The 534,448-nt window shown below is 46.8% G+C and overlaps 5 protein-coding genes and 2 long non-coding RNA genes across 22 annotated transcripts; 1 reads left to right on the top strand and 6 right to left on the bottom strand.

Annotated features, from left to right (window-relative positions):
* Positions 7,639-18,138, bottom strand: LOC106505240. Its single transcript, XR_002336630.1, has 3 exons — positions 17,203-18,138; positions 14,943-15,108; positions 7,639-8,931 (listed from the first exon to the last, which is right to left on the bottom strand). It is a non-coding gene; the product is annotated as an uncharacterized LOC106505240 (long non-coding RNA).
* CDX2 (caudal type homeobox 2) lies at positions 23,277-29,631 on the bottom strand. Its single transcript, NM_001278769.1, is given in 4 exon segments — positions 23,277-24,490; positions 25,556-25,701; positions 29,068-29,282; positions 29,285-29,631. Coding segments are annotated over 4 exon segments (933 nt in total). The 5' UTR covers positions 29,608-29,631; the 3' UTR covers positions 23,277-24,241.
* URAD (ureidoimidazoline (2-oxo-4-hydroxy-4-carboxy-5-) decarboxylase) lies at positions 37,074-47,031 on the bottom strand. 2 transcript variants are annotated; one of them, XM_003357809.4, is made up of 3 exons: positions 46,941-47,031; positions 46,133-46,459; positions 37,074-38,132 (listed from the first exon to the last, which is right to left on the bottom strand). In XM_003357809.4, exons 2-3 carry the CDS (start codon positions 46,419-46,421, stop codon positions 37,786-37,788), a joined length of 636 nt encoding a protein of 211 aa, XP_003357857.2. In that variant the 5' UTR covers positions 46,422-46,459; positions 46,941-47,031; the 3' UTR covers positions 37,074-37,785. The 2 variants fall into 2 exon arrangements, with proteins under 2 accessions (XP_003357857.2, XP_013835866.1); XM_013980412.2 differs by lacking the exon at positions 46,941-47,031 and having other exon boundaries at positions 46,133-46,904.
* Positions 54,025-138,989, bottom strand: FLT3 (fms related tyrosine kinase 3). Of its 2 annotated transcripts, none has more exons than XM_021065521.1 (24): positions 138,815-138,989; positions 113,066-113,187; positions 105,156-105,358; positions 101,234-101,349; positions 96,566-96,695; positions 93,971-94,098; positions 93,435-93,574; positions 93,183-93,336; positions 91,757-91,925; positions 82,751-82,854; positions 81,694-81,802; positions 81,106-81,284; positions 79,698-79,804; positions 79,479-79,611; positions 79,294-79,398; positions 74,887-74,997; positions 73,964-74,117; positions 72,346-72,428; positions 70,713-70,840; positions 66,075-66,197; positions 61,949-62,060; positions 61,510-61,609; positions 60,965-61,070; positions 54,025-54,588 (listed from the first exon to the last, which is right to left on the bottom strand). In XM_021065521.1, the coding sequence occupies exons 1-24, from the start codon at positions 138,855-138,857 to the stop codon at positions 54,475-54,477; spliced, it is 2,973 nt and encodes a 990-aa protein (XP_020921180.1). In that variant the 5' UTR covers positions 138,858-138,989; the 3' UTR covers positions 54,025-54,474. The 2 variants fall into 2 exon arrangements, with proteins under 2 accessions (XP_020921180.1, XP_005668350.1); XM_005668293.3 differs by lacking the exon at positions 138,815-138,989 and adding an exon at positions 113,351-113,648.
* Positions 161,448-170,399, bottom strand: LOC100515792. 3 transcript variants are annotated; one of them, XR_001299446.2, is made up of 3 exons: positions 169,976-170,397; positions 169,504-169,646; positions 161,448-163,989 (listed from the first exon to the last, which is right to left on the bottom strand). It is a non-coding gene; the product is annotated as an uncharacterized LOC100515792 (long non-coding RNA). The 3 variants fall into 3 exon arrangements; XR_001299444.2 differs by lacking the exon at positions 161,448-163,989 and adding an exon at positions 165,105-166,153 and having other exon boundaries at positions 169,976-170,394; XR_306086.3 differs by lacking the exon at positions 161,448-163,989 and adding an exon at positions 166,445-168,001 and having other exon boundaries at positions 169,976-170,399.
* PAN3 (PAN3 poly(A) specific ribonuclease subunit) lies at positions 170,569-298,008 on the top strand. Of its 8 annotated transcripts, XM_021065522.1 has the most exons (21): positions 170,569-170,660; positions 170,811-171,316; positions 186,615-186,736; positions 187,486-187,552; positions 190,796-190,866; positions 207,603-207,764; positions 230,154-230,301; positions 260,797-261,044; positions 262,161-262,217; positions 263,597-263,701; positions 264,497-264,554; positions 271,101-271,262; positions 271,493-271,609; positions 271,698-271,799; positions 276,196-276,361; positions 277,413-277,503; positions 282,236-282,375; positions 284,839-284,968; positions 285,727-285,791; positions 292,048-292,186; positions 295,062-298,008. In XM_021065522.1, the coding sequence occupies exons 2-21, from the start codon at positions 170,887-170,889 to the stop codon at positions 295,200-295,202; spliced, it is 2,721 nt and encodes a 906-aa protein (XP_020921181.1). In that variant the 5' UTR covers positions 170,569-170,660; positions 170,811-170,886; the 3' UTR covers positions 295,203-298,008. The 8 variants fall into 8 exon arrangements, 7 of the variants coding, with proteins under 7 accessions (XP_020921181.1, XP_005668351.1, XP_005668352.1 ...); XR_002336631.1 differs by having other exon boundaries at positions 170,594-171,316; positions 283,161-284,968; XM_005668294.3 differs by having other exon boundaries at positions 170,594-171,316.
* Positions 304,248-480,645, bottom strand: FLT1 (fms related tyrosine kinase 1). Of its 5 annotated transcripts, none has more exons than XM_021065525.1 (30): positions 480,367-480,645; positions 450,583-450,679; positions 449,938-450,164; positions 428,414-428,538; positions 423,676-423,832; positions 423,445-423,581; positions 420,014-420,188; positions 418,424-418,541; positions 415,542-415,711; positions 414,477-414,636; positions 393,504-393,618; positions 385,019-385,127; positions 378,997-379,305; positions 374,128-374,274; positions 356,341-356,472; positions 343,883-343,989; positions 339,003-339,135; positions 334,066-334,170; positions 330,331-330,444; positions 328,847-328,935; positions 324,069-324,225; positions 323,539-323,636; positions 322,738-322,860; positions 320,831-320,942; positions 319,353-319,452; positions 313,871-313,976; positions 313,222-313,364; positions 311,494-311,581; positions 309,873-309,967; positions 304,248-306,833 (listed from the first exon to the last, which is right to left on the bottom strand). In XM_021065525.1, the coding sequence occupies exons 2-30, from the start codon at positions 450,615-450,617 to the stop codon at positions 306,632-306,634; spliced, it is 3,888 nt and encodes a 1,295-aa protein (XP_020921184.1). In that variant the 5' UTR covers positions 450,618-450,679; positions 480,367-480,645; the 3' UTR covers positions 304,248-306,631. The 5 variants fall into 5 exon arrangements, with proteins under 5 accessions (XP_020921184.1, XP_020921183.1, XP_001925775.5 ...); XM_021065524.1 differs by lacking the exon at positions 480,367-480,645 and adding an exon at positions 479,817-480,161; XM_001925740.7 differs by lacking the exon at positions 480,367-480,645 and adding an exon at positions 478,444-478,849.

The following is a 534,448-nucleotide window of genomic DNA, read 5'->3' on the forward strand; positions in this document are numbered from 1 at the left end:
GGAACCTCCATATGCCGTGGGAGCGGCCCAAGAAATGGCAAAAAGACCAAAAAAAAAAAAAAAAAAAAAAGATTTGCACCCATGAAATAATTGCATATGAAAAGGGAAATGAAAATGTGGCTTCCAGCTCTGCGTTCACCATGCATCACTGGGCATCTGCAGGTTTGTTTTCTCATCGGTACAGTGGGGGAAACACCTGCCTCACAGGACTGTAATGAGGGTTCAGGTGTATGCGAAAAGCACTTTTTGGTACAAAAATGGGCCCTCAGTATTACAGGTTATTCTCAACACTGTTTCTCCTCTTCCTTTAAATCAGTGTTTCTCAAAGAGGAGGCTTGCAACCTATTAGCCACTGATGAAAGCTTCATGGGTTGGTATCAGACTTTGTGTTGGTTTGTTTGGGTTTTAATCCTATCACTCCTGGCTTTGTTCGGCTGTGGGTCGTCTGCTTGTTTGATTGGTTAGTTGTGGGTTTTTGTGTGTGTGTGTGGAGGTTTTTTGGCTGCTCCCAGAGCATGCAGAAGTTCCCAGGCCAGAGCTCAAACCCGAGCCACAGCACTGACAACACCAAGTCCTCAACTGCTAGGCCCCAGGGAACTCCAGAATTTTTAAAAATTAAAAAAGAGCAGAAGAGAAAACATCAGAGTGTATTGTGTGTAGTGAGGATAAAGACAGGAAGCTTTTGCAGTTATTATAAGTCATAATATAAAATATATTTCCACTTTGGCTGCCATACAGTGCTGGGAAAACACCATCCTGAATGGTGTTCGGTCTTTCTTTTATCTGTTTTAAGGCTTTTTGCTATAAATGCCCTGGTTAGGGAGTTCCCGTCGTGGCGCAGCGGTTAACGAATCCAACTAGGAACCATGAGGTTGAGGGTTCGATCCCTCGCCTTGCTCAGTGGGTTAACGATCCGGCATTGCTGTGAGCTGTGGTGTAGGTTGCAGATGCGGCTCGGATCCCGAGATGCTGTGGCTCTGGTGTAGGCTGGTGGCTACAGCTCCGATTCGACCCCTAGCCTGGGAACCTCCATATGCCATGGGAGCGGCCCAAGAAATAGCAAAAAAATAAAATAAAAATAAAAAAATAAAAAATAAATAAATGCCCTGGTTAGTATGTGCTTTTATTGGAAACCAGCTCAAAGCTTCTTTGGAGCCAGAACGTTGGGCTAAAAAAGAAGGGGAGCGGGGCTGGCGGCGGAGGGGAGGGGGCATGTCACTTACCTTTCACTCCAGATATGATTAAGCTCCTACTTCTTGGCCTCAACCCCCCCCTTCCAGACTCTGCCCAGTGGTGCTCGGGCTGAGCCAACACAGGAAAAGTACTTTCTCCCTTGGCACCTGGCTGTGGGCTCAAATCTGCCGGCCAGGAGGAGACACTGGAGGGAGGCTTGAAGGCTGAAGGGCTTCTCCTTGGCTTCTGCTTCCTGGTCCCCTCAGCGGAGCCCCGGCCACGCATCTTCCAGTGAGGGCAGTTTACCGCATCAGTAGCTGCTGAACCCCCTTTGCAGCTTTTCTAGGGTCAGCACCCCGTCAAAGGCATCAACCACCTCACAAAGGCTGAGATCGGAGTCTGAGTCCGGGGACAGCTCCTTCGGGGTTCCGTTTTCTTACTGACAAGCTCTTCCCTTGGTCGCCCCAGCCCTAGGGTGGCACCTGGTTTCTGCAGTTACTGCCTCCTGGACACCTGCATGCGCCTTCAAACCTTTTCATTTCTCCAGCATCTGACTCCTCTCCCTGCGGAAGTAACCTGCGTTGGTTCTGTCTCCTGATTAGATTCTGGACCAGCGGGCACGTCAGGGTGCGCTGAGGCTCAGACTGAGCTGTGGAGGGAGGAATTACAGGCCTTATGTATTTCTTTTCCAGAAGCTTTGCTGAGCACCCCTTCTGGCTCTCCGGAGACCCTCATGGACGGTTAAAGTTTATCTCTGTGGAAAAGAATTACTCACCTTATCCACTTGAGGCCTGGACTTTGAAGTGGAATCGTTATTAAAGTTATGACTTTATATTTTATACCATCGTGGTGAGATGGGATCCCTATGAAGAAAGAAAGGGTGTCTTTTGCCCCCTGAAGCCAAGTTATTAAGGAATGATACAGAGTCGGAAATTGGCATCCTTCATTCAAAACATCATGTTACACAATGTTCACCTTCTGTTTTACACCAGAAGCTCTGGGAATGTACTATTTCTTTTTTTTTTTTTTTTGGCTGGGGGGGGCAGGTCCAAAGCATGTAGACGTTCCCAGGCCAAGGACTGAACCAGAACCACAGCAGTAAGCTGAGCCACTGCAGTGACAATGCTGGATCCTTAACCTGCTGTGCCATAGGGGAACTCCTGCCCTGTTCCAAATCACAGCAAAGATAAGTGACCTTTCTAGGTCTTAGAAGCCACAGACCACACAATGCTGGACAATGGCCTTCAGAAGCGGGCCAGTGGGGTGTGTTTAACCATCATGCTTTGTCTGTTCTGTAATCTATAATTATGAAACCATGACCCAGTCTCTTACCTGGAACTTGGATATGATTGGAAAATGGTATAAAAACTGAAATTATGTTCCTTGAAAATCTCGGTCCACGTCCTATGAAATTTTTCTCCTTTGCTTCTTTAATAGTTGCGAAGATCGCCATAGCAATAATATTCAAAAGTAAATTGGTCCCCAAATAGTGACAGTTTTAATGACAGGTGTATAAACACCAAGCACTTTTTTCAAACATCTGTGGAGCAGAAAACACACTCTATGCAAACTCCGTTCTCCCCGGACTTTGGGAGAACATGACTTTCTCTGACTTATCTCTTCTTGCACTTTGCTTGTTTATTTATCTATTTATTTAGTCTATTGTTTTTTTAGGGCCGCACCTGCGGCATACGGACGTTCCCAGGCTAGGGGTCGAATCGGAGATGTAGCCACCAGCCTACACCACAGCAACGCCAGATCTAAGCCACGTCTGCGATCTACACCACAGCTCACAGCAACGCCAGATCCCCAACCCACTAAGGGAGGCCAGGGATCAAACCCACAACCTCATGGTTCCTAGTCGGATTCGTTAACCACTGAGCCACGACAGAAACTCCTGTTTATTTACTTTTTAGCCCTGCCTGCAGCATGTGGCAGTCCCTGGGCCAGGAATCAAACCCACGCCACAGCAGCAACCCACGCCACAGAAATGACAATGCTAGATCCTTAACCCTCTGAGCCACCAGGGAACTCCAATGCTTAAATTATACACACACACACATACACACAGACAACTGCGGTAGCTAGTTTCTGACCTGCCCCTGGGGAGTCAAGCCTCTTGATCTCCACATCTGGGTGTAGGCCACGGCCGCAACACCTGGACTATGCCTATGACTCCTGTGAACCAGAAAACTGCAACAAAACGGATGCTGTGATACAGAACTACCATATGATCCAGCAGTCGTACTCTTGGGCATAAATCTGGAGAAAACCACAATTCAAAAAGACACATGTACCCCTGTGTTCATAGCAGCACTATTCACAACGGCCAGGACACGGAAATAATCTGAATGTCCACCAACAGATGAAGGGGTTAAGAAGACGTGGTACATACACGCAATGGGCTATTACCCAGCCATAAAAAAGAATGAAATAATGCCATTTGCAGCAACATGGATGGAACCTAGGAATTATCATACCAAGTAAGTCAGACAGAGAAAGACAAATACCATGTGAGATCACTTATATGTGGAATTTAATAAAAAGTGATACAAGAGAAGCTATCTTGAGGAGAAATAAGTTCACAAAAACAGACTCACAGATTTTTGAAATCAAACTTATGGTTACCAAAGAGAAAAGGTGGGGAGGAGAGAAAGATGAGCAGGTGGGGTTAACATCTACATATCACTATCCATAAAACAGAAAGCCAACAAGGACCTCCCGTAGAGCACAGGATAACCTACCCAATACACTCAATATTCTGTAATAACCTATAGGGGAAAAAATCTTAAAAGGAATGGACACATGTATATATAAAATATATATATTTACTGTACACCTAAAACTAATAGTGTAACTATACTCCAGTAAAAGTTTTTTAAAACTCCCCCCAGGAGTTCCCGTCGTGGTACAGCAGAAACGAATCCGACTAGGAACCACGAAGTTGTGGGTTCGATCCCTGGCCTTGCTCAGTGGGTTAAGGATCCGGCATTGCCGTGAGCTGTGGTGTAGGTCGCAGATGTGCCTCGGATCTGGCATTGCTGTGGCTGTGGTGAAGGCTGGCAGCTACAGCTCTGATTCGACCCCTAGCCTGGGGACCTCCATATGCCAAGGGTGCGGCCCTAAAAAAGACAAAAAAAAACAAAAACAAAAACCCTCCACCCAAAAATCTAAACAAACAACAACAACAAATGGATGCTGTGCCATTGCTGGGCCTAAAACTTTGGAAGGCCTGACATGTGTGTTTGGAGAGCGACCTGGCTGGTGAGACGGCATGAACATCCACGTGGAGAGGCTGCGGGGAGAGGGGAGACCCTTGGCATCTCAGTGTTGCCCCTGGAAAACCCCAGCCCCGGCTGCCACCTGACTGCAATGACATGAGACCAGCAGCAGGATTACCCAGCCAAGCCCAGGCAACCCCCCAGACTGCGAGAGGTGGGGCCCCCTAAGTCTGGGGATGGCTGCTGTTCAGTAAGAGGTACCTGGACACCCTGGACCACAGCCTGCTCTCACTCTCCACTCCCACTGCACCTGCTGCTTCGAAACTTTATCATCGCCTTAATCACGCGGCACTGTCTTTTTCCGCTGATAGGGAGCTTTTTTAGGGAAATCCCATTTGTTCCTTTTATCTGAAAAGATTCAGTATGAAAAGAGAAAGCACTTGAGGCATTTCAACCAAAAGGTGATTCAGCAGTTGCAAAATCCTCAGGAGGCAAGCTACCATGAGACCTTTGGCTTCAGGTCATGGCTCCGAGGATGTAACACAGAGCTGGGGAAACGGCTGACACCTCCGCGGCTGCACCACGTCCGAGAAGGTGATGGCCCAACAGTGGCATGTGGAACTTGGCCACAGAACATCTGCCAGAGGGAGTCAGCACACCCCTCAACGGAAGAATGCCGGATATGACAAGAATGCATCGCACTGGCAGAACCGCAACTGCACCCAGAAGTTTCGCTGCTAAGATTTCTGGGAAATGTAGGTTTCAACCTTCTAGCTAGTACTACACAGGGGCCACTGTGGATGCCGTGAGAACCGGATGGTGGGGGCGTCCCCGTTGTGGCTCAGCGGAAACGAATCCAACTAGTATCCACGTGGATTCGGGTTCAGTTCCTGGCCTTGTTCGGTGGGTCAGGGATCTGGCATTGTGGTGAGCTGTGGTGTAGGTCACAGATGTGGCTCAGATCCTTACACTACTGTGGCTCTGGGGTAGTTCAGCAGCTGAGGCTCCCATTTGACCCCTAGCCTGGGAACTTCCATGTGCTGATGTGCTGTGGGTGCGGCCCTAAAAAGCAGAAAAAGAAATGGATGGTGAGGCCAGTGGACTGCACGTGTGCATGGCCAGCCCCTGACACAATGCCCTGGTAGGCACAAAGTCTTCTGGATAAAAAGGAATGGATGAATGCACAACTTAACTAGCGTATCCATCAGTCTGTCCAGCCCACAAGGATAGGCCTGTTACGGATCCTCTCCTGTGCTAGAGGTTAGCAAGGAAAAGGGGAATATATGATTTTTTTTAAAAAAGCAACATCTGAGAGTCACGCTGAGTCACAGCAAGGATGGAAGGTGACAGTGAATTTTGTCTGCGTCTTCTGCTCCGTCAAGAAAGTAAACAGGCAAATACAGAATCCATTTCCGATGTTAACTTTTCAACCTGTTTTGCAAGTGTAACCGATTTCTCTTGGAAATAAGGAGGTTGCTTCTCCAAGGCCAGCCTTGCAGCTGACTCTGGAAACGGAAAGCATGTTTGAAGAAACAAAAAATCAGCCACCAGGGCTGGATTCTTGCAAACAGTCACAAGTAAGGCTCATGTTGACAGGTAAAAGCTATGGCTTCACCTTGAACTTTCGTTCACCTTAGAGGTTAAATAAAATCACTTCACATGAGCTATTTATTGATCAGAGCTGTCACTTTCAATGCCCCACAGCTGTGAATTCCTGGGGAGGGAGGCACCGAGACCAAAAATGGAAACTCAAGACCCCAGGTTTCTTTACCTACCAGTTCAGCCAGGAACAAGTAAACGCGGGTTAAGAGCTCATTTTCAGCTCTTATTTTCACCATTTACAAAATGCAGGTATGAGGCGCAAACCTCTATCGGGAGCATTCGCATCAATCCCATTACCCTTATCCACTGCATCCTGACTATCCGAGAGGGGCTGGGTGTCCACATGGCTCCTGTCCCATTCCAAGCACATTCCCCAGATGAGGTGTTCAGCCTGTCACAAATGTGAGACTAAGGTGCCTTTTTTTTTTTTTTTTTTTTTTTTTGCTTTTTAGGGCCACACCTGCAGAATATGGAAGTTCCCACGAGAGGGGTCCAATCAAAGCTACAGCTGCAAGCCTCAGCCACAGCCACAGCAGCACCAGATCCGAGCCACGTCTGCGACCTATACCATAGCTCACGGCAACACTGGATTCTGAACCCACTGAGGGAGCCCAGGGATCGCACCCGCATCCTTGTGGATACTAGTCAGATTCATTACCCCTGAGCCACAATGAGAACTCCCTAAGATTTTTTTCTAAAGAAATTAATTGGTCTTAGTAGGTTTTGTGAAATTTTTGTTATTTATACTACCGTTGTTGGGATCTTGTTGAGTTTTGGATTTTTTTTTTTTTTGAGTAGCTTTATACCTTTTTCTTTTTGCAGGCTGGACAAAAGTACACTCCCATATTAATAGTCGTTCACTCTGGGGAGTGGAACTGGGTATGCTTTCACATTTTGCTTTATGTTCTTCTGCATCGTGTGTATTCTTAACACTAGTAATGGATCATTTTAACATTAATAACACTATTTTGAACGCTATCAGTGATTATGAGTAAAGAGATTACAGATGATTTAGAATGTTTTTTCTGACGCCACTTCCCTTGGAGGATAAAACGGTGGCCCACCGGATCCTGGGGGCGGGGCAGAGTCTCCTTGCCTGCCAGCTTGCATCTCTCACGAGCATCCTATCTTAAATTACTTCCTGCCTAAAGAAAATAAAAAATAAATGTTTTTTTCTTACTTGAACCATACTTTAAAAAATTGTTTTCGTTGTTGAAGTATAATTGCTTTCTAAGGTCAGTTTCAGGTGTACAGCAAAGTGAACCACGTATGCACATCCATTCTTTCTCAGGTTCATTTCCCATATAGGTTATTACAGAATTTTGAGTAGATTTCCCTGTGCCATACAGTAGGCCCTTGTTAGTTATCTATTTTATAGATAGTGGTGTGTGTCTTTTTTTCTTATTTAAACCTGACTTTGGAGTTCCCCTCGTGGCTCAGTGGTTAACGAATCCGACGAGGAACCATGAGGTTTCCGGTTCGATCCCTGGCCTCGCTCAGTGGGTTAAGGATCTGGCATTGCCGAGAGCTGTGGTGTAGCTCGCAGACGTGGCTCCGATCCTGCGTTGCTGTGGCTATGGTGTAGGCCAGCGGCTGTAGCTCCAAAAGGACCCCTAGCCTGGGAACCTCCATATGCCTCGGGTACGGCCCTCAAAAGACAAAAAAATAAAAATAAACCTGACTTTGTGTTGAGAAGAAAGGTGAGTGATTTAAAGGACCCTGACTAACAGGTGCACCAAATGGATCCGGTTTCAGTGGGGTCGCCCTTCACCTCATTCCTCACGGGCTGACCTGTGAGCCTCCACAGGCAGAGTAACGGGTTCAGACTGCACAGCCCTTGGGAAGCTGCGGGACTTAGGATGCTACAGACCAGGCAGTTCAAGTTCAGCCTCCCTGGGGAGAATCGGACTGGAAGGCCCAGCCCCCGCCCCCTGTGCCTGTCAGAACTTGGCTGCAGAATCCCAGGACGGTGGAGCATGTTGCTTTTACTATGGGGCTTCATATGGTGTGATACCCTACTGGGGGGTCTTCTGTTTGTTTGCTATTATTCCATAAACTTGGAGGAACTGCGTCGTATTTTACTAGACCCTGAGACAATTCCTGGGGCTAGAAAAAGACAAACTATAGGATCCCTGCTGTCAAGAAATCCATCATCAAAAGCAAGAATCAGACGAGCAAAAGGGCACATCAGATATGCTACAGTGTAAGAAGCGTTTGAACAGAGGTTTATACAATGGGTTCAAGGACCACAGCAGGAGGCGACACCAGGCCTGGGGACACGGGGGAATCTAGCAGAGTCCGAAGGAGATGAGAGGGGACAGGGGAGGGAGTTGTGTGTGCAGAGGACAGCTGGGACAGAGACCCAAGGCCAGAAAGAGCACAGGCGCTTCCTATAGTCACTTAAGGTATTGCTGCTGTCAGATTAACTACACACTTAGTGGCTTCAGAGGCACAAACTTCTCTTGCAGCTCTAGAGGTCAGAAGCCCAAGGTGTCGGCAGGACTACGTTCCTTCTGGAGGCTTCAGCTTTGGGGAGAGTCTGTTTCCTGCCCTTCCAGCTCCGGTGGTCACCAGCCCCCACCCATAACCCCCACCTGGGCTCCTGCCCCTCCCCCCACCAGGCCAACCTCTGCCGCCACAGTCTTCGTGTCTGTCCCAAGTGTCCCTCTGCCCCCGTCGTGATGACAATCCAGGATGGCCTCCCCGCCTCAATGCCCTTAACCACGACAGCAAAGTCCCTTTCACCGTGTAAGGCAACACTCACCAACCTCAGGGATTAGGACCTGGCGACGGTTGGGGGCCACTGTTCAGCCGGAGGTGTCACAATTCTTCTGCCTGGACAGCTCCTTGACCTTGGATCTGCTTTAGCTGCTCCTTCCCACCTGCTGTGTACACTTGAGCCGCTTCCTTCACCTCCTGCCCTGCCGGTCCTCATCTGGAAAACACAGACAGTAAGAGATGCTGCCTCTTCCGGTTTGTGCAGCTAAAACGAGTTAGCATGTGGAAAGCACTCAGAGCAGCACCTAGATATTATGTTTCCACAAGAACCAGCCTTTTATTGTTGTCATCGTCACTGCCACTTTGGTCACCAAGGGCTCTATTCCAGTGTCACCTCCGCAAAAATCTCCTGCCCACCCTATCTAAAGTAGGCCTCCTAGGGAGTTCCCTGGTGGCCTAGCAGATAAGGAGTCAGCCTTGTCACTGCTGTGGCTTGGATTACTGCTGTGGCGCAGGTTCAGTCCCTGGTCCAGGAACTTCCACATGCCTCGGGCACGGCCAAAACACCAGAAGGCTTCATATATAGACTACACTTTCACTCACCATTTATATCAGAAAGAGAGAATAGATTTATATATTTATGACTATGTAGATATACTATGACGATATAATCAACAAACCAGAATGGAACAAAGCAACAGGACAAACCACGCTGTTTTCGTCAACAACTACATTGTAAGATTCAAAAGACAAAGAGAACAAGGGGTTAACCTACTAGAGCTTAATAAAGCCGTAAGAGATAGGTCAATCAATCATAATTTGTGAACCTGCCTGGTGCCCCATTTTTTAAAAAACAAGACCATAAAATAACACATTTACAAGACATTCGGGTCACTTCTGAGACAACCGCAACTTTGAACACAGACTAGACATTTGAGAATAATTACTATTTTTAAAACGGAGGTGGAAAGAAATAGCAACACATCCGCCTCAGGTGTGCAACAAAATGATTCACTATCTGCGTACACTGCAAAATGATCACCACAACAACTCTAATTAACATCCAGCATCAGGCATCGTTATAAAAAACTTTTTCTTACACGGAGAATTTTCAAGATCCAGTCTCCTAGCTGCTGTCAAATAGGCAGCACAGAGTTTTAATCAAGGTCGCCATTGCTGTATGTGACATGCCCATGGCATTTGTATTTCTAGCTGGAAATCTGGGTCTTTTGACCCCTTCTCCCATTTCATCACCGCACTCCCATTTCAGACAGCCACCAATCTGTTCTCAGGGCCTGGGGGCTCTGTTTTTTGTTCTTTTATTTTTGATTCCACATGGAAGAGGGATCATACAGAATTCATCTTTTTCTAAGTCAATCAGAAATGTCATTCCCCTCGGTGTCCTGTGTCAAGGTCCAACCATGTTGCTGCAAATGGCAATATTTCATTCTTTTTGACATATAAATATAAGTCATTTAATATGACATATAAACACATGTATACACACACATTTTCTTCATTCTAGTGACAGACACTTAGGTTGCTCCTGTGTCTTGGCTTTAGTAAATGATGCTGCAAGGAGCATGAGGGTGCATATAGCGTTTCACGTCAGTGTTTTTTTATTTCTTTGGCTATATACCCAGAAGCGGAATTACTGAGTCATACAGTAGTTCTATTTTTAATTTTTTGAGGCTGCTCCACCCTGCTTCCATAGTGGCTGCACCAATTTACATTCCTGTTAACGGGGCACAAGTGTTCCCTTTTCTCCACACCCCCCATTAGCACTTATTTCCTTTCTTCTTTGTCTTTTTTTTTTTTCATAACAGTCCAACTAATGTTTGAGATGACATATCATCGTGGTTTGGGTTCCTCTGATGATGAATGATCTAGAACATCTTTTCAATTTACCCGTTGGCCATCTGTAGGTCTTGTCTTGAAAAGTGTGTATTCAGATCCTCTGCCCATTTTTTTTTTTGGTTTTGTTTTGTTTTGTCTTTTCTAGGGCTGCACCCATGGCATTTGGAGGTTCCCAGGCTAGGGGTCAAATCAGAGCTGTAGCCACCAGCCTACACCACAGCCACAGCAATGCAGGATACGAACCACGTCTGCGACCTACGCCACAGCTCATGGCAACACCAGATCCTTAACCCACTGAGCGAGGCCAGGAATCGAACCGCAACCTCATGGTTCCTAGTCAGATTCGTTAACCACTGAGCCATGACGGAACTCCCGCCCATTTTAAGAACAGGATCGTTTGGGGGTTTTGGTATTGAGTTATATATTATATTTTAAAATATTAACCTCTTATCAGATATACACTTTGCAAATATTTTTATCCTACTCAGTAAGTTGTCTTTTCATCTTGCTGATGGTTTTTTTTGTTGTTCAGAAGTGCTATTTTTAAGGTATGATAATGATCGAAGCATCCCTATCTTTTAAAGATACATTCTAAAATATTTAGGGAGTTCCTGTCGTGACTCAGCGGTTAACGAACCTGACTATTATCTATGAGGATGTGGGTTCTAGCCCTGGCCTCCCTCAGTGGGTTAAGGATCCGGCATTGCTGTGAGCTGTGGTGTAGGTCACAGACACAACTCGGATCCTGTGTTGCTGTGGCTGTGGTGTCGGCTGGCAGCTGTAGCTCTGACTGGACCCTAGCCCGGGAACCTCCATATGCTGCGGGTATGGTCCTTAAGAGAAAAAAAAAGGGGGGGACATGGATGTCCTTCCTCTTTAGTCCTTGAATCTGGATGGGCTTGTGGCTGCTTTGACAAGTATAATACGGTGGAAGTGACTCCGTGTGGTTGGTCATTAAAAGTCATGTGGCTTCTGCATTGTTTATGGGAACACCTGCTCTTGGAGCCCTGAGCCCCTGTGTTAAGAAGTCTCATGACCTTGGGGCCTTCCAGCTTTGAATTCAAATAGCCTGTGATCTAAAGAATGTCTGTCCTGGAGTTCCTGCTGTGGCACAGTGGGTTAAGACTCCAACTGCAGTGACTTGGGTCTCTGCAGAGGCTGGGGTTCAACACGCGGCCCAGCACGTGGGTTAAAGGATCTGGCATTGCCAAAGCTATGACATAGGTCACCGACAACAGCTTCGATGTGATCCCTGGGCTGGGAACTCCATATGCCACCGGGGTGGCCAAAAAAGGGGAAAAAAATGGAATAAAAAAGAACATACTTTACTGTATTTTATCTGATAGGAGTTCACAGAAGAGAAGGAAAACTCAAGGAAGGGACTAGACTTGAGGCCTCATACAGCATTTTCACAAAGGAAAGCGGGTTTGGGCTTGGAGACACCATGCATGTGGGAAGTGACCAGGAAACGTATGAAGAAAACTGAAGGCAGGTGAGGTTATTTTAGGAAGATGCAGTGTGCAGACGTGGCCCTGACTCTCCCCACCTCCAGTGACAAAACTGCTCTCCATTTCCTGGTGCAGAGGAGAGGGGTGTACCCTCACCAAGGGACATTTACATCCAGGCAGGAAAGGGAAGGACGGAGAACTCTTCCTGCTTCTGCTGATGGTCAACTGCCTACAGCTCAACCAAAGCAGCATTTTTTTTTTTTTTTTTTTTTTTTGTCTTTATGGAGCCATACCCAAGCCCTGTGGAGGTTCCCAGGCTAGGGCTTAAATCAGGGCTGCAGCTGCCGGCCTACACAACAGCCACAGCAACGCCAGATCCAAGCCGCATCTGTGACCTACACCATAGCTCACGGCAACACCCGATCCTTAACCCACTGAGCAAGGCCAGGAATGGAACCCGAGTCTTCATGGATACTAGTCTGGTTCACTACTGCTGAAACACAGTGGGAACCCCCCAAAGTGGCACTTGTGAGATGGCACATTCTGGACCTCTTCAGCCTTCTAAGGATTTTAGGGAAAGCCTTACACTATCTGTAAAACAGTAGGGCTTCTAAAAATCTTAAAGGCATTGTTGCACAACAGCCTCATGGGGGCTCAAGATAGAGACGGGCTTCTCGCAGAGATCTGTGGGTGGTTTTACCTAATGGAGCAGATTTTTATAATTTGCAACATAAGAAATCCACAAAGATCTTAAGGGAATCATATCAGCTTGAACTGAGAGGAACCAAGGTAGCACAAAATGAAATGGGGTCTTTAGATCCCCAAACTCAGGTGGAAAGCAAGCTGAAAAAATGTGCAATCACTGACTACTCTCTATAGAAAAAGGAAGGATGATTCAGAGAATGGGGACAAAGACCCACAGGGCAGAGGGTAAAGTCCCAGAGAGTCACTCCCAGGGAGCAGGACAGAGTCCTGATCAATAAATGAATATATGCTTGGATGGATTTCAAAATTAATAGAAACCAATGGCTTGGAGTTCCCATCGTGGCACAGCGGAAACGAATCTGACTAGTATCCACAAGGACACAGGTTCCAGCCCTGGCCTTGCTCAGTGGGCTAAGGATCTGCCATTGTTGTGAACTGTGGTGCAGGTTGCAGACGCGGCTCGAATCTGGCATTGCTGTGGCATAGGCCAGTGGCTACAGCTCCAATTGGACCCCTAGGCTGAGAACCTCCATATGCTGTGGGTGTGGCCCAAAAAAGAAAAAAAAAAGGTATTCCTCAGATCATGAAGTACTCTGAAGATAGCAGCTTTAATGACTATATAATATTCCACTGAATGGGTATACCATAATTTATTTATCCAAAACATTGATGTTGAACACTTATTCCCAACTCCCTACTTCTGATTACTTCCTTTGACTAGTTCTAGATGTGAATTTACTAAACCTAATGGGTATATGTTAAGACTTCTAAAATATATTGCCAAATCGCCATTCAAAATATATTAATTTACAGTCTTATCAGCATAGGAGGTGCTTATTTATCATACTCTCACCAGCATTGAGTATTGGATTTTTAAAGTATTATGTTATTGATGGTATTTCATTAGCAGTCTTTATCAATTTTCTCATCATTTTGCTTTGAATTCTTTATCCTAGCAAGGAAAACAACCCTCTGACACTTTTGTAGCAAATACGTTTTGGTCATTTTTAATTTGCTTTTAAAATTTGAAAATGGTATTTCTGACGGCTACCTACTGTTTTATGATTCTTGCTTTGCCTTTATACTTAGAAAGTCTGGGGAGTTCCCGTCGTGGCGCAGTGGTTAACGAATCCTACTAGGAACCATGAGGTTGCGGGTTCGGTCCCTGGCCTTGCTCAGTGGGTTAAGGATCCGGTGTTGCCGTGAGCTGTGGTGTGGGTTGCAGATGCGGCTCGGATCCTGCGTTGCTGTGGCTCTGGCATAGGCTGGTGGCTACAGCTCTGATTAGACCCCTAGCCTGGGAACCTCCATATGCCACGGGAGCAGCCCAAGAAATAGCAAAAAGACAAAAAAAAAAAAAAAAAGATACCAGAAAGTCTGCAATTCAGAGAACACTCCACCGTGGCTAAAAGAGCATGGTGTCTGACGTCAGAAAGGCCTTGATCAGGAGTTTCCTGGTGGCTTGGTGGTTAAGGATCCTGCTGTGGCAAAGGTTTGATCTCTGGCCCAGGAACTTCCAAATGCCACGGGTTTGGCCAAAAAAAGGAAAAAAGAAAAAGAAAGGCCGGGATCATAAACTGTCCTATAAGGAAAGATGTTGGTATTTGCAAGGATTACATGAAAATAATTTTTGGCAAAAAGACAAAAAAAAAGAAAAAGAAAATAATTTTTACCACACCTGCAGCATGTGGAAGTTCCCAGGCCAGAGATGGAATCCACGCCACAGAGGTGATAATACCAGGTCCTTAACCACTAGGCCACCAGGGAACTCCCAAATGAAATAATTTAAGGTAAAGAATCAAGTATAAGACCTGCAACGTGTAAATACTCCATTTCCTTTCCTTCTGTTGACTAGAAAATCATGGATTCAAGCAGAACACAAAAAATGCAAACACCAAAAAAGAATGAAAATATGCTCAGCCTGCTTAGCAATTGCGGAACATAAAATTCGTTAGCATTTTCTGTCCATCGGACTAACAAAAACTTCAGAAATAATCTCCAGTGCAAAGAGCCCATCAGGAATGGGGAACTCACTAACAGGCACCTGTGCAGTCGTGTGAAACCTTTTTGGAAAGTAATGACTATATGTATTAAAGTTTAAAAATGAAAAAAAGTTTAAAAGGAGCATTGTCTTTGACTTAGGATTTCCAATTTGAGTAATCTATCCTTCATAAACAGAAAGATAGAAAAGGATATATATATATATAAAGATGTCTACCTTTATACCATTTATAACAGCACAATGCTGACAGCAAGGTGAATATTCATCAGTAGCAAGGAAGCAGCGGAATGAATATGTTTGTTTTCAGCCTCTATCCACCAGAATATAAGCTTCCTGAGAACCGGGATTTTTATCTGTCTTCTTGATGCTGTTTTCCCAGCACCTAGAACATGATAAACATTAAATCAATTGTTGAATAAGCGAATGACTAAAATTCTGGTATATCCAGATTTATAAAATGCAGTGACCATTAAAAAGAGTCCGTTGGATTTCTATGTGACAACCCGTGATAGATTATCAATGGATAAAAGCAAGTTACGAAGTAAGGTATGCCTTCATATTTTTAAAGGAGATATAAAGTTGGAAGAAGATATGTGATACTCGATATAAGCACCAAAATTCCGGGGATGCTATGCACCCAGGTGTTAGCACTGGTATCCCAGGGGGCTAGGATGGAGAAAATGGATACATTTTAACCCTGTCCCCACATCTGCGCTGTTTCAATTGGTTGGAAGGAATTGTTGGTGCAAGGCCTCAGCCTGGGTTCCCAAATGCTTAAACCAGGACTTCCCCCTGGTGTCTTAGCCCATTAAGAACAGGACTAGAATCCCTGAGGATGTGGGTTCGATCCCTGGACTCTCTCAGTAGGTTTAGGATCTGGTGATGTCAGCCCTGCCTTGGAGTGGCAGATGCGGCTCAGAAGGGGATCGTTGCTGTGGCTCTGGCATAGGCAATTTAACCCCTAGCCTAGGAACATCCGTATGCCGCGGGTGTGGCCCTAAAAAGGGGGTGGGGTGGGGGCTTAAAAAGCTTAAACCGAACCAGGTTTCCCTGCGGGGAAAGGTAGCCTGGTTGAACCTTTTGCCCTCGCGTTAGGAAAAAGCGTCTTTGCAATTATCGCGGTACTCTCTCTACAGCACGGGTTGGTTGCTTTTTAAACGTTTGTGCCCCTGCCGCCCCCCTGCAACACCCACACCTCTCCCGGGTTTGCTCCGCCCGTCCACTTCCTGCAGGAATCGCTCAGATCCAACCTGCTGACTCTCCTGCGCGCTCCTCTGACCCGACGCGCGGGCGGCTACCGTGCGCTCGCCCGACCTTTGACACCCCCGGCGCGCAAGGCAACCGCAGGCGGATGTGGTTTACAAAGAACGTGGCCCCGGGGTTCGCACTCCAGCGCCCGTATTTCCGAAGTGCACCCCAAAGCCCACCTCCAGTTTTAAAAGGAAAGCCAGAGCAGGGGGCTGGGTTTGGAGCAGGAGGGGGCGCAGGGCAGAAGGGACGATGAAGTCGGGGAAGCACCTGCCCGGCGCCTCCGCCGCTATTAATATTAACTTTTATTAAGACTTGGCCCTTCTCTGCCCGGGGCTTCACAAAGCAGGAAGTCAAGGGCACTGGTGCAGGGAAGGGAATTGGCAGGAAGAGAAAACCTTGAGTAAATTATTTAGCCGGGAAACGAGATTAAGAGTGATTCCGCCTCCCCCCCTCCCCCCGCACCCCCCAAAGTGGGCCCAGGTTGGGGATCAGCGCACAAACCGCCACTCATGGTTTAAACTGGACAGTATCTGCAGGCGGTGAGGGGCGAGCCAGGGAGACGGCTGTCTGCGAGACGGGGCGCGTGGGCGGCGGGCACCCACCCAGCGCCCCCGGCCCAGAGGCGGGAGGCGGACGTGGCCTCTCCGCCGGGCGGGCCACGCCTTTTGGTGGCCGTGGAGGGTGGGGGCTGGGGGCGACAGCGCCAGAGCGCGGTGGGGAGAGGCGGAAAGGGGTGGCTTCGTCGCACCCGCCGAGCCAGGCGACACCCCCTGCGGTGGACCCCGTGCCCTCTGCCGGGAGGCTGGACACGCAGCCGAGGGGCGCGAAGGGCCGTGGGCGCTCGGCGGCGCTGCTCCGGCAGCGGTTCTGCCTGCTGCCCTTGGCGTCCCTCCCGCACCCCGCCCGCAGTTCCCGGCTCCCGGGTCCGCGGATGGGCGGGAGCCCGGCCGCTCCGCCGGGGCAGCAGCGCCGCCTGCCGGACACCTCGCGCTAGCTCGGCCGCGGGCAGGGCGGCGGGACTGCGGCGAGCGCGCCGACCTCTCACCTCGCCTTCAAAGTCAAGTCCCTCCCGCCCGGCCGCCGCCGCCGCCGCCCGGGGCGCTCGGGCCCCGACGCTGGAAGCCGCCGCCCGCGCTCCTCGCTGGGGCTTGTGGGCGCCCGGGGCTCGGCTTCCCTGTACCTCCCCCGCCCAGAGCGGGCTGCGCCGCGGAAAAAGTCATTGTACCTGTCGTGACAGAAGCAGCGTGGAGACCAAACGAGTCCAGAGAAGAAAAGGAACGGGCCCGGACTCCCGGGCGCGATCTCCGGGGCGCAGGCGTTCGTGGCGGCCTTCCCCGGGCTTCCTGCCGGGCGGCGCGGAGACGAGCGCTGCCTTCCCCCGCCAGGCGGGGAGCCTGCGCGGCGGCCGAGGGCGGAGAGGCGCGCACCTGCGTCCGGGTGCCCGCCGAGCGCTCCCGCGGCTCCGGGCGCGCGGGTGGGTCCGAGCGGCTTTGGGGAGGGTCCGGCCCTTTGCTGATGGGTCAGGCCGCGGGGGAGGGAGCGAGACCGCTGCCACCTGAGCTGCATCTCGCCTGATGGTTGGGGCCGCGCACAGATGCCTCCATGCCTCCCCGACGCCTGCTTTACAAGACTGACCCACTGGGGCGTGAGAAAAGTTTGCTTTCATTTTTCTGTCTGAAACAGTCAAAGACGCAAATCCAGGCAGTAGTGTCGCTGACATAGAGGCGTGAAGTGCGAACAAACAGAAAGTTCCCGCTAAGGAAGCAGCTTGCCGCCGCCTGTCTGTTTTGTCCGGCTTTACATTTGCCAAAGTAGCCCCCAGCTTAATGGAGTGTGCCAAATCCGTCTAAAAACCGACCCCTGAACAGCTTCAGATAAGCCCCCCACCCCAGTCCTTTGGCAATCCGGCTGTTTGGTTCTCAGTTCTGGCCACGTGTACATCCAAGAGCAGCCATCATAACACTGTGTATATTTCAAGACTCTAACCCCACCCTGAGAAAGAGATGTTGGCTGTTGGTTTTCTGAGGGACTGTCACTCTGAATCAATGTCTACTGTACTTAACAATATGTCACTAACAAAAAATAAATAAATAAAATTAAATTTAAAAATTAGCGAATCCGACTAGGAACCATGAGATTGCGGGTTCGATCCCTGGCCTCACTCAGTAGGTTAAGGATCTGGCGTTGTCCTGAGCTGTGGTGTAGGTCGCAGACATGGCTCAGATCCCGAGTTGCTGTGGCTCTGGCATAGGCCAGCAGCTACAGTTCGGATTCGACCCCTAGCCTGGGGACCTCCATACGCCATGGGTGCAGCCCTAAAAAAAAAAAGACAAAAATAAAAAAAGTCGGCTATACATTAATAAAAAAACAATATATCACTAACAGAGATCTAAAGCAAGACAGATGAAATTCATGGTTACAAGAAAATTATAACAAAAACACAAGAACATAACTAGGGGAATTTGGTTTTCTGAAATTTACATTATTTTCAATAAAGTGATTTGAAGGGGAACATTATATTTTTATTTTTAATACGTGTGGATTCCTGACGAGCGGTCTGTATTTTGTCCTTCCTGCATGCTTCTCTATATTACTATTTATTGGACAATGGTCTCTGGTTCTTGCTTAACTATTTTTCTTCGGTTAGCTTTTGCCAATGCCCGTACATCCTGCCCCAATTCAGCCTAGAAAATGGCTGAGTGAGGGTGTTTCCTGGTGGCCTAATGGTTAAGGATCCTGCCTTGCTATTGCTGTGGCCTGTGTTGTTTCATCCCTGGCCCTGGAACCGGCCCAGCCGCCCCCCCCTCCCAAAAAAAAGAAAGACAAAGAAAATGGGGAAAGGGCTGAAGATAGAATCTAGATCCATTGAGTTTTGCTGTGGTTGTTTTTAACACATTAGATACACAAAGCGAAAGAACATACACTGTATCTTTTATGAGTAAGAGCCTGCCCAGGTCATTTTTAACAGCTCCTAATCTGTGGTTGAGGTACTTAATCTTTGTAACTGATTCTACTAATTGTCAATACATTAAAATTACTTAAGTGCCACCCAACAAGCAATTGCATGTTTATACTACAATGACTTTAGCACCTACATTGTTTTGAATTGTTTGCTTTCCTGAGGTTGGAGAGGAATTTATCAACAGCAACCCATATAATTTTCAGGCTGCAGATCCAAAGTGTTATAAGCACAGACTATCCTGAAAGTCCCGAGATAACACATGAACAATTAGAAAAGAATTCCTTTCCTAGAAATGAAAACACAAATATCAAAAAGCATGGAATGCCTAGGTTCCTACTTACCAATAAAGCTACTTAATGCATAAAGCCAATACATGACCTGAATATTATTTTTCGGGGGGGGGGGGAAACAGTGTGGTCATCACGGAATCCCAGGGAACTTTCCTTCACGGATCAAAACCTGCTGTGTTTTGGTTTATGGATTAGGTCTCCAGGGCAGAATCGCCAGGAATTCTGGAGAAAGAAGAAAGTGGTCACTTAACTTTGGGGCTCTGGCACAGTAGTGACAAATTCCAATTTGAAAAGGCTGTTGTTAAAATAAATGTTTGCGTAACAGAGACACAGACCCAAAAGGCTGCCATGCACGAGCCCCACCTTCTCTGACCTGAGGCTTCCAAGAAGTCAAGGTAAATGTTGCCATCATCTCTGGAACTGACAGATTCTACTCTCCTTATTTGGAATTTGAGGGGATTTTCCTAGATCTAATTTCAGAACCTTCAAGAAACAAATGGCATAAGAAGTATATATTCCCGCTGGTTTGTAGCTAAGTAAAGAAAATATTCAGTGATTTTTTTTTTTTTTGGCCCAGTATCACTCGGCTTGCCCCACAGTTATCAAAACCTGCTTCGTTTCCTAAAATCATAGTCATCTCTTGAAAAAGAGGAGCCTAAAGGAGAAAGGCAAAAAAACAAAGAATAAAAATAAAGACTAAATGTAAGAATTGTGGCAATATGGTCTCGATGTGATTTAGGCAAATACTTTAAATGTTAATTTTCAGTGTTTGCAAGGTGCTCTCCACTATTTAGGTTTGAATGTTTTCCTTGTCCTCCGACACCCGACTAATTTAACACAAGATCTGCTGCTATAGTTTTAATGTAAGGAGATCACGTGGAGACTAGAGGAAAATGTTTGTCTTACAAGGACTCCAAGAGAAGAGTTGGCCTTGAAAAATCAAATCCACAGCAGCTTTTTGGGGTGGCTCCCTGGAAGCGTATTGATCTTGAGGTGTTGGGAGGGAAAAGGTTTCACCACAAAGAAACTTCAAAGCCAACTAGGTAGAGTATCTGCCTCTCTACTCCTTTGGGGTTCAGGGGTCCTGATGGGTTACCAGGAGGTTCCTAACTATATCCTCAACGGATCTGAGACTAATAATTACAACCAGAAAGGTTTGGATATATCACTCCTGGGAGACGAAAGAACAAGTCAGCTACACAGAGCAGTAACTCATCTTCTCATCTGGAATGTCTGTGCTTTGCCACCTGAGATTATGTGCAGACACCTAGGCAGAGGAAATCAAGAGAAAACAGACTTGAGGCTATTTTGACAAAGGAAGCAGAGCTGAATACACCAGAAAAACTTCTGGGAAGGGATTATACTACCGTGAGTTGAGACTTGATCCTTGGTCAAAACATTCTTTGTAAGAGTCCTTGAGAAAAGGTGGTTCATGATTAAAAGGAGTTTGTGCCATTATGGGGGTCTCATCATAAGAGCACCTGTAACATGCATTTGCTTGTGCCACCTCATTTGATCCCCACGTTCCAGATGAGGAAGTGGTGGCTGAGGGGATGTGATCCCCCAAGGTCGTTAAACTTGCACCCAGTAACCTGTTTCCAAAAAACAAGATTCAAACAGTGCCTGTAAACAGTGTGTCGCTTCATCTTAAGATTCTGTAGCTGAGATGCCTTTCTTTCTGCCTAAATAGCTGTCTCTTAGCTTCTCCTGAGTGGTTGTGAATCACAACAATAAGAATATTGCTGTTTTTATATTTAGAGTTCTATTTAAAATTAGCTTTCTTGACCACTGTAAGCATCCTGCTAGATAGTATCAGAAAGGAGTGAAACTCATTGAAACTGCCATTGCTTTCATTACCAATCCATCTTGTTGATTTATTAGGTGAATATGATAAAGTTATGAATTGTTCATAGAAAAAAAAAAAAAAGGACTCGGACTGGTTTTTCTCCATACATACCTTTTTTGGACATGAGTTCCACAGCACTGGTATATCTCCACCCGTATTCATCCCAAGTTCTCACTCTTTCCATATATTAATGTCGCACTCATATTAATGTAATTTTTTTTTAAAGAAACATCTTGTCCAAAACGACCGTTTTAGAATGGTGGGCAGCTCCTCTCCCCCGAATTTGTTTTTCTTAAGTATTCACCAGATCCAAGAATATTCGGCACCTGACTTAGCTTGAACTTGGTTTCAGCAGACCCAGGGCCATGACAGAGAAGTCATCTCCTCGCGCTCCAGCCTGGGAGCAGCCGGGTGGCAGAGGCGCTGGAGCCGGCACCTTGCAGCTGGGTCACAACTGCGTCCCTTTCCCCCCGCCGAGGCGGCGAGCAGCGCGGGCCGGGGCCGCAGCTCTTCCCAGGGCGCGCGCGCCCCCTGGCGGCCGGAGCTCTGGACAGGGCGCCCGAAGGGCCGAGGGGTTGGGGCCCGGGACCCCCGACACCACGCAAGAGGCGCTGGGCGCAGCCACGTCGTCTCGTCGAAAAGAAACCCGGGCGTCCTGGCGCCGAGCTCCCTAAGCCTCTCCAGGCTGCGCCCCTCGCGTCCTATCCCCGCGTTCCCTCGGGCTTGCTCCAGAGGCGGTGCTTGGGCGTCGGAGGCGCGGTGGCCTCACTTGCCAGCGGGGGCCCCCCTTCCTGGCCTTTTCCGTGCCCAGGTGACCTGCGGGCCGCTCGCCGCCCGGCGCAGGGTCCGGGCCTGTCGCGGAGCAGCCGGGCGTCCCTCCGCCGGGATGCGCGCCGCGCGAGGGCGTCAGAGCCCGGGGGCGGGGCCCGGGAAGGGGAAGGCCTTGTCATCGCTTGCAGCGGGACAATGCCGACTTTTGAACCTCTAACCACTAAGCAAACAACCCTTGTGCTCTCGCTCCACTGTCCAAACAGGGTTTATTGATAGGCGTTTCGCAGCAACGCATAGCAACGGCGGCGGCGGCGGCTGGGGGGGCGGGCTGCGGGCGCGGGGTCGCGCCGCCCTCCCCGCGCGGGGACACGGGGGCCCCGGGAATCACCCGCCACTCCGCGGGCCCCCAGGCTGCTCCCCCTCGGTCGGGCAGTTTCCGCCCGGAGAGGCGGGCCGGGCACGAGCCCTCCAACTTCCCAACTTCGGGCGCGGCGGGCCGGACCCCAACCCCAGAGCCCCTTTCTCCCGGGATCCGGAGCGGAATGCGCCACCCGGAACTGGGGAGATGCTGCAGGGGCTGTGTCTGTCTCGCGGCTCGGCTCATCCTGCCTAGCCCTCGGGGCACCTCCTCCCTCGGCGGAGGCGCCGATTAGGGCTCCAAGGTGCCTGTGGGAAGACGACGTGGAGGGCAAAGCCCTTCTCCCCAGGCCCCGCCGAGAGCGCCCAGGTCGGCAGCTGCCAGGACCAGAAACCTCAAGGGCAGCTGCCTGGTCCCCCGCAGATCAGCCAGATAACAAGCAACCATCACTCAGGATCTTCTTTTGCTGGATCTTGAATTCTTGTCTGTGGGGGCAGGTGGCCGGGTGGGGACCAGGCAAGGGGTGGGGTCCGAAAGGGCTCCCGAAAGCTTTTTACAGGAGGCTACGTTCGCGGAAACGTTGCCTTGGGGAAACAGAAAATCGAACCTTTTTACTCGAAGGCTTGTGTTTAGCTGGATCGAGAGGGCACCCCAGAGAGAAAGCACTCGCCGACGAAAGGAATGTGTGCGGTCGCCTCGACTTGGCCCGGATGAGACGCCGTGAGGGGACTCTCTGCCCCCGACGCCCCATCACTCCCCAGCTGAGAAGCAGCTGAGCGCTCAGCTGTGCATTTTGCCCACAGGCACCCCCAGGAGAACCACACATTCCACAATCCTAGGCTGGGCTCAGGCTTGGGGGCAGGGAAGGTCTGCGAACCTGCTCCCTCGGGCTGCTGACGCTCTGGGGTAAAATGAGGTTGTCCAGATAACCTTCTCCCCTCCCACCCTGATTTTCCTAATTCGAGCTCGCCAGTGGGGAGACACTTCGTTTCTTCCAAATAATAACAATAATGATTCTGGGCAAAATCTGAAGACGATAAACACAGAATCAGAAATCTGGAAAGCGCATGTATCTCGTTTTTGTTTTTTCTCTTTAGAAAAAAAAAAAAATTCCACTGTGTTCAAATACCCACCCCCCACTTCCCTTCACCATATCACTTCTCTCCCCCATGGATCCAGAAGGCTTTTAAAATGCTGGCTTGGAAGTTACACAGACCAACAACCCAAACAGCAGCAACAACAACAAAAACGCCCCTTTTTCATCAGCCCCAAGATTGTGAAAATGACAGGAAGTCCAGGTTGGCTCTGGCATTTATAGCACTGACCATACATTCAGCCCAGAGAAGCGCTGGTGACAGGCTTTCTAAACAAGGCCCTGTCCTGGGCCCTTGTCAGGCCTGCAGTCCGAAACACTCCCTCACACCAAACACCACACAAACACCAGCCAAGCCTTTCCTGCTCTGGGCAGGGAAGAGAAGAAAGACAGAGACCTGGGGGTTCTGCGCTCTTTGGTGGGTCCAGGTTTCCATCTTAGCTGCCTCGGGCTTCTGCAGTTTAAATCTCGCCTGCCCTTGAGGCAAGCGGGGCCCGCTGATCCTTGGAGAACAGTGAGCAGACAGCAGCCATCGTGGCTCCAAGTCCCGGCGGTCCCCCTCTTCCCACTCCGCTGCAACCAGTCGATGCATCCTGCAGGTTTGGGAGGCAAAGAGCTGGGGGGCAGGGGGCCGAAAGGCTCGTGTCTGTTTTAGCCGGTCCAGTTCCTGCCAGCACTAAAGGAAGCCCCCCGGGTAGTTAGTTCCCATCTCCTTACTGGCAGAAGGTCAGACCAGAAAAAGTCAATTTCTGGGAGAATTGTCTTCCTTGAGGCCTCCAACCGCACCTGTCTTTACCCCAGTCCCCCGTTTCTCCTCGGAGGGCTGGGGAAGTTGGTGAACATTTGTGGGCGAGAGGGGAGGGGTCTTTCCTGAGGATTCTAGCAGAGTCCATGCTCCCCTTGGCTCGGCCTGGAATTGCTCTGCTTCCGCAGGCCACTGTGGGTCACTGGGTGACGGTGGGGTTTAACACGCCCCCAGCTGGCCCCAGAACCCCAGGGACAGAGCCAGGCACCGAGCCTTGCAGGGAAGACACGGGGCTCAGGGGCTCGGGGACACTTCTCAGAGGGCCTGGCTGCGGCGGGGGTGGCTGCGGTGCAGGGGGCGGCGGCGGCTGCGGCGGCTGCTGTTGCTGCAACTTCTTCTTGTTGATTTTCCTCTCCTTCGCTCTGCGGTTCTGAAACCAGATTTTAACCTGGCGATGGAAAGGTGGAGAAACACAGAAGGCGGTGAAGAAGAGGCGAAGGAATAAAGGACCGCAGGGGCTCGTTCTCCCATGAAAGAGGTGCCCTCTGGCCCTGAAAGACCCCAGCCTCCTCCCAAGCTTTCAGCCCCTCAGAGCCCAAGGCCGAAGCAGTTGCTGGAGCGCCATTCAGCCTCGAGAGAGAGACCTGCCCTCCTTCCTGTCCCCTCCCCCCCCGGGGGGGTTCTTTCCGAAGTCACTTTTATCTACGACTGTACTGGAAAAGTTCAGAGTCTCAGAACCAAGGGAAACAGAAACTGCCAGGCCCTTTCCACGCCAAGCAAAGGAGGCCAGCAGCCGAGGTACTTCGAAATGACAACCTTTGGCCCCTCAAAGCAAAACTAAAATGTAGTATTTTTACCTTGAGGTGGAAATGAGTTTTAAGGTGGGGCCCCCTGGCTGTACATTTGACCTGTTTTCTCCATTTCTTTCTTTTCTTCTCTCTTTCTTTCTTTCTCTCTTTCTTTCTTTCTTTCTGACCATATAGAGCATTCATGACCCAAGCCTCAGCCCTCTAGTTTTTATGGGCAGGGATTGGGGTCTTACAATATAGTTCTGGGTACAAAGAGAGTAAAAGCCTTTAAGTCTGTATTTTTATTTTTTTTAAATTTTTGGCTGGACCCTTGGCATATGGAAGTTCCCGGGGGCCAGGAAGAGAATCAGAGCTGCAGCTGCAACCCAAGCCACAGCTGCAGCAGAGATAACACTGGATCCTTAACCCACTGCACCACAGCGGGAACTCCATGCCTTTATTGACCCTTTATTAAATTTTGGATTAAACTATACTGCCATTTTCCTTGTACCTCCTATGTCCCCCAAAATAGAAAGAAAGAAAAAAAAAAAGACAATCGGAGGTGGAAGAAGCCTTTTTAAAAACCATCTAGAAGGAACATACATGCCACCTTCTTGCTTTATTCTGCCCACAGAACTAGGTGGATCCTGGGGCCTGGTTTCTAAGCCTCCCCACTGGACTCCCCCAGGCAGTGACCAGGCCTGGAGGGAGCGAGGTGGTCGCACCTGCCTCTCGGAGAGCCCCAGCGTGGCTGCCAGCTCGGCCTTTCTCCGAATGGTGATGTAGCGACTGTAGTGAAACTCCTTCTCCAGCTCCAAGCGCTGGTGGTCCGTGTACACGACTCGGTATTTGTCTTTCGTCCTGGTTTTCACTGTGGAGGAAGGAGAGGTTAGTGCTCAGAACGGCAAGGCAGCCCATCAGTCATGGGTAATGACAAACCTCCCTAACCCAAGGGCCATTTCTCTTCCTCCACCACCGTGGGGGGCCGGGGTTTGGCTGCTTCCTGCTGAGCCTGACCAGACCCCCCCCAGAGGGTCCGAGGTGGAGGGTGTGGGGCTCTCCGAGACCACAAAACTTCTCTTGGGATTAAGCGGGGTTTTTTTTTAATTAAGAAAAACTAAAACTCCATACAAGCAGAAGACAGCAAACCAAACACAGGACTGGAGCTGGCGAGGTCCACAGGGAACGAAATCGGTCGCCAGAGGCTTGGGAATACTCAGATTTTCAGGCCTAGGAGACACGGGTGCCCACCCTAAAATCAGACGGGATTGTGGGGATGTGTTGGTTATGTGTGTGTGTGTGGGGGGTTACTTTCTGTTTGTTCTTATTAGACGTGGAAAGGGGATGCAGAGGCTGATGGCTTCCCCCCCAGTCACCAGAAACACCACACACACACACACACACACACACACACACACACACACAGCACACCAGCCCTATCTGGTGGAATCTGAGGTCTGGCAGAAAGAAAATCCCTCCTGCTGGGGACATGATACCTGGCGGAGCCCAGTTTGGCATTGGGCACTCTTTCTTCTTAATCCTCCATTTATTTCAGCTGCAAACCCTGCCAGAGCTATCCTGACCAGTGATCTATGCTCATTGGATTGAGTCAACATATTAAACCTCGGATTGATTGTTTTACTGAAGGGCCTTGACAAATAGTGGGACGCAGGCCCGAGCCTGGCGTCTCCCCGGGGTCTGTGCTGGGTCAGCCCTGGGCAGAGCCCGGCTCGGGGGCTCTCCTCTTCCGCTCGGGGCCCCAGGTCGGGGGGCTTCTCCCAGCAGAACAGGTTCCCTCGCCCCGTGCCCGGTGCTGCAGGGAGATCTAAGGGGGCTGGGAGTTGCTCGGAGGTGTTTAATGCCCCGCAGGCCGACTTTGTTCAGGTAAAGCCCTTTGCAAACCACAACAAAAGCGCCCTGGGAAGATACAGGCCGGATCAGAGGGAGCTCCCCCGAGCCGCTGAAAGGAGAACACAGTCGCAAACAATGCAGGACAAGGCGATCTTATCAAAGAAAAGCCCTTTCAATGCCTTAATAACAACCGCATTCTGTTTGAATTACCACTACTGAGCAAATGGCGGCCCGGCTTTCATCCCCCTCCCCGCCAGGCGCATTAGCATCCACACAGCCGGCAGCGCATTTGAATGCGCGCGGCCGCCCCGACCCTGCGCCCGCGAACCAGGCGAACTGACACGTCCCGGGGGCCGGCGCTGCCGCCTCCGAGCCGCTCGAGCGGCCCGTGGGAGTCGCCCCTTTTTACAGATGAGGAAATTGAGACTCAGACGAAGTCACGCAGAAGTCCAAGGCGGGGCTGCCACGGGAGCCACGTCGGAGCCGCCAAAGACACCTCCGGGGCTGGAGAGCCGGGCGCAAAGGACTTCTGCGAGCCCAACTCTCCAGGAGCGATTCTCGCCTTGGGGTCCTTGGGAGCAGCTCCGGCCCCGGGGCTGCCCTTTCCGTCTCCCGGAGGGACCGGGGGACGCGGTGACCAGGACCCCTGCGCGCTCTGCAGCCCGCGCCCCCGGGGCCTCGGAGGCGCCCCGCACCCCCTGGGAACCTAGGAGGGGGCTGGAGGAGGGGAGAGATGAGAGGGACTTGTCAGAATTCATTATTGACTGCGAAAGTCACCACCCTCTTTCCGGGGCCCTAAAAGAGACAATGGCAGGGCTGGGAAGGTGTATATCAAAGCGGGCCGGGCCGGGTACCACCCCCCTCGCCCCTTGACAGATGACGCTCCGCAGAGGAGCCGGGCTCGGGCCCGCGGGCCGCGGCCTCCCGACATTAACATCACAAGGGCGCCCGGCGCCGACTGCGGCCTTGCCACCTCGTCGCGGGACATCACAGCGGCCTCTCATCTGCTGACCCCGCGGCCTGGGCTCCTGGGGCTCCCCTCCCTCTCCCCCCGCCGGGCCCCTGATCCGCGGCCACTCGCCCGCGACGCGCCAAAGGTCCCCCTTAGGCAGCCCCGGGGCCCCGCCAACTGCACCCCAGGCAGGCTCCGTAGAAAAGAGCCTTCCCTGAGAGCGCGCTCTGTACAGGCGAGGGCGCCTCTTCTTGGGGACGGGACCGAGCCGAGGCTGCCGGTCCTCGGCGCTGAGGCCTTCTCCCCGGGCGGCCGCACTTCCCACCTCGTCGGTCCCCGGCATGTGCCCAGTGACGCAAATCCCGATGCCCAGAGACAGCCCCCAACGGCTGCTCTGATTTATACGGCTGTAATTGGCTATAAACGCTGCAAAGTGGCCATAACCTGCAAGCCGGCCGGGCTTGGGCCAGAGAGGAGGGAAGAGAAAAAAGCGGAAGTGCCGAGGGCTGGGAAAGTCTTCGTGGAGGAAAAGGGGAGCCAAGCGAACTCTCCCACCACACCTACTGAACTTCCTTCCCACTTTGACACACATTCCCACACTCGGAACCTCTGAGCCCCCACAGCTCGGCAAACCCAAGATCTTTGCAGAGACACCTCTGGCACAATCTTCTTGAACGTACACACGCCTACACACACACACACACACACGCGGACCCTGGAAGGGAGGGTTCCATGATCCCTGACTGGAGCAGCAGCTGAATCCCCACCACGACCCGCTGCTTTTCTCCCTCTGCAGACACGAAGGGACTCCCCGGGTGTCTTGTCCCAGCCCTCGGCTGTTGATTGAAGTATCCCTTTGCAGATCAAAGGTTCCAAGACCTCGGCGCCCCCCTTCCCTACTTAGCTCCTGGGGCCAACACCTTCTTTCCAGCTACAGCAGCTTTGCCGGCTACGCGCTCGAGTTCCGCTCCCTAGAGTTGGCCCGAACGGCCAAACCTGGTCCCACGCGCGGCCCCAGGCCACCACTCTTCCCGAGGGGCTCGGACAGGGAAGGAGGACGTGCCCGGAGGGTCGAGAGAGCCCGGCCTGGTGAAGTTCGAGGGAGGCCGCGCACCAAGCGAGCGCGAGCGGCTCTACGTGGGAAGGGCGATTCGGCTCCGGTGCAGCCGCCCGCGACATTCCCGGGAGCCTCCCGAGAGTGTAAGGACTTGGGAACGAGACGGCTGCACAGAGGAAGCCTCTCCTCGGCCCCGAACCGAGCGCGGCTCGAGGGACCGAAATGTCCACTCCTGACCCCCCCCCCGCAGCTGGAGAAGCCTCGGGGGGCCGGAGCCCCCAGACGTTGTCGCTCCGCCCCGCCCCCTGGCGCGGAGTCCCCAGACCCGCCGGGGACACGCGCCGCGCCTTCCCCGGGCGCCCGCCGCCGCCACTTACCTTGGCTGCCGAGCGACGGCTGCGCGGGCTTCCGCATCCACTCGCACAGGTTCCGCCGCTGGCCGCCGGGGGACAGCTGCTCGGCGGCGGCGGTGGCGGCGGGCCCGGGAGGGCCGGGGTTGAGCGTCTGCAGCAAGCCCGAGGCGCAGGAGGGCGCGGCGGCCGGGTGGTGCGGGTGGTGGTGCGGGTGGTGGTGCGGGTGGTAGTCGGCGGGGTGCTGTAGCCCATGGCGGCGGCCGGGGAGCCCCCGTTGAGGCCGTGAGCCACGGCGTTGGCGGCGGCCGCCGCGCCCCCCGGCGCGTAGCCGTTCCAGTCCTCGCGGAGCGGGGCGCCGTACGCGGCCGGCCAGGACGGCCCCGGGGACTGCGCGCTGTCCAAGTTCGCGGCGGCGGCGGCCGCGGCCGCCACATGGTAGCCGCCGTAGTCCGGGTACTGCGGGGGGCTCACGAAGTTCTGCGGGGCCAGGTTGAGGCCGCCGGAGTGGCGCACGGAGCTGGGATACATGCTCACGTCCTTGTCCAGGAGGTAGCTCACGTACATGGTGGCGAGGTCCCGACGGCAAACCTCACCATGCTGCCTGGGGACCCACGCTGGAGGCTGCCGCGGGCCGCGCCGGGGAAGGGGCGAGGGGGCGCGGGAGCGGCGGGTGGCTGCGCCCCAGAGCGCGCTGCTGCGCCGGCTCCTCGCGGCGCTTCTGCCTCTGAGGCGGTCCCTCCCTCTGGCCTGCCTCGTCCCGCCCTCCCTCCCTCTCTTTCTTCCTTCTTTCCTCCCACCTCCTTCCCACTAGGCTGCAGAGGCGGGGAAGACCCGCCACAGGCTGGCGTGCGGAGCCCCAGGCCGGCGGCCTTACGTGATTAACGAGTGTTTACAAGACTCTTATTAGTAATGACACAGACACCAATGGCTGGAGACGTCGAGGCGCAGCGCGCGCACGGCGCACACCCCCCCGAAACATGATTTGCATTTTAAAAGATGGGGGGGGGCGCTCGCGAGAGGGCAGCGACCCATCACAGCTAAATATTCAAACCTTTATTGTTAAGAGCTTCCTCCTTCCAACCTTGGTGCACTTTAACCTCCAATCACAGGTTCAAAGAATGAAATCAAGAGACTTGCAAAAGAGAGGGGGAAAGAGCTATCTTGGTGGGAATCTGGGTTTGGAGACTCAGGAGTCGTGTTTATGCATTTGCAGGGAAGGGTGGGGGTGGTGGTGGTCTAGAAGCTTCTTCCATCCCAAAGAGAAAAGAAAAGCGAAGCCGTTGCTTTGATGACAACGTTTCTGGCCAACCCGGGGAGGTGACGAGTTGAGCCTGGAGAAATGGGCCCGGTTCCTTCCCGCCCTGCGCCCCGCGCCAGAACGACGGTGCGCCCCCAACAACTGTCACCGTTCATCATTTATGTCCTGCCCCGAGGAAGCCGCTCGCCCTCCACACGAGATAAATTAAGACCCTAGTCGCAGGTTGCATCTCCGAGTTCACTTCACATTGAGATTTAAGTTAAAACAATTCATTTTTTAAAAAGCATTTATACTCAAGATTCAAAAGTCTTAACTGCAAACCAAGAAGCGGGTGGTAGAAGCCAGGCTAGCAAAGAGTAGTAATCGCTGCAGACCTGGTGCTGTTTCTTCAGCAGGGTGCTGTTTCCACGGTGTGTTTGTTGTTTGTGAAAATTAAGAGTTACCCTTATACATTTATTATACTTAAATACTCGGTTAAAAATCAAGGAAAAGGAAATTTAGAATTTCTGCTCCTATGCCGCTGGGTATTTATATGTCATACATCACACCTATTACTTAAAAACACGTTCTCATTTGCAAAGTAAAACCTTCTCCGGAGAAAATTCTTTTTCATCTGCAGGGGATGGGAAGGGAACCCCGAGCCGTACACTAAGGATGGCTGCTTCAGAAACGCCCCAGTGGGAAGGGGTTTTGTGTCCCAGGCGCCGGGGCTGAAAGTGGCCGCTCCGGGGACCTGGGATCCGCGGCCTGGCTCCGCGGGAGGACAGGAGCGCAGGGCGGCCAGATTCCATTTCCGCAGGCGCCCGTCTCAGTTGAGCGACCGCGAGGAGTGGGCCTGCGGTCGCCGACTGCCTTCTGCCCTGAGCCCAGACCTCTGCCAGACTCAGATTTGAGAGGCGCAGCGGCCAGGGCGGCGGAGGGGCAGGCTGGCTGGGGCCGGGGGTGGGGGGGACCCTTTGAGCACCGTCGGACCCAGCGGGCGCTGCTGCTCTCCTCCAGATCTGCCCTTGTCGGTTCTCACTGTCCAGCGCTCTCTGGCATTTGTCACTTCGTCTTGTCATCTCTGGAGCGTCTTCCAGTGCCCTTTATCTCCCTGGATGGGGAAGAAAGCAGGAGTTGCACCGGCTCCGTTTTGCAGATGTGACACCCACCCGCTGCGGACGCAGAGGCCCGGCCCAGGCAGGATCAGCACTGCCCCTGTCCTGCTGGCTGGTTCCTCGCTTAAGGAAGAAGGTTTCAAAATTGGGGGCTGGGGGCGGGATGGTGGGGGAGATCGAACTGGGCAGTTGACTGGGGGAGACTGGAGCAGATCAACCAGAAGGATGCCCCCCCCACACACACCTGGACAGCTGAGTGTCGTCGCACCTCTAGAGAAATATGATAGGAAAGAAACTGCAAACCCCATTAGCCGCCACATCACTGATGGGGTGAGGGGGAACGCCAGAGGGGGGTGGGCGTCTGCAGTCCTGATGGGGCGGGAACGTGGGAGGTTAAGTGGTGGGCACTGCAGACTTTTGATCTAGCAAACATCTTCCTCCGCTTCCTGGGAGACACAATCCCTCTTTCCGCCCCCCACCACCCCCCTCCCAAGCCTCCAGGTCTGGAGGCCGAGGCCCAGGCTTGAGCCTGTGTCTTCGGAATGTGGGCATTCTTTGGAACAATCACTTTATTGGGGACAGCCATCCCCTCCGCCCTGCGGTGGCCGCTTCCTGCGTTTTTATGGCCCGGCCGCCGGCCGCTGGCTAATTGTCCTGGTTTTCCAGCTGTGTCTCTGAGCTCTGTCCTGGCCAAGGGGCCCTGGCCTGCCTGCTCAAATGCTTTGGGAGCGGCCAGGGTTGATCTGGCCCCAGGGGTCACACCAGGCCCCAGAGCTGGTCAGACCTCAGTGAAGCCTATGCTCGCTTGGGGTGTGGGGTGTGACGGCTGAACGCAGGACACCGATTGGATCGGTTTCCTTCGTGGAACATGGGTCTCCAAGGCAGTAGCATGACCCCACCCAGGGTCCTGGGCTCCCGGCTGTTCGGCGATGGAAAGGAGCCAATAATGCTGTGCTCGGACAAGTGGACAGTGTGGCAATGTCCCCTCACATCGGGGTGGCCCTCTCAGCCAAAAGAGGGCCCATCTGGGTTCCTGCATTGGCAGCAGTGAGAGGAGTGGCTGGTGGGGAGCCTGGGTGTCTTTTCGTCCTGATGGCTTCGCCGCTGAGAGTTCCGGGTCGATGGCGCTCCTTTGGAAACCTGCTCCGGGTGGGGGAGGGGAGGCGCCTCTGGGTGCAGGTGTGTGGCTCTGGGAGGATGCAGGTGCCACCTGCGACAGGGCGCCAAGCAGAGCTTTCTCAGGCCTGGACCCAAGGGGCTTGGTGGCTTGCGTGGAGCCTTTTGGCCTGAGCTGAGCGCCACCTTGGCTGCTCATCACCAACCTCCACTTGCTCAAGGCTCTCCTCCAGCCTCGGTCTGCAGAGGAGCCTTCAGCGAATTGCTCTGGGGGAGGCTAACGTGTTCGGGAGGCCGGGGGCTGGGGTTGGGCTGGGGCTGACCCCCCGGAGCCAGAGCTCCAGCGGGCTATTAAGGGCGGGGAGGGGGGGGTGAAGAGGGAGACCCAGGTAAATAAAACGTCAGGGAGATTCCGGGGGCAGCCACGACGACGGGGTTATCAAAGGGAGGTCTCTTTGTTGCTGACAGTGCAGAGGCCGCGCCACATTCCTGGGAGAGGGTCGGGGCTTTCAGGATCCCCGCCGCTGGCAGGAGCAGGGGCACCGAGGGGGGAGGGGAGCCAGAGCACCGGAAGGGGCGGGCTGCTCCTCGGGCAGATGAGACACTCCTTGAATCCACAGATCATTGACAGGGCTCCCTCCCTGCTCAAAGGTCCCCAGTGTTTGCTCCAGCTCGGGGGGGACCCTGCTTTTCCCCATATTTGCGGCTCCTGGAACTGGGGCACCTGTGACCCTTGTCACCCAGATAGGGCCGGCCATCTGTACCCACCTCAGCCTGCAAGCCTACTTTCTGAATCCCTTTGCGATCAAGGAAATTATCCAAATTCGGAAGCTCTGGCTGACTCCCTCTCCTCCTCTGCTGCACCGCAGCCTTCCCCCTGCCCTGGCCTGAATTCCCGAGTAAAGAAGGAAGAGGGAGAAGAAGGAAGTGTTTCTGATAAAATCGTCCAGCTTGGCACTCTACCCCACTGGATTTGGAGTTAGGGGGAGTTCCTTGGCCATTGCACTCAGTCAGCCAGGCCCTCACACAAAAGAAAGCTCTCTAATGGGTGGTTTGACCCCAACAAACCCTGTCCTGCCAGCAGCCCACTCGGCTAACAGCTCTGGGGAGGAAATCGATCACAGTGTCCTTTCTGTGGGGCCTCCCCAGAGTCCCCTGCCTGGTCAGTGCCATCAGACCACAATGGAGCCCAACGTGTTCCTCCTTGGAGAGCAGAGAAGGGCCGCAGCTGCCCACAGCTGCCCAGGCTTCATTCACAGGAGCAGATGGGTCCTGGCTCAATGGAGTCGAGAATGAGCTCCTCCAAGCCAAGCCGAGGGTCTGGTCCTCCCTACCTGAGAAAGAGCTCCTGAAATTGTGGCAGGTCATTGATGGACTCAAGGTTTAACACTCAGGGTGTTGGAAGAGCGGGGAGAAAGGCAAGCTTTCAGACCCAGGCCAGGGAAGACATCCCCCCCTCCCCACAAAGCCAGGAGATCTAGGGGGGGGGGGAAGCCAAGATGCTGATATTTGGGTGCAGAAATCTGGCTTTGCTCATTGGCTGAGGATTACGCGAATACATGGTGGTGGCCTGTTTTCCTCCCGTTTTCCCCCTAAGATCAGTCTGGACTCAGGGTAGGTATGACACGGCACAATCTAATTCTGTGTGAGGGATGAGCACAGAGTGTGATCAAAAGCCCTGAGAGGGTTGATGCTGGAGGACCAGGCCCTCAGGCCAGGGACAGCGACCTGCTCTCACGTGGCTTTGCCGTGGACTCACCTTTTGTTCACTCACCAATGCCTAGAGTGACCTTTGTTTGTCATATGAAAATATGTTCCTAGGAAGCCCTACAAAGTAGGCTTTATGTGGCTGAGGGAAGGGCTCCCCTTCAGTCTCGGGGGCCCATTGGGAAGCTGCTCTCCTGAGAAGGGGGACATTCCATTTTACAAAGGAGACCCAGAGAGGTTGGGTGACATTCCCAAGGTCACACAGCCAGCTGTTCCAGTCGCTACCATTAAAGGGGCTGCTATGGGTGCATTCTTTGCAACCCAGAGCACTCCGTACAGGTGTTAATTATTACTAAGGCTGCTGGTGCCACCCTGGAAATATGGCCTCCCCAACCCCAAACCAACTGGCGTCATAGCTGGAATCCAAACGTCCCACCCCCACCCACCGCACACACTAAAAGGTGCTAGAAAAATCAGGTTCAGCTGCTGCAACCATTCCGACAGCTTTCCACCTCCTTTTTTTTTTTTTTTTCTTTTCTCCTTTTCACAGGTACCCGCTCCCTGCAGTTTATTAGCTTATTGAATGGTGAGTTTTCCAGAGGTTCCATCCCAGATTTTTCTCCAATTGCCAAAGAAGATATCCATCAAATTTGTCCCACAGCAAATATTTTCTGGAAAGGACCTCGTCTTTATTTTGAATGGGAACCCACGTCCTGTGGCTGAGCTCTGGAAATGTGTCCAACTTTAAATGAATAAAGGTTATGCAAAGAAATTGGGTTGTCTTTTTTTTTCCCCTTCTCTACGTCGCTCATTAGTGGCTGTGAACATTTTTTGAACACGCAGACCCAAGAGCCTACCTGCCCAGGAGAAGAAAAGAAAGCCCCCATTCAGATTCCTGGGAACTTAGGGGAGGGGTCTGGGCCGGGAGAGCTCTCCCAGGCCCTCTTCTCGCCGTCTGGATTTGGACCTTAAAAGGGGGGATGAAAGTCGGCGAACCAGCAACCCCCCCCCCCATCTCGGAAGGCAGTGTGCGGGGAGTGGATGGAGGATTACAAACCGAAATCAGCTCCTTGCTCTCTCACTTTTCGTAGGATTGCCATCATGCGTTTTAAACCAAATGTTAAGAACGAATTATTCACCCTGGATCTGCACCCACCACTTCCGCCCCCTTCCATCTCTGGGCGCGCTCGGCCCCACCCAGCCGCCCCTGATGGTGCGCGTGCCCGGGGTCCCCACCGTCGGGGTCTGTCTCCCACATCCTGCGCACGGAAGCGCGGAAACCACAAAACATTTCAAGCCCAGGACGCGTCATTGTTTTAGTCACTGTTTCAGTCATTCGGTCACAGTCATTCATTCATTCAGTCACTCTGCCATTGTTTCAGCCACTGCCTCAGGTGACCTGCCCGGAGGAGGAACGGCCTCTCCTCTCTGCTCCCACCGGGAAAACAGCAGCCGCCCCCGGGGGCTCTGGCCAGGGTCTTCCCAGGCGGCGCCCACATCTGCGGCCGGCGCTCGCGGCCGCTGCCGCAAGGGCTCCGGGCTGGGGAAGGGGCGCCGCGCAGCCCACTCGTCTCCCTCCTTCTCCCCCAGTTCCTTTGAAGGGGCGGATCCACCGTCTCCCCCCCAACCCGCATCCCGTCCTGCAGAAATAAACAATTTCACCTTCAAGCTCCGAGCCCTTGAAATGTAACTGTGTAATTGGAGACACCAGGCCGGGCCTGAAAGCTCCAGATCACACCCCTCTCCTTCTGAAAATGCCTCTCGAGGTCTTGCTTTAGGGAGTCCCGCCTGTCTTAGCTTAGAGTATTTACATGAAGAGCCCGGACTCTGCATTTGGGGTCCATCATAGCTAGACCTGGACACACCCCAGGGCTGGACAGTGTGCTTTCAATACGACGCCATATTCTGAGCCTCAGGCCCAGCCCTTGGCACTTGTATCCAGGGCCAGCAAACGCTTTTGCTGAGCAGCAGGTTTCTTGTGGGTGTCAGGAAAGCCCCCAAGTTACCCAGAAGGGAGGGAGGCAGGCGTCTAGCCCCAGGCCCAAGGGCCCCATCAATGGACTAGGCCCCAGAATGCAGAAACTGAGTCACCACGCTTCCTCTGAGGTGTGTATCTACACCCAAAGAAGGCTGTGGCCCCCCGCCTGTGGCAGGGGAGGCCCTGGCATTGGTCTAAGGGGATGGTGGGGCCACAGTGCACTTCCTGGCACCCACACCTACCACCCCCCAGCCTCTGGCCTCTGCCTTTGCCACTTAGCAGATGACACACCTGTGAGCTACGAAAGGGGAGTGGGTTCCTTGATTAAAATTCCCGAGCTGCCATGGTGGCTTCTTTTTGTGGAATTTAGCTCCCAACCGAGGGTGCGGCCTCACCAATTTCTATGGAAGGACGGCTTTTTTCCTGCGGTTGCTGCTGCTAAGTCAGACCCGGGTTGGTGACTAACGGAGGTTGCTGACAGATACTGGTTGGTGTCTTCCGAGGGGCTCTCTCTGCCATCACTTTGGGCTCTGCCTGGGTTGACAGGGACGGCATGGCTTGTTTCTCCTCTGCCAAACAGAAGCCTAAGTAATATGTGTTGGGGTCTAGTAGACCTTCCAGTGTGTATGGCTGAGAGAGAGAGAGGGTGTGTGTGTGTGTGTGTGTGTACAGTGGGCTCCTCCTGTGTGAGTGGACATTCCTGCCAGCGCTGCCCAGGCCTCTGGGCTCTGGAACCTCAGGCTTGACCAGCTCCCCAGGGCTGGCCTACCCTGGCCAGAAAGTTTTCTCTGGGTACCGATTTTTCTCCATCACCAGCTGTGTCCGCGCTATGGGGCCCCACGTTATCCAGCAGCACTCAGTGAACATGACTCAGTTATTTTAAAAATTACGTTTAATGACGGATGGGCAGTCTGAGGTTCTGAAGAACCAGCTGTCATGGGCCGACTTCCAGAAGAGACGGGAGGCCACCGGCCCTGACCTTCAGGCCCGTCAACCTGGAGAAGCCCCCCTCCCAGCCTTCTCCGCCTGCCCAGCGCGGGCCCAGCGGGGGCCCAGCGCGGGGCTCTCTCCTGCACCCTCCCGCCCCCGTCCCCCCACCCCAAGCCACTTCCCCGGCGCTTTGCGGTCCTCGTTCTGGGCTCCCATCGGTGTCCCAGAGCGAGGCAGACGCTTCCGCTCCCATGTAAACGCCGGGTGCAGCAACCGAGGTGGAAGCAGCAGCAGCAGACAAACCGCTGGGGAATAAAGCATTCCTTTTCCGTCTGTGTGGCCTTGCGGTTCCGGGTTCAGGTTTAGCAGGAGAGGGTGGGGAGGCCCAACGGAGCTGGGTACGCGCTTCGAAATCCACAAAGGCTGGTGGTGTCAGCGGGCCGCAAAGGGAGTGCAGAATCGAGGCAGAGAGCGGAGGGAATCGCCGGCAAAGCGCGCAACTACCTGGTGCTACTGGGCAAAGCGCGCGCGAGCGGGGAGGCGGACAGAAGGGCTCGGTTCTCCCCGCCTTTGTGCGCCCGCATGGACGCCGCTCCAGGCGCCCCGCGCGCGGCCGGCCGCGCGGCCCGGTCCCGGGGCCCCGGCTGGCGCGGCCGCTACCGCGGGGCGGGGTGGCCGGCGAGGAGGTCGGCGAGGCGCAGGCGGCCGATCTTCTTCACCTCGGCCAGGGCGGCGCGCAGCTCCTGCGCCGGCGGGCACTGCAGGCGGCGCGCCAGCTCGCGGGGCACGGCCTCGCGGCCGCGGAGGCGCGCGGCGAGCACGAAGGGGAAGCCGAAGCGCGCGCGGTACTGCGCGTTGAGCTCGGCCAGCCGGAGCCGCTCGGCCGCGCCCAGGCTCGTCAGGCCCGCGCCGCTCTGCTCCCGCAGCGACTCGGCGGTGAGCGCGCCCCGCAGCAGCTCGCGGCCCGCCAGGTCCGGGTGGCAGCGCAGGATGCCCTCTTGGCCTGCGGAGAAGCACAGACACGCGGCGGAGCGCGTTACCGCGCCGCGCAGAGGCCGCCGCGGGCGGCGTGCGCGCCCGGCCCCTGGCCCTGCCCCGCCCCGAAGGGAAGCAGGGTCCCCCGAGGCTCGGGGCGCCCAGGACACCTGCCCTTCAAACGCGTCCCCAACCTCGCGCCCCTTCATCCCCGCTTCGTTCAGCCCCGGCCAGGACCCGGGGGCGGGGCGGGAAGTGACAAGTTTGTCCTTTGAGACCTTGGGGCAAGAAGAGCGGAGGGGAGAGGCCGCAGAGGCTCGGAATTTACGACTTGCTCGGGAGGGAGCGGGGACGCGATAAGGAGCCCGAGCGTTTCGTATCTTTTCAAAGTCCTTTGCTCTCAGGGGGGCTTTGATGTCGTCCAGGGCCGGACGCGAGGGCCCGAAGACTTCCTGCAAAAGCCGCGGCCTGGGTTTCGCTGGGTTCCTAAGGAGATGGGCGGGGAGGGTCCGTAGGGCTAACGCGCGTCCAAGGGGCTTGCAAATAAACGCCCAGGATTTTGCGACCCGAAGTGTGAGTTCGGGGCTTCTGGAATCAGGCGTGCAAAGAGCTTTGGAGAGGATTAACTGCGAAGAAACCCATTTCCAGCCGATTTCTAGGGCGCTTTGAATGAAAGTGGCTTTCCTCCTTTTCGGAAAATAGTTCCCACTCCCCACCCACCCACTGTGTCAGCCGATCTCAAAGGGACCTCAGAGGATGCTTCCTGGGAAGACAGGCCTCACAGTCTAAAACTGGCCTAAAATTGGCAACCCCTGGGGTGACAGCTGGGGGTTTAAGTCCTAATCCCCGGGGTTTTCCGGAGCCCCAGCCAATCGTGTTGCTGAGCTCTCTGCAGAGGGAACTAGAAGCCTTGGGGCTGGGTGAGATCCGGTAAGCAGGGAGCAGACCTGTACCACGGGGCTCATGACACCTGCCTTGCGAGCAGTCCTGAGGATTAAAGACCAGTCATTTCCCCAAACAGTGCCTAATGCTAGCAAACATGTGCTCAACAGCCATATTATTTGTCCTAGTAGACTCCAGGTAACTGTACAGTGGTAGGGCTGGAAGCATCTGACCGCAGGGCTGGGGCGAGACGTGGGGCCCCACTGGGAAAGGGAGCCATTCACCCTCCCTTTAATTATGGTATAAACTTCTCCTGCTTCAACCTTTTAGCTTCTGCCCCGGGAAAGGACCCATGTCCTGAGAAGTGGGGAGAACTGGCGAGGGCAGGGGTCGGAGGGCGGGGGGCGGGGGGGACATCTGCACTGAAGAGAGGGTTCAACCAACCAAGCCTCCAAAAGGATTAGGTGACCTGGCCAAGGTCACTTGGCCTGTAGCTGCCTGACCCCAGATCCTGGGCGCTGGACTATGGGCATCTTGGGGGCCCTGGCGGCCCCTACAAGGTTAAGGGGAGTTTAAAATGAAACTCATGTCATGAATAAGCCCATCTCCACCGTTTGAGAACTTCCCTCCTGGGCTGTATCCCTTGCGTATTGCACCGCTGAAGTGGTTGGTTCCAGCCTCCTGCATCCAGCCGTGTCCATGTGGTGTTACATTCCCAACCTGGGGGTCCCCAGCCCTGGGTGGGGAGGTGGCTTGCCACGGCCCCTTCCTAGGCCTGAGGCTGAGAGCTTTGCCCCAATCTGCTCTGCATTTACCCGGCCTGGACCCCCGCAAACTGCTGAGGCACTGGGGGCCTCAGGGAGCCAGCCCTGGGCGGTTCACAGTCCTGACCACAGGCCCGCCCCATCCCCCCTGCTCATTCAGATTTTCACAGAAGCCTCTGGGGGAGGAAGTGAGGGGGCCGAGACCCTGCCTTCTCCCAAACGAACTCTCCCTCTCCCACCCATGGCTTTCCCCCCGCCCCCGCCCACCCACCCACCCAGTTTCTTACTTAGCAATGGCCCAGCTTCCTAGAGCTTTGAAGAAGCAGTTATTGGTGGAAGGGCCAGTGGAGGGAGGGTCGGTCCCCTCGCCACCCCGACCAGAACCCTTCTCCTCCTGGAGCAGGGCCACCCTTCCTTGTGGCCAGACCTGCCTCTTCCTTCTGGCCTTGGTACCTCGCTCCTCACTCTGCCAGGCTCGTCTCCCCTCTTGAAAACATCACCTGGAGTTAATGTTTGCCCAGGATTAAGTGTGTGTTTTCCACTGTTTGTGGGAGAAGAGGGGAAAGAGGAAGGGAGGCAGGCGACAAAGGGGCAGAGCAAAGAGAAGGGACTAGAGAAGAGGAACCGGGATTTAAACACACACACACACACACACACACACCCCTACCTGCAGATAAAAAGAAGGGGGTGTGGGCTGTCAGGCAGGAATAGTAGTTCCAAAGAAACAGAACCTGACCCTGGTTCAGCCAGACGCCATCTTTATCGCCCCAAACCACTGACCCCTTGTCCTGCCAAGGAGGGTGCTGACTCAGGGGCCCTGCCTGAGGCACAGCTCAGCTCGGGTTCCTAGGTTCCCCCTCCAGCGCTGCGTCCCTAGGGTGCTCCCAGCCCGTGGCCTTCAACCCAGGAGGAGGCTGGAGACTGTGCCTGGGTACCTCCCGCCCGCCCTGGGCCCTGCGGGTCCTGCCACCTGGAATGCCCAAGCCGAGCCAGGCCAGCCAGGGTCTCTTGGTTCAGGACCTTTCCACGCTGCCCGCTCTTCAGTCTTTCCTAAAATCTCAGACAGTTCTGCCTGTGCCATTGGAAGATCCCAAACACCGCTGGACCCCAGGACTCCGTCCTGAACATCTTTCCCTCTGTATTCACACGGGTGCCCGACGTGTTCTCATCTAGTTCTATGGCTCTAAATGCCATCATCAATTCTTTCGTGATACTCAGATCCGGTCTAGCCCCCAGCTCTCCACTCTGCTCCTTTGTTATGGGCCAAGTGAACACTCGACATGTTCCTTCGGATGAGCCCTAAGCACCTCAGCCTTCACAAGCTCCCATTCTCCATCCCGTCCTGCATCCGTTGCTGCAACCACAAACCATGAAGAGTTCCTGGCACAGAGCTGACACTCCTTGTTTCAACAGAAGAACAGGGCAGACAGGGGCGGCCACTGAAGAGCAGGCTTGGCCTCGAAGCCCACTGCAGTCCCACTGATGTCCCCACACGGTACCGACTCGTGTGTTCCCCCTCCTGGTGCCTAAGGCCACCCTTTCCACTGGGCTCTTGGAGCCAGTTCCTTCTTCCACCTCAAAGGCTACAATAGCAAACAGCAACCCCCGCCCCCCACGCTGCCTCACCTTCATCAACACATAAACAAAAGGAAAACCTGCTCTTGATTCCCTGTTGTTCCCTGTTCCCCCGCTGCCTCTCTGCTCCTCCTGGAAGCAAAACTCCTGCAAGGGATCACCTGTTCAGCCTTCTCCATTCCTCACCTTCCTTTCAAGCTTCCAGCCCCACCCACCAGCCAATGGGCTCATCAGGTCACAGTGGATGGACAAGCCCAAGGACCAGGGTTCCGTCTTCTCTTTCAGCCTCGACGGAGCATATCATGTGGTTGGTCTTGGCCGATGCCCATCCTCTGCCAGGTCACAAACACGGAAGTGCCCTAGGACCCAGTATTCACATCTCTCCACATCTTATATTCACACAGATGCCCTAACTGTGCTCGATCAGTCCCGTGGCTTTAACAGCCGTCAGATTCTTTCCTGACAACCAGATCCAGTCTGGTGCCCAGGTTGTGCCCAGGTTTCCACCGTGGTCCTTTGCTATGGGTCACCTGAACCCTCAGTACTTCCAGCTGACCGAGTATTACTGGGCATCTCAGATGTAATGGCATCCCGTTCGCCAGCCTGTCCTTTCAAATCTAAGCTCTTCCTCATTGAAGACAACAGCACTACCAGCCAACCAGTTAGACTAGAAACCTGGAGTTATCCTTAATTTCTCTTTATTTCTGATCTGCCTCTCCCCACCCTCCCACCTCCCCCCACGAATCCATCAAAAATCCCCGTTGGCTGTAACTCTAAAGTCTATTGGGAGGGTGGGGGGGCTGGGGGTTTGGGATGGAAATGCCATAAAATTGGGTTGTGATGATCATTGCACAACTATAAATGTGATCACACTCAAGGAGGTAAAATAAAATACACTTCAAAGGTTTTATTCCAGAAACAAAATTTTAAAAATAAAATATATTCTGAGAATCCAGCCACACCTCTTCCTCTCTCCAGCTCCAACCCTAGTCCACCTGCCCAGGACCATCGCCCCTCACTCTCACTGTCACCCCAGTACCCCCCCCCGCCGGACCCCTCTTTCCTCTTGTCCCCCCCAGTCTCCAAACACCCTGGTCTCTCTGTGTCCCCAGACATCAGATGTCTCCAGTTCCTTTTCTGAGGGTGGCCTTCCTTCTCCCAGATCTTTCACGGCTTCCTTCTCAACTCTTGGTTTTAAACACAAACATCGTTTTCTTTTTTTTTTTTTTTTTTTTTTTTTTTTTTTTTTTGTCTTCTTGCATTTTTGGGCCGCTCCGCGGCATATGGAGGTTCCAGGCTAGGGTCTAATCGGAGCTGTAGCTGCCAGCCTATGCCAGAGCCACAGCAACTCAGGATCCGAGCCATGTCTGCAACCTACACCACAGCTCACGCAACGCCGGATCGTTAACCCACTGAGCAAGGCAGGGATCGACCCGCAACCTCATGGTTCCTAGTCGGATTCGTTAACCACTGCGCCACGACGGGAACTCCCAAACATCGTTTTCTAAGAAAGACCTTTTTTATTACGTATTTTCTACCGGATGACACATTTTCTTCTAGTATTTTCTAGACTTGAAATCATCTTATTTATTTATGTTAATCCTGTCTCTCCTCACTAGAATGTAAACTCGTTGAAGGCAGGGACGTTTCCCGAGCAGAGCAGGCACTCTGTAAATTTTCACTAACACATCACTCTGGGGATGGAGTGTTATATAGTCTTTGACCAAATGAATACACTTTTTAATTCTTTTTTTTTTTTGGCCTCTCCGTGGCATATGGAGTTCCTGGACCAGGGATCAGTTGCAACCTACCCCGAAGCTGTGGCAACGCTGGATCCTTTAACCCACTGTGCCAGGCTGGGGACAGAACCTGCGTCGTGCAGCAGAGACCAGAGACTCTGGGGATCCCGTTGCACCACAGCGGGAACTCCTGAATGAACACTTTTCAAAAGCCTCATCTAAGTACTTTACAGCCTGCATTTAAGGAAATTATTAGCCTCCGGCTCTTTCATTCATTCACCAACTGTGTTCTGAAATAAGTATTAAATAATGAATTACGACATTATTGCAATCCTGAAATGCCACAAAGAAATGCATGATTAACTGTTATGACAGTTTTATTGGTCTTTGCTTTTTAACACAAATCAGTACTGAATTGGTTCATTATTGGCCGTGTGTGTGTGTGTGTGTGTGTGTGTGTGTGTGTGTGTGTGAAGTTTCTTCCCTTTACTCTTGCCATGTCTGGGGGTGGGGTGGGGGGAGGGAATCAGGAACTGATGGGCTTGAAGGAGAACTTTGGCAAGTGTTGCTGAAGCTGAACATTAATCTTTGACTGCCACCTACTGGCCAATGATCATCATAGCGTCACCTAAATGGACTGTCCACCTTGATGTACCTAAACACTGAATTTTCCGTTTTCTGTTAATGATAGAGGGTTTTCTTTGGTCATCTAAAACAAATCCTTGACCAGGTAGATCATCATGTCCTCAACATCTTTTTTTTCTTTTTTTTTTTTTTTTTTGCTTTTAGGGCCGTATATGAAGGTTCCCAGGCTGGGGGTCGTTTTGGAGCTACAGCTGCAGCCACAGCACCACCAGATTCAAGCCCCATCTGCAACCTACACCACAGCTCATGGCAAGACCGGATCCTTAACCCACTGAGCGAGGCCATGGATCGAACTCGCAACCTCATGGTTCCTAGTTGGATTCGTTTCCGCTGCGCCAGGATGGGAACTCCTATCCTGAAGGTCTCTTTAAGCTCCCTTTTAGTTTTAGGATTCAAAGACTACTAGACCCAGTGTGTTGCCAAGATAATGCTAGACTATGGCAGGGAATCTTATTTATTTAAAAAAAACAAACATTAATGCCGACTGAATGAATAGCGAATGAATAAATGAAACCCCTAGGAAATATTTCTAGATGTTGCTTTTGAGTCTCTGGAACAAGCCTTCAAAGGCTGTTGGATTGGCCATCCGGGTTTGAATCCCAGTTTTGCCACTTTCTAGCTCTGCGTCCTTGATCAAGTTACTTAATCTCTCTATGCCTCAGTTTTCTTCTCTGTAAAATGGGGATAATAATGATACTACTTGTTTTCTAGGATTAGGATAAGGACTAACTGAGTTCACAAATGCAAAGTGTTTGGCAAGTGCTTGAAACCCAGCACTACTAAGAGTTAAATCCTTCGGGCGGCTGCTATTACCATCGCTGGCTTCGCCTGTCTAATGCCGTGAGGATGAGTAGGATTAGATCCCGGGCGATTAGAGACAGGCTGTGCTCCCAGCTGCCTGAGGGAAGCATAGGGCTGAGAAGCTGGCTCCACCAGCAGGGAGATCCCTCCAGAGAACCGAGCACAGAAAAGCAAACGAGCCTTTGTGTGGCCCAAACTCGGTCCAGTCATTTGTCCCACGGACCCGCCTCTAAAGTCACCCCAGTTAAAGAGTGGCGTGAAGGGATAACACCAGGGTGCATCATCTTTCAAAATCTTCTTCGGAATAATTTCATATATGCATTCAACAAACATTTTATCGAGTCCCAGTATCCACGGAGTGGTGTGGGCGTCCCACACTGGCCGGGATACAGAGGTTCCCTGATGTCTGAGGGTTCAGCCCTGAGAGGTGGGGGACGGTCCACATGCCCCCCCCCTTCCTGACAGCTTGATTTTTACCCCCATCCTCCCCCCTCCCTGGAGGCGCCTAAAAGGAATTAAGAGGAGGTCCCCATTCCGGAGAACTCCTCCGACCCCCGGAAACCGTGGCTGGCGGGGGTCAAAGCGCTGGGCTTCGGAGGGAGACCTCGCTTCCCCAAGATCCCCTCCGTGAAGGGAGCCCCCCTCTGTGAAGGCAGCCCGTCCGTCCCGTCCAGGCTCCTGCAAAGACCGTGCGCCCTGCCTGCCCCGGAGGCAGCCTTGGCGGCTCACCTTTGGCCTCTGAACCCCCGTGGGGCCGCGTGTCATTCTGAGTCACTGGGCTGGGCCTGACCCCAACCCCCCTCCCCTCCCCTCCCCACCCACAAGCGCCTCCCCTTCTCTCTCTGCCCAAGGATTTCAGCGCCGTCCCTCTCCTGCTCCAGAGGGATTCCTGCAGATTTTTGTCTTGCCGCCTCACCCCGCGGGGAGTTGCTGATCTGAGCGCGTTTACTCTGCGCAGCAGTCTGGTCCCAACCGGCCCTTTCTGGTAAGAATGTCAGCCGGTTGCTCTTTCCCCTGGGCCCTGAGATGCGGTGATACGGCGCTGGCTCCTCGCCTGCATTCAGAACATTCCCGGAGCGCACGCGGCTGGGGGGGCCCCCGCTGACCTTTGGCCTGTGAGGCCCCGGGACACCGCGCCTGTTCCTCTTTCCTCGTAACCCCACAGCTTTAATATTTAACAGCCGCTTTGCCCGAGCCAAGCGACCCGTGTTCTTTGATTCCCCTTTGGGCGTCACCAGTGCCGGATCCCCGCTACCGAACTGACCCCCCAAAGAAGGAAATACATCCACCAGCGACCAGCCACTAAAGGAAACATCGAAGCGTATTTTGAGAACCAAAAAGCAGCAGACTCACAGAGAGAGAACAAACCGGTGGTGGTGGTGGGGGGGGTCTGGGGCGGGGAGGGAGAGGGCCACACTTTTAGGTATAGGACAGGCTTGAAAATGTTTTGTGCAGCACCAATGTTTTGCAGCAACTGTCAATGGAAAGTAACCTTCAAAGAGTGTCTAACAATTTATATTTTTTAAAAATTTAAAAAGCCACGGGACCTCTCCCCACTACTTGGACAAGCCCCTCTGGGGTCCCTCGGTAGACCACCTCAGTGTCCGACACTGAAGCCTTACCTGACGGTGGAAGAGCGTCAATAAAGGCAAAAAAGTGCTTCTCTAAATCTTCCAAGCCAGAGAAGGGGCGCTGGGACCAAACAGCCGCTGCGATCAGAGGACATCTCTCGATGACATTCCCAAACACGTCCACAAATTCTCCGAAGTCCATGGAGTTGACCTTCTCAATGTCCATGGCTGCCGTTCCAGCGGGTCGAGGCTCCCCTCTGGGTGAGCGCGGCGGCTCTGCTCCCCAGCTGCTGTTTGCTGAACGCACAGGCTTGTTTTTGATGCAACAGCAGCTTGGCATGTTTTAAATGCCTCTGGGAGAGAAGCGGATCCTGAGTCCTTGTGCAATGAACAAACACAGGCTTAAGGTCTCAGCCAGGATGCAGAGACCTTGCAAAAGGGTAAACACATCCAACCAAACTCCCCCCGCCCCCAACCATCTCAGCTAGCAGGGGCTGTTTTTATTCTCGACATTCAAGGCGGATAGACTTCTGGTGCGATTCACATTTTTATGTCATCGTTATCCCAGGGATGTTTCCCCATAACCCAGACAGCTCATGAGTCAACCCACTTGCTTTGATGGCCCGTCTTGTTGCTGCTGCTGTGGAAAACAGAGAGTGTGTTTTACCCTTTCTCTGTATTGCACATGCTTAACACAAGGACTTAATAGACTCTTGTTCCACCAGATGTGGCATCCAGAATCATTCTGTCCCCTTCTCCTGTGTCGCCCACACACCCTTATGTGTTATTTTCTTCCCGAATATATCTATCCCTGTCTGAAAGCGCCTTGCTTATTGTGTGTATTTATTTGTGTTATCACCTCTCAGCCACGGCAAAGTCCATGAGCCTGGAGACAGTGTGTCTTGTTTGCTTATGTCCCGGGTGCCGAGTTCTGTGCCCACGGGAAGCGTGTAATAAACACGGGGGGGGAGTTGACCCGATGACCACGTGGATTAAATTTCTCACGCGAATACCTGCTATGCCTGCTCAAAACAGCAACACTGTGGGAGAGAAAGACAAAGAAAAGGAGGGCTCAGAATTTAAAATGAAAGCTATTGCTGCTGGTCCCTGTAGAGCTGAAAATGCAAATGTATTTCCAAAAGTCATGCTAACTCCACTTTCATCTGCATCCAAATTCAGTGAGAGGACAGCCTCGTTGTTTCCCAGCTCAGGTGTCACCCTTTGGCTTCCTGGGCCAAAGGGTCACGACTAAAGGACAGACAGAAAAGAAGGTGATGAAATTTGCTTTTCCAAGGGGGGAAATTGGTGGTGAAGTGTGTATATACATATATATATTTAATATTTATATGTTTATATACATATACATACACACGTCCTTCACCGACAGGTGAGGCGTATGTGTATATATGTTAACCATATACATATATTAACCTATATATGATTCACTCTTGCACATCACATGCTTCCCGTAGAAATGTGAAAACACTGGTTCTGTGGTGTGTGTGCAATGGCCCAACCACAGAACGTGCTCTGTTCTCCCTTCTGCCACCAGGGTCACCACAGTCCTTTTGTCCCTGCTGCTTTCCCTGAAGCCCCAGGAAACGGCTCAGGGTCCGTTGCCTCCGCTTCCCCTCCGTGGCGCCCCAGCCTCGGCCCCTCCCAGGGCTGGCTGCGCCCCATCAGAGTTCAGAAGAGGCCCCCGTTCTGGAAGGAGGGCGCCTTCCATCCTGGCTCCCAGCCTGGTTCCCACCCTGGTGCCAGCAACAGAAGCCAGAGCAGAAGCCGAGAGTCCGGAGAGAAGGGGTTCCGGCTCCACTGCTCCTCGACCCCCCACCCACCTTGCACAACCCTTACCTCCTCCTCTTACTCTGCACTCGGAAGCCCCTCCCCCCCGCCAAAAGCGCCCCAGCCAGGGCTTGGAGCCTGGCAGTCCTCAGCCCCCAGCCCCTCTGCAAGCAGCAGGAGAGAGATAGACATCTGAATTTGCAAGCGGAAACTCCTTCACTCATGGAAATGCTGATACGTGGTGGGAAGGGCCTCGCTGCAGACGTGCCTGCATTTCTGGCAGAGCCTGGGAGCCTGACCCCCTTTCAGCCTGTTTTATCTATGACAACAATGCAAGTGCAAACAGCCTGCTCACCTAGGAACTTTTAAGACACAAACGGCCAAAGTATTAAAGAGTCGTGTGCATAGAAACTGCATCCACACACGCACACACAAACTCACCCAAATTCCTAATATGGAATCTGGGGACCCACGCTACAGAAGCACCAGGGGTCCGGCGGGGTGTGTGGGGGGGTGAGCTCAGTTAATCCTGCCTGGCTCTCCCCCAGGCAAACCAATGAAGGAAATTTAAGCTAGTCAGAGGGGCAGGAAATTTTCATCCCAGCAAAAAGGTACAGGGTTGACTTGTGCACTATAAATCGTGTGAATTGTGTGGTATATGAATTACGTATCAATAAAGCTATAATTTCCTTAATTTATATATATTGTTTCATAATTTATGTTTAACCATACAAGCTATGATTCTTCTTCTTTTTTCTTTTTTTTTTTCTTTTTTGCTTTTTAGGGCCGCACTCAAGGCATATGGAGGTTCCCAGGCCAGGGGTCAAATCGGAGCTACGTCTGCCGGCCTACATCACAGCCACAGCAATGACAGATCCAAGCGGAGTCTGCGACCTACACCACAGCTCATGGCAATGCTGGATCCTTAACCCACTGAGCGAAGCCAGGGATCGAACTCGCATCCTCATGGATCCTAGTCGGATTCGTTTCCGCTGCACCATGACAGAAACTCCCATTATGTATATTTTACCACACACACAAAAAAATCATCAACGACTTTTCGGTCTCTTTTAGGTAATTTGGACTTTAATACCTATTGGATTTCCAGGAGCTGAAAAGATGTGTTGGCCAAAGCAGTTTCTTAATTTCTTTTTCTTTTTTCTTTTCATTTTTGGCCACCTCCAGCATATGGAATTCCCGAGCCAGGGATCAGATCCCAGCTGGGGTTGCCACCCACTGTGACGGCAGATCCTTAACCCACTGTGCTTGGCCGGGGATCGAACCTGTGACCCAGAGCTCCTGTTGCACCAGAGTAGGAACTCCAAGAGATATGGCTTTTTTAGGTGATAATTCCCTCCTTTTTTGTCTGCTGCTGATGGTGACTGTGGCACAGAGATTAACAAATGTGAATTCCAATATGCCATTTATTTTTGACAAAAATGACAGTGGCAGTGGCGGGTGAGTTCAGACAAAGCTGTGACTGAGAGGGTCCTTCATGAAGAGCTGAGGAGGAGAAGCAAGATCGGGAAGGAGCAGCGCTGGGAGGAGGCTGCAGCTGTGAGAAGAGCCCCCCCTGCCACCGCCCCCTGGGGTTATTTTTGTTACCCCTGGAAAAATCTAGGAAACAGTCTTCGTTTTCAGCATAGGAAGCTGAACATTATGCATAGAAGGTGCTCCAAGAAGAATAAGTTCAAAAGCCAATTCCCTGTGCAGACAAATGCCTGGTGTAGAAGAGAGCGAAAAAGCCAGGTCCTAGGAAAAACCATGACCCCAGGCTGCTCTGTTACTGTCCAGAGGGTGTAAATAACGCACGTAAAATGCACCGTCATGCCCACAGTCGGCGAATGAATGAAGTGAACGTTATCAGCACAGAGGGGTGTTTTTCCTTCTAACCAACCCATTGGCCTTTTCTTTAATTCTGCTTCTTAGGGAATCCTGGAGTCGAGCTGGTAACGAAAACACTAGTCCCAGGGCGCCACCTGCTGGCGAGATTCCTACAAGGGCCTGGCGCAGAGGGTGTCCGCGCAGTGGCAACAGCACGTCTCCAAAGTCAGGGCTTGTTTTTGCTTGTTTTTTGGGGGGGGGGGCAAACCTGCGGCATATGGAGGTTCCAAGGTTAGGGCTCCAATCAGAGCTATAGCTGGCAGCCTACACCACAGCCACAGCAACGCCAGATCAGGGCTGCTTATGCATACACCACGACTCACGGCAATGCCGGATCCTTAACCCACTAAGGAGGCCAGGGATCAAACCTGCAACCTCATGGTTCCTAGTCGGATTCGTTTCCTCTGTGCCACGACAGGAACTTTTATTTTTTTTTATTTTTATTTTTTTTTTAGGGCTGCACCTGCTACATATGGAGGTTCCCAGGCTAGGGGTCTAATAGGAGTTGTATTCTGACTCATGTTAAAAACGTGTAGTTGGAGTTCCTGTCGTGGCACAGAGGAAACAAATCTGACAGGGACACAATGTGACCCAAAGTAAAACTGAACCTGTGGTAAGAGTCGGGTTTAAAAGAGCCTCATTTCATTTTTCCCTAAGAAGTTTTTAAATACCATCCTTCCTAAGAAAATGTCCTATTTGGTCCATACAAAAGTTATGTTATTAAGCCTAAAACCTATGAACCCATCACCCCAACCAAAACCCCAACTTCAAGTGTCATCATGTGAAAATGGTTAAATAGTGGCAATTGTTTTTATTCTATTTATCATCTTTTTGGCTGTGCCTACGGCATGTAGGTGTTTTCAGGGCCTCATACCCACGCCTCAGCAGTGACAACACCCGGTCCTTACCCCAGCGACCCACACAGGAATTCCAAAATTTTCATCACTGTACATTCACTACGCCATGTAATACCAGGAATGAATCTTCGCATAACGGGGTTTTGTTATTTGTTTGCTGTTACGGCTGCACCTGCGGAGGCCAGAGATTGAACCCACGCCTCCATGGAGACCCAAGCCACTACACTTGGATTCTTAACCCATCGCACCACAGCAGGAACTCCTGGGTTGTTTTTATTGTGTGTGTGTTTTGGATGTGCCTGCAGCATATGGAAGTTCCAGGGCCAGGGATTGAACTCGTGCCACAGCAGTGACCCGAGCTGCTGCCTTGACAACATGGGGTCCTTAACCCACTGCAAGGGAATTCCAATGTTTGTTTTTTAAAGAAAGCAGTCACTGGAAGTCTACACAGCATATGACATCTTGTAAAGCTCACAAATAAGAGAATATTCATTTTCAAGGAAATCGAATTTTCTGGGGCCTTTTATACACCTGTGGGTGTGCCTCGCAGGTGATGCCACGTATAAACGTATCTGTTCGACTCCATCCACAATGAAGTCATGTTCAGAAAGTACGTGCGTCCTGACCAAAATCACTTTGGTGGAAGGAAAAGAACATTCCTTAAATGTTAACTCACTTTTAATTCTCCTTCCTCTGATCACTAACAAACAAACTTTTTCTTTTCTTTTATTATTTTTTCACTTATTATTTATTTATTTATTTTTGCTTTTTTTTCAGGGCCGCAACTGTGGCGTATGGAGGTTCCCAGGCTAGGGGTCCAATCAGAGCTACAGTTGCCAGCCTACACCACAGCCACAGCAACATAGCATCTGAGCCGCATCTGTGACCTACACCACAGCTCATGGCAATGCCGGATCCTTAACCCACTGAGCAAGGCCAGGGATCAAACCTGCAAACTCGTGGTTCCTAGTCGGATTCATTTCCGCTGAGCCACTATGGGAACTCCCACTTTTATTTTTTTTTTTATTTTATTTTTGCTATTTTAGGGCTACACCCACGGCATATGGAGGTTCCCAGGCTAGGGGTCCAATTGGAGCTGTAGCTGCCGGTCTACACCACAGCTCATGGCAACACCGGCTCCTTAACCCACTGAGCGAGGCCAGGGATCGAACCCGAAACTTCATGGTTTCTAGTCGGATTCATTAACTGCTGAGCCATGAAGGGAACTCCACCAACAAGCTTTTTATTAAAAAATTTATTTTTGGCTTCTGCCACGGCACCTGGAAGTTCATGGGCCAGGGACTGAACCCAAGGCACAGCAGTGACAATGCTGGGTCCTTAACCTGTTGAGCCACCAGGGAACTCCTATACTTTTTTTTTTTTAAAGAAAGGATGTTTACTTCAGTTTACTTAAGAAGATAAATCTATTTGAAGTGGGAAGACTGTTAAGAGCCATCGGGATGACCCAAACCAGAAGCCGGAGGAGGTTTCAGGGGAGGAGGGTTACTGAGGTCGGGGGCTGAGAGAGGCTGAAGGAGAGGCGGGGCTCGGGTCCGCCCGCAAGCAAGGACTTAAACAGAGAGTTGGGACCCCAGATAGAGGGCGCTGAAAGGAAAACCCAAGTGGGAATGTCTAAGATGACCCCTCAGAACAAGAGCGTGGGGCTGCCTACAGAGACGCTGAAGGCTGGGGGGGTGGAATTTGGTGTGGCCGATCCACCTCGGAAAGCGATGCAGCCGAGGAGGGATCCAGGCAAACCAGCACTTTAGGAGGAAGCATCGGTGGGTCAGAGAAAACTGGCTGGTGGAGAGACTGGGAGAAGAGTTGGGTGGGAGTTCCCGTTGTGGCTGAGTGATAATGAACCCCGATGGTACCCAGAAGGATGAGGGTTCGATCCCTGGCCCCCTTAAGGATCCCGCGTTGCTGTGAGCTGTTGTGTAGGTCGCAGACTCTGCTCGATCGGATCCCGCAATACCCGCAGCTACAGCTCAGATTCACCCCTCGCCTGGGAACTTGCATATGCTGCAAGTGTGACAAGGAGAAGGGGGAGGGGAGGGAGGAGGAGGGGAAGGAGACGAAGGCGAGGAGGTGGGCAGGAAGGGGTTAGTGTAATCTAAGTGGGTTTATGGTGACCTGGTCTAAAACAAAGGACTAGACCCAGAAAGGCAAGAGCAAATGACAACTTCAGGTTATACTCCTGAGTGAGGCATGGATCTGAGTGATTTACGGCCGCGCCCACCGGTGGTGGGAGCCGAGGATTTGGAACCCCAGAATACGGAGGGCCGCCTCTATCATCCTATTTAATTTATTTTTTATTTCCTTTTTGGTCGCTGTGGCATAGGCAGTTCCTGTGCCAGAGATCAGATCTGAGCTGCAGTATTGAGCTACAACACAGCTACGGTAACGCGGTTCCTTTAACCCACCGGGCTGGGGATCAAATCTGCATGCTGGCGCTGCAAAGAGGCCACTGATCCCATTGCACCACAGCCGGACCTCCTCTACCATTCCCCGCCCCCCCCCTTTTTTTTGGTCTTTTTAAAAGGCCACACGCACGGCGCATGGAGGTTCCCAGGTCAAATCGGAGCTGTAGCCGCCGGCCTACGACAGAATCACAGCAAGGTGGATCTGAGCGCCATCTGTGACCTACACCATAGCTCATGGCAACGCCAGATCCTTAACCCAGTGAGTGAGGCCAGGCATCGAACCCACGTCCTCATGGATGCTAGTCGGGTTTGTTAACCGCTGCGTCACGATGGGAACTCCATCTGCTATCCTATTTTATATAAGGGACCTGAGCATCTGTGGTTGTTGATATCATGAGGCATCCTGGAACCAGTCCCCCAGGGTTACTGAAAGAGATGTTTATGTATTTATAACACACATATATGATACATGCAATTCATCAAATCCTTACAACAACCTATAAGATAGATGCCATTACTATCCCATCTTCCAGAAGGGGAAACTGAGGCTTAGACAGGTGGAGTTCCTTGTGCAACATCCCACAGCCACGAAGTGGCAGGAAGAGAATTCCAGGCGAGGCAGACCCCCTGAGAGCTCTGAGCTGGAATCACACCTGGAGAAGCGGGGGAGGGGAGACAAGACAAAGAAAGGAAAGACAACTTGGCCAAGGGCTTCGGCAAGAGGAGGAGAAAAAAACCGCAAAGCACCGGAGCTTATGCGCTGCAGGGGGCTGAGCTTCAAAGGATGAGGGGAGGGAATCCAAGCTCCGTCTCAGCGCAGAGAGCGGAAGTCCTCCTGGGCTCTTCTGCACCCAGCCTGGAGTCCCGGAGCCTTGCAAAAACCTAAGGAAGGAAGGGGGCGAAAGCCATGCAGGCGTAAACAGAGCATCTCACGTGGGCCCAGCAGGTTCGTGAACGCCAGTTAAATCTCACACAAGGTTGATGCCACACACAATTCAAGAAGCAACATTTCTATAGTAGAAATTTTATTTCCATTCATAAAATATATCACTAAATAGCTGAAAAAGGTACATAGTATTTTAAAACATAGATTTAAAAAACTCATATTAGCTTCTCCTTAGCAAAATGCTTTGTCTCATGTATGTACAAGAATATACTATATTTCGGGCACGCAATTTCCACTCAAGCCCGCCGGAGAAGGCCTTTGGTCATAGCTAGATGCTCCCGGAGTTGCTCACCTCTTCTTGCCTCGTGCAAAGGAGGACCGGGATTTTACAAAAGTCCCTTTGGAAACAAGAGTACATACAGAGAGCTTCTAGAGAAAAGTCCAGCAAAGCAGCAGCTGAGAATATATTTTCGTTTAGTGATGGAATGAATCTCGTGATGATCTACAGCCTGTTTAAGGTAGGCAGGGGGAGGAGGTCCGCAAGACTAAACCGTTTCTCTACGAATCTTCAGCCTGTGGAGAGGGTGGCCCTGAATCCACCTGTCTGCTGAAAGGTCGCCTGTTTTGGTAGAGAGGACGTTCGGAAGCGCGGCCATCGGTGTTCTGGTACATCTGCACGTGAGGAAGAGAGAGGACACTGAGCAGCTGCTGGCTGAGACTCGCATGTCACATCCCTACATTGCAAACTGCTTTTGCTATGGATAGATCTTAAGGATATTCCACAGAGCGGCTGACAAAGCAAATCTGTCTGGTCCTCTTATTAACGGAGAAATTCAGAGTCAAATATTTGAGGTCATGATTGCTTCTTCTCTTAGATATAAGACCTCCATCTAGAAATCCTAAAGCCGTGCAGAAAAACCATCAAAGAGAAAGGCCACAAAAAGAGATCTCTTGGAGTTCCCGTTGTGGCTCAGTGGAAATGAATCTGACTAGCTTCCATGAGATTGCGGGTTCGATCCCTGGCCTCGCTCAGTGGGTTAAGGATCTGGCATTGCCGTGAGCTGTGGTGTAGGTCGAAGATGTGGCTCGGATCCCGAGTTGTTGTGGCTCTGGCGTAGGCCGGTGGCTACAGCTCCGGTTTGACCCCTAGCCTGGGAACCTCCACATGCTGAGGGTGTGGCCCTAAAGAAAAAAAGAGAGAGATCTGTTGTTGCTCTTTTTTTTTTTTTTTCTTTCTTTCTAGGGCCACAGCCACAGTATTTGGAAGTTCTCAGGCTAGGGGTTGAATTGGAGCTGCAGCTCCTGGCCTCCCCCACAGCCACAGCAATGCCAGATCCGAGCCTCATCTGTGATTTATGCCACAGCTTGCGACAATGGCCATCCTTAACCCAATGAGCGAGGCCAGAGATCGAACTCGCATCCTCACAGACACTATGTCAGGTCCTTAACCTCCTCAGTCACAACGTAAACTCTAAGATCTGTTCTTTATGCAATAAATACAGAGAGCTGATTTCTTAGGTCTTCATTGGGATTTTGGTGATGTTTAAATTTTGGTCCAAAATGAAAACAGCCCTTCTTTTTGGTCTCATTATGAAGGTAACACACATTCATATAGATAATCTAGGCAATAAAAAAGACATCTAGGAGGAAAGCTAAAATGACCATTTTTGACACAGCTGGCTGCTCACGTATAATTTTGTGTCAGATGGCTTGAACTGCAGATTCTATGGTAGAACCTACTTTTGAGTCACTAATGTGCTGTTCATATAGTATATGCGTTAGGTCTTTTCACGAGCTACTAAACATGAGCAGGTGTCATCTTTTTTTTTTTTTTTTTTTTTTGGTCTTTTTTATTTAGATGTCATCTTTTTACGGGCATCCTAGGGTTCCAGGACTGAGGTACCATCCGTAGCCCTTTGGTGGATTGGCTGCATAATATCAACTGAAAAGTGCCCTCACGACCTTGTCTGCCTCCGGGAGAAATGAGGGAAGTGGACTTGCTGGACCAGAGAGGAGGCACACCTGACCTGGGCATCACATGGCAGGCTGCCCTGCAGAGACGCTTACTTCTTCCTGCTTATAGCACCTGCTCATAGCACCTGCTCTGGGGATGGGCTTCTCCAGAGCCTCAGCAGGGCTCGAGATGTGGAAGATGGCGAAGATCCACTTTTGAAATTCTCTTTCTTAAAGGAACTTACTAAACCCTCTTTTTTTTTTTTTTTTTTTTTTTTTGGCTATGCCCATGGCTTGTGGAAGTTTCCAGGCCAGGGATCAAACCCGTGCCATAGCAGTGACCCAAGCCACTGCAGTGACACCACTGGATTCTCAACCTGCTGTATCACAGGAGAACTCTGAGTTTATTAATTCGTACCGTTTTGTCTTTGTCTTTTTTTCTTTTTTCTTTCTTTTATGGCATGCATAAGCTCCAAGGCCAGGGATCGAACCCCAGCCACAGAAGCAACGACACTGGATCCTTAACTCGCTAAGCCACCAGGGAACTCCCATTTTGCCTTTTCTAGTGTCATGAATTCTTTTAGTTTCTCTCTTTTTTATTTATTGGATTGGTCGTGTTTTCTAAGGGCCCCTTTTTTCTTCGATGCTGAGTTTGAGGTTATATTTTCTCTTCTACATTTTCAGCGCCCATTTTATTCTTGGGTCTGTTTAACCGCGCGGCCGCCCCCACTGCCGAGCTCCCGCGGAGCCCACGGGACCTCTTCCCACCTTGAGGAGGGCACTTTTCCTCCTTCTTTCAAAGAAGCCTCTGTGCTGGGTTTTCCCTCTTCCGTCTTAACTGCTTTCATTGTCTCGGGGATTTTCCATAATTTCTGGTCCACAAAGATTTCCTTCTTGCTTTCAAAGGCAATTAGGGCCTCCGTTCTATTTTTCGAATGTACACATTTCTCATAATTTAGAGGGGCTTAGAGGAGAGGAGAGATGGCCTGAGTCAGGCTCCTTTCCAGAAGCGGGAGGCATTTCTGTCCCCTTCTCCCGACTGCTCAGTGATCCTGCTGAGTCACCTCCTAACTGGGGTCCTGACTTGTGCTTTTTTGCCTTTGTTTTCCCAAACCTGCTTTTATGCTTCCTTTCCTTCCTTCCATGCAGAAATAAGTGCTTTGTACCTTCCATATGCTAAGCATGATGCTGGCGGCTGGGTACACAGGTGAACCAAACAGACGCGGCCACTACCCGATTTCCATGCTGCTACTTATTCATTCATTTAATAACCAGTTATTGTTTCCTGATTATGAGGTGATGTAAAGATGAGGGCACATTATCCTTGTCCTTAGGAAGCAAGCCCAGGGGTGAGACAGACAGACCCAGAGCAAAACCATCACACAACACAAGTCTCAAGCAGAGTGATTTATAAAAGTGTTAGGGGGATTCAGAAGAAGGAGCCTGGAATCTGACTAGGGAAGTTAGGGGTGTTTGGAGAGGAGAGAATATTTGATCTGGCTCTTTTCTATATTTTTTTTCTTTTTAGGGCCACACCTGTGGCATATGGAAGTTCCCCATCTAGAGGCGGAATCAGAGTTGCAGCTGTCAGCCTACACCACAGCCCTGGCACCGCAGCATCCAAGCCGCATCTGAGACCTACACCGCAGCTCGCGGCAACACTGAATCTTTTAACCCACTGAGAAAGGTTAAGGCCCCTTTTAACCTTTCAGGCCAAGGATGGAACCCGCATCCTCACAGACACTGTGTCGGGCACTCAACCAGCTGGGCCACAACAGGAACCCCTCTTTTCTATTATTAGGTGTAATTGACATATACCACGCTGTTAGTTTCAAGTGTACATCGAAGCCATTCCATATTTGTACGTATTGCAGAATGATCACCCCGAGAAGTCTAGTTCATATCCTCCAGCACCCATAGCGATCTGGGTCTTTAAGACACATGTTGAAGCAGGGTGGTCCATTCTAAAGCTCTCATCGGCTCGTCATTGTCTGGATAATGCCTGAGCATGGGAGTCAGGGACCCCCTGGCTCTCAGGTCACACCACTGGAGGTGCGCTATAGCTCAACCGTGAAAGGACATTTTCTAGCTGTGTTCCTTCCCTTTCCTGCTTGTTCTCCAAGAGCCATTTGCCTTCCCTGGTCCGTGATGAAGCAGAAAAAGAGATTCGCCCAAGGCCTGTTTTCCGTCCAAGAGACTGGACGTGACCATGCTGGGAGGAGAGCTGCGTGGCGTGGCTGTGCAGAAGGCGCCTGCCTCAGAGGTGCCTGGCCACGCCAGTGGGGGCAGAAACCCCGTGTCTGCTCCCCAGCTTCTGGACGGGAGCCCCCAGTCCCCCCAGGAGTAAGAGGCTCATCCCAGTGTGCTCATCTCACCCAAGGGGGCCCCTCTTCTAACTCAGCCCCAGCTCGCGCTCAGCACCTCTGATGCTGGGAGGGAAGAGAACCTTCCACTGCGAGGGGCAGGGGGCAGAGCGGAGGAGATGGAGGGAAGGTGTGAGGACGGTCCCGGAGCTCTGATGCTCTCAGCTGAGCCATCATCCGAGGGGAATTTGCATTCAACCATCCCTCGTGCCTCTGAGGACCCGGGGGCGGAGGGAAGTGGGTTTGGATGCCCTGTGGATGTGAGGACATGACCGGGGAGCTGCAGGTCCAGACCAAGGTTGTCCCCAGCAAAGCCAGGCTGTCCAGGCAGCCTAGACCCTCCAGCCTGGTCACGCCAGCTCTGCACCCTGGTCCCTGCCCTCCTCCACCCCCTCCTTGAGAGACACCTTTATTTTCCATTCTTTTTTTTTTTTTTTTTTTTGTCATTTTGCCATATCTTGGGCCGCTCCTGCGGCATATGGAGGTTCCCAGGCTAGGGGTCTAATCAGAGCTGTAGCTGCCAGCCTACACCACAGCCACAGCAACACAGGATCCACTACACCACAGCTCACGGCAATGCCGGATCTTTAACCTGCTGAGCAAGGCCAGGGATCGAACCTGCAACCTCATGGTTCCTAGTCGGATTCGTTAACCACAGCCCCACGATGGGAACTCCTATTTTCCATTCTTCTTTCTCAACCCTGAGCCTTTATACGTATTACTCGCCCAGCCTAGAGCACCCTGCTCGCCCCCATGAGCAGCCAAAACAGTGTTCACTCCTCACAGCCTGGCTCAAATAACACCGCCGGGGACCCACACCCATGACCCATGAGCACAAGTGACTCATGCCTTGTTTCTCTGTAAAACTCGGTTTATCTGAGTGTCCTTAACTGTTTACGAGTCATCTACTCAGGAGCCCGAGTCCCTGGGGGCTTTCCGCCTCTCCTGTGTGTCCTAATTCCCCGACAATAACTAAGTTTCCGTTTGTGATCTAAAAAAAAAAAAAAAAAGTCACAAAAGGAGGCGAAGATACACCACATCTGCACAGGTCTCGGGAGAGCCTCTGGAATTGAAAATGGACCCCTCATCATGTGGCAAAGGGGAACGGCCAATCCATTTAAAGACTCAGATGCATATTTAATTAGCTTTCATTTTTGTAATTATTTTTTTTTGTCTTTTGTCTTTTTAGGGCCACACCCGCAGCATATGGAGGTTCCCAGGCTAGGGGTCAAATCAGAGCTACAGCTGCCAGCCTACACCACAGCCACAGCCACAGCAGATTCAAGCTGCATCTGCAACCTACACCACAGCCACGGCAACGCCAGATCCTTAACCCACTGAGCGAGGCCAGGGATTGAACCTGAGTCCTCATGGATGCTAGTCAGGTTCGTTAACGACCGAGCCGCGATGGGAACTCCTTAACTAACCTTTATTAACTGCTAAGTGCCCTCTACGGGCTGTCTTTGCACATCTATCATCTTATTTACTCCTTACAAAGTCATGAAGTAAGACTGGTTAATCCCCTATTTCCGATAAGGAAGCTGAGACGCCCCCAAAAAGTAAGTGACTCAGTTAACTCCTGTGAAAGGCACATAAGGGGGCCAAGATTTGAACTTCGGTCCTGGCAGTTCCAGGCCCCACCCTTCGCTTACTTTGCCTAGGGGATGGTTCCTTTAACCACATCAGGTGGTACAGGTGCCAGGAAGAGCCAGCAAAGTGACTCCAAGGTCCCAAAGCTCAGAGATCATCTAGCTTAGCCACCTACGTTACAGGTGAGAAAACTAAGGCCCAGAGCTGGTCTTGGGCTCTCAGGACTCCAGGCTCTTCCTAATGCCCCTTGTCGCCTGACTGAGTTGTACAGTTATGCCTCACGAGAGTGTCACGTTGACTGAGGAATGGTCAGTGGCCTCTGGAGGTCAAGGGTTCTGCGTTATTGACATGTCTAGTCCTCTGTCCTGGTCACTAACAAGTATTTAATTTCTGAGTCAACTGGCTGAAAGCTACAGGAAAAGTTGTGTTTCCCGCCCCCAAACACTTATCTGTAAGTACATCTAATCCCATACTTTATTTAATTATTTATTTATTTTTTGTCATTTTAGGGCTGCACCAGCGGCATACGGAGGTTCTCAGGCTAGGGGGTCGAATCAGAGCTGTAGCTGCCAGCCTACACCACAGCCACAGCAATGCCAGATCCGAGCCACATCTGTGACCTACATCACAGCTCATGGCCACACTGGATCCTTAACCCACTGAGCGAGGCCAGGGATGGAACTCGAAACCTCATGGTTCCTAGTCAGATTCGTTTCCACCGTGTCACGACAGGAACTCCCCATACAACTTCAAAAGGGCAACCGAGACCAACTATGGTGACACAGACAATTTGGAACCTTTGGTTCTCAGGATCTCGGCAGCAAGTGTTCTGAGGTCCTGCTTCCCTTTCTTCTTTTTTTTTTTTTCGGGCCGCACCCTCGGCACATGGAAATTCCCAGGCTAGGGGTAGAATCAGAAATGTAGCTGCTGGCCTACATCACAGCAACTCCAGATCTGAGCCGCATCTGCAAACTACACCACAGCTCATGGCAACGCCAGATCCTGAATCCACTGCGCAAGGCCAGGAATCGAACCCGCACCCTCATGGATACCAGTCAGGTTCGTTACCGCTGAGCCACAGTGGGAACTCCCAACTTCCCTTTCTAAGAATGCTTGATGAAAGGCACACTGCCGCTACCTACCGCTTCTTCTGCATCCGCCAGCTGACATCCCAAGAATGAAGTCAGGTTTGGGAAGGAGGGCCGTTTCCTGGAGTCAAAAGCCCAGCAGGACTGCATTATAAAGTATCTGTGAAAACAACAGAACAAGAAGATAAGAAATCCCAGGGAAGCGAAATGGGTCACTCTGCACTTAACGAAGCACCGAGGCACCATGTACTGCTGTGGAGCTTCTTATTTATGGGATGTTTGTCTCGAGGCAAGTATTCCACTAGATTTTGACCCCGTATCAGAAAAAAGGGCAAATTAGATGATGCATTTGGAACAATACAGTGTGGGCCGGCATTCAGGAGAAGGGTCCCTCAAGCAAAGGAACTAAATCCCAGGAAAGGTTCAGTTTTGCTCAGAAAACCCCCCGAAACCAAAAGCAGGAATTTTTCTTTGCCTTTCTTAAGAGGAATCAAGGGAATGCCACCCGAAGGAGTTTTACTTTTCTTCTCCGGGGTTTGGATGTGGACAGACCGTAAATTTCCAGTTTTAGCCCCTTTCAAAGTCTGGCTCGAACTTACATTTCTTCCGTAGCGTAAAATGGCTGATCCATTTTAAATCCGCTCTGGATGAGTTTGTAGAAATTAGCATCAGCCGGAATCCCAGGGTAAGGATTCACACCTGAGAAAAACAGGAGGGCGTAGAACCATCAGGGGACCCATCACCCTGCATCTGTTTATTATTCACTCAAAGAGCAAGCGTGCCCGTGGCTCCCCGGCCGGCACTGTGTGGTGCCAGGCTGCCTGCAGCAGGGCCCGGGTTCCTGCTGGAGGGCAGTTTACAGGCTGGGGGCCAGGGCAGATGGACAGACACCAGGCAATAAAGAGAAATGAGCTCAGGCTGCAAGAGAAGTAAGACTAGGGTGGCCCCGGGAGGAGGCGTTAGACATAGGAGTGGGGGAGGGTTGCAGAGGGAGGACAACGGGCTGGAGCCCAGGGTCCTGGGAACAGCAGACCTTACCAAGCGAGAATATTTCCCAGAGCAGTATTCCGTATGACCAGACATCGCTCTTAATGGTGTAGATTCCCTCAAACAAGCTTTCGGGAGCCATCCACTTGACAGGCAGACGGGCCTGTGTAAAATGCAAGAAACCAATGGTGAATGTTTTTTCTTTTTTTCAGGGCTGCACCTGCAGCATATGGAGGTTCTCAGGCTAGGGGTCGAATAGGAGCTATAGCTGCCAGCCTACACCACAGCCACAGCAACGCCAGATCCTTAGCCCACTGAGCGAGGCCCGGGATCGAACCCTCGTTCTCATGGATACTAGTTGGGTTCTTAACCTGCTGAGCCACAACGGGAACTCCCAATGGTGTATGTTCCACACATGGACACTCCTTCTCTTGTTAGCTGGAGGATCATATTTATTCGCTAAGGCCACTCTGAATGCTTCCCTGAGAAAATCCGATTCTTCAAATGGACATATTTCACTTTCAAATGAACATTCTAACATAGCAGCCTTCAACCAACCAATCGTAGTTCTTTAAAATTCAAGTTTGCCCATGGCCTCATTGAGTTTCATGGTGGACACGTCGCACCAAGGAGTAGCCAGTCACTTGCCCAGAGGCCAGTGGATACTGGTCAGTGATCAGCGGTACTAGTGAATTAGTGGAATATTTTAAGCATTTCTTGGAAGGATTGTAGTGGAAATGGCATCTACAAAAATGTGGTGAGGGGAGCATATGTCATCACTTCAGAAATGACGTCAGGCTGGCTTCTGCGGCTCTAATAATTCCCAATGGCGAGAAAGGGGAGTTTTGAATTAGTACGACCTCAGGTTAGAATCAAGACCCCGGGATGGCTAGGTTCCTGGGGCCGAGCATTTTGCAGTTTTCTTTTTGCCTTTTTTTTTTTTTTCTTTAGGTCCACACCTGCGGCATATGGAGGTTCCCAGGCTAGGGGTCCAATCAGAGCTGTAGCCACCGGCCTACACCACAGCCACAGGAACTCCAGATCCAAGCTGCGTCTGCCACCTACGCCACAGCTCATGGCAATGCCTGATCCTGAACCCATGAGTGAGGCCAGGGATCGAACCTGCGTCCTCATGGATGCTAGTCAGATTCCTGTGAGCTAGAGGATCAGAGCCATGATGGGAACTCCTGCAGTGTTTTCTTTTCCATGGGTTAAGGAGCCCTTCACCCCGTAAGCTTGAGCTGCCAAGGAAAAATCAAAGCTCCAGAAAGGACAAGCTGGGAGATTCAGGCAAGCTCGTCTGGTGAATTTGATTAATTAAAGGAATGAGGGGTGGTTTCAAATGGAATTCTGTTTCCTGCTTCAGAAACCTCCAGCGAGTAGGGTGGAGCCTCCACAGGCATGTGTGGCAGGCCTCCTGTTTATGACTGAAGCTACCATGATGGAGGCACAGATCCTAAAGCAGCTGAATATTTGATTCAATACAGTTTAATTTCGTGCGTAACATTTATTCGGCATTTACCCTGGGTTTTGTTGGTTTATTCCCACCAGTTAGCAGGTAAGAGAGACAAGAGAATAATCCACCGTGGTCACACACAGACAGACTTGGGGCACAAAACATTCATATTCTGGAGTTACTGTCATGGCTCAGAGGAAACGAATCTGACTAGCATCCGTGAGGACGTGGGTTCGATCCCTGGCCTCATTCAGGGGGTTAAGGATCTGGTGTTGCTGTAGTGTAGGTGGCAGATGCAGCTCGGATCTGGTGTTGCTGTGGCTGGGGTGCAGGCTGGCAGATACAGCTCTGATTAGACCCCTAGCCTGGGAACCTCCATATGCCATGAGTGTCGCCCTAAAAAGACAACAAAAGAGAAAAGGAAAAAGAGAACATTCATGTTTTAACTTGTGCTGTGTAATCAGGAGCAAGTGGCGTTTCTGGGCCCGTCTCCTCCACCACGAATGGGCACTCTGAGGACTGAATGTCTGTAAAGCACTTAGAGTGGCCCTTAGCACCCGGTAAGCATGACATCAGCCTTCACTGTTACCGCTATGTCACGAGCAGGGACAATAAGGCAGAGAAAAAACAAAACTCACAAAAAGGAATAGCCGAAAAGAACAGGAGCCTAAATCCAGGTATTGTAAATTCTTAAAAACCACATACTCTTTCAATGACCGCCCATTTCTTCACCTGGCATTGAGCAATGCTCTCCTAGGTAACACAGGTAGATTCGGTGATGCTTTCTTTAGGTCTGCCTGTGCAACAGTAGCAGGATGACAAATAGGATGATGACATTTATTTATTTATTTGTCTTTCCTAGGGCCGCACCCCCAGCCCATGGAGGTTCCCAGGCCAGGGGTCAAATTGGAGCTGTAGCCTTTAGCCTACATCACAGCCACAGCCACGCCAGATCTGAGCTGCGTTTGCGACCCACACCACAGCTCATGGCAACACCGGATCCTTAACCCCTGAGCAAGGCCAGAGATCGAACCCACAAACTCATGGTCTCTAGTTGGATTCGTTTCCGCTGCGCCGTGACGGGAACTCCTCTTTTTTCTTTTTTTTTTTTTTTAAGTGTGGGTTGCACGCGAAGGTCCCTAATTGATAGAGGAGATGCTGTTTTGCTCAACTTTTATTACAAATCGAAAAGTCCCTGAATCTGCAGAAAAACCCTTTAAGAAAGCAAGCTGATAGGAGCAAGTTTTCTGAGGTCACCCTGACTTGAGAATGCACTGTAGGAGTTCCCGTCGTGGCTCAGCGGCTAACAAACCCAACTAGTATCCATGAGGACTCCGGTTCAATCCCTGGCCTTGTTCAGTGGGTTAAGGATCCAGCGTTGCTGTGGCTGTAGTGTAAGCCGGCAGCTACAGCTCTGACTGGACCCCTAGCCTGGGACCCTCCATGTGCTACTGGAACGGCCCTAAAAAGACAAGAAAGAAAGAAAGAGAGAGAGAGAGAGAGAGAGAGAGAGAGAGAAGAGAAGAGAGAAAGAAAGAGAGAAAGAGAGAAAGAAAGAAAGAAAGAGAGAAAGAGAGAAAGAAAGAAAGAGAGAGAGAGAAAGAAAGAGAAAGAAAGAAAGAAAGAAAGGAAGAAGGAAGGAAGGAAGAAAGAAAAGAAGAAGGAAGGAAGGAAGGAAGGAAAGAAAGAAAAGAAAGAAAGAAAGAAAGAAAGAAAGGAAGGAAGGAAAGAAAGAAAGAGAGAAAGAAAGAGAGAAAGAAAGAGAGAGAGAAAGAAAGAAAGAAAGAAAGAAAGAAAGAAAGAAAGAAAGAAGGAAGGAAGAAAGAAAAGAAGAAGGAAGGAAGGAAGGAAGGAAAGAAAGAAAAGAAAGAAAGAAAGAAAGAAAGAAAGGAAGGAAGGAAAGAAAGAAAGAGAGAAAGAAAGAAAGAGAGAAAGAAAGAGAGAGAGAAAGAAAGAAAGAAAGAAAGAAAGAAAGAAGGAAGGAAGGAAGGAAGGAAAGAAAGAAAAGAAAGAAAGAAAGAAAGAAAGAAAGGAAGGAAGAAAGAAAACAATGCACTACAAAGAATAGATAAGCAATGAAGTCCTACTGTACAGCACAGCGAACTATACCCAATCTCTTGGGATAGAACATGATGGAAGATAGTATGAGAAAAAAAATGTATATATGTGTATGACTGGGTCACTCTGACGTACAGCAGAAATTGACACAGCACTGTAAATCAACTGTACTCTAATAACAAAATTAAATTTAAAAATAAATAGAAAAATGAAAAAAATAGACCTTGGGGTACAACTAAATATAGACCTTGGTGGGGGAGGGGGGTGAGTTCCCATTGTGGCTCAGTGGTTAAAGAACCCGACCAGTATCCATGAGGGCTCTGGTTCCATCCCTGGCCTCACTCAGTGGGTTAAGGATCTGGTGTTGCTGTGAGCTGTGGTATAGGTTGCAGAGGCGACTCAGATCCTGAGCTGCTGTGGCTGTGGTGTAGGCTGGCGGCTATAGCTCCGATTCAACCCCTAGCCTGGGAACCTCCATATGTCATGAGTGCGGCCCTAAAAAGACAAAAAAAAAAAAAAAAAAAAAAAAGACCTTGGGGTGCAATTAAAACACCGGAAAAAAAAAAAAAAAAAAAAAAAAAAAAAAAAGCACTACACTGACGGCAGGTGTTTAGATGAACAATGACCGAACCCAAAACAACGGTATAAAACTGGAAACCTCACATTGCCCCGGATCACGTAGTTGGAGTCACTCATGATGTCGCGAGCCAGGCCAAAGTCACCGATCTTCACCACTTTCCCGTGGGTCACCAGGACGTTCCTGGCTGCCAGGTCTCTGTGAACGCACTATAAAGAAAGAAACGGCAGTGTCACTGACCGCGGTGTCTAGGGTCACGAGGGCCGCCTCTCGTCCCGTTTCAAGGTCGGTAGGAGCGACGGGACAGCAGTACATGTCATCAAGGCGTCTCAGCTCTCGAGGGCCGTGAGCGGTCATCCCGATGGGTAGCAAAGGGGGCGAACGATTCTTCAGCTGCTGTGGCTGCAGCTGCTGGTGCTGCTCATGGAACATTCCTGGGGGTCGAAGGGGCCCCGTTCTGAGAAAGGAAGTCCCACCTAGCCAGGTGCTGCATCTTGTTATAAACACGAGACGCAACGAGAGGGCCCTCTGCTGAGCTCCCTGTGCGGTGCTCAAGCACCTTTCCGGTGCAGGTGGAGGCAATACTATCTCTTCTGACTGGAAAACAGCTTTGGCGATAAAATGGCAAAATATTCTTTAAAAATTCGGGAACATACTAGAAGTTTGGGAAGGTGGCCTAAAGTGGAATTAGAAGCAGCTCCTGCCAGAATGGAGGTGATGTGACTTGAATTTGAGTGGTCTGTCCAGAAAATTAACTCCGTGGAGAAAGACTTTAAAAGGAACAGGGCAGGAGTTCCCAGTGTGGCCAAATAGGATCGGTGGCATCTCTGGAGCACTGGGATGCAAGTCCAGTCCCCCGCCCGGCACAGTGGGTTAAGGATCCAGCATTGCTGCAGCTGCAGTGTAGGGCACAACTGCAGCTCCGATCTGATCCCTGGCCCGGGGACTCCATATGCCATGGGGGCAGCCAAATAAGAAAACCAAACAAAAAATAAACCAGACACTGGAAGCAAAGACCCAAGGACTCACTTCAATCTTTAACAAAGAAAAGCCAAAGCCGTCAAGGCTGGGATCCCTCTAGCTCTCCCACCCCTGGGTCCATGCTCCATCCACAGCCACACTCCACCCACTGGACCACCAGGCCTGCCGCCTGCTTCCGTCTCTGCTCATCTGCCCCAGCTCCTTGGCCTGAGCCCGAGGTGACCTGCAGAGAGGTGACTTGACCCCTTGGCGGATCTGCTCCTGTCTGGCAGCCGGTCCTCCTTCAGGTCCCGCCGCCTGTGACTTCTGCGTCACCCCCCCACAGCCATTCCCCCTCGGCCACACCCTCCCCTGGGCCACTGCATCCACACCTAAGGATGCCACTGCCCTCCCCCAATCTCTGTTTCCAGCGCAGACATTTCTCGGGGCTTCAGGCAGGAAGAGCCAAGCACCTGCTGGACTGCTGGCCTCTGTGACCCAGTGAAGCCACCTCCCAACCTTTCTCAACAAACCTCCCTGATTCTAGGTTCCCGACCCCATCCCAGGTTCCCTGCTGGTTTCTCTTTTCCTCCAAAAGTCTCCTCCAGCCCCGGCATGAACTCCTTCTGGACGCCTTTTCCGCAGGGCCTCCCCTCCCCCGGGTCTGACATGCCTGCGTCTCCCCCGAGTTGCCAGAACTTAGTTGAACGCAATATTTCCTGGATGACCCTGTCATCTGGGATTTGCTGCTGCCACCCCCACCCCCTTCAAGGATAAGATCTGTGTCTGTGTCCTGGCGCCTGTGTCACCGTGCCGGCCTGGCCCGTGCTCAGGTGATGCTGGATGGAGTCACAGAGCCTTAGAGGGACCTGAGAGGCAGCCAGAGAAGATGGGAGAAAAGGTGAACGGGAGACAGTGACAGGGTGACTCAGAGGGGACAGCCTAAAGGAAAACCAGGGGAGGGGGTCCAAGACGCCGGACATTCTTCACAACACCCGTATTAGCACCTGCCCTGGGGAGAAAGGCAGAGCCCCTTGACCCCAAGTTGGGAGGAGTTTGAGTGTTTCCTTAGCAACAGGCAGCAAACCGGGCCAGTCGATCCAGGCAGATGCCCGCGGACCTCTGTAAAGACACTGGTGACGGCTCCGCTGTAGGTGCACAGGGGACAGCAGGGGACAGACGCCAACCGCGGAGGGAAGAAGGGGAGAGGAATGTGCCTGGGGGACGAGGCGGGGACAGGCCTGTGAGACAGCGATTTTCTTGACCAGCAAGTAAGGACGCCGAATGTGGAAAAGAAAAGAAGGCAGCGTGCACTTTCAGTATCTGTGAGAAACAAATCCTACCTTGGGAATCTCTTTGGGGTTGTAGGAAATAGAGGTTAATCTGGAGAGAATGGACTTTTATTTTATTTTTGCTTTTTAGGGCCACGCTCGAGGCACATGGAGGGTTCCAGGCTAGGGGTTGAATCGGAGCAGCTCATGGCAACGTCAGATCCTTAACCCACTGAGCAAGGCCAGGGATCAAACCCGCAACCTCATGGTTCCTAGTCGGATTTGTTACCCACTGCGCCACGATGGGAACTCCCCGAGAATGGGCTTTTAAACATTGACTCTCTCCTATATGAACAAATAGAACGCATTTAATAAAGTTTCACAGGGGAAGCCAGGAGGGGCTGGGGTGGGAGAAAGAAATTAGGAGTTGGGGGTTAACAGATACACACTACTTTATATAAAACAGATGACCAACAGGGTGCTATGTATAGCACAGGGAACTATAATCAATACCCTGTGATAGGAGTTCCCTTCGTGGCTCAGTGGTTAATGAACCCGACTAGGACCCATGAGGATGTGGGTTCGATCCCTGGCCTCGCTCATTGGGTTAAGGATCTGGTGTTGCCATGAGCCGTGGTGGAGGTCGAAAACATGGCTTGGATCCCGAGTTGCTGTGGCTGTGGTGTAGGCTGGTGGCTACAGCTCCAATTTGACCCCTAGCCTGGGAACCTCCATATGGCCCTAAAAAGACAAAAAGACAAGGAAAAAATAAAGAAAAATCCTGTGATAAACCATAATGGAAAAGAATATGAAAAAAAATACATAGAAATATATATAACTAATCACGGAATCTAACACAACATTGCAAAACAACTATATTTCAATTTAAAAAAACAAATAAAAATTGGAGTTCCCCAACGGCCTCGCAGTTAAAGATCTAGTATTGTCAGAGTTGTGGCATGGTTCAATCCCTGGTCTGAGAATTTCTGCACACTGCAGGCATGGCCGGGGAAAAAAAAAAAAAGAATGAATAAATGAATAAATAAAATTTTCAAAAATTAATAAAGTTTCACAGGTTCTTCATGCAGACCTCACACGTTTCTGGTTTATCTCAACGTGTTTCATGGCTTAGTTGCTCTTGTGAATAGAATTTTTTCCCATTCTTCAAAGCTATTATGTCACATTAATAGTTTTCTTTCTTTTTTTTTTTTTTTGCTTTTTAGGGGCATACCCGCAGCATATAGAGGTTCCCAGGCTAGGGGTCGAATCGGAGCTGCAGCTGCAGAAATGCAGGATCTGAGCCGCATCTGAGACCTATAGCACAGCTCACAGCAATGCCAGATTCTTAACCCACTGAGCAAGGCCAGGAATTGAACCCGCAACCTCATGGTTACTAGTTGGACTCATTTCTGCTCCGCCACAATGGGAACTCCATCTTTTTCTCTCTCTCTCGTATTTTTTTAATGGCTGCATCCATGGTATACGGAAATTCCCGGGCCGGGGACTGCATTCCAGCCATGGCTGTGACCTACACCCCAGCTGCAGCAATGCCGGATCCTTGAACCCACCGTGCCAGGCTGGGGATGGAACCCTCACCTCCGCAGCAACCCAAGCCACTGCACTCAGATTCTTAACCCACTGCACTGCAGTGGGAACGCCAACCTTTTTCTTAAAACTGAACGTCTACCTATATTCAAGACAGTAAATTTTTAAAGAAAAAAAAAAACAACTGAAGTGATTCCAGTCAGGGAGAAAGAGGAGAGAGGAAGCAAAGAGAGGGGTGTGGAAGAGAGGATAAAACTAGGACACTCAAAGGGAAAGAGGAGAGAAAAGGTGGAGAAATAAAGAAAAGACAGTGGAAGGTAGAAAAACGAGGACAGAAAGTCGCCTTCTGAAGGGCTGTAACAGCTTAGAGGCAGCAGAGGCTGCAAGCGTCAGGGAACAGCAGGGCTGAAAGAATATTACAGAAAGGATGCAAAATTGGGCATAGAGTCCCTGGTGGGCAGAGGCTCCGAGGTCTTCCCGTCACAGCCCGGGTGGATGTGGGATTAGCTGGCTCACAGCAGATGCTTGCAAAAGACGCAGGCGCCCAGGAGAGCGCCCGGGGTTTGAACCTCCACTCAGCCCCTGGGGCAAATGCCTGCACGCAGGACACCGCCTGACGACCCGAAATGCAGGTCCCACATGGCTGCACCTGGTCTTGAGGAGGGATTCCCGAAGACCTCTTATCTGGAAGCTTCAGCGGACTCTGACAGCCTGGAAGGGCTGTGAGCACCATTATCCACTAAGGCAGCCCAGCTCTTACACTAATTAGGCAAGAGCCCAAGGACCATCCTAGGCGAGTCCAACGGGGAAAGGCAGACTTTCGGGGCTACAGGATAAAATAAACACGCAAAACAAAAAACAAAAAACAAAAAACCAAACCAAACCCACCCACATTTCTTTTTCAGAATTATCTTGTGGTTGCGAGCTTCCTCTTTAAAAAGAGCTTACCGACTTAAATTCCAGAAATTCCATCCCTTTGGCCACTTGATAGGCAAAGCAAAGAAGGTCTTCAAAGGTGAGGACATTCAAGTCCTCTTCCTCCTCCAGCCTTTTCTGGTTTTCGTATTCAATTTCATCTGTAAAACAGAACCAGTCCTCATTTTTGGCAAAATGCAAAAAAGTAGCCTTATTGAGGCAGGGGAGGGAATTAAGAGTTGCAAACTATGATATTTAAAATAAGCTACAAGGGGAGTTCCCCTTGTGGCTCAGTGGTTAATGAACCCGACCGGGATCCGTAAGGACTTGGGTTCGATCCCTGGCCTCGCTCAGTGGGTTAAGGATCTGGCGTTGCCATGAGCGGTGGTGTAGGTCGCAGACGCAGCTGGGATTCCGCACATGATTGTGGCTGTGGTGCAGGCCGGCAGCTACAGCTCCGATTCGACCCCTAGCCTGGGAACCTTCATATGCCCTGAAAAGCCAAAAAAAAAACCAAACAAAAAAAACCAAACCCAAAGTAAAATAAAATAAGCTTCAAGGATATATTGCACAACATAGGGAACACAGCCAGTAGTCTGTGATAATTATAAATGGAGTATGGAGTATACCCTTTAAAAATTGTGCATTACGTCTTGTGCATATGTAACATATAATATTGCATATCAGCTACATTTCAATTAAAAAATAAAATCTCTGTGATCACGTCCCATACACAGGGGGCTGTCACATGGCCTTCCTGGTAGCCCTAGGGCTGACCTATTTATGCAGAGAATTGGGCAGCCCAGGAAGGGTCACGCTCTTTGGTTACAGGAGGGAATTCTCCAGCTGCTCTGCTGATGCACAGCCCAGAGAGGCGGGGGTTGCAGGTGCTTTTCTTCTGTGCTAGGTGGCTGTGTCACTTTGTGGGAAGGAATTACACTTCTCTACCACATTTCATCAACTGTCTGTGCACTTCATGTTCCTCCAGGTAAACCTTCTAAGAGTCCTACAAGGAAATCCGATTAGCCCCATTTTACACACGAGAAAAGCGGGGCTCCATTGTCCAAAGTCACTCCATCAGAAAGTGAAGGAACCAGAAGCTAAGCCAACTGCTGTCTGACTCCAGATGGCTCCCATTAATTTGTGACTTTTAAAAAGGATAACCCGACAAATAAAACAGCCCCCGGTGTTTATCAGCTGAAACACTGAGTTAAAATTCACAACACATAAACAGGTGGCTTCTCACGAGCTTTAAAGCAGATATGAATTAATAAAGCCTGTAGATGACATCTGCAAAGAAGAATATGCTTGGCAGTTACACACTTTTAAAAAACAGCTAACACCAAACTCTAGTATCCACTTCTATTTTATTTTATTTTATTTTGCTTTTTAGGGCCGCACTTGCGGCATGTGGAGGTTCCCAGGCTAGGGGTCAAATAGGAGCTGTAGCCTCTGGCCTGCACCACAGCCACAGCAACGCCAGATCCGAGCCGCATCTGCGACCTACACCACAGGTCAGGGCAACGCTGGATCCTTAACCCACTGAGCGAGGCCAGGGATCGAACCCACAACCTCATGGTTCCTAGTCGGATTCGTTTCTGCTGCACCGTGACGGGAACTCCTCCATTTCTATTTTAAAGTGTCACTACTTAGAATAAGATATTACCTTCAGATTGAAATGAATTCCCATTGAATCCTGAGATAGGATCCGAGTCTGGGTGTATTTGAACTTCTCTTGAACCCGGCATACTATTAAAAAAAAGTCATTTCATTATTTACATTCTTCTTCTGAGTAGACATTTAAAAACACACAAGTCATCAAAGAAATGAATTCCACTTATAAATTTATTTTTTAAATGAAAAGCATAGCATCGACTTGTCCTCTTTGTGTGTGCGTGGACCTTAAAAATATCTGTGTAACTGAACTTGCCGGTCTAGCCAGGATAAGAGGACCCCCCTCAAGCCTTCTCACGACCCTATGAACTGGGTGACCAAGTCGCAGTTTATAAAAGAGCAATTAGGCCGGGTGAGATAAATATGAGTTGCTGACATCACAAAGCCACTAAAGAGTGTGACCAGCTCTCCGACCTCTTCCTCAACTCAGCCCCCTTTCCGTGTACAAGCTCATGTACTGCAGATCTTCTGTAGGGACCTCTAAGTGTTTCATCATCCTTTTCTTTGTTCAAGTTGGCCTTGGTTAAGCTCATGTCTTTTCTCCGTGAAATTAACAAACGGGAATAAGGATGATGTCTTTTCCGGGGGACTGTGTATGCATTCTATACAGACAGGGATTCAGTGGATTCCAGCCTATCAGCGGACCCCAATCACAAGGTCCACATCTTTAGAAAGTGGCTGAATGCTCCCAGACCCCACATATTTCCGTAGTAATTGCTCCCATGCACTGAATTCCCTGCTGACTGGAGTGGACCAAAGGCGATGCAGTGCCCAGCGTCGTTGTCACTAACCAAGGCGTGCTGGTCACACATGGACTCTCTGTTCTAGAACACCGATGACTTTACAGAAGCCTCTCAGTTTTGGCGTATGAACTGAGAAGTGAGTGTAAACGGGAAAACTGGTGTGACTCGGTTAAGGGCAGCTCCATGCGGCCCCCGGCTTTAAGATGCTGGGTTTCTGTCTCAGCTCCAGAAGGCCAGAGGCACGTGCTGAAACATCCATGCTAAGAAAACAGGGAATCCCAAAGGCATCCTCCAAAAGGGCCCCCCATACAGATAAAAGTCTCTAAAAATCTGCCTTTAGGAAAAGGGAGCATTTTCATGTAAGCGGGAAGCAGGAATGTCCTGCAGGTTGAGGCGACAATCCATCAGCGTGCCTGTGAATTCATTCAGAAAAGAGTGCTACAGAGCGACGTTCAGGCTGCTGGCAGCAAATGTCCAGGGAGGAGGATGAGCTTCCCACCAAACCTGCAGCCCTCTCAGAACCAAGAGTCACTCAAGATCCCACAGACGGCAGGATACGCAACACAGAGCATAGAGACAAGTGCTATCCTGACTTCCTTTGTCCCCATCCTCAAGGCAAGCCACCCACCCTCATTTTTTAAAATCTCATTTATGAACTTAGAGCTCTTTTGCGCAATTTTCCCAGGACCTGCACTTTTTATGACTATGCCAAGGGCTTTGGGAAGAGTGTCTGCTCTTTCTATCCCAATACCCACGTGTTAACCAGGAGGCCTCAAAGCCTGAATGACACACCTTTCCTCAACCTGCGTGTACGTCTCGGGGGGAGCCCATCATGTGTAATTATGAAACCATGCCCCCGTCTCTTACCTGGAATTTGGGTGTGATTGGAAAGTAGGATAAAAACTGAAATTATGTTCCTTGAAAATCTCGGTCCATGTCCTATGAAATTTCTCTCTTTTACTTCTTAGATAGTTGAGAAGATCACCGTAGCAACAATATTCAAAAATCAAGTAAATGGGCCCTGAAATAGTGACAGTTTTAATGACCGGTGTAGAAACACCAAGCACTTTTTTCAGACATCTGTGGAGCAGAAAACACACTCTATGCAAACTCCCTCCTCCCCGGACTTTGGGAGAACACGACTTTCTCTGACTTAGCTCTTCTTGCACTTTAATTAATTAATTAATTTCTAGCCCCGCCCTGGGCATGGGGAAGTTCACCAGCCAGGGCTCAAACCCACACTCTAGCAGTAACCAGAGCCACCACAGTGACCACCCCAGATCCTTAACCCTCTGAGCCACCAGGGAACCCCTCTTCTTGCACTTTCCATTCAATTTCAGCCTTTTGCTCCAGCTCCTCTGGAAGCTGTCTTTCCTGCCTTCCACGTTGGTTCTTGTTGTACACATGGCCTCACCGGTACCCACCGGCCACCTGGGTTCTCCACGTGGCAGCCGGGGAATGACAGGCCACCTACACTGCAAGCACTTGGTCACCACGTGCGCACCTGCTGTTTCTGAGGAGGAAGAAATCCCTCCCTAGTCACCTCTTCTTCTTCTTCTTTTTTTCCCTTTTCTTTTTAGGGCCGCATGTGAGGCATATGGAAGGTCCCTGGGTAGGGCTGGACCTGGGGTTGCACCTGCCAGCCCTATGCCACCCAACTGACCCTCGAGACCTCAATGCAGGATGCCACTTGGGTTTGGGGCCCCGCTGTGACTGAGAAAAGGAGGACAAATGTCCTCCTTGTCTTCAGGCCAACATGTCCTCGGGGGGTGGGGGGGGGGACGGGTTACCTGACAGGGTGCAGGCGCCCAGCAGGTTCACTATATTCTCATGGCTGCCCAGGTGGGTCATCATTTTGAGTTCAGACATGAGAGCCTCTCGTTCCGAGCTGTCTGCTTTTTCTGTCCACAGAAGAGCATCACAAACGTAAGAGGGAGGTGAAACAGGTATCTCAGGTTATTTACTAAATTACACTTTTCCTCAGTTCACAGCAGATTTGCCTACGTTTTATTATTTATTTATTTATTTATTTATTTATTTTTGGCCATGTGGGTGGCATGCCTAAGCTCCCAGGCCAGGAACCTACAGCCGTGATGTGCCCTGCCGCCCCAACAACGCCAGATCCTTCAACCGCCAGGCCCCTAGGGAACCCCATGCGCGCAAGTTTTAAAGTACATAAAGTGACACCCGCATTTTGAACAATCATACCCTGTGTTTTAAGACAGAATGTCAACGATCGTAGCAGGAAAGTTGCATCGTATAATGTGCCTTTCTACAGGAGTTTCTCTACTAAAAGAAAACTTTAGAATTGACCCTCAAAAAATAAAATGAGACAAAATAATAATTATACATGATTTTCCTCCACAGTAGAAGTTAATAGATATGCTTAGAAATACACGTTTTTTCTTTTTTTTTTTTGGTCTTTTTAGGGCCGCACCCACAGTATATGGGGGCTCCCAGGCTAGGGGTCGAATATGAGCTGCAGCTGCCACAGGATCTGAAACCGGTCTGTGACCTACGCCACAGCTCATGGCAACACCGGACCCTTAACCCACTGAGCGAGGCCAGGGATCCGCATGGAGGCTAGTTGGGGTCCTTACCACAGAGCTGCAATGGGAACTCCTATACCTTTTTTTTTTTTTTTTGACTCTTGGATTTGTTGAAGTCATAGACGGACAAGATGGGAAGGTCTGTGAGGGTGCGTGGCTCCAGGAGTGGCCCTCAGAACTAGACGCTCCACTCTGTCCGTGGGTCCAGGGCGAGAAGGTCCAAGAGAACCGAGTTCTCAAGAGACTCATTCGCCCATAACGAGGAACAAGGCCCAGGAGGCGGGACGGTGTCCACCTTAGAAGCATAACGGGGAGTTCCCACCGTGGCGCAGCGGTTAACGAATCCGACTGGGAACCATGAGGTTGCGGGTTCGGTCCCTGCCCTTGCTCAGTGGGTTAACGATCCGGCATTGCTGTGAGCTGTGATGTAGGTTGCAGACGCGGCTCGGATCCCGCATTGCTGTGGCTCTGGTGTAGGCCAGTGTCTGCAGCTCCGATTCGACCCCTAGCCTGGGAACCTCCATATGCCGCGGGAGCGGCCCAAGAAATAGCAAAAAAAAAAAAAGAAGCATAACGGGGAGGTAGGTAGTGGGGACGCCAAGGTCTCATGTCACGGAGACTAACGTGCCCAGGGTGTCAGGACGGCCCTGCCCAGAGGGGCTGGAGCCCTAGAGGCCAGGGCCGGGTCACTGGACCTCGGTCTCCAGGCCTCCAGCTCTCTGTTGACACAGGCTCTGCTACAGAGGAACTGATCTTTATAGTCAATGTCCAAGTGCCGCTATTTTGTCCTGGAAGACAGGCAGCCTTTACGCAGCTTTGCCAGAGCTTTCATGCCATCACCTCTGACCAGCCTGAGCTGTGAGGGACATCTTTACTTCTGTCACTTGGCTAGGGGGTGACATCCTTCAACACGTGCACTGGGACCCACTGTCTCCCACAACTTCACGGTTAAAAGGATTCGTGGCTTTCTTTTTTTTTTTTTTTTTTTTTTTTTGTCTTTTGTCTTTTTAGGGCCGCACCCACGGCATATGCAGGTTCCCAGGCTAGGGGTCGAATCATAGCTGCACCTGCTGGCCTACACCACAGCCTCGGCAACGTGGGATCCTTAACCCACTGAGCGAGACCAGGGATTGAGCCCTCGTCCTCATGGATACTAGTTGGGTTCGATACCCACTGAGCCACGACGGGAAGGCCAGATTTGTGCCTTTTAATTGCCTGGGTCTTATTCCTTGTCACCAAAATAGTGCATTTTATGACGTGCTTAACTTTTTCAAAGCACTGTCACCTTACCATTCCTGTCTTTCATTCATTTACTCAGTCATTCATTCAGCAAGTATTTACTGAGCGCCTCCTATGAGGCCATGAGCCAGGCCTTGGGGAATAAATGATAGGAAGACACAGCCCCTGTCTTCCTGGAGCTTGGAGCCTCCAGGAAAAGGCAGTCAAGTCAATGAACAGCCACAATGTAGTGTCACAGATGCCAGGTGGAAGATGAACGTAGGGCGCCGTCCCGCACGAGAGGGACACCTAAGCCAGCCTTAGGGAGGGTGGGGAAGGGGACACCAAATGCCTACGCTGAGCCCCGAGGGAAAAACAGGAGTCCACCAAGTGAATCCGCGGTGGGAAGGGAGGAGACCATTCCATCTTGAAGAAAACAGGACAGACCAAGATCAAGAAAGAGGACAGCGCAGCAGAACAGGTGGAGCCACCCTCTTGAGGCTTATACACTTCGGTGGCAGCTGAGACTTTAATTAAATCGTTAAACAAACATGTAATCATAGTTGTGATCAATTTCAGGGGGAGAAAGAGCCAGAGCACCTAGCAAGGAACTGGCGCTCATCCGAGGCGAGGGAGGCGTCCCCGAGGAAGTGGCCTTTGAGCTGAGACCTGCGGGAGGAGTGGGAGATGAGGGCCTGGAAGGGGATGGGGAAGCGGAAGCAGGGCCTGTGCAAAGGCCCTGAGGTGGGAGGGGGGTGCAGGGCTCCAGGGGAATCGAGGGGTGGCCGGGCTCCGCGCGCTGGGCTGTGAGGGGCCAGGCGAGCAGCACCCCATCAGCTGGGCCGTGTGTGGCCGTTCCGGAGAAACTGAATGCACCTGGAAACCTTAGGAGGACAATTCTGTGATCCACTTTGCGGTCCATAACCATCCCTTGGGCCTCTGAAGGAGGTAAGAGTGCTTACAGGGTCTTGATAGGCTAGTGCAGCTATTCGGAAGAGGCAGACCTGGGCTGGGGGCAGTCACAGAGATAAAGAAAGAGGATGGACTTGAGAGGCACCGAGCAGGAGACCGGATAGGAACAGCTGATGGGGAGTTAGCGGAGGGATGGTTTCGGAGTTGCCGCTGTGGCTCAGCAGTACCAAATCTGACTAGGAAGCATGAGGACGCACTGGCCTTGCTCAGTGGGTTAAGGATCCAGCGTTGCTGTGAGCTGCAGTGTAGGTCACAGATGTGGCTTGAATCTGGCGTTGCTGTGACTGTGGTTACTGTAAGCCAGCAGCTGTAGCTCCGATTTGACCCCCTAGCCTGGGAACTTCCATATGACACGGGGGTGGCACTAAAAAGCGAAAAAGGAAGGAAGGAAGGAAGGAAGGGAAGATGGATGGAAGGGAGGAAGAAAAGAATGGGGGTGCTTTCAAGGATGACCAGATGGTGTGGAACGTGGTTCGTCATGGGTACTCGTAACCCATCAGTGAGAGAGGCGGTGAGGATGGAGGGTCAGGATCGGAGAGCCCACTTGGGATGGGCTGAGTTCGAGGGACTTTGACGTGCAAGCATCTGGATGTAACCTGAAGCTCAGAAGGGAGATGAAGAAGCTTTGAGGACCACAGTTAACCTCGCCTGAAGTCACAGGTGAGCGGAGACAGCCCGTGAGCTGGTGGAATGAAAAGAGAAGGGAGCCCAGAGGCAAGGCTCGGGACCTCTGTGCCAAGAAGATGAGGGGCCAGCCAAGGACTGCGAAGCTGTCAGGGGGGTAAGGGGCAACCCAGAAGGATTGGGCGACTTGGAAACCAAAGGAAGAAAGACGGAGGGGGCAGTCAATCGCGCCAGTTTATGCTAAAAAATTCAAGTAATGTGAGGATGGAAAAATGCCCATCAGACTTCGTTCACTGGGGCGGGGGTCGCAGAGCAGCTGGCCAAAGCCAGCTGGGGGTGCTCTCGCCAAGCGGGTGGTACTCAGCGGAGGATGTGGGCGGATGAGAAACGAGTGGGAAGTGACACAGAAGCCTCCGTCTCCCTCTTCCACCCGGAGTCTGGGGCAACGTCTCAGACACACAGCTGCCTGAAACAGTGGCACCCCAAACACTGGAGCTGAAAACACCTGAACAAAGACAGAAGAGGAGGAAGAGGCGGACTTTTGTGCTCACGTCTTGTGTTTTATATTTGTGACTTGGTTGACACCAACCCCAACTCACTCCCTTCTCAGCATGTTGTTTTTTTTTTTTTTTTGGCCATGCCCAAGGCACGTGGAGGTTCCCTGGCCAGGGACTGAACCCCCACCACAGCAGTGACAATGTCGGGTCCTTAACACACTGCACCACCGGGGAACTCCTCCTTTTCAGCAGCCATCACCGTGATGGAGAAGAGGAGGTGGGGGCGCCCCCTCCCCTCTTTGCGGGTCTCTGTGGATATTGTTCCGTGTGAGCGTACCTTTCAGCATTTTGACTGCCACCTGGATTGACACTCCAGTTTTACTGATTCCATAGGCAGTTGCGTTCATCACTTTTCCAAAAGCGCCGGATCCCAGAACCTTCCCTGTGAGACAGATGGCCGGTGTTAAAAAGAGTTCCCAACAGGAAGGAAACACGAAACACTTGGGGCATCTGAATTCTTACCAAATTCTAAATTTTCCCTGGGAAACTCCCATTTGAGGTCATATTCATATTCTCTGAAGTCGATGTAGAAGTAGTCGTTATCCAGGGACCCCGTCACCTGGACCATCTGCAGCTGGCTTTCGTACCGGAATCGCTGTAGGGGGCAAAAAGGAGTCGATGAGCCACACCGAGGGTTGCAGACACGGGACACAAGGCTGACTTGTTCCCCCGTGCTTTTACCTTTTTGTACTTGTGACAAATTAGCATGGTTAAAACGGCGATGAAGGGAAGACAGAGGCCAATTGTTGCATAGAATGAGATGTTGTCCTGGATGAAAGGGAAGGGGCCTGAAAGGAAGAGCATCACAGAGCAGGGGGTGAGGACCGCCGCTGGACCCTGCCGCCGAGCGCTCGTCACGGCCCCCCACATCCTGTCTGAGCAACTGTTATTTGCATCCTTACGGAGCCCCTTCATATTCCCGACTCCCCCCAGAAAGTCAGGCTGTGTTCGCATAAAGGACAGGTTTCCTTCCCAGAGAAATTTAAATTGATCCTGAACCCATTTTTCAGAATCGTTTACTAGGTTGTAAGCATCACATCGATGAAAACAGACCCATGGTTGCCAAGGGCGGGTGGGGTGGGGGAGGGATGGATTGGGAGTTTGCGGTTAGCAGGTGCAAACTATTGAATATAGAGTGGATAAACCACAGGGCCCTTCTGTACAGCAGGGGCAACTACACGCAGTATCCTGGGATGGATACACCTCATGGAAAAGAGTATGAAGAATGCGTAGATGTGTGTTTCACTGAATCACTTTGCTCCACAGCAGAAATGAACACAACATTGTAAATCAACTTCAATTAAAAAAAAAAATTGAAAAACAGACTGACATCTGTTTAAACCCACAGGATACGAAAGTCCTATAAAAAAAGAAGAAGTTTGTCTACTATATATAAAAGAGATAAAAACAAGTTCCTCCTGCACACCAGCAGGGCTCTATTATCTTGTAATAAACTCTAGTGGAAAAGAATCTGAAAAAGAATATATATAAAACTGAACCACTTTGCTGTGCACCTGAAATGAACACAACAACGCTGTAAACCAACTATACCTCACGTTTAAAACAAAAAAAAAAAAAAAGAAGAAGTTTGTGTTCCCATTATGAAGGTGTCACGTGACTGTGGAGAAGTTACTTTGGGGATGCTGGTGACTTTAAATCTTTAGTGTAGGCGGCCAGGTTTCAGAATTGCTTAACTTTGGAGGGCTCTAAATAGCAAACCAAAAATTAGAAAAGAGCAGGCTGGAGGGAACGAAGGAGTTAACTCCGAAGGGAAAATGGTAGACGCCAAATGACCAAATCCCTTCCCTAGAGCTGGACCTCTCCTAGACGTGCCCTGGACCCGGAGGGTACGGTTCTACCCCCAGCACCTGAAATTCATGAGTTCCCATGACGTCACAAGTCCCTCCGCCCTTGAACTGCAAAATACACACGTTCGGTGGGGCTTCTTGCCTGACTCAGAAAGCCTTCTCGGCTCACACTCGGGACCTACACACGCTGGTAAAACTCCCGAATAAAAGCAAACGACAGGGACTGACGCCTGGTGGGGAATTCCTGCAGGTGGGGCGTGACAACAGCAGCTGCTGTCTACCTGGTGAGTTTAAGAGGATCGTTTCACAAGACGTGCCCAGGGAATTGTAGGCACAGCACTTCACCAGAAACCCTTTGACAGCCTCGCTCATGTTCAGAGTGCTGCTGGAAATCCACTGTCCAAATACTTTCCTGTTGGCCTTTTTATTCCAGATGCCTTCCGTGATCTCTTCCGTGCAGCTGCAAAGAAGCAGCAGAGAAGTCAGACGGGCAGGGCGGTCGCAGGGTTGGAAGTGAGGGTTTCTCTAGCAGGTCTATGGGAGACACGGCTAAATGATCAGAAACAGCCTTTGCCCACTTAGAATTCGGGTTGACTCAGGAGGTAAGCATCTTTATAAAACATGCTCAGCAAACTGCACCAGTTACCTACAGTTTGGTAAATTGTTACGCTAACAATGACGACATCTGCAATGTTTTATAAAGCAACGAACTTAGTGAAGTTACTAGTGCAATGAGAAAAAAAAAAGGAAGAAGGTTAGCATCTTCGATGCTTCACCGTTTCTTCTTAAACTGTACCCACGAGAAAGGGTCAGTAGGTCAGAGAGAGAGTGTCTGAGTGTTACGTTCAAATGCAGGAGATGCCACTTACTTGGGAGACTTGTCTGAACACTTCTTCCAGGTCCAAGACGGTAACGGGTAACCATCAGAGGAGCAGGAAGCCTGACTTGCCGATGCCTCGGCCAGCACTTGCGGTTTCCCTAGAGAAAACAACAGGCAAAATAAGCCCATGGAGTAGGGCATTTTCCAGAAAGGGTTTCTCTTTCTGTTGTTGGTTTTTTGTTTTGTCTTTCTAGGGCTGCACTCGCAGCACATGGAGGTGCCCAGACTAGGGGTCGAACCGGAGCTGTAGCTCCCAGCTTATGCCACAGCCACAGCAATGCTAGATCTGAGCCGCATCTGTGACCTACACCACAGCTCACAGCAACGCCAGATCCTTAACTCACTGAGTGAAGCCAAGGATCGAACCTGCGTTCTTGTGGCTACTAGTCAGATTCGTTTCCACTGTGCCACGATGGGAACTCCCAGAAAGGGTTTCAAAGCCAGCTTTATACAGGCTGCCTGGGTTTTCTGAGTAGCTTGTGCTTCCAGGAGGGCCTCGTGCAGGGTGACTCAAGGCCTCTGGTTGTTCCTTCTTTCTCTCGTCATGTCACCTGCCATGCAGGCAGCCCTGCCACCCCTTTTCCACCTGGAAAGCGCTGGGGTGTAGACCTCTGTCTATGTGCAGACCTCAAAATGAGTCCTAGCTTCCGGAGAAGCATCTGCAGAGTCCAGTGAAATGTACTCTCACCTTTTTATAGACCAAGGAAACAAAAATGATTTAAACAACTAAACGGAGGGCAGCATGACTTTCAGCCTTCCCTGCCCTCGACCTTTCAAAGTACTAAAATCAGTAACGTCACACACTGAAGCACCTGCGGAGACACCACGGAATCAGCATCTTAGCTCCGAAGGATGAGCCCAGAGAGAGAGGTCTGCTTGTAAACGAAGCCAGCAGACACCAAAGTAAAATTCCAAAGCACTTCCACACGTCTAAAGGGTTTTATAGCATTCTTTCCCTAAGCCATTGCTTAGCTCTTTCTGGTCAACGTTGAGACACGTGAAGGAGCCACGGGACTGAAATAAAACTTCTGGACAATTTCACTTACTTCTTATATTCAGCGTGAACATCTTTGTGAACTGGGCGTCGTCATTTTCTGCATGGAAGATGTATTGTCCTGGCTGGTGTTTATGGTTGCAAAACTTAGATATGCTGTTTGAAAAAGAGTTAAAGACAGATTTAGCCAGATTCTTTGAGGAGATGCTGACATGAGTGCAGTGTTCATGGGACGGATCTTCCTGGAGGCACTGACTCGCTAAAGTTGAGTGGCCAGGGAGGGTCGGTTTGCTCTCGATATGCAAAGTGGGGTCCACAAACAGGCAGCAGGGCCTCGGTACTACTGGGAGCTTGTTAGAAATGCACGATCTCAGGCCCCAACCCAACTACGGACTCAGAGCCTGCATTTTCAGATGATCTCCGTGTGATTCATCTGGACATTAAACGTTGAGAAGCACCGTCGAGGCTGGGGTTCCCGAGAGAGGCAACAAGGGTTCAGCCCCTACGGGTATATACATTTCAGACCAATCTGACTTCCTGGAAATACGGAAGAACCTCTGCAGGTGGAGGAGCCCATACCCCCCAGCTTCCTCAAAGGAGAGCTCTCTAATGTTGGTCCGAGCAGGACTGATGACCAAGCCTTGACTTAGAGAGTGATTGACAGTGATGAGAGTTCAAATCCACTGGTTGGTATGGAAATCTTTGGGTGGTCTCAGCAGGTTCATATCAACTTGGATGCTCATCCACCAAGCCTACGAGGTACATGCTATTGGGGATTATTCACCAAGCCTACAGGCATATGGCTGAGGAAGTGCAAAGGGGAATTTCTTAACCTGACCTACTTCTGGACAACAAGAAGGAAATGGCTGGAGGAGTGGAAATGACAGATCGGGGGAAAGTCAAATTATAACTTTAGAGAGAAAAGTAAGTACAGCTACGTGCAATTTCTAGACTTTACAGAAGGTAGGGTTTAAGTGGGCCACAAGAAAGATGTGGGCTTCTTAAAGGGAAATGTAATGCTCACTGGACAATCACCAAGGACCCTGAAAAGGAACCAAGGAAGAGATTTTTTTTAAAGAAAAAGGCAGTGTGGTTTGCCAAAAACACCAATCAATTTGATAAGATAAAGAAATTACCAGTATATCTATTGATTATCGTGCAAACCAAAGCAACCTGTTTCATAAACATTTGCCCTCCTAAGTCTTCTGCGCTGTCTGAATGGAGCGTAACTGGCCGTGGGACAGATGAGAGAGCTCTGAAACCTCACTCTTCCAGGTAGGAAATTGGTCCGAGAAACAGTCTGAACACAAATTTGAATGTCTGGGTCATTCTCAGCCTCTTGCCCTCCTGCAGGTGGCAGTTAACCCCCAGCTAGCGCAACCCAGGCATCACCGACCCTCCTCTGGAAATTCCGAGCAGGCTGACCAAGGACTGACAGGGCCTTTCAGAGCTGCTTCTTCCCCTGGGGTTTTCCTGAAGATGGCCAGCGGGCATGCGACCAGAGATCAGGAAACTAGAGTTTACAATGACATCTCTTTGGTGACTAAGAACCTGTATTGTCATCACCACTATGAGAAGGGATTTCTCCCCTGTTACAAGCAAAGTGCAGGTGCTTTTTATTTTCCATTTACTGTACAGAGGGGAGGAGCTGAGATGGGGCAGGACTGTCCAGAGGCTCAGGGTATAATTTCACAATAAAGCTTGATTCAAAAAGCAACCGGAGCATGAGGAGCTGGCAGGGCCGAGCGACTGACTTTACCTGGCCCTGGGAGACCCACGCCCATCAGCAGGTCCTGTCCGCTCAGACTGCAGGGGGCAGGATGCGGGCACAGCCAGGGGTACCCTGATCTGTGCACATGTCTGTCTGGAGTTAGACAAAGATAGCCAGGCACGGGGCAGGAGAGGAGCTAATGACTTTATATCATCCCACATAATACCATGCTCATTGTAATTTTATGTCAAGGGAGCCAAGCCTGGGGAGATATAACCATTAAAAACTCAGTGGCGAAGCAAGGTACATCTCAGAAGGCGGTACACTCTTACTTTTGAATAACCGAAGTGCATGCCTGTATTTTTGTTTTTTTATACACTAGGACTGAGAAGCTCACACTTTTGACATGAGCTGGTGTCAAGAGGCCAGTGATACAGGCTTTGGAGCTCCCTTGTGGCTCAGCAGGTTAAGGATCCAGTGTTGTCACTGATGCCTTTAGTGTCATCGCTGTGGCACAGGTTCAATCCCTGGCCCTGGGAAATCCTGCATGCCACAGAGGCGGGGGGGCGGGGGCAAAAGGAAAAAATAAACAAAGAAACAAAAACCCTAGGCTTTAAAGCCAACTCTGCCATCACCTGGTGGTGTGATCTTAAGCCAGTCATTTAACCTTTCTAGGCCTCAGTGTCTGCATCTATAACATGCAAGGCAGTAAAATACCCACTTTACGTGGTTGTTAGAGGAGAACGTTCTGTTAAGTTTTTATTAAAGCAGTTTTGTATAAAATGCTTACACTAATGCTTAACACATAATAAACATGATCAATGGGTTAAATTATCATGACTACGAGGCTTACTAAGTCCTGCAGTCATTTTGATTAAAAAAGACATTTAGAAGCTTCACTCTGGCATATATGTTACGTGAGAAAGTCACGTTAAAATAAAGATGCAAAGAAAAATATAAATGTCCATCAACAAGAATTAAAAATCCTTATAAAAAAATTAAGTGATGTAAATTGCACAAGCCATTACAATATTGTAAATAAGAATATACTTTTTAACATAGCAAGATATATATAATACATATATATAATTTAGAACTATATAAAAATATATATTTTTTGGCCACTCCTGCAGCATGTGGAAGTTCCCAGGCCAGGGACTGAACCTAGGCCACAGCAGTAACCAGAGCCACAGCAGTGACAGCGCTGGATCCGTTGCTGACCACAAGGGAACTCTGTAAGATACATTTTTAAAGTTAAAATCAGGTTACCAATGGCACGATTAGAAATTTCCCGTTGTGGCTCAGCAGCAATGAACCCGACTAGTATCCATGAGAATGTGGGTTCACTCCGTGGCCTCGCTCAGTGGGTTAAGGATCTGGTGTTGCTGCGGCCGTGGTCTAGGCCAGCAGCTATAGCTCCAGTTAGATCTCTAGCCTGGGAACTTCCTTATGCTGCGGCTTTGATGCTAAACAGAAAGCAAAAAAAAAAAAAAAAAAAAAAAAAAAGAGACAGAGAGAGAGAGAGAGAGACAAAGGGTACAATTAATTTCATGTTTTTATAAAGACCTATACGTTTATGCTTCTATCATGGTGGTTACAAACACACAGTCTGAAATATAATTCCCGGAGGTGGAACTACAGGGGTTCTTTCTTTTCTTTTCTTCTTTAAAGACAATTTCAGCATAAGAGAGTGATTGAAAGGTCCTGACTTTGCCCTAAGTGATGGGGCCAGTAACTAAGTCTGTTTCCCTATTTCAGAAAACGGGATTATTTTGGGGAGTTCAGCTTTTATTCTTACTGTGTGCAGAATCCCTATAAGGATTCTGCACACAGTGAGAGCTCAGAGTTTCTTTTGTTCTCAGTATGTGGCTTCAGATGAAGTGGTTAACACCCTCCAATCAAGGGGGCAGGATTGGTTGGAGGTCCCGCTATTTCACTACAGCCACACATGGTTCCCTCCTTTCTGGATGCGCTCAGGACTCATCTCCTTCAGAAACAACAAAAATCCTCCCACCACTCTCCTGTGGTCCCGTGTCACCTACTGACTTGAGACCTCGATGGTCCGGGTCTGCTCATCCTGAGAAGGACAGCGGCTCGCTGCCACCCAGAACCCAGACTCCACTGCACCCCTGGGGCCAGTAAATACCCCATGACCGTCTGCGGTGGGCAGAACTTAGACTGGGAATGCTGGGAAGCTAGATGTGCCAGGGAAAATGGAAATACACAGGGATTGGCAAACCTAGGGAGAGCCGTTCAGAAAAAAATGACTTAACTCTAACATCTCAGTAAGTTATGTGGGGTTTTGTTTGTTTGTTTGTTTGTTTAACCATGAAACCAGGAAAAGCTAAGGCAGATGTGTTTAGAATTCAGTCTACAGAGGTAGGAAATTATGCAAACGAAGAGACCAAATACTCTAGAACCTTCTTCCAAGGCCAAGCTGTGGGGACTGCTGGAAGGTTCTAACTGCATAAGACGCAAACACATAAAGCCCCGCCCTCGTAAAGGCGGGTGTCGTATTTGAGGAAGTAAATTGGAGAAACGAAGCTGCGAAGGTGGGGAAGCTGCGAGATTTCTGGCGCACACGCGCCGACCACACCAGAGCTTTTGCAGGCGGACTGTTATTACACAGGCCTTTCGGTCACATCGAAACACCCGGGTCACTTTGCTTATAAAGTCATCTCTCGCCACATGATGAAAATGCTGTACTTCATAATGAAAATCCAGTTGGACCGAATCATTGAATCAGGCTGGTGGGTATTGGATGCTTGCTGTGTTATGCTGGGAGTTTACTGGTCCATTTGAAAGTTTGTAGAATAAAAGAGGGAAAAGAATTCAGATTCGAAGTTAGTCCATATCCCCGACCTCAATACAGAGCCTCATAAGAGCATAAGGCATTTAAGAGTCCTTATGTTCAAATTTTGGGGACTTCAGCTTTTATTCAGGATTTTGAGTATCTTTTTCATGAAGAAAGAGGCTCCTTCTTGCCTTGGCACTGTGTGTCACTATCACCAATTTTGTTTGTTTGTTTGTTTGTTTTTTTGCTTTTTTAGGGCTGTATCCATGGCACATGGAGGTTCCCAGGGTAGGGGTCTAATCAGAGCTACAGCTGCCATACACCACAGCCATAGCAAAGCCAACACCAAGCCGCATCTGCGACCCACACCAGAGTTCACGGCAACACCAGATCCTTAACCCACGGAGCGAGGTCAGGGATCCAACCTGCAACCTCATGGTTCCTAGTCAGATTTGTTTCCATCGTGCCACGATGGGAACTCCTCTATCACCAGTTAATATTGTTGTTCTTCAAGAACTTTCTAAGAAAAATAAACACGGAGTGTTGGGTGTTGTGGTGGGTTTTGTGTGTGTGGTCCTTGCCATGCGAAGAAGGTGCCACAGACTCATCTTTGGCCCCGGCTATGCACTTTGAGTTGCTTTCTAGGGGTGATGATGAAGTCACGCATTGATTAAACCCCCGTTGACTGAATGAGGCCTTGTACCAAGAAGTGACAGTACCACTCCTGATGGAGACTGAAAGCTCACTGGTGAGATTCGACACGCAAAGCGGCTAATTGTATCTCCAGGTAATTGTGAATGAGAACATGACACTGTCAAAATCAGGACCTGGCCTGTTGATTCGTTTACCTGCCTTTATAAGGCAACGGCTTGGAGTCGGGGGTGCAGGTTGCGATCGTGGTATAACATCAGACTTAACTGGCCCAGGAAGAGGCCCAAGACCCATTTACCAGAGACATGGGTCCTCTAATTAGTGAGTCTGTCAAAGCTGAAATGAATCGACTGGCAAGGGATTAATCTACAAAATTTATAAACACCTCCTACAAGTCAATACCAAAAAAACAAATAACCCCATCAAAACATGGGCAGAAGATCTAAACAGACAGTTCTCCAAAGAAGACATACAGATGGCCAAGAAACACACGAAAAGATGTGCAACATCATTCATTATTAGAGAAACGCAAATCAAAACCACGACGAGGTACCACCTTACACCAACCAGAATGGCCGTCATCAAAACGTCTACAAACAGTAAGTGCTGGAGAGGGTGTGGAGAAAAAGGAACCCTATTCCCTGTTGGTGGGATTGTAAATTGGTGCAACCACTGTGGAAAGCAGTATGGAGATTCCTCAGAAAACTAAACATAGAACTACCATTTGATCCAGCAATCCCACTCCTGGGCATTTATCCAGAGAAGACCATGACTCGAAAAGATACATGTACTCCAGTGTTCATCGCAGCACTATGTACAATAGCCAAGACATGGAAATGACCTAAATGTCCATCGACAGAGGAGTGGATCCAGAAGATGTGGTACATATACACAATGGAATATTACTCAGCCATTAAAAGGAAGGAAATAACGGCATTTGTAGCAACATGGATGGACCTAGAAATTATCATGCTGAGTGAAGTCAGTCAGACAATGAGACACCCACATCAAATGCTATCACTTACATGTGGAATCTGAAAAAAGGACAGAATGAATGTCTTTGCAGAACAGATACTGACTCACAGAGTTTGAAAAACTTATGGATTCCAAAGGAGATAGGTTGGAGGGTGGGGGGATGCACTGGGTGTTTGGGACAGAAATGCTATAAAATTGGGTTGTGATGATTATTGTACAACTATAAATGTAATAAATCCATTGAGTAATTGAAAAAAAAAAAAAAAAAAAGAATTGTACCAGATGTCACTAGCACGAGTAGCAATGACCTCTAGGTGGCCCCTGTCTAACTTGAGGCTGGGGGAGGGGCAAGGGGAAGGAGACATCACCTATTCGTGCTTGCAGCCATTTGCAGCATCAAGTCCATCAAGAAGATATTAAAGAAATATTAGCTGATCTAAACTGAACTGATCTCCTATCTTCTTTTTTAGAGCTGAACCTGCGTTGGAAGTTCCTAGGCTAGGGGTCGAATTGGAGCTGCAGCTACCAGCCTACTGCAACATAGGGTTTGAGCTGCATCTGTGACCTACACCACAGCTTGAGGCAATGCCAGATCCTTAACTCACTGAGCGAGGCCAGGGATGGAACCCGAGTCCCCACAAGCACTAACCCGCTGAGCCACAAGGGGAACTCCTTCTACCTCTTTTGAATCAGGTTCAAAATAGAATCTTGTAGTGCTAAGAACTTCTCTGACATGGAGTCACGATACAAGGACAGGAAAGTGCTAGAAATGACATGGGGAATATAGGTAGTCAACCCAGTGAGGAAGCTGGCCCTCTGCCTTCTACTTTCAAAAGTTCCATCATTCAGAATGAGGGCTCAGAACAATGGGGTGACCCCTCCAAGGCAGTGCTTCTCAACTGCAGGCAATTTTTGCTCACCAGGGGACATCCAGCAACAACTGGAGATATTTTTTGGCTGTCACAAGTGGGGGTGGTAGTGCTCCTGGCCCCCACATGTAGGAGAGACCCCCAGAACAAGGAATTCGCCAGCCCATGGTGTCAACGGTGCTGAGAAACCCTGGGTTAGGGGAGTTTGGCGCACAGGCCAAAAGCTGCATTCTTAAGTCCTTGAAAAATGAATGCTTCGGACATTAGGAGATTTGCGCAAGAGAGGGTAGATAGTTCCATGCAAACCCTGTATTACAACTCTTTTTTTTTTATTATTTAGGTATTTTTGGCTGCACCTGGCATGGGCAAGTTCCCAGGCCAGGGATCAGATCCAAGACACAGCGGTGGATTCTTTAACCCACTGTGCTGGGTGGGGGATCGAACCTGCGCCCTGGTGCTCGAGAGACGCTGCCGATCACATTGCACCACAGCGGGAACTCTGAAAATGCCGGGTCCTTAACCACTAGGCTACCAGGGAGCTTTGCATAGAATTAGTTTTCAGAGATAAGGAGGTTATCACAGCCACAGGAAATATAAGGAAGAGTTGGGGGTCTTTGGGGGACGGGGAAGATAAATTATGGCTTGAGATTAACATATACACACTACTATATATAAATCTAATAGCACAAGGATCTACTGTACAGCACAGGGAACTATACTCAATATCTGGTAATAACCTATGAGGGAAAAGAATTTGAAAAAGAATACATACATCTTTGCTATACACCTGAAACTAACACAACTGTCAATCAACTAAACTCTATTTTTTTTTTTTTTTTTTGTCTTTTTAGGGCTGCACCCTCGGCATATGGAGTTTCCCAAGCTAGGGGTCAAATTGGAGCTGCAGCTTCCAGCCTACACCACAGCCACAGCAACTCAGGATCCTTTACCTATGGATCAAGGCCAGGGATCAAACCTGCATCCTCATGGATACTAGTCAGATTTGTTACCGCTGAGCCACACGAGAACTCCTAAGTTCTAATTTTTTTTCTTTTTGTCTTTTGTCTTTTTAGGGCCACCCCCGAAGCACATGGAGGTTCCCAGGTTAGGGGTCGAATCGGAGCTACAGCTGCCAGCCTATGCCATGGACACAGCAACACAGGATCTGAGCCGCATCTGTGACCTACACCGCAGCTCACGGCAACGCCACATTCTTAACCCACTGAGTGAGGCCAGGGATCTAACTCACAACCTCATGGTTACTAGTTGGGTTTGTTAACCACTGAGCCACGATGGGAATTCCCTAAACTCTAATTTGTTTTTTCAAAAAGTTGTTTTTTTGTCTTCCAAAGAGAGAGGGAAGAATTTCTCCCATAAGAGAGCCTGGCGTGTGGTTGTACAAATCCCTGGAAAATAAGGTTTCCCTTCAGTATCCATCACTGGGCTTTTTTTGCATTTACTTTTCGAAAATTTATATCAACACACCTATAGATACTGTTTTCAAGGGGTTTTACTTCCTCAGTCATCTGCAAATGCGCCAAGGGCGACTTGGTACCAAACAGCACATCGCCTCCAGCAGGAAGTAACAATCCGGTGACTCAGAAGATGCCATGGAACCAGACTCAAACTAACACGATCCTTTCCGTTCTTCGTGCAGCGGGTTACACCACCTGAACGGATTAAAGAACTGCTGCTGTGTCCTCACATCTGCCGTTTGCCTTCCCGGCTCCAAGGTCAATGTACGAATACACTACCTTGGCGTTCCCACTGTGGCTCCGTGGTAACGAACTGGACTCGTATCCACGGGAATGTTGGTTCGATCCCTGGCCTCGCTCAGTGGCTGTGGCTGTGGTGTAGACTGGTAGCTGCAGCTCTGATTCGACCCCGAGCCTGATAACTTCCATGTGCCCCGGGTGCAGCCCTAAAAAGTAAAAAAAATTAAACATAAAAATAAAGGACTACATTAGCTTAGGACCCAAAACTGCTCTTCTCGAGGCAACCAGAGGGCTGTGCCAAGAATGACAATGCCGTTCCCGCTCGTGGGCTGCGCTGGCTCACCTGTACCCGTCGTCGAGTCCCCTTTGCTCACAAGGAAATGATTTGCGAGAGAAGGTCCACGTGCACCTGATTTGTGGATACGCTTTAAACCTGACAGAAAAGCAAAACTCTTCATACTGGTCAATTTCATAATCCTCATTTGATTTGGAAGCATTTATAAATCCCTTTTCTGTAAAAAAAAAAAATAAAGATGCATTTATGCATTAGAAAAGGAGATGCATAAGGAAATATACTGAGACAACAAATGCATTTTTATTCATCAGTTTTAAGCAAGAAAACTCGGACGCGGGCAGGCTGCGAGTCAGATCTGACCGAGTCTGACAAGAAACCCAGGACTTCTCTTCCCAGTTAAAGCCTGGGCTCATCACCTCCTGGAGTCAAGATTCCTCTTAAGAACTGGATGTAAGTAACTGACTCTCTTCCCAACGCAGTGGATAAAGAAACCTGTCAATTTTGCAGAGTTCAGGGGCTTGTGGGGCTCCCCCAGCCTGGCCAGCGATGGGCACGGCTGGCGATCCCTGGCTCACAGACAACTCCTGTCCTCAGCCAGAAGGCTCTCAGTGACACGGCCCACGTACAACCACCTCGGGCACATGTGAAGATCAGCCTCACCAGCAATATGCACGGGGTTTCCTTACGAACGCCTCCTAATTAGCTTAAGATGAGGTCTTCATTTCTTAGCATCTTCATGGTGGTTGAAGGCTGCCACCTGCTCTGACGTTATACTTAAAGTGTGGTCACCCTCCAGGTCTACACAGCTCACCCAAAGCCCTATCATCTAAGTGCCCGTCCTGAGCCCCCAGTCACTGCTCTCTGACCTCTCAGGTAGTCCTTAGAACACGTATTCATTCAGGGACACTTAAAAAAAAATCTATTTTTATGTCTGCCCCTGAGGCATAGGAAGTTCCCCGGTCAGGGATTGAATCTGAGCCGCAGCTGCGACTTTCGCCACCGCTGCAGCAATGCCAGATCCTTAACCCACTACTTCAGGGTGGGGATCGAACCTGCACCTCCACAGCCACCCAAGCCACTGCAGTCGGAGTCTTAACCCACTGTGCCGCAGCGGGAACTCCTCAGGGACAGTTTCGTGTCTGGCTCTCTGCCAGGTCTGAGACTACAAGGAGAGAAGTGACCAGTCCTGTCCTTAGGAAACGTCCAGTCTATCAGAGGACAAAAACCCACAAACAGAGGGTCACGTCACAACGTGGGGCATGCAGACAGTGGCATGCGAGCGGGCACGGTTTCACCAGGAAAGGAAGGGAGGGGGCAGCTCATACTTGCAAAGCTGTCCTAATACGGTTTCTTTCTCAGCTCTCTCTCTGCCACTAACACTATGTTTGAAAGCAGAATTTGCTGTACGTACCTGGCGTTCCACACTAAAAGAACTAAAAACACGAGAACCGATTACGCGGGCAGCCCGCATTACCTAGGATGGTGACCAAAGCTGATTTACTGGGATGCTCTGAAGAGGAACAAGTGTAATATCCAGTGTCGTTTCTTCCCACTGATGATACAAAAGCAAACAGAATCCGTATCATAGTTCTGTTTGTGGAATAGGTACTCATCTCAAAGCAGCTGCCCTAGGTTTTAACGAAACAGAGTTTGAATGGCATGATGTCCAGCTGGACTCTTGGTGCATTTTTCTCTGCATTTTCAGGATGCAAACTTGTCGTCTCACCTCCTCCAGGGCTTTATTCTCTAATTCCCAGCTGAGCCCGAATCCGTGGTTTACGTGAACAGCTTTGCACCTTATCCACAAGGGCTCCCCTACTTTCAGAAATAACTGTGGCGGTGTGGTCTGAGGAGTTTGGTTTAGATCTAGAAGATGAAAACATCCCGGGGAAGAAAGAAGTGATTTTTTCCTCATCACAAAATAGAGCCTGAACATTCTCCACGACAATGACTTTAATGGCATCCCAAATGTTATGAGGCATCTCAAAAAATAATAATAATAAGGATCTTTTAGAGATTAACTAGTCTCTTATGAAGCAATAAGCACATACAGAATCCATATTACATTGGAAATGATCTGAAAGAACCACAGGATTTTTTTCGCCACACCCGCAGCATGTCAGAGCCTGATCCTTAACCTGCTGAGCCACCAGGGAACTCCTAGAAATTTTTTAATTGAATGATGACCTAAGGCGTGATGATTGGTCCCAGATTATCTCTGAGGCACAGTCACTGGAAATGGACATGACCTGATGGTCGTACCTATAGTGAAGAGCTTGGTACACTCCCTGCCCAGCTCGTTCCTTGCACAGCACCTTATGTCAGTCCCAAATAACTCATGGAGTACGCTCTCCTCCTTCGTAACAACAGCTGGACTTTCTCCTTTACAGCTGCAATGAAACGAGAAGTGTCAGTTGACTAAGCAGCTTTTAAAATTACAAATGAGGAGTTCCCGTCGTGGCGCAGTGGTTAACGAATCTGACTAGGAACCATGAGGTTGCGGGTTCGGTCCCTGCCCTTGCTCAGTGGGTTAAGAATCCGGTGTTGCCGTGAGCTGTGGTGTAGGTTGCAGACACGGCTGGGATCCCGAGTTGCTGTGGCTTTGGCGTAGACCGGGGGCTACAGCTCCGATTGGATCCCTAGCCTGGGAACCTCCATATGCCGTGGGAGCGGCCCAAGAAATGGCAAAAAGACCAAAAAAAAAAAAAAATTACAAATGACTGTTCGGGAGAAGAACCAAAGCAAATGTTCCAGGGTCTAAGAGCCTTACGAGTAAGAAAGCAGAGACAGGAGCACGTTGAAAGGCAAACCTACCCAGCCCCACGGTGCCTGCCCAGAGTGCAGGAGGGAACTGGTTATTTCCTCATCATCTCCACTCATCAGAGGAACACAAAAGAAAATCACATAAACACAAAGGTTTTGTGTCTGGTAACCTCTTTTTTTGGTGGTTGTTTAAAGAGGGGAAGGAGGGAAGGATTGAAAAAAGAGAGGAAAAGAGGAGAAAAGAGAAAAAGGAGAAAAGGAAAAGCACAACTAAGTTGGGTTTGTTTTTTTGTTTTTGTTTTTTGTTTTTTGTCTTTTTAGGGCTGCACCCACGACATATGGAGGAGGTTCCCAGGCTAGGGGTCCAATCGGAGCTACAGCTATGCCAGAGCCACAGCAATGTCAGATCCGAGCTGCATCTGTGACCTACACCACAGCTCACGGCAACGCCATATCCTTAACCCACTGAGTGAGGCTGGGGATCGAACCCACAACTCATGGATCCTAGTCAGATTCGTTTCTGCTGCGCCACGACGGGAACTCCATGACTAGGTTTTAATACAGCCTAGCAAGGTGTAGGTATCACTTTCCTCTGAAGCTCTGAAGAGGACCACCAGCGCAAGCAAGAGCGGCCAGAGCCGCACAAGTCCCCAGTCTGCAAAGCTAAAGGAGGAGAGGGCAGCGTCATCTGAGGGGTTGTCAGCCACCCCTGTCCCCTCCCTACCCATCACCTTTCCCAAAGCAGATACGGCCTTTGGGATCTGTGTATAGTCACTCTTCTTCTCTTTTGTTGGCCACACCCTCAGCATGCACAAGTTCCCGGGCCAGGGATCGAACCTGAGCCACAGCAGTGACAATGCCAGAACCTTAATCGGCTGAGCCACCAGGAACTCCATTTTCTTCTCTTTATCACTTTAGTCAAGTGTATGCTTTTCTTTGTTTATGTATTATTCCTTGAGGTTTTTAAAGTTATGACAACAATAATTATGTTCATTGTAGAAGTTTTGGAAAATCCAGAAAACTCCACCCCAAAAAGAATTTTGAATTCTTTTTTACCATATTCTTACCACCCTGAGATAACAACTGCTACTATTTTGCTGTGTTTGGCTTTCCAATCTTTTTTCCCCTACGTACACATTACATACATAACCATAGGTGACCTCTTTTTCTTTTTCCTTTAAAATGTGGGATCCCAGAGTCCCTGCTGTGGCTCATCGGGTTAAGAACCTGACTAGTATCCATGAAGATGTGGATTCAATCCCTTCTTAAGGATCCGGCGTTGCCGTGAGCTGTGGTGTAGGTTGCAGACACGACTCAGATCTACTGTGGCTGAGGCGTAGGCCTGCAGCGGCAGGTGCACTTCGACCCCTAGCCTGGAAACGTCCATGTGCTGGGGGTGTGGCCCTAAAAAAACAAAACAAAACAAACCAACAAACAAAACGTGGGATCCCATTCATATCGTTCATTAACCTGATTTTTTATTTTATTTTATTTCGATTTTTGATTTGTTTGATTTTGTTGGCCATTAAGATTTTTTTAATCTTTTCTCCTCTTTAGGTCCATTATGCAATAAGATTTGTTTAGTAAAAAAAATTTTTTTCTTTTTCGGATGCCCTGCAGCATATGGAGCTCCCGGGGCCAGAGATCAGATCCAAGCCTACATTACAGCTGCCACAACGTCAGATCCTTCAGCCACGGCGCCAGGCTGGGGATGCAACTGGCAACACTACAGAGACAGCGGGATCCCTCAGCCACTGCGCTACAGCAGGAAGTCCCAGGGGATTTCTTACTTATAGGGAATTAGACACTAACGTCTGGAACTTTCTTTTTCCCCAACCAGTTGCTCAGGGAGTCAATAATCCTGTAACTTGAAAGAGCTTTAATTTATGACTCATGATGTCCAGGGAGGGTCCTACAGGTCAGTGACGCGACGGATGAGGAGTTCCAAGGGCTTCCTCGGAAAACATCCCACCACGCTTCCTGCAAAGTCCATGTGACTCATTCTTTAAAAAGCCCCAGGTTCCTGTTAACGTGGTGATAAACGGTACATGGGGTCCAGCGTCAACGGTGCTAGAGAAAGACCGAGGGCCATACCTGTCACTCTGCGCATCGCAGAACACCCATTCCACGGTGGGCTCTGGAATGCCCTCAGAGATGCAGACCAGGGCGTCCTGGTTTTCCATTTTTCTAAAGTAGGGTCTCCTTAGTGTGTAAAGCAGTGTATCTAAAGCATCACAAAGTATTAACATTTTAATATTTAAAAAATAACCATCTTAGCAGCCTCCGCAAAAGAAGAATGCTACATCGTTAAGCAAAGTTTTATACCAGAGCAGTGCCTTCTGCTCCACTCCAGTTATTTAATATCATATCCCCTGCTCACCAATATAGTAAATTCAACTCTGGCTGAAATGCCAACTTTAGCATTTAAACGACAGCTCATGTCTTCAGGTATTTCATGAATCTAAAGACATCTAAAGGACAGTGGACTGAGGCAACGTAAAAATACAAATGTTGACACGCATCGGAAAAAGAAAAGTGGAAATAACGTAAGCTTTATAACACGTACCTATATAACATAAGACCCAAGTTTCCTTCCATAATTTTATCTAGAACTAGGCAGAAATATAATAGGATGGAGTGAGAACTGGGAGAATCCAGAGGCTTGGTTTAGCCTCCTTTTGGCATCGGACGCTCACACCTGGCCCCTCCCCCACCCCCCACCCCCGCTTCCCACGGGGCTGAACAGATAAACACGCTACTTCCGCTTAGAGCCCTTAGGGAAGGAGTTCACGACCTCGCAGAGCAGATCCTTCCATTTTTCAATCGATCTTTTTTGTTGTTGTTCTTGGCCACCCTGCAGCAAGTGGAGGTTCCTGGGCAACGGATGGAACACGCGCCACAGTGGCAACCTGTGCCACAGCTGTGGCAACACCAGATCATTACGCCACTGCGCCACACGGGAACTTCCAAATCATTTTTTTTTAAAGTTTCCCTGTGCTAAATTTCAATCTTCCTCCTTATAATAAATTCTGTTTAAAATAATATACAGTACTTTATACATATATACAAAAGAATATATGAAAAGTAAATTTTGAAGCATAATAATAAAAACAAATAGGAGTTCCTGGTGTGGTGCAGCATCATGGATATTAAAACCCAACTAGGATCTATGAGGATGTGGGTTTGACTCCTGGCCTCGCTCAGTGGGTTTAGGATCCATTGTTGCCCTGTGCTGTGGTGCAGGTTGCAGATTCAGCTCAGATCCGGCGTTGCTGTGGCTGTGGTGTAGGCTGGCGGCTGCAGCTCCGGTTAGACCCCTAGCCTGGGAACCTCCATGTGCCTCAGGTATGACCCTAAAAAGCAAAACAAATAAATAAATAAATAAACATGAGTAAATAAATGAAAATGAACACCCATAGACCCATGTTCCACTTAATAACCAGAATAGTCATAAGTACTTTGGAACCAAGCTTTGTGCTTCTCCCCATCTCAAGACCCTAGGTTACCTTTCCCCCGAATTTTGTGTTTATCACTCTTGTACTTTTAAAAACGTTTTCACCGCATAGATGTGTGGCCCTTGACAATATACTGGTTGGTTGGTTTGATTTGAGCTTCCACACACGGCATCAGCCAATACGCAGTCTTTCACAACTTCAGCTTTTCATCCAACCTTGTGTGTTTAAGATTCGTCTGTGGTTTTACACGTAGCTGTGCTAGATTCATGTTGTTACCACCGCATTGTGTTCCACTGGTAAATATATCACAATCTATTCTTCCCTTTTCTTGCAGTGGACATTGGGGGTTATTTCCCGTATTCTGTATCACCAACAACGGTGCCATGAACAGTCCGTGCATTTCTACACAGGCAGGTGTGTAGGTTTCTTTAACAATATACCCGGGAGGGCGACTTCTGGTTCACATGAAATTAGCACTTCCCCTTGGCAATTTACAAAGGATAATTTGTTTTCAACAACCTGGTGCGTTTAAAATGGTATCTCATTGTGGTCTTAATTTGCATTTCTCAGTTATTAATTTACTATGTTTACTAACGATAGCAAAATGCCTACTCATGTCTCTTGTTCCTTTTTCTTTCTTTTTTTCTTATTGATTTATAGACATTCTTTACCCACAGGGACTCTTTATCCTTTGTTGACTATGTGAATTGCAAACATCTTTTCCCATTTTGTGGCGGCTTTTACTGTGTCTCCCTGTAATTTCGGACCATTGGACCAAATTCTACTGTCTAGAGCAAATTTGCTTGTTTGTTTCTTAAGTGAAGCTTTGCTTCCACATGCAAATCTTTCAAATATTTACAATCAGATACTCAGGTCGAGGGAGATCATTGCCATGGAAGATACTTTAACTAGTTCGCCCAGGTTTCCTGACTCATGCAAGAGGAATTTCCTCTACGTTACACTGCAATCAATCTTCTCCCCTCAAAAGATTTCCTTCTCCCTGCCAAACGTTCTCGATTCCCTCAGCCCCTTCTGACTTAAGGAATTCCAAGATCTTCACCATTCTGGTGGCTCTGTTTTGTCTGAAAAAAAATGCAGAACTGAAAATAATAATTTCCCATTAGTATTATCCATTATTATCCATTAATGTCCTTAACCGAGACATGACATCTTCATGAAGGCTGCCAAGGCTCAGATTTCCTTTTTTAGTAACCATGGCATGCTGCTGGTTAATACAGAACTTGCGGTTCAAAAACCCTTTCCTCTTTTTCAACTTGACTGTTGCCAAACCTCCCCCACCTGATTTTTTTTTGAATCCCACCACCCAGCCGCATGGTAAAAACAGTTACAATCTACTTGAATGACTGCTGTGACTTTTTACAATGTAAATCTGAAGCGAAGTGGCCCCACATGCAGTAAAGACGGCAGAGGCTCACGTCTTTTCTACAAACTCAAGCATAAACACTGGCCCAAAAAAGAAAAAGAGAGCAAGAAATTTCCTATTCTCTTCCAACTTGAGGACTTAGCTGTCCCACAGGGGCGGGGCCTGGGGAGGGGACAGGGAAGAAGACTAACATCTAAGAGAAACAAAAGGTACCGCTTGACTCTTAACCTTCTAGGACTTTCTTCCTGGAGTAGCGGAATCATTAAGGGACTTTTCAAAGACAATTTTTGCCTGATCGTTGACTTGCAGGCTGACTTTGGAATCTAACCCTCCACGGCCAGCCTCATGAGATGATCCTTCTGGAAATCTAAATACCACCTGTGCTCTTCGGCTAGCAGCTCTGACATTGAGATCCAGGCTGCGGACCTGGCTACACTTGGCCTTGAGTTGAGACACCTGTTTCCACACCTCTCAGCGAGATTTGCCGTGACAGTACGTGCAGAACACCCCGGGCAAAGGGCAGCTGTGGTTACCCCTGAGCCCGGGCACCACGTGGGCCGGATGCACGGGTCCTACACCTGCCTCTGCGCCTTCCGGACACTGCTGGGAAGAGGGGGGCCTGGCAAGTGGTACCAAGGTGTAGCCAGGGAGCCTGGCCTAAGACGGATACATGCAGCGTTTCTGCAGCACCCCCTGCAGGGCCCTAAAGGCAGCGGGACCCACGTGAATGCCCCCACCTCCAGTCCCCATTGGTCCCGTGGGGTAGAGCGGTCGGCGGGTACAGGGCCGAGTCCTTGCAACCGCGAGGCCTGCGCATAACTGGGTGGAAAGGAGAAGCCAGAAGACTCGCAGGTGGGGGTTGTGCCTCCCTGGGTGAGAATGTCTGTGTTGTTCCTGGTGTTTGTCTGAACGCAGTAGCCACCAGCTACACGTGGAGATTTCAGGTCGAATTTTGATTGATTAAACTCGACGAAAACGAAAACTTGGGTCCCCAGTCACACCGGCCACAGTGTTCACCAGCCCAGGCGGCCAGTGGCTAGCTGACTGGACAGACCAGCCCCAGGCGTTCTCATCCCTGCGGGCAGCTCCATCAGACAGCACTAACATCTTGTCACCCTTTAAGGTCTAGAGGTTTGGGTTTGTTTTTTGGGTTTTTTTTTGACCATACCCGAGGCACGTGGAAGTTCCCGGGCCAGGGACTGAACCTGAGCCACAGCAGTGATCTTTAACCTGCTACACTACCAGAGAACTCCGTGAGAGATGCATTTTTATCCCCATTTTACAGATGAGAAAACTGAAGCCCGGAGAGGGTAGGCGATCTGCCCAAGGTAGCTGTACCAGGTTCAAAATAAGAACTCAGGTCTCCTGACTGCAAGGTCAAAATGTTTTCTATTTTTTCCCTGCCATCCATCTGTCACTGAAAAACAAATGAAGAGCTGGAAAATGGGGATGGCCTGGGTTCTTTTTTTTGTTTGTTTTTTGGTTTTTGTCTTTGCAGGGCCACAACTGTTCCCAGGCTAGGGGTCCGATCTGAACTATAGCTGTCTGCCTACACCACAGCCACAGCAACGCCAGATCCGAGCCGTGTCTTCGACTTACACCACAGCTTGCGGCAATGCCGGATCCTTAACCCACTGAGCAAGGCCTGGGATCGAACCTGCAACCCGTGGTTCCTGGTTGGATTCATTTCTGCTGCGCCACGACGGGAAGGCCCTCACCTGGGTTCTTAAGAGCGCTCATTCTGATAGCCGGTGGGTCACGTCACAGTCTCAACAGGGGGTGGGGGTGCTTGAAGTGAGTTCAGTGATTCAGTTACCTATTGAGGGAACCCTGCTTAACGTGTCCAGTGCAGCTGGTGAGAGTTCTTGGGTCCTAACAGCTCCTTTTGAGTCCTGAGAATTCTGAGAAGCGAATGGCACTTACTTCTTATACTCACTGTAAACAACACTGTGTAATTGACAGCTTCGCTCTGAATAAAAAGTTGGTATTCTCCAGCCTGGGTTTCTGTCATTTTCAAAATGACCATGGAAACAACTCCTCTGAAACACAAGAAAGAGAACTGGTGAATCTGGAAAACGTGTGAAACGAAAACCCTCGAATTTCACAGTGAGTCAGGAGGCGGCTGGGTGACTCTGGTCCATCCCGTCTCTGACTGTGGCGGCTCTCATCCTGGGACTGACCTTCAGCCCGGCCCTCCTTAGGTTGACCTTGACCTTTAGCCAGTCCCTCCCCTGGGAGCGAGCGCCTTCCTCTCACGCTGCCCGAGGCCCCCGGAGGGAAACTCCCATCCCAAATGTGCAGATTCGGCAGGATGCCGTCGTTGGTGGCGCTGGACCATGCCCTCCGAGGACAAAGCGCCTCCACGGTCACATGTGCCCAGTCACCTGGCCGCTGGCCCCCATGTGCAGCACCAGGTTATAGCACAGGCAAGACTCACTGAGCTCAAGCACAGTGCGTTTTATGCCCCCGCACCCTGCTCTCTCCAGAGGGAAGAATTCAAGCAAAATCAGACACAAAGCATTTTTACAAGGCAATAATTACACTGATATGTCGCACAGATGCCAGGAAAGGTCACCACGTATTTCTTGGTCTTCGGATCCCTGGCAAAGGTGAGTATGGCCAGGGGCATTGGCTTCAGAGAAACAACTTTGATGTGTGCTGGGTGATAGGCTCATGAAAGCTGAAAAATGCTCCCCAGCCGTTTGTTGAGTAACATTGCATTTGCAAGTCCAAAGCACTGACCATTTTGCCTAACGCTGCATTTCCACTGACACTTTCTGAACTTGAGACATTACTGCTCAACCTCTGGCCTCAGCTGCAAGTCTATGCAGAATCTTAGGCCCCGCTCACACCTACGGAGGGAATCTGCATTTTCACAAGTCCCTCTAGCGACCCAGGGACAGGTTACACTGGAGCAGCCCTGCTTTGGAGCCTCAAGCAACATGGTTCCGAAGCGCTATGCTTGCATTCCTGTCGGCAGGAAATGAGTAAGAAATAAAGGCATTTTTCTTTTGCAGGTGTTTTTTTGTTGTTGTGTTTTTTGTTTTGCTTTTTAGGGCCACTCCTGCAGCACATGGAAGTTCCCGGGCTAGGGACTGAATCGCAGCTGGAGCCGCCACAGCCATAGCTACTCGGGATCCGAGCCGTGTCTGTGACCTACACCACAGCTCACAGGCGACACCAGATCCTTAACCCACTGAGTGAGCCCAGGGATCAAACCCGCGTCCTCATGGACAGTAGTTGGGTTTGTTTCCGCTGAGCCATGAGAGGCACTCCTTTTGCAGGTATTTTGGTGCTTTCTTTCTCCGAACTCTTCACTCTCGCAGTGTCACGTCTGAACTCTTAAGCCAACCAAACTCTTAGGTGAGCACTCTTTCTGGCAACAGGTCTGAGTCCAGATTTAACTTCTATAACTTTTTACTGCGGAAAAGTTGCTAAAAGTGTTTCGATACTAAGTTAATTCATCCACACAGGACCTATACGACTTTGGCGGCCTGTCCTAGAACAAAAAAGGCAAATTCAACAGAGTAAAAATGTTACTTTTTTACTCTGCTTTTTGGTCTCAATCCAGGGACAACTGTTGCGCTATCAATTTTTAGATTATTATTTTTAAAATTAAAATACAGTTGATTTGGTAGCAAATTTTAATAAGGTCACCCGAACATTTCTTTAGGCCAAAATTCTTAAGAGGAGAGTAAGGACTTGGGTTTAACCCCAAGGGACAAGCAATCAAAAAACAGAAGTGAGTAACACGGTCTCAAAAGAGGAAAGGAAAATGAATGCGCTCCAAGATTTAGAACAAAACTGCAGAATTAATAGCCACTGTCCTGAAATGACTTAAACGTTGATTTGACCTTCATGAAGCAAATGCCAATACTTGGTATAAGTGTTCTCCCAGACCTCGGCCAGACAACCTGCAACCCCCTACAGGTCATGAGGGGCCATTTCCTGCACTGCTCCTAGAAAGACGAGGCCTTCTCTATAGCTTCGGGGCACCAGCGCACCCCAAGAACCAGAGAATAAGGCACCTTAGAATTATTAAGCAGGCATTTAATGGCCTGTGCTTATGGCTTCCTGCCCCACCTGGTCTCTAGAGAGCCTGGGGACAACAGGGGGCAGCGGTGAGCCCAGGGCTAGCGACAGGCTGGGACAGCAACCCACTAACCTTTGCCAAGATATCTTCCTGGATAGGGAGCCCGAGGCTCCCCACAAATAGATCAATTTCTTTTTTCTTTTTTCTCTTTTTCTGTTTGTCTTTTGTCTTTCTAGGGCGGTACCTGTGGCACATGGAGGTTCCCAGGCTAGGGATCTAATTGGAGCCAGATCTGAGCCATGTCTGCAACCTACACCACAGCTCACAGCAACGCTGGATCCTTAACCCACTGAGTGAGGCCAGGGATCGAACCCGCAACCTCATGGTTCCTAGTTGGATTCGTTAACCACTGCGCCACGATGGGAACTCCCCAGAACAATTTCTTACTAATATCTGTGGCTCTCCCATACATCATTTCAATTTCTGCTCATCATATTGTGAAACAAAATAGGTAAAGCCACAGGTTCTTCCCCAAGCATTTCTGAAAAAGAAGCTTCTTCCTGCTTTAAATAGTAAGCTCTTGGCTACTTTAACCAGCATGGAATAAAAACTTTCTAAATTTTGATCTTTAAGACAAAATCCAATTAAAAAAATGACACCTTAAAAATCTCGAATATGGAGTTCCTGTCGTGGCGCAGTGGTTAACGAACCCGACTACGAACCATGAGGTTGCGGGTTCGGTCCCTGCCCCTGCTCAGTGGGTTAAGGATCTGGCGTTGCCGTGAGCTGTGGTGTAGGTTGCAGACACGGCTCGGATCCCGAGTTGCTGTGGCTCTGGCGTAGGCTGGCAGCTACAGCTCCGATTCGACCCCTAGCCTGGGAACCTCCATATGCCGTGGGAGCGGCCCAAGAAATAGCAAAAAGACCCCCCCCCAAAAAAAAGACAAAAAAAAAAGAAAAAAATCTCGAATATCCTTTTCACTATTTGTTTTACAATTTGCCACCTTCGGCTCAAAGTATACTGCTATCTCTCTACACATTTTTTTTTAAATGAATAGACTTTACTTTTTTAGCACAGTTTTAGGCTGGCAGGAAAACTGAGCGGAAAGTACACAGAGGTTCCGCACACCCTGCCCCACCCTGCTCCACACAGGTTTTCCTATTATTTTTTAAATCTTTTTTTAAATAAAAGTATAGTTGATTTACAAAGTTTCGCTGAGTTTTCCTATTACTAACATCTTGCATAGGTGTGGTGCACTTGTTACAACTAATGAACCAACGTCAATGTTAACTAAACATTCAAGTCCATTCAAAGTTGATACCAGGGGTCACTTTTCGTGTTTTCGTCCTACGGGTTTTGACCACTATAAAAGATCATGTCATCATGAGCTATACAACTAACTATATTTTTAGTTCATGATTTCACTGAAGATAAGAGTTACCATGGACATGTATGGGCATTTGAAAAGAAACCCTAACGAAGCAAGGAAGCATTTTTTTTTTTTTTTTTTTTTTTTTTTTTTTTTTAGGGCCGTACCGGCGGCATATGGAGGTTGCCAGGCTAGGGATCAAATAGGAGCTGTAGCCGCCGGCCTGCGCCACAGCCACAGCAACGCCAGATCCGAGCCGTGTCTTGCACCTGCACCACAGCTCACAGCAACGCTGGATCCTTAACCCACTAAGTGAGGCCAGGGATTGAACCTGCGTCCTCATGGACACTCGTCAGATTCATTTCCGCCGAGTCATGATGGGAACCCCAAGAAAATATCTTTATAGCCAGAAAATATTTCCCCCCAAAGCCCCTGCTCTTACCTGTTTTGCAAGTCGAAGTGTGGCTGGCAATTCCGGGAGCTATTTTTAAAGACCCAGAGGCAGGAAATGTTCCCTGGGGTGGCGACCAGCACCTGCAGCGTGATGGACGCGGACACGTCCACCTCCACAGTGGCTGCTTCGTAGACTGTCCCCTTGCTCTTGGGCCTCAAGGCACAACCCAGGTCTTCCTGGGCTTCTGACGCCTATGTCACAGAGGAAACAACGTGCATTTACCACAAAGGCATGCTTCATGCCTCTTCTTCTTTGCTGGAATCTTTATCAAACACAGACACGTGGACACCCTGCACACAGCACCCAAGGGTGTCACGACCCACTGAGAACAGATCCCCGGCTCAAATGTCTGTGAATTCTAATTCTCTAAAGAGAAGACAGATAACTTGAGGCTGCATTTCTAAAAATGTGTTCCAGACTGTTACAGGCTGAACGGGCGTCGCCCCAGATTCGTCTTGCTGAAGTCCTAACCCCAGTACCGCAGACCGAGACCTTATTGGAGCTGGGCCTTCCCAGAGGAGATCAAGTCAAAATGAGGCCATGAGGGTGGGCTCAGTCCGGTCTGACCGTGACCTTCTAAGAAGTGGGGATTGGCAGGAAGCTGTGCGCACAGGGAGAGCACCCCATGAACGTAAAGCTGGCCATTTGCAAGCCCAGGAGAGAGGCCTGGGAGACCCCACCCTGCCCCCCACCCCAGGCTCCAGAAGTAGCCCAGGCTGACAGCATCTAGACGTCAGACTTCCAGCCTCTGGGACTATGAGACAAGAGAGTCCTGGGGTTTCACTCAGTCTGCAGTACTTCATTACGGCAGCCCGAGCATGCCACTCTATGGACAATCATCACAAAGTGAAGAGAATGAAAACATAGGCGCATGTTTTTGTGATTGTTGGTATACGGATCAGAATCTGCAGAGGAAGAGTAAATTGGTGTCTGTGTTAGTCGGAACTGTAAAACTAATCTTTTCTGGGCAGATAACCCCACAGACCCATTGCCACTACTACACACCTTGCCCCCCTTAAATAACTGTGATGTAACGAGAGAAGGGTGTGGGAGCAACTTCTGCCACTGGACGCTCACCTCCTATCCCCCAACACATAGTGTAGGCCTTGAATACACATGCACAAAAGTGCACACACACACACACACACACACACACACACACACACACACGTTACTTCAGATGAAGAGCAGGGTAGCTATTCTGCTACTCATCGTAAGACACACTTCTGCTTTTATTTGTTCATTTGTTCAGTTAGTACCTGATAAGTTCATTTAGTCAATATTCAATAAGTGCTAGACGATCTGCTAGGCACTATGGGACTAGAAAAAAAAAAAAAAAAGACACTGATCTTGTCCTTAAAGACTTTTGACTCTAATTAGAAGAAATAACTGAAACAAACTGAAATACAATGCACCCCATAAAAAGATACCAACTACTTTGAAAGGTGCCTTTAAGTGCTCTGGACCTTCAGAGGAGGGGAAGGTGACTTGGAGGTGGGGATGCTTCAAGGAGTATAGCAACTGTGCTGGATCTTAAAAGATGGACGTAGGAAGTTCCCTGGTGGCCTAGGGGTTAAGGAGTTGGCATTGTCACTGCTGTGGCTTGAGTTCAATCCCTGGCCTGGGAACTTCCACATGCCACAGGTGGCCAAAACAAACAAGCAAACAAACAAAAGATGGACACAGAATAAAGTAAAAAAAAAAAAAAAGACATATTAGAAGAAAATATTTGCAATGCATATTACAAATAAAGGAAATAAAGGGCTTATACTCATAATATACAAATAATTTTTTAAACATTGAAGGACACAGAGCCAAAAACACAGAAGAAAAATGGGAGGGGGGGAAGAAACAAACAGATAATTCATTTAAAAGATACAAAGAATAACTTTTCATCATATGAGAAAATGTTCAAACTTATAATCAGAAAAACTCAATTTTTTTTTTTTTTATGGCCACACCTGCAGCATATGGAAGTTTCCAGGCCAGGGACTGAATCGAAGCCATGGCTGTGACATATGCCACAGTTGTGGCAACACTGGATCCTTTAACCCCCTGCACCAGGCAGAGACCTGGATGCCACAGAGACAACGCTGGATCCTTAACCCACTGCATCACAGCAGGATCTCCCAGAAAAACACAAATTAAAACTACAGTGAAAACACAAATTAAAACTACAGTGAGACATCGCTTGTCCATCAGACTGGCAAAAATTTTAAAGCATGACAACACATTTTGTTGGTGTGGCTGTGAAGAAACAGCCACTCCCATACATTGCTAGGGGAAAAGCAAACTGGTGCAGCCCTTTTGGAGAGGAACTGGAATCTGGCACCACCTAATAGGACTACATACAAACTGACCCTCTGAGCCTGAAGTCCCACTTTGAGGACCATACCTCTAACAGTTCACTGCACCATCATTTGTAATTGCAAAATGCTAGAAACCACCTAAATGCATACACAGGACAGTGGCTGAATAAACTATGGTCCAGCCACACAATGGAGGACATGCAGCTATAAAAAAGGATGTGGACAAACTTTATACATGGATTTGCAGTGATTTCCTATATAGACTGCTAAGTGAAGAAAGCTCAGTGCAAAAACTATCTACTTTCAAGTGTGCTACCCTTTGCGGAAAAAGGAAGGAGATTATGGAGTTCCCACTGTGGCACAACGGGATTGGCAGCATCTTGGGAGCGCTGGGACACAGGTTTGATCCCCAGCCTGGCACAGTGGGTTAAGGATCCCAAGCCTGGCAGAGTGGGTTGCCACATCTGCAGCTTAGGTCGCAACTGCCACTTGGATCTGATCCCTGGCCGGGAACTCCATATGCTGTGGGGCGGTCAAAAAAAGAAAAAAAAGAAGAAGAAGGAAGGAGATTAAGAAAAGACATGTGTCTGCTCATTTGTGCACAAGAAACATAGCAATAATATAAAAAATCTAATGGGACTGGTTAAGTTAAGGACAGCATGTAGGTGTAGGTGGGAAAAGGATGGAAACTTGCTAGTTAGGGACAAGGAAGGCATGACACTTCTCTGAGTGTATCTTTTTATAGAGCTTTAGCTCTCAGGATCATAATCGTGTTTCACATACTCAGGATAAATCACTAAAGCCAACCAGGACATGGGGCGGGGAAACTCAAAATGGAATACAAACCAAGCAAACTTAATTGTATCACGAATAGCTAACATAACCAGAGTGAAAGGGGTGGGAAAGAAAAGAACAGACCTGAGTAACTTTGGAAAATAATACTTTGGACACTAAGTTTAAAGACAAAAAAGAGGAATTTCTCCGTGGTGCAGCAGTTAAGGACCTAGCATTGTCACTGCATCACCTTGGGTTCAATCCCTGGCCAGGGAACTCCTGAATGCCACGGGTGGGGTTGAAAAAGGCAGGAAGCAAGCAAGGCAGGCAGGAAGGAAGGCAGGCAAGCAGGTAAAAGTAATTGCACACAGTACAGTATTCTGGCTGGTAAACGTGTTTCTCACTGGGATGTGGGTTAGCAATTCTGACCAGTTACGTTTACACTAGGATTAAATACACAAGTAAATTATTGTAGATAATGAAAGCCATATCTCCTACTGTCCAAGAGAGAAGTATAGCTAAGGAAAGAGGGGAAGCTAGGATGAACCCTCTGGTGTTGAACTAAATCAGAGTTGTCAGCATGAACTCATGGCAATAGATAGACAGACAGAGAGATGGAGAGATGGCTCTAGAGGTTACAGAGAGATAAATACAGTGTGATGTATGGAGGTGATTCGTATACAGACGTAGTTCCTACCTGTGTCTTCTGAGAGGACCTAGAAGCAATGACATCCAGTAGCAATGAACACCCCCAGCTCTCAGCTCTTGGTTTCTAAATGCCATTCTCTAAGAAACCAATGCTCCTTGGAGAAATGGTTAATTCTAGGGCCAAGGCAGGAAAAATACAAGATGAGCCTGAACCATGTTGTAGCGCCAGAAAGCAAGGACATGCTTCAGAAATGACGGGGATATGTTGAAAAGATACAAGAACCAAGCTGCAACAGCTCCCAATGGCCAAGGCTGGGAAAATTTCAGCAACAAAATAAAAACGGTAGTTTGGGGTTTTAATCCACACTATAAAATTAATATCTATGAGTCCGTACTGATATAAATAAATAAAATGGAGAGAAGAGACAGCTCTTCCTCACAGAAAACTTCCAGGTAGAGGGAATGAGGGGAAAAAGAAAATCATCGTTAGCAAACATCTCGGCACTAACTGGTAGAGGCAAGATCCAGCAATGCATGCTGCAATCAGTGGGTGAAAATAGGAGGAGAAACAGAACTTTTTCACCCCCCCCCAAATACTTTTTAACCACAAAGGGAAAACAGTGACCTTGTAGTGGAGAAACCCGACACGAACCATCTTAATCTTCAAACAGAAACGATAAGCGATGGAAACTGTCAGATGTGAAACAACACTTCAGCGGACGGTGGGAACAGTAAGATCATCTTATTTCATTTCCAAGATACACTGTCACACAGCTCAGGATGGAGTTGTTTATTTCTCAGAGTTGCATGGGCAAGCTTTGTCTACGAAAGAGTGCTTGGTTCTTCAAAATACCCCTGAAGGGATACGATTTTTAGAAAGATGTCTCGTCTGGGAACTGTGAATTGTGGAAGAAATCAAAACCATTTTTTTTAAAAAGCTGCTGATGCCCTAACAATCTAGTTCATATCAAAGTGGGAAAATATCCCAAAGGAGCAGCTTCGGCTCTAAGAAGGTGAAAACAAAGCTTTGCCACAGTTAGGATTTGATGGTTGTCTTATGTTGTTTAAGAATTACTGGGTTTTTTTGTTTGTTTGTTTTGTTTTTGCCACACCTACAGCAGGTGGAAGTTCCCGGGCCAGGGATCGAACTCCTAGCACCACAGTAACCAGAGCCACAGCAGTGGCAACACTGGATCCCTAACGCTCTGGGCCTCCAGGGAACTCTAAGAACTACTAGGTCTTAATACGATCCTGAATATTGCATAAGAATATAATTTATACTATATTAAAAAAAAACTGGACTTCCTGCTATGGAGCAAAAGGATTGGCAGAGTTTTTGGAGCGCCAGGATGCAGGTTCAATCCCATACCGGCACAGTGGGTTAAAAGGATCCAGTGTTGCTGAAGCTGCAGTGGAGGTCACAACTGCAGCTCAGATCTGATCCCTGGCCCGGGAACTCCATATGCCATGGGGCCACCCCCCTAAAAAAGAAAAAATAAATAAAAATGCAGGGCCTAATACTAGGGACCAAGACCAATCATCATAAATTTCTTAAAAGATTGTCTTTTATTTAAAAAAAAACAACAAAAAATACTTAGGGAGTTCCCGTCAAGGTGCAGCAGAAATGAATTGACTAGGAACCATGAGGTTGCGGGTTCAATCCCTGGCCTTGCTCAGTGGGTTAAGGATCTGGCATTGCCATGAGCTGTGGCGTAGGTTGCAGATGCAGCTGGGATCCTACCTTGCTGTGGCTATGGCGTAGGCTGGCAGCTGTAGCTCCAATTTGACCCCTAGCCTGGGAACCTCCATATGCTGCAAGTATGGCCCTAAAATAGACAAAAAAAAAAAAAAAAAAAACCACAAAAAAACCAAACCCACTTAAACGTGTGCAGCTATTTTTACATACTGAAAAGACACAAAGTTTAAAACGCCATAGCGAATAACATTAAAAATTTTTTGCCTGCACTAAAATATTATGTATGCAAAATGCCTTAATTACTAACAAGCCAACAACACCAATATGTGCTAAGAAATTAAAACCAATCACGCTTCTGGCATTAAAAAAATCATGTATTGGAGTTCCCATCTTGGCTCAGTGGAAATGATTCCAACTAGGAACGATGAGGTTTCGGGTTCGATCCCTGGCCTCACTCAGTGGGTTAAAGATCCTGCGCTGCTGTGAGCTGTGGTGTAGGTCACAGACGCGGCTCAGATCTGGCATTACTGCGGCTGTGGTGTGGGCCGGCAGCTGTGGTTCTAATTAGACCCCTGGTCTGGGAACCTCCATGTGTCACAGGTGTGACCCTAAGAAGCCAAAAAAAAAAAAAAAGAAAGTATTGTCAAGAGTTTTACATTCATGTAGACTGTTTTTACTGAAACCTACTTCACTCTGAGAATATTTTTAAATATTTCTGATTCTGGGGTCCAGGAAACCGTGTCGTGTATCTGAGTATTACACCTATGTAGAAGAAAACAGTGACTATACATTTGTGTGAATCCTCAACCAGATAAAATCCATGGAACTGGCTAATTTACGCTCTTCTTTTGTGTGTGTGTGTGGTGTGTGTGTGTGTGTGTCTTTTGTCTTTTAGGGCCCCACCTGCAGCATATGGAGGTCACCAGGCTAGGGATCAAATCAGAGCTGTAGCCGCTGGCCTACACCACAGCCACAGCAACATCAGATCCGAGCTGCGTCCGTCACCTACACCACAGCTCACGGCAATGCTGGATCCTTAACCCACTGAGCGAGGCCAGGGATCGAACCTGCAACCTCATAGCTCCTAGTCGAATTTGTTTCCACTGCACCACAATGGGAACACCTGTGTTCACTTTTTTTTTTTTTTTTTTTTTGTCTTTTTGCTATTTCGTGGGCTGCTCTCGCGGCATATGGAGGTTCCCAGGCTAGGGGTCTAATCGGAGCTGTAGCCACCAGCCTACGCCAGAGCCACAGCAACGCAGGATCAGAGCCGCGTCTGCAACCTACACCACAGCTCACGGCACCACCGGATCGTTAACCCACTGAGCAAGGCCAGGGATCGAACCCTCAACCTCATGGTTCCTAGTCGGATTCGTTAACCACTGCGCCACGACGGGAACTCCCTGTGTTCACTTTTTATTGTACATAGACTTCTAATATTTTCAGTTCTCTATCATTCAAGCTTCCTTCATTTGCATAAATATCTAGGCTATGTCAGATGAAGAGCATGAAAAAGAGCAATGAAAAACAAGCTTGGAGGAGCTCCCTGGTGGCTTAGTGGGTTAAGGATCCGGCATGGTCACTGCTGTGGCTTGGGTCACTGCTCTAAGGCATGGTTTGCTCTCTGGCCTGGGAACTTCTGCATGCCAGGGGTGTGATCAAAAAACAAACAAACAACAACAACAAACCAAACCCCAAACCCACAAGCCTGGAACTTGAAGGCGCCAGAGCCAAATTATGGAGATATTTGCATGTCAGTTTAAATCAGGGGAAGACCAAGGCAGGTTGTAAAGGTTCTCACTGTGCTTCAGAAAGAACAGTCTGGCGGCCCTACCTGAGCCAAACTGCAGAAGGGAGAAGCCGCTTACAATATTGTGACCTGGGGGGAGTCAATGAGGGTCTGAATCAGGGAAGCGGCAGCAAGCCTAGAGAACATGAGCTGGTTATAGAAGACCTCACATTGACAAGACCTGGTAACTGACCCAATACGAAGGCAGGCGAGAGGAGGCGGTCCAACATGATGCTGAGCCTCAGGACTAGACAGGGCCAGAAACAGAAATCGATCCGAACAAGAATAGGTTTGGGGAAATAGAAATGAAATAAATCATATGGGCAGGTTTTAATGAGTAAGCAGAAAATCTACTAATCTATATCCAGGAGGCAGATGGAACTTCAGGTTTCGGGCTTGAGAGAGAAGCCTGGCTTCTTTTTAAGGAGAAAGGGAAATTCCTGTTTCCTGTTCCTTCTGAGCCTTGCAGTCCCTCCTAAACCCAAACCCAAAGAAAACATGACTCTTGATGGAAAGGTGGGCGAGGGAGCAATGAGTACTGATGCATCTGTCCCGTGTACAAGTACACAGTCTACTTAAATACATAAAAAGAAAAGCCCATAAGCCATAGCAAGTCTCAGTAGCGTACTAAGTATGGTCTCTAGAGAAAACAACTAAAGTTATAATTTTAACATAACTTTACCATAGGATTCGATGACGTGGTCCCCACCGATGAATCATTGTTCCTATGGTTGATTAAAATGCACTGGATCACAGGCAGGTCTTGATTTGTAATAGTCTCAAAGATCATTGCTGAAAAAACAACTGCAAAACAAAACAAAGACGATGATGTTGAGACAGGCACACCTTAAAAAGAAAACATGTATTCATCTTACAACACAACAAAATGTAACCAAGCAAAAGTGGCCAATAGGAAAGCAGGCGGGAAACGCACGTTCATGAAGTGAGTTCATGAAGCAAGTCTTACTATTAATCTGAAGCAGAGGTACTTAGACCAGTGCCGTCCAAGGAAACAGCCTTCAGTGATGGAAATATTTCCGGGTCGTTGCTCTCCAGGGTGGTGGTCCTCAGTTGCCGTCAAGCATTTGGAATGAGGCTGAGCAACTAAGAAACCAATTTATTGGTTTCTTCCTGGTTTCCCAGCCCATGTCAACTTACGTTTACACTATACTGTAGTCTAAGTGCTGGTAGCATTATACGTAAGAAAACAACATACATATTTTAATTCAGAAACACTTTCTCGGAGTTCCCGCTGTGGCACTATGGGACGGGCGGCATCTCTGCAGTGCCAGGATGCAGGTTCCATCTCTGGCCTGGCACAGTAGATTAAAGGATCCTGCATTACCAAAGCTGAGGTATAGGCTGCATCTGCAGCTTGGATCTGATCCCTGGGAACTCCACATGCCATGGGGTGGCCAAAAAGGAAAAAAGAAAGAAAGACTTTCTTGCTAAAAAACGCTAACCCTCCTCTGAGCCTTCAGCAAGTTAGAGCAGTAACATCAATGACCACTCATCAGAGATCACGATGACAAAGAGAAGAATAATGAAAGAGTTTGAAAAGCTGTGAAATTACCAAAACACGACAGAGATAAGAAGTGAACACATGCTGTTGGAAAAATGGCACCCACAGACTTGCTCGAGGCAGGGTTGACACAAGCCTTCTTTTGATACAAAATGCAATATCCGTGAAGCAAAACACAGCGAAATGCAGTAAAACAGGTCTGCCTATATTGGCAGTGCCTTCCTTTTAATTGCTGAGTGGTAGTCGATTATATAGATACAACACAATATTTTAATTCACCCACCTGCTGGTAGAATTTGGGCTGTTCCTACTTTGAGGATCTTGCAAACAAAGCTGCTATGAACCTTTGTATAAAAGTCGAGGTGTGGCCTATGCTTTCATTTTTCTCAAGTAACTGTCAAAGAGTAGACTGATTCGGTCGTATGGGAGGTATCTGTGTAACTTTTTAGGAAAGTGCCAACTGTCCTCCAAAGAGGGTGTGTCAATTTACCTCCCTCTTAGCAGTGTATCGGGAGCTCCAATTGTGCCACATTCTTGCCAACACTTGGTATGATGAGAATTTTTTATTTTAGCCATTCCAATAGGCATAGTGCATCTCATTGTAGTTTTACTTTGCATTTTCCTATTAATGATACTGGACATCCTTTCCGAGGCTTATCTGACAAATCCTACAGATTTTTTGGTGGTATGTCTGTTCACATCGTTTGCCCAAATCAACTCTTTTAAAATCCGGGTATTCAGGAGCTCCCTTGTGGCAGAATGGATTAAGGATCCGGTGTTGTCACTCCAGCAGCTCAGGTGGCTGCTGTGGCACGGGTTCGATCCCTGGCTCTGGAACTTCCACATGCCATGGGTGTGGCCAAAAATAAAAATTAAAAAAATAAAATTGGGTTATTTTCTTATTATTGAGTTTTGAGAGTCCCCTCCAGTTTTATTGAGATATTGTTGACAGAACAGGTACACAACATGATACACAGTCGTGTATACCCTGTGATGTGATTACCACAATATGTTTATTTAACACCGATCGGCTCACAGTTACAGAATTTTTTCCTTGGGATGAGAACTTTTAAGATCCACCCTTTTAGCAACTTTCACATGTTTAATAGAGTACAAATATCTCCCCATTTTCGAACGTTTTGACACCATTTCGCTTTTACAAAAGACCTGCATGAATACCTGTTTTCCTTCACAGAAAGAAAGCTGGAGAGGTGTTTTGATTGTATGGGAAAAAGTGAAAAGCAAAAATAGTATTCAGGGTTGGTTTTCTAGCGAGCTAGTACAGAGGCAGCTTGAACCCCAGCCACAGAGAGGGGTACTGCCAAACTCTTGCCGTGGAAACCACACTCAGCATCTCACCATCAAGCCATCATAGCTTTGAACTGTGTCTTTGAGCATCTGGGCTTTCTCTCCATTTATTCTCTCCATTAGCAAGATGCTTTACGCTATCTCGGCTTACAAAGCATTGCACGGGGACGCTCTGCTTTCAGAGAGTGGGGAAACCTGTGTTGGTGACTTACAGCCACCACCTTGTACCTCACACCCCAGAGCTTATTAATCTTCTAACTGTCGGTTTGCACCTTCTGACCCCCTGCACTCACTTCTCTCACTTCCTACTCCCGCCTCCGGCAAACACCAATCAGGTCTCTGTTTCTACGAGTTCTTCTTTTTAGATTCCACATAGAATGAAATGATACAGAATTTGCCTGACGTATTTCACTCGGCAGAATGCCCAGAAGGGCATCCCTGTTGTCACAAACGGCAGGATTGATTTCTTTTTTTTTACGGTTGAATAATACTTCATTGTCTAGACACAGTTGACTCTTGAACAATGTGGATTTGAACGGGGCAGGTCCACTTGCACAAGCATTTGGTTCTATAAACACATTAGAGATTTTGGCGAAAATTTTGGCGATTTGTGACAATTTGCAAAAACCCACAGATGAATGCCATAGCTTGGAAATATGGTGAACAAATTAAGAAAAAGTTAGATATGTCATGAATGCATAAAATATACATAGATACTAGTCTTTTTATCATTGACTACCAAAAAATATACACAAATCTATTATGAAATGTTGAACTTGGAGTTCCCTGGTGGTGTAGTGGGTTAAGGATCTGGTATTGTCGCTGTTGTGGCTTGGGTCACTGCTGTGGCAAGGGTTCGATCCCTGGCCCAGGAACTTCTGCATACCATGGGCAAGGCCAAAAAAAAAAAAAAAGTTGAAGTTTATCAAAATTTACATGTACAAACACTCACATACCAAACACAGTGACATTTACGGTTGGGAGAAATGTAAAGACGCAGAAATAAGTCATGGCTTCATAAAACAGCATGTAAACTATCCTACAGTAATAATCGCAGAGCACCTCTGTTGCCACGGCAGGGAGCTCAAGTGTTCCATCTGCTTCAAATGCCATATGATGCTCATCAGCTTCAATGAGTAATTCACCTCCCCGGTCATTTGCATGTCACAGTAAACAAGATCTCTCCGCGGTCCATATATACAACGGGGTAGTACTCAGCCAGGAAAAAGAAAGAAATGATGCCATTTGCAGCAACATAGATAGATGGACCTGGAGATGATCCTACTCAATGAAGGAAGTCAGAAAAGAAAGACACATATCCTATGATGTCACTTACATGCGGAATCTAAAACATGACATACACGAACTCAGCCATGAAGCAGAAATAGACTCGCAGACATAGAGAACAGACCTCTGGGTGCCAAAGGGGAGGGGGGGCTGGAGAAGGATGGATTGGGAGTTTGGGATCAGCAGATGTAAACTATTGTATATGGAACGGATAAACAGAAGGTCCTACTGTATAGCACAGGGAACTACACTCGATATCCTACGATAAACCTAAATGGAAAGAATATGAAAAACAATATATTTGTATGTATAACTGCATCACTCTGCTGTACAGCAGAAGTTAACACAACAGTGTAAATCAACCATAATTTTTAAAAGACTTTAAAAAAAGAAAAGGAAATTCATGAAGCTGTTGCTGCAATTACATCAGCAGATGTAAAAATCTTGCACTTTTTGCAAAATGACTTTTTAGCCCATGTTGAAAATGCTGCTTTTGGGAGTTCCCATCGTGGCGCAGCGGTTAATGAATCTGACTAGGAACGATGATGTTGCGGGTTCGATCCCTGGCCTCGCTCAGTGGGTTAAGGATCCGGTGTTGCCGTGAGCTGTGGTGTGGGTCACAGACCCGTCTCCAATCCCGAGTTGCTGTGGCTGTGGTGTAGGCCGGTGGCTACAGCTCTGATTGGACCCCTCGCCTGGGAACCTCCACATGCCACGGGAATGGCCCTAGAAAAGGCAAAAAGACATAAAAGAAAAGAAAAGAAAATGCTGCTTTTATGTGGGTGCAGGATTGGTATCCTAGAGGCATACCTATAGACACTAGTCTGATTTGGTTTACTTCAGATAAACACCAGAAGTAGAACTGCTGGCTTATACAGTAGTTCTATGTTTAATTTTTTGAGGAACCTCCATCCCGATTTCCCTGGTAGCTGCTCCGATTTACATTCCCTCCAACTCTGCAGTAGGGTTCCCTTTTGTCCACATTCATTCCAACACTTGTCATCTTCCATCTTTTTAATGACAGTCCTTCTAACAGGTGTGAGGTAATACCTGACGGTGTTTTTTGTTTGTCTGTTTGTTTTCTGGCTACACCCATGGCATGTGGAAGTTCCCAGGCTAGGGATGGAACCTGAGCCACTGCAGAAACCAGAGCCACTGAAGTGACAATGCCAGATCCTTACCCTGCTGTACCACAAGGGAACGAATGTCTTATGGTTTTGATTGGCATTCTGTTGATAATTTCATGTACCTTTTCATCTAGCCGTTTGAAGGTTATGGATGTTCCCAGGCCAGGGACTGAATCTGAGCCATAGCTGTGACCTACCCAGCAGCTGTGGCAATGCTGTATCCTTTACCCCACTGCGCTGGCCAGGGATCAAACCTGCGCCTCCGCAGAAAACTGAGTAGCTGCAAGTCAGATTCTTAACCCACTGCGCCATAGTGGGAACTCCCCCCATCCTTTGTGTTTTGATGGATTTTTGCAGTGGTATGCTTACATTCTGTTACCTTTTGAGTATCTATTAGAGGTTTTTTTTTTTGTGGTTAATGTGAGGCTTATTTAAAACAACTTATTTATTAAATCTATTTTAAGTTGATAACCATCTAAATTTCAATGCATACTAAAGCTCTGTATTTTTATTCTCCCCCTACACATACCTTATATTTATTTATTTATTTATTTATTTATTTTTGTCTTTTTGCGTTTTCTAGGGCCATTCCTGTGGCATATGGAGGTTCCCAGGCTAGGGGTCTAATCAGAGCTGTAGCTGCTGGCCTACCCCACAGCCACAGCAATGCGGGATCTGAGCTGCGTCTGCGACCTCCACCACAGCTCACATCAATGTCGGATCCTTAACCCACTGAGCAAGGCCAGGGATTGAACCCACAACCTCATGGTTCCTAGTTGGATTCGTTAACCACTGCGCCACGACGGGAACTCCTTTATTATTATTTTTTTTCTTTTATGTTTTTGATGTCCTAATTTAAATCTTTTTATTTTGTGTATCCACTAACAAATTATCACAGTTATAGTTTTTTTTTTTTTTTACTGCTTTTGTCTTTTACCTTCATACCAGATTTACAAATGATTTACCCATCACTATTACTAATCAGAATATTCTGAATCTACCTATATATTTACCTTACCCAGTGAAATTTATACTCGTATGTATTTTCCTGTTACTAATTAATGTCCCTTTGTTTCAACTTGAAGAAGACTTTTCAACGTTTCACATAAAGCTAGTCTAGTGGTAATGAACTCCCTCAGCTTTTGCCGGCCTGGAAAACTCTCCTTCAATTTTGAGGGTTTTTGTTTGTTTGTTTGTTTGTTTTTGCCACACCCATCTCCTGAGGGAGTTCACGGGCCAGGGATCGAACCCACGCCACAGTTGTAATCAGAGCCCCAGCAATGACAACGCCAGATCCTTAACCCCCTGTGCCACACGGGAATTCCTCTTTCAGTATTTTAAATATAAAATGCCACTCCCTTCTGGTCTACAAAGTTTCTGCTGCAAAATCTGCTAATAGTATTATAAGGTTTCCCTTGGGTGTAACGAGTTGGGATTTTTTTTTTCTTGTTGCTTTTAAGATTTTCTCCTTTAATTTTTGATAATTTACTTAAAGTGTATCTTCTTCTTCTTCTTTTTTTTTTTTTTTTTTTTTTGTCTTTTAGGGCCACACCCAAGGCATATGGTGGTTCCCAGGCTAGGGGTCAAATCAGAGCTACAGCTGCTGGCCTACCCCACAGCCACAGCAACGTCGGATCCTTAACCCACTGAGTGAGGCCAGGGATGGAACCTGCGGTCTCACGGATACTAGGCAGATTCGTTTCCGCTGAGCCACGAAGGGAACGCCAAAATGTGTCTTGATGGGTCTCTTGAGGTTCACTTTACTTAGAACTCGCTGGGCTTCTTGGATTTGGATGTTTGTGTCTTTTCCTGGATTAGGGAATTTTTCAGCCATTATCTCTTTGAATAAACTTTCTGACCCTTTCTCCTTCTCTTTTCCTTCTGGGACCCCTATATTGCAAATATTCTCCCACTTGATGGTGTCCCTTCAGCCCCTTAGCTATCTTCGCTCTTTTGCTGCTGTTGTTCCTCTGATTCGATGAATTCCCCTGCTGTCCTGAGCCCAATGATCCTGTCCTCCACTTTCTAATCTGCAGTTTGAAATCCTCTTGAATGTTCTAGTTCAATTACTACTATCTGTTATTCAGCTCTATGATTTTTTTAAATTACAGTAGAGTTGATTTACAATATTGTGCCAAAGTCTGCTGAACAGCAAAGTGACTGAGTCATATATTTTTTTCCCCTTTTTTTTTCTTTTCAGGGCTGCACCTGTGACATATGGAAGTTCCCAGGCTAGGGGCTGAATGGGAGCTACAGCTGCCAGCCTACATCACAGCAATAGCAATGCCAGACCGAGCCACGTCTGTGACCTAGACCACAGCTCACACCAACACCAGATCCTTAACCCACTGACAGGGCCAGGGATGGAACCCAGGTCCTCGTGGATACTAGTTGGGTTCGTTTTCGCTGAGCCACAAAGGGAACTCTCCCTTTCTTATATTACCTTCCATTATGGTCTACCCAAGAAGTTGGACATGGTTCCCCGCACTGTACAGCAGGAGCTCATTGCTTACCCATTCTAAACAGAACAGTTTGCATCTACTAACTCCAAACTCCCAGTCCAGCCTCACTCCCTCCTCCTGCCCCCTTGGCGACCACAGGTCTGTTCTCTGTGTCTATGAGTCTGTTTCTATCTCTATGATTGATGCTTAGGACTTTCTTTCCTTTTCTTTCCTTCTTGGCCACCCCGAGGCATATGCATCAGATGGGAGCCACAGTTGCGACCCATGCCACTGCTGTGGCAGTGCTGGATCCCTAATCCACCGTGCCCAGCCAGGGATCGAACGTGCCTCCCAGGGCTCCAGACACACTGCTGACCCTGCCGCGCCACAGCGGGAACTCCCGCCTAGTACTCTCTCAAGCATCAGTAAGCATCTTTATGGCCATTGTTTTGAACTCTTCGCAGGGAAATCACTTATCTCCATGGCATGAAGGTATGTTTCTGGACTTTTATCTTGTTCCTTTGTTGGGAACATACTCCTCTTTCTTCATTTTCCTTGATTCTCTGTGTGGGTTTCTGTGGCTTAGATACAATAGCTGCCTCGCCCCGTCTTCAGAGAGGGGTCCCTGTAGACGGTAAACCTTATCCTTCAGCCCAGGCTTGGTTCTGGGTGGCCTCTCAAACTGCCTTCTTTGTTCTTATTGGCTCCCAGGAAGGAAGGCGGGTCAAGACCTGTCTTGTCTCCAAGGGGAGGGTCTCGGTCAGCACGTGGATGCGGATGTGCAGTGACTGGGAGCCGGGCCCTTAGACAGCGGCTTTTGTTTTGTTTTGTTTTTTTTAGTTATTTCTTGGGCTGCTCCCCGCGGCATATGGAGGTTCCCAGGCTAGGGGTCAACTCAGAATCCGAGCCGCGTCTGCAACCTACACCACAGCTCACGGCAACGCCGGATCATTAACCCACTGAGCAAGGGCAGGGACCGAACCCGCAACCTCATGGTTCCTAGTCGGATTCGTTAACCACTGCGCCACGACGGGAACTCCAGACAGCGGCTTTTGAATGAGGCAAATAGACCTTTTCCCGGGAAAGAATAGGAGCTAGTGTTTCTGTCTGTTCTCTCTGCACTGAAGCCTAAAGGATAGCCAGTCAATAACTGTTTCTTTGTTCGATAAAGTCCAAGGGGACCCACTAACACAGCCAGGCTGGCCACCAGATGAAGGGGTGTGTCCTCTGGGTGGCGGTCACAAAGCCCAGGGTTCTAGACACGCACAAGCTCCTTTCAGGGAGATACCAGAGGAGGAGCCCCTGGATGGTGCTCGCCAGCCTCCTCAGCCTCGGGCAGAATCGCTGTCACATCCCAGATGTATGTTTCATTAGGGATCTGACCCTCAGGCTGAGAACAGGCCTCTTTAAAAACCAACAACCCCATCAAAAAAGTGGACAGAAACTCTAAATAGACATTTCTCCAAAGGCAACATGCAGGTGGCCCACAGACGCATGGAAAGATGCTCAATAGCACTCATCATTAGAGAAATGGAAATGAGAACTACAATGAGGTATCACCTGACACCAGTCAGAATGGCCATCATCAGAAAGTCTACAGGAGTTCCCGTCGTGGATCAGTGGTTAACAAATCCGACTGGGAACCATGAGGTTGTGGGTTCAATCCCTGGCCTTGCTCAGTGGGTTAACGATCCGGCGTTGCCGTGAGCTGTGGTGAGGGTCGCAGACCTGGCTTGGATCCCGCGTTGCTGTGGCTCTGGTGTAGGCCGGCGGCTACAGCTCCGATTCGACCCCTAGCCTGGGAACCTCCATATGCCGCGGAAACAGCCCAAGAAATGGAAAAAAGACAAAAAAAAAAGAAAAGAAAAGAAAAGAAAAAAAGTCTACAGACAATAAATGCTAGGAGTTCCCACTGTGGCATAACAGGGTCAGTGGTGTCTCTGCAGCGCTGGGATGCAGGTTTGATCCCCCACCTGGCACAGTGGGTTAAGGATCTGGCATGGCCACACTTGCAGGGTAGGTCTTGACGAAGGCTCAGATCTGATCCCTGGCCCAGGAACTCCATATGCTGTGGGGCGGCCAAAAAAGGGAAAAATACAAAAACAAAAAAAACCCCAAACCGTAAATACTATAGAGTGTGTAGAGAAAAGGGTGTGGAAAAAATCCTGCACTGTTGGTGGGAATGTAAATTGGTACAACTGGAGTTCCCATCGTGGCTGAGTGGTTAACGAACCCGACTAGGAACCATGAAGTTGCGGGTTTGATCCCTGGCCTCCCTCAGTGGGTTAAGGATCTGGTGTTGCTGTGGCTGTGGTGTAGGCCGGCGGCAACAGCTCTGATTAGACCTCTAGCCTGGGAACCTCCATATGCTGAGGGTGCAGCCCTAGAAAAGACAAAAAGACAAAAATAAATAAATAAATAGGTACAATTACCATGGCAAACAGTATGGAGGTACCTCAGAAAACTAAATATAGAACTACCATATGACCCAGCCATCCTACTCCTGGGCATATAGCCAGACAAAACTACAATTCAAAAAGATAGGTGCACCCCTATGTCCATTGCAGCACTATTCACAATAGCCAAACATGGAAACCACCTCAATGTCCATCGGCAGATGAATGGATTTAGAAGATGTGGTGCATATACACAACGGAATACTACTCAGCCATAAAAAAGAACAAAATAAGGCCATGTGCAGCCACATGGATGGACCTAGAGACTCTCATACTAAGTGAAGTAAGTCAGAAAGAGAAAGACAAATACCATGTGATATCTCTTATATGTGGAATCTAAAATAGGGCATAATGAACCTACCTACAGAACAGAAGCAGACTCACAGACATGGAGAACAGACTTGTGGGTACCAAGGGAGAGGGGGAAGGGAACAGGGTAAACTGTGAGCCTGGTGGTTAACAGATGCAAACTCTTACATCTAGAACAGATGGGCAATTGGGTCCTGCTGTACAGCACAGCGAACTGTGTCCAGACTCTCAGGACAGAACATGACAGGGGATGATACGAGAAAAATAATGTGTACATAGGTATGACTGCATCATTTTACTGTACAGCAGAAACTGGCACAACACTGTAAATCAACTCTACTTTTATAAAAAAATAAAAGAAAAAAATTTTTTAATTTTATAGAAAATAGACTTCTTTAAGGGAAAGTCTAGGAGAAAGATATTTCTATCTGCTGCCTCAGCACTGAGCCTGGGCGGTATAGTCACAATGAGTCTTTGCAAACCCTTTACAAACTGTTTCTTTGTTTGCTGGGCTCCAGCGGGTCTCAAGGACACAGGCCCCATTAGCTTTCAGTGCCGGGTGTTTTGGGGCCTGTCCCTCAGATGGAAGTCTTAATACTATGAACACTAGAGGCTGGTTCCGAACGCTTCTCTCCTCAGGGAGAAGGTGAAAGCTGTAAGTTCCCTACCAATTGTACCTTGCTGTGCTGGGGCTGGGGTCGTGGCAAGGATTGTATCAGTCTTTTCTCTCCATTTCAATGCAGGCTTTTGTCTCATTTGCCTGATGTGTAGGGGTCGCTCAGCTAGTTTGTGGATTTCTTTCAGAGGGAACTGTTCCATGTGGAACTGCAGGTTTTGTGTGTCTGTGGGGTTATCTTTGAGTTTTAAAAAAAGATACAGTCCAGGAGAAAAGGGAACCCTCCTACACGGTTGGTGGGATTGTAAATTGGTACAGCCGCTATGAAAAACAGTATGGAGGTACCTTAGAAAATTAAATATAGAACTACCACATGACCCAGCAATCCCACTCTTGGGCATATATCCACATAAAACTTTCCCTGAAAAAGACACATGCACCTCTATGTTCATGGCAGCACTATTCACAACAGCCAAGACATGGAAACAACCTAAATGTCCATCAACAGATGAATGGGTGAAGAAGATGTGGTATATATACACAATGGAATACTACTCAGTTATAAAAAAGAACAAAATAATGCCATTTGCAGCAACATGGATGGACCTAGGAACTCTTATACTAAGTGAGGTAAGCCAGAAAGAGAAAGACAAATACCATATGATATCACTTATATCTGGAATCTAATATATGGCACAAATGAACCTATCTACAGAAAAGAAACAAACTCATGGACATGGAGAACAGATGTGTGGTTGTCAAGAGGGGGGTGGGGGTGGGGAATTTGCGACTAGCAGATGCAAACGATTGCATGTGGAGTGGATAAGCAATGAGATCCTGCTGTACAGCTCAGGGAACGATATCTAATCACTTGTGATGGAACATGATGGAGGATAATGTGAGAAAAAGAATGTATGTATTTGTATAACTGGGTCACTGCTGTACAGCAGAAAGTGACAGAACATTGCAAATCAACTATAATAAAAATAAAAATAAAATAAAAAATAGATATTCCAGATACAAGTCCTTTATCAGCATGTAATCGACAAATATTTTCTGCCAATCACAAATATTTGTCTTTTGAAGACCAGAAATTTGTAATCTTGACAATGTCCAATTTATCAATTTTTCTTTTATGGATCATGCTTTTGGTTCTGTATCTAAAAAAATCTTGGTGCAATATAAGGTTAGAAAGATTTTTTTGCATAAAAGTTTTATAGTTTGAGGTTTTATGTTTAGGTTTTTATATTTACTTCTTAGTTTTACATTTAAGGTCTATGATCCATTTGGAGTAAACTATATGAGAAGACATGTGAATCAAAGTTTTTCAAATGACTCTATTTCCAAATGAATATCCAATTGTTTCAGCACCATTATTGAGAGATTATGATTTCTCCATTGAATCATTTCTAAACTTTCATCAAAAATAAATTTTGGGAGTTCTCATCATGGCTCAGTGGAAACAAAACTGACTAGTATCCATGAAGACGCAGGTTCAATCCCTGGCCTCGATCAGTGGGTTAAGGATCTGGTGTTGCCATAAGCTGTGGTGTAGGTCGCAGAAGCGGCTCGGATCTGGCGTTGCTGTGGCTGTGGTATAGGTGGCCGCTGTAGCTCTGATTCAACTGCTAGCGTGGGAACCTCCATATGCTGCAGGTACTGCCCTAAAAAGACAATAAATAAATAAATGAACTTTTTTTTTTTCATTCTTTGCCACCCTATGGCATACGGAGTTCCCAGGCCAGGGATCAGATCTGAGCCACAGTCATGACCTAAGCCACAGCTGCAGCAAAGCCAGATCCTTAACCCACTGTGCCAGGGTGGGGATCAAACCTGTGACCCAGTGCTCCCAAGATGCCACCAATCCTGTTGTCCCACAGCAGGAACTCCAAAAATAAACTGACTGCATATTTCTGATTTGCTTCTGGAATTTGTATTTTTCTTTGATCTATTTGTCTATTTTAGCGCAATAATAAAGCAATAACAAGCCCTGAAATAAAGTGTTATAAATCTTCCAACTTTGTTCCTTTTTTCAAAGTTGCTTTTGGCATTCTAGGTCTCTTTCATTTACATAAGAATTTTATACTTTTTAAAAAATTTTTGGCCACACCCACAGCATGTGGAAGTTCCCAGGCCAGGGATCGAATCCATGCCACAGCAGCAGCCTAAGCCACTACAGTGACAACGCCAGATCCTTAACCTGCTGCACCTCACAACTCCCATCCATATGAATTTTAGAATAAGCTTATCAATTTCTGAAAAAAGTTCTGCAGGCATTTTGATAGAAATTGTATTGACTCACTAGACCAATTTGGGCAGAACGGTCATTTTAGCATGGTTGAGTCTTACCATACAGAAATATTATATATCTCCTTTTATTTAAGGCTTCTTTAATTTCTTTTAGCTATGTTTTGTAGGTCTCAGTGTATAGATTCTGTCCATCTTCATTCCTATTTATTTTTCTTTTCTTTCTTTTTTGTCTTTTTAGGGTTGTACCCATGGCATATGAAGGTTCCCAGGCTAGCAGTCAAATCGGAGCTGTAGCTGCTGGCCTACACCACAGCCACAGCAATGCCAGATCCAAGCCGCTTCTGTGACCTACACCACAGCTCACAGCAACGCTGGATGCTTAACCCACTGAGAGAGGCCAGATTTTGAATCTGCATCCTCATAGATAAAGTCAGATTCGTTTCTGCTGAAGCATGACAGGAACACCCCCTATTTCATATTTTATGTTGTTCTGTATTTTTACTTCAATTTCTGATTGTTATAAAATCACAGTTGATTTTTCTACACTGAACTGGTAACCTGCAAACTTACAGAACTTATTAGTTATAGTTGCCTTTTTTTGTAGGTTCCATAAAATTTTACTCATAGGCGATTAAGTCATCTGTAAATAGATAAACTTCTTATCTTCCAATGTGGATGCCTTTCATTTCTTTTCCTTGCCTTATTACACTGGCTAGAATCTCCAGTACAATGTTGAAAAGAAATGAGAACAGATATCCTTTTTTTTGGATTTTAGGGCTGCACCCCCAGCATATGGAAGTTCCCAGGCTAGGGGATGAATTGGAGCTGCAGCTGCCAGCCTATGCCACAGCTCACAGCAATGCCAGCTCCTTAACCCACTGAGTGGGGCCAGGGATTGAACCCATGTCCTCATGGATACTAGCTGTGTTTGTTACCACTGGCTGCACTGGGAACTCCTGGACATCCTTTCTTATCTCTGATTTTAGGAGAAAATATTTAGTCATTTGAAATTAGGTATGATGTTAGCTAAATCTTTTCATAGATGCTTTTACTAGGTTGAGGAGAATCACTTTTATTCCTAGTTTGCTGGAAATTTTATCAGGAATGGATGTTGAATTTTGTCAAATGCTTGTTCTGCATCTATTGAGATGATCATACAGGTTTTTGGTTTTGTTTTGTAGCACCCTTTCTTTTTTATTCTGTGACTATGTTGATTCATTTGCAAATATTCTTGCCTTCCTAGAACAAACCCCACTTGGACATGATACATTATCTTTTGTAAATATAGTTGAATTCAATTTGTTAAAGTGTTGTTAAGAATTTCTGCATTTATATTCATGGCAATTATTGGGCTACAGGTTTCTTTTTGTTTTCTACTTCTAATATCTTTGGTTTGGGTGTCATAGTAAAGCTGGCCTTAAAGAATGTATTGAGAAGTAACATCTGCTCTTAAACTGTTCGTTTGGAAGAATACAGGCAGAGTTGGTATAATTTCTTCTTTAAAATTAGGTAGAGGAGTTCCCGTCGTGGCGCAGTGGTTAACGAATCCGACTAGGAACCATGAGGTTGCGGGTTCGCTCCCTGCCCTTGCTCAGTGGGTTAACGATCCGGCGTTGCCGTGAGCTGTGGTGTAGGTTGCAGACATGGCTCAGATCCCGAGTTGCTGTGGCTCTGGCGTAGGCCGGAGACTACAGCTCCGATGAGACCCCTAGCCTGGGAACCTCCATATGCCGAGGGAGCGGCCCAAAAAAATAGCAAAAAGACAAAAAAAAAAAAATAAAAAATAAAATAAAATAAAATTAGGTAGAGCCCCCAGCCTGGCACAATGGATTAAGGATCTGGCATTGCTGCAGCTGGGGCACAGGTTATAACGGAAGCTGGGATCTGATCCCTGGATGGGGAACTCCATATACTGTGGGGTGGCCAAAAAAGAAAAAAAAATAAATAAATAAATGCAATTAAAAATAATTTTTAAAAGTTTTAAAAAATAAACTTAGGTAGATCCATCTGTGAAGCCATTTGCTCTAATAGTTTTCATTGTGGGAATATTTTTAACCACAAATTCAATTTCTTTAACAGACATAGCATCATTTAGGTTATCAATTTTTCTTGGATAAGCTTTAGTTTTGGGTTTTTTTTTTTTTTTTTTTTGGTCTCTGTCTTATGGAGCCACACCCACAGCATATGGAGGTTCCCAGGCTAGGGGTCCAATCAGAGCTATAGCCACTGGCCTACACCAGAACCACAGCAATGTGGGATCCGAGCCACGTCTGCAACCTACATCACAGCTCATGGCAATGCCGGATCCTTAACCAACTGAGCAAGGCCAGGGATCGAACCCGCAACCTCATGGTTCCTAGTCGGATTCGTTAACCACTGAGTCACGACAGGAACTCCTGGATAAGCTTTGACAGAATGTATCTTGTAAGGAATTTTTCCCATTAAATTTAAGTTATCAAAATATAGACATAAAGTTGTTAATGATATTTCCATATTATCTCTTTAATATCTATAGATCCTATAGTGATGTTATCTCTCTTATTCTGAATATTAGAAATTTGCGTCTTCTCTTTTTTTTTCCTGATCAGTTTTGCTAGAGGTTTAGCAGTTTTATTTATCTTCATTGCTCTTGGTTACAGTGATTTTTCTCCATTTTTTTTCTATTTCGTTGATTTGAACTCTGATGTTTCCTTCCTTTCTTTTATTTACATGGGGTTTAAATTGTTATTTTTACCCTCTTGTGTATGCTTAAATTTGAGACAATTGATTTAAGATCTTTTTGTTTCTAGTAATTTGTAGCACTACAATTTAATACTAATAATCATTTAAAATTAATAATTTAGGGAGTTCCTGTCGTTGCTCAGTGGTTAACGAATCGACTAGCATCCACGAGGACTTGGGTTCAATCCCTGGCCTCGCTCAGTGGGTTAAGGATCTGACGTTGCTGTGAGCTGTGGCATAGGTTGCAGACGTGGCTCGGATCTGGCATGGCTGTGGCTGTGGTGTAGGCTGGCAGCTGCAACTGTAATTCACCTCCTAGCCTGGGAATCTCCATGTGCCATGGGTGCAGCCCTAAAAGGACAAAAAAAATAAAAATAAAAATAAAATAAATCAATAATTTAATGCTATAAATTTCTTAAGTACTATTTGAGGGACATCCCAGAAATTCTTTTTTTTTAGTGCCACACTCAGGGCATATGGAAATTCCCAGACTAGGGATAGAATCAGAACTGTAACTGCCAGCCTACACCACAGCCATAGCAACGTGGGATCCAAGCTGCACCTATACCACACCTCAAGGCAATGGTGGATCCCCGACCCATTGAGCAAGGCCAAGGATCAAACCCACATCTTCATAGATACTAGTCAGATGACTTGTTTCTGCTGCACCAGAACTGGAACTCCCCAGAAACTCTTATATATTGTATTTACTTTTTCACTTGGTTCAATACACATTTTCATTTATCTTTTGTTTTCTTCTTTGACTCATAGATTAGAGATGTGTTATTTGATTTCCAAATATTTGAGGATTTTACGGTTATCTTCCTATTATTACTTTCTAACTTAATACCACTGTACTCATAGGATATACTTTGTATGTCTTGAATCTTTTCAACTTTATTGGAGCTTGTTTTTTAGACCATAATCTAAAGTATTTGATGAAAAAAATTTGATGAAATAATGGAGAAAATTTTTCCAAATCTGATGCTAATGATAAATCCACAGATCCTAGAAGCCAAATGAAACCCAAACACATGACTCAGGAAGAATACTATGAAAGGTACATTATAATCAAATTGTTTAAAAACAATGATAGAGAAAATCTTAAATGCATCCAGAGAAAACAGACACATTCACACAGCAGACTTAGATGTATATTTGCCAACTGAAGTCCTCATTGTAGCTCACTGATTCTGTTCATTTTAATTTTTTTTAGGGTCACACCCACAGCATATGGAAGTTCCCAGGCTAGGGGTCAAATTAGAGCTGCAGCTGCCTGTCTATGCCACAGTCACAGCAACGCCAGATCCAAGTCGAGTCTGCAACCTACCTCACACCTCATGGCAACACCAGATCTTTAACCCACTGAGCAAGGCCAGAAATTGAACCCATGTCCTCATGGGTACTAGTTGGGTTCATTACTGAGGCACAACAGGAACTCCCTGTTCATTTCACATTAGTCTTTTTTCTCTGTTCATTTTGAATAATTTCTATCACTGTGTCTTCAAGTTCACTAATATTTTCTTCTACAGTATCTAATCTGCTATTAATCCCATCCAGTGTAATTGTAGTTTTTACCTCTAGAAATTTAATATATGCGATTTTTTCATACTTATTATTTCCCCATTTAACATGTAAAAGCTTTCCTCTAGGTTCAGGAACATATGGAATATAAGCATAACAACTATTTTAATGTTCTTGTCTACTAATTCTATATTCTGTGCCATTTTGAGGTCCCTTTTTGATGTTTGAGTTTTCCCATTATTAAAGGTTAAATTTTTACCATTTGTCTGCAGATTTGAAATGAGATGCAAGACCCTGTGAATTTTACCTGGCATCAGATGTTTTTGTATTCTGTTTAATATCCTTGAACTTTTTTCTGGGATGTGGTCAAGTTCAGTGTATACACTTGTTCCCATTAAGTTTTGCTTAAAAAGCTTGGTTAGGTGGGACCAGAGTAGTGTTTAGAATAAGGCCAATTTTCTTCCACTAGCAGACTTCATCAAAATTAATATAACTTCTGTTCTTCAAAAGACATTAAAAAAAGACGGGAGTTCCCTAGTGGTCTAGCAGTTAAGGATTTGTTGTTACCAGTGTTGTGGCTTGAATTCAGTCCCTGGCCTGGAAACTTTTGCATGCCACGAGTGTGGAAAAAAAAAAGAAAAAGAAAAAAAAGAAAGAAAGAGAAAAGAAAAGCCAAAGAATGGGAGAAAATATTTTCAAAACATAGGCAAAAGATTTTGGAGACAATTCACCAAACAAAATGTAGCATAGCAATTAAGTACACAAAAAGGTGATCAACATCATTAGTCATTAGGGGACTGCAAATTAAGAACAAAAGGACATATTACTACACCAGTTAGAAAGGTTAAAAAAATCAAAAAACTGACCATACCAAAAGATGACGATGATGTTGAGCAACTGTGCAAGTGCTTTGAAAACAACTGGCAGTTTCTCATAAAGCTGCCTATTCACTTAGCATACAGTCCAGCGATACGACACCACTCCTAAGATATCTACTCAAGAGAAATGGACACCTAAGCTCACACCAGAAATTCCATTCAAATATTTATAGTGGCTTTATTCATAACTGCCAGAAACTAGAAGATTCGATCCCTGGCCTTGCTCAGGGGGTTAAAGATCCTCAGGGATGCTCGTCAGATTGGTTTCTGCTGAGCCACGACAGGAGCACCAATGTTCTATGACTTGATAGTGGTGGTAGTTGTGTGACTGTATGCGTTGGTTAATCTCATGAAACCACACACTTAATAGCGTAAAATTTGCTATATGAAAATTGTACTTCGATAAATTCAACTTTTAAAAAAATCCAAGGAAAAATTTGTCACCACTGATATTAAGGTACTTTCTGAGAATCCATTACCAAACCCTGGTGGCACTTCCAAGAGTCCAGTTCCAAACACATTCTGAGCAGCTTTAGAATTGGAAGAGTTCCTTAAGGGGTAGCGGGGGCGGGGGGGGGGCATTAGATGGAGAAAAAATAATTTGGCATTGATCTAAAGTAAAATTTTAGGTAAAAGGAAAATATACTCCACGAAAAGAGTGATGGATTCAGACATTATAAAACCAACCCAGGCCATGTCACTGTCAAATCCTCCAAGTCACGTCCCCTGTGCCGCAGAGAACTGGGTAAGACATGGAGACCAGAGCTCCAAGTTCTGCTTGGAGAGTCATCTGCTGGGATAACCCTAAAATCGGGCCCAAATTTCCTCATCTGGTAAAAGAGGGCAGTAGACTGGTGTGGTATGATAAGTATATTTGGTCTTGGTTGGGATTCCTGGCACGAAGCTCCTAAAATCTTTGGAACTTCCTGAGGGATGGGAGTATCTGTTGTTCTTCATAACAGGCGGTTCTGGGCACCCTGGAGTTTCTGCCAACAAGGTGGCTTAGGGTGGGGCCCTTCCGCAGCCTCAGGGGAGGTCAAGAGATTGGAGGGTGGGGCTGAATCTCCGGCAAACGGTATGTGTGTGTGTGCCAATTAAAGCCTAAATTTTTTTTTTTTTTTTTTTTTTTTTTGCTTTTTAGGTCTGTACCCACGGCACATGGAAGTTCCCAGGCTAGGGGTAGAATCAGAACTGTAGCTGCCAGCCACAGCCACAGCCACAGCCACACCAGATCCGAGCTGTGTCTAAACTACACCACAGCTCATGGCAACACCGGATCCTTAAGCCACTGAGTGAGGCCAGGGATCAAACCCGAACCCTCATGGATACTAGTCCGGTTTGTTACTGCTGAGCCATGACGGGAACCCCTATAAACATTCTTGAACTGGGAGATCTGGTGAGCTTCTGGGGTGGTGAACAGGAGGTGCCTGGACAGGGCTTGGAAGTTCCGGGCCCTTCCCACACCCCTTGCCCTCCGCACTTCTTCCGCCTGCCTGTTGCTGAGGGAGATCCTTTCGTCAGAAACAGGTAATCTAGAAGGTAAAATGTTTCCCTGGGTTTGGGAGCTACTCTAGTGAAGTAATCAGACTCGAGGAAGGCGTCTTGGAGACCTTCGCTTTACAGCCTGTCCAGGTTGCAACTTGAACCAGAGACAGACATCTGCAGGGAGTCAGGCTGGGTCTGAACCCTGAGCCTGTGGGATCTGCCACTATCTCTGGGTAGAGAGGGTAAGAACCGAGTTAAATCGTAGGACATCCAAGAATCGCTCTGTGTGGGGTTCCTCCCACCCCACATGGTGGCCGGAAGTCCTGCGAGTGGCCAGTGAGGGTGGCGCTGTGAGTAGGAAGCAGACACGCAGGGGGGTGTTTTTCCATAAAACCGGGAGCTCTCATCCTCCTTACTCATTCTATGCTCTTTCTTCGTAAATTCGCATGATTTTAACCACCGTCTATTTGCTCCTGCATGTATGGCCCTATATCTGGGAGGCCCCCAGGAACCTCAAACTCAAGCCCAACTCCCCCTTTTTCCTCCTAAATCTCCCCCTCCCCCTACTCAGGGCCGATGCAACCACTGTCACCAAAGCCAGAAACACAGAGGTCATTTTCGACTCCCCCCCCCACTTTCCATCATGCAGGCAACGACCCGGCCTTGGCATTTTAACCTCCCGATAATCCCCACATCTCTCCGCGGCTCGGCAGCTCTGTAACCACTGCCCCAATTCCAGTCCTCATCCCCTCGGGCCTGGACGACTGCCAACAGCTGCCTGGCAGGCCTCCCTGCAGTGGTTCTATCGGACACTCATTCTCTATGCAGATTCCCAAACTCTCTTTCTCAAATACACATCAGAGCATATGTCACTCTTCTCCCCCGAGGCCCTCAACAATCTCCAGCAAGGGTCCTTACCCTTCCTGAGCCTCGGACCCCGCTGAAAATCTGACGAAAGCCATTAGCCTACCTACCTACACACACCACACACAGACACACACACGCTGAAAGATGCAACGGATCCCCTGAACTCCATCCCGGGTCTCCTAGTCCACACCATGAAGTCCAAGTCCTTTATGACAGCATTAAAACACTCCTTACACATCACGGAGCCTCTGGCAACCCTGAATTTTTTTTTTTAAGATATCCATTAACAGGCTTCAATTTTCTAAGTTAGAACTTTTTTTTTTTTAATGGAGACTCGAGGCACATGAACGTTCCTGGACCAGGGGCTGAACTGGAGCTGCAGCTGAGGCCTACACCGTGGCTACAGCAACAGGGGATCTGAGCCACATCTGCGACAGACACCACAGCTCACAGCAATGCAAGATCCTTACCCCACTGAGTGAGGCCAGGGATCAAACCCACATCCTCATGGACACCATGTGGGGTTGATGAGCCACAGGGGAACTCTTGAGTTGGAATCTTTTCAATGAGGGTTCCCCTTCCTACAGACCTTATTCCCTGGGCCTCCGAAGCCCAAGATGGAATTATCATTTCTGTCTACTCTGTGTTTCTGACCTCGGGACCTTTTTCTCCGCTGTCCTGTTTGCCTGGCATGTCCTTATCATTCCCTTTCCCCATCGACTCTTACTCATCTTTCTGTTCACGGCTTTGGCATCACCTCCGCTTGGAGGCTGTGCCTTCTTTTCTCAGTCTGCATTCAAGGCTCCACCTCAGTGCCCTCAAATCACACGGCCCACCCTTTCCCATCGACACCCCCAACCAAAGACTGAGCAGGACCTGGGACGATGTGACACCTAACACAGCCCCTGGACTAGACGGTGCGCCACAGTGTCTAAGACGGGAAGGAGGAAAATCCGGGGACTCTAAACCTTGAGGATTTCTTCGGACCTGATGTGTCCCTCTCTTCGCAAAGCACCTGCCTCGCGAGGAATGCCCGCTGTGCGTGACAGGTATTAATTCCCTGATGAAGGAATGAGATACTGCCTAATTCCTCTTCACAAAGGAGGAACTTAAATGCAGAGACAGTCCCTGACAGAAGAAAGAACTCACGTTTCCTGTGTTGCTAGTCTCAACACATCCACCTGCACGGCCTCCAAGGACGCCGTCCCTAAGATTCAGAAAATCATAACTCAAAGGGCAAAGCAGTTGAAGACGGAATTCAGTGGACCGTTTATCACCAACACACAATGGTTTAAAGAAAGGATGACAATATCCTGTTTTAGAGTAGTCTGTACACAATTTTATGGAGGATTCTTGGCTACTGATTGACTTACAATGACTGCGGGGAAAAAATACTTTTACTGTTTAACCTAAAAAATAACAATAGTTCCTCTTTTAGGATCTTATGCAATTCCTCTAGCCACAAGAGAACACTGTGTGTGTACTTTATATTATTTTTAAATTTCCTCTACATGTGTTGGTATCCATGGAACAGAATTGCGTGATTCAAATTAACGATCCTCAGTGAGTTCCACAAAAGCTTTCATTATCACAAGGATGATCTAGCCATAGAAGGCATCAACTGAAGGGAATTAAAAGGCAGAGGCGTAAAGCTCATAGACCCCCCAAAAGACATAAAAGCCATCGGCCACGTTACTGTGGCTCCCCGAGAAGTGGCTAAGGCTGTTTTGGAAATCATGACGGAAAAACATTCAGATCACAGAGTCATCTGATGAAAACCAAAAGCTCTATGCAGACAAACCATCTACTGTGAGACTCACAAGACTTTGCCATTTCGGAGGGAGTACGGGAGCGAGCACTGTGGCAAGACCAAGCTAGGCAAGTTACAAAGTGGGCCGAGCTCATCTTCAGCCTGTCACTTTCCCCTCTCCAGATTCTTACTCCTGTTCCCTGCCAGGTCCCTTTCAAAATCGAGAAAAAGGATCAAACACAATAGTTTCGACATGATTTGCTTTTTGCCAAATCAGAATCTTGACCCCAACATGAAGGCAACATCTGGTGGCTCTTTGGGGACTCGGCAAGATTGCAATCTCGAACAGTGAATGATAGGGCTCCTTGTCACATTGCTTTTGAGTTTCCATAGAGAATGACAGGAGGAGAGGAATAAGAAGAATTGCGGAGAAAGCCATGAAGCTGAGCCATCCTGTGGGCTTCGCCACTGAGCACGAATATTCTCTGGGGAGTAAAATGCAGTCAATAAATTTGTTCAAAGAAACTTTTGGAAAATTACTTCTTCCTAGGACCTAACCTCCCCCCCCCCCAAAAAAAACCCCAAACAAAAAATCCAGCCATATTTCACTCCGGAACAGTCCATTTATTTTAAATGAAAGAGCAGTTCCATTCTCATAACCATTAAATACAGTATATCCATGTTTAAGTTGTTTTAGGGGACAAAAAGCCTAAGATTCCTATTCTGACCTGGTGGAAGCTTCCTTTACAGAAACATGCTATTTTCCATCTGCAGATATTTAGTGATCATGATAACTGTGCTGGAAGCTCTAACTCTCTGAAAGCAAGCTCTGTGCTGAAATGTTTTCTTGGAGAAAGGCGATGACCATGCATTTTAAAAAGAGAATGGAATTAACTATTTACACGTAAGTTCCCCCATCCCCATCTTTTTCATCTTTGTACCCTACGTGTCTAGCACTGAAATAGGTATGGAATAAAAAAGTTTGTAAAAAAATATATATATATATATATATTTTTTGGCGACACCTGTGGTGGGCAGAAGTTCTTGGACCAAGGATCAAACCCATCGGAACCGCAACCTGCTGAGCCACCAGGGAACTCCCTCTTTCCTGCGTGAACTCTTCCCTGGAATATAAATAGGTCTTCCTCCTTCACTTTTGATATCTCATTGCCTGACTGTTTTTCAGTGAAACAACACAAGACTTCAACAACACCCACAAAATCTTTAGTGATGATTAAGAGTTAATGAGAGTGCATTTTTTGGTTATTAAAAAAAAAAAAATGAGCCAAGTAGTTCACCATGAAACTCAGGAAGATAATTTACTATAGATCCATGTGAAGCACCCAAGAAGAAATGAACAGCCAATCTAAAGGCAACAATTAGAAGGAGACTTGGAGGATCAAAGGGACCTTAACAACAGGTCACCAGGTCTGGTGTCCCGTCCCATCCAAATCAATCTTTGCCGAGCATCCTTACACTCCACCTCCTTCTGAATCATCCCCACTCCCCCTGTCCCTTAGGCCAGCAGTTCACAAGAAGACAAAGTAAGATAAGCAACAAGGGCAAAAGACAGTAACTAAAACGTGCAGGTCACAGCTCTGAGTATGAATTTTCTGACACTAAGGTAAAAGGTAGTATCACAGTTACTGAAATATTGAACTCACCCCCTCCTAGCCACTATCAGCACATAATACTGTTAAGGCCATGGAGTATATGCCTCCATTCCTTAAATACCACTTCGAAAGCCTCCTCATTAGTCATGAAAGGTAGTGCTTATGATATAAAAGAAATGGGGATAGCATCCTAGAGTTGGACGAATTTAAAGCTTTTAAACATTTAAAGTCCTCATTTTTAAACCTCTCTCGCTCTATGCTTCTCTATCCAAGAAACTCTGCAATACCAAGTCTTGGCAAAGATGTGGGGACCTTCGGATCCCACACGCTGCCAGTGGGAATAAACTGGTAGCACCACTTTGGAAAACTGTGTGACAGTATCTACCCAGCTGAATTATACTCCAGGAATTCGACTCCAGGGTGTCATCCAAAGCGAAATGGGTGTTTGTGTCCCTCCGAAACAGGGAAAAGAATAGACAGAGCCGTGTGATTCCTCATTACACAAAATTGGAGACAACCAAAGCATTCTTCAACAACGGAATGTGGAGAAGTGAATTGTACAGGCTATTCACACTAAGGAATAGCACCAAGCAGACAACAAAACCAAACAAAACACTGTTACGAAGAACAAGGTTGTACCATCATCGCAATATTGAGTGAAAGGAGATGGAGAAAGTACATAATGATGGTTTGGTTGACATGAAGTTCGAACAACAGGCAAAACTGGGGAATTGGAAGTCAGAATAGTGGCTGCCTCTGGGGGGTATAAGCTGAGAGAGGGCAGAGTTAGAATTGCTCTATGTCTTGACTCCATAATGGTGAGGTAGGTACCTACATATACAAAAACTAATGGAGTTGGATTATTAAGATGTGTGTGTGTTTGCTGTATGCAAATTACGCCTCATTTAGAAAGATCTGGAGAGAGATGTAGGAATTTCTAGGATTATCCCTATATAGAAAATAATTCAAAGCAGCTTAAATATAGTTACATGTACCCATGCTTATACTTTTAGAAATCCTTTGTATGCTACTGAAAAATTCACTTACTACTTGATGTCAGACATAGCAGGAAGCTAACTTTTCGTAATAGACTGAAAAACATATTGTCCTATACACTTGAAATGTACACATTTACCAATTAACAAAGATGTTCAGGAAATGCAAGATGTGTTTCCATTCCTCTCCCTCCTTATGTTACCTTTTTTAAATCCATAATCCTGAATTCTCTGAAACAAAATAGTTCCTGCCCGTCAATACTGCAAATATTTTCTCTATGTACCACAGAGGCTTCAAGTTAGAAGCTGGAATTTTGGAGCTGGAGGGGACACAGCCCGGACTCGCTCACCGGACAGAGGAGGACGCCGGGGTGGGGGTGGGGGTGGGGGGCAGTGAGCGAGTGATGGTCCCAAAAGGTTGCAGAACTAGGACAGGGACCCGAGGCTTCCTGGCTCCCCAAACACTGTCTCCTTCACCCTAAACGCAAATCAACCCTCTCATCTTTCCAAATGGATGAATTAGATGTACTGGGGATGAATTTTTTTCCCCCCAGTAACTATGCTACCCAGATTATTCGGGAACAGTCAGCTGAGTCCTTGAGAACCCCCTTGGGGTTTAACGCTAGGATAAAAATCGAGTACAGGAGGAGAGGACAGCTAGTATTTTTTGAAGACGTACATCGCGACTGCATATTATTTCCAAAGTAACTATTCATTGAATCAACCGAAATTCGGCGGGGTGGGGGTCGTTACCCGAGATGACTCGCTTTGGGGGAGAGGGCGGGCGCATTTTCCCATCAGAGTTCGCCCCCTAAATCCAAACCTCAAAAGAAGAGTTAAAGACGCCACCCAGGCGTCTACGCGAGCCGGGGTCGCTTCAGGCGAGGTCCCTGCCACCGGGCGCCCGGCTCGGGGCCGCAGACCCGGGCGGCCTGCCCCCGACACGGGCGCGCGGCCCGAGCGGGCGGGGCGGCCCCGGCCCCGGGCGGCGCTTCGGCGAGGCCGCCGGCGGAGTCGGGGCGGCAGGTGGGGACCGCGGCCCCAGCGGGAGCGGCCACGGGAGAGGAGGGGGAGCAGGACGCGGGTGGGCCCGGCCCGGGCGGCGGGCGAGTTCCGGGCGAGGCGGGAGGGCGCGAAAGAGGGGAGGGGCGCGGGCGCGAGGGAAGGAGCCGGCCGGGGAGGCGCGCGGCGGCGGGGACGGAGGAGGCGCGCGCCCGGTCCTCGCGCGGGGTGGGGGCCGGGGGCCGCGCCGGGGGCTGCGGGGGCTCGCGCGGGGCCTTACCGAGCAGCGGCAGCCGGCCGCCGAGGCGCGCCAACGCCGGCATGGCCTCCTGAGCCCGGGGTCCCCAGGCCGCGCCGGCCCAGCCCTGCGATGCCGCCCTCCGCGGCGCGCCCCGCGCTGCAGGTGGCTCGCTTAAGGATGCGCGTCACCGACCGCAAATTCCCTCGGACTGGTGCAAAGTAGAAGGGGGGGAGGATCCCTCTCCCCACCGTCAGGGGCTGTGCCGGGCGCCGGTGCCTGGCGCAGCGCTGCGGCCGAGCCCACGTGCCCGCCGTGGTCCGCAGCCCGCGCTCCGCGGCGCCCGGGGCTCCCCGACTGTGGCGGGGGAGACTGGGCGCGGTCCCGCCGGGGAAGACGCAGGGGCTCCGCGGCTCCGGCTGGGGAGGAGGCAAGGCAGGAGCCGCTTGGCCCCCGGGAGTCCCGGAACCCTCTCCTTGGGTTCCCGCAGCGTGGGGACAGCAAGGAGCCAGCCGCCGTCCTCCTCGCGCGCTGGGGGCTTTGAGGCCGCGGGATGGGGGCTACGTCCGCGCCCCAAACGGGCGCCTCTGGCCGGCGCGCAGGGGAGCAGAGGACTGGTTTTCTTTGTCTCCCCCTCCATCTCCTAGGATGCCCGGGACCTGGTCCACAGCGACAGCACGCAAAACGGGCTCCGTTTCAATGTCAACCAAGGCAATCTGGGAGGCGAAGCATCAGCCATAGGAAAACCCAGCCATAGAAACAAAAGCAATACACACAGTGCAGCCCAGGGTATATTTGAATTATCCACACCATAATTCTTGTTCTTCGTAGCATAATATTTCAAGTCGAAGTTGTTTTCTTTGCAGTAAGTTGAAGATTGGAAAGCCCTGGATGCCAGCTCTGATTCTTCCCTCCGCCAGCCCTTGACCTTCCCAAGCCACTTGTCTTTTCAGTTTACTCACCTGTAAGTGAGCAGAGTGAACTAAAAAGGTTGATAATGTGTCTCCAGGTTGTAGGAATTCCATGCTTTTAATTATTTTAATCATGTTCTAAACAAGCATGGTAATTGACAATGTGCAGTCTTGGCCATGCAATCCGTTCCCTCAGCTGTCGTCTATAGGAGGATAATTTTCTCCCCAGGGCATCGTAGAAACTGTGGAAGTGTCTTCCAGGGGCGCAGCCACGGTGGAAAACAGTGCGGCAGTTTCTTCGAAAATTAGGAATAGGAATATCATATGATCCAGCCGATCCACTTCTGGAACATACCCAAAGGAATTGAAAGCAAGGTGGTGCAAAGATGTCTTGTACATATATGTTCCTAAGAACATTTTTCGCAATGACCAAGAGGCGGAAGCAGCCCGCATGTCCATCCACAAATGAGTGGATAAAAAATCAGGCGAGTGGCTAAACAAATGTGTGAACATACAACTGAGCTATTATTCCGCCTTGAAAAGGAAGGAAATTCTGACACACGCCACGACATGGATGAACCTTGAGGACGCGTTAGGTGCAATACGCCCATCACAAAAACACGGGCGATGGGATGTACTTGTATGAGTTACCTGGAGCAGGCAAATTCAGAGACAGAAAGTAGGATGGTTGGTTTGGGATGGGGCACTGGCGAGAGGGGAATGGAGAGTTGTTTGGTGGGTCCAGAGTTTCAGTTTTGCCAGATGGAGAGAGTTCTGGAGATGGGATGCACAAAGCATGTGCATGCACTTAATACGACTGTGCTTTTAAAAATGGTTAAGATGGTCAATTTTATGTTATGTGAATTTTACCACAATTAAAAGTTAAAAAAAAAATTTAAGCACCTAACTTAGGTCAACTCGAAAGCCATTAGGTGAAACCTGAACAAATAAAAGCAAGGAGCAGGCTGGTGATGGGAAGAAAAATGGGCTAGCAAGCCTTGCAGTGGCCAAGATCCAAGGCATTACCTTTTACTCATAGCTTGATGACAGCTTTAAAGGAAACTGACGATCACAATTTGCACCATATCAGCTTGGGTGGAAGACTATTCAAGGGCAGAAAATCAGGAAGATGATGCTTTTTCAAAGAATCTTAGACACAAGGCAGAAAGTTCTGTGAGAAGAGGTGGGAAGAGGGGAGAAATACGAATGGTTTCTCTGCACCCTTGACTCTCCCTGGTAATTGGTGGAGCAGATAATTCTAGAGATAGTAAATTGTATAGACTGACCTCTTTGGGAGTATGCAGTGTAGGCTAACATTTAAATGGTCAGGTTATGCCTGTAATTCCCGGAAGCGTGCCGCCACTCCTATCTGATGTGATACCTAATTCATTTTCCTGCACTCTGAGGGAAGTAGCCCTACATTATCTGGAGCCCTAGATTGCACAGCTGGTCTATGCACACCCTCCTATAAAATATTGGTTCCAGAGCTCATGGCAAGAAGCAATCAGGAGGAATGAGGTGAAAGGAGAAGCAGAAGAAAGAAGAGTACATTTGTTCTGGGTTGAATGGTGTGTGGGGGGGTCTTGCCATACAAAGGCTACATTTGTATCAAGTCTTACTACCAGTTGGGCTTAGCTGCTACCAAAGTATGAGTAAGAGGTCCTTCATCTCAGGAACATTTTTCCAGCCCTGAAATCACACAAAAATTCTCCTCCTTCAAAAATTGTCACGTATTTTCAGTGTGAACCGATAGGCCAAATGCCTTAATGTGGAAATACAGAGTATTATGTTTTCATGAACATAAGGGACAAGCAGAAGGAATATTTGAATAGGATTCCTGTGAATTCATTTGAAATATCAATTATATAGTACACTTTTACACATCTATTATTATTATTATTTTTTGGTCTTTTTAGGGCCCCACCTGCGACATATGGAGGTTCTCAGGCTAGGGGTTTAATTGGAGCTGTAGTCCCCAGCCCACACCACAGCTCACAGCAACACTGGATCCTTAACCCGCTGAGCAAGGCCAGGGATCGAACACACAACCTCGTGGTTTCTAGTCGGATTCGTTTCCGCTGCGCCACGATGGGACCTCCTACACATCTATTATTAATAGAGAATTTGATCCCACCAATTGGCAAAATCTGGCAATACCAAGCATTAGCAAGAATTCGGATCAATGGGTAGCTTTTACCCACTGCTAGTGGGATTCTAAATTGGTATAAACACTCTGGGCAACAATTTGCCATCACTTACTGGAGTTGAACATCTGTATGCCCTAGCCCAGCAGTTTCACCCCTGGACATACATAGACACCTTAGAGAAAATCTGCACGTGTGCGCCGGGAGCCACGAGCGAGAATGTTCCTAGCATTACTGTTGGTAATGTCAAAAAAACTGGCAACAGTCGAAATGTCCACTAACAAAAAGATAAACTGGAGTCTATTCATATAATGAAATACTAAGTAGCAGTGAACAGGAATGCGCTCCAGTTACCGGAAATAGCATGAATGAACCTCAAAAACACAAGGTTGAGGGGGAAAAGGAGCTGCTCATAGAATGATAGACGCACATAAAAGCAAACCAAAATATTCTCTTTAGGACACCACTCTTTTTATTTATTACTTCATGAATTTTATTACATTTACAAGTGTACAACAATCATCACAACCAAATTTGACACCACGTCCATCCCAAACCCTCAGAGCATCCCCCCACCCCCCAACTTGTCTCATTTGGAAACTGTAAGTTTTTCAAAGTCTGTGAGTCAGTATCTGTTCTGCAAAGAAGTTCATTGTGCCTTTTAGGACATCATTCTAAAAGGTATAAAGAAAGTGAAGGAAAAACTGTCACACAAGTCAGAAAGGTACTTACCCCCTAGGATGGGGTGAGGAGAGAAGAGATTTCATTAGAGAAGGTGCTGGCAATACCTTTGTGATGGGTATTTTGAACCTTTGTGATGGGTGCTGGATGTTCATTTTATTAGTCTTGAAAATATATCATTTTTATAGACTGCTGTAAGTATGACGTATTTCATGCTAAAAGAAAACTTAAAAGCCAGTTTCACACACATTTCTGCTTGTGAAGAAGTCTTATCTAAACAAAAAATATTGAATCTAATTAAAACCTTGGATTCAACTACCAATTTATGAGACACATGAGACCATGGAACCAGGTTAACAATGATGTAAGGATACAATGAGGAAATTCCAGGCCCTAGAAAACTTTATAGAATAACCCGGTTTCCTAAAAAAATTAAAAAAAAAAAAAGAAAAGAGAAGAGAGAAGTGGAGGAATGACCTATAGGCTAAAAGAAAACTAACATGTATCACCCAATCTGCAATGTGAAGATTTTATTTGGGTCCTTTTCATTCTGTATACTTTTTCACTTTAAGCTAACTGAAAAAATATGTAGACTCATTAAGAAAATGATTTAATCTTTGTTATTATTGTTTTAGGGGTTTCTGTCATGGCTCAGTGGTTAACAAACCCAACTAGGATCCATGAGGTTGCAGGTTCAATCCCTGGCTTCGCTCAATGGTTTAAGGATCTGGCAGTGCCATGAGCTGTGGTCTAGGTCGAAGACTCAGCTCAGATCTTGTGTTGCTGTGGCTGTGGTGTAGGCCAGCAGCTGTAGCTACAATTTGACTCCTAGCCTGGGAACTTCCACATGCTACAGGTGTGGCCCTTAAAAAAAAAAAATTATTGTTTTAAAATATTTTCTGTGTGTGGAATTGCCTAGTCGTGCAGCCAGGTTAACGATCTGGCAGTGTCATTGCAGTGGCTCAGGTCGCTGCTGTGGCTCAGGTTTGATCCCTGACCCGGGAACTTCTGTGTGCTACAGGCTTAAAAAAAAAAAAAAAAGACTTTTGGGGGAAAGACTTTTAAATGATGGATTAATGACATCATCCAGAATGTGCAGGATAACTATCCTCCCTTAGACATCAGCAGCTACTCTTTACTGTCATTTGACTAACCTGTTTAAATGAGATTAACCACAGCATAACCCTGAGAATTGTGTCCAAGAGGCAAAATTTTGGTGGCACACAGGTGAACTGCAAAACTCTGAGGGCAGAATTTTGGGATAACTGGTTTTGTCTAAGATGTCAAAGTAACCACCTCCTTAGAATTCTCAGCAACACACAAGGTATAAGTTTGTTAAGGCTGCTGTAACAAAGTACTGCCAAGACTGACTGGTTTGAACAACAGAAATTCATTGTCTCAAGGCTCTGGAGGCTAGAAATTTGAGAAGGCGAGGTAAGGTTCCTTTCCAGAACTGTGGGGGGGGGGGGATTTGTCCCAGGGCTCGGGCTACAGGCTTCTGACGCTTCGCTGGCAATCTTTGGCATCCTTCAGCTGCTGCTGCATCTTCATCTTCACATGATGTCTCCCTGTGTGTGGGTGTGTCTGTCTCTGTGTCCAAATTTCCCCTTTTTTGAGGACACTAGTCATATAGAACCCACCCTAATGACCTCATTATAACTTGCTCACCTCTGCGGAGACCCTGTCTCCATATAACGTTACATATAAGGTACAGGGGGTGAGGACTCCAAAATATAATACAGGGGGCAGGGGAGGGGGGATGCAATTTAACACACAACAGATAGGTTTCAAAATCCGTGCCTAGAAATTAATGCATATGATTCTTCTACATGTTAGTTGTTAACTGCCATATTAAATAGATTTCAATTCGATGTTTTGCTTTACAAAGAAATAGAACATGGGTAACTTAGACGTTAACACAAAAAAAGGGAGCCATCAAAAATGATGTTTTCAATGAGTTTAAGGTAAAAATGGATACAAAACTATGTAGTAGGACCCAGGTTAGATTAAAATAAACAAATATGATACATATTGTTGACTGGAAGGCAGTATGCCAAAATGCAAGCTGGTTATCTTTGACTTGCCTTAGGAGTGAGAAATCTAAGAAATCTAAGGCTCAGAGCTGTTAGGTGACACACCTAAGGTTTTTCAGCTACTAAGGGGCTAATGGAATCCAGACTGGCTTGCATCCCTAGCCGTTTTTTAACTGTCATGCCTTGGTATAATAACTGCTACCATTTGAGTGCCTACAATGTGGCAAACATTATACTAATTACTTCACAACTATTATCTTTTCTTTGTTTTTGGCTGCACCCAAGGCACATGGAAGATCCTGGACCAGGGATCAAACCTGCGTCACAGCAGTAACCGAGCTGCTGCAGTGACAATGCCGGATCCTTAACCCACTGTGCCACCAGGGAACTCTTGTTGTCTTATTTAATTCTAATTTCAATCCCATAGCTTAGGTACCATTATTCCCATTCCAAAGACGTCTGCTAAGAGCATCCACCCTGAAGCAGGAGGCGATTGATGAGTTAAGAGACCAAAGGAAGGAATTCATGAAAAGAGGACAAGTTATGAAGACGGTGGCATCTGCTGTAATGACTTACTGACTACTCGGCCCATCTTCAACTGTCAAAAATAACTAAGGATATAGAAAATTTGAATAACAAGGAAAAAGTTAATGTATCTATTTGAATTGATACCTTCCAAGCAGCAGAAAGTCTTAATCTGGAGTTCCCTGGCAGCCCAGTGGTTAAGGATCTGGCATTTTCACTGCTGTGGCGCAGCTTTCTAAATACTGAACATATTCGAGGTCACTTAAATCAATCTCAGGAGTTCCTGTTGTGGCTTAGCAGGAATGAACCTGACTCGTATTCATGAGGATGCAGGTTTGATCCCTGGCCTCCCTCAGTGGGTTAAGGATCTGGCATTGCCATGAGCTGTGGTGTAGGTCAAAGATGCGGCTCAGATCCCGTGTTGCTGTAGCTGGTGGCATGGACCAGCAGCTATAGCTCCAACTTGGCCCCCCTAGCCTGGGAACTTCCACATGCCACAGGTGTGGCCCTAAAAAGCAAATAAAACAAAATAAAATCCCCAAAGCACATGTTTTACTCTGGTCACACTACAGTAAAGCCAAACTGTTAATATAAGTTGAATCCCAAATCTTGGACGTTTGTAAACACCCCGCTAAGTGATCCTGGGCTCAAGAAGGAAATCATGAATTCATTTATCAGCAGTATATAAGATAACGAAAATAAAAACAAAATTGCAGGAAAGGGGTGAAGTTTTAGCAAACCGAGAAAGTCTAACACCCAGCTGATGAACAGGCTGCAGACAAAAGTAACAGAAAAGAGTGGCCTGTGGGAAGGGAATTATGAATAGGCAAATGCAGGTTCATTTGCATATCAAGGAAGACCCATGTGACTCTCTTGTCCTGACCTCCAGCAAAGAAGAAAGGACTTTGGGAGCCACGACCCTGCAGGGGCAAGGGAAATAAGGGGACTAAGGGGTGGGGAGGCCAGGGTTGTGGCTCAAAAGTCTAGCAGGGCAGGCTGGCCCAAAGCCTAGCAGTGAGGCTTTTAGAGATGAAAAAAGACATGCTTTTCTTGTCCACAGGACTCACAAGCGCCAGAGGCAGCTGAAGGGCAGAAGGGCAGTTTAGCTGGAGTCTGCATCCCATCCATGCCCAACAGCAGGAAGTCCTAATCTGGAGTTCCCTGGCAGCCCAGTGGTTAAGGATCTGGCATTTTCACTGCTGTGGCGCAGGTTTGATCCCTGGCCCGGGAACTTCCACATGTGTCGGGTGCGGCCAAAAAAAGAGGAAGGAGGAGAAGGGGGAGGGGGGGAGGCGGGAAAGGGGTTGGGGGAGGTGAAGAAGAAACTGAGAACCATAAAGATGGTTTGGAGTTCCCGTTGTGGCTCGGCAGAAATGAATCTGACTGGTATCCATGAAGACGCAGGTTTGACCCCTGGCCTCGCTCAGTAGGTTAAGGATCTGGCGTTGCCGTGAGCTGTGGCGTAGGTCATAGACTCGGCTCAGATCTGGCATTGCTGTGGCTGTGGTGTAGGCCAGCGGCCACAGCTCTGATTGGACCCCTAGCCTGGGAACCTCCACAGGCTGAGGGTGCGGCCCTAAAAAGACAAAATAAAATAAAATAAAGATGGTTAAACAAGTGTTGGTGAGGACAGAGAAAGCAGAACCATTGCTGGTGGGCATGTAAAATGATGCAGTTGCTTTGGGAAACAATGTGGCAGCTTCCCGAAAGGTTAACCGACCACATGACCCAGCAGCTCCGTCCCTAGGTACATACCCAAGAACATACAAAACCTTGTACATAAATGTTCTTAGCAACTTCACTCATTGCAGCCCCAAAGTGGAAACACCCCAAATGCCCATCAACTGATGAATGGAAAAGCAGAGTTTGGTGTATCCATACAATGGAATATTATTTGGCCAGAAAAAGGAAAGACAGATGCTACAACATGGTGAACCTCAAAAATATGAAGCTAAGTGAAATCAATCAGTTATCAAAAGACCACATATGAAAGGGTTCCATTAATATGAAATGTCCAGAATAGGCGAATGAAAAGAGACTGAAAGTGGATTAGTGGTTTCCTGGGGCTGGTAGAGGGGGGCCCTATGGATGAGTGACTGCTAAAGGGTCTGGGGTTTCTTTTAGGGGGGGTGGGGTGTGTGATAACATTTTCCTAACTTAGGTCGTGGTGATGAGTGCACAACTCTGGGAATATACCATAACCACTGAATTGTACATTTCAAGGGAGTGACTTTGGTGGTATGGGAATTATTTCTCAGTCAAGATATATGTGCATTTCTTAACAAAAAAAAAAAGGAAGAAAGAAACTGAGAATTGTATGCGTGCAAAAGTCAGCAGCAGAAGTAGCCTTGGGTTACTTCAAAAAAGGAATCACTTGATTCAGGACCCAACCCTGCCAAGGACACTACCGCAGGCATCTCATAGGTGCTTGGAAAAGGGGGCTGGTGGGGGGGAGCTGTCTTAGATCCCTTTACATTTCGGGGAAAACAATGACTGAGCAGCTGCTCTGCTGCTGTTTTTGCAGAGTTCTGCCCCTCTGTTTCACTCCCTTGCTTTCTTGTCCTTATTCCTCATTGTCATTTTTTGAAGTAAAATATTTAAAATGATCAAGATGTGTTTGTTTGGTAACAAGATGATAACAGTGAAGCTGGTGGCGTGTTCTCTTTAGGGCTACACCCACGGCACGTCGAAGTTCCAAGACTAGGGATCAAACGGGAGTTTCAGCTGCCGGCCTACACCACAGCACCTTGGGATCCGAGCTGGGTCTGCCGATCCTTAACCCACTGAGCGAGACGAGGGATTGAACCCACAGGCTCATGGATCCTAGTTGGATGCGTTAGCCGCTGAGCCACAAAGGGAACTGCTGCTGGTGGGGTTTTCTTATGGGCCTAGGTGATGAGTGGGGAGAGGAGAAAGTGAGGCAAGAAAGGAAACCATCTTTAGGGCTGTGGAGGAATAACAGCGTGGCCCCAGCTCTGCTGCTGATGGTGGCGAGGAAGAGGGAACGCTAAGCCTGCCATTCCTCCTACACAGACCCATTCACTTGGGGTCTTTGTGCGGCTCCGTGACTACCTGGGGCTCTTTGGGATTTATTCCTCCACTCTCAGGCAAAGCTTTTAAGTCTCAGTTTCTATTCCGAGTTCTCGGAGGTGACAGGCAGCTGATCTCCTGATGTCTCATTAACTACAACCGGTCTTTGCTAGTGGTCTTACTCTCAGATAACACCTTCTTAACCCTCTTTGCCGGCTCCACTTTCTCTTCCTCTCCCAGAAACCCTGCTGTCCCACCAGCTAAAGCCTTCTCTCTCCTCTCCCGCCTTCCTAATGCCCTGGTCTCCTCCCAGTACCATCTGGACACCAGAGGCCAAGTTCTCTGTCTGCAGTCTACAGCTGCCTCACCAACTACACACTCATTTTCAAAATAAGCAAAATGTGCTCCTCCTGAAGCACACTGCCCAGGTCACCAGTCACCCTTCTAGTAACTTCTTTTTTCTTTCTTTCTTTCTTTTTTTTTTTTTTTTGTTTGCGCCTGAGGCATGTGGAAGTTCCTGGGCCAGGGATAGAACCTGGGCCACAGCAGTAACCAGGGCCACACCAGTGACAACACCAGATCCTTAACCCACTGCATCAGCTATGAACTCTATTGTCTCTTAAATCTTTATGTTCAATTTGTCATCAGGTCTAGATCAGGAGCTGCATCCTAAATATCGTTTTCCTGTGTTCCCTCTCCCATTCTACTCTCAACTGCAAAGTATTTTCATAACTGTCTTGCACAGATTATTACAGCGACACCGCTGCCCCCAGCACTGGCCCCTTCTCACCGGGAGCACAATGGCGTCTCTCAGACTTTCGGTAAAGCCTGTGATGATGTCACATTTCATGTTACAAAGTGTTGATATTTGGCAGTCTTCATAGAGATGGTGGATTCAGACAGAATTCATGCCTGGATGCTCAGGCAGGTGGCGGGTGCTTGGTGAGGACTGGAAGAGTAGTACAATCTCAGAATATGTCCCTAAGAAATATGAGTCAATCCCAAAGTGGAAAATGACGACTCTGTAGTCAAGAAGGCCAGCTGACACCAACCTAACCAGCTGATCAAGGTTCATGTCACCTACTGACAGGTCCCCATGGAATGTCTCTGGGTGGGATGTGCTAAGAAGACCACAGTGTCATTTCTGTGCTATTTCTTCCAAGAATGAATTACCCTGGAAAAGAAAAAGCACACAAACAAAAAAATGAATTACCAGAATCTGGTCTCGAGGGAACATAAGCCAGACTAAAGCTGAGGGTCCTTCCACATAACGTAAGACCCATACTCTCAACTGCCTGGGACACACAAGCCTGAGGAATTGTTCAAACAACTAAAGAGCCTGAATAAACAGAACAATGGACTGTAACACATATTCCTGAATAGGGTCCCAGGTCAGAAAGGAAAAGAGTCGGGAGTTTCCGTCGTGGCACAGTGGTTAACAAATCCGACTAGGAACCATGAGGTTGCAGGTTCAATTCCTGGCCTTGCTCAGTGGGTTAAGGATCCGGCATTGCTGTGAGCTGTGGTGTAGGTTGCAGACGTGGCTCTGATCCTGCCTTGCGGTGGCTCTGGCATAGGCTGGTGGCTACAGCTCCGATTGGACCCCTAGCCTGGGAACCTCCATGTGCCACAGGAGCGGCCCTAGAAAAGGCAAAAAGAGAAAAAAAAAAAGGAAGAAAGGAAAAGAGTCATGGCTGTAGACAAAATCTGAATGCTATTTGTGAACTCATTAAGGTTGCACTAATGCTGGTTTCCTGATGTGGAGCGTTTTAATCCTACTTTCCCATAGGAGGGTGTCTTTGTCTGTCAGAAACACAAACCAGTGTTTAGGGACTCGTCTCTCCATGTATCTATAAAGAGAGAACGAATACAACAGAATAAATGCACTAAAATGTTAATTGGAGGAGTTTCGTCGTGGCTCAGTGGAAACAAATCTGACTAGTATCCATGAGGACGCGGGTTCAACCCCTGGCCTTGCTCAGCAGGTTAAAGAGCCGACGTTGCCGAGAGCTGTGGTGTAGGCCAGCAGCTGTAGCTGATTCGACCCCTAGCCTGGGAACCTTCATATGCCGCAGGTGTGGCCCTAAACAAAAAAAAAAAAACCTTTAAAATGTTAATTGGAGAATCTAGGTGAAGAAGATATGGGAATTTTTTTTTTAACTGTTCAGAAAAAAAAATTGTGTAAACTTGAAATTATTTCAAAAGAATTCTTTCTCATGGAAATTTCTTGGCTCCCACAGGTGCTTTTTCTTTCCTCTGACCTGAAACATGGACTTAATGGCAATCCCATGTTGATGATGCGGATGAAGACAGCATCCTAGCGGAGCTCCCTGGTGGTCTAGGGGTTAGGGTTCGACGCTTTCGCCATTGTAGTGCAGGTTGAATACCTGGTCTGGGAACTGAGATCCCAAATCAAGCTGCTGCATGCTGCAACACTTTCATTGTACTTAAAACACTGTATCTTGGCGTTTCTCGGTAACAAACACCTTGCCTGTACCCTGATTTTATGCCCACCACTCCTCTGTATAAACCCAAAGCTAGAGTCACAGTGAACTTGAACTCCAAACTCATCATGTCCTACCTGGCTTCCACATCCTGATACTTGATGCTGTTTCTGTCTGAAATGAACCATTTCCCCCAGGACTTGTGGTCTGTTTAACTCCTATTCCCCTTCTAGATTTGCCCAGGGCCCCTCACTCTATCAGCCCAACCTCGCCCCAGCTGTGACTTGGGAATAGCCTATAGTTTCTCATGTCTGTAGGTAGCACTGTATGTTTGTCCCACTCTGAACACCTATTTACACTTGTATTCCTAGACCTTAACATAGTGACTAGCATGTGTATGCGGTCATAAATCATGGATGATTCACTGCAGGACTGGTTGAACTTTTGGCCAGGTTTCTAAAACTTACACAAAAGTCGAAGGGGAGTGCCCATTGTGGCTCAGCAGGTTAAGGAAGCAACTAGTATCCATGAGGACTCGGGTTCGATCCCTGGCCTCACTCAGTGGGTTAAGGATCCGGTGTTGCCATGAGCTGTGGTGTAGGTGGAAGATGCAGCTCAGATCTGGTGTTGCTGTGGCTGTGGTATAGGCCGGCAGCTGCAGCTGTGATTCGACCCCTAGCCTGGGAATTTCCATACGCCATAGGCACAGGCCTAACAAAACAAAACAAAACCCCAAAACCCCCATGAGGGAACCATATGATAGGTGTACCCAACGCTCTGTCTCAACAATCACAATTGTTTTGCCATTTCTGGGAATGGATAGAATGCAAGAGACAGTGCAGTCTGTGGAGACAACACTTTAACTAAAAAAGCCTACTTCAGTGGGGAGAAGGGCAACGATTCTGGGGAGCTGATAGGAGAGATCCTGGAGCAGGCTGGTTCTGGGGGGGAGAAGGCCTTCAAATCGAAATTCGCATTTTCAAGTGGAGAGGAAATAAGAGGATCAAGAGTTATTCTTCACTCCCTCCTTCAACCAACAATGATGAAAGGCCTTCTATGTGCCTAGGGGAGCGTCCATTTCTATATTCAAAGAGAGGTGTAATTTAATACAACGATGGTCAAAAAAATAAATATTTGCACAAAAATGGAATAAATGAGGCTTTTATAGAAATATGTGCCAGGCATAACGGGGTCACAGAGCAAAGCGTGCTCCCAACAGTCCCTCCACCACGAAGCCTTAGAAACCTGGCTTGACCCCCAAGGAATCAGCTCCCTCTGCAGCCCTCTCAAGTGCTACTTATCTCCCCAAATTCTATGTACAGTTGGTTCTGTATCGGAGGATCCCAAGTGCAAGGATCCAACCAACCATGGATGGAAAAAATTGGGGAAAAGAATTCTAGAAAGTTCCAAAAAGCAAAACTTAAAATTTAACACACACTGGCAACTATTTACACAACGTTTGTGTTGTATTTACTGCTGCTGACATACCATGTATAAGTATTAGGTATTCTAAGTAATCTGGAGATGCTTTAAAGGGTACAGGGGGATGAGGGTGGGTTATGTGCAAAGATGAGGCCATTTTTTGGACGGGACTTGAGCATCCTTGGAAGTCGGTATCTGCTGGAGTCTAGAAACCGGTTCCCAGGGGACACGAAGGACGACGGTAAAGGAAAGTGGAGCCTGGAGTGTGGCCATTCTCCTGGTTCTTCACTGCTTCTTCCACACTATTGCCTTTTTTTCTCTCTCTCTCTTTTAAACAGAATATTCTTTTTCTAGCAGAAGTGTATATGTTTTAACACCAAGAAAAAAAAAAAAAAAAGAAAGAAAACCCTGGAAAGTATATACTCATACACAAAAACCCGTAATTACCAAAAACTGCTAACAACTTGATGTTAGTCCATCCGATTTTTTCTCTATGCAGTTTGCATAGACATTTTAAAAAATTAATATTTTTAGAAAATAGGATCTTATATATACTTTTTTATAGTTTGCTTTTAAAAAAATCAAATGCGGAGTTCCCGTCATGGCGCAGTAGTTAACGAATCCGACTAGGAACCATAAGGTTGCGGGTTTGATCCCACCCTTGCTCAGTGGGTTAAGGATCCGGTGTTGCCATGAGCTGTGGTGTAGGTTGCAGACGCGGCTTGGGTCCTATGTTGCTGTGGCTCTGGCGTAGGCCAGCGGCGATAGCTCCGATTAGACCCCTAGCCTGGGAACCTCCATATGCCACGGGAGCGCCCCTAAAAAAGGCAAAAAGACAAAAAGACAAAAAAAAAAAAAAAAAAAATCAAATGCTGTCCCCATGTTGAGTTTTCTAACATTTTTTCTTTCTTTTTTTTCTTTTTCAGGCCACTAGGGTGGCAATATGGAGGTTCCCAGGCTAGGGGTCAAATAGGAGCTGCTGCCGCCGACCTGCGCCAGAGCCTCAGCAACACAGGACCCAAGCCACGTCTGTGACCCCACACCACAGCTCACGGCAACGCCGGATCCTTCACCAACTGAGCCAGGCCAGGGGTGAACCCGAATCCTCAAAGATATTAGTCGGATTCTTAACCCGCCTTGCACAACAGGAACTCCTATACAAATATATTAACACTATAATTTGGCATCATTCTTTAAACCATCTAAAAACTTATTTTTAGGCTTTCTCAGAGTTGCAAGTTTACTTACCTAAGAGAAGCTCAGGCTGCTGTGATACGTACTTAGGATCTCAGGTTACAGACTTGGCATCAGAAGATGAGAACCTGGGTACACCTTCCAGAACAATCCATGCAGGCCCGTCTTCACTTGGCTGATTCTTCTTCAAAGTATGTTTTTGGTTTTCCAGTTTAAATCAAAGTCCCGTACATTACGTGTCCCACTGCCACTCTTCTAACTGTAACTTCTTACACCCCTTTTCATTCCCTGAATCAAGCTGCACCCCATCTAGTTACTCTCTTCAGTTCTTCGTACCTCTCCATCCAACCACCAGCCCTCGCAGAACACTGATGCCGTCGCTGCCAACAACTCTGATTGAAATTTACTAGTCCATGTTCATGGTTACACCTTGCAAATCCTCTACCTCTGAAATCTTAAATTTCAATACACTTGGTCTAATGGCAACTCCTAACCCTGCCCTCGTCTGCACCTTAATTCAAGCCTGATCAGATGTGTGTGATAAAAAAAAATCTGCTGCAGGATTTCTTTTGTGGTGCAGTGGGTTAAGGATCTGGTGTTGTCAGGATATGGTATGCATGTATTTGCTGGGTCATTATGTATTATCGTATAGATACTGGCTTGCTAGTAGGGTAAAGACGTACGCTTGAATTAGAGCTACAGCAAATGCAAGGATAGTAAGTAAGATGAGAATAATAAATGCGATAAGATCCGTTGTAGTGCTGATATTGAGTAGTGCCACAGCCACAGGCTCATCTGAGACCTACACCACAGCTCACGGCAATGCCGGCTCCTTAACCCACTGAGCGAGGCCAGGGATCGAACCTTTGTCCTCATGGATGCTAGTCAGATTCGTTTCTGCTGGGCCATGCTGGGAACGCCAAAGGTTTTCATTTTAGATTGGGGTGCAGTGTACACCTCAAAAGACTGCAAAAGACTGCGAGTAAATACTGTCTGTTTCTGCATATTTTACAGAGAGGTACAGCAAGGAAGTACTGAACGCTCCTCTTGTCAGTGGAGTTACTTTCTCAAAGCTGAAGCTATTTCTGCCCTTGTGGTAACAGAGGAAGGGGACTATACGAGTATTAATAGGACCTTAACAAGCTCAGGCTGTTTCCCAGTCAAAGCTGAGGGCTTAGAAAATGTGGTGGGTCTTTGGTCTCTTCTCAGGCCCCTGTCTTTTCCTTCTTTTTTTCTCTTTTTCTCTCCAGTGAAGTTAATCCCATCCACTCCTTAGTCACTTACTTGATACTTACACATTATTCATCTTTGATGTTTTATTTGATGTTTTAATTATGTTAACTAGGCAGATAAATTTTCAGTTTGTAGCGGGTAATTTACATACTGAGAAAAATGTGTTGATTTATGGGAGAGGGGTTCAAATTAAGTAAGCAGTGGAAATATTTTTCTTTTTTTTTTGGCTGTTCCCAACGGCATGTGGAAGTTCAGGCCAGGGATCGAACCTGCACCACAGCAGTGACCCAAGCCGCAGCAGAGACAGCATGGGCTCTTTAAGCCACTAGGCCACCAGGGAACTCTGAAAATATTTTTCTTTTAAAAATATAAACCTAAATTTGTAGGGAGTTCTCTTGTGGCACAGTGAGTCAAGGATCTGGCATTGTCACTGCAGCAGCTCGGGTCATTGGTAAGATGCAGGTTCCATCACAGGCCTGGGAACTTCTACATGCCACAGCAAAGCCAAAAAAAAAAAAAAAAGGTTAAGTTCTCAGAGCTTTGTTTTTAAGAAGTGCTATGTGGAAAAACCACAGAATTGACAGTTCTGAGTCAGAAGGTGATTCAGATGAGCTGGGCTCTAAAAGTGAAGAAATTTAGGAAAAATTAGCTGATTAATATTGCTTATATTTTCCTTTTTATGTTTGCCAAGAGTGTATATAATTAGAAAAAAAAACCTATAGGTCTAAATAAGTCTAAAAGAGCTCTTTCAATGAATACACAATAAAAATTCTAATTTATAAGAAGACATTTTTCATTAGTATTATGTAAAAAAAAAGTATATCTTACATTTGATGGGATATAATAATCCAATCCACAGAGTAACTCTTGAACATATAATATAGAATTGTTTTAAAATATATGAATAGGAGTTCTTGTTGTGGCACAGCGGAAATGAATCCAACTAGGAATCATGAGGTTTCGGGTTCGATTCTTGGCTTTGCTCAGTGGGTTAAGGATCCGTCTTTGCCGTGAGCTGTGGCACAGGTCGAAGATGTGGCTCGGATCCCGCATTGCTGTGGCTGTGGTGTAGGCCGGCAGCTGTAGCTCCGATTGGACCCCTAGCCTGGGAACCTCCATATGCCACGGGTGTGGCCCTACAAAGCAAAAAAAAAAAAAAAAAAATCACATATATAATGGAGAAGTGGAGGAGGGAACGGATTGAGAGTCTGGGATTAGCAGAGGTAAACTAGTATAAATAGGATGGAGAAACAAGGTCCTACTGGAAAGCACAGGGAACTACATTCAATACCCTGTGCTAAACCACAATGGAAAAGAGCATGACAAAGAATGTGTGTATATACATGTAGGAGTCTCTCACAGCACAGTGGGTTGAGGATCCATCACTAAAGCGGCTCCCATCAATGCCGTGGTGAGGGTTCGATCCCTGGCCCAGGAACTTGCATATGCCTTGGATAAATAAATAGAAAATTACAGCAACATTCATATTTAAAAACAGAAAATTACAGCAAGATTTATATTAAAAAACTCCTTTTCTCAGAGCTAAGGAGGGAATCTTCCAACATTTTACCATTGAATATGCTGTTTGCTATAGGACATTTTTCTTGGTAGATATTATTTATTAGGCTAAATATGCTTCTTCTCATTCCTAGTTGGCTGTTTTTGTTTTTGTTTTCTTTTTAACATCATGGGCATTAAAAAACTCCTATTTTGGTGGGAGTTCCCATCGTGGTGCAGCAGAAATGAATCCAACTAGGAACCATGAGGTTGCAGTTCCATCCCCGGCCTCACTCAGTGGCTCAGTGGGTTAAGGATTTGTTTTTGCCATGAGCTGTGGTGTAGGTCACAGAAGGGGCTCGGATCCTGCCTTGCTGTGGCTGTGGCTGTGGCCAGCAGCTGTAGCTCCGACTGGACCCCTAGCCTGGGAACTTCCATATGCTGCGTGTGCGACCCTGAAAAGACCAAAAAAAAAAAATTGCCAAATTTTTTTCTGCAATTAAGATGATTTTTCTCTTTTATTCTGTTGGTGTGGTAGATTTTATTGATTTTTCAATGATAAACAATCCTTTCATCCCTGAATGCATCTGTATTTTGTTATCCCTTTTCTATATTGATAGATTCATTAGGATTTTTGCATCTAAGTGAGAGTGGCTTTTAATTTCTCTTCTTTGTAATGCCTTTGTTAGCTTGGTATCAAAGCTCTGCTGGCCTAAGATTTTGGAGTTCTTCAATTTCTTGGAAAAATTTGTATATTCATGTTAATTCTTTAAATATTTGATAGGAGTCTCTGGTGAAGTTATCTGGTCCTGCAGTTTTCATGGTGGTAAATTTTGGATTGAGTTTCCTTAGAAGACCAAGGGTTATTCAGCTTTTCTTTTCCTCTTGTCAGTTTTGATAATTTTTATTTAATTTTTTTTTGTACCTGCAACATACGGAAGTTCCCGGGCTAGGGATCAAATTAGAGCTGCCACTGCTGGCCTACACCACAGCTATAGCAACATGGGGTCAGAGCTGCATCTTTGACCCACACCAGAGCTCATGGCAATGCCGGCTCCTTAACCCACTGAGCAGTGCCAGGGCTCGAACCCAGGTCCTCATGGATACTAGTTGGTTTTGTTACCACTGAGCAACAAGGGGAACTCCAGTTTAGATAAATTTTTAAAGGAATTTTCCCATTTAATCAAAATTTTCTGATTTTTGTCATAAAGATATGTCCATAAATGGCTGACTTGGTATCTATAGACTGTCGGATATTTCTCCAGTAAAGATGGGTTTATTCACGATCAGAAGAGAATTACAATTCGGGGTGTGCAATCACAGCAAGCCACGTGCAAGTCCCCACATTCCAAGAGAAGGAAAGGCTTTTAGGGAGGGAAAGGAAGGGGCTTTAGTGAAAAAGGATCCAAGGCTTTTCATTGGCCAAGACCTTGCCAGAAGAGAAAAAGAGCCTTTCCTCTTTCTATCGGGCTCAGCCATTGTTGCAGCTCCCCCTTCTGGTTTCCTGATTCTATTTAATTAAGGCCTCTGACTAGCAGTTTTTTTTTTTTTTTTTTTTTTAAACGATATTTCATCTGTTTTATGTCTGCAGTAAAATCCTCTTTCATACCTAAGAGTGGTTATCTGTGCCTTCACCCTTTCTTGATTAGTCTCTTCAAAGGGCTTATTAATTTTATTTGCCTTTACAAAGCACCAGTTCTTGGGACTTGTCAGCGGTAACGAAACAGACTAGAACCCATTAGGACATGGGTTTGAGCCCCGGCCCTGTTCAGTGGGTTAAGGATTGGTGTTGCCGTGAGCTGCAGTGTAGGTCACAGATGTGGCTCGGATCTGGCGTTGCTGTGGCTGTGGTGTAGGCCAGCAGCTATAGCTCTGATTCGACCCCTAGCCTGGGAACTTCCATGTGCCTCAGGTAAAGCCATAAAAAGAAAAAAAAAATCAGTTTTTGACAACTGAGTCTATCATGTATGTTCCTATTTTTTTCTACTTTCTTTGGGCTTAATTTGATAGTTTTTTCTAACTTTTGAAATGGTTGCTTAGATCATTGTTTTCAGCCTTTTTTTTTTTTTTTTTTTTTCTTTTTTGGTCTTTTTAGGGCCGAGCCTGTGGCCTATGGAGGTTCTCAGGCTAGGGGTCCATTTGGAGCTATAGCTGTTGGCCTACGCCACAGTCACAGCAACGTGGGATCTGAGCCACGTCTGCAACCTACACCACAGCTCATGGCAACGCCAGATCCTTAGCTCAGTAAGCAAGGCTGGGGATCGAACCTGAGTCCTCCTGGATGCTAGTCGGATTCGCTAACCACTGAACCATGATGGGAACTCCCAGACTCTTTTCTAATACATGCATTTAAGACCGTATCTCCCTCGGCAATTTATGTGTTTAACTGTTATTTTGACGTTATTTATTTCTAGTTTAATTCCACTGTGATTAGAGACTATATATGCCTTCAGTCCTTTGAAATTTAGTGAGACTTGCTTTTTGGCTCAGCATATGGTCAGTTTTATAAAAGCACTTATATTCTGCAATTGGAAGTACACTGCTTTACAGCTCAAATTTGTTCATATTTGCATTTTCCTTACTGATTTTGTCTGCTTAGCTTACCAGTTACTGAGATATGTATTTAAATTTTCCTCTTGATTTGTCTGGTCGCTCCTTTAGTTTTGACAATTTTCATTACATTTTTGAGTATGTATTATATGCATACAAATTTTGAATTGTTAAATCATATTGGTGACTTTAACTTATCAATATGAAATGTCTATCTCTAGAAATATACACACACATTTTGGCAAAGCCGATGGCATGCAGAAGTTCCTGGGCCAGGGACTGAACTCTCACCACAGCAGTGACCTGAGCGTATCAGTGACAACACTGGATCCTTAACCCATTGAGCCACCAGTAAACTCCTAGAAGTATTTCTTTTTTTTTTTTTTTTTTTGTCTTTTTAGGGCTGCACCCATGGCATATGGAGATTCCCAGGCTGGGGTCAAATCGGAGCTACAGCTGCCGGCCTATGCCATAGCCACAGAGAGCAATGCCAGATCTTAGCCGTATCTGCAACCTACACCACAGCTCATGGCAACAATGGATCCTTAACCCACTGAGCGAGGCCAGGGATTGAACCTGGGTCCTCAGTGTTTCTTGACTGTTTGCATTATACACATTTCACCATCCCTTTACTTTCAAATTTTTTGATTCCTGATTATGGCCAAGTATTTGTTCGATTTTGGTAAATCTTCCACGGTTACATGAAAAGCATACATACTTTGGTAGTAGGGCACAAAGTTCTGTATTTGACCAAAAACCAAGCCAGTTCATTATATTATCAATATATTAATTTCCCTGCATTTTTTTTGTCTATTTATATGCTAAATTCTGAAAGAGGTTTATTAAACTCCACCATTACAGTTGTGTTTGTGTGTTGTGGGACTCTAACCAAGTTCTTCTATCGCTAGGTGTTTTTGCATTTTTGTTTTTTTCAGCCACACCCGCAGCATGCAGAAATTCCAAGGCCAGGGATCGAACTTGCAACATAGCTATACCCAGGATCACTGCTGTGACAACAGCTGGTCCTTAACTTGCCAAGCCACATGGGAACTCCTGCATTTTTGTATTCAATAATATTTATTTGATGCATAGAGGTTTAAGATTATTTTGGGAGTTCCTTTCGTGGCTCAGTGGTTAATGAACTCCAATAGGATTCAGGTTCAATCTCTCACCTCGCTCAGTGGGTTAAGGATCTGTGTGGCCGTAAACTGTGGTGTAGGTTGCAGACATGGCTCAGATTCCATGTTGCTGTGGCTGTGGTGCAGGCCAGCAGCTGTAGCTCCGATTAGACTTCTAGCCTGGGAACTTCCATATTTTTTACAAATGAACCTTTCCACAGAAAAGAAACTCATGGAGAACAGACTTGTGGTTGCCAAGAGGGAGAAGGGAGTGTGAGGGACTGGGAATTGGGGGTTGATAGATGCAAACGATTGCCTTTGCAATGGATAAGCAATGAGATCCTGCTGTATAGCGCTGGGAACGATATCTAGTCACTTATGATGGAGCCTGATAATGTGAGAAAAAAGAATGTACACATGTATGTGTGACTAGGTTACCTTGCTGTCCAGTAGAAAATGGATGGAGGAGTTCCCGTCGTGGCGCAGTGGTTAACGAATCCAACTAGGAACCATGAGGTTGCGGGTTCGGTCCCTGCCCTTGCTTAGTGGGTTAATGATCCGGCGTTGCCGTGAGCTGTGGTGTAGGCTGCAGACGAGCTCGGATCCCGCATTGCTGTGGCTCTGGCGTAGGCCGGTGGCTATAGCTCCGACTGGACCCCTAGCCTGGGAACCCCCATATGCCGCGGGAGTGGCCCTAGAAATAGCAGAAAGACAAAAAAAAAAGACCAAAAAAAAAAAAAAAGAAAATGGATGGAATACTGTAAATCAGCTATAATGGAAAAAATAAAAATCATTATAAAAAAAGATTATTATTTTGTAGAGTTTATCACCTTTTATCTTCACATATTCCTCTTTTTCTCACACTTAATGCTTCGGCCTTAATTTTTCTATAGCTGATATTCTCTCATTTTTGCTTTTTGTTTGTATTCAAGCAAATATCAAAAATCCTAAATAAACTGTAGCACCCAGATCCTTGCTCTGTATTAGGTAACGTGAGGGGGTCAACAGTCTGTGCAAAGGACAAAGATTCTTGCTTCGAAGGGCTTCATTTATACTAATGGCGTATCTTACTTTTGTTTTGTTTTGTTTTGTTTTGGCTATGTGGCATGCAGAAGTTCCAGGGCCAGGGATTTGACACAGGACAGTGCCAACGCTGGATCTTTAACCTGTTAAGCCACTACAGGAACTAAGACTCTTGCTTAAATACATACATTTTTCAGCAAGTCTAATTTAAAGCTTTTCACCAAAGAGTATAAACTAGAAAATCTGCACTGATACAAATACCTCATCTTTGAAATAGCAAAATCAAATTTCTTTTATCTTTTTAGGGCCACACCCATGGCATATGGAAGTTCCCAGGCTAGGGGTCAAATCAGAGCTGCAGCTGCTGGCCTATGCCACAGCCATGGCAATGCCAGATCTCAGCTGCATCTGTGACCTACACCACAGCTCATGGCAATGCCGGCTCCTTAATCCACTGAGCAGGGCCAGGGATCAAACTCCCGTACTCATGGATAATAGTTGGGTTCATTACCGCCGAACCACAACAGGAACTCCCAATTATTCATACAGAAGGAGCAGCTTTAAAATTATAATAATGGGAATTCCCGTCGTGGCGCAGTGGTTAACGAATCCGACTAGGAACCATGAGGTCGCGGGTTCGGTCCCTGCCCTTGCTCAGTGGGTTAACGATCCAGCGTTGCCGTGAGCTGTGGTGTAGGTTGCAGACGCGGCTCGGATCCCGCGTTGCTGTGGCTCTGGCGTAGGCCGGTGGCTACAGCTCCGATTCAACCCCTAGCCTGGGAACCTCCATATGCCGCGGGAGCGGCCCAAGAAATAGCAACAACAACAACAACAACAACAACAAAAGACAAAAAAGACAAAAAAAAAATTATAATAATGGACATATTATGCACTGTAGAAATATTCAGGTGGTTTTCTAAAGTAGGGGTGCTTGCTTAACCAACACAATCAGTGGCTGCAGACTTTCCTAAGTCGAAGGAACTTCTGTACAGCTGGTGGCGGCGGTAAAGGATGGCGACAATGGCACGCTTGAGTGATGGGGTTTTCTCCAAGGTACAGTTAATATTAACATTGTATCTGACTTTAATGTGTTGCACACATTAAAGAAATACAGTAAGAATGTGTGCCTTTAAGTCCCTGGAAAACTTGTAAAGACAGCCAGCCCATTTTCCACCACAAAGACTTCAAAATCTACACAACAGGTATGATGACAGTGATCAAAGACCGTCTCTTCTAGGCGAGGGTCACAAACAGTAAGAAATCTTGCCACATGGCTGTTACTTGTAACTGCCACAAACAGGAAGGTTTCTGTTTTCAGGGCATCAAAAGTCTGTCCAAGCAAGATGAGCACAAGGCAGCTGCTGATAACCTTGCACAGAATCAAAGAGCAAATCTCAAGAGCCTAAGATGACATTCAACTTTACAGATCCTTATAAATGCAGTTCACTTCTTGAACTCAGAAACAATCAATTCTAAATCATCCACATGTAGTTGACACTCTAGATTGTCTTCAGGGAGAGTTTAAATTTTAAACTCAGGGTCCTACCACTAATACAATCACTACTCACAAAATATGACACCCCCCTCCCCCGTCTGCCACCCATTATTGCCACTTAATAAGAATTAACACTAGCTTCCAGCCATCTGCTGCTGGGGGAATGTCGCTGGGAGCTACTGGGACAAAATGTAATTCTCACAGTACATCCCAGAGCAAATATAATTGGTGGATTAGCTGCAGTGTTGGTTGTAACCTTCATTAGCATGACAATGACTTCGAGTTGACTGAAGATTTACTTTCAGTAAAGTGTCTTCAAGAATGACCCTTCCTCAAGAGACAGCCCTATTATGAAAAGGCAGTTGCCTACCAAATGGGTTTTCAGGGGATATGAAATGTGTGAAAAACAAGACTTAGACAATTTTAAAGAGCAAATACGACTATATAATCAAATAAAATGATTATAGTTACACGGGAAGATTACATATTTATATTCTAATAATGCTGCCACTGTTTCTTTGAAATTATTTTCAGCTCAGTTTTGGAACCACCCAAGAATACTGGTTTTATTTATATTGACCTTATTTTTAATCACAAATGATATGGCTTGGCTCAGTAATTTTTATTATTTACCCAACTGGCTCTGATAACTTTGGGCCATTTCCAAAAACCAAAATCTTCCTTTAAAGAAAGATGCGGAGTTCCTTTCGCGGCTCAGTGGTTAAGGATCCCGACTAGTATCTGTGAGGATGCGGGTTTGATCCCTGGCCCTGCTCAGTGGAGGATTTGGCATTGCCATGAGCTGGGGTGTAGGTTGCAGATGCCCCTTGGATCCTGAGTTGCTGTGGCTCTGGTGTAGCTGCAGCTCTGATTTGACCCCTGGCCTGGAAACTTCCATATGCCATGGGAGCAGCCCTAAAAAGCAAAAAAAAAAAAAGAATGAAGATTTGCCACCATGAGGATATTTCAGAAATGTGATTAGAGTGCTTACGTCAATCTCAAAAACACATTATAATTTAGAATAAGCTGAGTTTTTACCTAGGTGACTAATTGGAACGTAACAGATCATCAAGTGAAAGAAAATGAAAATCTCATTATATCATCATACCTATTTCTTCCTTCCAAAAAGGGGAATACGGCTGCGTCTGTGAACATTACTGCAAAGCACACAGAATCGCAGATGCTTCTCTCCCTTCCCATTAGCAGGCAAGTATGGGGTTCAAACCCCAGACTTACTCGAAGGCCAACTTCACAGAGCATCTAAGGGAATAAAATATGGACTTGATGCATTTCAACCAAGAATGAGGAGGAAGCATTGAATCCTGAGGTGGGGTGAAGGTAACAAAAAGAAAATCCAGACCGAGGGGGCACAAATGAGTTGATGGCAGGTCAGGAGAAAGACCATGGAAATGGGAGTGGAAAGGGCCTGGGCTGACTTCCTTTGGGGCAAGGCATCGAAATTTCAAGATTTTTTTAAAGTCTCAGACTCCAGTATTAGCATCACGTCCTCATTTTAACCGTTTGCAGGACTGCTGGGAGAGGTGAAAAGCATGCCTGGGTGCCTTTGGAAGCTGTGAGAACACTGCGGGATTTGAGGCCTCATAACCGTAAATGCCAACATCACCATCATATAAGGGACGCGTGAGAGGTTAAAACAAAGTAATATTAAAGGTAATAAAAGTTGTCAGGGGAGTTCCCTCCACGGCTCGGCGGTTAACTCTTCCGACAGGGATCCATGAGGACGCAGGTTCGATCCCTGGCCTCGCTCAGTGGTTAAGGATCTGGCGTTGCCGTCAGCTGTGGTGGAGGTCGCAGACGTGGCTTTCATCCTGTGTTGCTGTGGCTGTGGTGTCGGCCAGCAGCTGTAGCTCTGATTTGACCTCTAGTCTGGAAACTTCATGTGCCACAGGTGTGGTCCTAAAAAGAAAAAAAAAAAAAAAAAAAAAAAGATGAGAAGTTGTCAGAAGCAGAATCTCTTCTACACAGAAATGTGGTTAAAATTATTTTGCAAATACTTACTTAGTGGCAGAGAGATTATTTTCTTCTCGAGGTACTCATTATATCATTTGATCTTCAGGACAGCCCCATAAGGTAAGGATTATTTTCATTTTCTTTTTTCTAGATTTGTTTTGATTTTTAAGGCAGCACCCATGGCATATGGAAGTTCCCAGGCTAGGGGTCAAATCGGAGCTGTAGCCACCGGCCTACACCACAGCCACAGCCACACCATATCTGAGCCGCATCTGCTGCCTACACCACAGCTCACAGCAATGCTGGATCCTTAACCCACTGAGTGAGCCAGGTTTGTTACCACTGGGCCGAAACCGAAGCTAAGAGAGGTTGATATTTGCTAAAAGCCACAAGGGTATATAACGTTGTAAAAACCAGGTTTCAAACCACTTATTTCTTTAATTTTTTGGCTGTGCCCATGGCATTCAGAAGTCCCTGGGCCAGGGATTGAACCCTTGTGACAGCAGTGACCTGAGCCACAGCAGTGACAATGCTGGATCCGTGACCTGCCGGGCCCCCAGGGAACCCCACAAACCTGTTCTTTTCATTCCAAATCCAGCGTACTTTATCGTCCCATTAACATCACATTTCGTGTTCACAACATAAGCGTAAAGCTCCGAGGATAACCCACGCGTTGTCTTGAATTATAATCACTGAAACATATTTCACCAACATTGCTGCAAGGTCTACCATGCGGGTGGCTGGGAATGGCAGAGGCAGAGGAAGGCAGCGAGCAGGAACAAGAGAAGGGGGACTGGAAGCCGAGAGAGAGAAGGGCTGTAGAAAAGGTTAGCGCTCTTGGATGTTCCAGAAGAAATATGAAATAGCTGAAAAAAAGAGTGTGTAACACATCTGCTAACTAATCATTAGTTGGGGCAGTGTAAAAAACATTTTAACACAGCAAGGGCAGATGTCAGATTAATCGCAATTAAGAGAGGAACGGGAAATGAAGAGACGGGTTACGAATGGAGGATTCAAACAAAACTGCCTGGGAAAAGAAATCAGGGCAAGAGAAGGAAACGGGAATTTTCAAAATAAAATTTTAATTATTTAAGCAGGCATACAATCTTGTAAAATCTGAAACATTACAGATAAAGCTAGAGTCCCCTTTGATCATGAGTCCCGATACCTTCTACTGGTAATTAACGTTTATCCTTCCAGTCCTTTCTGTACACGTTTATATTTCTATACCCCTACAGGAAATGCGTGTTAACGATTTCTCATAAAAGGTTCTATATTCCACACATTTATCTGTGTCGTGCCTTTTTCGTTCAACAACAGGTCTTAGAGACTAAGAGCACATATAGATTCATCTCTGCTTATGAACATTTAGTTTATTTCCAACGATGTTGCAAACGAGCATTGTATGTGTGCCTCTCTGGTCACAAAAGTGCTTTTTTAGGCAGGATACCGAGACTGGCATTGTTGAGTCATAGGGTACAGATATTTAAACATGTTATAGACATGCCAAATTGTCCTCCAATGTGGCTGGATCACTTAGCCCTCTGTGACTTTTTCGTCCTTTTTAGGGCCACACCCATGGCATATGGAGGTTCCCAGGCTAGGGGTCTAATCGGAGCTGTAGCCGCCAGTCTACACCACAGCCACAGCCACACCAGATCCAAGCCGCATCTGCGACCTACACCACAGCTCACGGCAACACCAGATCCTTAACCCACTGAGTGAGGCCAGGGATCGAACCCGAAACCTCATGGTACCTAGTCAGATTAGTTAACCACTGTACCACGACAGGAACTCCCCTCTGTGACTTAAAAACAGGAACAAAAATATTTTTGGTTCTGATTACAAGAGGTTCACAACAGGAAGGAATTAAGGCCTTAAAATTATTTAAATGTACACAGCCCCAGAGAAGACGGTTAGAAGAGAGAGACTGGCATGGCGAGTAACTAGATTCCTGAGCAAGTGGCAGGGGAGCTTCGGAGCCAGAGCGAAAGGATTCATCCTGTATGGAAAAGCGGCTCCTGCCGGGTGAGCTCAGGCAGGGCCTCCTTTGCACGGTTGTGTGGAGAGAGCGAGCGAGGAAGAGGGTGGGACTGACGAACGCGGACACCTGTAAAAGCAGAGGGAAGACGAGGATGCAGAGGACTAGCGCAGTGAGAAAGGGGTTCTGAAAAAAGGGGTAACATTTTTTTGGTGAATTCTGTGTATTAAATCCTGCTTTGGGAGAATTACAACATGTCACCATTATTAAAGGCTCTGAAAAAGACCTGAAGTTGTTTAACTCAGAGAACTTTTTTCTTTGTGTAATACCAATTAATATACTATTAAACCAGCTTCCATGAAATATACTTTGAGAAACAAGGGATTAGTAAAAATCTGAAGAAACGGCCAACAGCAAGTGTTGAGCTTGTCTTCACAAAATTAATTTATTTGAAAACACAATGAAACCAAACATACAGAGAACAAAGTTAACACGCACCCATGTACTCACTCCTTAGAATGAAAAGCTTAAGGTTAAAGTACAGTGATATTTTAATGCTTATTTTTCTACTGTAGAAATAATATAGGTTCATGATACAAATTTGGGAAGTAAAGAAAAAAACAGGAAGAACCTACTGTCATCTTACCACTTTAGCAAAATGTTTTGTTTTGTTTTTGCTTTTTAGGGCCATGCTCATGGCATATGGAAGTTTCCAGGCTAGGGGTCAAATGGAAGCTGCTGATCTACACCACAGCTCATGGCAGCGCTGGATCCTTAACCTAATGATTGAGACCAGGGATCGAATCCACATCCTCATGGATATTAGTTGGATTCGTTTCGCGAGCTGGGACAGAACTCCCTAGTAAAATGTTAATGTTTACCACTGTTAATGTTTTGAGGCAGTTAATCTTTATTTCTATTAGGTGTTTTATTGTTTACATCATTACAATAAAACAGCATATATAATTTTGTATCATGTTAAAAATTTACAGTGTATCATAAGCTTTGTTGGACCATTCATGCTTTTTAATGGCTGCATAATATTCTCTATGAATAGTCCACTGTTTAACATCCCCTTTGGTTTTAGAATTTAGGTTGTTTCCAACTTTTTTTTTTTGGCTTTCATATATAATATTGCCATGAGCACACTGTAGTTTGGAACTTGTCATTTGTAGCTATTTTCTTAGGATTTATTTGCCAAGTACAATAACAATAGTTTAAAGATGGAATGTTTTACAGGCTTTTGAAAAAACACTGCTAACTTGGTTTGAGAACACACAGTGGAGAGTGGGTGGGTGAGGTTGTACCATCATTGATGTACTGAAGTGCCTGTTTGCTCTATTTTCCCCCAATTTATTTTACGTTTCATTTTTTTAGCACTCCTCCATTTTTGTAGCTGACGGAGATTTACAAGTCCTAATCTGTCACCTATCACATTATCTGTTCCTGCTGGTTTTGCAACACATGGCAGATCTGCTAAATATTCTATGTACCTCTTCCTCTAGGCAGTCAATAACTTTTTTTTTCTTTCATGAAAATAGGTTAAGGACAGGTCCAAAGGAGGACAGTACAGACTATGTGGACAAGTAGCAATCCTCTGAATACTGCTCAGGAGCTCAAAGCCAGCTTCATCAACACTTAAATTGCGACGAACCAAAGGACACTCAAGCCGTCTAACTATAGCATCTTAGCTTACTTTCCTCCATCTTGTTCACAGGGATTTAACAGAAAACTCTGTCCAATACCGTAGTGAGGGCTGACTTTCGTCATCTTTGGCATCTCTCTCATCATCACAGTTGACTCTTGAGACTGAGGCTGCATCTCACACATTTCCATACATCAGAGCCTTGCACAGAGCTTGCTTGGTAGTGCATCCTCAGTAAGTGCTTATTTGAATGATTCTAATTGGGCATGAACTTCATCTTTAAGTCACCACAGGCACTATTTTCCTTTCCAAGTCATCAAGAGACATACATGCTGGTTCAGAAATGGTGAAATGTATAACAGAAAGAGCATGTGTTTTGGAATTAGAAGGCATGAGTTTAAATCCTGACTTTCTAAGTTATAAGCTGGGAACCACGTAATGCCAGGCCTGACTTAGTCTGTTCATCTATAAAATGGTAATAACCTATCTTTACTTTCCTGATAGGGCTCTTTTTCTTTTGGTTTGGTTTGGTTTTTTTTGGGTCGAGCCCATGGCATGCAGAAGTTCTTGGGGCCAGGGATCCAACCAGAGCCAGAGCAGTGACAATGCCAGATCCTGAACCTGCAAAGCCACCAGGAAACCCCTCCTCACAGGGTCCTTAGGAACATCAACATTTTTTTCTAAAGGGAAATTGGATCATATCATTACTTGACTTTTAAAACCCTGTAATGACTTTCCTTTTCCTTTCTCTGTTTTTTAAGGAATGCAGCCGTGGCATATGGAAGTTCCCAGGCTAGGGGTGGAACTGGGGCTGCAGCTGCCAGGCTACACCACAGGCACAGCAACATTGAATCCAAGCTGCAACGTACACCTACACCACAGCTTGTGGCAACGCTGGATTTTTTTTTTTTTTTTTTTTTTTTTTTTGTCTTTTTAGGGCTGCACCAGCAGCATATGGAGGTCCCCAGTCTAGGGGTCAAAGAGGAGCGGTAGCTGCCAGCCTACACCGCGGCCACAGCCACGCAGGATCCGAGTACCCTATGTGACCTACGCCACAGCTCACAGGCAATGCCAGATCCTTAACCCACTGAGCAAGGCCAGGGATCGAACCCAAGTCCTCATGGATACTATTTGGGTTTGTTACCCCTGAGCCACAACGGGAACTCCTGTAAAGACTTTCTATTGCCCTCAGGAAAAAGTCTAATTCTTTAACATGACTTTTAAGGATTCTCTGAAGTGCTCCCTGCTCAATTCTCCACTATCCTCATTTTAACAATCTAAGCTCTTTTTCACCTCAAAGCTTTTTGCACAAGCTGTTTGCTTTGCCTGGAAGGCTGTTTCCTGCACTCTTAGGCATTAATGACTAGGAGCAGCAAGACTACCAACAGCAACACAACCTACTGAATTCGTCCTAAGCAAAGGACACTATATACATTATTAGTTTACGCTTTACAAAGGAGGCACTTTTCTTACCTGGCTTACAGACAAGCAACAGAGAAGTGAAGCTACTTATCCAGAGTAACACAGCCCTGGGTTACAAACTGCTATCTGAATTCAACGCGAATGTTCTCAGCTCCTGCTGTTAAGGTATCACCGGGAAGTGTGACATCTTTTTTTTTCATCCTCTAAGAGCCAGTGTGTTAAGGCTACCACATTAGACAGCGGTTTGTAATAGCCCGGGGAACCCTAGGCCTCCCCAACCAGAGGTAAATGAATTCGGACAAGACTGCATCTTTATTTCTGCTTCCTTAGCTCCTAGCACGCGAAATGGGCATTAAAGACATAATACAGTATTATTATTTCGAGTTAGTCTAAGGAATATCACCAGGCTTACCCGTTTGTGGTCTATGGAATCCATTTTCCCCCCTTTCTGCAGTACACTCGCTTCTATCCGTTGTTCTGTGACCGCTTCTGCTTGCCACAATTCCTCAAACACTGCCAACAAACATGCCCCTTCCAACTGCCTCCTGAGAAGACCTTTCAGGGAGAGGAAAAACTAAAATGTTAAAACGATGTTCCCTTCAAAGCAAGTCTTTAAAATTCCCGAAAACTTCCCCCCCCCAAATATAGCAGAGCAGAACACTAGAGATCGCTGACGGAACAATTATCTTTTAAAAATGAATTTAAAATCAGGACTAGGCTGGTTGGGGGTAAGAAACCTAGCGCAGTTATAAATGAAACCTTCTGGTGCTGCCTAGGCAGCGCTGTCCCCAGGTGGCGTCTTACTTTTCATAATATTTTACCAAAGGCTTTCAGTAACATAAATAGAGAAAACAGGTGCTGCACTCAGCTGGGGGTTTGTCTACCTCAACCCTCTTTGGTTCGGGTTTTGGATGAAAGGCCCAGGAGTTCAGGCAATCAGTCCTGTAGTTCTCATCACCCTCGGCGGGAAGGAAGAGGAGGAGGGTGGCGAAAAAACGAGGGCGCGGAAGTGTGGCAAACAGACGCGGCTATTCTTCAAACAGAGCGGGGGCTTGGGCTCCGTCCCCAGGTGCGGCCCCTCGAAATGACCGCTCACGTTCCGCGCATTTCGTCTTCGCAATGAAAAAATGACGTCTGGGTTACAAGAAAGAGGACATGCAGAAAGGGAAAGCATTCGCGCCGGGAGGACTCCGCCGGCCGCCCGGCGTCGGGGAGCGCCGCCACCGACCGCCCATCCCACGGCAGCCCGCCCGCGGTGCCCCGGGGGCCGGACGCCCGGCTAGGCTTCCCCTCGCGCTCCCGCTACCCACAAGCCCCCGCGCCTGGGCGCGCAGGCGCAGCGGCGACGGCCGTCTCAGGAAGAGGAAAATGGAATAAACAACTCGGAGGAACTAGAGCGCGAGGGAGCGAGTGGAGGCAGAATTTAAAAATAAACCGGCCCCTCCGCCCTCCCCGCCCGTTCGCCGCCGCCGCTCCCCTACCCCAGCCCGCGCCCTCGAAGTCCCCGTCTGGGCCCGCGCGCCCACCCCGTCGTCCCGCGCGGCCCCTTTAAGAAAAGAGAACGAGAGAGTGAGTGAGAGAGAATCCCAACTCTCCCCCTCCCTCCCCTCCTTCCTACCCCCTCCTCCCTCCCCCCTCCCCTCCCCCCTCTCCCCGGGCGGCTCCGGCTCCCGCAGCGGGACGGACCCACCCGCTCAGGCTTTTCTCCGGCACCGGCAGCGTCTCCCTTCCCTCCCCGGTCTATGGTGGCGGCGGCTCCTCGGGCGGCAGCGGAAGACGAGGCTGCGGCGTTGCCATGAACAGTGGCGGCGGCCTCCCGCCCCCCTCGGCCGCCGCCTCCTCTTCCTCCTCCTCGCTGGCGGCGGCAGTGGCGGTGGTGGCCCCGCCGGGGGTCGGAGGTGTCCCCGGCGGGGCGGCGGCGGGAGTGAAGCTCAAGTACTGCCGCTACTACGCCAAGGATAAGACGTGCTTCTACGGGGAGGAGTGTCAGTTCCTGCATGAGGACCCGGCCGCCGGAGCTGCCCCGGGCCTCGGCCTCCATAGCAACAGCGTCCCCCTGGCTCTGGCGGGCGCGCCCGGGGCCGGCTTTCCGCCTGGAGCGGTCCCGGGCGGGGGAGCCGGGCCGCCCCCCGGGCCCAAGAAGCCGGACCTGGGGGGCCCGGGGGCAGGAGCGGCGGTCGGCGGCGGAGGCGGCAGCGGGGTCCTCGACGGACCGCGGCTGGCAAGTGAGTGGGGTCCGGACTGGGAGGGCGGCCTCGGCCTCGGGGAGGGAAGGCCTGGGGCCGGATGGGGCCCTGCGACCGAGCCCGGCCCGCAGGTCTGCCCCTCCGCCTGCCCCGGCGGTCTGAGAGGCCTAGGCCAGGCCTGAGCCTCCTTCCGTCTTCCTGCTTCCCCTCCCCATGGCCTTCGGCGAGCCCGGGAGCGAGGGGAGGCCGGCTTCCCGGTAACGTGGGTGGTGGACTGGGGTGGTGGGAGTGGGGGCGGGGAGGCAGGGGATGGGCTGTGGCGTGCGGGGTGCGAGAAAGGGGGTGTCGTTTCCGGGGGGTGTGGAAAGGGGCTGGGTTTGCAGGCACATGTGTTTTGCGTGCCCGAGTGGAGTGAAGTCGGCGGAGGGTTGCGGCTCCCTGGTGGGTGTGTGTGGCTTGGGGCGGGAGGGGAGGGCGGGCGTTGGGGCTTCCTGGCGGCGGTGGAAACGACGGGAAAAGTTTGTGGAAGGCTTCTGGGAGAAAGGTTTCCCAGGCAGGAAATGCTTTCTAAGGATTAGGAGAGACCCGACGGCAGCTTCTCTAGGGTGCTTAGTTAGAGAGGAGGAACTTCGCAGGACTTGGCTCGCAACCTCGGTTTCCCGCGAGCTGGAAGAAGTTTGCCGGGTGTCTGTAGGGATCTGTCTCCTACTACTTTGTATCAAGCGAACTCAGCGTGGAGCCTCGCAAGCGTGTCCTGTGCAGCGCCCATTTGTGTGCGGCTCTGAACTTGAATTCGGCTATCTTAGGACTGTGGGTTTTTTACTTGTTTGCTTGCAACTTTTTAGCTGCTAGTGAGTGGAGTTTACAGTGATAATAAGTGTTAAGTGTAATCTGTTTTAACGTTGTTTTAATGCTGCGCTTAAGGACAAAGTAGAGGTGTCAGGTTTTGCTTTTTTTGTTAGAGTTTCTTGAGCCCTTCTAAAATGGGCAAGTCTTAGGAATTCCAAACAGCTTTTAGATGAAATCATTTGATAGGCAGCTTAACTTGGACGTCAGAACATTTTTTGTCTTTTTAAACTGTAAATGCACTTGATGCTTGGTCACTTAATTGCTTTATGATGACTCTTAATTGTCTTCCCAGAGATCTGTGTTTTTTTTGGTTTTTTTTTTTTTTGGCTTTTTTTAAAGACGGACTTTAGTGCAGATAGAGTGGGTGAGGGTGATATACTAAGAAGATTAATTTGTAACTTAATGTGTTGTCAAAATGGTTACTTTATTAATGGAATGTTATCACTTTGGAGCAGCAACTTTGCATCTTCAAGGTAAACTTGCCAGATGTCTTGAGTTGTGGGTCAGATTAACTCAAGAATTGTTTGATTAGTAAACAGACTCAACAGTAGTTTTGTTATCTACAGGAAGAGAGGCACTTTCAGAAATGCATGTATTTGATTTAATAGGTGATATTTCTAGGATTTTCTAATACACCGAGGTAGTAGATTTGGGACATGAAAGCTAGGACAGGTGAAGATGGGAAATGGAGGAGAAACGTTCGCAGTTATTCAAAGGCAGGGATCGTTTCCTATCTCAGAAGAGGACAGCGATTGGGGTATGGGGTCTTGAGAGGACTGGCAGTTAGCGCTAAGAAAAGAAGGAGTTTTAAAATTAACATTTAGTCGTTTAACAGTTGTTAGAGTAAGTAGCTGCTTGTGTCTGTAGTGGGGTTTTGTAGGGCTTGCTTTAACTTGACTGGTAACTCTCAGTAGAACAGGCTGTGACTCCTTAATGGTTGAGGTTAAATTGCCTCATATCAGTGACTGCCAAGTCAAGGTGGTGATACAATGGCTGCTTTGAATTTTTATACTTTATTTTTAAATTTTCAGTCTACTTTCTACATTTTACAGTACTTTTGTACTGTATCTTTTGGAACTGACCTGATTTGTTAATTAAATGTATGAGGCAATTAAAATAGACAACATACCCTAAGAGCTATTGCTATTAGGAGAAATTTAAATTTTGTTAGTTGCTGACCTGATCATGTAGCATCACTGAGACTTTTTTTTTTTGCTTTTATTTAGTGCTGCATCTGCAGTGTATGGAGGTTCCTGGGCTAGCGGTCAAATTGGAGCTGCCGGCCTACGCCACAGTGCACGGCAACGCTGGATCATTAACCCACTGGGCAAAGCCAGGGATTGAACCCGAATCCTCATGGATACTAGTTGGGTTCTTAACGCACTGAGCCGCAATGGGAACTCCCACTGGAACAATTTTAATTTGCTGCTTTTTCCTCTGCTTTTCTTTAAATGTAAGAATGTACAGTATTTTTTTTTCCTTTTTTTTTTTTGCACCCCTCCCGCCCCCCCCGCCTGCATATGGAGTTCCCAGGCCAGCGATCAGATCCGAGCTGCAGTTGCAACCTACTTCAACACCAGATCCTTAACCCACTGTGCCGGGCTGGGAGTCGATCCTGTGACCCAGCGTTACAGAGACCCTGCAGATCCCACTTCCCCGCAGTGGGAACTCCAAGAATGTGCAGTATTTCTTTAGTCAAGAGGTCCAGCAGATCTTTAGATCTGTGATTAACTGGATCTGCCGGCAGAAATGTTTTGTTCGAGCTCCTTGGGTGTCTTCTGTGTGTGTGTTTAAAGGTTTTTGTTGAAGTTTACATACCTAAGGAAGAGCATACAAATCATGAGGTCTTGGAATTTTCCTGAGATGAACACATGGCTTACGGCAGTGGTCAGGTCACGAAATAGAACATGACCCGTGCCTCCGCAGGTCCTGCTCTTGCCGCCTCCCAGGCTCTGCCCTTTCCCCTAGGTAACTGTTGATTTCGGGCACTATGTTCTGACATTGTAGATTCAGTTGTCACTTTTTCATACTTTTTAGAGCTTTATAGGCATGGAATCAGAGAGTATGTGCTGTCTTTGTGGGCCTCTTGCTTTCAGCATGTGTGTGAGAGCCGCTCATGGTGTGTAGGGACAGTCTCTGTGGTCTCCTTCCTGTGTTGTATAAATATACCACGTTGTATTTTCTCATGTCAATGGAATGTCTCCAATTTTTGTCTATTACAAGAAACACTGTTTTGAACATTCTTGAATGTGTTTTTTGGTTCAAGTCCATGAATTTTGTTGGATCGCGTAGGAGGGCAATTGTAGGCTTGTAACAGGGCATGCGTAGCTTCAGCCTCAGGTAGATGGTTTCAGTTCTCTGAAGTGGTTGCACCACCTTTACATTCCCTCTGTGGAGTGTGAGTGTTCTAGGTGCTTCACACTCTCCACAGCACTTGATATTAGCCTTCTTTCAATTTTAGCCACATCGGTGGCTAAAGTGTATGGTATGATTTTATGTTTTTAATTTGCATGTGTGTGGATTGTAATTGAATTAGACGGCAACACTTACAAAAATGAAAAGGTTTAACATAGAAACACAGATCTCTGGCTTCCTATGAAGGGCAACTCTGTCTTGTTTTGGAAGCAGGACTGTTGACGGGACAAGACTCCCTTGGGTCTTATTACTGTCATGTGCCTGGCTCCTCGGCATTTGAGTTTCTGACCCTTGCTTTAGTGACTTCACGTTTGCAGAACGGTTTTGTTGGTGTTTCAGATTGTGTGAAAACTTTAGAGGTAAATGCAAGAGAAAATTTTATCCTTACTTGGCAAGCAGTGGAAAACTGAAGCAGAAAGTCTTTTTTTTTTTTTTTTTTTTTTTTTTTTTTTTGCCTTTCATCCTTTGTAGGGTGCATCCGCTGCACGTGGAGGTTCCCAGGCTAGGGGTCCTGTCGGAGCTGTAGCCACTGGCCTACAAAGCAGCTCATGGCAATGCCAGATCTGAGCCTGTACCACAGTCACAGCAAGTTGGGATCTGAGCCGTGTCTTTGACCTACACCACAGCTCACGGCAATGCATTGACACGGCTCAGATCTGGCATTGCTGTGGCTGTGGTGTAGGCCAGCGGCTACTGCTCCAATTAGACCCCTAACCTGGGAAGCTCCTTATGCTGTGGGTGTGGCCCTAAAAAGACAAAAAAAAACCACCACCAAAAACCGGAGGTAATAATAGACCTGCTTTAGAGTTGTGATAGGATCGCATGTGACAGCCTCACATTTAAAAAACAAAGGTGGAATTCCTATTGTAGCTCATTGGAAATGAACCCAACCAGTATCCATGAGGATGCGGGTTCCATCCCTGGCCCTACTCAGTGGGTTAAGGATTAGGCATTGTCACGAGCTGTGTTGTAGGCCATAGATGAGGCTTGGAATTGGCGTTGCTGTGGGTGTAGGCTGGCAGCTGTGGCTCCAATTTGACCCATAGCCTGGGAACTTATATATGCCACACCTGCGGCCCTTTAAAAAAAAAAGGCAATTTAAAAATAGAGGTAATAATAGTACCTACTTTAGAGTTGTGATAGGATTGCATGTGACACTCTTAGGTGCATTGCCTAGCATGTAGTGAGGTTTCAGTCTTAGTTGCTGTTATTGAATGTTATTAGTTATAAGACTACAGTTAGCCTGTGCATTTCCTTATCTCTCAGTTTTTGAGAATATATTTTCAGAGTTCCCATCACGGCTCAGTGGTTAACAGAATCCGACTAGGAACCATGAGGTTGCGGGTTCAATCCCTGGCCTTGCTCAGTGGGTTAAGGATCCGGCGCTGCCATGAGTGTGGCGTAGGTTGCACATGCGGCTCGGATCCTGAGTTGCTGTGGCTGTGGTGTGGGCCGGTGGCTACAGCTCCGATTAGACCCCTAGCCTGGGAATCTCCGTATGCTGCGGGAGCAGCCCTAGAAAAGGCAAAAAGACAAAAAAAAAAAAAAAAAAAGAATATATTTTCAAGACCAGTAAAATAGCTATAGATTATTGAACTGTGGTTGTCAGTCCAAATGGAGGAAAGCAGAGAATAACTCGAAGTTCACATCCAAACTTTGCAATGTACGGTAATGTGTGTCACTAAACTGTTGTTGTTTAAACTGGGATTAATACTTTTCATTTCACAAACTCAAATCAGCTGACAAACAAGTGAGTCGGGGAATTTGCCATCGGGGTAGCTGCTTTCGGTTTAAACATTTTTGTTTGACAATACACGAAGTGGGGAACAAAGACTTTCTAATACCATTCATTTCACTCCTGTAATATTGCGGTTGCAAAGTGGCAAGCTTTGATCTGGGTGGTAGGCGTACAGTGTTGCATGTAACAGAAGTCTGCCCTGATGGAGAGTACATTCTAATGGGAGATACAAACACGTGTAGAATAGTATTCGGTCTTCAGAAATTTTATGAGGAAAGCTTAGAGCTTTGCGAGGTGTACTTGAAGAGGGTTGTACTAACGTGAGCATAGACCCAGGTAAGATTCAGTGAGAACTAAAACACCTCTCCATGAACGTGTATTTGAAATGACTCTGTAAGAAGATAAATGGTTGCCAGAACATCTTCCTATTTTTGCCCTTTCATAGAATTTTTCTCGTTTTAATTAACTTTCTATTTTGAGATAATTGTAGAATCATATGCAGTTGTAGGAAATAATACAGAAAGAGCTTGTTGTCCCATCACCATTGTCCCAAGTGGTAATACTCTTCATAACCGTAGAGCAATTATCACAACCACATTGATTGATACAATCCACTTAGATTTTCTGAGTCTTATTTGTACTCGTGTGTGCACACGTGTTTATATTAAGTTCTGTGGAGCTGTATTAGCAGTATGTCTGTACACCTGCCAGTACAGTCAAGACAGAACAGCTCTGTAACCCTCAAGTGGCCCTTTTGTAACCCTCCCAATCCCTGGCCACTCCTAATTTGCTCTCTCTTTCTGTACTTTTGTCATTGCAAGAATGTTCTGTGAATGGAATTATATAGTGTGTGATCTTTTGGGATTAGTTTTTTTTAAAACTTGACATAATTCCCTCAAGATTCAGTACTGTTGTATGTATCCAAGAGTTTGTTTTTCTTGCTCAATTTTTCTCTTTGTTGTTAACTTGGAAAATTTATATCTATATTTTGGAGCAGCTTTTTTTTTTTTTGGTTTGCTTTTGTGTACAAAGGTGTGAACATTCACAGTACCTAGAAGTATTGTAAAAATGATTCATTTTAGGGTTAAATTTCTTTGAATTTAATTTAATTTTTAAGTTATAAAAGTCATAATTTTTTTTTTTTTTTTTTTTTTTTTTTTTGTCTTTTCAGGGCCGCACCTGCAGCATATGGAGGTTCCCAGGCTAGGGGTCAAATCGGAGTTACACCTGCCAGCCTATACCACAGCCACAGCAACGCCAGATCCTTAACCCACTGAGCAAGGCCTGGGATTGAACCTGCAACCTCATGGTTCCTAGTCAGATTTGTGTCTGTTGCGCCATGACGGAACTCCTAAAAGTCATAAATTTTTTGGTAAAAATTTTCATTGGAACATGTACAGTCAGGGTAAACCCATCTCATCTCATTGCCCAAGGCTGATCATTATTAATAGTTTGTGTGTGTGTGTAGCCTTAATTGTCTCCAGATAGAGTCACGTTGGGGGGTAGGACATCAATATATGAATGGGGGGGGCAGTTCAGTCCGCAGCATGTCTCGCATGTACACAGACAGGTTTTGTAGCAGTATTTACTACATTTGCTTTCCCATATTAACTTTTATTCTGTTTGCAAAGTAGTTTATGAGCTGAAACTACACCAAGGAATATGATAAAATACCTGTTTTAAGTACTTTTGCCATATAGTTAACAAATCAATACCTACAGTGTTTTTGTCTCCTTTCGGTTTATAGGAATTTCTCCTGAACTGGGGGTCCTGCGATTTTGATTTTCGTCCTCTCTTACTTCCCGCGTAACTTTGTGATCTTAGGCTGGTAATTTAGTCCATGTGGAAACACATGTCTGGGTGTTAGAAGAATGGGGCATGGAGTACGTGATGTCCAAAATTCCTTCAGCTCTAAAATGTTTTTTATTTCTAAATGTTTATATTCGAGAAAGCAAATTATTTTATGTTCAATCATTAGAATTCATCATCTTCCCTTCCCAACAACTTGTAAAAACATTGACCTCGCAGCAGCTTAACTTCAGTTCAGGGAAGGGCCTGGTGACCGCACTTATCTTGGCTGTTAGTTGGCATGTAGATGACAGCCCTCTTCGGATAAAACCTCTCCCTTTTTTGAGGTCTTTTTGATATCTTGTCTTTTCTTAAAAAAAAAAAAAAAGATATTGTACTTATTTTTCTAAAATGAGTTTTTAATAATATTTTTAATATTAAAAATTCCAGCATTAGAAAAACAGGAACAATATCTTGCTTTTGGAATAAAAAATGTACTACATGCACAGGTTAAAAATTCAAAAAGCACAGAAGGATACATAATAAAAAATGGTCTCCCTCCTTAGCTCCCTGATCTCTCTCCAAAAGGCAGTCATTATTTCCAGTTTTCATGTATCTATTCAGAAATATTCTTTGTCTACACCATCGTGTTTATACTTTCCACTGCACACACGGGAGCCTAACACATTTTTGAATTTTCTCACCGTATAGCACATCCTCTAGTTTGTTCGTTCCACATCCACACACAGAAATAGTGCGGCTGCGTAATATCCCATTGTATGATTGTGCTATTCTTTCTAGTGGCTTTTTACATTGTTTATACGTCTTTTACCATTACAAATGATGGAACTAAGCTGTTGTATCTTAAAGTATTATGTGTATATAGATTTTACACAAACTATAATACGCATGTATGTTAACGAGCACACGGTGCAAACTTGGTACATTAAAAAAAAAAAACCCTGCAGACACGTACAGTATGATCTCACAAATGTAATCTTAAATGGAGTTCCCGTTGTGGCTCAGTGGGTTAAGAACCTGACATAGTATCTGTGAGGATGTGGGTTCCATTCTTGGGCTTGTTCAGTGGGTTAAGGATCTGGCATTGCTGCAAGCTGGGTGTAGGTCGCAGATGAGGTTTGGATCTGGAGTTGCCATGGCTGTGGTGTAGACTGCAGCTGCAGCTCTGATTTGACCTCTAACCTGGGAATTTTCATATGCTGCATGTGAACCCTTAAAAGGGAACCCCCCCCCGCCACCCCCAGCTTACAGATGCTGTAGAGAATAGATTGGTGGTTGCCAGGGGTGGGGTTAGGTGGGGTAAGTGAAGATAGTCAGGAGGTATAAACGTCTAGTCCTTGGGGCATAAGGTACAGCAAGGGACTTTAGTTAGCAATACTGTCATATATATTTGAAAGTTGCTAAGAGAGTGGATCTTAGAAAAATCCCATCATAAGAAAAATTAACTATGTGTGCTGATGGAAGTAGCTAAATTTAGTGTGGTAATCATTTTGGAGTATAAACATATCAAATCATGTTGTACACCTAAAAAGAAAACAATGTCATACGTCCATTGTATCTTAATACAAAAACCTATGTATTTTATATACCATTAGCTGAATATGTAAATATTGGAAATAGTCTTCCATATCACATTTTCCTCTGAAAAAATTTTTCCCAGTGGCTCACTTAATCTAGAGATAGTTATGTAAATCACATCTTTTGCAAGGTAATAAGCTGGTATTTGTAGAAAAAAAGTTTCAGGGTGAAATTTTATCTAGTGTTATTATTTAACAGTCTTTCATTGTTTATTCTTTTTTTTTTTTGGCAAGAAATAGATTTATTAAGACAGGATGCTTGTGAGAGAAGGAAGTGGGCAGGCAGGGAGGCTCTTCGCATTTACATTCTTTTTTTTTTTTTTTGCCTTTTCTAGGGCCGCTCCCACAGCATATGGAGGTTTTTTAGGCTAGGGGTCTAATCAGAGCCGTAGCCACCGGCCTATGCCAGAGCCACAGCAATGTGGGATCCGAGCCACATCTGTGACCTACACCACAGCTCACGGCAACGCTGGATCCTTAACCCACTGAGCAAGGCCAGGGATCCAACCCGCAACCTCATGGTTCGTAGTCAGATACATTAACCACTGTGCCATGACGGGAACTCCAGCATTTACATTCTTGATACACATACCTTAGGCTGCTTTCATAAATATTAGGTAGAGCGTGATAGAGCCGGAAAAGCTGGCAAGGACCTGACATGTCACTTGGCTTGATTTTCTCATTTTGCTTATTTGTTCCTAAACTTACTCTATTAACACTGCTGTTTCTGAATGTGACTGTATCATTGATTTGAAAGGATGACGTGGGAGTGAAGACAGAATGATATGGGGCCTCATCGAATTCCATAAGTGGCCTTTTATAGTTGGTAGATTTGGTGGCAGTATGTCAGCAATCTCTGAGGTAGAGTCTTCTTGACAAAGATGCCATGGGCATCTTCTTATTCTCAAGGCTTGGAAAAATTGTCAAGGAAGCTTTTAAAGTAAAAGTTTTAGCAAGGTCCTCTGACATATAAAAAGGATTTAGATGTATACAAAGAATGTGTTCAAAAAACTTAGATATGGGAAGCTTTCAACGTAATATAATTTGGGCTAAAAGTGAGGATTCATTCATTTAATTAACAGACATTTATTGAGCACTTACTCTGTGTCAGGTACTGTTTTAGATTCTTGGACTATATTAGTGAACCAAATAAATAAAAGATCCCTTTGTGGTCCATAATTACATTTTAATTAATCGGTAAGGTCGATAATATTTATAAACATAACCCCAGTAACTTTATAGTGTGTTAAAAAATGACGACTGCCGTTAAGACATAGCAAAACAAAACCTCAGCTTTCAATGCATCATTGGATAATCTTAAGGTGATATTTTGCATGAGTAGTAAGCTGGCTTTGGAAACACATTTTCTCCTTCCAGTATTAAATGCCAAATCACTTTACTGAGAAAACAATTAAGAACAGTGGAATGCTTTTCAAAACATTTATTGCTTTGTTGGCAGCTTTTGATTGTGTAGAAAAAGCAGTTATCTTGGCACGGATCCCAAACGAAAACCATCTTTTGTTGGAAGATATTTTTCAGTAAATAATCAAACAGGCAGTACTAAATATGAAGTAGCTTCAGCTGAGAGTCCAGATGATTTCGTTGTGGTTGGTCAAGTTGGAAGCCAGTTCATCTTGGAAGGCCCGTAGTATTGCAGTGCTCCTCAGAATCAGGTCTTCTCCAGAGTCTTGCTGCATTGCAGTTCCTTTCCGATCGAGGAGACTTAAGTCGAAGGGTTTATCTTTCAGAAAATTTCGGATCAAAGCTGTGTATTGTATATACTCTCTCTAGTCTTCGCTTATGATGACTTTTGTGAGGGCGGGTTTGCCAGGTAGACCTTGGGGCTGTTAGAACAATGTCAGCTTGTCTCTCTGGAGGTCTGGTATTTGGTGCAAAGGACTTATTCTTTAATAAATGACATAATATATGTATACTGTGGGCACTGACTGGGTCTGGTATTTGATGCAAAGGACTTATTCTTTAATAAATGACATAGTATATGTATACTGTGGGCACTGACTGGGTCTGGTATTTGATGCAAAGGACTTATTCTTTAATAAATGACATAGTATATGTATACTGTGGCACTGACTGGGAAGCTTGATTATCAAACATAGACCACTCGGTGCCAGGTGTCACGTGAGTACTGGGAAGTGTGAAGATGCATGGTTCCTTCCATGTATGAATATGCACATGGAAAAAGAAAGCCTGGTAAAAGATTTTGAAATGTACAAATTTTGGCATAGTGTGATTTGCTGTAGATATGAAATGTTTAACCATCTCTGTTCAGGGATATTTTGGAAGGTTTCATGACAGGTGGTATTTGAACCATGTTTTGAAAAATGTCTGAAGCATACCTGGTGGAAAAGAAGAGCATCCTGCCCAGGCAGATGAGAACAAGGATACCGGTGTTTTTTGTGTTTTTTTTTTTTTTAGTTAAAGCATAGTTGATTTACAGTGTTTTGCCAATTTCTGCTGTATAGCAAAGCGACTCAGTCATGCATTCTTTTTTTATATTACTTCCATCATGGTCTGTCCCAGGAGATTGGACATAGTTGCCTGTGCTGTTCAGTAGGACCTTGTTGTTTATCCATTCTGAGTGTAATAGTTGCATCTCCTAACCCCAAACTCCCAGGCCATTCCCCCACCACCAGCAACCACAAGTCTGTTCTCTATGTCTATGAGTCTGTTTCTGTTTTTGTAGGTAGGTTCATTTTGCCATATTTTAGATTCCACATGCAAGTGATATTCATATAGTATTCGTCTTTCTCTTTCTGACTTCACTCAGCATGAGAATCTTTGGTTACATGCATGCGGTTCTGAGTGGCGTGGCTGAGTAGTATTGCATTGCATGTATGTACCACATCTTCTTAATCCATTCATCTGTCAGTGGACATTTAGGTTGTTTGCGTGGAGGACACAGGTTTCGGTGCTCTGTGCTGCTGAGGTCTCACTTGTCTCTGGGTTTCACCTGTGTTGGCTAATGATGCTTTGGAATTAGATGGAAAATTTAAAATGAGGAATTGCCCAGAAACTTTGTGAGGGCTGGAAATACAGTGTTTATAGTCATTAATTGCTGTTTTCTTATACTTCCTTTGAGCTTTTTTTCTTAGTTGGTGAGCTTTTGAGCCTTTCAAACACCTCAGTACGTCCTTCCCAGCCACTTGCTTTGAATTCACGTTTCTCTTCCAGGTGACCCTCTGGGTTTTGCGGTGGAGGTATAAAATGTTCCAGGCCACCTTTTCATCATTTCTGTTAAATTAAAAATAAGCGTATGAAAAATTTCCCTTAGTGCATTCTATACAAAGAATGTGTATCCGTTTTGAGAGTAAGCTAACTTTTACAAATAAATTTAGAAGTGGATACAAATGATAACCACAAAAAGTAAGCCCTAGGCACCGAACACTGTCCAAGCATGCCGGTGTTCTGAATTAGTCTCATGACAGGGCTGGAAAGCAGATGTTAGCATTTCTGTTTTACGGAGGAGGAGACGGAGACTTAGGTTAAATATGCTGTCAAAGATCCGTCGTTGGTAACTGACCGGAACAGACCCATGGGCATTGCTCAAAGTCTGTGCTCATTCCCCAGTCCCTAGAGAAGAGGCGGGTGCGAGTGTCTGCTGAGTGCTCGGAGGAGTCCCGTTTCATGAGCCTGCTGCGTCCACTGCTCTGTCATCTAGTGTCTTAGAGGCTCGTTTCCTCCTCAGAAAAATGGAGTCTAATATCCTTTGCATGGGGTATTTTATACAGGTTGGATGGGCAACTCTGTTGTATCTCTTATCAACTTTTAAAAATACCTACTTTCAAGGAGAACTTAATTGTAAATAAGTGTTTATTTATATGTGTGCTAATAGAGTAGGGAATATCGAAAAAATACAAGGCGTGGTCCCAAACCTCAGTTTACAGATAAAGTCAGATGGATAGAGAGTACAGAAATTGTGTAAGTGTAAGAATTGACAGGTTTAGGTAGTTGAAGGCAGAAATAAAAGGTAGATGGAAGAAAAGTGTTTTAGTCCCATAAATGATGTAAACAGCGTCTTCGCTAGGCGGGCTTTTGGCGGCTTGCGGTAGCTGGGGGTGCCTTCCCGAGAGGCGAGCAGAGGACCGCGATGCTGACCCGGGAGTCAGGGCGCCCGCCCCGGGCAGCTTCCTTCCCTCGCGTGGCTCTCGCAGCCCCGAGTGGGAACGAGCGCCTTCTCTTGCAGACGAGGCAGTGACGTTGAGGGGGTTTTGCTCAAGGTTATTCGGCTAGTAAGGGGCAAGAAGTTGGATTAGAACTCAGTAACTTCGAATATATTTTCTTTTCCTTTTTGCCTGGCCCTGGAGGAACACAGAGTTGGGTGTGTCTGCGTGGGAGTTGGTGGTACTGCATGTTGTGAAGTGCAGACCTTCACGGTACAGCGAGTTTATCATCTTGACTGGAGGGGAGAGTTCAGTCATGTTAGGATTATCATAAAGACCTTTTAATAGTAGATGTATACTTTCTTTTTGGTCTGTGTCCATGGCATGTGGAAGTTCCTGAGCCAGGGATCGAACATGCACCACAGCAGTAACCCAAGCCATGACAGTGACAAGGCTGGATCCTTAACCCACTGCTCCACAAGAGAACTCCTATAATCTTTGCTGTTTTGGCAGTATCTATTGTAAGGTACTCAGTATTTCCCTGATGGATACACAGTTGTCCTAAGTCCACTTAGTGAATAATCCCATTTTCTTGACCAATATTAAAAAGTAGCTTTATTGCCGAAAAAGGTAGCTTCATTGAAATATAATTTATGTAGTATAAAATTCACCCATTGGAAATGTACAGTTTGATTATTTTTAGCAAATGTTTAGAGTTTTGCAGCCATGAAGATTTTTACAAGAACTTTAAAAATACTGTTTCAATTGTTTTTCACAACTTTTTTTTTTTTACTTTTTTAGGGCCCCACCCGCAGCATGTGGAAGTTCCCAGGCTAGGGCTTGAATTGGAGCTGCAGCTGCCGGCCTGCACCACAGCCACAGCATTGCAGGATCCGAGCCGCGTCTGTGAACTACACTAGAGCTCATGGCAATGCCAAATCTTTAACCCACTGAGTGAGGCCAGGGATCAAACCTGCATCCTCATGGATGCTTGTCATGTTTGTTTCCGCTGAGCTACGATCGGAACTCCTTTCATAACTTTTCACTGAAGTTTGTAGGGTAGTTGGTATCAGTCTCATTTTATAAGTAATCATGTACTTTTTATGAGCATTTTGCCCAAGACATTGTGGCTAGTAAGTGGCAGAACTGATTCTCAAACCCAGTGCTTTTAGGAAAAACTAGAATGGTAGGTTGAGAACAGACCGTTGAGGGTTTTTTAATGTCAGACTAAGAAGTTTGGATTTCATCCCTTGGGGTAGGCACTGCCAGCATCTTGTCTGTGATGTCCTAGTTGGCAGAGGAGAACCAATTAGTATTTTCAGCTGGACTTTTTTTTTTAAGGCATGTTCTATGGAAGGCTAGTCCCTTAACAGCCTGTGGATGACAGGGGAGCCTTACTGATAACAAAACTGTTGATTAACATTCTCTTTGTTATATGTGTCTTAAAGTAAGCTAGAGAAAAGAAAATGTTATTAAGAAAATCATAAGGAAGAGAAAAATACATTTGTAGTGCTCCGCTGTATTTATCGATACTGTAGGTTTTATGTTGTCTGTTTATAAAATTAATCATTTTGTCTGTAGCTACATCAGTATTGTCTAATACGATACAAATACTGTAGGTGTCATACATTTTACTAAAACTAGACATCAAAAATGAAAACATAATATGAAAAAGAAATTAATATTTACTTACAGATATCCTACATCGATAGTGAAGAAGTAGCGCTCTGATGCTGTATGGTAGCCCAGTGTAAGTGGTCGGATTGCTTCACAGCAGCATAGCCAATACACTAATGAATGAATTGTTAGAAAGTTCTTGTAGCACACAGTATTACAATCGTATTCATTATACGGTATCGGAAATGTTGCCTTAAAAGAAAAAACCCAGTTACCTGCGATAGTAGGTTTAAATGCAGTTTCTCCACTTAGAGAGGCACACTGTAACGTTCTCTGAGAGTGAAGTTATAAAACAGCAGAAAAACTAACGCATTGTTAATTTTAGGGTAAATATCATTCACGTTATGCCTATGTAAGTACACACTAGTATCTATATCTGCATATATTTTACACATTCATAACATACCTTTTTCTTCATTTTGGGGGTGTTTTTAGCCTACACAGTTCATCTGTGCGTTTTTAAATTGTCATCAATCTCCAAAATTTTTTCCAATTTATTTATTGAAGAAAAGTCTGAGTATAATTGGACCTGTGCAATTCTGACCTGTTTTGCAAGGGTCAACTGTACTTAGCAAAAAAGTACAGTATGCATCTAAAGCATACTGTGATGTGTGAGGGACTCTTGAGTAGTGACAATCATTCCATGTTATTCTGCCCTAAAATCGACAGGCAGCGTGTCTGTTCTTCTTAGCTTTATCTCATTGCTACCCCTCCAGAATTGGTTTTACTGAATTAAGAGTGAACGTGAGACTGCTGGTCTGTTTCTTCATGTGTGTTAGGAGAAATTTGTCTCTGTTTATGAAGATTCACAGAAGAATTTGCAGTGATTTTAATCTCCTGTCCTCTTGCAAAGTTAAACCCTAATGAGAAAACTAGAAATGCAAGTGTAATTTGTTTCTTCATGTGGTGCTTGGTGGCTCTCAAGTAATTAATATAAAATAAATAGCTCTCTCTGGAAAAAATTATTCAACTTAAGCATTATTTAACAAATTTTTGGAGCCAACTTCATTTGGCTCTGCCTTTGTTACTAACAGGTAAATAAAAAGAAGAGCGACAGAGATTTGAAACTTGACAACTTATGTAGGAACAGAGAAACTACATCAGTGTTTTATGCTTGTAATTTAAACACTTGAATTTTCCTTCTCTTTCAGTTCCTGGAATAGATGGAGGAGCTTTAACTGAATCGAGTCTCACAGATTCCTATTTCAGCACCAGCTTTATTGGAGTTAATGGATTTGGAAGCCCCGTAGAAACAAAGTATCCCTTGATGCAGGTATTGTTAGTATGGTTTATGGGGCTCTGAACATTGAGGTTCATTTCAGGGGTGGAGACAGCTAGTCTTGGTTTATTCTCAGATTTGTTCTGTGGGAGGTAGGATTTTTGAGGTCATGAGGAAGGTGGGATATAGGTCCGCCATCTCCTGTAGGTTTGGAGTCAGGGTGAGCTTTCAGGGATGGGGTTAAAGTATGAAGAGGATGGTTTCTCACTGTGTGATTTCGAGAGGAAGGAATGAATGCCTTGCAGGATAGTGGGGCCACTGGGATGCTCGGGAGCGGTTAGAAAGCCTGGGACATACTTAGAGAATGGAGACTAGCCTGTTTTACAGAATCTGTAAGCTGTAAGAAGGATAATAACGCACTGGAAGAGGACAGTAAAGAGCAGTTACTGGCTCATGCGTAGTCCCTGTGCAGCCGCTCACATGGGTACTGGAATTTATAGACGAGGAAGCTTAGTGGATATGTGTCTTGCCCAGGCTAATATGTTATGGAAGTGCAGTTCAAAATAGAGCTGTGACTTTGGTTTTAAATACCTGGCTAGTGAGTAAAATTTTCATTTGATGTGTTATAGAGAATATTTGGAAGTTTTTGCATAGATGATTCTAACCTAAGCAGCAGCATTTATGGAAAGATTACAGGGTCACTAATGTGAGTGATGGATTGGAAGGGAAGATGGGAGGCGGGTCAGTCTTCATTGGTTGAATATTCTTAGTTCTGTATTCCTCAATGATATTTTATTTTTCAGAGAATGACTAATAGTAGCAGCTCCCCAAGCCTTTTAAATGACAGTGCCAAGCCATATGCAGGCCATGGTAAGATTTGGTCTCTTTTCTCTTTTATATAATGTATGTAGTATGTATATTTTTGACTCTAAAAACAGTATGTCCATTGTAGCAATTTCAAAAATTACAGGTAGATATAAGGAAGAAAATAAAAGTGATCTGTTGTCTTCCTACTCAGAGCTGAAAACTAAGATTTGGATGTATGTATGCAAACGTGCATATATACATAGTACATAGTAATACTTAAGATCACAGTAAATCTACTTTTTTTCGGTCTTTTGGTCTATTTTTAGGGCTGCACCTGCAGCACATGGAGGTTCCCAGGCTAGGTGAGAGCTATAGCTGCTGATCTACGCCACAGCATTGAGGGATCCAAGCCACATTTGCAACCTACACCGCAGCTCACAGCAACACCGGATCCTTAACCCACTGAGTGAGGCCAAGGATCGAACCCGTGTCCTCATGGATGCTAGCTAGTCAGGTTCGTTAGGCACTGAGCCACAATGAGAACTCCTAAATCTACTTTTTTAAAAAAATTAAAAAATTTTGGGAGTTCCCTTTGTGGCTCAGTGGTTAATGAATCTGACTAGAACCTGTGAGGATGCGGTTTGATCCCTGGCCTCGCTCAGTGGGTTAAGGATCTGGTGTTGCCATGAGCTGTGGCGTAGGTGGCAGACTCAGCTCAGATCTGGCATTGCTGTGGCTATGGTGTAGGCCAGCACCTGTAGCTCTGATTTGACCCCTACCCTTGGAACTTCATATGCCGTAGGTGTGGCCCTAACAAGCAAAAAAAAAAAAAATTTTTTTTTTTGGCTACCCCGCTGCATGTGGAGCTCCCAGGCCAGGGATCAGATTTGAGCTACAATTTCAATCTACACTGCAGCTGTGGCAACGCTGGATCCTTAATCCACTGTGCTGGGCCGGGGATCTAACCTGCATCCCAGTGCTCCAGAGACATTACGGATCCTGTTGTGCCACAGTGGGAACTCTGCACTGAGTATATTTTTAAATTGTGAGTGTTTCTTGATCATTATAAATTGAATTCTCTTATTTATTTTCATAATTTTCTTTTTGTTTTTATGTTTTTAAAAAAAGATTACAGGAGTTCTCTGGTGGCCTAGTGGGTTAAGAATCTGGCTGGTGTTGTCACTGCTGTGGCTTGTGTCCCTGCTATGGCTCAGGTTCAATCCCTGGCTCAGGAACCTTATGCATGTTTCACATGTGGCCAGAACTCCCCTCCCTCCCCCCTCGCCAAACAAAAAACATTCCAATATTGGATTGTGTTTATAAATCTCTTCACATTTTGAGTTATTTCTTTTGGAAACATTTTGTGACATGGAATTACTGTTTCAAAGTTAGTTAGCCTTAAGATAGTTTTAAGACTTTTGATACAGGATTTCCTTTTTGTATCCCGATTTACAAATAAATGTTTCTTTCTGTACTTCTGTATCCTATTTTAAAAATAAATGGTCATGGATGGTTTTTAAAAAATATGTAACAATTGAGTATTCATGCTCTATATCAGTAAAATGTTAGTATTTATTAATAACGGTGAGAATAAGAATTTACATGTTGATTATTTCCTGAGAGACATTTTAGGGGTGTGTATCAAACTCAGTAATTTCAACTTTTGCTGTAGGAAAAAAAGCAACATTTTAATAATGTATAAAATTATTAGAAACTGATGTGTAGCATTATGTTTTTGGCATTCCCATAGAGAATGCTTTTTTTTTTTTTTTTTTTGTCTTTTTAGGACCACACTTGCAGTATATGAAGGAAGGTTGCCAGGCCAGGGAGTAATTCTTAGCTGTAGACGCTGGCCTATGCCATGGCCATAGCAATGTCAAATCCGAGTGGCGTCTACAACCTATAGCACAGCTCACGGCAAGGCCGGATCCTTAACCCACTGAGCCAGGCGGGGGATCAAGCCTGTGTCCTCATGGATGCTGGTCAGATTTGTTTCCACTGAGCCACGACGGGAACTCCCTAAGGTTCCTTTAAATGAGAACATTTATTGTATTTTTTAGGATTTCACAGGTAATTTAATGAGAAACGTAAGATTAACTCAAGCTCAGAAATGAGGACAAAAATATTTCAGTGTGTATCATGGATTCCCTTTCAGAAACTCTTCTGATTTGTTAAGCGAGAAACAATTTAGAGAGACTTTTGTTTGTGACCTCTGGCCACAGAGTAATAGAGCTTTGAACCTATGAAGTCTTTGGATTTCATGTATGTGTTTTGAAACATTTAATATTTCTTTTTTTTTTTTTTTTTTTTTTTTGTCTTTTTGCCATTTCTTGGGCCCATATGGAGGTTCCCAGGCTAGGGGTTGAATCAGAGATGCTGCCACCGGCCTAAGAGCCACAGCAACGTGGGATCCGAGCCGCGTCTGCAACCTACACCACAGCTCGTCTGCAACCTACACCACAGCTCAGGGTAACGCTGGATCGTTAACCCACTGAGCAAGGGCAGGGACCGAACCCGCAACCTCATAGTTCCTAGTCGGATTCGTTAACCACTGCGCCACGACGGGAACTCCAAATAATATTTCTATCTTTAAAAACTTAAATTTACTTTATCTTTTTAGTAAGAATATCCAATACCTGATGATAGACTTTAAGGAATTTTCTTATACTACTGTCCCTCCATCCCTACCCCTTTTTAATTTTTTTTTGTCTTTTGTCTTTTTTGGGCTGCACCTGTGGCACATGGAGGTTCCCAGGCTCGGGGTCTAATTGGAATTGTTGCTGCCAGCCTATGCAAGAGCCATAGCAATGCCAGATCTGAGCCGTGTCTGTGACCTACACCAGAGCTCACGGCAATGCCGGATCCTTAACCCACCTAATGAGGCCAGGGTCGAACTCGCAACCTCATGGTTCCTAGTCGGATTCGTTTCCGCTGGCCACGACAGGAACTGCCCTTTTTAATTTTTCATATGATGTGGTCTCAAGCACACAAACTACAGGTAGACTTCCTTCATAGACACATGCTTAATAACATGGTTGAGTCCTCTTTTTTTCCGATTTGATTCTTGTTTTTTGCTCTAAGCAAACACATGCTTCTGAGTAAATGTACACTGAGTATTTCCTGAATGAATTTGTGTTTCGTTCACTAGGAAGTATTTGAGCATACGCAGTGGGGGAGGCATCCAGTTTAACTATTATTGTGGTATATGATTTTTATCACTATTTTTAAGCATTCAAGTTAAACATTTATTAGATTCATAGGTTTCTCGAGTTATCTGTGTGGAAACTTACATAACTTATCTTCCAGATCCTCTAATTTCACCTGCTTCATCCTTGTTTAATGACTTTGGTGCCCTCAACATCTCTCAGAGAAGAAAGGTAGGTGAGATGGAAACTTGATGGACTGTAAGGGTGATGTTGGGATGTTACCTACTTAATGGTCAGTGTTCACTTAAGTGGGGGGAGGGCTGTTGATGGGCCGCAGAGTGTTTCTTGCTTTTTGTTAACCCTTTTCCTTGTTGTGCATATCTTTCTTATATGTAGAATTTAATTTGATCTCTGTGCATGGAATAGAGACGTTTTATGTGAAGGGATAAAATCCTTTTGCTTATTTTTGCTCATTTTCTCTATCTTAATGTATCCTGTTTTTAAGATAACATCTAATTTAATGTGGTATTTTTTGTTATGTGACCTGTTGTAGGCATATTATCATCTTTTAACTTTACTTTCTGTTTTCTCTAAATCTCAAAGATTTCTCCCCTAATATAAACTCCTCATTACACTGACAACTTAAAATCTTTAGCTTTTCATAACTGACACAACTGTTTAATAAAAAGTTTAAACTCTCTTCGTATTAGAAATTTAATTTTATTTGGAATTGAGGTTGCTAGACCATGAATAATAGGTTTTGAAGTACCTCGTGGTGGTTAACTAGAGTTGGACGCCTTTAAGTTGTAATAGACGCATGCGAGTCAGTAGCAGTGGTCACCCAGAGAAGGCGATGTTTTGGTTAGGACCTCTAGCAGCTGCAGATGTTTAGGAGGTGGCAAATCTCGGTGGAGATTACTATAAAGTTGTAACTCATTCAGTCCTTAATAGTAGGAGAAAGATCCAAAAGAGAACAATATGAATTTTAGAGAACTGATATAAGCTTAAGATGCTTTTAGGAAGTATGTGATCATAGGCTAATAGGAAATGAATTTTCATGAAGACTAGATGTTATCAAGACAAATTATGGGGTCAGGTATAAATTACCTCAATACCTCGTGTACCTAGTATTATCTCCATTTTGAAACCTGGATAAGAACAGGTAGGTAGTTAATTACTGAATGCTTTTAAGCAGTTGGAATTGGTAGACTGGAATGTACGGGGCTGGTTTTATAAATGTGCGTGTTGGCTCTCACCAAGAACACATTTGCTTCTGCCTCACACACGCGTCTCAGAAGTGGGAATGTGTGTTTTTTTAATTCCTAGAGCAGAAGTGGAATCGAGCTGGATGCAAGCAGATTCATTGGTGGTAGTGTCAGTCTGGAAAGGAATGGTAAAATGCTGCAAAGCATGTACAACCCGGAAACCAAGTTATCTGGAGCTATTTAGCATAAGGGGAAGATAGAAAGCCCTTAAGTAGTATTAAGGGTGCCCCAGGGGCCTTTTCACATTTTTAAAAATAATAGTCAGTTAACTGTGATAAGTAGCATTTCTGATATGAATAGAGAGTAAAACTAGGAGTTCCTGTCGTGGCTCAGTGGTTAATGAATCTGACTAGGAACTATGAGGTTGCAGGTTCGATCCCTGGCCTTGCTCATTGGGTTAAGGGTCTGGTGTTGCCGTTAGCTGTGGTGTAGGATCCCGACTTGCTGTGGCTGTGGTATAGGCTGGCGGCTACAGCTCGATTGGACCCCTAGCCTGGAAACCTCCAAATGCTGCGGGTGCAGCCCTAGAAAAGACCAAAAAAAAAAAAAAAAAAAAAAGTAAAACTAGAATGGCAAGTAAGTACTTAACAATATTCCTAATATGAGGGTTGGGTGGATTGCATTTTAAAGGTGAAGTATATGATTTAAAGCTACTGACATGAATTTTTTTTTTTTTTTTTTTGAAGGAGAAAAAGATAGCTTTGTTGCTCTGCCAGGCAAAGGAGGCTCACAGCAGTCTAATGCCTTAAAGACTGTGCCCCTCTGGAAGGGATTGGGAGGTGGTTTTACAGTTTGGCAGTGGAAAAACAGGGCCATAGATAAGGATCAGGGTAGAGGCAAGCTTGCATTGTCTTTCAAAGCTGTTGTTTAGTGGCCCCGGGACTGGTTCTGGTGGTCCTCCTTCCTGGAGTGAAGAATGCTTCCTTTGTTGGGGGTTGAGTTCTCTCAGCCGCAAGGCTCCTGGGCCGAAGGTCATCCCTCCCTCCCACGGGCCCCTCCCAGATCCTCCCAGTAAGTCTTGAGGGCGGCACCCTGTTCCTTCCCAGGGCCGCCTCCCTGTGTCTGGACTCACGGAGGTTCACGTTCTTGGTGTCGTCTCCAAGCAGAAGGAGTTCAGCGAGAGACCAAGTGTTAGGCAAGAAATAGATTTATTAGGATAGGACGCTTGTGAGAGATGCAGGCGGGCGGGCAAGGAGGCTCTGCCTGACATGAAGTTTTGAGAAAATAGTGAAGTCCCTGGAGATTGGAAAAAGGAGGTTGTAAATACCAAAAATTCACTTTAGTAATGGAAAATAAGAGAAGGAAATGTTGCTACAAATGTGACCTCTTTATTTAGAGTGAGATCAGAGTGTATTCCACACGGAAGCAGTTTAGTTTGCTGCAGTGAGCACTTAGCTGCTGTTTCTGAGGTCCTCCTTCTCTAGCTTTGTGACCTTGGGCTGCCGTTCTAGGCTGCAGTGTTCGCATCTGGGGAATGATGAGCATGGCGGGGTGTCTTTCATCTCAAATGTCATAGTCTGGCTAAACTGAAAGGACCTACATGTCAGCCACTACTTAAAAATTTAGGATTCAGATAGTGTATCTTTGAAGGACTATATTTTCTTAACATGTACACTTAATAGATAGGGACATAGAGATTTTTTTTTTTCCAATAGTGGGCTATATAGTTAGGCAGCTGGGTACAGTTGCATGTATTTTGAAATTGTTAATGATTGAATTGAGGTTTAAAGTCCCTTTGTATTAAAAATACTCTTGCCAGGAGAGTGTTGCATGCTGTGAATTTATGGCATATGGAGGCTTTGTCTGTTGTTCTTCTGTCGTGGTAATTTATAACATTTGTTTATTGATGTAATTTTAGTGGAAGTAACTCAAATTTACGTGAATATTTAGTTCTAGGTGATCTAAGCAGGCTACTGTGATTGCTCGGTGACATTTTATTTCATAATGAGATTGGAAAACAGGCAGTTTGGCCATATTTACTACTATTTCATAGCTGCTTAGATAAGCTATGTTCTCAAAATCTTAGTTGGGCCAATCCCTGGGCCTTACACGCTGCTTTTTGCCTGTGTGTGAATTATTTGGATCTGATCAGTTAAATACTTTTAATGTAGGCAGTCTTATTGTGAACCATTTGGAACCCTTCAAGACAGTGGACTGATGTTTTCCCTGCTTTTCTCAAGTTTAATTCAAGAGGTACGGCTACTTGTGGACATTTACACAGCAGTGTGTTAATCAGTGCCAGTTTAAATATCTGTTGATCACTAAGTAGCAGAGGATTCTTTAGATCTAGAAGAATTAATGGAGAAAAGATGTTGTGAGTTGTGGTTTTTGAAGGCGAGGCATATGGAGAAGCAGAGATGTTAAGCAGAAGGTGGTGGTTGCGTGTAAGAGAGTTAGGATCGTCAGTACATTTTAAAGTTCTTTTCTATCATAGATAAACTAAGAAACGGGCTGAGGGCCTTACACCAATGAGGACTGGTTGGAGTACAGTGTGTAATGTGAAAGACAGCACGAAGAGATTTGTAACCATTCGTCGGGGTTGGTTTATTGTTAGACATGTGAAAATTTTCCCAGAGGGCTGTGTGCTGAGAACATAGGCCCTGGGGTACTGCGGCTCGTAGTGTCAAGGGACCAGAGCGAGTCCATGAGTTGCTACCTGTCTGTAGGGAGAGAAGTTAAAATGTTAAAAGTAAATGTTAAGAAACTTCTGCAGCAGTTTTATCACCACAACATCTAAATATGTCATCAGTTTTCTAGTATTCGTTTTTATTTTGCAAAAGTATAGCACCATGATGCATAGAAAATTTTTTTAAAAAGTAGTTTTTCACCATTGATATTTCAAGAGCACTGATTTAAAATTTTTTCTACATTAAGAATACTGAGGAGTTACCTTCATGGCTCAGTGGCTAATGAACCTGACTAGGATCCATGAGGATGTGGGTTTGATCCCTGGACTTGCTCAGCAGGTTAAGGATCTGGTGTTGCCCTGAACTGTGGTGTGGGTCACAGATGTGGCTTGGATCCTGTGTGGCTGTGGCTATGGCATAGGCCAGCGGCTATAGCTCTGATTGACTCTCTAGCCTGGGAACCTCCATATGCCACAGGTGTGGCCCTAAAATAGCAAAAACAAACAAAAAACCTCCATAAATATAGATAGGAAAAGTAACCATTATTTGAAAACATGTAACACTGTTGTTGGTCAAGGATACTGGTGGTGGAAATTAAATCATGGCTGTATAATCAGTGGGAGAGTTAGGCCCTCCCACCTATGGACACTGGAGATGGTGTTTTGTTCAGAATAGAAGTTAATGTATTAGAGATTAATGAATGAGGCAGCTTTAGCAACAATGTAAATAAAGTTCAGACCTGATACAATAGAAAAGACCTGAGGGAGATAGCAGTAAAATTTTGGTAAGAAATCCTCTGGGAACAAAGTATCTCTATAACAGAGTTAGCTGTAGAGGTACAGATAATCCTAAATGACATCTTGCTAACTATTCTCGCTAAGCTGAGGGTTTTTATGCAGTGCAACCACAGGTCATTGAGTCAAATCTCAGGCGAAGTGAGAAGCTTTCAAAATTTGCTTCCAGGGAGTTTCGGTCATGGTTCAGCAGGTTAGGAACCTGACTAGTATCTGTGAGGGTCCAGGTTTGATCCCTGGCCTTGCTCAGTGAGTTAAGGACCCCGCATTGCTGTAGCTGTGGTGTTGGTTGCAGATGAGGCCTGGACTGGCCTTGCTGTGGTGTAGGCCAGCAGCTGTACCTCTGATTCGACCCCTAGCCTGGGAATTTCCATATGCTACAGGGGCAGCCCTAAAAAAGCAAAAAAAAAAAAAAAAAAGAAAGAAAAAAGAAACTTGCATCTGGTAATCTTGGCTTATTTTATATCTTTCTTGGCTCTTCTTTGCCCTCTTTCTTAGTCATTTAGTCATTTTCCTATTCAGCTTTGTCTCCTCCCCACATAAAAGCAAAAAGGCTTTGGTGCTTATCATTTACATTTCTTGTTTTAATTGTACTTTAGTATGATATATCTACTAATCAATATGCAGCTTTACCTGGGCATTTACATTTTATTTCTTTTTTTTTTTTTTTTGGCCCCACTTGTGGCATGAGGAAGTTCATGGGCCAGAAACTGAACCTGCCCAAGCCACTGCAGTGACAATGCTGGATCCTTAACCCACTGTGCCACAAGAGAACGCCTGTGTTTTACTTCTAATAGTGGAATAACAGATTTTCACTTCTGTAAATTTTTTAGACTTTAATAGTGAGTTAAATTCTTTGCGTATTGAGGACAAAGACTTGTGAAGTATCATGTTTATTTCTTCTGTTGGAGATTTCAAAGCTCTTTGTCAGGATGAGGGAGTGGGATCAGAAGAGGCTGGCTTACCCACTGAGAGTTGATTTGTGGTAGCTGGTGGATGCCTAGTTCTGGATGATTCTGCTTGAGGTAGGAGTTCACTAGCAGCATTTTCTATACATCTTTCCTTGTTCGAGCTCAGTTTGGAACCTCCTTCCCACTGTTCTCTAATTTTAAGAGCATCGTTCCCCTTTTCTGTCTTTATTATTACACAGTTTACTGATAGATGTTTCATATATTTTCTGAATAATTTGACGTATAAATTTTGTGTAGCATTTCTGTGCTAATGTCTTCGAAAGATGACTTTTCCCTTATTTACTTTTATATAGGGAACCAAATAGGAATAACAAACTGGTGGAGTTCTTTTATGGAGAAAGCTAAAGTTAATTTGGAGAAATTAATAGGCTTATGGCGTGGACAATCTGGGATATAAGTCTTTTCCTTAAGCCTTCTATGGTTAGGTTCATTTTTGAACATGGAACCAAGAATTGATGTTGGGAAAAATGAAGATGAGAAAATGGAGAAGATAATGAAAAATATCTAAAATCTTAACAGGAATCACAATCTAAAACTTCCCCTGTAAAAGCATTAGACAATATCTTTATTCTCAAATGTCGGATTACTTAGTATTTAGGTTTCTTTTACCCATGAGTACTGTGCAGTAATGTTTCTATGGAAAATTGTGCTTAGATTTCCACATTCATACACTCAGAGCTTTTCTTTGACTGGAGCCGACTGAACCCCTGTTGGCCTCCCCTTGCCCCTCTGTGGGAATGTTCCCAGGTTTTAGATGTAGAGATGCATGTGGGGTCTTTCCAGAAGCTGGTAGTTGTTGGAGTCCACGTTCCCGTAGGCCCGGGAGCACCACGGTTCTTGTTTCTAGCTTGCTCCGAGCCTCAGGGTGAGCCTTTATTTCTCTCAAAGGGCAAACAATTAGGAATAGGAATAACCCGGTAGTGTTGAGTAATGGCCAGGGTTGGGGTTGGAGTTGGATGCCAGGCCTTCTGAATGGAATCTGTGTCTTCACTGTCTTGTTTCCTTCCCTCTCTCCCTTCCTCCCTGCAGCTTTTATTTTTTTATTTTACTTTTTGCTCCACCTGTGGCATGTGGTAGTTCCCAGGGCCAGGGGTCAAACCCACACCACCACAGAGACCTGGGCCGCTGCGGTGACAGTGCCAGAGCCTTAACCTGCTGCACCACAGGAGAAGGCCTGTCTGTTTCTTTAAGCTTAATTAAACCTTTCTGTTTTTTCATTTGCAAAATGGGAATAATACTTAGTACCTGCTGTGTAGAATTGTCACAGGGACTAAATGAGAAATGCCCCATAAATGGAAGCTGTCATTGCTGGTGAACATTGGTCTTAGCTACACCTCTCTAGCTTTGTGTGGGAATTGCTAACTCTCATTAAATAAATAATTACCTGTTGCTGTTCACTCTGGATCAGGCTGTATTAGAGTGGTGTGTTGGAGAAGCCGTGCTCCTGTGGTTGCTTTGAGGATGTCTGTCTTCTCTTTGAGGTGTCTGGGCCCCTCCTCCCCCGTCATTAATTTTTGCCTCCTCCCCACATAGCTGTTAGGTTCTCAAACATACCCTTCAAATGTGGTGAAAATACATCGGGGATTTTCTCATGCAGTCAGTGGCAGACAGAAACTTGATTTTATGTAAGTTGACAATGATTTTCTATATGTTTAGGTAATATGATAATTCTTTTATGAAATTAAATATTGTATAATTTTACTATGTCATTTAGTCACCCCAACAGTTCTTTCTCAAAGAAGGTATTTTTTTCCATTTTACAGATTGGGTAATGGAAGTTCTGAGAGATCAAGTAATGTATTTGGAATAATTTAGATAATTTAGTTACATTTTAGAGAAAAAAAATCTGTCTAGGTACAATGCTGGCGTCTTCTATAAGGTGAAAAATGAAGAGGTGGTGGAGAGAGGGACATCGGTAATGAACAGCAGAGGAGATGAAACGTGCACTTGGCCTTGTCCTTGCTGCTTTTTCCATTTATGTGTTATCTCAGTCTAAGTTTCTGCAAGTAGTGTGAGTTTCCAGGGTGAGAAGACACAAGCTCTTAATAACTAATAGCTAACTTCTCAGAAATGCTGATAAAAATTATATTTCTACTCTTCGGTGCTGGTTTTTCCACAGTCTTGAAAACACCGAGATGTGAAATCTTCAGTGCCGTCATTTGATAGGCAGAAACCTGTTGTTTAAATTCGATCGCTGGGGGTTCTCTGATGGCCTAGCGGGTTGAGGCGCCTGCGTTCTCACCGCTGTGGCTCTGGTTGCTGCTGTGCGTAGGTTCAACCCCTGGCCCAGGAATTCCCACATACTGCCTGTGTGGCAAAAAAGAAAAAAAAAAATACAAAAAAACCCCCAAGAGAGAACCTGAAATAAACGTTGCAACTCTCATTTAAAAAAAAAAAAAAAATTGATCACTGGTACTGTTGAGCTTCTTTTATGTTTATTTACCTTTGGTGTTTCCTTCGTGTCCTTTGCTTATTTTCCTGTTGGGTTATCCCTTTTTAATTTGTTGTAAACTCTGTGTGTTAGACATTTAAGCTTCTGCTTTGAATTTTGCAAATAATTTATGCCATCAACTTTGAAATGTCATACTTACTCTTTTATTAAGTACATTAAAAAAGAACAAAATATTAAGCTCATTTTTGTTAAAGTAACATGATAATTCCCTGTCTGATGAGCTAGTGGTTTTATATTGGAAGAACTGTCATTGTTTTTATGTAATTGAATTTACTGTCATTTTTATTGCAAATGATCCGTAATACTCAGCTTTGCTTAGCAAACAGATATGTTCTCTTTTTTCTGCATTTTAATTGTCAGACTTGAACGTGACATTCTTTGTATTAACTCCAGTCAGTCCATGCTTTTCTTAAAATGTCGGGTTAGATTAGATTGAAATTTGTTTAAAAGTATGATAGTTCCTAAAGAAAAGGGCTCAACCTCAAAAGAATTCATTTTATTTTCCTGTTGAATAAAGAGAACTCTAGTGTGAACTTTGAGGAGTGTGTTGAGATAAAGGTGTGCTTTGGAAAAAACAGATTAAATTTTGTTGTAACAAATTGAGTTCAGCCAAGTTCTTTCTGTACTTTAATTGGTACTTTGTGTGCAGAGACAACTTGCTTTTGTTAAGAGTTTTCAAAATTTATGATTGCGAGGGAATTTTGTTCTCTTGATTTGAAAGGATCCCATGACAGGTTTTTGTTTTGGAGGCATTTTTTTTAGGTGTGCATGGTGGCTTGGTGTTTGTCATTTTACTGCATTTAAACGTGAACTGAAACAGTATGGCTTTTGTATATAGTATGTAATACTGCTGACTAGAGTCATTATTTAGCTTTAGCTTTGGGGATTTTGAGTTGGTTCTTCCCTAATGATGATGCTTAAGTAAAATTGTGGTGCACTTGCCACTGGGAACTAGTAAATCATTCTGAGATTATTAACTGGTGCTTTCATCCCTGTTTTCCTAGGTAAGTAGGGGTCAGGAATAAATTAGTAAAGATGAGTTTAGAATTCTCATCCACAGACATGCCAGCCTACGTTTTCAGCTAGATTTAACCCAAACTGTGTAATTTTTCTCAACTCTACTTAATTCCAAGACTTGTTCTTATATTTTGAAAATGTCGAGTGGGGAAGTGGATTCATTTTATTTCTTCGAATGAAGTCTCTGTAGCTGTTGTTTCTCATTGATCCCATCCATGCCAGTTAGATTCAGAGAGAGATTGACTTCATTTAGGAGTTTGTATTTGGTCATTTTAGGATTAGCTAGAATACTGTTAAGATTGTAATATGTTAAGGAATATTATAGAATATAGAACACATTTTTTTTTTTCCTTGAATTAGAGGCATAATACCATAGTTAAGAGAACAAGCTCTGGAGCCTGACCTTGTGTTAGTTGTGAGATTATAGACAAGTTATTTTAACCGCTTCTAAAATAACCCTCTAAACCGTCCCCCTTCTTATCTGTAAGGGTGGTACTATAATAATGCTTATCTCACAGAATTTTGAATATTAAATATGTTAATGAGTGTAAAGTGCTTGGTATAGTACCTTATGCTTGTCAAAAGGTAGTTGTTGTAGTCTTTTATTGCTTATAATTCTGCAATTTAAAAACATATGCTTATTTGTTGATGAATGTACATAAGATTACTTTTGATGAACCACTACCTAGTTTAAGTTCAGTTGTAAACTTAAGTAGAGAGCATTGATGAAGATTTTCTGCTTTAAGACTGAGTTTAAGCAAGCATACACATAAATAAATCAAAAGGGAGTCTTTTGCTAATGAACAAATAGGCACTTGGCATGATGGTTGCTTTTGACAAGGGACTGAAATGCATATGAAAATTTTTGTAGTCATTACAGATGATAGTTTCTTGTAGAAATAATTTTTCATGACTTAAGACAACATTATTCATTCACACTTAAAATATTGGAATACCTTTGGTGTGGTATTTGGTTTTTCTACATCTTGTACTCTGGTTCTGTTCTAAAGCAGAAGAATGAAAGAAATTGTGGTTTGGTTTTCCAATTCTAACAAGGTTATTCCAACTGTTTGCATTTTTGGTGGCATAAAACTCCATTTTAACATTGAGGTTTTAAAGATAGAAGTAATGAATGCTTTGCAGGCTTTCTTAAATTTATGTAGGTAATATTATGGACCTCTTCTCCCAGGATCTGACTCAGTAGAGCTCGAAAAATATGTGTGTGTGTAAATCCTGATCTGCTATAATTGATGTAATTGAGATTACTTTTTACCTAGCAGCACCCTGTTTTCATCTTCTCAACCTATGGGTGATTTGTGTATTGACTCCACAAATTAAAGTCTTTTTTTATTACTTATAGCTGTTTATCTGCCCATGAGTCTTTAATTGTGACAGTCTACTCACTGTCCCATCCTGCAGTTGTCTTTATTTAAACAATGAAAGTGTAAGGGACCCAGTATATTTCCATGGAAAGCCAAGACAGTGTAATCTTTGAGGCTGACTTGTTTTTGGTTTTTCTTTTTATAGCCGCATCTGTGGCGTACGGAAGTTCCTGGGCTAGGGTTGAATCAGAGCTACAGCTGGGGCCTATGCTGTAGCCACGGCACTACCACATCTGAGCTGAATCTGCGACTTAGGCCGCTGCTTGCAGCGCCGCAGGATCCTTAACACACTGAGCTAGGCCGGGGATTGAATCTACATCCTGATGGACCCTATGTTGGGATCTTAACCCGCTGAGCCACAGTGGGAGCTCCTCATTTTTGGTTTTGATTTTTTTAAAATCTTTTGCCTCTGGAGAAAATTGATTGGCACCCAATCTACAATCATTTATAGCTTTGCAGTTACTATTCTAAATTGATTAGATGTAGGGGTCTTTAAAATCCAGGTGTATTAACACACCTACTTAATTAGATACGAGTAGTTCCTTATGTCTATATGGAGATTAGCTCATTTATTTTATTTTAAATATTCAAATAGTTTTAATCAGTTTATGGCCTGTTTTTTTTCCCCAGTGAGTTTAGATTAAGCATTGATGGTTAATGGAAATAAAATCTTATATTTCCATATTAAGTTCTCATAATAACAAATGTGCTAAACCATCACGGCATTTAATTAAGTTAGAGAAGACCATTATGGGCCAGGAGAGGTTGTGAAAGAGTTTATTTTCAAATAAATATTTAGTAATTTCTACGCCAGAGGTTTCTCTTAGTGGACCTCAGACCCCAGGAGTGGCAGGAGGTGGGCTGCTGAGTTATTGCTGCGAAAGGCAGTGAGTTACCATAGTCATTAAACGTTGTCTCAGTGGAGATGTTTCATGTATGTGTACTAATTTTCTGAGTGTGTTCTGATTAATAAAATGTAGACTGTTTAAAAGTACCACACGTAGTAACTTTAAATCATCATGCGTTGTTTCAGAGTATAAATGAAAGCACAGATACTATGTTTTTGATGTTTAAAGGGGGTCCTTAAATTCTTAAAATTCAGGCTCTTGGAAATTTTTCATCCTAGGGTAACAATTGACCTCTTGAGTTTATGGCTAGTAATTAGATTATGATGTGTAATAACAAGGCCTGAAATGTCAAGCATCACAGAGATGATGCTCTTTTGCAGTTTTATCAAAAGAATTGTGCTCTGAAAATTGGTCTGTAATAACGTTTCCTATACGAGCAGTGATATTAATAGGTTTTTCTTTTGGTAGACTGAACTTTTTAGGGGTAGCGGGATCTCATTGTATTTCTAGAAAGGGCAGAGAGTCTTTGGCTGAGTGTTAGGTAAATGACTGAGAGAAAAAAGTGTGTACATTTACGCTTTTGAAATAGTCCTAAGAATTAGCTTTTTAGAAAAAGTTTATTCATTTATTTTTTTGGCTGCGCCCACGGCATGTACAAGTTCCTGGGCCAGGGATTGATCTTGTACTGCCATTGCGACCTGTGCCTGTAGATGCAGCAACGCTGGATCCTTAGCCCACTGCGCCACACAGCAACTTCCCAAACCAGTTTTAATTGTTCGTTCTTTCTTTTGACATAGTCTGAAGACTTATTTGTTAGGAACGAGAGTGGACGACTTTAGTCCTAAGCCATTGGAAGGGGCTTCTATGGAAGAGCCAGGGGGTTGGGTAATAATCCTGCAGGCTCTGAGGACTTAGGTGAAGCTGCAGGGAGTTGGGACAGTAACTGTTTGAACCTCTATCCCTTTTTGTTTTGGGGGGTGCCCCCAATTTCTGTTTTACCACCAAGTGTTTCTTATCCAGGACTTTCTCTTGACGTTCTCTAGAACTTTATCACTTGAAGGGGGATGATTAGACCAGCAGCCCTGCTGGCTCTTGGGAGCTCTTTACAAAGGCACAATCTCAGGCTTCTCTCAGGCCTCCTGAACTGGAAGTCGAAGCTTTAACACGATCCCCGGGAGATCCATGTGTTCGTTGCAGTTGAGAAGTGCTAATCCAGAATACACTCTCCAGCTTGGTCTTACCCTTACTTCTTCTCTTCAAGCCCCGGGTTTTTTGGGTTTTTGTTTTTTTTTTAATGCTCAATGAAAAGGGTAATACTGTTGTCAACTAGTATCTTATTGTGTTGCTTGTTTACATTTTGTGAGGAATGATAAAAATCAGTCACTTTGTAGTGAATCTTAAGATTTAAAGTAAAAATTGTGGAGTTCCTGTTGTGGCTCTGTGGTTAACGAATCCAGTGGGTTCCATCCCTGGCCTCACCCAGTGGGTTAAGGATCCGGCGTTGCCTTGAGCTGTGGCATAGGTCGCAGACTCGGCTCAAATCCCAAGTTCCTGTGGCTGTGCTGTAGGCCTGCGGCTACAGCTCCGATTTGACCCCTAGCCTGGAAACCTCCATATGCTGCGGCTGCGGCCCTAGAAAAGACAAAAAAGAGAGAGAGAGAAAAAAAAAAAGTAAAAATTGTATATATTAGAGAGAGAAAAAAAGTTACATGTTCTGATGGATATTTTACCACAAAACCAAAACGAGATTGGGAATTTTGTCGTACAGTGTTGACTTGCTAGGAGGTTGGGCAGAAAAGCCGGTTATTTGCCCACAGGTCATGCCCCGTTAAAATGCTTCCATTTCCTAATAACCAGCAGGCTGGGCTGGCAAAGCTACCGAGAGTGGATGATCAACTAGGGAACAAACCTTTTTTCTTTTCTTTCTTTTCTTTTTTTCCCCTGACCATCACATTCTGAAGATTGGCCTAGGAAAGGATTGTTGGAAGTGAGGCAAAGGAAAGAGGGAGTGTGCTTATGTTTGCTCTGGAGGAGAGTTTGAATCTTGTAGGACTCCGAGGACTTTAAGGGAAAATAAGCATTTGCCGTAACATTTGGTCTGCCCTTTTACTTCCTCATCTTCCCTTTGCCTTCTTGGTTTGCCACGGCCCCTGCATCCCTGGACTCACAGTGGTTGTTTCAAAGCCAGCAGCCCTCGTCCCAGCCAGACCTTCTGTTTCCACCGTCACTTCCTGGAGTTCCCATCCTCCGCTTAGACCAGTGATTCCCGCGTGGGGACGGTTGTGTCCCCTTCCTCCCACAGAACGTCAGAGACACGCGTGGTGTCACAGCTGGGGCCCCCGCTGCGAGATGTTCTGCAGCGGCCCAGGACCCTCTCCACAGCCGAGAATCGCCCCACGCCTGTGGCGCTGCGCTGGGGACCCCCACCTGCGTTACGGCCAGAGCCAACAGCTTTGCCGGCCCGCTGCCAGCTTCATGCTCCTTGGCAAGCTCGCTCTCAAGCGTTCCCCGCTGCCCGTGGAATGAAGTTGGCACTGCGTGGAGCAGGGCACAGAGCAGTTGCTGCGTTTCACTGCTTTCCTTCCAGCCTCATCTTTTGCCGGCAGGATTGGCCCTCACCCGAAGAGCGACTGAGAACGAGTCGTTTTCCCTGGACGGACCGGTGCCCGCCTGCCTCTCCCTGTGCGTTTTCCCAGCCTGCAGACGTCCGCCTGGCGCTCTGCTTCCCCCGGGCCCCACTTAGGCCCACGAGCCCGCCTTCGGCTCTGTCAGCACTCATCCCCTCTCTGCGGCCTGCTTCGCCGCTGTTCCCTTGATGCCTTATGATGATATATGCGTTTTTATATCGCAGCGAGTGTGCTGTTTGGGTGACCTTGCCTCCTACGGGTTATATCCTCTTTTTGAGGGAGAGGTGTGTGTTCTATTCATTATTACGTTCCAGGGACTTAGGACCGTTCTTGATGCAAAGCAGGCTCTCGCATGTTTAGTTGAAAGTCATGTTCCCTTGAGGGGATAAATAATAGTTCGCATAATTTGGGAATTAGCTAACGAATGCCATCGTGGACGTTCTTAGCCTCTTGGCTTACCGTCGTGCTTTTGTTGCTGCCCGCTCCTCGGATGGCATTTCTCCGCCGTTGGTTGTAGTGTTGAAGTGGTATTGCTACGGTAGGTCTTTTCACTCAGCATCACATGGAAGGTTTTACTTTCGGATTAGATTTTAATCTCTCTTTATTGAAGCAACTTAAATCTGTAATGGCACAAGTTTGGGGGTCTCTTCTATGTAAGAAGAAAGGCTTTGGGGTAATCATAGTTTTTTGGGGGGATGGGGTAGAAGGAGAAGAATAACGAATTCTTCTTTGGAAAATAAGAAACACATAAGGAGAGCTGCTGGGGAGGGAGCGTTAGATGTTGGATTTATTTAAAACTTTTTTTCTGTGTTGCTTAATGCACTATTATAAGAAAATAAATTTCAGTAATATAATAACTGGGCCAAAAACAAATCTGGGAGTTCGCGTCATGGCTCAGCGGGTTAAGCAGCCGGCTAGTATCCATGAGAACACAGGTTGGATCCCTGGCCTTGCTCGATGGGTTAAGGATCTGGTGTCGCTGCGAGCTGTGGTGTAGGTCACAGATCTGGCGTGGCCGTGACTGTAGCGTAGGCGGGCAGCTGCAGCTCCAACTCAACCTGTAGCCCCGGAACTTCCGTGTGCCCAGGTGCAGCCCTAAAAAGACCAAACCAACCAAAAAAACAAGTCTGGATTTGTGAAGGATCTCAGTAGCAGAAGAGCATTTAAAGCAGTAATTTGCTTTCAAATGTATGACTGGAATTTAGGTGTCCTTATATAGTTCGGATTTGACAGGTTGTGGTTTTGTTTAAATATTCTATGATGTGTTGAACTTTTTTGATAGGGTCATCTTTAGCCCAGACATTTTCTAAAATACAAATTTCAAGTTAGTGAAGACTTAATTAAGGCTATATATTTTTTTGCTATATGTTAAAGCTTTATAGTTGTGAACTATGTTGTTAGAAATAACTTGCTTTAAAATTCTTTCATTTATAATATGGTTTCTATTCTCATTCACAAAAGTTGTTTGCGATGTAGACAGAGTAATTGAAATGACCTAAGATTGCATGGAGGTGGAAATATTTTAGCTTCATGAAACTTTACCCACTGCTATAATTATTGGGTAGATGGGTAGTCTGGTCGACTTTCTTATGCAAGTTTGTTTTTTTCCTTCTTAAATCGAAGACAACATAACAGAGGCACATTTGTTACTGGAGAATATAATTTGCTAAAGTAATCTCCATAGGCATTATTTGCAAGGTCATTTTGAAATTTAGAAATTAAGTATTATCTTCCAGTTGATTGTCTTAGGAGTTCCCTGGTAGCTCAATGGGTTAAGGATCCAGTGTTGTCACTGCTGTGGCTTGGGTCACTTCTGTGCCATGGGTTTGATCCCTGGCCTGGGAACTTTGCATGCTGCAGTTGCAGCCAAAAAAATTTAAAAAGAAATTGTTTTATTATATTGGAAAATTATTTTTTGTATATTTTATGTATTTGGCTGTGACACCTTTTTTGAAGTTTAATTTTTAATTTTAACTGTTGGCTTCAGCAGTCTCAAGAAAATGAATAGGAACTAAAATAACATATATGTTTAAATTAGATATCTTCTCAAGAGTGTGTCGGTCGGTAATCCTTAAAGGGAAAAACATGTGAATTCCCTTTTACTACAAATTTGCTGTAGTTAAGAGAAGATGGTGGACACTATCATGAACTTTTTTCTCTTCACTTTACTGGGGTATAGTTGACTTAGAAGCTGTCGTTAACTTTGACACATTGAAAATCCCTGCCAACCATTATTCAGACTGTGTACTAACTTTATTATTATATCCGTCAGTGAGTCTGTGCTTGTATTGTACAGTTTATTTAGTATCCATCTGTTCAAATCACTGAGGTTTATAAGACCAATGAAATTTGTGTACCTTTTAAAAGCCTAAGATTATTTTTCACTGAGTACAAGTTGAGCTCCTGCTTAAGAGAGATCAATTTGTACTGTGCCCTGATATGCATAAAATTTTGACAAAGTAAAAAAATTCATTCCTCAGGAATTAGCTTCTTCTTTTGAAGTGGAGTAATTCTCAGTAGGAAATAAGGTAGTGAGATAGGGAGCAGAAAAAAATGTCGTTTTGAAGAAGTTGTTTTATCTATATTTTGTGTCTTTGGAGCCGTTTCTTCATATTGCAGTGAGAATAGGTAAGTGCCAGTGGAAAAAATTTTGCAAAGCATTTATTTTGCTGAGAGGTTAATTTCTGTTCATTAAAGTCTTATAAACTCAGATTATAATGTATTTCACTAAAACATCTCATGTTTTATGTAATATTGTTGCCCAGCCTGTTAGGGCTGTGGGTTATTTTAGAGGTTTGTGTGTGTCGGGGTTGGGGATGGGAAATGGTGGGGGGGGGTGATAAGGACCTTAGAGGGAGTGTCTTAGAGGTTTGACTTGTTTGCTATCCCACCATTGTTGATACCTTGTGTGTGTCAGCCATGTTAGTTTAGATTAGTGTGGGGGATGTTAGGAGTGGCCTGGTTTCTTTCCTTCTCTTTCCTAGCCAAGGAAGTATCGCCTGGGGATGCTGGAGGAGAGGCTAGTTCCGATGGGATCAAAGGCACGAAAAGCAAAGAACCCTATTGGCTGCCTTGCTGACAGGTGTAAATCAGGAGTACCCATCAATATGGTTTGGTGGAACAGAGTCACAGAAAACAATTTACAGGTAAAAATAATTTTATTAGACATTTTTGAAAGTGAATATTTTGGCTGCTTTCTGTGTCTGTGTGGGGTGGTGGGTATGAGATTGGATGGCCTAGCTGACACACCTAGGATTTTTGGGTTTTTTTTTTCTTCTTTTATGAAATTAAGGTTAGGGGCACATGAACTAAATGATTTTGTTAATGGCTTTTTTGGGCTTTCTCTGCTTGTAGTATATTTTCCTATTCTTTCATTAAATGTAGTTTTTCCTTTTTGGATTTTGTTAACAGTTAAGTTTATTTTTAATACACAAAGTTCTTCAGGTTGCTTCATTAAAAAGTCATAAGATTTTTTTTTTTTTTACAGAAAATCTCATTTATTTGGAGTCTGAATAGCAGAAAGCTCCATATATTGTCTCTTTGTGCATTTTTAGTAGGAGATTACACATAAACAAACTTGTCAAGTGTTAGCTCGAAAACCAACCTAAATAGTGTATTTTCATAGAGTTATTATAGCTACGTTTCAGTCTTTGCATTATCAGTGCTAATGAAAATAAACTTTTATAACTCACAGGCTAACTTTTGTATAAGACTAAATCTGAAGTACCTACAAAATAATTTGAATTGTATTCCACTTTAATTTGGATTATAATCATAATATTTGTTAATAATAAATGATAATAATAGTATTATGTTCTCATTTAAAGACATTGGTAACTATAAAATAGCTTTATTAATCAAAATTTCGGTCTAGCTGGAAGTAGAATATCTTTTATCCCAAACTTTTCTGATAAATTGGTATTTTTAATATATCTAATGCATTGCCATCCAAAAGCCTGTTATCCCACATACTCCTCCCACACACAGAAAAGATACAACAAAGTTAAAAACTTGGTTTTATTTCTCTCACCACCTTATAAAGCGGTTCCACAGTGTTTTGGTCTGTTTTAATTATTGATGCCATAGCAGTATCTGTGTTGTCTTGGGCACAGAAATAAAGGAGTTATTCCAAAAGTATTAGAAGACGTGTTATTTGTCCCAATTGAAAATTTGGTAGCATTTTTCTAGATAAAAGGAAAAGCAGGGAAATGTGGGCTGGGAGGGCCCATGGAGTCAAGCCCTTAAAGTTTCAGCGGAAGGTTGGGGATGTGTTAGTTATGAGTAGCAATACAGTTCACCCAATTTTTGTTTTTGAGATCAGGAGAGAGGTACGGTGTGGGTTGTTCTTTCAGTTTAAAAAGTAAAGTCTGAAAATAAATCAGGCCCCAGTTATAGAAGGACAGATACAGGTGGACCTGCAGCTGCTTGTAGGTTGTGGGGTGAAACACATGGGGCAGAGTTATAGCACCTGACCCCGACAGCTGTCCCCTTGCCTCAGTGGCCGTCTTTTTAGCATAGCTTGAAAAATCATTTGGTTAATATAAGAATGCGTGCTGGGGAGTTCCCGTCATGGCGCAGTGGTTAACGAATCCGACTAGGAACCATGAGGTTGCGGGTTCGATCCCTGCCCTTGCTCAGTGGGTTAACGATCCGGCGTTGCCGTGAGCTGTGGTGTAGGTTGCAGACGCGGCTCGGATCCCGCGTTGCTGTGGCTCTGGTGTAGGCTAGTGGCTACAGCTCCGATTCGACCCCTAGCCTGGGAACCTCCATATGCCGCGGGAGCGGCCCCAAAGAAATAGCAAAAAAAAAAGACAAAAAAAAAAAGAATGTATGCTAGAATTATGCTTATTTTTTGTTAAAAAGACAGTGATAGATTTGCTCTCAGTTTGCTAAAGATTGAATTGATGTTATCTGAATCTAATATTTCAAGTGCTAATATTATTTTGTGCTTGAAATAGTTGAAACAGTTTTTTGTTTTTTGTTTTAAAGGCTATAAGAAATGCCTTATTAGCTTGACCTAATGTTGGAGGGGCAGTCATACCTTGCACTATCAGTCTTGTGTTGACGTATTGAAAAATACCCACCTGGTGTCAGTTACTCTCTTTGTGGTTTTCTAAGTTAGGTACCTGTTCATGGAGAGCAAAGAGTATGTCAGTACAGTTGTATAAGAAAAATAAATAAATTGATTATATAAATCAGTTCTATACCAATCCTTTAAAATTTGTATGATGTTTATCTTTAAGTATTTTAGATTTTTCACATATAAGAATTTTAAAGGTTTGTATAGCCATATATATTAATCTTTCCTGTTTCATTTATTTCCTTTTCTTTAAAGCTTGGGTCATCTCAGTCCAAAGTTTAGAGAAATGTTTATCTATGTTTTATTTTGGTAATTATAGACTTCTCATTGTGGCTCAGTGGGTTAAGAACCCAACTAGAATCCAAGAAGATGCAGGTTCAATCCCGGGCCTCACCAGTGGGTTAGGGATCCAGCATTGCAGCAGGGTGCTGCATAGGTTACAGATGTAGCTCAAATCTGGTGTGGCTGTGGCATAGGCTGGCAGTTGTAGCTCTTGATTTTACCCCTACTCTGGGAGTATCCACATGCTGCAGGTACAGCCCTAAAAAAGAAAAAAAAAAAGTAATTATAGCTATGTATCTTAAATAGTTACCTTGTGCCAGGTATTGTGCTAATAATAAGCTTGTTACACATATTGTCTCTTTTGGTCTCCACTGGAGCTGAAACAATTGTTCAATGAAGAAATATCTTCAGAGAAGTCAAGTAACATTAAGGTTGAAGAGTAATTGGTAGAGGAGCAGAAGTTTGAACCCATGTCTGTCAGGCTTCAAAATCTCTTCACCCTGGGTAGCTCTAGTTGTATTTGGTTTAATTGTCTAACTGGTTAACTGAACTTCTGTGTGGCAACTTTTTTTTAAGGATGAGAATGCATACAGAGTTTTCCAGATGTAGACTGTAAAATGTATATTTGTAAAGTTAATCTCTTTTCCTTGTGACTCATTTTTTTCCTCGGTAGCATTTAACAACCTATCTTTCTAGACCATTTTTTTTCACACTGATTTCTTAAACTTGACCTAACATCTTTATGGAAAACAACTTTTGGACAAACAAATTTTTCCACTCCTGAAAACAAAAGAAAACCAACCCAGGAGTTCCCGACATGGCTCAGCGGAAATGAATCTGACTAGCTTCCATGAGGTTGCAGGTTCGATCTCTGGCCTTGCTCAGTGGGTTAAGGATCTGGCATTGCCATGAGCTGTGGTGTAGATGGCAGATGTGGCTCGGTTCCTGCGTTGCTGTGGCTATGGTATAAGCTGGCAGCTGCAGCTCAGATTTGACCCCTAGCCTGGGAACCTCCATATGCTTCAGGTGCGGCCCTAAAAAGACAAAAGCCAAAAAATAAAAAAGAGGAAGAAAACCAACCCCAAAACTAATCAACAAAAACCTTAAACAACAACAACTTTCTCTGAAAGTTTCTACCTGGATCATTCTTAATTGCATTTATTCATTTTGGTGCTGGATTTCTTTCAAGAGACCAGTGATTCCGAACCTTTTTAGTATTAATAATCTTTTTATTTTCTAGGAAGAATTTCATGATATGAGTGTCTTCTGGACATAAGATACTGTAAAATAGTGATTAATGCTTTCATTCTAAAATATGTAACATGCTAATTAGAGAGTCAAAGAAACTTAATATTTTCCCTATATTGTGCAGGTAGTTTGGTGGAGGGTAAATTTAGTTTTTGTATTGCTGTTTGAAATATTGATAATGCCCATATAGTCTCCATTATTATTTTTGTGGGGTCTCCACTTGGGGAACCTTGAAATATTTTTTGTTTTTATTAAAAAAAAGATTCTTTTATTATTTGGCTACACCTGCAGCATGTGAAAGTCCCTGGGCCAGGGATTGAACCCACGCCACAGTGGCGACCCAAACTGCTGTAGTGGCGTTCTTGTTGTGGCTCGGTGGTAAGGACCCCAACTAGTATCCATGAGGATGTGGGTTCAGTCCCTGGCCTTGCTCAGTGGGTTAAGAATCTGGCATTGCCGTGAGCTGCGGTGTAGGTCACAGACGCAGCTCAGATCCAAGTTGCTATGATGCAGGCTGGTGGCTGTATCTCTGATTCGTCGCCTGGGAATTTCCATGTGCCATAGGTGGCCCGCAAAAGCAAAATAAAACAAAAGCAAAAAACACCCAAACAGCTGTAGTGAAAACACTGGATCTTTAACCTGCCACAAGAGAATTCCTGGGGACCCTTGAAATAGATTCTAGTCTGATTTCTTTACAACCCATTTATTCCTTTAATGCTTGCAGTTTGGCATTATCCACATTTTGCTGAAAAGAGTGTCAGAGCTTATCCGAGGTGTCCTTAATCACCAGGTCCAGCAGTTTGATCCAGTCCTTAAGACTGCTGGCTGCCTTGCTCTTTGAAGCTCTTTCCTCTCTGCATTCTTGACCCTGTTTCACCCTTGTTCCTGTGAGCTCCTGCTCTAGGCTCACTTGTTCGTTCTTCTTCCCTGTGTGCTTCAGATTCTTAAATTTTTTTTCTTTTTTTTTTTTTTTTTAGCTTTTTAGGGCTGCACTCGCATCATACGGAGGTTCCCAGGCTAGAGGGTCTAATCGGAGCTGTTGCTGCTGACCTACACCAGAGCCACAGCAATGCCAGATTTGAGCTGTGTCTGTGACCCATACCACAGCTCATGGCAATGCGGGATCCTTAACCCACTGAGCGAGGCCAGGGATCGAACCTGCAACCTCATGGTTCCTAGTCGGATTCTTTTCTGCTGGGCCACAATGGGAACTCCTCTGGAAACTCCAAAGTTTTATTTCTATTAGAACTGTCTTCTCAGTTCAAGACCCAAGTTTTTCATGGTGTCTTTGTGTGTGGATAAATAGCCCTCTATTACTGCAAATTCGGCATGTCTAAAACTTAGTGTATTTCTCTGTTCTCCAAATCTACCGCTTTTGTATTCTCTCATATTCCTTCTTTAGTAAATGGCTTTATCATCTTCCCAGTCACTGAGGCGACATAGTTTCACTTGTTTCCTGAAATCTCCCACGTTCTGCCATTTTTTATGAGAAGGAAGCCACTGAGGTTTGACTCTGCATTAACTGAAAGATGATACATTGGACAATTTACGTTTGCCATCATGTTAAGGGTTTACCACAGTGATGACTTATTATCCCCATCTGACAAAAATGGAAATTGCAATTTAGAAAAGACTTATTGTTGCTATGGGGTAGAGCCGGGATTCTAGCCCAGATCTATTAAATTTTAAATCCTGGGATTTTCCTGCTATATTATCTGCCTCTAATCCCCATTCTTTAAAATTCTGCAGTATCTTTTTCTTCTTTTAACCCAGCTGACATAGTTTTTACCCTGCAGTGTGTCTTCTGAATAATTTTTGTCGAATCCCTCCTGGACCAGTTCTGCCTTTCTGGGGCTCTCTCCCTTTATCGCCTCACATACTAAATTCTGATCGCGTGGCATCTCTCATACCTCATGTCACATGAAATACCTTGTCAGTTCTCTGTACCATTTTGTGTCTGAACCATTGTTAATTGAGCCTCAGACAAAACTACTTTCCTCCCTTTACCTGTAAATGTAGCTCAAATTCGACCTTCTCTGTGTGAATACTTGGCTCAAACAGCTCAAAGAAAAAAAAATTTTTTTACTGTTTTCACACAATACTTGGTTTTATTTTACTATTATTTTATTCTGCTTTAAGTTTGTTTACCTGTTTTTCTTTTCCCATTAGATAGTAAAATATATGTGACTAGGCATGTGTTGTTTATTTTTGTACCTTTAAGGTATTTTCCTTGTCTCTAAATGTTATTGTGTAATTTCCTTTTCTTAGGCAATGTGAAATTTGTGATAATTTATTTAAGAATTTTATATATTTTGAAAAATTGATCATAGATTTTTCTGGGATTTATAGCCAACATATGTTACTGTTGTTTAGTTTTTATTATCACAACTGATTTAGAACATAGGGTGGTGATTTCTTTTGAAATGTTAAAGGATCTTCAGTTGGGTATTTTGGGTTTTTTTTTTTTGGTAATTCAAAATATAACATTGTCCAAGTGTCCTTGATATTTTTCAATCTTCTGAGCCTGGTAGTGGTCTTCCTTCCTTCTCAGCAGTGATGGTAAGTGACACAGCTTCTCTGTTTCATATCTTTCTCATGGTCTCAGTCTAAACACCAAGCAGGTGGTAAGTGGAAGGTCGCCTGAGACGCCACGTTAGTGATTCGTTATTTCGCCTGAGTTCAGATGCTCTTCGGACCTCCCTTCCTCTCTGTGATGCTTGCCCGTTCCTCTGCCTGACAATCTGTATGTGACTTTGAGATGTCTCATTTGTTCTGTGATTACGTAGCAGTTGTTGTGCAGGGTTGAAATATTTTATCACCTACCTTACAGTACTGTTGTGAGGATTCAAATTTCTATTTGAATCTGCTGTTCAAATAGTAGATATTAAATAATTCCTCCAGTTTGACCTCATCATTCCTAAATTTGGTTCCTGTTTACATTTATTTAGGGTGCTATCTGTCATGCATGTTCAGATGTGCCTGGCACCGTGGTGTATATAGAATGACGCAAGGGCATTAGGTGTCTTTTAAGGGCTCATCTTAATGCTGACTCGCTTGGATAGTTTTTAAAATTACTTTAAAAATGCCTTTTTTGGAAGGAATAACATATGTTCCCATTCATTCATTCGTTAGATGTCAACTCGAATGAAAAGATGGGAAGTGCATGATTTTGTAAACTTCTCAGGGTATTTCAGGTTAAGATTTACCTGAAAGTAATGACATGTTAAATAAAGTCATACTCGTTTTGTCCTAGACCTGTGGATGTCGTGGGGTTATGCATCATAAATTATTAGTCTTACTGTTGTTTTAGCTTACTCAAACAGTGATACAGATGAATGAGAACTGTTGAGCTGCTACGTGTATCAGGAGATTCAAACTTGTCAACATGTCTTTTGATGATGATTTTGCTCCTTGTGGTCTGATTAAATGGCACTTCTTAATAAGTATTCACTTTGTAAGAATGCTCACATTAAAATCTCTTGTCCCACACATTCTGCCGTGAATTCTAGTTGCTTGTTGTTGGTGCTTTTCAGATCCTAAGGTTTTGGAAAACCACCGGATATACTTGTCTTCGGTTTTCACTGAGTTTTGGGTTTTTTATTTCAGATTTCTAGTCTCTGCACCGCAGGACATGGTTTTAGATGGAGTGGATTGGGATTTGTAAGAGTGACGCTAAAATGACACTACTGTGTACGTTTGTTCTGCTTTGTAACCCACAGTCCATCCCAGACCCTCTTCCCTTCTCCTCTGTGGACCTGTCGCTGTAAACCTGGAACACAGTCCCCACACCTGCACATCCCCGCCGTCACTTCCGAGTCAGTGACTTGAGTTCTGCAGAGCAGATCTTTGAGAAGGAACCACCTCACGTGTCGGCTTTCTGCCTGTGTTCAGCATTCTCACTGACACCCTTTCTTACTGTTTTCCTCCCGTTGCAGACAAGCAGGCGTTCTTTCGGTGTATCCTTCGGAACCTGTCTTCAGTCTTTCTAGCAATGTCTTCCGTTGTTTCTCCCTTTTCAGGTTTAGATGGTCTCTCCCTTGACATTGGTTTCTGCTTCCTAGCGCATGAGCACATCGTGTTTGCGCTCCACTGCTCTGGAAGCCCAGGACCAAGGACTGCTCGTGTGGAACCGTGTTCTGTGGTCAGGGTGTTCGGGGACCTGTGATCCGGTTTGAGAAATGCTCCCCACTTACTGGTGCTTTTCCAAGCTCTTTTCGGCAAGGTTGCCTAACCACCAGAGGCTCTGCTCTCGCTCACCTCTGCCGTGGTGTGTGGTGTTGCCACCCATTCCTCTGTCCTCGGACCTGTCCTCCCAGCGCTGAGACTGTTCTTCCAGGCCCTGTGTCGGTGGCTGTGTCCTCAGGACTCTGCCCAGCCCTGTCCTGGACTCTCCTTTCTGGGTCTCTACTCAGCGCCCTGGGTGATCGTGCTTCTCTTCGTGACTTCAGCTGCTGGCTTTTCACAGCCGCCTCCGGCTGTGGACGCGTAGGTCTGTGGCCACGGCCTCCTGGGCCTCTGTGCGCGCTCAGCACTAGCTGCTTCTGCGTGTCGTCATCTCACAGCATGAGTCTTTCAGGATGTCATGATGCCTAAAAGGAAGACCGACTCTGTTTTTCCTTCAAACTTGCTTTCTCGCTAACACGCGTCTGTGCACGCGGATTGACCACGCCAGGCCCTCTCTGTCTTGGTTGTTGGTAATCACCCAGTTGTCTGATTTGTGAACTCTTTGTAATTCTTCTGTCTTTCGTGTCTGCCACATCATTCAGTCGCTGAGATCTGTTGACGGTGCTGTTTTGAAATTCTCTTCACTTTTAATGTTACCAACGTGCAGTTTAGACTCAGCTCCACTTCCTACCTGGACTGTTCTTCTCGTGGACTCTCAGCTAGTTTCCTGCTTGTGGCCTTAGCTTTCAGACCACTGCTTGGGTGACTCTCTGATCTCGTTTCTCCTCTTTATCTTTGTCCTTTGTGATTGGAATAAAATCCAAATCTTTGAGAAAGGTATCCAGGATGCCTCTTGAGCTGCGATTACTGCTGCAGACCTGCTGAGCTAGTTTCGGTACCAAGAGTAGCGTGTTCTTCCCGCTGCAGGCTTTCTTTTTTTTTTGTCTTTTTGCCATTTCTCGGGCCGCTCCCACGGCACATGGAGGTTCCCAGGCTAGGGGTCTAATCGGAGCTGTAGCCACCAGCCTACGCCAGAGCCACAGCAACGCGGGATCCGAGCCGCGTCTGCGACCTACACCACAGCTCACGGCGACGCCGGATCGTTAACCCACTGAGCAAGGGCAGGGACCGAACCCGCAACCTCATGGTTCCTAGTCGGATTCGTTAACCACTGCGCCACGACGGGAACTCCCCGCTGCAGCCTTTCAGCATTCTCTTTGCTTGCTGTGCCTGTCTCTGTCTTGACTCAGCAGACTTTCTTTCAGGGGTCAATTTAAGTGTATGGTCTTCTGGCCTAATTGGGCGATATTAATCATTGGTTCACTTTTCTGTAGTACTTCACATTGCTGTAATTAATGAGTGTGTAACTTGTAGGCTGGCAGTGTATGACACAGTATAGTTAGAGAATTTTATTTTTATTTATTTATTTATTTTGATACCTGGATGTTCTGAGCTCTTGGGAATGTGGAATTGGGTTCACATTCCCTACACTTGTGAAATGCCAGCCTGTGAACTTCTAGAACATAGTGTATGTTCTATAAATCCTTGTTTGCCTCAGGGCCAAGCACAGTGCCTAGTGCATTATCTTTTATTATTAACTACTCAAATAATTGAATTAATGATTATCTGGTGAGATAAATATTTGGCCTGATTTAGTCCTGAAATGTAGTGCTTTGTACATTTTTTAAAGTTTTCCTTTGGGACAGTTTCCTGACAAAAATATCATTAAGAAAAAAAGTGGAGTTCCCGTTATGCCTCAGTGGAAATGAATCCAACTAGTATTAGTATCCACGAGGACCCGGGTCCAATCCCTGGCCTTGCTTGGTGGGTGAAGGATCCATTGTTGCCATGAGCTGTGGTGTAGGTCGCAGACCTGGCTTGGATCCCCTGTGGATGTGGCTGTGGCTGTGGTGTGGGCTGGTGGCTACAGCTGCAATTCGGCCCCTAACCTGGGAACTTCCACATGCCTCGGGTGCAGCCAGAAAAAGAAAAAAGAAAAAAAAGTTTGAAAAATCTTAATACTGTTTTTTTTTTTTTTTTTTCTTTTTTTCTTTCTTTTTTTCTCTTTAGTGCTGCACCAGTGGCATATGGAGGTTCCCAGGCTAGGGGTCTAATCGGAGCTGCATCTGCTGGCCTACACCACAGTCATAGCAATGCCAGATCCGAGCTGCGTCTGTGACCTGCACCACAGCCCCTGGCAGTGCTGGATCCTTAACCCACTGATCGAGGCCAGGGGTTGAACCTGCAACCTCATGGTTCCTAGTCAGATTTGTTTCCACTGCACCACAGCAGGAACTCCAATATTGTTAAATTTTTAATTAAATGTGGCAGGGTTCTTGGTTAGAGAGAATGTCTCTAAGTAAATCTTTCTTACTGTGCAGTGTGACAAATGGGCTTTACTGTTACGTAGTAATTGTGGATGGGAGATGTGTGTGGGTGTGTGGGATACTTACATAGCTGTGTGAAGTAATTATTGCCTCTCTGGCGTGTGGTGAGGGTCTTACTCTCTCCCGGACGACTTATTAACCAACCTCAAATGGGTATGTTTTGCTTCTTTTAGCGAGAGTAATATTTTTTCCAACTTTATCGAGATAATTTGACTCATAAATAGGAAGAGTAAGTAATGCTGAGAACCAACTAGGTAGACTACTGAGAATGCCTCTGTGGCTTTTCGTGGTGACTGTTTTGGGAGATCCTTGACATGCGAATAACTTTTAATGGAGGAGGAGCATTTCATCGGGTTTTGTGTTTAAGCGTCTTCTGTCCTCCAGATGCAGGGTTTACTTTTTTATATACATGGGTTTTACTGGTCTGAATTTGCATGTCGCGCATTCTGTGTGGATTCTTAGGAAACTGCTCCATTCAGCGATGCTTGATGTGCAAAGAAAAGGAAATGGTGTAAGTGGCTTCATAATTTACAAATCGTAACTGTCTTTCTTAAAAATCTTTTGGTAAAAATTATGTATACTTACTGGAAAAAAAAAAAAATCCAGATAACTACAGAGAAGTACAAAGAAGGAAGCGAAAATGCCCCAGGTCTCTCTCACTACCTTGAGACACAACCTCTTGCAGCGTTTTGGCACACACGTGTCTTTAGTTGGCATCCTTTTGCACACCTGTTGCGTGTACATGCACACGTGCTTTCTCTCCTTCCGTCCCGTCCCCCACCCTTTGTCTTTGGCATATGCATACCATTTTACAAAGAGCAATTTAATTTAGTAGCGTTGCTGTATTGTAGCGTAATTTTTATTTTATTTTTTCTCAGCGGTGTTATGAGCCTCTTTTCCTGGTAAATAAAAATATATCAATTCACGTGACTTTTAATGGCTACCCACCGTTGTGTACACCATAGTCCACATAACTGGCTGCCTAGTAATAGATATTTTAGTCTCTCTCCTTGCCCCTTAAGAAAAAAATCATTTAAAAAGAAGTGCTCGTTTTTTTCTACGCGTGTGATTTGTTTTCCTTAGCCTAAATTCCTAGATGTGGGAGTACTAGGTCAGAGGATATGCTTATTTTTCATTTTGACGTATAGTATCAAACTATATTCAAGAAGTGTTACCTGTTTCTGAAAAACTTCATGAAAGATGAGCTACCGAACTTCTTTGAAATTTTGTGCGCCTATAGCTTCATGCTCTTATATAGAGAATTACTTTGAGTTGGTGGGAATTTTTTTGTTTAGCTCTACCGTAATATAAATCTTACACTAACTGATTTTCACCTGGCAGCTTCTGACATACACAGGCTACTCTCCCTTTAAGATAGTCAAATTGTTCATAGGAGAACCTGTATTTAAAAGGACACTGATGTCAGTCTCTTGGAAGCACTAGTTAGCAGCTTTCCTCCACTGTCTCAACCAATTCGAATCTGATTTATTTAGAAAAGCCTATTTCCTCTATTGGAGTGTTTATCAGAAGGCCCAGTTTGGTTCAGAAAATTTGTGAGTTATGACACTAGACTAATTGCACATAAGTATTATTAGTATTACATGTTAACTCTTATTTATTTATTTATTTTTGTCTTTTTTTTTTTTTTTTTTTTTTTCTTCTTCTTTTTTTAGGGCCTCACCCATGGCATATGGAGGTTCCCAGGCTAGGGATCTAATCGGAGCTGTGCCAGAGCCACAGCAATGCCAGATCCAAGCCGCATCTGCAACCTACACCACAGCTCACATTAACGCCAGATCCTTAACCCACTGAGCGAGGCCAGGAATCAAACCCGCAGCCTCATGGCTCCTAGTTGGATTTGTTTTCACCACACCAAAATGGGAACTCCAGTACTTTAAGTTAACTTTTAAGTTACAAGGTGAAACTTAACTTCTCTTAAACAGGTCAGTTTCTGAATAACCCAGAAGCTGAGTATATTTTGATAAATTTTAAATTGACTATATTTGGATATGCTTAAAATAAGGAGAAACAATAACCCATCAAAGCAAAAAAAAAAAGTCTTGTAGAAATGTGACCTTGGAGCTTTTGGTTAGCCACTTGACTCCTCCTTTCCATCTCACCCTGTTCCTCTTTATTTTATGTAATTTATGAACACTGAAAACTAGTAAAAATAGCTCTGAATAGTGCTCCTCTTTATTTCCATGGGTCTCAACTTTCTGTGCCTTTTTAGAAAACTTTATCAAGGCAAATCCCTGCCTGTTTCTGCTTTTCTTCCTTATTATCAGTATCCCCTCTTCTACCTTTCCAAATAATTCACAGCTCTTTGCCCTTGCCAAGAAACACACAGACAGACAGACAGACACACACACCCCTACCTTGAACAGTGAATCTTTTAAATTAGTCCCAACTAGGCTCCTATGTCATTTCAGGGAGGGAACAGTAGTAGTGAATATAGGAGACTGGAATCATAGGCTCTGGGGCAAAGTGGATACGGCTAAGATTAATATCAATATTTTATCTCTCTTTTTTAAATGATTTAATTCAGTCAAGGACAGTGGAGAGTTGACCTGATCAATCTAATTGGATTTCATCAATAAAGTTGTCAAATAAAACTTTCCTCCTCTTTCTTTCCATTTCCTCTTCTTTTTTTCTCCTTTCCTTCTTTTCTTTTTCTGCTTTTCTCTCTTTTATCCTGGCTGAAAAGTAGAAGATGGATTTAAGTTGAGCAAGGCTGGAGTCAGGTTGGTCTGCTGGGATGATGCTGCAGTAAACTGAGTAGAGGTACGGCCTGGACTAGGTCACTGACAGTGACATGGGTAGGAGTAGTTGAATTTGAGAAATGTTGTAGGATGTAGAATAGACTGCATGACTTGATGCTTCAGAGATACCTGCATTATGAAAAGGATAGTTGTGATACAGTTTTATCAGTTTAGGAGAGGGATTATATAGATAGAGCATAACAAAACTTGAAAAACCAGTTTTATAGGGTTGATTTGCTCATAAAAAGTTTGAAATGTTAGTTGCAAAGCACCTCTTTACTAGTGGGTGTCTGATCTAGCCAAAACAAAGAGTTGGCTAAATTTTATATTATTTATAACTCAAGATGAAGTTAGAAAACATCACCACTAGATTTGTCTTCCGGCCAAGATAGAAGAACAGGGCTTAGACTTAGCTCCCCCAGAAACAGCTTAAAAAATTTGAACGAAATATATGAAACAACAGTTTTTTAAGACATTAGCTGTCAAGTAGTGAAGGACAGTGATCATAATGGATGGAAATGAATGAGGCGAACCCTGCGATTACTCTAGCTCACTGTCCGGAGGAGTTTCTGGGCCTGGCCTCATAGTTAGAGCACCAGTTCAGGTGGAGCCTAGCAAGCTATGTAATTCATTAGGAAGACCATACCGGAAGTTTACAGAGGCCAAGGTGGCTGTAGCTCACCAAAAAAGCACTGGAGAGGAGGGAGCACATACATACATAGAGCTTTGGACACTTGCAGAGGGTCTTCATGGGGTCTTTAGCTGAGTACTGATCAGAGGATATAAGTTCGGAGGCTGCTTGAACTGGAAAAAGAAATTCCTGAAAAGATGACAGGAAATAATTCTCAGAGCTCACATAGTAGTTCCTGTTCTCACCAGCCAAATGGAAAAGGTCAGAATTTGCGAAGCACTAAGTAGGATAAATGGGAAGTCTTTTGCCTCAGTAGTGGGACCAAATTAGCCTTAGAATAAATGCTGCCCTAGTCTTTCCTAATAATACTTAAAAGCAAGACCTGAAAGAATCAGACTTTTTAAAAAAAGAATAAAACTTAAAAAAAAGACTTTTTTTAAAAAAAAACAAGAATCAGACTTTTTGAAAAAAGAACCCGACTTTAAAATTTAAAAAGCTTTTAAGCAGTTTAATGACAATGGTGAACAAAACTCAAGGGTGTTCATAGCAATAAAAAATAACTAGTACCCAGCAAGGGTAAAAGTAAGTATCTGGCCTTGGATCAATAATGATGAGCCATGCAAAGAAGTAGGAAGATATGACCCATAGAGAAGAAAATGTAATCAATATAATCAATCAAAACACTTAAATAGTATATAAGAACATCAAAACTGTATTCCATGTGTTCAGGAAGGTAGAGAAAAAACTAAATATGTTAGTGAAGACATGGAAGACATTAAAAAACAATCCAAATCAAACTCTAAAATTTAAAACTGTAGTGTCTGAAATGAGAAATATATTGGATGGGATTAAAGACAGATGAGATATTGTGTATAAAAAGATTGGTGGACTTGAAGGCATAGTAATAGAAACTGTCCAAAAAATAGAGAAAAGGGGAGCTTTGGAATAACTTGAAGCAGCCTAAGTCACTTGATTTTTCATCCCTGAGGTTGCAGGGAGGGTGCACAGAGAAAATATTTTAAGAAACAATGGGATAGTGTTTTCCAAATTGGATTAAAACTAAGCCCACAGATCCAAGAAGCTTGATGAACACAAGAACAAAAGAACCATGGAGGGAAAGAAACCGTACTAAGGCACACATAGCAAATATGCAGCCCGAGGGGGCAAAGTACCCATTTTTGAGGAACAGAGATACAAATGATAGCATACTTTTATGTTGAAAACAATGCGAGTCGGAAGACAGTGGAGCAATAACTTAAGAATATAGGATGAGAAAAAAATGTCATTTTAGAATTATATTATTGGGAAAGTATCAGAATGCAATTGAATTCGTGTATTTAAAGACACGTGAAATTTTGAGTAAAGTGTGTAGTTTAGTTAAACTTAGTGCACCAATGTTTTATGGTTTTGAAAATGTGCTTTGGCTCTGTAGGGTGTTATCTTTGAGGGAAGATGGGAAAAGATACTACATCTTACGAATATTAGATTATTTCAGAATTTTAATTTTTTTAAAAAGCAAAATAAACACCCTTGTTAGACAGATAAGGGTTGAAAGAGTTCATCAGTGGTGGCTTTGTACTTCAGTAGATGCTAAAGAAAGTACTTCAGGCAGAAGGAGGAAAATGCCCCGTGGAAATGGGGGTCTGTAGAGGCCGAGCCCTGGAAACAGTCACTCTCTGAGTAAACACAAGAAACTTTCCCCCTTACTCTTTGACAGGTAATTGACCATTACAAGCAAAACCAGTAGCAGCCTATGGTAGGATTTATAGTATATGTAGAAGTAAGGTATGATAATAGCACAAAGTCTGGGAGTGGAGAAATGGAAGTAAAATATTGTGAGCTTGTTACATCTGGAGCAGCTGAAACTCAGTGATAATGTGATGAACTGACTCTCTTCCCCAACTCGGTACGTTTGAGCTCTGACTCTTAATGTGACTGTATTTGGAAATGGGCCTTTAAAGATTAAATGTGGTCGTAAGGATGGGCCCTAATCCAACAATTAGATCCTGCAGGTTTAAGATATGAAGGAAATACTGTTTTATGGCAATAAATTAAACAAGGAATGAAATAGATAAATTTTTGAAAGACGTACAAATACCCTCAAGAGGTAATGGTTAACACTCTAAAATCTGATTAGGTGAGCCTAAACTATACCTTACAGAAACATAATCTTCTGTAGTTAAAATATGAATCACCTTAGCTGATAAGATAGGATATACCAAAAAGAAAAGGTATTAGAACAGAGAAGTGAGTTCTGTCAAGTTGCATGATAGGAAATCAACATACCTGCAGTTCTATGGAGGCTCAGCGGTAATAACCCGGGCTAGTATCCATGGGGACGTGGGTTGGATCCCTGGCCTCGCTCAGTGGGTTAAGGATCTGGTGTTGCTATGAGCTGTGGTGTAGGTTGCAGACGCGGCTCAGATCCAGAGTTGCTGTGGCTGTGGCATAGGCTGGTGGTTACAGCTCCGATTCAGCCTTTAACCAGGGAACCTCTATATGCTACAGGTGCAGCCCTAAAACAAACAAAAAGGCAAATCAACACACCCAACTCAGTTTTGTTTTTCTGCGGCAGTGTGCTGAACGGTAGCCTCCACAAGATGTGTTCACATCCCAATCCCTGAAACTTGTGAATTTGCCTCATTTAGAAAAAGAGTCTAAACATTAAACATCTTGGGATGAGATTATCCTGAATGACTCAAGTGGGCCCTGACTCCAGTGACAAGCATCCTTGTAAGACTGAGAAGGGGGAGATTGTACACACAGGAGAAGGCAGTGTGAGGACGGCAGAAAGCGAAGTGCTGTGGTGTACGCCGTGACGTGGCAGACTGCTGCAGGCACCGGAGGCTGCGGGAGAAGCCTGGCATGGATTCTCTTCCACTCTCTCTGCGGGGAGCACCAACGCCCTGATGTTGGATTTCGGGCCCCCAGAAGCATTTCTGCTGTTTTAAGCCATCAGGTTTTGTGGTAATTTGTTCTAGCAGCCACAGAAAACGGATCCATCTGTTACTAGCCCCAAACAATCATAAATTGAGATTTAAAAATTATATTATTTGTGATAATATCGGAAATATAAAATAGGGATCAATTTGACCAAAGTTCTGAAAACCTTTACATTGAAGGCTTTCAGACATTCCTGAGACGAATTAAGGAAGGCGTGAGTAAGTAGAGACATATTCCATGTCCATGGGTCTAGGATTCAGTTTTGTTAAGATGTCAGCTCTTCCCAATTGATTTTTTTTTTTTTTTGCCGCACTCGTGGCATGCAGAAGTTACACGACCAGGGATTGAACTCCTGCCGCAGTAGCAACCTGCATCACAGCAGTGACAACACTGGAATCTTAAGCCATTGTGCTGCCTGGGAACTCCCCCCAGTTGATTTTTAGACTCAGTGCAATCTCAGTGCAGTTAAAATGCAGCACTCTATTTAACAGAAAATGACAAGATTATTCTAATATTCATACCAAATTGCAAAGGCCAAACAAACCAATCCAAGGTGAAAAAAAGGAAAGAAAAAAGATGCAAGACCTACACACCTGACTTCAAGACTTAGTGTGAAACTACGGTATAATTACTGTATAGACAATAGACAACGTGCTAGTGGAGCGGAGATAGAGTGACTTCTAGGGAACAGGCTAGAGAGTCGAAATTAATCACTGATGCATAGCTGATTTTCAGCAAAGTAGAACAAGCTATTTTGGTGGAGAATGAATGACTTTTTTTTTAGCAAATGGTGCTGGAATAAAAGACAAATAATAGACGTGAGGAAAATAGTTGTACGTCACAAACTATCAAAATTCCATAATAAAAAACTAAAAATGGTTGAAAAATGTGACATTTCACCAGAGAAGATACAGAATGGCAGAGAAGTCATTTGGGAAATGCAGATAAAAAGCATGAGATGCCACCACATGCCTGTTAAAATGTAAAGTCTGACCAAATCACACGTTTCTCAGTGCACAGAGCAGCTCCATCCCGCCACCCAGCACTGCCGGACATACTGAATTGTGTCGCTGCTTTGGATCACAGCTTACCGACATTTTAAAAAGCTCTTGTTACAATTATGTACCATACCCCATGTGTCCAAGCCATTCCTTGATGGGTATTTACCGAAGAGGAATGAAACATGTCCATACAAAAACTTGTAGATCACTTGCAGCTTTGTTTGTGATAGGTGAAAGCTGGAAACAGTCTTTGTACATTGGATGAAAGGATAAACCAATTGTGATAAATTGATATTACTGAATATTAATAGTAAAAAGTGAATGTAATATTAATAGAGGCAGTGACATGGATGAATCTTAATGGTGCAGAATGAAAGATGCTAGTAAAAGACCCAGCGGATGCAAATATATGTAAGATTCATTATATTAAATTCTAGAAAATACAGATTATAGCGACAAAAAGCTTGTCAGTGGTTGCCTGGAGTCCAAAGCAGGGAGCAGAGAGGAACGGGAAGGAGAGGTTTCATAGAGGCCCCTGGAAACTTCTGGGCTTGATGGATGTAGTCACTTTCTTGATTTGGGTAATGGTTTCATGGTTGCCCACTTAGGTCAAGAGTTATCAGAGTTTACATTTAAATATGTGCAGTTTATTATCTGTTAATTATATCTAAGTAAAGCTGTAAAGAAAACCTTAATGGGTCATTCATGTTTCTTTCAGCAAATAGAAGGATTACTTGATAGCAGCTTGTGAAGCTGTTGAGAGGGGGAGCAAGCTGAGCTCATGATAAGGAGCTACACTATGGAAGATATTTTATGGTTTTATGTATTTACTGTGTGATTTTATTTTATTTTTTCTAGTCTTTTTTGTTGTTGTTTTGTTGTTTCTTCCCTTTTTTTTGGCTGTGCACATAGCTTATAGGAGTTCCCCAGGCCAGGGATTGAACCTGAGCCGCAGCAGTGACCCAAGGTGCTGCAGTGACAACAGAAGATCCTTAACTTACTGCACCACAAGGGAACTCCCTTTACTATGTGCTTTTAAAAATCTTGACCAATATTTAGGAATACTAGTGATAACCATTTGTCACATCACCTTATAACTTTCTTTTTCTTATACCTTTCAGCATATTTGCAGTAAACTATTACATAATATTTTATGTTGGGTTTTGATTCAATATAATATTCTGCCTAATGTAAAAAAATTAATGGATTAACCTTTTATTTTTCTGCACTATTTATTAAATTAGTCCCTTAATTTATGGAACTAATTTATTGTGTTCCTAATAGTACTCTTGTTTGTAGTGGAGTCCAGCAGAGTATTAAAAGCTGAATTATACCTTTTTTTGCTGCATGTGGAAGTTCCTGGGCTAGGGGTTGAATCGGAGCTGTACCTGCTGGCCTACACCACAGCCACAGCCAAGTGGGATCCGAGCTGTGTCTTTGACCTACGCCATAGCTCACAGCAACACTGGATCCTTAACTCACTGAGCAAGGCCAGGGATCGAACCTGCAACCTCATGGTTCCTAGTTGGGTTGTTAACTGCTGAGACATGAAAGAATTCCAAAACCCTATTATTTCATTTAAAATATAATGGTAGAAATTATAGCAGTGCTTTTTAAGCTGAAGGCCAGGGCTCTTGATTTAGTACATGGCTGCCCAGAGAGCACAGGTAGGGTCATAACCAAGTGTTGGGGGCGGGTGGCAGCTTGGAGAGCTCACTAAACTCTTTGGGTTGTTTTGGGTGTGAAAGTTGCGGTGTAAGTTTAAGTGGGTGAGAATCTGTTTTTATTAATAAATTCTCTAGAAGTGAATGTCTTTTATTTGACTTAAATAAACGTTGGTTTTTTTCCAAATGCACATTTAGACCTGTTTTGAGATACGAATGAAAATTAGGGTTTAAAATAGGAATAGAAATTAGGATAGAAATTGTGAATAGAAATATAATTATCTCTATATTAGAAAACCCACAAATTTAATATAGGAACATGTCTAGAGTTATGAAGTGATTACCTAAATCATTGGGGATAATAAAACTTTGATTTTCTTTTTCACTATTCCTTTTCTCATTTTTTTTTATTCTCTTCAGTGTTGTTGAAATTAAAGACAAATTTATATAACCCAAGTCCTTGAGTCTCCTTTCTAGATATAACCTTTTCCTCCTACAGCTAAAAGAACTTGTTTATTTTCTGATGAACAGAGATTTCATTTTAATGTGATACTGGTTTTAATTACCAGTTTTGCCTTATCTTTCAAAGTATTTGTTTTTAACACGTTGAAGGTACATGCCGGTGCTATTTTGTTACTTTATAAAGCCCTTATTTATGTTCCAAACCAGTCATAATAAAGTGAATGTATCTTTTTATTATAGTTATTTTATCATGAAAAAGTATTCTCATTATTATAATTTCTCATTTACTACTTTAAGTATTTTTGATAGTTCTCTACTCCAGCTAGAGGAATTTATTATTACCTGGCAGTAATAGTAGTTCTACTGTCTTATTCCTAGGTTTTGTTGTTTTGTGTGAATGTTAAACCTATGTAAGCCATACCTCCCTATCCCTCACCACCATTTAAGTCCTTTTACCCTTTCTCTCACCTCAAATAAACTCATTTGAGATAAAACAAACTCTCACACCACTCACTCGCGTCATCTTAAATCAGGGAAAAAAAGGAGGAAGGGGTTTAGGCCCTTCTTTTCACATTTTAATTAGAATTCTCTGCTGGTAGGTTTTTTGCATTGGTGGTTGTTAAATCTTTAAAAGTTGTCATTTAGGTTGAATTTTTATAGTTACATTAATTTTGATAACTTCAAGTAAAACAAATTTGGAGGACCTTTGTAATTTGTTGTAATGGCTTTTGTTATAATGGCGTATAATGTGATTTGTTTGGGGAAGGTATAATAGACTTTCCTTTTTCTCCTTATAGGACCCCTTAGAAAGAGTCTTTCAAATGAATTTAAAATAGATTTGATCTAAAGAAATTCAGCTTTGAAATCAAATAGTCTGTTATTCATGGTAAATGTAGGGTATAAATGAAGTAGACTCAGTAATGCCTGTTTTTCAGGAGCAGATTTGCTTCATTTCTTTGTCTAAGCTGGCTGTCTCTCAGTAATCTTGTAATCCTGGCCTCTGTCCCCATCTCTCCTAGTCCTCAGTCTCTCCTAGGGCTTTTGAACTCTTTTACCAAGTTACCTGATGGATTTTATCTTCTTATCTTCTAAAACAGATTTAGCTCTGAAATGAGCCATTTGTTCCTTTATAACTGGAGATTACTACATCAGTAAAATTCACTGGCTTATTTTCTACTCCAGGAATTAAGGAACTGGCCATACTTTTAAAGAACATGCCAGTATTTTTGAAAACTTTAGAATTTGGAAGGTTTTAAAATAGACACATAAGTGATAGAAGAACACTTTTATTTAATCTCTTCGGAGAATATGTTTTGGTTCAGGCTCAATTCAGAATTCATGTCTTAGATATAGTAATAAAAGAGTTTCTCTGTATATCTGTATATTTTAATTAAGCACAGGTTAACATTTCTTCTGTGTTTTATAACTTTGTACTTATTTAATTTTAGCTGGAACATAACTGGTAAATTATCATTTGTTTTAGGGTTTAAAATTAGGTTGGCCTGCTAACTTGTTATTTTCCAAATCCAATATTTTGAACTCTAACTAGGCAGTTTAAAGTGTCATTCTTACCAAACAGGGAAGTTGTTTTGTTTTGGGCTTATACGGTAATTAGTCCATCGTTTTATTTTCTGCCTTCTTTGGAAGTACATTTTTACAGTCTAATGATCAGTACTAAAATACTTTAAGTGATTAATTTTTTTGCATCATGAGTGTATTTTAAACTTAGTTTATCTGTATATAGAAAATGTGGGCTGAAGTATGAATGTACTCACCTTGGTTGATCTTTTGGAAGTTGAATTCTGTTATCACTAATATTGATGGTCATTGACTCTTCATTATACTTAAGCAGGTAGGTCAGTACTTCAGAAAACTGTTTGGAATATTCCTTTGTTCCACATAGACAAAATATAGGCCATTTGTGAATTTGAATTGCAGTCTCATAATGTGCTAGTAATTCTTAAAGCCAGGAATACCATGCCACTTGCCTAGATAAAATGTGGCATCGTAGGAGTTCCAGTCTCAGCTCAGCGAACCCGACTAGTATCCATGAGGATGTGGGTTCAGTCCCTGGCCTCGCTCAGTGGGGTAAAAAATCTGGCCTTGCTGTGAGCTGTGGTGTAGCTCGCAGGTGCAGCTCAGATCCCACTTTGCTGTGGCTGTGGCGTAAGCCAGCAGCTGTGGCTCTCATTCGACCCCCAGCTTGGGAACTTCCATATGCATTGGGTGTGGCCCTAAAAAGCAAAAAAAAAAAGTGGCATCGTACAACTGGGAGGACTTTTTTTCTCATGTAATCTCATAGTAAAATATTTTTAATGTGACAGAATTTTCATGTGGCATTTTGCAGACATTGAAGCCTCTATTATGTTTTTCTTATATCCTGATTCTACCCATGTGTTTGCCTTGCTTTTCAGTGTTTTTCTCATCTTTACTGTTATTTAAATACGTGACACTGTATATTATTGGGGAAATGTTTTAAGTGCTTATAAAGAAGGAAGTGATTAATTTTGAAATAAAGGCACTTTGGACTTTTATCCTGGTAGGAGTGTTTTAAAGATATTAAACTTGAAACTTGTTGCTCAGTTTTGAGGTAGTTTCAACCTCCCAGTTCTCTAAAATGTGTTCGGATAGTTTGGTAATGATGTGTATTTGACAGTAAAGACACACTTTCATGTTCTGAAGTTAAATTCTGCAAATAAAATGATTAAAACCCTAAATTTGATTTTAAAAATTCCTTCAAGAAATTTAATTATCCCACCCTAAAATATGGAAACTGAAAGACACTGTAAATCCTTTCAAAATATGTCAGAAACATTTCACTCAGTAAATAGAACACTGTGGAATAATGCCTAGTAGATTCACTGTCTTTTTGGGCTTAAAATGTGTTAACTTACTATATTTGATTTTTAAATAGACACCAAATCCTACTGCAAGCGAGTTTATTCCTAAAGGAGGATCAGCCTCCAGGCTGAGTAACGTGTCCCAGTCACATATGTCTGCCTTCTCTCAAGTGTTCTCTCACCCGTCCCTGGGAACTCCTGCTGCTGCTGCATTAGCACCAGGTAAGTTGAGTAACTGTTTCCAGTGAGTTCCAGATACCACATCTCTAAGCACCATTTGCTATTAGTTTATCAGACCTGAAATTGTATTCTTCAGGGATTCATATTTGAACACTTTATGGGCTTTGTGTTCTAAGTTTGCTACCATAGACCTAATGTGTAGTTGAAAATTTAAAGCAAAATTTAAATATGAACAAAAATTAAAAATAAGGATTTTAAAACCACAAAAATAAATTTAAAGGAGAAAATGGTTATTGAGGAAAAAAATCTGTCTGGACCTTAATATTTCCTTATTTTCTAAAGTTAATGGTAGTGCTGTTTCACTCCGAAACATATGTAAGCATCAAAAATAGAATGTTGGAGTTCCCTCTCGTGGCGATTAGGAACCCTGAGGTTGTGGGTTCGATCCCTGGCCTCGCTCAGTGGGTTAAGGATCTGGTGTTGCCGTGAGCTGTGGTGTAGGTTGCAGACGCGACTTGGATCCCAAGTTGCTGTGGCTCTGGCTGTGGTGTAGACCGGCAGCTGTAGCTCTGATTTGACCCTGAGCCTGGGAACCTCCATATGCCACGGGTGCAGCCCTAAAAAGCAAAAAGAAATAAAAATTTAAAAAATAGACTGTTGTTATGTATCTATGCTTCAGGGTTCTCCTTTTGAAATAAATTTCTAAAAAAAGATTTATATCATTCTAAACAAAACTTTAGATGTGTTGGATTTCAGATGTTTGATTATAAATTTGTAGCAGTAATTTTAAATTGGTAAAGTATTATAAATAGTGTTAGGAAAGAAATGTAAAATATTAGGGATTGTTGAGGAAGGGGAAACAGTAATTCTCAGTCACTTGCCCCAAGTTTACCCATAATGGCAGAAGACTTTGAAGAAATGCACTTATACCCCTGGGGTCCTGAGGCATAGTTCAGAGTGACCCTTGAGGATCCATCCCTCTTTTCTTCGAAAGTCTTCTCTTTTATCTTAAAAATTCATGGAGATTTTGCCTTCTGATGTATAACATAAATGTTTTTATACAAATATGAAAATTTTCTTAATTAACACCACCCATTCCTACTTCTGTGTACCTTAATTAGAAAGGTAGTGTATGCAAAATTATATTGAATTCATAAGTAAGTGCTGATCACATTATCTTATGTCTGTAAAATGGTTGAGCTGGCCACTCACACTGTTTCTAGAACATGTACTGGTCTTAAATGTTTAAAAAAACACAAACAAAATGAAATATACATACACTAAATGAAGCCCAGAGATCTGTCTAGATCAGCCGGAAACCAGTCCTGTGTCCAGGGCTTAGTCTAATGAGTAATGGTGGTCAATCATTGCTTTTGGTGCTGATGCTAGAATCAAGGACCTTTTTGGAAGAAGAAGGAGAGAAGATAGTGATAACGCTATGGAACAAAGCGTATGGTTGCGTGTATCAAGGGTACGAGAGGCTGAATGACCTTGTGCTGCCAGGGATTGTGTCAGTGCCTCTTCCTCACCCTCGCCCCTTCCTCTTCCTCTCTTTGTCTCGCCTCCTTCCTCTCCCACTCACCTCTCTCTCTTCTCCCCCCGACTGAGCATTTGATCATTTTATTAGTGAAATACAAGCAAGATTTGCATCCCTCTCTGGTGAATCTTGTAAAGTAATTTTTACGTGGAGGGCCTTGAGATGCGCCCTGCGACCCCTCCCCCTGACCTGTTCCTTTATTTTTTCTTCCACTTTGGCTCTGAAGGTTCAGTTAAGTTGCTAAATGTCTTCCCTTCTTCCCTAGAGAGCAGTGTCAGAATTGACTATCTCCGATAGCCTTAAAGTTTTACTTGTAAGTAACGTGCTACTGTGATTTTTCTTACGAGGTGTGTTCACATTGTTGACATGAGCGAAATCTTCATGTCAGCTGTACATCTAAAATTACTTAGAGATTGTCCAGACTTCTGAGCAGTGTTTATAAAGCACCCACAGCAATGGTATCCATAGGCCAGTCAGAAATACTTGGCTTTCTTAATTAAGTACCAATTTATTTTGGCCTAACACTCCATCTTCCCTTGTCTCTTAAGTGAATCTCTGATCAAGACCAGTTCAAGCTTGGATTAAAAAGATAGGCTTTTTAAATATCGGAGGAGTTAAAAAGTTCAAAAGGAATTTTAGATCTTGAAAGCATTTAGTTAACATCCTCTGTTAATGCTGAGGTATTTGGTTAAGCTTCCCAGTAGGTGTTAAGTTATGCGTAGGTGGGTGTTTCATTAGTCCCTACTGGGTTTCACAACCGAAATTTAGGATGAAATGAATTAATTTAAAACGATTTACTCTTGTATATAAGATGGTTATTCTGCTTCCTATTAATGAAAGTAACTTCTGTGTGGAACCTTCGGAAATGGGTCAATAACGTTATATTAACTGTATTCCTGAATGTACCAATTATTTAAAAATTGTCCTTTCTTCAAATGACCATCAACTCAGCTAAAATATTTTCCAGAAATACTGGAGTGATGAATGGTTTTGCGTTTATTATTTCTCCATATTTTCTCCTTTTAGTCAATGGCTTAACGGTCTCCGGAGATGAACAAAGAAAAAAAATTACGTTTGCCTACTTGCAGAAAACTATTTTACCCCTTCATTGTTTCCCATTACTTTTTACCCATAAGTATTTTTTCAAGGCCTAGGAAAGGTTCTTGATTTTCACTTTAAGGTTATAGAAAAAGAAAGGTCATGTAAGTTTATTTACCTCCCTTAGTAGTGATTTGATTGATCTTTAATGTTCCTTGTCTGCTATAGATGTAACCTAATGGTAATTTTCAGTTATAGACTTTAATTTTCTCCTTTTTTTTCTTCCCCCATTTCTATTCCAGAAATTTTTACCCTTGAAAATATATCAAATTGACTGTGTTCCTAAAGAATATAAACCTTAAATATTATGGCACTCAGGTGTAAACAAGAGTAATGTTGTTTTCATTATATGAAAAAATACATAAATATATCTTTTGACCAAAAAATGTAAAAATATTTGAGCAAAGTTGAGTGGATATTAAGGTTTTGAATTTCCTCAAATTGTAAGGAGCAAAATTATAATGCCTGGAGCAGAGTAAATCCTGAGTTCTTTAAAACTTGTTTTGATCTCTTTAAAAACATAGTTGGTATTTAGGAAAAGTTTTAATATAAGAAGTAAAACTTCAGACAGAAATTGTTTGAATTTAAAGAGCCAATTAGGTTTAAAAGGTATTTAAAAGCGTTAGATATGTAGCACATGTTAGGTTTCCATTGAAGTGTATATATAGTCATTTTATTTTAATTCAAGAAATCAAGGAGCTGTAGGATTAGTTGTAATATGCACCTTTAACCCGAGAGTCGTCGCTATTCTGAGTATCTTCTGTGAAGATAGTTACAAGACTGTTTGGGGTGTGACGCTTAACCTGGGTTTCATTGTCTTTGAGACCCCCTGTACGTGTATACATGTTTCAAGACTTGTAAATATGCTTTTTTCTCTGGTCATAGCTTGTCTTACCCTCTTGGAGGGTCACAGCCTTCCAGAAGATGAGAACCACTGGTTTAACACATCCTTCACAAAATTTTATTTCCTAAGTGTGATATGATAAGAATTCTTTTAAAGTAATGTATAGTCTAAAGATATGTTTTTCAAATAGCTCCTGCTTTAGGCAAATGTTTTTTGAATAGTCTTTAGAAATGAAAACATGACCTGGGAGTCCAGTCGTGGCGCAGTGGTTAACGAATCCAACTGGGAACCATGAGGTTGTGGGTTCAATCCCTGGCCTCGCTCAATGGGTTAAGGATCCGGCATTGCTGTGAGCTGTGGTGTAGGTTGCAGACGCGGCTCGGATCCCGTGTTGCTGTGGCTCTGGCGTAGGCTGGCGGCTACAGCTCTGATTCAACCCCTAGCCTGGGAACCTCCATATGCCGTGGGAGCAGCCCAAGAAAAGGCAAAAAGACAAAGAAAAAAGAAAGAAAGAAAGAAAACATGACCACACCAAGTATGTGAAAAGACAGCTGATAAATTTTTTTTTGTGCCATGAAAAATAACTTTATCCTAAGAACTGACAGCTGGGTTTTCTATCCGAATTTTTGCTCAGAGTATTTTGATTTGGTAGTAAGCTCAGTCGTGTGCTTTGGCCACAGTCTGTTTGGATGCGACTTGAAGCGAGGTAGCCGTGGAGCAGACGTTTCTGGGTAGTGTTCTGAGAGGTCGCCTCGTGGTGTAATGCGCGGCTGTGACTCAGGAAGTGGGCATCTCTTGTTCTGCTTAAGTGTGTGTGGACCCTTGGGAGAGGTGGAGTTCTCGAATTTGAAATGCCATCATTGATTTATAAAGGAGCAAGAGCCATGAGTGACTTCTTAGTATTTTCAATACTCGTTTCTTCAAGGGGAGGATGCTGCAGGCTTTTGGACCATTAGTAGATTTTACGGTCAGTTATTACGGTAAATCTCAGATGATCAATTTGGGAAGCAGTTCATTCTCATGCTAAACCTATCATTATTCAATAATTGTATTCCTTTATTACACATATTATTATACTACTTTAGAAAAATTTAAAGTATTTTTTAGATATTTTTTGAAAGATTTAATCACTTCTTATGTATTCCTGAAGGTGCCAAATTGATAGATAAAACTGGCCAATACTTTTTATTTTTTTCGCTTGGGCAGAGTATGCGGGAAAAGAAGAAGAGAAAGGAAAAGGAGAAATTAATATTTACCCATCAATCTTGTTCCAAAATATTAAAATAGTAAACTTTATATATGTGATGTACTATTTTAAAATATTCTTATAAGGTTGAAAGGTGCTCTTTAGTTTTAAAGTTCTGTGCTAAAGAATAAAGTTTTGTGATTTATCAGCTTTATCACGTTTCCTATTGTAATAAAGAAATGGATGCTTAATTCATTTCCACTGCATAGTAGTTGGCTTATGTGATGATCTGCTCTTGGTCATTGGTCTCGGCGAGACCTTTGGGGTTTACATAGTTCAGTCCTTGTGCCAGTTTAGAGGGGTCATTTCTGAGAAGTTGTCGTCTAGCTTCTGCTCTGTCATTTATGGTAATAAGCAATAGCTAACCAAAGCAGCCCAGAGTACATTTTAACGGTTAGAACAAACAAACTCAGCTCTCTCTTGTCTGTCTTTTATCCACTAGTCCTAGGCCTTTCTGTTTGCTTTGAATGGAATAAATTAAAATCTTTCCTATAAGGTTGCCCTTTCAGTTATTTTTTAGATTAGTTGTTTGTATGTGTTTGTCTGTGCCATTGATCTGATTGTTTGACTCAAAAACAAGAGAGGAGGCAAACTGGGAAAATACTGTTAAAATTAACAAATTGTTTAGGTCAAAAATTATGCACTCTTATAGGTCATAATGGCTATAACACTAGTGTGAGTAAAATTAAATCCATAAATATGTCTACCTGCCTGTGTTAGGACTTTGATACCAGCTAAGGATTGCTTGTATCATTGGGAAAATAGATGGTAAATATCTAGGTTCATATTTCAAATTTCACTGTGTCTTTTAGGCTCGACATTAAAATCACTCAAGACATAAAAACTATAAACTATCATTTCAGATTATTTTATGTCTTACTAAGTAGTGCAATTATTGAAAGTAAAAATTATAAAATCTACTTAGGTAATACTAAAACATCACTATGTCTTATAGAATATAACCCTAAAGAGATTTTCCTTATAATTATTTTTCGTTTAATGAGTTTTGTGGACAGTCAGGTAATTCTACCTTGAGTTTATTTTGATATTTCAGTCTGAACTGATTTTCCTGAATTGTTTTTACAGTTAATAGCCATAGAATTAGTTTACTTTTAAATTGTTCTTCTCATTGTTTTAAATATCAGTCTCGATTTCCTAAGCACATTACAAATTCCTAAGAAGGGACTGTGTCATTTCTTATCTAGCACAAATTTAGGCATAAAGATGGTGCCTAATAAATAACTAAGCTTGGTTTTTATTTCAGTTGGTGGGTATCTCTTAATTTTAGTAAATTTTAATGAATCCATAAACACCTTTAAAGAGCTCCTAAAAATTGCAGATGTTCAAGAGGATATAGCTGAATAGTCCCATGAGCAACAGAAATAATACGTGTTGAAAGTTTGGCTTCAGTAGAGCTAGAGTCACTGTGTGTTTTGAGGTGTAAAACATTCTTAAAACCAGTTAAAATATTTGTATTATTTTTAAATTGCATGTTTCCCTTTTTTGTAACTGCTTTGTTTTTCAGGTACATTCAGCAGAATCCCTCAAATCTGACCAGGTTTTCTAATTGGGGATTACTTTCTCCATTAAAAAACAGAAGAAAATTTGATAGTTCAGATCAGGGGCCCCTGGGGTTTTTGTGCAGAAGGCCTTCGCATGGCCCTGTGCTCTCGAGCCCATCCTCCGCGGGGCTGCTCTGTAGGCGCCTGTGGCGTGTGTCCCGGGTACAGGTGCGGGTGCAGGCCATGGTGTCCCAGTCAGTCCAGACAGTAGAGCTGTGGCAACATAACTGGGTTGGGAGTGCCTGCCGGCCCTGTTTCCTTCCCAGTTGGGAATTGCAGGAAACTGAGGCGAGACGTTAATGGCGCAGAGGGGGATGTGGCTGCTGCCGCTGCTCGGAGACCTGTCAGGTAAGGCATCAAATAGCTGCCGGCAGATGCCGTTCTGCTGGTTGGGGAACGCCTGGTCGCTGTGTCCTGTTAGACTCGAGAGTTCCAGGTGTGGGCTTCCTGTTCAGTTGCCACGGATTGGCTGACTGGTCCTTTAAGAGGTAGGGGCTGGATGGGGGTGGGTAGGGGTTCTCTTCCACTATAGGTGCAGTGACCTACAACTGCAGCAGCATCTCCCGTCCTGCTTTCGGGCTGTTCTCATTGGGTCGTGACTTGATTGCCTTTACACCATGATGCGGGTTCTTCTGCTACAGTAGCTCGGTAGCTTTCAGTGCGTTTGATCCCTGTGTTTTAGCGCTTTCATTTCTCTAAGAAGATCAAGTCTTTCAAATCTAAAACTGTGTTGTTCTCATGTCGATCGGTAGTCGGTAGGTTGGTACAGAAATGAAGGCAGTGATGTGGTGGCCAAAGGGAGAGAATTCGATTTTGTCCTAGACTAAAAGGACTTTAAAGGTACGTGGACCTCGGTGACAGGGCGTCGTAGACAGAAAATCGTTCGTATCATACGTGGGGGTGAGGGGAGTTTGGTTTCAGCACGTGTCAGGATGAGGGTGGGTTTGCATCAGAGAGTTGTAGTGGGTCTGAGTGCGCCGAGAGGCAGAGAGAGGGAGCGAGAGAGAGCGTGTGTTACGAGTAAGTGCCCCAGAGCAGCCCGGGTTCTCCCCGCAAAGTGGAGGGTTCCAGGTCAGACTTTGTGACTTTCCTTTGAGTCGAAGAGCTGGAGGGCTCTGGGGATCATTTTTTCTTGCACCTTTTGGCTCAGTGATGCCTGGTGCATGGTCGGTACTCGGTCGAGAGAATGGTGGACAGGGTTACTGCGCTGTGCTTAGCATGTCTAGTTGGGAGTGGTCCTCTAGTTCTGTCGCCTCAGGTTCATACTTGAAGGTCGTCTTGACTTCTTTTTTCCTTGTGCATGTGCAGGTCACGCTAGAGAAGGGTGTGTGGGGAAGGGCTTAGAAAAGGAGAGGAATCAGAGATGTGTCCCTTAACCCCCGGCGCACACAGGCACGCTGGATGTAACCCCCACCACCAGCAGAAACTCGGGTGTGGACTTCGCGTGTATGGTGGAAGTGTTTAGTTCTGGATGTTTTAGTCATGACGCTCTTACACATCCGTATGTCTGAAGTGAGATGCGTTTCTTATGATTTCATAAAAGTCTTCCCATATAATTGTAATCATGGAAGGGCCCCCCAAGCCGTAGTTACTTTGGGCCACAATCCTACTGCCCACTGATGTGAAGTGGTCGAGGCTGAGCTGCTGAAACAGATCTGAAACGTCATGGCTTCACACGACAGTTGCTTCTTGCTTTGTAGCAGTCGGGGCCAGATTCTCGGGTTGTCAGGGATGCGCTCCCCCACATACTTAAAGACTTGGGTCAGGAGGTACCAGGCTTCTGTCCCTCAGCTGGAAGCAGGGCAGCGTGGAGGGGCATGAGTGGGAAGTTGTTATTACAGACCTAGGAATTATCCGAACGTTTCTCCAATCATGACTGTCCACGAAAATCCAGACCGCCGTGTTTTCAAGCAGCTGGCCACCTTCATTCCTCAGTCTTTGGATGCAGAATTTTAAGTTGATCCCGGTTAGCGCATACAAATAGATTTGGGGCATTGTCTTTTTTGTGGAATTGCGTCTCTCTTGTCTGTGTTAAAGAAAGCACCTTTTGGTGATTTTCTTTGATGACTTGTTTTCAGCTACAGTAACTCATTTATTTAGCATCGTTAGAAATGAAGATTCCCAGCATACTTGAATTTTTTGGATATAAAAAGCTTTATGGCTTTCATTGTCAAAACTCTATATAGTCTGAGCAGTTTTTCACAGAAAGATTTCCGAAATGTACAGTTGCTGTTGCTTCAAACAAAGTTAGTCTTCCTTTCATGACTCAGGCTCAACTCGATGTGCCTCAGTGATTGTATTAAACCCAAACACTGTTGTCCTCCTACCCAATCAACGTAGAATTCCTTGGAGGTAATTTCTCCTGCTCTCTGAATCTGTTAAAGTACCTGAAGGTAGTGCCTTGAGTGGATGTGCCCAGACAAGTTTATTTGAACCAGTTTAGTGAGTTCTTACTGGCTCTTTATCAGTGACTCCCTTGTGCGGTTAGTGTTCCTGTCTCTAGGACAGTGGTTTTCGAGTCTGTCAGCAGCACCTGGAGCACCTGTTAACCCAGCGCGGCTGGTTTCCTGCGTCTGTGTGGGTGAGCTAGAGAATCTACTTTGCTAACGTGTTTCTGGGACGCCCTCTGGAGAAGCACTGCTCTGCCCTATGCTCGGTGTTGCCTTCTCGCCTCTTTCTTCTGACCTTCTGAGGGTTGGGAATGCCAATACTGTTCTTTTAAATAAGAAAAGGACTTGTTAATGTGAGAAAAAAAGAATGTATACGTGTGTGTGACTGGGTCACCTTGCTGCACCGTAGAAAACTGACAGAACACTTGTAAACCAGTTATAATGGAAAAAGAGAAAAATCATTATAAAATGGAAAAAAAAAATCGCACCCCCCCCCAAAAAAAAGAGGAAGACTTTTTAAATTCAAGCGGACGACTTGAGCTGTTGACTGTGAATACACGGGGCTTTACATTATCCTTTGGCCGAGGCTTTTCTGGTTCAGGTCTGTGTTCTGAGTAACTCATGTTGTCGGATAAGTAATCATTGAATTAATCGTTGCAGAGGTTGCTGAAGCTCAGCCACGATCACAAACATCATTTGAGTAAAACCAGGCAACAGGGATTTCATCTACCTTAGTAATTTTAATGGTACACAAATAATGTAAATTAATTATTGATACATCTAATACAATGATCAGAATACCTGAAAAATGATTAGCATAAATACCTTGGCTGTTCAAAATTTTAAACTCCATGCATGGATCTAGAACTAGTAATCAGATATCTTTTATTTGCATGTTATATTAAAATATGTATGTTTTAAGAGTTTTATGTAAAGAGCAACTAAATTGTTTCCAGTCTTAAATAAGAATTGTTTGTTGATTTCAATAATATTTCTTGACGTCAGACTTTTTAATTTTTCTTTTTAATTTCATACTAGCTTTTATTCATTGGAAAGAAATTAAATGTTAACTGATTTAATCTTATTTTTGAGAACATTAGAATTTTTTGGAATCAGACATGTTTGTCTTTGAGTAAGTTTATTGTATATAAACAATGCAATGTAATTTATCATTTTTAATGAAGTATATGTTTAGTCATAAACATTCACTGTTACTTGAGAAGAAAAATGATCCTTTTGATCCAAAAAGAGTTAGGTTTGGTAGCTAACACCTATCCTCCTCCCATTTGATTTTGACTCTCTGAATAATCTAAGTGTTAGGATTTAAAAGAGTGCCAGGGGGTTCCCATCGTGGCGCAGTGATTAACGAATCCGACTAGGAACCAGGAGGTTGCAGGTTCAATCCCTGGCCTTGCTTAGTGAGTTAAAGATCTGGCGTTGCTGTGAGCTGTGGTGTAGGTTGCAGACATGGTGGCTTGGATCCCAAGTTGCTGTGGCTGTGGTATAGGCTGGCAGCTACAGCTCCGATTCGACCCCTAGCCTGGGAACCTCCATGTGCTGTGGGAGCGGCCCAAGAAATGGCAAAAAGACCAAAAAAAAAAAAAAAAAAATTGCCACCATTGCAAGAGGCTACAGAAGATCCTATTAATTCAGATAATTTGGCCAGGTTTGAAGGCAAGCATGTCACTGTTCTCTTTCTTCAAATATTATAGTGATCAAAGTTAAGATACCTAATATACAGGCCAGAGGGCATATAGTTCTTAAAATTGTAATTCAATTGTTTTTAAAACAGTGGTTCTTTTTTTTTTTTTTTTCCTTCCCCTTTTAATTTTATTTTAGGGCCACACCTGAGGCATATGGAGGTTCCCAAGCTAGGGGTCGAATCAGAGCTATAGCCACTGGCCGGTACCACAGCCACAGCAATGCCAGATCCGAGCCGCATCTGTGACCTACACCACTGCTCATGGCAGTGCTGGATCCTTAACCCATGGAGTGAGGTCAGGGATCAAACCTGCATCCTCATGGATGCTAGTCAGATTCGTTTCTGCTGAGCCACGACAGAAACTCTTAAAACAGTGGTTCTTAAATCTGGACAAATTGTTTACATTTTTAGAGGCTTAGGCACTGTAGTTTACACGTAATATTCTAATAATATTTGTTGAAGTAATTGGTGGAAACGCATATGGAAATGCGGCTGTTGATGGAGGTAAGGCCAAATGGAAGACGACTGTGTGTAGACGTGGCAGCCCAGTAATTGTACAGCCTCCATCAGGTATTGTGTGAGAGAATGTAGTTGGTAAAACTCAGGTTAAATTCATAATAGAATGTGGCAGTACTTGCCTAAATTTGGTCAACGAGAGTGAATACATTTTGTGAAGAAGCTTTAGGGCACTTTATAGTTTTATTAATGTTTACAGTATTTGTAATATCCAGGTAGTCCAGATAACCTTTTATCACAGATAGGTATACAACCAAATGAAATATGATTATATAAGTCAGGTGTTAAAATTCTCTAGATATAGAGGGACAAATCAGAGATGGAAACTGTTACATTTATTTTAGTTAGGTCCATGTGGCTTTTATTAAAGTTTAGTATTTATTTTTTAAAAAGTAAATAGAACATTTTGGGTTATATTGAAACTTGTCATTTTATGGCATAATGTAATGAAAAGAGAATATTTGTACTTTTAATTAAATATAATTTTTTTAATTGAAATATTGTAAATCAGTAGTTACATAAATTTTTTTTACTTTTTCTTTATATTTTAAAAGTAAAGCTCTGTTGATTCTGTATATTTCTTAAAAGAATGCAAAAGAATATTTGTGAAATCTTCATGGTCCTATTCAAATCATTTTTTAGGTTTTTTGTTTGTTTTTTTGATGGAGGCTTTAAAACAAAAACTCCATCAAAGAAGAGACTTGACTTCTGCTCATGAATATGTTACAAGGTTTAAGGTACACACTGAAGAGTAGCAGAATAAGAGTAGAATCGGATCTACCACAGATCCTGGAGGGTCTTTGAATCCAAGGTTCAGTTCACTGTCAATCTAGATTTTGGAGACTTCTTGAACAGAAAATTGTTCTGTCACATCTCAGAAAAAGTATTGTTTCAGTGGTAACTGATAATTTGATTCTGTTCCCATCTATGTGGAATATATTTGCATGGAGAATGGGAAGCTCTACTTTGTTCAGGTTTTAAAAAAATCTATGAAATCTATATGTCATTGAGAATTTACTTTTCATAGATGTAAAAACAATATCCACAAATATACATCTATATTTAGATATAGATGTATTAAGAATCATGGAGTTAGAGTTCCCGTCGTGGCGCAGTAGTTAACGAATCCGACTAGGAACCATGAGGTTGCGGGTTCGGTCCCTGCCCTTGCTCAGTGGGTTAACGATCCGGCGTTGCCGTGAGCTGTGGTGTAGGTTGCAGACGCGGCTCGGATCCCGAGTTGCTGTGGCTCTGGCGTAGGCCGGTGGCTGCAGCTCTGATTCAACCCCTAGCCTGGGAACCTCCATATGCCGCGGGAGCGGCCCAAGAAATAGCAAAAAGACAAAAAAAAAAAAAAAAAAAAAAAAGAATCAGTAAGTATTGGAGTTCCCATTGTGGCTCAGCCGTTAACGAACCCAGCTAAGCATCCATGAGGATGCGGGTTTGATCCCTGGCCTTGCTCAGTGTGTTAAGGATCTGGTGTTGCCATGAGCTGTGGTGTAGGTTACAGATGTGGCTCAGATCATGCGTGGCTGTGGCTGTGGTCTAGGTCGGTGGCTGCAGTTCCAATTCGACCTCCTAGCCTGGGAACCTCCATATGCCGTGGGTGCGGCCATAAAAAGACCAAAAAAAAAAAAAAAAGAAAGAATCCGTAAGTATTTAAGGTATATTAATTTAATTTGAGTTGTAGCATGAATAACTTATCTACAGGTTTTTTTAAAAATACTTTTATCGTGTTGGACAAAAGCTATATATAATCTAACAGGAGAATAACTTAAATGTAAGATCTATGGATCACGCCTCTGTTAAAAAATGGTCTCTCAGTATACACGTTCCCTACCAGTTTTGTAGAATGAGTTTTTAGATTAGAATAGTTTTTTTTCTTGAGTAGATTAACAGATATTAAGCATGTATATTGTTAAACTAGAAAATGAGGATTTTTAAGTCCATAATTTTAAGTGAAGGCAAATGTTCTGGTGTAATTGGAAGGATGAGTACGTAGTAACTCTGGTTGCTTTTAGTAATTCTTAAATAAAAACAAGGGGAGAAATTCTGTTAATAACTTCATAACCCTTTCCTAAGTTATTGATGATGAGACTAAATCTTAAAACATTTTGAATAAAAAACTTTAAATAGGACAGAGTTTTGTTCTTGTCTTTATACAGTTCTGCAGTTTATTATATGTTAAATGCATATATTCCATGACTCGTAGTCACTTCACATGGTATTTAAAAATTAGTTATGCTTTTTTTTTAGAGAAGCCAGATTTTTGTGATTTGCTCAATTGCATTGTTTCCTAACATTTGGAAATTATGACAGTTTTATTCTTGAAGTTGTGACTTCTTTCTTTTGAAGGGTATATTGTGTGACTCGAGTGCGTTTTGCAAATTGGCTTTATGTGTGGGCCATTTAATCTTACTATTTGAGGAAGATTTAGAGCTATCTCAGGATGTCATCAAGTCAGGGTAGCAGTGAAACAGGTTTTTATTGTTTCACTGGCAGAAATCAGATTTATAGTCTTCCTAATTTATCTAATCTCCCTAATGAGAGAGCTCTGGGTTTTTCATCTTTATTTGTATAAAGAGGATATATTTATAATTTTAAAACTTTATCCAAAATAATTTTTTCTACAGAAGTTTTTCAGTTTTGTTGCATTAAATAAAATGGCTTGGTAAAAAATATTAATGCATCTCAATTTGTTTAATTTTGAGAAATTTAAGTTTTATTGAGGGGTTTTGTTTCTCATAATTAACTCGAGATATTGAGATAACTTTGTGTATATCTGTATTCATGGGAAATAGCAGTAACCATGGGGGAATTGTTCGGAGAAAGTTCCAGGCAGATACTTAGTTTTATCATAAAGTAAAAATTCTATATTTAAACTAAAACCAGTGGAGAACATGACCCCCCCAAAAAGAAAAATTTATAAAACATAATTGTGTAATCTTTTTTTTTGCTATAATAATTTCAACTTTTAAGACCAATGCATAATAAGACAAAGTACTATTATGGCTTATGTTCATGAAATTTCAATATATTTCTGACTATATTTATCTCATGACTTGAACCATTAATACTAAAAAGTGGTGCTAGTTACAATTGTGTGGCCGTTATCTTGTTCCGTGTTAATCTTCTACAGATGAACCACGGATGTGTACCAACGTTTCCCAGAAGGCTTTTAAAAATGTAGATATTCCTGGCGAGGACCCATCCTGCACCTTCCATTCCAGCTTCTCACCCGTGTCCTCCCCTCTTCCCTCCAATTTGCATATGTCTGTTTTTAGAAAGTCTTTCTGGTAATTCTGATGTCCATTTCTGGTTAAGAACCAGGGCTAAATTTAGGAGGTTTGAGGTAGTAGAGAAGCACTGGGATGGACAGGACTTTTCCCCTCCTCAAATAACCGACAGTTTGATGTGTTTATAATTCAAAGAAAATGTTAACGTATCTTAAAAGTTTTCAGTTTTCGGAATTTGGGTATTATCATTATCATGGAGTTACTATTGCCTGTGCGCACATGGACATTTAATTTCTGTTATTAAAAAATTATAGGTAGCAGAGATCCTAAACTACTTAATTCGTTTTCCAAGCTTCAGTTCCCTCTTAAGCTAGCTAAGCCACGTAAAAATCTCTTCATTACTTTAGAAGAATATGCCCTAACTTCCCTTGGTTCTTCAGTTCATTTCAGAATTTATTAATTCTTCTGCATTCCTTTTGCCCAGTTAAGGCTTTTTCTTGTCTGGGCTTTTATGAAGATGAGTAAACCTGCCATACCCTCTGAAAGATGCTCGAGCAAGAAACGTAAGACGCGTCTTTGCTCTCTCTTTCCTTCCTCTTCACAGCTCAGTTCACCCTTCTTCTTCTGTTTCAAATACAAATCGCCGCCATCCTAGACCAAAAGCCATGACTGCCTCTTCCACATGTTTGCTTTCATAGTCTAATTGGTCTGCCCTTAGGATTCATTTTCCGCATTAAAAACAAAAGGAGCCTCACGTGTCACTCGCATCATGGCGTTCTAACTGTCAGGAAGACCCAGGCCCTTTCCGCAGGCCGTGTCATCTGCGTGTGTCTCACCTTTTCACTCGCGGCCTGTGCGCTTCCAGCCGCGCGGTGGTCCTCCCACACGGCAGGCTTCTCCCTGGCTCAGGTCTTTGCGTTTGTGGTTTCTTCTCTAGGCTGCCCTGGCTGGTTCTTTCCCTTCTCTTGGGTGTCATTTGCCAAAAAAAAGGCCTTTGACTACTGTAAAGGAATTTGCCCAGTGTTGTTTTTCCTCGGGTCCTCCTGCTTGTCTACGCTTTGGAACTTTCTACAATTTGAACTGTGTGTGTGTGTGTTAGGATGATTGGTTCTTTATGCCCACTGGAATATAAGCTCCCTTGTGGCAGGAACCACGTCTACATGCTTAGTACGTATTTTTAGAATTAAAATAATTGGAAATTATTACTAAATGACTACCCGCTGCCTTATGTGGTTAGATAATTCCAGTCTTTTAAACTCTGCTTCATGGAGGACCTACTCTGTTGTCGACTGCATATCCTCTTTGAGAAGATGGATTTGAAAATGTCCAGCGTTTCCCCGTCTCTGTGCCTTCGCATCAGCCTTACTCTGCCTGGAAGACTGCAGATTCTTGAGAGAGTCGGTCCCGTGTCTCTCGTTTCTCCCCTCAAAGCCCTTTCTGCTTCTCCAGTTACTATGACGGTCTTCTGCCTCTGTGCTTCGGTGGTATTTTCAGGATCTCTTCATGTTTTTAAAATGTTATCTGTTTTATACATACTTCCTTCAGTAAAAGTAATTGCTTCTGGAGGCATTTTTATCACTTGATTCACTATTGTGATCACACATGCAGACCTCGAGTAAACTAAACAATTGAAATTTTAAGCACTGAAAATGGAAAATTTTTAAGCACCGTCAGCTTTATGGATCAAGTATGAAGCATGAGTTCCTTGGATTGGAACTGGCCCTTGCTGCTCAGGGCCTGGTCTCAGGAGGGCATCCGCGGGCGCTGCTCTCTGTCCCCCACCTGCCCCGAGCGTCGCGGTGGCCACGGAAACCGCGCGCCTGGGGCATCGCCCTCTGGACACTTATTTATTACGCGGTTCACAGCAGATTTTGACATCTACCCTTTGCTTGGGGAGGAAGCCAAGTTCATGATTCCAGAAAGTTGGAAAGCGGCTGAGAGGCCGTCTGATTTGAAGGGCGTATCCGGGAACGAAGGGTCGTGGAAGAGGATTTCTTTCCACATTTTCGGCACAGACAGTTGGCAATCTGTGAAGGTTTTGGCTTTTTTTTCTGTTTGTGTTCACCAGTTCATCACCGTAATAGAGAAATACTCTCACTCTGTCAGTGAACTTTCACAAAGTCAGTCAGCCTGAGTCGGGTGAAGACTGAATAGATGCGAAGAAAACGCCTGGCGTGGTGCCAGGCCACGGGCTGGCACAAGGCCCTGCTGGAGCAGGCGCTTCCCTTGAGGCTGCTGGGGGCCCCCTCGGTGGGCCTGGGGCGGGGCGGGGCGGGGTTGGTTGGTTAGTTTTTACCACCTGGCACTTTGTTTTGATTTTTAAAAATAAACTTGACGTTGGTGTCGTGTTCACTGACTCCACAGGCCAGTTGAAAGTACGGTCGTCACCTAGCTCACGCGGCTGGTTGTGTTTCTCTACCTTGGGCTCTTGGTCACTGCTTTTGTTCTGTGGTGTTTCTTTTTCATTTATCTTTTTAAAGAATATTTTTGAAGTTTGCCGTTTGTGTGATGTGGAGAGCCACTGTCTCTGAAATATCAGCAGAGTCGGATTTTATTTCAAAATTAGAACTGCTAGGCAAGTGAAAAAAGTTAGATTGGGCAGGGACTTGGAAAAATTAATGAGAAATGGCGCTGAGATGACATTTCGTGTATTTGAAATACTGGCTACTCTCTCTTAAAATCATTACCAGTTTTATTTGCCATTAGCACTCCCGAGTTTGGCACGTCATTTCTTGAGGGTTGTCAGGAAGTGGGGAGAGGAGACACGACTGGACCCATGGTTTGGAGCACGTGTCCAGCAGGGACCTGCAGCTCGGCCGGCCCCAGAAACCTACGACTTAATTACCCTTTCTGCCCCTGGAGACCTGGGAACTGGGCAGACCAAAGCTTAATTAGCATTTAGACAGCGGTTTGGAAACATTTTTTAAAAACAGCAGCAGAACTCTTGTGAAGTCTGTATGCAGCCCTCAAATCTAAAATTATATGAAGCAGATATAACTGGCATTTACAGGGTCAAGCTTATCGCGTTTACTCATGAAGTTATTCTGTGAGACTGACAGCTGTATGTAGCAGTTTACCGAACATCGTCCCTTGACGTTGGAGGGCGAAGTACAGTAATTAGTCTCATAGTCCTCCGTCCCCTTTTCTGGATTTTCTGTCATGTAGTAACATAGAAATCATGATTCACATGAATAAGTTGTGCACCCATTTGTTCGGTTTTCTCTGAGTACCCGTGCATTTAAATAAGGTTATTGCAGAGCCGTTACCTTCTGAATAAAAGATCATACATATGCACGTGGGGAACAGGAGAAAGGGGCTTTATTCTGAGGTCTTCCAAGAAGATACCCAAACCTAGCACAAACTGGGTGCCTTGTCTTTGTATGGTATCTAGTTTAACAAAATGAATGCATGCTAATTTGGATCTGCATTTGTGATTTCATCATTGCTATAATGAAAGTGAAAAAGAGATGCAATTCAAATCAAGAGTTTTCAGTGCCCTGAAGCATTCCTGGAAGCTTAGGGTTCTGCTTGCTGCTGGCACGGAGGCCTGTCTCTTGACAGGAGGCAGGTCCCTGGTACTCACTTTTCAGGAAGCTGGGAGGGTTGCTCTTTGGCTCACCCGAAGCGCAGAGCCCAGGGAGAGCTCTGCCTGGCTCTCTGGCGAGTTCTCCCCGGGTAGACAGACGGCAGGTGCCATTCCTTACACGCCGCGGCTCTGGGCGCCCTAGGGCCCAACGCGCCTGCCTCTGAGGAAGGCTGGGAACGTGGGCCCTAAGCCTGTGGCACCAAGCCCGAGCACACAGCCTGTCCACAGCCGGTGGCTCACTTCAGACCCCAGTTTGCCCGACGGCCTGTCGTGTCGGGTCTCGCCTGAGGGGGGGAATTTTCCATCTCACGACTTGGAAGGAAGGAGGGAAATTTTTTGATGAGGGTCTTTCCCCACATGAATAGATGAGAATAAGTTTTGGAAAATGAAAAGCAGTACTGGGCACCCCCGTGCCCCTTCCGGAGGCGATTTTGCGTAACAGATTCGTTCTTCGAAAAGCGTTTAACCTCCTTGGTGGGAAAGGACGAAATGACATTTCCGCGCTGGGAGAGCCGCTTGCGCTCTCTGCTCTGGGGTTGCCTTGCTTAGGAAGGTTTTTTCCCCGTGACCCCAGAAAACTTGTTGTTGTAGACAGAATCCCCAACTCATGAAATGCCGAGGCCCCCTTGTTCATATATTTGGAGCTCGAAGGCTGGCCGTCCGTGCTGAGTGGTTGGTTGTAGAAATTGGAGGCAAGGCAGGTCCCATTGCAAGTCTGCAAACAGAGCCTGTTACTCTGCAAGTTCCCAAGAGCTCCTGGCGCGGCGGAAACGAATCTGACTAGGATCCATGAGGACGCAGGTTTGATCCCAGGCCTCGCTCAGTGAGTTAAGGATCCGACGTGGCTGTGGCCGTGGTGCAGGCTGGCAGCTGCAGCTCCAGTTGGACCCCTAGCCTGGGAACCTCCATACGCTGAGGGTGCGGCCCTAAAAAGACAACAGCAACAACAAAAGCCTGTTACTCTTACTATCTTTTGATTTAGAATATTTTTTTCTGACTAGTGAATGAGGACCTTGTGTTGAGGGAATTAGCATTTCACTAGTTTTTTATGTATGGCCATAAGCAAAGCTGCCTTAGAAATATTTATCCCCCCCATCTCTCTCTCTCTCTCTCTCTCTCTCTCTCTCTCTCTCTCTCTCACACACACACACACACACACACACACACACACAGGCAGCTTTTCAAACGTAAAACAACAGCTTTGGCCCTTGCCATACTTTCCATTTATAGTACCTGCAAATTACTTCTTGGGTGAAACAGCCCACGGTGTGTGTGATGGCTTTTCTTGTAAGCTTTTTAGTTTTAACATTTCTTACTGTGAGTGAGAGCTTTAACCAGGAACTGCCTATGGCATATAGATGCCGTCACTGTACTGGCTACTCCTAAAAGGAAGTTGAACTGTTTTTTTTGGACCCAGTAAGTTGTCCTTTCCACTTGGGTGTTGCAAGAGCTTATGAGCAGTAGCTGTTCTGATTTTTGTTGGTTGTTTTCTCTAGGGAACAAGCTACCCTCTGAGTCAGCCCTGGACTTGAAGATAAACCCTACAATTCATGAAACTGACTGATTCGACTAAAGGATGGATAGTTTGGGCAGCGTTGGACAGCTCTGAGGGGTCTGTTTGTTTAACTGAAGGGATTGTTGAGTTCAGCAACTTGCACGCCCCGAATCATAAGGGGCTGCTGTTGTGGAAACAGGGTTTGTGAAGGAATCAGTCTCCTATTGACTTTGTCTTCTTTTTAGCACCACCCTTAATGGAACACTTCCCTAAAGTGCAGAAATTTTACTGCTCTTTGTTGCCAGCAAGAATTAGTATGCCCCTGAGAGTCAGCCTAGGATTTTTGCAGTCTCCTCATGAATCCTTAAATTACCCTTTTTCCACATGGGGTGATAAACCTTTTGGCATTTGGGTTGTTTCATCCTTGCAAAGGTCGTTTGCATTTGTGGCTTGGAACTTTTAGGATTAAATTGAGCATAACTCGATTCGTGTGTATTTTACTAGATTAGTGAATAATTTATACTTTGGCTAATGGTTAATATTGTAATGTGATTTTGATAATGAACAATTTTTACCTTAAAAGGTTACAGTATTTTTTTTTTGTATCAGTCTTCAAGGAAACAAGACAATTATAATGTTTAATTAAATGCATTTTTATATGAAACATGAGAGATTACCTGCAAAGCTGACTTGCACTGCATGACGTTATTCTGGGGAGAGAAGTAAAGGCTAGTATTACCTTGGCTTTTACTTGCTAATCCTCTTGCTTTTTGGATTGTGGTGTATTTGATCTACTGGAGGATTAGATATCCATTCAAAACACAGACATGCCTATCCGATGGGTGTCTCAGTTAAATCTTTATGTCTGCTTTGTAAAGTTTTCTTTTCTTACCTGAGTTTGTGACTTAAAAGTGATGGTAAAATGTTCCCCAAATAAAATTTAGTGAAATACCTACTTTTTTTAACTTAATGGCAACATTTTAAAAGATTATTGCCATTTAGTCTCTGGATTCTCAGATGCCGTCTATCATAAAAATGTATCCCCTCCAGGTTATAGGGCCTTTTGGGGGTGGGGGAGGGAAAAAAAAATGAACAGCATTAGACGTAAAAATTTTTTAGATCTTTAGTAAAGAAAATAACCCAAACTTCCATATTGCTAGGATTCTTCAGAAACACTAATTCAAGTCTTTAAATTCTAATTCACTCTTTAAATTCAAGGATTTTCTGAATTATCCTTCTCTAGTGGTTAAACGTACACTTCTTTTCGCAGTACCTATAGACCTCTAGGGCTCCGTATAATTTTGAGCCTCACTGTAGAAATCCAGAAACTTGAACAGGTAAATGTTTGCACTGGTTGTACCATCCTCCCCTCCTTTAATATTTTGTATCTTCTAAAATTTGGCAGTTCTTCTGCCTTTCATAACATTTTCTCCTTAAAGCTTTTTCTTCTAGATCCGTTATTTTTACATGACCACCTAGGGATTTAAATTTGGGTTACGTTCAGCACATGGGAGTGCCGCCCTGGGCTGTCGTGGCACTCAGGGGACCCGATTCCGGGGTCATTGCTGTCTTCACTGAGTTGTTGGTGTGCCTGAGCCGTGGCAGGCCCCAGCTGTGTAATACATTATAAGCAGGGAGAAGCCTAGTCTGCTTGTGGCAGGTGTAAAAATTGGGAATTATAAAACACTTTCTTCAAATTATTGGCAGTTTCAGAAGTAGATTCTGAAAAATTTAAGGAGATAGTTGTGTGAATTTAAGTGTGACTAAATTGGATGATTATCATGAAGAAAAAATACTAAGGGTTTCTAAATTTAGGATTTTTAATTTTATGTGTCTTAGTATAAAGCGAAAAAGATAACTTTAATATTTGTGCAAATAAATGTGTTCAAAGTTACTCAAAATGTCAACAAATTGATTTTTTAAAGGTAAAGTTATTAAGTATTCAAAGAGCTTTATTTTTGAATGGAATTAAATTATGGTAAGAATTTTGTGTGCATTGTAGAACATCCCTTTAATGAGCTCTTTTCCCCTAAAACCATTCTGAACACCTTAATAGACTTCACTTGATAGGGTTTTCTCTGTTCTTCAAATTGCCATTTTGCTTTTGAAAACTTACGTATTAAAATGTTGAATCATAGTGTTATTATTTTAAAAGCAACATATGCTTTTAAATGCTTTTAAGCATTTTAATATGCTTATTAAAATGTTGAATTATATTATTTTAAAAGCAGCATATGCGAGAGTTCCCCTGTGGCTCAGTGGGTTAAGGATCTGGTGTTATCACTGCTGTGGTATGGGTTTGATTGATGGCCTGGGAACATCCATACACCCCCCCCAAAGCAGCGTATATGTTATGTACTCTGTGTATATAAAGCATATGTAGAGCTAGCATTTCTGGGACATAGGCTCTGAATAGTTTTTAAGCTATTGAAATTGAAAGTAGCTGTTTTTATGATGCATAAACCCAATCATAGCCTAGGTGATCCTTTAGGGTTACGATAAAAGTCCAGCAGTTGTTTACTAAAAATAAAGTTTTGTTTCATATATTTCTAACTTTTAAATAAGTAAGCTTTCTGAATGGATTCTATAATTTGAGTATACTGGAAACTAAAACATGACAACTAATGATGTTGCAAAGTCTTTTCTGTTTTATTTGTAGCTGAAATCTTTTTTTAAGCCATAACGTATATATTTACTTTTACTGTGTATATTTAGATAATTCAGAAAGGAGCTGATGAAACACATAGGTTCAGCTCCTTCTCGTAAGAGCTATTTTAAATTTTTCTTTGCTATATTTCCTAGCCATGGAATGCACATCACTGATTATATAATTTTCTCAGTGCGTGTGTGGACAAAACGTGGTGGAATCAACATAAATCCATTGCCCTAACTTAAAGCTTATTTTTCTTGTCTTCCCTCTTCCCCAGGGCATATGTTTCGTTGTTAGAGACAAAACGTGTGCCCTTAGAGTTCTCTGTAACAGTACTGTACTATGGAACAGAATAATGAAAACGTGGTGAGTGTGCTGGAAACAACTCAAAATTTCTGCAGAGATGAGGTAACCAAGCAGGCTGAAGTCCGCTGTCCTTAACCAAGCCTGCTTGCCCAGCTGGCCCTGGGCTGCTGTCTGGGACCTCAGAGATGCAGAGTGTTCCCGTTGCTCCCTAACCCAGAGGGTGGTTGACTCTTCCTAGGCCCGTTGTGCAAATGGGGAGGTTTATGCTGCACTCCTGCTCTCCTGGAGGGTGGGTTTCTGGTGCGTGCTAGACAGAGGGTGTCTCCGCGACCAGAGCCCTCTAAAAACCTTGGGCGCGGAGGCATGTGTGCTCCTGGAGGAGGCGGGTGACCCCCGATGAGGAAGGGAACCTAAGGACGCCCTTACGTGGATTCCACTAGACGCCCACCTGTGTCTTTCCCCCTGGAGAGCTGGACGTGGACGTTTATTGCATTCCTGTGGTACATCTTGGCTCCAGGTGCAGCTCTGTGCTGAGTCCTTCGAGTTCCAGTGAATTCTGAATATGGGAATGGTCTTGGGGACCCCTCATCAAGAATCTTTGTTACTAAATTTGCCAAGAAACTGTGAGGATTGTATTTTAAAGCAGTTTTATTTATGCAGTCGTCATCAACATCAAATGGAGAATTTAGTGCGCTTTTGATGTTATTCTGTAGCATTTAACGTTTTATTTCAGGAAGCTCTATTCAGTAGAAATCTGTCCTGCACGCCGTATGTATGGCTTCCTAGAATATCCCAGACAAATAGCATCAAATTGCAGATAATGCCATGACATCCAGACTTTTAATTGATAAAACAATTACGACTAAACATTTTCTTTAAACTCACTTTCTCCTTCTGGCTAAGGACAGTTAGTGATGCAAGTGGACGAAGAAAGCGTGTCTCTGGATCCCTGAGAGAGCATGTGGGAGTGGGAGGGGAGAACGATGCCCTGAAGGCAATTTTACAGGGTGTTTCCATCCTTTAAATCGTCATCAGCAGTATCAAGGAACAGAAGTTACTCATTCTGAGCATGTTTAAGATCCTGTTAGAATTTAGGAGTGTGAACTTAGTGTCCATTTTGAGGGCTGTAACTGTGCATCATTTTATTGGGGTGGGGTGTGATTGGGGAATTTGGTTTTAAAGATCGTAACGCTGCTTTTTGTATTCCTGGGTCTGTTCCTCGAAACGCCTGATGACAATTTTCTCTTGGATGAGGCTCCAGATGTTGGCCCTGTTGTTAAGATAGTGCTTCCTCTGTCTGGCTGTCATCGTTCCTCAGTTCAGTGTGACATGTATTGTGGTAATTTCCGATCTCAAGCGTTTTCTTCAGGGTAGCCGTACATGACGGCTTGCTCCTGAGGATTTAGTTTGGCTCCTGGAACTTGGTTCAAGGTAACAACTTTAGCTACAGCATGAGTGATTTTAGTTCATGTCCTGATGGAGCCTGCATTGCCGGGGCTTCGTTGACCTGGAAAGCGCGGTCTGGGAGAGTCCGACTGCCCTGGCCGCAGCTTGTCCTTGGCCTCCAGTTCTTCTGCTTCCCCGGTGCTTTTCCATGGTCAGGACGGCGCCCTCTGCCGCCGGACAGCCTGAGCACGTGCTTTTCTGGTTCTCCGCAGGAACTGTGGTGGTGGCACTCTGCGTTGCCTCATCAGAGCCCCTGCTGCCCCCAGAGAGGAAACGTTACCTCTTTCTTTCTTTTCGGCAGACGACTCGTGTGCTGCTCGTGTGCCATCGTCACACGGGGAGTGGGGCACACAGAGAGGGTTGAGGCACCGTTGCCCCACAAAGAGACAGCAAAGGATAAAGTTGCCCCCCAAAGAGAGAGCAAAGGGTCAAGTACAAGGTGGCGGGAATAAGTTTTGAACTCTGATATCCGGAGCGTTTTGACAGCGTAAGAAGCGGTGTGGCAAGGTTGGTTTGGAAGGCGCTGAGGCTGGGTCTGGAGGCTCGGTGTCGACACCGGAGAGAACAGCGGAGGCAGAGGGAGCGGCGGTCGTCGAAGGCCTGCGGGTCCGGAAGCAGCCTGTGCCTCCGGGGACCTTGGTTGGCTCCTGAGGATGGGCGGCATTTCAGCCCATGACCTTGGCTCTCTCGCCATTTCTCTTTTCCTTTTCCACAAAGCCTTCTAATTTTCTGTGTTTAGGTCTTACATATATATTAATATATGTAATATGTTAGGTATTCTGAGGCACTTAATACATATATATTAATATACGTGATATGTTAGGTAATAGGCTAGGTATTCTGAGGCACTTTGTGGTATTGGCTCTTCCAAAAGAAAAAGTTCAGGTTGATTATTCCTAGTGTGTAAATATGTGGTTGACATTTGTATCTTGGTTACTTTGATACATTCGTTTGTTTCTAACGTTTTTATACCTTCTTATGTTGGGACAATTGCTGGCAAATAACAATAGTTTTCTCTCTTCCTTTGTAACCTTTTTTCAGTTACCTTGTTGCATTGGCTGAGGCCTTTAGTTTGGGTGTTCTGAAGATGTCACAGTTGACATTTCTGTCTTGTGTCTGGTTTTAAAAGGGGTTCTTCTGACGTTTTTATGTTGAGGGTTTGCGCTGACATCCTAGATGAGTTTGTATCTGAGAGGACACCTTTTTAAAACTTCTCAGAGACAAGAAAATATTACTTTTGTTTTTTTTCCTAGAAGGGATTTAAAAGCAACCTTAGCAGTTGTTCTTGAGGCATTTATTCAGTGACTTGAATTGGCCACTGAAGCAACACAGAAATATCCACCTCAGTTGAGTTCACAGCTCTGATTTTCCCTTTTATGACTTTTTTTGGGTTTGAATTTTTTACCATGATCATGCCAATTAAAAGGTTTTAGTTGTTAGATATTGCCAAATTTTCTCCAAAAGAAATTGGAATCAATGCTAAAATCAATAACACTAAAAATGTGTGACAGGGAGTTCCCTTGGTGGCTCAGTGGGTTATGAACCTAGCCGGTACCCATGAGGATTTGGGTTCTATCCCTGGCATCACTTAGTGGGTTAAGGATTTGATGTTGCTGTGAGCTGCAGTGCAGGTTGCAGACGCCACTCAGATCTGGTGTTGCTGTGGCTGTGGTGTAGTCCAGCAGCTGCAGCTCTGATTCAACCCCTAGCCTGGGAACCTCCATATGTTTCAGGTTTGGCCCTGGGAAAAAAAAAAAAACAAGGTGTGTGACAGTATTTTTATGCTACCCACCCTTTTAATAACCGTCTCTTAATCCATGCCAGTCTCAGCCAGTGATATTCTGGCTTTAATTTGCATCTGTTTAATAATTAGGAAATGGGAACATCTTTTTATATGTTTGAGGCATTTAAAGTTTCTTTGCTACAAACTGGCTAGTTTTATAATTTATCCATTTTCTAGTGGTTGCTTTCTATTAATGATTTTAAGGGCTGTATAAGATGCTTAGCCCTTTAAGTGTTGGAGATACCTTTTTGCTGTGTAGAAATATTTACTTTTTGAAGAAGTTAAATTGATCACCATTTTCTATTTTGACCTTTGCATTTTATGTTTGCATAACATCATATTTAATTTTTTTTTTTTTTTTTGCTTTTTTTTAGGGCCACACCCATGGCATATGGTGGCTCCCAGGCTAGCGGTCCAATCGAGCCTACAGCACAGCCACAGCAATGCCAGATCCAAGCCATGTCTCTGACCTACACCACAGCTTACGGCAACGCCGGATCCTTAACCCACTGAGCGAGGAGGCCAGGGATCCCCGAAACCTCATGGTTCCTAGTCGGATTTGTTTCCATTGCACCACAATGGAAACTCCTTTCCTGGCTATTCTTAGTGTTTATTTTTCCATGTGAATAGAGTTGGTTTGGCTAATTTAAAAAAATTCTCGTTTTTTTTTTTTTTTTTTTTTTAATTAGCATTGTGCTTTTAGATGAATTAGGCATAGAATTGACATTTTTACAAGTAAGTGTAGGTATTTATTTCTTTTTCTTCCAAGTTGTCTTTTGTTTCTGACAGTAAAGTCTTAGCCTTTTCTTCCTCTTAAGTCCTGCACATTCTAGGTAGGTTTATGCCTAGATATTTTATCTTTTTATTGCTAATTAATGCCTTAATTATTGCTAATTAATGTCAGCAGTATCTGTTTATTGCTAATTATTGCAGTTTATTTGTTGTCCCCCCCATGCATATACACTCACACACTCACTCTCCTGCACCTGTCGGATTAAGGGAGTTTTCTTGATCCTTCTCCCCTCACTTTCAGCAAAACTTAGATATTAATAACTTTTTGTTGAGATGTAAATCACAAATCTTAAGATTCATCTTTTATTTTTATTTTTTTGCCTTTTACGGCTGTACCCGAGGTATATGGAGGTTCCCAGGCTAGGGATCTAATTGGAGCTGCAGCCGCTGGCCTACACCACAGCCACAGCAACGCCGGATCTGAGCCTCGTCTGCAACCTACACCACAGCTCACGGTAGCACCAGATCCTTAACCCACTGAGCGAGGCCACGGATCAAACCCGCAACCTCATGCTTCCTAGTCGGATGTGTTTCTGCTGCTCCATGACGGGAACTCGGCACAGTTGGGTGGGTTTGGTGTCCTCCAGGCTGTGTCGCTATCATTGTGGTCTCATTCTGCCGCATTTTTATCATCGGAAAAGAAACTTTTACCTCTTAGTGCTCGTTCTCCCTCCCCCTTTCCTCAGTCCCTGGAAACCACTCATCTCCTTTCCGTCTTTATGGATCTGCCTCTTCTGGACATTTTATGCAACTAGAATCATACACCATGTGGCCTTTTTGTGTCTGGCCTCTTTCACCTAATGTTTTCAAGCTTCCTCCACGTCGTAGGGTGTATATCAGTATTTTGCGGGTGAATAACATTGCACGTGTGTGTAGGTCACATTTTGTTTATGCGTTTACCTTTGCCAGTCCTTAGCCGTTTGTGTGGTTTCCACATTCTGACTATTATGTATGATGCTGCTATTCATGTATGGTTTTTGTGTGAACATAATGTTTTTAGTTCTCTTGGGAGAGCTACTTAGGAGTAGGCTCGCTGGCAACAACTGGAGGAACTGGCAAACTTTTCAAAAAAGTGACTGCATGATTTTATATCACCAGCAGTGTGTGAGGATTTCATTTTTCCATTTCCTCACGAATGCTTGTTCTTGTTTTTGATTACAGCCTTCATAGTAGGTGTGAAGTGCTATCAATGGTGGTTTTGATTTGCGTGTCTCTGATGACAAGTGCTGCTGAGCTGCTTTTTTTCGGTGCTTATTGGCCATTTGTATATCTCCTTTGGAAGAATGTCTGTTCACATCTTGTGACAAGCTGACATGTTATATATTTTACTCAGTTCTTTAACATGTTTGTAAATATTTTAGTGGCACCAAGCTGTGCCTTTTGTGGCTATGTATGATTTTTCAATAATTTTAGAGGTTAATTCCATTTCTAGTTTCCCATACAATTTGCGTTCTCTTATTACCCTCATGGGTGGTGATACTTACTGCTGTACACATTTTATTTTGAATATGTTTAAATGACTCCAGTCAGCCGCAGCTCAGATTTATGAACTCAAATTTCAGTGCTGGAATTTTGTAGTAGAAGAGCCACAAAATAGAAAATTCTTAAGAGAAAGTCTTCTACTTACAACTTGTGAATTCTACTGTGTGTGAATTTCTTCACCGATGGGATTGCTTTTGGTACTCTTTTCCCATGTATTTAGCTTTAAAGAGAGAGTCTACCTTGTGTTTCCCCTGTACGCCTACCCTGGCTTCAGGATCTTTGTCTTCACTCCCGCTGCAGCCCCGCCCCCCAGAGCTTAAGGAGTCACCCGTGCTACTGAGGGTAGGGGGCCTCCTTTCTAGTGTCTAGTGTAAGGCTTAGGGATTGGGCACCTGCATAGACTATTGGATAAGAGCGCAGGCTTTGGGCTCAAATAGACATGAGTTTGAATCTTGATTCTTTTGTTTAATAATCTATATTTGCCCTTAACAATAAATTTTTAAAAATTAAGTTAGTTTCTTCCTCTGGGAAGTGACTGTGTTACGCCTGCCTCACAGCATTTTGTGAGGATTGAATAAGCCGGTGTATGGGAAGCACTTTGTGTTTGACACACGGGAAGTGCTTAGGAATTGGTAGCTGTATTTGTTGCTGTTATTTAAGTTAAAGGTAGTAAACAAATTGACTGATTTTGGTGACTTGGCCAGTTTTATCTTGGAAAGACTTAGACACTAGCTTTAGGAAAAATGTCTAGATGCCTTTCATATTAGATAAGAGGGGAGCATTTATCTTTTGAAAATAGTTTAGTAATCCCCCCAATCTTTGAGGTATGGATTAACTTGGAATTAAATATATAGTGTACACTTAGAAAAAACACAGAACTCTGAAACAGGTTTTTTTTTTTTTTTTAATGAGGCTTAATATATTTTTAGTATTTTTAAAAAGGATTTTAGATTTTTAAAGTTTCTCTTAGATATATTTAAGACATACTTGAGAATTCCTGACCTATTTTAATGCCAGTGCAGTAGACATTGTGTCATAGCAGGAGGAGTTTTAAATTGGAAGTTGAGGAGTTCCTGTTGTGGCTCAGCAGTAGCAAACCTGACTAGTATCCATGAGGATGTGGGTTCAATCCCAGGCCCCGCTCAGTGGGTTAAGGATCTGACATTGCAGTGAGCTGCAGTGTAGGTTGCAGATGCAGCTCAGATCTGGTATTGCTCTGGCTGTGGCGTCTGGCAGCTGCAGCTCTGCTCTGACCCCTAGCCTGAGAACTTCCATATACCGTGCGTGCAGCCCTAAAAATTAATTAATTAATTAATTAATTAATTGAAAGTTTGGAGACTTGGGTTTGAGGCCTGGCTTTGCTGCTGACTTTGTGCAAGTTTCCTTGGTCGGAGAACAAGCCCCCTTGTCTAAGTTCTGATCTGTACTGTGGTGCTTTACCCTGCCTTTCCTCACATATTTGCTCAGAAAATCAGATGAAATCAAGATCCCAGGGCTCTTGAGAAAGTAGAGAGCGCTCCAGAGTAGAGGTAAAAGTTACCTCAGGTCTCACCGTATCTTTGTTCACACCTACATCTTTAAAAAACCAAAACAAAACAATGTTGGTGTTTTATGAATTTTTAGCCATTGAAATTCGTATCTCTGTTAATCATCTTTCTGTGACCAGAGGCATCTCCGGCAACTTCTTTCTTGAACTGTGAGATAGCGTCTTACTTCAAAGGTGAAGGGTTTTAGTTGTTCCCTAAATAGCCAGAAAACAGTTGGTGGATAAGCTCCTTTTTTTCAGAACGTGTACCTGGCTCTAGGAACCATTTTCAGTCTCTGCTCAGAACCGATCACCTCCGTGAAGCCTTTGACCAACTCTACCTGGTTTTACTTAGTCCGCGTTCCATCTGCGTTTGTGCATGTAGTTTGTAGTATATTAATTTATATTTGGGTGTTCTTGGGTGTAAATTTATATTTGGTGTTCTTCTATGTCTTTTACGTGTGCCCTGGCCTTGTTTTCTCAGCTACCTTGTGGTCTCTTAAAGGGCCACGACAGCGGTCCTTGGCCTTTGTTCCCCATAGATTCATTCATGGTAGAGGATGCTCTGCCTACAGAGGTTTCTTAACAGTTGCGTTTAGGTAAAACTTGAAGTACAACAGAGTGATATCAGTTGGACTAATTTTAAACAGTACCCATCCTCAGGAATTTCCAGTTGTCTGCTGTAATGTGTGCCTGTTTAAAGATAAAAGGCATCAGAAGAGTATACTCCTTGACCAAAAAACATTGTATTTAAGCTGCCATATATTTCAACTAGGACTGTACCTGGGTTTTTTGGTTTTTGTTTTTGCTTTTTCAAACCATTTTATTAATTGTGTTTGGCCCAAAGAGATCTAGTAAACCTCATTAAATAGTTTGATTTTTTTTTTAATGCTATAATATTTTAGGGAAATGTGATATTTATATTGATCCTAGCCATAGTTTTAAGTGATTCTTTACAAAAGAGGAATTATGCCCTTTATAAAAGAAAGGCTTGTAGAATCCCAGTTATTTCTGATTTTTTCATTCAATTAATTTATTGTTATCAGTAATTCTTAAAACTCATGAAGTTACTCAAGTAAATCGTGATTAACATGAGAGTTATTCCTATAATAAATTTCCTCCTTTCCAATTTGGAAACAACTGTATTTGGAAAAAAGAAATTCTTTACATTTGCTTTAATCAGAGCTTTCTCTAAAACAAGATACAAGTCTTTTATTTTTTGCACTTAAATAATTTTGTTAAGTATGTTTCTTCCAAATGAATGTTTGCATTTTGTGTTCCAGATTTTTTTCTCTAAAACCAATTTTTGCTTTCTAAGAAGTGTTTTTACATCTTCTTCAGGAATGTCACTGTCTGCTGGATCTTCCCCGCTGCATTCCCCTAAGATCACTCCACACACTTCCCCTGCTCCCAGGAGAAGAAGTCACACTCCAAATCCAGCAAGTTACATGGTGCCTTCTAGTGCCTCTACACCTGTTAACCATCCGGTTCCTCAGACTCCGTCCTCCGGCCAGGTCATCCAGAAGGAGACCGTCGGCGGAACCACCTACTTCTACACGGACTCGACCCCGGCCCCTGTGAGCTCAGTGGTAGGTCTGCATTAAAAGAGAAGCGGTGGGGCTCTTAGGTAACAGGTCTTCTTATTAAGGAGGTTGGCGAGGAGGCTTGCCCCCTCCTGTATCTTTTTACTGTCACCTGAAAAAGTACGTAATTTTCTAACGTAGATGGCCATTCTCATCTCTTCGTACTTTTTCAAAATAATCCATTTCTGCATTAATGACACCTCTAGTTTTGGATAAATATGGCTTTAATCAGAAATTAGATATTATTCAAGCTCTGGTTTAGTCGTTTATGGCATGTTTTGTTGACAGGGTTACCTAGTACTTGTGCCGGCTGGAGGTGGCGTTTGCTGATGATTGTTTATAGGTTTAGATAGTTTCAATCTCTAGTTAGAAATCAGAGGAGACTAGGTGGTTTCTTATCAGTCGTTATGGAAAGTAATTTGATGATAAATGCTTGCTCAGACTAGGCAGTGATTTAATAGCTAGAACTCTGGGTCGCGGAGGCCACAGTGGCAGGAGGACCCAGTATGGGTCTCTGATAAGGAGGGAGGAGGTTTAGGGAGCCCTGACTATGTGCAGGGAGAGCTGCCAAAGGACTGGGGGGCGGCGGGGAGGGGCGTGGCATGTTCCATAAATGGTACCTTTTTAGTTTCAGAATTTTGTCCATGTTCAAAAATGATTGAACTATAGACAGATAAGTAGTAGGTGAGGCTCTCATGAGTCAGAAAGCTAAATTCCGTTCAAATATGAAAGCCGGTCTAAACCATAGACCTTTGACAAAATCATAGGCTATAGGCTTAGATGAAAAGAATGTGGATTTTAGTAGGGTTTTTATCCCATAAGTTACATTAATGATTTATTTTGATGGTAGTCACTGTTTTATTAAAAGACAGTTTGAGTGGAAAGACAGCAGATTTCTGTTTTTCCTCTTGAAGCATCCCAGTGCTGCATTGTTTGGGGACTCTTGAATCTTAGTGCCTCTGAGATCGTTCCCCTGATGGTAAATGGGCATGACCTGTGCCTAAAGGTGCATGGGAAATAAATGTGACGACATTTCTAGATGTACTCGTAAATCATGTACCATGCTTTTTAAAAAATTATGCAACAGCTAATAGTTTTATGTTTTGTTTTGTTTTTTGTCAGAGGTCTTTCAAAAATTATCACAGAACAGCTTGCCGAACAGAAGGTCAAATAATTGAGGTAGAGTAGAAACTTTTCTTGCTCCTTTCAAGTAAGAATTCCAACAATGTTTTACTTTGGGGGGGGGTGTTATGTTTTATAATCGTTTACATTTTTAGTCTATTTTACTTCATCACATATGGAGAAAAAAGTTTAATGTATAGAAAGGTCATTTTGCCACAAAACTGCCTCAGCTGTTTTTATAATGTTTATACCCTTCAAACCACTCTTAAAACTATGTTCCTGGTAGACCTGAGGTCGTTAAGCTAAACTGTACTATCTGGTGTAAGCAAACCCAGGCAAGAAAGAGGTGCTATCCTCCCAGCAGTCAGAGTTTAAAGGAAGTCTTTCACATATTGCAAAACCACTTCCTGCTTGAGATCCAGAGCAGATTAATCATCTGAGGTCTCCAGAAATTGGCTGAATTCATTTTTAAGAGAGAAAAAAAAACTTTGTCTGTTTTAATTAAAAATGAAAGACTAAAACCTAAGCTGTTTTAGGATGCACTTTGTATTCGTTTTTGGGTTTTTTTTGTCTTCTATAAGGCCGCACCCGAGGCATATGGAGGTTCCCAGGCTAGGGGTCTGATCAGAGCTGTAGCCGCTGGCCCACGCCACAGCCACAGCAACACTGCAACACAGGATCCGAGCCGCATCTGCGGGCTACACCCCAGCTCACGGCAATGCTGGATCTTTAACCCACGGAGTGAGGCCAGGGATCATACCCACAACCTCGTGGTTCCTAGTCGGATTCGTTAACGGCTGAGCCATGACGGGAACTCCTTAGGATGCAGTTTAATTTTTGCATGGTGGACCAGTGAAGGGAAGGAGAGGCAGAGGGAAAAGGGGAGGGAGCAGGTGATGGGAAGAATGACAGACAGGACTCAGGTGAGTGGATTGGCTGCAGTTTGATTGGAAGGCGGATACCTCATCTCGCCCTCTCTGCACCTCAGCTCCGACCCAGAGTATGTTGGTCCTTCTTACTGTTGTAGTTGGAAGTGTTCATAAGTATCTATCTAGGCAACACCTTGTTTTGTTTGGCTGCAAGAAACCTTTCAGAGGGCTGTTGTTTGGGCGCCCAGGGCAGTAAGGCCATGATCTGATTGTACTTACACACTGTGTAAGATTTCTTCCAAAGAGCCACTCTTGCCTCTCAGTGGGGCTCAGAGTTTACACTACCTGAAGGAATGTTTCCTTTCTTAACTAGATGTTAAGAAATTGGTTATTTCAATATAAGATTATTTTAAAAATGAATTCATTCAGAAGATATTCTGATAAACGCTATCCTCCAAGATGTTTGATTCACTGTCATTTAAAGCTTAAAATTTGATCAAAGTAATGATAAACCTTATCAATGGAGAAAAATTGATCATTACATTTCCCCCCCTTACTGCCTTGTAGGTATTTCCAAACTATCATATTTATCCCCCAACTGCACCTCACGTTGCTTACATGCAGCCGAAAGCAAATGCCCCTTCCTTCTTCATGGCCGATGAGCTCCGACAGGTATGCTTTCAGAATTCCTAATGGAAATACTTCAGGTCTTTGGTGCTTTAGCAAAGAACTGGAGAAAGAACAGAACTCTTTTCACACCATGTTATTTAATCAGATATGCTGACACAGATAGAATTTAGAATTGTTGAGTTCTAATTGATAAGTTTATTTAAGGAAACCTGTTTTTCAAGAAAACTGCAAGTAGTTGTGTGATGATATAAAACATATAAAACGTGGAATAGCTATCTAAATGGGCCATCCTTCTGCTCTTCATATCCTGTGCATTGACTGGCCTCTAGAGTCAAAAATAAATAATTTCAATGGTTTCTAACTGCTAGACAACTTTTTGCTAATATCTGTAGTAGTTAATGAGTCGTTTGTCCTAGAAATGAACCTCATTTGCAGAGAGCTCAGTATTTTCTATAAAGTAGATTTTACAAAATAATTTACTTTAGGTTTTTTTGGTTAACAGCTATTTTTTGATGTGTAGAATTTTATTTTACTTTTAGATTCTCGGAAATATTTTATTTCACAGAAATAAGTTGTACCAGTGTATTGTCTGCAGAGTGCATTACAGGCATAGCCACAGAGTTAGTCATATGCATTGTTTCAGAGCACTGCTGGATTATGGGAATGTCTATCTAGGACTGGAATTTAGACATTTTACTGTTATTGGAGATGTTATTTCGTGATATCGCATTAAAAGGTGCATGTGCCAAAAATATTAATAGGCTATTTAGCTGTAAAAGGAAACCCAGATTTCAGAAGCTGTACGTAGATGTAAATATACTTCTTTTCTTTTCTCAGGAGCTCATTAACAGACACTTAATAACGATGGCTCAAATTGATCAAGCAGATATGCCAGGTAAAATGCGCGTTGGTCGATCCTTCCTTTTAGAGGATACTGTAATCCTTCTGTAGTCTTACATGTTTTATGCCTTAAACTAGCTAATTACTATCTTATGATATATTTATTTGAAATCTGCTTAAGAAGAATTCCAAGATGCCAGTGATCATCTAGGTTGTTTTGTTTGTTTGTTTGTTTTTCAAATAATTCTACATGTGATAAGATTCTGATTTAGTTCATCAGAAAATAAAGCATTAGAATTCGTGGTGATGTGCCTCACTCTGCACTGGAATGTTGCGTTTGAGGCTTGATGACGTTTGAGGCTTGATGACGTTGGGGTCAGAGGTACTTAGGGCAGGGCGGGGACGGTGGTTGTTGTTACTTTTGAGAGGCAGCCTTGCAGGCAGTGTCCTAATAAGACTTTCTGTGTGTCGATTTTTTTCCTCGCCGAAGTCCTGTGATGTACACACTGATATTATCGTCTCCGTGTGACATGTGAGGGACACTGAAGCCAACAGGCAGGTTAAGCAGCTTTACTTTAAGACAGTGGCTAGTAATTGTCTGGCTGAGTCAGGATTTAAACCCGGGTTTTCCTGACTGTACCATAGTGTTTCTCAGCTGTATTAAAATCTTCCGGTTCCCTTCCTAGCTGCTGCTTTTTTTTTTTTTTTTTTGTCTTTTTGCCTTTTCTAGAGCCATTCCTGCAGCATATGGAGGTTCCCAGGCTAGGGGTCGAATCGGAGCTGTAGCTGCCAGCCTACGCCAGAGCCACAGCAACGCGGGGTGCAAGCCACGTCTGCATCCTACACCACAGCTCACGGCAACGCTGGGTCCTTAACCCACTGAGCAAGGCCAGGGATTGAACCCGCAACCTCATGGTTCCTAGTCGGATTCATTAACCACTGCTCCACGACGGGAACTCCTCCCTAGCTTATTCTTTATAGTCAAGATTAAATGTGTTTAACTTAGCAAAACTTTATAAAGAATACACTAGGAATCAAGGATTCACCATCTTTGTGATCTGATCACTGAGCATATTCTTGATTGGTAAAGAATGAGAAGAAATAGGTCTGGCTGTCACATCTTTAAGCCTGTTCTTTTCAGTTTAGATGGGCAGGAGATTTATTTGTTGAAGCCTTTGAAGTGCTCAGGTTGGAATTTTCTTTACTGTTAAGCATTGCCTTTGAGGCCCTATTCAGAGTTTTGTCTTGTTTTTTTTAAAAGACTAATTAGAAGATGCTATTTACAATGGTTTCAGAATATCAGTACCTAGGAATAAATACAACAAAACATTTGTAAGCTCTCACTAGAGGTGTTAAGCAAGATAAACAAATAGAGTGAAATACTATATTCATGAGTAGGAAGGCATAATGATTAAGGTATCCGTTTTTCTAAACTGTAGATTCAGTATAATTTCAGTCAAAGGGCATGAGCTATTTTTTACTCACAGTCCTTCTGACACAGAATTCACATCCTAACAATTTAATTGTTAAGGGCACAGCCTCATAAGACCACTCTGGCTTCAGATGCCAGCCGAAATGGGAGTACCCAGGCTACTTGTATTTCTGTCTGGCCATCTGCAAATTTAGGGGTTTTCACAGCACACCCCAGGTTTGGTGATTTGCTGTGATGACTCACAGAATGCAGGAGAGCAGTTTATAAACTGTTACTGGCTCATTATACAAGGTTATACAAGGAATAGCCAAATGGAAGAGAGGGCAAAGTCTGGGAGGGAGTGTGGCGGGCGGGATTTCTCTGCCATCTCTGGTGTGCCACCTTCCCAGCCCCCCCTGTGCTCACCTGTGAGCTCTCTGCACCCAACTTCTGAGGAGTTCTTGTGAAAGTTTCATTGTTTGGGTGGTTGATAGTTAACTCAGTCTCCAGCCCCTTTTCTCCTCCCTGGAAGATTGGGTGGTTGGCTGAAAATTCCACACTTCTAATCAAGATTTGGTCTTTATTTTTTATTATATTATAGCATGACAGAGCTTTTCATGGTGTATGATACAATATATCCAAGAGTAAAGGTTCAAGACTTCCTGGAGCACTTCCAAGATTACGATTAGGATTTTGGGTGGTGCGGGGTGGGGGAGGCTGGGTTGGAGTCTGTAGGCACTAAAACAATGTGGTGACAGCGCTGGATTAGACACATTGATTGATGGAACACACTGGGGAGAACGTAGACACAGTCTGTTACAGAGGTGGCCTAGAAAGGCTAGAAAGGCAGTGGGAGAGTGGTCCTTGATGGTAAAAGACGGTGTCACTACAGTTGGGTCCTTATCTCTGACCGCGTGCCGAAACTCACTCCAGATAGATCAAGAGCTTAAATGTCTACAACAAAACTTTAAAACTAAAATGTAGATGAGTAAATGCGATGTTTCTGTCGAGAAAGATCTTCTCTGCTGGAGGCAAATACTGTTAACTCTTAAAGGCAGTACGGGTAAATTTTATTGAATTAAAATAAAAACAATGCAGAGGTGTCTGTAGTAAAGAAGAAACTTGGAGGAAGATTTTACACAGTTGACAAAAGGAAAATCACAAATCAGTAAGAGCCCAAACTTTTAAAAATGGCCAAAAGATAGGAATCGGTATTTCAAGGAAGTGGACATTGATAGAATCAAAAATACATGAAGACCTGTTGAACATCACTGACGATGGGGAGACAAATGAGAGGTCGGTTCAAGTCCTGACCCTGCTGCAGTTTGAGGCTGTGGACTCACAAGTTCTCCAGTGCTCTTGGTGCTGGGAGTTGGTGAACCTGTTGTCACTGGAAACTTCCTCAAGTTGAATATCTGTACACCGTGTGATCTAGCAGTTCTGCTCATAGAGAGCGGTAAACTATACATTTTTACCAGAAAACATGCTAAGTATCCACACCACCACTGCTTACAAGAGCCGAAACCGGGATCATTCCAAACCCTGGTCTTAAAGGCCAGTGGATGAATGAATTGATCTTGTCAGATAATGGAACATCATGCAGCGGTTTCAATGAAGAAAGTACATGTCGCGGAAGAATCTCAGTAACGTAACATGAAGTAAAAACGCGAGCCTCAGAAGACTCCGTAGAGCGTGCTACCTTTTTATAAAGTTAAAATTTATGTATGTCTTTACATTTGTGTAAATGCATATATACGTACTCATGCATAATCAACTTTTGAGGACTACGTGTAGTATAATGACACTGTATAAAAAGGGAAGGCAGAGAGAGAGGAGGGTAGCGAGAACCATATATTTAAATGACATGAGATCAAGGTCTGAGCTTTTTCTCTGTGCTGAGTTTGCTCACTGTATTATTAAGAATAATTAACTGAATAAAAGCAGACCATGCCTGGACATGAACCAGAGTTTTGAGTGCCACAAACTAAAGACTGTGGTTCAGCCAAGTCTGTGTACTTGTGTTCAGGCAAGGCTTAATAAATGGTTTCTTATGTTGCTGCGCTCGCTGGTCTTTCATGTCCCGTGTTTACTGTTAACCATCGTCTCATGTTGACCCGCTTATTCATCTTCATCTTGGAGTTCCCGTAGCGATTCAGCAGAATCGAATCTGACTGGCATCCATGAGGTTGCAGGTTCAATCCTTGGCCTCGCTCAGTGGCTTAAGGATCTGGCATTGCCGTGAGGTGTGGTGTAGGTCGCAGATACGGCTCAGATCCCGCTTTGGTGGCTGTGGTGTAGGCCAGCAGCTACAGCTCCGATTTGATCACTAGCCTGGGAACCTCCATGTGCCGCGGGGTGTGGCCCTAAAAAGACAAAAAAAAAAAAAAAACAAAAAACAAACAAAACAAAAATACTAAACTACATCTTGCTGACTTTTTTCTTTCCTTTTTTCATTCCATTCTTCATAGTTACGTCAAATTAGTACTTCTAAACTCGAATCAAAATGTATTTCCTGTGGGTCAGTGGTTCTCAGTCAGATACGATTTTAACCCTCATAGGTCATTTGGCAACACAATTTTTAATTGTCACAACTGGCAGCAGAGTGCTGTTGGCTCCTAGAGGCTTGAGGCCATGGATGCTGCTCCATAAACACCCTGCAGTGCACAGGACAGGCCTCAGCAAAAAAGATTGTCTGGTCCAGTATGTCACTGGTGCTGAAGTTGGAGGCCGCCGTGGAGTCACCGTTCAGCAGCTTAGATCCAGTCCATCATTCTGTATGTTCTTTGAGGGGAAGCTGGGTTGAATAGAGGAAAGAAACGGAGGCTTTCTTTTTTAACTTTATTTTTAATGTTATTTGGTGGACCTGAGTCCAAGACTAAAAATGGGCTCAACTAAAGAGTGTATTTCGGTTGGTCACCTTCCAAGTTGCTTTTCTTTTCTTTGATTTTTGATGCCAAGCTGTGATGGAGGCACCCCTGCCCCCTTTAATTTATACTTAATTTTGCGCATTTGTTAAATTGAACTAGAAACAAAGAACCCAGTGAGTTTTGCTTTAGTGGAAACATTTGGTTTTCGAAGTTAATGTTAAGTCACCTGTGATTGTTCCAGAGTAGGCCGTGATATGTAGTGTTAAAAGATGATGTTCTGAAAGAAGGTGAAATCCGGGTGTAGAGACAGAAGAATGAGAATGTATTAAATCTTGGAGGAACCAGTCCCGTGGCGTAGAGCACATTATAGATCAGGAATATTGAAGCAAATGTTCAAACTCTCCCTTCTGCAGAGGAGGGAAGTCCCTTGAGCCTTCACCAGTCAGAACCAGCTCTAGACAAGGATTATTTTGCAGGGCAGTGTTTATCAGTCAGCTACAGTTGACAGGGTGTGAAATACTTCCATGGAATCAGAATCAGACACTGGAGGGTTATCCTCTAGACAATGCATAATTTTCCACTGAAGCACATTTTTTTTCCCTTCAGGGTATAAAATTCATGACTTGCTTGAAAGTAGACATGGGGATAAAGGAGTCGCGAGCGTAAAGTTTTTAGTTTTGGCGTCCCTCACTCATTCTGTTATCGCACTGGTGCTGTGAGCAGCGCTGCTGGGTATCGGCACCGTCAGGTCCTGGCTGTTGTGTTGGCCTCTCACTGGAAGGTGCTCTTTCCACTTGTATAAAGCTCATTGGAGCAGTCTCGTCCTGCAGTTGGTAGTAGCCGTGCAGGATCTCTCCTCAGAGCCTTAGGAATGGCTTTCCTTTCAGTGGTTTTGTATTCCCACATGCAGTGGTTCTCAGGGCGTGGTCCATTGACCACGCGGCATCTGCTCCCTATCACCGGGGAACTCCTTGGAATTGCATATCCTTGGGCCCTGCTTTTGATCTACTGACTCAAAACTCTGGGCACGGGGCCTAGCAAACGGTGTTTTAACAAGCCCCTGGGTAATTCTGAAGGGTGCTAAGGTTTAAGAACCGGTGCCATGGCGGATTGTATTTCTGTAAAAGCTATTTTGCTTTCTACTGTATTGTTTTCTATAAATTACTGGCCTTTATTTTTCTCTAAGCCTCTTTCTAAGAACCTGTATTTCATTAATATGTGTTCACTCATATATAGTACATATACTCTGTATTTTTACTAATTTGAAAGTAACTGCTTCCCTTATTAAGTGCTCCGTATGTAAAAGCCAGGAAACAATATTTATTCATCATTTCTTTCTTTGTGGAAATTGAACTGATTGTTCAAATAGGAAATAATAAATGGGCAGAAGTTACAGCTGTATTCACGTACGTGTGTATTTCCCTCATACTGCCCCCTTTGCAGTAGACCGTCCTGCTTGACCTTGGTTTGAAAGTTAAAATGAATTGATGTTTGGTTTGCATTCTGGCCAGAATGCCATCCAGGGGTTAGGAGCCCAGAACTGCAGAATCGGCATCCTGGCTGCGCCCTCAGCTCCCTCTAGATGTGTAATTTTTCCTTTCCTTTGTTTATGAATAGGGAATCCTATCTCACGGATTGGTTTTGAGAACTAAGAGACAATGAGTATTAAGACTTGGTGAAGGCAGAGGGGTCATTTTGAACCCAGTTTGTGGAATTTCTTACTGAAACTTCACCTGTGTTTCTTAAAAGTTCTTCTAGTTTTCTTCCTTTGTGTTTTGCTAGGGATTAAAACGGTGCTGTTCTACTGAGTGGCTTTGCTACAGCTACGCATGTACTTACACACGCAGGCATAATACACGTACACTCCAGTTTGTTATTTGTTTTGAATTTCTTTATGCTTTAAAAAGCAAGAATTCGTATACTAACACCATTGTCTAAATATATTTTGTACAAAAGAAAATGTTTAAAGAAAAAATCTGTCTTGATTTTTAACATCGGAATCAGAAGTTTCGACCATCTCTAAATGATAACACAAATTGCTTCTAATAGCTGAGAAACAGGAGTTGTATTATGCTATTATATAAGACAAATGCTTTGAGTGCATGAAATCCGGTGGTTCTGCTGTTTTATAATAGGTGTTTTTATTGCTGGTGAATTGAGTGTGTCCCGTAGAATTGCTGTGAGTATTGACACTGTCCTAGAATACAAAAGTGTGTTTGGTATCACTGGTCTGTAAAACTGATTTCTTCTTGATTACTCTGAGATAATCAGAATTCTATGAATGCCTGCAAGTTAAAGTCATCTTCTTATGAATTAACTCCAGCAGTCCCTACAGAAGTTGACAGCTACCATAGCCTATTCCCTCTAGAACCACTGCCACCACCCAACCGGATACAGAAATCAAGTAATTTTGGCTACATCACGTCTTGCTACAAAGCTGTAAACAGCAAAGATGATCTGCCGTATTGCCTTCGGAGGATACACGGTACGGAGAAAAATTGTCCTTTCTTAGGAGCATGTTCTTGGGACTAAAATTATTCAGACATTCCTGAGTGTGTTTATTTAACATGAATTTAAAGGATAATAAGTAAGTTTACTATTTCATTTGGAAATTGCTATCTTGGTAACGTATAACGTGGGTTTTCTTCACCTTTCTGATGAAATAAGGGGGGGAGGTATCACTTACAGTTTAGCAGAAAATTTTTTCTTTTTCAGGTTTTCGTCTTGTTAACACAAAGTGCATGGTATTGGTTGATATGTGGAAAAAAATTCAGCACTCAAATATTGTAACCTTGCGGGAAGTATTTACCACTAAAGCTTTCTCAGAGCCTTGTGAGTAGCTTGAAAATTGTCTTTCTGCTCGTGGGCCTCAGTATTTGAAGCCGGACTGCAATAACGAGTGTTTGTGTTTTATTTTAAGCTCTTGTGTTTGCCTATGATTTCCATGCTGGAGGAGAGACCATGATGAGCAGGCACTTCAATGACCCGAACGCTGATGCCTATTTCACAAAGAGGAAATGGGGTAAGAAAAGGATGCGGGCAAGCTGTGTTTGATAAGTACCTTTGTTCTGTGCAAGAGCAGTTTTGTAGTTTGAGAAACACCTAGGAGTGCCCGTCATGGCTCCGTGGTAATGAATCCAACTAGTATCCATGAGGATGCCGTTCCATCCCTGGCCTCTCTCAGTGGGTTAAGGATCCGGCGTTGCCGTGAGCTGGGGTGTAGGTCGAAGATGTGGCTGGGATCCTGCGTGGCTGGGGCTGGGGCGTAGGCCCATAGCAGCAACTCCGATTCGACCCCTAGCCTGGGAACTTCCGTATGCCACATGAGTGGCCCTAGAAAGCAAAAGTAAATAAACAAATAAGTAAAATACATGTAAATTTAGCCCTGTGATTTATTTAGCTTAAAGGCCCTCTTGCATTTAAAGAAGAAACATCTTAAAGAAATGGAGGCAGTGTCTTAAGAAGTTGGGAAGTCACGTGTTACATGTTATAGACTGAGGTTAAGGTGGGTTTTGAAAGACTCCTGTAAATATCTGAAATTTAAGTTAACTCAGAATATGATCAAAGTTTTTTCCTCCTTGAGGGTTTTGGTGGGGTTTTTTTTTTTGTTTTTTTTTGTTTTTTTCTTTAAAAAAATATGCTTTCTGAGTAAAGGTGGTTTGGAAAATTCAATAAATTGAAACATAATCCCTGTAACTTCACCACCCAAAGCACAACCGGTAGAATCTCTTGGTATGTTTCTTTGCAGTCACAGTTTTTGGTTTGGCTTTGTCAGTCTCCTTTTGCATAGTCCAGTGTGACTGTATGTCATTTAGGTAATTACTTCCCTAAACAAATGCTTTTGCGTAAAGGTAGGAGTCTGTGTTACTTAAGGAATTAGTCTTCAAAATAAATTTTCATTTAACTTTTACTTAAATGGGGAATGTTTTCTTTTTTGCCCCCTTTCTAATATTTATAAAGAATTGTTTTGCAAAAAGCCAAAATATTTTAATTACATTCAAACAAATGTATATTAAAGAGTAAATTGGAGTTCCCACTGTGGCTCAGTGGGTTGAAGATCCGGCATTGCTGCAGCTGTGGCATAGGTCACAGGCTTGGATCTCGTCTGTGGCCAGGGAACTTCCATATGCCATGGGGGCAGCCGAAAAAAAAAAAGGGTAAATCATTCAGAGTAAAAATAAATCCACTTGGAGGTAAATTAATTTGGGGAAGGAAAATAGATGTATTGTTTTCTTATTTAGGGGCAGGAAAGAAGCATTACCTTCTTTGCTGTAGTTTTAATTTGTTGAAGATTTTCCTGTGTGTGTACTGAGAGAACGAACACAAGGAGGGAAGCGCTTTGATGCATATTCTTCCAGCGTCTTTTGGGTCATGATGCCTTTAAAGACTGGTGTTATGGATAAAAATACTTCTGTGGGAGTTCCCGTCATGGTGCAGTGGTTAACGAATCCGACTAGGAACCATGAGGTTGCGGGTTCGGTCCCTGCCCTTGCTCAGTGGGTTAAGGATCCGGTGTTGCCGTGAGCTGTGATGTAGGTTCAGACACGGCTCGGATGCCGTGTTGCTGTGGCTCTGGCGTAGGCTGGCAGCTACAGCTCCGATTTGACCCCTAGCCTGGGAACCTCCATGTGCCGTGGGAGCGGCCCAAGAAATAGCAGAAAGACCAAAAAAAAAAAAAAAAAAAAAAGCTTCTGTGTACTTTAACTTTGCTTCCTGACAGTTGAAAGAAGCAAGCTGTGGTTACATGGCTGTTTCATACTAAAAATCTGGTCGCATAGTGTGGTCCTTTTTTTCCTTTGCCATGTCATCTGTAGCTCATACATAATTTTGTTGAAGGGGATGTGGTGTAACTTTCCCTAAAGATGAACATAGCTGTCGTTCAGTTTATTTTAGTAGTAACACCTGTGAAGTGACTGTTGACTTTAATTTATAGCTGAGTTTCTCAGCCTCAGCAGCACTGTTGACATTGGGGCTGCATAATTATTTTTGTGGGGCTGTTCCGGGTGCTGCTGGGTGTTTAGCAGCATCCTTGTCCTTGACCGTCTGGATAGCAGAGCAACCCCTTCTCTGGCTGTGACACCAAAAATATCTCTAGACACTGCCAAGCATCCCTAAGGGGCAAAACTGATCCCTGGTGAGAACCACTGGTGTGTACCCCTCCTTTCCAGCTTATTTTTTAATCTTAATTACTCTGGTTTGAGTGCTGATTATTTGATATATTTGCATTTTCACAGAAATCAGTTGTTTGGGGGTTTTTTTGTTTGTTTGTTTGTTTGTTTTGCCTTTTGTCTTTTTGCCTTTTCTAGGGCCACTCCCACTATATATGGAGATTTCGAGGCTAGGGGTCTAATCAGAGCTGTAGCCACCGGCCTACACCGCAGCCACAGCAATGCGGTATCCAAGCACCACAGCTCACGGCAACGCCGGATCCTTAACCCACTGAGTGAGGCCAGGGAGCGAACCCACAACCTCATAGTTCCTAGTCGGATTTGTTAACTACTGAGCCACACGGAACTCCCTCAGTTGTTTTTCTAATACTTAAAAGTACTGTTTAGGAGTCCCCGTCTGGCTCAGTGGAATTGATTCTGACTAGTATCCATGAGGACAAAGGTTTGATTCCTGGCCTCGCTCAGTGGGTTAAGGATCTGGGGTTGCCATGAGCTGTGGTGTAGGTCGCAGACACGACTCGGATCCCATGGTGCTGTGGCTGGGGTGTAGGCTAGCAGCTGCAGCTCCAATTCCACCCCTAGCCTGGGAACCTCTACATGCCACAGATGCGGCCCTAAAAAGACGAAAGACCAAAAAAAAAAAAAGGGTTTAAATGGTGGTAACGTCCCTAAACGTACTTTATATACTTTAATTATAGCAGCTTATAATGCAAGACAGTCCTCTGTCTTCCCAGCGCAAATATTAAAAAAGAAAAAAGAGCCAGTGTTTGTGTAAACTCGTAGAGACGTAAATGGAAGCATAATGCTTTCTTATATTACTTAATTTGTTAATTTAGCACAAACGAAAAAAATCTCATGTTGTTGGAGTTTCCGTTGTGGCCTAGTGAAAACAAATCCAACTAGTATCCATGAGGATGTGTGTTCGATCCCTGGCCTCGCTCAGTGAGTGGGTCGGGGATCTAGCATTGCTATGGCTGTGGTGTAGGCCGGCCTCTGTAGCTCTGATTCGCCCCCTAGCCTGGGAACCTCCATATACCATGAGTGCGGCCCTAAAAAGCAAAAAACACAAAAAACAAAAAAAAGACTCATGTTGTGAAAAATATATACTCATGAGAAAATGTGAATAATAATAGCATACTATGCAGAGGTTGTGGTAAGAGGGTTAGCATGACATGACATGATGGAAGTAACGTAACTAGACAGAATCAGAAACAGCTTGCACTGTTTGCAATAAATAGTTCTTTTCCTTGTTACCACGCTTAAGAAATAGCTCTCCGGAAGCTGTAGATGGTCGTCTTTGACATTGTCTTGACATGTGTTACTGGCGTCATCTACCGCTGGTTCCCAGATGGTATTGTTTTTAGTCTGTCTAAATTGAGGGATAGCAGGGTTTGAATTTTATATTTGCACTTCCCTGGAAATTTTGTCGCAAGCCCTAAGTAGGTATTGGCTGTTTATTTGCTCCACAACCAACCATTTCACTGTGCTGCTTTTACACCTGATTCGGAAAAGGTGTGTTTACAACCATATGAACCTTCAAATTTATAAGGCCCTATTCCCTGAAATAATTACAAATCTGGATTAGCAGCTATTGATTAGCAGCGACACAGAATGTAGCGTCAAGAAGCACATACGGGAGGTGATAGAACTTGTGGTCGAACAGATGGTGTTTGCGTTCGTCGTTACACACAGGTGACATGCAGTGTTCCGCATTTGTGTTTCTGTGAATCGGGTGTCATCTGTCTGATGGACGAGGCTGTCGCGGAGGAGGCTGAGCCGAATGAGGAGAGTCCGAACGTTCAGCAAAAATGACGTGTTTCCCCCAAGCCCCTCGCAGTGGCGGGTCCCACACTCCTGAGCTGTAGTGCAGGCCAGGCTTATCCGCACTTCATGTAAAACAGTCTCTACAGTTCCTGTTTTTAATCAGAACTTAACTTTATTTGGTTCACAATTAAGCATAAATTCTTACTTTAAGTGCTTTTTTGTTTATTGTCCACCAATTCTAATGGTCACAGCCAAGAGAAGTGCAGTGAGAGCTCTGCTTCTGCTAACGGTAGAAAGGTGTGACGGTACCATAAAGAAGAAAGTGTGCGTCTGTCTCTTAAATCCTTTCAAATAAATTGAAGTGAGATCTATACATGCATGAATTAAGCTGTGCCGTGGAAGGACATGCATTTTCTTTTACATGTTTGTCTTTTAGTTGATTACTGAAATGAAGGTGCCATTTTTTTGATCTACTTGCTTTTGTAGGTCAGCATGATGGGCCCTTGCCCAGACAGCATGCTGGGTTATTGCCAGAATCTCTTATTTGGGCATATATTGTCCAACTGAGTTCTGCATTACGAACCATTCATACAGCGGGTTTGGCGTGTCGAGTTATGGACCCAACAAAGATTCTGATAACCGGCAAAACGAGGTACTAGCATTTTGAGTTTTGGCTTCTTTAGTAAACATAGCATGATGATTTGTTTTAATTCTGCCTTTTCGTATACTCCATCCAGAAGAACCACTGGGACTTTGAGTTCATTTGTAAGTTTTTTTAATGTCGAATTCTTAACAAAATGCCTGATTATTAGGCAGGGTTGTGTAAGGGTTAGGGAGGTATGTATGGCCAGGTTGGGGGCATGTAGAAGCAGTAGCAGTACAGCTTTTCCGTGTTCCGGCGCGGGTCTCAGATGTCAGCATGAGTCCGAGTACCCTGGAGGGCCTCCGAAGCCCAGGTTGTTGGGCTGTGCCCCAGAGTTCTCGTTGAGGAAGTCTGGGGCCAGCCCTGAGAATCTGAGGACTAGCGAGTTCCTAGGGATGCTCTTCGGCTACCTGGGTCCCAGCTTGGAGAACCACTGGCAAAGAGTGAAGTTACACAGGCCTTGACTTCACCAGAGCTTTCTATCAGTTGCTGAAATTTTGAGAATGGTCTTGAGCAGGGTAGCATGAAGAGCTCAAGATCTGGTACCAGGTTACCTGGGTTCTTGTCCTGGCTCTGTTAGTTGCTTAACTGATAGCAAGTCACTTAACATCTGTGTGACAAGTACCGTTATTATCTTCATTCTCTGTAGTTATAAGGTGTGTGCCTCATAAGATTCCGGAGAGGATCGAATGAGTTTATACATGTAAAATGCTTTGGATGTGCCTAGTACATCTTCAGCAGGTGTTAAGAAGCTAACTAGTTCTCTTTTCATGAGTAACTAATAAAGAAGCAGCTTGGTGTGGTGAAAAGATCACTGAGTTACAGTCCCGGCTTTATCCATTCCTGACGTTTATAACTGTAGGCTCATCACCTGACACCTGGGAGCCTTGATTTCCTCATGTGCACAGTGGAGATTGATAGACGGTACATGGGGTGGGACAGGACGTAGACTGCAGGGTTCTGAGAACCCTCCTAGTATCATAGGAACGTTCGATGTCCACTAGTAAGTAATTTTTTTTAAATCTCATTTTAATTACTTTAAATTTTCTGATCTTTAAAGGTTGCGAGTAAATTGTGTCGGAGTTTTTGATGTTTTAACATTTGATAACAGTCAGAATAATAATCCATTGGCGTTAATGGCTCAATACCAGGTGAGTAAGAATTAACTTGGATACTTAGTAACATAAGGCTTGATTTTTTTTTTTTGAAGATAAATTTTGTTTATTTTAAAATATTTCAGGATTTTAAGTCTAGATTTCAATTTATTCTGGGGGTGGTTTCTATGCAAACTTTAGACATGTATTTCTGAAGCACAATGATGTATTTAGTGTAGAGTCTTTATGAGGGAACATACAGATTTAATGACAGTGTCAGAGACTCTAGCTGTTTAAGTGAAAATGCCTTTGTATGACTAGGAAATTTGTCCTCAGTATAGATTAAAACATTAATTAGTCAGCGGAATGAAATATATTAAATGACGTTTTGCTCTTTTTCACTTTTGAATGTTTTAAAATCACCCCTATTGTTTTTACTTTAGAACAGTTATCCTACTACCAATCCAGAAATTTTATTTTCAGAGGAAAATTGTTGTATTTGCATTTTCTAAATAATTTTTTTCTTTTGCCTAATCAAAACCTATCACTCACTTCTTGTACATTATTAGAATTTGGTTATAGTCTGACTTCATCATGACATTGTGGACTTAGGTCCCTTTATGTTCTTAGTTATTTAATTATTTCTTGATGAACGCAAGGTGTAGAAGAAAAAGAACCTCCCTCTGCAAGGAGCATTAAGTGTAGTTGCTTTTGCCTCGATTGCAAAGTAATGTAGATGTTTAAATATTTCATATTATTCTGTTTGTATCACAATGTTTTGGAGAATATGCAGTTATCATTTTAAGACAGTGTTAACTTTTTTCGTGTAAGAAATTTTTGGTGTTTCTGAGCATTTATTAACTTACAGAGGTTTGCTATAAGGCAGAATCTCTTATTTACGTGGAGAAACTAGAACACCTTATTTCCCACTGCCCTTCTCCTTTCATTCTCTTTTGTTCACATCTTTGAAAGATTTTAGTTCACTTTGTAAGACAAAATTTCAAACAATTAATTAAAGGCCAGAATGAGAAATAGAAAGTAGTATTTAGTATTTCAGGGAATTCATGCATAAACCTCTTTCTTTGCGACTGGACCGAGGACAGTGCAATCCCCAGACCTCGGGCCATTCATCACTTGCACTTGGACAGCCGCCTTTTCCCTCCAGCCTCCTTCCTCTCTGCTGCTGCCTGGCTCCCAGAGCAGAGCCCAAGCTGTCCTTGTTGGTGGCGCCATCTAGTGGGCACGACATGGAAGACTGACTGCCCTTAGCCCCACTGCCCCCAGCAGCTTTCTTCTGCAGAAGGGAGTTTGCTCCCTCTCTCTTATCTGGGGCGGGGTGGTTGATTCTTAGCCCCTTTCCTGCCTGTCTTCTCTCTTACATTCTTATACTTAGTGCCTAACTGATTGGCTCTGAAAAGGTTTTCATCATTATCTTTGTGCTCCTGGAAATGAATGATAATTGATTATTAAAGTACTAGTGATCTTTATATGTCCAGGAAAAGAATATTAAACTTTGAAGAGAAATTAGATATTATGTAGAAGCAGTGCCACCGACCTTTACTGCAAGTATTTGCAAACGCCATGTCCGCATTGAAAACAAAACACTAGTTTTGGTTTTTACACACAGCCTCCCTGTAGCTCCTCATTCTTTTCTGTTCTAAATGAATTCCTTTTTTTTTTTTTTTAATTACTAGTATAAGACTAGTTTGATTTTGGTTTTCTGTCAGTATCACAACAGTATTGTTTTCCATTTCTTCTTTGCAAATGCACATTATTTGAGTTCAGTATGGGTTGTATAATTAGTTACCCTGAGAAACAATTCTTCATAAGAAAAGACAACCCCAGAATTCCAAACAAAGCGCTTGAAGCATTTGGGGCCACTGATGTTAAGTCAGGAAGGGCCTTCCTTCGTAACCTCGGCCTGCTTTCCCTCGACTGTCCCCTTCCTTTTATTTTTCAGCAGTAAGAGTTGTTTTCTTTTCTTTGTTTGTTTTTTTGGAGTGGGTATGTATGTGTAGGAGATGTTTTCATGGAGCTTAGAGCAAGGTAAGGGAGAGAATTAAAGCTAGTCCCAAACGGGGGTTGTGAATTTACAGAGAAGAGGGTACATGAGAAAGGAGTGCACTGTTTCTTGTAGTCTATTTTTCATAGTCTGTTTCAGACACGTGAATAGAGACTGACTTTCAGTAAGATGGACATAAGTAGAGCCATAGATAGAATCAGAGAAAAATCAAGAAGTCAAGAATCAGGAAGAAACTGAAAATGAGTTGGGGGGAAAACCTCCAGAATTCAACAAATGGGGGGCAAAGCCAGATGGAGGTAAGAAGCGAAATGACACATGGAAAATTATTTAGCCCGGAAATAAGGAAAGGAGAGCTACTTAGTTTTGATGATGTTAAAGTCTCTTAATAAAGAAGGACTTCATTAATCTCTCTCTCTTTTTTTTTTTTTTGTCTTTTTGCCATTTCTTGGGCCGCTCCCGCGGCATATGGAGGTTCCCAGGCTAGGGGTCGAATTGGAGCTGTAGCTGCCGGCCTACGCCAGAGCCACAGCAACTCGGGATCCGAGCCGCGTCTGCAACCTACACCACAGCTCACTGCAATGCCAGATCGTTAACCCACTGAGCAAGGGCAGGGATCGAACCCGCAACCTCATGGTTCCTAGTCGGATTCGTTAACCACTGCGCCACGACGGGAACTGCCATTAATCGCTTTTATTTAAAAAAAAAAAAAAAATCCGTTCTGATTTAATTGGATTATGTGACGTGTATACTTAATTCTAAAAGTGGGTATTCCCCGCCTCGAATCAGCTTTAGGAAGCTGGTGGATGTGCTCATGATTGGATGGCCTTATTTTTAAAGCCATACAGTCTTTTGACTGTCTTGCCCTTTTGTTTTCTTATCTCATGGTAGAGACTAATGGAATGTTCTAGGTCGGAAGTTTAGTTATAGCATCAATGCCGGGTGGAGTTAAATGGAAAACCGGACTGTTTTAAGGGTTGGGAGGCTGTGTGTTGCTACAAGCTGCTGAAATCCTTAATAAAATAAGAACAAGCTTAAATGTGCTTTGCTGATGACACTGGGTTGAAACACCTGTAGAAATTTGCAGTGAGCATTTACACATAGCAAGTTCTCTTGATCAGCTTTTCATGGTCTCATTCCTACAACTCTGAATGTGGTACCTGATCTTGAGAATGCCGGAGAGGAGTCCTGGAGCTCCCCCCATGGCAGTGCCGTCCAGGGGACAGAAGCCACGGCGACAGCATTCTGCTCCTTCTCTCCTGCCAGCCCGGGCCCCTAACTGTACCACAGTGAAGGTTTTAAAGTCCCTTTGACGTGAATCCTCGGCATCTCTTGTCCGGAGAGATTCAGAGTTGTTTGTTCATCTAATCAGTTTTTCCACTGATTTTAGAATCTCAGGCTCAAAGCGTCAGACTCACAAGGGTTTTGGATAAATTTGTAAATTCGAACTTTTTAATGTCATTTTCGTAATGGAGTTTGACTTCTTTTTATTCTTTACTCTTTGAGTCGACTGTTGTTTGTTAGGGATAGCTTTATGACTATAAATCCCTAAAGCTTCGTCAGGGATTGTCTTGAAGTACGTGATTTTGCAAAGACACCATTTATAAACATTCCACAAAACCAGTGGCTCTCAAGCCTGGCTGCATATCTGACACTCTTCACAAGTCGACAGACCCACTAAGTAGATCTCATCCCAGAGTTGGGGTGAAGGGATGGCCACTGGGTGGTTTTTGTGTTTGTTTTTTGAACTTGTCAGGTGAATTAATGTATAGCTAGGTTTGAAAATTCCTATAATGCTCTGTAAATAAACATGCATCCAGTGATACAGATGAGATCACGGGTTTTGAAGGTTTCTGCACGTTTGCTGTAGAAATGACTTCAAAGGCTTGCACTAAACTCCGCACGACTCCACTCTCTTGGGCACGTGGCCATTGGTAGTTACCTGCCCAGCCGGGCCTCGGGGTGACCGTTCTGTTTTCTGGGGTAATTGAGGAGGTGACGGAGCGCTTACCTCAGTTCTGGCAGCTGTCTTGGGAAAATCCTTTTAGAAGGAATGCCCCAGAGTGTAAGTTTTTAAGCAAACAAACAAAAAAGGATGGGAACCCAGATGGCTACAGAGCTCAGATCTTTTACCGTGTAAAACTGTCTGTCTGGAAACAAAGGGAGATGGAGTGCCTCGGAGGTTTGCAGCGTTTTCTGTGTCCTGGGGAACATGCTCTGAAACCAGGTAATGCCGATGCTGTGTTTGGAATAAGGAAATAACTTTCCTCCAAATAATTCTTCGCACTCCCGCTGTATTTTGTGGCTCATGGAAAACGAGATGAGTGCCTACCGTGAATTATAGTGATCACTGTAAAGCAACTATATCGTAACCAGCCTCAAGCTTCTTAGAGTAGTAAGAATAACAGCTCTATTTAAATATAAAAATTAAAAAATAGATGTAAGGCAGCACTTCTGCCGTTGGCATGTGACTTGCTTTGAGGAATGTTTCGGGAAGTATCTTTCAAGAACTACCTCCGTCAGGATCACCTGGCGGCTTTTAAACTGTTAGGCCTGTTCCCAGACCTCCCGAATTTGAGAATCCGGGGTGGAAAGGCTCAGACATGGTCTTTTTAATAAGCTCCCAGGTGATTCTGATGTGCAGCAATATTTGGGGACCTTTTACTGAGTTCTTCACCTTCTTTATAGAGATGCTTTTCATGCAGGCAGTGTGTTAAATTTGTACCAATAAAAGAAAAATTACAAGTCATATTTATTCTTTCATGTCAGCAAGCAGATCTGATATCATTAGGAAAAGTTGTGTTGGCTTTGGCTTGCAACTCTTTGGCAGGAATTCAGCGAGAAAATTTACAGAAAGCCATGGAACTGGTGACAATCAACTACTCCTCTGACCTGAAGAATCTGATTTTGTAAGTTTTAATGTAATGATCACATGAGATAAGACAGATTTTTCATGAGGGCCTTGTAACAGTGATTCAGTCTGTTTCAGTTTCCACTGTTTAACATCAGGCAAAACGTAACTGAACAACCTTTAATTTCTTTATTTTTATTGCTAAGTATATAATTTATTGGAGTATATTCATAAACCAAAGTGTTTAAATTGGTTATTGATGTTTTAAACATTTAGCCACAGGGTGGACCTTCTAAAGTTGCACTGGGATCTACTAGCTACATGTCACCTTTTAAGTTTAAATGAATTGAAGTTAAATAAAATTTAAAAATCATTTGCACTAGCCACCTTTCAAGAGCACAGACGCTGCCTGTAGCTCCTGGCTAATATTTTGGACAGTGTGGACATGAAACAGTTCCCTCATCTCAGAAATCTCTGTTAGACAGAGCTGCTCTAGAGGCGTCGAGTATCTGCAAGCGCTGTCCTAGGGACTCAGGTGCAGCCCAGCTGCGTGCTCTGTGGCCCGCCAGTGCTGGGAGGCACATGGCTAACGGTCCCTCTGCTTTGCCTCCAGGGTCTTCATACTGCAGGGGACCTTTGAGCATGGGTTGGAAATGCTTTTGGCTGCTGTCCCCACAGAGGGACTTCTCCCTGTCCACGTTACATCTGATATTGGGGGGTCCAGAGGATGGACGATAGAACCCTTACTTTAAGTTATTCAGGAGAATGGATGCAAAGAAGTCTCTTTTGAAATTTTTTCACATTATGTTCTAGAAGCAATTAGAGCTTATTGATCCTTTTCAGTCTCTTTTAGCTTCCAGCTGTTGCTTCTGATCTTTCTGTGTAACCCTGGATGATCCAGTTTCTTTGTGGACTAGCCCTGTGGTATGGAATCGAGGGATGGAGGCTGGGGCTGCCCGCCTCTGCTTTGTTACACTGCCCTAAGGGTCCTGCTTGTGACAGAGCACCGGAAGCCAGTGGTTACCTGGCTCCTTTTAATAATCAAATACGATGATTTCTCTTGTAAATAAAAACATTTGTTTCGTATATTATCACCACAGTGATTTCTAGCCGTAGCTTGCCACACCCAGGTGGTTTTTTAATAATCGCAAGTTATAATTTTCCTTTTTTTTAAAAAAGTGAGAGTCAAGGGTATAAATGCAACAGGTTGGCCATACGTTAATAATTATTGAAACTGGGAAATGGGGACGTGAGGATTCGTTATACAATTCTCTCTCCATCCATAAATGTTTGAAAATGTCCTAAATAAAAAAATGGATAGACACAAAGTTATACTTTCATACTAATCAATAACTAAAATTTACAGAGCAGTAAACTATGTATCAGGTACTTTCGAACTAATTGATGTAAATTCACCTAATTCTCCCAATAACCCTATAAATTAGGTAGCATTATTAACTCCATTTTAGAGATGACAAAACTGAGGCTTGGGAGAGGCAAAGGAACTTGCCAAAGTCACATAGTTTATAATAACTCCAAGTATGAGTAGTTAGAGATAAATATGTCCGTAATTACAGATGAACAGCTAAGACATGGATTATCCACGAGTTAATAATCATTCATTTATTCAGCAAAACGATGCCTACCCTATGCCAGATGCTGAAGGTACTTTGAATAAGATGAGCAAAATTCCCCATCTTCTGGAGCTTCCACCCTAATGGGGAGGAGTTAATAAACGTATAAACTGGTAATGTTTGCAGATAGCGCCAAGTCCCGTGAAGAAAATAGGATAGAATTCTAAGCAGAGAGTGACATCTTGAGCAGGAGGCTGCTTCAGCGAGAAGGGTTGGGACATGGCCTGCCTCTCAGAGGAGACGGCAGCAGGTGGCTGATAATCGTTGTGCTCTGACAGGTAACCCTTTGAAACGTGTAACAGTCTTCTGCCTGAGTTACAACGATAGACGAGATTGAATCCATCTTTTCTGATGTGTGTTAGTACATGAAGACTGCTCAGAAATAAATAGTCCCCCACAGCTGGTAAATGAAATCGCAGAGCAGGAGACACGTTTCCTGAAAAGCTTAGACTGTTTGACTTATCAAAATGAAAGGCCTAGTTTTAGTTTCAGAAACTACTTTTGAAGAGCAGTGGAAAAATTTCCCCACCTACAGCCACCACGTCACCCTCAAAAAACCTCTTGTCTCCCACTATTGCGCAGAGGGTTTGAGAATGGAAATGTGGTAAGTGTAACTCTACCCAGCTTTCCTTTCTCATTTTCATAGTCGTATGAAAAAGTTAGAGAAAGGCACATTTTTACAGTCTTCCCCATAGGCTCTTAACGTTTTCCAGAGAAAAGAAATGTAATTATTAAGCTTCTAAAAATGAACTTGACTTGCATGAAAAAATTTTCTCAAAACTGTGCACACTAACATTTGGCAGCAGCAGTGCCTGTGTGCTTGTGGGTTGTGTTGTTTTGTAAACTGCATGCTTGGCATTCAAGTGACCCTTCTTTATTTTGGTTAGATACTTGTTGACTGACCAAAACAGGATGCGAAGTGTAAATGACATCATGCCCATGATTGGTGCTCGATTTTATACTCAATTGGATGCTGCTCAAATGAGAAACGATGTCATAGAGGAAGACCTTGCGAAGGTAAAGTGTGTAGTTCAAGGAGTGTGTACACACCTGCATCTCTGTGCATCACTTGACACAAAACACAGTAATACCTGCGGAACGCAGCACACAGGGGGCGAAGGGTGTTTGCAGATAACCTGAGGTCCAGTGTTCTTATCGTATGTCCGCTGGGCGTTTGTGCTGTTCTTTTTGTTCATGGCTTTGCTATAGTCATGAGTCACAATCCTGATTTAAAAAAAAGTGAACAACAGTTCTTAAAAATGGATAGCTGCATAATCTTCTTGAGTATTATTGTTGAATGAAGTGGACATGTTGTATTCAAAAGTATCACCAGGAGGTGGGGATGTTTGGATTTATTGTTTAAAAGTACTATTGGTGGAGTTCCCATCGTGGCGCAGTGGTTAACGAATCCGACTAGGAACCATGAGGTTGCGAGTTCGGTCCCTGCCCTTGCTCAGTGGGTTAACGATCCGGCGTTGCCATGAGCTATGCTGTAGGTTGCAGACGCGGCTCGGATGCCACGTTGCTGTGGCTCTGGCGTAGGCCGGGGTTTGCAGCTCCGATTAGACCCCTAGCCTGGGAACCTCCATATGCCGCAGGAGCGGCCCAAAGAAATAACAAAAAGACAAAAAAAAAATAAATAAATTAAAAAAATTAAAAAATAAAAAAAAAATAAAAGTACTATTGGTAAAGGATACCAGTTTTGTAAACGTGTGCTTTTTATATTCAGTTAGCTGGAACATTAATACTCTCTCTCTCTTTAAAATGTTTTATAGGAGGTTCAGAATGGAAGACTGTTTAGGCTTCTAGCAAAATTGGGAACCATCAATGAGAGGCCGGAGTAAGGATTTACAGTATTTTACAAGATATTTTCAATCGAGGGCACTGTTTTGCATACAAAGAATGAGTATACTTTATTCTTACTGGTTTTATTTGGAAAAAGAGAGACATTCTCGTGTGAAATGACCTGAAGCCTGGTGTGAGCCATGAGGATGCTGTTTTTAACCACAAGCTCGGTGTGGTTTCCTGAGGGATTTTACACACGTACCTGTACAGAAAACACACTGTGCCGGAAGCCCTGTTGCGGTTTGCCTGCCAGGGCACGTGTTTTTGACCGTCATTACTGCCTCTCCTCTGCCTCACATTTGAGGCCTGATAGTCCCGTTTACCTTGGTCAGAATAGATGCTTTAGACATTTTCTGATTGTTGCATGCCTTTTATTTGTTATTAAAGTGCATTTTTAGAACTGTCACATCAGTGGCCTTGGGAGGCCATCGCCACCTTACTGTTTGTTGTTTAGTTCTGCCTTGTTTGTGAGTTAACGTTAATCATACATTCACGCTAGAGGCAAGACTGATGTCAGAGGTGGGTGCAACAGTAGCGTGGCTCTTGTGACCGTTGTCTGAGTCACAGTGCGCGACTGTTACCCCTGTCGATGGCGGCACGAGGAGGCTAATAAATAGGGTAATAAATAGGGCTCGAGGGACTTGCTTGACCACAGAGTTCACAAACTCAGCACTTTGCCCAGTGATGGTTCTAAATGAAGAGCGCAGGACTGTCAAGCCACTTAAAGAAGACTCTTAGCCGGGTCTTCTGGCATTTCTTTGTCTAGAAATAGACACTGAGAGTGCTGTCCCTTGATTTTACTTCCGTATTTAACTAAGGACTTTGTCCCGTGAAAGACAGCCTCTGTCTCTCACAGCCCCTCCCCTGGACCACCCTGCACATCGTGTGTGCCTGGCCTGGGAAGTTTGAGATCAATCTTGATGCAGTGTTGACATCGTTAAAACAAGATACACAGTGTTCGTAGCTGTACCACACAGTAAACCATGATTCCGTGTCCTTTCTTTTGCTTTTTGTTTTTTTGTTTTCCTGGTGTTAAATAATGGTCTTAAATTAGTCAAGTGAGAAAATGTTTACCCCCAGGTCACTGCAGACTCTCAGCCAGGGTTATAAAGCTCCTTTCTGTGTGGTCACAAAGAGGAAAGCTGTCAGTTCCTTCTCTTCCTCCCCCTTAGAGCCATGGCCCCGGAGCCTCGGTCCTTCTGTTCTTGTCTGGCGGCTTTTTTGCACCCTCAGCCCGTCCTCACTGGCTCTGTGGGACTGGAGCTCCCCTGCTCTGGCCCGGGGAGCCCGCTGGTCTCTCCCTCTGTGCTGCATGCCCTCCTCCTGGCTTGTTCTTGGTTTAGTCTTTGGATTTAATGGCACACATCCTTCCCGTAGCTTCCTGAGAAAGGTCAGTTTTTGAGTCTTTGAGTCTTTGTTATTCTACTTTCAGACTTATCGATAGTATGATTGGGCATATAATTTCAGACAGTCCTCAGAAGATTCTTTTTATTAGTTAAATACTTTGCGTAGATTTTTCAGTGTTCTAGTGAAGTTGATTTACGAGGTTGGGATCATTTCTGCTGTACAGCAAAGTGATTCCGTTATACCTGGGCACACATCCATTCTTTTTCAAACTCTTTTCCCACGTAGATGATCACAAAATGTTGGGTAGAGTCTCCTGTGTTATACGGCAGGTCCCCGTGGGCCAGGCACTCCCTGTGCCTCAGTGTGCGTGTGCCAGTGCCAGTCCCAAAGCCCCAGTCTGTCCCTCCCCACCCCACCTGTCCCCTTTGGTGACCAGAAGTTTGTTGTCAGAGCCTGTTTCTATTCTTCAAATAAGTTCATTTGTATCCTTTTTTTAAGACCCCACATATAAGTGATAATCATACAAACCAGTTTGCTACAAAGTAAAAAAGGGTTTGCAGTGAAAATAGAAAACCTTTGATGCCTCTTATCTGCAGTCTCCCTAGCTCCTCCCACCAGCCTTTCATTTATTATTCTCTTGTCCTTATTTCCCACCGTATGTTCTTGTCCCCCCCACCTTTTAATATGTGCAGATGGTAAAGCCATGGATAGTAATGTATAGATTACTTTTAATTTGTGACAGTGTATTTTGGAAATCTTTCTGTTGAGGTGTGCTTAGGGTATGCCCCACTCCATTCTCAGTAGGTAGCAAATATGAGCCAACTTAGTCCTCATAACAGCTCTGTGGTGTGGACACTGTTAATGTTGCCTTTCAACAGAGAAATTGAGACACAGGCTAAAAACCTTGTCAAAGTCGCATAGGAGTCAGAGTCAGGATTCGAATCCTGACAGTATGGTTCCAGAGTCCGTGCTCTTGCCCCCTAGCTCTGCTTCCTCCTGACTTACAGCCGTGTAAATTGGCCATGAATTAGTCCTAGCAGCCTGTCCTGCAGACACACGGTAAGGTACTTCTCCAGGTCCTTTCTGATGGGCATCTGAGTTGTTTTCAGGCTTTTGCTGGCATAAGCGGTTCTTTAGGGGGGCTGACTGACGTACGCAACTTTGCGTGAGCATAAATACAGGCCAGCTGTTGATTGCTGGGTCAGTACCCGCTGTCACTGGTGCCGGTAGTTTGATGGCTGTGAGGGTTTACCTCTCTGCAGTGCACGGGAGTCCTTCACCAGCAATCCTTTTGTTACCCTTGTGGATTTTTGTCAGCCTGATAGCTGAAAAATGGAATCTCAGTACAGTTTTATTTTGTATTTACTCTTCATGAGCATGTCACCTATCTTTTTTTTTTTTTTTTTTTTTTTTATGTTTTGTTTCGTTTCTATTTCCTTTATGTCTGACCAGATCCTTTGCCCATTTTTATTTCCAGTCGGATGGTCCATCTTTTTGATGTATAGGAGCTGGAAAGATACACCCTTGGTGATAATTTTCTTTGTAGTTTGTCATTTTTCTTTTGACTCTGTTTAACTTTTCCCCGTGCAGACATTTTTATATGCAGTCTCATTGACCAAACTTCTTTTGCGCTTTTTGAATTTTAAAAAAGTCATAGTAAGAAAGTTAGAAAGGCTCTTCTACTCCAAGGTTCTGGAGAAATAATCTTATTCTAGAATACTTACGGTTTCAAGGTTTTTCATGCTACGGTTTTTTATGTATTTGGATTTTATGGAGGAGTAAGGTATGAATCCCCCTCCTTGCCCTTCCTGGCTTACTGCTCAGTGGTCCAGAGCTGTTCATTGCATAATCTAACTTTCCCCACTGGCGTGCTAAGGCCTCACCTCACTCACACTGTCCTAGTGATTGGCCCTCTCCAGTCTGGTAGTATTAGCTCCTATCTCCGTTTCGTTGTTTTCTGTTGCTTTCCTAAAACGTGAATTTTCTGTATAAATTCTAGAACCAACTTGTTAACTTAAAACGATTCAATAAACCTCATGGTATTTTTATTAAGTTTATTACTAAACTGAAGGAGCACCTGTGTTTTTAGGTGTGGAATTGTATTAACCCAGACAGTGCATGTCACCATATGTGCTTGTGTCTGTTTTAGTATTCTTGAGCGTTTAAGTTGTTGTTTATACAGTTAGGCACACTTAGTTTAGTCTTAGTATTTTTCCTGTTGCTGTTATAAATGAGACCCCTCCCCATTCTCTCTTCTTGCACTGCTTGCTTTTGGTGTATGTGAAAATCACTGATTTCTAGAACTTGCATACCGTAGTTATTGTTTGCACAGTTGTTTGGTAGATTCTTCGGGGTTCCCCAGCTACAGTAATGTCTCACAGGAATGATTGTTTAATTTCCTCTCTCCATTTTCTGTACTTTTGATTTCTCTTGGGTGGTTGTGTTGGTACCTCTACCACATGGTTAAGTAATAGCTTCAAATTCTTAAAAAAAAAAAAAAGAAAGAAAGAAAAAGAAAAGCTCTTACAGGCTCAAAGCCATTTTCTTTCCAAATCTTTCTCCACCCTCTGTGCTTTTAGGGCTTTTTTTTTTTTTTTTTGAATCACTGATGTACAGAAATTCACCACACTGTGCCTTGGTGTGGGTGTTTCATTCTGATGAATCAGCAGGTGTATCTTTTAATCTTGGGAATTTAGTCCTTCGGTTATGGAAAGTTGTGTTAGTGTTTCTTTGAAAACTCTTCTCTTTCTGGAATTCCCATTGCTTAGGTATTAGACCTTTGCATTCTCTTCTGTTTTCTCTACTGTATGTTTTCCCTACTGTATGTTTTCCCTCTAGTTTCTAGGCATTAATCTCAACCTTTTTTTGTCTAAAAGAATTTTTTTCCTAGTCCTCTGAATTTTTAGATTTCTGCTATTGTTATCATATTTTAAAATTTTAAGAACTTTTCTTCTTTCTAAATGTTTCTGTCTTACAGCATCTAATTCCTGTTTCTCTGAGGTTGTCAGTTACAGATTTTTAGTTAGTGGGTATGTTTTTTTTTAAATTATTTGGGTTTTATTCTGTTCCCTGAACTATCTTATAGGAAATAAGAATTTGCTTTGTTTTGTTTTGCTCTCCAAAGGAGTTCAGATCCTTGGCTGTCCATTCACATTAAAAATGAAGTCCTGGAGTTCCTGTTGTGGCTCAGCAGAAATGAACCTGACTAGTATCCATGTGGATGCGGGTTCGATCCCTGGCCTCGCTCAGTGGGTTAGGGATCTGGTGTTGCCGTGAGTTGTGGTGTAGGTCACCGCAGATCTGGCATTGCTGTGGCTGTGATGTAGGCCCACACCTGCGGCTCCCATTCAACCCCTAGCCTGGGAACCTCCATATGCCTCAGGTGTGGCCCTAAAAAGACAAAAAAAAAAGCCCTAAAAAGTTAGTGGGCAGCTCCTTGTGAGGGCGGAGAATACAGAATTGTAATAAAGCCTGACACTGTTAGGTGTGATTTTTGTTGGTCGTTGGTCGACTCCCAAAGGTCAGTATTACCTTGGGTAGGTCAGCTTCTCCGGGAAAGAGTCTTCCACCTTGTGTCTGTGGTGTGACCCCACAGCCGAGCTTTGGGGAACCAGGCAGTGGGGCAGTGGTGGTCAAAGGGTCTCACCGTCTCTTGGCTCCTGTGTGTCGCTTTACCTGGAGTTTCTCTTCTCTGTCCGCCTCGTCTACGAAGATTGCTGGCAGGCTTCTGCCAGGCAGAAGTGAGGGGGGGATGAGAGCAGGGCTGTCTGTTAGCCCTTGATAGAGCCTCTCAGCTCTGTCTGCACGCCTGCCCTTTCGTGGACTCTGATGGCCTCAGTGCCCGAGCCTCTCTGGTGGCTCGCACCCTGTAGCTTCTCTTTGACCCACCCTCTCGCGATTAGAATTCAGGTCTTCGTCTCTGCGAAGTCTGCCCTCCCTGCCTCCCTGCCTGCCTCCACCTTCCAGATCTCTGCAGTGTCTGTCCCTGGGGTTTGGGTCCCTTTGTCCGTGTGGTGTGTGTTTATACCCTTTCTTAGACATTTCTTGTCCGTGTGGTGGGGTTTTGAGAAGGAGCAGAGATGCGCCATGTGTTGAATCAGCGTCTTCAGTGGAGGGGCCCCCACCTCTGCTCTTAGGGCGCAGCCTGCCTGGTCGGCCTGCCCCCTTTGACGCCTGCTTCGCCTCTCGTGCTGTCTTCACCCCCTTTCTCTGATGCCTCCCCGGCCTCGCTGGCCGCCCCTCCCTCGGCGGGTCCCCTTGCCCGCGGACTTCGCCTCCAGCGCTCCAGTTCCTCCAGCGCTCCGGGCTCTGTCCCCGGCGGTCCCGGGGCCCCTGGCTCGGGGGGCCCTCTTCCTCGGGGCAGAGCGTCCACCCCTTCCCTCTCGGCTTCCCAGATGAAGGAAGTCAGGCTTCTCTTCGGGACGCCACCGCCTTCTCTTGGGAGCGGCCGCACCTGCGCCCCTCGGCCTTCCGCGGTCACTCCCCGCGGGCCCGAACCTTGCGCGGGGCCCCGAAAGGGACGGCGGCCCCCTGGTCAGTTTGGCAGCGCCTCGCAGCGCCCTCTCCCACCCTCACGGGACGCCAGGAAACCCAAGTCGCCCCCTTTTTGATCCCTAAACATCTCTGCCCTTTGTGCCCCCAGAGGAGCGAGCGCAAATCCCACCCCCTCTCCCTCCCCGAGCCCTGAGGAGGAGGGTGAGGGTAGTCGCTCCGATCCCGTCCCCAGGAGGCCTGAGGACACCTGCGTCTTCCCCGTGTCCCGCCCTGCGGGGCCCCGTGGGGACTGAGTGCCAAGTAGGAGTGTGGAAGGGGTGCCTGCCGAGCGAGTTGTGCGTCGGAAGTCGAAACGCGTAGCCGTGCGGTGTCCAGCCTGCGTTACTGAGGTACACATTACCTTCCCCCAGGTTTCAGAAGGATCCTACCTGGTCAGAGACTGGAGACCGTTATCTGTTGAAACTCTTTAGGGATCATCTTTTCCATCAGGTGACAGAAGCGGGTGCTCCTTGGATTGACCTCAGTCATATCATTTCTTGTCTTAACAAGGTAATTTGTACCTGGGTTCTTAAGATCAAAATGCTGTCTACAATTTATAGAGCTGTATCGTCTACAGATACTAAGTGACTGCTGTCGTGCCTAAGACATTTTATTAATGGTTGCTAGGTGTACCTTCTTAACAACAATTTCTTGGATGGAAGGATTTTTTAACACCTACTTGAATAATTTCAAAATTTTTCTTTGTGGGTCTTTTTGTTGTGATGAAATGTTGCAGAATGACTGCCTCCCCGCTGTATCATATTTACCAAATGTAGTTTGTTATATCTAGCAAATACAGCCAGGAGCGAGAAAGTCAAAAATAATTTTGTGTTTAAGTATTTTTTAAACGTTGAACTCCTTTCTTCCAAGTCATTGTGAGTCACGTTGAATGTCCCGCACGTCATCGGCTCGCGTCCTGGTAGCTGTGGGTGTCCTTGTCCGGTGTCACCCCAGCAGACACACAGTGCTGCTCAGTTCAGCAGCCCAGCTGTGATCAGTGGGGCACCAGGTGATCAGGTGAACTCAGAAGGTAGAGCTGTATCGTACATTTATTTGAGAGGTGAGCTTCGTGTGTTCCAGAGGGCTAGAGAGCTGCAGTGCAGGGGGGAAGGGAGGAGTGCCTTTTCCTTCTGAACTGCTTGGAACTACAGAGGCAGCGTGGCTCTCCAGAAGTCCATCCTCCCCTTTGCTGTCTGGCCCTTGAGAGAAAACATTTGCCGGTCGAAACTGTCCCTCAATTCCAGGTGCTAGCGGAGAGAGTCCCTGGGATGGCTCATGGTTTAGAAGTGTTGGCCTAATGTGCCAGCCCTTCGGGTAGGACGCTGTGGTGGTTTATTTTCAAGTAAAACTTGGCCGTGTTTGAGTTTCCTTAAAACTCTTGGGGGAGAGTATTGCCAGTCACCTGCATTAAGACAGAACGAGACTCTGTGCCAGAGAGCTCATCTGCCGTGGTTTATATTTTCATTTGCCTTTTTCCGTTAAGGGGAAAACATTTGTCTTGAGAGCAGTGGGTGAAGAATAGCATACTGGATTTTAGAAACAGTATCCATAGTGTCAGAGCACCAGTATTAAAAACATGCAGAACGAGTGTAACACTGACAAGTAGATCCTGTGGAATAAGCCGTGGATAGAGAGCTTAGATGAAGATTATTGAATGAATCACTAATAAATTGGTGATTATTTAAAGAAGATGATTAGGATAAATTGATTATTTTTTTTTTAGTTTTTTTGTCTTTTTAGGCCCGCACCTGCAGCATATGGAGGTTCCCAGGCTAGGGGTCTAATCGGAGTTGTAGCTGCCCACCTACGCAGAGCCACAGCAATGCCAGATCTGAGCCGCATCTGTGACCTATACCACAGCTCATGGCAATGTGGGATCCTTAACCCACTGAGCGAGGCCAGGGATCCAACCCGCAACCTCATGGTTCCTAGTCAGATTCGTTTCCGCTGTGCTATGACGGGAACTCCTATTAGGATAATTGAAAATTTGAGGAAAATTCTATTTCACTTCATAAAATAAATAGGAGTAAGTAAAATTTATCCCAAATCTGAAAAATTGACAAATTCCTTAGTTTGGAGAGTGTATAAATAAATTAAAAAGGATGGCTGGCCATACTGATGAGATAAAAAGTAAATTTTTACATAGACGGTTTTGGTGCAGTGATGACAGAAATTAGATGGTAAAATGATTTGAAAGGTTGTGCCTTCAGAATTAGTTTTAAACATGTTTTAATGAATTAATGAAAAAGGAAGGAAGTGTACATTGAAAACTAACAGAAGGAGTTCCCACTGTGGCCCAGTGGGTTAAGATTATGATTGCAGTGGCTCAGGTTGCTGCAGAGGTGCTCGTGGGACTCCTGGCTCAGTGGGTGAAAAGATCCAGCATTGCCACAGCTGTGACGAGGGTCCCACCTGCGGCTTGGATTCAAGCCCTCGCCCAAGAACTTGCATGTTGCCCTGGATGCGGCCAGGAGAAAAAAGAAAACAAAGGGGAAAACTCTCACAAGAGATGTTGTTTGGTGGACAAAAAGAGTCACACTTATGCTTTATAAAGACCTCACATCCTGGTAGAGGAGAATTTGATCAGGACCGTGTACTGGCATTCACACAAACGGACGTAACAGAAGTACATGTACGAACACACTTGGTGACAGTCATTTAAAATGTAAATGAAAAGAGCAGGGTACTGGGAGTTCCCTTCTTGGCCCAGTGGTTAACGAAGCCGACTAGGATCCACGAGGATATCGGTTCGATCCCTGGCCTCGCTCATTGGGTTAGGGATCCCATGTGGCTGTGGCCAGTGGCTACAGCTCCAATTTGAACCTCCATATGCAGTGGGTGCAGCCCTAAAAAGCAAAAAGAAAAAAAGAGGAAAAAAAAACAAAGCAAGGTACTCCTTTGGAGTTACTGGTAAATCAGCACGACTCATAGATTGTGGGTGTCTCATGGCCTTTGGAAAGCAATTTGCTATGTAATAAGCTGTCAAATTACTCATGCTTTTCAATTCGTTATTTATACTTTTACGTGTTTCTCTTAAGGAAATAATTCTGTAGAAGAAGAAAAAATTAAGTCGCTGAATAGGTCCATTGCACTGTAATTCGTAATGCCAGAAAATTAGAAGATAGTAATAAGCTGCATGGCCTAGGACACAAACGGGTTCAGCCTGAGAGGTGGATGGCAGCATAGAGGAAGGGGGTTTTGGGTTGTTTTAAACCACCGAGTCGGAAGGTGTGTGCGTACTGCTGAGTGACGTAAGACATGTCTGTGTGTCTAGAAGGGATGGGACAGAAACTGTAGAAGTCTCGCCAGGACCACTAACCTAGATGACGTAGATCATCTGATTCTGCCCGGTATGAACTCTGTTTTGTGTCTCATTCTGTTTCAGTTAGATGCTGGTGTGCCAGAAAAAATAAGCCTCATTTCCAGAGATGAGAAGAGTGTACTTGTTGTGACTTACAGTGACTTAAAGCGATGCTTTGAAAATACTTTTCAAGAACTGATTGCAGCTGCAAATGGTCAGTTGTAGTATTTGCCGAAAAAACAAACAAACAAAAACAGGCGGGATATGGCTGAGGAGCTTAACCTAGAGCAAATTGCACTACAGCTGAACTGTTCTCATCGTCTCATGTCACGTCTGGGAAACAGGCAGAAGATGAGCAGAGCTGCTTGCACTTGGGTCAGGTGCGCTGTTACTTGAAAGGAAGAATGTTTCGCTTGCCCTGGCGCTGTGGCTGCTGGTGGGGCCACGTCCGTGAAGACCTGCTTTTAGCTTAAGGAGCCCCATGAGGGGAATGATGTTCCAGTTTTCATTTTTTCCACTTGTATATGCACTAATTTTAATTTTTTTAAAGACTTTTTTCGGATCTTTGAACTTTTGCCACATTGTATACTTATTAAGGGAAACATTTGCAAAGACATTTTGGGCAGCATTTTTGTCACTCAGGGGGGCGGAATGTGCTCTTCGGGGGATGGGTTGCCCTGACCACCGTGATTTCCTGGGAGTACAGTCTAGTGCTTGATTCTCCTCAGAGTACTGTATGCCAGCTCCGTATGCCACCCGCTGTTACTTCAAGTGCAGATTTGTGTTTGGTGTTTCCGTTTTGTGTTTCAGAACACACAAAGAGCACGACCAGTGCGTTGGTGGATATGAATCCCCCTCCCCCCGCCCCCGTCGATTTAAATCTTCTCTGAATGAGGGTCTGATAAACAGTAACCGAAGGAGCCCGTGGAGCTCTTTCCTCCAAATTCCGCCAGAGCCTTTTTAAAAAAGAGGCGTTTCCCTGCTAATCAGATGTATTTCCATGTATGCCATTTTTTTTAATGGAAGAAAATTCAGAAATTGTGTTAAAGGCCTGAAGTTGAGGCGTCGGTTGCTTTAGGCTCTTGCCAGCCCGCCTTGTTTGTATAAAGTTCTGTTCTCTGAACCACAGCTTTATGATGGTACTTTACACTGGATGCAGACAGAGAGACGGAAGGTGCGGAAGGGGAGCGCGGCCGCCGCCGCCCGGCCCGGCCCGGCGTCGAGAGCTGCCTGAAGTCGTCGGCCTGAATCTGAGGGATAACAATCTGCTGTGCCTTTGCAGCCTCTGCTTAGCCCAAAGTAACAGTACTTTTGATAATAACTTCACTATGTGGGGTACTCCTGAGTAAGCCAGTCTCAGACGTTTGGGGTTTTCCTCCTCTTCGCTTTCTTACTCTTTGGACCCGTGGTTGTCGCCAAACTTGGGTATTCATGGAATTTCTAGTTAATGAAATACCTATACTTTGATACTGAAGACTGCCAAATACATAGGAATTTTCTTTCATAAAAACCAGTCGTGGAGACTGTCCCTGCCCAGCACTGAATGTTGTGCGAGCCCCGGGTGCTCGCCCTGCGCCTCCGGGGAGCGGAGCGCGTTGGAGCCGCGGAGGGTCGGGGGAGCCTCGGAAGCACTTGCAGCGGACGTTGCAGTCTTCGGTTTCAGTAACTTCACAGGTCCGTCGTTTTCGGAGAGGTTTTTAATAGTTCTCTGTCCACTTTTTATAAGCTTTAAAATGATTTTCTCTGCCTTGAGACGCGCGTCAAGAAAAAGCACCTCTCCCGCCTCCGAGAGCGTCGAAGACGAGCCAGGCGCGCGTTGCGGGCTCTGCCAAGTGTCTCCGGGTCCACGTCGGGTGGCGCCGCCCTGGCGCTGACAAGAAGAGCAGTTGCCGCGTTGCATCGGGATGGACTTTCAGAGAACGTGGCGTTCAGCCTTCGAGGGTAGTTCACGTTTGCCACCATGATGTTCTTTTTTACGTCAAAGGACTGCGACCTTGGAGACATGGACATGCGGAGTCTTTTATCATTATTAGCTCATGTATTTGAGGAAGAGCAGCTGTCTTTTTATATGTTTTTTGACAAATCATATTGTAATTCTTTTGTACAAAAAAGAACTACTTGTATTCTAGAAGAAATATGAAATGCTTAATTTATAAGCGGGCTGGAGATTTTTTCCAATATTGTTTTCTTTGAAAATGAAAGGGGATCATCTATTTTAGTTTTGGGGTCTGGGAACTTTTTGAAAATTTAATTTTTGGACCAATGTTTTGTGAGAGCTAAGGAAGGGCAGGGGTAAAATAGGGCTTGATTTTCTCATTCTGTCTAGACCAGCAAACTTCCCTCTGCAAGGCAGGTTCAGATCACAAACCCAAGAACGTTCGCATCAAAAGTGCTAGTTTGCTTCAGCCCCTAGTAACCTCAGGACTTGGTTTGAATATAAAAGGTAGACAGCTGATATGTTTTCATGAGTAAATATTGTCAGCCAGAAAACAGTTGGTGTCAGGTAATACATATTTTTTTAAGCTTTGTTTTGTATTTATTTTTCATTTAGTTTTTATTGGGAATGGTTTTCACTAGAACTCTTAGTTCTGCTTAGGTGTTTTTTGGGGGAGCCCTCTTTTCCATAGTGTAATTCCATTTAAGAGGTTGTCTGCAAGTCTTTGTAATTCATAGGAAGATTTTAATATCTGAGCGTTCTCAAATTAAGGATATAAGCTTCCCACACCTTCCTGTTACGACAGATAAAAGCACAGAAAGGACAACCCTTGAAATCATGTACGTTGGTCATTTCAGTCTTTTGTACCTGCTTTAAATTCGGTTAGCTTGTTTACTTCATTGTAAATATCTTTGAGGGTACCTTTGTATTTTGCTTTTGACCTTGGCTCTGTGGTTTGGATGTCAGCAACTTCCCTGAAAAGCACCAGTATGTTAAGTTCTAATGTCATGATCCCAGGATGGGTTATTCCTCTTGAATCCAGTTTTCAGTCTCTATGTGTACAGCAGTATTTTTAATAAAGAATTACAGAGAGAAGATTGTCTTTTCTTGGGGGGGGGGTGGCGGCGTACCAGTTCATTTAACAAGATGATGTCTGTCTTATGATCGGGATTTAAAAGGCTGAACATTTCATATGTATTTTGGAGGAATTTTCCGTCTTTGGATGAAGTGGTCTTTGGATTTATTCAAGTCATCAAGTGTCTGTTAAGTATTTAACGTGGATCTGTTCTAGGCACTAAAAATGCAGATATGAGTACTTGTTATTTACGAGATGTACAGCTCTACTACCCACACGTTTCTGAATTAAATTAACACATGGCATCAAGTGTCCTCTAGGAAAGAGGACCTGTTTAGGGGAAAGGGTGGGGAATGACGTCCAGCTGGTCTTTGAGTCAGACTCAGTGGCTTTACCCTGCGTCCTCCAGAAACATCATTCAGAAGGTAGGGACAGGAGTTCCCACTGAGGCTCAGCAGCTTAAGAACCCAGTCAGTGTCCAGGAGGATGTGGGTTCGATCCCTGGCTTCACTCAGTGGGTTAAGGACCCGGCGCTGCCATGAGCAGTGTGGGTCGTTAGATGTGGCTTGGATCTGGCGTCGCTGTGACGGCGATGTGGGCTGGTGGCTGTAGCTCCGATTCGACCCTTAGCCTGGGAACTTCATATGCCACGGGTACAACCCTAAAATGACAATAAAAATGAAAATATTGCTCACCATCACCTGAGCCTTGGGCGAGTGGAAATCCTTTTGCAGGAGCGACATCAAAGATCCCTGCGCACCGTGACAAATACAGTGATGATGACAAAGGTTGAAATACTGAGAAAATTACCCGAATGTGACACACAGACATGGAGCGAGCAGCTGCTATTAGAAAGTGGTGCCTCTAGACGTGCTTGATGCAGGGTTGTCACAAACGGCCAATTTGTAGAAAACGCATTATCTGTGGGGTCTGCCTGTATTTGCTTATGTCAGAACCACCAGAACTCTGACCACAGCAGACGAGCATTTCTGCTCTCAGAGAACTTTTATCCTAGCCGGAAAAGGAGTTAAGAGGCAGTAAGTGGTGACGGCAAGAAAGCAGAGTGAAGATAGAGGTAGATCTTGCTGCCGGATTTAGCAAGTTAAAATAGCACATAGCTGCATTTAAATTTCAGATAAATTTTTTTTTTTTTTTTTAGTGTAAGTGCGCCAGGTATTGCCTGGGGCATAAGGTCATTGTTTATCTGAAATATGAATGTAATTGGCCACCCATGTTTCATCTCCCGCCTCCATGTGTGGGGCATGTGGTGGTGGTGGTGGTGCTAGAAGGTCCCGTGGGATGATCTGGGTGGTAGGCCTCACTGGGAAGGTGGCATTTCAGCGAAGATTTGAGGTAAAGGAGCCAGGCGGGCAGATATCTGCGGGGCAAGAATTCCAGGTGAGGGACGAGCCGGAAGGGTTTGAGGCGCGGCGAGGAGGCCGGTATGGCCAGAGTAGAGTGAGCAGGAGGAGGGTCAGGAGGCTCACGGGGAAGGAGGGTGGTGTCTTGCAGAATCCTGGGCTTTCCCTCTCGTGGGAGAAGCTACAAGGGGGGTTTTGAGCAGGACAACATGATGCAGCATTTGAAAAGGATCACTTGGGCTACTCATTAGGAAGCGCTCGCAGTATTTCAGGGAAAGACAACAGAGGTGACGGCCGCGGAGGTGGTGGGGAGCGGCTGGGGTCTGAAGAGACTGTAAAGCAGAGCCGACCGGCTGTCCGGACTTCGTGGATATAGAGTAAGAAAGAAGAGAGGGCGTTCCGTTGTGGCGCAGTGGTTAACGAATCCGACTAGGAACCATGAGGTTGCGGGTTCGGTCCCTGCCCTTGCTCAGTGGGTTAAGGATCTGGCGTTGCCGTGAGCTGTGGTGTAGGTTGCAGACGCGGCTTGGATCCCGAGTTGTGGCTCTGGCGTAGGCCAGCGGCTACAGCTCCGATTCAACCCCTAGCCTGGGAACCTCCATGTGCCGAGGGAGCGGCCCAAGAAATGGCAAAAAGACAACAACAACAAAAAAAAAAAAAAAAAAAAGAGAAGAGAGGAATCCAGATGACTTAGGATTTTGGCCCACTGCTGGAAGGATGGAGGGTGCCACCGAATTGAAAGATGGTTTTGGGGGCGGGGAGGGGGGTGGCTCTGGGAGGACAGGGAAGTGAGGGCAGACAACTGGGAATCTGGTCTGGGGCCTGTTAGAGATGTTTAGCACATGTGTTCTGGTTATTTATTCTTTTGTAGCAAGCGACTCTTAAGACTTCATGGCCTAGAACAGCCATCAGTTTATCCTCGGGGATTCTGTGGGTCAGGAATTTGGACCGGGCACAGCCGGGATGGCTCTATCCGTTATTGGGCCTCAGCAGGGAAAACGCCAGTGGCTGGGAGCTGGCATCGTCAGATGTCACACCTGAACTGAAGGGCAGGAAGGCTGGGCTCCCCTGGGGACTGTAGGTGGAAGCCCCTGCACGTGGTCACTCCGTGAGGCTTAGGTTCTCCAAGCTGTGTGACTGGGTCTCCGGTGGGAACTGTTGGAGACTGAGTGACCTGGAGACTTGGATGGTGGCTGCATGACCTTTTCTGACCTGGCCTTGGAATCATGCAGTGTCCCTTCTGCCACATTCCACCGAGGACAAGTGAGTCACAAGGCCAGCTCTGATTCTGGGGGAGAGGAATTTGATGGGCAAGTGTCAAGGACACATTTCCAAAGGTCGTGTGGGATGGGAGATACTGTGGCAGCTATTTTGGGGGAAAATACGGTCTGCCATAGATAGCATCAGGACCAAACAGTTTAGCACTCACTGGGACTTGGGAGGTTAGGGGAGAGATGGGGTCTACACGTGTAATTTGCAAGGCATTATCATAGAGATGTCATTTCAAGCCTTGAGATTGGTTGAGATACTGAAGACAGTATAGACTGAGAAGGGGTCCTAGGGCAGAGCCCTGGGGTGACTAGAACACCGTTCAAAGGTCAGAGAAAAGAGAAAACCAGCAACAGGCAGAGATGACCAGTGAGCCGGGAAGGGAAATCTGATGTCCTGGAATCAAAGACAACGATTCCAGGAAGAAGGGTCAGGGTGTCAATACATCAAAACAGACAGGCTGGAAACAGCCGTTGAGTTTAGCAATGTGGCGGCCAGGGATGGGCTCGTTACGTGCTTTGAGTGAGCAGGAGTGAAGGCTCGGCTGGTGTGGGAGGATCGAGGAAGCAGAAGCAGCTTTCAGGGAATTGGCCATGAAGAGAAGTGGCATGGTAGCTGGAAGGGAGAGAAGGGGCAGAGGGGTTTTATTTTGCAAGATGGGAGAGGTAACAGCATGTTCTGAGGATCTAGTGGAAGAGCAGAAAATGGACAAGGGGGAGGGCAGGGGTGCATTGTGGGCCGTGACCTTGAGTAGACCGGGGTGGTGGGGGGAAGGGGGCTGGAGTTCACCAGGGTGTGTTTTTGAGTCGGTCGTTGGAAAGGGAGAGCAGAGGGTGTGGGTACCGATGCCAATGGGTGAGCAGATGGGATGGTGGGATTTTGCAGTTCTCTTGATTCCCTCAATTCTTGATTCCACCCTTCCATCCATAACACATAACAGGACCTATCACATTGGATTGCTTTGAAAATTTAATGAGTTTCTTCCCCGAAAACACTTGGAATAGTTGCTGGCACATAAAATGCAGTTGATGATGTTTCAGTCAGACTGAGCCCTCACCCTTTTTATTTTTGGGGGTGGCAACTCGCAGCATGTGAAAATTTCCAGGCCAGGGATCAAACCTGTGTCACAGCAGTGACAGCACCAAATCCTTAACCTGATAAGCCACCAGGGAACGCCAAAGCCTTTTTACTCTTATTATTTTTTTTTCAATTTACAATTTTTTTTTTTTTTTTGCTTTTTTTAGGGCCACACCTGTGGCATATGGAGGTTCCTAGGCTAGGGGTCAAATCAGACCTACAGCTGCTGGCCTACACCACAGCCACAGCAACGCAGATCCCAGCCAGGTCTGTGACCTACATACACCACAGCTCATGGCAACGCCAGATCCTTAACCCACTGAGCCAGGCCAAGGATCAAACCTGCAACTTCTCGGTTCCTAGTCAGATTCATTTCCGCTGTGCCATGACGGGAACTCCCTTTTCACACTCTTTAGAATGGATTTTTCTTCTATGAAGATTGTCGTACATCAGGTTTTTTCCTTTAAATGATCTTCGATTAAAGAATAGCACGCACACACTCGTTTACAAGTAAGTGTACAGCTCCATGAATTATCTCAACACACTCATGTGCCACACCCACACCAAGAAATAAAAGTGGCTTCTAGTTGGTTTGATGGTTTGTTTGTTTCATTTTTTTTCTCTTAAGTGTCTTTAGTTAAAAAAAAAAAAAAAAAAAAAAATAGAAGGCTGGGGAGTTCCCGCAATGGCTCAGCGGAAATGAATCCGACTAGTAACCATGAGGTTGCAGTTCAATCCCTGGCCCCACTCAATGGGTTAAGGACCTGGCATTGCCATGAACTGTGGTGTAGGTTGAAGATGCAGCTTGGATCCTGAGCTGCTGTGGCGGTGGTGAGGCTGGCAGCTGTAGCTCCAATTTGGCTACAGAAGGCTGGGACCTAGGGTATTTTGAAATATTTCCTGGCCTGTGAAACCCAAAAAGTCTGGAAAGAGGTTTAACACTGAGGAGCCCAATAAACCTTACTGGACCATCCTTGTGCTGAAAGAAAAAAATCAATTCCCAAATGTACTAAGTTTCTAAGGTCATGAGGAAAAAAATTTTTAAGCTGTTTTTATTATTTTTTTTTTTTTTTTGCTTTTTAGGGCCGTAACTGCTGCATATGGAAGTTCCCAGGCTAGGAGTCAAATCCAAGCTGTAGCCGCTGGCCTACACCACAGCCACAGCAGCACCAGATCCGAGTTGCCTCTGCAACCTACACCACAGCTCACGGCAACGCCAGATCCTTAACTCACTGAGTGAAGCCAGGGATCGAACCCGCGTCCTCTAGTTAGATTCCTTTCCAGTGCACCACAACGGGAACGCTGAAAATTTCTGACCTATGACGTGACACCACTTCCTTGAGTATTCTTCATATCATTTGACTTTTGTGTTAAAAAAAAAATGATCTTTTTAAAGGATTTCGGATTCTAGAAGATGACATGCTTGTTGCCTTCTTCAGCTGACCACAGATTTATTGCTATTAGTCATCTATTCCTTTTTTTGCCTTGTCCCAAAGGAGGGCTTGTTTTCCCTGAAATTGTTCCTTCAGTCGAGCCTGCTCATGATGCTATTAGGAAGGTGGTGGTACGGCCACTTGCCAGGACAATGGGTTGGTCCCTTATTCTGCTAGTGAGTATCTGAATTGTTTCTCTCTCGAGCCTGTAACCCACAAAGCAAAGTTGAAGACTCCTTTCCCAGTGCCCTTTTTTCAGGGAAGCTCTTGTGTTGTAGGCTTTTGCCTAATTGTTTTTTTGGAGAACTCGCGTTTCTTACACCGGCGGGCTCAGAGGAGATCGCTCCCCGGAGCCTGAGCCCCGAAGAAGGTTTCACAAGGCTTTTATGGGCCAGCTCTTCCGGGTCCGTGCTTGGCCAACCGGCGTGAGGTCAGTTTGCCTCATTATTTTGCACGGTTGCCTGCAGACACCCTCCGATACACACACCTCCACGCATTCTGTAACTATGGTAATAATTAGCTGAAATGTTGTATTTGGGAAAGCCTGGATCTTTTTTAATTGCGGGGAGTTCTACCTGCAGCCAGCACGCCACCCTCGGTCTGTACGTTTCCCTGGTGACAGTCCCTCCAGTGGCCAGTGTCCTGGGCCAGGGGCCTAGTGACTCTGTGTCACTGTCTGCAGGGGCTCGATTGACAGCTGCCCGGCTCCAGCCGCACTCATGTTCTGTGTCTTGCAGCGTGTTTAGGAATTGGTACTGCAGGAGTTCCCGTCGTGGCGCAGTGGTTAATGAATCTGACTAGGAACCACGAGGTTGCGGGTTCGATCCCTGCCCTTGCTCAGTGGGTTAAGGATCCGGCGTTGCCGTGAGCTGTGGTGTAGGTTGCAGACGTGGCTCGGATCCCGCGTTGTTGTGGCTCTGGCATAGGCCGGCGGCTACAGCTCCGATTCGACACCTAGCCTGGGAACCTCCATATGTCGCAGAAGCGGCCCAAAGAAATAGCAAAAAAAAAAAAAAAGGAATTGGTACTGCAGGACGTCTCCCAGAACACCTGCCCCATCCCTGGGGAAACCAAGACCCCCTTTGGTCATTTATACGCAAAACAGAAAATAAAGAGAGGTATTTGGAAGTTAAGTTTATTATATGAAGATAGCATACAAAATACATTCATAGTGACTAGAGATGTAGGATCAAATTCTGTCTTAGATCTGCAGCATATATTCTTGGTTTGTATAAACGTAACTTTAAAATTCCAGTTTCCTTAAATAGTTATGCACAAAACACACACACACAAATATACATATAGCTCCTACCGCTGTCAGTCAACGATGCACGCCTTCTTTCATCAGGTAAGAGGGGCCGCCGCGTGTTGGGTCCTCTTTGACATTTTCAGGATTTGGACGCGCGTGTTCCACGGGTCTGAGCATCACTCTTAGACTAAGCAGCCCCAGGCCTGCCCGTGGCGCCAGGGCCCGTTCACCCCACTGCCATGTGTGCACGATCCCACAAGTCCTGCAAGGGGGTGCTTGTTCCTTTACTGTCTGTGCCAACCGTCAGACACAACAGACGGCTCTAACGATACCATCAGGGAATCCGTGTTTAATTTTCAGTGCTGTTTCAGCGAACGGGTCCAGGCCAAGCCCTTGCAACTAGACACACTCGTTGCTCCCAGCTTCCATTTTGCTTCCTTCATTAAGGATCTGACTGATGGACAGACCCGAGTCCCCGAGGAAGCCAAGCTGAGTTCCACGGGTTCTTTTTCTTTTGGAGAGACCATATGACGAAGGTCTCTCAGTGATTAAGCATTAGGTTACTGAAATCAAGACGTTATATGTGGAGCTAAGGTCTCTGCTTTCCTGAATTACTGGATCCTTAACTGTTTTGCAAAAACAAGTGAATTGACTGGTCTTCTCCTCTCTTCCCTGTGTAACCTCCTCCTGGTTCCCTGAGTCCTGCCCTGGCCCGGGTCACAGGTGCCGCTGTGAAGAGGGGAACAAGACCCTCCCCTCCCTGGCCTGACCCGACCTTGTCTGGCCTTGGCTCTTGGCTCTTCCAGCAGAGCCCCCGCGGGAGCCCCCACTGCCCCCTGGGGACCATGTCACTCTCGCACCTCTTCACACAAAGAGCCCTGAGATGAGCCTGCGACACCAGGAAGGGAGCATGGCCTTGTCCATGGCTTCCGTCTCAGGCTCTGGGGTTAAGTTCCAGGCGTAAGGGAAGCACCCTCTTCTCTACCAGAAGCAGTGAGCCTTGTGGCCTGTGAGGCCGACCGGCTCCAGAAGGCACCCCGTCCTACACACTCAGCATCGCACAGCGCTGGGGCGACCAGGGCCTCCAGTCCTGAGAAGCAGGCACCCTTTTGTACCCTGTCTCCCTGTTTCCACTGTCCTCAGGCCCCTGGTGGGGCCCGAAGCAGATGGAAAGAGGCTTTTCTCCTACTGACAGCTCATCAACAAGTATCCTGAGTCCCAATTCGAGCAATATCTTGCATAAATTACATACTACCTTTTCTCTCAAGGAGCATAAAGTGCTTAATAGACATTGGTTAATGCTCTTCTGTCCAGGAGACTGACTAACTAGTGAGGCGGTGGGGCCCCCACTAAGAAGGAAAACCCATGATGTCCTGCCCTTCACGTCCCTGCCGATCCGGGGGGGGGTGGGGTTGGCTGGGTTGGTGTAGAGAGGGGGTGTTCACTTTGGTAACTAACTGTACGAAACAGGTTAATTCAAAAACCGAATGAGATGTCTTGACTACCTGTTAAAACTCAAAACAGACTCTGACATTATTTTGGAAAAGGGGTGGTGTTAGGCCCCAAAGGTAACCCGACAGACCAGCCTCCGGCGGGCTGGCCTCCTGGGAGCCCAGGGCCTGCAGGTCCAGTGTGTCCCCCGGAAGGGGTGGGCAGACAGGCCGGCTCTGAGCGCCCCTCTCAAGTGCAGGAGACAAAAGCTGGCCCCGGGCTGACGTTTCACACTTTTAATTCCCCAGATCATCTCTGCCTCTCTTACCTCCCTCACCCCTCTGTCCTGTGTGCCCCGGGCTGCTTCTCGCAGGTGGCCTTGCCCCACTGCGTCCCCACGCGGCAGCCCACATGCCTCCTTCCCAAGCACCTGTCCTCGTCCTCCTCTCTCCTTCCCCCTCTGGCACCAGGCCTCCTGGAAGAGCCGGGACCCTTGGGGGCCCCCTGGGTTCGCGCCGCCCCCAGGCTGGGGGTGGGGGAGGGGGAGGAGAGGGACGTCCTGGGGCCGAGGAGAGGTCCCTCCTGCACGGGGGGGTGGGTGGGAGTGGGGTGTCAGTGGCAGGGCTCCTGCGTGTCACACGTCCTCTATCAGGGGTTACATTCTTGTTAGTCGAGAGAGACAAAAGCACTATTAAAAACTACAAAAAAGCAGCTGGCTCCTGGGCAAAGGTGAAGGCGTACATTTATATGTGAATAATATTGGCAAAGCTCGTTTTCTGGGGGAATCGATACACACGTGGTGCTGGAAGGGCTGTGCGGCGGCTTAGACGGGAGGGCTGGAGTACAGGACCACCGAGTTGTAGTCGGGGGGAGGGGAGCAGCACGAAATCTTCCTCTCCAGCTCCGAGTGGTCATAGGTGAATCTCCGCTGGCCCGTGCTGAGGTGCCCACAGCTGGAGTGGCAGAAAGTGGGTCTGTTGAGGTCACAGAGCCCCGACTCCTTACTCTTGCTGGTTACTCTCAGGCTAAAGAGGGAAAGGGGGGAAAAACAAATCAGTGTGTGAAATGGATTTCCCGGAAACAAACACCAGAGTCCACTCCTTCCTGGGCGGACTGTTCACAGCTGTTCTGGAGTTAGTGGCTACTGAGCCCTCTGGCCAGGGTTGCTCGGGTCTCCAGAACTGCACGAGGCAGAAAGAGGCGGCCCCCGGGCCGGCGGAGCCTGGATGAATTACGGCGAACCCAGAATTCCTGGCGAAAACGAGGCCCGGGCCTGGGTCCAGCCCGCCCACTCTGGGGTCTCCTGTGATTGGCTGAACGGTGTCTCCACCCCCCAATATAACGATGCGGAACCCGCGGCACCTGCGAGGAGCACCGTATGTGCGGCGGGGGCTGTGGCTAAGCTGAGGGGCCGCACCGGTTCTTGTAAGAGAGGCCGAGGGGGCTTGAGGACCACACCAGGAGGAGGTGATGGACGGTGGCGCGAGGGCCGGTCCTGCCTGTGGCTCCGGGGGAGGCAGCCCCCATCCCCACCTCGGCCTTGGACTCCCGGCCTCCAGGTCTGCGGCAGAATACGCTTCTCTTGTCTTGAGGCAGCGAGTTTGTCGTAACTTGTTACAGCAGACTCAAGAAACGTCTGGAACGTCCTACAGAAACGTGAGTGCAGTTCTCTGGAGTTTGTGCTGGCTGGCGGGCCAGGGCGAAGGGCGGCGGGGCCGGCTTCTGGGCTCGCTGTGCCGCGTCGGGCGAGGCGGACACGCGGGAGCAGGCTTGTCTTGTCTGCGTTTCCAGAGCGGGGCTGGGGTGAGAACCCAGCACCGCCGCGTTGTTGCGTTGGCGCTGGACCAGCGGGCTTTGGTCCAGGTCTTGTATTTTAGTCTCGGAGTAGAGGAAGCAATGAATGGTTGTCCTTTTCCACAAAGGTCTCGAGGTGTTGCCAAGCAGGACAGGAGCGCGTGGGCTCCTACCCCTCCCCCACCCCGCAGACTCTGATCTCAGGCTCCCAGGTTTTCGGTTCCGGTTCCGGGATGCGGTTGTGCTCGCGCAGGGAGGAAGCAGGCACGAGGCGTTTGCCTGCAAAGGTCCCTGGCCCTCGAATTCCCCTGTGGTTGATGAGTTGGGCTGGTGTGTCACTCAGCGGCGCCATTGGCACCCTTTGATTTAGATCACGGTGGGCAAACTGCAGCCCGTGCGCTGGCCACCTGTTTGTTTGAAACAATGGCTTTATTGGCTTAATCTGCATGCTCTGCCCTTCACCTCTTTACAGCTGTGTATGTGCTTAGTATATTCACAGGTGCAGCCACCACCGGTCAATTTTAGAACCTTTTCATCCCCTAAACCCCGCTCCATCAGCATACCGAACACCCCTCTTCCCCACACCCCCACCCCAGCCCTGGACAGTCACTGAGGGTCTGTTTCTAGGGCTGCCCCTTCTGGGCATCTCATGTGAGCAGAGTCGTTCACCGCATGGTGTTTCACAACCGGCTCTTTTGACTTAATGTAGTCGCGGTGCATCCATGTTGTTGCCCGAATCAGTACTTCCTGTTTTTATTGACACATTGTATGCTGTTGTATGGATATACTGCATTTTATCTGTTGTCCGTTCCCAATCGGTAGACATTTGACTTGTTTTACTGTCGGATATTTTGAATAACGCACCTATGGACACGTGCTCACGAGTTTCTGTGGGGTGTGTAGCTACGTGGTTGAATTGCTGGGTCGCAGGGTAACCCCGTTTAGCCCCGCAAGGAACTGCTGGACCACTGTCCTGAGCGGCTGCACTAATTCTAAGGGTCTCCCCTCCCCCCATCCTCGTCTCCGCCGACTCGGCTTCCAGCCGTACTACCGGGTGTGCCAGGTGTGTCGTGGGGTTTTGATTTGCTCCCCCAGGGACTCATGATGTTAAGCATGTTACCGTGCGCTCCTGGTGCCACTTCCTGTGTTGGGCAGGGTTTGTAGGCGTGAATGGAACACAGCTGCCCCTGTGGCTCGGGTCCTGTTGAGGGCTGAGCTGAGCAGGTGGGTACTATCTGGCCCTTTAGGGTAGGAGTCCGCAGGCCCTGATGCAGGTGGGAGAGGAGTGGGTTCTGCCTGGGGGTGGGACAGGGCGGGCGTGTGAACCAGGAGAGGAGGGCACACCTGGTGGGCCGGGCCTTGCCCTGTCCACTGTTGCGGGGCAGAGACAAGCACAGAGAGAAGCGGGGCGGAGAGGCCACGTGATTGTGACAGTGCTGCCCAAGGCCACCGTGCGGAGGCAAGAGAGCCAGGGGTCCAGCGGGGAACAGGCCTTGGTCTGGAAGGGCTGGGGTCCGGGGACTGGAGACAGGAGGGGGACCCTTCCTGTGCGGACGCTGCGGCCGGGCTTCCTCGCTCCGATGAGATCCTCACTGCTCGCGGTCGGGTGTGCTGGCTCCTTTCGTCAGAGGGACTGTGCTTCGTGTGTGTGGACCACGGTCTTGGCTGGAATTTCTGTTTCCTCTTAAACGCCAGTCTTCCTTCCCAGAGCCTGGCGCGCGGATGTCCGATTTTATGCCCTCTTTCCTCTCCTCCGGGGCGGGGGTGCCAGGGGCGGGGGGGGGGGGTAGCGCGTTCTGTGGTGAACACTGCGCTTTGGGAGGGCGGGCGGCCCTCACTCCATCTTCCTTCTCACCCTCCGAGACCTGACCACGGGAATTCCCTGGTGGCCACCAGTTAAGAATCTGGCATTGTCACTGTAGCGGCAGGGGTCACTGCTGGGGCGTGGGTTCAATCTGTGACCTGGGAACTTATTTGGGTGTGGCCAAATAATAAAGAAATAAATGAAAAGTCATAGATTTAAAAAAAACAAAAACATGGGAGTTCCTATTGTGGCTCAGTGGTAATGAACCTGATGAGGAACCATGAGGACGCGGGTTCGATTCCTGGCCTTGCTCAGTGGGTTAACGATCCGGTGTAGCCGAGTTGCTGTGGCGTAGGCTAACGACTACAGCTCCAATTTGACCCCTAGGCTGGGGACTTCCACATGCCTCGGGTGTGGCCCTAAAAAGACAACAAAACAAACAGAAACAGAGAGACCATTTCCTTACTCAATCTTGAGTGAGGCCTTGGGCTTGCTCTCCGTCCAGGTGAAGCGCTTCAGCAAGGGGCAGGCCAGCAGGGAGCCGTTGTCCATCTGGTAGTCCTGGCAGGAAGGGAGGGAAAGGTTACGCCTCGTGCTTAACCCAGAGAGGCCAGTCGAGATTGGGCGGACACCTAAGGCCACTCCAGGCCACTGTCACCTTCCACTGCCCCTGCCCCTGCAGACAAGCACTGTCTCCACATTGGCAAGTCTACGCTTTGTCTGGCAAGAAATCCCTATTCCCAGTGACTCTGAGGCCCTGCGCCTGAAGGTCAAGAAAGTCCACGAAAACCAAACAGAAAATGGCAGCTAGCAGGTGAGTGCTTTTCCTGGTCAACTTTTATGCAAAGTGTGGCATGAGTATATTAAAGCTAATTGGGCAGGTGACTTGGCAACAATATGCAAAGATTGTGAGTAATGGCAAAGACACTGTTTAATTTTTTTCCTGAAGAGGCTGTGGCGTTTCTGGGCCTCCTCGGTCATCGTTTCCAGCAATTCTCATTCCTCATCGGTTCGTATTTTGCCCTGAGTTTCCTGCAGACGCCTCCCGCCACCCTTTGAATCTCCTCCTTGGCTCTGTTCACGTCCTTGGCTGTCAGTAAAGGAGCCTAAGCAAGGGGGCTGCCCCGGTGGATAGCCGTGTATTGGGGTGGGGGGGTTCAGGTTCAAAGAACTTTCTGTGATTTGCTCAGTCTGGTCTCCTTCGACTTAAAAGCCAGTGCACTCAGCCCAGAGCAAAATTTCCAGCTACTCCGCCTTTTATGCCCCAGCTTATTGGTAATGTTTTTAACGTTTAAATAATCGTTTCCTCTTGTACCTGGTGTGTCTGAAAGGTTTCGGTGCTTCTCAAGGGTACCTGGGCTGTGTCTCGAGGCCACACGTTTGTGGTTTGCGGTCCTCCCCCTCACACCGCAGTGGGTTTTCCAGGGCTTCTCAGATTATAATGTGCACATGGACCCCTGGGGATCTTGTGACAATGCAGTGCTGACTGGTGAGTGGCCCTGAGATCCGGCATTTCTAGGTCACCTCTGGCCCAGCCCTGCCTCCCCATGGAGGCATTCTCTCAACCCCATGGCCCAGATCTCTGGAGGGACAAGCTGCTTGCGGCCTCTGGTTTGTACAGATTACTGTGTGGCTTGTGTCTCCCTGTGTGGCTGGGTAGGTTTGTGGCCCTTTCGTCTTGGCATCTTAGGGGGAGGGAGCGGGAGGCCTGGAAGATTCTTCAGGATCTCAGCTGCTCTTAGGAGAGGGCTCCCGCTACATCAGAGGCCTAGCCCTTGCACAACTTGGAGTCCCTCTGTTACTCGGAAAGCAAGCTCCCTTCACGATGGCCGAGATGCTTAGCGACACAGTGCGTTTCCTAAGGGACTCAGCTAGGCCTCAGACCTTGAGCCCCTGGACCCTGGAGTGGATTCCAGGTCAAACGACAGAATTATTTCTAAGTCTTGTTTTCGGACCTCCTGCAATCATCTCGGACACTGCTGATGACTGGCCCCTGCGGACCGAGAGCCACCGACTCCTGGGTTTGTGTCTGCGGCACAGGGTCCTTCCTGCAGGGCTGTGCCGAGTAGGCTGCTTCCGTTACTTACGTTGAGCACGGAGGTGGTGGCGTTTGGGGAAAGTTCTTCAAAGGTTTTGATTCTTTCCAGGCTGATGAGATTGAAAGCATTCACGTATCTAAAGAAGAAGCAGAAAAGGTGATCAGGGCAGGAAAATGCATCTGCTGTGACGAGCCGGAGCCCACGGGCACCGCACCTCAGCCAGGATGACCTACGATCCTAGGAGTCACCGACCCTCTTGGAGGCTGTGTTCCCCCAGGGATCCGGACAGTGACGCCACTGCCTCCCACGGCTGCTCGCCCACATCGCAGGTTTCGGGTGAAACCCTCAGGGAACCTTGGGAGACTCGGTCGTGGTCAAGCTTCTGGTCCCTTGTGGAACCAGAAGATGTCGGGCCGAGAGCAGACGGGAGTTGTCACCTGGTCCAAACACCCGCGTTACAAGGCGGGGAGACGATGCCCTGGGAGGTGATGGCCTTGGTCCAGCACAGCCGCTGTTCTGGAAGGCCATGCCCGTCAGGGTCACACAGCCGGCTTGGCCGCATAACCGGGCACCAGGGCTCGTCTTGCGTACCCAGCTCTGTGGCCCCAGATGGGGAGGGGAGTGTGGGTGGCTTCCCTGCCGAGCCTGAGTTAGCATCCGTTGGAGGCAGTGTGGGGAGGCCATTACCTTCCCCGGCCTGAGACCCTCTGTTCCCGATGGACGCGGTCTCTCAGGCCAGCTCCCTACTGGGCCCAGGGCTGAATCCAAGCCAGTTTTCTCATCTTCGAAAAAATGGATGACTCCTGTTTCAGCCCCTTGGGCTGGCTGTGAGGCGTGCATAGTGTCTCTGACCTGTGACCCATGACCACAAATCTGGGCGGGCCACTGGAGGAGGCCAGGCCCGCCACAGTCATCTTTTCCGACGGCTGTGGCTCTTCCCTGGCCTTCCCGGGTCACCTGCCAAGGTTGGCTGAACTGAGGTCGGGGCCCAGGGCTGTATCTACTGCAGACAGAGATGCTCGAAGGCCCACTGGGTGAGTCTGAGAGTCCTGGAAAGAGTCCTGGCCACGTTTGAGCCACCTGTCCTCCGTGGAGACTTAATGTCCCCATTTGTATGACAGGAATGACATCTTCACAGGATTGTCTTGAGCAGAGCCTGGCACGGTGCCCGTGTGTAGCTGGTACCGAGTGTGTGCCACACGTGTCACTGCTGGTACGGAGGTGCCACCCCCGCCCTAGATGCTACTACATCTTTCTGCACGACCCCTTCTCCCACTTCCTCTGTACCAGTGAGAGATGTGTTTGTTTGTCAGGTAAGAGGAAGAGTCCAGTTGGTTTCACTTTTCGACGGTGTCCTAGAAAATGTCAGGAGCGTGGGGGGGAAGGGAGGAGTTCTTCTAGAATAAGATAGACTGAAGAAACAAAAGAGTGCAGCCCAGTGTTCTTGACTGGACCGTGCTTTTTAAGAAAAATAGGGAAGACGTTTGAGGAAAATAATGGGAATTGGAAAACTTGGTAAGGGGAAAGGATTGTCGCTGGCTTTGGTGTGATGGTTTTGGCGTGTCCTTCCGAGCTGCATACCGGCGGACGGAGGGGGAAGGTGGGGCGGGGCCCGCACCGTCCAGCGGCTGGTTCAGCCAGAGAAGAACAGGTCTCAGCACCCGCGAGGATGCAGACCAGCGGAGGCCGCGTGCTCTGGTTGCGTTTAGGAGGTGGGCTTTTTTTTTTTCAAGTTTGAAAATGTATAAAAAGAAGTTGGAGAGACAACGATCTCACCTGACATTATCCGAACTTGCTGAGTTAAACTTGGGAGCAGAAATATCTTCCTTGAAGAAGTCCTCGGAGAAGGCGGGAGTGGAGTACGTGAAGCCGCTGTTGCTCGTCAGAATGGCGTTGAGGGGGATGTAGTCTTTGCCGTCCTGAAACACGGGGACACAGCTCCCATCACACACGCAGCTCAACTGCGTCCTTCCCATAAGCTTGGGTTTTGGGGGAAAGACAATTCTGCACAAACACATGCACGTTTCTTATCTTTGGTGAGCTCAGCTACTAACAGCTGCTAAAATACCAAGAGACAGATGAGACACCGCTTTGACTTTCATTCAAAGGCTTGGGGCTTGGAGTTCCTGTCGTGGCTCAGTGGTTAGTGAATCCGACTAGGAACCATGAGGTTGCGGGTTCGATCCCTGGCCTTGCTTAGTGGGTTAAGGATTTGGCGTTGCTGTGGGCTGTGGTGTAGGTTGCAGACGTGGTGGCTCAGATCCTGCGTTGCTGTGGCTCTGGCGTAGGCCAGTGGCTACAGCTCCGATTTGACCCCTAGCCTGGGAACCTCCATATGCCATGGGAAAGGCCCAAGAAATGGCAAATAGACGAAAAAAAAAAAAAAAAAAAGGTTTGGGGCTTCTGCGGTGCCAGATAAACTTACCTGTTGTACATTGGCTTGCAGCAGGTCGCCTAGTTTTTCCACAAGTTCCACAAATCTTGGCCTTTCTTTGGGGTCTTTGTGCCAACAGTCCAACATGATCTGATAGCTGTTGGGTGAAAGTGCAATAGAAATTCTAAGTAGGTAGCCTGCCCCACCCGTCGGCAAAGGGATGGGTGCTGTCACCTGCATAGAGATGATACTTTTCGTAGTACGTAGGATTTGCTTGGTTTTTAGATGTGGGTACACAGTGGGGCACCTGAAAGGCAGCCTGGGCCAGGGCCTGCTAGGGGTGGAAAACATATCCACACTGCCAGGCTAACAAACCAGTGCCCTGGAGCCCACGACAACCAGGCTCTTGGGAGGGCCTGTGCCCTGCAGGGAGGCCTGAACTGGTTGTGACATAGAGCCGCCTGTGGAAATAGCACAGCCCACCAGGCCTCGAAGTGTCACGTCCTCCCCTGTCAAAAGCAGGACCATGTCCTTAAAGGTGAAAGGTTGGCATACACATTGCGGTGAACGCTCTGCAGTACCTGGGCTGCGACCAAGGCGTCCAAGGCCTCTTGGTCCGGACATGCGGCCCAGTCATGGAGCCTGGGCAGGCGCTGTGTACACGCCCCATGTCCCCCAGACGATGGAGGTCCCCATGGGTGTGAGTAGTTCCTTGGGCCGCGTGCAGGTTTCTTCCACGTGGCTGACACCCCCAACTCCCCCCCCACCAGCATTTCCAAGCTGCTGTGACAGATGGGCCTCTTGCCACTCAAGGCAAAAGGTACAGGCTCGCGTCTGGATATGGGACCATGTCTTCATATCACAGAGGCTGGGTCCCGTCCTGGGACTTCAATGTCAGCAGGTTCCCCTGTGAGTCTCCTGACACTTTAGATGGAAAGTTCTCGGGCTCTTTTTCCTGGTCAGTTGCAGGGGTGTGGCTTGTCACCCGCCCCCTCTCTGCAAAACCCCAGCTGTGGCTCTGCACAGGGACCGGCTTAAGGACCTTTTTTTGGGTCTGTGCTCTCAGCACGAGATGCCTCTTGCAGGCAGTCTTCTCTTGGAAGAGGACCTAGACTACAGGGGACCCTGCCTGGGGCAGCTCAAAATCTCATGGGCCTGGAATCTGGATCTGGGTCAGAACCCGGCTGTAAGCGCCATGGGGGCCAGGACCTCGTCTCCACCCCTTCTCCCAGCCCAGGGCCTGCTGTGTGCTCAACGTGTGTTTATGGAACGAGGTGAGACAGGTCTCTGAGAAGAGGGAGTCCTGCCCCTTGGAGGACTCTGAGGCCAGACTGCAGACACCACCTGTGCTGTGCCTAGGGTGTTGCCAGGAAAAGCCCGAGAGACTCCAGCAGGCATCTGGCCGCCACCACCTCTCAGCTCTGTGCCTGTAGGCGGCACCACAGTTCTGAGGGCCTCTCAAGGGTCCCTGTTTTGTTTTCAAAGTTTATAGGATGGCTGACAAAGGCAGTAAGAATATAGGAAGGTTTAAAAAAAAGAGAGAAGAGTGTCAGGGGACTGTAAAATAAAGATGAAAACAGGTGAAGTTACAGGCAAAGAACTGCAGAAGTTATGCTGTGATTTGGAGCAGTTTTAGAGGCAGCTGGTGAGAGGAAGGAGTAACAGATTGCATGATGCATGCGAGCCAGAAGCCAAACGCAGAGCAGCTGCTGGGAAGAAGGGGTAATTCTTGGACCTGGAGTCTGAAGGAAATTCTTGCGGACGCCCCTCGGCACGATCAGGACGGTCCAGGTAGTGATGACTTGAGGGCACTGTTTTAGACACTGTCTTGCAGTGGTGGCCAGAGTCTCATCAGCAAAAGCACTACTCAATAAAGACAGTTCGAAGAGGCCGGACAGTGTGTGTCCGTTCTGATGTAACTCAGGGGACTGGTGGGCCACGTGGTCTTTGGGACCCTCCCCGGCACTGGCGCTCACAAGCAGGCGCTCCTGATTGTCAGGTGGTGGCCCCTTTCCGACAAGGGCCCAGCAGGCAGGGCTCTGCAGTCTTGGGCTCATGAAGATCCCACGTCAGAGTCACCAGTTCTCCTCCGTCTGCCCAGACCTCTGGGCCCAGACGCTTCTTGAAAGATGATTCTGGTTCCCTTCCAGCCTGAGTTTGGTTTGCTCCACCTGTTGTCCCTAACTCCTTGGGGTGGGGCGTGTGCTGGGGTGGCGGGGTGGTTGTAAGAGCTGTGAGGGTCCTGGGGGGCACACGGCACTGGGGCTGCATTTATACCAGGGAGCCTGGGAGCAAGGAAGGGGACTGGAGCTGGGGGACACAGGACAGGGGCTGCAGGGCCCAGGTCCCCTGCCTCCCCCTGACCAGCAGGGCCCGACAGCGAGGAAACCTGGGCCAGCCCTGAAGTGGCTGTTACAACCCAGAGTCTGCACAGCCCCGAGCGGGTCTCATGGGAAGCCCCATTGCCCCAGCTGCCCATTTCTTGGTATGGGGACGGATCGCCCGCTACGCAGCCAGGTGGCTAGAGTCTGGGGTCCTCGCCCCAGGGGCATCGGCTGTGGTGGAGCCAGCCTGCATCTGACTCATCTTGTCTGAGGCTCCCTTGTCTCTGGCAAGAAACGGAGTCTCAGAGGCCACTGGAAGGACACTGAATGCACACATGGGTGTCCATACAAGGTGGACAAAGCAAGAGACACTTGCACCAGGCCAGGCAGAGGGGCCTGGGAGCGGGTGCGACTGGTCAAGCTGGGGCCCTGGAGCAGGACCCTCCAGCTTCCTCTCTGCCGAAACGGCCAAAGGGACCACCTACAACTACTGCTGTTTTTTATATTCGTTCTTGGTCTCTGATTTCCAGTTTCCACTCCTCTGCCCTAAAATTCAATGCAAATCGTCTCAGCAAACACCAAAGGGAAGAAAAACATATCAAAGCATTCAGTACCTTTTCCCTTACTGAAGGACATGTGCTTAAACAGGCTCTGGGCGAGGAACCAGTGACTCAATGTTAAAAGGATTTACATCACTGAGTAAACAGCTTCAACCGAGAAAAGAGACCCCAGTTGCCCACAGCCCTTCTTGAACCCCGCCAGGGGTGAGGGGCCCGTGGGAGGAGCTTCCTTTCGGAGGCTCCAAGGGCTCGCCAATTCAGGCCAAGTTCAGGTCACAGAACCTCGGCTCCGAGAGCTGCCCTCCTGCTCACCCAGCCCTTCCTATTGTTGGAACAAACAAGAAGGAAATGACCCTCACCCTCAGATGCGGAAGGTTTGAATTCTGGACGTTTGAACAAGCGTTTCGCAAACCTGCTTCTTTGTATAATCAATTTCTAGAAAAAACTCCCTAGCTTTGAGGAACCATCCTTTTCTCTGCAAGCTGGGAACAGTGCTGCCTTCTGTAAGGATGTGGAGATGGGATGAGGTCCAGGGGAGTCTGGGGTCCAAAGCTGATGTGACTTGGTGCCTCTAGAGTTGTTCCGTTCTAGGTAAGAACGGGAAACACTCCCTGCAGGTATGCAGCACAGTGCTGAGGACCCCGGGCTTGGACTGGGTGTGCAGTTACCAGCTAAATGGCCAACCACTTAGGCGCCTTGGTTTTCGCATCTGTAACATGGAGATAATTATAGTGCCCACTTGATAGGGCTGTTACATGAGAATTAGGGAGATGAATACAGGATAGAGTACTTAAAACAGTGCCTGACACTTAATAAGCACTAAATATCTATTAAATGCTGTTATTAGTGATTGCGGTTATTACTGTTAGTCACTGAACCTTGCTCTGCTGATTGATCTTCAGATTATGTGAAAACTAGAAGGAACTACTTCAAGCGCGAGAGGACTTCTTTTGTTTGGTCTCTTTAGGGCCACCCCCGCAGCATATGGCGGTTCCCAGGCTAGGAGTCAAATTGGAGCTGCAGCTGCCGGCCTGCACCAGAGCCACAGCAACGCGGGATCCGAGCCGCGTCTGCGACCTACACCACGGCTCTCGGCAACACCGGATCCTTAACCCACTGAGCCACGCCAGGGAGCGAACCCACGTCCTCATGGATGCTATTTGGGTTCATGAACTGCTGAGCCACGACGGGAACTCCTGAGTGGACATGTTAGAGAAGCACATTTATTCTGAGGAATGTGGGTTATATTCCTTTTTTAAAAACATTTTGGTCTTAGAGTTGATTGGCAGTGTTGTGTCAGTTCTGCTGTATAGCAGAGTGACCCACCGGTGGTGGGCGATAGTTCCTGGGCAGTAGCTCGCGTGTCCTAATGGGTATATTCCTGATCGAACAGTCCCGAGAGCCCCTTTTACATGGGTCTCCCCTCTCCTTAGCTGGCAAATTTCGATGCTTCTCAGAGGCTTATTTCCTCACCCATCAAACTGAGATGATAATGCTGCCTGGCCCTGAGGCGGGCCAGGGTCTTCCAGTGAGACCCTGTTGGGGTGGGAGGTGGGAACACTCAGAAAACTGTGACGTGCAGAGCAGGCTCCTTTCCAATCTGACCCCCTGGTGTCTGTCCCCGGCCCCCAGGGAGGAGGTGATGAGCCCCTGCTGCGGTGCCCGGGCCAGTCTCACTCCGTCCTTGGCTCAGAAGGGGGCCCGGGCTTGCCTGGCGGGGACACCGTGTAAGACAGACAGCTCCCTTCTTCCCCACTGCTCGCCACCCCGGCCGTCGCGGCCCGAGCCCCCATCCTCCTCGGCCCGGGTCTGACCCCGCTTGTCTCCGGACCATGGAGGAAGCAGACGGTGGCCTTGCCCTTTGGCCAGGCCGGCACTTCCTGCACTGCCTCCTCCCAAAGGCCCCCGCAGGGCTCCGGACAGGCCCCTGCTATGCGGGGGGGATGGGCAGCCCCCCCGCCGGTTCAGGAAAGGTGGTGCCGCCTCGGAGGGGCCCGGGCCCTTGTCAGCAGCTCGACAGACGGCCAGTGTCATCACATTCCTGCCCGGGCCTCAAAGTGCGAAACGCCCACCGCGCAGGAGGAAGAGGTGTCGCGGGGAGGAGAGCAGGCAGGCATCTGGCCAGCGGGGCCTCACGCGGGCCTGGGACCGGCCAGGAGGCGCCCCCGCACCTGCCCCGGCCGGCCGGCCGGCCAGCGAGGGTCCTGATGTGAGGATGGGCCTGGCGCCTAGTGGGGAGACCCTCCCTCCTCCTCCACCTGCCCTGCACCCCACCAGGCCCCCGTCCATCTCTGGTGTGGACAGAGGGACCCACCCCTGGCTGAGGAGCCCGCTGGCTCCCCCTTTGTGAGGGGGGACAGGGTCCTTCTTGCTCTCGGTTCCTGGCTGGCTGGTTCAGCCATGCCCGGGTTCATACCTAGAAACCGTGTTCCTGATCGGGGTCCCCGCCCCACGCCGGGGGAGCCATGTCCGGTCAGGAGAGGACCAGGGTAGGGATGGGTCAGGGGTGCGAAGCCCGGTGTCTGGAAAGTGCTCCCAGCACAGCTCTGCAGGGGCAGCCCTGGGGACCAGGAGAGCCCTCCACGCCTGCCAGGACGTTCTCGCAGCCACCAGGGCGTCCCCTCCCCAGGGCCCCGGGGGAGGGCTCACATTTCCGGGGTGGCGTACTCGGGCGCCCTCATCCTCACGCCCTCCTTCAGGCGGCTGCAGAAGTCTTCGTCCATCTGCACGCCCGGGTACGGGGACCCTCCTGCAGAGACAGCGTGACAAAACACAGGGCATGGGATGGGCGCAGGAGACCGTGAGCGGGCAAGTGGGGGGTCATTTCCTCCCTTCAAGCAACTGGGACGGATCTCGGGGTCCGGCACAAGCCACGGAGCGGCCGCCTGTATCCTTACTGGTGACACACTGGGCGGCCCCACGCTGCTGGGTGTCTGATGGCCACAGGCCGTTGCTGTGGGCGTGCCTGGCGGTGTGGTCAGGAGAAAGGGGGCGTGTGAAGGCTCCCCCACCCCGCCAGGGAAAGCTAAAGAAATCCCATTACTCAGAGGCTCGTTCCTTGCGTTTGTAGGCTTTTCAAAAAGTCACTAGACTTGGAGGAGGTGACCTGTGGCTCAGTCACAGCTCAGAGTGATTTTAACACAGTATTTTCTTGTCAACTCTGCACAGCCCTGGGGACCAGCGCTGGTGCCGGTTGCTGTGGGGGCACCAGGCTGACTGGGGTGGGGTAGGTAGGTGATGTCTGGGGAGGGGAGCTGGGCCTTTGCCTTTTGCCAGTTTTACTGGGCAGGATCCCAGTAACCTTTCCTCTGAGAGGGGTTCGGGGTGGGGCCGGGGGCCGGCCCCCAGCCTGCTCTGCGCCAGACCTGGAATCTGGTCTCAGCGCTCGTTTGTCAGCACTTTCGAGGGACTGCTGCTGGAAGGAAGCAGCTGGGAGGCGTGCAGTGCTGGCACTGTGTCACTGCGGGGCCACTGTGGCCGCCAAGCCGCTTTCAAAGACTGGAAGCAACAGGTGCCTGTCATCGAAAGCAGGGGAATGATTTTCACACATTACAGGAAACCAGGGATGTTACCGGGTGACTTTCATTTGCTCTGAAAGGCGAGTTTTTGGCAAAGTCCAGGAGACTCTTGGCTGGACCCTGTGCTTGGGAGGCCTCAGAGCATCCGCGCGTGTCTGCACGCAGGTGCGGGCTCCGTGCACGCCTGGGTGCTCGGGCCGTGACCAAGGCTGCCCGCCGCTCAGCGGGGGCTGCTGGAAGCAGGGAAATAACCAGTGTTCCCGCTGTTGAGCTGCACAGACCCGCGTCTGGGGCAGGCGTGCTGGCTGAGCTGTGTTTGTTGGGTGAGGGAAGAGGGCCGGGCATCAGGGATCTGGGCGTTTGAGGAATCGGGAGAAGGGGGCCAAGGACTGGGAAGGAGTCGGCAGACTGGCCCGACTGGACATGCGACCCGGGGCCGACGCCACGCACGCTCCTCCTGGGGCACGCCCTGGGGCCCAGGCCCGCGCGCCGCTCGTCCCCTGAGGGCCTCGTGGCTTCCACGCCTCGGTGCTCATCAACCCGAAGGACACCCGGCAGGGGAGGCGGACGTTCGGGTCTGGGCGGCTGCTCTCCTGACCCTGGACCCACCTAAGGAGAAGATCTCCCAGAGCAGCACCCCGTAGGACCACACGTCGCTCTTGGTGCTGTAGATCTTGTCAAAGATGGATTCGGGCGCCATCCACTTCAGAGGAAGCCGCGTCTGGAAGAGGGCAAGGGGGCCTTGAGCAGAAGGACGTGAAAACAAAGCACAGGCGATGCAAGTGCCCGTGGGGTCGCCTCCCAGATAGCACTCAGCCCATCAATCATTTCCTAGAGTAGCACAGGTTTCCGAACGTGGAGAAAGCGCAGGGTTACACGACGCGAGAGGGGCGTGCACTGCACCAGCTCCTGCCACGGCCTCGTACGTGTGCTGAGCCCTGCCCGCGTGGCCTGCGTGTCCTAACTCTGACTCCGCGAGAAACCCCTCTCCCCGGAAAGCTTGTACTCCGCAGGGACCTGGCAAGGAGTGGTCTGACTTAGAGGTACCCTGAAAACCAATGATTTCAGGCATTTTTCTTAAGGAGGATTTTGAGGGAAGGGGGAGGGAGTGGGATGGACTGGGAGTCTGGGGTTGGTAGAGGCGCAGACTATTCCACGGAGAACGGATGAGCAAGGAGGTCCTGCTGTACCGCACAGGGAACTCTGTCCAGTCTCGGGATCATGATGGAAGAGAATGTAAGGAAAGGAATGTGTCTACATGTGTGACTGGGTCACTGTGCTGCACAGCAGACACGGGCACCCCGTTATAAACCAACTGTGTTTTAATAAAAAACTTTTAGGATTTTGAAAGGATTCCTATATAAAAAGCGAAGAGTGGGAGTTCCCTAGTGGTGGCTCAGCTGGTTAAGGATGGCGTGTTGTCACTGCTCTGGCATGGGTTTGATCCCTGGCCCAGAAATTCCACAAGCCCCAGGCACAGCCAAAAAAAAAGGATTGTAAAAGTCACTGAAGCAGGGGAGTGGCCGAGGCACTGGAAGGAAGGTGACAGTATCCAGGAAGCCATGTGGCTGGTTTTCAAGCAGGAGTCCCTGTGAGTTGGCTTTGCCTCTTCGGATGAATGGGAATTGGCAGGAGGGACGGGATAACGGGGAGACAGGGGGAGAGGTGGGGGTGAGGGCCTGAAAGGGGCCCAGAGAGTCAGGCATGGACCGAAAGAAGCATGGACCGACAGACACACAGGTAGATGCTGTCTTTTCTAATCAGGACTCCTGAGAAAAGCTTGTCGTTCTCAAAGCATAGTCTGGGCCCCACTGTGTCTGCAGCACCTGCAAAGCTGCTGTGAAGGCACCTTCTCAGCCCCACGGGGGCCCTGTACCCAGCTCTCTACGTGAGGCGGGTTCGGGCTCAAGGCTGGAAACTGTGGCTGGAGAGCCGTGGTTGGAGCCCAGACACAGACCTAATGCAGCCTGCGGGGGGAGGCCAGAGAGGACAGGACACAGCAGGTCCCCACAAAAATGCCAATAACAGCCTGGGGAGAAACGGAGTAGGAGAGGCCGGCGGGAGCCAGCGGGGGTGCTGGGCATGGAAGGAGGACCTGCAGGGACGAGAGCACACGACACCTGCCTCTCCTGGGATGTGCGCACCTGCTGAGTCCTTCATCCTGGCTCCTCTGAGGGAGGAGTCCAGGCTGTACTTTCCAGAGGCCCAGGGACCCTCCCACTGGGTCAAGGAGGGGTGGTGTGGTCCCCCCGCCGTCCCCACCCCTGGGCCCAGTGAATGGCACTCAGGTGCCCAAAGGAGGAGAACCCAGCCAGGTACAGGCCAAGGACAGAATGAGGGCACAGTGGCCTCTCCGAGCCCCTGCGAGGGCTCGCTGGTCCACAGTCCACCCGGATGGCACAGGGCCGCTTCCAGGGACCGCTGCCGAGGAAGCGTGAACACTGACCAAGGGCTCTGGCCTGTGGTTGAGAAATGAGGGGGCGTAAATGAGTCCAGGAAACTTCAAGGTGACTTACATCTCCTTTTCTCACGTAGTCGGGGTTCTTATAAATATCCCGGGCGAGGCCAAAATCGCAAATCTTCACCACGTTGTTCTCAGACAAGAGTATGTTTCGTGCCGCCAGGTCCCGATGAATGCACTGCGACAGAACAGGTGCAAGGTCAGTGCTTTTCCTTCATCTCATCGGCTACGCTCCCGAGTCTTCTCAGGGCCACCCTTCCTAACTCGGGGATCCGCTTCACACGCTGCCCTTACCCGAAGGCCCCCCGAGGCCCAGGACCACAAACATGAGGCGCTTCTCTACAAACACAGAGGCCCCAAGTCAAGAAAAGCTGAGTCCTCTGTGCTGCTGTCTGCAGGGCAGCGTCCTGGAAAATAAAGCTGGCAATCCAGTTCTCCCAGTGAGCAGACGCCCCCTTTCATCCCAAGCCCCTGAGGTCAGATCGCCATCCAGCTGCGTTTCCTGGGAGGACCCCACTTGGATGTATGTTAATAGACCTTCTTAGGTGGAGCGTGTCCTCTGAGCGCCTGCCTGGTTTTGAAAACGGGCCAGCTTGATCTACTCTGAAACCCGGCGAGCCTTTCCCCTGGAACTGACTTCTACCCACTGGTACCCAAGACTCGCGGTTCTCCAAGCTCCTCCCGCATATCAGGACCGCTCAAGGCTTGTGCTGTGACGGGCACTGCACGGTGAAGGACAGAAGGATAAGCGAGTACCAGCACAAGTGGATTTAGAGCAAAGGCGTGTGTCTGTCTGTGTGAAGAGCCGCACGTCCAGGCCTGGCCAAGGACCAAGCCAGTCAAGAGGGAGGCTGACCTTTCTGGAGGACAAAAACTCCATGCCTCTGGCCACTTGAAAGCTGTAAGAAATCAGATCTTCCATTGTGATGGGCTGCTTGTAGAAATCATCGGAATCTGCAAAGCATGAAAACCGTCACTGTCTGTAATGGCGCTTGTTATTCCGCCAAATCCCAGTTTACTGGAGCAACGTAGCAAAACATGAAACAAACCAACAAGTAGATCGGAGTTCATTTTCAACAGCGTGTACGTTTCAGCATGAGTATCAGAGATTTTTCCGGGACTGGAGCCCATTTTGCCCAAGCACGGGGGTGCCGGGGGTGGGGGATCTGTTAGGACCAAGAGGCCTGAGGGAGACATCGTACGGCTCCCTGTCAAAATTAGTAACTCTGTAAATGATCTAAATTCAAATCTCATCTCCCCAGGACACCACCCTTCGAGTCTCCCACGGATGTTTATTAGGGTGATAAATACGAAAAAAATTTCAGAGCTGCACAGTATGCTGTAAAAATAGCCCAGCCTGTAGGACAGGAAGGAATTAATACTCACCCTCCTCTTCCTCGGCATCGCTCAGACTTTTATCTTCCTGAAACCCGGAGCTCGCGAAGCTCTCGCTGCTGGTGACACTGTCTAGTCTCTGTTTCTTGCCCGGCTCCGGGTCTGGCTCCATTTTTTCTTTCTTAGGCTCCACGTGTAAAGCTGCATCCTTTGAACAGACCAAGAAGGACACAGATGAAAGGGACAGAACAGCAAGGGGAAACCAGAAACAGGTCCCTCCAGCCAGCCATCACCCGAGTGGGAAAATGTTATCCGACAAAACGAACAGTAAATTTGTAGCAAGGGCCCTGGGGTGGCCAGGAGCCTGGATGCCCCTGGGTGGTGGGGTCCATCTGCTCTGCCTGGGCTTCCAGATGGCATCTTAGGTAGAATAAAGGTATCGTCTAGGCAGCTGGTATTTACGAGCGCGCGCTCTGTGTGAGCCAGTACGCTGAGAACCCTAGGTCCGTTTTCTCACTTAATCTCAACAGTTTTATGAAGTAGTTCTTATAATACATGAGGAAATACATTCAGAGAAGTCAATCACAGTCACATGCAGCTAGCAAGTGGCAAAGCCTGAACCCAGGCTTGGCCACCTCCAGCCTATGCCCTCAAAGCACTTTCCATACCATGCACACGTTGGGAAAGATGCTCTGGAAGGACAGAGCAGGATCCCCAGTTAAGTGAGGGCCTCACTCTGTCACCCCATGAGGAGCAGTAAGAGAAGGCTGCCGCTACCACCTTCCCTGGCTTCCCTGGAGAAGGAAGGGACACGGACACTTTATTTTCTCCCCCCCATTCAAAACAGAGATACAGTTCGACCCTAACAAAGGCGGAAAAGGCCTTTCCTCCTGGATGGGGCATCTAAGCCTTTGCATGTGTCTGGCTCTGTCATTTGGCCATGGGATCTTGAGCAAACCGCCCGATTTTTCTGGGTTTCATTTTCCTCATCTGAGAAGCTCTGTCAGCCTCTTGTGTTTTGACTCACAGGAAGGCAGCTGTTGATTCTGGGCGGGACCAGAAAGGAGTTTGAGCACCTGCAGTTATTCATCTAATCACTGTGACACTAGAAACGGCACTCCCAGTGACTTCATGATTCGACCACGGACCTGGCTCAGTTCTGCCAGATGGCAATTCCAAACAAGGGCCAAGAGAGACTGGGGTTCAGGGATGTCTCTTGATCCACCTGCATGGCGTGGCAGGGCTGGGATTCGCCCGGCTCCCCACCTGTCCCAGGCTTTTCCCTACAGGAGTCACGGAGCAAAGTGATCCCTCCACTAGAGGGCGCAGTGGGAGCAAGCAGAGGCCAGAGAAGGGGAGCTGTGGCTCCGTAAGCCTGGGGGTGTGGGGGGTCCCAGGCTCCTGACGCCAACAGAGACCTTTTCCTCCAGCACCAGGGGAGTCAGACCTCAGGGTGAACACCCACTGCCCCCTAGGTCGCCACCCGAGAGTGGATACAACTCTTGGTTATTGTATCTGCCTGAGGCAGAGTGATTTAATTCTGCTCAGCTTGGAACTGAGACCCCTCCCAGGACAGAGACCCTTCTTCCCAGGACAGGGGAAGGGAGATGGCAGAGGTACTGGGTGGAAAGTTCTCGACTCCTTGGCCTGACGCGAAGGACCATAATTCAGACTCCCTTCGCCCTCTTCCCGACTCCCAATCAATGGTTTATTTAGCTTTGCTCACTGGTAACCGTTTCTGGTAAATAAAAGTTGATTTACTGCACTTTTGGGACCCTGACAAATAGAGTGAATTTACGACAAGTAACATTTAAAGATCCTAGTGAACGTATTTGGAAAAGGAAACATCTCATTTCTCCTGAGCCTTGTGGTTTTTTTCCTTCACCTTCTCATTATATTCCTTTAGGTTCCAAATATGAAATGCAGGCCATGTGTTTTCCGCAAAAACACGCAGCTCCACCAGCAGGGAGGCACATCATTAAATATAGCCAGAGAAGGACGCAGGCTTTTCCAAACAAAGGACGCACCACCCCAAGCGCTCCACCCGGCGGGCTCCCTGGGGAGTTCTGCTGGCTGAGTTCTTCCTGAGGCCAGCCCAGGACCGAAGAGGACGTGCGCCGCCCTCAGCCCAGGGCCCCCCTTCCACTTGCTCTTACTCCCCCCGCCCCTCGCTCCCTAGCCAGTGTCGTGCAGGAGTCAGAGAAGAGGGGTCTTTCCTCTCGGCTTCACCTCTGGCTTGGGGTGTGTGTCCTCAAGCCAGTTACCTGACTTTTCTGGGCTCGTCTATAACGTGAGGGTGGGTGTGAGCCAGCTGACCACAGTGATCCCGTTCAGCTTCAAGATTCTCGTGGTTGGGGGTCATAGCTGAAAACTCGGGGAAATAGCTTCTTGCATGTATGTTGCCGGTCACCTGTGTTCTGGGTTGGAGCCGAGTCTGATGAGACGAGGGGCCAGCTGTCAGGGGTTCTTATTTGTGTGCCACGTGAGAGAAAGGGACATCGTGCTTGGATGTCGTACATTCTGTCCATCGTACAGTTGATCTAGATCGGTGGCAATAAGCTGGCCGCACCCAGTCTTTCTATCTCAGTGGGTCCATCAGGATGACTGCTGATATTTACTGAATGATTGGTGGAATTTGATTAAACAGGTCCTTGAGTTGGAGTCTGTTATCTCCATTTAATACATGAGGAAGCGGAAACTTAGAGAGACTGAGTAACCTGCCCAAGGTCCCAGATTCCATGAGTGGTTAGAGACAGGATTTAGACCCAGGAGGTCGGTTCCGGAGTCTGAGTGGATAAGCACCATACTACGTGGATTCATCACCTCCGCTGCTGACGATAGGTTAATGCCCCGTCATTGTCTCCTGAGCTTCTCCAGTGCAGAGGACACTGCGTTGGCGAGACAGGTCACACTGGCAGTTCTATTAAACCCTTTCTTTCCCTTTCTTTTCCTTGTTTGCCATCATGACTTGGACCCCGTGTTCCTTTCATTGCGCAGCTTTATTTCAGTGTGTCTAGAGGGGTCACGTGGGTGGTGAAGGGGTGGGGAAGTGGGATGAAGTGCAGTAGGAAGAGAAGAAAATGATTTCTCCAGATTCCCATTGCAGCTCGGCAGAAACAAATCTGACTGGCATCCATGAGAACATAGGTTTGATCCCTGGCCTTGCTCAGTGGGTTAAGGATCTGGCATTGACATGAGCTGCAGTGTAGGTCGCAAAAATGGCTCAGATCTGGTGTGGGTGTGGCTGTAGCTGTGGCCGGCAGATAACGTTCCAATTCAACCCCTAGCCTGGGAACCTCCATATGCGTGGGTGTGGCTCTAAGAAAAAAAGACCAAAAAAAAAAAAAAAAAAAAAAAAAAAGAAAGAAAAAAGAAAAGAAAATGATTTCTCTGGTCCCATCACTGGTCTGTTGTCGACTGTAAAGTCACTCAGTTGACGGAGTCCTTCCTTTCTCTAATAAATGGAAACAGTTATATTTGCTGGCATCTTTGAAGAAACAGGTGACTCAGTGGTTTGTGCATGTCTGAGTCTATGCAGAGAGAGAGAAATTCATCAAGATGGTTTGATCGGGACTTGGGTAGATGGCTAGTAAATTTTACCCTCTAATTATCACTGCGCATAATGGGACTGAATATGCTCTGTGCTGTCCACAAAGATATATTAGCATGAAAAGAAAAAGCATTTTAAATAAGGAAAAAGCAGAGATTGTGTTTTAAGCTTAGTTATTAACGGTGTTGACTGGGGGGAAAAAAAAGCACAATGTAAAAGCTGTGGGTTGAATTTACTCAGTGTCTTTCCAAGGACAATAGCCTGGGAAACAGCCTCTCAGCTCTGAGAAACTGTTCGGACGAGGCTGTGAGGTGAATGGGGACGTGCAACCAAGCACACTTCTTGCTAGAAGGTTGCTGCTGGTCACGAGGAACAGACATCTTGGTTCATGGTTTTAGGGGTTTTCTAAGCACGGGAAAATGCAAGAATCCAGGTTCATAAAAAATTTTTCCTGACAATATCTAACTATCTGAAGACCTGTTTTGCTAGTTTTTCCAGAGCAGAGAGTCCTTCATTTCAAATCTCCACCCCGAGCTCCTTTCAGGGTGTATTAAAGGTCAGTGACCCCTGTGGCTAATGACTCAATCCTTGTAGAGCCGGCAAGATGGCTAGCGACTTTTTTTTTTTAATTTTAATTTTTTTAATTTTTTAGGGCCGTACCTGCGGTATATGGAGGTTCCCAGGCTAGGGGTCCAATTGGAGCTACAACTGCCGGCCTGCACCACAACACAGCCACACCAGATCTGAGCCACGTCTGCGACCTACACCGCGGCTCACTGCAATGCTGGATCCTTTAACCCACTGAGCGAGGACACAGATACAACCCAAGTCCTCATGAATACTAGTTGGGTTTGTTATTGCTGAGCCTCACCGGGAACTCCATAGTGACAGTCTTTATTTATTTCTATTTTTATTTTTTGTCTTTTTCTAGGGCTGCTCCTGTGGCAAATGGAGGTTCGCAGGCTAGGGATTGAATTGGAGCTGTAGCTGCCAGCCTACGCCAGAGCCACAGCAATTCAGGATCCAAGCCGTGTCTGTGACCTACACCACAGCTCATGACAACGCCGGATATTTAACCCACTGAGTGAGGCCAGGGATTGAACCTGCAGCCTCTTGGTTCCTAGTTGGATTCATTAACCACTGAGCCACAATGGGAACTCCCATAGTGACATTCTTTAGTGGGCAGTGGAAAAATCTAGGATTCTCTTGCATTTGCTGCTACAGCCTAAAGGGAAATGCACTGCTGTCTTTAAAAACCTCCAGCCCCTAAGTTCCTTACCTTGTTGATGAAGAATAAGGCGCGTTTGCTCTTGAGGTAGTTGGATAAATTTCCATATTTGCAGTATTCAACGATCACCATCAGAGGCCCTGCAGCCAAAACAACATGCCCTCAGCCACACCAAGCCAGCCAGCCAGCCAGCTGCCAGCCTTCAGTGGGCCTGAGAAACCTCAAACCAACTTGTTTTTAATAGTGGTGTGGTCTGAGGGATGCAACGTAACGGTGAGAGTTTTCTTCCAAATGAATCTGAGCAGGATTTTTAAAATAAAAGGAATAAAAGATGGTTGGGGGTGGGGAAGACACAGAAAAAGGAAGCGTAGAATAGAGAAGGAACTCTGAGGAGGGGAGGGGCCAAGGTCAGGGCTCCACCTGCACTGCTTCAGCCTCAGGAGGATGTCACACCAGCCCGTCCCTCCCCCGTCCTGAGCGCCTGGCCACCTGGGGGTGCATGCACAGAGGCCACCCCGGGCCTTGTAAGGGCAAAAGCAGGGGTTCGCAGACTTCCTTGTGAAGGAAGAAATGGTAAATATTTCAGGCTTTGTAGGCCACACAACTACTCAACTGGGTCTTTGGAGCGAGAAAACGCTGGAAGGTGACAGCACAGCCAAATGAGTGACTGCGCACCAATAAAATGTTATGAAATCTGAATTTCAAAAAAAAAAATTTCAATTTCATATCATTTTCCCATGTCGCAAAATATTCTTCCTTCAGTCCCTGCTGGCAACACTTTAAAATGGTCAAACTAAGCTCAGGCTGGCCGGCCATCAGTCCAACAAGCCCACAGGCTGGCAGGGCATCGTTGGTGGGCTCTTGATGCAAAGAAGCAAGAGTTGGGTAAGAGGCCAAACCAGCGCTGCACTGCAGGTCCCCTGGGCGGCCCAAGGTGGCCCCCGCCACCGTCTGGCGCGCCCACCAAAGGCCGGGGTTGGGCTTGAGGCCCAAGGAAAGAACCACTTCCGTTTCCGGGTCAGGGCGGAAGTGGCCCGGGCGGCTCTCGGCGCCCGTCCGAGGGCATGCTGGGAGCATGAACCCAACCCTGGGGAGCCCTCCGTCACAGTCACAGCCCTGTCCCTGCGCTTGCCCTAGCAAGTAAGGCCTGTCAGAAGGCGATGGCCCCACACCACCTCCTCCTGGGAGCCTGCCAGGAGTGACTGCTTCGTTTAGATGAAGCTTTAAGGACTGCTCAGCCTTCTGGGCATTTACCTGGGCACTGGTCACACTCCTAAGTCATCCCGAGAAAAATGCCTTCACTTGACCTGGAGCCTATGGAAGGAGGTCTAAAAGGAACTTCCGTTCAGAACGTTTCGAGTAAATGTACAGGAAAGGCATTTCCTGGATGGGAGCACAGCCCATAAACGGACAGGCTGCTTCCTCTGGACTCGCGCGAGGCCGTCTTCCAGGAGTCGGGGAGAGGGAGCTGGAGGACAGAGAGCTTGCCTCCGGCCTGAGAACAGGAGGGGCGCAGGCCCGCCCTCCGCATTTACCTCCTTGCTTCGTGCAGGCTCCCAGCAGGTTGACGACATTCAGATGGTGGCCGATGTGGGTCAAGATCTTGAGCTCAGTCATCAGGGCTTTGTACTCGCTGGCGGTGGCGCCCTCTGCGTGAGGAGCAAGGGAGAGTCAAGGCGACAGGACAAAGGGGCCCTTTCCTCTGGGCCGCCCCCTCCCCTTGCCCTCGGTCTTTGTCACTGCCCAGCCGTTATTGCAGGGACTTCGCCACGTCCTGCAGAAAGGCTCGTCTCCAGCCCGGGTGTATCACTCCCACCCTCCTGAGCCAACAACCTCTTGATGACAGTGGGGCCTGGAGCGGTGGTGGGGTTAGCCACTCACGTTTCCTCTTGGTGGCCCTAGTCCTGTTCAGTAATGCACGGACTGGGAGCTGGGCCCCGCTTAAGAGTGTCTTCCAGAAGCTTCCTTCCATCAGAACCACGCCCAGCAAGACCCTTCCAGGTGGGGGAGGCGCCCACACCTCCCGTCTTTTTCTCACTTTCCCCCCCTTTGAGGAGTTGCAAAGGAGCACCAAGGGGCCTGCCCGAGCAGAAGGGCCAGCTCTGTAAACATCCCTGCCATGTGTTATTTTCTCCCTATAACCTTTTCCTCCCTGGAGTCTGCAAGGTTATCTCAAGTCGGGAGGCTCCGTAAGCATCTGACTTCAACTTCATTCTCAGAGATAAACAACATCAGTCTAAGAATTAGCAGTGTCCAAAGCCTAAATGAAATTTGTCCTGTCTGTTCTGATTGGTTAATGCCCAAGGCATTTAAAAATTGTAAATTATGTTTAGAAGTAAAAGTCGTGTAAGCTTGCTGCAAAATATTTCAGCAATATGACGTTTATAGAGTAAAAAATGAAAATGAACACCATCTCAACCCAGTTACCTTTATAGAAGTAACCATCATTAATCATTTGGCATTTCATGCCTTTTTCTATGCATTTATAAATATATCTATTTATGTATATACGTATATATACACACACACACCCCATCAAAAGTCTTTTTTGTTTGTTTACATAAATGGTATCATATATAAAATAGAAAAGCAAATTTTATGTATGTAATCTGCTTCCCCTCCCTTAAAGGTCAGAGACTTCCTATCTTTGAAAAGTGATTAATGGCATTTAGACTGTCTACAGTTCTGTTTTGGCATTTTGCCATTACAAATAGGCATAGTAGTGCGTCGTCTGGGTACCCAGGTGCGAGTATTTCTGCAGTGTGCTCCTGGAAGTGGGTCGAAGGAGGTGCATTTCACATGATGGTAGATATTGACATGGTATTTCCTAAGGACAAATCATTTTTTAATAACAACCAGATAAACTCCAGAAGCCTTCCAGTGGGGTTGGGATTGGCTCCCCGTAGATGCTCAATAAATATTTGTCAGACAAATAAACAACACGATTACTCTTCTCATTTCAGACGTGGGCTGAAGGCCCAAAAAGGTTAAAGGTTTTGCTTGAGGGGACTTTGAGAGAGCTTCTGACTCATGGCCTTTGTTTGACATTCTGCTTTTCCAGTGCCTCCTAGAAACAGATGGCTAACCAATTGAAACGGAAAGCGTGAATGAAAATAGTTGCTTAGGAATTTTGTATAGTGGGGGATTTGGCAGTCTTTTTCAATCAAGGCTGGTGGCTTAAAAAAAAACGCATTTATAAAGGTACTCCTCCCACTATTTCTGTACTGCGTAGAACAGATTCTCTGAGGCTTTAAAAAAATCTCAAGTAAGAATTCCCCTCTCCCACTCATCAGTCGCTCCAGCATCTATGCCCCTTTAGAAGAGGGAAAGCCAGGCTCTTGTGCTGGTTTGTTCCATTTCTAGGCGGGGCCACGGCTGTTATTCTGGGACCACAATAGACAAGCATGGGCAACCGACCCGCCTCTCCTAGAGACTGTGTGGTAGTAAGCAGGGAGACAAAGCTGGTGGAGGAGGCAGATGCATTCAGTTTCGCCTTATCTCCAGGCTGGACACTAGCTTGCCCCCGGAATACAGGCCGGGATCATTTTCAGGACTCTGGAGTGATGGCTCGCTCCCAGGAGGCCGGGCCTCTGCAGCCCCTCTGTAGCACTGAGGTGTGTGTATGAGGGGACAGCCTGGAGGCGAACCTTTGCTTTTGCACTGGTGAGCTGCGTGGCCCTGCAGGAGCTATTGAACCTCTCTGGGCTGTGCTTCTTTAGCTGTGACATGAATGTCTTCCTCACAAAGGCCATAGAAAGAAACCAAGAAAAGCGGCAATTTCATGCGGTTCGAGCGACAATAGTCAAGTGAAGTGCCGAATCTGGTCCTTTCTCACGGGAGAGGCATGCCCATGCCGCCTCGGCTCAGAATCTGGGGTGGGGGCTGCAGGCGGGGCTGCGGGAAGGCAGGTGTTCTCAGCCGCTTGGTCCACTCGCTCAGGTCCCGCTGTGCGGACGCAGAGCCTTCCCAGCAGAGCGGCCGGTTCTTGGGAGCGTGTTATCAGTGCCTCGGCTCCACGGGCTCTCGAAGTGGAAAATACCGCTTCGGGGGCTGCTGGCAATGCCGGTGCCTGGGCTGGGTGGACGTGAAGGCTGGGACGTCACCCTCTGCATCCAGCCCTCGCTCGGGAGCCCTGGGCAGCAGACTGCCTGGCAGGGTGCCTCGCGCCTCGGAACCCCTGGCGACCTCTCGGCGACTCTGGAAAGCTGAAAATGGCCCTTTGGGGTCTCAGCCCTGTTTCTTTCTGGCTTCGGCATCTTCCAGCACGTGGAAGGAACGTGACGATGTCATCACGGTGAAGACAGGAAAATCTCTGCTATACTTTAAAGGACCTGTGAGTCTTGGAGGTGGGCTCGGGCTGACGCGGTTTTCAGTGATTTTCCTTTTCCCGCGGTCTTAGGAAGTGCCCCTAAATCAGGCGCGAGCTGGCCCGCCTCCCAGTACGTCAGAGTGGAAGTATCTTCAGCAGTAGAAATATATGTATATATTTTTAAGTTTCTAAAGAGGACATGTTCTAGGAATTCCCTTCGTGGCTCAGCGGTTAACAAACCCGACTAGCATCCATGAGGCTGCGGGTTGGATCCCTGGCTTTTTGCTCAGTGGGTGAAGGATCTGGTGTTGCTGTGACCTGTGGTGTAGGTTGCAGATACGGCTCAGATCTGGCGTGGCTGTGGCTGTGATGTAGGCCAGCCGCTGTAGCTCCGATTCGACTCCTAGCCTGGCACTTTCCACATGCCACAGGTGCTGCTCTGGAGAGCAAAAAATAAAATAAAATAAATAAATAAAGAGGACGTGTCTTATGGGAGGGACTTGACACCATAAAACAGCTTCAAGTTCCAAACAAGTCAGGTGTTCTGGCGTCACGGGTTTCATTTTGTAGTTGGGTCAATCTCCCGCTAAGCCTTTGAAATTGAAGATGTACAGCAAAGTTTCCATGATAACAGCACAATGGATCATTCTGCACATTTGAACCTGTGGTTCCAGTGGGCTTACATCTGGTAGTCTCGAGTCTGGGACGTTGCAGGAGACAGATCTTTGAGGTGACAGAAATCATTTTCCCATGGATGGTGCTGGACTGTTTCGTTTACGGGGTTTATTCTGAGCTCTTGCCGGCCTAATCTAAAGCCCCGGAGGTCAGGGGTCTTCCGGCAGAAGAGAGTTATGTGGCCAGAGCAGAAATAGCTTCTGTCTCTTCCTAGGCCACGTCCAGCTTAAACCAAGCTTGAGAGTACGTCACGGGTGAGTTGAAAGCCAAACTAGAGCATACGTACCTTTCAGCATTTTTACAGCTACCGTCCGGCACGTGGGTGATTTCTTAATGCCAAAGGCAGATGCCTGGACCACTTTCCCAAAAGCCCCTCTTCCCAGTGATTTGCCTGCAATGAAAAGAAGACATTGGTTTGTCTGCCCAGCGAGCAGGAGGACTTGGTCTCTTTTAGAAGGAAGGGCCTTTCCCCGGTGTGTGTGTGCCTGGCCCGTGGCTGTGAACGGAGCCGCCAATGAACTGACCCCAAAAGTGTCAAAGTCAGGGGCAGGTCTCTGGGCACCTTCCTTCCAGCTCGACTGCGTTCTGCGTTGCCCTCGTCCCTCACCGCCAGGCTAGGCTCCAGGCAGGCCTTTGGCGCAGGGGGATGGCCCGTTTCCTCCTTGACCGAGTCCTTCTCGAGGGGAGAGGCTGCCAGGTCCTGGGCGGTCTTTGCCCTCGTTCACTAACCTTAGTACTGCGCACATTTCCCTCAGTTTCACCTACGCGCCTCTCCCTGCCCTGCCAAGTTATTTCTTCTGCTCTGTTTTCAGCAAGGGGAAGAAACTGGGCAGAGCGTCACTGCTGTTGATGGTAGTGGTATAAGAGCTGCAGAGCAACCAAACAGAATCACCAAGTCTTTTCTCAGACTTCCCTGCCAGGCCGCATATCCTCAGTATTTCTAACATGTCTTTACACAGTGATTACAAATCGTCACGGCTCAGCACATGGGCCTATCAACCACTGGAAGTAATTTCTTTCAACCACAGAGAGGTGGTTGCCAAACACAATAACGAAGCAAAGTCTCCTCCCCGCCACGATGTGTTGTAATAACTGTTGACGTGGTTCTCGTCTCCCCGTGCACAAGACAGCTGGGCTCAGGGGCAGCGGCCGTGTCAGCATCGTCCCAGAACCTGGCCTGGTGCTTGGTGCATGAGGCTCCCCTGTGTATTAGTGCAAAATGAAGAGCCGCACTTGAGAATTTGCGAGATGCTCTCAGCAGGTCTCGTTCAGGCAAGGGGAAGCAGAGGGGTCCCTGCGATGGTCACCTGGACAGGGTTCTGGGGGGAGGACACCTCAGCCACCACCTTTTCTATCGGGGCTTCCTTTTTTTCCCCCTTTTTAGGGCCACTCCTGCAGCATGTGGAAGTTCTGGGCTGTGTTGTGTTGGAGCTGCAGCTGCTGGCCTATACCACAGCCACAGCCACGTCAGATCCAAGCCTCATCTGTGACCTATACCATAGCTCATGGCAATGCCAGATCCTTAACCCACTGAGTGAGGCCAGGGATTGAACCCAAAACCTCACAGATGCTAGTTGGGTCCTTAACCTGCTGCACTACAACGGGAACTCCTATCAGGGCTTCCTACTAACCACCAGGAAACAGCTAAACAGAACCTAGGGAAATAACACCCCTTCTGCCAGAAGGAAGAGGGAGCCGAAGTGGTCACTCTTTTCTGATTTTGAGGGTTGGGGATGGGGAGGAGGAAGCCGACCCGATGCCCCGGCCCGGTGCTGAGAGCGTTACTTGAGCACAGCAGCTTCTCTCCCACGGAGCCATGTATTCTGATGCTGGGCCTTCAGTGAGCTAACCTGCCCTCCCGCCTCAGTCGCCAGCCCCGTCCCCAGAGGACAGTTTGTTGTTGGCTTGTCTTTAAGATTCGTGGACAGTCTGCCATGAAGTGTTCTTGCTTCCCTGTCATCCTAGAAGCTGCACACTCTGCTCCCCACCTGCTCAGTGAGGAGGGCGTCTCCTCGCCACTGCTTAGCGCTTTCGGCCAGCAAGCTCCCCAGGCGTCCAGCTAGGACGCGGCAAGAGCGCTGCCACCAGTGTTGTCACAGGAGCCTCTAGAGCTGTCACCCTGCCTTAGGAGGGGACACTGGTGAAATGACCTGCCCCCCACCACCCCGTCAAATGTGCGCCTGGAGAGGCTGATAGACGCCGTTTCCCCCAGAGCACGCTCCCTGTTTCTGATAAAAGTGTGCAAGAGACAGCGCCAGCGGGACCCTTGCTTAAGTCAGAGAGCCTCCAGCGGACCCCGAAATCCAGGACAGGACGCCTCCTCCAGATTTGCAAAAATTGGTGCCTTTTGGTTAGAGGCTTCTCTTGCTTTTTAGGCTGAAAGAACACTTTTTCTTCTGCAGTGCTTTCCACCGAAAAGTGTCCTGAACCCAGGACATAGAAAGCTCGTGCCCGTCGTGGGGCTCTTCTCCGCGGATTCCTGCTTGTGTGGGCGGGTGAACGCCTGTTCCTGTCCACACCTCCAGCTGCCCTTCCTTCCCCGAGTTTTGTACCAGTGTTTGGGGGCTTCGCGTCCACAGTGAGGAGAAACTCACTCCCACTTGGCTTCTCCCAGTCTTTTCACGTATTTTCTTGGAAGCTGACGGTGCCTTATAAGCAGCACGCGGCTCTTATGGGCTCTTTGACCGTCCGCTGCGTTGCGTCTTCTGGTGGACGTGCAGGTCCAGTTTCCGGGCAGCCCAGTCCCGCTGGACTTGATCTTGGCAGATCCTCCCTTTCCCTTAAAATCCTCCCTGGTCTGACCTGAACGCCGCAACCTACTGCTTGGAACAGTGCTCGGTCGTTGTCACATAGTGAGGGAACACACAAAGAGAGGACCATGGCATGTCCGCCAAGGGTGCCCGGCCAGGATCCCCAGGGCTCCGTGGGGAGAGGCATGCAGCGCAGGCTGGGCCCCTCCCTTGTGGCCGGGGCTGGGCATCCACGAGGCAGCCCCAGCCCAGGCACCATCCGTCGGCCACTTTCCGGGCTCCCTGTGTTGTCTCACATGGGAGGCAGTTCTGACTGTTTCCCAGCAGGAAGATGCAACATAGACGTTATCCCACCTTCTGTGATAAAAGCACAGGAGCTGAATTCTCTCCCGGCTTCGGCGAGAAACACGGGTTTCTTTAGTTCTGGATCTCAGGCATCTCAGTGGTAGCTATACCTTTGACCCAACCTCCAACTCTCTCAGTTGCTATCAATTCCAGCTTCTCTCACTGGGGCTGCTAGTCGTAACCCAGAGTACGTTCAGCTGAACTCAGAAGCCGCTGTGCATCGTTTTTCTCTGCACGTGGAACGCACTGCAGCTCTGCCCATCAAACCAGCCTTTTCTCTTCATCCGTCCAGACAAAATTTTGGTTACCATCACTTACCAGGCCTTCCCTGAGATGACTTTCTGTCTCTTGTTCGGCTTAAAAAACAGAGTTAGTGGATCTGGCTCACTTTCTCACCCATCAAAGACACTGGCTCGTTCATGAGCCAAATCCTAGCGTCTCGCATGTCCAGGAAGGGAAGGACCCACGAGAAGCTCTCCGGCAAGGACACTCCCCTGAAAGGGGCTTAGCTAAACCCCCGGAGCCCTGGGGATTCTGGCGATGGGCTAGCTGTCTCCCTGGATGCGCCGTCAGGGATGACGACGGTCCTGGGTCAAGGAACGAAGAAACGGGAGGGGAAGCTCACGTGTGCTGTGCTGGAAGAAGCACGTCTGCTTGTGACTAATGACTCTGGAAAGCAGTGTGGTCTGCATGGCTTGCGGTTGTGGGAAATGATGCCGTGTTCCCTGCCAAGGTCACTGAGGGGCCGGGCCAGCTGCCGTGTAATTTAGCCTTGCAGAAGGAACGCCTCCAGTGTGCCACCTGCCCTTAGCTACTCTAAATATACTTGACTTCAGCACCCATTACTGGTTTTTGCCTGTTTCTCCAGCTTTTTTTTTTTTTAAACTGATTTCCAATTTTCTTCCCCAGGCCAAACTGAACATGCTTTTGGGGCCAAGTATTTTTTTCTCATGTAGGAAGAAATGTAAGTGGAATCATTTCAAGGCCCAAGAGAGCAACGAGAACAGCCACTTCTCCCTCTCTGTCCCCTCCCCCCCATCCCAGTGTGGGGGATGGGGACGACTGCAATTGAATTGGAAACAACAAGCTCCAGAAACGCTGGCTCCATGAGCTCTTTTCCTAGTTCCCAATCCAAGTGATTCTGGCACACACGGGCGCAAGAAGACGACTTTCGGAAGCCAGAATCCACGTGTCTGGGCAAGAGTATTTGAGGCCATTCTTGTTTTGGAGCTCTGAGGGCATCGTGAAGAGGTCCTCTTGTGGGTTAAGAACCTGACACAATGTCCACGAGGATTTGGCTTTATCCCTGGCCTCGCTCAGTGGGTTAAGGATCCGGCATTGTGGCTGTGGTGCAGGCCGGCAGCTGTAGCTCCAATTAGACCCCTAGCCTGGGAACCTCCATGTGCCGAAGGTGCAGCCCTAAAAAGATTTTTTTTAAATGTGCATCATGATGTCTGAGCTGGAGGACCGGGGCTCGGCTGAGGAAAGGCACACACACTGGCCTGGTGTATATAGCATCTGTGCCACCTGGAAAACACCAGTCCTTGCTCTTCATAAATGAAGCATAAACAACCCCCAGGGCTTTCCTCTCTGTCTGGACATTTCAGACACCCAGGGACATGCAGAGTGTGCGCTCGGGAAATTCGTGCAGAAGGGGTTTGGATCCACTGCCTCGAAGAGCGCCGCCTCCTTCACCAGGTTCTTGGCTGAGCCGTGCCCTCTCCCCACCCTGAATTGTGTTCCAGGTCACTGATTTCTTAGCCTCAAAAGTGTCATTACAGAGTGCCAGGACCTGTAGGGCTCTGCAGGGCCAAGTCCCTCCCCTGGCCCTTCGCTCATCCACCTTTACATCCGGGCCCATCTCCCTCCCAGGGGGCAGACACCAGCACCTTTTCATCCAGCACTTATCATCTGCTGCGCAGCACAGGTGCCCGATACCTACTGAGAGAAGTCCCCTTGACCTGTCCTCTCGGCCTTCTAGAGACGTCTTTACCTCTGTGTCCACCTCCCTTGCTGGTTTGTGAGCAGCTGGAGGGTACAGTCCCAAGGCCAGTGCTCCTTTGCATCCCCTGAGCCTGGTGTTTTGCAGGCAGCCAGTGTTCAGTGGGAATCTGGGGCAAGTACTTACCCAGCTTCAGTCTCTCCCGGGCAAACTCCCACTTGCTGGCATCGTAAGGCAGCCGTTCGCACTGCTCATCCAGGGGGACTTCGTCTGGGTCCATGATAATTGACAGGTAGTCAGCTTTAATCTCAGACGAAGACTGAGAAATAGAGATCTCACAGTTATCAACAGGGAAACGACTTAGAACCCCCAGAGAGCCAATTTGAAACAGTGCTTGGCAACACCCGCGGCTCATTTGGTTTTTTGGGTTGAAACCGTGTGGTGTGGTTGGGGCCAGGAAGCGGAGCCCTCAGTGCGCACGTGTGCACGTCACACCTGAGCGTGCAGTTTCCATCAGACAACCCCTCACTGTCCCTACACGGCCTTTTGTGGTACCAGCTCAGCTGCCCATCTCAGACAAAACGCACTCGGATCCTCTAGAGACTTCAATTACCTGTTCTTAATTATCGTTTGATAGTCCTCTGAAAAATGCAAAGCATTTTTATAAAGTAATCCCAGACAATGGCGAAAGGTATCTTCCTGTGGCCGTTAGACACAAGCAGGAATATACATTACAAATGGGCCAACTGTGGGGTCTTGGTTGTGGCTTTTCTACATTTGCAAGCAAGGCCAGAAGTGGCAAAGAAACCCAGGACCCCTGGGACAACTGCAAGACACATTTCCTATGAAGCATTTCAATACTCCCAGAAGGCCTGGCCCCTTAGCTGCTGCCTCAAAAGACACTTGTGAGATGAGAAAAAGATTTACCTGGAGGAGTTGAGGAAAAAGTGCTCTGAGCTGAGCACTTAAATACTAAAAAGTCAGCACTTTTGCAAGAAGACTCTGAGGGAATCCACCAACATGTAGGCTACACCACTTCCTTGGTGACCAAAATTTTGTGAGTTGGATTTTATGGATTTATGTGGATTGGATTCTAACAAACTGCTCAGGTGGAATTTGAGCATTTACATTAAAATTCATGTAAAATGCAAACATTAAATATATTGCAAATTTATATGCACCATACCTTACTGTGACTCACAAGCAGGAAAAAGACAAAAATAGAAGAAAAAGGGGAAAAAATGTATAAAAAGGAAAAAAAAATACTGATTTATCTTCAGTAAGAAACAGTTGATCATTTCAAAGGCCAAGGGGTTAAGACTCAGACATAGCCGCAGCCCACGTTCATCTGGCCGCTGGCAGGATGTCAAATTAATAAGCTGGCATCTACCTCCCAGTGCTTGTGTTATCTTGGGAAGGCAAACGAAGGCCAGAAAATAGCCTTTACTTCAGATCAGATGCAGCTGGGTTTACGCTTACTATCGTGGATTCCCCTTCGTGGCTCATGCCCCATTAATGGTCATAAGCTGTAGAAGTGACCGCTTTTCTGCAGGCGGGACCGAGGGGAGGTCTGCTTGCCCGGAGAGGCGGGGTGTTGATGCCTCTTGCCTAGACCTGGGTCAACTCCGTTTAAAGTGAAGTCCCTTCCTTTCGGTGCGTCTCCCCAGCCAGGTTCAGTAGGGAAGGCGGACCTCGCTGTCGCCGCTGGATTTCGCCCCCGCCCACATTCTCCGGCCCTGACTCAGCCTGTTCGGGGCTGTCACAGCGCACCTCATCCATCACTCGCCATCTGTCTCTTTCTCACAGAAATTATCACTGAAACGTGTGACTGACAGCCCAAAGGCAGGGAGACGGCCCGGCCCCCAGAAAGGGTGGGAAACGGAGACAGATACGGCGCAGGTTGGTGGCGAGCTGCGTTCTGCCAGTGGCTGGGCAGACACTCACGGGGTCCGTGCGGTTGCAGAGGAGGAGGAAGTCTTACCCCGGGGTGCGGGTGTTCGCCAGTGGGGCGGCCGGAGGAGGTTTGTGACTCAGCCTTTCAGTGGCCGCTGCAGCCCAGGCTGAGAGAGAATGTTCTCCAGCCTTCCAAGAGCCTGGGAGAGCTGAAGCCCAGCTGGGGCCAGCCTGGGGTCTGCAGGAGGGGCCTGGGGTGGGCAGTGGTGTTGATGGCGGTGTGGGAGTGGGCGACGGAGGGCTTCCCACATGGCACCTGCGGAATCTGTGGTTGTATCTCAGTAAAGCAGATGCAAGGAAACACTGATCAGAGCTTGAGGAAGGGCTCTGGGGCGAGTATGACAGCAGAATCCCGGCTGACAAGTGTTTATTCTTTCAGTTGCCATCTGCACCGAGCGGCTACTGGGTGCTTGGCCTGGGAGTTGTACAGCCGGGCCTGGGGAGCAGAGGCGCGGAGGCCGACGGCCCGTACTTGAGTTGAACCAGCCTGTAACCTCGGGCAGGTTGCTTAGCCTTTGTGAGCCTCGTCTCCTTATCCGTAAAACTGAGATAATAAGGGTACTTATTGCAAGGGCTGCTGTGTGACTTTCAAACGCAGTAGTGCGTGTAAAGCTGTTAGAAGGGCCGGGTGTAGAGTTAAGCAGGAATACATGTTAGTTATGACACCGGCCTATGCAGGGTGGGGGCAGAAAAACATAAAATACCATCCGTATCAATGAGGGCTTTGCCCCGTGGACGGAGAAGTCACCTGGAACTATTTTCTGCTGCTTTTTCCTCTGGTTCCCACAGCCAGTTTCTTCCCAAATTCTCTTAGTAAGACGGTCATTTCTTGCTCCCGACCTTTCTGATTGGCACTAAAGTTTCCAGCATTTTTAGAAATACACGGGACCTCTTCAGCATAGTCCCAGTTTGCCTTTCCAGTCTTATTTCCACCAGGCTCCTCTGTGCAAAGGATCCAGACTCCCTCCCTGAGCTGGGGAGCGGGCAGCTGTGCCGTAGGGGGCGGTGTGTTTTCCTGCTGCTTTCCTTCCAGCCGCAGCCTTTAAAGTCCGTCTCTCAACTGGGCTTTCTCTGAAGTTCTTCTCCCCCCTCCTGCTTTGAACTCCTGTCATCTCTGTACCTCCCTTGAGGATCTGGCAGGTCTTGCTTTTGTTAGACCTCTTTCCCTATATGATGGATCTCCCCTTTCAAAATGGCATTGTTTAACTTCTGCTTCCTTGGAAAGCAGTGGCCTTCGCTGTCATGTCTCCAAACCAGTGGCTCCATGGCACCAAAGCCTGGGTTGCATGTTCCGCGTGGGGGCTGGCTGCCGGCCGGGCCTCCCAGACCAGCCCTCTCAAGGACGGCTTCCTGATTTTGCATCACGAGGCTAAGGTCCAGCAACCTGGATTCAGAGCTCAGTTCTGGGAATTCCCTGGCAGCCGAATGAGTGGAGGATCCGGCATTGTCACTGCTGTGGCTCACGTTTGATCCCTGGCCCAGGCCCGGCCAGAAACAAAACCCAACCAACAAATTGAAACCGACCAGCTTAGTGACTGAGACAACTTACTTTACCTCTTCGAGCGTCAGTTTTCCTTTCTATAAAATGGGAATAATAATATATTTACATCTTCATGTGTTCTGAAGCATACACGGAGATATGCCAGAAAGGGTTTCCCACAAGACCTGGCACATTAATAAGGGAATAAATCTCTAGAAAGTCTCAAGTCTCCCTGAGACTTTCCAAATCCTGTTGACTTTATCTCCTCAGCATGGCTTGACTCTACTCATTTAGACCATCTTTTCTGCCGGGGACACCGCGAAGCCTTCTGCTGGGTTCCTGTCTCTTTAGTCCCAGCCCCGCCGCCGGGGTCCATCGTCCTCTCGCGCAGCAGCAGCAGCGGAAGTCGTCTTTTCAGACACAAATCGCTCGCACTTCCGCTCACCCCCGCCCTGCCCCCACCCCTCCAAGGCCCCCTCTTTCTTCCCGGACTCAGACGAAATCCCTTCCCAGCCACTGTGGACTTGCCCCTCCTTCCAGCCTCCCTCGTCCCCATCCCCGGTCTGTCTGTCCCCAGGGTGGCCCCTGCCGCGCCCCAGCTTCCCAGCTCTCCCTGCCTGCCGTTCCGTCAGCTGACTCTAGCGGCCACTTGACATGCGTCCACCTGATGGCTTCCAATCCATCAACTGGTTCCAGACCTCACGGTGGCGTTTGCCCAGTACTGTCACAGAGGGCCCTTCGGGGCCTGGCACTCTGCATGGAGCAGGCACACAGGAAGCACTCGAGGTGCGAATGAATGAATGAATGAATGCCGGACTGGCTGTCGGCTCTTCCCCACCAGACTTCGGAGAAGCCGCTTGCGCTGCAGGCCTCATCTCTGATGTTCCAGACTCCACCCCGAACCCCCGAACCGCACTCTCTAGAGAACTTCACTGTGTCACGAGGCTCCCGCAGGGACCAGCAGGGCGTGTCTACAGGGAGGGGTCAGAGGTCAGTCTTGATCTTGCTCTTTCCTTTCTGCTGAGAAGCGGAGAGTGAGGTTAAGAAAACAGCGCCTCCCAGGTCTCAGGTCAAATGAAATTTAAAGGCTTTATTACATGTTTGTATATCAAGACAGTCCCTGGGAAATAGTCAGCTGGTCCTGGCTCTAGCTTTTCTTTTGAAGACCCCACATCATGGTGGAGAGACGTTTTGCTGTTTCATTTTCTCTGTGTTCACCGGGGAGAGAGAGGACGGGCTCATAGCTGCTGAGCACCTGCCCCGGACATCAGTGGGGGACCTGGCATGATGTTACTATACCTGGCACCTCTAGGCATTTTGGAATCCTAGGTAAAAAGGCACATAGAGGGAGTCCCGGTTGTGGTTCAATGGGTTAAGAACCTGACTAGGATCCATGAGGAAGTGGGTTCGATCCCTGGCCTCGCTCAGTGGGTTAAGGATCCGGTGTTGCCGTGAGCTGTGGTGTAGGCCACAGACATAGCTCGGATCTGGTGTTGCTGTGGCTGTGGTGTAGGCCGGTGGCTGCAGCTCCGCATCAACCTCCATGAGCCTTGGGTGAGGCCCGAAAAAGAAAAAAAGCCCAAAAAACCAAAAACAAAAAAGGAGCATAGAACTTCCCCTGAAATGTTCTTACCCTTTTCAGTTTTCGGATAAAGAGGGTTAGCAGGAGCCAGAAGAGGGTGGCAGCCACACAGGTACACGTCAGGGTGATCAGCTCCAGGCTGGACTTGTCCGAGGTTCCTGGAGAGAGAAGAACACCAAGAGGGCACTGAGTAACAGCTCGCTGTCCGGGGCCGCGGCTCCACAGCGGCCGGCCAGGTCCCCTGAATGGCTCGTCAGAGGCGGGCGCAGAATCTGCTTCCAGGTCGGGGAGGGTCTGTGCAATTGTCATTATAAACTCAGGTAAATGAAAAAGACTTCCAGAAGTTTTGCTGTTGAGTTTGCAAACGTTCTGATCCCAGAAACAGCGAATTAAAAATCAGAGGAGAAATTTAAAAAAAAACGGGAAAAGAAGGCAGGAACCAAAGCCCATTAAAGTGCTAAATCTGGACAATGTTAAATCTCTCTAATGGGTTTTAGAGGAAATTCTAAAGAAAAAGAAAAAAAAAAAAAGACATTAAAAAGTCTCCCCAGGGACTCCAAAATCCTTCAAAGTGGATTTTAAAAATAAAGCAAAAGCTCAAGGACTGTCCCGGTTGCCTGCTGGCTCCTTTTGGAACAGCCAGCACCTCCCCACCCAGTCCCGCAGCGGCTGGCATCTGGGCTGTTTCTGACTGTCTCAGCAGCCAGCCTGCGGGTCGGGATGAAGCAGAGTAAGTGCTGGAGACCCTCTTCCCATCACCTCTTTCTCAGAGATCAGAAGCCAAGCACTTCTGCTCCACGACCAGAAAGAAAAGACCCAAAGAATCAAGAGACGCCTCCAGAGAGGAAGCTCTTCGGGATTTGTAAAGGGACGCCCCGTGGGCCGGCCCAGGGTCCCCTGCTGATGGATTACAGGGGACTGTTTCCCAGGAGCCCTGAAGCAGTGCCCTTGCCCTCTAACTTTGATAAAAAGGAGACAGGCTGAGTATTAAGTTAGGCCAAGATCAAGTGCCCCTTCTTCTGTTTAGAAATGCTACTGCGGAAGGTGATGTTTCTTTATTGAGCACCTATTATGTGCCAGGTCCTCACGACTGCCCTTGAAGCTGGGGGCAAGAATCCCCCCATTTTGTGGGTTGAGAGAGAACTTGTCTCATCTGGTGGGCGGTGCTTCAGCACAGTGAAGACGATGGAGCTCCCCTGCAGGCACGGAGAGAGGAAGTCAGACGAGGGCAAGCTGTCACCCTCCACCAGCTCACTCACAGCCTCCCCCGGAGGCTTAAGGCAAATGCAAAGAAACTAGGTGCAAAGACTTTGGAGGGTGAGGGAGAAGTGACACTTGACATGGATTTTGACCTGCAGTGGTGAAGGCAGGGGAGGGCTTTATGGGGCCAGGCAACAGTGGGAGAAAGACCCAGAACTGGGAAATGATGGGGCACTGACAGCAGTGCCATGCAAGACACAGGACAGGACCAGACCCCGGAGAGTTCTTCACATCCCTGTGAAGGCTTTCGGCTAAATGCCGTGGGCAGCTGGTGCCAATGAAGCTTCTTTGCCCAGAACAGCGGCAAATACCCAAGCCAGAGACCTGGGCCTCTTCCCTCTTAGCTGTTCGTATACCTCCTGTGCACCATCGTCCCTGCCATGGCTGATCTTTTCGTCCAGAGGGGAATCTGGCGTTTTATCTCTTTGCAGCCCACCACCAAGTCCCGTTTACCCTCCTTTCATGGCTCATGAAATTCTCACCTCTCGCCCTACTGCTCAGTCAAGGACCCCTCAGTCCCCACCTGAATGAGCTTCCTAACCAGCCTTGAGTCCCTCCTCCACTCTAGCCCGAGTGATCCCGCCAAACCGCAGATTCCACCCCATGACTCTACCACCATCCCATCACTGTCAGGATAAAACCCCAAACCCTTAGTTCCTGTGCCCGACCTTGGCTGTTTCTTCAGCCTCATTGCCTGCCGTGGTCCCTTTGTTCCAGTCACTTCAATGTACCTGAGGTTCTGTAAACATACCAGCTCTTCTGCACCTCGAAGCTTTGGCCTTCACTCTTTCCCTGCCAGGATGTAAGCTCCTGTGAGGCAGAGGCCACAGCTATTCATCTTTCTCTCTCCACTCACCAGGTTGGGTGAATTAGTGGAGAAGTCATATTGCTTGGTCTCCAGAGTTTCATGAAGCTTTCAAAGGGTTCAGGGCCAAATTCCTGCTCATGTACATTCGTCCAATAAATAGATGGAGCATCACCATGTCCCAGGCTCTGTTCTGGGTGATGGTACATAGTGGCCAGTGAAAGGGCACAGTGTTCACTGATGAACTGGTGAGTGTGTCCAAAGCTCTCAGTGAAGCAGCAGAAAATAGTCTCCTCATCGTTCTCTCGTGTGAGAGTGCCTGGCACATAGTAGGTAGGCATCCGGAAAGTGTTGGCAGGTTGAGTGAATGAATTTGCCTTCATTTGCTGCCTTGGCTGCTCATGGTTACTTTTCCCTGAGCCTCATGAGATTGGTTGAAAAGTATGACCATCTTTTCTCTCAGCAAGTGTCCTCTTGATGGGAACTATGTAAGTGCAAGTTTGGATTTCAGCTGTCTTGCTGTCTTCAGATGTGCGTGTGCGCCCATACACACACATACACTTTTTTCCTTGTGCTGCAAATAAGTTTTATGGAACCCAAAACTGACTAGGACTCTGTGCACAGTGGCTTTTGGCTGCTGGAGATGCCGAGAGCATCTTAAGACTCGCCACTGCCTACATAAAACCTCCGCAGATGCCTCCTGCACGGAACACCCTGGGAGAGGCCCCCTCCCATTGTGGGAACGTTCCCACTGCATTCCCCAGGGCAGGAAGTTGACCCCCAAAGTAATTCCACAGCCCTTACTCAGGCAGCATTCCTTTCAGTGGGACCAAATGTGTTTGTGTGCACTTATGCCTGTAAGGAGTCAGCTCATTAAAAACATCTTCCAGCTGGGTATTTGTTAGAAGGGAAAGATCTATGCACTGTTCTACTACCGTCAAAGGAAAACTAAACTCATTTTATAAGACATAGTATCTAGGTGCTACCTCTGTCTCACATGATAACTTGCTCTGTCTCTTTGGATAGTCTTCTGCTGTAGATTAAAGGCTGCAGCATCTCGTCCCATCCAGCACACAGATGTTTTCTTAGAAGTCAAGCATCCACCTGCTGGTCTCCTTCCTAGACCCAGCTTTAGCTCGCTGGTGTCAGCCGATGAACGCAGTGCGTGGACCAGCCCAGCTGCACGGGGCAGAGGAAGGAGACGGGCACCTGCATGGTTTCACACGGGCTACCGTCAAGAAGGTGGCTGTTGTGGAGAGTTGGGGTGCTTGTACCTTGAATTGTAGACTGCTGGCCTTGTCACCCAGGGCGTTCTGTGTCAGTGACCCATCTGGGCTTCATACTTTCCCTCCTGGGAAAGGAAGGGCTGGTTTCCAAGTGGTCTGCCTGTCTAGAGCCTGTGCAGCTGGGCCATCCTGCCCTGAGCCTGACGGCGACGGCAGCTCTGTCTGCTCAGAGCCAGGCGATGGTGCATCAGCATTGCAGCAGCCCTGACACATGGAGCTGTGTGGCTCCAGGCTGGCAAATCCACACGCCTCAGAGTGAGGCAGCTTGGCTCCCGAGGTGTGACTGGGTGATAGGGGACCCCCCCACCAGGCAAGCAAAAGACCAGGGTCCCTGGTCCCAGGTCCCACCTTGACTTCAGAGACCAAATGCAAGTTTCATCAAGGCAGGAGGGCTTTATGTGACCTTAGAAGCACCTGGGTCTGAGACTAGGACCCTGGGCCCCAGCTTCCTTATGCTTAAAACGTGGAGGTGACAACAGCACCCAGCCCTCAGGGGAGATGATAAAACTGGTGTGAGCTGTTACTCTGAAGCTTCTCTCCTCCCCTCCCCTTTTGTTCTTTCTCTCCTTGTTCCTTTTTGGATTTCAAGTGCAAGGTAATTTTTTTTTCATCCAAACATATTGCATATATCAGTTTGTCTTTTCCCTCTAAAACCAATCAGACTTTGACCCAAGTAACGATCATTTTCTGCAAACAGCTGCATTGCATCCCCCGAGAAATTTGCCAGACACTGCAGCGTGGCTTAGGAGTTAGCCTCTGATGCCTTCACTGTCTTAATTTGATGTAACTTTACGTGGGCTTATTGCCCATTAAGCTATTAAGACATCAAGAGAAGGGGGGTGTTTCTTATTCATTTTGCATTTCAAGCACTGGCCGAGTGGAAGTCTCAACAAATATTTACATATGCATGAAAAGAAAATTAATCAGTACCTCTAGACCTGGCTCCCCCCATGAGCCATTCCAGCAGTGCCACCTCCTTTGATCTGAAATCCAGGAATCAGGGGAGTTTCCACTGTGGCTCAGTGGTAACAAACCCAGCTAGTATCCATGAGGATGCAGGTTTGATCCCCTAGCCTGGGAACTTCCATATGCCGTAGGTGTGGCCCTAAAAAGCAAATAAATAAATAAAATCCAGGGATCAGTAATCCAGTGTATCTTGTTACATAATTTCTCTAAGGCTTATTGGATATTAAAATTGGCCTTCATACTATTTATGGAGCTTTTTAGGAATCTGCAAAGTTCTGTGTGCACACACTAACTTGGAACATCTTAAGGGCAGTGATGGATGGACATACTGTATTCGGATTAAATTTAAGGTACATTTTAAGAGTAATTTAGGTAAAGATATTTAATATTGCTATTCTATCAGCTCTGTAATACTTTTTTTTTTTTTTTTGGTCTTCTGTCATTTTTTTTAGGGCCGCACCTGCGGCATGTGGAGATTCCCAGGCTAGGGGTCCAATCGGAGCTGCAGCCTCTGGCCTACACCATAGCCACAGCCACGCCAGATCCGAGCCATGTCTGCGACCTACACCACAGCTCACGGCAATACTGGATCATCACTGAGCGAGGCCAGGGATTGAACCTGCAACCTCATGGTTCCAAGTCGGGTTCCTTTCCGCTGCGGCAAAATGGGAACTCCTCTGTTAACACATTTTTATCACAGCAAGTTAAACCCTTAGGTCAAATAGGAGTTTTGTGGTTTGGAATGCCATGTGTGTAAATTCCTAGGTCTCGGAAAACTATAATACAGAACGTTTTGTTGAAATGGAATTTGGTTTGTCATATTAACAAACAGATATGTTAGCTAATGTTTAAGACATTTGTATCATATGCCAGGTACTGTTTTGAATGTGTTAATTAATCCTTGCCACGACCCTATAAAGTTGCTACACCCCTGTTCAGGTTTGCAGGTGAGCAACCTGAAGCACCAGGGGGTGGCTCATCTGCCCAAGGCTGCACAGCTCCCGAGCAGGGACCCACTGGCTTTGCAGTGGGGCCTCTTCCCCTCCAGGAGCTGAGAGGCCGGAGAGCAGACTGAGTCAACAGGCGTCCACGTCTCAGCGCTGCCCCTTCCTAGCTGTGACCCTGGACAGAGCCCTAACCTGCTCGGTGCCTCAGATTCTCCCTTGTAAGCAGGAAAAACGCCTCACGGGGCTGTTGCAAAAGTGAAGGAGGCTCATGCATGTTATGCACTTAAAATGGGACACCACACGGCCAACAAGCATGAGAGGTTATAACCGAATTCCGTCACCATTTTTTGAATTCTTGATCGAGGCCAGCTTGATGTCACTGTTTAGGTTCAAGCACAAAGGCACGCACACCCCAGCCCTCCCGTGTGAAACGAGGGAGCTGCCAGTTCCTCTCTGTCGCTCTCTGTTCTGTCCCTGGGAAACCCCTGAGAGGAGCCACAGCAGCCTCCCGCATGGTCACGTGAACTGGTCTGTCGTGTCCTTCCCAGAGGCAGGACGGCCACGGGAGGGAGCGGGCAGGCTTCGGGAAGAGAGGAGGGAGGGAGTGCAGAGGACGGGCGGCTCAGGAGGGCAGGGCGGAAACTGAGCGTGGCCGGCGGGGGATGAAAAGGAGAGGCTGGGTACCTGGGGCGCGTCTGTTTTGAGCTTTTCCTATTCTTTACTCCTGGAATCTTAGTAAAGAGCATAGTGTATCCTTCCTGCCGAGTGAGTCCTTTCCTGAAACGTGCGATCACTGTGGCACAAAATGTATTTATTTATTTATTTAGTCTTTTTAGGGCCGAACTCGCGGCATATGGAGCTTCCCAGGCTAGGGGCCGAATCGGAGCTACAGCTGCCAGCCTACACCACAGCCACAGCAACGCCAGATCCGAGGTGCATCTTCGACCTGCACCACAGCTCACGGCAACACTGGATCCTTAACCCACTGAGCCAGGCCAGGGATTGAACCTGGGACCTCATGGTTCCTGGTTGGCTTCGTTTCCACTGTGCCATAAAAGGAACTCCACCATGGGGCACAAAATTGAGAAAGCACACCCACTGCGTCATTTCAAGTATTCAGACTCTCCTGTGCTTTTCATGATTTTTGAATCCATCAATCATCCTCAAAAGAATCTTAAAAATGGTAGCTATTCTTCAAGTTGTTTTCTCCTGTATAATTAAAAATGCTAAGGAGTTCCCGGTGGCCTAGTGGTTAAGGATTTGGTGTTGTCACTGCTGTGACTCGGGTTCAACCCCTGGCCCAGGAGCTTCTGTATGCTGCCAGTGTAGGAAAAAAAAAAATGCTATTGAAATGGTATGTCCATAGCAAAGCCTAAATCTGTATTTATTACGTATATTGTAGTTATTACTTAAAATGAACTGTTCTTTATCATCATTATTATAAGCTCTAGGATGAAAATGTTCCCTGCAAGCATTGTAACAGTTCTGTTGAGCTACAGAGTACCCTGTTAATTTCAGAAATTCTTGTAGCTTGTAACAGTTTCACTGTTGTCGCTTTTAATATTAGAACTTCGTCGCTTTTAATATTAGAACTTCCCTTTGAGTGGTCCACGTGTGCTCCTGGGCAGTCCAAACCAAACAAGACCTGTGATTATTTAAAGAAGCTACTTTGACTCTCCAGTCCCCTCATCCTTTTCAGATACAAAAATAACACATTGTTTTATCTATGAGTATAAGAATCCTTTTTCAAAGGAAATAAAAAGAGCAGACAGTTTCCTTCCTGGCTAATTCATGAACCTCTTTCAATTGGTTAAACATAGCCACAGACACAACTTATTTGCCTGCTTTCATTTCCTAAGCTCAACCTCACCAGATAGATCCGTTGAAGGGCTATACTGCATATATTAGGAAATCAAGCCCGAAGCTTGATTCACCTAGTTCACAGCCATCGGAGTGAGAAGAATGATTGAGACTCCAGAAGCAAGAATCCCATGTCAGGGATGAAGTCACTAGGCAGGTATTGCATTCAGCTGATCTGAACAACATCCAAGGACCAAATTTTTATTCAGTGAGCCCAGAGCACTTCTGAAGCTCAAGATCCTGCATCTGATTTGTGAGATCCACATAATACCAACTTTCAAAAATTCCTCTTACTCAAAATTATATCCTTAAAAGGAGCTCAAACCTGCCTTCTTGAAACTGCACCATCACCTCCCTTCCTTGATTCCTGTTACATTTTCTGGTCTGTCGAAGAATGAGGCCAGTGTCCCTTCTGTCTGAAAGCTCCTTAAATATTTGAAGGAAATATGTCACTCTCAAGGTGACTCCTTTTTAGACTAGACACCCTCACTTCCTGGCTCTGCTCTGTCACTACCGGATAAGGCACCGAACTCATGTGTTTATGCGTCTCTTAGAAGTGGGTACACATATTTCAAGTGTGGTTTGATGGTGGCTGATCAGATCATTTATCAGCTAACCACACTCTTTCAGCCGAGAGGCTGGATACAGTCATCGCTCTGACAGAAAAAAAAATTTACAAAGAGAGGAAAGAAGAAGGCAGAAAACCTATAAAGCAGACCCAACTCAAAAAGCATGGTTATTGGCGGCAGTAAGGGGTACAAAGAAGGAGCCACGTGTATAGTGCCTGCAGCTGCCTTGCAAATGATACCACTCCTCCAAGTGATGAAGACGAATACCCGCAAGTACAAAGAGGTCATGAACCAAAAGTACCAGTTCCTCAGAAAAGTCAATGGACGAGCCAAGAGGAAGTGTTTACAATTATTTAGACTTTGTTATTGCCGAGGGAGCTATCGAGTAGGAGGTCCAAAGCTGCCCCATAACCCACTGTCGTCGTCTTTTTTTTTTTTGGCTGTGCTCATGTCACACAGAAGTCCCCAGGCCAGGGATCGAAAACTTGTGCCATAGCAGCAACCTGAGCTGCTGCAGTGCCAGTGCCAGATCCTTAGCCCTCTGTGCCACAAGGGAACTCCTCACTGCCTTCTTTCCTGCCTCATTCACTCTGCAACGCCCTGCAAGACCTCCTCCAGAAGTCAAGTCACTATCCATATCATTTCTTGCCTCTATGAAGTTCTTTAATCCTTACTAGCGGCAGTGTGTAGTCTATTTTATACAAACTAGTGTTTTTTTTTGTTTTTGTTTTTTTATTTGTTTTTTTTTTTTATTTTACCCGTAGAAGGAGCTCAAAATGTTTATGGATCAGATTCTAATTGTTTTATGTTTCCCTTAATCTCCTTCCAACTAGGTTTTCAGAGCACATGGAGGTTAGGATTTTGACTTACATGCCCATAACCTGCATAGTCCAGGGCGGGTAAATGAGTTGCTGAGTTAACAACTAGTTTAATTTGGCTTCTCTCTATTGTCCTAAATAATAATAATATGTTGATGTATTTCTCTCTCTCTCTCTCTTTTTTTTTTTTTTTTTTTTTTTGGACTTTCAGTCCAACAAACATTCATCAAGTGCTCTGGGGTAGAAAAATGAATGCTACACCACGATGGGCATTGCATTAAAAGTCCATGGCAAGTTTGAGGGCACACGGGAAAACGAGGGTGAGACAGGAGGTCATGTGTAGAGAAAGTGACATGAGAGCAAAACTGAATTTTAAAAGATGAGTAGGATCAAATATATCAAATAGGTAAACAGCAAGAGCACAGGGAACTAGTCTCTGTATCTTGTAATAATGTATCATAGAAAAGAATCTGAAAACAAATGTATATAAAAACAGTATCGCTTTCGTGTACAATGTTGTAAATTAACTATGCTTCAATTTAAAGGGATAAAATAAAATTAAAGAAAAAAAGATGAGTAGGCTTGTCCAGGGGAGAGCAAGTTGGGAAGGAGGGTTGTTCAGCCACAAGGAAAATGATGGTCAGGGCAGAAGATGGGGTTGTGGGGACAGGGCATGGCGTGGACAGGGAGTTACAAGTAGTTTAGTCCAGCCGGGGGGCTGGGGTGTGGGGAGGGACAAGGCTGGTGGCTCATGTGGAGGACACTGTGCTTGGATAAGGAACCACTGCAAGATTTGGAGCACTGGGTCAAAGATGAGTCATTCCCAAGATGACTCTAGACTTTGGGGTGGATTAGAGGAGGCGAGAGGAGGAGCAGGTGGGCTGTCAGCGAGGCTAAAGGATGATGTCAGGAGATGACGGGGTCAGCACACCTGCAACGGCTGCTGCTATGGGAAGTTCCAGGGAAAATTCTCTCTCCTTTCCTTTTTTTTTTTTTCCAGCCACACCTGTGGGATATGGAGGTTCCCAGGCTAGGGGTCAAATCAGAGCTGCACCTGCCAGCCTACACCACAGCCACAGCAACACTGGATCCAAGTAGCATCTGTGACCTACCCCACAGCTCACGGCAACGCCAGATCCTTAACCCACTGAGCGAGGCCAGGGATGGATCCCGCGTCCTCACGGAGACTGTCAGGTCCTTAACCCACTGAACCACAGTGGGAACGTCTCGCTCCCCTTTCCTCGAGAGCAAACGCTCCAGGCTGTTAGAAACTCGGGAAATGATCAGTGACAGCAGGGTTCGTAATGTTGGCTGACTTTGGGGACAAGCATAGCATTTCGGGAGGAGGAATCCATGGAGGCGTCTAGAAGCGGGAGAGAGAACCCCAAACCACAGGGGGACTGGAAGGGTCTAGAAGCGCAGTTTATGCCAAGACCTCGCAGACCAGATCCTGGGGTGCTTCAGGAGGAAGGGTGGGAACTCGGCAGACTGAAGACATGGACTCGAGTCTGCCTCACCACGTGTTCCTGGGCAGAATGTGGGTCGGTAATTTCACCTCTCTGAGTCTCCATCTCCCCATCTGGAGACTGAAGACACGACTCCTTACCCTTCCGGATTCTCATGAGGTTGCGGGGAGTCCGTGTAAGCGTCTAGCCCAGAGCCCATACATAAAGGTGAATAAATACGGTCTCCTGCGAAGCGCTGGGCGTGGGGTGGGTTGCAGAGAACGGAGACTTGCCAAAGCGCGGGCGGACCCAGTTCCTGCTCCCAAAGAATTCACTAGGAAAGAGAAGCCTATCATTGCCTACATAATAATGAAAAGAAGAGGAGTTCCCTGGTGATGTAGCAGGTTAAAGATCTAGTGTTGTCACTGCAGTGGCTTGGGTCGCTGCTGTGGCGCAGGTTTGATCCCTGGCCTGGGAACTTCCCTATGCCCACAGGCTCTGCCAGGAAAGAAAAAAGAAGAAGAAAGTAAGTATGGACTAAAGAGCCAAGAAAGATGGTGTGGAGAGCAGAGAAGAGGATGCGCCTCTGACTTAGCTCCCACCCTGAAGTTCCCTGCAGCATCAAAAGCATCTATAGAGAGTGAGGAGGATTCGGCTGAAACAGGGACGGGGCCTGGACCCAAGGCTGCGTGGACATCGTGAGCCAAAGCCGCCCTTAGCGTTCTGGGGTGAGTGGGGCTGACCGATGGCCAAAGTATGGGCCCCCCTCCAGCCTGGGAGGCCCCACAGTGGCCCTGCTCTGGCCATGGACAGCAGCAGGCTAACAGCCGGGCTGCCAGAGAGGAGGCTTATGGCAAATAGAGGGGGGCGGTCGTGCCCAGTTGTCGGAAGAAACTCGCAGATGTCATAAAGCGGTGTGGCTTCTAGGGCACACAGATCAGCCTGGGGGAAAAGGGGAAGGGACAGGAGGGGGCCACCTGCACACTTGCACCAAAGTCTTGGCTTCAGGCAAGGGCTTCTCCCCAGCCATCAGGCGCCAGCCACTGCTGACCCGCATCCCCTGATAGAGAAGGTGGCTCAGCTGGAGGGCGTCGAGGCAGATGGTCCCAGGTTCTCCCAGGTCTGCTGGAAGCTGGCAATGGGATTTAGGTCTGTCATCCCACCCTCTCCGGGGTTTCACGGTGACCGTCACACAGGATGACGTGGGGGCTGAGCATCAGGGAGGCCTCCTGCTCTCTGCCCGCCCCCCTCCCTGTCTCGGATCCCCGGCCCCCCTCGCCTGACGCTGCTACTCCCCGAGGGCCTGGTCTGGAGTCCCTGTTAGCAGGTAAAGGAACGATCCTTTGAGGAAGGAGGTGTTAGAGATGCACACTTAATAAACCGTTTTCTCCACTTGGAAGCAGAAGAGTCAAAAGAATACTTTAAAACAAGGGTTATTTGGGGGACAGGACCATTCCTGAAAGGATGTGGCAAATGCGACCCTCGAATTTTCCTGAAAGTAGAAATTTGTGGTAGTTTCAGGTTTTTCAAGAGACCCTCTAAAATAATTTCCTTGCAAAACAGTGGGAATGGTCTGTTTTCAGGGACTCTGAGTGGAGTTCCCTGGTAGACTAGCAATTAGGAATCTGGCATTGCCACTGCTGTGGTGGGTTCGATCCCTGGTCCGGGAATTTCCGCATGCAGCCGGCATGGCCCAAAAATAAACAAACAAACAAAAGTGATGTGGGGAAAAAAAGCGTGAAGGGATCTGAATTCTCACAGGCACTGTCTCTAGGCAGCGTAGTTCCCAGGGCAGAGCAACTGCCTTCTCCCGTGGTTCCTCCTTGGGAAATTCCTACGGCTTCTGAGGTCTACTGGGGAGCATTTGCAAAGAGGCCCCTGTCTTTTTTCCCTATAAAACCGCAGCGTGTGGAGCTGTTTATATCCACGAGGTGCCAATTTGAAGACTTTATGGTGCGGTAAATGTTATGTTTGGGGATGTTTCTTGGCCCCGGAGAGCTGCAGTTGAGGTCTCATCTACTTTCTAAATGGAAGCCACATGGCCAGGGCCCAGGGCCGGATTAGGCCTCTGGATTCTGCTGTTCAGCAAACTGTCTGAGGAAGCACTTGGAATGTTTTTCTGAAATGTGGTCTGTTGATGATGCGCGGCTTTTCGCTGATAATATTTTGTGGTCTCCTTCGTGTTAAAAGCCGGCTTCTGAAAACACTGGGGAAAAGACTGGCAAAGGAAAAAGAATGCAGACTCTCCAGGCTGTGGGTGTTGCTAGGAATTCTTTCTCACAGGTGTGGCCGCCCTGGGCCCTCTCCCTCTGGGGGTCCATGTCACCGCGCGGGCGGCAGCTGGCCCTCCTCCGTCCCGGGAACTCCTCCTCTGCGGACACTGTGTTCCAAAGCCGGCCAGACAGTGTCCTCACCTTGGGCCCAGCCGGGAGGGAGCGGGAGGGGAGAGGGAGGCCAGAGAAGCCAGCAGCCGGGGGACCGCGCGGCGGGAAGTTAAACAAACAGGGAAATAGGTGTCTGAGCGGTTTCTCGTGCTCTCGAGCCGCTGTTTACCTTGCACGGTGAGGTATGCCGAGCTCTCCGCGGACCCCTTCTGGTTGGTGGCTCTGCAGTGATAGACGCCTTCATCCTCTTCCGTGACTCTTTCAATAAACAGCGTGCTGCTTCCTGGCCCTAAAATAATGCCTGGGGCGCGAGAGATGTTTAGATTAGTGAGCCTGGATGACAAACAAAAACAGCCGCTTCTGTAACACCAGCCTCTTCCTATCATTATGCCTGCAGACAAGGACATCCGAGCCCTGTCTCACCTGGGCCAGGGCTTTGCAAAGGCACCTTCCACACCGAGGCGGAGCTCTGAGCCCCAGCCGCTGGCCGTGCGCAAGGGCAGCGATGCAGAGAGCAGCCGTCTAGTAACAGTAACCAGCACTTGCCCAGAGCCTGTCGTGTGCCGGGTGCTGTGACACAGGATGTGGCCCCTGTCCTGACACCCTGTAAGGTGTTTTGTTTCCATCTTACACACGGGGACACTGAGACTCGGTGGGGTTAAGGAACTCCCCTGAGAGCGTGCAGTTGGACGGAAAGCACGCTGGTGGCACAGGGTCAGAGCAGTGCTGTCTTGCTGGTCACAGTGCTAAGGAGCTTGGGCTGTGGTTTTTTCACTTTTGGCTGCACCTGTGGCATATGGAAGTTCCCAGGCCAGGGACCCACGCCACAGCTGCAGCAACACCAGATCCTTAACCCATGGCACTGGGCTGGGGATTGAACCCATGCCCCAGCCATGACCTGAGCTGCTGTAGCGCCAATGCTGGATCCTTAACCCGCCATGCCCCAAGGGAACTCCTCCTTCACCTAAGTTTCTTAAGTGTCTGTCTTAAGATGAAAATGAAAGCAGCTCCTACTCAATCAAGGGGAAAGTGAATAGCAAGTGCCCAGCACATAATAGGTGCTCAGCAAATACAGGTTTAAGAATTGCCATGGAGCCAGCATGAGGGCACCTGGCTTCAATGCCAAGCTCCCCCAGTGCGTGACTCAGTAAGGGTTTGGTTTCAAGGCTGGTGGTTCGAAGAGCTGGGGGAGTGGCGGCACCTCTCCCGTGCGGAGCAGGCTTGAGGGAGAAAAGTCACACGTTCTGTTCTGTTCGGCAAGGGGCCCGAGATGCATCCCAGAGGAGATCTGGCCGGGGGCTCAGAGAGGAGGTCAGGATTAGAGCCGGCTAAACGGCACCCACAGCTGGGAGGCACGTCGAGCCGCAGGACAGAAACAAAGCTCACGGGCAGTGAGTCGGGAGAGTGGCGACAGCAGGTCTGAAGGCCAAGCCCTGCGCCCTTGGAGGAGGAGGAGGAAGCAGCAGAGACAGGGATGGGGTGGCCTGGGAGGTTGCAAGGAAACCAGGAGAGGGTGACTCGGAGATCCCAGGACAGAGCTCACAGTGGGAGGAAAGTGGTCAGCTACGTCCCGTGTAGCTGAGACACCGAGGACAAGGGATTTGACTGTGAGCCATTTCGGTGACGTCCAGGAGCAGACGCAGGGTCACTGTCACTCAGAGAGCAGGAGGTGATGGAGGAGAGGTGGTTAGGAGTTCCTTTCTGGGAGGAAGCTGCAGACCAACACAAGGTCAAGGATGCATTCTCTTCTGAAATGTGACATTTTACAGCATGTCTGTGTGCACCTAGGAAGACAGTGGCAGAGGGACAGAAAGACACTGAGCAGAAAGAAGAGAGAGGGAGCGGGTTGGGTGGGAGGGAGCGAGACAGAGCGAGCGAGCAAAAGGAGCCGTGTCAGAAGGAGATTCCTGACGAGGTGAGAGAGGACGGAATTCGGTGGCCACACCGGCCTGGGCCAGGAGGAGTGACAGCTAATCGTTTTAACAGGAAGGACGGCAGAGCGTAAAGGGATGGAGGACGGGACAATTCACTGGTACGTTTCCTCAATCAATAAGAGGCACTCATCTCTTGTAACTGAGGAAGAGGAAAGAATTCTGGAGGTTTGGAGGGAGACAAGAAGGTGCGAAATAGTGCACTTGGTCTCGAGAGAAAGAAAACCAATTTAGTAGTGAAATGCTCTAAGATTTCTCCTAATGATTATACAACTTTAAATGCTGACACCCCCCCCCCCCAGTATCGCAGCATAAGTACTGCCTCATGTGCTCACATGCTTTTATTGTTTTAATTTTTTTGCTTTTTATTTTAGGGCTGCACCCACAGCATATGAAAGTTCCCAGGCTAGGGGTAGAATCTGAGCTGTAGCCACTGGCCTACACCACAGCTACAGCAACGCCAGATCCAAGCTGCGTCTTCGACCTACACCACAGCTCAGGGCAATGCTGGATCCTTAACCCACTGAGCGAGGCCAGGCCTCAAACCTGCAACCTCATGGTTCCTAGTTGGATGCGTTTCTGCTGCGCCACGACGCGAACTCCCACATGCTTTTAATATAACCATTCATTACATGCTTGTACCCTATGGATGGTACTCGATTCTCTCATTGCTCCTGACTCTACATAACAGTGCAATTACATCTTCAGGCATAAAGATTTTTCTGCATTTCAGATTATGTCTTTAGGATAGATTTCCAGAAACAGATATTAGCTCACAAGGTCACAAGCTCTTGATACATACAATCAAACTGCCTTCTAAAAAGGTAATTTTTTTAAGGCCACGGCACATGGAAGTTCCCAGTCCAGAGACTGACCTATGCTGCTGCTACGGCAATACCGGGACCTTTAACCACTGGGCTGGGCCAGGGGGCCAACTCACACCCCTGCAGCGACCTGAGCCCCTGCAGTTGGATTCTTAACCCATTGTGCCACAGCGGGAACTCCTCAGCGAACCCTTTTTACCAGCAGAAGAGATGATGCTATCATTCTCCTGCTAGGAATAGCAGTAGCATCTAAAACAGTACAAACCACAAAAGCTGCTGGTTGGATGGATAAAAACTGTTGTTGTTTTAATGTGTACTCTGGGGGAACATTCTTGTCCTGGGTCTGCTAGCCATTTTTAGTTTCAGTGCACCCGCTGTGAGTGGTGGACTGGCAAAGGTAAGTTCAGATTAAGTAAGGGGAGCTTTGAAATCCTGGCTGAGGAGTCTCCACTCAGTGGAGAAGGAAAGAGAGGGTCGCAGAGATTTCTGAGGGCAATGACATAATGAAAGCTGGGTTGAAGGAAGTTTAGTCTAGCAGGAGAGCTGGCAGGATGGACTGGAATGAGGCAAACGTGGTATCTGGAAGTCCGGCTCCCCAGCTGCAATCCGGGCAGGGAACGAGGAGGCTCCAGGTCTGGGCGGTGGGAAAGGAAGTGGAGGGGAAGAAATGGAAACGGATACTTTGTGGAAACAACCTCCAAGAATTGGTGGTTTATTGGATCCTGGAATAGAGATGAGTTCAGATGGTTCCGGGAAACCATGAGAGCACGCCCCTGGAACTTCGGCTAAATCACTTAATCCCTTCGGGGTCCTTTCCCCATCTGGTAAAACACAAACCAAAACAAAAATCCCCCTGCCCCATCCTGATTTACCGATTTCATAGTTTGGCTTCAAAGGTCAACAGCAATAATTTCAGTGAAAGCTTGGAAGCTTTGAGAAATGAGAGACAGCTCAGACACGGTGAGAGCTGATGGTAAAAGCCTGGCTGGGTAGTGGGGGGGGCAGCGACCATTTAGAAGAGCGGCTCCCGCATCCCCCCACCCAGACCTGAACCTCAGTCAAGTTTCTATCGCTCGGATCCCCCATTAAGGCGAATGGCGTGATCAGGGACAGTCAGAGGACGGGGACTTCAGCCAAGGAGCCAGATGTGTGACTGTGGAGGTGAGGGGACCGAGCCAAGGATGCAGATGAGCTGACATCACCTGGCACGGTTTATCGTCCCTTCACATGTTGGCGGCGGGGGCGATGGGGTGAGAGGGATCCGAGATCAACAGGCACAGCCCTTCTTTCTGACCTGGCCGCACTCTGCGCTTCAGCAAAGGCACAGACCTGGATGCACTCACCTCCCGCTGAAGCCTCAGCCCGTCTTTCTCATGCTCTACTCTTCCTTTTTATCCTTCCCCCCAAAACAGCCCAGTTGCTACCCTTGCGGTTTCCCCCATTTCTCACATCTTCTGCCCACACGTCCCATGGTTGGCTGTCCTAGTTTCTTTCATACCTGTAGCTACGCCCTTTATAAGAGCCGTTCCCTATGATACAAGCTCTGTTCTAATGTGGAGCCCACCTTTTCAAGAGGGCTTTTGTCTTAATTTAACTTTTTTCATTGTGAATAATTTCAGAGATTTACAAACTGCAGAAAAAACGGAGGTCCCGTCGTGGTGCAGCAGAAACGAATCTGACTAGGAACCATGAGGTTGCGGGTTCAGTCCCTGGCCTCACTCAGTGGGTTAAGGATCTGGAGTGGCCGTGAGCTGTGGTGTAGGTCGCAGATGCAGCTTGGATCCCACGTGGCTGTGGCTGTGGCTGTGGTGTAGGCCAACAGCTAGATTTCTTATTCGACCCCTAGCCTGGAAACCTCCATATGCCACGGGTACGGCCCTAAAAAGACCACACAAAAAATAAAATAAAATAAAACCTTCAGAAAAGATATACCCTATGTACTCACCACTGAGATAACCAGATGTCAACATTTTGCCATATTTGCTTTAGAGGCCCCCTCTCTTATTTAAATAAAATGTCTACCCCTCTCCTTCTCCCTCTCTGCAGAGGCACCACTATCCTAGAGGTAGCGCCTCTCATTCTTATGCATGTTTTTGCGCTTTGTCTCCATAGATGTGTAACTGTCTAGGATGTATAATGTTGTCTTGTGGAATTGAATCATGTGGTACATACTCTTTTCAACTCTTTTTCTCTTCAACAGTGTTTTAATTTATCCTTACTGATACATGTAGTTGGAGTTCATTTTGACTGGTGTATAACACTCCATTTATTAAAAAGCCACAGATTAAAAAATTTTACTTCTCTACTATAGTTAGGTAGTTTTCACTTTTTTGATACTATAAAGGCTACAGTGCACACTGTTATGCAGCATTTTCTTGTACTGGGTTAAAGGATATACCCGTTTTCAGTACTGCCAAGTATTACAAAATTGTCCTCCAGTATATACCAATTTACACTTTAACCAGCAGTGAGTAAGAGCTCCCCTTCCCTGTATACTTAGCAATACATGGTGTTATCAGGTGTTTTAATTGATGGCAGAATTTTGCGTGTGAAATGACATCTCGATGTGGTTTTAATCTGTTTCCCAGACTACTAGTTAAGTGGAATCTCTTTTTCCATTTTTGTTGGCCATTCAGACTTCTTTTCCTCTGAATTTCCTGTTCCTGCCCTTTGTGCATTTTCCCATTAGCCTGTTTGTGTTTTTCTCAATGATTTTAGAGTTCCTGATGTGTTTTGGATACTGATCCCTTGGTGGTTAAATGAGTTGCAAGCCTTGCCCCATTCTATGAACAGTCTTTTAAACTTTGTTTATGGTGAATTTTTAGTGCAAAAGCTTTAGAATCCTAATGCAGTCAAATTTATCAATAGTTCCATTGTCTGTTGTACTTTTTGTTACCTGTTAAAGATTATTTCCTATTCTGATATCATAAAGCATTCCCCTTCTATACTTTCTTCCAAAAAAAAAAAAAATCAGTTTAAAGAGTTTTGCCTTTTCTCATTTATGTCTTAAAAACACTGGATTTCTTTTGGAGAAGGGTCTGTGTACTGGGTGAGATAAGAATCTAATTTTTATGTAAAAGTAGCCAGTTATTCCATCATCATGTATGGAATGAGCTCTTCTTTCTCCACTGAACCGTGGTGTGAGCTCTGTCAGATACTAAGTTTCCATGTATTTGAGGACCTGTTTTTAGGCCGTTGGTTCACAATGACCAATTTATGTGCCCCACACAGGTTAATCTGTGATTAACTGATGTTCCATACTACGTCTTGGCATTTGGTATGAGATGACCTCTTCTTTTTCAAAATGGTCTTGTCCCTTTATACTTCAGTATGGATGTCGGATTTAGCTCATAAATTCTGTAATGTGCACTGTTGGCATGTGGATGGGAATGCCACTGAATTTGAATGATGATTTGGGGAAACTGTCCTATTTATGTTTACGTTCAAACAAATGAAATGGTCAATGTTTTGACTTATAAAAATGGCTGTAAAATGGTTCAACTTAAATGAGTGTTCCTATCTAAGAATACTAAGTCTCTTTGCATTATTTAGGTCTTCCTCTAGATCATTTGATAGTTTTATGATTTGCTTTCCATATGCTGCTTTTCAATTATAGTTATTCCTAGATAAAAGTTTTATTGCTATGCAAAATGATACTGTGTTCTTTGCAGAGTCACTTTAGCTGAATTTTCTCTTTCCCCTTGGGGTGTTGGTCATTAGAACTAGCAAGTAGAACTTAAACGTGATGCTCTACTTTGTGTTGCTAAGATAATTTAATTGTAGGCCTGCTTGCTTCTAGAGGGATCGCCTAAATAATTTCCAGCCCCCAAAAACATAATTCCGGAGGAAACTTGTAATTTATCACGATCCAAACTCTTCTTCACTCCTCAAAGTCCGATGCAAAAGACATTTCCTCCGTGAAACCTCCCTTGATCAACTCATTTAGCGGTGCTAATTGGTACATGATGGAATTTTATGCCATTCTATGTTGTGTACTTATGAATTGACTCTGAACCTATTACGTGTTAAGTTTTTCAAAGGTCAGGAGTACATTTTACCCATTTGCATTTTCTATAGAATATAACAAAATGTCTGGTTCACGGTAGGGTGTTCATACGTGTTAACATTGAATGAAATAAGTAATTTTTGTTATTGTTATGATGGTCTTGGCTCTCCAACTAAATGATAACTATTTTGAAGTGGGCCTATGATAGAATTTCAGTACTTGGTCGCTGTGATGATGATGGTGATATAAACAGTTCTCAGGACATAGTAAATAATCATGTCTTTAGATTGGCAGCTCTTAAAGGAATTAATTAGCTACGAGTTGTACGTGAAAGGAGGACCCAGAAGGGCCAGAATAGAGATTCAGGATGGGTAAAGGCAACCCGAGAAACCCCAAGACAGGAGCTCTGATTGACTTCCCATGCGGGAGCGCAAAGGAGCTATTTTATACCCAGTCAAACTTGGGAGGTTTGGCAAACTACGTCTGGGGAAGAGAGACCCAGGTTTACTAAGCTTCACAGACTGACATAACGCAGCAGTGAAGGAGGACGGGCTCATTCAATAGCACTAACAAGACGCATGGTTCCCGTGTTTTCAAACCCCATCATTTGGCTTCTTCCTTCTTTTTTGAGAATTTTATTCTAAGATCAAGCCTGGTGGCCAAGCCTTTACAGATGTAAGGAAAAACAAAGACAAAACAAAACAAAACACAACACTGGTACAGTGTGGAATAATCTGAGACACAGTGAAAAGCAGCCTTATAAGAATATGTTCAGTTGGAACAGAGTCATGACATGTTTAAAACATATGGTCCAAAGGGAGTCTGAACAGGCAGTGGGATCCGGGTGCAGCCTTGAAACAGAGAAAGAAGAGAGGCTCTTAAAAAGGAGTAAGACTGAGGACAGCGGTGAGAAGGGCTGAGTACCGTCCCTCTCCCGGCCCCCACTGGCTACGGGGAAAGCTGCACATCAGCAGAGCTTCCGCCTTTGGGATGATGCCTCCTGCTTCAGTGGTTCCCCTCACAAAAGTGGGTTCTGATAACAGAATCGCTTTTACAAGCTCTTATAAAATTGTAAACCAGTTGAATTGAAGGGGTTATGGCTGAAGCGAGTACCTTGAAACTGTGCCCAAGGCACACGTTATTTCTAAACATTTAAAACTGAAAATCCTTTTTTTTTTTTTTTTCCCTTTCACTGTGAACTCTGCTCTTTTCCTCATGAAGCATTTCAGGAGAGTTCAGGCCCAGAAATGTGTGTCAGGTGGTGCTAATCCACGGTTAGGAGGCAGAAAACCCTCGTTACTCCCTTTGAATATCTATAAACTATAAACATACACGCCACACGTGTGCACGCGCACACGCAATTCACACACATGCACTCACCCCTGCCCCGATAAAATCTTGCGGTGTGTTCAGATTTGCCAGAGCCCCTTCCATAAGGTTGGAGGGATTTATACTGCAGGATACAGCCATTTACCTAGAGTGGCCTTTCTCTGTAGAGTTTCTGTGACCATTTTAAGGCAGGAAATGATATTGCATAGCCTCAGAGGTTAAAGTCAAGACGGTATTTTTCCATCAGGAGGAAAATAGTGAAATAAATTACGGGAATACATGCCTATTATAGTGTGTGGCTGCTAAAAGAATGAGGTGGACCCGATGCACAGACAAAGAGAGACCTGCAAGATGTACTGTGACGAAAGCCACGTCAGAAAATAAAGCACAGAGTATGATCTCAATGCAAATTTGTCTTAGCGATGCTGGCTTTCCCATAGAGCCTGACTGGGTTCCAGTCTCCTGCTGTGTTTACCCCAGCAATTATTCCGCTCCGATCGTCTGCTCTGTGCTTAGCGTTTCGTTTGTTGCATTCATCACTGTGCTTTCCTATTAGAATGTACATTCAAGGTCCCTGTTTTGTTTCCAGCACTGAGTCCATCCCTGGCCGGGCGCTGGCCCTTGTGTGTGTGTGTGTGTGTGTGCGCTGGGGTGAGGAGGGCATGATCTATAGTATGTTTGCTGTGTCTGACTTTTCGGCGATAGCTGAATTTTGACCGCATTGAATGAGACTTTACTTCAGCTAACAGCTTACTGTTTAAGACACCTCAGGAGCAGATTATGCCCAAGTCAAGTTTATCACCTGAACACGGGGTGGAGGACGAATGAACTCTCTTGATTTAACTTGTTCCAGCAGTAATTTAGTCATGCAGATGATGGGCTGAGATTGTGGAATAGGTGATCTGAATGTAGCTGCATCTTTTGCTTACTTGGATGGGGCATAGTGGTGACCTCAGCTGCGCTGCCATGTGTCACTGTAGATCCTGGTTAAGCTGTTTCAAGTTTGTCCTTGGCGGGGTGTGGGTCTGGGGAGATTCCATGCAAATACTGAGGTGGTGAGATAGAAAAACCTCCTCTCATCATTTTGCCAAGAGGTAGAGGAGGAGACTTGTCCGGGTGGGTAAGACTTTCCTTTCTTTGGCCACCCCGGCTTCAGTGTAAGCAGGAAGTGGCGGGGTTTGGGGATGGAGACCCTTTTCCACGCCAGGAGTGCTCTTACTTTTGGAGTGAGATGCCTCCTGGGATCCGCCCTTCCCCTCCGCCACTTTCTCTCCTCTGTTTTTCTTCACCCCCCTTCTTTTTCTCTGCCTCTGGTCGTTGAGATAGCGACCGCTCTTCAGACGAAACGAGCTGCTGATCTGGCCGTGCACGAGTACAGTTCCACGTGTCACAGGAGGTCTCAGAAAGGATCAAAAGAGGAGGTTAATTCACAGTTGAAAGGGAAGAGCCTTAATGGGCATGAGGTTTCCATTTGTGGTGATGCAAAAGTTCTGAAACCAGACAGTGATGAAGGTTGTGCTACACTGCAGATAGACAGTGTCACTGACCTCTACTTTTGAAGGGGTGAAATGCTAAATTTTGTGTCCTCTCTGTTTTGCCACCATTTTTTCTTTCTTTCTTTCTTTTTTTTTTTTTTTTTTTAAGGGAGCGGTACTTGCAAGTTCTCCTTTCCTCCGTTCTCAATTTTTCACGTGGAAATTCGAGAGCACTTCTACATGGGCACCCAACCAAACTTCAACAAAAGCGGGCACGGTTATTTATAGGGATGAGTCAGTGCGGGCTGGTGTGTGATCCCTCAGCGGGGCCTCCCCGTGTTGACAGCGTTCAGGCGGCTTTTCTGGGCTGAAGGGGGTGAGGACATTAGGCTGGAAAACGCGTCCAGGAAGTTTTCTTTGGGCAAAGCTTTAGGCTACGACGGGATGCTCTGTGTGTTGTACACACGACACCTAAATACTGTGGAACTTGATGACCGGAAGAGATCTGAGGTGTCAGGACTGAGTCGCCGTAAATATCTAATGTTAATTTCCGTATGAACCAGGACTCTTCTCCTGGGTCGAGTTATTTTTCTGGATGTAAAGCCTACACCTAACTCGCTGCCCTACACGCGTCAGTCTCACCGAACCAGCCCGACGTTACCAAGTCATTGCCGAAAGTTTCCCCGTTTCCCCTCCAGGCTGGAGCTGTGCGCAGGGTCAGGGGGCTTCTCTTGTCTGCGGTTGGGCTTGTAGCTCTGAGCTCTGGAAACGCCAACCAGACCTGTCTTCCCGGCTGTTCCCCCAACTCCACTCCTTCCTCCTTCCCTCTCCCCTCCTCAGGGGAAGCAGACCCTTAGAGAAGAGCTGAGCCTTCGTTGGGCATCATGGGCAGATATCCTTTGTGTTAATAGCGCTGCCAGAGCTGCCGCTAAAGCTGAGAAGATTCTGGCTGGGGACGAGCCCTGCCGGGCTCTCTGCTCGTCAGGCTTGGGTCTGGGGCTGGAGCCCTGCTTGCCTCGAGGACAGACTGACAAGGAGGCAGCCCACCACCTGAGCAGACTGACGGGCTCAGGGGGTGGGGGGGGGGCGGCGACAGACAGACCATGCGCTGCCCCGTCACGTGTGCCTAGGAAGCTTCCACCTACTTCTTCTCCCTGAAATGTCTCTTAGGTCATTTTTGCACCATAAGGGTAGGTTTCAAGAGAAAGAAAAGGCAATTACTGCTCAAGTTTTCCAAAAGGCAAGTGGCATTTCTGAATTGTATTATTATTCTAGGGAATCAAGCAAAATTAGCCTGAATGTGTGACAGTCACTTTATCATCCTGAGCGTCAACACCCTCATGTGGAGTTCCCACTGTGGCGCAGCAAAAACGAATCCCACTAGGAACGTGAGGTTGCAGCTTCCATTCCTGGCCTTGCTCCGTGGGTTAAGGAGCCGGTGTTCCTGTGAGCGGTGGTGTAGGTCACAGACATGGCTCGGATCTGGCGTTGCTGTGACTCTGGCGTAGGCCGGCAGCTGTAGCTCTGATTAGACCCCTGACCTGGGAACCTTCATATGCCGAGGGTGCGGCCCTAAAAAAAGACAAAAAACCCCCAAAATACCCTCATGCATCTTTCTCCTCTGCTCTTCCTCAGGAGCTTTCCTAGATCTATGAAAACCACCTCGCAGCCCAGGTCTAATCCTGTCCCCCAGCTACCAGGACAGCAGGTTGCCTCGATCCGAATCTGCACTTACACAGGTGTTTGGTGTCAGTGGCACAGTGGTGACAGGAGATGCCCTTTTCAGATCATTAGAAACATTGGGAGTTCTCTGGTGGCTCAGCAGGTTAAGGCTTCAGTGTTGTCACTGCTGTGGTGTAGGTTCAGTCCCTGCCAGGGGAACTTCCACATGACATAGGTTCAGCCAAAAAAAAAAAAAAGTATATATATTATATATATGTATATATATATATAAGTTTAGTGATCAGGATCCCACCTATGAAGGAATATTGATCAGTGGGTTAGAGTGATTCTCTCCTGTTCCAGCCTCAGGCTCTTCAAGATGGAATTTTTCTTCCTAAATCCTTTGTGGTTCTTGAGTTGCTGTTGTGGCGCAGCAGAAACGAATGTGACTAGTATCCGTGAGGATGAGGGTTCGATCCCTGGCCTCACTCAGGGGGTTAAAGATCTGGCATTGCCGTGAGCGGTAGTGTAGGTCGTAGACACGGCTTGGATCGTGTATGGCTGTGATGTAGGTTGGCAGCTGCAGCTCGATTCAGCCCCTGGCCTGGGAACTTCCATAAGCTGTGGGTGAGGCCCTTAAAAAACAAACAAACAAAAAAACTCTTCGTGGTTCGAATCCTACTGCTTTAATCTTAAAATATTCTGAAAATGTTTTGCCTTCCTAGAAATTTCAATGGTGGCTTCTCAGGCTTTACTGAAAATATCTCAGGTCAGTATTGCCTTCTGTTTTCTGCGCTCTTAAATATTTTCAAAGAAGAGTTGTTTTTTTTAAAAGCAGTTTCATGGCTTTTTTCCAGGAGCCCCATTTCTCTGTACCCCATTTGGGAGGTGGTCCATGCTTCCATCAGTGTAGACCTGGACGGCCCCCTGGCACCTCTGCTTTGCAAGCTGATCCTGATTCCTTACAGGGTGGCTATGAGGTCAGTGAGACACAGCCCCACGTGCAGTGCTACTCAGCTCTGTCACTGCTTCAGACCTTCGTAGGACCTCACTGGAGAAGCTGGGCAGAGTGTGAGCTAGAAAGGGAATGGCCAGTCCCTGGGGCAGGGGGCTGGAGGGGTAACGGGGACGCGCAGGGAGGTCGGATGTGCTCCAAGGTGACGTCATAACCATTGTCCCAAGTGTGGGTGCAAAGGTCACGTGTTCGGCCTAAGAGAAAGAAGGTTTCTTAAAGGAGCCTTCCTGTCTGTATACCTGTACGAAGCGAACCAGACTCAAAGCAGCCACGTCAAACAGGATCTGCCTCCAACCAGAAGCTCTCGTGGTGCTTTTCTGGTACCGGTCCTTTCCTACTGCATTTTTCTTTCACGTCTGGACCTTTGTATGATACTCCTCTGGCCGGCCCATTCGCTTTTCACTTATCTCTTCAAAGGAGAAAGGGCTCCGATCCCTCCCTCTTTCAACCCCTTGCACCCTACCGTCCCTCCTCGTTGTTCCCAGGGGCTTCTGCACTTGGGTCTAAGTGGGAGGCTCTCCTACCTTTACGACATCTCACATTCCTTCTCTGATTTCCTCCTCTCTCTTCATTCTCTGTACTCTCCTAAAAGTGAATGCTTAGAATCTATGGCATGCTCAGCACTAAAGCAGGGAAATCTAAGCACGAGGATGCATTTTTTTTTTTTCAATTTCCTAACGTAGTAAAGATAATTTAACCCTCTGAGTCACATTTTCTACTTGTCCCATTTGTTAATTCCCTTGATTCCATTTTTAGACTCAGTAACTTAGGTACCCAGTTGAGACAATGATAGTAAGTTCAGACACCCATGGTTGCTGCTTTAAGGAGCTGTATTCACGTAAACACCTAACACTAATTCACTACTTTAGATATTCGCTTATTCACATTTTTGGTATTTTGTTCCCTGCTGTATGACCAGAGCCTAGCACAGCACCAGACACAAGAGTGTGCCTAGTGATGTTTGTTGAATGAGTAATAGACTGTAGGGCTGATATGGAATGAATTCTGGACCTGTTCAAACGTAAAAGCAACTGGATTGGGGTTCAAAAGAATTTTTAATTTTACATATGGCATGTCTGCTTTAAAAAATGCTTTAAATATTTTTAAAATGCTTTACATTCTTTAAAATAGATACGTGAAGAACATAAACCAGTCTTTAGGAAGCTTCATCTTTCAGGGTGGGAAATGAGAGACTAAATGCTTGTTAATGGCCATGAGGTCACTGAAAACTGGGTGTCTGTCTGCTCCCTTCTGAGCGATGGGAACTAGCGTTTAGCTCCACGTGCTGTGTTCAGAGCCTGGGCTCCGTGGTCGCGCCTCTGCTTTGAAGCTGGGTCTGTTACCCACTGACTCTAAGACCTGGAGCTAGTGATTCCTCCTGTGTTTCCGCTTCCTCGTTCTTGAGCCCGTCAAACAGCATCATCTCTTAGCAACCCTCAGGGCTGCCAGGAGTAAACACATGAATATTGTAAAGAGCTTAGAAGAGTACGGGCACCTTGCAATTGTGCGTAAAGTCAAAACAGAGCTGGAGAGGCGACTGATAACCGTCCCTGCCCAGAGGACAGCTGCGAAAAGGACACAGGACATGTGTCAAACTCCTGCGGGTTCCCGGGGACCAGGGAGTGCTCAGTGCATTTTTGTTGTTATTTTCTATAGAGGAGACCTAGCAGGACAGTATATCCCCAAAGGTTTGGCCAAGGCACACATCAAACATGAGAACGACAAGCGGGGTCCTCCGGGCCGAGACAGGGATGGCAGATAACCCCGGATGCCAGAGGGAGGAGGCGCTGCGCGGATGGGGTGTGAAAGCGGGATCCTGGGACCAGGGGCTGGGGGACAAGAGCAGCCAGGGGAGGCCGTCAGGGAGTTGTGGGGGGAGCTGGGGGGGCGTGCAGTTGTGACGGGTTGTGTGGCGGACAGGGAGGGAGGTAGCCTCCTGACCCCACGCCTGGGCTTTCAGAGACTTTCTAGGAAAGAAGTTCTACCCCCTAAGTTCTCTCAGCAGGCGTTTTACTGCCTCTTGTCTGGAGTGTGAATCTCCCACGTGGCCCCCTCCTCGTCTCTGTTTTCTTTGGAGTTGTCACGTAACAAAACCAGTGATAATGGGCCAGATCCTACCAGTGAGCCAAGGTCCCCAAAATACTCTCAGTGTCTAAGTTCCCTTTTTAGTGGCCACACTCATGGCATATGGAAGCTTCCTGGCCAGGGACTGAACCTGAGCCACTGCTGCGGCCCGAACCGCTGCAGTCAGCGTCTTACCCCACCGCCTCTCAAGTCTCCCGAGGACGCACAGGTTGTGGTCAGGTTTTTAAAGCTCAGTTGCGCTTTCCAAAGGCTTCATATCAAATGAACTAGTTTTCAGTCTTTTTCAGTTTTTTCCCTGATGTGTGTCCACAGCAGCTTTGGAACAGCCAGCGAGGCAAGGCTGATCACTTTGGTTACCTGCAGTCTTCACTTAGAGGTTTGTAAAAAGAAAGAGCCGTCAACGAATCGGTAGTTCCTACGTGCCTGGACCTGACGGTCATGGCCGTGGCGCATTGCGCCGCTGCGGGACTCTGCTGCCTCAGATGGGAAGATCTTACCTGGGAACCTTGACACACACCATAGGCCTACCAGAGAGCGACTACCTCCAGAAAATTAAAAAATTCTTTCCCCAAAGCTCTAGTAGTGTTGAAGAGTGAATAAGGGAAAGAGAGAGAGAGGGAGAGAGGAAACAGTTGAGTAAAGCCGATCTCAGAAAATGCTCCTAAAAGCATATTCGAATGTATTTCTGGAAAGTCTTATGTAAGGCTTTGAGTAGGACTCTTAAGATAGTCTTTCCTGGGCCCTCAGAAAATGCGAGAAACCTGCGGGGAAGGAGATCTTTGTTGGCTTTGGAGTTGTCTGATGTTTGAGCTGACTCGTTAACCCTCTGATACCTTCCAACAAACTGACAACTCACTGGTTAATTTCTATAGAAATGGGGTGCGTTGGGAAGGTGGCATTTACTAAGCCATGACTATGGGTCAGCTTAGTTATAGGAACGCATTTAAACCACACCCCATTCCTATGTGGTCAGTATTATCTCACTTTTATACATAAGGAAACAGGCTCCGAGAATAAGTGAGTCACCCCAGTTCTCTGGCCCATGGGGACGATGCTACGACTCAGACCCCCCAACACCTCATAATATTTTTCCTTTTGTAATCACTTCCTTGTCTCTCTTCTAATCTCAGAATTGTCATGAGCCTACAAATTGGCGCAACTCTAATTCCTTAGCTCCCATCCAAAGTACGAAAATGGAATTAAGTCAAACTGACTATTTTCCAAGAACCACCCAACACCTTATGATAACTTCTCATAAAATGAACTGTGATCAAGGAGATTTCGAGAATAGGCAACTTAAAACCATAGTTTATCTGATTTCTTCGGTACAGGACTTCTTCAGGTCTCTCATATACTCATGTGAACTCAGAATCTCTAAGGGGAGCATACTGCGGACACTGTTTCCCAAGCTATTTATTTACTGAATTTCCATTCACCCTTTTCCTTTGCTAGAATCCACCAAGGGATTCGTTGTCTATGAAGCTACGCGTCGTAATAGTGTGGCATCTTGGGCAAATCACTTTACCGCTTTGTGCCAAAGTCTTCTATGCTCCCAATGGAACTAAAGCTATTCCAAAGTCCCTTTAGCTTTAAAAATTCTCTTATAGCCTCTCCCACCCCGCAACGTCTAGGCATTTGTGCTACCGAGTGAACTTGCTAGAGTAAGATTTTCTGAAAACCAGTCATTCATTCATGAAACGTTTACCGATTGCCAAGCAGTGTGCCAGGTCTTGGGGACAAAAAGACAAGATGAAGGTGCAGCTGGTCCTCAGAACGAGGGCATGATAGGATGATAGATACAGAGGAAGAGGGCACACACGAACTCGTGGTTCAGTACAGCAGGAGAGCAGTAGAAACACACGTCAATGTGACAGACACACATGGTGCCGAGAAAATGACTCAGTAAGAGAGAACAGAAATACTCCTAGCTGATAAAGACTCATGGAGGACCCGCCTCCTCCTTGCAGGGGCTGAGGAAGGCTTTCTGGAGGGAAATCACCGCATCTGTATCTTACGGGATGGGTTGGCATTCGATGAAAGGAAGGTGCTCCGGGCAGAGGGGACCCAAGGATGGAAAAAGCAGAGAGGTTGATGCAGGCATAACATGTGCTGTGATCTCCAAGAGCCTGGCACTGGTAGAACATGACGTTCGAGGCGGGGGAGGGTGAGCATATAGCTGTAAGAAGTAAGCAAGGCCCGCGGTTGAGGTCCATCCTTGTCAGGTGCTTGAACTTGGTCCTGTGACACAGAGCCAAGGGACAAGTTGAATTGGGGACGTGCCCTTTGATGCCACTGTGTGGACAGTGGGTGCCGAGCAAGAAAGGAGAGGTAGGGACACCAGATAGGAGACTCCTGCAGGTATTCAGGGGAGGCAATGAGCAGCTGAACCCTGAGACTGGAGAAGGGAAGCGGAGAGAAGGAGGGACTCGAGAGACACTTCGTAAGCAGTCGGTGCCACCTGCCCAGGGCGATGGACTGGAGGAGAGGGTAAAGGCGAGGGAACCATATTCCGTCGGGGATGATGGAGTTCATGACGTCATGCAGGAGGAGACGAAGGATGTCACGGGGTCAGTTCTGGACCTGCGTAGTGTGAGGCCTGCGGATCTCTGAAAATGGGAGCTCTTCCACCAAGACCCTTTTCTGTGCATCGAACTCAGAGATTTCATTTTGAAGGCGGGATTCACATGAAAGGATTTTTTTTTTTGGTCTTTCTAGGGCTGTACCTGCGGCATATGCAGGTCCCTAGGCTAGGGGTCGAATGGGAGCTGTAGCTGCCGGCCTACACCACAGCCACACAGGATCCGGGCGGCACCTGTGACCTATACCACAGCTCATGGCAACACAGGATCCTTGACCCACTGAGTGAGGCCAAGGATCAAACGTGCCTCCTCATGGATACTGGTCAGATTCGTTTCCATGGAGCCACGGTGGGAACTGCCACACTGAAGGAAGACCCCAAAGTGCCAGTTACTCGACTGAGGTTCAGGGGCTGTTGCCAATGAATGGCATTTTTACTTTTAATATACGTGTCATTATTAATCAAAATTATAAAGTTCATTTTCACCTTATTGAACCACGGGAATTAGGAGGCACAGCAGAGGCAGTGTTTATCCTTACTGATTTAAGTCTAGTTGTTCTTAAAGACATCTTTTCATTGAAAGAACACATAGCCATTAGGTGAGATTTTTTTAGCAGTAGTGTAACATATAATTTAAAATATATTCTTTCTACCAAATCATTAACATTGGTACAGGTGAACTAAGAAGATGATGAATCTTCTCTGAATGTCACCTGTGCCAGGTGTTCAAAGCTCTGCTGTCCTTCAAGCCAAGGAGCTAACTCCTTTTCCTTGTTGTCAAGATGGACATCTTCTGAGCGGCGCTTACCCTTTCTTTCTGAATGTATTATTTACAGCAGATTCTGGAGGGATCTTTCTAGAAGGTTAGGAATATGGTCTGCATGAGAACTGGTTCAACAACGCCTCCTTTGAGGTGATACAGGCATGAACCAGAGCCCAGAGGGTTGTCTTGTGCAGCGCTACTAGCACGTGGCTCTGGACATCCTGGAAGGAGGCAGTGGGAACGTTAGGGGAAGAAGAGGATGAGGAGAGAGAGCAGCAAGTCTCTTACCAGGCTCCTGTTGTATTTTGTGGTTATTCTTAAACCAGGTAATCTGGGGCTCGGGGACACCGTTAGCGTGACAGTCTAAGGTTGCGGAGCTGCTGACGGCCACCGTGTGATCGCTGAGGTTTCGCAGGAGGTATGGGGCTTGCCGATCTGGTGGATAAAGAAAGGGGACCGTTAGCACTGTCGTTCTTCTTTTGTGATGTATGCGTGTCAACGTTTTAAAACCGGGAAAAGAGCAAAACTCAACTGTCGGGTTCCATTCATGGTTTGTTCCCTACGCTTCTCTTCGACGGTGACCCTATGGCTTCCTCTTGAGGAAGGTACTCCAATCAATTGAAATTGGTTAGAACACAGAACAAAATCAAGAACCCAATTCCGTGTTTTTAAAAGTCGACATCCAGGGGGTGGCCTGGCCAGCTAGCTTTCTTCCTTGGAGAGCAGCCTGTTCTAAAACCGAGGGCTTCTGCATGATGTTGCAGGAACTGAAAAGGAAACCGATACGGTTTTGGATACAGGCTTGGAATGAATTTGAATATAAACACATAGAGTTACAAGGAACGAGCTAACAGAATTTAGTGTTTCTTTTGTGTCTTATTAACATGTGAGGGGGGTGTGTTTGTGTTCACTGTCAGCCACCGAGACTGTCGGACGGCAGACCAAAGGGCAGCATTTCTCGAATGTTGGAAGCTTTCTTGATTCCTTCCTTCTTCCAATCCCTTCCCAAAGGCAAGCGACCAAAGGATTCATTCAAGAGGCAGAGGCACAGATTTGTCGTTTTTGCACTATATAATAGTACAAATAATGTATTTTATATTATTTTCTCTTAAAACATACAAATATGATACAATACAATTTATTTTAATAAAATGCCAACCAATATAGTACAACACAAGGAATTTCATACATTAGGATGCAATACATTACAACAATAACATCCCCCACAGGAAGAGCAGTTCCCCCACGGCGCCCGCCCGCCCGCCCGTGAGGACAGTGTCTGTTTTAACAAAGGAGTCAGTCCTGCTGATGTGCATACATTCTAGCGGGGCAGGTGCTGGATGGGTAACTCAAGCTTCCAAGGTAAAAGCACAAAAACACCTCCTAAAGTCTCCCCCTGCCCCCTCCCATCCCTAATCCCCCCCCCCACCCCCAACCTCTGTCCCTCGTCACAAATCCTGGAAGTGACGCCAAAAGAGTTTTGGCGTCACGTATACCTTCTGCTATCACTGGTTCCAGTGACACAGTCGGAGCTTTCTCTGGCCGTTTTTGGTTTCCTTGTTTACAGTACGGAACCTGGGAGGCAGCTTAGGAGTGACTGCTGTGCTCTGAGAGAGGACACCTTGCCGTGGCTCAGAGTCCATGTCCCTGCAGGACCCTGCTGAGTCCCCAGACCTTGCTGTTTTCATTCTTGCAGCCAAACTCTCGGGGTTAGCATTCATTACAGCCATCGAGAAATCTCGGCTTAAAAGGCATCTCACCCCATGACTTTTATGACACGTTGACACAGCGTGACACGAAAGGCTTACTCTCTGTTAAGTGGGCACGGATTTCTCCTTCAGTTTTGAGTTCCACAGCGGACCGTTTGTCTTTTCTCATTTCATACAAAATGAACCCTGAGGGCCAAAAACAGACTTGCAGGCGCGCTCACTGATAAACTTTTCAGAGCACGTCTGACATGCGGGACAGCAACGATCCCCTTGGCCTGTTTCAGGCTGGCTTTCCTACGCTGCGGGAGCCCCAGGCAGACCCGCTTGAGCGTGTCTGTGTTGCGTCCTGTCCCATCTGTCAAACAGCTCTTCCAACTTGGAAACGCGGCCATGCGTCACATCTTCAGTTGCGATCACTTTTACACACTTGGTCAGGACCATTTTGACACTTTCACATAGTAAAGACCCCAAACATATTGGTGACACGTGACAAGATGGGAAGGAACGGTGTCGTATAACTGTTAGTGTCTCTTCCTGTGGCAAGCCGGCTTTGACACATCTCATTTAAAACTCAGACCCAGCTTACTGAGTTAAACGGTAACAGCCTCCCCTAGTCATTTACCATGTCCCGTGCACTAAATGTGACTTTAAAAAAAAGTCTGTCATTGCCCATAGGTGTTATTCAAAAAAGGAGTCTGAATACTTGGCCTGTCACACCCATATTATTTTCATAGCTACAAACTATGACATCAACACAGACAGGATTTGGCTTCCCTGACACAGGGGTTTTGGAAAACAATGCTTATATAAAAAAGAACACTTGATTTTAACATAAAAGTCATAAAGAACTCCCAGAGGCCCTATCTGTACTATACAGACCTCAGACAAGAGCAGCAGCAAAAGGGCCACCGAATAAACAGACTCTCAATCAAATACAAAGCTCATATAACCATGTCTGAAATATGCAGTGTTAGGATTTTCTTTTCTTTGAACCCATTTCTGAAAGGAAAAAAAAAAAAAAGTTCTCCTGGGTGAAAAGTCTCACTTTGGGCAAGTTTCTAAAGGAGCTAGGGATGGACTCATTTTTATCAGTTCCCACTTTAGAGCCATTGTCTTGGCCTTTTAAATAAAAAAGGTATATATTGAGCCCATCTTTTTAAACCTGAGTTATGTGATGGACAGAGAGAGCTGCTTTCCAAAATGTAACAAAGGGGAGCCCATCCTTTCACGCTGAGAAAGTGAGATTTCAGAGACTACGTCTGCTGGTTTTCAGTCACCAAGATAGCTCCCTACCAGGTCCCACAGTTACATGGTTTCTCTTGTCCGTTTGGAAAGGGGACCGAGGAACCAGCCTCAAGCCCTCTCCTCCGTCTCAACCTTTCTCCATAGTGGGCGCTGCTTTCTCTCTCTTTTCCCCAAAACCGTCCCCTTAGGCCAAACCCAGAAGACAGACTAACTAGTAAAGAACAAAACCCACCCAAGTGGCTTTTTTTTTAAACTCTCTGGAAGGTTGAATTCATTACTCTCTGGACCCTTAAAATCATCTCCTGCAAGTATTTCACATCATCCTCTGTCAATCCCAACTCCCTTCCCGTCCGAGGAAAGGAGAGCTCCTGCGTGTCCAGTGCACCGTCCCCCCGCCCCACGCCCCCAAAAGCGATCCCTAAACCATTTCATTTACTTCTTCAGCTTCAGTAAAAACTAAGGCCCTCAGGTCCTGTGGTCTAAGGCATTGTTTCCTGAAGGAACACACTGGCTTATAATGAACAAAGACACCAGGCAAGAAAGCCATAGGTAAAATTTCCAGATACAATTGATTATTCTTTCCTTTGGGCTGACAACTTCCAGGTTCCTAATTGTTTTCCAAGCATTTGGGGCTCCATAAAACAGGCGTTCTGGGGAAATGCTATTGTTTACTCCTTCACACTTGACAAAAGCAATTCCCACGTGACAGACAAGTTTAGCCGTGGGACAGAGTCTGTTACCTAAAGGAGGAAGCAGTCTGGTGAGTTCACAAGCCTGAGAAGTTGTCATATTGTCACCTCCTGTTGAACACCCAGCCACTGTGTTCTCAGCTCTGACTATTTTGGTCATTACAGTTTGTTTTCCAATAGTTCACGCAAGTGACACATCATGATCGATCGTAAATGAAGACAGAACAATGCGTATCAAATTGGTGAAAAAGCCACTTTCCCCTCAAATGCAAGCTGAAAACAAGAGATTACAAATCTCTCTGGATTTAAACATGCTGTGCATTCTAAAATGACTGATTTCTGCTTCTGTAGTTTTTGCCATTAATCCCCACCAAAACAAAACAAAACAAAAAAAATCTTACATTTGCAAATGGGGAAAGTGGACTTTTTCAACGGACAGCTTTTAGATTTACATTAGAAGAATGCATTAGACCTCTGGTCACAACAGCCTTTATTTCCTTGATAAAGTGATTACGGTACACCTTTGAGTGCCATCAGTTAAGCAGGATGAAGTTCTTTAACCAGGGACAAAGATATTTCAAACGAAGGCAGGATCCACTGGGCAAGGTGCCGGCGATGGCTGTGCAGTCCACTCGGGGCAGCGGGGGGAAAGCCACTGTTCTGGCTCGCCAGCTCCTGGCACTGCAGGAGGGGAGGGGAGGGGGCTTGATCTGGGCAGACATGACGATTCCCCTTGTGAGGAAGCTTTCATACCTCGGAATCACCACCAACACCTTCCCCCTCTGGCCCCAGGGGAAGCCCCAGTTGAAGATGAATGTGCTTAATGCAAAAAAACCCCAAAAACAAAAACAACAACCCCACGACAAAACCAAAGCATCTTCAAATAAATAAGCATTATAACTTGCTATCCAGGTGCTATTTACACAAATCAAGAGCAGAGGGAACAGTACAAAAGAAGACCCGGCAGAGGTCCGGCAGAGGCTCCCATTCCACGGGGCGTGGCGAGCGAGGGGGAACGAACGTTATGCGTGTCCGTCTTTGGCAGAAACCGGCATCGGTTTAAATTAGTCAGGTTTTTGCAGCTGGGAAACATGAACATGGAAAGAGGCGGGCGTCAAAGTGGGAGGGAAGGATGGTCCCAAGTTGCTGGTTATCAGGCAGGAGAAGACAGCAAAGAGCAAAAACGCACAGAGAACGCGCGGCAGGGATCCTCCAAATCCAAACGTGCACCAGGGCGGCCGGGGCGCGGAGCCCGCGGCCGGAAGGGGGCGCCCGAGCCGGGGCCCGGGGCCCCACGGCGCCTCCTAAAATCATCGCCACACTCATTTTGGGAGGAGCGTCTCCTCTGAGCCGGAACGTTAGCAACAGTGACAATAAATCAGGATGGTACGGGACAACTGTTACTTGGCAGGGAGTCCTTTAAGGTTTGACTTTACTTTGTGTGGTACAATCACTCCTTGTGCTTTTAAATTTGGAGATCCGAGAGAAAACAGCCTTTTTGTTGCAGTGCTCACCTCTAATGGTCACCTCTTTCTTCTGAAGGATTTCTTCCCCTGTGTAGATGTTCCTGGCTCGGCAGGCATAGGTGCCCGAGTCTTCCAGCGACACGTTCTTGACGACGAGGCTGAGGGTCACGGAGTAGTCTCTGGTGGTGGCCGTCTTCTGCTTGCGGATGCTGTGCCGCGTCGTTCGGTTGTGAACCGTCCGCAGCAGAATCCAGGTGACGTCTCTGTATAAGAACTTGTTCACCGTGCAGGACAGCTTCAGGTCTTCCCCTTCTGTGGGCGTCTTTTCCAGGCTCACGTGAAACCCGTTGGGGACATCTGCAAAAGAGAAAGACAGTCAGGGCCTCGTCACAAGACAGCGGGGAGCCCAGGACTTGTCCCTCTGCCCCGTCGCTCAGCATCGGTGTCAAAAGGATGGTATTTATCTTTTGATGTCGGGGGAACGGATCCGACATAGGCGGTAGGAACCACCGAAGTGCGTTCCATGCCAGGCCAGGCAGGAAATGCAAAACAGGATGCTACTCGGATGGTACATTACGGGCGCCCAATTGCTTTTCCAAGTGGAATGCTTGTTTACAACGCGAGATGATCCACCCGCTGCTTTATGGCGTGCAGAACTGGCACTAAGGGGCAGGGAGGGACCCGCTTCTTTGCTCAAGCCCCCTTCGATGGGGACGGTTCTCAGCCGTGAAAAGAGCAAGATTCCTTCGGAAAAGGCAGGCAACTCATCTGGAAGAGCTGCCAGATTCCAGGGTGGGGGGCAGGGAAGGGGGACTAATTTTAAAATGACGTTTACTCTCCAAAAACATGGTAAACATTTTCCTCAGGTGGCTGTGCTATTAGGAGTCATTTTCCCCAAGGGTTCTCCCCTAAGCCTCCTGTCCTTCTCTGGGGCCTCTGGGCGCACCTCTTGAAAGCTCACCTCAGCTTTCCTAACCTGGACCATCACTTAGAGAGTTCCTTCATCTCGTTTTGGCTCTTTTCACCAGAGGATTTGAGAAAATCATTGGTTACTGGCCCTGAACTGGCCTGCTCTCAAAACCTTCCCATGGCTCGTCACCATGGCGTATCTGTACCCGAGAATTGGGGCCAACATTTTACAAAGAACTTTGAAGATGAAAAGCGCTATGTTATGCTATTATTATTATTATTCTCCTTTGCACACAAAGCTCTAAAGAAACCTTTAAACCTTAAGGGGACAATAGTCCAAAATTAGCTATCATATCAACTCTTTTCCTAAATCTCACTTTGCTTGTTTTTCTGATTTTTCTGGGCTCTGCCTTCATTATAAAGTGTCACGTCTGAAGAAATGCCAAAGTATTCATCTGAAACCCAGGCGTGGGGGGTAAACAGTGGTGTATGAAGCGGTCAATGACTGGAGAGAGAGGCGGCCAGTGGAGGTTTTCCTGCTTTTAAAATGGAAATCTATGAAGGTGCCAGAAGATGCAGAGGCAGCTGACCCTCGTTATTTTTTTTTAAAACACAACAATAAGGTGTCAGAAATAGCCCCTCTCACTCAGCATCTTTTTCTGTCTGGGATCCTTTCCAAAAAAAAGCAGGGGGAATGAAACATCAGCCGTCAACTCTGACACAGCTGCGGGGACAGAAGTCCTGAGAGCTGGTTGCAACTGAGCCCCTTCTTCAAAGCCCACAGACTTCCAGTTACGAAGTCTCATTCTGGAAGGTGGACCCCAAGCGGGCCCGGCACTGCCACCGCGATGGTGTAGAGAGTTTCTGTTTACTTTAGTGATTTGAAACTTCCTGTGGAAATAGCTCACAGGTTTCCTGATGGAAGATTTTGTTTATCTTTGCCCAGCACCACCAGGAATCTCAAAATAAAATGCATTTAGTGACATTGGGGAACCAGGAAGATAAGGCAGGGCTGTTCCTGTTTCACCCTCGGTAATTGCGAACACACCCACAGTCACGCTGAGGGCCAGCAAAACAGCAAAAACACACACGTCGGAAAAGAAAAGAGCCGAAGAGGGCTTCGGGTCTGTTTCTCAGGCAGGGGACCCTGGGGGAGGCTAGCTTGCTGAGGGCGGTCAGACAGCGCTTGGAAATGCTGGGTCTGCTTCTCAGGAGAGCCCCTCTGCTGCCGGTTTCTCATCCGTGGGAGATGATAAATGCTCTAAGCTACCTAATGAAGCCACAGGGATTCTCCTCTTGATTCACATTGATTTTTTTTTTTTTTTTTTTTTTTTTTGCCTGAGTACAAAAACAGAACCAAGAAAGAACTGCCTTCTAATTCTGAAAGTGAAAATAAGAAATCTTCCCACACTTAAGGCTCTGCTGCAAATCCAACCCAATCAGCAGCAGCACCAATTACCCCTCATCCAGGACCCACACATCAACCCCCTGGTGTCTTGGGAGGAGTTGAGGAGAAGACTCGGCCCTTGCCCAGGAGAGACATTCCAGCCGGGGCTAAGGGAGAGAGTGGTCTGTCGACCAAGGTGCATGTTTGTGGGGGGGGGGGTGGCAACTGGACTTGATTGGCTCAAACGTGTGAAGGCAGGTCATGAAAGAGACAAGCAAAGAAAGTCAAAGGCTGAAAGGAATCTCCTTGGTCAGGTGGAGGAAGAAGGCTTTCCTCAAGAACAGAAAGGGCATCCTCTAAAAAGAAAGGGACTGGTGCCCAGAAAGTTCTGCTTGTTTCCAATAGATACTGCAGACAAGGTCATGGCCAGGTCCAGAACGGGAGCGAGCCGTGAATGTCAGCGTGGACGGCAACTCTAAGTTACGACTGCATTTTAAGGAAGGGGCAACACGTCGGAAATGAGGATCAGTAAAGACCCACATCTGGCCCTTTTGATTCCGAGCAGTTTCAGTTGAGACGGCGCATTCAAAACATTACCTGCACCAGGTCAACTACAAACACCCAGCAAATACGCCTTCATTTTTCAGAAAAACAGTCACAAAAGGTGCAGCGATCCTAAGAGTATTTAGTCTCTAGTGAGAATAAACCTCCTGACAGATTGGAGTGGGAAAAAAAAAAGAGCAGAGTTGTAGGAACTATGAGTAAGTAAATCACTGACCAAAACTAATTTCTTGACACTAGCAGCAAAGATGAGGAGAATGCTATTCCAAGCAATGTGGGTTTGATTGGATGAATTTGTGCTCAGATTTAAGAGGAGAGCTGCTACGAGTCTGGAGGAAAAAGGGTGTGTGTTTCCGGTTAGGCAGGTGGGCATGGAATTCCCATGCCTCCTTTCAGTGGACACGGCTGGGGGTCTGAAGTTTCAGCCGTTCCTCGGCTGGAAAGTGCGTGATGTGCGAGGGGGAGGGGATTTCTGTCTGGGTCGGCAGGTGACCAGCTTTCATAGCTGGGCTCTGCAGCAGCAGGACTGTGCCCAGGCAGAGGCTGGAGCCACCAAGGACTCGGCGGGCTGAGGAGGCCACAGTGCTGGTGCTGGAGCAGGGATTAGCGCTGGGTCGCCCTGCGCCTTCCCTGGGGGCTCGGATCAATAAGGCACTGAACGCGACCCCTTCCCGCAGCAGCACATCTTCCAGGACTGCCTCTGTCCCCCTCCCCACATGGAAAGGGTCTGTGGGGTCACGGGGGCACACACCCCCCCCACCCCCGCAGAGGCCGTGCTGCTCCCACTCCTTTATCTTTCTCAGGGTCCCTGGGACCCGATGTCCCCCTAAAGATGATCCCAAGTCTGCTTCCGGGCATCTCAGGCCTCCTCCCCCTTCACCCGGTCTGTCCTGAGGTCAGACTGCTGGTCCGTCTGCACATTCTAGGGCCCAGGGAGGCTGTCTGGGGGAGAGACACCCCCCCGCCGGGGGGGCACACAGCCCTTTGCCGTGGGTGCAGAAGGAAACGGATGAGCCGGGGGGGAGGCGGGCTCCCCCTGTGCCCCAGGCACTGCCCCCTTCTGCTGCGGGGAGCCCCACCACTCTATACTTGTATCTGACCTTGCAGCTCATCCGGAAAGCCTGTGTGTCCAGCGGAGGCTGAAACACATGGAAACCAACATATTGAAATGTGTTCTCTTGATTTGGAACTTGCCACTGGCTGGATATATAGTTTGTGGTCCTGTTGGTCCTTGTGTCTTAGTTCTCAACACGACAGGGCAAGACTGTTCTCCTGCTACCGATTCAAATTCTAGCCGCCCGAGGACCATCTCAAGTCCTGCTTCCTTCTCAGGGGCTTGGAGTGACACAGTACAACAGGGCCACGTGTGGCTTCTAAGCACTGAAAATGTGGCTTGTGTGACAGAGCTGGACTGGACTCCATTAATTTCAATTTAAAAAATAGAAACTGTAATATTTTTCAAAATATGGATATGTTAAAACAGTCCTGTTTTGGATATGAGGTTAAATAGAATGAATTTCACTTTTTTCTTTTTACTTAAAAAAAAAAGGTTACCAAAAAAAGGTTCTCTTACATATGTGGCTTAGATTATATTTCTCTCGGATGGCGTTGGCTTAGTCTTGGTAAGTGCCTCTGGCACGCTGCTTCTGCTTATCCCTTTTGATCCTAGGACATGGGAACGTTTCTTCTTTGTGTCTGTGGTGTTAAAACTGTCTTCCTAGAAAGAAAGGGCCTCCTCGCTCTTTCGTCTTCAAGCCCTCAACACAGAGTTGGGTTGTACTGTCTAACAGTTAGTGCATGTTCAATCTATATAAATGTATTGAATGTGCAGAACGGGACCTGCTCAGTCCTTTGACTCTAAAGCGAACACGAAACGGCTGTGGACCTGGGTGGGAACTTGTTGTCCACTAGACAGACAGAACGATGCTGAACCTTTGAACTTAACTAGTCCAGGTCATCTATGATTGATGAGAGTCAATATGAGTGAAACTGCTATCTGGATCCTTCTCTAAAGAAAGAAAGGACTTTTCCAGGAGCTCCCGTTGTGGCTCAGCAGGTTACAAACCCAACTAATATCCATGAGGACGTGGGTTCGATCCCTGGCCTCGCAGTGGGTTAAGGATCTGGCATTGCTGTGGCTGTAGCTCTGATGCGACCCCTAGCCTGGGAACCTCCATATGCTGTGGCTGCGGCTCGAAAAAAGAAAAAGAAAAAAAGAGTGTTGCTCCTTGGAGTGGATGTAAAGACGGTTTGCCCCACACTTCTGAAAGGGACTTGGACTTCAGAGGCGCAGCTGTGTGCCTCTCCAAATCCCATTTCCTCATCTGGAAAATGGGGGGGCAGCCTAGTGGCCAGGAGCCCCCGTGCCTCTTCCGGCCGTGACATTGTGTGGGAACCTACTTAAGGACACCTCCCTCGACGGAGCCTCTCTGAGGGCCGGCTGACTGGCCAGAAGGCTCCCTGTCATCTGGAAACCTGTACTTCTCATGAAATCAGACCTACTTCTTTCTGGAGAACTCAAGGCAACTGCGACAGCCTGGCCCGGGCAGCACGAAATTTCCAGAGAGCTGGCTAAGTGCCCGGGTTTCCTCAGAAAATTGGGGGAGCGTGGAGCCAGGCAATTGTTTTTATACTTTGAGCTACTTCCTTCCTGTACCCCTGGAGGGACACAGGGAGTGCCATTTGTGTACCTTGGACGCTTGCAGATTTGCAGACACCATCACATTTAAGGTGAAACACTCTGAAACGCTACCCCAAAATAGCACAGTAATAACAGTCAACAGACCTCAGTTTCAGATTTTTTTTTTTTTTTTAATTTCAACTTTTCCAAAAGTTGAAATTAAGCCGTGAAACAAGGCACGGCCTGGGTTCAAACGGATGCCATCAATGTGCCAGCATTGGTTTCCTTGCTTATTCCCGAACCACCACCGTGAGCCAGGCCCCGCGCCTGCTTCTGAAAATGAACATGACAAGGTCCCAGAGTGACCAGCCAGCCAGGGAGGACGGCGGACACAAACAGCTCTCTAAAGAGAATTCAGGGAAATAACGCTGGAGGAGGCCCGATGGTGTTGGAAAAGCCACTCCCGAGAGCAGGGGTGCAGGTCCTGCCGTTTCACGCCCTACGGACCTTGTTTTTGATGGAGCCGGTGTCACCCAGGTGCGCTGAAAGCACACACGACTGGGGTCCTCGTGAGTCGGGGACACGTGGCTTACCTGTGATGTAGAAGCTTATGTCTCTCTCCATAGTCCCCACTTTGTTGGAAGCCACGCACGTGTAGATTCCAGAAGTTCTGGAGTCCGCCACAACCAGGGTGCTGGCCGTCTGCAGGAGAGAAGGCGGGTTAGCCGCAGGCCAGAGCCCGGCTGGCGGCCCGGGGACCCTGCTGAGGGGGACGTGATCGGGCCACCCCACTGCCTCGGCGGGGACGGCGCCGCGCGCCTGGGGTTCCCACAAACTCCCCCGTGGCCGAGCCCCGGCAGGGATGGAAAAACAACAGGAAAGCAGGTCCTCAGGAGACCGGGGGCTCTGACATCCGACTTGCGCGAGGGCTGCAGGCTTATTTACCTCGTGGGCTGGCGTAACAATTACAGACCTGAGGCTGAGATGCGGGCCGGCACGTCCTGCCCCACGAGGTGGTCGGCTCCCGCCAGTGAGGGGAGGCCCGGCCCCCCGCTTTTGTTTGGCCGACCCCCCCTTGGGAACGCAAGGCTTCCCGGCGGCCGCTGGGTTCTGTCTGTACCGGGCGTGTCCAGCGATCAAGGCCCGAGGGGAAAGCCTGGCCGAACCACTTCTTTTCTGGAAGGCGGTTCTGTGGCCCTGATGGGGTGGGAAGCTCCCTAAGCACCTTGTGTGTGCTGGTGGGGGACCTCGTGTCTCAGGCCGTCCGTTCCTGCTCTAGAAGATGGAAAGCAGGAATTTGGACAGAATCATTTCCCCAGGTCTCAGGGCTGGTGTTTGGCCGACGAGCCCCTAAAGAAACATGGGGGGCGGGGCGGGGGGGTCAAATGTGTGCACCTGAAAGCACTTTCCAAACTGTGACATCACAAAAAAGAATGTCTCAAAAAAAAAAAAATAGGAAAAAGAAATGAAACCCAAATTTACACAGCTTCAGGACTGGCATTGCTGCCGTCTTTCCAAGATAAAAATTCACAGTATAAAATGAATTGTTGAGAATTTAAAAAGCCAGCCCAACCTTGCAAAAAAGTAATGCTCGCTGCACATGAAAGAAATGAAAAAGCTACTAAGTCTTTCTCTTTTTTTCTCTTGATGGCTGCGCCCGTGGTGTATGGAAGCTCTCGGGCCAGGGGTGGAATCCGAGACACAGCTGTGGTCTATGCCACAGCTGTCATAATGCCAGATCCTTTAACCCACTGTGCCTGGCTGGGGATTGAACTTGCGCCTCTGCAGGGACCTGAGCCGCTGCAGCTGGGTTCTTAACCCACTATGCCACAGTGGGAACTCCCAGCTAGTACATCTTCATATTTAAAATGACCAAGGAGTTCCCTGGTGGCCCAGCATATTAAGGATCCAGTGTTGTCACTGCTGTGGCTCTGGTGGCTGCTGCATGTGGGCTCAATCGCTGGCCTGGGACCTTTTGGCATGCCGTGGGCATGGCCGAGAAAGAAAGAAAGAAATTGTAGAGGCTGTGTTGATGCTTCCAGACTAACGGGGTGTCCTAGCTGGACTACCATCCAGTGACTTACAGGCTAAAGTAAGAGGCTGAAATGTGACGGTGGAACTTCTGAAATGGGAACAGAAATTCTGCAAAGGGTCCTAACGTTTTTCTGAGTTGCTAAGCAACATGACAGGCACTTGTGTTCTTGTATCCCTTCCAATAAATTAAGGTATTTCTGTCGTCATCTACACATCTTTAATCTAGAGTTGATTTACAACGTTGTGTCAATTTCTGCCGTACCACAAAGTGACTCAGTCAGACAGACGTATACATTCTGTCTTGTCCATATTCTTTTACACCATGGTCTCTCTCAGGAGATGAGATATAGTTCCCTGTGCAATACAGTGGGGCCTTATTGTGTATCCATTCTAACGAGATTAGGAAGACTCAAAAATGATACTCCTAGTTTTTTTAGCTAGCAACTTTATTGCTCCACATTCTCCGCAATTTTCACTACGGGAGAGTATGTATTTCATGATGATTCTCTTTCTGTGTGTTGGATCTCTTTAATCATATCTGCGCATCCGTCCTCTATGTATTACTGACATTCTGGGAAACAAGGGTGTCTGTGATCCGTGGCATTTTGCATTCAGTCTAGCAGGTATTTACTGTGTAAGGCATTGCCCAGACGTTATAAGGGAGACAGAGGGGAATATGACACAGCCCTTCTTCTTAACCTTGGAGGACTACTTCAAGGTAACAGGGAAGCATGTCCAGAGTTAAGGATCAAGTATATATTATTTTCTCTTTCACAGAGACACACTCTCACAAAGGCAGATGAACAGCAGAGAGAGCATGAGCACGAGTTCAGGTGTCTCTTTCTCTGCTTTGGTTATTCTTTATAAGACGTGGGAAATCAAAGAAATTCTGGATCACAATTTTCCTTTTAATTATTGCGCCCATCACATCAGAGTCGGGGAAGAACAATAAAAGTAGCTGGGAGAGGAGCTGGCAGGTGGCAGCTTGAAGGACAAGAGGGATCACCAAGCGAGACCCTGACTCCTTTCTTTTGTCTCAGAAAACGAGCTGAGATGCTGGAAAGTGGCGTGAGCAGGGCCAGGTGAGAAACACACCTGGGGGTCTCTCAGCTCAGGCTTTGCTTGTCTTAGGAAGCTGGTGCTCAACTGTTTATCCTAATGAGCCTCAGCAGAACCTTACTTAGATTCTCAGATTGATTGTTGCTCAGAACATGAATGAACAATGCATTTCTGTTCAGCCTGAATGTTTGAAATTATGAACACAGTACCTGAGTCTCAAAGTTGCATTTGGGTTTCTAGCACAGTTCTTTGGATGTCACTGAACTCAAGGCAACTGAGAATAAGAACTGGGGCTCGTGGCAAGGGAAAGTCAATTCCAGGGTGCACATCTGCCGTCTTTAAGGTCCGTCCGGGAACCTGAGGATGGCTGTAGCCATTCTATGAGACCCCAAGGAATGGGCAGATTGCTCAGAATTTCTGTTTCAATGGGGAATAAAACGGAGGGACCTTGAAGTGAAATGAGCCTGGGTCACATGATGAACCATGGCGACAACGAAGGCATTCAAGTCTGTTATTTTGCTTGAATGGCCCCTTCTGAAATAGACACCTTACCCATGGTCAAGCCTGGCCCAGAACTCACCTCTCCAAAGTTTCATTAAAACTGAACTAGGGAATGACACTCATGGGCGTCTACCTTATTTCATCGCTTGTGAGTACGTTTATGTAGTCCCTGATGTTTGCCAGACAGCGTGGGAAGCATGATGTCATTTAATCCTTCCTGTGCCCAGTGAGGCGCTACAGGTGTATCACCTGTTTCTAAGAAAAAGCTTATGCCCAGGTTTGTCTGCCTCCGGTGTCTATGCTCTTAACCTACATGAACCTGCTTCTTGCCTTCAAACTCTTTAAATGTAATAGCACAGATCTATTGGTAGAGTTCTGTCTGCTCTTTGAATTGGGCTTTCCCTTAAGAATAGCTCCTTTCATCAGCAGAAATGGGTCATTATGGGCTGAGTGCTACGATGCACAGAAATACTAGCTCTTTTCATATTTTACACAAGCTGCAAGCTTTTTCCAAAGGATATGGTGTTACATGGTTTGAAAACAGGATTGATAATGAAAGTTACAAGTAAAGAAGAAAATTTAACAGTAAGATGGAACTTACATCCTGTGAGCCACTTTATTTAAAAAAATTACCTGGTTCCTAGATTATGAGATTACTTTCATTTTTCTAGAGTAGCTTCTGAAGTTACACATTAAAACACCTTCATGAAAAACAAAAATGTATGGCTGCTGAAGGATACACTCTACAGAGTCAGAAAAGGGAGGTCAGGTGCAAATTAGGGGTCAGTGCAGTTTGCTCCCCAGTGTAAACAAATACAATTATTTCAAGAAGGAAAAAAAAATGGAAATAGCACAACAGTTGGAATATGAAATATTGGTGTAATACTTGAAACAGTTTTAAACTCAAGAATTTGAGCTGTGGCATGAATGTGGAATTATTATGTATTTTATAAGGTACACCCCCCCAAAATTCCCAAGGATGTCTGCGTGTATTAGTTCTGTAATTAGTTTCCATTTGCCCCAATGTTCCTTAGTTCTGAGCCCACACTTTGGATGCCTCTGCTGGACCTGACGGGACCTCAGGAATTCAGACATTAGACACAGACCCTTAAAATCCACTCTTCAGCCTCTTTGGAGGGACCCGGGAACCCTGATGCCAACTGTCGTCAGATACTGTAAATCTGGAAGTTGTTCACTCTCCTTCCTTCCTTCCCTTTCGCAAAGCGCGCGTGATTCACTGCTTCAGCGAGGCTGGGACTTCACAGGGTAGAACGACTGGGATGATGTGTAGTTCAGCCTCATTTCCAGCACTGGCTTTTAAAAAATCTATATATGGAACAGTGATTTCAATCTCGGGATGTTTCTAAGATAGTTTCCTTTTAAGTGTTTCGGGGAGCAATCAAAACAGATACGTAAAGGTCACGGAAGCATCTAAAATTATTCTAGGGTGGCACATCTGAGCCCACTGATGGGAAAACAGAACGTGAGAAACACAACATCGGGGAGTGTGGGTGCGACGCGGAGCCCAAGCTGTGACCCTGCGAAGCGGCATTCCTGCTCTGCCCGCGTGCGTCTAGTGTGCTCATGTCTCAATGAAGCCTCCAAACGATTTCAGTGGAAATGTTGCTAAGACATTGTGTTGTCACGATTCTCCAGCCTCCCAGAATCAAATGCTGTAAAAAGCATTTCCTGTGTGTTTCTTTTCTTTTTTTTTTTTTCTAACAGGGTTCCTTCCACTTCCTGCTCCATCCCTACAGACCAACAGTCTGGCAGCCCCACTTGAGCCATCCCAAAGCTTCACGGTTGCCATGAGCAACTCCAATTGATGACTCACTTTTCACAAATCTAGGCCAAAACGTGGCCTTAAGGAAACTGAATTTTATCGTGTCATGCACCCTTCCTTGGGTTAAACAGAACACAATGCAACAGAGGGGAAAAAAGCAAGTCCCTGAAATCCAGTAGATCTAGCAAGACCTTGCTCCATGGATGGCTGGAGCAGTGTCCTGGGCGTGCTGACTGCCTGATGGTGGGAAAAAGCACCAGTGTGCTTGAAGCTGGGACTTTAGTTTGCTTTCCTAAAATGTTCAGAAAATTAAAAAAACAAAAACAGTTTTAACTGTAAAGGAAAAAAAAAAAAAAACCTGTGCAGAAGATTCTGAGATAGCAAAACTTCCTTTTGTCACTGAAAGATTTAATAGATGCTAAAAGCAAAATGAGTCACGAAATTAGTAACTCCAGGTCCCATGTGTTGCAGTCACTGATGGGATATAAGGGGTGTGTGTGTGTGTGTGTGTGTGTAAACAACACACACTTTGTAAAACAAAGTTTTTCCAACATGAACAACTGCTTAACAGTCTTATTGCACGTGTTCACAATTAACTTTCTGCATTCAGGGTAGAGGACAGTCATGTCTATAGCCGGCAAACCAAACTAGGCCAGGTAACATGAGCTCCATCTTCTTAGAGGTGAGAACTTGGGTTCACAGAGGTGACCTGATTTGCAGGTGGTTATGCGCCTTAGAAAGGGTGGAGCTTGACCCCAGGGTTCCTGACTGTAGCCTGGATGGCCTAAGCGCCCACTGTGTCTGAAGGGCTATATTTAAAACCTCGGTATACCTACAACAGCCCAGGACAAGCAATCTGCCTGGAACTTGCAGGAAAAAAAAAAAAATCAGGAAAGATTCTTTGTCTTGGCCCGATTTAGTGCCTCCTCTCCCATCCTCCGTCACAGGTATTCTAGAGTCAGGTTGTAACTTCATGGTTCAAGGTGATCTGAAACCTCACCTAGCCTTTTCATTTTCTCTTGTGTATTTTGGTGGGTAGAATCCCCCAAGAGGACTAGAGGTTACCTTTGAAATTAAGCTTATAAATTCACATTTTAATACCCAGCCATGCACAGGACAACCACCTGCCACGGTCAGGAACAGGCACAATGATTTAACAGAGTCAATGCCATCTTGAAATTTTCTAGTTCTTTGTGACAACTACTGTGTTTTCTACTTTGAGGCAATTTCCTTCTTTAAAAAAAAAAATATGTAGTATCATTCAAGTGAAACTTTGAAGTTTATGGAATTTCCTCTTTTCTAAGTATTTCACTAAGTTGCTGTCTCGTCAAGAGCCACACATCTTGAGATGGTTTAAACTACAGTTCCTTCGTATTAGAGAAAAAGAATGGTATGCCACCTACCGCACCTGCCGTAGTTAGAAAAACTGCTCCTAAATCCTTGACCTGTGATTGCTGATACTATCATGCTGGCCCTCACCATCTTAACTAACTTCTGCCTTGGCATAGTTGGCAGGGCGCTGGGTTTTGGCAAAGGAAAACCTTGGTTTGAGTTTCTCATATGCTGCTTTTAAGCTGTTGACTTAATCATCTTATCGTCCTGGGCTTTCTTATCTTTAAATTGGAGATAACCACTGTGGCCTGCCAAAGAATGATGCTGACATGAGCATACGTGGGAAAGTTTTCCCTAATGGAGAATTCAGATGTTATTTGTTATCACTGAGTTCTGCAGCGAGAAAGGTGCCGTCTACTTTGTGGCCTCTGGATACACAGCCTCCAGCTGAGCAGAGACACACACGAGCCGAAGCAGATGACACCATATGAACACATGTCCACATCAAGGTATCCACGAATAAGCAGACATTTCGGCAAGGGGTCATTTGATATCTTTTTTTTTTTCCTTTTTCTTTTTAAAGCTTCACTACCCCTGTGCCGGCTAACAACAGGTTTTTAAGTGTATTTTTCACTAATTCAACAGCAGGAAAAAAGCTACTGGGCCTTGAGATCCACTGAGGTTTGCCTGGTTCGCAAGGTGTCAACTATTGCTGAGGCCAAGGGAGTTAGGGGAGTGGAAAAAGCACGTGCAAAAAGATGCCTCTGAGACCCTGACTAGGGCAGGGAAACTTTTTTTTTTTTAATTGAGGTATAATTGACAAATAACATTGTATTAATTTCATGTGTGTAATACACCTATTCAGTGCTTGTATATACTGCAAAATGGAGATGTTACGTCTAGTTAATAGCTAACATCCATCACCACATATCGTTAAAAAGCTTTCTCCTGTGATGAGAACTTTTAAGATCTCTTAGCAACTTTTAAAGATGCTACTCAGTAGTATTAACTCTCGTCACGATGCTGAATGTGACATCCTCATGGCTTATTCATTGTGTAACTGGGAATTTGTCCCTTTTGACCCCTTTTGCCCACCCCGTCTACATCCTGACTTTGGCAACTACCAATCTATGAGCTTGTTTTTTTGTATATTTGTTTTAGTTCACATATATGTGGGATTACACAGTATTTGTCTTTCTCTGACTTACTTCATTTAGCATAATGCCCTAAGGTTGGTCCATGATGTTACAAATGGCAAGATTTCATTCCTTCTTTTTAACGGCTGAATAATATTCCACAGTGTATATGTGGAATATATACCTCATCTTCTTTACTCAATCCCCCTGGTGGACACTTAGGTTGTTTCCATATCTTGGCTATTGTAAATAATGCTACACTGAACATGTGGCTACATGATATCTTTTTTTTTTTTTTTTTTTAGTGTTTTTGTTTTCTTCAGATACTCAGAAGTGGAACTGCTGAGTCATGTGGAAGTTTGATTTTTGGTGTTTTAGGAACCCCTGCTGCTTTCTGTAGTGGCTGCACCAATTATATTTCCACTGGCCGCATGCGAGGGATTCTGCACATCCTCGCCAACATGTTACTGCCTTTTGGACAGCGGCCATTCTGACAGGTGTGAGGGATCTGAGATCTCAGGGTGGTTTTGATTTGCATCGCTTACGGACTCTGATATACTATGTGTGTCAGTATACCCCACCCTAGGCTTTGCCTGTGGGAAAACAAGATACTTTGTGACACGGCAGCTTTGAATGTTGGCCTATAGTCTTGTACTAGCTTTTGCTTATTTCCGTCCCACTTGATTTATGCCAGAGATTCTCGGTCCAGGGAATGCGAGAATCTAGCTGTTGCAAAGCCCGGGCGCCATGCTAAAGATTCAAGTGGAATGAGAATTAGGAGGCGTTCCCGCAGCAGAAGTGAATCTGACCAGTATCCATCAGGATGTGGGTTTGATCCCTGGCCTTGCTCAGTGAGTGGGGGGATCTGATGTTGCCACGAGCTGTGGTCGTGGTGTAGGCTGGGAGCTGAGCTCCAATTCGACCCCTAGTCTGGGAACTTCCCTATGCCACCAGTGCAGCCCTAAAAAGCAGAAAAAAACAAATTGGGCAAGTACGCTACTGTGCAGCCGGGCCGAGAAGCTGGGCTATGGACCAGTTTGATGCCTCTGCCTCTTCCATGAGGACCAAGCACTCACGACTTTGGAGCTGGTGGTCAGGGTGAATAGAGCAACCTGAGCAGTGGATTTTTGTTTGAGCATATGAATTACCTCTGGCTCTAATAAACCCAGAGCCGGGAGCCAAAAGTGTGTGGTTTTAGAATAACCATGCCAGTGCTTATTTTTCAGACAGTACCTTATTCTTTCCTTCTATGGCTGCCGTGCGCTGAGTGATGCTCTCAACTCTGTTTCCTACGGTGCTGGCAGGATCCAGGACAAAGGACTCTTCGTTACGGGAGCAAAAGTCATACCTATTTTTAACGAGAGTAAATCATCACTGTGTTGCTTTGCAGCCTGGTCCAGCCCGTGCTGACAGGTGAAATGAAAATCATTAAGTCCTCAGATAACAAAGTGACACATTTTCTTCTTTTCCTTAGATTCCACCCCCTCCCAATATCCATACTCAAAACTGAAAAAAGGCAAACCAATTGTGCCTGATCTGGAAAAACAAAAACCCGCACCAGTGTATCTTCATACAGCCTTCCTGTTCTAAATGTTAAATAAAAATGCATAAATTCAAAAATTTTATACCTAGATTATAATGAGTTCTCAGTGGAGGAAACATGCAGACACAGGGGAAAAAAAGAGTTATGTTACTGAATGGAAACCTCAAGGAAATAATAGCATTTCACAGCTCTAAAAGGCTGGCGCTTAATGAGACGATGCCTCTCTAGAGCTAGTTTTTTCCAGGGCTAATTAAGTATATATGGAAACACATATCATGGAGCAGTTATTAAATTCAGTCTCTCTTTTCAAGCTTTGGGGTATTGTGACAAGCTCTTCAACTTCTCAGGCCTCAGGTGTTTAATTATAAAATAAATGTGCTGCAGTTTATCTTTACAGATCTTTTTGGCTTCTAAAAGTCCATGAAATCTATTATTTATTTATTGTCTTTTTAGGTCCGCACCCAAGGCATATATGGAGGTTCCCAGGCTAGCGGCGCAAATTGGAACTGTAGCCACTGGCCTACACCACAACTCATGGCAACGCTGGATCCTTAACCCACTGAGTGAGGCTGGGAATCGAATCTTTGTCCTCAGGGAGGCTAGTCAGATTCGTTTCTGCTGAGCCATGACGGGAACTCTGAAATCTCAACCTACCTCTGATAGTAAGCATGTTCTTTGAAACACCTTACCTGTAAGCTTCTGTTCTTATCTAGTTTACCCCCAAATCATGGGTGTAAATACCTACTGATCATTTGTTTGCATGCATCCTAGGTTCTACATGAGTAAGAAAAAAACAAATCCACACAATAAAAAAGACACTTCAATCCACTCTGGCCCGGGCAGTGCAGTAGTATCTCAGTAGGCCTTTTCCTAAGCTTCCTAAGCTGACGCACTTACCAAAGGCTGCCAGACCAACCCCCTGAGCATTTTGGGTTCCAGTGGAATCCTCTGCTCCAAAAGCTTCCACACCTGTACTGAAGAAAGCCCAGGCTTCCGGGACTGACAGGCAAGGCCATCCACGGTCCATCCCCAGCTGCCCTTCACCCTGACTGCTACGGCCACCCTTTCTCCCCGGCCAGTGGTGTGCTTCAGCTCCTGCAAAGACCCGCGTCCTAGTCCAGACCTGCCTTCTACCTGTTTGACAGTGTTCTCCTCTGAAAAAGGATAAAATGATACCTGCCGTGTTGATCTCACAGAACCACACAAGCATTAAATAACTGAATTCCCTGGGAGAGGTTTTGTTAATTAAAGACACCATAGAAGAGCTGGGGACTGCCTTCCCGCATCCCAGGGTATAGACACCTGCTTCCTTATCCTTACGCACCAGTCACCACTGCCTAGACACCCCTCCCCACCTGCAGCCCGACCTTCTCCAAGCAGCTGATCACAGCCACGCAGGGAGCCCGTAGCTAGAGCACCTTACTTTGTGCTGTGACTTCTCTTTGCATGACCTGCCCCAACAGGAAGAGAACTGCCCAGAGCCTGGCTCGAACCGCACTGCTTCCAGCTCAGGGGCTCAGCCAGTGCTTTGCCTTTCTATCCTTTATGACAAAAACGAACACGGAGTCCTTGAAAGCAGCCTTTTGAGATTTAAATATGGATTTGTTTGGCACACGATGCAAATATACAAAGAGCTATTTTGTGTGCCTCAAAAAAGCATCTATGGGCTCCCAAGGTCTGCGTTTCTCTGCAGCCCCGGGAGGGCGAGGCCACTAGTGTCGGTAGAACTGGCTTCAGTGTCTGCAGCCACCCGCCACCTTTGTCACTTTCTGATCACAAACCAATGGATGCTGTTCACTCTGGTGTCTCTCGTCCAGATGCATCCTTTCCTCCTACCTCCCAGCCTCAAGAGCCAGGCCTTACATGCAGGCAAGTGGTAATTTTTATGGTCATTTGCATGGTGACCTTTTCACTGAGTCATTTCATATTTTCCCTCTGGAGTAGCATTTGTGGTGAGCAGACAGCTGGCTGGGCGCTGGTGTGTATATGTCTTGGGCAGATTCTGGAGATTTTCAAACCAGAAGGGACTTTTTAAAGCTCAATTTTTAGGAGTTTCCATTGTGGCTCAGTGGAAACAAATTTGACTAGTATCCATGAGGATGCAGGTTCGATCCAGTGGGTTAAGGATCCGGCATGGCCATGAGCTGTGCTGCAGGTCGCAGACGCGGCTCGGATCTGGAGTGGCTCGTGTAGGCCAGTGGCTACAGCTCTGATTCTCATTGGTCTTAACTGTTCATTATTTTCAAACATATTGATGAGGAGAGACATGGTTTCATAAGCTCCCATATATGCCTCACCTGGACTTAATAAATTACTAAGATTTTTGCCACAGTTGTTTCATTGAGGCCTTACTTAATGTTTTCCTTTTGTGAAATATTTTCAGGCAAATCCCAGACGGCGTGTCGTTTTAGGCCTACATATTTTCGTGCCTATGTCTGAAAATTAGGCACATTTTCTAATGCAAGAACACCGCCATGATCACACCTAATAGAATTAGCAATAATTCCACGGTGTTGTTTGTACCTGGCCCATATGTCAAATTTCTCCAAAAACTTTTTTTTCTTTTGGCTGTGCCCACAGTATATGGAACTTCCCTGGGCCAGGGGTCGAACCTGTGCCACAGCAGTGACCCCAAGCCACTTCAGTGACAATGCCAGGTCCTTAACCTGCTACACCACGAGAGAACTCTTCCAAATACTTAAATGTTTGCTTTCACAGTTAGCTTATAAGATTTAAAATAAGAATAAGAACAGATCATTCCTTAAGGAATTTCTGTGATTTCTGACTAACTATTCCTTATAATCATCAGGTAAAACAGGTGAACATTTTAACTCACAGATCAGAAGAAACTGAACCAAAGGGAAATGACATACTTTATCATTTTAATTTCATGATAAAGTTTTAATGTCATGATGTAAGTCATTTTACCCAATTTTTCACAACATCTATACCCTGACCTACCTTTGGCTCCCAGTTCCTTCACACTGTATGGGGGGCACATCACATATGTCTATGTACATGCAATGCATATATGTCCATATGTGTATGTAATGCGTATATACATGTGTACACACCCCGTAGCCATGTGCGTTGTATTTGGTATTGTGCATCCAACATTCTTATATCTGAAAGAGAGGCCTTTCAAGTCATCCTTCCAGCCCCCGCCCAAAGAAGTAAAAAAGGTAAGGGAGGCCTTAATTTCATACTCGTGATTGTCAGAAATGCAAAGAAATATGTTAGAGTAAAGCAAGTCTCGGCATTTCCCGAGGGAAAGGCAGTCGGCTGCCCAAAGTTCACCAAGGCTGCCAACCTCTCTGCCCTTCCCCCGCCCCCACCCAGCCCCCCAAGGACGGAGGCTGCAGGCACAAGCCCTGGTATGGAAACTCTACGCTAGACTTACTGCAGGGCCGTCCAAATGACCAGGACTGATCCCTTGGCTGCGTTCTGCGTCGGAACCCTTATTCTCCCTCTTTGTCATTGGACCCATAAAAATAGAATGTCACTTAGGAGGCTGACTATATAACAGCACTTGAAAAGAGATGGGGGGGGGGGGTAAGAGTTGGCCTCAGCCTTAAGAATACATCAAGGAAATAGATTGTGCCATGTTTGAAGATGCAAAGATAATCGCTGTGCTGGGAACCGTCTTGAGGGGGGAGGAAGCCGAACAACAAGAGGAAAGCAGCGTTCGCCCTGATTTCGCACAGGAAGCTCTCCACGCCTCCTGCCAGAGGGAGATAAGAAAGCTCCCAGGCACCGCTCTGGACAAGGCCAGCGTTATCAGCCTCAGCTCCACGCCGTCCCCTCCGTGCTCCGAGCTCTAGGACTCCGACCTCCATGTGCACACAGCACGCCAAGCGCAACAGCGCGGAGATATTTATAACCCCGGAGAGGGGAAAAAACAATTTCCGGGGTAAGCGTGTACTCCGTGTCATCCCGTCGACTGCCCTGGCATTGAAACAAGCGCGCTCGGGACCAGAGGTGGATAGAAAGAGATGGAAAGACAGCAGCCAATGATGTTTCCAACCCACGGAGCTGGGCCCCGCTAGGGGACACGTGGGTCTGCTTCACGCCCAAGGCGGAGACACCTTTGGCCCCGCCCCCCTCTCTGGTCCAAGTTACCAGCTGCTCTGTTCCACTCCCAGTGGGGGAGGCACCCCCTCCATCGATGCACACGACGTCACTGGCCTCCATGGGCCGGGTTTCTCCTGCAGTCTGATGGATTTGCCCTGTTCCCTTCAAAACTCATAAATACTTGGCTTCTCTGGGACCAAAGATGGATAGAGGCGGTTGGGGGCCACAGAGAAAGGCAAAGTCCAGGCTGAGATGCACTTACCGTCTTGACAACATTGACTGCTGCTCCCAGCAGAGGAGCCTAGGGCGAACTAAGTTAAGGACGCAGTGGGATATCACAGGACAAGGAGGTCCTGTTTTCTGGGCCCTCAGTACTGTGCTAAAGGATTCAGGCACAGTATTGCTTTCCTCTGTACATCCTAGAAAGTAGGCACTAGAACTCCCTGTTTAACCACCACCAGGAAAGTGAGAATTAGGGGAGTTGCGTTAATTACCCGAGGTAAGTGGCAGAGGCGACTCTGTAATCAGGGCCGGCTCATTCCAGAACCTGTGCGCCTAACCTGTACACCCGATGTTACAGAGTCTCCATCTTCTGTCCTCGTGGGAACAGAAGTTGTTACAGTGTCTCTTCCTCTAGAGGAGGAAAAGGCTTCCCACATATTTTCTACACAAATACCATTACTGCACTGTGGACTGTCTTTTTCAGTCCTTTTGGCACATCACGGTTAGCGTCTTCCGGGGATTTGGCAAACAGGTCTCTGGACACACAACCCGAATGCACCACGAGCCCACTGTGTGCACAGCTATCACCCATGGCTGCTGACCTCTCCCCCTCACCCGTGCGAATCCAGCACAGGCCAACAACGCAGAGGGTGCACCCACAGATCGGGACCCTCCATGCTCACCCGGGCTTTCCCTTTGGTGCTGGCTTTGCACAATCCTGGTTCTCAGACTTTCTGCAGCCTTCCTGCCTTTCCTTCCCCTCCCCCACCCTGCAGTGCAGCGCTGGCACTTCCTTGAAAGCTGGCACCGGATGGACTGCTGCATCTGGTGGAATCAGAGCGGGGTGGTGCGCTTTAGCCACAGACGGGTAGTGTTTTCTTCGGCGTGGTTCTCATGTGGGAAAATGTTACTCTGAAGAACCAGCTGAGTTGGTCCAGCCCCTCATTGGGCCTTTCTGGAAAGTGCCCATTTTATACTATTGTGTGCCTGTAAGGGTACCCAAGACTCCTGTAGTTATCCGGTGTGAAGGTCTTATTTCATAAATCATTTCTAGCAAGTTCAATAACCAACCCAATACTAGAAGGTCTATTCCAGCTGGAATGTTTCGTTCGTTCTTTCTTTTTCTTTTTGCTTTTTAGGGCCAAACTGGCCACATATGGAGGTTCCCAGGCTAGGGGTCGAATCAGAGCTGTAGCCACCGACCTACCCCACAGCCACAGCAACGCGGGATCCGAGCCGCGTCTGTGATCTACACCACAGCTCACGGCAACCCCGTATCCTTAACTCACTGAGCGAGGCCTAGGATTGAACCCACATCCTCATGGATACTAGTCGGGTTCGTTTCTGTTGAGCCATGATGGGAACTCCCAAGGTAGGTTTCTTTTGGAAGACAGTTTTTTGTTTGGTTGGTTTGGTTTGGTTTTGAGGATCCCCTTTTACACTCTGATAAACATTAAGCTGACCTTTCTTGCAAAGTCTCTGTTCTGCGAAAGTGGGCTCTTGGTTGGCCAAAGGGAAACTAGTTGTTACCAGGCGGCCCCCGATGTGGCAGGCCTGGGGTAGCAGGGACACACTTTTAGACACACGTAAGCTCAACTAACTCTCACAGTCACCCAGTGAAGCAGGGTCACGATCCGCATTTCACAAGCACTTTCCCCGGTACGGAAACCGAGGCGCATAAACCTGTCTCGCCCAGATTCCCAGAGAAAGTAGCAGACGAACCTGGATTAGAACCTAGATATTCCTCGCTCCTCCCACCAGCGTGGAACCCAGCCCAGCCCACGGGATGAATTCTGCTCCAAAGCAGCCCAGGCCACCCCGTCCCCGCCCTACACGAGAAACCTATTCCACCCGCTTCCTGGTCTGCCAGAGACGAGACACGCAGGGACCTCTGAGGCCAACTGGAGCAAAGCCGGACACCCAGAGAAGCTCAACACTAGCTTCCAGGAGGGAAAAACTCCCCCTAGTCCTTTGGTGGGGGGGGGGGAGGGGCAGAGGAATATTTTAGAATCACATAATTTTACATAAATTCTGGTTACTTTTCCTTATTAAAGTGTTTTGATGCTAAAAACAGTAAGAAATTGTGGCCTTCTGCTGGCTGATGAGTTTCATCATGTAAAAAAAAAATTGCAACAACATTTTTTTTTTTTAAATTCAACCTTGGCATTCCCGTCATGGTGCAGTGGTTAATGACTCCGACTAGGAACCATGAGGGTGCGTGTTCGATCCCTGGCCTCGCTCAGTGGGTTAAGGATCCGGCGTTGCCATGGGCTGTGGTGTAGGCCGCAGATGTGGCTTGGATCCCGCATTGCTGTGGTTCTGGCGTAGGCCGGTGGCTACAGCTCTGATTGGACCCCAAGCCTGGGAACCTCCACATGCTACGGGTGCGGCCCTAGAAAAGACAGGCAAAAAAAGAAAAGAAAAAAAAAATCTATTCTTTACCACAATCCCGCCCCCATCCCCAAGGAACTTAAGACTTTTGTCTGCATGATTCCTGAACACGTTCTGGGATAAAGCTGGCCTGTTTTATTAAAAACTCCTATACAGTTACAGCAGGAAGCTGGCTTTAAACGGGGGCTGGGGTACCGCATGGTGAGCTGAGCACCCCAACGCCCAGGGCCCAAGCCACTGCCTAGGAATGATGGTTTAGATGAATGCATCGTTCAAAGCACATTTATTGGGGGGGAGGGGCTCTAGAAGGCTCTACAAAGTCCCAAGACACAGAATCACCTTCCTCTGTGGTCTGTCTCTTTCTGGACGATGAAAACAGACCACGTGTTGGACCCTGCGTGTCGGATGGGCTTTGACCGCACGCGCGCACTGGGATTAGAACCTGTTTGTAAACAACACTGAGGCTACGTAGGGATCACCGGGGTAGAGGGGTGATAAAGAGCAAATCAAGGCGGAAAAATGTCTTTGAAAAAAAAAATGGGAAAAAAGACCACCTGGAACCCAGCCAGAGGCCATGCCCGGGCCGGCTCCCCATCACGGCGCGCCATCCTGGTCCTGCCGCAGGGCCTCGTGTAAACTTCCCTCCGCCACTGCCGGTGTTGTGTCAAAACATTAGAGATAGTGTGTCCAAGCCATCAGATTAATAGAATCTGCAAGTGCTATCTTTTCCCTTCTCTCACGTTCTCTTAAAACAAATCAAACAATATAGAGGAGAGGATGCTGGCGGAGAACGGCAGAGGCTGGGAAGGAGTGTTTAGACAGAAGGGTTCCTGCTGCTTCTGCTCCAGGAAAAGGGCCTGGGCCTTTGGGGGTGGTCCCGGGGTCAGGCTGGGGCAGGGACGCTGGGGGAGTGACTCTGCTTGTGCCTCGAGAGACCCTGTGCCGCTTTGGAGGCCACACTGCAAGTTACTTCTGGTCTGAATGGATCGGGGGAAGTGGAGCGGCTTCTCGGGGCCGAAGGCTGTGGGTCAGCTCCGGGGACAATGGTGGAGGTGATCCAGCGTCCTGGCCACCTCTCTTGAGATAAGAGCTTTTCCGTGCGCGGCTTGGCCTGCACTGCTTCCTGCTCTCAAGGGCCCCATGGTCCATTCACACTCAGAACGAGGCCTGTCTTCCCAGCCTCTGCCTTCCTTCCTCCTCTGTCCCCTGCTCGCCTCCCCCAAGAGCTCCAGTCATCCCCCCACTCCTGACTGACTCTCTCTGTCTCTCTCATGGAATCTGAGGCAGGGTTCTAGGCATGCTGACAGCCCTACACCGGGGTGACTGTGAGGCCAGAGGGTGGATACAAACTCGGTTACACCCAGCCAGGAACCTCAGAGAGGCCATCTCTTCTCATTCATTTTTCTTCCTAGTAAAAGACCAGTCAGCGGAGGGAGGGTAATTTAATAAACAAAAAAATCTTTATTGGTTACCCCATTTGATTGGGAAATGCAGGAGTGGCCATAAATAACATTCAAGGCATCTCAAGGTATTAGCTCTAATCACTCAGGGAACAATATTTGTAGCTACGGTCACATTCTGTCCTCACACTGATTGTACAGCAGTCAGGACCGAAATGTCCCGCAGGCCTTCGGGGGGTGGGGGAGGAGAACCACATTTAGCGGGAATTCTAGAGCTGGTCAGATGGGAGCTCAGCCCATGGTGTTGCAACGTTCCGGTTATGTAACAGCGGGATGGCAAGGTTGGGAGAATCACTGTCGTAGGAAATTGCTCAGAGGACGTGCGGTCGTTTTGGTTCCTTACTCTGAAAAGCACTGTGTCCTGTCAGCCCCCAGAGTCACTTTTAATAAATTCCGCTGTGGTGTCACAGCACCGGTTTCCACGGAGGGAGTTTATGGTCCCCAGGCCTGTGACACTCTCTGTAGTAGAAATCGGGCTGAGTTCCCTTCCTACAGCCCACAGAATAGGAGACGAAAAGTCATTTTTCTTGGACCTCAGTTCCCTAAAACGTCGGACTGCTCTTGCTCTGCTTTTATCTTATGGGCCCTTCCCCTTGCAAACATCCATTTATTTCCTTTTCTCTTTTTTGGTGCAGACAACTGGCACGTTGAGGACGTGGGCCGCATCGCCATCCTAGTCTCATCCATGTTCATCCAGATCTGCTAAATCATTAATGAGTGGTACTTTCTGCAAAGCACCTCAAATTCTTTGGGCACAGATGTCCAGCTTGCAAGAAGCAACCCCACACCACTAGCCACTAGCTTTCTTACCGAGGTTAAAAAAACAGGCAGGAGGGAGAGAATTTAGAGAAGATCCTTTGGCATCAGCACACAGGAGGGTGATAATAAGTGGGTTAATTTGTGTAACAGCTCGGCACAGTGCCTGGTACACAGCCGACCGGTCATTCATCAGCTACCCTTATCTGGCCAGACTGAGGGCTACTTCAGAGCAGGGATGATGTCTTATTTATCATCAGAACCTCAGGGTTTAGCCCCCCTACCTGGGGAACAGTGGAAGAGCACGCACGGCCTTGCTCGGGTGACAGCCCGACGAGCGGAGTGAACCCTGATGACGGGCTGCCTAGACGTGGCCTCGACCTGAGGTGGGTGTCAGCCCCGCCATCCATCACGTAGCTCATACGTGCTGAAACGGGGGCACTACTGACCCTCCAGTGACCGCGCACCTCCCCCCTCCGCCAAGCACTGAGTCACCACCATCAGGGCTGCCCCGCCCCCTGGAGGCGTACGAATGACACAGGGACCTGACTGCGACCTGGATGAACCCATCACAGCAGCATCAGCCTCTGACAGGCTGAGGGTGGGTGGACAGTGTCAGCTCACACCGCGATGCTGCTACGTGGAGAAGCATCGCCGGCAGTGCTCTTCCCCTTTCTACTCGGACAGGCCACTTTATTCAGATCGGAATTAATTTTGTCCACACATCTTCCAGAAGTAAAAATCATGCCCTCTGGGAGTGCAAGATTTAGGTTCTTCTGGTATTAAGGATATGTTTAGTGAAGAGACACGTCAAATACGTGGAAACATATCCGAAGACAATTCAGCACAAGCAAGTAATACGTCAAGAGCCCACGCACTACAGCTGTCGGCAGGAGGGGACTTGGGTCCATGAGCGTTTGAACAGCTGAGGCAGAATTCACAAACGCAAGCAGGTCTGGGATATTAGAACTCCTCTAACTTCCTCAATCATCTGAACATTCTGCTATTTCCGGGCCCCTCTTAACTTGTTTGATGTAAATCACCATGGTCAGAAGATCCGTCCAAAGACGCAAGTGTGCTTCCGGGGAGAACACGAAGCCAACAGCACGGAGCACTGTCAGCTGGCCACCTTCCCAGGATACCCCTCTGGACCTGAGGCCACTCCGGAGAGAAGCAGCTTTGCAGTGGGTGGCCACAGAGCAACCGAGAGGGACTGGACAGCTTTCAGCAGACAGACAGGCTCAGCCCTACATAGACACGATCTCGTTTCTTTCCCCTGAACGACCTTCGGAGGTCAGTGTTCTTGTCTCTACTGTTACGATTCGGAAACGCAGACCCAGACAGGTGGTTGGCTTTGCCCAGAACCACGCACCTGGCAGGAGTGGGGGTTCAGGCTCCAGAGCTCTTGTCCTTAACCCCTAGACCTCAGTGCCTTTCCGCACCCTGATGCCTCTTAAACTGGGCTCTTGATGTCATCCACACAGGCTTCTCAAAACAGACGTGCTTCCGGGATCATGAGCTTTTGACCCAAAATTACTTATTTTAATGTCTCCGTGGTTGTTACCACACCAGGCCTCGTTAGTGATAAATGATTAGTGCCTGGGTTCAGGGAGGTGCTAGAAGACCAACTTTTATCGTGGACATGTCAGCTGGGCCTGGGTCCCTAACAAGGTCCTTGGAACTCTGTGCCTCACTGAGCAAACGGGAGTAACCACAGTCCCACCTCGTGCGGAGTCTCTAAGAATTAAATGAGATAATACACAGAAGCACATGTTCAGCACGCACTCTACAGACAGATGCTTAATACCTTTCCGCTCCAAGGAAAATAAAAACAGAAGCCCCCAGCAATAGCGTCCTCGACTGGCCATCCATTTCTCTTTGGCTCTAAGTAGTTTCTCAGTATCCCCATTTATTTTCCTCACCTGATGGACGCAAAGACCCTCTCACGCTCACAAAGAGAATTTCTCAATAAGGCAGCAACCCATGGCCACCTGAGAGTTTTTCATGATGAGGACAGGCATAGGGAAGACGGAAGGGCTAAGACAAATGGGAGAATCAGCACCCGTGTAACTTTTTAAAAAGCCCGAGGGCAAGCCCAAGTCGTTGGTCTTCAGACACGGAAGGCAGAGCTTCCAAGGCCACGAGCAGGTGAGGGCGGGAGTAAGACCGCACCGCCAAGTCTGTACAAACCCATCTCTCTGTAAGGAGGTGGAGGGGGGCTATGGTGGAACAGAGAGCACGGGGCCAGGCCAGGGAGCTGGAGCCACATGACTGGCTGGGTGGACCAGGCAACCCCCAAGTCAAAAAATTCCAGGTCGGGTCCAAACCTACCTTGGCAGGTTTGGTTTTCTCTTCCCTCAACCCTGCAAGCCAGCCGCTGACGCTCCAGGCCTGTCCACTTCCACCCCTGGGTCACCATCTCACCTGTGCTGCTCCCTTCCCACTCGAGCTTCGTACCTTCCCATCAGCTTCGGGACTCGGGTCTCCCCCTCCCCCCAGGGTGCTTCCTCATCACCTGCCGCCCACTAAACCCCTCCTGGTTGGGTTGGCTCCTTTATTCAGCCAGATGATAAGCACCTCCCACAAGGACTCAATGCAGTGTCCTCACAGGTGACTCAGTGCAGAGTCACCACAGGGCCTCAATAGTGGACGTAAGAATAATACAGCAATAAAACCCCCAGAAATTCAAGACTGGGTCTAGTCCTGGGCTGACTGTTATCTAGCTGTGAGGTGAAGGATAGTTACCTTTGAGCTTCAGTTTCTCATCTATAAAATAAGCTCTTAAAACAAACAAACAAAAAACTCTGAACTGCCTTGAATTCTAAGTGAATTCATCATGCCACGTGCCCAGACCCAGGCACCGAGGCTGACATTTGCAGCCTCCGTGTCCCCACCTCATTCGCTCAGCAGCATCAACCCTTGCCCTTTCTCCTTCGTCTCCTTTAATCAGACTCCCTTGTCTCTTGTGTGACCATCCACAGCTTGGGGAGGCCCTCGGGGGGGCAGAGAATACCCCTGCAGGATGGAGGGGGGGTCACAGGGAGGCGTGACCTTAACTTTGATTTGCTCTGCTCCTGAGGTTGGTCTTCTTCAGCCTTGCCCATTCTGCTGGGGTTTACACGCCCCCCCCCCCCCCAGGTGTGGAGCTCAAACCAGCTTCCCATCTTCCCTGGTCCCCAAACTGACCATGACATTGGAGTCAAAGTCCCCCGTGGCGGCTGACCCCTCTCCTCTTTCCTTTGGGACCCTCAGTTCAAACTCAAACTCACCCAGTAGACGCGGCGGGGTCACTGGTGACAAGTAAACCCAGTGAGTGAAGCCAGGGCTCTCCGAGACCTTCGTCCCCTGAGGTCTCCTGCTCCCTCTGGGAACCCACAGGGATCCATCTGGGAGTCCTGGGATCACCAGTGATGGGTAACCTTCTGAAATGCCAACCGACTTAGGCTATTTTCATCCACCCAAGAAATCTGCAAGTCCACTGTCTGAAAACACCCAAGAAATAGCTTCCTGAATTTCAGTTTCCTTATGGGAAAATTGGGGGAAATCTCGTCTAGTGTGCACAATTGTCACACAGATTAGGGGTCGTGTATGGAAAGGGAAGGACACAGCCCTGGGACCAGAAAGGCCTCATTGATGGACTCTGTTACGGCTGTTCTCGCCGAGCAGTCAGTGGCACTCGAGGTGAAAAAACGTCCCACAAGGCTTCTCGAGAAAGTGTCCACAAGCAAGCACTGCAGCTCCTTAGAAGCACTGCCCAGCCCTGGGCTAAATCCACTGCACCCTCTCCTTCTGCTCCAATCCACCCGGTTCTGCGTCTTTTCACCTACAAGGGCGATGAAGTTGCATGAAAACCACAGAACTGAGGTCCAGATCTGAGGCAGCAGTCTCCCCAGCCAGTGGAGAGAGAACTAAATGCAGCAGGTGCATCTTCCGATTTGTCCTGTGTATCGGTGAGTCCTGAGTCCCGATCTTGTGTCTCGACAGGCATGTGTCGATTCAGTCACGAAAATGCCCATTCCATTTTTAAAGCCTGTGACTGGGGGCCAAAGACAATTCTCCAGAGGTTCTGCCAACCTTCCTAAGAAATCTTCCTAAGTTGTGTGTCACCAGATCATGTGGGGCTTCTAATCCTGGGAAGCTGCACGCAATTTTGCTCAAAAGATCCTCTAAAAACCATCTGGCACAGACTTCCTATGACTCAGCCTTTTGGTTGAATTTAAACACATAATGAAACATTTGATAGGAATTACAGGAGACAGCTAATTCATTCGAAACAATTATTCATCAGCCTCAGAGTCCTATGCAGAGTGGAAAAAGAGGGAAATGTCACAAAGCATAGAAAACGTGGCAGCAAGGCACCTGGCAAAGGGGCTCGCTCTGTTCGCAGGAGTCTGCGTGAAATATTAACAAGGGCTGGTGTCTGAACACACACAGGCTGGCACTTCTTCATCCCGTAATTATATAACAGAAAGCAAGACGCTTCCCACTAGCCAGCAGGCACTCACTGTTGGCTTCTGATGAAAGCTTCTGGGATGAGGTGCCCAGCCTGACTCCGCTGTTTCAGCTCCCTGTCCCCCCACAGTGGGCCTTGGTGAAGTGGGCTTTCTTTAGGTCCCCATTTTGGTTCAGAGTTTTGCGCAGCAAGTTAAAATTCTCTGGTTTGAGTCTGCGTACCCGTAACACACGCAGGTCGTGCCTACAGACTGCAGGTACACCGAAGAGGAGTGTGATAAAATATTACAACGCGCAGCGTGGGATCATATTTCCAAAAGATGAGCTCTCCTTAAATTACAGCTCCCCTCGGACATCTGACCTACATCGAGCCCCCAGGAGATGACTTTTTTCAAAGCCTAAACTGTTACAGTGTTCATCTTGTAGACAGAAAGTAGAATACGGGATGCAAAACTGTCTCAGCATAAAAATAACAGACATTCATGCTGGTAGGCAATTAAGTTTGGGTCCTTGAATACGTTTCTAATTAACTACCATTAACAATTGTTTTGTTTTTGCCCCGTTAATTTCGCATACCCCACCGATGCGCAAAACTGTCTCTCCCAAATGATGTGCCCCCTCACACATCCCTAATGATCTGGACCTTCCTTTCTTCGCCAATTCGGTGACGTAAACAATAGAGAAATGCAATTAGGCGAGCCCTTCTCCCGGTGCCTAGCTGCCCCTGCCTTCCCTAATTTTATAGGCCACCTCCTTCCCCCACAAAAGCCCCTAGCACACCACACTTGGTCCTGCAGTGGTCTCTTTTCTCTACACTGCAACCTGCTACATACGCACACACCCCCCGAGCACGACTGCCTGGCTGGCCAGGCGTCTTTCAGAAATGGGACATCAAATTGTGTGGCGGGAATATTATCTATCAATCTTCTACACACATCATCACTGGAGACCCCGGTTCTGATCTTCTTGAGAGTTTTAGAAGCAGTTCCTGAGACTCCATGGATTCCTGAGGCTTTTCTTAAAAGACCCACCGTTTTAGGGGGAAAAAAAAAAAAGGAATAAAGAACACTCGCCCCCTGCACTTGTCACGAGTTAAGAACCCGACTACATTGTTTTGCCTTGGGACGGGGACCACTGGCAACAGGACCACCGGAAGTTAGCAAGGTTTTAGGGGGACGAGACGAAGAACGACAGTGCCTTTATCCACACGGGCTGGACGGAGCCTGGCAGACGACAGACGACAGAGGTGGTCCAGGCTGACACCCACCAAGAGAGGGGTCCCCACCAAGGGCGGACGAGCCGCTGCGTTCTTCCTTCTTGATGGACACTTCCTGACATAACTACTGAGACCATCCTGTACCACGGAAGGTGCATAATTACACAGAAGACTCTTCTTACAACCGCCCCACTTTCATTTGGCCCAGAGCGTCGGGGCTAATCCAAATGGCCCTCCGGTTTGTGAGAAGCGTCAGGGAAACAGGGCGCGGCAGCTAGGAAATTAGTTCAGACTTTTCCGAAAGAAGAAAACGTAGTTTTAAGTGATTTTCTCATGTCACTCATCACTAGCTGCGTATGAGAGGAAAGGGGAAGCGAGGCAGTTGCCCTTTACAGAGGGGAAATTGAAGCACAGATTAACTCACTGGCCAAGGTCACACAGAAGTCAGGGCCCGGGCCAAGAATAGAACCCATTTCCTTGATTCCCAGGTCTCCGTCCCTGACACTGTGGAAGAGAGATGCCGCAGGCCCGTCTACAGAGAGAATGAGGAACCACCAAGGAGGTCCGATTTTACCTAAGACACACCTGCTCCACACAAACGGGATGTATCCGTTGTTCTGCACGTGGCTGGTACCCGCAAGTATCTGTGATAAGCAGATGGTTGACAGCGTGTGCAGATGCAACACTGTCGATGGGGCAAAAGGCACTGTAATATGTGAGCAATGTCCACACAGCAGAAGTAGCAGGGGTTTCTCTCCATACACGTTACCGGTCATCCCAGAGAGCGGGCGAAGAGAATGGGACTTTCACGAAGAAGCCAACACACCTCACGTTTTTTCCCTGCTAAAGAATGTGACATAGGAAGTGCTGCAACTCCTTTATAATCTATCAGTGTTATTTAGGACCTAGTAATATATATGTTTGTTTGTTTTAGGGCCACACGTGTAGCATATGGAAGTTCCTAGGCTAGGGACTGAATCGGAGCCACAGCTGCTGGCCTGCACCAGGCCAGGGATTAAACCTGCATCCTTGTGCTAGTTTAGTTCATTATGGCTGAGGCACGATGGGAACTCCCAGGACCTAGGAATTCTAATTTGTGATGGTTTGATGAGGAGAGGGAATTAAAACAGCCTGTGATCTAAAGAATGTCTGTCTTGGAGTTCCCACTGTGGCTCAGTGGGTTCAGAATCCGAGCAGCATTGTGGGTTTGGTTCCTGGCCCGACACAGTGGGTTCAAGAATCCAGTGTTGCTGCAGCTGCGACAGAGGTCTCAGGGGGTGGCTCGGATTTAATCCCTGGTCTGGAAATTTCCATGTGCCGTGGGTGTGGGGGAGACAAAAGTCTGTCCTAAAACCAGTCCTGTCATAATTAAAGCTGCCAACCTTAAACCTCCCTATGGAAAAGGACCAGACATGTTCTGCCATTTAAAAGCAGGCCTCAGTTTTAAGGAGAAGACAGGACATCCTCAGAAAGAGCCAGGTGGGCTCTGGAGACTCGCGGGGGCCTGGGTGTGAGTTAAAGGAGGCCACTGGGAAGGGTGACCAGGCCAAGCTTCATGTGCGTGAAGTTCTCCAGTTACCCAGGGGGGCCCTTAGTACTCAAGCGTTTATGACTAAAAGCAGTCTTTCAACATCTTGGACTCTTCCCGAGAAGTGTAACCCAGGAGCCGCAGCACCAGCAGAGGAGGCCACGACGGCCCTTCTCCCCCGTCCCCCGGGTCCCTCAAACCCGCGCCTTCCACTCCCTAATGTGGGGCCCCCTCCCAAACAGGCCGGTACTGTTCCCTGTTCCCTCTAGACCATCCTCCCGAGAGTGGGCAAGCTTTGCCAGGCGGTTCCTGCAGGCTGGCCCAGCACCGGGACACAGGCTCTCAGGGACCATGACGTTGAGACCAGCTCCCGGCGAGGGTGGTTTGAGTCTGCCTTTGTTCTTCAAAATCCAGAGGGGGAGGCAAGTTCTAGAAACCTCCTCTGGGCTCTCTCCCACGTCCGGATCTGCCCCACCCTGGCCTCGGCCAACCCACAGGTCAGGACCACTTCCTCCCATGACAGAGACCAATGGGTAGTCACTTGCTTAACCCCCCGCGATGCCCGTCTGCTTAGTCTTCCCGAGCCTAACTCATCGAGGTTGCCTTTCTCTTTTTTCTTCTTCGGAAAAATCCTAAATTCTGTTTTCCTCAGTTCTACAAAACCGAGATCTACTAGCTTTCTGTTTCTTTTTTTCGCTTTTGAGGGCCGCACTCATGGCATACGGAGGTTCCCAGGCTAGGGGTCCAATCAGAGCTAAAGCTGCCGGCCTACACCACAGCCACAGCAACTCGGGATCCCAGCCGCATCTGTGACCTACACCATGGCTCATGGCAATGCCAGATCCTTAACCCACTGAGCGAGGCCAGGGATCGAACCTGCAACCTCATGGTTCCTAGTCGGATCCGTTTCTGCTGCGCCACGATGGGAACTCCTAGCTCTCTATTTCTGAAGCATAGCAAAGTTTCCTTTTATGTTCTACAGTTTGGGTGCGTTTCTTAGAAATACCACGTAAAAACTCTCACTGTTGTGAACCTAGCTCTACAATAGGCAGAAAGTTCAAGTTCCTTACGTGTTTTGGAGTCTTCTGTAGAGACATTTACCCGCGTGCTGGCTGTGATGACAACCTTGTGTCATTATTCTTCTTTCTAGGGTGCCTTGCCTTTCCCAAATACACCGTCTCATCTGACCCTGACATTCTCGCTAGGAAGTGCACGTAATTACCTCTATTTCGTGTGAACAGAAGCTGCAAAGTACGTACGTGTGAAATGTTCTAAAGCTCAGGACCTTTTTGTGTGGTGCGTGGGTTTATGCTCAGTAATATGGGGAGAGTTTAGGGCAGTCTCTTCAGAAGTCTGCAGGTGCAGAGGATGAGAAAAATCCCCAGTCCCACCTCATCTGGTATCATCTCATGTTACTGAAAATGCAAAAGAATTATCCCACTGCTTTACCACCCAAATATGCAGAAACATAAAAGGGGGGAAAATTCTGCTATCGTTCCCCTCGGCTTGTTACGTATGAGTTTAAAAGTAACTACTCCCCCCCATTCTTAATGTTTTATAAGAGCAAATGTGGGTGAATGAAAGCCCCCAATGTTATTCTGTCAGAACACAGTCTCGCAGCTTACCACATTTTTTTTAAAGAGGAAAATTCTATTGCATGTATGGCTCTTGATATCCATAAAGATGAACTAGGTGAGCAGTTGTTCTGATCGTTTTGAAAAAAACCTATTTATGGGGCTCCAGAAAACTATGCAATTTAAGTCTGAACCTCTTTACACCTATGACCCAGCTGGCTGTATTAAACCAATGAATAATTTTGAGCTACTTAAACATGCTCTAACCTCGAGATGAATCTAACCCTTTGGCTATGGTCTGTATTGTAGACATAACCCTTAACTAGAGTTTAAAATTTAAGCACCTAGAATTATCCTACATATTTGAGAGTAATGTATATACATTAATCACCTACCTTGGGGATTTCACACAGATAGCGCTCTGCAAATCCGTACTCTACGACCAAGAGTAAGTTTTTTTAAATACATGCCATCAAACAGCCCCTATTCACATGTCACTAAAATGCCTGTCTGCAACTGAATCTAAGTCTACAGAATCAACTTGTCTAAGATGTACTTGAAAAATTTTAGTAGTTACAGAAGCCTTCATGTATCTGTCATTTTGAGCTTTCATGTCTCTGGCAGGGGAAAATAGAGTTATTCTATTTGCTTCGTAGGACACATAGGGGCCCTAGGTCTTTCTGAAATAGTCCTAAGTGTATCGATTTGTCCACCAAGTGTCAAATCTGAACCAACACAGGAAGCTACACAATCAGCTGGCTTAATAAATGAGAACATCTTAAGGATTTGCCCATTTTCAGCAGATAATTTCAAGCAACAGTATATTTTTTAAATGAATCATCACTGAAAGATGTTCAGCTTTCATTTCTGATCTGTCTGGTGGTTGGCCAAAGAGAGAAAAGAAGGAAAGGAAAAACGCTTTTAATATTAAGAGAACAAGTCAAATGGCCAACAAACATTTACTGAAGATTTAAGGTACAGCTCGGAATCTTGAGAGATTTCCAAGAGGAATAAGCTCTCTTTACAGGCCTCGACAAGCTGCCTCCACAACATGGAGAAGGGGCTCATATACCACCAAGAGGTTGGAAGACGAGAGCTAATGTTTAGAGTGTCACTGCAGCTGACTTGACTCCCCAAACCATGTTTTATTGGCATTATTCAAACCTAACTTTGTAAGATCATGCTCCATCCCTTTCAGTGGTTATTTTCTAACACAGCTACTAGATCCAATTCTATAGAGTGCTGAAATTCTAGATTTGCTATAGTAGAAACAAAATAAGGCTATCTAAAGGTGGCTATATTAGTCCATGAAAATTCAAGTCTATACTTTTATCCAAACCCAAGAGCTTAACTAATTTAGTTATTTCCAACTTAAGTGCAAGTCAGGTTAGCACAAATACCAAGGCCTTAAAGGGACAAGTCTATAAATGCAAATGTCTATCCGCAAATTAGCAAAATAATATAGAATCTCAGGAGATCTCACTTTCTCTGGGTTTGAATAATCACATTGGTCAAGAATGTATTTAAGATTTGTAAATTCTTCATATTTCTTTTTTGTTTCCTAGGGCCACACTGAGGCATATGGAGGTTTCCAGGCTTGGGGTCTAATCGGAGCTGAAGCTGCCGGCCTACACCACAGCCACAGCCACAGCCATGCCGGATCCTTAATCACTGAGCAAGGCCAGGGATCGAACCCAGGTCCTCATGGATGCTAGTCAGGTTCGATAACTGCTGCACCACGACAGGAACTCCCAATTCCTCATGTTTCTATTCTCAGCAAATGATTCACTCAGATGAGAAAGGAGATGTGTGGAAATGGCAACTTCTCAGGAATTCCCTACTTCGCAGTAACTTTCACAATCAGAATAATATGCCTCAAACAAAACACAAAATGAAGAGGTGAAACTGCAGGAGGAAATCTAAGAAACCAAACAGCCTCATCTGTTTATGCTAGAATCATGTCATATTGTTGATTAAGCCAATTTTTTTTTTTTAAGAAGAGTAATTTCCCCCAAACACTCTGAAAGAAGAGTTAAAAGCAACAAAGAAAGCATCGTGGCCCAATGCGAATTCTTGAGCAGTCTGGATCGTATCTCAGAGCTGCACCTGTTGATTCTACTCCTGTTCCTCCGATTCGCTCCCGCGAACTATCATTAGTATCGCTGGTCCACAGACTAAACAGAAACGGAGAAGAGCAAACAGGGCTCTGTTGTCAACAGGAAGCCAGGGAGCACTGTGCCGTGCCCAGAGGGCAGGGCTGGATTCATGCCGCAAATACACCGGGAGCTTCTGCGTGCGCCAGAGCTGGTGCCAGCCCCTAGTGACACCAGGTGCTGAGTCAGCACAGAGCTTAGAAGACAGGTGCACGCACACCTCGTGCCGAGACGACAGTGTCAGCCAAGTGCTACCCGTGCTGAGGAGGGAGACGGGAGTCTGAAGGAGCAAGTCAGGAGGGTTTGTGGAGAAGGTGGCACAAGAGTCGAGACTGGGAGGAGAAAGGGCTTCTTGGGCGGCAGGAAATGGGCGGGAGCTCATTTCCACAGAGGAAAGAGGCCACAGGAAGCCTCTGGAAGGTGGTGATCTTCAGTGGTAGGAAGATCTGATGTACTCAACGCTTCCAGGGCGGAAAATGGGGAGACCAGTGCAGCTGATGCAGCGGGGCAGCCCAAGCCTGGGGGTCCCCAGCTGGAAAGCAAGGGACAGGAGGTCCAACCCGAGCTCCAAATGATGGCTCACAGGGGGACCGTCATTCTGTCCCTGTGCTCCTATCTGAAAACTGTACGCTGGACAGAACAACTAGGGGACGGTGAAACACGGGTCAGGAGGAAGAGAGAATGCCTACTTTTCCCCAAGGCAGGGAAAGCCTCTGCGCCCCCGCCTCCGCCGTGGACCACACCCCCCACCTGCAAGCTCCCGTCTGCATCCGTTAAAGACCCTTGCATCCAGGTGTCAGAGCGCATTCGCAAGTCATTCGAGAAGCGAAGGGTCCCTACCTGGCTTTGGAATGATTATGGCCACAGGGTCGCCAGAGCCATGTGACGGCAGGTGGAGGGACACCATAAATGGTGCAAGTCAGGACCTGTCTGCTGCCCAGCGGGTAGAGGGTCGGGTCCGGGAAGGATGACACAGCCTTTTCGTAAATCTGGGGTTTCACTGAAAGGAGAAAACGGGGCAGGGATCAGGAGCTATTCTCATGACCCTCTCCTGGGCCACATTCTCGCTGGTTTTCATGTCAGGGAAACAAACACAGGGACAAAAACAAATCAAAACAAAAAACCCACAAATGCAATGTGTGATTACAGCGCCAACTGAAAAGAAGTAGAAGTGTTGTAAGAACATTTAAAAAAGTGATTCCCGAGCTCCCACTGTGGCTGAACGGGTTAAGAGCCCAATTGGTATCCATGAGGAGGTGGGTTAAGGATCCTGTGTTGCCGTGGCCGTGGTGCAGGCCGGCAGCTGCAGCTTCAATTCAACCCCTAGCCTGGGACCCTCCATATGCCGCAGGTGAACCCCTAAAATGACAAAAGAAAAAAGTGATTTCATGGTACGTGTAATACCATCACCATGATAAAAAAAAAGTCCTATCGCTTATGGAAGAAAACAAGCAAACATGAAATGGCTGTGATGGGGGCATAAGCGGCTTTTAAAGTAATTACGGAAAATTTTGTTTTCTTTGATGTTGTTCTTTTTTTTTTTTTTTTTTTTTTTTTGTCTTTTTGTCTTTTTGCTATTTCTTGGGCCACCCCTGCGGCATGTGGAGGTTTCCCAGGCTAGGGGTCGAATCGGAGCCATAGCCACCAGCCTACGCCAGAGCCACAGCAACGCAGGATCCGAGCCGCGTCTGCAACCTACACCACAGCTCACAGCAACGCCGGATCGTTAACCCACTGAGCAAGGGCAGGGACCGAACCCGCAACCTCATGGTTCCTAGTTGGATTCGTTAACCACTGCGCCACGACGGGAACTCCTGATGTTGTTCTTAATTGACTTCTGAATGACAAATTTTCATGAATCATACCCCCTACCAGAACCAGAAGAAAGCAGCACAGTGGACTTACCATTTACAATGAGAGTGGTGGTGAGGTTTTTAAACACATTTGACTGCTTTATCCCCAGCAGGATCGTGTAAGCCCCCGAATCTTCTGCAGTTACATCTTTGATAATTAATGAATAGCCACGCACCAGATAGCGGGCAGATTTCTCAGTGGCTGGAATCCCATCTTTCAACCTGGGGTTAAGCACACGTGTGGTCAGTAAGTCATTTGACACCGCCTCGCAGATAGCACTTTTTCACACTGCCATTGCAGGACGTGAGCTCGAGGCTGAGACGTCGCGAGCCTTTGATCCTCCAACACTCATTTAAAAGATTTAGACCCGGGCTTTTTATCGAGCCAAGTGGGATTTTTTGACTGGGAGACACTTCATTGTCTGTTGGCGAAGAGGGAGAAGTAAACTGAGCAGACAGACAAGGGGTGGCTGCAGGTACCCCCAGGGATGCTGGCCGCCACTGTGACTTAAGTATTAACCCAGAAGCACTGGCTGATTCCATCCGAGATGTTTTTCCAGAGTTCACCATGAGGCTCCACTGGCAATACCAGGGTCATTGTGAGTCAGGTCAACTAGATCACTTCTCCAGATAAAAATAAAAATAGCCCTTCCTATTGTGGGCTCATGTGGAGTTCTTATTAGTTATAGAAAATGGTCACACCAGTTGTCCCTTTCATGGACCATGGTGAAATCAAGGTTATCAAGGTTTGTTTTTTTTTCTCCCCTTGAGGAAGAACAGTTAAGGCACAAAACTCACAAACAAAAGATATAAACTTAAAAAAAAAAATGTAACTGTAAAGACAGACTCAATGCCTCGACATGACGCATGCAGAACTGAGAGTCGGGCTTGAGTGCTTGTCCTGGCTCCACCAGGGTGCTCCGACGTGACCCATCCGCTTGAGGCCCAGTTTCTCCCAGAGCTCTCTGAATTGAGAAACTCTCTGATTTCACTGAAGTACAGTTCTTTAAGACGGGCATTGAATGTTAGGAGGAAATTATTGTGTTCTGCCTAAAGCTATAATATTAGGAATGGCATCCGGTCATAGTCAACGCATGCATGACACACTAGGCAAGCAAATTCCCATTACCAGGAGTTCCCTGGTGGCCTAGCAGTGAAGGATGAGGTGTTGTCATTGCTGTGGCACAGGTTTGATCCCTGGGGCCTGGAAACTTCTGCATGCCAGCCCCCCCTCCAAAAAAAATCCCCGTTACTTGTGGGTCTCCTTTCCAAAGCAGCTAAAATGCCTAGGCTCTATTTTATGATTACAAATCCCATTTTAATATTAGTTGTTTCCTCTTAAGAAGTCAGTATTTTAAAAAATGGATTCTGTGCGTATGTTAGGTTCTTGCGACTTTGTTACTAAAGAAATTCCTAGTTCAACAGGTGGGAGTCCTCTGAGGCCATGAACCTCCAAGACTGATTCCTCTTTGGGAAGAATGAACGTTCTTAGGAAATTTACTATTGAGCTTTTTAGGTATCATGAAACCAAAAAATTCTCTTTTCGACTAAGAAAGCGTGAGGGGCACAGCACAGAGGCTCATATTCTCTCTCATGCCCTACTAACTCTCTGAGGAAACTGCAAACAAACTCTATTGTTACCGACCTGGGTTCTTGGCCCTCCTTAATCAATAGAAATTGATAAGAGGCCAGACAAGAAATTCAGACAGGGCTTTATTGGGGCCCTGGCTACCGGGGGTGGAGGGAAGCAGACAAAGCCAACAGGTTTCCTTGCTCGATGCCCTCCCCTCCACCCCCCCCAGGGGCAAAAGGCGAGCTGGCTCCTTATAGGGGGCCAGGGTAGGGCTGCTTCAGGCGGTCTGCCCACCCCTTCACCGCGGTGTTGTGTGCAAGTGGGGGACGCTAGTACCCTGCTTTCGCAGGCTCTTCAGAAGGGGAAGCTGGGGTCCTCGTTTTCTTTGTATCTTGCCCATCAAGAAGTGCGCATGCGCAGTTATTTTTTTTTTAAGCCTAGTAGCGTTTCTTTGCATTTTGTTGCGGAGGGGGAGGTATTTGTCCAGGTGCAAGCACGGCAGCCACGGCAGCCAAGGGTCCCAGGTCCCAGCCTGTGTCAATGTGATACTGAAAGCAAAACAAGCCCTGGTGGAGGAGATTCGAAAATGGCCCCATGTCCATATCGTATGGCTTGTTTTCCTAATCAGTTTTGTACGATACTCTTTGTTTAGAATGTAATGGCTGGAGCCCAAGATACCGGCGTTTAGAAAAGATTTAACAACATGACTGCAGATTATAAACAGATTACATTGTCTGACATCAGGTGGTGTGCTAGCATTTGAAAAAAAAAAAAAAAAAAAAAGTCTGCTTAGAGAGTTTCTGAATATGTAAACTTCGAACCAAAAAAACCTTAATTGCTTCAAGTAGGGCCAGGCGTGCACCCCTGCTGCTGAGTAAGACTTGTCTCTATTAATGTTTGTTTAATTTTAAAACAAGAGTGGAAGTTTCAGCCCAGCTGTATCTAAAGAATTATTTTCCGATAATAAAAGAATTATTATCCTCATCACAAGCGCTCACTTCTTCAGGGTTAATAGAGCATGTTACGAATTCAAGATGCGTCCTAACCGAGTTGCCCAACATAATCCATTCAGAGCACGTTGACATCATAGGAAGATTTAGGGAGGCAGAAATCTAGCCACGGGGAGTAAATGACTAAACTGAAGTGAGCGCTCAAAAAACCCTAATCCCTTGCTGCATCCTGTGACAAGACTCTCCTGCCCCCTCCAGCCCTTCCCATCCCTGCCCTCCTCCCCCGCCCCCAGCCCAGAAATCAGCCCTACTGCTGTCTGGGAAACTTATCCCAACTTTTTTTTTCCCCCAGGACTTCAAGTCATTGGGACCCTGCACCCTCCGACTGAGCAAACGGAACTGTGGTCTTACCATACAACTTCCGGCGTTGGGAAGGCCTTCGCTTTCACAGAGAGCCGGTAAGACCGCTTGCCAGCTACGGTCTCAAGCACCTGCTGTTTTCGATGCTTCACAGTGATGAATGCTTTGTCTTTGAAAGGAGAAGTGATCAATCCATTAGAAAAGGCTACATTTGTGTAAACAAAACAGAAACCGCCAACCTGAGGCCTCTTGAAAGGAAGGTGCAACCAGTGAATACATAGAGCTGGAATTAGGATCAAGGCCAGCGGTGAACCCACATACTGATCAGTGAATAAAATCATTTCAAAGTACCCTAACTGATGAAATACTTTCAAAATTGGCCCAAGGTCATAAAATCCCAGGAACATAAAAACACATGAGCAGGGCGACAAAAAGTAAGACACCTTAAGGATCTCTGTTATAATAACAAAAACGTACAGTAACACCTGTAAAAATCAACCCGGCTAATATCAGTATGATGGGAAAAAGTTGTTCCATGTGCTCTAAAAACAGTTTCGATAGAAAAACCAGCTGAGGAAAGTCAAAAGGATATCAAAAACCATTGGTAGAATTGTCCCATAGTGTCTGCTCCTTACAGTTTTTCTTTTCATCAGGAAAAATAAATATGGTTTTTAGGGAGTCTCGAGAGATTTAAGCATTTTTAACAGAATTTGCCCATTGGATGGGGGGGTGGGCTGGGGGTTTGGGATGAAAATGCTGTAAAACTGGGTTGTGGGGATCGTTGTACAACTCTAATAAAATTAACTGAGTTAAAAAAACCAGAATTTGCCTATTGGAATTAAGCAATAATATTAGGATTTCACGAGAGCGAAACCAGGGGTAAAAGAGCATCAGTCAGTCCTAAATAATTCATCACATCATACTTTTCTCTAAGTCAGTAGCACCTGCAGAATTTCTCCCAGAAAGTCAAAGTGATTGTATTTTTCTGTTTTGTTTATATGGAACACTAAATAAAGAATTTCATATAGACCATAATATGACCTAATTGAATTATTAACCACAATAAACTTGTAAGGAAGAGTCTCTAGCCTATGCAAAAGTACTAAATTTAGAGAGCAATGGGGAGTTCCCTGGTGGTCTGTGGTCTAGTGGTTAGGATTTAGTGCTTTCACTCTGCAGCCTAGGTGCGGTCCCTGGTCTGGGAACTGAGATCCTGCTTCAGGCCATGGCATGCCATGGCCAAAAAAAGTGGGATGGACAGGGAATCTGGGGTTAGTAGATGCAAACTACTGCATTTAACGTGGATAAGTAATGAGGTCCTGCTGTAGAGCATAGGGAACTGTATGCAGTCTCTTGGCATAGACCATCATATGATGGAAGAAAATATAAGAGAAGGAATGCAGGTATATGTAGGACCGTGCTGTACAGCAGAAATTGGCACAACGCTGTAAACCAACTCGACTTTAATAAAAAAAATAAATTCAATAAATAAAATGCACTTAATGCTCTTCGGCAGGGGGCAGAAGGGACAGTTATATTTGTTCATGACAATTGTACCTCTGGGCCAAAAGCACCTTTCCTTATTTTACAGACGCCCCCCCAAATCTGCAAAGATTAGAAAACAGAGCGGGCGTGGCTTACCGTAGATATGCACGGAGGTGTTAACAGATCTGAAGGATGGGCCGCTTTTCACGCGACAGGTGTAAAGCCCTTTGTCTTTGTTCTGCACTTTGTCAATAACAAGGATGCTGTAGAAGACGTTGTTATCGGAATGGCTTTGGTCGATGCGTCGCCTTACAGAGGCTCTCTTATTTACCTAGAAAGGAAACGTGTAATTAATGTAGAGGCAGTAAGAGTTTGTGCTTCAAGCTGCTGCATTTCTCAGAGGCTCCGTCAGATCAATGTTTTATTTATTTATCTATTTATTTTGTCTTTTTGCCATTTCTTGGGCTGCTCCCACGGCATATGGAGGTTCCCAGGCCAGGGGTCGAATCGGAGCTGTAGCCACCGGCCTACGCCAGAGCCACAGCAACGCAGGATCTGAGCCGCGTCTGCAACCTACACCACAGCTCACGGCAACGCCGGATCCTTAACCCACTAAGCAAGGGCAGGGACCGAACCCGCAACCTCACGGCTCCTAGTCGGATTCGTTAACCACTGCGCCACGACGGGAACTCCCAGATCAGTGTTTTATGCCACAAGGCCAGCCCCCCTCGAGGGGGAAACGCGTTCTGGCAGCCTGCCTGGGCACTTCGTTTTCGTCAAATGGACTCTCACTCTCCTCATCTCAGCTGTTCCTCGCAGCAGCCTGGTGAGCTGGGCAGGGTGACTGCCCCCGTGCAGACGGAGAGAGCGAAGCGTCCGAGACACTGGCCAAAGCAGGCGGGGATCTCGGGCCTTGGCGTGTAAATCCAACACCTTCCCGCGCCCACAGCTCTCTAACCAGTGACCTGTCCTCTAGGCCTGGGCAACGCACCCAGACTCGGGAGCAGTCGTCTCTAGCATCTGGATGAATGGCAGTTTCTCCTGACAAGTCTCCATGTGAGTTTTACGTGTGCTTCCTTCCTAGAAACGAAGGGAAAGCTAGGCAGGCGGGCCACACCTATTAAGGTGCAACAATCGTAATTTCGCTGTTGCACTATGTGAGCAAGGCCTGCCCATGTCTGCTAAATCCCACTGGATCTGGGCACCTGCAAAGCCAGCGGGACAAGTTCAGCCTGGGTCTGGGGGCCTGCAAAGCCCCAGGCACTCTGGGGGTGGGGAGACGACCAGGCCTCGGGCTCAGCGAGGGGTAAACTGGCCACAATGACCCACCCGCCCACTACTGGTTTTGCGAAGATGAGGTCACACTGCCTTTTCCTTTCATTGTTCTTTCCTTTTTCTTTTTTTTTTTTGAAGCATTACATTTTATAACAGAATATGTTATTTCCTCCGCTCAGTCTGTCCCCATAGGGAGGCATGGAAAAGACGTTGGAAGCTGACCAAAGTCATCTTTGGATCTTGAACATATAGCTCTCCTCGGTGCCACATTGGATAAATTCTACCCACCTGTCCTTTTTTACGGCCCTGGTGGCACAGACACGTGTCACGCCATTTTCTCTGTTCTCGGCAGTGACCAGAGAGAAAACACCAGTCACTCCCATCAAAAATCAGAGCATCGGTCCCCTGGATTTTCAGCAGCTCTGTTCATATAGGTATTACTTCTTCCTTCTCCCTTCGAGAGCTCTTTCCTTCCCAAGCTGCAGCCATAGAAGTATTGTTTCTGCCTTGGTATCCTAAAACCACCCCTGGGTTTCAGAACTGCTCAGATAGCACAGCTGCCAGCAGCCACATGGGGCTATTTAAATTTAAATTAAAATTTGGAATTCCCGTTGTGGCACAGCAGAAACAAATCCGACCAGTAACCACGAGGTTTCGGGTTCAATCCCTGGCCTTGCTTGGTGGGTTAAGGATCCAGCATTGTGGTGGCTGGCAGCTGTAGCTCCTATTCAACCCCCCTAGCCTGGGCACCTCCATATGCCGAGGGTGCAGCCCTAAAAAGTAAAATAATTAATCAATTAAAATACAAAAGTAGGGAGTTCCTGCTGTGGCCCAGTGGGTTAAGAATCCGACTGCAGTGGCTCAGGTCACTGAGGAGGTGCAGGTTTGGCCCACAGCCCAATGCAGGGGGTTAGAGATCCAGTGTTGCTGCACCTGTGGCGTGGGTCTCAGCTGTGGCTCAGATTCAGTCCCTGGTCCAGGAACTTCGATATGCTGCAAATTAAACAAATTAAACATTCAAATCCTTAGTCCCACAAGCCACATTTCAAGTGCTATTGGGCATATGCGGCTAGTGGTTAGCATATTGGCCAGCAGAGATATGGACCGCTTCCCTGACAGAACGTTCTGCAGGACAGTGCCGTTTTCAAAGGTCATGGGCATTCAGCAGGTGCATCGCCACACTCTTACAGCAGAGTAAGATGTACGTTTCTTCCCTCTTTGCATTTATTAGGAATGTATGATTTCTCTCAAAACCCAGAACCTATTGCTACCAGTCCTAGCATTTTTATTCCAATGAAATAATACCATTCTTTGGAAAATACTTTATGACTAAAGAGTTCTTAATCTGTCCCTACGGGCCACTTGTGGCACCTTCATGTTGCTAAGTTATTCTATGGCAAGAAAAGTTTATACTGTACAGCACAGGGAATAAAGTCCAATATTCTAGAATAACTTTAAATATAGTCTGTAAAAGTTTTGAACCACTATGTTGTACACCTGAAATGAAAATAAAATTGTAAATCAACTCTACCGCAATTTAAAAAAAAAAAAAAAAGCTTGGGGCTGATGCATTAATCTTCTGTACATAACATAATCATAAGTTAACTTTGCAATTGGGCCATCTGAGTGACATAACAAGTAATTTCCTTGGGATGTGCCACATCAATCAGAGAGATGCAGGAAATGGCACTGGGACCACTGCCAGGCATTTCTTATTAGTTTATGGTGGATCCCCCCCATCTACACATTTTTTAAAAAATGATCATTTGTAAGGATGTTTAATTTGAATAAGGGAACCCTATCTTCATGCTACTCCTTTTTCTCAAGGACAGAATCACTCCTTTGTCACCTAACAAATGCAATATTGGATGGCTGGGTTGGATCTTTCCCAAACATGCTCCACTCAGGTGCCTGCCTGTCTGCCAGTCTCTGAAATTAATGCGCCGACAACAACTTTTTGTTGTTGTTGTTACAAAAGACAGTCCCTGCCTGGTCCGGAGTGATAAACTCCCCTCTCATCTCTCAGTCCGAGAGAACAGTTTCCAAGGATGAAAACAATCCCCTTTCCCACCCAGAATCATGGAACAGAAACACCAACCTATACAACTTCAAAACAAAGCCCCCAGACATCAAAAGGCCGTATCTTTGCGTATCACGTTCACAAGCACCCAAACCAACCCCAAAGCTTCTTTATTGGCTCAAACCACCACGGGAGTCAGAATATTCTGATTTTTTCCCCCACCTCGAAAACGCAGTGACACTGCCTTTGCTCAAACAAAATACTGTCCTACAGAAGCAACAGGGTCACTCACTTCCCCGGGGTAACTCCAGGTCATCTGAACTCTGGTGTTCAAGGGCGTGGTGGCCGTGCAGTTGAGGACGAGAGTGTGACCTCTCAGCAGTCTGACGGGGCTCGGCGTGCTTATTCGGACATCTGTGATTGTGTTGGCTGCAAGCATAGCAAGGTAACATTTAAGAAAAAAATCGACGTTTCATGAACTGGATAAAGCCAGGGGCACTCCGGCTTCTGGAAGATCACTTACTTTGTCGAAGCGTGAGGTAGTTTGTCTTGTACAAATGTCCGTTGATGGTTGTTTCACATGTCAGCAGCCCTATCTCTTTGTATGTTGCATTGGATATTATAAAACCCCTCCTACTGTCCCAGGTGATTCTCTTTCCGTCCAGCGTATCAGGTGGAAACTGGAAAAGGAAGAAAAGCATTTTCACAGAGTCGTATTAGCCCTGTGATAGAAGCGTTTCCCTACTTATTCACTAACGCTCTGAAAATGTAGCTGTTACCGCACATGAGAAGGGTGCGGGAAGAAGCTTCAGTCTGTCATCGTCGGTTCGTTAATTTGCTCTGCATGGAGCCACCTCCACGTTGACTCTGATGCATTGCAGTCAACATGCTCGTCTGCTAAGAACCTTGGCCGAAAGCTGCAGCCACCGAGGAGAGGAGAGACCTCCTCACCCGTCAGAGCCCTCGTGGGAACCCGGAGCTCTGGGCCCTTTGTAACGAACTGGCTCAGGAAACCAATCAATGTTTTGCTGTTTTTCCCCTTAGGGCTGCCACTTCGTCCTCACGGTCTCGTCACCAGGAGCTTTTAACAAGCCACACATTCGCCTCCCATTTTGCCTGATTTGTTAAAGAGGCAGCTGTCTTGGAGTTGCCGCTGTGGCACAGTGAGATGGGCGGCATCTCGGGAGCGCTGGGATACGGGTTTGATCCCTGGCCTGGCACAGTGGGTTAAGGATCCGGTGTTGATGCAGCTGCGGCTCAGGTGGCAACTGCAGATATGCTGTGGCAGGGGGGGCAAAAAAAAAAAAAAAGAGGCTGCTGTCTTAAAAGGACCATAATTCTAGGTCCTCTGCAGTCCATGGCATTAACTCGGCACTTACTGCCGTTATCACTCTGGGGAAGACTGAGGGTGTCGACCCTGCCCCTGGGAGGGAAAGTTCCAGAAGCCAAGGCTGCTGACAGGGAAGAGAGCCGAAAGTGAATGTGAGGCCAGAAACAGTTACGAATGCAGTGCCCCCCAATTCCTGGGAGTACCCCCAAACAGAAGAATCCACGATCTGATTCTCCGACTATGCCTCTCCTCTGTACCAAGGACTCAATTCAAACCATCTCTGGTGGGATTAGACTTTGTAAAGGGTCACTGCCCCTAGAGCGGCCCAGCCAAGTTCCCCTGATGGCAGACTGCCAGCCAGTTTGAGTGGCAGTGGTCTGATGACTGCTATTGTTTATCCCCAGTTGGAAAAAGCGGGGGGAAAATCAGATCACTTTCCCACAACAGATTACCAAGCTTCACAGCATCAACTGCTATAAAGAAGTTTCGAGTCTTTTGTATCTTCTTTTAAAAAGTACACTTTGGAGGGAGTTCCGTTGTGGCTCAGGGGTAATGAATCAGACTGGTATCCATGAGGATGAGGGTTTGATCCCTCGCCTTGCTCAATGGGTTGGGGTTTTGGCGTTGCCATAAACTGTGGTGGAGATTGCAGTCATGGCTTGGATGTTGCCATAGCTGTGGTGTGAGCCAGCAGCTGCAGCTCCGATTTGACCCCTAGCCTGGGAACTTCCATATGCCACAGGGACGGCCCTAAAAAGTAAAAAAAAAAAAAAAAAAAAAAAAAAGTATACACATACACACACCCCTCGGAGTTCCCGCTGTGGCAGTGAGTTAAGAATCTGAGTGCAGCCACTTGGGTCACTGCAGAGGCTCGGGTTCAATCCCTAGCCCGCAGTGGGTTAAAAGATCCAGTGTCACCAGGGCGACTGTCCAGGTTGCAGCTGCTGCTCAGATTCCATCCTTGGCCCGGGAACTTGCATGTGCTATAGGGGCAGCCAAAGGTGCATGGGTGCAGCCATGCATCCATCACTCTATCCATTTATCATTTATGTTTACTGCTTCTGGAAGCAGACAGGGATGTATGGTCCTACGGCAGAGATTTCTATTCCCCCATGGGTATGTCTGCATTGGTACATATCGCCAGAGTGCAACTTGGGTTTGAGATGAATTGCATCCTATCTATGGAGAATGGAAAGCAATCAAAGGATGCATGTCGTTTTAGTAAATTAGGATTCTATCCGTAAACTTAGGAACCCTCCGCAGTCAGTGGGGGTGGGGGTGGGGAACCTTGTCTTCTAACTTGACAAACTATTAAAGGAAAAACTCAGAAAACTTCAAGCCAGGGATCGAAATCCATGACACTATAAAAACAGGTGAAAGCAAAAGCAATGTGCTGAATCTCAAAGACAGACTGGCTGCCAACTTCTCTGTGCGACTTACAAACACATGGAAATCTCCTCTGCAGTGTTTCCCTTACTCACCTATGCATTCCTGCCACTGGCTGTAGCCACTGAAAAAGGAACTTGATTTCCAGCCAACAGGAGCTAAAACAGCAACAGACTAGGTAGCTTATCAGCTGGGGCAGGTGCTGTATGTGTCAGAGGGGGGCAGACAGATGGGCAGCCCTGAAAGGCAGTACCTACAGGGAGGCTCTCGCCAGCTGAGCAGGGCTCCGCCAGTGCAGGCAGGGGAAAGGAGAGGAGGGGACAACCCGTTAGGAAAGAAGGGACAGTAAGAGAAATGGAAGGGAAAGATAGCAACTTCATACACGTGTAATAGGTTAAGTTTTGGGTGTTTTTGCTGTTGTCGTTTTTTTTTGTTTGTTTGTTTTTTTTTTTTTTTTTTTTTGGCTGTGCCCAAAGCATGCAGAAGTTTCTGGGCCAGGGACTGAATCCGCACCACACAGCAATGACAATGCTGGATCCTAAACCACTAGGCTACCAGGGAACTCCTAGGTTAGAACATTTTCAATAAATATGTAATAAACCAAAAAAACCTTAGAACTTTATGCTTCTCTGCAAAAAGAATGTAAATATATATATATATATGACTGAATCATCCTGCTGCGCGGCAGAAATTGGCACAGCACTGTAAATCAACTCCACTTTTAATTTTTTAAAAGTGAAAAAAAGGGAGTTCCCATAGTGGCTCAGCAGAAACGCATCTGACTAGCATCCGCGAGGACTCAGGTTCCATCCCTGGCCTCGCTCAGTGGGTTAAGGATCTGGCCTTGCTGTGGCTGTGGTGTAGGCCAGCAGCTGCAGCTCCAGTTCCTGGGTCCTAGCATGGGAACCTCCATACCTGCAGGTGCGGCCCTGAAAAGACCAAAAAAAAAAAAAAAAAAAAAAAAAAAAAGAGCAACAAAAAAAGAAAAGTGGAAAAAACAGAAAAACAATTTTATACTTCTCTCCTTTTAATGACTATAGAGCTGGGTGGAAAAACAGAGAAAACTCTATCTCCACCAAATGTTTACCTGGGGGAATTTGGGAAAGTTCCTAAAACAGAAAAACAGACGATCTGCTTGAGGGACGTTTGATGACCTGGCGGGTAAGTGGCGGGGGTAAGAATTCAGGAAGCGTGGCCCTGGGCGCTGCCCTAACCACTCTGGCTGGCCTCCTTCACTAAGTAAACCATTAGCAAAAGATGACAAGAGCAGGGCAGGGGGCGGGGGGGTGGCGGGGTCCAACACCCAGTGTAGCCCAGAAGCCCCTAACTCCCTGGGAGCCTCAGATTTTTTCTGGCTCCTCTGGTGTTTCAGCTCTGACATACAACAACTTTTATTTCCTGGCGATGATGCCCAGTTGTCATGGAAGCCAAAACCTGCCACCGAGGGGCTATATTGAGGCTTTAAATTGACAACGTATGGGAGTGAATACAGGACGACAGGGAGACGCCTCATCCTGTTTCAGGATTCAGGGTCAATAGGTGACCTCCAGATTCACTCTAAACTTTTCCAACCTCTCATCACCACCAAACCCCACCTGAGTCCCCACCTGGACATGCCGGCAGTGCTAAGTGCTGCCTGGGACAGACAGCTTGCCCCCTGAAAGCTCTAGGCTGCCAGGATGCACTGCACTTTTCCATTTGGGGAGCTTTTATCCAACTCTCAGACTTCACGTGGCCCTGATGCTGGTGCAGCTGCATCAGCTGGCATGTAACATATGGAGGTTCCCAGGCTAGGGGTCAAATCGGCCCTGCAGCTGCCACCCTACACCAAGCCACAGCAAGGCCAGATCTGAGCTGCATCTGTCATCTGCACCACAGCTCATGGCAACACCAGATCCCTGATCCACTGAGAGAGGCTGGGAAGGAACCCGCGTCCTCACTGATACTAGTTGGGTTTGTTTCCACTGAGCCACAACAGCAATTTCCTGCCTTTATCAGATTTTACCCTGAATCGTTTTCCTTTTCCATATGCACAATTTACAACATAATATGAAGACATATCTCAAGAATAGCTTTCTTCCCTCCCCCTTTTTTTTTTCTAAGAGCTTAAGTTTGGATGCCCAACCGGAGATAAACCTTTTGTTACTAGGAGCTTCCCAACTCAAACCAAAGCAAGAGCCTTAACTGCCTAGCCCTTCTACCTCTGGCAAAAATCGGGACTATTCATTTGTACAAGCAACAGAATTGCTGTTTCTGACATTTTACAGGCATTGGAATCTGTGGCAATACATCAACATTTTCATAATTTTAGTTCTTCCACTGTTCACATAGATTTAGCTTACGACGTTATCACTTTATTCCATTTACGTGCATGCACGGTAGAACTTGCAGCATTTATACTTGATACTAAGAAGCTGTTGGAGAAAAAGTCTACTGAGAAAGCCCCGAAGCATCCGTAAGGTGGTTATTCCAGAGAGAGCAAATGACTCGAAATTCCTCAGGCTCTGCAGTAAACCCCCGGGAGAGGAGCACTGCCCAGTTTTACCTTTTTTAAAGTAACAGAGATGTTGGGTGAGGAGACCCGGCAGGGGATGATGACTTCCTTGCCTTCAGTCATGTTTACAATCTCGGGGATCTCGCTGTGCATCTCTAAGAAAGGTCTACCTGTATCTGAACGAGAAGAAAGGAAAACACACACACATGATTGTACCGTGAACCTGCAGACACTGTGGCTGGCGAGGCGACGCGGGCACCGCCGGTGACACGCACCCCATACACCCACCTTCTTCTCTGCAATTGGGCCCTCTGGGTTTCTGCCCAGAAAAAGAATGCTTCTCTAAGAAAAGCGAATTCCTTATTCAGGTCTTGGCCTTCTGAGGGCCCTGATGCCCCACTTTGCAAGGGTGACCTAGGGGAGAGGGGCGGTGGGGGGAATGTTTCCACCTCTAGGGGGAAAAGGTGAATATTCTGCATAACCTTCTCCCTCCAGCTGTGCTAAGTGCCTCAGGAAGCTCCCTCGGAGCCTTTGTAACAAGTCAGAGGGGTGGGGGGGTGGGTGCAGGGTCTGGGTCTTTGGAGCACAGATAACAGCGGATAGCCAGGTGTCAAGTTGGAGAGAGGATTAGCATGTGAATGACAGAAGCCAGCCTTCTCGGGTTTTGTGGGCCTCGAGGGCAGACCAGAGAGAGCTGGTCCGAGCTGTTTGGGGGAGGGGAAGGGGGGAGGCGGGAGAAGCGTGTGAGTACCGCGTCTCGCACGCCTGTGTCCTCCACTTCTCCAGCCTGCCCCGCGCATCTGTCTCCTAACAGCAAAGTATGTTCAAGCGCACACAAAGAGGTCTGGAAAGGGCTTTACCTAGTCATCAAGATGCCACCCCTCAAAGAATGGCATTTGGGAGTTCCCTGGTGGCTCCGTGGGTGAAGGATCTGGCGTTGTCACTGCTGTGGCTTGGGTTCAATCCCTGGCACAGAAACTTCCGCAGGCATGGCCACGACAAAAAAAATGTACGGCATTTGGCTGGTTTCAGGGGTCGGGGGGGGGGAGGACTCAAACCCCCTGTTGGGCTTCTGTGCAATTCCTCTTGGCACTGAACGCACAGCCTTTTAGAAAAGTTGCGAGTCAGGCCCGTCCCTGCCCCCAGGCGTCCGTCTTCCTGAGATGCTGTGCGCGCCTCTCCTCCCCTGGGCTCCAGCGTCTCTGCCCAGATGGAAAGAAGTCCTGTGTCAACTCTCCTCCGGGCCTGAAAGAATGACCTGGGCCCCCGCCTGCTTGCTGTCCGTTAGGAAGCTCATCCTGGACGCTGAATGGAGCACGAAGGGGACAGAAACAAGAGCACTTTGGAGGCCAGGGTGCTGGGCTAAATGGTGGCTACAGGGATTGTGATTGGTTAAACTGTGTCCCCCCAAATATGGTGTGTTCTGACCCCTAATACTTCAGAACAAGACCCTCTGGGTCAAAGAGGGTCACTGCCAATACAGTGACTTCAGCCAAGCAGAGTGGGCCCCTCACCCAACATGCCTTGTGTCCCGAAAGAACTGGCCACGTGAGAACAGAGGCAGGGGGAGAAGGCCGTGCGGAGACAAAGCAAATTCGGAAATGTGCAAAGCCAGGGACGCCAAGGCTGGCCAGCCGCCCCCAGAAGGTAAGGAGAGACAGACAAGGATCCTTACAGGCTCCAGAGGGAGCAGGGCCCAGCTGCCAGCCTGACTTCAGACTCCTGGTTTCCAGAAGCTGACACAATACATTTCCTTATTTTTAATTTTTTTATAATAGTTGATTTATAATGCTGTCAATTTCTGCTGTACAGCAAAGTGACCCAATCACACACACACACACACACACATTCTTTTCCTCATATTATCTTTCATCGCGGTTCATCCCAAGTGACTGGACACAGGTCCCTGTGCTGTACAGCAGGACCGCGTTATCCACTCCAAATACAGCAGTTCGCACCTACTAACCCCAAACTCCCACTCCCTCCCTCTTGGCAGTCACAAGTCTGTTCTCTATGTCCAGCAGCTATATCTGTGCCATATTTTATTAATGTATTATTGGCTTTTTAGGGCCTCATCCATGGCATATGGAGGTTCCCAGGCTAGGGGCCTAATCGGAGCTACAGCTGCCGGCCTGCACCACAGCCACAGCAACGCCAGATCCTTAATCCACGAAGCGAGGCCGGGGATGGAACCTGCGATCTCATGGTTCCTAGTCAGATGCGGTTTCCGCTGCGCCACGAAGGGAACTCCTATCTGTGCCATATTTTGGATTCCACATACAAGCGGTATCCCATGGCATGTGTCATATGTACAAGCATGTACCAGTATCACGCGGCACTATTTCGATGGCTTCATTTAGTAGGAGAATCTCCAGCTCCATCTGTAGTTTCTTTAAAATATTCCAACCCCACCTGCACCCAAAACCATGTGGCATGCTGTGGCCTCTGAAGAGTGGGACACACACGAGAAGGCCCCTGGAGAGGTCGCCACAGCCCAGCCTGGAAGCCGCAAGCCACCTACACAGTGCTGCTTGTCCAGGGGAGGCCGTTGCAGGCCAGCCCTTCCTGCTCCCACCCTTGGGCCCCAGCCCACCTGGGGGCCTGGGCAGCATCCCAGCAGCCTCCTCTGACGTTTACGACACCACCTCTCTGGCTCCTCCGTGGACGATGAATTCCCAGAGCAGAGGATGCTGGCCGTATCCTGCTCTGCCTAATGTGTCTTAAAGGCATGCACACGAGGGAATTACTACCCAGCCCTGTCATCGCGCCGATGAGAAAACAGGCATGAACAGGTGCAGTGAACCGTCTCACCGTGGACAGAGCCAGGCCTGGAGGCCGGCTTCTCTTGACCTTGAACCCAGAGCTCCTTTCCCACCCCCCAACCCCCGCCACAAGAAGGGCTGTAGAGGAGACTGTTTCTCAGAGGCGGACTGGCTGTCACAAGTCCCTGGGGAAAGCAATGTCACACCGTCTAGTGTTGGAGGAATTCTGAGACCAGGAGGTTCTCACCAAGGGACAGAGCTGTGGGCGCAGGCTTTGGCACAGGGCCAGCGCGGGGCATAGGGTCAGGGAGAAGCAACGGATTGTGGTTAAGAACACGCTTTTTTTTTTTTTTTTTTTTTTAAGAGCACACATCTTACACCCAGGGTTCGAGTCCTGGCTCTGCCCCTTACTAGCTGTGAGACCTGGAACAAACCATTCAACACTCCGTGCCTCATTTGTAAACTCTGCCTCTTATTATATATATATATATATTATATATATTTATAATATATATATAATATATATTATATATTATGGGTTATTATGAGGGTGATGTGAATTCTTGCATGTAAAGTGCTTAGCATAGTGCCTGGCAGATAGTACTATATACATATTAGCTGTCAATTTTATTTCTTTTTTTTTTTTGGCTGTGCCCACCGCATGCGGAAGTAGGTTCTTGGGCCAGGGATTGAACCTGCACCACAGAAGTGACCCAAGCCACAGCAGTGACAACTCCAGATCCTCACCCTGCTGTGCCACCAGGGAACTCCTTGATCTTCTTATTATGAGAGATCTGAACTTAGGACAGGGCAGTTAGGCTCTATGAAAATCATAAATTATACTCCCATGATCTAAACTATGAGAAGTATACATCTATATTCAAATAATGGCATCGAAAAAAGACAAAATGCATACAGTAAAACACTAGCAATGATGATCTTTGAGTGTCATGGGTTGTTATTTTCTTCTTTACTTTCTTCTGCATTTGTCAGATTTTCTAGAATGATTGTGTATGATTTTCTACTCATATTTTAAGGTGTGGCATTTAAGACTCAAACTCTCAATTACCCTCTATTTTTATTTGAGGAAAACTATGTAAGTTTTGCATTTGATTTACTTTGGTTTTGTCCAATATAATAGAAAGAGACACTAATCTCCACACTAGTAGTTACATGTCTATTAAGAAGGCTCAGTGGGCGCAGCAGCATCTGTAGAGAGGAAAAGTTAATTATATAAAGATTCACTCATCAGCACGAAATTCCGCCCCTGAATAAAACTGCTGAGGTAGACATTCGGGCAGGGACCCTTGGGATGCCATCATTCCCTTCCTTCCTCCCGTGGGTCTATATTTTTGTCCCCTTTGTGCCTCCCAAGGTAAACACAAACACCAGGAAATGGCTTAATTCATGTAACTGAACTGTAAATCCTTCACATTTAATTTACGGTCTCCTTAAGCAACTATATTCAACAAAGGACACTGGCATAAAAAGTTCCTGCAGGAAATAGTCAAGCTCGGGGTGGTCATTTTTAGGCTAATGACCGCCAAGCCCAAATCCAAACAGAAGAGGCTAGTGCAGCACAGGCCTCTGAATTTCATGCCTTCCACTCTCCTCTTGCCCTTGGTCGCTCTGGATCCCTCACACCCCTGAATTTTATTATAGCTGTTGGCCTTTAAAAGGCCAATACCAATTTCAGCACGCGGCCCACCGCGGTCCGTCCAAAGATATCAAAACTTCAGTGATTTACGTCCAGCCCAGCACAATTCACAGCGTATCATCTGTACACAGTCAGTAGTAGGCATTATAAATCCACTGTGTGTGCAACTGAGCTTATGCCTGTAGACACACACACACACACACACACACACACACACACACACACACACTTCTCTGGGCTTATTAATAGTATATTTCCTCTGCAATTTGTTTCAAGGAAGGGCTAAGAATGAACTTGCCTGACATCTTCTAATACAAACATTTTTTGTTTTGCAGGACCATAGATACAGGAGAGGTCACGGTTCCATTAATATCACCAGTAAAACCACTTACTACTCCCAGAGGACGCATTTGTCTTTGTCACAAAATTAAAAATGACTTCCAAACCCAGCCAGCGCTGCAGAGTGGTTTCCTGAGACCAAATTGGCCGGTTGTTGAAAGAGTGAGGAAGGGCTGCTCCAGAGGTTGCGGGTGTACCCGTGGTGCAGACACACTGTCACCAGGGACTCATGCCAATGCACAGCAACGGAGAGGTCACGCCACCCTCCCCTCTCTGAACTCTTGGAACTCAATGCAGTGACAGGAAACTGGCACAGAATATGAGGATTTCTCATCCAGTGGGCGTAGCTGGGCTGCCATCCTTCAGGACAACAAGCAGGCTTGGCCACAAGGAGAGATCGAACAGGGAACCTTTGCTCAGAGTGATACTGCATCTACGTATGAAATGTGTTTTTCCTTTTGAAATCGGTCATCACTTCAGCACATCAAGACCCACAGACCTAGAGGTCCCAGCGTGCCAGTCCTCCTTCCACTCCGTCTCCGTCAATGGCACCACGGAGGTGTTCTTCTAACTGCGTTTGGGGCAAGGGAATGACCCAAGGAATGAAGGTAGGGAGCTTTTCTGACTTGAAGAGGAGCTCAAGAGTAAAAACATCTTGGTTCCTTGCACCTGTTTATTCCCATGATTTTCATAAACCCTTTCTTGATTTCCTTTCCCTTTAATTTCATTGTTCTTACCTCTAAGCCTGGGTCATGAGGACTCCTAGTTATTTCCAAGAAAGATGAGATTTTAATTTGCTGAGGATGAAGTGAAGAGGATAAGAAACTAATGAATCGCTCCCATGAAAAGGATTCTATCTAGACGTGCAAGTTTTCACATCATGCAAGTCTTTGTGTTATGAACCATACCTGGCGCTCAAGGAGAGTCTGTTAACTGGTGAAATTTTTCATTTGAAATAAGAGGGGAAAAAAAAAAAAAGGAAGAGGCAATTTCCTCTTGACTTTTACTGCCCATCAAAGCCTTTGAGAATTCACAACAGAGCTTTGGAGAAGCCACAAGAAAGGTGAAATAGCTATGCTAATATTAGATAAAATAGACTTTAAAACAAAACAAAAAAAATGTTGCTAGAGATAAAGAGGGCATTTAAAAAATAATGACAGGGTCGATCCAGCAGGAAGATATAATAATTATAAATACACATGCAACTAACAACAGAGCACCAGAATATGCAAAGGAAAAAACGGACAGAAATGAAGAGAAATGGAAGACTCAACAACAATAGATGAGGATTTCAATATCTTTCAATAATGGACAGAATTAGACAGATGATCAAAAAGAAAAGAGAGGACTTGAACAACACAGATAACGAACTAGACCTAACAGACATAAATAGAACACTCCACCCATCGCAGCAGGATAACAATTCTTCTCAAGGACACATGGAACATCCAGGATAAACTATATCCTAGGCCACAAAACAAACTTCAATAAATTTAAAAGGATAGAAATAATACAAAGTATGTTCTCTGACTACAGAGTAATGAAATTAGAAATCATTAAGAGAAAGAAACTAAGGAAACTCATAAATAGGTAGAAATGAAACAACATACTCTAAATAACTAATCAATCAAAAAAAAAAAAGAAAATTATAAAATACTTTGAGAAGGAAGATGAAGACACAATGTACCAAAACTTATGGGATGGAGCCCAAACAGTGTTTATAGGGAAATTTACAGTGGTGTGCCTATATTGAAAAGTGAGAGCCAATTTCAAATCAATAACCTATTTTCCATCTTAGGATTCTAGGTAAAGAATAGCAAACTAAACTTAAAAGAAGTAGAAGGAGATGATAATAAAGATTCGAGTGGAAAGGAATGAACTAGAGAACAGAAAAACAAAAGAAAAAAAAAAATCCATGAAACCGAAAGCTAGTTCTTTGAAAAGATGATCACAACGGATAATCCTTTTGCTACACAAGCCACGTAAAAAGGAGAAAAGACTAATTAATAAAGTCAGAAAAGGAACAGTAGATATTACTATCGATGTTACTAAAATAAAAGGCATTATAAAGTCAGTATAATTGTATGCCAATAAATTAGATAGCAGATGAAATGGACAAGTTCTTAAAAAGACATAAACTACTAAAACTAAGCAAGAAACCGACAACCTGAATATACCTGTAAGTAAAGGTACTGAATCAGTAATCGAAACACTGTCCATAAAGAAAAGCCCAGGCCCAGTGAATTCTACCAGACATTTAAAGAACTAATAGCAATTCTTCACCTATTGTTCTTAAAAAAGAGAACAGGAGGGAAAACTTCCCAATTCATTCTAGGAGGCCAGTATTGCCCTGATACCAAAATCAAAGACATAATGTGGAAACTACAGGTCAATATCGTTCATGAATATGAATGCAGAAAAACAACACATTCCCAGCAAACTCTTCACAAAAGAATTATGCCCCATGACCAAGTGGGATTTGTTCCAGGAATGCAAGATTGATTTCACATCCAGAAATCAGTCAATGTCATTAATATACCCTATCAGGAAAACAAAAGCCCAAAACTGTAAGTTTGTTTCACAAGATGCAGAAAAAGCATCTGACAAAATACCAGCCCCTTTCATGATAAAAACACTCAACAAACTGGGCGTGTTATCAAAAAACCTAACAACGAACATCGCACTTAACAGTGAAAGACTGAATGCTTTCCCCCTGATGAGGACCAAGACACGGTTGTCTGTCCGCTCTCACCTCTTCTGTTCAACACTGTGCTGGGTTCCATGCCTGTTATGGCTATCCTACTAAGTAAGGCTGCAGTGAACATTCCAGCTTGTGCCATTAGGCACGAAAAAGAAATAAAGGGCATCCAGATTTGAAAGGAAGAAATGTTCTCTATTTTCAAATGACATGATCTTGTATATAGAAACGCCTAAGGAATCCACCAAGAAACTATTCATTGGACCTAAAAATTGAGTTCGGCATGATTTCAGGATTCAAAATCAATATACCAAGAAAGAATTATATTCTACATACTCGCAGAAAACAATCTGAAAATGAAACTTGAAAAAATTCACTTATAATAGCCTCGAAAAGAATAAAATACTTAGCAATATTTTTCAAAAGAAATGTAAAACTTACATCTTGAAAAGTGCAAGAACACTGTGCAAAGAAATTAAGGCTCTAAAAAACAGAAAAGCATTCTGTGTTCACGAGGGAGAATGCTTCCTCTTGTTGAGATGACAGTGCTTCTCGAATTGCTCTACAGATTCCACGCAATCCCCATCTGAACGCCAGCTGACTTGTGTGTAGATACTGAGAAGCTGATGCTAAAATTCAGAATTGAAAGGGACCCTGAAGAGCCCAAACAATCCTGAAAAAGAACAAAGTTGGAGGATTTATGTGTCTCGATTTCAAAGTTACTACTAAGACTATAACAACAGGAGTGAAGCCAGGGTGGTCCTGGCATAAAGACAGACGTACAGATCAATGGAGGGAGACTAAGAGTCAGAAAGAAGTCCACGAGTCCATGGTCCGCTGGTTTTTGACACATCAGTCTTCAAAATTTAAAACTTTTGGGCTTTGGAGAATACTGCTGAGGGCGTTCCCCTCGTGGCTCAGCAAAATAAATCCAGCTAGTATCCACAAGGATGCGGGTTTGATTCCAGGCCTCCTTAGTGGGTTAAGGATCCGGCACTGCCATGAGCTGTGGTGTAGGTCCCAGATGCGGTTCGGATCCAGCGTGGCTGTGGCTGTGGTGTAGGCAGCTGTAGCTCTGATTCGACCCCTACCCCCAGAAATTCCATATGGCACAGGTATGGCCCTAAAAAGCAAAAAAAAAAAAAAGAATACTATCAACTATCAACAAAGTGAAAAGAATGAACAGAGAAAATATTTACAAATTATGTATCTGATAAGGGACTTGTATCTAGAATATATAAATGTTTATATATATATCCAGAACATTAAGATCTAGATTATATATATATAGAGAGAGTATCTAAATTATAGCTCTAAATGATATGTCTAGAATATATTTAGAATATGTATTTAGGATAATTATATAAAATATATTAATATATTAATAACAAAAATTGAACTCTTACCAACTCAGTAACAAAGACAACTAACCCAATTAAAAAAATGGAAAAGGGGAATTCTCTTTGTGGCACAGCAGAAACAAATCTGACTAGGAACCATGAGGTTGAAAGTTCGATCCCTGGCCTCGCTCCATGAGTTAAGGATCTGGCATTGCTGTGAGCTGTGGTATACGTTGCAAACGTGGCTCGGATCCTGCATTGCTGGTAGCTGTAGCTCTGATTTGACCCCTATCCTGGGAACTTCCATATGCTGCAGGTGCAGCCCTGAAAAGGACCAAAAAAAAAGAAAAAAAGGAAAGGAGAGAAGAGAACAGGGACAGTATTCCAGGCTCCCCTCTTCCTCTTACTTTATCTGTGAGTTTGCTCCTTGAAATGTGGCCATCTAGGGGCAGGCAATCAGAATAATCTATCATTTTGACCTAGTGTCCAGCATAGGCTGAGCACATGGCACTCAGTCAACAGATGTTTATGGAGAAGATAGTAGATGAAGCATTAAAAAAATGAAATTAGGGTGCATTATGCAGTCAGTGCCTTGAGAAAGCACATCCATGGACTCTAGGTCTACCTGCATAGGCAGCGCACATACCTCCCCCCAGGAAACATTCCTGTTGATTAGAGGAAAAAGTAAGTACTAAATTCTGCCTTGGAGAAGGAGAACAAATTTTTAAACTTATGGCTAGTTCTAAATAAGTTAGTTGATGATCTAGGTAAGAGTGGAGGGTGGGGTAGATGATGTGCCTGACGAGCCTCTTAAGTCCAGGAAGGCAACCAAGGTCTCAGATCTCATGCTTCCTAGAAACTTGCTCACTGGGTCTTCACACAAGATGCTTAGATGATTTCTGGGCTCACAAAGTGGATGACCTCAGTCACATTTTCATCTTCATCAATGAAAGCATCTCAGAAGGAAAGAAAGAAAAAAGCTAGGAAGGAAGGTAAGAAGGAAGAGAAAAGGGAAAGGAAGAAAGAATGGATGGCTGGATAATGGAAGGATGGATGGATAATAGAAGAATAGATGGATGGGTGGATAATAGAAGAATAGATGGATGGATGGGTGGATAATGGAAGGATGGATGGGTCATGGAAGGATGGATAATAGAAGGACGGATAGATGGATAATAGAAGGATGGATCGATGGATGATGGAAGGAAGGAAATGAAACAGAAAGGAAGGAGAAAGGAAGGCAAGTAGCTCTGATGGAAGACTACAACTCCTTCTACTGCCAAGATTCTGGGCCATGTCCCAGGTCCTGTTATTCCCAGTTCTGCCTCTAAATCATAAAACCCTAAATCTGTTAAGGGACTCGTATGGTACCCTGACACTGCCTCTCGTGTTACAGAAGAGGAAACTGAGCCCTAGAGAGAAGGTGAGACCTTCCCACAGCACAAGAATAGTATGAACGGCTGAGCCAAAGCTGCATTCAGGTCCTGGTCCTAGAGAGGATTCTGCACCACACCAACGTCTGGCCATGACCCTCCTGAATGACTTGGGAGTGACAATTTCGCCTTCAAATACCCAACCAACATGATGGAAGGAAGGAAAGATGGTGCAGAGACAGGGGTAAGGTGGGATCTTCTGGCAGAACTTAAGAGACACGGAACGACAGCCTGATGAGAAACTCCGTTAACATCGAGCTTGAGTCACTGGACCCTCTGCTTAGCTCGCTCTCCTGTATGGTCCTGGGGACTCTGGGGTCTGTGACACAACCACTTCAGGACCAAGAGCGGCCAAACCAGAGAAAGTCCCTCTTTGACGTCTAGAAAAGAAAGTCCTTCCAAGAGCACAGCCCTCCTCCAGTGCAGGGGGTGTCCAGTCACTGGGACACCCGTTCTCCCAGAGGGCAGCTTCCAGGTTCCCAGCACAACGTCCCCTCCAGGGTCATGTGCAGTGGGTGTCGGGAGCCAGGCTTCTGCTGAGGTTGGCACTGCCACCCTGCAACGCTCTGGACTCAGCTTCCTCTAGAAAATATGACAAGCACTTTCCGATCCCCAAGCACGTGGTTTGCTAACATTGACATGAAACACTGGCACGGAGGGCAGCCCGCTGACATCCCTCTCGGGGCTGGGCAGCAAAGGCTGATATGGGGGGGCGGGGGGCGAGGGTTGCGATGCCGTAGAGGCGGGGGCAGCGGAGAATGCCAGGCTGTGTCTGGAGGGGGCCGCCCCTGCTTGCTGCAGCCAGCGGCTGCCCAGTGGGAATCCAGGCCAGCGAGACTAGAGTTTCCAGTTTTTAGTGATAAGTAGGAAATCAGATTTTTCTGTGAACTCCTCCGATTATTAAATATTGGCAACCAGAAGCACTGCGCCTGCCAATCAAAACGTATGTCAGCTGGATCTGGCCTGAACGCTTCCAGGCTGCAACCCAGCACCGCCCGCCCTCTCCATTTCGTTCTGCACAAAAAGACTGAAGGGAGCTGTGGGGAAGCCTGGCAAGACCATGCGGGCAAGAGCAAATGCCACAGAGCCAAGTGGATCTGGGTCCAAAGCTAGCTTTGGGAACTTACAAAGTATGCAAGCTCCAATGTGGTACTGAACTTCTCCGACTTTCCCGTCAAAGGAGACTGATAATAGAATTTATCCCATCGGGTTTGAAGGATGAAATGAGATGCTATATGGCAATGAACCTCAGCCAGATTATCAATAAATGATAGTGACCAGGTCTACCCCAATCACAGCAGTGGAAAGGCCCCGGTGCAGTATCTTGTCCAATCCCACCAGGTAAGCACCTGTGCTGGCCTTGAATACCTAGACACACGGGGAACTCACCACCAGACAGTTCATCCCACTGCTGGCGAGCTTTTACACGTTAGAAAGTGTTTTCTTAGGTCAAGCTGCAATCTGCCTGTCCTGACGGCCTTCATTCTTCAACAGCAGCTCTGCCATCCGGGATTATAAAGATGAAGTTTAACCTCCTTCCCACGCAGGAAACCTTTGAAGGAGACACCCACACCCTTGTGTCCCCTAGTTTCCTTTACTTTTGAATCTCTCTCCCTTTTTTTAAATTCTTCACTTTTTAAACATTTCAGTTCCTTGCCAACGACGATAACAAAGCCATCCGACTGCTTAAGGCTCACAGCCCTATGGGGCAGGTACCCGCTTTGCAGATGAGGAAGATGAATCTGGCAAGGGTTGAGCAACTGGCTTGGAATCCCCGTTTTCATCGTCCCTCTTGAAGCGCCAACTCAAGAGTAAGACGGCGCCACCTTCACTCTGACCCCCGGGCGGTTACTGACACGCTCCACGCTGCGTTCACTCTCTTGGCAAACGCGGTGTCCGCTGAAGCCTTTCTCACGGTGCCCTTCCGACCAGCGCCTCCCCTGCCGACCGCGGGTGGTGGGCGGGCTCTGCACGCTAAATGCAGTCCTCACCACTCACTCCTGTCCCCTCTCACATCCCAGGGCACAGGTCGAGCCAGTTGGAAATTTGGGGGATGGAGACTCAGTCCCATGATATGCGAGTTGTTGCTCCCAGATCTGGCTCCCGCGTGTGTCCTCAATTTGCTCCTCAAGGCCCAGGCGCCACGGGAGACCAAGAGAAATGAAACACCCCCTCCCCCGTTTCTTCCAGGGAGCAAACATTTCCGGGCCCCTCCAGCGTGGCTGACCCATCAGGATGAGCCCCTGGTCTCCCCACAGAGCTGGGGAGGGGACTCCGAGCTGAAGGAGGTCAAGCCTCGTTTGCGGGGAGCCTCGGCAGCTTCCCATGTTTCACTTGGTGCACAAGAGCTGGGGCGAGGCAGGGTGTCCCCAGCAGAGCGCCCCTCGTCTGTGCCTTTCTTACTGCTCTCTTCCCACAGGGCTTTGCAACAGGGTTCGCTGGAACCTGTCTTACTTGCCCTACCAACTGAAGGCCCTTGAAAGGTGGGGGGACCCCCTTTGCACTTTCTGCCCAGCACAGTCACAGTGGCTTTCACCACAGCAGTCCTTACCCAATGGGCCCCTTAAGCGTAGGCACATGGTATTACCTCACTGGATCTCCTGACAACCCCAAGTACCACACTTCTTGTTTTGCAGATGAGGAAACTGAGCCTCCAAGATGGTAACAGGAGCCACCCTGGTAGCACAACAGTAAACAAGACCGACACGCAATCCAAGGGTTTTACATACATGAATTCCTGAGGACAAGAACCGCGCTGCCTCTCCACTGTGTACTGGTTATGTGACTAGTTCTGTTTCGTGACTAGTGCTCTGGGCAGTTACCTAACCTTTCTGTGAAAAGAAGATGAAGACAATAGTGCAACGTCATGGGGTTTTTATGAGAATGGAATCGCTACCAGATGCGGGTGCCTCGCACAGCATGGACCCCGCGCTAAGACCCAAGCATGAACCGTTCTTCTAATTTCACAGTCTGCAGAGAGTCAAAGCCTTCCGTGTAGCCCAACAGGGATGGGAATCCAATGTGAACCCAGGATCGTGTTGTGTCAAATTAGTGTATTAACTGATATTTGATGAAGGAAGGAAGGGAGGGGTGTTGATCGCATGAGTCACCAATTGTGAAGCACAGTTAGCCCAGAGGACAGCAGCAGATGACAAAACAGTACACATGGTAAACCGTAAAGGGAAGACTGAAGGGGGTTTGAACCACAAAGATCAAAACAGGGCCCCTCTCTGTCTCCAGGCAGGGCTGGCGCTTCAGAACCATTATTAAAGAAAGTTATGAAATGTCAGAAACTTAAAGCCTTTTCAGCTTAAGGGGATTTCTTCTGAAAAAGTCCCCTGCTCGTTTTTCTTTAAAAAAAAAAAAAAAAAAAATGACACCAAGGAGATTTTTCAAATCCTTAAAACTATGACGTTTTGATGGACTGTTTTCCATACATCTCATGTGTCAGGGGAAAATGAGAGGGTAGGGTCGATTTTACTGGCCTTTTATTTGGGCTTCACTGCCATTTTGAGATTTCATAATTCTACCTCAACCACTAATTCTTCCAAGCCTTAGGTCATGTCCAAGTGGCTTGTGCAAGAGTGTGTTCGTTCTGATTATTCTGAGGACTGGTTCGTTTACTCAATGCTGGGTGACATGCACTTGTGTGACTGCTAGCCAAGCAGTGGCCCAGGAGAGCGTGCATGTGACAGTTTCCTGGTCTGGAGCCTACAGAATGTCAAGAAATGCTCTCTCTCTCAAGGAATGACCTGAGCATTTAATTGGCAGGTACCATCTAGAACTACGGGTGAAATTTCTAGAACATGCCAGCTGAACTCAGGGCTTGGGATGGGGGCTGAGAAAAGAAGGGCCGCTCCCGACTGCCAACAAACCCACCACCAGAGTGGCTTCTGTCCCAACCACATGTCAGGGATTCCTGCCGTCAAAGTCCCTTGGTTTCTGAGGACAAAAAATGTTTCTAGAAGAGAAATGTGCAGCAATGGGCTTCCAGCTACCAAGAATGTCTTCCATGAGATTCTCATGTAGTTGGAAAGGAGAATGGCTAAGAGTTAAGTTACCCTTCTCCAGACTCTCGCCATGTGGTCCCAACCAGCTGGTCCCCCCGCCCATGATGGACGGAACAGATCCCTCCTTCCCGCCTCAGCCCCAGAGGGGCACAGCGCCAGGCTGCAGAGGGCTCTGTTTCTGAGGGCAAAAACGGCAGTTCCGACCAACCATGGGGTCGGTGTGTGTATCTGAAATCTGGGCAACACTGGCGTCCCCTTCTTCACACCGTCATCAAAATGAAAAAACAAAACAAAACAAAACATCCTGCAAAACCTGACCTTGTGCTAGATTTCTGATGACGCCGTATGCAGTTTCCATCGAAATTCCTAGGAAAATTCCTAGGGTTTTTTTTTATAAGTTTTAGTAAAGTATAATTGACTTAACAGTATTGTGATACCTTCTGCTATTCACCAAAGTGATTTAGTTATGTACACACACATCTGTTCTTTTGCAGAATGGATTATCACAGACTATTGGGTCGAGTCCCCTGCGCTATACGGCAGGTCCCCGTGGGCCAGGCACTCCCTGTGCCCCAGTGTGCATGTGCCAGTGCCAGTCCCAAAGCCCCAGTCTGTCCCCTTTGATGAGCAGAGGTTTGTTTTCAGAGCTTGTGAGTCTGCTTCTGCTCCACTAATAAGTTTATTTGTATCCTTTTGAAATGCCACTTTCTTTACAAAGGTTCAGAACTGTATGTAAGACTGAACCAGGAAAAAAATAGAAAACATGAACAAACCGACCACAAGTACTAAAATTAAAACTATAATTAAAAACTGCCAACAAACAAACATCCAGGACTGAATGGCTTCACAGGCAAATTCTACCACACATTTAGAGAAGAAACTGCTTCCAAAAATGGCAGAGGAAGGCACATTCCCAAACTCATTCTCTGAGGCCACCATCACCCTGATACTAGAACCAGATAAAGATGCCACAAAAAAGAAAATTATAGGCCAACAACATTGATGAATATAGATGCAAAAATCCAGAGTTCCCCTGGTGGCTCAGTGGTTAATGAATCTGACTAGGAACCATGAGCTTGTAGGTTCGATCCCTGGCCTTGCTCAGTGGGTTAAGGTTGCAGACACGGCTTGGATTCCATGTTGCTGCGGCTCTGGTGTAGGCCGGCGGCTACAGCTCTGATTAGACCCCTAGCCTGGGAACCTCCATATGCTTCGGGTGTGGCCCTAGAAAAGTCAAAAAAAAAAAAGATGTAAAAATCCTCACCAAATCCTGCCAAACCAAATCTAACAGTACATTAAAAGGATCATACACCATGATCGAGTGGCATTTATACTAGGGATGCAAGGATTTTTCAGTATCTGTAAATCAATCAGTGTGATACAGCACACCGACAAATTAAAGAATAAAAACCATATAATCACTACGAAAGATGCAGGAAAAGCTTTTGACAAAATCCAACATCCAGTTCTGATAAAAACCCTCCAGAAAATGTGCATAGAGAGAACCTACCTCAATAAAGGCCATATATGACAAACCCACAGCTAACATCATTCTCAATGGTGAAAAGCTGAAAGAATTTCCACTAAGATCAGGAACAAAATAACGATGTCCACTCTCACCCCTTTTTTTCCCCACACCTGCAGCATCTGGAAGTTCTCAAGCCAGGGATGGAACCCGTGCCACAGCAGCAACCCCAGCCACTGCAGTGGCAACACCAAGTCCTTAACCTACTGAACCACATGGCAACTCTTAACTCTTGCCACTTTTATTCAGCATAGTTTTGGAAGCCCCAGCCATAGCAATCAGAGAAGAAAAAGAAATAAAAGGAATCCAAATTGGAAAAGAAGTAAAGCGGTCACTTTGCACTTGCAGATGACATGATACCATACATAGAAAATCCTAAAGACACCACCAGAAAACTGCTATAGCTCATCAATGAATTTGGTAAAGTTGCAGGATACAAAATTAATACACAGAAATCTCTCGCATTTCTATGCACCAACAATGAAAGAGCAGAAAGAGAAATTAAGGAAACAATCCTAGGAATTTTCTACAGAAAATCATTTGAAATAGAATTCTGCAAATGCAGGTCAGCCTCAGACTGCTGCCATTTTAAGAATCCCCCCTGGGTTTCCAGACGCACAACCCAGAGGCTCCGAGTCCAAACTATTCAGCCCAATGTGTTCATCTGTCTGCTGGGCAAATCCATCAGGCAATGATGTGAGAAGGATGACAAACATTATCTGTCACCTGACCTGCCTGTGCTGGCTGCTTGCTGGGGGTGCAAGGCATCTGTTACGCTTGCTTCTCAACAATCTTGGGCTCAGACAGCATCGATCTTAGTCCCTGAGACCAAAACCTTGGAAACTCAGTTTTACTGAAGCGTTCATGCTGGAATAAACGTGGGCTTCAGAAAGTAAGTGGGAGGAGCCACGTGTTGGGGATGGAGGTGGGGGGCGGGGATGAGTACCTGGTGACAACTGGCTTTTATTTATTGGCCATACCCACAGCATGTGGACGTTCCCACCTCAGCAGTGACAACACCCGATTCTTAACCACTAAGTCACCAGGGAACCCCTACAACTGACTTCTAAAACCAGAGAAGATGCTGCACATTAACCAAGCAGTATAACAGGTAATGTCATAAATTTGCTAAGAAATCCACATTTAAAGAATTCAGCTAACTTGTGGCTACGAGGTTTGAGTTGGTTTTCTTCTATAAAATGTAAAATGTTTTGGCCTGTTTTTCCTTGGAGGAGGATTTCGATGAACGGAAAAAAAAAGTTTCTCTTTAAAGTTTCTCCCGCAGAAATATGACAATGACGCCACTGAAAAATGTTTACAGGCTCTGTTCAGCCTCTCTTTCACTGTGCATGTCCTGGTTCCGACCTGCATGGCCTGTTGACCTTGGTGGCATCGCAAAGCACCAAGACCTCGGTTCAGTTTGGGCTGGAGGGTGACCTCCTTCATGCATCACCGCGTGGAAGGGGCGAGACAATGTGAATAAATCTGCAGATTGCTACTTTCTTCCCAGTGTCCCTGGTGTGTGTGTGTGTGGCCACGCCTGAGGCAGGCAGAAGTTCCAGGGCCAGGGATCAAACCCACGCCACAGCAGCAACCTGAGCCACAGTGGTGACAACACCAGATCCTTAATCCATGAGCCACCAGGGAACTCCCCAATGCCCCTGTTTGTTTCATGGCCCTGCTGATTGGCCCTGCCATACAATATGGGCAAACTGGACGACAAATACCAAGCGCTCAGTCACCACCCAACTCAGCAGCTCAGTGCTGGAGCAGAACATCCAGGCTCACAGAACCACCGTAAAGCGCAGCGGTTGGGGGCTTGGTGGGGACTATCGGAGGCACCTTTTCACTCCCTGGAAAGCCTGGCTTTTTGACAACAGCTTTTATTTTATTAATTTCCTTCTTTGTTGTTAAAAAACCAACTTTTTGTTGTTCTTTTCAGGGCCACACCTACTGCACCTGCAGCACATGGAGGTTCCCAGGCTAGGGGTTGAACCGGAGCTGCAGCTAACTGGCCTACACCACAGCCACAGCAATGTGGGATCCAAGCCACCTCTGAGACCTACACCACAGCTCATGGCAATGCTTAACCCACAGAGCGAGGTCAAGGAGCAAACCTGCATCCTCATGGATACCAGTTGGGTTCTTAACCTCCAGAGCCACAACGGGAACTCCCAATAGCTATTATTTTAAAAAGTGAAACCTGTTCATACAAAAATCCTCCTCCCAAATCTACTAGTTGGGGTCCTAGAAAGGGATCAGACCCTTGAAACACACTCATATGTATTTTACATATATGTGGGTATAATATATGTGGGCACTTACCCCCTGAGCGAGGCCAGGGATCAAACCCGCATCCTCATGGATACGAGTCAGGTTCATTACCACTGAGCCACAACGGGAACTCCCATATGCCTTTTCAAAAGATGCCTCTCATGGTGTTTCTTATCATTACGGAAAACCAAAATGAGATGCCAACACATCTGGCAGATGCTTACCAGGGGCAGAAATCCTCCAAATGAAATAGCATATTCTCCAGTAAATACTCAAAAACAATGAATGATGACCAGGGAATACAGCCAGAAAGGAACCACAGCTCCGCATTAGGAACTGGCTGGAGCGAGACAATCCTGAGGCAACAGTGACAAGTTTTGTGCCCTGAATAAAATGAAGCCTGCAAATTTGTAAGCATTCAATAAAAACGACAGCCCAAGACCAAATTTCCTCAGCAACAAAATTAATACAAGAAGGAAAATAGGACATGCATACAATGTTAGGCTGCTTGGAAGTTACAACTGCTTAATGAAGTGTATCACAGCTAACTTGGGTTTTAATAAAGTGTCACGAGGAGACCCACATCACTCTACCAGAAAAGAGACAACAAAACTGATGTTCTATTCAAGGCGGGAGTTACAAGCCCCTCGCAAGTGTTCCCTAAGTATTTGCAAATTCAGCTAATTAACAAGGAAGATTCAGATGCTCTGCCACCGTTGCTCTTCTTGATTCAAATTTTTGCTGTTGTTCTTTTTTTACGGCCACGCCTGCAGCCTACGTTCCCAGGCTAGGGGTTGAATTGGAGCTGCAGCTGCTGGCTCACACCACTGCCGCAGCAACGTGGCATCTGAGCTGCACCTGTGACCCACGCTGCAGCTTGGGGCAACACGGGATCCTTAACTCACTGAGCAAGGCCAGGGCTCCAAGCGAAGACTATGTTGGGTTCTTAACCCACTGAGCCACAATGGGAACTCCTCAAATATCTTTCAGTATTAGTGCTATTTAAAAATACCGTCTCACAAAGACTTTCCCAGTGAACACATCTGATATTCACAGTGCTCCATGGTCACACCCTGTGAAACACAACCTGTGCCTTTTGCAATCCTTCCTTCTCCAAGGACATGGTTTTTGAAACAGAGAAGTTCCTTCTGTCCAACCAAACTGCACAGGAGACTGGAGATCCTGGGACTGGTAACTTTATGCTGAAGTCGGTGGGCCCCGACAGGACAGCAGACATGGCCCGGCTGCCAGTGTTCACCCACCCAGCCTGACACCAGATGGACGAGTAGTGATGGCAGTCTTTCCCGGTTGGCCTGGAATCATCCTCAGTGTCAACTGCAGTGCAAAATTCCAAGTGCCCTGTTAATCACTTCCTGTGCTCATTTGACAGCTAGGACTGAATTCTTGCTGTGAGCCAGGCACTGCCCTGGGAGGCCCTCTGCAGATATAAGTAATTAAGGCAGATGTAGACCTTACCCTCAAGGGACTTACACTGACAACTGACCCCACACCCCAAGAAAGAGTTAGTTGCCAGATCTGCTTGCCTTTACAGGTCAAGCGGAGATCATTTTAAGCAGCCGTGTTTCTCTTCCGATTTCAAAGGGGATTGAAGGAGACGGGTTCTGCTCTCCTGCTTACTGGCTCCAGAAACCCTGAAGTCTACTGAGTAACACAGGAGCAAGAGATGAAAATAACTGAATGTTCATTTTTTAGGGCAAAGAAGAGAGACAGTCTGCCTTTACTCATTCAAGCGTTTGATTCTCAAGTCAGACCCATAAACCCACAGAGAAAGTTTTATGGGAATTTTAGTATGAATGAATTTTCCCCCATGCCCCTGGAGAGACGGCAATAAAGGTGTTTTCTTCCGTCCCCGAGTGCCAGAAAGAGCACAACCTACAACGGGGAGCGAGGAGAGAACACGAAACACGGTCTGTGGCCCCTCCCCCCTCAACCCAGCCCTCCCCCCTCCCCCCCCCCGAGCCCCTCCCCTCTTACAGGGGGCATTCTGCCTCCCCCAAGCCAAGATCCCCAGCCTGCTGCATTCCCAGGACGGTAACCAGCTAGGATGCTGTTGCCTCTGGTTCTCCAGCCCCCGCACAATGCAGACAGGAGTGTGGCGGGGCAGGAACAGACAAGTGACTCAGTTGAAAGCAGGCTGATAAGAGCTAAGGAGCTATTGCAGCCACGTCATGCTGCTCTTCTTCCATGACTAATCCCGGATCTGGGTAATTACACATTACACTTGGGTACCATGTGGTGTAGTTGCCTTGTTTCAAAGACTATTCCCACCGAAATGTAAGTCTGCGGTGCTGCCTTGAAGGCACAGAGCTGGCTCTTCATTGAACTCACCGGGAGGAAGACCCATAGTGTGTGGTTAGGCTGCTGACACTGACGGCTGGTTGTTTCTTTCTCTCCTTTTCTTTGGAGGGTCACACTGGCTGCATATGGAGCTTCCCAGGCTAGGGGGCGAATCAGAGCTGCAGCTGCCCGCCTACACCGCAGCCACAGCAACGCCAGATCCGAGCTGCGTCTGCAACCTACACGACAGCTCACGGCAACGCCAGATCCTCAACCCACTGAGTGGGGCCGGGGATCGAACCCTCACGGATACTGTGTTTTGTTCTTAACCCGCTAAACGACCACAGGAACTCCAGTTGTTTCATTTTTTAACCTGAGTGTGTGCCCGAGGGGCCTACGAATTTCCCTTCACGTGTTCTCAGGCCTCCAGCTCTAATGTGAGAGCCTAGTGTTGGTTTTTTCATCTCTCCCACTGAGTTTTGGAGATTGGCTGGCATGAAACAAGGAAGAGCCAAGGGACAAGTCATCTTCCTTATTCTTCCCAGCAATCCATTCCTCTCAGCACTTTATATGTCTTTCAGGAGTTTGCATTTCCTCCCTCTGAAGGTTATTTCATCTGTTCTTCTCTAAGAGGGAAAAAACAGTACCCTGCAAATGACAACCCCAAAAATGACTCATAAAATGACTCGCCCTTTTCACTATGTAATAACACATGCCAGCTCCTCCATCATAATACTCGCTCGGTGGACATGAAACAACATGGCATCATCAACTGGGGTTAACTCTGTAACCTTCAAAAGACATTAGCAACATTCCTGCCACAAATTTAGTAAAAACACTCTTTTACAATTCCAGCCTATCAGAGAATGCAGCTGTATTAAAGGACAAAAATCTTGTATTCCGTTTGGGGCTTCTCAATAATTAAGAAAGTTCTAGAACTAGAGTCTTGCCATTCATTTATTCTTCCCACGATATTCTAGGTGCTACAGATACAGTGGTGCACAAAATAGACAAAACTCTTGCCCTTCAGGGAGCAGATGACTGACTGACCGGTCCTTGAAAATTCTGGTTGAGACTGACACTCAAGAGATGCGTTAAAACGCCTTCCAGAAGTTTCCACAGCTAGACCCTTTCCTCCTTTCGCGCTCGCTAGGAAAGCCCCCTTTCCTACGGAGCAGGTGGATTTACGACCCCCTGCAAAGCTGTGAGCAAAGAGAATGGAGAAAATGGACGTCTTACCATTAATAAATATGTAGATTGTGGATTCTGCTCTCTTCTTCTTTGAAGGAGGTGTGGCTAGATATTTGCAGCTGTAGAAGCCGGTGTGGTTTGCCTGAGCTGCGTTCAAGGTCAAAGTGCTGCAGAACTGCTTGTCGCTCCTTCCACAGGTGGACTTCGTTATGCTGAGCCTCCGGCTGTCCTTCCTCACCGAGGCGGGCAGAGACCACGAATGGGCTGCTTCCCCTCTGTGATCACAGATGAGAAAACAAGACCGTCAACGCTGGGGCCAGTTCTGGAGCCTCCGTGTCATTGGGACGTGCTATGCTGCCGTCCTTTCTTGAGAGCTGTTTGGAGGTAGCCGGGGGAGCAAGGCCAAGTCGTCGTCTTTACAGAAAAGCGGCACATGTAGAAAAGCTTTCAAATCACTCCGAACGCTCCGGGCATCTCTTTCCCTAACTCCCCATGGTGAGTAATTCTCTCGCATGGAGGAATGAATCACCCTCCGGCTGAGGCTGGGTGCTCCTGCCTTGCCCTCTCGGCACATCACAGGGAACCGCTGCAGTCCACCTGTCTGCTCTGGGGGCCGCCTTTCCGCTCCCCTAGGGGATGGTTCTGCCTGCGGAAGGGCAACCAGACTGTCCCCAAACAGATACCGTCACTCACCTGCATTTGAGATACAGCGTCTGGCCTGCTTGCATCACGTGCTGGGTGCCTTTTAAACTCAGCTCAGGACCTTTTAATTTTGAACCTGAACTAGATCCTGGAAAACAAATGTTTGAAATGCGTTATTTGTAAATTGCCCTCCGGGGTGTTTTTTTTATCCTTAAGTTCTGCCTCGCCATAAAAGGTGACTTCTCATCCTGACCTTACTTGCACAGGTAAAAATGTACATCTAATATGAATTTATTTTGATTGACAGATTTTTTTCTAGTTCATGACTTGCTCAGAAATATTATCTCCTACTATGCCAAATGATCTAAATACTATCCAAAAGCCCATTAATTCAGAACATTAGTAAATTCATGCCATCCGGGTTCACAAGGCACCCGTGTTAAGAATATACGGTAACTTTTAAAAATTCTCTGGATTAAATGTGTCAGCCAAAATAATATTTCTAATACTGCACCACCAGCGTCGGTCATCTGGTCGGTCCTACAGGCTTGTCTGATCTTTTTTCTGTACACAAAAAGCATGGGCATTTTCCTGGGTTCTAGACACAGTTCAGTCATTAGTTGAGCCATGATATTTTGGGTGAGTCATTTTCTCTTTCTGAATCGGTTTCCTCATCTGGAAACCTAATTATAGACTCAAAGTCAGTTTGAGGAGCTCCTTCGTTCGTCTTGCATGACCTCCGAGTTCCCTCTATAACGGAACAGAGAAGAGGGAACTGTCCGCTCCTACGTGACATTTGACAAGTATATTTCACGGGGATCATCGGGAGACAATGAGACACTTTTGCATTAAAATCTACACATCTTCATACAACGTGATAATGAAATCCACCCCGGGGACGGGCTGCGAGACCCTCCTCTCTCCACATGTCCGTCTGTCATCTACAAGATGGGAGAAGGGCTGGATGACTTTGAACTTCTGTCCATTTCCGACATTCCCAAACCCACGAATCTTGCCGCCATTGCTGAGCCTCGGCTGAGCCCTTGTGGACTTGTGAGAAAGGGGCTCAATCAGGACCTCTCCTGCCTCCTCTCCCCTCCTGTCCTCCTCCTCTGGGTCAAAGCAGGGGGTCTGAGCTCAGGATTAGCAGGGATAAGGCTCAAGGGGACAGAGGAAATATTCTTGGAGGGAGGGAAGTTCCGTATGTGGAGCCAATCTTTGTGAACAGCTTCTACCTAAAAAAGAGGTTTCTGCCATGGAATCCAAGGCAAAGACTGGGCTGAACAGGTGTTAACAGACCTGCAAGAGGAGACACGCTTTCGGGATTCTGTGGTGAAGTCAGGCAGTGCACCCTAGTGTTTTTCTCAGGTCCTAATATCACAGGGAGCAGTAGATTCCATGAGACATCTGCTCTGCAGGCTGCACTCCTCCACTTCCTGACAGATCAGCTGGGAATCACTTACTGAACTGCTCCTCAGCCTCCTTGTATAAAAGCAGAAAGCCTCTGGTCCCTCATGGGGGCGGCGGCGGGGGGCACACCCTGGGGACTTGGTGCTTTGTCATCCAAGTGGCAGGCATGCCGCCTGGCACATGGCAGGTGCCCAATGTCGCTGAACCCCAGAAGAGCTGCCCCCCTCCCCCACCTCCGCCAGAGAACACTTTGTTGGGAAGGTAACTGCAAAGATGCTAAATTAACATTATCTACTTTGCTGGTGTTGCTGGTGATATAAATAAATATTTTAAAAGTCACTTTTATATACAATGGGCTCTGTGATCCAGTGATGGCAGGAACAAATGGCTCAATATTAACTAAATTTAAACTAAAATGATTGTTTCATAGAGATCCAATTGATCTATCAACTAATCTCACCGGTGAGTTCCCTGGTGGTCTAGTGGTTATGATCCAGTGATTTCATCACTGCAGCCTGGATTCAATCCCTGGACTGGAAACTGAGATCCCACACCAAGGCATTACATATTGTGCCCCCCCCAAAAAAAACCCCAAAACCAAACCAAAACAAAACCCCCCAAAACCAAATAACCTCACAGAACAAGTCAACCCATCCAGGCACCTAAGGAGGAATTTTCTATTTTACTCATCTTTCTGAGTTTCCCAAGGCAACACGTAGCTCAAAATCAGTGACCCAGGAGAACACTATGTTTTTCAAAGCCATGTCCAGCCATTAATAACACCTGTCCTAAAATATGTCCAGGCCAGATACAGCTTCGGCCCTTCTTGGTGGCACAGAACTTTGGGGATTTAACTGAGCAACTGTTCACATGTTGGAGAAGATACAGCCAGGCTTCCTGTGGAAAATTCTGGCATTACCTGCAGGTATCCCCGTGGTTTGTGGGCACAGGATGAGCTTTCCCATCCAGGAGAAGCTCGGGGGAAGACACTTTCCTTCTCAAAGTAAGAGGAGATTCCTACCTTTGTGTGTGTGTGTGTGTGTGTGTGTGTGTGTGTGTGTGTGTGTGTTTTGGTTTCCAAATTGTATGAATCTTTATCTGTTCCCTACAATACCAGCACTCTTGACCCTTGTCAGAAAGAACCTGAGGGAGTTCCCATCATGGTGCAGTGGAAACGGATCCGACTAGGAACCATGAGGTTGTGGGTTCGATCCCTGGCCTCACTCAGTGGGTTAAGGATCCGGTGTTGCCGTGAGCTGTGGTGTAGGTCGCAGATGTGGCTCGGATTGGACCCCTAGCCTGGGAACCTCCATATGCCGTGGGTGCAGACGTAAAAAGACAAAAAGATTAAAAAAAGAAAGAAAGAAAGAAAGAACCTGAAACTTTAAAGAACCACCCAGATCCCAGAAGAGAGATGTGTTGTGTAGAGAAGATCCTGTTAAAAAAAAAAAAAAAAAAAAAAAAAGCCATATTCCCACATCCCTCTTTGCAACCCTCACTCCACCCTCCAACTGAGAGAAAACATAGCCAAGTGGTTAAATGAGACACTGAGGGGAAAAAAAAAAAAAAAAAAACAGCATTACTGGAAAGTTTAGGGGGGAAATGTTAAGAAAAACATTTTACTATATAATTTGCCTGACATAATGAATTTTGTACTTGGAATGCGGAAGCTAGATAAAAGCAGTTGATGGAAACAGAAGGAGAAGTGTAAGAAGTGGCATTTCTAAGGGACACTTTGGGACACTGTCATCATTCAGTTAACAGGACACTAGAACCTCATCAAGATGGACAGAGGTACCAAGACTACAGTTTAACAGTAAAACTAATAGGGAAAAAGGAAAGCGACGTATTTATTCCTTAAATGCTCTAAAATTACGTTAGACCTTAAAAAATATATATATGTACTAGCAGCATGTGAAGTTCCGGGGCCAGAGACTGAATCCAAGCCACAGCAGTGACAGCACCAGATCCTAAGCCCAATGACCCACCAGGGAACTTTGGCTGCACTCGTGGCATGCAGATATTCTGCGGTCAGGGGTTGAACCTGAGCCACAGCAGCGACACCTTAACCCACTGAGCCACCAGGGAACTCTCTCAAAACGTTTATTTTAAATTAAGCAGTTTAATGTCCATATACCCACTTGCGTAACCAACGTTTAATTAACATTTTTTGAGCATCTCCTACACATCAGACCCTCGTTTCATCCCAGGACTGGAGAGCATGATGTCCCACCAGACAACTCAGTCTGTTCTACTCAGGAGTAGCTCAGAGTCACAGTGTCCGTTTAGGACTAAATCCACAGGCTGCTTCATTTTCAAGGGGGGAGTGCTGCAACTTAACAATGATCCCCCATCATGCAGCTCAGGTGGGGATCAGAACTTTCCACTGGTGGTCATGGCAGCCTAGAAGTCTGGTCCAAAAGAATTATTGTGGCCTCAGTGAACTAGGTGACCCATGACCTACTGCTTTCATCAAAGTCAACTACAATATAGTCACGAGGGTCAACGAGTTAGCTTTATATCAGGGAAATTCTTATTTCAATAAAACAAAGACCTCGATTCAATCAATAAAATGAAAAGGCAGCCTACAGAATGGGAGAAAAATATCTGCAAATCATATATCTGATAAGGGGTTAATATCCAAAATACATATTTTTAAAAACCCACCTACAACTCAGTAGCAAAAAAAAAAAAAAAAAAACCTATAAACCAATTTTTAAAATAGGCAGAGGATCTGAAGACACGTTTCCAAAGATACACAGATGGCCAACGAGCACAGGAAAGATGCTCAGAAATCATTTATCACCAAGGCACCGCAAACCAAGACCACAATGAGGTATCACCTCGTCCCTAAAATGACTACTATCAAAAAGATAAGAATGAACGAGAGTTGGGGAGGGTGTGGAAAAAGGGAAACTTTGTGTACTGTTGGGAGGAATGTGTACTGGTGCAGCCACTATGGAAAACGGTACGGATATTCCTCAAAAAATTAAAAGTAGAACTATCATATAATCTAGCCATTCCACTTCCAGGCATTTATCTGAAGGAAATACCTGAGGTAGACGAAAACATGAACTTGAAAAGACGCATTCACATGTTCCCTGCAGCATTGTTTACAATTGTCAAGACATGGGAGCAACCTAAATTCCATCAATGGATGAGCAAAGAAGGTATGGTATATTTATATCTACAATGGAATATTACTCAGCCATAAAAAAGAATGAAATCTTGCCATTTATAACAACATGGATGGACGGTGAGGCATTATGCTAAGTGAAGTAAGTTAGAGAAAGACAAATGCCATATGATCTCACCTACATGTGGAATCAAAAACAAAGCCAAAAACGAAGTGCAGACTCTGGAAATGGGCTTTTCACGTGCTTCTTTATTAGAAAAAGCTATTAAGGTCAAGCAGAGTGGGTTAATAACATGAAAAAGCCAACACGTGTCCGTGGACTTCTGTGAACACTGACACTCTGTGTTGCTCTTGTGTGGAGACTTTGCTCATTGTCTGACTATCCTGTATTATCTGGTCCATAGAAAGAGAATAAAGCTTTACGGCTCTTTAATACACAGCCCTTCTCTTCCGTGTGATGAAGCTCTGGGAGGAAGCCAGGCACAGGCTGTTTGAAGAGGTGGCTCTCATTTCCCACATGTACTTCACTTGGCAAAAGGGGATGCTTTCTCTGACCTCAGTGGGAAGAGTAATTAAAAATTCCAAGTGAAGTAAAAGGCTTTATTTTCCAATCAAACCAAAAGCCAACTGGTTGGGGCTCTTTCTTCAAAGCTGCCTTGCTGTCCACTCAAAGAGGGAACTCCCACCATGGGTCATTATGAACCAGACAGCCTGGCCACTCACTTTTAAGAGTGAGAAAAAGCTCTTATGTAAACTTTGACTAAAAGCATCTTTAGAAAACTGCTATTTTTGTTGATGTAAATAACGACGGTGTTCTGATTGGTTAAATGCAACTTCAAGACAAGCCCCTTGAGTTCCCCTCCTGACTCAGCAGTTAACGAACCCTGCTAGTATCCACGAGGATGCAGGTTCGATCCCTGATCTCGCTCAGTGGGTAAAGGATCTGGTGTTGCCGTGAGCCATGGTGTAGGTCGCAGACGTGGCTTGGATCGCCCACTGCTGTGGCTGTGGTGTAGGCCAGCAGCTGTAGCTCCTATTAGATCCCTAGCCTGGGAACTTCCATGTGCTGAGTGTGTGGCCTTAAAAACACACACACACACACACACACACACACACACACAAACACAAACCCCTTAGCTGCTCTTCCTTCCAGATACCCCCTGGTGCCTACTATATTGAAATCAAAGTGTTTTATTCTCTGTAAGAAATGGGCCTTATTCAAATGGGAATCATGAAACAGCCGAGTTTTTCCATCTCTGATTTAGAATCATTAATCTCTCCAGCTCTGCTACTAACTGGCTCCGGAGTGGCCAGAGTAGGCAAGTCACTGCAAGCCTCAGATTCTTCATCTGCCAACGAAAGAGGATGGCCTAAGAGTCTGATGATCCCTTCCAGCCTAAAAAGTCAATGGTTCTGAAATCCACAGTAATTAATAACAATGCACAAATTAAAAATCACATTTTAAAATACTTATAACTCCTAGAACAACAAATAACCCACTTTCAAAAACAGACAAAGGAGAGCTCCCCCTGTGGAGCAACAAGATCCGCAGCATCTCGGGAGCCCTGGGACACAGGTTCAACGCCCCACACGTTGGGTTAAGGATCCGGCGCTGCCACCGCTATGGCTTAGGTCCCAACTAGGACTTGGATCTGACCCCTGGCCCTCGAACTCCTTATGCCACGGGGCAGCCAAGAAAGGAAAAAAAAAATAGACAAAGGATCTCAATAGACATTTTCCTAAGGAAGATATATACACGGCCAATAAGACATGAAAAGATACTGGACATCATTAGTCATCAGGAAAATGCGTATCAAATCACAGCGAGATACCAACTTCACACCAGGAGAGCGTCGATAAAAAGACAAGAACAAGCGTCAGTGAGGATGTAGGAGCCCTCAGACACTGCTAATAGGATTGTAAACTGTGCAGTCTCTTTGGAAAACAGACGGCAGTTCCTCAACTGGTTCAACATGGAGTTAAGCAGAGGTTAAACCTATGACCCAGCAATTCCACGCTTAGGAATCTAGCCAAGGGCACTAAAAAGCATGTGTCCACGTACAGACTTGTACACACGTCCGTAGCCAAAAAGTGGAAACAACCTAAACGATGGATGGATAAACAAAAAAAGGCGGTAGATCCATGTGATGGAATATTACACGGCAGTAAAAAGGAATGACGTATGGATGCGTGCTACCATGGAGATGGCCCTTGCAAACACTGTGCTGGCACACACAGAGGAAAGACTGGAAGGCTGCCGTCTCCAAGCCACAGAGAGAGGCCTCAGGAGAAACCAGAACTGATGACACCTTGAGCTTAGATGTCCAGCTTCCAGAACCATGCGAACATTTTCATGAGAAAATACATTCTCCTGTTTAAAAACCAAAGCCAAGGAATCTAACATATGGCACAAAGGAACCTTCCAACAGAAAAGAAACTCATGGACTTGGAGAACGGACTCGTGGTTGCAGAGGGGGAGGGATGGACTGGGAGTCTGGGGTTAACAGATGCAAACTACTGCATGTGGAGTGGATGAGCAATGAGATCCTGCTGTGTAGCACAGGGAGCTGTATCCAGTCACTTGTGATGGAGCAGGATGGAGGATCATGAGAGAAAAAGACTGTATGTATACGTGTGACTGGGTCGCTCTGCTGTACAGTAGAAATTGGCAGAACACTGTGAACCAACCGTAATGGAAACGATAAAATCATGAAAAGCTAAAAACCAAACCCACTATGCTAAGTAAACGAAGCCAGTCACGAAAGACCAGGTATTGTATGGGTTCCATTTATATCCAGGGTCTTGAAGAGGCAAATCCATCAAGACAGAAAACTGAGTAGTTGGCAGGGGCGGAGGGGAGCGTGGAAGAGGAATGACTAAGAACTCGCGTTTCTCTGGGGGTGAAAACGTTTTTATCTCAAAGCTGTTATTAAAACAAAACTCATGACTAAAATAACCAGAGTTAAGTTGACTATTTGACTATTTTGAACGCTGTTGCTACATACAACATCACCAGTGTTAGATTTTATACTTTTCTTTTTACAGCTTAGAGGGTTTTTTTTGTTTGTTTTTTGTTTTTTTGCTTTTTAGGGCTGCACTCGAGGCACATGGAGGTTCCCAGGCTAGGGGTCAAATCGGAGCTGTAGCCACCGGCCTACGCCAGAGCCACAGCAACGCCAGATCCGAGCCACTTCTGCGACCAAAACCACAGCTCACGGCAACGCCAGATCCTTAACCCACTGAGCAAGGCCAGGGATCAAACCTGAAACTTCACGGTCCCTAGTCAGATTCGTTTCCACTGCGCCACAACAAGAACTCCAGCTTAAAGCTTTAAAAGGCTGATTTTAAATAATTTTCCTTCAGGTTCAAAAACATCATTATTGATGTATTAGAAGATGTATAAACATATTGCAAAAAACTCATTGTCCCCCTACACTTTTGCAATCTTTTCAATTTAATGTTAATTTAAAATCTCTCCTACTTGCACATTGTGAATTTTAACTCTTTAAATTGGAATTTTAACAAATTGAGTCACATCGGAGGCTATGGTGCTAGGCTTGGAAAGGTATCTACTGGTATTTCCTTTGATATTAAAATTATTGATTTCTAATACGTTTTTAATGCAAAGCTCTGTATATTACGCTTGTTTCAAATGAGATGCATCTGTCTTTGATTTTGCATACCCCATTTTCAATAGGACATAATCCTACAAGATAAACGACCTCTTTATCTAAATTTAAATCCCCAAGTATCCTGTTTCTAAAATTTGATTCCAAGACCATGAGCCTTTACCAAGGTTGTGGGAGGTTAATTAAACAGAATTCATAATAAAAGAAGACTTTCTTTCCTCAAAGATGCAGCTTATTAAAAAGCTTAAGTCTCACAGACTAAATCTCACACAATCCTTTGGGTGGGTCGCAACGGTGGGAGAAAGGTTAAGACGTGTCCAGAAATGCCCCTGATTTCTGTCTGAGATGCTGATTCCTGCAGGGTCCTAATACTTAAGAAAAACGTTAACTCTCGGTCTTGACTTCTGTGTTGTGCCTCTAGCAAAGTAGCTAGCGGATCACAGGAAGGGTAAGCTCTAACTGATGCACGGGTCAGGATGGCTGCCTGAAATGAAGACGCCATCGCCAGCCCAGCGGACAGGACCACCCTCTGTGCCTTCTTCCCTCGCCTCCAGCGTGATGGAGAAAGACCAGAGGGCTTATGCTCCATCCAGCCACAGACTCACGCGACGGTGGGAAAGCCATGGGATTTTCTAGGCCAGCAGCACAACCCGAGTCCCACAGTGAGAACTGATGTTCATTTGCTAGCTGTTATTTTCCTCCCCCAACACCCCGCAGGCCCTTGATTCGAGGAAGGCTGTAAAGGAAAGAAAGCATGTTTATGTCAGCGCACGCGCACACCCACAGCTCTCTGCCCGTCGGGGCATGCCTGCCTGAGGGGTCTGTTTGCAGAGTGGTGGGAGGTGGGTGCAGAAATGACAGGGGGCTGAGCGTGTGTTTCAATCGCATCTTCCTTCTTTTAGACTCCAGGAAGGTTCTTGCCAAGCTGGGAGTTAGAAATCAGCATGTTCCCTGTGACAGCATGAAGCTCTGACTCACTGCTGACTAACCCCTTGCCTAGATAAGGCTGTGACTTTTAGAGGAACAAATACCGGATAATTTAGATTGACGGTAACTGGTACTGATCTCAAGTCCATGAAGGATGGAATCAGTAGGCAGCTGCCTCCAGCAACGATCCACCTCATTTGTAGAAAGTCAGTAATCCCAAAGTCTTGCAATTTTGTTTTTCATCTTGACATTATATTAAACTGTGTTATCACGCACAGACCCACAAAAAAAGAACGCGCTGGCTTCTTACGTAGTATTGGCTGTCTTCGGTCACCCCCAAATCCTCAGATCTGAAATATGAAGCATTTGATCTCCAGGCCATAATGGAAAATTTAAGTCATTTATACAGCACTTGTGTCTTGAGGTCAGGCGTAAAAAAATACATGAAAGAATTCTTTAAGAGTGCACTTTCAGCAGTGAGTGTTGTCAACTCTATAGATATGGTTATATGAGCGCTCTGTCTTAAAGCCGTTTTACAATTCATATTTTAATTGCCAATCACAAAAAAATAAAATCCATGAACAGCTTCCCAGAGGACTGCACACTATTAAGCCCTGGAGTGGCCGAGGCCTTTGCTCCATCCAAGCATGGGTGAGGGACCTTACTCACTTTTGCTCAGACTCTAGAAAAGCCATCAGAAAGAAGCAAATCCGTGTGGTTTAAGATGCTTACGGAGAGAAAAGTCCATGCCTGACGTCGCCATTCCAACCAGCGATGTTTACGAGGGGCCCTGGGGTACCTCGCTGTGCTTTTTACTTGACACTGGCTTCTCGGAGGGTCAGGGCTTAACGGGGCACGGCCATTTATCACGGGGCCTGACACGGCCCCCATCAGGAGCCTCGCCTCCCCGTGACCTGCAACCGAGCACCGCTCCTTTTCATGTGACATCGGAGTTAATGAAGGCTGAGCAGTGAGAAATCTCCTGCCGATGCAGGGGTTACCTTTCCCCCCCACAATGCCCGACTCCCACCCCGCTGTCCTCTCGTGGAAGGAGTTCACAAACCACGTCCATGCAGCTGTCTGCCCACACATCGGGTCATTTGCTGCAGCGAGTCATGGGCGTTATCTGAGCGGCCCAGGGCAAGGGTCAAGATCTGCTTGACCGGGCACGAGACAGAGCTGGCAAAGCGCGCACCAGAGAAGGTGGTCGACTTTCCTCCAGTTACGCAAAAGGAGACACAGAACAAACGCTCTTCACGCCCTAAAAATGCAGAGAGGGGGGTTCTGGGTGTGCGGAGATGCCCAGCAATGGCAGGAAACACCCCACGCGGGAAGCAGACACCCTACCAGCGACTCTTCTTCTCCAATGCTACTGATCAGGGGACTGTGGGGGAGCTGGGCCTGAGGTCACCTCGTGCCGAAAGGCTCGTAAAGCTCCAGCCGCGCCAGGCCATCACTTACGGGGATTCACAAGTGATTACCGGCCAGAAGAGATTAATTTTCAGGTTGTAAACACCCGGGGGAAAAACAAGCTTGGTAGAGGCACAGTTTGGATAAACACACAGGCACTATATACAACACTCGCTCACTCGATGCGACTGGGCTTTCTCGGCTGTTGCTCATCTGAGTTGGTGCAGCGCCTTTGGAATCACAGCGCGACTCGACAATCTGGCTGCAAGTCCCAGACTTGCGTCCACAGCTGAGAGAGCGCTTGGAGTAGGAGGCATCATTATGAATAGGAGTCGTCTTCATAAAATGCTGGAACTGCCTTCACGTTAGCCTTCTAACCCCTAAATTGTCTAGGATGACACATTTCAGTTCTGCCAAAGGTATTCTCCGTATTTGTTTTTTCTTTCTTGTCTTTTTAGGGCCACCCATGTAGCCCATGGGGGTTCCCAGGCTAGGGGGCCAGTTGGAGCCAGCCTACACCACAGCCACAGCCATGCCAGATCCGAGCCGGTCTGCAACCCACACCACAGCTCACACCAACGTCGGATCCTTAACCCACTGAGTGAGGTCAGGGATCGAACCTGCGTCCTCATGGGTACCAGTCAGATTCGTTTCCGCTAAGCCACGCCCCATGTTCTTTTTACGCAGATAACTGTTAGCAAACCTAGGAGGGTAGGGGTGCAACCCACAATTTAAAATCTCAAGCCATCCCTGTTCTATGCAGTATCAGGGTCACACTTTGATCTCCAAACATTTTACGTGGCTCTCCAATGTCAAGTTCCAGGCATCTAGGGAGACAATGACAGCAGGTCCCCGGAATTCATGGATGTTATTTGCATGGATCCCCTCTAGATTCCTTTAGGAAGGAAAGCATCAGAGAGGAAATCTGGGAAATAGTTGATCAATTCAATGCAGGAGCTTGCCATGGAATGGTTCAAGCTAAGACCGGGAACCGGGACTTGAAATTTGACCTGAGTCATTGCCTATAACCTGACATGCAGCACTGATCACCATCAGATTCACACACAGTTCTTTTCTGGAAAAAGAATACACGATGGAGCTGTATGTTGGAATGCTACGAAGTAAACATTTTAAAAAAAATCATGCTGAAGTGTTCATCTCCACATAATCTGAAATAATGCCTTAAGATTTGTGTATCATAAAAAGAAGAAAGGCTGGCAAACAGGCAGACGGATAGCTTAAACTGCAGCTCGTCACACAAGAAAAAGCCAAAAAACCCCATTATTATCGTTAATCCAAAGTTTGGTCTATTCTTTTAAGATACTCTTCAACTTTCTAACCTATTACAAATAATGACACAATACCATGTACCTTACATACAAAAACAGAGGAGAAATAAAATAAGATTGGGAGGCTGAGTGTGATCAGCTCCTGATGTTAAAAGTCAGCTTATTCTGACACTTATTTCTGAAGTCTAAATAAACGACATAGACCCCATTTTTCTGGAGTATCTTAGACGGCCTATAAAGGAGGTGCTTTATATAAATTCACTATGAGGAAGGTTGAGCGATCTTTGTTACCAATAATATACACAAACCCTCTGCCCCTCAAGATTTAAACGGCCAAGAGTGTGCAATAAAGTTATCCATCATAGGGAACTGAGTTTCTGAAAGCTGCATTAGCATACTTTCTAAGGCTCATTAAACACTGTCCTTGGCCACTGTGCTTCCGTTGTCAAAATCAGTTTCCTTCTAAATTAAACAATTTGGAATACAATTGCTTTTCATTACACATATTTTGGAGACTAAGCCTGCAGAGACAATGGGATGGGCGTGTTGACGGAACCGGTCCTTTCCATTCTGGTTTGCTTGAATTTTCATGTTTTCTTAAGACTCAGTTTAGATAGTAAATACTGGTAATAGCTGGCCTTCCTAAGATTTTACAAACTTAAAAAAAAAACCCTTATCTCCAATGGAATTCACGTCAAACAAGTTTTGCTGAGAACCAAGGTTCTGGAAGGGAAAGGAACCAATTTAAAAGCAGGATGCTGCCACCAGAAGTATCTCCACTGGGAAAGAAATAATTGAAGATTTTTCATTCACTTTAGTATGTGATACTGCCTCCCCTGCCAATATCCATGAGAGACTTTATAAAAACTCATTTGGGTCCCAAGCCTGGGCAAGACTGGTCTTTAATTCTCGGGGCATTTTTGCTCATATGATTTCATTCATCTATTCCAGAATTAGCATTTTTTGAGATAGCATCCATGGTATTTCCGTATTCAGGTGGTCATCAACCTAACAGGCGTTATGATAACATGAATCAGCTCAGAAAAGACCAAAACCGCAAGTGCTATTTCATAGAACCAGAAGGGGAAATCTCAGAAGAACGGCAGTAAGGTCCCTAAGACTGGAGCTGTCCCCCCAAAACCCTGAGATGAGATGGATGGGGTGGGTGACAGGCTGACCTCTCATCCATGATTCCAGGAGCCTGGGAAGGCGTTGCCTTCCTTACCATACGCTTCCCGCCTCCTGGATTGACCAACGCTGGTTGCTCTCCTCCCCCATCCCAGGTGTGACCCTTCCCCCACGCCTCCCCTTTGCTGCTCTTTCTGCTCTTTCACTCCTCCGCCTAATATCTTCAACACACCCTGGGAGAAGAATTCAATCATCAACAAGACAAACAACAGCGCTTCTTTAAAGTGTTTGCAACTTCAGTGGGCTCACAGGTAAACACACACATAGAGGCAGAGGGGACTTTATACTTATGAGTTTTATGCAAATGTGAAATTGCATGATGGTAGGAAGTAACCACGGGAAGCACCCGATTTTGGGGGGGCGGGTGCTAAGCCAGCGCAGAGTGCTCAGGATGTGCCCTCAGGAAAACGATGCTGCTGAAGGTCAAGACTCAAAGCAGGAGTGGGTTTGCTGAAGGAAACACCAGGGTCTCGTGCTCTCTCTCTCCTTCAAAGATTTCAAACACTCTAATTTTTTTTTTTTTTTTTTTTTTTTTTTTTTTTGCTTTTTAGGGCCACACCCATGGCACATGGAAGTTTCCAGGCTAGGGGTCGAACCGGGATCTGAGCCACATCTGCGACCTACACCACAGCTCAGGCAACACCAGATCCTTAACCCACTGAGCGAGGCCAGGGATCGAAGCCACATCCTCATGGATACTGACCGGGATTGTTACTGCTGAGCTGCAAGGGGACCATCGTAAGGCTCAATCTTTACTGTTTCAACAATTGTTTTTTCTTATCAACCACTCTTCCTTCTCTTGCTTCTAGAGCTCTGCTCTTTGCTGAGAAAGCCCTATGTCTCCTTTCAATGCTCTGCTTTATGTCTATATGTGTATACATATGTGTGTGTATATGTGTACATACATATGTATTAATTTTTTAAAAACCGGGGACCTACCTGACTTCACCTGCCACTAGGGGGGAAAAAAAAAGGCATAGGTGAACATTCACTAGAAGACGTGCCTTGGTTGCACTGTACTTTTTGAAATCACGGAAGAGACCTGGGATGGATGCAGAATGAAGGACGGAAAAGAGAGAGGTCAGCTGGCGGCAGTCCTAGCCAGGGCTTAACGTGTCCAGCCTTGTCTCTCCTCTTCCTAGGCCACGCCACGGACGGTCCAGGCCCAAGAGGAAATAGCTCTCCACGCAAATGTTCTTATCCACGACGGCAACGGAGATGACAGCCACAGCAGCATTACCCGACAGGTTTAGGTTGTGCTGATGTGCCTACAAATTAAGGTTCCCCATCACCTGTCTTTCTTCTGTGTTGTTGGCGAACCTTGACCTGCTAAGTGTATGCCCACAGAAGGCTCCATCTACAGGAAATCTCTCTTGGGGACCATTTTTCTAGTGGCCAGGCAGCTTAGATCCTCACTCTGAGTCTAGAGTCAAGACAAGAGAAGGTGGCAGCTCAGTCAAGCGTAAGAAAGGTGTCACTGGAATCAGAAGCTGCTCAGGAGTTCTCGTCGTGGCTCAGCGGAAATGAATCGGACTAGCATCCAGGAGGACGCGGGTTCGATTTGTGGCCTCGCTCAGTGGGTTAAGGATCCAGTGTTGCCGTGAGCTGTGGTGTAGGTCACAGACGAGGCCTGGATTGGTGTTGCTGTGGCTGTGGTGTTGGCTAGTGGCTACAGCTCTGATTTGACCCCTAACTGGGAACTTCTGTACGCCTTGGGTGGTGTGGCCCTAAAAAGACAAAAGAAAGAAAGAAAGAGAGAGAGAGAGACAGAGAGACAGAGAGAGAAAGCAAGCCAGCCAGCCCGCCCGCCCGGATCGGGTGACTTAGCTCCAGCTCTTAAACGTATTTCTGCCAACCTCTTCCATTCTGCCCACAGGTAGTTCTCTCAGAAGGTGAACTGATGTGGAACCCTAACTCTTAAAAGGCCTCTGAGACCCAGAAGGATGCCTAGGATACAGCTCCGGTCAGTTCAACCAGCATCTCTTGAATGACTGCACAAGGCACTGTCCTGGCTTCACAGCGGTGAAGATGGAGCTGAAACCAGCCCTTTCTTTGAACAGCTTTCAGCCCCGAGTGGCCCCGTGGACACAAGTCATGGAGAAGCAGATTGGCGGAATACCAAGATGGGTTCAAGGCTAAGTCAACAGACAGATGACCTCAGAGCTACGGACATTTTATTTTTAAAAGGACATGCTTTATCGAGTACCAGGCATCACAAATTCTTCACTCAAAGTAAGTGAGTTGCCGGTAAAATTCATAATGACACTCGCTGGTCAACACATCACGGATCAATATAACCATGTGTCCCTCTTGAAATAAAAATAAATGGGTTAACTGAGGATAATGCTTGAGGCACTTTTACGTGAAAACGTTAAAACACTCTGAGGTGAAAGCATCTCCCATGAATGCGTGAACTCACACTGGAGGTTGAGCTTGAACCCTGGTTATGACAGCGGCATCAGGACAATTCAATTCAATACGAGCATGCTTCCCTCGTGAAATCAGAGCAGAAAATACAGCATCCAACACACTGTAAGAACATACGCGTCTTAAAAGAAATGTCCTCTCCCAAGTCTGTGCTTAGCACGCTTCCGAAATGGAGAGGAAGCTATTACAGCGAGACAACACCGGGCCCACCTGTTTGGACCAAAACGCAGATGTGAAATCAACAACAGTGACAACGACGGCTCTATCCCCACACTTTAGAATTTTACCACACCTAAAAAGAGATCCACCTGGATATAGAATCACTGAGTTTCACGTCCAGGTCAAAAGAGCCAAAGCAAACTCCAACGTCTTGAACATGAGTGGTCTCCTGCATTTCTAGTGACTTCCTGTACCAAATCCTTAAGGTACTTTTCACTTACCGGCTTTGAGGACAGAGAATGGAAAGACCTTCTAATCTGTCTGTCAACAATGAGCATCAAAGAGCCCCCAAACCCCAGGAAGCTGTCGGTACACCGAGTCCGTGCTAGGGCGGCACAATTACTCAACTCCTATGCTTTTTTTTTCCCTTCTCTCGTCTCCAGCTGCATCCCCTATGGAGAAGATTTCAGAGCTATAAAAATTTCCAAATAAAAACAGAGAACAAAAACTTGATCCAGCAGGAGACATTAAGTGGAAAAGAGAGGTAAACAGAATTTTCCAAAAAGAAAACGATACCATTAATCATGGGTGAAAGGCTATAACCCAAGTTTACATTACCTCTTAAAATTGTTGCCAGCAAGCCCCTCTAACACATCCCTGCCTGTTTCCATCTAGTTTTTGTTTCTCTAAGGCCAACTTAGAAAAAGAAAACAGTCATAAAAATCCAACAGTATATATATCCCCACTCCTTGTAACTTTCATCCAAGCCATGTATCTATTTGTTTCCATTTTTCACTGTCTTCTTGGAAGGAAAGACAAAATTCCTCTAGGAGCTCCTGTTACAGCTCAGCAGGTTAAGAACCTGCAATAGTGTCCACGAGGATGTGAGTTCAATCCCTGACCGTGCTCCGTGGGTTAAGGAGCCGCTGTTGCAGCAAGCTTGGAAGTAGGTCGCAGATGCAGCTGGGATCCTGCGTTGCTGTGACTGTGGCATAGGCCTCAGCTACAGCTCCAGTTCAACCCCTAGCCTGGGAACGTCCATGGGCTGCAGGTGCAGCCCTGGAAAAGAAAAAAGGAACAAAACCTCCTTTATAGTGACAGAGTAAGATTTTTCTCAGATTCGGATAAACATGGCCATACTCTGGGGTCAAAAAGTGTCCTTCCCCAAGTCAGGATCAAGGAAGGAGAAGTCACATGCTTCTCGTCCTTTCTGACTTCCTGGAGGTGTGACCATCTGAAAGGAATGATCTAAGGAAGATCGAGAGACCCAGGGAGCAAGAGGGCTTAAAGGAATGCTTCCATTTTTGAGACTGTCAATCAAACAGGGAAAGCAGAGCCTGTGGCCATGGCCATCCCAGAGCGATGGGACCTCTGGCTAGGACAACACCCTCAGACAGCTGCCGGTTCCTCACGGGCTAAGAGCTTTTCATTCTAAACCCTGAAAACCAAACGCCTTGATTTTTCTGAATTCCTAGATGGTATCATCCAAGATCAAGGTAAATGTTGGTGGAAAGAGTACCGATTTCAAAATCAGAAAGACCCTGGTTTCCATTCTGGGCCAGTCACGCAGTAAGAATGTGACCCTCGGGGTTTCAGTGCATCAAAGGGAAAAGCGCGCACCTTGGATCGTTGGGAAGGCGCTCACAGTGCCGGCGCCCTGTAGCCACGTTCCTTCTCCTCTGCTCGGGGACACAGTCCTCCTCCGCCCGCAGTCCCCGAAGCACAGGTGCACCCATGCAAAGTGTGGTCAAAGCGCCTTGTGCTCCAGTTTTGTTCTGTTGTCTTTTTCGGGCTGCACCTGCAGCACAGGGAGGTTCCCAGGCTAGGGGTCGAACTGGAGCTGCAGCTGCCAGCCTACACCAGAGCCACCGCAACACAGGAGCCAAGCCACATTTGCAACCTACACCCCATCTTCAACCCAGTGAGTGGGGCCAGGGATGGAACCCACATTCTCAGAGATGCCGTCCGGTCCTGAACCTGCTGGGCTACAATCGAACTCCTGCACTCTAGGTTCATTTAAGAAAGAGCGCCAGGTTTGGGCGGTTTCTAGGACCTCAAAGTGCAGAGAGAAGCAGACATCTGAGGGCAGCCCAGATGCTCAGGAACCTACCCGATGAGAGCTCTTCCAGGATGGAAGCACCGCCGGCCTCACCCAGCCTGGGCATCGCTAGCCACGTGGAGGAGAGCGGTTGGGAAGCCTCTGTAGAGTCAGGTTCTTAATGGCTTTGGGGATCCTTTCTCTGCCGTGAAAACCCACACGGATGAAAACTCCGTCTCCATGAAGACTTGACCGGTGACTCCACCACAGGCCACTTTGGGCTGGCGTCACCGGGGAGCCTCACGTTCTCTGGAGGTGGCAAAGCTCCACGGAGAGAATGGTTCTGAAAGCAGGGCCCGACCAGCCTGGCACACTCCCACCCACGCGCTTCTCCTGCCACCACCCCCCCCCGCACTGTCCTTTAGGCCTTAAGGGGTGGAAAGAGAGGGAGCTCTGGGGTCTGACAGGACCAGATTGAAAAATCCCAGTTTGGGAAAGTAGAGAATTTACCAAAGCCTCAGTTTCCTCATATTTAAGAGTACTGTACCCACTTCTTGTGACTGAGTCATATCATTTGCGTAAATCAAAGTACCCAACGTTCCAGGAGGGTGAGCTGCTGCCTACTCCCTTCCCCCAACGCGAATACAGCCTCCAGGATGTGCTCAAAGACCCTCTGAGACAAGCCCAGAGAAGCTGTAGAGCTGCCTACACTCGTTCTCCGAGGGTCAGATGGGCTCCCTTACTGGTGCCAATGGTGTTGGTGAGAGGCTGGCAGCCCCGCATGGCACGCCACCAGACCCATGCACGGCCTGTTCCCTAATCCTGAGTTGTGAATAGGAAGCTCTTCCAACGGACCAGTTGTCCAATGCACTGAGCTGGCTCATGGATGGAGAAGGGCCCAGGCATTATTCACTAGCATTTTCTTGGCCAAACTCCGGCCTACTATCCAGGCCGAGACGAAGTACTTCACAGCAGGGAACTACCTTGAGGAGCGTGGCCACGGCCTCAGCAGCCCCTCGGCTCTGGAAAGGCGAAAGGTGCCTATTCTCCCTGCACCCGCTCTGAGTTAGGACCACCCGCTCTGACCAACCCAACAGAGGCAGAAGTGTTCCAAAGGCCTGCAGGCATCCAGGGGCCCTGCCCCCAGGAAGGAGGCAGGGCTAGGCTGCTGGAAGACCAAAGGCCTGGGCGAGGCCAGCACCACTGCCCCAGTTGCAAAGCCAGGGGACCCCTGCCCCATGCGTGACGCAGGCGAGGCCCAAAGAACACCAGTCGGCTGAGCCCCACCCAGATTCCGAACCCACAGACTCCTGACACACAATGAATTCTTCTTCTAGGCCACTGAGTTTGAGGGCAGATTGGCATGTGGCAAGAGATGACAAACACAAACGCTATCGTGACTCAGGCCTGAGAAGCATGAGTCAGCAGTGGGTGGCGGATTTGGTCTCCGTGTATTCGAAATTGAAAGTGTCCGTAGAGCTGACATAACACGAGGCCTCCGATGCCCAATAGGTACCCCCCAGGTGGTCTCATGAAAAGAGCACCAGCTTGCACTCTGGCTGTTTCACAAGAAGGGTCCCAGCACCCTGAATCTGCACAGTGGGAGGCAGCTCTGTCCCCAACATGGCACCTTGGCTCACTCATGGGGACAGAGCCCTGGCACATCACAAAAGTCAGCTGAACCATTCTGCTCCAGCAGGTGGAATGCAGTCACCCACGTGGGCACCGGCATCCCAGCCAAGGCAGGCAGATGCAGAGGCGCAAAACATCCTGAAGCTTCTGACAGGACTGGGCGGGGCTGGACGGTGGTGCGCGGCTGCCTGGGACAGGTCGAGAGTATGGCACCTTTCCAAGGGACCCTGTATGCACATGCCCACATTTCTGTTGAAGAAAGGCTGGCAGGGAAGGAGCACGACAATGCCTCTCCAACTAGCCTGAGGGCAGGGACTCTCAAAGGTGGCCTCGCACCACCCGGGGAACTCATTAGAAATGCGCATTCTTGGCCCCGCCCCCAGAAACTCGGGGGCGGCCCTGCGCTGCAGGGCCAGCTCCCCAAGGGATTTGGGTGTGTGATAACACAGGAGGTTCTTTTTTTTCCTAGGGGTCTAATCGGAGCTGTAGCCACCGGCCTATGCCAGAGCCACAGCAACGCGGGATCCGAGGTCTGCAACCTACACCACAGCTCACAGCAACACCAGATCCTTAACCCACTGAGCAAGGCCAGGGACTGAACCCGCAACCTCATGGTTCCTCATCGGATTGGTTAACCACTGCGCTGTGAAGGGAACTCCACACAGGAGGTTCTTAACTCGAGGGCGGCCATTGCAATCACCTGGGAGCTTTAAAATTACTAATGCCTGGGTCCTATGCAAAAGATTGTGATTAAGTCGGTCAGAAGCACAAGCAAAGGAAGAGGATTCTAAAAAAAAAACTTCGCAGATGAATCTAGTGCAGAGCCACGGCTGGGGACCCTGGCCTTAGAAGCAAAGGGTTTCACAGAACTCAGTGGGCAGACTCATCACAGATCAAGGCCACAAAAGGTGGCCTTGAGTTCAAGTGGCTTCCTATTTGTATATGATAGAAGCCAAAGCTTTTCATTTACCCAGGGTTCACCTCGGGCCTCTTTTCACACAAGAACCTGACCATTGTTATTGCTTTGCCTGTGCCCGCAAGGGTGGGTCTGGCTTACAGGAAGTGTGATTCACAGGCCACCACTTAGAAGAAGAGCGGGCTGAGCAAAAGGGCCTCTAAGACTGTGGAAACCTGTGAAAAGAGTAAAGCATCTGCCAAAACTTGGAATAATGAGAGAAGGCCAGTGCATTAAATTCAGGCCGGTAGGACACACGGCAAGTGCTGGCCGCTGCATCATGGCATCAACAGACAGTGACGCCTCCTTGACAGCCGAGATTCCAGAGAAGGCCACTGAGCCTCCCTGGTTCTTACACCAAGTGACTTTTCTGGAAGCCAATGCCTTGTAAAACTTTATTTGTGCTTAAAAGCTATCTATTTAATGCCACGTTTACTATTTTTCACCAAGTCTCTCTTTCCTAAAGCCATGATCTTGCACCTCTGGTTTGGGAAGGACCCCCACCCCCACCCCCCGACTAGTATAACGCTGCCAGAAACACAACCTCTGTTCACTTTGATCACACGGTCAAGTTAAGGCTCTGATTTTGTAAAAGGAGTCTTGAACTGGGTCACAGGTGTCCCAGCCAAAGACAGGGCGCAAGAACAATGTGGGAGCTGCAAGAGGCTTGCGGCTGGCCCAGTTCTGGTCCCTTGGTCACACAGGTCAAAGGTCATCACTAGGATGTTGGTGAAGAGATTTAGACTCCGGACACCAGAGCGAAGAATCCTTCACCACAACCAGTATTTCTCAGTTTTTAATGTGCAAACATCTGGGGACCTTATTCATATGCAGGCTCTGATTCACTAAGTTTCCAGGGATGCTGGGCCATGGACCACACTTTGAGAAGCATGCTGTGAGCACGTGCAAAGTGTGGGGCTGGACCTGAGAGTCAGGGGAAGGGAAGCTCCGTGTGAGCCTGGGTCGGGGAATTCAGATATTTCAGAACAGGGTTCACAGCTGGTAGGCTGGCCTGCCAGAAATCTATTTGCATGAAAGGTTGAGGAAACCCAGGCTAAGGAGGCGGCAACCTGGCGACTCACCTGGTCCTTCAACAAAGCTCCTACTGAAACAGAGTCTTGATTCCGAGCATGGCCAGGTCTCCCCCACCTGCAACCCAGCCCAGCACCCAGTCAGTGACTCAGGGTTCAGTCTATGAGGGGACAAGCAAGCCAAACAATAAAATCTGAGCGCACTAACGATAAGACACTGCAAAGCAAAGGCGAAGAACCCTCCCCGAGAGACTCTAGGACAGAGCTTCCGCATCCAGACACACCAGGAGGGGATCACAGGACACGAGTATCGCAGTCACTCGCTGCAGAGGACAAACACTACCGACCGAAACCAGGCCCTTCAAGGAATCCACAGTCACTGAGGCCCAGTGGACAGGCAGCGGTAGGTTAACACCCTGGAATAAACTCCTACCTGACCCGAGGAGACTTTGAAACGAGAGTGTGGCTCCAACCCATTCATTCATTCACTCATTCATTCATTCATCACAACGCTTACTGAGAGCCCCCGGGCCTGGGTGCCAGGGATGTAAGCTGAGCTAGGACAGCGACTCCGCTCCCCGGGCGGGGTGCAGACACACAGCAGTAACAATGCAAGGTGACAAGAACAGGAGGAGGGACCCCTGCGGGGGTCTCCCCTAGGAGGCTGCCTATAGAGGTTGGGAGGAACCAGTCATTCTGGCTGGGCGATAAGGAGCAGCTCATGGAGCCGATTTCTGAGCTGAGTTTTAAAGGCAGGAGAGTTAGATCCGAGGGAGAGAAAGGGCCGCCTTGCTGGCAGACCAATGGCACCAACTCGGAGTGAGGAAGGTAAGGCCCAGCTCACCAAGGGTCCTCCTTTGCCAGGGAGGGGGGTGGAGCTGCTGTGGCTGCGACCGAGGTGGCGATCAAGGAAGCCGTTTAAGCCGCAGCGGTCAAGAGGATTCCGCGGGCTCCCAAGAAAAATCCGTCTTCTCATTAAATCTCTCGGTGTACGAAGCAGCCGTCACTTTGATATTCTTAATTAACCCCTTACAGGCTTTTACAATTTTTTCATATATATAAAAAAAAGATGTTTGCCAAGGGGGGTGGGGAAGGGAGTAGCATGGACTGGAAGTTTGGGGTTAAGAGACACAAACTATTACATTTAGAATGAATAACGAGTTCCTAGTGTATAGCACAGGGAACTATAGCCAGTCTCCTAGGATAGACCATGATAGAAAAGAATAGATATATACACACACACACAGTTATATATATATGACTGAGTTACTTTGTTATACAGCGGAAGTTGGCACAACACTGTAAATCCACTGTAATTTTTAAAAAATTATGGCAGAGCCATATCATGAAATGCTACACAGTCATTAAAAATACTGTTGTAGGAGTTCCCGTCGTGGCGCAGTGGTTAATGAATCCGACTAGGACCATGAGGGTGCAGGTTCGATCCCTGGCCTTGCTCAGTGGGTTAAGGATCCAGCATTGCCGTGAGCTGTGGTGTAGGTTGCAGACGCAGCTCGGATCCCGAGTTGCTGGGGTTGTGGTGTAGGCTGGTGGCTACAGCTCTGAGTAGACCCCTGACCTGGGAACCTCCGTGTGCTGCGGGTGCGACCCTAGAAAAGACAGAAAGACAAAAAACAAAACAAAACAATACTGTTGTAAAAAAAATAACCGTGAGGCACTAAAATATGAATGACATATTTAGTTTAAAAGGCACTTTAAAGAGTTTTTTTTTTCATTTTGCAGAACAGCAAACAAGCACATTATCTACCACTACAATATATTCATACAGCCCTAATTTTGTGCATGTGTGTAAAAAAAAATGTGTATTGGTAGGAAAAAAAGACTGAAATATATTCAATAAAATGAGAAGACTTTTTTTTTTTTTCTTTTTTCTTTTTTGGCTACACGAGCAGCATAGGGAAGTTCCTGGGCCAGAGATGAAATCCAAGCCCAGATCCTTAACCCACTGGTCCAGGCCTGGGATGGAACTGGCAACACTACAGAGCTGAGCCAAATCCTTAACCCACTGCACCACAGCGGGAACTCCAAGAAATAAGATGTTTTAGAAGAAATCTCAGCACTCTGATAATGTCATTCAAAAGTGCTGGGACAGCTCTAACCCTGTTTGGGCTAGAGAAAATACAAAAAAGAAGAAACGTTAGCTGTCGTCTGAACACCAGGTTCTGTTCCTGGGTCTGCCCCTAGCCAGCTGTTGACCTTGGGGGGGTATGTGGGGGGGGGTAAATCGCTCAACTGCTCCGGGTGGATTTTCTCATCTCTGCCTGTAAAAGAGTGGATTGGACCTGTGGGGTTCCAGCTACCACGCACGGTGGTGGTGGATGTGTGTGCGAAATGAGATCCAACCTCTCAAGGAGCTCCAAATCAAGGCAAGGAGCAAGAATGAGACTTGCTCTGAGGCATCAGCTTCACGCAGCCTGATGGGAAATCCCCAGGAATTCTTAACATCCCCCCACATCCGCCCAGCAGCAATGCAGGAAATCTCGTCCACTATCTTCAGCAGACTCAATGGAACCGTTTCCTTAATGAAACCCCCCTGCAGTCCCAGATCCTAAGCCACAGGCTTCCCCTTCAAGCCCTCCCTCCATCACCCCATTCCTCCCATTTCCTTCCCCTCCCTCCATCTGGTATAAAATCCAGTACTTTCATCAGCAGCATGCAATTTCCAAGGCACCCCAGAGGGTGAGGAATCAACCAAGATCCTGGAAAGCATCTGGCCGGAGACCTTGTCATTCCTTACAAGCCTCCCCGGAACACCGAGGCTGATGGACCAGAATGGACTGGTCTACGGAATCCTTTACACCAAACGCGGCAGATGCTTCTCATGCTTCTACCCATTCCCAAGGACTGTATTTTCACTTAAAAAATTAAGCCTGGTATTATTTTAAATGTCCTTCCCTCCCTGTTCACAATGACAAATGCTCTGAAAAACAGTGATAATTTACTTGAGAGCCAACAAACTCCTAAGGGTGCAATTGAACCAAGATCCCCGACGAACAGCAGCCAGCGCTTTTTACACCCAGGTGCCAAGAGAGTTTTCTCACTCTTCACTCTCACACCCACTCGCATGCACATCTCAACGTGAAACACTGCAGAAGCTATTTACTCTGATTTGTGCTCTTGCTTTGCAGAATTCCCAAGCCAGAGTAAACAGCAGTTGTAACTTTGCAATCAATTGGGTCACCTTCTGCAAAGACACTGCATTTTTTTTTTTTTTGGCTAATCTAAAAACATTTTGGGGGCAAGACGTCATTTTCAATGTCTATGTTATGTAACTTCCACGTTATACACAGAGGAGACTTCAAATATCTCAATAGTTTCGGTAAGAACAAAGTGGTTTGCTCTAAAAAGGCTATAAAGCAGGTTCAAGTTTAAATAAGAGGTTTCCTTGTTGAAATCCAAAACTCTTCTCGACTTAAGTTCTTGGCGGATCAAGTGAGTGGACATTAATTTAAAAACCAGGCAACACGTATGGATTTAAAATCACTGGTTTCCTTAGAAGCGATCATGGAACCCGAGTTAAGTACAGGCTACTTCATTGAGTTATGCTTTCTGCTAGTTAAAAAAAAAAAAAAAAAAAAAAGCCCAAGATAATGATTACTTAGTACTGGCTTGGTCATCCACTAACAGCTTAGCTCTTGTAACCTGATAACGAGCAAGCTGACTGGCTGGAATCAGGTGCATTCCGCTAGTAAAAAAGAAAATCCACCGTAATTATTGAGAGCAGGGGAAAGTCAGTTCATCCTTCCAGCCTCAGCTCAGGCATCACAGGGTTTCACACCCACTCGATAGGCAAATATAGTCCAGGGAGGGAGAAAAAGAGGCGCCCATGTTCATTCTACTTGGAATCAATTTCAGAGTTAGGAATGGTCTCTAGAAATAACCACCTCTTCTAGTGTCTGAATTTTACAGATGAAAACAAAAAGCCCCGCTTAGGGATCTCTTGAAAAGGAAACGGGATAACCTATCATACAATTTTCAACAGGGACAGAAGAAGAACAAAATAATAAGGTAAAACATGAGAACTACAGCAGATGACCACCTACGATTCATCTGTAATGCGATCCATCATCTGGAAAAGGACGGACTGCCAAAGCCGCTACGTAATTAACATGTCAAACTAGCAATTCCCCAAAAATACTATTAAAAGCGTGTGGCTTCATGCATCTTGGAGAAAACAAGGAAAATTACTATGTAAAATTAGCTTTGAGAGATGACGGTCCTTGTGGAAATGGGTGTTATTTTCATGTACATTTTAACTTTATATTATTAATTAGATTTCCCTCACGAAACGTGCGAGTGAAGCATTTTCAAGTTATTTACAGCAAACTGTACGTGTCAGCTGTTCAAAACTCAAGGAAAACGGGGGCAGACATAAAGGGTCTGTGGCTTTATTCAAGGATATGGCGCCTTAACATTAAAAAAAAAATAAGGATTTGTGCTGGAGAGAGGAAGCCTTGTACCCTTTTTAAAGGAAGAGTCTGCAGTACAGAGGACTTGAGAGTATCCCAATTACTGCACCTTTTATTTCCCAGAACATTTGGAAGAAGGTATATTACACTTTACGGGGAAAGGCATTATCTTTGTATTACTCAACCTCTGATTCTTTCATACCTCAATGCACACGCAATATTAATAACTCATCAAATTACACAGCACTCAAGACTGGGCAGAGCTGGCGCGTGATGGGTGCGAGCAGACCCCTCATAAATCCACAGAACAGAAACTTGGCCCTTCTGGACACCACTCTCCCAACTTGCAGCCCCTCCGTTCAGCGGGAAAGCCCTGCTGTGGTTTAGCAAGCAGGTAGTTATTCTACTGAGAGGCAGCTGTTAACTCGCCCAAGGATTCGCAATTACAAACCCAAGCTGGTAACACATTCCATAAAATGGCAGGTGAAAGAGTTCTCACCTTGCCAATCTTTTGTCCTTCCTCCCTACAGCACATGTGGAAATTCTTTAAAAACCGCAGAGTTCCAAGACTTCTGCCTCATTTAAGTTAAAAAAAAAAAAATCTAAGAGAACTCATAAGATCTCACATGTTTCTCGGATCTAAGCTGCTCCAAACAACGAACAGAACTATAATTGCCTAGTTTGTGTAACGAAAGATGTATACGTGTGAAGCAGAAAATCCAATAGAGCCTCTATTTTTCCTTGTTTGGGATTCTCAGTAATTTACCTAGATTTACTTTTACGTAATAGACAGGTGAACTTCAGCAAGTTATTTTAACGCTCTAAGCAATTAATTATATTTCAAAGTGACTTCTCAAACCCCCAAACGTATTTTTTAAAAATAAACAAGCAATACTTCATTGAATATACTTCTTTCAGCAACATATCCAGCCTAAAAAGCAAGTTCTCAGAGGGTACGACTTTGGCTTGCCTCCCGGTTCATCCATCTAATTGGAACTATTACTTGTTCTTTAGAAACTAACGGCCTTCCGATCAGAAAGAATATTTAACTGTTCCTGCCCTTTGAGTTTAAAGAGCATTTTTTATAAATATGCCGAACCCTACTCATTTCCTTCCCAGGAAGTTTTTTTTTATTTAACTTATTTTATGTTTCTGTAGCTTACTTCTTGTACCTTTCCTCCACACTGCTTGACAGGCGCTCCAAAATCTGGCTCTCTGCGCCCGGACGGACTGAAGAAGGAAGCTTAGCCGCTGAGCCCCGCTGAGCAGAAAAGGCGAGTCCGAGCCCCTAAACGCCCTCGGGTTTTGGCGCCCCAGTGCGCGCTGCCTCCACACCAACAGGCTCTGAGCCCCGGGCGGTTCTGCGGCCAGTGTCCCTAACGCCGCGCAGAGGCGCGGACCTCACCGATTCCTCAAACCGCATCTTTTTGGTCCATATCGTTTGCCCTTTCCTCGCTTGGAATTTAAAGGCTAGGCTTGCAATGCCGAAACTTAACAGTATGTGGGTCCTCGACTGCCCTCGCCGGTCAGGGTCCCGCAGGTCGGCGACCCGGGCTGGACCGGTGGCAGAGACTCCACCCTGATGGCAGCTCGCAGGCCCGGCGGTCGGCGACGAGGAGCGGACGCTGGGGAACAGTCCCCAGGACACGCGGCCTCGGGGGCCCGGAGCGGGTCGAAGGATGTTAGCTTTTGCCATCTCCTGGCATCTGGGTGCTCCCATCAGGCAGCGATGCCTTCCAAAGGGGCTCACCTCCTTCCCTCGGGAGGAGCGACATCGTAGCCAGGGCCCCAAATCGCCAAGGCCAGGCCTCCGGCCATTCCTCGGGCAGCCTCACGGGCGTCCTAAGAGCCCCCGCTCCGGGGCCCGGCGGACCCGGCCAGGCAGCCGGGGAGGAGGCGCTGGGGTCTGGCAGGTCCGGGTGCGCCGCGCTCTCCGAGCCCAGAGCCGGGCAGGGAGCCCCGACTTGGGGGAGGTGGCCAAGTAGAGAGGTTCGGCGACTCCCGCGGCAAAGAGGATCGCGGGACCCGAGTGCCGCGATGCTCGGCGGAGCGCAGCCAACTGCTCTCCGAGGCGCCCACCCCGACCTCCCGGCGGGGGAGAGAGGGCGCCACGGCCCCGGGAGAGTCCGCTGCAACCAGGGCGCCCAGCTCCCTCCGCGCCCGCTCGCCGCGGCTGCAGCCGGCCCCGGCGCGTGCCCCCGCCCCGGCCACCCCGCGCCGGCCCCCGGCCCCGGCCCCGGCCGCGCCTCACCTGTGAGAAGCAGACCGCCGAGCAGCGCGCACAGCAGGACCCCGGTGTCCCAGCAGCCGACCATGGTGAGCGCGACGCGGCCTGCTCGCCCGGTGCCCGCGCTCCTCGCGGGCGCCCGCCGCTGCCGCCGGAGCCTGTCTCTTGTCGCAGCGCCGCCGCCGCCGGCCCTATGCCCCGAGCGCCCCTCTCCGCGGCTCCAGCCCGAGAGACAGCCACCTCCCCCGGTAATCCGCGCCGCCCGGCGTCCTCGGGCCGTTGCCTTCCAGCCCCGGAGCCCGCTCCGCGCCGCCGCCGCTGCCGCTGCCGCCGCCGGGGAGGAGCCGCGAGGAGTGTCCGGCCGGCGCGCTCCCAGCCTCCAGCGGACCTCGATTAAGAGGAGCCGAGGGCGGGGGCGATTTATAACCTTTCCCCGGCCCACTTCCTACCCCGGCACCTCCTTCCAGTGACGTCAAGGGGTCCCCCACCCCTCATCCGCCTCCCCACCTACCTTCTTCCTCCGGGACCTGAGTCCCTACGGCTCGGGAGGGGGCGGGAGCCGCCGGGGGCGGGGAGGGAGCGCGCGTGGGAAGGCGCGGGCAGCGCGGCCGGGGAGTGGCGCCCGGCAGGTTCAGGGTCCTTGCTCCCGTCTCCCGCCCCGGTCCCCTCTTCCTCCTCCTCCTCCTCCTCCACCTCCTCCTCGAGCTCTCAGGAAATCCTTGCCGTCTCCCTCCGCCCGGCTTACTCAGCCCTGGGGGCCGCCCGAAGCTGGGAAGGGGACAGGGCTGGACCTCCACCGCCCGGGCCGCGGGGCGGAAAGTCCGACCCTGGGAAGCTGGCTGCGCCTCCACGCCGGTGTCCTTGGCACGGAGGGCCGAGGCTCAGGCCGGCTCCCTCCCCTTCCTTGCTCTTCCCGCCTTGTCCCGCCGCCCCCGACTCCTCCACTGTCCCCAGACGTCTAGGAAGGCGCCGGACACGCTCGGCACAGGGGACTGCGCCAGGAGCGCCCTCGGGGGCCGGACGCTTGGCTGGCACCTTCGGGAAGACAGCGAAGCCGCTCAGGTCCCTGGGGAGCGCGACTGTGTCTTTTTCGGCCGCACAGATGCACCCGCCCAAGTCATTTCCTAAACCCTCCGCTGCCTAGAAGCAAAACAAGCAATAACCTCTTGATACCTTTGAAAAGGCAGAGGCACGAAGCTGCTCCTGCAACTCCTAGGGGCCGAGCCCTTGACCTTTATTTCCTAAATGCTCGAGAGGAATCTTTCTGATGGCAGCTTGCTACGCAAGACGAGTGACTCCGCGGCTCTTCGAACAAAACCCGGTGAAACGAACGTGAGGCACTAAATCATTTGCGACCACACGAATTCCACCTTGGTCCCCAATTATGTCTCCATTACCTCAAAGGTTGCTATCGTCCCAGGCTCCACGGCGAGGCCCCGTCTTGTCCCTGTAAATCCCGCTGGTTTGAAAATAGTTCTATTGGAACCTGCCAGGTGGTCACGGTAAAAGGAATGTGATGGCTTCTAAACAGCCGGCCAGCGACTCTTCCTGGAGGACTGGACTGCCTCCTACCCGGGAAGGTTAGGCAACCCGAAGCTGCCACTCCTCTGGGCGGCAGGGCAGGGACAAACCTCCGCCCCTGGGCGCCCGACGCGGGAACCCCGAGGCCGCGTACCTGGGGCCGGGGCGCGGGAGCAGCAGCTCCAAGCCTGTGCGCGTCTTCGGGCTTCGCCACCCCTTTTCCCGGGGCCCTTCTCCACTCGCCCTGGCTCTTTTTTCCCTCCTCCCCCAAGCTCGATTCCTCCAAAACTGCAGTATCATTCCGTGGACAGTGAATTACGAATCGCTGGATTCGAGGCTGACAGTGGGTCTTTCTCACAGCTCGTCCCCCAGGCTGGGTCCCAATCTGGGACCCACCTGCAGAGCCGCGGTGTGCCCCTGCCTCACCTCAGAGCCGCTTGGCACTCCCACGCGCTCTCCCAAGAAACGCAGTCAGCGGGGCCCCTGCTGCAGCCTCTCACCGAGCCAGGCATTGCGTTAAGCCCCAGACCACCGTGATGGGAAGACGGGAGACTGATGGCCTAAAGATGCCATGGCACTGTTGGGCGAGGACCACAGTGCTGGGGGAGCTTGGGTCCACGAGACAGGGCGGTAGGTCCCGAGAACTCGAAAGCGCTTCTTAGGAGAGACGGCTGGCTGACTTTGGCGATGGGGTTCATCCGTACAATCGTACAATCGACAAAAGTTGACCGCAACAACTCTTCAGGGGCTGGTTGAGAACCACTCCGCAAACGTGCTGCCAGAATTGAATACACATGGCGTTTATTTGTGGCGCCAGGAGAGTATTTGATGCGCAGCTGCAACAGCCTTGCTAATTTCAGATGTCAATCAGCAATGCCAGTGCTTGGCTCAGTTATTTTAAGGTTAAAAGAGTCTTGGTGGAAGCTAACTTCATTTACCCCCAAATCATCCTGCATGAAGAGCGGTTCTCCACCGATTCCCCAACTATTCTTTGGAAAAGTTTCAGGCTTTTTCATCACAATCAGCAGTTTCTTTACTACGTGGCTTTGGTTACATGCATTAACCTCCTCACAAAGAACTCAAGATGCTTCGAGTTGTCACATGGGTTTGTTCCTGATTTCATTTTAGCTCAGATAAATGTTAAATGACTAAGCTCAACTGATGAGAAATCAGGGTAAGGCTCTCAACTCTCCCGCCTCAAAAGAGATAATACCTTTGAAGGAGAATGGGCCACGGCACTCTTCCGGCTCCATCACGAAGGAAAGGGGTTAACAGATAGTAGTGATGGGAAAGATCCGTTTCCACACGCCTGGTCGCCTGGTCGCCCGGTCGCCTGGTCGGTATAAAAAGCCATTGAAGTCGACGATCTGCTTGCTTCCCGCTCACATACAAAAGAACATTTCATCTGCAAAACCAGACACTCTCTTGTTATCAGCTACAAACATTCTCTTGAGGATTCTTTTGAGTCCCTATTCAGAGGCACCCTGTGGGTAAAACCAGCAGCTTTAAGACTGAGTAACAGTGTGGGAGCATCACCGTGACAGACAGGAGGGAACCCAGGTCCCATCTTCTTCCAGTGGACCAAGAGTGGAGCTGGTCAGCTTGCGGTCACAGCCAGGGTTTTGTCCTCACATGGGTTAGGTAGCTTCAGCGCAAAGACCAACTACGCTCCATGGCTACACACCGCATAGCCTGAATACCTATGGTTGGTTATAAGAACCAAATGACTTTATAAAACCCTCGGAGTTGTATGAAAAAAGCGCTTCCCAGCGCTCTCCTACACTGTTGGTGGGTCTGTAAATTGGTGCCGCCACTATGGGAAACAGTATGGAGGTTCCCCAAAAAACTGAAAATAGAGTTGCCATATGATCCCACAATTCCACTCCTGGGCATATATCACAATAAAACTGTAATTCAGAAAGATATATGCTCCCCTATGTGCATAGCAGCATTATTTACAATAGCCAAACATGGAAACAATCTTGAGATCCATCAACAGATGAATGGGTAAAGATGTGGTACATACACACAAAGGAATACTACTCAGTCATAAAAAAGAATGAGGTAATACCATTTGCAGCAACATGGATGCATCACCATAGAGATTATGACACGAAGTGAATTGAGAAAGAGAAAGAAGACTAATACCGTGTGACAGCACTTATATGTGGACTCTAAAACATGACACAGGAGTTCCCGTTGTGGCTCAGTGAAAACAAATCTGACTAGTATCCATGAGGATGCAGGCTCGATCCCTGGCCTCACTCAGTGGGTTAAGGATCCGGCGTGGCCGCGAGCTGTGGTATAGGTCGCAGATGCAGCTTGGATCTGCTGGTGCTGTGGCTTCGGCGTAGGTCAGCAGCTGCAGCTCCAATTCGACCCCTAGCCTGGGACCCTCCATATGCCAAAGGTGCGGCCCTAAAAAGACAAATAAAAATAAAGACTAAAATGTGACACACAGGAATATATTTAGGAAATAGAAACAGACACAAAGACATAAAGAGCAGACGTGTGGTTGCTGAGCCGAGGGGTGGGGTGATGGATGAGCAGATTCAAACTATTACTTCTATCACGGATAAACAGCAGGTTCCTATTGTACAGCACAGGGAACTAGAGTCAGTATCTGTGATTAAACCTTCATGGAAAAGAACATGAAAAAGAACATATGTGTGTATCCCTGAATCACTTTGCTGTACAGCAGAGACGAAGACAACTTTGTAAATCAACCATACTTCAATACAACTAGAAAACGAACAGCTCCCAGCCCATCTCCTCTTGACAGTTCACCTTCAGCCCTCCCTGGGCAAGCGCTGCTGAGGTCACCAGGCAGGCACACCCAGGGTTTTGTTGCTCCCATGCAAAGTCCTGAGTTCCTTACGGGCCCCTGGGTGTGGACAGACTCACTCCTCTTGTATCGGCTCCACACCCTTCGCTCTGTCCTTGAGCACTCGCTCCTTACACTGGTTGGGGCTGTGGCCGCTTATCTCATTTGGATTGATTTGAGCTTTCAGCTTCTTCTTGAGCCTGTGTCTCCTAGCTCTGGTCTCCTAGCTAACCCTGTACTTCCTCCCTAGGGGCTGTGATGTAGATACTATACTTCTGTTACTGCAGCCTAAGATCAAAGGAGCCCTCTCAGCCCGGCCACTTTGTCCTCTGGACGCTTGTGGAACTCACTCCTGGTTAAAAGTTCTGAGGCTTTTTCGCTGGAGCTGCGATCTGGCTGTACGGGGGCAGCCACAGCTTTTGACGATACAAACTGCAGACCCTTATACACACTCTTAGTAAACTTTAGGTTTCACTGAGTCTGTCTTTCTTGCCTGCTGAAATCTTTCTGCCCCCAATTCGGCCATCCAAAGCGCATTCTAGAGGTCCTGCTGCACATTATCCAAAGGTAGGTTAAATGTGCCTTTTGTATCATCATCAAAATCACTGACGAGGGCAGAGAGGAATGAATGAATAAGGGAAGGGAAGAAAGGAGGGAGGAAGAAGGAGGGGAGGAGGGAGGGAGGAGGGAGGAAGGAAGGGGGGGAGAATGTGCAGAGGCCGAGTAAACCAAAGCGTTTTTGTGCCATTATCTCTAGATGTAGCTTCACCACAGGAGGCAGCCTATGAGCGTGTTACCGTGTCAGGAATAACGGACGGTCCTAGCAAGAGCTCATTAGACAGGTACGTTTTAGTCAAGGTATTTTATGAAAGTTAAAAAGCCCAAACTGAGATAGTTAGAGAAGATTGGGGCAGGAGAAAAGGCAAATCGGAGAAAGGACGATGGCTACAGAAGCAGCAGCTGGCTAAGGAGGGCTGTAGAGTGGCCATCTAATCAATAGAACGGACAACTTTTGCCAAAGGTTCATTCCATCTCGCCTAGAACTGTCAGCGCTTGACTTTCACGCTTCATAAAAACATATTGCATTTAATACACCCTTTTAGTTAGAAACCATTCTTATAGAGTGCTTTTGTCTTCTGTGCTTCTATATATCCTTCATAATAGTATGTTCAATAGCTGTCAAATATTATCCCATTGGTGGGCATTTCAATTTCGCCACTATAAATAATTCCAGAACGAATTTAATTTGATACCAGAATGTTTATTAGTCAGTTAGGCACATTCAGACGCTCGTCTCCTCCCTCCAAGCCCCTTTCTCGCTCTCGCTCACCCCCCACCCCCGATGTTTTTGCTTCACTTGAGACTTGTACCAGCTCCATCCATCAGTGACTTGGCTAAGCCACCAGAGGAAAAAGGTTTGTGTTGTGGTGCATGAACCACAAAACATATTCCCTCATTCAATAAACATTTTTGTTTGCACACAGACACAATCCTGGGCAGTCTTTTTTTTTTTTTTTTTTTTTTTTTTTTTTTTTTTTGTATTTTTAGGGCTGCACTGGTGGCACATGGAGGTTCCTAGGCTAGGAGTCGAATCAGAACTGTAGCCACTGGCCACAGCCGCAGCCACAGCAATGCCAGGTCTGATCCGCATCTGTGACCTACACCACTGCTCACAGAAACGCCAGACCCTTAACCCACTGAGCGAGGCCAGGGATAGAACCAGCATCCTTATGGATACTAGTCAGGTTCATTTCCACTGAAGCACAATGGGAACTCCAATCCTGGGCCAGTCTCATGAAAACAGTAGCATAGAAGATATAATTATTGCCCTAGAAGGACTTACAGCTTATCTGGGGAGCCCAGACATCCATGGAACATAGGGGAAAAAGTTCTACGGCAATTAAAAGCAAGAACAAGATACAGTTGTGCGTAGAAGGAATGGTTGACCACTGAACTGGGGACTGGTTTTGAAGATAGTAACAGATCTGTGTCAGCAGCAAGGCGGGGGCACTCTGACCAGGACAAAGGCGGCAAAACCCAGCCAGCTCTGGGGGTGGGGGGCGTGTCGGGAGCAGGGGCAGCCAGTGGAGGAGGAAGGGTGCCAGGGAACTGGCGACACGTTCCAGCAGGTAAGGCTGAGGGACCTTGATGGTTTGGTAGGCAAAGTGAAGCGTGCCAGGAAGGAATGGTTTAGGGTGGGGAGGCTCGCAGGTATAGGGGATTAAAGGGGAGCCAGACTGAAAGGAAAGGAATGGACTATGAAGAAATCAGTTTATGAAGACACAAAATATGAAGAGGCAGTAGGATAGCACTGGAACAAAGATGGGAGGGAAAGCGCAGGTGCTGGCGACTGCTTCCCAAAAGGGATGGAGGGAGAAATTAACATTGGGGTCAAGGTGAGGGAGAGAGAGGAGCCCACGAGAACCCCGTGGTTCCAAGGGGGACTCAAAATCACTGAGCACTGCCAGGATGGGGAGGTTGCTGGGGCCGGGGGTGCAGGGGAGAACTCCCAGTTTGAGGTTGAGGTGAGTGGGTGATGGAAAGGAACCCCCTTTATTGTCCTGCTCGAGCCAAGACAGGCTTTTAAATGACAGTCTGGCTCAGGTCCAGACATTTTAAGGAAGTAGAAGTTCATTATCAGATGGCTGTAGCCTCACGCTGGACCAAAGTTGTATACAGCTAGAACGTCTGAGTTTTCTGTAACGGCGGGGCTATGGTTAGAAGGTTTATTAAAACCTATGGGTTTGATTGCTGCCTCTGAGGAAGCAGGGGTGAGCAGCAGAGGCACCCTCCCCACCCCCCGCCCCTTCAGCCCTTCCTTCTCCCAGAGTCCCCCCAGCTTCAGACCCAGCCTCCGGGCAGGTCTGCTGGCGGCTTCCGTGCAAGACCATCCCTTTCCTTCCTGCATCTCTTCCAGACTCCTCCCAGATGGGTTTCTCAGGCGTATCAGCAGCAGCAGAAGGCAGGGAGAAGCCCAGCCACTCTCTGCCCGGGCCCACAAGCCCATCTGCACCACAAGTCAGCCAGAACACGGAAGCAAGGCCCTGTAACTTGCACGGATGCAAAATCAGGCATCAAGTGCATAAGGTGGCAAACCTTGGCATCCTATGCAAAATCTGCCAAATCTGGAACTTTCTAAGAACGTTGGACCTCCAAGCTCACCTAATATAGTGTGGAGGGAAGGCCTGAGTAGAATAAGTGGCTTTAGGTTTTTCTATTGAAAAAATAATAGTCGATAAAAATAATATTCCATAAAATCTAAACTGAGAGCATTGCTTCAGATTATTACCTGAAAGACCCAACATTATAAGCTGCTTTCCACTAATGTTTCAACTGATAAATAACTTTGTTTCTATAATTTTCTAATGAAAATTTCCTTAGAACACCTGTAAAAAAAAAAAAAACTCAGAATCATTGTTTCCGAAATTTGCAGTCTACCCCCTGTTTATGCACATGACAGAAGAAAAAAGTTAATGTCAAGATATGATATATAAATCTCGGCTTTAGACATAAAGCAAATCAATGCCCAAAGCATCAAATCAAATATTATGGTGGTTTTTCTTGAGGGGATTTAAAACCCAGCCAAAGCATAGTTTCTTATTCAAATAGAATTCCCTTTCTTTACATCCTGAGGTCATAACAGGTTACTTCTTAGGTATATATTTTCTTGGGAGTTCCCAGGTGGGCTAGTGGTTAGGATTCAATGTTTTCACCACAGCAGCCTGAGTTCAATCCCTGGCCTGGAACCTGAGATCCCACATCAAGCCACTGCATGCTGCAGCCAAAAAAAAAAAAAAAAAAAAAAATTAAAAATAAAATAAAATTTTTTCTCAATGAAACATTTTTCTTCCCTAGTCTAAAATTGAGAATGTAAAATATAAACTCCCCCCAAAAATACATTTTAGGTTCTGAGTCTAGAAAAAAGTGAAGCTAGGGAGAAAAGGGGTTGGTGAAATTTACCCAGTGATCAGAGTTTGGTTTTCCTGACAGTCATGAGGACACGTGTCTTTCCTCCCCTGAGTTTTCAGCAAATCCAGTGTTTATTAACAAAGAGGAATGAACAAGCGTAAAGCAGTCAGTCACAAGGGAAACAACCCATGGTTTGAAAAATCCTCTCCATCTGAAAAGTACTTCTGTGTCCATAGTAACACAGATAAGCAAGTTCAAGAAGGAAAAACCAAGAAAATAGGAATATTCTTTGAAAGGAGAACCAAGGGAACTATCCCATACATGGTGGAAAGGCGGGAAATGAACAAGCTTCGAAAATCCTTTTTCCGCTCCCTTATGTTTATTTAGAAATTATAGTGGATTATCACTAATTGAAGAAAGTGAAAATTAGGAGGAAAAGATAGCCAAGTTTCATCATCTCATGATATTAGGGCCTTAAACACCATGCTTTAAAAAAAAAAAAAAAAAAAACAATTTATTGGCAACCATCCTAGGCAATTTTAAGAACAGAAAGATAATATTGCAAGACAATTGGCCATTTTTTCCTAGACCACAGGAAGACGTTTCAATGGTTGGAAAATGATTCCAGAAGACTGACTGGGGAAGACAAAACAGAATCATAAAATATAAACGTAGAAATGACCTCATAGATACTCTGGTCCAAAGCCTTGACCTTAAAGGAAACAGGCAGAGAGGTGATGAGTTTCCCCACAGTGAACCCGAGTCTCCAAGACCACCTTGGGCTTATGGTTTGGAACCCACCCCCGTGCGGTCCCCCAGCCCTCTGGTCTCTTAATGCCGAGCCTGTGAGAGCGAGGGGGGAGCTGGTTCCTAAAGACCCATTGCTTCATCCATTGGATCAGCGTGGGAGGATCTGATAAATTAGTGGGATGAAGAATGGATGTGCCAGCAGGTCAGCTCAGGTCTCAGGTCAAGATCACCACCTTTGGGCAAAAGGTCACCGGCACTCAGGAAGTAACGGGAAGCAGAAAGCAAAGCGCTTCTGCTATACGAGGTGGGGGGTGTGTGTCTGTGTGTGTGCGTGCACATGCGTGCACACACGCACACGCACGTGTTTGCTGGGGCCCGGGGTGGGGGGTGGTGGCGCAGCGCCTTGAGCCAGTCTGCCAGGGGTCCTCTGCCTCCTGCTGCATACATGACCAGGAGCGTAACTACGGAACTTCCCTGGGTCCCGGTCCCTGACCTTGGGACGTCAGCAGGGCTGATGATGTCATCATGGGTTGCTGTGAAGATGAACAGAGAGATCCAGAAAGGCATTCATGGTAGTGCCCCAACCAAAACAAACACTGAGTAAGGGTTGGCTGTTACGACATGAGCGGTTTGTTTCGCATGCCCTTGGCACGCTCCCGAATCTTCGCCCACTTATCCCCATGGGGTGGACTGCACTTCTGCCCTCCCGTTCCAGGTCTCCCATGGGATCGGGCCCCAAATGGCCCACCATGCTGTCTACACTCGCTAGCCTTGTCCCCAGAAGGTAGACCGTCTCTCCCGTACCCCAGGGCCTCTTTGAGACCCTGCCTCCTGTCTGACCTCAAGGGTCCTCTGATGCTGAGGACATCCTCAGCTGCTGGTCCCATGTCCTGGACCGGAAGGCCTCAGACGCCCATCTGCTGAGGGCCGGTGGCATCTCATGGCCATCCCTGTAGAGACTAGTCCACATGCCACGTTCCACTGCTCCCTTTCCTTTCCATCCGGCCCTGGTCCAGCTGCCTGATCCCTCTCTTCATACCCCTTTGCTGCTGAAGTTCCAACATAAACCCCTGTTCCTTTAATAAGCAACAACCTTGACCCGCCAAGGTTGGCAGTGATGGGACACTCAACTGGGTGACAGCCTCGCCATCTTCCTCTCTCACTGGAACCTCCTTTCCTGAGTCCTCCGCTAGTCGCCACTACCTCTGTGGAGCTGGTCTTTGGGGCCCAGGGCTGCCCTGAGCCTTCCACCTGTGGGGATAAAAGCTCCCTTTATTTGCCATCAGCAAAGCTGAAACCGGCTGTAGCTGTTATCAAGATGCCTCGAAAGGCTCAGGGTAACAGTGGACGTGGCCCCCTCTCGAGCCCCCTGGGTGTTCCCTTCCTGTTCCCGTTCAATCATTCCACAACATCTGATTGAGCCGAGCCAGGAAGCATCCACAGGTAAAGGAATTTAAAAAAACCCTTGCTGCCCTGCCTGGACCTTCCACGACCACCATTCCTGCTGGTTTCCTGGGCAAGGGGCAGCTTGCTTTTTTGCCTTTGCGGATTTGTTCTCTGGACTTAGAACGCTCCCACTTTCAAAATGGTGGAGGAGGAGTTCCCACTGTGGCTCAGCGGAAAGGAACCCGACTAGCATCCAGAAGGATGTGGGTTTGATCCCTGGCCTTGCTCAGTGGGTTAAGGATCCCATGTTGCTGTGGCTGTGGTGTAGGCTGGCAGCTGCAGCTCCAATTTGACCCCCAGCCTGGGTACGTCCATTTGCCACAGGTGTGGCCCTAAAAAGCAAGAAAAAAAGTTAAAAAAAAAAAAGTGGAGGAGGAGAAAGCAGGAGGAATCCTGTCATTTCAGTATCTAGAAAGAATGGCAGTTGTAATTAACGACCACTTACACAAGGAGGTACCACCTCACATTGGTCGGAATGGCCGTCATTAATATGTCTACAAATAACAAATGCTCAGCATGTGGAGAAAAGGGAACCCTCCTTCACTGTCGGTGGGCTGTAAATTGGTACAACCACTACGGAAAACAGCATGGAGTTTCCTCAGAAAACTAAATCTAGAACTACCATATGATCCAGCAATCCCACTCCTGGGCAGATAGCCAGACAAAACCACAATTCAAAAAGATACGCGCACCCCTATGTTCAGTGCAGCACTATTCACAATAGCTAAGACATGGAATCAACCTAAATGTCCACCCACAGATGAACGGATTAAAGATGTGGTACATATACATGATGGAATATTACTCAGCCATAAAAAAGAACAAAAGAATGCCATTTACAGCAACACGGATGCAGCTAGAGATTCTCATATTAAGTGACATAAGTCAGAAAGAGAAAGACAAATACCATATGGTATCACTTGCTGTGCTAAAATATGGCACAGTTGGTCCTATCTACAGAATAGAAACAGACTCACAGGCTTGGAGAACAGACTTATGGCTGCCAAGAGGGAAGGGGAGGGAGTGGGATGGACTGGGAGTTTGGGGTTAGCAGATGCAAACTAGTCCATTTAGAATGGATAGGCATTGAGGTCCTGCTGTACAGCACAGGATAGAACGGGATGGGGGATGGAGTTCCTGTTGTGGTTCAGTGGTTAACGAATTCGACTAGGAACCATGAGGTTGGGGGTTCGATCCCTGGCCTCGCTCAGCGGGTTAAGGATCTGTGAGCCGTGGTGTAGGTTGCAGACATGGCTCGGATCCCTCATGCTGTGACTGTGGCATAGGCCGGCGGCTACAACTCCGATTAGACCCCTAGCCTGGGAACCTCCATATGCCATGAGTGCAGCCAGTAAAAAAACCCAAAAAACCAAAAAAAAACAAAAAACAAAAAGCAAAAAAACAGATCAGGATGAGTGATGATATGAGAAAAAGATTGCATCTCTTGGAAGACTGGGTCACTTTACTATACAGCAGAAATTGGCACAGCATTGCAAAACACCTGTACTTTAATAAAAAAAAAAAAAAACCCAACCATTTAAAATATGAATGCAGTTTAGAAAAGTCCTAATGACTCATTCCTTTTAATGGAAGAAAATGAAGCCTCAGGGTATGAAGTAATGCAGCCAAGGAGGCCATGTGACTAAGTTACCAACACAAGCATGTAAGAGACTGGGTTTCCCTCTATACGGCCACAGTGCCAGGCCTTGCAGACAAGACTCACCTAAAAACATGGTTTTATTTTATTTTTTGGTCATGTGTGGTATTTGTCATCCTTGATAGTGGGGGGTGACGGAGGAAGCAGATCACACCTAGACATTGAGAAGTTTGCAATGGGTCACCAGGAGCACCATTAGCTCCTTAGGAGAACCCTGTGGGGCCATGAAGGAAATTTCCCAATGGTTGGCCTGGTCCCCTGTTGGCAAAATTAACACCGACCACAAAAGGAGATAAAGATCTCAGTCTCAGGAGGAAAGTATTAGGAAGACAGGGATCCGACCCAGCGGGCAAAGCCACGCCCTGAAGCCTGAGGTGGGGTGAAATAGGAACTGTTTAGATGCTTCTCCAGGGTAAAGCTTTCCAACCCGCACATGCCTGGCTCCAACATCCACCCTCCGCAGGAAGACAGAGAGCACGGCTTTCCCCCGGATCCGAGAGAGAGACTCGTACCACTCGGGCAGGAGTTTAAATGCAGAGGGCAACCCTCCTCCCCCAGGGCACGTGAAGGACTTGTCATCACTGGCTCACGAGGGGACCTTCCATCTGCCCGTGAGGCATCTGACAACTTCCGCTGCCTGTTCAGCTCTCAGCCGCTGTGCCCATCCTGGCCCAAGTGACACGTGCACCATAAAGACTCCCCTGGGCACGCGGTCATCTGGGCCCCTCCACTGCAAACCTCTGGAACTCGCAGTTCTGCATTTTTATTTGTGCTTTCTTGTTTAGAAACGATATGGAATGGCAAGGATGTTTTTAGGCATTTAGGTGCTTGTATAAAAAGCAAATACAATGAATAGACTAGGTAGGCATGCTTTCAGTTGCAAGGAACAGCATCCTTGACTCAAAGTGACTGAAGCGTTACAGTAACAATTACTCCTTACACAGTAAGGAGTCTGGGAAGGCAGCTGTAAGTTGGATGTGGCAATTCCCCAATGTTGCAGTGGACCCAGGGAGGCCATCTCCCTGTTTCAGCCCTGCCATCTCTCTAAGATTACCAGGTAACTCGTGAAATCACATTCAAGGCAGGGAGTGGGGGCAAAGAAGTCCTCTCCGTGCAGGGTAGTAAGAAAAACTCTCCCAGGAACTACCCCGCAAAATCTTTTTTAGTCTCATTGGTCAGACTGGGTCACGTGGCAACCCTTAGACCAATCATTGGCAAAGGGGAGTGACATTAAGGCGACTGGCTTAGGCCAATCAGAATTAACTCCCTGACGACCCTACAGCACACCTGCCAGACACAGGGCAGGCCACCTCTCCTAGAACAAGAGATTTTCACTTTTCTCCCACCAAACCGAACAAAATCTGTTCCTAGAGCGCTGGCATACATCATGTCACTTCCAGTGTAGAAAACTACTGGGTATCCAAATACTGCCTGTTATGGTAGGAAAAGCATAACTTTAACTTGGAATCAGAAGAACTGATTTAGTACGACTTAGCTGTGTGGCTAAATTATTTCTCTCCCTTGAGCCTCAGTTTCCTCCTTTGTATAAAATGAATGAGTGGCATTTGCCTCATCCCTTTTGATTCCAATACCCAGTGAGTCCCCACTGGCTTTTAGGGTGTCCCCAGACCTGGTCAGACACATATATTTTTTTGTGTTTACTGCTGCTGCTGCTGCTTTGTCTCTAATGGCTGTACCTGCAGCATATGGAAGTTCCTGGGCCAGGACTTGAATTGGAGCTGCAGCTTGGGCCTACACCACAGCCACAGCAACACTGGATCCAAGCTGCATCTGCAACCTATGCCACAGCTCGCAGCAACACCGGATCCGCAGCCCAGAGAGAGGCCAGAGATCAAACCCACATCCTCACAGAGGTAATGTCAGGTCCTTAACACACTGGGCTGCAACAGGAACTCCTATTTATTTATTTCTATCAAGATTCCTACCTCCATTCTTGTCCCAGAGCACGCCACTTCATTCATTCATTCATTCATTCATTCACTCCACAAGCACTAATTGACTGTCCACAAAGTTCTAGATGGGAGAGGAGGACAACTACCGGCCAGAGAAGGGGGTGGAGCAACAGCTAGGAGGGAAGTGGGTCTCTAGATGACATAGGAGAAGCCCTGTTCCACCTATTTCTACTAGATTGTTTCCTGAGAAAAAATAACATTTTATTTTTCTGTGTATATAAAAATATATATATGTACATACTTTTTTTCTTTTTTGCTTTTTAGAGCTGCACCAGCGGCATGTGGAGGTTTCCAGGCTAATGTTAGACTTGGAGCTACAGCTGCCGGCCTCCACCACAGCCACGACAACGAGGGATCCAAGCTGTGTCTGCGACCTACACCCCAGCTCAGCAACGCTGGATCCTTAACCCACTAAGCAAGGCCAGGGATCGAACCCACAACCTCATGGATCCTACTCGGGTTCGTTAACCGCTGAGCCATGAAGAGAACTCCCAAACAATGACATTTTTTAATCTCTTAGTCTTAACTACTACAATGTGTCCTTCCAAATCCATCCTTTGAAATCCTAACCTCCAGTTCTCAGAATGTGACCGTATTTGGAGACAGGGATATTTAATTAAAGTTAAATGAGGTAACTAGCATGGGCCCTAATCCAACAGGACTGGTGTCCTTAGAAGAAGAGAAAATTTGGGAGTTCCTGTTGTGGCTCAGTGGTGAGCGAACCCGACTAATATCCATGAGGACATAGGTTTGATCCCTGGCTTCACTCAGTGGGTTAAGGATCTGGCGTTGCTATGGCTGTACTGTACGCCAGCAGCTGTAGCTCCAGTTGGACCCCTAGCCTGGGAACCTCTGTATGCCGTGGGTGCGGCGCTAAAAAGACAAAAAGACCAAAAAAAAGAAGAGAAAATTTGGACACGGATGGGTACAGAGGGAAGACTCTGTAAAGATACAGGGATGAAAACTAGCCATTGGCATCCAGGGAACTAGGAAGAAACTAACCCTGCCCCAAACTTGATCCTGGACTTCCAGCCTCCAGAACTGTGAGAAAACAGATTTCTGCTGTTTGAGCGCCCCAGTCCATGTCATTTTGTTACAGCAGCCCAAGCAGACTAATACACTACTCCTACCTGGTTTTGCCTTCTTAGCTCTTAAAACTACAATTTTACCTTCTAATCAATGACACTACATTTAAATCTTAATTTCCCAATGTCCTCACCTATGTTTAAAGTTCACCAAGGAAAGAGAACATGTCTTAAACTTTTGTAGCATTTCCATTTTTGTTATGATTTTTGAAGTCAAAACGTAGATGACCTTCTAGCAAGACGGATAAGGAAAAAAAAGAGAAGATGTAAAAACATGCAGTATCAATGATGCCAAAAGGGCCAAAGACGCTAAACCTCAAGATAGAGTCCAGAGCTTTAAAAAATCATGTATGCACATCCTTGTGAAAACTTAGATGAGTTTGACAATTACAGAAAAAAAAGTCACAAAATGGGGACTGAAGAGATAGCTTGGTTAGAAATGACAGATGATGGAATTCCTGTCATGGCTCAGAGGAAACGAATCTGACTAGTATCCATGAGGACGCGGGTTTGATCCCTGGCCTCGCTCACTGGGTTAAGGATCTGGCATCGCGATGAGCTGTGGGGTAGATTGAAGACGTGGCTCGGATCTAGGGTTGCTGTGGCTGTGGTGTAGGCCAGCAGCTACAGCTCCAATTAGACCCCTAGCCTGGAAACCTAGCAGGGGCAGCCCCCCCCCCAAAGCAAATACATAAATACATAAATAAATAAATAAATAAATTTATAAAAAATGACAGATGAGATTCACATCTAAGAATTTCTCTTCCTTAACACCTGAAGAAAAAATATCATGAAAATCATCCCCCAAATTTGCATTAATGGCACTCAGGCAAGGATGGAACCACAACTTAATGTGATGTGCTTCAAATATTAGTAGCCAAGGAGACAGAGCTCTGGAGCGGTGCTGAGAATCAAAGCGAGGCCGGCCTGGTGCTGAGAATCAAAGCGAGGCCGGCCTTGTCACCCAACCCCTCCCCAAACCCTGTCGGGGAGTAGAGAGCCCACGGATCCTTGCTGTACCCCCACAAATAACCGCCCCAGAGGACCAAGCCGTGAGGGTGCCTGCATCTTTCCCCTCTTCTGTCTGACAAAGAGCAGCAATAGAGAACCAGGCAGGCATTGCACGAAAAGCAGCCCAGGCGGCTCAGATCCTGCATGGCTGTGGCTGTGGTGTAGGCCGGCAGCTTGGCTCTGATTCGACCCCTAACCTGGGAACTTCCATATACCATGAGTTCAGCCCTTAAAAAAAAAAGCAGTAAAACAAAACAAAACAAAACAAGACTCTGAAGATCAAAAGAACAAATTGTATTCTAGGAAAACTTAATATTACACCAAGGAGACATATTCTCTCTCTTCTCTCTTTTTTTTGGGACCTGCCTCCACAGCACATGGAAGTTTCCAAGCCAGGGATTGAACCTGTGTCATAGCAGTGACCCAAGCCACAGCAGGGACAACATGGAGTCCTTAACCACTAGGCCACCAGGGAACTCCCCAGAGGAGACATATTCTAATTAAACTACTCAACTTTAGGGATAAAGAAAAGATTTATCAAATATTCAGGAAGAAAAGCAAATTACTTATAAGGATGAGAAATCAGACTGGCGACACACCTCTCCCTCACTGAGAGAAGACAACAGGGTGAGGGCTAAGGGAAAGGCCACCAGATCAGGCCAGGGTGTTGTTCTCTTAGGAAGGCAGAGGCAGACATTTCTCAAACCAGAAAGAATTTGGGGACCACGATGCCATGGCTGTCCACGGAAAAGCTACATGACTTGACAATAAATCCAGCCCATTGAAAAACTGAATTAAACATAAGAACACAGGAAGGAGGAAGCCCCAGTACAAGGATTTAAGATAAACACTAAGTCCACTGGAAGACATACGTACATATATACATACTCAGCCACCTGGGAATTAAAGCTGCTTCGTAGGACATAAATGCTGTGAACTGGGGCAAAGACCAGGAGGGAAAGAGAAGTGGCAGAAAGATGCTGTTGTCCTCTGCTCTCCTGGCAGGGGGCCAATTGATGCTGCCTGAAGTTTTTTTGGTTTTGTTTTTGCTTTTTTTTCGCTTTTTTGCAGGGCTGCACCCTGGACATATGGAAGTTCCCAGGCTAGGGGTGGAATCGGAGCTGCAGCCGCTGGCCTACACCACAGCCACAGCAACGCCGGATCCTTAACCCGCTGAGCAAGGCCATGGAAGGAACCCGAATCCTCATGGATCCTAGTCTGGTGCGTTAACCATTGAGCCATGAAGGGAATTCCCTAAATTTTTTAAAATATAATTTAAAAACCCACCATGGATCTAATACCTTAATTTTTGAAAATCCTCCTCTAAACTTTTGAGAAAACTTAATCTCATTCATTTGCAATTCGGTTTGACTTTAATTTCTTTTTTTCTTTGAATAAATTCAAGTACGATTAACATTGCTTACAAATATTCCTGGCTATCCATCTAAAAATAGCATTTATAAATATTCATGAGTCCATCCTTTCATCCTTCTGTCTGTAAGGCACCGCAAATTGTCTGGCATAAAGATTGATTTAGTTAATGACGGTTATTTATTTTTTTCTTTTTTCTTTTTTGTCTTTTTGCCTTTTCCAGGACCGCTCCCGCAGCATATGGAGGTTCCCAGGCTAGGGGTCAAATCGGAGCTGCAGCCACCAGCCTATGCCACAGCCACAGCAACACGGGATCCGAGGCGCCATCTGCAACCTACACCACAGCTCACGGCAACACCGGATCCTTAACCCACTGAGCAAGGGCAGGGATCGAACCCACAACCTCACGGTTCCTAGTCAGATTCGCTAACCACTGAGCCACGACGGGAACTCCTGACGATTATTTCTTAATGGTGAGGTTTGCAGTAACTTTAAAAAGAATTTCCATTTTTATACTTTCTGCATGGATTATCTTGACAAAATTATCACAGTGACTTTTTTTCTCAAAAAAGATTGAATGTATGTATCAAAAATTTTAAAATGATGATAGAGGTTTGGATTGTTTTTTCTTTCTACTTTATTTTTAACTTGAAACTGGAATGTCTGGAAAAGAAAAATTAGGAAACTCAAATAGATCAATAACCCTTAAAGAGCCTATCCCCCAAACATGTATTCTCACAGTTTTCAGGTTTGGTTTAATAAAGCTTCAAGACTCAGTTTATCTCCTAAAACCCATCAATAGAAGAGGATTTATTTTGTAAAGTTACCATAGCCTTGATTTCAAAAACAAATAAGGATACAATCGGTTTCATTATGAATTGTAGATCCAGAAATTCTAAATAGACTATCAGGCAAATCGAAGAAAGAAAAACCAGACATTTTGATGTTGCCACCATATTGATTGTTTGATTCCACTGTCTTGAACGCCTGTCAGCCTTCTTGGCACATCGGAATATTGTATCTGATTTTGGTAACCATAATTTTAAAGGATATGGATTATTAGAGATGATTTAGAGAACATTCCACTGTAAAACGGAAAGCTAAAAATTAAAGAGGATAGAAAAATATGTACTCAGGAGTTCCCGTCATGGCGCAGTGGTTAACGAATCCAACTAGGAACCATGAGGTTGCGGGTTCGATCCCTGGCCTTGCTCAGTGGGTTAAGGATCCGGCATTGCCGTGAGCTGTGGTGTAGCCTTAGATCCCGCGTTGCTGTGGCTCTGGCACAGGCTGGTGGCTACAGCTCCGATTAGATCCCTAGCCTGGGAACATCCATATGCCACGGGAAGCAGCCCTAGAAAAGGCAAAAAGGCAAAAAGACAAAAAAAAAAAAAAAAAAAGAAAGAAAGAAAAAAGAAGGAAAAATATGTATTCAAATACTTTTTAATTGCCATTGATTGCTTCAGAAAGACAAAATGCGAGAAAATACATTTGAATTTTTAAAAGAAAACAAACACACAAAGTATGGATTTATCTTTGCTGAGAACCATGATTTTTTTTTTTACTTGAACTATCAGCATCAATAATTCTGTTAATGAGCCCCCCCAAAGGCATAGGCATCCGAGGAGCATCCTGGAGCAGGACCACTTCAGGGGGTACAACCACAGAGGCAGGGTCCCATGTGCGGAAGGACCATGCTTGATGCACCGCTCTGCTGCAGCCATCCTGCAGTTCTTGGTAATTTTTGGAAATTCTGCCGTGTCATTTTGCACTGGACCCCACAAAAGAGCCAGCCCTGCATGCAAGGGTTATTAACCAGTCAAGCAGCTGGCTCTCCTGGCCCCTGAGGGTGATGGGGACATGACGCAGGTTCCTAACTCTGAGGCGGGTAGCTGGTCTGAACCGGGACTTTTCCCGTCGTGTCTCTACCACGAACCTGGAAGGTGGAAACAGCATGACCGAGGCTAGTCTGGCAGGATAGTGGCTGAAGGGCTATTGCGCTCAGACTATACACCAAGGAGCAGCTCAAACGATTCTCACCCTGAGCATGTTAACCCCACATCAAGCTACAAAAACTATGAAGGGGAACATAACCTGTCAAAATGGACCACGTGATGGGGGAGGAGGCGGGCACAAGGCTCTCGGGAACCAGCTGTGGATGTCCCCAGGTCACCAACTCTCCCACCGCCAGCTCTTTGGGACCTGTTCTCCAGAGGAAAAGCAGCAGAGGGAGCCCAGCTCAATCCAGCCCATCTCACGAATAGCAGTGTCTGTGCAATAAAACATCAATACTTGGTATTGATACAAAGAACACAGGACGCCTTGCTCCGGATGGTTGTACACGCCTATTTTCAAAGGCATTTTGATATTAAAGGCTGTTAGGGATATAACCATGAAAACAACCAACTGTGTGCTTGACAGCAAACCAGGAACTCTCTTGGCGCAATTTATAGGCAGAGAAAAACAAGTCTATTTTTTTCACTTTTTTTTTTTTTTAGATCTTTTGTCTTTTCAAGGAAATGAGTGCTTTTATTACATGGTTTTTTTTTTTTTTTTTTTTTTGGTGTCTTTTTATCTCTTTTTAGGGCTGTACTCCTGGCATATGGAGGTTCCCAGGCTAGGAGTCTCATCGGAGCTACAGCTGCTGGCCTACACCACAGCCACAGCCATGCCAGATCCGAGCTGTGTCTGTGACCTACACCACAGCTCATAGCAACGCCAGATCCTTAACCCACTGAGTGAGGCCAGGGATCGAACCCGCAACCTCATGGTTCCTAGTTGGACTTGTTTCTGCTGTGCCACAATGGGAACTCCCCCATGGTAATTTTTTTAACACAAGGTAGGGTTTTGACCTCAAATACACATCAAGTCTGTTACTCCAGTGAACTTACAGCTGGACAACTTATGACCCTTGAAGATACCTGGTCCCTGTCCTCACTCTCCTGCCCCAGCCCCTCAAGGGCCTTTGCAAATACCTCTTTCATTTGACGCCCAGAATCGCGTGAAATGAATCAGGGTATGACATCAACTTGGGCAGAAGATTGAGATCTCGTCTCCTATCCTGAGTCAAATAAGTCACGTATAAAGCTGAGTACGCTTGTCCCAACAAACTGACCAAATTCCATCAGAGAGGTGTCACAAACATTTAAAATTTGAACAAAATACCCCTCTCCTGCTTGGGATTCACACAGAAATTAATGTCTCCAAATACAGCACCATCCTCGAAAATGCAGGAATAGAACTACCATATTAACCAGCAATTCTACCTCTGGGCATTTATTGAAAGAAAAAAAAAAAAAACAACTTGAAAAGATATCTCTGGCCTGTGTCCATTGCAGCACTATGTCTCATAGCCAAGATCTGGAAACAACCTAAGTGACCACTGATGCATGAATGGATCAAGAAAATGTGGCAGGCATTCCACGTGGAATATTACTCAACCATAAAAAATGAAATCTTGCCATTTGCAACAACATGGATGGACTTTGCGGGCCATATGATAAGTAAAATGAGTCAGAGAAAGGAAAGATGAATATCACAAGACCTCATTTATATGTGGAATCTAAAAAACAAAAAAAGCCCACCAAGCTCATAGATACTGAGATCGGGTTGGTGGTTGACAGAAATGGGTAAAAGGAATCAAAGGGTAAGACTTCCAGTTATAAGAGAAATAAGCTGTGGGGATGTAACGTACAGCACGGTGACTATAGCTGATAAGGGTGTTTGCATATTTGAAAATTGCTAACGTTCTCATCACAAGAACTATATGTAACCATGTAACATATTGTAACTCTGTGTGGTGATGAATGTATGATGACTGTATGATGATGAGTTATGGTGGTGATCTTTTCACAATATATATCTATTTTTAAACAGATACATATTTTTTAATTTTATATTTTATATTTAATTTTTAATTTAATTTCTGGTCTTTTTAGGGCCACACACGTGGCATATGGAGGTTCCCAGGCTAGGGGTCGAATCGGAGCTGTAGCTGCCAAGCCTACGCCAGAGCCACAACAACTCGGGATCCAAGCCACGTCTGTGACCTACACCACAGCTCACGGCAACGCCGGATCGTTAACCCACTGAGCAAGGCCAGGGATCGAACCTGCAACCTCATGGTTCCTAGTCGGATTCGTTAACCACTGCGCCACGACGGGATCTCCCCAATCCTTTAAAATTTGTATGATGTTTATCTTTAAGTATTTTAGATTTTTCACATATAAGAATTTTAAAGGTTTGTATAGCCAGATGTATTAATCTTTAACCACACGGGATAATCTGTAAAATGGGCAGCACCATGGGTGACACACAGTAGAAGCTCGCGGCAAATGGGAACTGTGACCACCGTCTCCAGCATCATCATCGAACTCAGTGTTTTGAAAGTGACGTGTCATTCATGGTGCACCCCAAGAGCCCCGCGACAGTTAAGAGCTCCACAAGCTACACCAGCCTGAGAACCGTCTGAAGGATCCAGCAACATGTACAAAGAGGCTGTGGACCCCTTGGCAGCTTTGCGAGTCCACTGAATCTTGAGGTCCTACAATAACCTGGGGTTTTATCCACTGGTGGTGGTGGTGCAGAATTGCCTTCAATATTTGAGGCCAAGAACGAAGAAAAAAAAAATTTCTATAAGTTTTTCATTGGGTATAATAGATTAATAAAATACTTTCTAACTTAATGAAACTAGAGAGCACAGGCGGTGTTTTTCAATACAGCTTCTATTACATGTTACATAGAACTTTTTACAAGACACCTATTGGTCTTTTATTTTTTTCTTTGGGGCCACATTTATGGAAATTGCCCGGTTAGGGGTTGAATCAGAGCTGCAGCTGCTGGCCTACACCACAGCCATAGAAACACAGGATCTGAGCTGCACCTGCAACCTACGCCCCTATGCCACAGCTTGTAGCAACGCTGGATCCTTAACCCATTGAGCAAGGCCAGGAATCAAACCTGCATCCTCGTAGACACTATGTCTGCTTCCTAACCCGCCGAGCCACGGTGGGAACTCCATACCTATCATTTGTGAAGGGCAGTAAGAAGTCTGCGCTATCCTGGCCCCAGACATACATGGCAAATGCCCCTTCCTGGGTCCATGTCACTCTTGGTAGGTAAGTGGAGGCAATGGTGTATTTTGATTATGAAGTTCCCATCATACTTTATATAGTTAAAGATAGAAAGCAGCAGCATTTCAATGCTCCTGAGGTGACACCCAGGGACACTGAGCATCATAGGTCTGTGCATCCAGCCATCAGAGGGAAGAAGAAAGCAATCAGAACAAGTTTAGAAGCAAAATACAAAGAGCAAATAATATAAATACAAAGGAGCCTGCTTTGCCTGTTTAAAAAGTCAACCTTTACCAAGTGAAAGTAGTCAGTCTGAAAAGGCGACGGACAGGGTGACACAAACTCTATGACATCCTGGAAAAGACAAAACCGTGGGAACAGTAAAGAGATCAGTGGTTGCCAGGTGCGAGGAGGAGGGGGGTGAACAGCAGCGCAGAGAGGATTCCAGGGGCGGCGAGGCCACTCTGTCTGATGGCACAGGGTGGCCCGTGTCATTGTCGTCATCTATCTGTCTGAACCCACGGGAGGTGCAACACCAAGAATGAACCCTCCTGTCAACTGTGGACTCTGGGTGACAATGACATGTCAACGCAGTTTCATTGGCTGCAACAAATGTACCTCTGGCGGGGGAGGTGTTGGGGGGGTGGCGTGTCGGGGGGTAATGGAAACTCTATCATTTCCGCTCCGTTTTGCTGGGAACTGAAAACCTTCTGAAAAAGGAAACCCTGGAAGTTCCCAATGTGGCTCAGCGGTAACGAACCCAACTAGCATCCGTGAGGATGAGGGTTTGATCCCTGGCCTCACTCCGTGGGTTAAGGATCAGGCATGGCCATAAGCTGTGGGTCACAAGTACGGCTTGGATCCCATGTGGCTGTGGCTGTGGTGTAGGCTGGCAGCTGTAGCTCTAATTCCACCCCTAGCCTGGGAACCTCCATATGCCGCAGGTGCGGCTCTAAAAAGAAAATTAATTAACATAAAAAAGTAACCCTAATTGTGAAATTAAAACCTGTTTTTAAAGACGCATTTTCATCTTCCCGATTCTCTAATTTGTGTGTGCTGCAAACTTGACTCACTATTTTCAGCATTCCCAGAAATCCAGGGCCTAAGATTATTCAATAGTTCTCAGTATCTGTCAAAGAGGTACTACCAGCCATTATGCCAGACAATTCAAAGTCACAAAGTGTCATTATGTGTTTAAAAAAAAAAAAAATTAGAGGGCATACGTGAGAAGTCACACAAATGAAAAGAGGAAAACAGCAGCCCCAAAGTGGTGATTAATTTAGCAACCAAAGGAAAAACAGCCCCACCACAGACACAGCTGCACGGTGTCTGCGGGTACAGGGACCGTGACACGGAGCTAATCCTGATTCATGGCCCTCTTCATACGACTTCCATTGTGTTTGTAACACTTACTCACCTCCTCATTCATCTTGGGAATTTTTGGAGCCTCCTTCCTTTCCTAAGCTCCTTGCCTAAATTCACCGAACGTTTTCATTTATAAAACTGGAAGGATGTAAAAGAAGTTTTGGTTCCTGAGATGCGACACAGGCTCGGGCACGCTGGAGACCAAGATGCCTTGACTAGGGTGAAGAGGTGGCAGGGGAAGTGAGGGGGGAGGAATTGAGATCCTGAGGGGTCCAAGAAACGCCGAATGCTCGGCTTCAGAGAGGGGGGCCTGGGAGTTCCCGTCATGGCGCAGTGGAAACAAATCCGACTCGGAACCGTAAGGTTTTGGGTTCGATCCCTGGCCTCAATCAGTGGGTTAAGGATCTGGCGCTGCCCTGAGCTGTGGTGTAGGTTGCAGACACAGCTCGGATCTGGCATTGCTGTGGCTGCGGTGTAGGCCAGAGGCTACAGCTCCGATTAGACCCCTAGCCTGGGAACCTCCATATGCTGAGCGTGTGGCCCTAAAAAGCAAAAAGAAGAAAAGGGGGGGGGGTGCCGGGATCATCCAATGTTCCCCAGCAGGGAGGGATCCCCCGTGTGGTCCTGACAGGTGACAGGACTGCTCGGAGCCTCGGTGTCCTCATCGATAAGGCAGGTAGCTCTTAGGGCTGTGGAAGGAGACAGACATCTGGAGAGCTTACCCCACGCGTATGCCCGCTCCCACGTGCTCGGTGGGTGGCTCCGCCAAGGGACTCATCTGTCAATCTTTTCAAATCAAGGCAACTTGAGAAAATGTCAAGAGACTGCATCTTGTTGGCTCGGTCAAATCTGTGGATTGGTTTGCCCTGGGTGGGGTGACAGGTGCGCATGCTTGTGTGGGTGTGTGTGTGGGTATGTGTGGGTGTGTGTGTACGTGTGTGGGGTTATCTGTGTGCTTGTGCAAGCACGTGTGCACAGGGGCTGTGCCAGCATATCTCATGCCTAAACGTGAACTCTGGCTTCAGATGGCAAAGAATTAAGACCAGATACTTCAAGTGGCCAGGATGTAAATTCTTCTTCTGATGAGAAAGAACATGACCATGGTTGCTACGCTGCTGGCCTGCACGTGACACGTCATCCGTCATCCTTTTCCCCTTTTGCAAAGACGGCAAGAGAGGGGCAGAGGAGACATTTTTAGAGAAAAGGGCCCATCAGCTTTGGGGGCGGACAGCCTTGCTGTTATTATAACCCAGAGATAACCCAGGAACAGGGCTGGCAGGAGGGAGGCACAGGGCTGAAAGGTGTCATGTGAGTTAAAAAGGTGTTTTCAACTCAGATGTAGCCATCAGACCAGGAACTGAACACAGCCGAGGATTGGCCACCGAGTCTCTGAATTTTATGGTCATCTTTTATGCTGATGTTTTATTTAATTAAATCATGCCTGAAGTAATACAATAAACTTAACTTCTAGATCCCAAACCACTCGGGACAGGGTGGAGTCATTTAGAAATGAAAACTTATTGCCAGTAGTCTCCTGCTGCTCTTTAAGATTCATGTTGAAGATTTTATTTTTACTTAAAAAATTTTTATTTTTGGCTGTGCCTAGGGCACATGGAAGTTCCCAGGCCAGGGACTGAACCTGAGCCACAGCAATGACAACAGCGAATCCTTTACCTGCCGAGCCACCAGGGAACTCTGAAGATTTTAAAGACTGTTTAGCACACTAACAGTTTCTTTAGGAAAGTCATCTTTTTTTGTTTGTTTGTTTGTTTTTTGTCTTTTTAGGGCCGCATCTGTGGCGGTGTATGGAGGTTCCCAGGCTCGGGATCAAAGTGGAACGGTAGCTGCCGGCCTACACCACAGCCATAGCAACCGCCAGATCCCAGCTGTGTCTTCGACCTACACCACAGCTCACGGCATCGCCGGATCCTCAACCCACTGAGCAAGGCCAGGGACCTCATGGTTCCCAGCCGGATTCCTTTCTGCTGCGCCACGATGGGAACTCCAAAGGTATCTTCTTTTATAGGCGTGATCTGTATTTTTCAGGCCCTATAACTATGACTATTCATTTTTTTAAAATGTAAACCTACCTCCTTTCAGGAAGGTTTTGAGCTGTCACTGGGTCCAGCTGAGAAAAGGCCAGAAACTTGCAAAAAGCTGAAGCAAATGAAGAGGAATAAGGCTGTGTTCCAACAAGGGGAGCAGAGACCAGAAGCTTTGACCTTGCTCTGCATTCTTATGTAGGAGGGGCGTCCACGGATTATGCTACTTTTTTTTTTTTTTTCTTAAGGGTTGCAGGTGCAGCAGATGGAAGTTCCCAGGCTAGGGGTCCAATTGGAGGTGCAGCTGCCAGCCTATGCCACAGCCTACGCCACCAGATCCGAGCCATGTCTGCAACCTACACCACAGCTCACGGCAATGCTAGATCCTTAACCCACTGAGCTTGGCCAGGGATTGAACTTGCATCGTCATGGATACTAGTTGGGTGTTTAAACTGCTGAGCCACAGTGGGAACTCCAGTTACAGTCCAAGTCCAGGAATTAATCAGCAGTGAGGGAAGCAGCCTAAAATGAAGGCAAAAGGATACCTGAAAATGTGGGCAGAGCACACCACAGTGGGAGATCCGGGGTGGGCACATTTCATAGGAGGGAGTGGGCAAGGGCTCTCTACCAGGTCCCAGCCTGGGGACCAGGGCTGGAGAAAAGGAGCCTGGCATCAGTCCTAGAAGAAGTTCCCAGGCCGAAATCAGGGTGAGAAGGGCCAGGTCAGAAGCCCAGGGGCAGAGTGGGAAGGGGAGGGTGGGGGCAGGACGCCCCAAGGAGCCAGAGAGGGCTCGTGTTCACTCCTTGAACAAGTTTCTTCCATGTAGACTCAGGTTAATGGAGCCAAGGAAGGGCTCGGCTGATCTCCTCCAGCCGTCCGTGGAGATTGGATCCGCCCTGGTCGCCTACACCGCACGCCACCATGAACAGAGATGCAACCGGTTCTGTGTTCGCCAGCTGCCCGGGGGCTCTGAAATTCCGCTGCTGAAGGTTGTCAAGGAAGATACACAACTCAGTAAGCCTGACTTGTTTAGCTTCAATTCGGACTAATCCTTTTAGGAGAAGACGGGGCCTGGCAGCAGCAAAAAAAAGTCAGGTGGAAACGCCAACAGCCTGACAGCGTGTGGACCAACTGGTGGAGCCCAGATCAGAGCTGCTGGGCACAGGCAACCCATTTCTACTCAGGAGAAGAGAGGATTAAAACCCTCCTCATTTTTTCCAAGTTCTCAGCATCACTTTTCTGAAAAATTCTCTTTCCCGTTTGCAGCGTGTAGAGCGTATTCCCCAAGTCATTTTTTCAAGTTATTTTTATCTTAAAGGGTGGGTGATGGGGACAGTTTATTCTTAAATATTTCCTCCAGTAACAGCTTTGGGATGGCAACCTGCCCTTGCCTGCTGCTGTCGTTCCTCTCAGGTGGATGTCTGCGACATTGTCCTCAGCAGCGGGACCTCCAAGAGAAAGGCACTCTAGAAGCCCGCCTAGACTGTCCCTTCTCCACTGGTCCCCTGCAGCACCTCATGGAATGCCACTGGACCACTGCCACCGGAGGGCATTGGACATTGGTAATTTGCTACGTGATGACTTTTTTATTGTATTTTTTAGAATGATTTTTATTTTTTCCATTATAGCTGGGTTAGTGTTCTGTCAATTTTCTACTGGACAGTAAGGGGACCCAGGTATACATACATGAATACATTCTTTTTTCTCACATTATCATGCTCCATCGCAAGTGACTAGCCATAGTTCTCAGTGCTATACAGCAGGATCCCATTGCTTATCTATTCCAAAGGCAATAGTTTGCATCTCTGAACCCCAAATTCCCAGGCCATCCCACTCCCTCCCCCTTGCCCTTGGCAACCACAAGTCTCTTCTCCAGGTCCATGATTTTCTTTTCTGTGGAAAGGTTCATTTGTGCCATATATTAGATTCCAGATATGTGATATCATATGGTATTTGTCCTTCTCTTTCTGATTTACTTCACTCAGTATGAGAGTCTCTGGTTCCATCCATGTTGCTGCAAGTGGCATTATTTTGTTCTCTTTATGGCTGAGTAGTATTCCATTGTGTATATGTACCACATCTTCCTAATCCAATCATCTGTTGATGGACTTTTGGGTTGTTTCCATGTCTTGGCTATTGTGAATAGTGCTGCAATGAACACATGAGAAACAAGGAAAATTTTGTCTGGATATATGCCCAAGAGTGGGGTTGCTGGGTCATATGGTAGCTCTATGTATAGGTTTCTAAGGTATCTCCATACTGTTTTCCATAGTGGTTGTACCAGTTTACATTCCCACCAGCAGTGCAGGAGGGACTCTTTTCTCCACACCCTCTCCAGTATTTGCTATTTGTGGACTTATTAAGGATGGCCACTCTGACTGGTGTGAGGTGGTATCTTGTGGTAGTTTTGATTTGCATTTCTCTAATAATCAGGGATGTTGAGCATTGTTTCATGTGCTTGTTGGGCATCTGTATATCTTCTTTGGAGAAATGTCTATTCAGGTCTTTTGCCCTTTTTTCAATTGGGCTTTTGTTTTTTTTTTTGCTGTTGAGTTGTATAAGTTGTTTGTATATTTTAGAGATGAAGCCCTTGTCTGTTGCACCATTTGAAACTATTTTCCCCCATTCTGTAAGTTGTCTTTTTGTTGTTGTTGTTGTTTTTACAGTTTCCTTTGCTGTGCAAAAGTTTGTCAGTTTGATTAGGTCCCATTGGTTTATTTTTGCTTTTAGTTCTGTTGCTTTGGAAGACTGACCTAAGAAAACATTTGTAAGGTTGATGTCTGAGAATGTTTTGCCTGTGTTCTCTTCTAGGAGTTTACTGGTGTCTTGTCTTACATTTAAATATTTAAGCCATTTTGAGTTTATTTTTGTGGATGGTGTGAGGGAGTGTTCCAGTTTCATTGATTTGCATGCAGCAGTCCAGTTTTCCAAGCACCACTTGCTGAAAAGACTGTCTTTTTCCCATTTTATATTCTTACCTCCTTTTGCTACATGCTGACGTTTGACCTCTGCATTCACATGGGTCACTAGCTTGTTCTCATTGCCACTGCCAGACATTTGTTGATCTATTTCCAGGTGTAGGAAACAGTGATAGAGCTGAAGATTCAGGGTGATCCTTGAAGGGGCTCACAGTCTAATGGGAACACATATACAAAAAGATAAAAACCAACTACCACAGGGTCAAATCAGAGTGGCATACTCCATCAAAAAGGCACAGCACCAGGGCTCCCAGGGGCAGTCAACATTTTGCAAAAGCCACAAGGACCCTCCTAAGAAGCGAAGTAAGAGCACCACGGGGGTTTTTGCATTCCGCTGCCACAAATCCCCTCTCCTTGGGTAACCACGGGAGCAGGCCAACTTTTCATTTTTAAAGAATGTTTGTTGAGCAATTAGGATGCGCCCAGTGTATACCTCTTTGAGCCTGCTCCATCTATTTCTCCCCCAAAATTATTCCTATAGACCGCAAGCTATAATCTCTTTCCTAAGCTTATAAATAAAATAAGATGTCAATGAAAAATGGAATATGATCGATCATTCATTCCTTCAAGAAGCATTGAACAGCCTTGGCTTTTATCCCTGGCTCACCTGTGAGGACCTTAAGAACTGAAGTAACCAGGACCAAAGCAATTAGAGCATGGTGTTCCCAGGACAAAGGTCCCAAGGGTGCCTTTTAAAGCTTCCCTGTGGGGCTTAAATATTTAAATACTGTTTTACAGACCTTTCCCTTCTTGCAGCTGAAGGAGGACAGGATGGATGTGTGTGGTCAGGAAAAGAACCGATTTAAACCTCAAGTGTGAGAAGCCAGTGCCAACGAGAGATCAATGATGCCAATATCTCTTGTTCATACCCTGCTCACATTGGCGAGAAAGTCGTCAAAGTGCTTTCTTGAACTTCTCTATTTTGATCTTAACATCAATTAGGCCTGAGGATATGCCCTCGAGAAGCAAGGAGTTAGAAGGATGAATTGCTGGACTACAAGAGGGTTTGGGGGGCACCAAAACTGCCTAATGGTGGATCCAGGTCATTGTATGTCCCTCCAGACCCAAAGAACGTATAACGCCATGAGTGAACCATCATGTAAACTGGGGCTATATATGTGATTAACGACTTGTCAGTGTACGTTTATCAATTGTAACAAATGGACCACTCTGGTGGGGGATGTTGACAATGGGAGAGGCTGTCCCCGGGTTTGGGCAAGGGGGTGTGTGAGGTGGGAAATCTTGTAATTGCTGCTCAATTTTGCCCTGAACCTAAAGCTTTTTTTTTTTTTTTTTTTTTTTTTTTTTGTCTTTTTGCCATTTCTTGGGCGGCTCCCTCGGCATATGGAGGTTCCCAGGCTAGGGGTTGAAATGGAGCTGTAGCCACCGGCCTACGCCACAGCCACAGCAACTCGGGATCTGAGCTGCGTCTGCAACCTACACCACAGCTCACGGCAACGCCAGATCCTTAACCCACTGAGCAAGGCCAGGGATCGAACCCGCAACCTCATGGTTCCTAGTCGGATTCATTAACCACTGAGCCACGACGGGAACTCCTAAAGCTGCTTTTTAAGAGTCTATTTTTAAAAACTGAGAGTTTCCCATTTGATACGAAATAACGTTTTCAAAAATTCACCGCACCAAAAATTGGAACAGCGTGTCGCAAACGGATGTTCATGAGAAGCCAAGGTAGACCTAGCATGGATTTGAAATGGAGTTTTCCATTTTCTTTTCCCCAGACAGACGGTTATCAAGGGCAGGGGAGAGGAGAGCAGGCTGGGAGTTGTGACTGCAGTTACTAAACACATACCGTCGTACATGCGTTCTATGAGTGTGTGCCTCTACACAATGAAATGTGTTGAAAATGGCATGTAAATTACGTATACATCTAATAAAGGCCGTGGGTATGGCCAGCAGCCAGCTGTTAGTATGTGAACAGTGGGACTTGGTGGCAGGGGGAGCAAGGAGAGTCACAAATGTCAAGGTGTTTAGCGACATTTGTAGTGATCAGCACAGACAGAGGAGACCCCCCCCCCCCCTTGACTGCGCCATCTGGTATTACTCCAAAAAGCCCAGAACACTAATTCAGGGCCAAGTACGATGAATGCCAGAATAGAAGTACCATGGGCTAGGATCACCTTTCCTAGACTTTTTGTGGGCCTAGCAGCCGTTCAGATTTGCACATTTGGGGACCACCTAGGCTGCTCGACCCATTGCCCATGCCTGCACAGACTGGAGCAGCCCCCTGGCACCTCCGGAGTTGGGGTCCCCTCCTGCCAAGTTCCGATTGGAACAGATCCGGCGCAGGAGCGCCGTGAGCCTTGGCACAGCGGGTCCTGATAGCCCCAGCGGGAGGGTCACTGTTGAGACATCCAGCCCCATCTTATTGTTCAGCGCCGGGAGTTTCCTCCTTTGGCAGAGACCTGGAGCCCAGAGCCGAGCGGGAAGGGGACGGACCCGGGCGGGACGGTGGGATGTCTATTGCTGTCTATTGCCGCTCCTTCCCCTCTCCAGGAGCTCGGGTTTCCCGGGGTGTGTGCAGATTCTCAATAAAAAGGGAAAAGCACGATCCAAGTTAATTTTCCAGCGCCGAGAGGAAATGCTGTTTCCTGCATCGTACAAAACTGGTGCCAACAAGACTGACACAGGAGCCCATTGTCCCACTAACAATGTGTGATGGGGGAAGGACGCCTGAGAAAACAGACCTCGGCCGCCGTGCACGTTTGATCTTTCCCCATAAGTGTGCGTGTGTGTGTGTGTGTGAGTGTGTGGTGGAAGGAGAGTCCGGCTGGTAGAGAAGGGCACTGCCCCTTTCCGTCCTGCCTTCGCTTCCCCCGCGCTCCTCCTGCCGATGGCAAGAGAGACCAAGCCCTCCAAAATTCCCAAGGGCCAAAAAGAAAAAGGAAACGGATGCGAAAAGATAGAGATGGGAAAAGGGGATAGGAGAACTGAACAGGCAAGACAAAACTCACCCCCAAAGTCACCCTCGGGGCTCGTTTCCAACCCTCCACCGGCCTGGGTCACCTGCGGAACTGAACGTTCCCAATTCTCATCTCCACCCGGTGCCAACCCCGCTCCTCCAGTGAACCCAGCCGAGAGGGAACCCGTGGCGAGGCCGAGGGGCAGCCTCTCACGTAGGATGCCCCTCGAGGGCCGAGCTCCCGAGCAGGGCTAACCCGCTGGCGACGCGGGGCAGCCAGCGGCTGGTGCGCCCCGGGCGCGCCTGGCTTGGCTCCAGGGCGCTGCGCCTCTGGGTGGCCCCCGCCCGGCCCCCGCTGGAGGGCGCGGCGGCGACTGGCGCAGAGCAGACACGCGGCGGGTTCGTTTCACCTGCGTGCGCCGGGTCAGAGCCCCTGTCTGAGGACACGTTGCTACAGGCTCCATAGGACGCGGGTTCATCGCAGCGCCCAAATGTAACCTCTCGGCCCTTCGCCTGCTCACGTAGTCCGGGGTTTCGGGACGTGAAGTGCTGGCGAGGAGGCGGCTCCGGCCACCGCATGGGCTGGGCGATAAACAATCGGACAGGACACACAACACCCTGGACTGTCACAAGTCCTTCGCAGGAAAAGATAAATAACATCTGAGGGGCCGCGGCGCAGCTTCCCCGGGGCTGAACAAAAACTCTGGGAGAAGGTCAGTAAACAACAAGCCTTGGCCGCAGAGGAATCCGACGCAGCGCCCCGCCCCCCGCGCTCCCCGAGGCGGGTTTCTGCCCGTGGAAATGGGAAAAAAACAAAATTAACCACACGCAGGGCAAATGCCGTCCTTCAACTGATTGGCAGTTGTCACCTTCTGGGCCAGAAGCGTGTTTCCTGGGCACTGCAGGAAACCTTTCTAGAGCAGGGGTCGAGATGGGGGGGAGGGGGGTGTCTGGAAGAAGAAGCCAAAGAAGAATTTCCTGAGGAAGCCACTCTTTTCCAAAGGTTTGCTCCTCAGGGTCAGAGCTGTCAGCTACTGGACAACTCCCCTGCCCCCCCTCTCATCTTGATTTCTTGTAAACACCTTGCCAGAGCAGAGGTGAGGGCATGGTGGGAGGGGGAGAAATTGAGCTGGGAACAAAATCCAAACCAGAAAGCTACAAATGCTCCACGAGTGCCATAAAATGTCTGTTTAAAAAAAGCATACCTAGGAGTTCCCTGGCGGCTCAGTGGGTTAAGGATCCAGCATTGACTCTGCTGTGGCTCTGGTCACTGCTGTGGCCAGGGCTGCATTCTTGGCCCTGAAAATTCTGCATGCCGGCAGATGCAGCACCCCCCCCAAAAAAAAGCACACCTAAAGGAGTCATCTTTCTCCCACCTGGAGTTTGAGTACCCAAAGCAGTCTTTTGCCTTCTGTGAGGTCCAGGCCTCTGAAAGTCAGTGCTAAGGCACTTTCTGGGCCTTTTCTCTCCTTATCCTGAAGACACTCAGCAAGAGTCTAGAATGCTCATCTCCACAGCCCAAGCAGAACCTCTTAAGAAGTCCAGCTCCAGGCCCATATGTCCAACAGCTCAGATCACATTACATGAAATTTATTACTTTGGAATAAGGAGTAGACCCAAAAAAACAATTTCATTTGTTATTGTCACACCTATTATTTACCTGGGCCACTCCAGGAGCTCATTACCTACTGCAACCTTCTTTTTTTTTTTTTTTTTTGTCTTTTTTGGGCCACACTCTCAGCATATGGAGGTTCCCAGGCTAGGGGTCGAATCAGAGCTGTAGCCGCTGGCCTACACCACAGCCACAGCAACACCAGATCCAAGCCATGGTTGCGACCTACACCACAGCTCATGGCAATGCCAGATCCTTAACCCACTGAGTGAGACCAGGGATCAAACCCGCAACCTCGTGGTTCATAGTTGGATTTGTTTCTGCTGCACCACACCGGGAACTCCTGCATCCTCTCTGGACTCTTCCGTAATCTTTGGGTCCAAGGGAATAAGCTTATGTAATGTTATGAGATTAGGGACAATGAGATGAGGATAGAGGGGTGTGGTGAGAGTGTGGGCTGGTCACTTACATACAATTCTTAGCAGACTGATGTACAGACACAGTAGATCTGCATTTCTAGATGTTCTCCAAGCTTTCTCATGCCAGCCACGTGGGTGACATGGAGATATTTGGGTTGGATGCTGGTACAAGCAGATGGGTCAGTGGCTGGTGAAGACAGGTGTTCTCATGAGTACGCTGATGGGATCCTATGGGAAGCTGTGTACACAACACAGTCACCCCCTGTGGCCCGTGAGCCCCTGTAGAAAGTGGCCCCATTTGATACAGCTTCGTATTCTCAGTGCCTACTCTTGAGCATAGAACATGGTAGGCGCTCCACAAGCATTGGTGACTGAACAAAGTGTTGTACACTTGCTTGTTGTACACCTGCTTATCACATTTGGAGGTGACACAAAGCTGAACTTGTAAACCTGATTGTAAAATCAGGGTCACCCAAAGCCCTACCCAGCAAATGAGGCAGTGGGTGAATCTATAATGAGAATATGTAAGATCCTTCTCTCAGGTCTCCTGATATTTGATTCTGCAAATGCAAGTTGGGGAAGACAGGGCTACTTAGCCAGCCATACACATTGCAGCTGATGATAAAGTCAGTGGGAGTTACCAGAAACCTCTGTTAGAAAAGTGAATGTGTGCAGTTCCCGTCATGGAGCAGTGGTTAATGAATCTGACTAGGAACCATGAGGTTGCGGGTTCCATCCCTGGCCTTGCTCAGTGGGTTAAGGATCCGGCATTGCTGTGAGCTGTGGTGTAGGTCGAAGATGCGGCTCAGATCCCGAGCTGCTGTGGCTGTGGTGTAGGCTGGCGGCTACAACTCTGATTAGACCCCTAGCCTGGGAACCTCCATATGCCACAGGAAGTGGCCCTAGAAAAAGCAAAAAGACAAAAACAAAAAAGATAAAAAAAGAAAAAAGTAAATGTGACCTCAGACTGCAGTAAAAGTATATCTGGAAAAAACTATAATTCAAGAAGAAGATACATGCACCCCTGCATTCATGGCAGTACTAGTCGCAATAGCCAAGACATGGAAACAACCTAGATTTTTATCTTTATGAACAGATAAAGACGTGGTATACATCTTTATCAATGGATATATACAATGGAATACTACTCAGCCATAAAAAAGAATGAAATAATTCCACTTGCAGCAACATGGATGGACCTAGAGATTATCATAATAAATGAAGTAAATCAGAAAGAGAAAGACAAATAACATATCATATGACTTATATGTGGGATCTAAAATACGACACAAATGAAATTATCTACGAAACAGAAATGGACTCACACACACAGAGAACAGACGTGTGGCTGCCAAGGGGAAAGGGGGTGGAGGAGGAATGGAATGGGAGTTTGGGATTAGCAGGTGCAAACTACTGCATATAGGGTGGATAAACCGTCTTATTGTAGAGCACAGAGCACTATGTTCGATATCCTGTGATCGAACATCATGGAAAAGAAGATGAAAAAGAACATACATATATGTAACCAAATCACTTTGCTGTACCGCAGAAATTAACATGACATTGTCAACCCACTCTACTCCGATTAAAAAAATTAACAGTACACTTAAAAAAAGCAGAGACTCTGGAACAGAACCTACACCACGTTCGCTGCACCCACTGACCTCTGGGCTCATCCTGAGCTCTGCAGCCTGGGAAGAGACCAGACACAGCCGTATCACCTACAGAAATGGGGCAGAACCGAGAAGGAGCTCAAAATCCAGTTGTGCGAGGATGGTCGAAAGAACTGGTGATGTTTAGCCTGGAAGAGAAGGGAGTTCTTGAGGAGACACGAGAGCTGCTCTCAAATATTTGGCGAGATGTCAGATAAAAACAAGGATTGGAAGCACATTGGCTCCCATTCCCCAAAGGAGCTGAGGAACCAGGAAGGGAGAGTGACTGCCCCCAGGGGACACAATTCCTGCTGACCCTGTCTTTGGTGACAGTCAGATTCCAGATTACTACGCTGCCTCCGAGGGAAGGGAGATGCCTGAGAATTGATTACAGGGGAACATGGATGACCCCTTGCCAGGAACAGGGTTGCCACGGATTCAGGCATCCCGTGGGCGTGGGGTGGGGGCTGGAGAGAAGCCTGTTAAGATTCCTTCTAATTCGGAGCAGGTGCTATTCTCTTCTTTGTCCGTTTCTATTTTTGCTAAAGGGCTAACTCTCCCTTGCTAGCATTTCTTAAACCGGGCCATCTCAAAGTTTCCAGGCCAGGGAGTGGCCTAAGCTGTGACCTATACCATGGCGGCAGCAATGCCAGGTCCTTAACCTACTGGGCCACAGCAGGAACTCCTAAAGCACTTTCATATTACTATTTTATAAAGACATATCTGCATCATGGAAACAACCAAGCCGTGCTCATTTTCGAGGCCCAGCTTATAAAGAGCAAGTTTAAGATACAGTCACACAATGCTGATGTTTTAATGATTGTGATTGTAGGTTTGAGGTCATTAAAATGCTGAGATCTGCAGAAAGCTTTGGCTGGCAGAAGAACTGGAGTTTGAAAACCAGAAACCACCCAAATGTTCACCTTGCTAGTGCCTGTATAAATAGGCTGTGATGCACCCATTCATGGAACATTACTCAGTAATAATAATAAAAAAAAGAATGACTGACTGATCCAGGCAACGATATGGATGAATAGCAAAAGCATTCCACTAAGTCAAAAAAGCCAGGCTCAAAAGCTACACACTGTGTGATTTTATGAACTTGACATTTGAAAAAGGTGGAACTATAGGAATGAAATTCAGATTAGTGGTTGCCAGGTGCTGGCAGTGAGGAAGTGAGGGGAGGGCTTGTTTGTAAACGGGCAGAAGAGAACCCTTTGGGGTGAGAAAAGTATCCTTTTTTTAAAAAGAAATGGTTGCAACCTGTGACATATGGAAGTTCCCAGGCTAGGGCTGAGGAGCTACAGCCACTGGCTTACACCACAGCCACAGCCACACTGGATCTGAACCACATCTGTGTCCTATGCCACAGCTTGCAACAGTGCCAGATCCTTAACCCACTAAGCAAAGGCAAGGACTGAACCCACATCCTCATGGGTACTAGTCAGGTTCTTAACCCACTGAGCCACCACGGGAGCTCCCAAAGTATCCTCTATCTCGACTCTGGTGGTTATGTGAGAGACATTTGTCAATTCATAGCACCGTATACCTAGAAGGGTGAAGTTTACTATCTGTAAATTATAATTCCAAAAAATGGACTCAGGAAAAGCTCTCTCCTCCTCTTCAGCCGTTACCTTCGGCGATTGCACAGAGTTGGTATTCAGTAGGCATGGGCTGAATGAATGAGTCGCTGGGGAAGTTGTGCTCTTCACCCAAGTCAGAAAAGTGTGAGTGCCTTGCTCTCGGAGGAACCCACCTGCTCCACGACCTCAGGAGGTGGAGATGGGGTGGGAAGACAGGCTCCCAAAGGGAGGAAGCCGTGCCACCACCATGAAGTCACCTTTCCGAGGCAGTCTCCTTCATCTGGAATTGGGACCTTCATTCAGGAAATGCCCAGTAGCCAGCTCAATATTCAAACATGCAAGTGCTCTCTGGAGGGGCTGCAGGGGCAAGGCTGGGCTGGGCACACCGCCTGCAGGAGAAACCCCATCTTAGCACACATATTCCGAAGATGAAAGGGCTGCTCCCAAAGAATCAGAATTTCCTGGAGTTCCCCCTGTGGCTTAGCAGTAACAAAGCAGACTAGTATTGATGAGGACTCGGGTTCGATCCCTGACCTCACTCAGTGGGTTAAGGATCTGGCATTGCCGTGAGCTGTGGTGTAGGTCGCAGATGCAGCTCGGATCTGGCATTGCTGGGACTGTGGTGCAGGCTGGCAGCTGCAGTTCCAATTCCACCCCTAGCCTGGGGACTTCCTTATGCTACGGGTGTGGCCCTAAAAAAAAAAAAAAAAAAAGAAGAATAAAAGAATTTCCTTCTATGTTCTAATCTAGCAGTAGTCTTTTAAAATTTATTACAGACCAAGGAGATCCCAATGTATAGTGCAGGGAACTATACCCAATCTCTGGGGTTAGACCATAATGGAAAATAATATTAGAAAAGGAATGTGTATGTGTATGTATGACTGGGTCACTTTGCTATACAACAGAAATTGGCACAATATTGTAAATCAACTATACTTGAATAAAAAATAAATATAAAAATATTTTAAAAATTTATTACAGAACAGAGCATAAAACAACCCCCACCCCTAACTGAAATAACATGCTATGTCTAATTACTGCAAGAGTAGAGCTGGCTTTAAGAAAATAGGCCAATTTATATTTATAAACCAGAAGTGTGGCAATGTTTTTTCTCTACAAATATCCTAAGATTCCCTTTTTAATCATTTAAATCATTTTATTTTTTTTTTAAATTTTTCTCTGCTGTACAGCATGGGGACCAAGTTACACTTACATGTATACATTTTTTCCCCCTCCCTTTGTTCTGTTGCAATGTACATTTTAAGGGTTTTTTTTTTTTTTTTTTGTCTTTTCTAGAGCCACACCCGCAGCATGTGGAGGTTCCCAGGCTAGGGGTCTCATCAGAGCTGCAGTTGCCGGCCTGCATACACCACAGCCACAGCCACACGAGATCCAAGCTGTGCCTTCGACCTACATCACAGCTCGATCCCTGGCAACGCCAGATCCTTAGCCCACTGAGTGAGGCCAGGGATCGAACCCGCAACCTCATGGTTCCTAGGTGGATTTGTTAACTGCTGAGCCACGATGGGAATTCCTAAACCATTTTAAGTTTACATGATGTTTAACAGACCGCTTTGGTAATTAAGTTGAATCCTACGTGTCAGTAGTGTTAAGTACATTCAGATTGTTAGGCAACTGATCTCCAGAAGTCTCTTCATCTTGCAAAACTGAAGCTCTGTTCCCATCAAGCAACTTCCCATCTCCCTGCCTCCAGTGCCTGGAACCACCGTCTACTTTCTGTCTCTAGATACTTCCCATAAGTGGGATCATGCGGTGTTTGCCCTTTTGTGCCTAGCTTATTTCACTGAGCAGAATAGCCTCAACAGACATCCACGTTAGGACGTGTGTCAGAATTTCCTTCCCTTCAGGCGCAATGATATGCAACTGCGTGTGTAGCCCGCATTTTCTTTATCCATCCATCCATCAGTAGACACTTGGGTTGCTTCCAGTTTTGGCGGTTGCGAATGCTATGAACATGAGTGTACAACTGTCACTTCATCTCCTTGCTTCCAATTCTTTTTGGTAGCTATGTACCTGTGTACCCAGAAATGGAACGGTTGGCCATACGGCGATACCATTTCTACTTTTGAGGAAGAAATACTCTTTCCTCAACTGCTTTTCACAGTGGCTGCACCATTTTACATTCCTCCCAGCACTGCACAAGGGTTCCAGCTTCCCCCGTGCTTGCCAATACTTGTTATTCTGTTGTCAAGTGTTTTTTGTGTGGGTTTTTTTTTCCGGTTTAGCTTTTTATAGCATCCATCCTAATGGGTGTGACGTGGCCTCTTACTGTGGTTTGATTGGCATGTTGCTTGTGATCACTAATGTTGAGCATCTTTTCATGTGCTTATTGGCCATTTGTGTATCTTCTTTGGAGAAATGTCTATTCAAGTCTTCTGCTCTTTAAAAAAAAAATTTTTTTTTAATTTTTACGGCCGCACCCTTGGCATATGGAAGTTGCCAGGCTAGGGGTAGAGTCAAAGCTGCAGCTGCCAGCCTATGCCACAGGCACAGCAGCGAGGGATCTCAGCCGCATCTGCAAACTATACCACAGCTCACAGTCATGCCGGATCCTCAACCCCCTGAGCGAGGCCAGGGATCAAACCCGCATCCTCATGGATCCTAGTTGGGTTCGTTAACGGCAGAGCCATGAAGGGAACTCCCCCTGCTCATTTTTAAATTGGTGTTGCTGGGTTGTAGAGTTTCTTTATGTATTCTGGCTATCAACCCCTTATTAGATACATGATTTTAAAGATTTCCTCCCATCCTGTATTTTATTTGTCTTTATTTTTTTTTAGATTTTCAGGGCCGCATTGGAAACATATGGAAGTTCCCAGCCTAGGGGTTGAATCAGAGCTTTAGCTGCTGGCCCATACCACAGCAACATGGGAATCCAAGCCACATCTGCCACCTACACCACAGCTCACAGCAATGCCGGATCCCTATCCTACTGGGCAAGGCCAGGAATTGAACCTGCGTCCTCATGGATGCTAGTCAGGTTCATTTCCACTGTGCCACAATGGGAACTTCTATTTGTCTCTCTTTATAAGGGGAGTGGACCCCATGCTTCAGAGAGGAACAACTCTGGGCTGCCGTTCAAGTTCAGAGCACCCGGGGGATGAGGCTGAGGTGAGACTGCAGCTGAAACCGTATCATTTCTTTCTTCTTTTTTTTTTTTTCTTTTGCTTTTTAGGGCTATAGCCAAGGCTAGGGGCTGAATCAGAGCTGCAGCTGCCAGCCTGTGCCACAGCCACAGCCACTCAGGATCCAAGCTGTATCTGCAGACTACACCACAGCTCACGGCAACGCTGGATCCTTAACCCACTGAGCAAGGGCAGCGATCGAATCCACAACTCCATGACACCAGTTGGGTTCATTACCACTGAGCCACAAGGGGAACTCCCTTATCATATTATTATTTATTATTTGAAACGGCATCATTTCTTAGTGGGCCCCCATCCCTCTCTTGCTTCGCTCACCTCCCTGCAGACCCCTCCTGAGGGCACTCTCCCGAGGCACCCCATGTGCAAGAATTCCCACCTCAGCTCTGCTTCCAGTGGACCTGACCCAAGGCAGGGGCTTGGCTGACGCTTGTCAAAGGGAACAAGCAGAGCTTGGCAAGACCAACCACACACTAGCAAGGCCCTAACACTATGTCGGGTTCGTTACCACTGAGCCACAACAGGAACTCTCTGATTTACTTTTAAAGGGAGATGATTTCCCGATAGTTCAGCCATCCACTCGTGTTGTTCTGCCTGCTGGCCTTTTCTGGGAAGGTGGCGTGTACTTTGGGACAAGCCCTGAAAGATGAGACGTAGTCAGCAGAAGATGGATGGGAACATGTACCTGGACAGAGGAGAGAGCTTGTGCAAAGGCCCTGGGGTTTGGGCAAAACAAAACAAAACAAAAAAACCAAAAAAACAAAAAACCCACTACCTCCACCACCACCAAGGACACTAACCAGAAAAGTTGAGAGCAACTCAGGGACCCAGAGAAAGCCAGTGCCTGGTGCTTGTGGGGTTTGTGGGGTTCATGGAGTTTGAGGAAAAGGAGGACGGGATGAAGTTGAGAATAAGGTAAAGGCCAGACCACGCAGGGCCTCGGAGCAAAGGCATGTGGATCTTATCTCAGCTGTAAGAGGAAGGTTTTAGGCATCGTGATAAAACAATCTGGTTTCCATTTTTAAAAGATTATTTGATTCCGGAGGCTTTCGTGTTAATAAGGAGACTTCTGCAAGTTCAAAAGAAAAATTACGGACAATTTCAAGAGTAAGAGACTCACTTTTCCATGTATCCTTGAAATCGTTAAAAGCCATTTTAATTTCTAGGCGAATAACAGGAAGGGCTAAGGAAGGTAACTGGTTTGATTTAAAAAGTCAATTGACCAAAGTCCATAGATATATGAAACCTCTCTAAGGTTTAATTTTTTTTTAATGCTCTAGCAAAGGACAAACATTCATTGAGCAATTTTAATTTGATTAGATCATTGTAGGCAGATCTTATATTCATTCAGGAGCTTAATTTTGGTAGTTTATATGCAAAAAGCTTTGGTGTTCATTGACAAAAATACTGTTAAGCTTGACATTTTAAAATTCTGGAGCTCTGTGTTGTCTGTGGTGGGGCAGATTCGATCCCTGGCCTGGCATAGAGGGTTAAGGATCTGGCATCGCCACCGCTGTGGCAAAGGTCACAGCTGAGGCTCGGATTTTTGTCCCTGGCCCAGAAACGTCCATATGCTGTGGGTGTGGCCGAAAAGAAAAAAAAAAATCTACTTGCATGCATTGCTGTTTTTAAATGACAGCTACTACTTCAAAGCCTAAATTAATGTAACTGGAATCATTTCATTACACCAAAGGAGGTAAACTGGTGCCTACACAAATTGAAAGATGAATAATTTCCATCAAACCGACCCATCAAAAATGAATAACTTCCATCAAATGAATTTCCATCAAATTTTTCTGGTATACGTTCCCTCTTGAACGCTCAAAGTTGTTAATTTCTACACAATTAAAAAGATTGATGTATCAATGGTTTATTTTCTACATATTCTTGTAATCGGCAATTTCAGTAGTGAAATAATGACTTTCTGTGTATTCCTAAAGTTGTTAAAATGTTTTGTTTGTTTTGGGTTTTTTGGGGTTTTTTTTTTTTTTTTTTTTTTTTTTTGGCCCGGCCTATAGCATGTAGAGGTTCCAGGGCCAGGGATTGAACCTACAACACAGTCGTGACCCAAGCTGCTGCAGTGACAACACTGAATCCTTAACCCATTGCAGCAGAAGGGAACGCCATAAAATTATCAAAATTTTAACAACTTTTAATTCCCAGGATTTTCCTTCTTAAACGTTTCCTTTGGCTGTTTTGCAGAGAATGTTGTAAGCAGGACAGCAGTGGAAATAAGACCATAAGGAGCACTGGGTGCATACGGGCAAGGCACAGGGGCGGCTGGGAACACTGTATGTTCCCGGAGCAGGGGGCACGCCGAGATGTATGTAGAAACAACAGGCCCTGCTGATGCCTTGGATGTGGGGTTGAGGATAGAGGAGGGATTCTGGATGGTGGCCACCTTTCTGGCTTGAGCAAACAGCTGGACGGTGCCACCAGTTACCAAGATGTGGAAACAGGAAGAAGCGCTGATTTGCTGGGATGAAGGAATCAAGACCTGCACGTAGTCTACAAGTAACAAATGCTGGAGAAGTTGTGGAGAAAAGGAATCCTCCTACCCTGTTAATGGGATTGTAAGTTGGTGCAGCCATTATGGAGAACAGTGTGGAGGCTCCTCAGAAAACTAAATACAGAGTTTCCATATGACCCATCAATCCCACTCCTGGACACATATTCAAAAAGATACATGCACCCTATGTTCATAGCAGTTCTATTCACAATAGCCAAGACATGGAAACAGCCTAAATGTCCATCAGTAGATGAATGGATAAAGAAGATATGGTACGTATATACAATGGAACATTACTCAGCCATGAAAAATAACGAATGCCATTCTTGCAACATGGATGCAACTAGAGATTCTCATACTAAATAATTCAGAAAGAGAAAGGCAAATACCATATGATATCATTTAATCATATGTGTAATCTAAAATATGGCACAAATGAACCTATCTACAAAACAGAAACAGACTCATAGATGTGGAGAACAGACTTGTGGTTTCCAAGGGGGACGGGATGGATGAGGAGTTTGGGGTTAGTAGGTACAAACTGTTACACTCAGAATGGATAAGCAATGAGGTCCTGCTGTACAGCACAGGGACATGTGAGGGGACTGTGGACACAAACTGCCCACCTTGGGCGGACATGAGAGTAGCCACTCACACAAACTGTCTCACAACAGGAGGCCCTGATATGAGGCGGCCCAGAAGACAAACTGGAAGAATTCAGGAAGGGCCCATAGGAGGGAGGAGATGACCAACTTTCCAGAATCCTTGGCGCTGGAATCTCTTTTGGCTGACAGGTGCACTCACCACCAAGAAGGACCCTGAGCCAGTGCAAGTATGGGCTGAACAAGAACACCTAGCCAGAGACAACCTGGAAACTAACCCCTTCCCATAAAACCTGAGACTGCGAGCAGTGTGGCCAACAGAGCAGTTCTCCTGGGTTCCCTCCCCCTGCTGCTCACACGGGACGTCCCTTCCCAGTAAAGTCCTTTGCTTTGTCAGCATGTATGCCTCCTTAGACGGTTTATGTCCAAGTGTCAAACAAGAGCCCATTCTTGGGTCCTGGAAGGGGTCTCCCTGCCTGCAACAGGACTATATTCAAGGTCCTATGATAAACCATAATGGAAAAGAATATTTTAGAAAGAGTGTGTGTATATACATATATATGTATATCAATTTCCTGGGGAGCAGAAATGAATGCAACATTGTAAATCAATTGTACCTCAATTAAAAAAGAAAGAGTTGCCTCTAAGACATGTCATGCTTAAAGCGAAGCGTGCATCCAGGCAGAGTGGTCAAATGGGCAGTTAGATGGAGTCAGGAGGCTGGAGAGGTTCGAGGTATCCTTTTAGGATCCCTTAGCTTGTAAGTCACATGATAGCATCACATGGGGAGAAAAGGCGGAGGAGAGGAGAGAGCCTAGAACCACACTGGAAGTCAGCATTTAGGAGTCGTGTGTGTGTGTGTGTGTGTCTCCAAGGGAGGAAGGGAGACGCCAGCAACAGAGCCTGCAAAAGAACAGCAAGAGAAGCAGGAGAAAAACCCAGAAACGTGCAGCATCAGAGGTGCTGAGCGAAGAGCGTGTTTGAAGATGAAGATGTGGGTGGGTAAGCGGAAGGCGAAGGTCAAATAAGACAAAAACAGAGAAGGGCTGGCCCTGGGATTTATAACCTGGACTCTGACAAGGACGGAAGCGAGGCTGGAGAGGGTCTGAGGAGCCAGGGGCTGAGAGGAGGTCACGCTGCGGGCAGCTCTTGACAAGTTCTGCTTGCACAGGGCCGGGCGGGGAGGGGGAGCCGAGAAACGTGACCGTGGGGGCAGAAGGGTGTGGGCTAAGACACTGCTGAGCGGGGACAGGTTTAAGGAAAGCCCTTTGGAAAGGGATACATAAATCATCTCTGCACGGCCACTTCCATGTCATCCACACGATGTGCCAGAGAGTTTGCAAAATCCGAGGAGCGGGGGTGACCCAACGCCAGCAGGTACTGCATCTGAGCAAAGGTCCCCCCCAGGACGGGAGAGGCTAAGCCGTGTCGGCAGGGGTCCTGAGGGGAAAGAGGACACGGTTTCAGGACAAAAGAGGCATCAACAAGGGAGCGGAGACGGGGCCGGGGGGACAAAGCGCTGACAGGTTTGCGGATCAGGAGGGGTGATCAGGCCCGCGGATGCTGGTGCCGTCGGGGCTGAAGGATCGCGAGGTGGCGGTGTCTGAACAGGAGCAGCAGCAGGACAGCGAGGTGTGACGGGTTCAAGGGATGCGAGATGAGAACGGGGTTGGGCGCGGGGGGTGGGGGGCATACGGTGACTCAATCCAGGGTGTCACCTGCCTGGGGGTGGCTGCTCCCTGAACTGGCGAGGAGTCTGGGTCTCAGAGGCCAGCGTGGTGGATGTGTCAGCTCCGTGTATGTTGAAAAGGCCAGAAACTGCTGCATGAGTTGAGTGGCCAGGCAGCCAGGAGCGAAAGACTTCAATATGTGAGGGGGTGTGCGTGGGTGTGTGTGTGTGGGGTGGGGGGGTTGTTCTGGAAATCTGTGCTTGACAGCCACAGGAGGTGGCATGTGAGAGCTGCAGGGGTTTCTGCCACACAGAGGGAGAGGCGTGGTCTATGCGGGACCATGGTGACCCAGGAAAACACAGCTTTTTCTTAGGGTCCTAAGGCCAGGAGGTGTGAGAAACAGTGCCAGTGTCCCCGGGCTGCCGGGGACCATTCTCCCGGCGAGCCTGGGCTCCTAGAGGAACGGGGTGGAGCTGGGGCTCTGCCGATGGCCAATGGGAGGCTCCTGGGGTGGGGGCGGTAGAAGGGTAGAGGGGAGCTCGGGCTGGGGAGGGGGTCTGATCAGGGATGCCCGAAGCAGGACGGGGCGGTGATTCTGAGTGAGCAGAGCGGCTGGGGTTTCTGGCTGTGGCTGTGCTAAGAATGGGTTTGAGGTGTGTCCCCTTGTGTGGGGACCACAAATTCCCCACCAGTATGCCTCCAACATTATCGACAAGATGCCAGACTTGAGATCCTATGAGACGTTACCCGATTTAACCTCTAAGTTTAGATTTCTTGGCTCCTAACCTTCCTGCCTTAGAGAGGTCTTCTCTCTGAAATTTCATTTCCAATATCTTTTGAATGGCCTCTCTTGCCTTCGGCTCCTGAAGCAGTCCGTTTGTGATCTGTTGTGTTGTTTCTCTTCCAGGATTCGTTTTTCCCTGAGCTCTCAGATTAACTCAAAACATCCTACTTCCAAGAGGGTTTTCTCTGAGTCCTCAAACTTTGCTCCTGAACAAAAGGGAGGGGCAGAACCATGAACCCATCACATCCATCGCCCCGATTTGTGTACTGGCACTGCAGGAAGACAGCTCGGTGGCCCTCCTCCTCCAGGTCTTTTGAGAGTACCGGAGGGAACCCATCCACCGCGAGTATTTTCCTGCAGGCCTTGGAAGGTTCTGAGTCGTCAACCCAATATGATACTGCTCTGTTTGTTGCATTCATATAAGTGGTAACATAACGGCTGCCAAGTCCTATTTCAGAAGAAAAAAAAAAATGCCACATTATGTCAAAGACCCAGCGTTTTGAAGGCTCAGTTTTACAACCTGGCATTTGTCCATCTTCAGGACCGAGCTTCTAGAAACAAGAGAAATGCTGTCTCGGGTTCCTGTTTTCCAGGGTGGTGGCACTTACTGGAGTAATAGGACAAATGAGAAATTCCACAAAAGTTACAGGAACTGCTGATAGAAAAATGTGAGTCAGTCCATTTGGTGGGGGTGTCACTAGCACTAACCTTTAGTTTTACATGCCTGCAATGCAGTGAGTCCTCGAATGAAATTCTCCAAGAGCTGTAGAATTTTAAAAAAACCGAAAAATTAACACCAGGTCCCCAGCCATTGTACAAGGTATCAAACAGCTGGAGAACAGTCATTTTCAATAACGTGACTAGTAGCGTGGCTACTTCCTGACCCCACGCAACCATCTTCAGAAATCTCTAAAATGGAAACCTCCACGAGGGGAGTTCCTGCTCTGGTGCAACTGGACTGGTGGCGGCGTCTGGGCAATGCCAGGATGTAAGTTTGAATCCTGGTCCAGCACAGTGGATTAAAGGATCTGGCGTTGCCACAGTGGTGGCTCATAACTGCAGCTCAGATCTGCTCCCTGGGCCAGGAAAGCCATATGACCAAAAAGGAATAAATAAAAGTACAACAAGGAACTCCCTCTCCCTGGTCAGAATGGCCGTCATTTTAAAAGTCTACAAGTAAAAAATGCTTGAGAGGGTGTAGAGAAAAGGGAACCCTCCTTCACTGGTGGTTGGAATGTAAATTGGTGTAGCCACTATGGAAAACAGGATGAAACTTCCCTTAAAAACTAAGCAGAGAACTACCATATGAGCCAGCAATCCCACTCCTGGGCCTCTATCCAGACAAAACTATAATTCAAAAAGATACACGCACCCTAAATTCATAGCAACCCTATTCACAATAGCCAAGACATAGAAACTACTTCAATGTCCATCAACAGACGAATAAAGAAGATACGTTACATATACACAATGGAATACAAGTCAGCCATAAACAAGAATGAAATAATGCCATTGGCAGCAATATGGATGCAACTAGAGATTCTCATACTAAGCCAAGTCAGTCAGAAAGACAAATACCACATGGCATCACTTATATGTGGAATCTGAAATATGACACAAATGAACTTATCTATGAAACAGAAACAGACTCACAGACGTACAGAACAGACTTGCGGTTTCTAGTGGTGGGAGAAGGAGGGATTGGGGGTTTGGGATTAGCAGATGCAAACTGTTATACACAGAATGAATAAACAACAAGGTCCTTCTGTACAGCACAGGGAGCTATATTCGGTATCCTGCAATAAACCATAATGGAAAAGAATATGAAAAAAGCATGTATCCCTGTATAACTGAATGGCTTTGCTGTACAGCACAAACGAACAACATTGTAAATCAACTCTCCTTCCAATAAAATAAAACACACGAAAGAGGATATCTCCAAGAGCCTAGAAGATAAGGCATTTCAGGCTGTGATGGACAGATCCCCTTGTGATACTGAGGTCCTGGGTGTTGTTAGTATCCCAGGATAATCTACGCCTGTTTGTTTGATCCATTCCTCTATGCACATTTATCGTGTGTTTGCACCAGCAGTGTCTGGGGGGGGAGTTTTAATCCATGCAGATAGGGTATACGTGGTTGTAACGCAAAGCATGTGATAACAGATGTTAGCAAGCCCTCCCCGACCCTCTGGGGGGTTAGAAAAGGAGCATTATTTCTTGCCGGGAACAAGAGAAGCAAGCTCAGAGGAAGTGGCATTTGAATGGTGGGACAGGAAGAGTAAGTTTGGAACAGAAGGACGGGGTGGGGGGAAGAGCCGAGTCAGAGGAGGCAGTGAGGGCAGAGATGGGTCGCATGTTTGGGAAATGCCAAGTCGACCCGGTGTGGGGAGAGCACAGGATATGCCAGAAGAATAGGAAAGGAGCTAACGGCCAGTCTTGCACCGATACCAGGCTAGGAAGTAGGGTCTCTGTGGGAAAGGCAGGGGGGAGCTGTTCTCGGAGCTCAATCTTCCAGCACTTGCAGGATGACTCGACGCAAAGACTAGAGCAGAGATGTCAGCTACGAGGCGGCCTCCCATGTTTACGATGTTTTGCTGGTATCACTTCTCCCTCTCAGCGTGACGCTTATCTTTCAGTCGTTTCTTCGATGCCCCTACCAGGAACACTGGTCGGGACGTGAGGATACACAAGGGATCGAGGCGGAACACGAGGGAAGTGATCATCATCCGATGATGCAGGAGGAGGAAATTTTCTGATGGATAAATTCTACTGAGAAAATCAGAGGATCTTTCCCTTCCGGGAACAGGGTTGAGCCAGTGAGGTGAAACAGCCCTCCCACTGAAAACAGCTAAAGATGCTGGCAAAAGATCTTAAAATACATTTCTAAAAAAACCTTCTGAAAAGCTCGGGTACAACAGTAAGGAATGTACTACGTTGAAATCTGTAGGAAAGAGGAGCCTGGAGAAGGAATCCTGAAGCTGCCTTTCTTTGCCCAGCGGACAAACGCAGTCCAGGAAAGCTTGAATTTGGGATCTGGTGGCTTTGAGGCATTAGGAGGGAAAATCCTAGTCCCCAGACCGGGGGGCCCGGTGACACCATACCCTCATCACACCAGGGTGGAATTAAGCACTGATTCATATCTTTTTAAAATTAAAAAATTGGGAGAAATTATTTTAAATTTTATAAATTAAGAAATGAGTGATATCTTTTTAAAATATCTACAAAACAGAAATAGACTCATGGACATAGAGAACAGACGTGTGGTTGCCAAGGGGGAGGGGGAGGGAGTGGGATGGACGGGGAGTTAGTAGATGCAAACGATTCCATTTTGAGAGGATAAGCAATGAGGTTCTCCTGTACAACATAGGGAACTGGATCCAGTCTCTTGGGATAGACCATGATGGGAGATAATATGAGGAAAAGAAGGTATATATGTGTGTGACTGGCTCACTATGCTGCACTCAACACTGTAAATCAAATATACCCTAATGAAAAATAAATCTAATTAAAAATTTTTTTGTGAGTCAGTACAAGTGTGAGCCTCAACCAGGAGTAAGCGCTCCCGCCCCCATGATTTGAAACCTCATCTCTGCCAAAACCCCGGAGGACCTAGTCCCTTTTCAAATATGTTATATGTAATTAACTTTTTCTAGAAAGTTCTTCCGAACCATGACACTCACCAAGACTCTCTGAAGTGAATACCAAGTTGCAGTTATTCAAATTCTCGTGTCTATTCAGAGCACTCTGTGGTTGGGCAGAAGAAAAATCCACTGAGGCTCCCCCCCCCAAAATCACCCACTCTCTTAATTAAGTCTGAGAAAAGTGAGAACCAGGGCAAACCCTCCCCCACCTGACAAGACAGACGGACAGAGAGAATCACAACTTATGGGAGGGGGTAACCCCCCCCCCCCCCGCCCCAGGCAGACCCTTCCTCAGGAACTGGTGCTGGGGTGGGAAACCCGAGCCACAGTGTTTGGGTGGCTGGAGCCTCAGTATGGACAAATCTGAGGGGAAACTCCCAGAGCACCCAGGCATCTGGGGGCCTCCACACTTTGGGGGGGGCGTCAGCCCCCAGAGCTCAACCTGGTTCTCCCAGTGAAAGCAGAGAAAAATCCCCCCGCCCCACCCTTCAGGCAGAAGGAGGGAAAGGGAAGCGTGTTGAAACACACCTGAGCCCTCTGTCCCTCTTAGCAAGGCCTGCCCTCAGGGGGACCAGGGAGCCAGAGCCTGACACGCCTGGGGAGGGAAATACCCACCTCCGCCCACCCACGGAGAGTCGAGAAGCATCTATGTGGCTCATAAGCCAGAAGCTCAGGCTCAGCAACGTCATCGGAAAATTCACCGTCCTTGGCCTGGAGCGAGAACAGAGGACCTGTGTCCCCTGTGTCACCCATGAAAGTCTGCAGCAGTCACGGAATTGCGAGGGGGGGGAGCACTTGATATTTACATGATATGACAGCCCGAGCCGGGAAGGGGAGCCAGCAGCCACTCGGCGCTGTCCTGAACGACAGGTTAAGTCCCAGGAGCATCTCACACCCGGCACCGACAAGCCTGGCCTGGGGGCAGCTCCGTCCTTCTGGGCATGACAGCATCTCGAGAGGTGGCCAGGCTGAAGGGGTGGCCTTCGTTGGGGTCACAGAGGACAACTGCCCCCAGGGCGGAACACGGCCATACCTTCAGCACAGGAGAGAAAATCCAGGGTCCACACAGGTATTTTGTCACCTGCTGGCTGTTAATTACCCAATGAAGCAGTTAGGAGGCCTATTTTCTGACGAGCCCTTTGGCGCATTAACTTATAGGCGGCCAGCAGAATACGCTCCACATGTTCACGCTATTTTCTTAATTTAGCCTTTCCAATTTGCCAGTAGATAAAAAGATGCCAAAACGTGGCTTTTAGGAGTTCCCACTGTGGCGCAGTGGAAACAACTCTGACTAGGAGCCATGAGGTTGCAGGTTCCATCCCTTGGCCTCGCTCAGTGGGTTAAGGATCTGGCGTTGCTGTGAGCTGTGGTGTAGGTTGCAGATTTGGCTCGGATCCTGCTTGGCTGTGGCATAGGCCGGCGGCTCTAGTTCTGATTCAACCCCTAGGCCGGGAACCTCCATGTGCCTCGGGTGCAGCTCTGAAAAGCAAACAAACAAACAAAACCCCCAAAAAGCTGGCTTTTAAATAACAGTATAACTGGTTGGCATCTTACACTTTTTGTTATATATTTTTTTCATTTATTTTTATTTATTTTTTGGTCATTTTGTCTTTTTCTAGGGCCACACCCATGGCATATGGAGGTTCCCAGGCTATGGGTCCAATTGGAGCTGTAGCCACCAGCCTATATTACAGCCACAGCAACGTGGGATCCGAGCCGTGTCTGCAACCTACACCACAGCTCACGGCAACGCCGGATCCTTAACCCACTGAGCAAGGGCAGGGACCGAACCCGCAACCTCATGGTTCCTAGTTGGATTTGTTAACCACTGAGCCACAGCGGGAACTCCTGTTATATATATATTTTTTAAAAAACCACCCTGCGAGGTATATATCCTTTTGCCCACAGTATTAAAAAAAAAACAAAAAACAAAAACAAAACAGGCTCAGCGGGAGAGAGCGGGCTCCACAGGATCCTTGTAAAATGCTCCGTCTTTCTAAAGCACCTCCACACGCTCTGGCGTCATTACTCTAATGAAGTCCATCTCCTCTCCAGGCTGTGAGCAAAGTGAGTTCAGGAACCGTGTTAGATTGTCTACAACAGCGGGGGCAGGGCCAAGGGTGGAATCTGCATCAGGCGTTCAATAAACACTGGCTGAGCGAAGGACGGAGTGGAAGGATGCATGAAAGGAAACTGGGTCCGAGGAAAGAGTTTGGGGGATGGAGAGAATTTGGTAAAGTCCTTTCTTGGGGGAAAAACACCCTGGCACAATCCCCACTGTTCTTAGCACCTTCGGCGAGTTGTAAACAGTGGATCATTGAGGCGAATCTGATGAGCACTGGGTACAGCTGGTTACACTAACTCATAAGTTGCGGGAACAAAATTTGCTTTAAAATTGAGGACCTCCTGGTGGCCAGCTTCTTTCTCTTTGGTCCCAGGCACTTTGGGAGCCTTGAATGTCCATAAAGACACGGCCAAGTCCAAGAAGCACGGCCCGCATCTCCGGAAAATGGCCCAGAAACGCTATCAAAAAGCCCCGAACGCAAAGATGTGAACCTGTGAAGGGGTGGCCCTGAGTTCCCGAGGAACACACGCTTTTCTGAGAAGCACAACAAGACAGGTGTGCAGAAGGTGCAGAGCCCTGAGCTAAGGGCCCGCGTGGGGGCCGAGGTTCTCAGGCCCCATAAAGCCCACGGAGGCCGAGCCCCAGCCCCAGAGCACATCGACCACGAGCTTAATGGACTTACCGACCTCATCCACCCCAAGCTTGGGAAGCCAGCTCGTGCCTGCATCTCCGTGGGGCGAAGGCTCTGCCGGCCAAGTGCAAGACCAGGGCTCAGACCAAGATCAAGCTGTAGCCTTACCTTTAGCTCCTGCCCCAGCTCCAGGTCTATCTCCAGCTCCGGCTCCAGGTCCTGTTCCTGCTCCTTCCCCAGATCCAGCTCCTGCCCCAGCCCCAGCCCCTGTTCCTGCTCCTGCTCTGCCTCCTGCCCCAGCTCCACCTGCGGCTCCTGTTCCTTCTTCAGCTCCAGCGCCAGCTCAGCCTCCTACTCCCGTTCCTGCTCCAGATCCAGCATCTGCTCCAGCCCCTGCTCCAGCTCCCAAAGGTGCCTAAGCTGCTCCGAAGGCCAGAGCAGAGGCTTCTTTGTGCTAATGTGGAGGTGGAAGGACTGGTGTGACCCCTGGGCTGCTGAGGGCACTGCTCTCCTCCTGGGCTATTTGTGTAAATAAACCTGAGGCAGGATCTGTAAGAAACAAAAAGAAAAAAGAAAAGAAAAAGCCTCCTGCTGGAAGGCAGGTAGCAAGATGTGTTCTGATTGTTTGTATCAGTGTCACATCCTCCACATCTATCTGGTCAAGTACCACCCAGTGCAGTCATGTTTTTTAAATAAACTGCATTCATGTATTTTATTTATTTTTTTTGGTCTTGTCTTTTGAGGGCTGCACCTGCAGCATATGGAGGTTCCCAGGCTAGGGGTCTAATCGGAGTTGTAGCTGCCAGCCTACACCACAGCCACAGCAATGCAGGATCCCAGCCGCATCTGCGACCTACACCACAGCTCACAGCAACGCCCGATCCTCAACCCACTGAGCAAGTCCAGGAATCGAACCCGCAACCTCATGGTTCCTAGTCAGATTCGTTTCCACTGCGCCATGATGGGAACGCCTGTCTTCCTGTGTTTGGAGTGTCGTTATGGCTACCTAGAGAAAGAAGGCAGTAAGGTTTCCTGGTCTGTCGCTCCGACTCCTACCTTCCCCGGCTCATCAGATCTAAAAGGGAAAGAGGTTTTCCTTGCATAGCTATTTTGAGAGGGATTGGGTTCCCAAATAAGCATGTCAGGCCCCATTCATAGAGTCACAGCGACACGAGAACATCTCGCAAGCTGCCTGTGGATGATGGCAGTCACCCCTCTACCGCAGCCTCACAGTCAGCGCTGCCTTTGCCACTGGGGTCGCTGTGTCTTCTGTTGACACTGGAAAAAAAGTAGTTACCTTGCATTTGGGGTCCACGATGTCAAATCGAGAAAAACATGACTTTCTGGAGTTCCCGTTGTGATTCAGCAGGTTAAGAACCCAATTCCTATCCATGAGGATGCGGGTTCGATCCCTGGCGTCACTCAGTGGGTGAAGGATCTGGCATGGCTGTGGCTGTGGTGTAGGCCAGTGGCTGCAGCTCCGATTTGACACCTAGCCTGGGAACTTCCATATGCCACGGGTGCAGCCCTGAAAAACAAGCAAACAAACAAACAAAAACAAAACAAAGAAAAACACTGGCATCTTTAGACAGTCCAGCAGATGAAATGGGAAGTAGCGTGGGCCCCTCTCAGTGAGGGGCAGGCTCCCCGGGACTCCCTCCCTGAGCACATACATGTCACCTCTCCCAGGGACCAGGGGACACGGAGAAATGGCACTGTCTTTACCCTTGAAGGGTCCACAACCTAGTGAGAGTCATGGCCATGAACCAAGATTATGTGACAACAGATGAGTTGCAAAGAGACAGGGAGTTGCAACCCCCTGCTCTGCACACCAGCCAGAGGAGCGAATAAGATTGAGTCTCTGGAACTCTTTCTCTGTAGGCAGCTCCCATGAATAAAGGCAAGTCTGCACGAAAGCATCCTTTCCAGATCTGCCTCCCAGCGCAGCCGCCCCCGGACAGAGTAACTGGCCAGAGGGGTCAGTGCCCCCAAGGTTCCCAACCCTTCATCCGATCACCTTTCTGGCGACCTTGATTGGGGGTAAGAACCACAGCAATGGTCTCGTCCTTTGAAAACACTGGAAGCCTGTATTTCTAGTCTTCCCACCTTAGCTGGACACCTTTCAAGCCCAGATCCCAGCTGTTGCCCCCCCTGACAAGTTAGAATCTCATGGTCAATGTAGTTCAAGATGAAGGAACTTGATCTAGGCTAACGTGTGACCTCCAGCCAATAGGGATTTGGCAAGACTTCAGGAGGAAAAGAAATTTGTGTTCTAAGCCAAGGCTAATCGTCCCCGTATTATTTTGCACTTCCCTTTGACAAGAGTTGTGGGCATGCTTGAGGCAAGATGCAGCCTGAGTTAAAGCGGAATTAAAACAAAGCAGGCCTGTGCCATTTGCAAGAAAGGTGACAGCCAGGGTTCCACAAAGAGAAGGAAGTAATTGGCCACCAAGCTCTTTTCTTTTTTTCTTCTTGTCTTTTCAGGGCTACACCCATAGCATATGGAGATTCCAAGGCTAGGGGTCTAATTAGAGCTGTAGCCACCAGCCTACACCAGAGCCACAGCAACGCGGAATCCCAGCTGCATCTGTGACCTACACCAGAGCTCACGGCAATGCCGGATCCTTAACCCACTGAGCGAGGCCAGGGATCAATTCCAAGTCCTCATGGATACTCCTCGGGTTGGTTACCCCTGAGCCACAACGGGAACTCCTGCCACCAGCTATATTCTGATTCTGAGAATGTTGCAGAGAACTCTAGAAAAGCCACTAGCTGTAAAACGAACACTTCCCTCTTCCGAATGCTCACCCGCAGAGTCCATTCGCTGTCAACAGTTTTGTTTGTGGCCAATTAAAAAACTCCCAGGAAAAAATATTTGAGGACATATTCAGTCTTTGGCAAACACACCGAAAGAGGAAGGCAAGAGAGACCCAAAGTGGCACCCCTCCCGGGAGGTTTGAAACAAGATTCAGGACGAGATTTCAAAGTAAAGTGTTCAAAACATCTGGTTCTCATTTGAAATATAATTAGACATGTATCTTCATAGATAAGGCATTTTAAAAGCCGAGAGGAAGTACATTTCTGGGTGACCAAATGTTTTGAATGATGTCATAATCACGGCATGAAGGGCAATACCCAGGCTCTTTAGCAACCTTTGGAGAGATTTGCCTTTTATGTTGTTTCACTGTTTTTCTGAAACGTTGCTTACAAATGCAAGAAGAAGGAAGGGAAGGAGACTTTGTCCAGCGTAGGTTGGAATCAAGGGACTCCTAAACCCAGCCGGCGTAGATGGAGAAGGTGGTGGGTGAGATAGGCTTTCCAAAGGCTAATTGTAAGGCAGATGTTTTATGACTTTTTCTTTCCATGCTCTGCCCTTTGGCACTCCTGTTTGTTTTTATTTGGTCCAGTTTCCACTCTGGGAATAAGGAAGGCCAAGGAGCATGGCCTTGATTAGAGAACAACAAAAGGAAACCAATGGCCACTGTCTGGCTCCTGGGCCCAGCTCACTCACTGGCCTCTCTCCTTGGCCCACTTTTCAAGTCCTGGCATCCAGACCGATTGCTTTAGAAGGTCTGGGGGTCAGACCCAGAACCAGTGTGTGCTTTTCAAAAAAAAAATAATAATAAAAATTAAATTTAAAAAATAATAAAAATTAAATTAAAAAAAACCCCTCCCAGATGATGCTAATTGTGCAACAGAGGTCGGGAACCGTCGTCAGCGACTCCGCAACATCGCGAGAGGGAGACCCCTGGCCGGTCACCACGTGTGTCCCAGGC

The sequence above is a fragment of the Sus scrofa genome, chromosome 11, assembly GCF_000003025.6.
Source record: "Sus scrofa isolate TJ Tabasco breed Duroc chromosome 11, Sscrofa11.1, whole genome shotgun sequence".
Taxonomy (NCBI): domain Eukaryota; kingdom Metazoa; phylum Chordata; class Mammalia; order Artiodactyla; family Suidae; genus Sus; species Sus scrofa.

Excerpts from the sequence above, each read along its gene's own strand:
- URAD (XM_003357809.4), bottom strand. The coding sequence starts at position 46,421 with ATGCCAAGCTGCTGTTGCATCAAAAACAAGCCTGTGCGTTCAGCAAAC. Across the intron at positions 38,133-46,132 it reads TGACGCTCTTCCACCGTCAG|GCCAAGAGGGCATCCTGCGC; the intron begins GTAAGGCTTCAG and ends GCTTCTCCGCAG.
- FLT3 (XM_021065521.1), bottom strand. The coding sequence starts at position 138,857 with ATGCCGGCGTTGGCGCGCCTCGGCGGCCGGCTGCCGCTGCTCG. Across the intron at positions 81,285-81,693 it reads TGTTCAGACAAGTCTCCCAA|CTGCACGGAAGAGATCACGG; the intron begins GTAAGTGGCATC and ends GCTTCTTTGCAG. Across the intron at positions 79,612-79,697 it reads TTTGTCACAAGTACAAAAAG|CGATTCCGGTACGAAAGCCA; the intron begins GTAAAAGCACGG and ends TGCCCCCTACAG.
- PAN3 (XM_021065522.1), top strand. The coding sequence starts at position 170,887 with ATGAACAGTGGCGGCGGCCTCCCGCCCCCCTCGGCCGCCGCCTCCTCT. Across the intron at positions 186,737-187,485 it reads CAAAGTATCCCTTGATGCAG|AGAATGACTAATAGTAGCAG; the intron begins GTATTGTTAGTA and ends TTTATTTTTCAG. Across the intron at positions 264,555-271,100 it reads TGATCAAGCAGATATGCCAG|CAGTCCCTACAGAAGTTGAC; the intron begins GTAAAATGCGCG and ends AATTAACTCCAG.
- FLT1 (XM_001925740.7), bottom strand. The coding sequence starts at position 478,507 with ATGGTCGGCTGCTGGGACACCGGGGTCCTGCTGTGCGCGCTGCTCGGC. Across the intron at positions 385,128-393,503 it reads CCATAGAAGGAAAGAATAAG|ACGGCCAGCACCCTGGTTGT; the intron begins GTACTGTCTGAA and ends TCTCTCCTGCAG. Across the intron at positions 374,275-378,996 it reads GAAAGAGGTGACCATTAGAG|ATCGGCAAGCCCCATACCTC; the intron begins GTGAGCACTGCA and ends TTTATCCACCAG.